The sequence below is a fragment of the Scyliorhinus torazame genome, chromosome 7 (assembly GCF_047496885.1).
Source record: "Scyliorhinus torazame isolate Kashiwa2021f chromosome 7, sScyTor2.1, whole genome shotgun sequence".
NCBI classification, from domain to species: Eukaryota; Metazoa; Chordata; class Chondrichthyes; order Carcharhiniformes; family Scyliorhinidae; genus Scyliorhinus; species Scyliorhinus torazame.
In genome coordinates, this window is record NC_092713.1 from 24594595 (window position 1) to 25171310 (window position 576716).

At 49.9% G+C, this 576716-nt stretch overlaps 2 protein-coding genes across 3 annotated transcripts; one reads left to right on the forward strand and one right to left on the reverse strand.

The window, feature by feature from the left end:
* The first annotated feature begins 822 nt into the window (after window positions 1–822).
* On the forward strand, window positions 823–13725 carry LOC140426095 (LIM domain transcription factor LMO4.2). Of its 2 annotated transcripts, none has more exons than XM_072510446.1 (5): window positions 823–1373; window positions 2611–2876; window positions 7826–7922; window positions 8855–9010; window positions 12933–13725. In XM_072510446.1, exons 2-5 carry the CDS (start codon window positions 2638–2640, stop codon window positions 12939–12941), a joined length of 501 nt encoding a protein of 166 aa, XP_072366547.1. In that variant the 5' UTR covers window positions 823–1373; window positions 2611–2637; the 3' UTR covers window positions 12942–13725. The 2 variants fall into 2 exon arrangements, with proteins under 2 accessions (XP_072366547.1, XP_072366546.1); XM_072510445.1 differs by having other exon boundaries at window positions 824–1373; window positions 2550–2876.
* Window positions 13726–108652: 94927 nt separating this feature from the next.
* On the reverse strand, window positions 108653–418112 carry LOC140426097 (uncharacterized). The gene is made up of 5 exons (XM_072510447.1): window positions 417489–418112; window positions 352890–353014; window positions 331432–331479; window positions 160517–160722; window positions 108653–110008 (listed from the first exon to the last, which is right to left on the reverse strand). Exons 1-5 carry the CDS (start codon window positions 417550–417552, stop codon window positions 109798–109800), a joined length of 654 nt encoding a protein of 217 aa, XP_072366548.1. The 5' UTR covers window positions 417553–418112; the 3' UTR covers window positions 108653–109797.
* Window positions 418113–576716: the final 158604 nt, after the last annotated feature.

Here is a 576716-nt window from a genome sequence, read left to right on the forward strand (position 1 = left end):
CAGTTCCGGACACTAAGAGTTCTCATCCAAAGTAATAGACACAACTGGGGCGTGTGTTGGTGTGTGTGTGTGTTTGTTGGCGGGTGGAATTAAAACTATCCTCTCACAAAGTGTCACTTCAGCAAAGATGAAAACAGAGAACAAAGATTCTAAATAACGACTGCTTCGTGGGCTTTCTTCTATTTGTTTACGAGCCAGCTTCACACAAAGCGGTCGGGTTATTTTGCTGTGTGTGTGTTACGGCCCACGCTGAATAATACAGGTTGACAAGCCCACTGTGTCTGTAAACGAGCGGCCTGGCTCACTCTTCACACAAAGTTCAACTTCATTTTAATTTTAGTCTCGGTCACTTTCTCCCCAAGTTAACCCAGAAACTAAACACACAGTCAGTCGCAAATACCCTGCTCCGTTTGCTTAAATGTCCTCTGAGCTGCGCCGGTCCCCGCCGTGGACACGTGTACGGTTTGTTCTCTCTCTGTCTCTGTGTGTGTTCGACAACCTCCGAGCGTCCGATTCTCGCCCAATCTATGTGACCCGGAAAGCTGGTGGTGAAATGCCATTTGGTGCCAGGTGGAGGAACGATACAGCCAGCAAATAAATAGACGTTGTGGGCTCCGGTGTGAAGCTCATTCTGCATGTGTGTGCCGCACACGTGTGGTTTTGTGGGGTTGCAGTTAGGTTTTTGGCTTGGGGGTGGGTGCGTTGTGGGGGGTGGGGGGGGGGGGGTTCGGTGTTGGCCCTGGCTGGGGCTTTGCGCAGATTGGCCGCCTCTGCTGCCTTGGAGGAGGATGGTTGGTGGGTTTGCGGGCTGACGCGGGGAGGTGTGTGTTGCTGGATTCGCTGCTGTCACCAACACATGTCGGTGCAGCAGGAGAGAGAGGTCGGTGGCCGCCAGACGCTGTGTGTGTGTGAGAGAGAGAGACCCAGCTCCTTGTCTCCCCCCCCAAAACAAAAACACATTTTTTTTTGTCTTCTTCCAGAGCTGGTGACTCCTCATTCTGCCCCCCCCCCCCCCCCCCTACACCCAGCTCTTCACTGAGACTTCACCCCGAGAGAGACACACACAGACTGGAGCTGCCGAGCCGCATGTAGCGAAGTTAGCAGCCGGACGGAATCAAAGGAAGGAACTTGGACATTTACCTTCAGCCGCCAGCTCACCGAGGGTGGATCAAGAGCCGTTTGCAGCCAGCCAGGTGATTGAATCTGCTGTTTACAGGCAGGGCCGGTCCGGGCCGGGAGCTGTGTGTGTGGGGGGAGCCTGCCACAGGAATCTCTCCCATTGCAACCGAATGCCAGGCGCTTCTCCCCACAGCAAAGCAAACATCTGATAAACTGTCGCTTCACAAAACACTCGAGACACATCAGGAGAGGAGGTAAGATCACAGCCGCGTGTGTGTTTTGCAATCCCATTGCTAATCTATATATATGTGTGTGTCTGCTTTGACTGGGAAGGGAGCAGGGAGGGTTTGCATTTTCTCCGCTGCCCTGTCCACACCGACTCCCTCCCGCCCGTTTCTCCTCGCCCCCCTCCCTCCCGCCGGTGTCTCCCCACCCCCCCCCTCCCTCCCGCCCGCCGGTGTCTCCTCACCCCCTCCCCTCCCGCCGGTGTCTCCTCACCCCCCTCCCTCCTCCCGCCGGTGTCTCCTCACCCCCCTCCCTCCCCTCCCCTCCCGCCGGTGTCTCCTCACCCCCCCTCCCTCCCGCCCGCCGGTGTCTCCTCACCCCCTCCCTCCCGCCCGCCGGTGTCTCCTCACCCCCAGCAATCCGGGGGAGGGAGGGTGGGGAAGCTTCACCTCGATCTTCTGCTATCGCCGTCGCTCCCCCTCATCAAACCTTTCACAAACACCAAGTTAAAAGCTTTTTTGAAATGGGGGGGGGGGGGGATTTAAATTTTTTTAAAAAACAGCCCTCTCTCGACTTGAGAATGGAACTGGATGAGGGTTTTATTTTGAGGGATGGGGGGAGGATTTTAATTAGTTTTTCAGATTCAACCCCCCCCACCCAAATAAATTGGAAGAAGGGAGGGAGTTGATTGAGATGCTTCTGTCTTGTCTTCCAGTGTGTTGTGTTTCTATTTTTTTTGTAACAGAATAAAAGGAATGACCCGGGGGGGGGGGGGAGCTGAAGCGATTTGAACATCATCAGGCACATGTGGAGGGCAGCTAACCGCCCTCCTCCCCCGCCTGCCTCCTTCCCTCCCTCCCTCTCTGTGAGGAGAAGCGCATTCATCTTGGAATGACACGGGCTTGCACATTACTGACCAAGGACAGATTAGAGCGGGCCAAACACGGGCTCTGCGTAACAGGTTAACAAGGATCTTTTAATTGGCATTTTTTTTGTGTGTGTGGCCCCTTCAAAAGAAGCGACTTGAGGCTTCTAACCCCCTCCCTCCCCCTCAGTCAGGAGAAAAATTATAATCCAGCAACACAAGCGTGTAGATTGTGCCCTTTCCTCTTCTGTTTATATACAAAGCCAGCCTCTGCATTCCACCGTTTTGTTTTATTTTACCTCCTTTTCCTTCCCCCCCGCCCCTCTCCCGCCCAATGTAGATTCAAAGGTGCTGCTGGTGGAGGTGGAGCAGGAGGAGGAGGGAGGGAGGGGGAAAAGAAGTGTTGAGACGTCCTTCTCGAAACCAAAATGGTGAACAACGGGAACTCGCAGACGCCCACGGCCGGCGTGAGCCGCGCGGGCTTGGCTTGGAAAATGTGCGCCGGCTGCGGCGGCAAGATCGCCGACCGCTTCCTCCTCTACGCCATGGACAGCTACTGGCACAGCCGCTGCCTCAAGTGCTCCTGCTGCCAGGCTCAACTGGGCGAGATTGGCACCTCCTGCTACACCAAGAGCGGCATGATCCTGTGCAGGAACGACTACATCAGGTAAATAATTCAACCAAGTCTCTTACACCCCCCCTCCCTCCCCATCCCCATCAAACAACACCGCTGCAGACTGCTTGGCTTGTTTAGCGGGGGTGGAATTCAACAAATCTCCACATGTCCGCCGAATCTCATCAACAATCCTTGCTGAGAGACACACACACACCTACGCATCAGATATTATTTTCTCCCTTTTTTCAAAACAAAACAAAAAAAATCGGTGGAGAGATTTGCTGAGGATGTGTGTGTGTGTCTTCTCTATAACTGTTCAACAGGGCTGCCAACCCCCCCCCCCCCCCCCCCTCACCACCTCATTCCCATCCCATTTATATCTCATTCGAAATAAGAATTGCGATTTAAAATCTATTCTACCCAGAGCCGACTCAACATCTGATTAAATCGACTCAAATCAATCTTGGCTGCTGTCTAGCCCCGGAATAGGAATTGATTGGAAACTGTTCTGAGGTATCAGAAAGGTAAACAGTAAACGAGCTATTTGGGGTGGGGGGAGATTCGCTTGTCCTATTTCGACCGTCTTGACATAATTCCAGCAAATAGTTCGACTTCAACCGGAAGGTTGACAATAATAGTGTCGTCGAGAGTTTTTACAATTTCTGGATTTTGTTTGTTGGAAGTGCTTGAACTACGCGTCCAGCCACCCAACATGTATATAAACGCACACGCTCCTTCCATTGCATGTAACTCAGACCTTAGAAGGTCAAGCAAATTAAATGGGGTTAAACATCCCATAAGGAATGTGCTGTATTTTTAATTTAAAATATGCATCCGTTCGATGAGGGGGGAGGGGGAGAGATTCTGAACCAGTTGATGACATTTCCAATGAGCATTTGGAGGGGAGAACAAATCTCATGAAAAAGAAAAATGCTGGGCTGGGAAGCGAGTGGAGTTTGGGTATTTTGCAGAATAGTGTATAACCTTCTTCCTGCCACGTGACCCCCCTCCAATCATCTAAATGGAAGGCACGACAGAGGGGATCACATGTCAAAACTTCTTGAGGAATTAAACATTTCATTCCTGTAAGTGTTTTGCTTTTTTGTCCGGGGGAAAGAGATGGAAAGGTGAAGTTTTTTTTTAAAATTCTTAAAATCAGCGTTGATTCCCAAGTTTTCCTGAGCTGAATTGGAAGTCCTTGAAAATCCGGGACAGATTACAATTCAACTTCTGTCACTTCACTTGGCTGCTGTGAATTTTAGTAGTAATGAGCTTGACAGACACTGAATCCCAGCCAAGAGGGGGAGGGAGGGGGGGGGGGGGGGGACAACAACTCGATAGGGAAATAATTGAAGTGAGATTCGATGGGATTCTTTGTGTGTGTTTATAAACTGCTGATTCTTAATGCAGTTTTTCACACACACAATGGTATGTCCTCAGCGGTTCCTTTTATTGAATCCTAAGACTAATTAAGAGTCAGTCAGGATCTACACCTTTTTGGGTGGGTTTTTTGGGGGGAGGGGGATATGGAGGTCTTGCTAATAAGCACGGGGTTCGTGGGAGAGAAACCGCCTGATCGACCCTCAGATCTCCCAGATAAGCGAGCTCAATGTGAATCGGCACAATTAAAAGCTTTAATTAGTGGCAGCTCTCATCTCTCTTCCCCCCCCCCCCCCCCCCGCAGCAGCACTCTTTTCATTTTTTTAAAAGAATCTAATGAGATATTAGAGACTCGGTTTGAGAGCTGGTCAGCAGATGAGACTGACGTGTCGAAAATGAATAGAACAGCCAGCTAAGAGCTAACAAACAAAACATTTAATTAAGAAAATTGGCTTTTGAAAGTGGGATTATTAACAGCTCGGGTGGCGCTTGTCTCCCCCCCCCCCCCCCCCTTCCCTCCTTCTCCTCTCTCTCTCTCCCCCTCCTCGCTTTAATTCCCAGGCACGGAAATTAAATGAAAGCTCTCTCTCTGCCCCCCCCCCCCCCCCTGCTTTTCTGGACGTGCTACGTAAACCTAATAGTTCGTTACTTAATATCACTCTGAACCCACTCCGCCACAATGACAGTAGACGAGCCACAAGAACCATTAGCGAGCAGAGAGGGGGGGGAAAAACTCTAGTATTTCAAAAATTAATTAAATCGCATGCAATTTAGAGGAACGTTTATCTTGATTTGTCATAACAGAATTAATTCAAGGTCTTTAATTCACTTGGGGCCATATCTGTTACTCTGAATTAACCAAGCTTTTGGCAGTTCCTACAACAACCCCACCCCACAAAAAAAAAATCAAGCCGGAACCCTGTGTTTGCTGTCTTATTCTGTTAATGCTCAGTCGCCCTCCCTCCCCTCTTCGCAATTATGCAAAAATCTCCACTTTATGTATCAATATATTCGGCTGCTGTTTAAATGCTTGAAGAGCTCCATCTCATTTGGTGCTCCAGCTTGATGTTGTGATTGATTGAGTTGCCGAATTGTTGAAATATTAACGACCTCTTCGACTCGGCGTCCTCCAGAAAATTGAAAGCAATTTTCTATCGTCACAGTCCTAGGGGGAAATAAAAATTAACCCCCCCCCCCCCCCTGTCTCGCTTTAATTAGTGGACGCTCTCTTCCTCCCCCCGCGACCCACCCCTCGAAGATTTGAAAGAAGAAAATGCGAATCATTAAGCACCCCCCCCCCCACCCAAGTCAGACTGATAAAGACTTTAATGGAGCGCCTCCAGGTCCCTTAAAGCTGCATCAAAGAGCAGTCAATGAACTTGAGGAATCCCCTGTTTCGGGGCTATTTGCATTCGAGTCACGGAGCGCCCAAACTGAAAAGTTGAGGATACTGTTACACATTTAGCCATTGCGCAGTATTCGCAAGCTCCAACCCGCTTCCCATCTGCCCAGATCGCCGCCTTCCTCTTGGTAATTACCTCGAAAAATGGCAAACATTCCTCCCAAATCCAGGAGGGAATCTTAGATGAAAAATGGTTTGGAGAAATATTACAGATAATCCATCTGGGTTAGCTTAGTTTCATTAAAAAAAACACCTTGATTAGTTAGCCGAGGTTAATTCCACGTAAATGGTCCCACTTTGTAAAGGTCCAGACGTCTCATTAATGGGATTTCGCTTTTGGTAAAATCATATTGAAGAAACCGTGTCTCTCTCCTCCCTCTCCAGCTCGCTCTTCCTCCATTGTTAATCTTAATGGAAGTAGAGAACCCTTTTTTAAAGTATTCTCTAAGGGTATTCAAACACGATATCTTTACATCAAATACCAAAGGTGTCTGTCTCTCTTGTGTCTATATAGGGCAGACGACAGGAAAAAACACAAACAACTCCCAGCCCCACCGTTTGTGCAATGCATTCCCATGGGCTGATCGCTGGAAATTAGTGAGTTGTTGGTCACCGGTACAAGCGATGACCTTTTCAATGCAGGCTTTTAAAAAAAAATATTGTCACCGGTAACCCTCCCTTTCTGATTTTTGTGCAAAGCCCCGCACTTGGACTGAAACCTGGAGGCATGAAAGCTGGGTGCACCCGCCAGCCTTTAGAATTCAGACACTAAACGTGCCGTGTATCTAAACTAATTAGTTCTCAGATGGAGTTTTGATTGAAGTCCTTCAATCGATGCCGGTGCAAAATTTGTTCCTGGCGCTCCCCATTAAAGGACTGTGTGGAGCAGGGACTAGCCTTGCTGCACAGTGTGTCGCCCTGTCGATACTTTTAATAACAACTTGGGGGCTATTTTCAATAACGTGGCGACAGCAAATTAGTACATTTCGACATGACAAGGTGCCTGTTTTCCCAGCTCGATTGAGTCTGAGAGCACACCAATTATTCGGAATGAATGGCCCCCATTCAAACAAATACATCTGGCTTGGAAGGGAGGGAGGGGGGCGTAGTGCAAATGGGGAATTATCATTTTTATTTAATTTATTTATTTTCTTGCTCTTGACCTCTCTCTTCCCTGGGCTCGCCCACCAGATGCTTTACTGTGGTTTCATTACGTACCCTACCCACCAGGAATGCCACACGGAGCAAAAAGGGTGGTGACAAATGGCAGCAGATCCCAGCAAATTACTTTTCTCCTCAAATCAAAATTTCATTCTGGCTGTTGGGGAGAGTCGAAAGAGAAGCAGATGAAGTCATCCCGAGTTGGGCGAGACTTCTTTCTTAAACAGATAAGGAAGTCTGAGAGCATACCTTTCATTGCACAGCAGAAGTGTCTGGGATTGAGAGAGAGAAATCGAGACTGTTGACATGCTGCCTGAGAAAGTTAACCCTTGCTCATTAGCTATCCACATATGAACAGATGCACTCCCCATGCACAACTGTTAGCGTTTGTGGAATGGAAGGTGATTTAAGAGAATAGGGCTCTCACAGGCTTGGGAGGGTTAAAGGTTTCAACCCGTAGAAGCCATTTTCGAGCAAACCAGATGTTTTGGCTATTTCCTGTTAACAGAAATGTTAATTTTTTAGATTGACTGACCAGATTGATGAAGATTACTTTGGGGCCGAGGGCAACTATTTCCCATATGTCTCAATCTCACTTTTACGCAGGGGGTTTGATTAGAACTTGTGTCCATTTTTTTTACACGACAACGCTGACTACACTTCCCTCTTTTAAAAAAAAATTATATAAATGCTGGCATTTATTTTTTTCCCCGACCCGAATGGCTCCTTCGATCGGAGACTTTGCCGCTCTCTAATGAAACTTCTGCAGTCATTCGATATTCCAATGTAGTCAGGCTTGAAGGGACTGTGCCATTTTAGTATTAGTTCATTATTCTGACACCAGCATAAACAATCACATTTTTAAAATCATAATATCTATAAAATGTCCAATTCTATACCAAAATTATTTATACAAAGTATTAGGAGTTACAGGAATTTCTTCTTTTCCCCCTGGTGAACTCCATATTTTCTCCTGTAATTCAATAGCAGTCAAATTACGCAGCAACCACTGGGTAAAGAGTGAGTGTCATTCTTGTGATGCTTTTCTGCCCTTTAGATTGTTTGGGAACAGTGGGGCGTGCAGTGCGTGCGGACAATCCATTCCAGCCAGTGAGTTGGTCATGAGGGCACAAGGCAACGTCTATCACCTCAAGGTAACGGCATCCGTCAGTCATTGGAGGAATGTCTGAACTGTAGTCATCGTGACAACTCTCTTCTCCCCGAGTCAACGTACAACATGCCCCCCTCTCAACTGCCGCCTACCCTTATTATACATTGAGCTCTTGTACAGCATGTTGGCCATTTGAACACCACCACTCAGTTAACCGGTGCAATGTGGAGCTGTGATATGTCACATTATTTACACCACAAGAACCGGCCATTTGGCTCAATTTGTCTTTATGCTCCATATCAGCCTCCTTCCACTCAATCTCACCCTATCAACATAACATCCTACTTAAATTTATCTGGGTTCCTTTTCTGCTGTTCACCTCAACTGTTTCTCATTGATCAGTCCCGGGTTCGATTACCGGCTTGGGTCGCTGTCTTTGGGGAGTCTGCACGTTCTCCCTGTGTCTGCGTGGGTTTCCTCCGGGCGCTCCGGTTTCCTCCCACAAATCCTGAAAGACGTGCTGTTAGGTCATTTGGACATTTCTGAATTCTCCCTTTGTGTACCCGAACAGGCGCCAGAATGTGGCGACTAGCGGCTTTTCATAGTAACTTCATTGCAGTGTTAATGTAAACCACCTTGTGACAATGAAGATTATTATTATTATTATTATGGTCGAAAAGTCCGCATCCTCACTACACTTGAGCAAAATAGTTTTTCCTGAATTCTTGATTAGATTTATCACTGCCCCTAGTTTTTTTGACGCTCCACAATTAGAACCATCTCCAAGACTACCTTTTGAAATCCCTCAATAATTTTAAAGATGGGTATTGGGTAACTCCTCGGCCTTCTCTGTTCTATCGAAAATAACCCCAGCCCTGGATTTGCATTCAGTGCTCAAGAAGGGACAAGCTTGCTTCAACATGAGCGGATGGTAGCTGAAAATAACACTTTTTTTTTCTCCCCCCCCCCCCACAGTGCTTTACCTGTGCCACTTGCCGGAATCGCCTTGTTCCAGGAGACCGGTTTCATTATATCAATGGCACTTTATTCTGTGAACATGACAGACCCACGTCCCTTATCAACGGACATTTGAATCCACTTCAGAGCAATCCTCTATTATCTGATCAGAAGGTAAGCAATGGGTCTTTTCAAACCTCTGTTCACGACTCATAAGATGGTGGGAGGGGGTCCAACGGTCACACTGCCTTTAATCCTTTTATGGGCTTTATGTATAGGAACTCACTGCGCATCTCAGACATGAAGTCTAACATTTTATTAAATCCTAAATATTAGGGGGCGGCACGGTGGCACAGTGGTTAGCACTGCTGCCTCACGGCGCCGATAACCCATGCTCGATCCCCGCCCCGGGTCCCTGTTAGTGAGGAATTTGCACAATCTCCCCTTGTCTGTGTGGGTCTCATGCCCACAACCCAAAGATGTGCAGGGTAGGTGGATTGGCCACGCTAAATTGTCCCATTAAAAAAAAAAAAGATCTTCAATATTAAGGTTGTTACATGTAACATGTTATACATTAACCCAACACTAAATGGAATGGAGTTTGGTAACCTTGGAATGTGGAGGCGCCCACTTTAATGTTGAACTGTGTGATCCGACTTCCCTGTGACATTGCTATGAAGTTCTGGGATGCTTCCGCATAGTCATTCCGTGTACACCAGCTTGTTGTCTGTGTTTTGTTCTAGTTCAGCATTTTAATTTATTGGATGGTGTCTGGGTTGGCACGGGCTGCTTGCGTGCTCTCCTCCTCCCCCACCCCTCCAAACAATAAATAAATAAAAACCTGTTTTATAGGGAAAGATTGAAACTCAAACCATTTCACCTTGCTCGTGGGTGGATCTAATTGACTTGTGTTTGAACCTGACACAGTCAATGTTTGGTGTAAATGCACCCAAGCTTTTAGCACTTAATTTGTCCTTTAATTTGGCGACATTCAAAAAACACCCCAGCTATTTTATGTTCAGAAAGCTGCAGTGACCTGGAGAAGGAAGGTTTCCCTTGATCACTTTAAAAACCAGAAATGAGAACTGTTCGTAGAATCATAGAGTTCACAGTGCAGAAGGACACCATTTGGCGCATCGGATTTGCCCGGCCCCTGGAAAGACCACCCTACCTTAGCCCACACCTCAACCCTATCTCAGTAACCCCACCTGACCTTTTTGGACACAGGGCAATTTAGCATGGCCTAACCAACCTAACCTGCACAGTGATGCTTACCTAGTGGATTCAGTCCTCCCTGTGACTCCCAACACTCGGCCCAGACTCAACAAAATTTAAATGCTGCAGCTTGTTGAACTGCATTTCTTTCATGATCTGAATAACATGCTAGAAACTCTCAAATCAAATTAACTATTGCAAATGTTTCATATTTTCCACAATGACCTTTTTCATTAAGGGGAGGAATATCCTTTATTGAGGGGGTGATTTAAAGCGAGTCACAATGTACGTTATGTAATCATCCCGCAGAAATATTTTCCTCCGTTTCAGGTGCTGTGACTGACCCTGCACCCAGTTTCTCTTTATCTACTCGTATGCAGGGCTGACTCTTTACTCTTGTGTCCTTTGTATCCGCCTGTAGGAATACCCCTTCACCCAGTGTCCTTTTTAATCAGTCTTCTCTACTCTATGGCCCATCTCCTGATTTAGTCCCTTGACCCCCTCAATCCAGTTCACATTGCTATTGGCTCGAGCAGAAAGATTGTGCAGCAGAATTTAAGCTTCTTGAGGTTTGGTGTGCCTGGTTTTGTGTGCAAATTGGCCCAAGGCAAAAACAAACCCTCTCATTTAAACTGGGTTATATGTGCCCAGACGATTGTACACATTGACTTTCACCAAATTGGGCGTCTATGGAAATCCTGGGTGAAGTTTGTGGTCTGGCCACTTGCTCTAGCCAGGCTAAGAAGACAGCACAATGGTTTAAAAGCCAATCTGACTTTGGCATGAGTGCGCCGGTCACTTAGTAACACTGTGTCCATGGAAATAGCTACTGTGGCCTTACTTAATTATTGCTGAGTCCAGTTTGGGGCATTTTTTTCAAATGCTATTTCCCTCCCTCTCTCACTGAGTACATAAGTGGTTACATGTACACAAGTTATACTAGAACACTTTAGTGTATATGAGAAACCGTGGTCTCTAAATCTTGGCCGATTCAAAAGAACGTAGGCTCAGTTTAAAGATTTTAAGTTGTGTTCAGCCAGGAAAGTGAGCAGCCAAAGGCTTGTGTGTGGTGTGGTTTGTTCCCTCCATTGTATAGCACCAAAAGGAGGTATGTGTTTCTCTTTCACACTGTGCGGTCTACATAAATAGGTGCTGCGGGAATCTGACAGGAACGTGATGGGGACAGAAAGTTGCCCCTTGATCAATGACCATGGCTCAGAAAAGAATCAACGCTCTTTTAGCCGATTGGGACCTGTTTGAGATCTAGTACGACACTGGCCTGGATCAGTTTGCGATCTGGATGGGTCGTAGCCTGACCCAGTCTTGTCCTGCTTCCTGCACCGCCACCAGTCTTTCAACTAGCCCAGTCTCTTCTCTCCTGCAGACATGTGGAAGTATAAGCAGCCAGTGGGATTCAGCAGTGCCGCAAGGGTTAATTGTGTGGAATTTTAACAAGTGTTAAACAGATGGGTTTTTTCTTCTAAACAGCAGAGTGATGTCAACAATTCTGTGACAAATGCAGCCTCGCCTTTTAACGGCACTTTTCTCCCATCGTCCAGCTTTAACCTTGTATGTTATGGGAAGACAGCTACCCCCAGTTAGGCAGTCTTCCCCCCCCCCCCCCTTCACTCTTGTTAATGAACAGGACACTACTTTGGTAGACTAAGTATTGTCAAGGGCAGAAACGGTGCCTCATAAGTTTTTTTTAAAAATTAAAATGCGAGAACGTTTCCATTAAAATGGCATAATTGGTGTTGTCTCTGTCGATAGGGGCCGACATTTGATGTTCATTTATTAAATAGGCGCTAGGCTGCTCCCTAATCTCTTTGTTCAAGACAGACAAATTACCTTTCTCACACTGTGGTCAAACTCAGGGGAATTAAAGCTCAATGCCTCAGCTAGTTTAATTAGCCTGCGAGTGGGGGGTTGCAAATTACTAATGCACCTCGGGCTTTTACTGGCTTGACGAGAGGGTAAAAAAAGAAATGTACTAAACTGATAAGTTTTAACTTGCAAGAAGTCAGGAAAATAGAACTTTAAAAAAATAAATTAAGCAAACTGTGCATTTAGTTATCTGATTGGGCGTTGGCTCCTGTATTGCCTGGAAAGCAAGTATTCCTCTTAACAAATGCTGCACTCTGTTTGCCTAACCATTTCAGTATTTCACCCAAGAGAAAAAAAAAGGCCTTGTGGTGAGAAATGATTTATTCTTTTTGTTGAAGGGTGCAACATGGTTACAATATTTTTTTGCCTTTTATCCCCACCCCATTGTAAATGATTGCAGACTGTGGTTTCAATAATGGTGTGCAGTGTTTGAAATCCAGTCAGTATCTGGATCCTTTCTGTTTACTTGAGCAAGTCTTCCATTTTGTAGTTATTTCCATCCGTTTGGTAAATATCTTTATCCAATGTTTTTTTGGGGAGTGGGGGGAGCCCAATCCCTCCATCCATCCATTTTTATTTAGTGTCCATCAGCTGATTCACATTGGAACAAGTTGAGTAATGTAAAATCCAGATACGTTTAGTCTGAAGCTGACAGCTGCCCTGAATAAATGTTATGAGCCTGAATGTTATGTCCTGGCTGCAACTCCAAAAAAGCTGGATTAATGGAATGGGAGATGTTTATTTCGATATGCAGCACAGCTCTGCTGGACTGAAATCAGTCTCTCCAGTTCAAATGGAGAGCGCCAATGAAAAACAGTGAAAAGGGAAGCAAACGTATTAGAGGCGCACCTGTCAATAGGAAAGGTGTACATATTTCATCCCAATTCTTCGAGTAGGGTGGGGCGAGTTGGCTGGGGGGCGGGGGGGGGGGGGGTGCTTTGATTGTGACTTCTCTCCTTGGTCTGACGTGACCGTACCACTGTGTTTGCGTCCGCAGGTTTGCTGAGATGGCCAGGAGCAGTGCAGAAAGCGTGCCTTCATCTTTTTGATCTGGCTCATCGCAGGTGGACCCCACTTTGTTCCAGTAGACAGTCATGTTTTTTGGCTGGTTTCAATGCCAGGTACACGACGACATTGCACACGTATATACCCTTGCTAGTTTGCTCTCACCAGCCTGTTCTTGCATTAAAAGTGACTTGAGGACACCAGATTATGGACTCCGTGAACCCGGGCTAATGAGACTGCTCAGAAAGGGGGTGGGGAGACAAAACAAAAATACAAAATAACCCATTGGAGGACATCTGGAATAATGACAAATTAAAGTAATTACCGGAGGTTTTGAAACGTGCTTTGTACCGACATCAATAATTAGCAAGGCACCGGCCTCGGGTTACCCTCTTCCCCCAACTCCCTCACTCGTATTCTATTTTTCTTTACAACATCCTTGCAAAAAAAAAAATTGTGTTGGCTCTTTGTATTTCTAAGTGTTGTAAGGACAATGTGTTTATTGCTATTATTATTAATAAAGAGGCGGCAATGGGAGAAAAATCCAGTGATTTTGTGGTAGTTCTCTATCATATAAACACTTTTAGTGGTTCTCTGTACAATAACATGTATGTATGCATGTATGTGATTTGTCATATGTTGCTTCCTCCCCAGCTGAAACATCCCAGCTTTCTAGTATCTGATGTAGGACTTTAAGAATGGAAATTTTATTTGTGATATTTTCAAAAAAAAACATTTGCTCTAGTATGGTGTATTTAAATAATAAAAAGCTTGAACTGGGGAAAGATGAATTGTGTGTTCTTAAATAGACTTAAATAAGCACCACAAACTCCAGTTCCATTTCCAGTAAAACTGGTAGAAATAGGTTTGTTTTAAATGCCAACTTTTAATGTGTTCTGTCTATTTAGCATTGGCTACAATGGAATGGGGCGGGGGGGGGGGGGGGGGGGGGGGGGGGGGGTGAGCTTTATGTACTTTAGATTATGGACCTATTACGTTACAAATGTCATTCATGCTCAGATAATCCATATGCATGCAGAAAAGAGGCGTCTTTGATCTGCCTACAGTGGTGGGGGAGGAGAAGGGTGTGCGGGTGAGTGGTAATGGATCTGAAAACCTTAAATCTAAACTTGAGAATCATAAATCACTAGCTTCGGGCATGTTTGTAAGTATTTCGCATCAGAAGTTTTCACTAGCAATCGGATTAATGAACTTTCATTGGAAGGAGCTAAAAATTGGGAGAGGGGGGGGAACCTTTTGATAATGTGCACAGAAAAGCTTCCCAGACCTGCATTCTGTCATTGAAATGCAGGTCCTGATATGTTAATGCAAGGTTTTCACCCAGGAGAAACCAGGAAAGGAGCACATATTCTCTATAAATCAGGGCAGTACTGAGTCCCAGTTTTAAAATGCCACTACACGAGGGCAGGAATTGACAGAAATGACTTTTGTCCCAATCTTCGTCCCCTCCCTTGTCTCTGGTTGCATTTTATCTTAAGTGATGACTGCACTGCATCAATATGGGGAGACCTCTGACTTTACCATGGGACACTGTTTAAAAATGCAGCCTTTTGCCTACTGCATTTTGGGAGCTTTTCACGCACAACTCCCACTTTCTCAATTATTAATATTTTTTAAATCCCCACAACCCAAAAGAGATGAGCAGGGTAGGTGAATTGGCCACACAAAGTTGCCCCTTAATTGGAAGAAAAAATTGAATTGGGTGCTCTAAATTAAAAAAACAAAAGATAGAAAAAAACCTGGAGGTGTATTTGCAAATAGGCAACTGGATCATGCAGAATTTTATTTTCAAGCTTTTAAACTCTTGTTACAAGCTCAATGTAACAATGTACAAGATCATACATTCCGGAGTTGGGCATACACTGAAGTGGAAAACTAATGTACTTTGGGTTTTTCTGGATTTCCAAGTGGGGGTGTTGAGGGGCAAGATATGCCACTGATAGTAAAAGTTGCGTTCCAAAGCCGTTGAGGACTTTCAGCTTGCACAAGTGGCATTAAATCAATGTGCAGTAATATTGCAGATTCTCCTTGTAAAACGTGCATTTTTCTAAAGCATTGGTGTAATCTGGAGGTGATGATTTTGGTGAGGGAGGAGAAGACAAATAGAATACTGGTTCTAACAACTGGTCATAGCTTTGACCAAAAAAAAAACGATTCTATGCTTTCAAGTGATCTGATGGCTTACAGCCTAAAGAATTGCATTGCCATCTGTGCAAATCCTTTGGTTCTACTGACTGAAATTTGCCCCCCCCAGCACCCCCCCCCAAAACCTTTCAAACCTGTCTTTTGGTTACTACTTCTAACTGTCAGTTCACTTTCCATTGTTTTGGGGCATTTGCTGCTTTGAAGAAATGCAACCTTTGCTTTATTATTCTCTCTTTTTAAGGCACATTCTTTTTTTTAAATACAAATTTAGAGTCCCCAATTCATTTTTTCCAATGAGGGGCAATTTAGCGTACCTTGCACATCTTTGGGTTGTGGGGCGAAATCCACGCAAACACGGGGAAAATGTGCAAACTCCACACGGACAGTGATCCAGAGCCGGGATCGAACCTGGGACCTCAGTGCTGTGAGGCAGCAGTGCCAACCACTGCACCATCATGCTGCCCTGGCACATTCTATTAAAAGCTATCTCTTTGATCAAGCATTTGGTCACATGTCCTAATATCTCCTTTAATATAATTTGGTGGCAAAGTTTGCTTTGTGAAATGCATCAGGAACTTTTACCATGTTAAAGGTGCTATACGAATGCAATTGTTACTCACATAGACGCCATCCCTCCTCCCGAATGTAGAGCGTATTTTTATTTTTTATAAAATTCTGTTCTGAATGGGAGCATAGTGATTATGTTACTGGGTTAGTAATCCAGAGACCTGGACTAATGATCCAGAGATCGGAGTATAAATATAGTTAAAAAACCCTTCTTAAATTTAAAAAGCCAGTATCAGTAAGGGTGACAACGTAACCGCTGCTTTGTCATAAATAAAACCCATCTGGTTCAGTAATATCCTTTGGGGAAGAAAGTCTACTGCCCTTTGATGTATGTAAGGCTCCAGGCCCACAGTAATGTAGTTGATTCTTAACGATCACTTGAGTTGACAAGAAGGTAGCTCACTACTTCCTACTCGGGAGGTTGGTGAAGGGTTATAAATGCCGAGCTTTCCAACAATGTGCGCAGACTGTAGCAAATATGATTATTATAATAATCATTATTATTGTCACAAGTGGTCTTACATTAACACTACAATGAAGTTACTGTGAAAATCCTCTCGACGCCACACTCCGCCACCTGTTCGGGTACACAGAGGGAGAATTCAGAATGTCAAAATTATCTAACCTGCACGTCTTTCCGGACTTGTGGGAGGAAACTGGAGCACCCGGAGGAAACCCACGCAGACCAGAACGTGCCGCCTCCACACAGAGAGTGACCCAAGCCGGGAATCAAACCTGGGACCCCAGTATAACCATTGTGCTACCGCGCTGCCCAGCTAGTGGGTGAGGTGCAGGATAACTGTCCCTTTCTTTCATTTTGAATATACATTATTTGAGAGGTGAGTTGTTTTAACCAGACGTTTGGCCTCGAGTTCAGAGAGGGATGCAGGTGATGATGAAGCTGAAACTGATGTCAGCCAGACTGATGCGAACACTCAGGTTGGCACTCTAACCACCCACCACCCCCCCTCCCGCCCCGATTAAACCAGAAATAAATGTCAAGTAGCCAATTAGATTTCATAAAATTGGGTCTTACTTCAAAATAAAGCATTACCAATTAACTCCGATGTTTAGCATCTCCGTTCAAAGCAATTTGCCATGGAAATAAGTAAGGAATAATGGAAAGGTTAGAAACTAAAAGCAATTGTAAGTGTTTGAGAGTACAGGGGCTACTCGCTGTATTTGAAGAGGAGCTGGCTTGCATTAAAGGTGTTCAAGTGATGAAGATATATCATCATGTCTCACCTGCCTCCCTGGTGTATCACATATTTCTTCAACGGAGGAACTGACCGTCTGTAATACATCTGTTCAACAACCCCCGAAGTGACCCTCTGGAAAGTGGCTAACCCAGACGTTCTGGAATGTAACCCTGTTACAAGGCAGCCAGCAAAACACCATCAATGGAACTTGATTTTATAGACCCTTAGTTATGAGAAACCAACTCAGCTTTCTAAAAGCTTTGTTAATTCTTGGAACCAAAACTTCCTTTGGATGAGCTGTCTGGTGCTGACGGTAATGAGTATCATTTTAACAGCTAGTTGCTGCATCACATCTTCCCTTTGAACCCAAACACCCCAGTGAGTTGCATGCAGTTGTGTGTTTTTTTTCCTGCCATCTTGTCCTACTTTCACCTGTACCTCATCTGTTAAACAAGCCGAGTGTTGTAACTCTACAATTGGAATGACTCCTACTGATATATAGCCACTAGATCACCATGGAATGGAGATTAATCTTGTGGCATGTAATTAGATTAATAAGAAAGACCTCCCTGGGTTTTCTTCCAGAAAGAAAGATGACTGTTACGACTGTACGATGGATGCATCAATTCCAACTAAGTGTAGATAGTTCACTGTGTACATGCATTGCTTCAGACTCAAACAGGAGCAAAATTTCAATTTATCTAAATGAGACGATCTTTTGTACACTCCCCTTTTTAAAATCACTCTTGTGTCATCAATTAGTTCAGCTCAAAATCCCCTCTACCATTCCTCTTTTAAGATGCTCCTTAACATCTACTTCCCGTAACAGCCTCCCCGAACAGGCACCGGAATGTGGCGACTAGGGGCTTTTCACAGTAACTTCATTTGAAGCCTACTTGTGACAATAAGCGATTTTCATTTCATTTCATTTTCTGAGGCTTTTGGTCACCTTCCTCACGTTATCTTTTGTGGCTCAGAGTCAAATTTTGTTTGATGATCCTGTGAAGCACCGTGGAATGTTAAACGTTTCTACATTAAATGTGTTCTACAAATGAAAGTTGTCGTTAGCCTGATTTTCGAAGGGCCTGACCATTTGGATGTTATGTATTGCACAAAGGTTGGACAGATATCCCTGGAGGTTTTGAAGTGGAAGTTTTCCACCTTCATTCTCCCTTTTGGAAATCTCCGCTCGAGAAGGAGCGAAGCGGGTCCACGGAGGTCCACCAAGAAGGCATCCTGAGAGAAGAAGATAAGGAGGAATGGCAATTTGGCCCAGTGAAGCTTTCAGTGCTCCAAGCTGAGCTTTTGTATTGTGTTTAGCATCCAAATAGTTTTGGGTTCCACTACCTCACCGGGTTAATTATTCCAAATAAAAATCATCCTTTGAGCAAAGCACAGGCCTTTTAAGAAGGATTTCAATGGTTCCAATCTAGAGTGAAGAATAAATGTTGTCCATTAGAAGACATCTATTTTCATTTTAAGAAGCTTTAATTTCTCAATCTGCTCCTAGTAGTACTGCATAAATGCATTCTCTGAATTATTTTTCATCAATCTGCAGTTCATTTTTGTTTACCCAATCATCAGCCTGCAGGCAATTGTGCCAGATTCTGGGTTACAGCATGATATTGAAGCCCTAATAATGAGTATTTATTTCTGTACAGCGGTTGATCATTGACTGCAACATGTATTAATCGCTTAAAGTAAGCGCAAAAAAACTGCTCCCATAAAAAACATGCGGCACGGTGGTGCAGTGGTTAGCACTGCTGCCTTGTGCTGAGGACCCGGGTTTGATCCCGGCCCCAGGTCACTGTCTGTGTTGAGTTTGTACATTCTCCCCGTGTTTGCACGGGTTTCACCCCCACAACCCAAAGATGTGCAGGTAGGTTGTTTGGACACGCTAAATTGCCCCTTAATTGGAAAACAATGAATTGGGTACTCTAAATTTTTTTTTAAATAATTTACTTTGGGACATTTTTCATTAGTGGCATTAAGGCAAGTTCAAGGTTTTTCTTCTGTTGATGTGGAGATGCCGGTGTTGGACTTGGGTGAGCACAGTAAGAAGTCTTACAACACCAGGTTAAAGTCCAACAGGTTTGTTTCAAACACTGGCTTTCGGAGCACTGCTCCTTCCTCAGGTGAACCTCAGAAAGTTAGTGTTTGAAACAAACCTGTTGGACTTTAACCTGGTGTTGTAAGACTTCTTACTTTCTTCTGTTGAACTGTCAATCAAGGTGGCGATAGCAGTGCTGAAATCGACCTTCTCATCCTTGCCCTGTGACATTTGGTGAAGTGTGCAGATGTTGGGGTGAGACACGGATAGAAACTGCTCGGATGGTTCTTCAGACTGAATAGTTTGCTGACACTCCTGTCTAGACCAATAGGAAAGTTAGCATTTGGTAGAAGCGGGACAATATTTTAAGAAACCTTTTTAAGAGAATAAAATCTGAGGAACAGCAGCAAGTTCAATCCCTGACGTTGGTATACAGTGGCTGATTCATATGTGCAAAGAAAAATCGGATCTCTTCCATTGCTGTAGATCATCCAGAATGTGTTTTTCGAGCATCATTATTTGTGTAGGGCTCTGCATTGAGTGACACACCAGATGTAATTGTTTAGTCAAAATATTGTGCTGGGCTTGGTGGCGGGGGGGGGGGGGGTCGCTGAAATGGTGTTTGCTCCACATTATTCCTGGGAAATCTAAAATGACGAGCTAATTGATGCTTTAATTTTTTACAGCTGTCCAACAAAGATAAAATCTAAGTAAAAGTACTGGCAAAGAAACATCTGGATTAGCTCTTGCTCCTTCACCCACCCCTTCCCCCTCCTTCACATAGACCTTGGGTTATCTCACACATAGTCATGTGCCTTTTGCTGTCATAACAACGAGAACTGCTCCCAGCGAGACTATGGTATTTACAGAGATTTAAAACTTTATTTATTTTAGTTGTGTTGGCAATGACTGAGAGCTGACAGAAAATCAATTCCAACATTTTATTTTGCATTCTGCACACTTGAGAAATTTCAACACCGGTTCTATACCCAATACTCAAGTTGTTTGAAATGATTACTTACAGCGGTACACAGAAAGGAGCAGCTTGCGAGTGAATCCTCTCGCGCTTTGCTCCCAATAAAAAAAACGTACCTCAGAAACTGCAGCCAAACAGCTGACATAAATTTGTTGAAAATAATTTGCGTTTTCTCAGTCGCTATATGAACATAGAACATATAGTGCAGAAAAAGGCCATTCGGCCCATCGAGTCTGCACCGACCCATTTAAGACCTCACTTCCACCCTATCCCCTTAACCCAATAACCCCTCCTACCCTTTTTCGACACTAAGGGCAATTTATCATGGCCAATCCACCTAACCTGCACGTCTTTGTACTGTGGGAGGAAACCCACGCAGACACGGGGAGAATGTGCTGACTCTGCACAGACAGTGACCCAACAGGGAATTGAACCTGGGACCCTGGCGCTGTGAAGCCACAGTGCTAGCACTTATGCTACAATGCTGGAGTATTGTTAAAACCAACTGCATTTCTTCATAAACCAATTCAGGAGGTAGGGATTAGCAATAGATTTGAACAGCGCCCTCACCCTGGTTGGGATTTTACAGCTCTTCCTGCCGGCGGGATCATCCAGTTCCGCCTGACTCGATGGATTTTTGAACGGCTCGCTGCATTTTCCAAACCCCACCTCCACCATTACAGGGCCAGAAAATTCCTCCAAATGCGCCGGGATTTTCCGACCGTTTTTGTCAACGCGATCTTCCATCCCCACCACCGGCGCACCCCCCACTGTGGGTTTCCCAGCAGCATGGAGCGGATTAAATGGGAAATCCCGTCGACAGCGGTGGGACCAGTAGATCCGGGCAAAGACGGGCCACTTCCACCGTCGTGAAACACGCTCCCCCCCCCCCCCCCCCCTCCTCAGTGTGTCCATAGTTAAATTCAAATTCTGATGGTACTGAACATACACTGGTTAAGCCCCTGGCTGAAATATTGGGTGGGATTCTCCAGTCCCGCTGATGGTTAACCCACCCTGCAGGCGGCAGCTGCGAACAAAGGAAAATCATGTTGACAGCAGTGGGATCTTCCACCCTCTGTCAGACAATGGAGGAAGGATGTTCTTGCTCTCGAGAGTGTGCAGCAAAGGTTTACCAGACTGATTCCAGGGATGGCGGGACTGTCATACGAGGAGAGATTGACTAGGTTGGGATTGGTCTCGCTGGAGTTCAGAAGAATGAGGGGGATCTCATCGAGACTTATAAAATTCTAACAGGACTAGACAGGGTAGATGCAGGGAGGATGTTACCAATGATGGGTGTGTGCAAACCCAGGGGTCACAGTCTGAGGATTCGGGGTGAACCATTTCGGACAGATATAAGGAGACATTCCTCCACCCAAAGAGTGGCGAGCCTGTGGAATGCATTAGCACAGGAAGTAGTTGATGCTAAAACATTGAATATATTCAAGAGGTGGCTAGATATAGCACTTGGGGAGAATGGGATCAAAGGCTATGGGGAGAAGGCAGGATTTGGCTATTGAGTTGGATGATCAGCCATGATCGTCATGAATGGCGGAGCAGGCTCGAAGGGCCAAAAGGCCACCTATCTTCTATGTATCTCTGCCTCCGCCGTCGCAGAACACGCCATGGTAGGGGTTGGGGCAGGGGGGGGGGGGACAATCCTGCCCATTGTATCCAATTCTGGGTGCCACACATTGGAAGGATTTTGGAGAGTATTGACTTTACGAGTAAGGTATCTGGAATAAGGGACCCCCGTCATGTGGAGAGACCAGAGAAGCTGGCATTGATCTCCTTTGAGCAGAGCATATTAAGGGGAGATTTAATAGAGATGTTTAAATTTACGAGGAGTTTTGTCTGAATAAATAAGGAGAAACTGTTTCCACTGGCAGGAGGTGGCATCAGTATCCACAGAGGGCACAGATTTAATAATAATAGCTTATTATTCACAAGTAGGCTTCAATGAAGTTACTGTGAAAAGCCCCTAGTCGCCACAGTCCGGCGCCTGTTCGGGGAGGCCGGTACGGGAATTGAACCTGTGCTGCTGGCATTATTCAGCATTACAAGCCAGCTGTTTAACCCACTGTGCTAAACCAGCCCCAGATTTAACATAATTGGCAGAACAACCAGTGAGTAAGATTGGAGAAATGTTTTTAAACGAGTAGTGATCTGGTATGTACTGCCCGAAAGGGTGATGGAAGCAAATTCAACAGTAACTTTCAAAAGAGGAACAGGTTTGTTTCAAACACTAGCTTTCGGAGCATTGCTCCTTCCTCAGGTGAATCCTCAGTGCTCCGAAAGCTAGTGATTTAAAACAAACCTGTTGGACTCTAACCTGGTGTTGTAAGACTTCTTACTGTGCTCACCCCAGTCCAATGCCGGCATCTCCACATCATTTCAAAAGAGAATTGAGTATGTGCTTGAAATGGACAATATATATATTACTGGATAGAGGAGTGGGTGTAATCAGATTGCTCTGTCAAAGACCTGGCAGTCCCAATGGACTGAATAGCCTCCTTTGGCACAGTTAAGATTCTACGATATTAAGTGCTGTCATTAGGATTTACAAAGTCCACATTAGAGGTGCAGTAAATCTGCTTCTATAATCACTCGAGCAGCAATTGTAAAGTGTGGTATTAAAAACCTCCAGTCAGTAAAGAGTGGATTCCTCTTCAAACAGTCGCAGAAGATACAGACCTCTCCCAGTTTTAATTTGAACCACACAAAGTGCTCAAAGCGGTGTGTCAAATAGTGGGGGCAGTAAGAAGTCTTACAACACCAGGTTAAAGTCCAACAGGTTTGTTTCGAATCACTAGCTTTCGGAGCGCTGCTCCTTCCTCAGGTGAATGAAGAGGTATGTTCCAGAAACATATATATAGACAAATTCAAAGATGCCAGACAATGCTAGGAATGCTAGCATTAGCAGGTGATTAAATCTTTACAGATCCAGAGATGGGGTAACCCCAGGTTAAAGAGGTGTGAATTGTGTCAAGCCAGGACAGTTGGTAGGATTTCGCAGGCCAGATGGTGGGGGATGAATGTAATGCGACATGAATCCCAGGTCCTGGTTGGGGCCGCACTCATGTGTGCGGAACTTGGCTATAAGTTTCTGCTCGGCGATTCTGCATTGTCGTGCGTCCTGAAGGCCGCCTTGGAGAACGCTTACCCGGAGATCAGAGGCTGAATGCCCTTCACTGCTGAAGTGTTCCCCGACTGGAAGGGAACATTCCTGCCTGGTGATTGTTGCGCGATGTCCGTTCATTCGTTGTCGCAGCATCTGCATGGTCTCGCCAATGTACCACGCTTCGGGACATCCTTTCCTGCAGCGTATGAGGTAGACAACGTTGGCCGAGTCGCACGAGTATGTACCGCGTACCTGGTGGGTGGTGTTCTCACGTGTAATGGTGGTATCCATGTCGATGATCTGGCACGTCTTGCAGAGATTGCCATGCAGTGATGTGTGGTGTCGTGGTCACTGTTCTGAAGGCTGGGTAATTTGCTGCAAACAAAAATGGTTTGTTTGAGGTTGCGCGGTTGTTTGAAGGCAAGTAGTGGTGGTGTGGGGATGACTTTGGCAAGATGTTCATCTTCATCACTGACGTGTTAAAGGCTGTGAAGAAGATGTCGTAGTTTCTCCGCTCTGGGAAAGTACTGGACGACCCAAATAGTGGGGGTGCAGACCTAGGGCAAGTCGCCCTTCTTAATGTGAATGCTGGTCATACTATTTGGGTGTCTGTGGTAGGATTACAGCAGAGGCCAGTCCTGTTCCCACCTGATGTCCTCATGCACCTTCGAGCCAAGAACCAGGAACGCCGGCTTTTTGTTTTCACTATCTGCCCCTTCCTGCCTTGCCATTGTTTCCATATGCTGCCCTGTCATGGAGCAGGCGATAAGAGATAAGGCAGTAAGTGGCGCATCCCAGCAGAGTTCAGGAACAGAACGCTGGCCCTTCCTGATGTGCGGATACTGCGCCGGGTAACACAGACCATTTCTCTGCTGAAGTATCCAGGGTAGACCTGAGCCACACTTGAAAAGTGTCACTAAGCATGCCAGTCTCAATCTATCCACTTAGAAACGCCAACATTAAAGATAAAGTAAGCGCTCCACATCTCTAGCAGCAGAGTAAATGCAGCGTTCTCTAGATTAAGACACATGACTGATCCTCATAGCTACAGGAGAACCTCATTATCATGGACTTGTTTTATTAAGAGCCAGTAAGGCAGCACATTATCATGAAGAGTATTTTCTCTCTGAAGAAGCCAGATCCTGCAAAGCTCTGCTCTGTTGCCGTTCGAAAATGAAGCACTTGGAAACACTATAGTTTCTGGTAAAGCTGGGAAACCTGTCCCTGTTGTCAGACTGTTCGCAGTTTAAAAGGTAGAATGCACCTTCTTCCAGAAGTGACGCAACACTTTGTTAATCTGTTTTGCGATTTGACTTGTGATTGCACTTTATATTTTTAGATGCTGTTTTTTTCTTTTGGTGAGAACTAGTTCCTCAGACCCTACCGTTAGCACAATGGATTTTGATTCTGAGCCATGGAGCTACAATACCCAAGGCAAGTCACAGGTTTGACTCATGGGTATGCGATGAGCTCATTTATCTCTGCCCTGGACCTCATTGGGGATGTAAAGGATGTCAGTGTTCTGGCTTAGGGAGAGGATTATGAACCCATGTTACTGAACCTGATCACCCACCATCACTTTACAAAAAGCCAAGGAGAATGGCCAGGGACTGGTTTAGCACAGTGGGCTAAATCGCTGGCTTTTAAAGCAGGCCAGCAGCACGGTTCAATTCCCGTACCAGCCTCCCTGAACAGGCGCCGGAATGTGGCGACTAGGGGCTTTTCACAGTAACTTCATCTGAAGCCTACTTGTGACAATAAGCCATTTTCATTTCATTCCATTTCAGGGAACACTCTCCCATCTCCACAACCTTGTAGATCTGAGTGAAATGGAAAAGCAAGGAGCTGAATCAAATATCAAACTTAATATATTCAAGCAGCCTTTACTGGATGTGGGTGTTTTTTCCCAAATTCCTTGTGTTATTCCCGATCATCACAGAATTGTTACGGCCCAGAAGGTGGCCATTCGGCCCATCGTGCACGCACCGGCTCCCCAAGCTTGATGCCATTCCTTTGCCTTTTCTCTGTATCCTTGCACATTGTTTCCATCCAAGCAATCATCTTGAATTCTTCGATTAAACCTGCCTCCACCAAACCTCCAGGCCGTGCATTGCAGGCCCAAACCACTCGTCGTTGCAAAAGATTTTTCTTCACATCACATTTGCATTTTGTGCCAATCACCTTAAACCAGTGCTCGCTCACTCTCAATCCTTTTACAAGCAGGAACAGTTTCTCCCTATCTACTCTGTAGATTTCGAACATGGGATGCAAGCGGTGCTGGCTAGGCCAACATTTCTGCCCATCCATAATCGCCTTCAAGTAGGTGGTGAAAGATGGCACCTGAGAAGATGGGCACAACAAAAGGAAGACCTGCATTTATGTAGCACCTTGCACAATTGCAGGACATCGCAAAGTGCTTTATATTCAACCAAGTATATTTTTTAATTTAGACGACCCAATTCATTTTTGTTTTCCCAATTAAGGGGCAATTTAGCATGGCCAATCCACCTACCCTGCATATCTTTGGGTTCTGGGGGTGAAAATGTGCAAACTCTACATGGACAGTGACCCGGGGCCAGGAACGAACCCAGGTCCTCGGCGCTGTGAGGCAGCAGTGCTAACCACTGCGCCACCTTGCTGCCCAACAAAGTTCCTCTTTTTGACATGTAGTCACTTGCAAATGAGGAGAAATGAATTTAACCCCGAGGGCATTAGTAATGTGGAAGTCAAGGGTCGGCACGTGGCGCAGTGGTTAGCACTGGGACTGCGGCGCTGAGGACCCGGGTTCGAGTCCCGGCCCTGTATCCTGCCTTTGTGGAGTTTGCACATTCTTCCCTTGTCTGCGTGGGTTTCACCCCCACAACCCAAAGATGTGCTGGTTAGGTGGATTGGACATGCTAAATTGCCCCTTAATTGGAAGAAAATTGATTGGGTACTCTAAATTTATTTTTAAAAAAGTAATGTGGAACTCATGACCAGATGGAGCAGTTTGAGGCGAATAGTGTAGATGGGTTTAAGGGGAAGCTGAATAAACACACGAAGAAGAAAGAAATAGAAGGTTTTGGTAATAGTTATTTGAGGAGTGGGAAGAGGCTCATGTGGAGCAACAACAACTACTTTCATTTGAATAGCAGCTTTAACATAAAACCTCTGACGGCACTTCACAGGAGCAAAATGTGACACCGAACCATGAGAGGAGGTATTCGGTCAAATGACAGGAAGATTGGTCAAAGAGGAGTGTCTTCATTGAGCTGGAGAGGTGCAGGGAGGGAATTCCAGAGCTTGGGGCTCAGTCAGCTGAAGGATTGGCCTCCAGTGTTGCAGAGATTCAAATCGGGGATGCTCAAGAGGCCAGAACCAGGTGAGTGCAGGCAGTTCTGAGGGTTGTGAGGGTGGGGGAGATTATTGTACACATATAGGGAGGGGCGAAGCCATAGATTGATTGGGAAACAAGGGTGAGAATTTTAAAATCAAGATGTTGTTTGGCTGCGTGCCAATGTCATTCAGCGAGTAGAAAGGATCGATTGGGCAAATTGCCCGTTCTGGTTCTGTACATTCTAACTATCTCAGTCTAGGGTAGGTCTCTTGGGTGAAATAATAGATCGTAGATCATAGAATTTACAGTGCAGAAGGAGGCCATTCGGCCCATCGAGTCTGCACCAGTCTTGGAAAGCCTAAAGGTCAACACCTCCACCCTATCCCCACAACCCAGTAACCCCACCCAACACTAAGGGCAATTCTGGACACTTAAGGGCAATTTAGCATGGCCAATCCACCTAACCTGCACATCTTTGGACTGTGGGAGGAAACCGGAGCACCCGGAGGAAACCCACGCACACACGGGGAGGATGTGCAGACTCCGCACAGACAGTGACCCAGGCCGGAATCGAACCTGGGACCCTGGAGCTGTGAAGCAATTGTGTAATCCACAATGCTCTTGGGTGAAATAATCAACTACTGATAACTTATAATAAAATAACCTCAATGCGTAAAAAGTCAGCTTCTTTATGGAAGGAGCAATTTGTTTTTGCCTTAAGATTGGCTCTTTTCTTTTTACCGCGGAGGTTTTAGTAGCATTCTTCATTGAAGTGTCCTGGCTCACCAACATAAGCATTGCTGCACTCTCGCAGTGCTGCACTGGATCGTCAAGAGTAGTTTCGGGTGTTGACGAGCTCTCAAAGAGGCCGATTGAAGCCGGGCAATATCAGAACGTGGATGTAAAATGGAGCCTTAACCCTGCCCGCGCAGAGAACTCGATACTGTCAGGAGCCCCAGTGCATCAATCTGGCAAGCCTGCTGGTGGGCAAGTGTATTCCAAAAATACAGGCTCCATGCCCTTGTTGAAAAGTCTGCTCCACTGTCCTTCCCCTTAAATCTCACGGAACGGCCGTCAAGTAACGTCAAGACAGATTTGAAAGTGTGTGGCAGAAGAGATTACTGTATGCGAGGGTGCAGTGTCTGGGCAAAGAGGCTCCTATTGAGGGTCCTCGTGTTAAAAAAAAATGTCTTAACGGTTAAAAAAAATCCAACAAGAACAGTGACCCCCCCCCCCTCCCCCTCCCACACACCACTGACATCAAACTTCCACAGCTGGAGTGCATCTGACTTAAAGTGGTTTAGTTGGGTCTGTCATTTTATTACTGTATAAGTCATCAAAGAATAAAAACAAATCTGCGGTTGGGAATTACATAATGGCTCACAAAAAACAAACTGGGTTGGGGAGCAAGGCGGGGGAAAGGAAGAGGTGCTTCAAACAATAGCAACAGCTGAAGTTTAAATGAAACCTCAATGCGTTGGCAATTGCTGCAACAAGTTTACTCAGGCAACACGGAGCAGGAAAGCCACCCTACGTAGAGGAAGCTTTGTCCCAACACGCCGAGAACTGAAACAGGTATTGGCTTGATGAACCCATGGTGTATACGGACCGCTTGCAGGCTGTTCTTTGGCTGATGTTCAATGACATGATTTTAAAACCAAACAACAAGTACTTCATGGAAATGGATCCATGTTGATGCAAGAATCTTTCAAAAAGAATTAAACGGGAGGGGGAGGGGGGGAGAGAAAAGCCTGCCGCTGGCCAGGGCCTTCTGCTTGGGCTGGGGAGACAGGTGTGGGGATGACCAGGGGTGGGCTGTGGGGTCGCAGTTGATTGATATTTATTGTCACATGTACCGAAGTGCAGTGAAAAGGATTTTTCTGCGGCCAAGAGAAAGTATACGGTACGTACATAGAAGGCAAAAAGAATAATCGACAGAGTACATTGACAAATAATACATCAACAAATAGTGATTGGTTACAGTGAGGAACAAGGGGCCAAACATAAGCAACAGCAGCACAGGGTGTCGTGGATAGTGTTCTTTTTTAAAAATAAATTCAGAGTACCCAATTATTTTTTCTCCAATTAAGGGGCAATTTAGTATGGCCAATCCACCTACCCTGCACATTTTTGGGTTGCGGGGGCGAAACCCACGCAGACATGGGGAGAATGTGCAAACTCCACACGGACAGTGACCCAGGGCCGGGATTCGAACCCTGGGCCTCAATGCCGCAGTCCCAGTGCTAACCACTGCACCACATGCCGCCCCCGTGAATAGTGTTCTTCCAGGGAACAGATCAGTCCGAGGGGGAGTCGTTGAGAGGTTGGGTAGCTGTGGGGAAGAAGCTGTTCCTATGTCTGGATGTGCGAGTCTTCAGACTTCTGTACCTTCTGCCTGATGGAAGGGTCTGGAAGAAGGCACCACGGCAAGCGTTAAGTTTTATGGTGCGACCGGTGCTCTGACTGTGAGATGTGGCAGGTCCGGGAGGCTTCCAGTGTCCCGGGTGGCTTCATCTGCAGAAAGTGCACCCAACTGGAGCTCCTCACAGACCGCATGGTTCGGTTGGAGCAGCAATTGGATGCACTTAGGAGCATGCAGGTGGCGGAAAGCGTCATAGATCGCAGTTATGTAAATGTGGTCACACCCAAGGTGCAGGCAGAGAAATGGGTGACCACCAGAAAGGGCAGGCAGTCAGTGCAGGAATCCCCTGTGGTTGTCCCCCTCTCGAACAGATATACCCCTTTGGATACTGTCGGGGGGGATAGCCTATCAGGGGAAAACAGCAGCAGCCAGAGCAGTGGCACCACGGCTGGCTCTGATGTTCAGAAGGGAGGGTCAAAGCGCAGAAGAGTAATAGTAATAGGGGACTCTATAGTCAGGGGCACAGATAGGCGCTTCTGTGGACGTGAAAGAGACTCCAGGATGGTATGTTGCCTCCCTGGTGCCAGGGTCCAGGATGTCTCCGAACGGGTAGAGGGAATTCTGAAGGGGGAGGGCAAACAGGCAGAGGTCGTTGTACATATTGGTACTAACGACATAGGCAGGAAGGGGCATGAGGTCCTGCACCAGGAGTTCAGGGAGCTAGGCAGAAAGTTAAAGGACAGGACCTCGAGGGTTGTAATCTCGGGATTACTCCCTATGCCACGTGCCAGTGAGGCTAGAAATAGGAAGATAGAGCAGACAAACACGTGGCTAAACAGCTGGTGTAGGAGGGAGGGTTTCCGTTTTCTGGACCACTGGGAGCTCTTCCGGGGCAGGTGTGACCTGTATAAGATGGACGGGTTGCATCTAAACCGGAGAGGCATAAATATCCTGGCCGCGAGGTTTGCTAGTGTCACACGGGAGGGTTTAAACTAGTATGGCAGGGGGGTGGGTACGGGAGCAATAGGTCAGAAGGTGAGAGCATTGAGGGAGAACTAGGGAATAGGGACAGTGTGGCTCTGAGGCAGAGCAGACTGGGAAAAGTTGCTGAACACAGCGGGTCTGGTGGCCTGAAGTGCATATGTTTTAATGCAAGGAGCATTACGGGTAAGGCAGATGAACTTAGAGCTTGGATTACTACTTGGAACTATGATGTTATTGCCATTACAGAGACCTGGTTGAGGGAAGGGCAGGATTGGCAGCTAAACGTTCCAGGATTTAGATGTTTCAGGCGGGATAGAGGGGGATGTAAAAGGGGAGGCGGAGTTGCGCTACTTGTTCGGGAGAATATCACAGCTATACTGCGAGAGGACACCTCAGAGGGCAGTGAGGCTATATGGGTAGAGATCAGGAATAAGAAGGGTGCAGTCACAATGTTGGGGGTATACTACAGGCCTCCCAACAGCCAGCGGGAGATAGAGGAGCAGATAGGTAGACAGATTTTGGAAAAGAGTAAAAACAACAGGGTTGTGGTGATGGGAGACTTCAACTTCCCCAATATTGACTGGGACTCACTTAGTGCCAGGGGCTTAGACGGGGCAGAGTTTGTAAGGAGCATCCAGGAGGGCTTCTTAAAACAATATGTAAACAGTCCAACTAGGGAAGGGGCGGTACTGGACCTGGTATTGGGGAATGAGCCCGGCCAGGTGGTAGATGTTTCAGTAGGGGAGCATTTCGGTAACAGTGACCACAATTCAGTAAGTTTTCAAGTACTGGTGGACAAGGATAAGAGTGGTCCGAGGATGAATGTGCTAAATTGGGGGAAGGCTAATTATGACAATATTAGGCGGGAACTGAAGAACATAGATTGGGGGCGGATGTTTGAGGGCAAATCAACATCTGACATGTGGGAGGCTTTCAAGTGTCAGTTGAAGGGAATACAGGACAGGCATGTTCCTGTGAGGAAGAAAGATAAATACGGCAATTTTCGGGAACCTTGGATGACGAGTGATATTGTAGGCCTCGTCAAAAAGAAAAAGGAGGCATTTGTCAGGGCTAAAAGGCTGGGAACAGACGAAGCCTGTGTGGCATATAAGGAAAGTAGGAAGGAACTTAAGCAAGGAGTCAGGAGGGCTAGAAGGGGTCATGAAAAGTCATTGGCAAATAGGGTTAAGGAAAATCCCAAGGCTTTTTACACTTACATAAAAAGCAAGAGGGTAGCCAGGGAAAGGGTTGGCCCACTGAAAGATAGGCAAGGGAATCTATGTGTGGAGCCAGAGGAAATGGGCGAGGTACTAAATGAATACTTTGCATCAGTATTCACCAAAGAGAAGGAATTGGTAGATGTTGAGTCTGGAGAAGGGGGTGTAGATAGCCTGGGTCACATTGTGATCCAAAAAGACGAGGTGTTGGGTGTCTTAAAAAATATTAAGGTAGATAAGTCCCCAGGGCCTGATGGGATCTACCCCAGAATACTGAAGGAGGCTGGAGAGGAAATTGCTGAGGCCTTGACAGAAATCTTTGGATCCTCGCTGTCTTCAGGGGATGTCCCGGAGGACTGGAGAATAGCCAATGTTGTTCCTCTGTTTAAGAAGGGTAGCAAGGATAATCCCGGGAACTACAGGCCGGTGAGCCTTACTTCAGTGGTAGGGAAATTACTGGAGAGAATTCTTCGAGACAGGATCTACTCCCATTTGGAAGCAAATGGACGTATTAGTGAGAGGCAGCACGGTTTTGTGAAGGGGAGGTCGTGTCTCACTAACTTGATAGAGTTTTTCGAGGAGGTCACTAAGATGATTGATGCAGGTAGGGCAGTGGATGTTGTCTACATGGACTTCAGTAAGGCCTTTGACAAGGTCCCTCATGGTAGACTAGTACAAAAGGTGAAGTCACACGGGATCAGGGGTGAGCTGGCAAGGTGGATTCAGAACTGGCTAGGCCATAGAAGGCAGAGGGTAGCAATGGAGGGATGCTTTTCTAATTGGAGGGCTGTGACCAGTGGTGTTCCACAGGGATCAGTGCTGGGACCTTTGCTGTTTGTAGTATATATAAATGATTTGGAGGAAAATGTAACTGGTCTGATTAGTAAGTTTGCAGACGACACAAAGGTTGGTGGAATTGCGGATAGCGATGAGGACTGTCTGAGGATACAGCAGGATTTAGGTTGTCTGGAGACTTGGGCGGAGAGATGGCAGATGGAGTTTAATCCGGACAAATGTGAGGTAATGCATTTTGGAAGGGCTAATGCAGGTAGGGAATATACAGTGAATGGTAGAACCCTCAAGAGTATTGAAAGTCAAAGAGATCTAGGAGTACAGGTCCACAGGTCATTGAAAGGGGCAACACAGGTGGAGAAGGTAGTCAAGAAGGCATACGGCATGCTTGCCTTCATTGGACGGGGCATTGAGTATAAGAATTGGCAAGTCATGTTGCAGCTGTATAGAACCTTAGTTAGGCCACACTTGGAGTATAGTGTTCAATTCTGGTCGCCACACTACCAGAAGGATGTGGAGGCTTTAGAGAGGGTGCAGAAGAGATTTACCAGAATGTTGCCTGGTATGGAGGGCATAAGCTATGAGGAGCGATTGAATAAACTCGGTTTGTTCTCTCTGGAACGAAGGAGGTTGAGGGGCGACCTGATAGAGGTCTACAAAATTATGAGGGGCATAGACAGAGTGGATAGTCAGAGGCTTTTCCCCAGGGTAGAGGGGTCAATTACTAGGGGGCATAGGTTTAAGGTGAGAGGGGCAAGGTTTAGAGTAGATGTACGAGGCAAGTTTTTTACGCAGAGGGTAGTGGGTGCCTGGAACTCGCTACCGGAGGAGGTAGTGGAAGCAGGGACGATAGGGACATTTAAGGGGCATCTTGACAAATATATGAATAGGATGGGAATAGAAGGATACGGACCCAGGAAGTGTAGAAGATTGTAGTTTAGTCGGGCAGTATGGTCGGCGCGGGCTTGGAGGGCCGAAGGGCCTGTTCCTGTGCTGTACATTTCTTTGTTCTTTGTTTGTTCTTTTGTCGTCAGCCCTACGCATGCACGGCCCGGGACCTGGCAATTCTCCGGCCATTTTCGGCGCGATCCGTGGGTATATCACGCAACGTCCGTGCTAGCCCCTCACTGGTACCAGAATCGGTGAGGGATTTGCGCCGATTTTCCTGTCATGAAACTCCCACTTTGCACCCAATTAAGTAACTTTTTGGGGTACAGTTGTAGAAAGTATCGAGAATTGATAGCAGCTGAGGGCAATGCCAGTGTGACTGACACTGGATACCGCTGGACAGATAGCAAGGAAATCTAAAGCACACCAAACATTTACAACCCGCACATTAATTGATGCCCAGAAGGACTGAAGCTCGAATGGGAATGTCATGAATAAGGGAATTTAACCTGATTCTGAACTGGTCTTCCAATGTAGTTCATGTCTTTTGGGGATCCTTTAGCTCTTGTGAAGTTAATCCAGATGTGTTCAGGCTGTGTAGTCCGTCAATCCCAATTGCTAGGCAAGTTTTTATGATTAGGGTGCTCTTTCAGTGGGTCGGTGCAGACTCGATGGGCCAAATGGCCTCCTTCTGCACTGTGGGGATTCTTTTTCATGATTTTGACAATATCCCTTTGACCTTCCACCTTGTTTTATTCAACTTAGTTCAGCAATGCCTGAAGTCACCGGTAATAGCAAATCCTTCTCTAGTGCAATTTTTATGAGGGTTTTGTCTGTTATTTTTCGTTTGACTCTCACTATCGTCATCGATACGGTTCACACCCTGGTCGCCCGCCTGTCCTGACTGAGCTAATCCAGAGCTGATCCTCTTGATCCGCTATCCCACTCACTAAACTGACAAGCTATGAGCTGCAAACACACCATGAGGGTTCCTTTGGCTTACCAGCTCTTTACGTGAGCGATATCTCAGCACCGAGTTTTCAAAGCTCTTCTGTGTAGTCACCGCACTGCAATTTCAATGCTCTCCAGCACTGCAAAATCAATGTGGTTTGACCAAACCTGTGAGATTCATCTTGTGCCATGGAGCACAATATAAGGTTGTTCACCATGTTGTACCTGTACTTAACCTTGCTGTCAAGCTGTTTAACCACCGCTGTGCATCACGTTGTGTTTTTATAATTATATAAAAGCACCTATCACTCATAAGGGATTGGTTAAACACGTTGTGGGTTTATTTATTTAGATTAGATGCACTATAAGAATCCAACCTGTTTATCTCCTTTGTTCTCATTTCTTTTATTTTGTTTTATTATTTTTGTTTTGTGGACTAATCTTTATTATTGTCACAAGTAGGCTTACATTAACACTGCAATGAAGTTACTGTTCAAATCCCCCAGTCGCCACATTCTTATATACATTACATTTTTCTTGCCCGCGCTAATTTGCTTTATTTTACAGAGAGGTTTGTTTTGTCCTTCATTTAACTAACTGTCTGTACATTTTGTTGCCCTCTAGATTGGTCTATGATATCTCCCCCGCCCCGGGTTGCGCAGTCCTTTGGTTCCTCATCTTTTTTTTTCCTGGCTTACCCATCGTTGCTGGCCTCGAACAGGTTTTGGAACAGGTCGACGAACTGCACCCAAGTATCCAGGAAGCCTTCCTCTGACCCTCGGGTGGCGCACTTAATCTTCTCCAGGTGGAGAAATTCCAAGAGGTCAGCGAGCCAGTCTGCAGCTGTGGGTGGTGCTGCCGATCGCCAGCTGGGCAGGATTCTCCGGCGTGCGATTAGGGAAGTGAGGGCGTTGGCCCCCTTCCCCATGTACAGCTCTGGCTGCTCCGATACCCCGAAGATTGCCACTATTGGGCATGGCGTCACCCTCACCCCCACAACCTTGGACATTGCCTCGGAGAAGGCTGTCCAGAACCCAGCAAGCTTGGGGCAAGCCCAAAACTTGTGGGTGTGGTTGGCCGGGCCCCTCTGGCACCGCTCACATTTGTCCTCCACGTCCGGGAAGAACCTGCTCATTCGGGTTCTGGTCAGGTGCGCTCTGTGCACCACTTTGAGCTGCATTAGGCTTAGCCTTGCGCAGGAGGAGGTGGAGTTCACTCTGATCAATGCTTCGCTCCAGAGTCCCCATCATACCTCTGTTCCCAGTTTGTCCTCCCATTTTTGTCTGGTCCCGTCCAGTGGTGTTCGAGCTCAGTCCAGTAGCTGTCCGTATATTTTCCCGCATAGCCCCTCCTTCTCGCTGCTTGTGCCTATCAGGTCCTCTAGTAGTGTGCTTTCTCGTGCCCCGAGGTACCCTACTGTCTCTTTGCGGAGGAAGTGCTTTATTTGGAGGTGGCTCAATTCCTGTCCTTTTGCTAGTTTCCACTTCCTCGTCAGTTCCTCCAGTGTCGCCAGTCTGTGCCCTACGTAGAAGTCCCCGACCGTCAGTGTGCTCCCGTCAAGCCTCCATCTTTTGAAGGTGTATCTAGCATGGCTGGGGGGAATCTGTGATTGCCGCATATGGGGGCCATGGGGGACATTTTGGTTATCCCGAAGTGTTGTCTAAGCTGGGTCCATGTCCTCAGCGTGGCCACTACCACTGGGCTCGTTGTGTACCTTGTTGAGGAGGATGGGAGTGCTGTTGTGGCCAGGGCCCGGAGGGTCGTTCCTTTACAGGATGCCTCCTCCATTTGTACCCAATCAGTGTTGGGTTCTTGTACTAATCCCCTCACTTTTTCTACCGTTGCTGCCCAGTGGTAGTATTGTAGGTTCGGTAGAGCCAGGCCCCCCCGACTTTCCCTCTTTGCAGTGTCGGTTTGGGAATTCTCGGGTTCTTGCCCCCCCCCCCCCCCCCACCCCTGCTTATCAGGACAGTGTGTTCCTAGGTTTTGTATTTTGGAGAGGAGAAATAGACTCGTTGGTGCCGTGTGAATTTTACGAACCAGCTTTACCAGGAAGTCAGTTTGATTGGTTGGCTGGCAACCGGTGGGTTGGCCAGGGACAGCATTCTGCTTGAAAGCGTGATGTTTTCTGAGAGAGCTGGGCAGAAGTTTTAGACCTTGGAAGGTCTCCCTCTCGCTCTCTTGCTGAAAGAACTGCTGTATTGTTCTAAAACCAGTGAGTGCCTGGCACATCCTTGCTGCAAAGTTGAAATGATTCTGACTCTACAGAAGAAGTAGACCACCTTGCCAGAAGCAACCTTGAAGGAAGAGGAGCTGTGTTTAAAAACAAAAGTGTGGGGGGGGTCACCCATTGACGACAGAGATCAGGAGAATTTTTTTCTCTCCGAGGTTTGTGAGTCTTTGGAACTCCCTTCCTCAAAAGGCAGCGAGCGGAAGCAGAGTCTTTGAATGTTTTTAAGGCAGAGTAGATAGATTCTTGATAAGCATGGGGGTGAAAGGTTATCGGGGATGGGAAGGAATGTGGGGTAGATATGTTACAATCAGATCAGCCTGATCGTATTGAATCGCGGGGCAGGCTCGAGGGCCCTAATTCATATGTTCCTAAGTCCACTCCAGGTCCAGTAATGGAGGCAAAAAATTCTGGAATAGTTCAGTGGTAGTTAGGTACAATAATGGTGGTATCTGTAGAAGTATGGTCATGATGCGACATTTGCAGTGCACTGTTTGATCAGTACCTGTATTAGCAAAAGGCCTTCATGGGGCTAAATGCTGAAACCCCTCAGAAAGTTGGATCAGTACAGCAGCACGGTGGCGCAGTGGTTAGCACTGCAGTCTCACGGCGCCGAGGTCCCAGGTTCGATCCTGGCTCTGGGTCACTGTCCGTGTGGAGTTTGCACATTCTCCCCGTGTTTGCATGGGTTTCGCTCCCACAATCCAAAGATGTGCAGGGATTGACCACGCTAAATTGCCCCTTACTTGGAAAAAAATGAATTGGGTACTCTAAATTTATAAAATAAAATAAAGTTGGATCAGTGAGAAGGAATGTACGGGTGGCAGGAATCTGTTGTGTAAACAACGAACGGAATAACAGCTCAATCAGTGCACAGCATTTTTTTTTAAAGCGTTTATTTCAGTTCTCACCCCCTGCTCCAACAAGTGTTACCAACTCTGGGTGGAGATTTCATCACATGACCTTCCACCTCCAGCTCCCATCACCCCTCCCGCACCCACCACATCTCCTCCTCCTTCCCCCCCCCCCCCCCCCCCCCAAACCAGCACCACCTCCAGAAACAGCATTTTCCTCATCTTCGACATTTAAGCAGAAGAGTTCAAAGAGACTGAATAAAAGTTCCATTTTTTTTGTGAATGATTTTTCTCCTGGGTTCTTGGACCAGGAGATTAATCTTTAATTCCTGCGGCTTTCTGGGTAATCCAGGAGAGTTGGCAAACTGCACCACGGGTAGTTCTAAACGTCATTGCCGAGGTGGAGATGGTTAGCAGTTTCAAATTCCTAGGGGTGCTCATCTCCAAAAATCTGTCCTGGTCCACCCTCGTCGACGCTACCACCAAGAAAGCACAACAGAGCCTATACATCCTCAGGAAACTAAGGAAATTTGGCATGTCCACATTGACTCTTACCAACTTTTACAGATGCACCATAGAAAGCATCCTATCAGGCTGCATCACAGCCTGGTATGGCAACTGCTCGGCCCAGGACCGCAAGAAACTTCAGAGAGTCGTGAACACCGCCCAGTCCATCACACGAACCTGCCTCCCATCCATTGACTCCATCTACACCTCCCGTTGCCTGGGGAAAGCAGGCAGCATAATCAAAGATCCCTCCCACCCGGCTTACTCACTCTTCCAACTTCTTCCATCGGGCAGGAGATACAGAAGTCTGAGAACACGCACGAACAGACTCAAAAACAGTTTCTTCCCCACTGTCACCAGACCCCTAAATGACCCTCTTATGGACTGACCTCTTTAACATTACACCCTGTATGCTTCATCCGATGCCAGTGCTTATGTAGTTACATTGTATATGTTGTGTTGCCCTATTATGTATTTTCTTTTATTCCCTTTTCTTCTCATGTACTTAATGATCTGTTGAACTGCTCGCAGAAAAATACTTTTCACTGTACCTCGGTACACGTGACAATAAACAAATCCAATCCAATCCAAATCCATTGACATTGGCCGGAGCAGGAATAAGAATCAATCTACCTGGAAGGATTTCAACTCATCAGTAATTAAATGTAGCGTGAGAGGAAACAAATATTTATTAACAGCACCTTACTGTGAATCTTAGCTCTCCCCGGAGAGATCTTGATATTTTATACTCCTCTGGCTGCTGTGTTAAAAAGAAAAATCAACTTACCTTTTTTGGAAAGAAATTGAACACTCTGAGGTGTCTTAGATGTCATAGAATTTACAGTGCAGAAGGAGGCCATTCGGCCCATCGAGTCTGCACCGGCTTTTGGAAAGAGCACCCCACCCAAGGTCAATACCTCCACCCTAGCCCCATAACCCAGCAACCCCACCCAGCTCTCTCCAGCTGCTATTGAAAGAAGAACAAATTGTGTCAATGTTCTGGGTGCGGGGCTAATATTCTTACCCCTTGCGCCAAATGCAAAAAAGGAAACCGATAAAATGAAAGGTTCGCATTTATGCAGCGCTCGTAGCCATTGGACACCTTAATTACAGCCAATGACACACACTTCACTCTGTGAACATGGCAACTGATATCTGGGGCGAAATTCTCCGTAATCGGCGCGATGTCCGCCGACCGGCGCCAAAACCGGCGCAAATCAGTCCAGCATCGCGCCGCCCCAAAAGTGCGGAATCCTCCGCCCCTTGAGCGGCCGAGCCCTAACCTTGAGGGGCTAGACCCGCGCCGGACTGATTTCCGCCCCGCCAGCTGGCGGGAAAGGCCTTTGGTGCCCCGCCAGCTGGCGCGGAAATGACATTGCCGGGCGGCGCATGTGCGGGAGCGTCAGCGGTCGCTCACGGCATCCCCGCGCATGCACAGTGGAGGGGGTCTCGTCCGCCTCCGCCATGGTGGAGACCGTGGCGAAGGCGGAAGGAAAAGAGTGCCCCCACGGCACAGGCCCGCCCGCGGATCGGTGGGCCCCGATCGCGGGCCAGGCCACCGTGGAGCACCCCCCGGGGCCAGATCGCCCCCGCCCCCCTCAGCACCCCGGAGCCCGCCCTCGCCGCCTTGTCCCGCCGGTAAGAGAGGTGGTTTAATCCACGCCGGCGGGACGGGCATTCTATCAGCGGGACTTCGGCCCATCCGGGCCGGAGAATCGCCGGGGGGAGGGGCGCCTGCGAACCGGCAGGGCGCGATTCCCGCCCCTGCCGAATATCCGGTGCCGGAGAATTCGGCAACCAGCGGGGCCGGGATTCACGCCAGCCCCTGGCAATTCTCCAACCCGGCGGGGGATCGGAGAATCTCAACTTTGTAACATGGATTTTTGAAAAATTTACAGGACGTGAGCATCACTGGGCCAGCATTTCTTGCCCGCCCCGAACAATTTCAGAGGCCATTTGAGAGTCAAAGGGTGGGATTCTCCGTTGGCCGACGCCGAAATCGGGGTGTGAAATCAGGCGGAGAATAGCTCCCGATGGTGAAATCGCGACAGGTGCCGGTTTGACGGCGAATCGCGATGCTCCGCCTCCTCAAAAACGGCGTCATTGCGACGCATGCCCCGCGTAGTTGAAACCCTATTTGCATCTCATTAGCGGGCCCACTCATGATGCTCCGCCTCCAATGGGCCGAGTTCCCGACAGCGCGGTCCACGTGTGCTCTCAACAAGAGAGAGGGCGTACGGACAGTGTCCAGCACCACCATACTTTGCCGGCAGTCGTACCGCTGGCCGGGGGGGGGGGATTTCTGCCATGGCTGGGGGGAGTAGTGGGGGATGGCCAGGAGACCTCCCTGGGTGCCCTCTGACCACAGCCGACCCACCAGCTGTATGGATGGTCCAGCACAACCAGTGCCATCTTTTCGGCCGCGATCAGTGTGTGTGTGGGGGTGGTGTATAGTCTACGCGCGGCTGGAGCTTGTCAGCCCTGTGCGTGTCCATCATGGACCCAGCAATTCACGCACCGTTTTTCCTGTATTCTGCTGGTGTACCACGCGGCGCCGTGCTTGCCCCTCACCGGCAGCGGAATCGGTGTGGCGCCGATTCTTCCGACGTGGAACTCCACAGATCCTCCATTAGCGTCAGCACTTAGACTCGGGAACGGAGAATCTAGCCCAAAGGCTTTGTTGTCAATCTGGGGTCAGCATCGGGTAGACAGAGATGACAGATTTCCTTCCCTAATGGATATTGGTGAACCGGATGGGTCTTTGGCCATCGTCATCCTTAAAAATTCCAGATGAAAAAAAAATCCAATTCAGGGGCAATTTAGCATGGCCAATCCACCTATCCTGCACATCTTTGGGTTGTGGGGGTAAGACCCAAACAGATACGAGGAGAATGTGCAAACTCCACATGGACAGTGACCCAGGGCCAGGAATGAACCCGAGTCGTTGGCGGCATGAAGCAGAAGTGCTAACCACTGTGCCACCGTGCTGTCAAAATTCCAGAATTGTACTGATCACTATCTGCTGCGGCAGGATTTTAACCTGGGTCCGCAGATCTCACCCTGGGCCGCTGGATTGCCAGTCTGTCAACAATATCACTGCGCGGGTGGCGCGGTGGTTAGCACTGCCGCCTCACGGCGCCGAGGTCCCAGGTTCGATCCCGGCTCTGGGTCACTGTCCATGTGGAGTTTGCACATTCTCCCCGTTTTTGCGTGGGTCTCACCCCCACAACCTAAAGATGTGCAAGGTAGGTGGATTGGCTAAATTGCCCCTTAATTGGAAAAAATGAATGGAGTACTCTAAATTTATATTTAAAAAACAATACCACTGTGCCACTGCGTGATAAATATTGGCCAGGACACCAAGATAACTCATCTGCCCTTCTTCAAAATAGCGCCATGAATCCTTTAGGCCCACCCAAACCAGCAGATAAGGCCTCGGTTTAACGTCTTCTCTGATCAGGCGGCATTCCCTCAGCACTGCACTGGTGTCTCAGCCTTGATTTTTGTGCTCAGTCCCTGGAGTGGGCCTCAAACCTGCTGATTCACAGGCCAGAGTGAGTGAGTGAGGCCAACTCAGCCAAGGCCGACACAAAGTGAACTGAGTAGTTTATTCGCTCCTTTGCTCTGTTTTAGGCCCTGCTGCACTCTGTGGTCTCTGGTCATTGACAGATGAGCTGTGAGTCCTTTAAATCACAAAACTCACTCAAAATCTCTCAGAGTCACTTACTGTGGGATGGATTAAATCGATTCACGCTGCTCTCTGTGTGTGTGTATGTGTGGTGGCATAGTTCCACTACTGTACCTACTCCAAGGTGATACTATTGGCAATAAGGTCGGGGCTGTTGACATTTCCACTGCATTACAACTGCCTGGGCCCTCCTGGAAACAGCACACACAAAATTCCTGCGCTTCAAAGGTGACCGTGTGTACTCAGCGTGAATAGAGACCAAAGCAATGGAACTGTAGCCTGGCTGCTCTGACATGCATACTTCCTTCACTTAAAAGCCCAGATGATTCCTCCGTTCATTGTTGTGGAAAGGCCGTCCTATTGTATTGTAATAAGGTTAAGTCCCTTTGTAATGCATGGATTTGCAGCTGATTCCTTCATTCTCACCACTAAAAATGCTAATCTGGTCAAGTTTCACAAGATTGATTTAAAGAAAGCCCCTTTTGAAGTTACTGTTTTTATTGCTCTGCTGTTGTTGGTGCCACTGAGACTTCTAAAACCCCGAGTCTTATGCAGTCGGCAGCAACTTGCTTGATTTGCTCAGGTTGGTGGTCAGGGAGGTGTGTTGCGTTTTCTCTTTAGCGATCTGAGCTTGCCCGAGGGAATGACAGCATGTTCACTGTGGTGTTCCCACTGACTGTGACGGACCTGAGCACTAGGAATCGGGGCCAGTATAATAATCTTTATTATTGTCACAAGTAGGCTTACATTAACGCTGCAATGAAGCTACTGTGAAAAGCCCCTAATCGCCACACTCCGGTGCCTGTCCAAAAGAAACGTGATTACATTTCTTCAGAATACCGACATTTACGTTTTCCTTTGCACCGTCTAGCTGTTTCCTGTACAAAACCCACTGCCCTGGCCTCAAACATTCTTCCTGGCAACGCATCCCAGCTATTACCCTCTGTGTAAAGAAATGCTTCCTAACACCTGTCCAACCGTGAACGTTCAGACGTTCATACTTCTGCTTTGCCATATCAAAATGTTGCTTCGACTGATCATCTCTGTCCAATTAACATACCTTTCACAGGAGAGAAAGAACTTCCATTTATGTCGGGCCTTTCATGGCTCCTATCCCAAAGCACCTTATAATCAGTGAAGAGGTTTTGAAGTGCGATCACGATTGTGCCTTGGGAAACATGATAGCCAAATCGCATGCAACATAGTCCCAACATCAGCAATAATTCAACAAGCCAGGGCAGCACGGTGGTGCAGTGGTTAGCATTGCTGTCTCACGGCGCCGAGGTCCCAGGTTCGATCCCGGCTCTGGGTCCCCGTGTTTGCGTGGGTTTTGCCTCCGCAACCCAAAGATGTGCAAGGTCGGTGGATTGAACACGCTAAATTGCCCCTTAATTGGAAAAAATGAATTGGGTATGCTAAATTTAAAAAAAAATAATAATTCAGTGAGTCGGAACTACCTCTCACAGAGGGTTGTGAATTTGTGGAACTCGCTGGCCCATAGTGCGGTGGAATCTGAGTCACAGAATTATGCAGAAGAGGCTCTTCGGCCCATCGAGTCTGCACCGACATGTGAAAAATGCCTGAACTGCCTACCTAATCCCATTTGCCAGCACTTGACCCATCGCCTTGAATGTTATGATGTGCCAAGTGCTCATCCAGGTACTTTTTAAAGGATGTGAGGCATCCCGCCTCTACCACCCTCCCAGGCAGTGCGTTCCAGACCGTCACCACTCTCTGGGTAAAAAGGTTTTCCCTCAAATCCCCCCTAACCCTTCCACCTTGAACTTGTGTCCCTTCATTACTGACCCTGCAACTAAGAGGAACGCCTATCCACGCTGTCCAGGCCCCTCATAATCTTGTACACCTCCATCAAGTCGCCCCTCGGTCTTTCTGCTCCAGAGAAAACAACCCAAACCTATCCAACCTCTCTTTATAACTTAAATGTTCCATCCCAGGTAATATCCTGGTGAATCGCCTCTGCACCCCCTCCAGTGCATTCACATCCTTTCTATCATGGATTGGATTTGTTTATCGTCACTTGTACCGAGGTACAGTGAAAAGTATTTTTTCTGCGAGCAGCTCAACAGATCATTAAGTACATGGGCAGAAAAGGGAAGAAAAGAAAATACATAATAGAGAAAATACATAATAGATAAAATATTAGACAAAATACATAAAATACATAATCATGGCGGCCAGAATTGCACACAGTACTCCAGCTGTGGCCTCACCAAAGTTCTGTACAACTCCAACATGACCTCCCTGCTTTTGTAACCTAAGCCTCGATTGATAAAGGCAAGTGTCCCATTTGCCTTTTTCACCACACTATTTACCTGCCCTTCTGCCTTCAGAGATCTATAGACAAACACGCCAGGGTCCCTTTGTTCCTCGGAACTTCCCAGTGTAATGCCATTCATTGAATAAGTCATGACATTTATTGAATGAATCATTAAATGGTTTCAAGAAGGGGAACAATATATTTCTGATTTTAAAAACAGGTTTAAGGAATATGGGGTACAGGTAGGGAGGTGGATTTGAGACCAGGAAGAGATCAGCCATGATCTGATTGAATGGTGGAGCAAGATTGAAGGGCTGAATTGCCTCCTTCTGTTCCTAATTCCTATGTGCCTATGTTTTTAGTGGTGTTAGATGAGTAATAAATATTAGTCAGCACACCCGGTTGAACTTCCATGCTCTTCTACACGTAGTGCCATGGTTTACTTCCCACCCACTTCCACGCACCACTCCACCCTGTTTAGACATGGACACTGGCCCCAGTCGATCAGCTGGATTTAAATGCATTAGGAAGACTCAGTTGCAATGTAACCTGTGGCTGGCTCCTGCCTGTAGCTTGGGTACTGGGTGGGTCAATGGGAGTTCTCCCCAGCTAATTAGAAGCAGAGCCACTGACGGAAGGATGGTGCGCCTGAAATCATCTACATTCCTCTTGTGCAAAATCACCTTACATTGCACAATGTGAACTGATTCAGTTCTGGCTTCCAGTCAGATGGATGATGCCCAGTCAGCATTCCAGGGCAGATTTCCCAGCAACCACAGCACCATATAAACAGTTTATTTTTCTTTCATGGCACTTGGGCATTGCTGGCAAAATCCAACATTTATTGCCCACCCTAGTTACCCTTGGGAAGGTGATGGCGCCTTCTAGTCCATCTAGTGGGCACAACCACAGTCCTTAGAAAGGGAATTCCAGGATTCTGACCCAGCAATAGTGAAAGAACAGTGATATATTTCCAAAGTCTAGATGTGTGTGACTTGGAGGGGAACATGGTGATTCATTTTGTCTTTTTTTTAAATTCGTTCATGGGTCGCAGGCTGGGCCTGCATTTATTACCCATCCCTAATTGCCCTTGAAGGAGCAGTTAAGAGTCAACCACATTGCTGTGGGTCTGGAGTCACATGTAGGCCAGACCAGGTAAGGACGGCAGATTTCCTTCCCTAAAGGGCAATAGTGAACCAGATGGGTTTTTTAAACAATCGACAATGGTTTCATGGTCATCATTAGAATTTTTAATTCCACATATTTTATTGAGTTTAAATTCCATCACCTGCTGTGGTGGGATTCGAACCGGGGTCTCTCTATTATTAGTCCAGCGACAATACCACTGTGCCACCACCTCCCCTGCTGTCCATGTCCTTCTACATGGTAGTGATCATGGGTTTGGAAGGTGCTGTCTCAGGAGGCTTGCTGAGTTGCTGCAGTGCATCTTGCAGATGGTACACACCATAGAATTTACAGTGCAGAAGGAGGCCATTCAGCCCATCGAGTCTGCACCGGCTCTTGGAAAGAGCACCCTACCCAAGGTCAACACCTCCACCCTATCCCCATAACCCAACCCAACACTAAGGGCAATTTTGGACACTAAGGGTAATTTATCACGGCCAATCCACCTAACCCGCACATCTTTGGACTGTGGGAGGAAACCGGAGCACCCGGAGGAAACCCACGCAGACACGGGGAGGACGTGCAGACTCCGCACGGACAGTGACCCAAGCCGGAATCGAACCTGGGACCCTGGAGCTGTGAAGCAATTGTGCTGTCCACAATGCTACCGTGCTGCCCTTTTAGCAGCGGCCAACACACGGCTGTTTGCTGGAGGTGGAGGGAGTGAATATTTAAGATGGCAGATGAAGCGCCGACCTTGCTTTGTCTTGAAGTGTAGCTATAACTAATTAGAAAAGCAACTATCATTTTTCAGCAACGGACTAAAACAAAATGGTGGGACTTGAGGGACCCCGATACCACCAGAGCAGTTGCCTAGTGACCGTATTTGAAGATCATGCAGAAGATTTTCTTTTGCCAGAGGAAGAGTATGTGATCCTCACAGAAAATGGGAAGTTTTGTTTCAAATTATTTGGAGTACATCTTATTTTTAAAAAAGGTTTGAAAATTCTTTACAATATATAAAAACAAATCATACTATTAAACCACACGAAAAAGACTCTTTGACGATTTACAATGAGTGAGTAGATGAGCTATGAAGAGGGTACGGGGAGTGGTATTACCACCAGGTTCGAATCCCACCATGGCAGATGGTGACATTTGAATTCAATAAAAGTCTAATGATGACCATGAAAACATCTGGCTCACTAATGTCCCTTTAGGAAGGAAATCTGTAGTCCTTATCTGCCATTCCTTTAAAACAGAGATGATGAGGAATTTCTTCAGCCAGAGGGTGGTGAATCTGTGGAACTCTTTGCCGCAGAAGGCTGTGGAGGCCAAATCACTGAGTGTCTTTAAGACAGAGATAGATAGGTTCTTGATTAATAAGGGGATCAGGGGTGATGGGAAGAAGGCAGGAGAATGGGGGATGAGAAACATATCAGCCGTGATCAAATGGCGGAGCAGACTCGATGGGCCGAGTGGCCTAATTCTGCTCCTGTGACTTATGGCCTTATGGTCTGTTCCGCATGGGGTAATAGGAGCATAGGAATGGGAGGGGGAAAAAAAGGAATGGGAGGATGCCACTCAGCCCCTCAAGTCTATTCCACCATTCACTGCTGGTGTCTATCACCGAGCTTGGTTCCAAACACCTTGATACCCAAAGCTGAATTGAAAATTACCAATCTTTGAATTTTTTATTTGACCCCTATCCTGCACATCTTTGGGTTGTGGGGTGAGACCCACGCAGACACAGGGAGAATGTGCAAACTCCACACGACAGTGGCCCGGGGCCGGGATCGAACCCAGATCCTCAGCACCGTTTTGACCCCCTACTCACCACCACTGGAGAATACGCTTCCTGACATCACCCCTGATTGAGCTAGCTTTAATTTTCTGGTTATGCCCCCTATGTCCTGGACTCCCCTACCGGAGGGCATAGATTCTCTCTATCTACTCTGTCAGCTACCCTTACTGTCGTGTGAAATTTCAATGAAATTGCTACTGAATCTTCTAACTTCCATTGAATATACGCCTGTGACTTGCAGCCTCATTGTTTTAACCCTTTTAACATCAGTGTCGTTCCGGTAAAACTGTGCTGCACTCCCTCCATGGCCAATGTATTCTTGCTGAGGAGGTGGCCAGGACCGAACACAGCGTCACTAGAGGCTATTGTGGAGACAGGTACCACCAGCCATTCGGCAAGTCACCACAAACAGACCTGGAGGTCTGGGGCGAAGGGCGGAGGAGAGAGAAAGGTCAGGAGCTGAAAGCCTGGAGGAAGGTTTCCGAGCTCGTGTTGGGTAAATGAAACAGACAGCAGAAATCATTAACTGCTGCAAACTATTGTTACAAATCATGAGAACGCAGCAAACAGCCTGGGGTATTTCTGGTGTACTGAAAGTGCATACATCCAGCAGCAGTCGAATGGAGCTATGGGACTGAAATTCGAATGCGATACTTCAGAGCAAGTCCACAAGCACCAGAAGGTAATGTCCAACAAGAGAAAGGTAAATTTACCCAGCACCTTTAAACATGAGAAAACATCCCAAGTTACTCCACTGGAACCTAATGAAACAAAACTTGACACGGAACCACATAAGGAGTTCTGGAGGAGCCTGGAAAGGACGAAACAGTTTAAAAATTAGGGATCCCCCTTTTAAGACTGAGAAGAGGAGGAATTTCTTCTCCTAGAGGGTCTTTGGAATTCTGTTCCCCAGCCAGCAGTAGAAGGGGAGTTGCTGAATCTATTCCAGGCCAGGTTAGACAGATTTTTGATGGGCAAGGGAGACAAGGGTTATGGCCAGCAGACAGAAAAGTGAGTTGACTCCACAATCAGATCAGCCATGATTGATCGAATGGCGAATATTGAAGTGAGATTCCTAAGGCAAAGGCATGTGCAATATAAATATTATGTAACGCACATGTACTTCCATATAAATATATCGATAGAAATATAGATATTTCTATACAAGAGCCGGTGCAGGCTTGATGGGTCGAATGGCCTCCTTCTGCACTATTAATTTTATGATTTTTACATAGAAGCTACAATGCAGAAGGAGGCCATTCGGCCCATCAAGTCTGCACCGGCTCTTGGAAAGAGTACCCTACCCAAGATCCACACGCCAACCCTATCCCCATAACCCAGTAACCCCGCCCAACACTAAGGGCAATTTTGGACACTATGGGCAATTTATCATGGCCAATCCACCTAACCCGCACATCTTTGGACTGTGGGAGGAAACCGGAACACCCGGAGGAAACCCACGCACACACGGGGAGGATGTGCAGATCCACACAGACAGTGACCCAAGCCGGGAATCAAACCTGGGACCCTGGAGCTGTGAAGCAATTGTGCTATCCACAATGCTACCGTGCTGCCCTATGATATATATTTGCAATAGCTATGAAATGTTGCAAGGCATCAAGGAACTTAGTTAATTAACGTGACCACATTCCTTATAAACAGCCACAACAAGGCACAGTCTGCAAGAATGTTCCTAATCAGCAGTTCTCGGGCAGATGATCTTGTGGGATGCTGACAATGATACCAGCCTGTAACAAGACTAAGATAAGGGAACTACATATGCATAAAGACCCAAGGACGGTCGGTCAGGGGGTCTAGAAGATGTCACAAGGCCATGAGGAACCCCCCCTCATTGTCCATGAGATGGTCATGCAGTTCCCTGCTGCCCAGTAACCAATTTAATTGGTTCTAAAGGTCAATATATGTAATCCATAATCACGATGATTGGATTGTGTCCAGCCGGGATGGGCTGAGTAACTGTTTGAAATGGTACACAGGTCAATGATTTTCTTTGTTCGGTGGAGAAGTGTGTGGATCGCCCAGAGATCGCTCCCAGCCGGTGTAAATTCAAGAAACTGTTTGACGATTGGAGCAGAGCCAGGTGCCAAGTGATGTTTTCGGATTCATCCCCGCTAACAGCGAAACATCTGAGGGGTTAAATGGCCTACTCCTGCCTCCTGCGTTCTTGTATATTGGGACAATTGACTTAAAGCTTGCCCCAAGAGGTCAGTTTTAAGGAGCGTTCTAAAGGACAAGGGAGCAATAGAGAAGCAGGGAGGTTTAGAGAGGAAATCCCACAGCTTGGGGCTTATGACATTTCTTAACAAGGCTTCTGGGAGAACTGAAAACTATGAGAGGTATTTGATGGTAAAATCTGTCTAACGGCTCAGTGGGAGCGCTGTCGTATGAGATTTTATCCTCTGTAATATCCTACTGTGAACACTTTTCAACGGTTCTGTATTTTAAACAGAAAACACTTTTTTGAAAATAGTTTGAGAAAGATTAACCTCCGGGCTACTTTCTACATTCAAAACTTGTTATAAAGCTCCTCTTAAAAAAGAAATGACAGACCTGCTGTTATAGCAATCCCATTTCCCAATTACACTGGTGCCTCCATAACGATGAGGACTGTCAGAGGATACAGCAGGATTTAGATCGTTTGGAGACTTGGGCGGAGAGATGGCAGATGGAGTTTAATCCGGACAAATGTGAGGTAATGCATTTTGGAAGGTCTAATGCAAGTAGGGAATATACAGTGAATGGTAGAACCCTCAAGAGTATTGACAGTCAGAGAGATCTAGGAGTACAGGTCCACAGGTCACTGAAAGGGGCAACACAGGTGGAGAAGGTAGTCAAGAAGGCATACGGCATGCTTGCCTTCATTGGCCGGGGCATTACGTCTAAAAATTGTCAAGTCATGTTGCAGCTGTATAGAACCTTAGTTAGACCACACTTGGAGTATAGTGTTCAATTCTGCTCGCCACACTACCAGAAGGATGTGGAGGCTTTAGAGAGGGTGCAGAAGAGATTTACCAGGGGCTGGTTTAGCACAGTGGGCTAAACAGCTGGCTTGGAATGCAGAACAATGCCAGCAGGGATCAATTCCCGTACCGGCCTCCCCGGACAGGCGCCGGAATGTGGCGACTAGGGGCTTTTCACAGGAACTTCATTGAAGTCTACTTGTGACAATAAGTGATTATTATTAAAAGGATGTTGCCTGGTATGGAGGGCATTAGCTATGAGGAGAGGTTGAATAAACTTGGTTTGTTCTCACTGGAACGAAGGAGGTTGAGGGGCGACCTGATAGAGGTCTACAAAATTATGAGGGGCATAGACAGAGTGGATAGTCAGAGACTTTTTCCCAGGGTAGAGGGGTCAATTGCTAGGGGGCATAGGTTTAAGGTGCAAGGGGCAAGGTTTAGAGGAGATGTACGAGGCAAGTTTTTTACACAAAGAGTAGTGGGTGTTTTTAATGTGGTATTACAGGTCAGCTACAGTCTGGGGTCTCAACCTCAAAATAAAATTTTCACCTACCACCTCTCTTTCAAAATCTGAAACTTCTCTCTCATTTGCTAGTACTTCCCTGCATGTAACACACATAGGTTTTGCATCCTTACTTGCATTGGCACAATTGATAAAACCATATCTCAAGAAATGGTCTTTACATTGCTTCGTTCCTGAGTTCAGTTTCTCCTTTGTGGGCTGTTAACCAGAGGCCCTGGAGCTCTGTACAGAGCTAACACTCTGTCCTGCCCTGGACTCTCTGGGCAGCTCTCTCCAGCAGATTCTGTTGTGAGATCCTGGACAATAGGTAAACTGTCTATTTGAGTCTCTGGCCATCTATTACTTTTAAGAAAACCATTCATCTTGACTTGCTTGCCAGCAGCTGGAAAATGGAAGCAACTCTGCTCTGTGATTTGGCGGCAAAAGCACGTACCTGGAGAGCGCTTGATGTCAAGTGTGTGTGCAGGGTGCGCTCTATGCTCCCGTTTCTGTCTGGGAGACTCCACACAGCTTAATTTATTTCCATTTAAAAGGCTGTAGCAGCTGCCATTCTTGATGTATAAGCCAGGAGCGGCTGTTGGGCATTTCTCCTTCAATCAGGACCACCACGGGAATGGCGTGACCATCCTATCACCTGCCTGCGACTCACCCACAGGTCGCAACCCGCACTTTGAAAATCCCTGTTGTATTGCACATAAGCCACTGTTAACCAGGATTAATATTTGCCTGAAATTACATTTCTGAAATGACATTGTGCTCAATTGCCTGTTTCTAATTTTGGGAACCCCACCCCCTCCTCCATTGCCCCCAGTTTATACACTTAACTTACAAATAAGGGCTGGAATTTTCCGACAGTTGGGATTCTCTTTTTCCATTAGCAGCGTACCCCTGCCAGAGAACGGTGTGCCGCTGAGTAACACACAACTGGGAGAACGGAGAATCGCGTCCCAGATATTTTTGACCACAATGTCCTTTTACGAGTGTATTGTACCACATGAAAGGCATGAGAAATCATACATAAATTCATATGGGAATAGTCCTATTTATATCATAGGTTGGTCTTATGTTCTCCTTCAGAATTGGATTATTTATCAATGCACTAATTTAATTTTATTCATTCATGGGATGTGGACATCGCTGGCTGGGGCAGCATTTATTGCCCATTCCGAATTGCCCTTGAACTGAGTGGGCATTTAAGAGTCAACCACATGCATTAGTGAACGAGATGAGTTTCTACGACAATCGACAATGGTTTCATGCTCACAAATCGACTTTTAAGGGCAGCACAATGGCGCAGTGGTTAGCCCTGCTGCCTCACGGCGCCGAGGTCGCAGGTTCAATCCTGGCTCTGGGTCACTGTCCGTGTGGAGTTTGCACATTCTCCCCGTGTTTGCGTGGGTTTCACCCCCACAACCCAAAGATGTGCAGGCTAGGTGGATTGGCCACAACCTAAAAAGATGTGCAGGGTAGCCGAATTGGCCACGCTAAATTACCCCTTAATTGGAAAAAATGAATTGGGTACTCTAAATTTATTTTTTTTAAATAAATAAATAAATAAATAAATAGACTTTTAATTCCAGATTTTTATTGAATTCAAATTTCACCATCGGCCCTGGTGCGTTTCGAGCATTTCCCAGGGTCTCCAGATTGCTAGTTAATCGCTACATCGCCAAATTACTGTTGGAAGGATGCTCCAGAGAGTACCTTAATGTGAGGCTCAGCCAGGCTTCGTCTCCAAATATACAACTGGATTATAATTTATTTATTTTTTTCTTATAAATTTAGAGTGCCCAATTTTTTTCTCCCAATTATGGGGCAATTTAGCGGGGCCAATTCATCTTTTTATGTTGTGGGGGTGAGACCCACGCAGACATGGGGAGAATGTGCAAACTCCACACGGACAGTGCCCCAGGTCGGGATTGAATCCCAATCAGCTAATTTGCTGTAAAATTACGTCAACTCAGTTGGGGCATTGTTGTAATTGGTCTCACTGCCTCTGAGCTATTGGAGATAGGGGTGAAAGAGGGTTCAGGTCAGGACAGTGCTCTTGTCTTGAGGGTTCCTGTTCGCGAACTGGTTCATTCCTCAAGAGTGCACATATTTGAGTAAGGGAGTGCCAGGCCCCCCTGTGATACTCCATTGATTAAATATCCCACCAATATTCACTGTATTAGGAATCATACGAATGACCTTTAGGCCCCTCAACCCTGCTCTGCCAATTGGCTGATCAGATTGTGACCTCCTGCCTATTTTCCTTTCTGCTGTCTGATGATGGGTAGATGTCATGGTCATCATTACTGGCACCAGCTTTCTATTCCAGGTGGATTAATTGAATTTAAATTGTGCCAGCTGCCATGCTGCAGCTGAACCTATGTCCCCGCTGCATTACCTGGGCCTGCGGGTTATAAGGTCTCGGGACATTACCACCATCTCCCTGTTCAGACATGACGAATGCCTAAAATACCAGCTGACAGCTGGTGCTGTCCATACATCCTCAGGAGAAGAAAGTAGAAAGTGAGAGTTCGGGAGGGGGGGGGGGGGGGGGGGGGGGAATAGGGAGAGTCTTACGTGTCATCTTTTAGAATGTCCAAAGAACACATTTTGAGCCGAGCATGATCAGTATTATCGTAACTATATCCATCTTTAAGAAAGTCTTGAAGGAACACAGCATATATACAGTACATATATATATATATATATATAGTCATCGCATGCTGAGGTCAAATGCAGGTTAATTGGTTTTAGTGAGGCAAATTTGCAAACACCTGACAATCTGCAAACTTCCTACATTAACAGCAATTAACGAAGGTGTGAGGTTTGAAGCTCAGTGTTGGAACAGTTTTCAAAGCGTCTCGAGTGGGTGGTTAGGTGGAATCAGTGGCAAAGACTTTCAGCTGTGGATCAGTGCTCTTGCCTCTGGCTCCTCAGGACTGTAGGTTCAATTCCCACCTGAGAGGTATTAACGCCCAGTTCAGAGCAGTGCTGAGGCATTGATCCATCATCAGGAATACTGGACTAGATTTAACGCTGCCCCTCCTGGCAGGAAACATGGTGGCCATGGCAACGGCATGGGATGAGTCTCCCGCGGTTGATGAAGCCTCCCTTAATTAAGTGGGCAAGTGGAAGGGCTGACGTGGAATTCCCCACCAGGAGTGGCAAGATCTCAATTAGGCTCATTAATGGGCCCACCTTGAGCCCACCCTGCAATTTAGAGATTGCTTCGAGATTCCCCCACCTGTCAAAGAACAAAGAAAAGTACAGTAAGAAGTGTTACAACACCAGGTTAAAGTCCAACAGGTGTGTTTAGATGTACAGCACAGGAACAGGCTCTTCAGCCCTCCACGCCTGTGCCGATCATGATGCCCTAACTGAACAAAACCTTCTGCCCTTACTCGGTCCGTATCCCTCTGTTTCCTCCCTATTCATGTATCCATCCAGATGCCTCTTAAATGTTGCTAAGTGCCTGCTTCCACCACATCCTCTGGCAGCACGTTCCAGGCACCCACTGTCGTGTTGGGTGTTCTGGTTCACAAACAAGCCAACCATGCTGGAAGTGGTGTAACGCTATATTATTAACTGTTCAACTATGCTAACATACTGTAAACGTGGGGATAAGCAATACCAGCTTAACTGTGGACCCTTTCCTATCACTAGCTATGGTGAGGCACATGGTGAATGTCTGTGATGCAGGCTGTGAGCTCTGTGCTCTGAGCTGGCTGCTGCTAGAATGAGCGGGAACTCTCCTGTCCCCTGTCTTTATAGTGCTTGTGCTCTCACTGGTGATTGGCTGCGGTGTTATGTATGCTGGTTGGTCCTACTGCATGTCCATCAGTGTGTGTATGTGATTGCACCATAATGTACTGATGTATATTATGACACCCACCACTCTCTGCATGATAAACATACTCCGCACATCTCCCTTAAACTTTCCCCCTCTCACCTTGAACCTGTGCCCCCTTGAAATTGACAATTCCACCCTTGGAAAAAGCCTCTGACTCTCCACCCTGTCTATGCCTCTCATAATTCTGCAGACCTCTATCAGGTCTCCCTTAGCCTCCGTCTTTCCAGTGAAAACAATCCTAGTTTACTCAACCTCTCCTCATAGCCTCGAGACCAGGCAACATCCTGGTGAACCTTTGCACTTTCTCCAAAGCTTCCACGTCCTTCTGATAATGTGGTGATCACAACTGTATGCAATACTCCAAATGCGACCTAACCAAGGTTTTATATTGCTGCAAAATGATTTCCCAACTCCTGCACTCAGTGCCCCGGCTGATGAAGACAAGCATGCCATATACCTTCTTAATGTATGTGTTTTTCCATTTAAAACATCAAAATTGCAGTATTTAAAAAAAATATTTTTATTAGCAATTTCCAATTTTCACAGTTTGACAATTTGACATATAGAGCACATAATATTTGCAAAGCATGATGTTTCTCATAGACAATGTTACACGCAGCCATTCTGTTGGCCCTCCCACCCTCCATGCTCCCCCTCACCCCTCTCCCATTGATAGTCGGGCTCCATCCTGGCACCACCTTTCGCCTTGGGTGTCGTATTGCCCCCACTGTCCGCCACTATGGTCTTAGCCTCAAACGATACCCGTTTCCCCACCAGTATTGCCACCCCTCTATTTTTCGCATCTAATCCTGAGTGGAAAACCTGTCCCACCCATCCTTTCCTTAATCTGACCTGATCCGCCACTTTCAGGTGTGTCTCTTGAAGCATAACCACATCCGCCTTCAGCCTCTTTAGGTGCGCAAATACCCTTGCCCTCTTAATCGGCCCGTTCAACCCTCTCACGTTCCACGTGATCAACCGGGTTTGGGCCCCTCCCCCCCCCCCCACGCCATCGTCGACTAGCCATCCCCTTTTTTAAACCAGCTCCTCACCCGGGTCCCACGCACCCGTTTGTCCCCCCAGACGGCGCCCTTCCCGTCCCGACCATCCCATCCCCATATCAGCTCCCCCTTACCCTCAGCAGCAGCAACCCAGTTAATCCACCCTCCCCCCCCCCCCCCCCCCCCCCCCCCACGCTAGATTCCCTTCTAGCTTGATTGCTCCCCCCATATTGCTTCCGGGAGTCAGCAAACTCTGGCTGACCTCGGCTTCCCCCCGTTTACCCTTGGCCTCCCTGCGTGTGGGGCCCCCCTTCCTTCCTGCGCCCACTTTTCCTGCCACAATTTCCGTAGCGCGGGAGAAAAGCCCGCGCTTCCCTCTTGGCCCCGCCCCTAATGGCGCAGTTCCCCTCTCCCCTTCCCCTGTCCCCTTCTCCACCGGTGCCCACATTTCTTCGTGTCCCCTCCCCTCTGGGGGTGGGGGAGAAAAAATTCTCCCAGTCCAACATTTTTACAGATAAGCCCTCCCCCCTCTCCCCCCTTTACAATTCCTTGCCACCTACCTCGCTACTTCTTTCCAAACATCCATTCCTCAAATCTAGTCCAACTTCTCTTCTTGAATAAATGTCCACGCCTCCTCCGCCGTCTCGAAGTAGTGGTGTTTGCCCTGGTGTGTAACCCACAGTCTTGCCGGCTGCAACATTCCAAATTTCACTTTTTTCCTGTGGAGCACCGCCTTGGCCCAATTGAAACTCGCCCTCCTTCTCGCCACCTCCGCACTCCAATCTTGATACACGCGGATCACCGCGTTCTCCCTGGAGAGAGGGATAATCATAGGTTAAAGACTTGTGAATTGTCTCAAGCCAGGACAGTTGGTAGGATTTCGCAAGCCCAGGCCAGATGGTGGGGGATGAATGTAATGCGACATGAATCCAAGGTCCCGGTTGACACATGGACCAGTTGAACCAGGAACATTTCTCGTCACAATGGACGTCTTGGCACTCTACACCAGCATCCCCCATGACGACGACATTGCTGCAACTGCCTAAGTACTCAACACCGACAACTGCCAATCTCCAGACGCAATTCTGCAACTCATCCGCTTCATACTGGATCACAACGTCTTCACCTTCGACAACAAGTTCTTCACCCAGGCACACGGAACAGCCATGAGGACCAAATTCGCACCTCAATATGCCAACATCTTCAGCACAAGTTTAAACAAGACCTCCTCATGCACAGGACCTTCGACCGACGTTATACACCAGATACATCGACGACATCTTTTTCCTTTGGACCCACGGTGAAACGACTACACGATGACATCAATAAGTTCCATCCCACCACCAGACTCACCGTGGACTACTCTCCAAAATCGGTTGCATTCTTGGACACACACATCTCCATCAAGGACGGTCACCTCAGCATTTCTCTTTACCGCAAACCCACGGAGAACCACACAATGCTCCACTTCTCCAGCTTCCACCCTAAACACATTAAAGAAGCCATCCCCTATGGACAAGCCCTCCGTATACACAGGATCTGCTCAGACAAGGAGGAGCGTAACATACATCTACAGACGCTGAAAGTTGCCCTCGTACGAATGGGATATGGCGCTCGACTCATCGATCGACAGTTCCAACGCGCCTCAGCGAAAAACCCGCACCGACCTCCTCAGAAGACATTCAGATAAACATCATAGCACAAACATACATACATACTGATGGACAGATCAACGGACCAATCAGGGCACAGAGCTCATAGCAAGCCACTCAGACATCCACCATGTGCTGAGTGCCACTACAAGATAGTATTAGGAACAGGTCCACAGATTCTAGGGTTATGATCGAACCTCAGTAACCAGTTTACCACTGTAAATAAATGTTAGTAATAAAACTGAGTTGAACCATTCGCAACCGTGTTGGTTCGTCTGTGTAGCAGAGTACCCAACACATCATAGTACCAGGAGTAACTGTGGGACCTACCTACGGATCCTCCGGAATCTGCCATCCTGCGCCATGGACACCATCAGCACACCGCAGCCGCTACAAGTCGCTGGAAACCTCGATGTTAATTGGAAGCTGTTCAAACAGTGCTTCCAACTCTTCCTGGAAGCCAACGAAAAGGAGAGCGCTTCGGACACCAGAAAGATCGCCATCCACCTCTCCACGGCAGGTCAACACGCCATCCATGCCTACAACTCCCTGGTGTTCGCGGAAGGTGAGGACAAGACCAAGTACAAGACGGTCCTTCTCAAACTCGGCCAACACTTCAACGTCGAGGTGAACGAGAGTTTCGAGAGGTATCTCTTCCAGCAGCGCCGGCAAGGTAAGGATGAGCCCTTTCAATCCTTCCTTACGCATCTCCGTATCCTCGCGCAGTCCTGCGGTTACGACACCACCTCCAATTCCATGATTCGGGACCAGATCGTTTTTGGGGTCACCTCGGGCACCCTACGCCAACAGCTCTTAAAAATAAAAGGCCTCACCCTCGCCTCTGCAATCGAAGCCTGTGCCCTGCATGAAAACACGACTAGCCGCTACTCCCAATTTCAGGCGGCCGAATCGGCACGGCAGGGGTCCTACGCGGCCGGATTGGCGAGGCAGGCGTCCTACGAGGCTGAACGGGTCCAGGTGATTGAGTTCCTCCCGGCCTGCGGCCCGGACGAGGGCGGCCATTTTGCGCGCTTTTCGAGGCCTCCCGCGTTTGTGCGCGCCAAAAACGACGTTGACACAGAGGGACGTGATGTGCAGGCGTGCTCGAGGCAAGACCGAACTGCGCATGTGCGGTGGTGCAACGAACGCCATGACGTCACGACGTGCGGCAACTGCGGAGCCGCATATTTAAAGCGGCAATGTCCCGCAAGAAACCGACAATGCCTCTGCTATGGCAAGATGGGCCACTACGCTGCCTGCTGTCGAGCAGCTCAACCTGTCAATGTTCCCCAATTCCGACAACCTCGCAGGGACGTGCGGACCATTCAGCCTCCTTACTACGAGTCGTGCCCAGACGATATCCAGACCAATGACACAGATGACCGGGACGCCTCCCGTGTTGCGGTCATTGATGGGAACCGAATGTCTCAAGCCAGGACCCCCCAGCCGTTGCAAGTGAACACTGTCAATCCGGGTGATGAATGGCGTGCCACCCTAACGGTCAACCCCAAATTCGTCGCCCACCTACTAGACTGGACTTATGAGCCTGTTTGTACACTGAACTCATAATACCACTGTGTTAATATGTTTCTGTTCTTCCTTGTCGTTACAGGAGTTTGTTTTGTCGTTCAACTTTTCCCCGTTCTTTGTTTATGGCACAACCTCGTTGTTATGTCGCACCCGACATCGCCCCTTGTATATAGTTTAGCCCCATGTATATGCTGTAGATATTGCATACACACACATTTAGCTGCACTCAGTACACATCTCTATTTATAACCACATAGGCACATGTTCTTGTAAAAAAGGAGGGATGTCATGATATTCAGGTAAACATCATAGCACAAACATACATACATACTGATGGACAGATCAACGGACCAATCAACACACACACCACCACAGCCAATCATAGGCAAGAGCATACACAGTACAAAACAGGGAACACAACACTTCCTGAGCATTCCAGCAGGAGACAGCTCAGGGCACAGAGCTCATAGCAAGCCACTCAGACATCCACCATGTGCTGAGTGCCACTACAAGATAGTATTAGGAACAGGTCCACAGATTCTAGGGTTATGATCGAACCTCAGTAACCAGTTTACCACTGTAAATAAATGTTAGTAATAAAACTGAGTTGTACCATTCGCAACCGTGTTGGTTCGTCTATGTAGCAGAGTACCCAACACATCACATACCTCCCCCCTTACTCTTTTTCCATGGCTCTCCCAAATACTCCTCTGGGTTATCTCCTTACCTTCCTCCTCCCCCTTTTCCTCACCATTCTATGTGTTTTTGTCTACCCTCATCAGTATCCCCTCCCCCCTCCCTTCCTAATCACTATTGGCTTCAAACAGGCCTCGGAACAGGCTGATGAATTGCCCCCGTGCTTTGTGGAAGCCATCATTCGACTCTTAGATGGTTTATTTGATCTTCTCCAGGTGGAGACATTCCGACAGGTCAGCCAGCCAATCAGCAGCTGTGGGTGGTGCTGCTGATCGCCAGCTGAGCAGCATTCTCCGGCGTGGGATTAAGGAAGCAAAAGCCAGGGCATCGGCCCTCTTCCCCGTATGTGGTTCTGGTTCTGGCTGGTCTGATACCCCCGGAGACTGCCACTCTAGGGCACGGTTCAACCCTCACCCCACAGCCTTGGACATCACCATGAAGAAGGCTGTCCAGAACCCGCCAAGTCTGGGGCAGGCCCAGAACATGTGGGCATGTTTGGCCGGGCCTACCTGGAATCGTTCTCATTTATCCTCCACCTCCAGGAAGAACCTGTTCATTCGGGTTCTGGTTAGGTGCGCTTTGTGCACCACTTTAAACTACGTGAGGCTTAAACTTGCGCAGGAGGAGGTGGAGTTTTATTTTATAAATTCAGACATTTATAATTGAGGGGCAATTTAGCGTGGCCAATCCACCGAGCCTGCACATCTTTGGGTTGTGGGGCAAAGCCCACGCAAACACGGGGAGAATGTACAAACTCCTCACGGACAGTGACCCAAAGCCGGGATCGAACCCGGGTCCTCGGCGCCGTGGGGCAGCAGTGCTAACCACTGCGCCACTGTGCTGCCCCAGGAGGAGGTGGAGTTGACTCTAGTTAGTGCTTCGTCCAGAGTCCCCCCCCCCCACCACTTATGTCCCAAAATCGTCTCCCCATTTCTTTTTTTAATTAAAAATGTTTGTATTCTCCATTTTCCTTCAGAATTTACACCCCACCCACAGACAGTAAACGGTAACAAATAGAAAATCAATCCCCTTAACGATAACAACGATCCCATCCTCCCACCACCCCAAACAACGGCCCACCTGTCAATATATGCATCCAATAAAACAAACCCTCCCACGGTGGAAACAAAAAACAAAGAAGGAAAAGAAAAAGGAGTCCGGGACCGCCCATGGTCACCATTGACCTATAGAGTCCACTCCCCCCCCCCCCCCCACCCCCTACACTCAACGCCATCCAACCTCTGAAAGAGTACCGTACATAATACCCAAGAGTTGTAAACACCCCCTTCCTCCCTCTCCAACTCCTCCCGTCCACTGCTTCCTGTAAAACTCCTCCACCCAACCTCGGTTCCCCAACTTTCCACCCCGGCTAGACCACTCGGACCCTAGGAAAGCCCAGAAATCCCCTTTTAGCACACAAACCCCGCATATCCACCTACACCCCAAAGAGCCCTCATTTCGAGTGAAAGTCCCACCACTTCCCTTGTCCAAATATATACAACATTGGCTCCTTTAGCCCATACACCCGCGCGCAGTGAAACAAAAAAGAAGAAAATACAGTCATGAGGTTACATCGGCACATGGCCATTCCTCAATTTGTCAGTTCTGCCACAGTCCTTCTGCTTTCGCAAACTCCTCCACTGCTTCCGCCGTTCCAAAATATAAGTCCTTTAGCTTGTAAGTCACACTCAGCTTCGCTGGATATACAATGCCGCACTGCACCTTGCTAATGTACTGTGCCCTCTTCACCCGGTTGAAGGCAGCCCGCCTCCTCGCCAGCTCCACCGTAAAGTCCTGGTATACACGGATATCAGCTCAAGCCCACTGCACCACCTGCTTCTGCTTGGCCCAGCACAGGACCTTCTCCTTCGCACTGTACCTACGGAAGCACAGAGTCACTGCCCTTGGCGGCTCACTCGCCTTTGGTACAGGCCTCCACGACCGGTGAGCCCGATCCAGCTCATATCGGGAGGGATCCTCCTCCTCCCCCAATAGTTTCGCCAGCATCGCGGCAAAATACTCAGTCGGCCTCGGTCCTTCAACTCCTTCGGGCAGCCCCACAATCCTCAAATTCTGTCGCCTGGATCTGTTTTCCAGGTCTTCCATTTTTCCTCGCAGATCCTTGTTAATCTCCATCACCTTCCGCATCTCCTTCCCCATCGAGGCAAGTTGATCACCGTGCTGCAATAACGTCTCCTCCACTTCCTTCAGTACCTCCCCTAGCTCCCGCACCTCCGCTACTGCGCTCGCCACCACCGTCGTCACCGGGGAAATCGCCTCCTCCACCAACACACTCAAAACCTCCCTCATCTCCTTCCTCATTCGCTCCATGTATTTTGTAAACAGCCTTTCGAATTCCGCAGCCATCACCTTAGTTATTTCTTCAGCCGTAAGCAATGCGGCCTCCCCTGGTGCTCCAGCTTCCATTTTCCTTGGTGACCCCGTGGTGACCTTTCCACTCCCCGACAGACCCTCAGCTGTTTTTTTTTACGGCCGCTGTTTTGCTCACCCTCGACATTTTTCTTTACTGTGCCTCCTCTGTGCCTTCTCCCTGCTTTTGCCGCCTCCGTGGAACCTGGGACCAGGCTTAAAGCCCCGAAAATGCCATTCCCGAATGGGAGCCCTCCATTGTGCAGCTGCCTCCCGCCCGCCGTCACCGGAAGCCTCTCGTCTCCCCATTTCTGCCTAGTTCCATCCAATGGTGTTCTTGTCCTCTCCAGAACGGGCAGCACGGTAGCATAGTGGTTAGCATAATTGCTTCACAGCTCCAGGGTCCCAGGTTCGATTCCGGCTTGGGTCACTGTCTGTGCGGAGTCTGCACATCCTCCCCGTGTGTGCGTGGGTTTCCTCCGGGTGCTCCGGTTTCCTCCCGCAGTCCAAAGATGTGCCTGTTAGGTGGATTGGCCATGATAAATTGCCCTTAGTGTCCAAAATTGCCCTTAGTGTTGGGTGGGGTTACTGGGTTATGGGGATAGGGTGGAGGTGTTGACCTTGGGTAGGGTGCTCTTTCCAAGAGCCGGTGCAGACTCGATGGGCCAAATGGCCTCCTTCTGCACTGTAAAATTCTATAAGAAGTCGCCCGTAAATTTCCCCACAGTTCCCCTTCTCCCTATTGTCCGTGCTCAGTAGTTCCTCCAGTAAAGCGTCTCTTGGGGCCCTAGGGTAACTCGTATTCTCCTTGCAGAGGAAGATTTTGATTTGTAGGTGCTGGAGCTCCTGTCTTTACGGTAGCTCCAGCTCTTCCGTTAGTTCGTCCGGATTACAAGTCTGTCCCCAGTGTAAAAGTCCCTAATCGCTAGCGTCCCCCCTCCCCGTCCTGTCTCCACTTCTTAAAAGTGGCGTCTAACATGGCTGGCGGGAATTTGTGGTTACCACAGATAGGCGCCATGGAGGACATCTCGGTAAGACCGAAATGTTGTCTCATTTGGCTCCATGTCTTCAATGTGGCTACCACCACTGGGCTGGGTGGTATTTTGCCAGGGGGGATGAGTGCTGCCATGGTGAGGGCTCAGAGGGTTGTTCCCTTGCAGGGGGATTCCTCCAACCTCACCCATTCTGTCTTTGGTTCTCTTACCCATCCCCTCTCTCGGCTGTGCCTGCCCAGTGGTAGTATTGCAGGTTCGGTAGGGCCAGGCCACCCATGATTCTTCTCCGTTGCAGTGTAGTCTTGGGGATCCTCAGGTTCTTCCCCCCCCCTCACACACACACACACAAACGCCATGATAATTTTGTCTATCCCTTGGAAAAAGGCCTTAGGGATGAAGATCGGAATGGATCTGAACAGGAAGAGGAACCTTGGCAGCAAGTTTACCTTGATCGTCTGCACCTTCCTCGGCAGAGGAAGTTGGAGAATGTCCCATCTCTGTAGTTCCTTTTTAACTTCCTTCACCAGACTGGTCAGATTTCACTAGTGGATCTGTGTCCAGTCCTGGGCTCTGTGGATCCCCAGGTAGCGGAATTTGCTTTGGACTAGTTTGAATGGTAGTCCCTCCAGCTCTGTCCCTCCCTTGTTCGAATTCGCCGGGAATGCCTCGCTCTTGCCCAGGTTGGGTATGTAGCCTGAGAAGGCCCCAAACTCTTCCAGGAGCTTCATGATTACCTTCAGGCCATTCTGTGGGTCCGAGAGGTAGAGGAGCAGGTCATCTACACAGAGTGAAACTCTGTGCTCTCTGCCTCCTCTTCAGATGCTCTTTCAGAGCGATCACCAGGGGTTTGATTGCCAGGGCGACCAAGAGTGGGGACAGTGGGCATCCCTGCCTTGTGCCTCTGTGCAGCTGCAGGTATTCAGAACTGGTGGTGTTGGTCTGAATGCTCACCTTGGGGACGTTGTACAGGGCCTGGATTCTCCCTTCTGGGGACTAAGTCTCCACGCCGGTGGGAGAACCGGTGCGAACCACTCCAGCGTCAACAGCCCCCGAAAGTGCGGAGAATTCCAGTTAGGTTAAATAGAACATAGAACATAGAACATAGAAAATACAGCACAGAACAGGCCCTTCGGCCCACGATGTTGTGCCGAACCTTTGTCCTAGATTAATCATAGATTATCATTGAATTTACAGTGCAGAAGGAGGCCATTCAGCCCTTTGAGTCTGCACCGGCTCTTGGAAAGAGCACCCTACCCAAACTCAACACCTCCACCCAACACCAAGGGCAATTTGGACATTAAGGGCAATTCATCATTGGCCAATTCACCTAACCCGCACATCTTTGGACTGTGGGAGGAAACCGGAGCACCCGGAGGAAACCCACGCAGACACTGGGAGGACGTGCAGACTCCGCACAGACAGTGACCCAAGCCGGAATCGAACCTGGGACCCTGGAGCTGTGAAGCAATTGTGCTATCCACAATGCTACCGTGCTGCCCGTGAGAACAAATAAATCTACACTATATCATTTAACCGTAATCCATGTACCTATCCAATAGCTGCTTGAAGGTCCCTAATGTTTCCGACTCAACTACTTCCACAGGCAGTGCATTCCATGCCCCCACTACTCTCTGGGTAAAGAACCTACCTCTGATATCCCTCCTATATCTTCCACCTTTCACCTTAAATTTATGTCCCCTTGTAATGGTTTGTTCCACCCGGGGAAAAAGTCTCTGACTGTCTACTCGATCTATTCCCCTGATCATCTTATAAACCTCTATCAAGTCGCCCCTCATCCTTCTCCGTTCTAATGAGAAAAGGCCTAGCACCCTCAACCTTTCCTCGTAAGACCTACTCTCCATTCCAGGCAACATCCTGGTAAATCTTCTTTGCACCTTTTCCAAAGCTTCCACATCCTTCCTAAAATGAGGCGACCAAAACTGTACACAATACTCCAAATGTGGCCTTACCAAAGTTTTGTACAGCTGCATCATCACCTCACGGCTCTTAAATTCAATCCCTCTGTTAATGAACGCGAGCACACCATAGGCCTTCTTCACAGCTCTATCCACTTGAGTGGCAACTTTCAAAGATGTATGAACATAGACCCCAAGATCTCTCTACTCCTCCACATTGCCAAGAACTCTACCGTTAACCCTGTATTCCGCATTCATATTTGTCCTTCCAAAATGGACAACCTCACACTTATCATGGTTAAACTCCATCTGCCACTTCTCAGCCCAGCTCTGCATCCTATCTATGTCTCTTTGCAGCCGACAACAGCCCTCCTTACTATCCACAACTCCACCAATCTTCGTATCGTCTGCAAATTTACTGACCCACCCTTCAACTCCCTCATCCAAGTCATTAATGAAAATCACAAACAGCAGAGGACCCAGAACTGATCCCTGCGGTACGCCACTGGTAACTGGGCTCCAGGCTGAATATTTGCCATCCACCACCACTCTCTGACTTCTATCGGTTAGCCAGTTCGTTATCCAACTGGCCAAATTTCCCACTACCCCATGCCTCCTTACTTTCTGCATAAGCCTACCATGGGGAACTTTATCAAATGCCTTACTAAAATCCATGCACACTACATCCACTGCTTTACCTTCATCCACGTGCTTGGTCACCTCCTCAAAGAATTCAATAAGATTTGTAAGGCAAGACCTACCCCTCACAAATCCGTGCTGACTATCCCTAATCAAGCAGTGTCTTTCCAGATGCTCAGAAATCCTATCCTTCAGTACCCTTTCCATTACTTTGCCTACCACCGAAGTAAGACTAACTGGCCTGTAATTCCCAGGGTTATCCCTAGTCCCTTTTTTGAACAGGGGCACAACATTCGCCACTCTCCAATCCCCTGGTACCACCCCTGTTGACAGTGAGGACGAAAAGATCATTGCCAACGGCTCTGCAATTTCATCTCTTGCTTCCCATAGAATCCTCGGATATATCCCGTCAGGCCCGGGGGACTTGTCTATCCTCAAGTTTTTCAAAATGCCCAACACATCTTCCTTCCTAACAAGTATTTCCTCGAGTTTACCAATCTGTTTCACACTGTCCCCTCCAACAATATCGCCCCTCTCATTTGTAAATACAGAAGAAAAGTACTCGTTCAAGACCTCTCCTATCACTTCAGACTCAATACACAATCTCCCGCTACTGTCCTTGATCGGACCTACCCTCGCTCTAGTCATTCTCATATTTCTCACATATGTGTAAAAGGCCTTGGGGTTTCCCTTGATCCTACCCGCCAAAGATTGTTCATGCCCTCTCTTAGCTCTCCTAATCCCTTTCTTCAGTTCCCTCCTGACTATCTTGTATCCCTCCAATGCCCTGTCTGAACCTTGTTTCCTCAGCCTTACATAAGTCACCTTTTTCCTCTTAACAAGACATTCAACCTCTCTTGTCAACCATGGTTCCCTCACTCGACCATCTCTTCCCTGCCTGACAGGGACATACATATCAAGGACACGTAGCACCTGTTCCTTGAACAAGTTCCACATTTCACTTGTGTCCTTCCCTGCCAGCCTATGTTCCCAACTTATGCACTTCAATTCTTGTCTGACAACATCGTATTTACCCTTCCCCCAATTGTAAACCTTGCCCTGCTGCACGTACCTATCCCTCTCCATTACTAAAGTGAAAGTCACAGAATTGTGGTCACTATCTCCAAAATGCTCCCCCACTAACAAATCTATCACTTGCCCTGGCTCATTACCCAGTACTAAATCCAATATTGCCCCTCCTCTGGTCGGACAATCTACATACTGTGTTAGAAAAGCTTCCTGGACACACTGCACAAACACCACCCCATCCAAACTATTTGATCTAAAGAGTTTCCACTCAATATTTGGGAAGTTAAAGTCGCCCATGACTACTACCCTATGACTTCTGCACCTTTCCAAAATCCGTTTCCCAATCTGTTCCTCCACATCTCTGCTACTATTGGGGGGCCTATAGAAAACTCCTAACAAGGTGACTGCTCCTTTCCTATTTCTGACTTCAACCCATACTACCTCAATAGGGTGATACTCTTCGAACTGCCTTTCTGCAGCTGTTATACTATCTCTAATTAATAATGCCACCTCCCCACCTCTTTTACCACCCTCCCTAATCTTATTGAAACATCTATAACCAGGGACCTCCAACAACCATTTCTGCCCCTCTTCTATCCAAGTTTCCGTGATGGCCACCACATCGTAGTCCCAAGTACCGATCCATGCCTTAAGTTCACCCACCTTATTCCTGATGCTTCTTGCGTTGAAGTATACACACTTCAACCCATCTCCGTGCCTGCAAGTACTCTCCTTTGTCAGTGTTCCCTTCCCCACTGCCTCATTATACGCTTTGGCGTCCTGAATATCGGCTACCTTAGTTGCTGGACTACAAATCCGGTTCCCATTCCCCTGCCAAATTAGTTTAAACCCTCCCGAAGAGTACTAGAAAACCTCCCTCCCAGGATATTGGTGCCCCTCTGGTTTAGATGCAACCCGTCCTGCTTGTACAGGTCCCACCTTCCCCAGAATGCGCTCCAATTATCCAAATACCTGAAGCCCTCCCTCCTACACCATTCCTGCAGCCACGTGTTCAACTGCACTCTCTCCCTATTCCTAGCCTCGCTATCACGTGGCACCGGCAACAAACCAGAGATGACAACTCTGTCTGTCCTGGCTTTTAACTTCCAGCCTAACTCCCTAAACTTGTTTATTACCTCCACACCCCTTTTCCTACCTATGTCGTTGGTACCAATGAGCACCACGACTTCTGGCTGCTCACCCTCCCCCTTAAGGATCCTGAAGACACGATCCGAGACATCCCTGGCCCTGGCACCCGGGAGGCAACATACCTTCCGGGAGTCTCGCTCGCGACCACAGAATCTCCTATCTAGTCCCCTAACCATTGAATCTCCTACAACTATTGCTTTTCTATTCTCCCCCCTTCCCTTCTGAGCCCCAGAGCCAGACTCAGTGCCAGAGACCTGGCCGCTGGGGCCTTCCCCCGGTAGGTCATCCCCCCCAACAGCATCCAAAACGGTATACTTGTTTTGAAGGGGAACGGCCACGAGGGATCCCTGCACTGTCTGCGTGTTTTTTTTTTCCCCCCTGACTTTAACCCAGCTATTCTTGTCCTGTACCTTGGGTGTGGTTACCTCCTTGTAACTCTTCTCAATCACCCCCTCTGCTTCCCGGATGATCCGAAGTTCATCCAGCTTCAGCTCCAGTTCCCCAACACGGTCTTTGAGGAGCTGAAGTTGGGTGCACTTCCCGCAGGTATAGTCAGTGGGGACACCGGTGGTATCCCTCACCACCCACATCCTATAGGAGGAGCATGTAACTGGCCTAGCCTCCATCCCCTCTTACCTGACAGAATATAGCTGCCCTGTGGACTAACTAGATCTGCGCCCTCCGACCCTGCTCCCAGTCAGCTACACTTTCTGTAAACTCCTGGCTCTCTTCGCACTCTTTGCGGAAATGTCGGAAACAAAATGAAAGGAGCACCTTACTCTCTCCTCACCTAACTCCCTCAGTCACCAAACTCTTACTATCGCACTCAAATGCACCCTATTCAGCACTCAGTGCAAACAAAGTCTGCACTGTAGGGGATCACTTTTATACTGTGAATCTAGCCTCTGAAAACTGGCCTAATCCAATTAACTAATTAACAAGCTCCAGCTGCAAGTGCCTACAAGTAGAAGCCTGTTTAAAGCTTATTGAAAATTCACCTTCTTCTAAACCAAACAGCAACTTTTAAGTTAATTAACTAAATAAAAGAAAGACTAAACTTTAGATAAAAATGAAGCCTTATACTCCCTCAGTCACCAAACTCTTACTATCGCACTCAAATGCACCCAATTCAGCACTCAGTGCAAACAAAGTCTGCACTGTAGGGGATCACTTTTATACTGTGAATCTAGCCTCTGAAAACTGGCCTAATCCAATTAACTAATTAACAAGCTCCAGCTGCAAGTGCCTACAAGTAGAAGCCTGTTTAAAGCTTATTGAAAATTCACCTTCTTCTAAACCAAACAGCAACTTTTAAGTTAATTAACTAAATAAAAGAAAGACTAAACTTTAGATAAAAATGAAGCCTTATACTCCCTCAGTCACCAAACTCTTACTATCGCACTCAAATGCACCCAATTCAGCACTCAGTGCAAACAAAGTCTGCACTGTAGGGGATCACTTTTATACTGTGAATCTAGCCTCTGAAAACTGGCCTAATCCAATTAACTAATTAACAAGCTCCAGCTGCAAGTGCCTACAAGTAGAAGCCTGTTTAAAGCTTATTGAAAATTCACCTTCTTCTAAACCAAACAGCAACTTTTAAGTTAATTAACTAAATAAAAGAAAGACTAAACTTTAGATAAAAATGAAGCCTTATACTCCCTCAGTCACCAAACTCTTACTATCGCACTCAAATGCACCCAATTCAGCACTCAATGCAAACCGTGGTTAGGGCAGCACGGCGACGCAGTGGTTAGCACGGCAGCCTCACGGCGCCGAGGTCCCAGGTTCGATCCTGGCTCTGGGTCACTGTCCGTGTGGAGGTTGCACATTCTCCCCGTGTTTGCATGGGTTTCCCCCAACAACCCAAAGATGTGCAGGGTTGGTGGATTGGCCACGCTAAAATTGCCCCTTAATTGGAAAAAAATGAATTGGGTACTCTAAATTTAAAAAAAAAGAATTCCAGTTAGGTGGACGGCGGAGGGGTTGGCGCCGCTCCAGCCGGTGCCGAAGGGACGGCGTGATCTCGCGCATGCGCGGAACGGCCAGTGTGGTTCCACGCATGCACAGACCGGCCGGCGTATTTTGCCGCATGCCACGGCGGAGCCCTACAGGGGCTGGCGCGGAAGGAAGAAGTGCCCCCACGGAACAGGCCCGCCCACAGATCGGTGGGCACCGATCGCGGGCCAGGCCACCATGGCGGCCCCCCCGGGGTCAGATCCCCCGCGCCCCCCTGAACACCGCCCCGCCGACTTACCTGCCAGGTCCCGCCGGTACGTGAGGTGAGTAATTCACGCCGGCGGGACTGGCCCAAAACGGACGGCCGCTCAGCCCATCGGGGCCCGGAGAATTGCCGGGGGTGGGGGGGCGCTGCCAACGGCCCCCGACCGGCATCGCGTGAATCCTGCCCCCACCGAAAAACGGCGCCGGAGAATACGGCGGCCGGCGTCGGGGCGGGATTCGCGCCGCCCCCCGGGGATTCTCTGACCCGGCCGGGGGGGGGGGGGGGGGGACGGAGTTTCATCCACGAGATGAACCCCGTCCCCAGCCCAAACCGTTCCATTCGACTCTGTCAAAGGCCTTTTCTGTGTCCAGGGAGACGATCACCTCTGGTGTTCTCTCCCCGGATGGGGACATTATTACATTAAGCAGCCGTCTGATGTTTGCAGTCATCTGTGTACCCTTGACAAAGCCTGTCCCGTCGTCTGCGACCACCTCTGGTACGCAGTTCTTCAGTCCCTCAGCCAGGACTTTTGCGAGTATCTTCACATTCACAGTGAGCAGCGAAATGGGTCTGTATGATCCACATTCCGTTGCGTCTTTGAGTTCCTAGTAGATGTCTGCCAGGAACCCATCACGTCCCAGCGCCTTCCCCGCCTGCATGGAGCTGATACTCTCCATCATCTCTCCCAGTCCTCTTCCAGTTCCCCCTTCTGTGGTCCTCACGACTGGCATGTCCAGTCCATCGAGGAACCATTTCATCCCCGAGTCCCCATCGGGGGGCGTGTCCAGTCCCCGGTAAAAGGCCTCACTTTGTTGGCCTTTGTTGGTTTGGCTAGCAGTCCACCTCTGCTATCTTTTACCTGCGTTATTACCCTCGTGGCTGCCTGCTTTCTCAGCTGGTGAGCCAGTCGGTGGCCAGCCTCCTCTCCATGTCTGGCGGAGTTGCTACACTACTTTCCCGGTGGATAGCACGTTAAAGTCCATTTGTAGCTTTTTCCTCTCCGCCAGAAGCTCTGTGGTCAGGGCCTTGGAGTATTTTCTGTCGGCCTCCAGGATGGAGGTTCTGATTCTGGTTGTTAGTGATGTACTCGCCTATGGCCTGTGATGTTTTCTTGTCGGCCAAGAGGTCCGTGTCCAGCCTCGACGTGGGGCGTCGGGCATGGCCCGTCTCCAACCTCACATCCAAGTAGTGTGGAGTGTGGTCAGAGATGACTATCGTGGAGTATTCTGATCTGACTATTTCTGGAAACTTCGATTTCCCCACTGCAAAGAAGTCGATACAAGTATATGCCTATGCACCGGTGAAAAGAATGAGGATTCCTTCTCACCTGGGTGTAGGAACCGCCCCCATCTGCTCCATGAAAATTCCCAGTTCCCTGGCCATGCCTGTCTTTCTCCCCGTTCGGGGGCTTGATCGGCCGTCAGTGGGTCTGTACGCAGTTGAAGACGCCCCCCATGATCAGTCGGTGTGTGTCAATGTCGGGATTTCCGCCATGGTCTTTTTGTGAAGTCCGTGTCATCCCAATTGGGAGTGTACATATTTACCAGAATCACAATGCCCTGTCCAGGACATCGGTGACCATGACGTACCGTCCCCCTGGGTCCGTAAACATCCTTGTCGCCGTAAACCTCATACTCTTACTAATCAGTATTGCTACCCCCCTAGCCCTCATCCCGTAACATGAGTGGTAGGTCTGTCCCACCCAGCCTTTCCTTATCCGCAGTCGGTCCTTCTCCCTCAGGTGTGTCTCCTGAAGGACGACTATGTCGGCTTTCAAATTTCTCAAAGGGGCAAAGGCTCTGGATCTTTTCACTGGGCCGCTAAGTCCCCAGACATTCACGGTGATAATCCTGGTAAGGGGTTTCTGCCCCCCCCCCCCCCCCCGTTCCTGCAGGGTCAACCATAGTTACCTGGTGGATGCTCCTTTGAACTCCCGTGTTTCCCTTTGTTAGGGGCCATCCAAAATGGCCACGGTCACCATTCTCATCATGAGGTCAGGCCCCTATGCTCCAGCATTTCCCTTTGTCCAGGGACCATCCAACATGGCCGCAAACTGTGAGTACACCAGGTGGGTGCAGCCCTGCACTCACGGGTTTCACTTTGTTTAGGGACACTTCAAAATGGCTGCTTGCAGTGTCATCTTGTTCCCTCAACCTGCAATTTACCTGCTGAAGCCAATCTGAAGACCAACCCTTTCTTCTCCTTGTGCTCCCCTTGTGTCCCTTCTCCCCCGTCCCCCTACTGTTCCCCCCACCGTGTCACCCCCTCCCCGTCTCGCACTTTCCATTCCCCCTCCCCCTCCCTGTGACCTTACTTGCTATCGTGCCTCCTGTGTTAGCTATCCCCGCCAGTGTGGTGGCCCCCCCTCCCGGGGCTGATCATACCCCTGTCCCATGCCCACTGATGGTCCGCTCCCTCTGCCATGCCTCAACATCAGCTGCGTTCCGCTGCCCTCGCCCTTCCCTGTGACCCGGTCTTTTTGATCAAAGCAAGGCAGCACAGTCCCGCGCACACATGTGCCCATCAAGTTTCTTTCTCTCTCTCTTTTCTCCTCTGTTTCGTCTTCATCGCTGCCTTGCCTGCCCCTTGTCCAGGCCAATCGACCGAACAAACTCGTCCCCCTCTGCCGGGGTATTGAAGTAATGTTCCTTATTCTGGAACGTGACCCAGAGCCTGGCTGGGAACAGCATTCCAAACTTTACCCCGTTCCTGTATGGGGCTGATTTCACCTGATTAAATTCGGCCTTGCATTTTGCCATCCCAATGTCCTGATAGACCCGGATTCTATTTCCTTCCCAGCTACTTGCCGTGGTCTGTCTCGTCCTCCTCAGGATCCTCTGACGATCCTGGTATCGATGTAATTTTGCAATAATCGCCCTCGGTTGTTCCCCAGCCTTGGGCTTCGGCTGGAGCGACCTGTGCACTCTGTCGATCTCTGGGGGATTGGGGGGGGGGGGGGGGGCGCGATGCTCGTGCCATCAGTCTGCCTCTCTCCTGGGTGGCCGTGGCCCCCTCGCCTCGTGGGCCCGCCGACGCGTCCGCCTGCAGCTCATGTCCGTTTCCTCTGCTCCTGTAATCGCTCCGGCCTCTTGAGCTCCCATTTGCTGGCATGATGGCTCTGTTCCTTCCTTTACTCAATTGAAGGTGTGATGTCAAGTTTTCCGGCTAAATTCGCCTAAAAGTGTCTATTTAGTTATCGCTGGAGGAGAGGCACATGATGTGCGTCTGCTCAGCACATCACCATCACCGGAAGTCCATATTCCTTCTTAATCACCATGGCCACCTGTGTTGCCACTTGTAGGAAACTGTGGACCAGCACGCCCAGATCCCTCTGTCTGTTAATGTTCCTCAGGGTTCTGCCATTTTACAGTAAAATTCATACCTAGATTTGATCCTCCAAAATACATCACCCCACATTTGTTCGGATTAAACACCATCTGCCATTTCTGTGCCCAAGTCCCCAATCTATCCATATCCTGTTGTATCCTCTGACAATCCTCGGCACTATCCCACCCACATTTTCCTCCAGATCATTTATTTTATTTTTTTTAAATTTAGAGTATCCAATTCTTTTTTCCAATTAAGAGGCAATTTAGTGTGGCCAATTCGCCTACCCTGCACATCTTTGGTTTGTGGAGGTGAGACCCATGCAGACATGGGGAGAATGTGCAAACTCCACATAGGCAGTGTCCCGGGGCCAGGATTGAACCCGGGTCCTCGGCACTGTGAGGCAGCAGTGCTAACCACTGAGCTACCGTGCTTCCCTTTCCAGAACATTTATATACACTACAAACAACAGAGGTCTCAGCACTGATTCACCACTAGCTACAGATTTCCATTCTGAAAAACACCCTTCCACAGCTACTCTCAATTTTCTATAGCCGAACCAGTTCTGTATCCATCTCGCCAGGCCACCCCGAATCCCATGTGCTTTTAGTTTTTGTACCAGTCAGCCATGTGCGGCCTTGTCAAATGCCTTCCCTCATCAATTTTCTTTGTCACCTCATCTATAAACTCTGTCAAGTTGATGAGACATAACCTTCCCCGGCCAAAACCATGCTACCTGTCACTAATAATCCATTTTCCCGGGGCTGACATCGAACCCGGGTCCTTGGCTCTGTGAGGCAGCTGTGCTAACCAGTACGCCACTGTGCTGCCTCCCCCATCTCTTCTAATTTATATAAACGGAGTTGGACTGCTACCTGGAAAGGAAGAATGTGGCGGGTTACGGGGAGGAGGTGGACAAATGGTACTTGGTGAGTTACTCATTTGGAGAGCTGGTGCAGACACAGTAGGCTAAATGGCCTTCTTCAGAGTTCTGGATTCCGTACTCCACTCCCTTCCCCTCCAGAAGATGCCATTGACTCTGGGACGGGGTATGGTTTTAATTATGTCAGTCAAGTTAAACATGCGAGTGGGAGGGAAGGGAATTGGGGGCATGCGGTATTACAGCTGAACCACATTCACATACTTACACTTTTAGCAGTGGTCTCTTCAAGGTGATTATGGGGGGGGGGGGGCAGTGGTGTAGTAGTATTGTCACTGGACTAGTAATCCAGAGACCCAGGGGAAAGGTCAGGGGGCCTGGTTTCAAATCCCACTATGGCAGATGGTGAAATTCTGGAATTAAATGTTTAATGATGACCATGAAACAACTGTCGTAAAAATCCATCCGGTTCACTAGTGTTCTTTAGGGAAGGAAATCTGCCATCCTTACCTGGTCTGGTCCACATGTGACTGCAGACCCACAGCAAAGTGATTGACTCTTAACTGCCCTCTGAAATGGCCGAGCAAGCCACTCCGTTCAGGGGCAATTAGGGATGGACAATAAATGTTGGCCCAGCCCACATCTAATTTTAAAAAATTGTGAGTTTGCAAATGCGTTTCTCAATGACTAATTCTCAGACTAACTGTAGCTTCTTACCTGATTGGGATCAGCTAACTTAGTATGCTATTAAGACAAAAAAAGCATCTACTTGTTATGCTTGATATAGGATGATAAATACCTGCAATAAAATAAAGACTGTAATTTAAACTCAGGCCGTGGGTGAGTCGCAGCCTACTCGCGCTGCACCATGAAGTCTTCCAACATGGGTTGAATTTTAATTGACTCCCTTCACATCGTACTACCATTTTATCAGATTAAAATGACAAAGACCTCAAGCACCCTACAATCAGGAGAGCTAAAGAATGCGTGAAGTGTACAGTTAAGAGATTGTTGAACTTTCCATGAAGAATGTCACATGGTGCCAATGTGAATTTTAAATTTGAAGCAGTGATGCTCGGCTGGGCGTGGCGAGCAGAGCTGTGATTGCTGGAACTGCAATTCTCCTTGTTCTGGAATTCCCTCCTTACAACCTCCTTGCCAGCCCCTCCTCCTCTAACAGGCTAAAGAAGACCAAGCTTTTGGTCACCAGCACGAAACTCCGTGGCCTGGTGTTCAACTTTCCTTGGTTACGCTCCTGTGAACTGGCTTGGGGGGGGGGGGGGGGGGGGGAGGAGGGGGGGTCCACATTAAGGACGCTATATAAATGAAAATTGATGTTGCTGTTCGTGATGTGAGGTCTGTGGGCGGCACAGTAGCACAGTGGTTAGCACTGTTGCTTCACAGCTCCAGGGTTCCAGGTTCGATTCCCGACTTGGGTCACTGTCTGTGCAGAGTTTGCACGTTCTCCCCGTGTCTGCGTGGGTTTCCTCCGGGTGCTCCGGTTTCCTCCCACAAGTCTCAAAAGACGCGCTGTCAGGTGAATTGGACATTCTGAATTCTCCCTCTGTGTACCCGAACAGGCGCCGGAGAGTGGCGACTTCATTGCTGTGTTGATGTAAGCCTGCTTGTGACAATAAAGATTATTATTACAAGGGAGGGAAAAATAGCGTGGATTTGCCGAAGGAAGGCTTAGAAGGTTCATTGGTTGTCAAGATTATCCTAAGTTAATTGGAAGAGGTGTATCTTCCGCCTGCCTTGGACTCAGAGGCTGGCAAACTGACTTGATCAACTGGGAAAGTGACAACTCCAGCCTGGTTTGCAGTCTTGCTCTTACACCAGCTTAATCTCATCCAGCACCTCAGCCCTGTCAACCACATGGCTCCCAGCCCAATGACTTCAAAGGTAAACCATTAACAGGCTGGGCATGCCAGTCTCTCAACCAGCAATTAGTTTCAAAATACGGATCTTCAGAGAAAGTTGGCCATATTGTGCCGTAATTTGAAAATAAATTACTACAGGTTGAGTTTCCTGTTAAAAGGGAAAGCCCAGAAGCTCAGAAAGTAAAGCAGAAAGGCGTAGGTTTAGCACAGGGCTAAAGAGCTGGCTTTGAAAGCAGACCAAGGCAGGCCAGCAGCACGGTTCAATTCCCGTACCAGCCTCCCCGAACAGGCGCCGGAATGTGGCAACGAGGGGCTTTTCACAGTAACTTCATTTGAAGCCTACTTGTGACAATAAGCGATTTTCATTTTTTCATTTCATTTCAATAACCTCTGAAAGAAATTGAAATTTCTGGCTGTGTCTCCCTTTGGTTCGCTTGCTACTGTTTGGGAGCATTTTCCACAGGTTCTGGGGATTGCCCGAGGCAGCTCCATGATATCAAGGGAAGCATAATATGGGACTGAAAAACCAAAATCCTAATACCAACACCTTTAGCTATGGTTAAGAGGTTATTGAACATTCCACAGCAGAGGCCACACGCAGCTTGTCAAATTGAGAGCAGTAACATCAGGCAGGACAAATAAATAAGCTTATGAAATGGAATGATGGAGAGAGCTGCTGCAGTGATATGTGGGGAGAGCTGGGGCTTGCACAGCCAGGAATGGTGTGGTCAGGGTCTGCTTTTTTGGTCACTGATTGGGATGAACATGCTGGGGTGCCAAACACCCCCGACCTCCAATCTAAAACTGATTCCATAGGAATAAAATGCAAGCGACAAGAACGCAAGGATCAAAAAGTGCTGCTTATACATGTATCCACTAAATATAGGAAAAAAACGATTAGGTTCAGAAAGCTTCTACTCTGTCCAGGTGCTTATGACTGAAGGGCGCTTTAATCATCATCAGATAGAGACAAAGACAGCTAAAATCTTCAAGGTCGTGATTAAAAATACTATTAAACATATAAATCAAACGGAGGCAAAATGCTTCAACCGGCCAAAGGAGCTATTGATCAGAAACCAGGGGAAAGCTACTGGTGTCTCAAACACCACACAAAATACAGTCTACAGGCAGAATTCTCACTCTGTTGCTTGTCAAGAAAGTTCCCTTTGCATTTCCCAGATGTTGCTAAGTTTGTCTGATGGTCTCCAGTGCTCAGGTTGCTTAAAGGTTTTTACCTCTCACAACGCTTGCCATGGTTAAAGAACAATTGGCCCATGTCACACCCATCCTGACCTGATCATGTCTCGCTGTTCCTTCACCGTTCACTGCGTCAAGATCCTGGAGCTCCCACCCTCTTGGCGTCGTGGTGGCATCTTTACCATGTGGAGTGCCACGATGCCAGATGAGTCACCACCACCTTTTCAAGTGCAACTAGGGATGGGCAATAAGCCCTGACCTTATCAGCTGCGCCAACGAGTAAAAAATACTAACGCGAAGGGACATCTGGTTAACCCCGGGTGTGAATGTGGGAATCACATTTAGCACGTATGCTTGCTCTTCTTAAAGTCAGTTCAGATTTAAAGGTAATTTTAACTTACCTTTATAACATAGAACATACAATGCAGAAGGAGGCCATTTGGCCCATCGAGTCTGCACCGACCCACTTAAGCCCTCACTTCCACCCTATCCCTGAAACCCAATAACCCCTGCTAACCTTTTTGGACACGAAGGGCAATTTAGCACGGCCAATCCGCCTAACCTGCACGTCTTTGGACTGTGGGAGGAAACCGGAGCACCCGGAGGAAACCCACGCAGACACGGGGAGAACGTGCAGACTCCGCACAGACAGTGACCCAGCGGGGAATCGAACCTGGGACCCTGGCGCTGCGAAGCCACAGTGCGATCCACATGTGCTGCCATGCTGCCCAATTGCATTTATGGAGGTAGGGATTATAGTTTAAATTAACATGCAGGAAGATAAAGGCGCAGTAAAATCAAGGATCACTGGTGGTGAGAAATATAATTTGTCATATGGTCGATAGAGTAACTGGAAGTTGAAAAGTTAGACATATTTGTAATTACTGATGTTCCATTCTGAAGTTCCAATGCAATGAAATGTAGAATGGGAAAGCTGACACTAAGCACAATGGTTTCATATCAGGTGCCACTTCAAGTAAGTGGTTAAAAGCAGTCCTCTTCAGTTTCAAAAACTGTGCAGCAGTAGGAATAATATCAGTCAGCAGAAAATAATAGGCACAGACCAGGTATATTTCGATAATATATGGATAACCTTCCCCAATTATCTGAAAATACAATTATTATAATTTTGCATGATTACATCTGTTGTTCAAGTCAATATGCAGTTATTTATTGGTGATTCTAATTGTATCCGAGACAAAATTAATAGTTACATGGACAAATATGGGTCATTTAAAGAAAGCCAGCATGGATTTCTCCAGGGAAAGTTGTGTTTAGCAAACTTGCGGGAGTGTTTTGAAGAGCTAACTGAAGGGTTGATGCGGGTAATAAATTTAGAGTGCCCAATTCTTTTTTTTCAATGAAGGGGCAATTTAGCATGGCCAATCCACCTGCCCTGCACATCTTTGGGTTGTGGGGGTGAGACCCATGCAGACATGGGGAGAATGTGCAAACTCCACACAGTCAGTGTCTCTTTAAGACAGAGATAAATAGGTTCTTGATTAATAAGGGGATCAGGGGTTATGGGGAGAAGGCAGGAAAATGGGGATGAGAAAAATATCAGCCATGATTGAATGGCGGAGCAGACTCGATGGGCCGAGTGGCCTAATTCTGCTCCTATGTCTTATGGTCTTATGGTGACCCGGGGCCGGGATCGAACCCGGGTCCTCGGTGCCGTGAGTCAGCAGTGCTAACCACTGAGCTACTGTGCTGCCCTTTGGTGAGGGTAATGGTGTTGATGTGAGGTAAATGGACTTTCAAAAGGCATTTGACGGGTGGCACAGTGGCGCAGTGGTTAGCACTGCTACCTCATGGCGCCGAGAACCCGGGTTCGATCCCGGCTCTGGGTCACTGTCCGTGTGGAGTATGCACATTCTCCCCGTGTCTGCGTGATTCTCACCCCCACAACCCAAAAAGATGTGCAGGGTAGGTGGATTGTCCATGCTAAATTGCATCTTAATTGGGAAAAACGAATTGGGTACTCTAAACTTATATTTAAAAAAATACAAAAGGCATTTGATACTGAGCTGCACAACAGATTTGTGTACAACGTTATAGCTCATGGGATAAAATGGAAAGTATTGGATGAGTGACAGGAAACAGAGAGTGTTGGGTAATGGATCTTTTTCAGGCTGGAGCAAGACTTGCAGTTGAGTTCCCCAGGGATCAGTGTTGGGACCCTTACTTTTCCAATCTACACATTAATGATCCAGGCACAATTTCAAAGTTTGCGGATAATATGAAACTTGTTAATTCTGTGGAGCATAGTGTAGATCTTCAAAGGGACATAAACAAGCTGGTGAAGACACGAAGATATTTGAAGTGATTCATTTTGGTAGGAAGAACATGGAGAGACAATATAAAAATAGGGTACACTCTAAAAGCGTGCAGGAACAGCGGGACCTGGATGATATGTACATAATTTACGTGGCTGCATAACAGCACAATGGTTAGCATTGCCAGGGAGCTGGGTTCAATTCCGGCTTCAGGTGGCTGTCTGTGTGGAGTTTGCACGTTCTTCCCGTGTCTGCGAGGGCTTCCTCCGGGTGCTCCGGTTTCCTCCCACATTCCAAAAATGTGCAGGTTAGGCGGATTGGCCATGTCAAAATTGCCCCTAAGTGTCCAGAGATGCGCAGGATAGGTGGGGTTATGGGGATAGGGTGGGGGAGTGGGCCTAGGAAGGGTGCTCTTTCCGAGGGTGGTTGCAGATTCGATGGCCTCCTCCTGCACGGTAGCCATGCTAAGGGATAAGTCATTGAAGGTGGCAGGACAGATTGAGAGAGCAGCAAATGAAGGATTCTCATAGGCTTTATTAATAGGGGCATCGAGTACAAGAGCAAGGAAGTTATGTTGAACTTGTATAAGTCACTATTTCAGCCTCAAGCAGGAGAATTGCGTCCAGTTTTGGGAGCGGAAAAATAGTGCAAAAAAGATCCAGGAGAATGGTTCCAGGCATGAGGAATTTCATGTCTGAAGATAGATTGGAGAGGTTGCGACTGTTTTCCTTGGGGGAAAAGAAGGCTGTGAGGAGATTTGATAGGGGTGTTCAAAATCATGAGGGGTCTGGAAGGAGGGAGGAGGAAACTGTTCCCCATTTACGCAAGGATTGAAAACCAGAGGGCACAGATCTAAAGCAATTGGCAAAAGAAGCAAAAGCGATATGCGGAAAAAAAAAATTTCACGTAAGGAATTGTTAAGGTCTGGAGCTGACTGCCTGAAAGTGCGATGAACGCAGGTTCAATCGAAGCACTCTGACTGTTATCTGAAAAGGAAGAATGTGCAGGGTTATGGAGAGAAGGCAGCAGAATGGTACAATGGATGTTGCTCATTCAGAGAGCTGATGCAGACAGGGTGGGCCGAATGGTCTGCACTGTAAAGATTCAGTGATTCTGTGATTTTGTGATACTTTAGACCAATCATTACTCCAAACTCACAGCCAGGTAAAGCAGGCAGTATCACGGCAATGTTCCATCTACCTTTTCCTGTTTTTTATGCTGTCAGTTTATCGCACTGGTATATTCCAGATTGCTGCGCAGGCACACACTATTGCACCTTCGAGGGAATATTAATCAAACGTCCATTTAATCAAGGTTTCAACTCCTAGACTGACTACAATGGAACAGCTGGTAGTAGGGTGGCCGAAACCTTGAAATGTGCTCAATAAAGAAATCTTTCCTTTGGCTACTCATGGTGAAAAAGTAACTCTGTGTCATTAAATAGAAAAATTCTTTCATGTGAGGTGGGCGGCCCTGACAAGGCTGGCATTTGTTACCCATCCCCAATGGTTCTTGAACCCAGTGGTTTGCTCGGTCATTTCAAAGGGTAGAGTCATAGAGGTCTACAGCACAACAAAGGTCCTATGGCCCATCATACCTGTGCCGTAGTTAAGAGTCAACCACATTGCTGTGAATCTGGAGTCACATTGTCGGACAGGTAAGGATGGCAGATTTCTTTCCCTAAGGACATCTGTAAGCCAGATGGGATCTCAAAACAATCACTCATACTTTCATGGTCGCCATTACTGAGACTAGCTCTCAGTTTGAGATTTTGTTACATTGTTTAAACCCCTGACCCCCCCATTGCCTTCAGCTGGGTTTCTGGATTATGAGGTCCAGTATCATTAACACCACCAGCACCAAGTTTGCCTTACGAGGGTCTGTGCAGGGGTTCTTCAGGCGTTGGCAACCGTTCCTAGACTATCTCGCGGAGCGTTAGGAGGAGGTCAGCAGCAGCAGCAACCCAAGGGTGGGTGGGGAGGGCTTCCCTACGGGTACCTTTGAATGTCATATGGGGGGGTTACTGTATATGGGGAAACCCAATGTATAGGTTTTGTATAATTTTTGACTGTTGTGTTTGTGTTTCTTTCTTTTTGTTATGGGGGGGGGGTTTGTTACAAATTTTGTTGGACAATTTGAATAAACATATTTTTAAAAGAGAAAATAAACCACCAGCGCCCCCAGTGACAGAACAGAGTGATAGAATGGAGGCAGAATAGACTGCTCATCTGTGTTTAATGCTATTGCGCCCAAAACGATATTAATACACATTTGTGAAAAGCTAGTGAAAAATGGCTGCTAACCCTCCAGAATTGTCGTGGAGGGCACAGCAACTGAAGATTGTTATTTGTTATGTTCTTCTTCCCATTGACATAAACATATCAATCATACACAAGGATTGGGAAAATAATGATGTGGGTTCTTCACTTGAAGACCCGACTACATACAGATAGGATGAACTGGGAGACTTGGTTTAGTGCCTCTGACTTCCATTCCAGCTGCTGGCAGACGGACTAGAAGTCGTGGCACTACTACGTCACGTCCTGTCAAGGTGAGTAGAGATTGACAATAGTTCAACATATGTCATCTTAAAGGTACATGCACATCATATCACAACAATATCCAGCACATTACTGCGAGTGAGGCAGGGTGCGGGGCATGGGCTCATTAAACAAACAGCATACGGCATACAGCATACGGCATGCTTGCCTTCATTGGCCGGGGCATTGAGTATAAGAATTGGCAAGCCATGTTGCAGCTGTATAGAACCTTAGTTAGGCCACACTTGGAGTATAGTGTTCAATTCTGGTCGCCACACTACCAGAAGGATGTGGAGGCTTTAGAGAGGGTGCAGAAGAGATTTACCAGAATGTTGCCTGGTATGGAGGGCATTAGCTATGAGGAGCGGTTGAATAAACTCGGTTTGTTCTCACTGGAACGAAGGAGGTTGAGGGGAGACCTGACAGAGGTCTACAAAATTATGAGGGGCATAGACAGAGTGGATAGTCAGAGGCTTTTCCCCAGGGGAGAGGGGTCAATTACTAGGGGGCATAGGTTTAAGGTGAGAGGGGCAAGGTTTAGAGGAGATGTACGAGGCAAGTTTTTTACTCAGAGGGTAGTGGGTGCCTGGAACTTGCTGCCGGAGGAGGTGGTGGAAACGGGGACGATAGTGACATTTAAGGGGCATCTTGACAAATACATGAATAGGATGGGAATAGAGGGATACAGACCCAGGAAGTGTAGAAGATTGTAGTTTAGTCGGGCAGCATGGTCGGCACGGGCTTGGAGTGCTGAAGGGCCTGTTCCTGTGCTGTCCATTTCTTTGTTCTTTGTTCTATATTGTTTTCTTTACTTTGAAGAAAACTTTGAAGTAAGAAAGTACCTGTTTCCTCTTCAACTGGCCATGGAAAGTTTGCACGAGAAGGCCCATTGGATGGACCAATGGCAGGAGTGTGGGCAAGGAGGATTGCGGCGGGAGATCATGTGACAAAACCGCCAGGCGGACACCGAACCAGAGTTGGAAACTCCAGCGCCAATTCTTGCTTGAGGCCATTGATGAGGATGAACAGCTGCACAACATCCTGCAAATGCAGTCAAACGAAAAGTGATTAACTTACTCAGGGTCAGATTTGGCACATTATGAGTCATTTTAGCAGTGAGGAATATTGGCCCAGGCCTAGGAACTCCTAGGGCCAGAGGTGGCATGGTGGCGCAGTGGTTAGCACCGCTGCATCACGCGCCGAGGACCCATGTTCGATCCCGGCCCCCAGTCACTGTCCGTGTGGGGTTTGCACAATCTCCCAGCGCCTGTGTGGATCTCACCCCCGCAACCCAAAAAGATGCGCAGATTAGGTGAATTGGCCACGGCAAATTGCCCCTTAATTGGAAAAAGAAATTGGGTATGCTAAATTTATTTTAAAAATTAGGAACTCTTAGGGCCAATCTGTTGACCTGAATTGGGACATTGTGCATAGTTCATAAGCTATAGGAGCAGAATTCGGCCATTTGGCCCATCGAGTCTGCTTCGCCATTCTATATTCCTCATCTGTTACCTACAATGCTACAGACCAAGAGTTGGATTGCAAAGTCAGCCAGTGTGGGAGGATAATGGAGAAATGCAAATCAATAGTGTTGGTGTAGCTAGTTAGCAAACTGTCTGATACTCTAATACAAAAGCAAAATACTGCAGATGCTGGAATCTGAAACAAACACAGAAAATTACTGGAAAACCTCAGCGGGTCTGGTCGAATCCGTGAGGAGAGAGAAACAGAGTTAACGTTTTGGGCCCGTTGAACTCTTCTCCAGAATTGAAAGAGAAGGAAAACGTGTTGGATATCATACTGTATAAGAGGGGCGTCTTGATTGATGTTATGTTCTAATTTTCTGGAAGGTGGTTTCAAGCCGGCCCCCCCCCCCCCCCCCCCCCCCCGACACCTCCCACACTCCAGAAAACATAATTTGGTACATTTTCCAACTCTTTTTTTGTAAACCGTTCTGATGCCTTCCAACTTCACAGTGCCTTCAATCAGTTAATCTGCACTGTTATATAAACTCACATCATTTCAATTAAAGTTGCTTTCAAAAAATGCTTCCAGGCAGGCAGCAAAACACACAAATTGGCTAGTGACACATTCATTCGATGCATCAGCTCCTGAACGATTTCTTCCACACCGCTCAATCTCTTAGTTCCACTTAGTTACCTGTGTTCCTGGTGTGGCCAGATTTTTAAATACAATTATATTAATTTGCATAGGGTTTACAGCGCATATACAGGCCATTCAGCCCCACTGTTCTGTGCTGGTAATTATGCTCTACATGAGCTACCTCCGACTCAACTGCATTTCACCCTTTCAACATTTCCGTCTATTCTAACTAAACTATTCAGCCCAACTTCCTTATTTTTATCTGCTCTTCTAATTCCAGATTTTAAAAAACAAATCACAATTCTCTATCTGGGATTCGAACACAAGCATTAACCTGAGTTGCTGGTTCCCTAGTGAGTCATGGGCAGCACCGTAGCACAAGTGGATCGCACTGTGGCTTCACAGCGCCAGTGTCCCAGGTTCGATTCCCTGCTGGGTCACGTCTGTGCGGAGTCTGCACGTTCTCCCCGTGTCCGCGTGGGTTTCCTCCAGGTGCTCCGGTTTCCTGCCACAGTCCAAAGGCGTGCAGGTTAGGTGGATTGGCCATGATAAATTGCCCTTAGTGACCAAAAGATTGAGGATGGGATATTGGGTTACAAGAATAGGGTGGAAGTGAGGGCTTAAGTGGGTTGGTGCAGACTCGATGGGCTGAATGGCTTCTTTCTGCATTGTATGTTCTATGTATCTATGTAGTCTAGGGACAATCCCACTACACCACCACCCCCCCCCCCCCCCCCATATACTCCAAGAACACTTCAACATCTGGAACGTAAAAATATATTCATTTTACCAGCATGCATGTATTTCATAGAGGACAATAATAAAATAAGCACAGACAATGGTCGCAATTTCCCCCCGTGTTGTGCCCTGCACCAATCCCGTTGCGCTGGGTGCATAGTGGGAAAGGCCCAAAATGGGTATTCACTCGCCCCACCAGCCAGGCCTGACGCCGGGGTGAATTAGTGCTGGCCTCCAGAAATGGAAACCAGACATGAGGGCCACATTGGAGGCCAGCAGAGCCCCCAGGTGGTCGGGGATAGAGACCCAGGCTGTGCCAATCTGAAACCCTGGCAGTGTCAACCTGGCACCCTGACAGTGCCAGCGGCATGGCCTGAGGGGGGTCAAGCCCATGAATGGGGGTGATGAAGGGGGTTATGAAGGATGACGTGGTGAAGGGGAGCCTGAAAGGGGGGGGGGAACTGAAAGGGGGGACTCTAAAGATGGGGGGGTCCCTCGGGGACCTCATGGCAGGATCCATGGCCGGGATCGAACCTGGGACCTCGGCGCCGTGAGGCAGCAGTGCTAACCGCTGCGCCACCGTGCTGCCTGTTGAGCTCAATGTTGATCCAGAAGGCTGTAAAGTGCCACATCGGAAGACAAGGTGCTGTTCCTCCAGGTTGCGTTGGGGTTCACTGGAGCATTGCAACAGGTTGAGTGTAGACTGTGAGCACGAGAGCAAGACAGTGGATTGAAATGGCAAGTGACCGGGGTCGTGTGGGTGACGCTCAATTACCCTCTCCAGGGCAATAAATGCTGCCTAGACCAGCGACACCCACATCCAGTAAATTAATGTTTGCGGACTGAGCAAAGGACCTGGAATGTTTTTGATCAGTACGCTCAGCAACTTACAGCCTCAACCAACAAAATCATCAGTGGAGTTGGGCTATTCAGCATATTTTCTTTTGAAACAGATCATAATTATACTCTTCAGAATAATGTTCTTGCTAGTTGCTGGTAACAAATAATTTGATCTATTAAAAGGGCCCACTTGCTTCTCCAAAGTGAGCCCATTCTTACGAGGGGTAATAAATACTGAGGACGAAAATCTAATTAGTTGTCAGGGTTGCTCTGCAGAACATCCTCTGGAGTCAAGATAACTGCACTTTCTTGGAATCTCTGACATATTATGACAAAGGGTGTATTATGGACTTTAATGTGTCTGAAGTCACAAATTACTTATCCAATTATTAGCTCTCGGAGGAGCGCTACAGGAACAAATCTTAAAACACCAAGAATGAGAAAATGGCAACTTATTTATTGGATAAATCTGGTGAAATAACAAATAAGTGAATTCTGGAGCTCTGCAAATTGGTCTCACATCCTTTACCCTATTTTATCTGCTTCCAGAGTTCCACTATTAAATATATACTCAGTGCTAAGCTACAGGTACACAGCAGGTCATAGAATCATAGAATTTACAATGCAGAAGGAGGCCATTTGGCCCATTGAGTCTGCACCGGCCCTTGGAAAAAACATCCTCTCTAAGCCCACATCCCCACCCTATCCCCATAACCCAGTAACCCCACCCTACTCAAGCCCACGTCTCTACCCTATCCCCGTTGTCGTATTAGGTATACTGGTATAGGACTGGCTGCAACTGGATGCAGCTTAGATCAAAAAGATACTCCAGACCTTGAAGTTAGTTCAATCAGGTTTATTGAACTAATAGCACAGTTAGCACAGTTCTTTGTGAGTTCAACTCTCTGCTAACTTAAGTGTGGTTACTCTGTCTGACTGAACCAGACTAGCTCTTAGCCACGTGGTGGAGGTGTGAGATTGTAACAACACCCTTGACTGACTCTCTAGATGTTCATCAGTGGAAAGAGGCGGAGTGTGAGTGCCTCGTGTCTTTTATAGTCAGATCCCACCCCTGAGTGTCCTGCCTGCTTATTGGTCATGTCCTGTTCTCTGTGTCCATTAGCTGCTTGTCTGTGCCTGTATCTCATTATGTGTGTGTCTGTATATCATGACACCCGTAACCCAGTAACCCCCACTTAACCTTTTTGGACACTAAGGGCAATTTATCACGGCCAATCCACCTAACCTGCACATCTTTGGACTGTGGGAGGAAACCGGAGCACCCGGAGGAAACCCACGCACACACGGGGAGGATGTGCAGACTCCGCACAGACAGTGACCCAAGCCGGGAATCGAACCTGGGACCCTGGAGCTGTGAAGCAATTGTGCTATCCACAATGCTACCGTGCTGCCCTAATGTAGGGCAGTGGTGGGATACCCATGGCCCAGGGGGCTACATGCGGCCCATCGGGGTTCTGAGGGTGGCTTGGCACACCCATGGTCCAGGGGGTTGTAAGCGGCCCATCAGGGTTCGGAGAGTGGCTTTTGAGATGTTTTGTTTGCATTGCCCACGCACACGGCTGCCACATTCTCCGGATTTCCTACTGGTATGACTTTATAAAAATTAATATATGTGATGTGGGTGTCGCTGGTTAGGCCAGCATTTATTGCCCATCCCTAGTTGCCCTTCAGAAGATGGTGTTGAGCTGCTTTCTTGAACTGCTGTAGTCCTTCGGATGTAGGTACACCCACTGTGCAGTTAGGGAGGGAGTTCCAGGATGTTGCCCCAGCGACAGTGAAGGAACGGCGATACATTTCCAAGTCAGGGGGGTGAGTGACTTGGAGGGGAACCTCCAGGTGATGGGGTTCCCAGCTCTTGCCCTTCTCAGTGGTAATGATCATGGGTTTGGAACGTGCTGTCTAAGGAACCTTGGTGAGTTGCTGCAGTGTATCTTGTAGATGGTGCACACGGCTGCCACTGTTCGTCGGTGGTAGGGGGTTTGAATGTTTGTGGAAGGGGGAGCAATCAAGTGGAGCGAATTGTATTGGCTGAAGACTGATTTCTGTGATGCTGAGGACCTCTGGAGATCGAGATGGACCATCCACACGGCATCCTGGCTGAACGTTGTTGCGAATGATTGAAGTGATAGGCACGTAAAACAAGGGCAAGTGAAGTGATGTGCGTGCTGACTGCTCACAACATTGACTGTGAGAGCCGTGTGCGCCCTCTGCATCCAAAGTGTACATATTTATTTTGGTTTTACCATTTGAAGTTGATGTTAGTTCCATTAATATATAAATGATTAAGCATTTTCTATAGCTCGTTATGAAATATCCGGCATGTATTAAATGTATTTAAACTTATTCATAGGGTTATGGTTGGTGAACTGACCTTGCCCAGTATAACAATGTCTACAGCACCGAAAGGCTGCTTGAACCTGGGGGTGGAGACTATCACAGCCACAGCCAATCCTGGCCTGTCCTAACGCCTGCACGCTCTTTCTCCAGCCCAGTGTTAATTTCTATCTAATTACTTTCCACGAATCACCTGAAAATGCATTCCTGCATTAAAGGCGGCATCTAAATGCAGGCAGTTGTTGGTCTTGCACTTGTAACAGGAGTCATGGCACAGTGGTCAGGAGCAGAAATTCTGCCTGATCATTTGTAACCCAAGTGTGGTGAAGCAAATTGTAAGACCTCTCCACCAATCCAGCGAAGACTGACCAAGTCAAAAGATTGCATTTTGCCTATATGATTCAGTACCGCTCTGGGTTGCACTTGGAACCATTGAGCCATCAGTGTAGCAAACATCTGGGGCGGGATTCTCCCCTACCCGTTGGGGCGGGCTGTACCGGCGCAGAGGAGTGGCGTGAACCACTCTGGCGTAGGGCCGCCCGGAAGGTGCGAGTCAACCGGCGCGAGTTGGCGCATGCGCAGGAGTGCCAGCGTGTGCTGGCGGCACCCCAGTGCATGTGCAGGGGGGCTCTTCTCCGTGACAGCCATGGCGGAGGTTGACAGCAGCTGGCACAGAGGGAAAGAGTGCCCCCACGGCACAGGCCCGCCCGCGAATCGGTTGGCCCCGATCGTGGGCCAGGCCACCGTGGTTGCCCTCCCCGGGGCCAGATTCCCCCCCCCCCCCCCGAGGACCCCGCAGGCCGCCCGCAACGCCAGGTCCCGCTGGTATGGACCTGGTTTGATTTACGCCGGCCGAAAACGAGCGGCCACTCGGCCCATCGCGGGGCGGAGAATCGCCGGGGGGGGGGGTCACTGCCAACGGCCCCCGACCGGCACGGCGCGATTCCCGACCCCGCCAAAACACCAGCACCGGAGAATTCGGCAGCCGCCGTTGGGGCGGCGGGGCGGGATTCACGCCGCCCCCCCGGCGATTCTCTAATCCGGCAGGGGGTCGGAGAATCCCGCCCATCATTACACATTTAACAGTGACTATTCTTCAAAAGCACTTCGTGGTGGTAAAGAAATTTGAGACAACCTCGGCGGGATTCTCTATTCTGCCACACCAGCAGCAGCACCCCCCCCACCCCCGCACCAGTCGGCCAATGGGGTTTCGGGAAATTCCTGGTCGTGGGTGCACTTGCGGCGCAACAGAGAACCCCGCCAGCGGAGAATCCCACCCCCTGAGTTCCCAATAAATTCAAGCCATCTCCTTCTGACACTCCAATGCAGAACTGAGGGAGTGCTGCCCTGTCGCAGCTGCAGTCCTTTGCATGAGGTGGATTTCAAAGATTCCATGGTACTATGTTAAAGAGCAGGCGAGTTCTCTGCGTGTGCTGCTCAATATTTATCTCTCATCACTAAAAACAGATTATTGGGTCACCATCGCGTTTTGTTTGTGCAAGTTTGCTGCAAATTGATGGCCATGTTTGCAACATAACAAAAGTGGCTACAATTCAAAAGTGCTTTGTTGGCGGTGGAATGTCGGAAACTGTCCAGTGGTTGTTAAAGACGGTTTATAAATGCAAGACTTTCTTTTCTCACATTCTAAAATTGGCAGCATGTCATTTTTTTGCAGACGTTACAATAATAGGAACAACCCTGGTGCATAAGGATACATGTCCATGGGAGTATTATATATAAACACACAGATTTATATGCAAAGTTGGAATGTGCCACGTTTCCTGTAAGTTAATCTCTTTCAAATGCAAAATTGTAACACGCTTGATGTGCGCACATAACACCTGTTAAAAAGATCATTGTTCCTTCCTGCTTTTGATGTAAGAGGTGCCACTGTTTCTAATGACTTCTGTTAAACAGACACTGCCATTGATCCCAGAACACCTGCTGTCCGCTTCCTACCCTAGTAAATGCTGCTCGCTATCATTCTCATGCTCAGTGATCTCCTCTGACTAGCTAGCCCTCACACATTTACATATCCCTCCATTATCCATCCTTCCATGCTTTCACTCCCGCCTTGCCTCCAGCACCATGTCCATTTTTTACAACCTCTGATCTCTTCAGTCTGCGCCCTCTGCCCGACATTTTCCCTTCTGTGTGCCATTCCTCTGACTCTGTTTTCATTTTGTAAATCATCCCTTTTCCTCTTCTCCGCTACTTAACACCACCATCATCTTCAGTGTTATCGTCACCGTCAAAAGCAGTAACAACTTGTATTCATGTAGCGTCCTGAATTTAGAAAAGAGGTATTATCAAAAATGCAGAAACTGGGCTACAGAAGAAAACATTGGCGGGGAGGGGGAACTAAAAGATTGGTCAAAGAGATAGGTTTTAAGCAAAGGCTGGAAGATGCAGAGAAGCTAGGGAGAGGTGGAAGGTCTAGAAAACAAATTCCAGAGTGTGGAGATAGATTTTCAATTCCTGGGGACTCTAGGCTAATCCTGGAGGGTTGGCAACCATAATGTCGATGGCCGCAGAGTGGTCAAGGTGGCTGAGGAGGGCAAGGGCATTAGGGTTCTGGTCAGGGAGGATGTTACATGTGACTTTGCTCCAGGCCCTTCCAGTGCTGTCGCTGGGACGAACGGGTGATTGGAGGGATTTAAACAATGCATTTTAGGAAAGAAAGTGGGGACAGATTTGGAAACCAACAACGCCTTCAAATGAGGAAAGCTCAGTTGGAGATGGGGTGATACTTTGTAAGGACAGAAGGGCTGAGACTGGAATTTGTGAGGAGGGAGGGAGTGATGATGATAGTTTGGAAGGGAGAATTTGAGGAGAGGGGTTAGTCACATTACCAACTGGCGCGGTACACAGGCAGGTGAGTGACCAGCAGATTACTGAAAAGTGAGTTGTAAAAACTGAAGGTGGACCGGGAATGATTTCGAGTGATTTTCCCTCTCCAGTCCCCAGCAGGAACATCCTTCCATTGTTATTTCCAGGATACAGTAGAGCATTTGGGGGGGGGAGGCCCAAATAGAAAATATTTCTCAGCTGTCGATTGACAGCGGGTGCCAGAATATCCATCATTTTACACCGATTTAAATATATACATGCAGTTTTGCCTTCAATTTGCCTACAAATTGTATATAGAGATACAAAAGAGATCCAGCCTTTTTTTTTAAATTTAGAGTACCCAATTCAATTTTCTTTTACAATTAAGGGGCAATTTAGTGTGGCCAATCCACCTACCCTGCACATCTTTGGGTTGTGGGGGTGGGACCCATGCAGACACGGGGAGAATGTGCAAACTCCACACGGACAGTGACCCGGGGCTGGGATCGAACCTGGGTCCCCAGTGCTGTGAGGCAGCAGTGCTAACCGCTGCGCCACCGTGCTGCCCCCAAAAGAGATCCAGCCTTTGGATCTTGTACCAGTTAAATCATGGAGAAATACTGAGCTAAACGATAACAAGAGATGGGAGATGGGAGGAAGCAAATTGCCATCTGTTTATTGCAAGACAGACTACTGACCAATTTAACAGAGTGAGTAATAATAATCTTTATTGTCAGAAGTAGGCTTACATTAACACTGCAATGAAGTTACTGTGAAAAGCCCCTAGTTGCCACATTCCGGCGCCTGTTAGTGTACACATAGGGAGAATTCAGAATGTCCAATTCGTCTAACAAGCACGTCTTTCGGGACTGTGGGAGGGAACCGGAGCACCCGGACGAAACCCACGCAGACACAGGGAGAACGTGCAGACTCCGCACAGACAGTGACCCAAGCCGGGAATCAAACCCGGGTGCTGTGGTGAACCACTGTAATAGGAGATGTAAGGTAGGACCTGCACTACAGGTTCGCCGGTAGCTCCTGCCGGCTGGCTCCGCCCAGGGAGAACTGTATAAATATGCATGACCTCCAGTGCCCTGCCATTTCGCCAGCAGCAGCAGGAGGCCACGCATCTGACTGTAATAAAGCCACAGTTGTACCCAACTTTAGACTTTGTGCAATTGATCGTGCATCAGGTGCCTGGCACTGTGAAGCAACAGTGCTAACCACTGTGCTACTGTTTCCACTGGCAGGAATTGGTAATCAGAAGATGCTGATTTAATGTAATTGTTAAAAACAAAAAGCAGGGGGAGGTGAGGAGAATTTTCTTACTGAGTGGGGTATTATGGTCTGCAATGCACTGCCTGCAGGGGTGATGGAAACAGATTCAATAGTCACCTCCTAAAGGAATTGGATACATTCCTCAAAAGGAAAAAGGTGCAGAGTTCTGAAGGATGAAGAGGAAAGTGGGAGATGATTGGATCATTCTTTCCAAGAGCCGGGACAGGCAGGGCCTGGTGTCCTCCTTCTGTGCTAAATGAGGCGGTGATTAATTTACTCCTTTTCCCTTCTCTCTTGAAGACAGAGAGGGATGTTCCAGCCTTGCCCGCCATGGGGCCAACATTCCTCAGGAACCCCCTCGCCCGTGAGTACCTCACAGAGCTGATCAGTGATCGCACGCCAGCCCGGGCAGTCAGCATTACCATCCCATTCAACCCTGGCGGACTTACAGATAGGATCTGGGTGGCGCACCTCAGGACAGGTGGCATTGGTGAAGCCACAGCACAGCTGGAGAAGCGAAAGAGAAAAACAACGTGGAGGAAAGATGGGTGAAAATAAAAAGGCTCATTTAACTTTAAGGAGCTGTCCTCAAAATGGAGGGTGGTTTTCCAGATTCCCCAAAGCCTGTCCAATATCCACAAAGCACAAGGCAGGAGTGTGATGGAATACTCCCCAATTACCTGGATAGGTGCAGCTCCAATAACTCAAGAAGCTCAACACCATCCAGGACAAAGCAGCCCACTTGATTGGCACCCCTTCCACAAACATTCACTCCCTCCACCATTGACGAACAGTGGCAGCCGTGTGTACCAGTTACAAGATGCACTGCAGGAACTCACCAAGACTCCTTCGACAGAATCACAGAATGATACAGTGTAGAAGGTCCCATTCGGCCCATCAAGTCTGCCCCGACACATGAAAAACATCGGACCTACCTAATCCCATTTGCCAACACTTGGTCCATCGCCTTGAATGTTATGATGTGCCAAGGGCTCATCCAGTTACTTTTTAAAGGTTGTGAGGCAACCCGCCTCTACCACCCTCCCAGGCAGCGCCTTCCAGACCATCCCCACCCTCTGATATTTCCTCCCATTCCCCCTAAAACTCCTGCCCCTCACCTTGAACTTGTGTCCCCTCGTGACTGACCCCCTAGGTCTATGAAGTTAGGCCACAGATCAGCCATGATCTCATTAGATGGTGGGACAGGTTGGAGGGGCTGAATAGCCTACTCCTGTTCCTATGTTGCTTCAACTAAGGGAAACAGCTGCTCCCTATCCAACCTGTCCACGCCCCTCATAATCCTGTACACCTCGACCAGGTCGCCCCTCAGTCTTCTCTGCTCCAACAAAATTTAAACAAAATAACATTTAGAGTACCCAATTCTTTTTTTTCCAATTAAGGGGCAATTTAGTGTGGCCAATCCACCTAACCTGCACATAGAATCACAGAATTTACAGTGCAGAAGGAGGCCATTCGACCCATTGAGTCTGCACCGGCCCTTACCAAGAACGCCCTACTCAAGCCCACGTCTCTACCCTATCCCCGTTGTCGTATTAGGTATACTGGTATAGGGCTGGCTGCAACTGGATGCAGCTTAGATCAAAAAGATACTCCAGACCTTGAAGTTAGTTCAATCAGGTTTCTTGAACTAATAGCACAGTTAGCACAGTTCTTTGTGAGTTCAACTCTCTGCTAACTTAAGTGTGGTTACTCTGTCTGACTGAACCAGACTAGCTCTTAGCCACGTGGTGGGGGTGTGAGATTGTAACAACACCCTTGACTGACTCTCTAGATGTTCATCAGTGGAAAGAGGCGGAGTGTGAGTGCCTCGTGTCTTTTACAGTCAGATCCCACCCCTGAGTGTCCTGCCTGCTCATTGGTCATGTCCTGTTCTCTGTGTCCATTAGCTGCTTGTCTGTGCCTGTATCTCATTATGTGTGTATCTGTATATCATGACACCCGTAACCCAGTAACCCCCACTTAACCTTTTTGGACACTAAGGGCAATTTATCATGGCCAATCCACCTAACCCGCACATTTTTGGACTGTGGGAGGAAATCGGAGCACCCGGAGGAAACCCACGCAGACACGGGGAGAACATGCAGACTCCGCACAGAGAGTGACCCAAGCCGGGAATCGAACCTGGGACCCTGGAGCTGTGAATAAACTGTGCTAGCCACTGTGCTACCGTGCTGCCCCTATCTTTTGGATTGTGGGGGTGAAACCCACGCAGACAAGGGGAGAATGTGCAAACTCCACATGGACAGTGACCAAGAGCCCCAGCAATCCTTTCCCTCACTTCCCACAGCAACCTGGGACACAATTCATTCGGGCCTGGAGATTTGTCCACTTTTAAGCCTGCCAACACCTTCAATGCTTTGTCACTTCCTATGCCAATTTGCTCAAGAACCTCACAGTCTCTCTCCCTGAGTTCCATACCGACCTCCTCATTCTCTTGGGTGAAGACAAATGTGAAGTATTCATTCAACACCTTACCAACGTTTTCTGTCTCCACCCACAGATTGTCCCCTTGGTCCCGAATCCACCCTACTCTTTCCCTGGTTATCCTCTTCCCATTGATACACTTATAGAATAGCTTGGGATTTTCCCTACTTTTACCAGCCAGAGCGTTCTCATATCCTCCTTTTGCTCCCCTAATTAATTAAAAAAAAAATGTAGAGTATCCAATAAATTTTTTCCAATTAAGGGGCAATTTAGCGTGACCAATCCCCCTACCTTGCACATCTTTGGGTTGTGGGGGCGAAACCCACGCAAACACGGGGAGAATGTGCAAACTCCACACGGACAGTGACCCAGAGCCGGGGTCGAACCTGGGACCTCGGCGCCGTGAGGCAGCAGGGCTAACCCACTGCGCCACCGTGCTGCCCTCCCTAATTACTTTCTTAAGCTCCATCCTGCATTTTCTGTACTCCACTAATGCCTGCGCTGATTTGCACCCCTTGTTCTTGCTAAAAGCCTCTCTTTTCCTTCTTATCCTATCCTGAATATCTCTAGTCATCCATGGTTCTCTGGGCTTGTTACACATTCCTATTGCCCTAGAGGGAGCGTGTTGGACCTGTACCAAAGCTCAAATCCCGCAAAAATGAATAATAAAAAATAAGTTAGGACGGCACAAATGGCACTTGCTTCCACACTTCCGCTCCTTGCTTTGTTTTAATTGGTGGTTAACAAAAGGCAACTGGGAGGTCCACAGTTTCCACAGAAAAAAAGATGATTTTACTTCAGTAGGAAATGTGGAGTGAAAAAGTAGAGTTGGAGTGACGGGCTCGCAATAGCGATCTGCGCAATCTGGAAACAATTCAAACTATGATTGGAGGATCATCATTTTATTTGTTCTGTAAAACATAACTTGAATCATCTGCAAACACAATAAAAGAATATAGAGGCCTTATAACAACACAATATTGCTAAAGGGTCATTAAAGTGCTTAACGGCTTACAGTGGGAATGGGAACAGATTGCAGGAACAAACTGTTTGCCAATAGACTGATCATCTTGCACGAACGGGACTTAAATGGTGACTTAAAGTGGGTCACCCTATATTGTTCTGTCCATTTCTTAAGCTGATGTGGCTGGATAAAATGGAAGGCATTTGAAGATGTTGTCAGTGAAGGAGAAACACAGTCAACACCCACATTGCTTCCTCCTGTTTATTTGCCTCTGTCACCTTAGCGTCATTCAGAAGCCAGACCACGAGGGGAAGGGGAGGGGGAGGAGTGTGTGGTGGGGTGGGGCGGGGGGGGGGGGGTGCAGGGCTGGAGGGATTGGGTGGGGGGGAGCTCACAAACCTTCTAGTGGATCATGAGGCTTCATCACTACCACAAGCAAAATGTCGAAACTGTGATTTCTAGGGTTTTCACAAGGCCTAGTCTATAGGTCTATTTTAGGCCTAAGGGTTACGCAATCAAGGCGGGTAGGTGAGGTTAAGATGCTGATCAGCCATGACGGGATTCAACAGTAGAACAGGCTTGATGGGCTGAATGGCTTGTCCCACTTTTTTTTATTGAAGTATTTTAGGTATATAGAAAAAGTGACATTGTACAGTACAAAAATTAAACATAGTGCAAACCACGGCTCTGTTCACGCACGGACCTGCCTCAATATCCCCCTACTCTACACTACTCTACCCTAGCCCACCCCCCCTCCCCCCTGCTGACGCTTACTCCTCTGCGAAGAAGTCAATGAATGGCTGCCACCTTCGGGCGAACCCTGATAGCGAACCTCTCAAGGCAAACTTGACTTTCTCTAGGCCAAGAAAGCTCGCCATGTCCGATAGCCATACCTCAGCCCTCGGGGGCTTTGAGTCCCTCCATGCTAACAGTATTCGTCGCCGGGCTACCAGGGAAGCAAAGGCCAGAACGTCGGCCTCTCTCTCTTCCTGGACTCCCGGGTCCTCCGAAACCCCAAAGATCGCCACCTCCGGGCTCATTACCACCCTACTTCTATGGCGATGTGCAGTCCGGGAGAAAACTTATTACACTTTTACAAGATTACAGAATTTTGGGCATGACCCAACCAGTTATGGGCATAACTCCAGGTCACCCAAGTCTCCATTATATTTTACAGTAGTAAGGGTTACAGAACACAGAGATAGTTACGACACAGATCACTCATGATCTCATCAAAGATGGTGAATGCTTGAAGGACTGATTGGCCTACTCTTGTTTCCAAGGAGAAAGTGGGTGTCTTTATATTTCCTTGCATGTGTAACATGGGAGATAAACACGTGCTTGTGCTTGCTTATGTGTAAATTCATAGATGTGTATCTGTGCACCTTTGTTGTAGGTTTTGGTGAGGCTGACAGAGTCCTCCGGGGTCACAGTCCTGAAATGTAGGATGAGATTTAACGCCCTCCATTGTGGCGGTTTGGTGGTGGTAGTGGGGGGAGGGGGGGGGGGTGTTAATAGGGGGCAGGAGAGTGGCGGGTGAGACCTCGCCATCTTCCCACTTCTAACCTGATTGAGTCCGTGGTAGGAAGGCCTGTGGATAGCCTTTCCAACGCCACCAATTGAGGCCTTGAATGGGCAATCAATTACCACTTAAGGGCCTCATCTGCTGGTGTTAACCTAATGGCAGGTAGGGGGGGGGGAAGTAACGGGTGGGGGTGGGGGGTTGGTGGACAGAGGGGGGAATTGCGGACGGTTTGCAATGAGAGGAGCATGACAAGACACTCATTAGCCAGCTCCTGGCAGGACTGGAGGGGGTCCCTCATTCCAAGGCTCTCCGCACCTGATTGAAAGGACGGCACCAGGAAGGGGGTTGGCTGAGAGCTGGCACCTTGCCCCGTTGCCTCCCCACCTCCCCCGTGACACCCTTTCCACCAACACCCGCCTGTGGCCTGGGTATCTGGCGACAGTCCTAGGTCTCAGGTGGGTATGATACATGCAGCAGCCACCATGTCTCCAATGGCACTGCCAACCCCGGGCATGCAGAAACTCTGTCCCCAGGATCGTCGATTCCAGGGAATGCTCACCACTGTCCAGCTAAGAAAGTGAGTGGCATTTAATTGGGCAGGCTTTCCCTAGAATAGGGGACTCGGGGTTCTCTTAACACCTCCATGGAATTCTGCCCGTTCACTCAGATCGTTTTCTCTCCCCAGATGCTGCCTGAGCTTCTGAATATTTGCAGCATTTAATATTTCCAGCATTTTGCTTTTGCTGCACTTTTGAAAGATGCCAGCATATGTTTCACTGAAACAATGGCGAGGTCAATTATCCAAATCAAACTTTAGCCGTAGATTTTGCTTTCGTCCTCATTCGAATTCCAAACCGTTGCTTAATCTAAGAATGTCTTTTAGGTGAAAGTTGCTCCTGTTGTGAATAAATGCCCGTTTACCCTTTAAGGAAATAACGCTTGTCATAATATACACCAGTATATCATGGTGCAGACACACACTGATGGACACATAGTGGGACCAATCAACACACACAACACCGCAGCCAATCACCAGTGAGAGCACACGCACTATAAAGACAGGGGGCATCAGAGTTCCCGCTCATTCGAGTTGCAGCTAGCCAGGAGGACAGAGCTCACAGCCTGCAACACAGACATTCACCATGTGCTGAGTGCATCGACTGGTTAGGACAAGGCAAAGGTCTTTAGTTAAAGCTAGTATCGTATTAACCCACAGTCTAAGTATGTTTAAACAGTTAATGATTCAATAAAATAGTGTTGCCCTATTTCAAGTGTTGGTGACCTGTATGTGATCCAGAACACCCAACACATCAACGCTTGGCTGATAAAGGGGTATAAACCTGCCTTGGATTGCTCCGTGTAACCAGGTCCCGGCGAGCCGGCAGCCTGCCCGATGCCCTGCCGGGATTGATTTTTGCATTGGCTGCAATGAAAAAACAAATGAGAAGTTTAAAATGGACTTTGGAGTTACGATGGGCTGTTCTGCGCAAAGCGCCAAGGCAAATTCAGACGCCAAAGAGAAAAGTAATGTCCAAGTTTCATTTCACTGCACTTGACAATTAGGTATTTGCAAATTTTCCTTGACCAGGTGAATAAGCCCTTGAAAGATTAATTGCACATGAGGAAATAGTGGAGACCGTGTTTTTAAAGAACCAAACCAAAACAAGCTGTCTGTTAATACATACACTACCATAATGAACTAAAATTTCCTAAGTTAAATAAGCCATCTCCCATTTCTCAGACAGTAATAGGGTGTACGAATGTCTCCTGACGTTGCTGCTATTTCAGGAATGTTAATAGCCACTGGACTAAATTATTCTCGTGTTTAAAAGAGTTGTGTTACTGACATTTTGTTTTATCAAAGTATACAATTAGACTTCATCCTTAATATCTCTGAGGCTGTCACATTTTCTGAACTCTATGGCATCGCTTGCCAGTCGCAATCAGAAATCGCTCTGTCCCTTCAGCTTAATGAAAAATAAGTACTTGGCCATAAACCTGTAGTCATCCTGTATCCAATCACATTGTCTTGAGTAATTAAAATGATTAGCTTAATTAGCTTAATTAACTAAATTTGACTACAGGACATGGCCATATGGTGAAGCAAAACAAAGATGGGAGCTAATTAAACTTAAAATAATGCAGGTTTTAATTAACTCAACCCCTAGGCATCAACATTTTCAAATTTATCCAAGCTGATAATTAAAAAGTCCTCTTGCCCAAGCAACATTCTTCTCCGAGCTAATTAAATCTGGAAATGAATTAGCAACATGAAGCTCCAAATATTAATTCCTGCTCGAAGATGACTTCACTTCCTAATGAAATTAATTAGCTGCAGTGGACCTTCAATCAGATGCCAAACACTGTCCATGAACATAGACCTCATGTAATCGAGAACCAGGCTCCAAGCCCTGGGGCAGGAATTTACAACAGCAATGAACAGTCTTCAGCTATGTGCCTCCCTTAATAACCAAATGAACATGTAGCTCTGTGTTTGCCAGCAGCACTCTCTCCCTCTCCCTCTCTCTCTCTCTCTCTCTTATTTAATGCTGCTGGTTTATCAACGCGACTAGTTAAACATTCTTTTGCTTAATGCTACTTGTTAGCATTAATGATAAGGTTGGCTGGCAGCGACGGCATTCTGGGGAAGAAGGAGTTTTCGGCAGAGAACAAAGGTTTATACAGGGTAGGAGCTGAAAGCTGTTCCGCATGTAATTCTTCACACTTTTCAGACACGGTGACCTTATTACCATTAAGTCGCTGGGCTTACCTGTTGCTGCTTAAACCAGTGATTGAAAAGTCAACTACGCAAATCCTATTAAGCGCTCTATAAAAACAGTGACCTCAGAGGAGCAGTAGCTCACAGTTTTGTCTGAAAGCAGCACACTTTCTTCCGCCTCTAAGACAGTGCAGGTTGAACTCTCTCGGTCAACCCTTTCTCGCTGAGGCGATGCAGGCCTTTGGCTTCTCGTCCTCTTTTCAATACCTCCCTCAGAACCTTCGAGGATGGTGACCACGTGGGCGCCTACGCAATCTTCACGTTAAAACCAAAAAATGTTTTTAATTATGAACTTTGCATGCGGTTTCGATTATTTGAACATTAACCAACCGTCGGCGGCCGTGCCGCCTTGTTGCCTCGGTCCTAAAGCTCTTGAATTCCTTCTTTTGTCCTCCTTTGAGACGCTTCTTACCACCTTACCTTCCAGCTCTTGGAAACCTGTCCCAATCGGGGCTGGTTTAGCACAGGGCTAAATAGTTGGCTTTTAAAGCAGACCAAGGCAGGCCAGCAGCACGGTTCAATTCCCGTACCAGCCTCCCCGAACAGGCGCCGGAATGTGGCGACTAGGGGCTTTTCACTTCATTTGAAGCCTACTTGTGACAATAAGCGATTTTCATTTCATTTTTTCCATTTCATTTTCATACCCTTGGGAAGCGCCGTGTGAGACTTCCCGATGATACAGGCGCAATGTGAATGCAGGTTGTTGTTCACCATCCTATTACTGCCATTTGTTTTCAACCGGGTCTTTCCTGAACAGATTCTGGAAGTTTCCCCAGGTGACTGCAGAGGCCTAAGTGAAAGCCTTTTTTTTTCCATTTAAAAAAAGATTTTGAGTACCCAATTCATTTTTTCCAGTTAAGGGGCAATTTAGCGTGGCCAATCCACCTACCCTGCACATCTTTGGGTTGTTGGAGCGAAACCCACGCAAACACGGGGAGAATGTGCAAACTCAATACCGACAGTGACCCAGAGCCGGGATCGAACCTGGGACCTCGGTGCCGTGAGGCAGCAGGGCTAACCACTGTGCCACCGTGCTGCCCTCGCCTCGCCTAATATAATAGCTGCTTAAGATATGCAGCATTTTGCACATTCTCCCCGTGTCTGCATGGGTTTCACCCCCACATTCCAAAGATGTGTTGGTTAGGTGGATTAGCGACGCTAAATTGCCCCTTAATTGGAAAAGAAAAATAATTGGGTATTCTAAATTTTAAAAAAAAGGTCTGCAGCATAGAGAGCCTATCATCCCCCTTCTCTGCCTCCTTCCCCGCCCCTCAGCAGTTTTCTACCCACTCCTGACATTTACTCGGGTGCAGTTGGAGAGTGATTCAGCAGCCCTTGATGAATCACAACAGAAGTGTGAGAGCCCCGGCAGAGAGTGTTGGCAGTAATTCAACTGTGGTGGAGAGATGGAGAGGGGAGTGCACACAGCTGAGCTCTATTCTGTCTTCAATCCACATCCATATGTATGAACATTTTAGCAGGTGTCACCAGATAGTGAGCAGGAACGGCTGATTTTGAGATTAGGCTATTAAGGGTTAGGGTACAAAGGTGGGGAGACAGTGTTAAATACAGATCAGCCATGGTATATGTGAATGGTAGAACAGGGACTGTTCAAGGGACTGAATAACTAAACCTATTCCTTTAAAAAAAAAATTTAGAGTACCTAATACATTTTTTCCAACTCAGGGGTAATTTAGCGTGGCCAATCCACCTAGCTTGCACATTTTTTGTGTTGTGGAGCCGAAACCCACACAAACACAGGGAGAATGTGCAGACTCCACACGGACAGTGACCCAGAGCTGGGATTGAACCTGGGACCGCGGTGCGGTGAGGCCGCAGTGCAAACCCTCTGCGCCACCGTGCTGCCCACTAACTCTACTCCTATGTTCTGACTGAGTCAGGGTGGGGAGTTTCCTCGGCTGCACAGAGACAGGTGTAGTCCTGGAAACTGGTTACGCTCCCACAAGATTGGAGAGGATTGTGGGTGAACCAACCAGTTACGCTCATAACTCCAAAGACACCCAAGCCTCTTTGACGTTCCACATCTGTCCATCAAACCGCTCATCCAAATGAATCACTCCCCATAAATGTGGCCAAGCCCCCAATCTCGAATGTGAGTATCTTTCAATTGCTACAATTTGTTGAGTGGGGATGACAATTGTGGGGATTTAGGTGTGGAGGGGCAGAGGTGAAAGTGGAGGGATTGGGTGTGTGCGCTGCGATGGTGGTTGGGTGTGTGGGCTGCGGGGGTGATTGGGTGTGTGGGCTGCGGGGGTGATTGGGTGTGTGGGCTGCGGGAGTGGTTTGGTGTGTGGGCTGCAGGGGTGCTTTAGTGTGTGGGCTGCGATGGTGGTTGGGTGTGTGGGCTGCGGGGTGGTTGGGTGTGTGGGCTGCGTGGTGGTTGGGTGTCTGGGCTGCGGGGTGGTTGGGTGTGTGGGCTGCGATGGTGGTTGGGTGTGTGGGCTGCAGGGGTGGTTGGGTGTGTGGGCTGCGGGGTGATTGGCTGTGTGGGCTGCGAGGGTGGTTGGGTGTGTGGGCTGCGGGGGTGGTTGGTGTGTGGGCTGCGGGGGTGATTGGGTGTGTGGGCTGTGTGGATAGTTGGGTGTGTGGGCTGCGGGGTCGTTGGGTGTGTGGGCTGCGGGGGTGGTTGGGTGTGTGGGCTGCGGGGTGGTTGGGTGTGTGGGCTGCGGGGGTGGTTGGGTGTGTGGGCTGCGGAGGTGGTTGGGTGTGTGGGCTGTGTGGATAGTTGGGTGTGTGGGCTGCGGGGTCGTTGGGTGTGTGGGCTGCGGAGGTGGTTGGGTGTGTGGGCTGCGGGGTGGTTGGGTGTGTGGGTTGTGGGGTGGTTGGGTGTGTGGGCTGCTGGGTGGTCGGGTGTGTGGGCTGCGGGGGTGGTTGGGTGTGTGGGCTGCGGGTGTAGTTGGGTGTGTGGGTTGCAGGAGTGGTTGGATTTGTGGGTTGCCGGGTGGTCGGGTGTGTGGGCCGCGGGGGTGGTTGGGTGAGTGGGCTGCGGGGTGATTGGCTGTGTGGGCTGCGAGGGTGGTTGGGTGTGTGGGCTGCGGGGGTGGTTGGTGTGTGGTCTGCGGGGGTGATTGGGTGTGTGGGCTGTGTGGATAGTTGGGTGTGTGGGCTGCGGGGTCGTTGGGTGTGTGGGCTGCGGGGTGATTGGCTGTGTGGGCTGCGAGGGTGGTTGGGTGTGTGGGCTGCGGGGGTGGTTGGTGTGTGGGCTGCGGGGGTGGTTGGTGTGTGGTCTGCGGGGGTGATTGGGTGTGTGGGCTGTGTGGATAGTTGGGTGTGTGGGCTGCGAGGTCGTTGGGTGTGTGGGCTGCGGGGGTGGTTGGGTGTGTGGGCTGTGTGGATAGTTGGGTGTGTGGGCTGCGGGGTCGTTGGGTGTGTGGGCTGCGGGGGTGGTTGGGTGTGTGGGCTGTGTGGATAGTTGGGTGTGTGGGCTGCGGGGTGGTTGGTGTGTGGGCTACGGGGATGGTTGGGTGTGTGGGCTGCGGGGGTGGTTGCGTGTGTGGGCTGCGGGGTGGTTGGGTGTGTGGGCTGCGGGCGTGGTTGGGTGTGTGGGCTGCGGGGTGGTTGGGTGTGTGGGCTGCGGGGGTGGTTGGGTGTGTGGGCTGCGGGGGTGGTTGTGTGTGTGGGCTGCGGGGTGGTTGGGTGTGTGGGCTGCGGGGGTGGTTGGGTGTGTGGGCTGCGGGGTGGTTGGGTGTGTGGGCTGCGGGTGGTTGGGTGTGTGGGCTGCGGGGTGGTTGGGTGTGTGGGCTGCGGGGTGGTTGGGTGTGTGGGCTGTGGGGTGGTTGGGTGTGTGGGCTGCTGGGTGGTCGGGTGTGTGGGCTGCGGGGGTGGTTGGGTGTGTGGGCTGCGGGTGTAGTTGGGTGTGTGGGTTGCAGGAGTGGTTGGGTGTGTGGGCTGCGGGGGTAGTTGGGTGTGTGGGCTGCGGGGGTGGTTGGGTGTGTGGGCTGCGGGGGTGGTTGGGTGTGTGGGCCGCGGGGGTGGTTGGGTGTGTGGGCTGCGGGTGTAGTTGGGTGTGTGGGTTGCGGGGGTGGTTGGGTGTGTGGGCTGCGGGGTGGTTCGGTGTGTGGGCTGCGGGGGTGGTTGGGCTGCGGGGTGGTTGGGTGTGTGGGCTGCGGGGGTGGTTGGGTGGTTGGGCTGCGGGGGTGGTTGGGTGTGTGGGCTGCGGGGGTGGTTGGGTGTGTGGGCTGTGGGGGTGGTTGGGTGTGTGGGCTACGGGGGTGGTTGGGCTGCGGGGTGGTTGGGTGTGTGGGCTGCGGGGGTGGTTGGGTGTGTGGGCTGCGGGGTGGTTGAGTGTGTGGGCTGCAGGGTGGTTGGGTGTGTGGGTTGCGGGGGTGGTTGGGCTGCGGGGTGGTTGGGTGTGTGGGTTGCGGGGGTGGTTAGGTGTGTGTGCTGCGGGAGTGGCTGGGTGTGTGGGTTGCGGTGGTGGTTGGGTGTGTGGGCTGCGGGGGTGGTTGGGAGTGTGGGCTGCGGGGTGGTTGGGTGTGTGGGCTGCGGGGGTGGTTGGGTGTGTGGGTTGCGGGGTGGTTGGTTGTGTGGGCTGTGGGGGTGGTTGGGTGTGTGGGCTGTGGGGGTGGTTGGGTGTGTGGGCTGCGGGGGTGGTTGGGTGTGTGGGCTGCGGGGGTGGTTGGGTGTGTGGGTTGCGGCGGTTGATGGGTGTGTGGGCTGCGGCGTGGTTGGGTGTGTGGTCTGCGGGGGTCGTTGGGTGTGTGGGCTGCGGGGGTGGTTGGGTGTGTGGGTTGCGGGGGTGGTTGGGTGTGTGGGCTGCGGGGGTGGTTGGGTGTGTGGGTTGCGGGGGTGGTTGGGTGTGTGGGTTGCGGGGGTGGTTGGGTGTGTGGGCTGCGGAGGTGGTTGAGTGTGTGGGCTGCGGGGGTGGTTGGGTGTGTGGGTTGCGGCGTGGTTGGGTGTGTGGGTTGCGGGGGTGGTTGGGTGTGTGGGCTGCGGGGATGGTTGGGTGTGTGGGCTGTGTGATGATTGGGTGTGTGGGCTGCAGGGGTGGTTGGGTGTTAGGGCTGCGGGGGTAGTTGGGTATGTGGATTGCAGGAGTGGTTGGGTGTGTGGGCTGTCGGCTGCTAGGTGTGTGGGATGAGGGGGTGGTTGGGTGTGTGGGTTGCGGGTGTTGTTGGGTGTGTGGGCTGCGGGGGTGGTTGGGTGTGTGGGTTGCGGGTGTTGTTGGGTGTGTGGGCTGCCGGGTGGTTTGGTGTGTGGGCTGCGGGGGTGGTTGGGCTGCCGGGTGGTTGGGCTGTGGGGGTGGTTGGGTGTGTGGGCTGCGGGGTGGTTGGGTGTGTGGGCTGCGGGGGTTGTTGGGTGGTTGGGCTGCTGGAGTGGTTGGGTGTGTGGGCTGCGGGGGTGGTTGGGTGTTTGGGCTGCGTGATGATTGGGTGTGTGGGTTGCGGGGATGGTTGGGTGTGTGGGCTGCGGGGGTGGTTGGGTGTGTGGGCTGCGGGGGTGGTTGGGTGTGTGGGCTGCGGGTGTGGTTGGGTGTGTGGGCTGCGGGTGTGGTTGGGTGTGTGGGCTGCGGGTGTGGTTGGGTGTGTGGGTTGCGGGGGCGGTTAGGTGTGTGTGCTGCGGGGGTGGCTGGGTGTGTGGGCTGTGTGATGATTGTGTGTGTGGGTTGCGGGGGTGGTTGGGTGTGTGGGCTGCGGGGTGGTAAGGTGTGTGAGCTGCGGGGGTGGTTGGGTGTGTGGGTTGCAGGAGTGGTTGGGCTGCGGGGATGGCGGGCTGCGGGGGTGGTTGGGTGTGTGGGCTGCGGGGGTGGTTGGGTGTGTGGGCTGCGGGGGTGGTTGGGTGTGTGGGCTGCGGGGATGGTTGGGTGTGTGGGCTGCGGGGATGGTTGGGTGTGTGGGCTGCGCGGTGGTTGGGTGTGTGGGCTGCGGGGTGGTTGGGTGTGTGGGTTGCGGGGGTGGTTGGGTGTGTGGGCTGCGGGGATGGTTGGGTGTGTGGGCTGCGCGGTGGTTGGGTGTGTGGGCTGCGGGGTGGTTGGGTGTGTGGGTTGCGGGGGTGGTTGGGTGTGTGGGCTGCGGGGTGGTTGGGTGTGTGGGTTGCGGGGGTGGTTGGGTGTGTGGGCTGCGGGGTGGTTGGGTGTGTGGGTTGCGGGGTGGTTGGGTGTGTGGGATGTGGGTGTGGTTGGGTGTGTGGGCTGCGGGGGTGGTTGGGGGTGTGGGCTGCGGGGGTGGTTGGGTGTGTGGGCTGCGGGGGTGGTTGGGTGTGTGGGCTGCGGGGGTGGTTGGGTGTGTGGGCCGCGCGGTGGTTGGGTGTGTGGGCTGCGGGGTGGTTGGGTGTGTGGGTTGCGGGGGTGGTTGGGTGTGTGGGCTGCGGGGGTGGTTGGGTGTGTGGGTTGCGGGGTGGTTGGGTGTGTGGTTTGCGGGGGTGGTTGGGTGTGTGGGCTGCGGGGGTGGTTGGGTGTGTGGGTTGCGGGGGTGGTTGGGTGTGTGGGTTGCGGGGATGGTTGGGTGTGTGGGCTGCGGGGTGGTTGGGTGTGTGGGCTGCGGGGGTGGTTGGGTGTGTGGGTTGCGGGGATGGTTGGGTGTGTGGGCCGCGCGGTGGTTGGGTGTGTGGGTTGCGGGGGTGGTTGGGTGTGTGGGTTGCGGGGATGGTTGGGTGTGTGGGCCGCGCGGTGGTTGGGTGTGTGGGCTGCGGGGGTGGTTGGGTGTGTGGGTTGCGGGGGTGGTTGGGTGTGTGGGCTGCGGGGGTGGTTGGGTGTGTGGGTTGCGGGGGTGGTTGGGTGTGTGGGTTGCGGGGGTGGTTGGGTGTGTGGGTTGCGGGGGTGGTTGGGTGTGTGGGTTGCGGGGGTGGTTGGGTGTGTGGGTTGCGGGGATGGTTGGGTGTGTGGGTTGCGGGGATGGTTGGGTGTGTGGGCTGCGGGGGTGGTTGGGTGTGTGGGCTGCGGGAGTGGCTGGGTGTGTGGGTTGCGGTGGTGGTTGGGTGTGTGGGCTGCGGGGGTGGTTGGGTGTGTGGGCTGCGGGGTGGTTGGGTGTGTGGGCTGCGGGGGTGGTTGGGTGTGTGGGTTGCGGGGTGGTTGGTTGTGTGGGCTGTGGGGGTGGTTGGGTGTGTGGGCTGTGGGGTGGTTGGGTGTGTGGGCTGCGGGGGTGGTTGGGTGTGTGGGCTGCGGGGGTGGTTGGGTGTGTGGGTTGCGGCGGTTGATGGGTGTGTGGGCTGCGGCGTGGTTGGGTGTGTGGTCTGCGGGGGTCGTTGGGTGTGTGGGCTGCGGGGGTGGTTGGGTGTGTGGGTTGCGGGGGTGGTTGGGTGTGTGGGCTGCGGGGGTGGTTGGGTGTGTGGGTTGCGGGGGTGGTTGGGTGTGTGGGTTGCGGGGGTGGTTGGGTGTGTGGGCTGCGGAGGTGGTTGAGTGTGTGGGCTGCGGGGGTGGTTGGGTGTGTGGGTTGAGGGGTTGGTTGGGTGTGTGGGCTGCGGGGTGGTTGGGTGTGTGGGCTGCGGGGGTGGTTGGGTGTGTGGGTGCGGCGGTGGTTGGGTGTGTGGGCTGCGGCGTGGTTGGGTGTGTGGGTTGCGGGGGTGGTTGGGTGTGTGGGCTGCGGGGATGGTTGGGTGTGTGGGCTGTGTGATGATTGGGTGTGTGGGCTGCGGGGGTGGTTGGGTATGTGGATTGCAGGAGTGGTTGGGTGTGTGGGCTGTCGGCTGCTAGGTGTGTGGGATGAGGGGGTGGTTGGGTGTGTGGGTTGCGGGTGTTGTTGGGTGTGTGGGCTGCGGGGGTGGTTGGGTGTGTGGGTTGCGGGTGTTGTTGGGTGTGTGGGCTGCCGGGTGGTTTGGTGTGTGGGCTGCGGGGGTGGTTGGGCTGCCGGGTGGTTGGGCTGTGGGGGTGGTTGGGTGTGTGGGCTGCGGGGTGGTTGGGTGTGTGGGCTGCAGGGGTGGTTGGGTGTGTGGGCTGCGGGGGTTGTTGGGTGGTTGGGCTGCAGGAGTGGTTGGGCTGTGGGGGTGGTTGGGTGTGTGGGCCGCGGGGGTGGTTGGGTGTGTGGGCTGCGGGGGTGGTTGGGTGTTTGGGCTGCGTGATGATTGGGTGTGTGGGTTGCGGGGATGGTTGGGTGTGTGGGCTGCGGGGGTGGTTGGGTGTGTGGGCTGCGGGGGTGGTTGGGTGTGTGGGCTGCGGGTGTGGTTGGGTGTGTGGGCTGCGGGGGTGGTTGGGTGTGTGGGCTGCGTGATGATTGGGTGTGTGGGTTGCGGGGGCGGTTAGGTGTGTGTGCTGCGGGGGTGGCTGGGTGTGTGGGCTGTGTGATGATTGTGTGTGAGAGTTGCGGGGGTGGTTGGGTGTGTGAGCTGCGGGGGTGGTTGGGTGTGTGGGTTGCAGGAGTGGTTGGGCTGCGGGGATGGCGGGCTGCGGGGGTGGTTGGGTGTGTGGGCTGCGGGGGTGGTTGGGTGTGTGGGCTGCGTGGTGGTTGGGTGTGTGGGCTGCGGGGGTGGTTGGGTGTGTGTGCTGCGGGGTGGTTGGGTGTGTGGGTTGCGGGGGTGGTTGGGTGTGTGGGCTGCGGGGGTGGTTGGGTGTGTGGGCTGCGGGGTGGTTGGGTGTGTGGGTTGCGGGGGTGGTTGGGTGTGTGGGCTGCGGGGTGGTTGGGTGTGTGGGTTGCGGGGTGGTTGGGTGTGTGGGATGTGGGTGTGGTTGGGTGTGTGGGCTGCGGGGGTGGTTGGGTGTGTGGGCTGCGGGGGTGGTTGGGTGTGTGGGCTGCGGGGGTGGTTGGGTGTGTGGGCTGCGGGGGTGGTTGGGTGTGTGGGCCGCGCGGTGGTTGGGTGTGTGGGTTGCGGGGGTGGTTGGGTGTGTGGGTTGCGGGGATGGTTGGGTGTGTGGGCTGCGGGGTGGTTGGGTGTGTGGGCTGCGGGGGTGGTTGGGTGTGTGGGCTGCGGGGGTGGTTGGGTGTGTGGGTTGCGGGGGTGGTTGGGTGTGTGGGCTGCGTGGTGGTTGGGTGTGTGGGCTGCGGGGGTGGTTGGGTGTGTGGGCTGCGGAGGTAGTTGGGTGTGTGGGCTGCGGGGGTGGTTGGGTGTGTGAGTTGCGGGGATGGTTGGGTGTGTGGGCTGCGCGGTGGTTGGGTGTGTGGGTTGCGGGGATGGTTGGGTGTGTGGGCTGCGGGGATGGTTAGGTGTGTGGGCTGCGCGGTGGTTGGGTGTGTGGGTTGCGGGGATGGTTGGGTGTGTGGGCTGCGGGGGTGGTTGGGTGTGTGGGCTGCGGGGGTGGTTGGGTGTGTGGGTTGCGGGGGTGGTTGGGTGTGTGGGCTGCGGGGTGGTTGAGTGTGTGTGCTGCCCGGTGGTTGGGTGTGTGTGATGCGGGGGTGGTTGGGTGTGTGGGCTGCGGGGGTGGTTGGGTGTGTGGGTTGCGGGGGAGGTTGGGTGTGTAGGCTGCGGGGGTGGTTGGGTGTGTGGGCTGCGGGGTAGTTGGGTGTGTGGGCTGCGGGGGTGGTTGGGTGTGTGGGCTGCGGGGTGGTTGGGTGTGTGGGCTGCGGGGGTGGTTGGGTGTGTGGGCTGCGGGGGTGGTTGGGTGTGTGGGCTGCGGGGGTGGTTGGGCGTGTGGGTTGGGATCCTTACCGAGACCAGCTCCATATTTATTGTTTCTTTGAATAGATTTTAATGGCATCGGTGAAAGTCACCTGAAAAATTGAACAGCGTCCCAGATTTGAGATCCTTGAACCAGCTGTGTCCAATATGCACACTAAGATAAATCTTTTGTGAGGAAGAGTATCGTGTGGGTTTGGGACTTTCCTTGGTCTCGGATTCGTTCCCTGATTTGAACCCAGTGTTAATTTTCACATATCCCAATGAAGTTGGGAGGATCTTTGGGGAATAACTCATGAAAATAGGCAAATAGTCTAACCTCCGCATTGCATTCAAAGAGGAAACTACAGTCACAGCCAGGGCTCAGCGAAGGCCTAAAATATAACCCAGGTTCTGCCATGTCTCTGATGCGAACCTCTACGGAGAAACTGTGGGGTGCATTTGTACATGGGGATTTGTATAATGAGAGTGGCAGAGACAGAGTTGGAATATACTCTTTACCGAGAGGTAGCACGTTGGACATCCTGGCCAAAATATAAAAACCCCATGGGCTCCCCAAGGAGTCCTGCAGGTTGAGGAAACACTTCTCTGAGAGTCTGCACGTCCGACCCATAAATACCACACAAATTCATTCTGTTCCCATAGGGTCCACAAGAACCCTATTAATTTAATAGATCCATTTAAAATGCTTATAGTGGGCTCCTTTCATTTCAAGAAAAAAATGAATTTACCAGCATTCTAATTAAGAATCATGCAAGCATTTGGTACAAAGTCCTTATTATGTGTAAGTATTACACTTAAAGTAGCAGCAAAGGTTAACTGAAGTGGACCAATTACTGAAATATACGAGATGGTGAAACATATCTGACTACTGCAGCGCGATTCATTACGAAGACACTCGTGGTTCCGCTGTTCCCTTCCCCGCTGGCTCCAGCTTGACTCCTTGCCGACACAAGGCTCCCCGGTTGCTCGTCTTGAGTTCCTCCAGTGCCTTTTTGTGCAAGCATTTGGAGGCTCCGAAGCAGGAAATGAAATAATCCAACACTTGTACAGACATGAAAGTGTCCATCTGGCAGGCAGGGTTATCCAACTCGGTAAGCACAGCCTCACTTTTGTCCTTGCATTGCAGAAGGAAAGCAAACAGTACGAGGGCTGCGTGTAGTCTCTCTTTCCCGCCTGTGTACAGTGTTGGCACAGAGCTGGCAGTCGCCTACATTCCCCAACTCTTAACATGTTTGTACAATGTTCCTTTGTCAGCTGATACGTGCTTTCGAGCTATTATTAACTTAGTTCCTTTTTACAAAGTATTGCTGCGTCCATTTTTTCCAGAAAGTGCTATCGTTAAGGTTCAGACTCAGCAACGTACAGTTCGCAGAACCACTGACTTCCAGAGTGCAAGCGTGATACATTTTGTGTGGAGGTGTGCTGCACAACTTAACCAGGCCTTAAAGAGCAGGAAGCTCAGTTTAAGAGTCTCCCTCCTTTCTGCTATTGCATTCTTGCCCTTTAGAATCCACACCTTTTCAGTGACAGTTACCCTGCAAATATAGAATGCAAGCAAGCTTGGGCAGGTTCCTACTTCTCATAAAGGTTCTTGTCCATGCTGACTCGCAATAAAGGCTCGATTCTTTTTGAGATTTCTTCCCATTCCAGAAGCTAAATGAGTCACCAAGAGTCAATCTGTTTTCCTTTGTCGCCGGGAGGAGGAGGTGGGGGAGGTGGGTGGGGGGGAGGAAGTCTTATCCTTGAGTCTTGGCCTTGCATGTGCTGTTCCACTCAGACACACAGCTCCAGGCCAAGGCCCTTACTCGGTCTGGCTGCCTGCTTGCCTGCTTCCATCCTGCTCACGGCAGCTGCTGTTGGGTTCTGACCAGGCAGCCACAGGAGGTTCCTACCTCTGTCACGTTTCTCCAAACTTCTTCCCCTGATGGAGAACGAGGACATTCTGGCTTTGCTGTACTTGCTGGTGCAGCAATAGATGAGAGTCCTGGAACGAAAAAGACACACATGCCTTTATTTAACAGAAGCAGGGAACTCAAATTAAACCACAGCGTGCTGCAGATGCCAGCGACACATTGCCCAATGATTAGAAAAGATGTATTCTGCAAAATTATGCCCCACTGTAAGAATTAACTAATGTGCATTTATCATATTTTAATAAGTGCTGGACTATTGAGAGAAATCTGCCGTAATTTTATTTGCTGCAAGCTGGAGGGATGTACGTGCTGACAGACAGATGTTAACTTGTTAACTATTTGTAGATTGCTCGTGAATACAAGCTTTGTGATCGCAGCTTTGTTCTATTGTGTCACTGCATGGTTCAGCACTGCGTACAGCACACCACGAGAACAGCCATCTGCATTTGTACGACACCTTCAACAGAGCAAAAAAAATCCCCAAGGCGCTCCACGGGCATGTTATCGGACAGGACGTTTCGCACTCGCCCACATGAGGAGCCATTAGGACAGAGAATCAAACACGTGGTCAAAAGTTAGAGTTTAAGGTGCATCATGAAGGCAGAGGATGAGGTAGAGAAGTAGAGGGGGTTTAGGAAAGGAATTCCAGATCTTTGTACTGAGGCAGCTGAAGGCATAGCCAATTGGTATTGCAAAGGAAATTGAGGAGGCACATAGCTTCAGCTTGGGATTGGGGTTGCATTGCTCATTTAGATGCAGCAATGGCCTGCTACCCATCAGTGTTAAAGTACAACCAGATTGTAACAAATGATTAATCTGTTACACAAACCGAATCAATTAGCCCCGTACATTTTCTTTCTCCATCACAAACAAAATCCAATGTGGGAATTTAGCAAAAAAAAACATCTTTATCCAGAGAATGGTTAGAAAGAAAGTACTCCCAACCACAGGGAGCAGTTGGAGCAAATAGCATAATTGCACTCAAAGGGCAGCCTGGTAAACACATGGAGGAGAAAGAAATTGAAGGATATGTTGATGGCGTTCAATACAGAACGGTGGGGAAGAATAGTGTAATCACAGGAATGTTCCCCTGGGGCCAAATGGCCTGTTCCTGTGCTGTACGTATTGCTAAAGGAGGAGGAAGAGGCAGGTTTAGGGTTGGGGGTTGCAGAGCTTATAAGGCCTCGCCCTCCAACGATGGAAGGATTGATATCGCAAGGGAGCAGAATTGAAGGAACACAGATATCTCATGGAGATGGTCGGGCTGGAGGGGATTAGAGAGATGGGAAAGGACACGGTCAGGAGCGCGAGGACGAGAATTTTAAAATTCTTTGCTTCACCGGGAGCCATTGTAGGTCAGCGAGCGCAGTGACTTGATGTGGATGAGGGCCCAGGGAACAGAATTTTGGATGATCCAAGAAAGAGCATCCTTAGATTAACTATGTGAGGATGGTGGCACCTGCAACACTGTAGCATTCCCTGGGTACTCCACTGGAGTGTCCGACTGGATTATGTGCTCAAGTGCTGAATTGGGATGTGATATCACAATCTTCTGGTTAAAAGACGAGGCAGCAATGAGTTAAACAAGCTGCCAAAAAGTACGGTAAATAATAAACAGGAAGTTGAAGGGGAAAAACCTAACTGAGATTAATAAAGCTTACAACAGGAATAACAGAGTTGGAAAAAAAAAAACTTTATTGCCTGTATGTGAGACACTTAACAATACAAATCACTATTAAGATTTTATAGCACAATTAGAATGTTTGACGAGTTATTTTCCATTGAAATGAAGCCATTCCACACTTACTGTTCAGTTCTTCCATGTTTACGAGAGAAATTGGGACCAATTCCCTCTTCCCAGGACTCATGACTAAGTGTCTCCAAAAAGGTTAATTAAAGAAAATACATTGCTCATCTGGGCATCAGTGGTGTTACCACCTCTCGTCCTAGGCTACCGTTATCATTCAACCATGCTATCTGTCCCCCGGAAGCATTCAGGACTTCCTGTGTTTGGAATTCCTGGTATGGCACCTACACTCTTTATACCACCCCATTGGTGCACTGCGCCCCTTTCAAAAACCCCCGTAGATTATTTTTCCACTCCACCTTGCCGTGCTGTACATCACAGTTGGGTAGCAAGATGGGCTCAGGTCCTGATCTCTGTTCTCTATTAATTTGACTGTGCAATTGGTTGCTTGGAAGCATGTAAAATGGCAAGAAGGCCCCTCTCCCTCTGATCTTTCCTACATCCCTTCAAAAGCAATTAACCACGGCCTGTGACAGAATAAAGTAGCAATGATATAGCCACATGGTGAGAGTCCTGTGCTCTGGGATTATCATGCACTGCCTCAATTCTAAAATAGGTGATCCATATGTTTTTTGAGAACATTTGGTTCTGAGATTTATTCACCTTAAGATACTGAGGATCAGTGTTCCTGGCCTTTTCAGGAGCCTCCAGTCCTGATACCGGCAATCCAACCGGGATCATAATGAGATTCTCTGCACCAATTAGCTCCCACTCACCTTATGAAAGAAAACAGATGCGTACGACAAAAGAACTTGCAGTTACCTCCTGTGACCCCCCTTAATGAAATGGACTCTCAAGAACTCCCCCCACCGGCCCATTCACCATGGACCAAGGGAGCTGACCTGATATGACGATTATATACTGGGTGTATCGGCGGCCCCAACGCAGGAACTCTCGGCCTCACTCCGTTCCTGGTGATGCCGGAGTCAAGGCCTCACTCATACTGGTTGCAATGGTTGAATCAGTGCTCGTCCTTCCTGGAATAATGCTCCCCCGAATTCTGTCTGTTCCTATTTCTGCAATCTTTTATAAACAGCTTAGGCACTGGCTTTGGGGACTCTTTCCAAATGCTTCTCCAAATATTCTCTCCAAATGTCACTCAGCAAAGTGTGGTGGGAATGAATTTAGAAAGAGTATTTGCTGCTGTGGAGGTTACTCACTAATACAAATCACACGCACATTGTGACATTGTCCACAGCCTCCTCTCTGCCTGGTCCTGTATTCTATCCCAGTCACACGGCAACCCAAAATTCCCAGCTTCTTCCTATTTAAAGATGTTCCATATAAATTGATTTGAAAGTTCACTTACAACAACAGCGCACATTTAGAGTGAAAAGTACCACATTGCGCTATGCAGAAACGCAATTAATTAAAAACCTGTACAAGGCGAAGGAGGAAATATTAGGCTGGCCGACACAGAAACATAGAAAATAGGAGCAGGAGGAGGCCATTCGGCCCTTCGAGCCTGCTCCGCCATTCATTATGATCATATCTGATCATCCAACTCAATAGCCTAATCCCACTTCCCCCCTCCCTAATATCCTTTGATCTCCTTTGCCCCAAGCGCTATATCTAACCGCTTCTTGTAAACATGCAGGGCGTGGTCTAATGGAGAAGTTTCTAAGTGTCATTTGTGGCAGGTTTTGCTGGGAGTTTACCACTGGCTCCGCCACTAAATTCCCCACCGCTATTAGCAACACACAGGGCGTGAACGAACTACTGCGCTGCGCCTGAAAACCAGCGCGTCATGGCGCAACGTGCCTGATAGAAACCGGAAGATCCCGGTTTCTATCCTGGGATCCGCTCGGCTCACAATGCGAGATCACTGTTTGGCAAATCTGCATATTAGAGCGAGACAGCTAGTCTCTGTGAGAGGCAGTTTCCGGAGGCACCTGAGGGGTTGGGATCTATCTCGTTTGCCTCGGGCCAGCTCCATACAGTACGGGTCTCCACAAATAATGGCACTCGTGCGTGCCCTTTGGGCAGGGTAGTAACCTGGCACTGCTGGTGCCACCTGGGCATATTGGCACTGCCAGCATGGTACCCTGGCACTGTGAACATAGCACCCAGGTTGTGCCAGCTTGGCACTGCCATGATGCACAGGTGGCAGTGCCAGCTGGCAGGGGCACTGCCAAGGTGCCACGCTGGCATTTTTCACATGGCAGCGATTGGGCTGGAGATGCCCTGCACGGTGGGGGGGGGGGGGGGGGGGGGGGTGCCGGGGGTGGGGAGGCCATTACGCCCCGTCCGCGTTTGTGCGGACTAGTGCTGAACACCCCCCGGCTGCTACCTCCCTGGGGAGGCCGGTGGATCCTGGGCAGGTAGATCTTAAGTAGGTATAAAGCTTGCTTCCGCGAGCATCATTTGGTCCTGTCCCTTTGGGTGGTGTCCCGACTCCGACATCACACAGGACTTGGGTGAGTCCCATGAGGCGTGAAGGCTGCCGGGAGGCCTGCTGGAGGGCCCTCCCACGAGTCTCCGGCCGCCTTGTGCTCTCGCTCGAGCACCCTAAGGGGCAATTTAGCACGGCCAATCCACCTAACATGCACATCTGTGGACGACGGGAGGAAACCGGAGCATCCGGAGGAAACCCAGGCAGACATGCAGACTCCACACAGACAGTTAACCAAGGCCGGAATTGAACCCGGAATCCTGGTGCTGTGAGGCAGCAGTGCCAACCACTGTGCCACCTTGTCGCCCATTTGTGTTTGGCCATGTGCACAGATATCTGTATGTTGAAGTCCAGAAAGGAAGAGGATTGGTTTCTACCGCAATTCCCTTCATTACTTCCAACACACTGCCCAAGCTCACATGAGGATGGCTACAGTTGCCCATGCCTCTGTTATCATTGTTCTGGGGCTTAACGACATTGTTCTTGGTCAGGTTAGAGAGAGACTGCTGAAGGTAAGGCTGTTGGTGAACTTGACCATTTATTGAATATTCTTCTCACTATATACAGGACGAGGCTCCACATAGAACCATCGCTCAGCCGGCTCTGTTGTCATGTGATCTTACATCACTGATGATGCAGGCTGTCTATTTACATACTTAACGTGAACCCTTTACACTGCAACACCTGTCACCCATCTCCGGAAAACACTGCTACTCCCAGAAGAGATGGGGAGAAAATGTGGAAGACAGCTAGGAAATAAGCAACACGTTCTTTCACGCTTCAATGAGTTACACTTGCCCGTGAAGTAACCAGGTAAAGACCCAAGACGGAACAAACATTCTGATTAAAAGCATGGTAACTTCCTGCCCACAACACACTTTAAAGCATGTGCTATGACTACGATTCAATTTTGTGACACAGTTTGTGGTAAAGGCAGCAGGATAAGCCAAAGGAAATGAAATTTAATGAGCCCATCAAAATATAAACTCTGTCAAACGCCTTGCAGAAATTTACGAGGTATCTTCTGGGGCGGGAGTGGGGGAGGTGATGGGGGGAAGCGGGCAGGCGGAGGAAGAGAGGTGGCTTTGCAGACCATCGGCTTTGGGGCAATAATATTCAATATATTTTCCGGGACGTTGTGCAAGTGGGAAGTGGTCAAAAGCGCAGTACTTATTTACATGATTAAGCCAGATACTGATAAAATCAGGTTGATCCAAATGCCCCTACTTGATGTTCCTTTTTCCTTCCATTTGCATGCAATAATTCGTGAAGGCCATTTGCATATTAATAAAAGCAAGTCAAGTTGCCAAAATGAACCATAAACATGAAAGAGCAATTTTTAAAAATCCATTTGTGCGTCTTTCGAAAGCCTTCAATCTCACACTTTGTGACTGAATCTTCCTCTGAAGGGGTAGGGCCAGAAAGTCACTACAAAAGAGAAGGCCCACCAACATATCCTCAGAGAAGCCCTCCTTAGGAAAACTAGGGATGAGCAGTAAACATGGCCACCCTGACATCACCCTCATCCCCAGGATCAAAGAAACCTTGAAGCAAATTCCTGGTGAGGGGAGCTCCTCAGTGCAGAAAATGGGGTTAAGTGCGGCCTCGTCGGGGAGTTCCCTTAACCCTGTTTACTGCATTGACGAGCTCCGCTCGCCAGAACTCCTCAGTTCAATGAGAGATTGGGATGCCATTTTTAAATGGCTGCCTGATCTTTTGAGTCCTCCATGCGACCTCCGATTCCACCGAAGCCTCAACTCACGATAAGGGGGTCCCCATGCCCTCCATACCTGGGCAGTGCACACCCCGGCCCGATCACGGCCGCGCAAAAAATGTCAGCTTCGCACCTTGGCAGTGCCAACCTGGCACCCTGGCAGTGCCCCTGCCAGCTTGCAATGCCACCTGGGCACCTTGGAAGTGCCAGGCTGGCACACAGATGGGTACCCAGATGGCTCCAGCAGTGCCAGGGTGCAACCCTTCCCAGAGGACATGCACCTGGGTGCTTCCAATCCCCTGGGAGACCCCCATGAATGCAATTCTGCCTGGTCCCCGTTTGTGGAGACCAGTACTGAATGACACTCACCCGAGATCTCCAAGGCCAGGGAGTTAGATCACACGCCTTGGTTAGATCTCGGGAACGCATATTAGAGAGAGTGCAGCTGTCCCACTCTAATATGCAGATTTGCCAGAAAGTGAGATCTTGCAAGGCGTGGTGAGCTGGGTAGATCCCGGAAGAGGGATCTCTCGGCATCTATCAGTCCCGTTGTGCCACACTGCTTTTCAGGCGTAACGTGACCTGTAGATCCTGCCAAGGACTCTTTTTCTCTTTTACTTACTTTTCTTTTTACCCCCTTTCTTCCCCTTTGTGCTTGTCTGCTTTGTGTGTGTGTCGAAGGTGGGGGCAAGTTAAGGTGTGGTTCGAGGAGTTAGATAACAGTTAACCAGTTGTATTTGATGCATATTTCATTATAGTTCTTGATTTAAATAAACAGTAATTGTGTTTATACAAACCTGACGACTGTAATTATTGTGCAGCCAAGGGTCAAAGACTTCAGGTATTTTTCTGAGAATTATTGGTTAATTCACTTGTGTTGTGACTCTGGGTCAAGTGGGGCTGGAATTGACCGTGCACTGGGCCAGGGTGGTGTAACAATAGTGCATGTCTACAAATGACTAGGCTTCAGTGTCACAACCCACCATGGAAGGACCCCACCTCACAAGGATGGGAATAGAGGGATACGGACCAAGGAAGTGTAGAAGATTGTAGTTTAGTCGGGCAGCATGGTCGGCACGGGCTTGGAGGGCCGAAGGGCCTGTTACTGTGCTGTACATTTCTTTGTTCTTTGTTCTGAGTTACCAGTCCAGTGGCATACCCAGGAATCCCTTTGATATGACACTGGCACAGTTGAGGCGTCATAGTCCCAATTCAGTAAGATGCAGGCACATCCCAGTCTGGTGGAAGTTCTCCTCCAAGCCACTCACCATCCTAAACTTGGAAATATATCGCTGTTCCTTAACTGTCACTGGGTCAAAATCCTGGAACTCCCTCCCTAACAGCACTGCGGGTGTACCTACATCACATGGACAGCAACAGTTCAAGAAGGCAACTCATCACCGCCTTCTCATGGGCAATTAGGGATGGGCAGTAGATGCTGGCCCAGCCGGCGAAGACCACATCCCTTGAATTCAATTTTTAAAAAAGGGCCCTCCCTGTAACTGGCTTCATTCTGCGGGACCACCAACTGTATCCTGTCTTCTTCCAGATTGCTGTTTAGCATGTTTGCAGATTTTTACTTATTTAACATGTGCATATAATTAATGTATATGTAGAATTTTTTTGAAGACTTAAATTAACACTATAATAATGGAGCCTGCCAGCAGCATAAATGGTGCAACACAATTTGCAACGGAAGACATCTTTTTCAATTTATCCTTGGGATTTGGATGCTTACATAGGTGAATTATCCATCTGTCATTGCCCTTGAGGAGGTGCTGAGGAGCCACCTTCTTGAGTAAAACTGAAGTAGCTTACTCGGCCATTTCAGAGGGGAGTTAAGAGATGACCACATAGCTGTGAATTGAGCCAGACTGGGTAAGGATGGTGGAGTTCATTCCCTCAGAGAAACTCGTGGGCCCAGATTGTTTTTACAACAATCCGATAGCTTCTGACTCACCATTACTGATACCAGCTTTTTTAAAATTCCAGTTCTAGTCAAATGAATTTAAAATCCCCAGCTGCCGAGGGTCACATGTTGAACTCAAGTCTATGGATCATTAATTCCGTTCTCGGGATTACTAATCCAGAAACCATTCCTCGAACAACTAATCATGGAGTAGTTCAGCACAAAAGGCGGTCATCCAGCCCATTGAGCAAGTAACAGAAGAGAAACATATACAGGGTTACAGCCCATTGTGTCTGCTGCCTCTGCAAGAGCAACTCAGCTAGTCTCACTCCTCCACCCTTTCCCCGTGGCCCTGTATATGTTTTTCTTCTGATACTTGTTCAATTCCTTTCTGAAAGGCATGTTTGTAACTGCCTCCACCACACTCACAGGCAGTACATTCGCTATCCCCCTCACTGTGTAAAAACGTTTTCCTGCATATTGTCATTGTTTCTTACGTCAATCACCTTACATCGGTGTCCTCCCGAACATTCCACCACTGGAAACAGTTTCTCACTATCGACTCAGTCTAGGTCCCTCATGGTTTGAGCACCTCTATATTAACTCCTCTCAACTTGCTTCTCTAACGGGATCAACCTCCAATCTATCCACGTAACTGAAGTCACTAATCTCTGAAAGCCGTTCTAGTACATCAATTCTGCACCCTCTCCAACACCTTCACACCCTTCATTTGTTTTCCCAATTAAGGGGCAATTTAGCATGGCCATTCCACCTGACTTGCACGTCATTGGGTTGCGCGGGTGAAACCCACGCAGACATGGGGAGAATGTGCAATCTCCACACGGACAGTGACCCAGGGCCGGGATTCGAACCCGGGTCCTCAGTGTTCGCAGTCCCAGTGCTAACCACTGCGCCACATGCCGCCTGTCTTCACACCCTTCATAACGTGCTTGGAATTGGATACAATACTCCAGATGAGGTGGAACCAGTATTTTATTTTTAAAAATAAATTTAGGGTACCCAATTCATTTTTCTTTTCCAATTAAGGGGTAATTTAGCGTGCCCAATCCACCTACCCTGCACATCTTTGGGTTGTGGGGGTGAGACCCACGCAGACACGGGGAGAATGTGTAAACTCCACACGGACAGTGACCCGGGGCCGGAATTGAACCCGGTCCTTGGCACCATGAGGCAGCAGTGCTAACCACTGCGCCACCATTGCCGCCCTTGAACCGGTATTTTGTAAACATTCACCCTAACCTCCTTGTTTTTGTACAATAAGCCTCTCTTGGGGGATCCCATATGTCTTCATTATTACTTTCTCAACCTGTCCTGCTGCCTTCAGCAATTTGTGCATATGTACTCCAGGTCTCTCTGCTGCTGCACCCACTTAGGGGGCGGGATTCTCCGACCCCCCGCCGGGTCGGAGAATCGGCGGGGGCTGGCGTGAATCCCGCCCGGCGGTAGCCGAATTCTCCGGCACCGGATAGTCGGCGAAGGCGGGAATCGCGCCGCACCGGTCGGGGAGCCCCCCCGGCGATTCCCCGGCCCGCGATGGGCCGAAGTCCTGCTGCTGGAATGCCTGTCCCGCCGGCGAGAATCAAACCACCTCTCTTCCCGGCGGGACTAGGTGGCGCGGGCGGGCTCCGGGGTCCTGGGGGGGGGGGGGGCGCGGGGCAACGCTCCCGCGCATGCGCGGACTTCCGCCGCCCGGCCAAGTCCTTTCGGCCCCGGCCTTTCCCGCCGGTCGACAGCGCGCCAACCACTCCGGCGGGCGCCTAGCCCCTCACGGTGAGGCCTTGGCCCCTGAAGGTGCGGAGAAATCCGTCCCTTTGGGGCGGCCGAACACCGGATTGGTTCACGCCACTCCATCCCGTCGGGACCCCCCGCCTCGCCGGGTAGGGGAGAATCCCGCCCAGGAATTCCACTCCTTAATTTCTCCAAACACATGAATTATATATTGTTTTTATTTCTGACTTGTAAAACTACACCATTCTCTTTAACTGTATTCTTTCTCAATTGTGTGTGCGCGTGTGTTGATGCCAAGTATGTACTGTAGAAATTAGACTTTTGGGTGACTGCATGAACAAAATAATGTTTTTTATTTAAACCCACGAGAGCTTGATGCTGATTATTCAGATCTACAAACATTCTGCGGTTAAGAAACACACACATATTCCTTTGGATATTCATACTGGTTATGGACAGTTAGGAAAGGGAATTTGGGTTTCAGTTCTCTCTCATCCCTGTCCGTATCACATATAGATAGCAAAAGGGTAGCAAGAGGAGGGGTCTGGCTAATTGGAGACCAAAAAGGGAATTTACACATGGAGGCAGAGGGCATCGTTGTATATTCAATGAACATGTGAAATAGGAGCAGAAATAAGCTATTCAACTCCTCGAGCCTGCACTGTTATTCAATAGAATCATGGCTGATCTGTTTGCATTTCCAATTTCACATTTCCATCTACCTCCGATAATCTTTGATTCCTGCACCAACAATAATAATAATTGCTTATTGTCACAAGTAGGCTTCAAAGAAGTTACTGTGAAAAGCCCCTAGTCGCCATATTCCGGCGCCTGTTCGGGGAGGCTGGTACGGGAATTGAACCCGCGCTGCTGGCATTGTTCTGCATTACATGTCAGCTGTTTAGCCCACTGTGCTAAACCAGCCCCATATATTGAAATTATAGCAGGATTCCATCGCAGAGATAGATTTTCAGCTGGTCACAAAGTTAATTACTTGTAGTCTTCCTACAAGGAGGTTGGTTTTTCGTACTTGAAAAGGTACAGGTTAGGAGACTTTAAGATATTATAACCTCAAAGGTGTAGATGTTACTATCCTTTCTGCTTCTGTGTCTGCAGTTGTTGCTCATAGACTGACTGGTTTCTTTCTGGTTCTTGGAATAAAGAATATTATCTGAAGACAGTTTTGATCAATACTTCTATTGTCCACCCTGAATGATTTAAAGTTAGAAGCAATGGAAGTGGGCATTCACACCTTTCTCTACAGTTCCCATTTTAAAGTCTTGAGCTCAAAGAACAGTAAGTCCAAGGGATCATTAATTGTGAGTTTTGGTATGTCCACAAACAACAGAAAGTGTGACTTCCACAGATTTTGTTTGTTTTGATCGGTCCATTCAAGGTGGCAGACTACCCATGGTTAGTCAATTAGGAATTTTCTGGAGACTTGAGGTAGACTGTGTAGAAATTGCAAAAGTCACCTGGCCCTCAGCACTCACCGTAGCAAGATTTTTAATGACCGTTTTTATGAAAGAAAAGACAGTTCCAGAAAATTCTATACTGAATACAGTTCATGTTTAAAGTTATGAATACAACATACCTTTACTCGGCATGACAGTATGCTTATAAATAACAATAAATAATAAATAAAATCGCTTATTGTCACAAGTAGGCTTCAAATGAAGTTAGCCCTGTGCTAAACAGCCCCTCTATGAATATGGAACTATGGAATAGTTCTGGATTCCCTTACTTGTCACCTGCCAGTCTCTCATACTTTGTCTTATTTCCTCTTTCACTTTCCCTCTGAACTTTTTATATACATCCTAGTTGTCACTTATATTATCAAACTCACATCTGTCATATTGGTTCATCTCATTCTCTCTTTCATCATCCAGGGAGCTCTTGTGTTTGTTTCCACATAACTCCCTGATGGGAATGTACCTCAACTCTGTCTAAAGGCAGCCTATTGAAGGCCAATCGTTGATTCCAATCTACCCAAGCCAGAACTGATTTCAGCCCATTGAAGGTGGCCTCTTTCAGGCACAAATAAAAGCACACTTCTCAGATATACTTTACACTCTTCTTTAAGTAGACATTCAATTTTCCTGGAACCCATCCAAGGTGATTCTTAGCTCCTGAATGTTTACTTCTCTTCCTTTCCTTTTTCAGCCAGTTAACTTGTAATCTCAGAACTCACAATGAGAGGTTTTGTTTTTCTCCAAAGAATCTTCCTCTGGCACAAGCTGGGCGAATCCTCCAGCCTCGTTTTAACCCTCACAAATTGGTCTTTTCAAACTGAGCTCGAATTCACAGCTGCATTCCTGCTTGATGAACCATAGAGATATTTGACCATTAGCTGCTCTCTCCCGGACTCTGGCAGACTAACCTTGTCTGGGTGTTTTCAGGGATATCTTAGTCTCTTCCTATCTCAGACCATTTCCATGGTGACCTGTATCACATGAGCCAGATATTCAGGTAGAAATACTGGTTAGATATCCTCTCTTTTCTCTTGGCAGTAAATGGACAGTTTAAAGCACAACTGGTTACAGTATGTCATTTTCAACCCTTCTTTGGGTGTTTAGAGACTCGCAGTCCATCCACTGTTAGCACACAGCCTTCTGCCATTGTCTTCAAATGTAAACTCCTTGCACCTTATTTGCTGTACAACAATCCTGGCCCCCTTTAACCTCCAATGATCAAACCACATTGGCTTGATGTCAGGCAGATTTCACAACAGGTCACATGACCTCCTTAATTTTATCTTAAGGTAAAGGTACAGTCCCAAAACGTAACAATTTTATAAACCTCACAATTGTAACTTGACAATTGGTCCACTCAGCCCACCTGATTCCCCAGAACCAAATTCAGCAACGCTTCCCTTTTTCATTGGGCCGAAAATATGCTGATCAAGAACATTCTCCTGAACACAGTTCAGAATCTCTTCCTGCTCTCTGCCCTTTACAGCATTACTATCCCACTTTATATTCGGACAATTGAAGTCCTCCAAGATCACCACTCTGTAGTTTTTGCTCTTATAATTTCCTTGACAATTTCCTCCTCCATATATTTAACACTTTTGATGGTCTAAAGAATATGTCCAGTAGTGCAATGTCCCCTCTTTAGTTTCTTAATGCTAACCAGATAGATTTTTACATGCCCACGTAAGGACATTCTCTCTCCCCAGCACTGTAATATTATCCTGAATCAATACTGCCAACCTTATTTCTTTCTTTCACCCCCTATTGTTTCTGAACACCAGGAATATTTAGTTTGCAGCCCTGCCCATTGTTGAACTAGTACTACATTAACATTTCTATGATTCCATGATTATCGCCACGACACCACTTTCCCTTGTAGCTATTTGCACTTGCAGCTTACCAACTTTATTTACAATGCCTTATGTGTTTACGTGCATGCACTATAAACCTAATTTAGACCTTATGGCATTCTCCCTTTCTATGACCCCATCCAATATATAACCATTTTTTACTCTGGTTCTATTTGTCTCTCCAGTCCTTCAAACATGTTGTTTCACTTTTCAAATGCTCCACCCTGACTCTGATTCCCCTGCCAAGTCCGATTAAACCAGTGATGGGAAACCTCGGCGAATGAATGGCCCTCCTTCATCCCAGTGGGCCGTACGGTGAACTCAGGCTTGTTCACGAAGCCTGACCACATGAATCAGATTAAATACATTGAATTCACGCTGAATATTTCATAATGAGTTACAGAAAATGCTTAATCATTTATATATTAATAAAACTGTCAACCTCAACCGGTATAAACAAAATAAATATTTACACTTTGGAGGCAGAGGGATGGTGCGGCTCTCTCACAGACAATGTTGTGAGCAATCAGTAGGCATCTCACTTCACTCGGCCTGACTTCAGCCATACCGGTAGGAAAAAAACTTTATGGACGGAAATCAGCAGAATGTGGCAACCCTGCGCGTGGGCAACGGTCAACATGTCACATGGGCCGCACTCATAACCCAGGTGGGCTGCATGTGGCTCCCGGGATGCAGTTGCCCAGCACTGGATTGAACGCTCCCCAATAGCACGAGCAAACCGCCCCATGAGAACACTGTCCCGATTCTGGTTGGACGCAATGTGTCTGGCCTGTACAGGTCCCATTATCCACAGAACAGGAACCAATCTCCCAGGAATCTGAAGCCCTCATGCCTGTCCCATCTCTCCAGCCATCTATCCATCTGTTCTCTCCTCCTTTTCCAAACACGTTAGCAGGTGGCATCAGGAATAATATGGAAATTACTATCTTGCTTGCTAGTCCCTTTCCTAGATTCTGAAGATCCGCCTGCAGTCCGTCATCCCACTTTTTGCCTACATCATTGGTAATACATTCTTCAATATACAAAGTTAATCTATTTTATCAAGTAAACTGCTTTATGATTTTTTTCCTTATTAATTGACCTAACTTGCGTTATATGTTGATTAAATCAAATTATTATTTAAAAATATTTTTATTTGACTTTTCACATTTTATATCAAAGGTTACAGAACAAGACAAGATCATTGCATTAATCCCCAAAAAATACAATTACAATACAATTTATGTGGCGACGGGGGTGTTGTGGTATTGTCACCGGACTAGTTAACCAGCGACCCAGAGTAATGCTCTGGGGATCCAGGTTCAAATCCCCCCCATTGCAGGTGGTGAAATTCGAAAGTCTAATGATAACCATAAAAGCATTGACGATTGTCGGAAAAAAACAACAGTTTCCTAATGTCCTTTCGGGAAGGAAATCTGCCATCCTTACCTGGTCTGGCCTCCATGTGACTCCAGACCCAGAGCAATGTGGTTGACTATTAACTGCCCCCTCAAGGGCAATTAGGGATGGGCAATAAAGGCTGGCACAGCCAGCGACACACGTCCCATGAAGGAATAAAACAACAATCGTAGTTTAAATATTTACCTGTAGACTCACGTGTAGTGACATCATTAAGCCATGTTTATTCCTCCCATTCGATTGACCGACTCACAGTCAGACTCCCTCTCTTTGACCACTCCGCTCTCAGGCCTCACCCTCATTGACCACTCCGCTCACAGGCCACACCCTCATTGACCGCTCCCCTCCCAGGCCTCAGTCTCATTGACCGCTCCACTCACAGGCCTCACCCTCATTGACCACTCCACTCACAGGCCTCACCCTCATTGACCACTCCGCTCCCAGGCCTCACCCTCATTGACCGCTCTGCAAACAGGCCTCACCCTCATTGACCACTCCACTCACAGGCCTCACCCTCACTGACCGCTCCGCTCCCAGGCCTCACCCTCATTGACCGCTCCGCTCCCAGGCCTCACCCTCATTGACCGCTCCCCTCCCAGGCCTCACCCTCATTGACCACTCCACTCACAGGCCTCACCCTCATTGACCGCTCCGCTCCCAGGCCTCACCCTCATTGACCGCTCTGCTCCCAGGCCTCACCCTCATTGACCGCTCCCCTCCCAGGCCTCACCCTCATTGACCGCTCCGCTCTCAGGCCTCACCCTCATTGACCGCTCCGCTCCCAGGCCACACTCTCATTGACCGCTCCGCTCCCAGGCCTCAACCTCATTGACGGCTCCGCTCCCAGGCCTCAACCTCATTGACCGCTCCGCTCCAAGGCCTCACCCTCATTGACCGCTCTGCTCTCAGGCCTCACCCTCATTGACCGCTCCCCCCCCAGGCCTCACTCTCATTGACCACTCCACTCACAGGCCTCATCCTCATTGACCACTCCACTCCCAGGCCTCTCACTCATTGACCGCTCCGCTCCCAGGCCTCACTCTAATTGACCACTCCGCTCCCAGGTCTCACCCTCATTGACCACTCCGCTCCCAGGCCTCACCCTCATTGACCACTCCGCTCACAGGCCTCACCCTCATTGACCGTTCCGCTCCCAGGCCTCACCCTCATTGACCGCTCCGCTCCCAGGCCTCACCCTCATTGACCACTCCACTCACAGGCCTCAACCTCATTGACCACTCCCCTCCCAGGCCTCACCCTCATTGACCACTCCGCTCACAGGCCTCACCCTCATTGACCGCTCCGCTCCCAGGCCTCACCCTCATTGACCGCTCTGCAACCAGGCCTCACCCTCATTGACCACTCCACTCACAGGCCTCACCCTCATTGACCGCTCTGCAACCAGGCCTCACCCTCATTGACCACTCCACTCACAGGCCTCACCCTCATTGACCACTCCGCTCCCAGGCCTCACCCTCATTGACCGCTCTGCAACCAGACCTCACCCTCATTGACCACTCCACTCACAGGCCTCACCCTCATTGACCACTCCACTCACAGGCCTCACCCTCATTGACCGCTCCGCTCCCAGGCCTCACCCTCATTGACCGCTCTGCTCCCAGGCCTCACCCTCATTGACCGCTCCCCTCCCAGGCCTCACCCTCATTGACCGCTCCGCTCTCAGGCCTCACCCTCATTGACCGCTCCGCTCCCAGGCCACACTCTCATTGACCGCTCCGCTCCCAGGCCTCAACCTCATTGACGGCTCCGCTCCCAGGCCTCAACCTCATTGACCACTCCGCTCCCAGGCCTCACCCTCATTGACCGCTCTGCTCTCAGGCCTCACCCTCATTGACCGCTCCCCTCCCAGGCCTCACTCTCATTGACCACTCCACTCACAGGCCTCATCCTCATTGACCACTCCACTCCCAGGCCTCTCACTCATTGACCGCTCCGCTCCCAGGCCTCACTCTAATTGACCACTCTGCTCCCAGGTCTCACCCTCATTGACCACTCCACTCCCAGGCCTCACCCTCATTGACCACTCCGCTCACAGGCCTCACCCTCATTGACCGTTCCGCTCCCAGGCCTCACCCTCATTGACCGCTCCGCTGCCAGGCCTCACTCTCATTGACCACTCCGCTCCCAGGCCTCACCCTCATTGACCACTCCACTCACAGGCCTCAACCTCATTGACCACTCCCCTCCCAGGCCTCACCCTCATTGACCACTCCGCTCACAGGCCTCACCCTCATTGACCGCTCCGCTCCCAGGCCTCACTCTAATTGACCACTCTGCTCCCAGGTCTCACCCTCATTGACCACTCCACTCCCAGGCCTCACCCTCATTGACCGCTCTGCAACCAGGCCTCACCCTCATTGACCACTCCACTCACAGGCTTCAACCTCATTGACCACTCCCGTCCCAGGCCTCACCCTCATTGACCACTTCGCTCACAGGCCTCACCCTCATTGACCGCTCCGCTCCCAGGCCTCACCCTCATTGACCGCTCTGCAACCAGGCCTCACCCTCATTGACCACTCCACTCACAGGCCTCAACCTCATTGACCGCTCCGCTCCCAGGCCTCACCCTCATTGACCACTCCACTCACAGGCCTCACCCTCATTGACCGCTCCGCTCCCAGGCCTCACCCTCATTGACCACTCCACTCACAGGCCTCAACCTCATTGACCACTCCCCTCCCAGGCCTCACCCTCATTGACCACTCCGCTCACAGGCCTCACCCTCATTGACCGCTCCGCTCCCAGGCCTCACCCTCATTGACCGCTCTGTAACCAGGCCTCACCCTCATTGACCACTCCACTCACAGGCCTCAACCTCATTGACCGCTCCGCTCCCAGGCCTCACCCTCATTGACCACTCCACTCACAGGCCTCACCCTCATTGACCGCTCTGCAACCAGGCCTCACCCTCATTGACCACTCCACTCACAGGCCTCACCCTCATTGACCACTCCGCTCCCAGGCCTCACCCTCATTGACCGCTCTGCAACCAGACCTCACCCTCATTGACCACTCCACTCACAGGCCTCACCCTCATTGACCACTCCACTCACAGGCCTCACCCTCATTGACCGCTCCGCTCCCAGGCCTCACCCTCATTGACCGCTCTGCTCCCAGGCCTCACCCTCATTGACCGCTCCCCTCCCAGCCCTCACCCTCATTGACCGCTCCGCTCTCAGGCCTCACCCTCATTGACCGCTCCGCTCCCAGGCCACACTCTCATTGACCGCTCCGCTCCCAGGCCTCAACTTCATTGACGGCTCCGCTCCCAGGCCTCAACCTCATTGACCACTCCGCTCCCAGGCCTCACCCTCATTGACCGCTCTGCTCTCAGGCCTCACCCTCATTGACCGCTCCCCTCCCAGGCCTCACTCTCATTGACCACTCCACTCACAGGCCTCATCCTCATTGACCACTCCACTCCCAGGCCTCTCACTCATTGACCGCTCCGCTCCCAGGCCTCACTCTAATTGACCACTCTGCTCCCAGGTCTCACCCTCATTGACCACTCCGCTCCCAGGCCTCACCCTCATTGACCACTCCGCTCACAGGCCTCACCCTCATTGACCGTTCCGCTCCCAGGCCTCACCCTCATTGACCGCTCCGCTGCCAGGCCTCACTCTCATTGACCACTCCGCTCCCAGGCCTCACCCTCATTGACCACTCCACTCACAGGCCTCAACCTCATTGACCACTCCCCTCCCAGGCCTCACCCTCATTGACCACTCCGCTCACAGGCCTCACCCTCATTGACCGCTCCGCTCCCAGGCCTCACCCCCACTGACCGCTCTGCAACCAGGCCTCACCCTCATTGACCACTCCACTCACAGGCCTCAACCTCATTGACCACTCCCGTCCCAGGCCTCACCCTCATTGACCACTTCGCTCACAGGCCTCACCCTCATTGACCGCTCCGCTCCCAGGCCTCACCCTCATTGACCGCTCTGCAACCAGGCCTCACCCTCATTGACCACTCCACTCACAGGCCTCAACCTCATTAACCGCTCCGCTCCCAGGCCTCACCCTCATTGACCACTCCACTCACAGGCCTCACCCTCATTGACCGCTCTGCAACCAGGCCTCACCCTCATTGACCACTCCACTCACAGGCCTCACCCTCATTGACCACTCCGCTCCCAGGCCTCACCCTCATTGACCGCTCTGCAACCAGACCTCACCCTCATTGACCACTCCACTCACAGGCCTCACCCTCACTGACCGCTCCGCTCCCAGGCCTCACCCTCATTGACCGCTCCGCTCCCAGGCCTCACCCTCATTGACCGCTCCCCTCCCAGGCCTCACCCTCATTGACCACTCCACTCACAGGCCTCACCCTCATTGACCGCTCTGCTCCCAGGCCTCACCCTCATTGACCGCTCCGCTCCCAGGCCTCACCCTCATTGACCGCTCTGCTCTCAGGCCTCACCCTCATTGACCGCTCCCCTCCCAGGCCTCACTCTCATTGACCACTCCACTCACAGGCCTCATCCTCATTGACCGCTCTGCTCTCAGGCCTCACCCTCATTGACCACTCCGCTCACAGGCCTTACCCTCATTGACCACTCCACTCCCAGCCCTCAGTCTCATTGACCACTCCGTTGCCAGTCCTGACCCTCATTGACCGCTCCGCTCCCAGGCCTAACTCTCATTGACCACTCCACTCCCAGCCCTCAGTCTCATTGACCACTCCGCTCCCAGGCCTCACCCTCATTGACCGCTCCACTCCCAGGCCTCACCCTCATTGACCGCTCCGCTCCCAGGCTCACCCTTATTGACCGCTCCGCTCCCAAGCCTCACCCTCATTGACCGCTCTGCTCACAGGTCTTACCCTCATTGACCACTCCACTCACAGGCCTCACCCTCATTGACCGCTCCGCTCAGAGGCCTCACCCTCATTGACCACTCTGCCCCCAGGCCTCACCCTCATTGACCGCTCTGCCCCCAGTCCTCACCCTCATTGACCACTCCGCTCAGAGCCGTGCCCTTTCTGATGTCTCTGGCCTCAGGCTTCACCTTTCTTGGCTTGTTGAACTCTCAGTGCCAGGTTTGCGGATAAAGACCATAGAACATAGATCAGTACAGCACACCTACCTCTGACATCTCCCCTATACCTTCCTCCAATCACCTTAAAATTATGTCCCCTCGAGACAGCCATTTCCGCCCTGGGGAAAAGTCTCTGGCTATCCACTCTATCCATGCCTCTCATCACCTTATACACCTGTATCAAGTCATCTCTCTTCCTTCTCTCCAGTGAGAAAAGCCCTAGCTCCCTCAACCTTTCTTCATAAGACATGTCCTCCAGTCCAGGCAGCATAGATAGAATTTACAGTGCAGAAAGAGGCCATTCGGCCCATCGAGTCTGCACCGGCTCCTGGAAAGAGCACCATACCCAAGGTCAACACCTCCACCCTATCCCCACAACCCAGTAACCCCACCCAACACTAAGGGCAATTTTGAACACTAAGGGCAATTTATCATGGCCAATCCACCTAACCTGCACATCTTTGGACTGTGGGAGGAAACCGGAGCACCCGGAGGAAACCCACGCACACACGGGGAGGATGTGCAGAGTCCGCACAGACAGTGACCCAAGCCGGAATCGAACCTGGGACCCTGGAGCTGTGAAGCAATTGTGCTAACCACAAGGCTACCGTGCTGCCCTTTTTAAAAATAAATGAACTAAACCCCATTTCACTTGCAATGACCAACTAATGACTGAAGGTCATACCAAACAACCCGCCCGGGCGCTTCCGACCAGAAGCGAGAGCCCCTCAAGGCTCGCCTCCCCGCCTCACCGGGTAAACAAACAAACAAAGAACAAAGAAATGTACAGCACAGGAACAGGCCCTTCGGCCCTCCAAGCCCGTGCCGACCATACTGCCCGACTAAACTACAATCTTCTACACTTCCTGGGTCCGTATCCTTCTATTCCCATCCTATTCATATATTTGTCACGATGCCCCTTAAATGTCCCTATCGTCCCTGCTTCCACTACCTCCTCCGGTAGTGAGTTCCAGGCACCCACTACCCTCTGCGTAAAAAACTTGCCTCGTACATCTACTCTAAACCTTGCCCCTCTCACCTTAAACCTATGCCCCCTAGTAATTGACCCCTCTACCCTGGGGAAAAGCCTCTGACTATCCACTCTGTCTATGCCCCTCATGATTTTGTATACCTCTATCAGGTCGCCCCTCAACCTCCTTCGTTCCAGTGAGAACAAACTGAGTTTATTCAATCGCTCCTCATAGCTAATGCCCTCCATACCAGGCAACATCCTGGTAAATCTCTTCTGCACCCTCTCTAAAGCCTCCACATCCTTCTGGTAGTGTGGCGACCAGAATTGAACACTATACTCCAAGTGTGGCCTAACTAAGGTTCTATACAGCTGCAACATGACTTGCCAATTCTTATACTAAGTGAAAAAACGATAAGAGTAGTGGTATTTCAACGGCGGCCGGAGCCTCCCACTTATTCTACACCTCACATGTCTCTTCACATCCTGGTAAATTTACCAGCATCCTGGTAAATCTCCTCTGCATCCTGTCCAAAGCATCCACATCCTTCCTATAATGAGGCGACCAGAACTGGACACAATATAAAGATACGGAAGACACGATGGGCCGAATGGCTTCCTTCTGCACTGTAACTTCTAGGATCCTATGACACACGAGTGTGGCTCATTCCGTCGCCCATCCGGTTAAAAAACAAGAAACGAGAACACCCAATTCAGATGTGACGGGTCACCAGCCTCATTCACCCAGACTGCCAGTAGTGGACGTGCAGCGGAAGATTGCAAATCCAGCTTCCATCAGTGTAACTAAAATAAAGTAGGATTCATTCTGGAATATGACATGTTGGCACAGCAGCAGCTTTCTAAATTTGGCTTGAATTTGAATAAAACCCATCTGCATAATTTACGTGGTGTTATTTAATTCAACTTCAATCTAAATTAAATGAGTCCATACAAATAACATTAAGAAAACGAGCAGGAAACGAGTATCACAATTCACTGTTTGTTAACCACCGGTCGAATACATTGTGCTTATTGAATATTATTGTGGAATTGCATTTTATTATTTTTTAAACAATAATTGCATGTTGAGCTCTTGAAATAAATCGTCGTTGTGCTGTTCTGCTAGCACCATTGGCAAGCGCTCTAAGTGAAATGATCTAGAACTGATTGAAAGAGTGACCTCCTAAACGTTCAAAATCCTGGCTCCTGACCTCCTGGGCCTTACAAACCCAAAGATGACCTTTTGATTCCCAACTCTGTTCCGAGCTGACTGATCTCAGGTCCGCCTGAGAGCAGAGGAGTCAAAACTGGACTCAGCACCTCTGAGCTGGGCACTGAATGTGGGCCTGTGGCACATGCTGAGAAGCGGTCAATTGACAATGGCACACAAGAACAAAGTCTTCTCGGTTCAATCAGTCACTGTTAAATCTCAAATCTTGGAAAAGGACAAGGCCGAGATGGTATACAGTGCTGCCACGGTACGCTGGTCATGGGGGGGGGGGATGAATGTTGTGGATGGGGTGCCAATCAAGCGGGCTGCTTTGTCCTGGTGCCAAGCTTCTTGAGTGTTGTTGGGGCTGCACTCATCCAGGAAAGTGGAGAGGAATCCATCGCACTCCCGACTTGTAGATGGTGGGAAAACTTTGGGGAGTCAGGCGGTGAGTTACCTGTCACTGAATCCCCAGCCTCTGACCTACTCTTGTAGCCACAGTATTGATATGGTTGGTCCAATTCAGCGTCCAGTCAATGGCAACTCCCAGGACATTGATGGTGGGAGGTAAAGCAATGCCAATACTGTTGGAAGCCAAACGGAGGTGGTTTGATCTTCTCTTATTGAAGTTAATCATTCCCTGGCACTTGTGTGGCGTGAATGTTATTTGCCAGTTATCAGCCCAAACCTGGACATTGTCCAGGTCTTGCTGCATGCAGCAACATCAGTATCTAAGGAGTTGTGAATAGTACTGAATGTTGTGCAATCATTCACAAACAGTGCCACTTCTGACCATAGGATGAGGGAAGATCAGGATAATAATAACAATCTTTATTCGTGTCACAGGTAGGCTTACATTAACACTGCAATGAAGTTACTGTGAAAATCCCCTCGTCGCCACATTCCGGTGCCTGCCCGGGTTCACTGTGGGATAATTCAGTATGTCCAATTCACCTAAATGCCCGGCTTTCGGGACTTGTGGGAGGAAACCGGAGCACCCGGAGGAAAGCCACGGGGAGAATGTGCAGACTCGCACAGATAGGGACCCAAGCTGGGAATTGAATTCGGGACCCTGGCGCTGTGAAGCAACAGTGCTAACCACTGTGCTACCGTACCACCCCATTGAAGCAGCTGAAGCCAATTGGCCCACAGCAATATCCTGGGACGCAGATGATTTTTGTCCGACAACCACAATCATTCCTTCGTGCTAGGGGTGACTCCAGCCAATGGAGAGCTTCCCACCTCGGCCCGCCCCCTCCGATTCCCATTTTTCTGGGGTTCCTTGATGCCACATTTGGTGAAATGTTGGCGATGTTAAGGGCAGTAACTCACACACTTCACCTCCGGAGGAAAGCTCTTTTATCCATGTCTAGACCAAGGCTGTAATCAGTTCTGCGACTAAGTGGCCCTAATGGAACCCAAACTGAGCAATGATGAGCAGGCTGTTGCTAGGCAAGTGCCACTTGACAGCATTGTCGATGACAACACTTCCACCATGTTTCTGATGATCAAGAATATACTGATGGGAGGTTAATTTGCCAGGTTGGATTTGTCTGTTTATTGTGGACAGGATGCGAGTAGTCGGTTGTTTTATTTTGTAAGGCAGACGCCAGTGTTGTAGCTGCACTGGAACACATTGACTCGGGGCATGGCTAGTCTGGAGCACAAATCTTCAGCACTATTGTTGGAATATTTCCGCAGCCCATAGCCTTTGCTGTATCCTGTGCCTTCAACCTTTGCTTGGCATCATTTAGAGTGAAGTTAGAGCTGAAGACTGGAATCTGTGATGGTGGCAATCTCAAGAGGCGGCAGAGTGGACCATTCCTTCTGGTACTAGGAGCTAGTGGCTCTAAATGTTCCAGCCTTGTCCTCTGAGCTCACGTGTTGGGTACTATCATTATTGTGGATGGAGATGTTCATGGGGCCTCCTCCTCCCGTTAGTTGTTTGATTGTCGACCAACATTCTTGACTAAATGTAGCAGGGCTGCTGAACTTTAATCAGATCCATTGTTTAGGAAACCTGTCAGTTCTATCCATAGCATGCTGCTTTGGCTGTTTATCATGTGTATATAGTCCTGTATTGTAGCTTCATCAGGTTGGCACCTCAATTTTAATTTTACCTGGTGCCTGTCTTGGCATGTCCTCCTACACTCCTCATTGACAGTAATGGCGAGGGATATGCCAGGCAACACATGTTACATATTTTTAATTCTTTCATGCTGGCAATACTAACAAGGTGAAGAGGTGCTGGGATGCCACCTTATTGAACCACTACAGTGCATCTGGTTGTAGGTGCACTGGCAATACTGTTGGGAAAGAGGTTCCAGAATTCCGATCCAGCAGCAGTGAAGGAACAGCAATATAGTTCCAAGTCAGGACAATGTGTGGCTTGGAGGGGAACTTGCAGGTGTTCCCATGTGTCTGCTGCCCTTGTCCTTCTAGGTGGTAGAGGTCGCGGGTTTGGAAGTTGTTGTATAAGGAGCCTTGGTGAGTTGTTGCAGTACATCTTGTAGATGGTGCACATAGTTGCCACTATGTGCCAATGGTGGAGGGTGGATGTCACTAAAGCATGCTGCTTTTTCCTGGATGATGTCAAGCTTCTTGAGTGTTGTTGGAGCTCCATGCCTTCTGTCGAGTGGAGAGTATTCCATCACACTCCTGACTTGTGCCTGGTGGTCAGATTTCAGGGGGATAGGAGGCGAATTACCTGCCACAGAATTCCCAACCACTCGCAAACTCTTGTACCATCTGTATTCATATGGCTGGTCTTGTTCAGTTTCAGGTTAATGGTAATCCCTAGGGTGTTGATAGTGGGAAATTTAGTGATGATAATGCCATTGAACATCTAGGTTTGATTCCCTCTTGTTAGACCTGGTTAATGCATGGCACATGTGAGGTGTGAATGTTACTTGCCATTTATCAGCCCGAGATTGAATTGATGCTTGTCTGGCCAAGACATTCAAGACTTTTTGGGACATTTCATTGAGAGGATATTAAAATGCAACAACAAATCTTAGGGCTCCATCATTTCAAGACAACATCATAGAATGATAGATCCCCCGCAGTGCAGGAGGCCATTCAGCCCACTGAGCCTGCACCAACCCCCCGAAAGGGCACTCTACCTAAGCCCACTCGCCCACCCTATCCCCATAACCCCAATGAACCTTTGAACACTAAGGGATAAATTTAGCATGGTCAATCCACCTAACCTGCACATCTTTGGACTGCGTGAGGAAACCGGAGCACCCGGAGGAAACCCACGCAGACTCTGGGAGAACGTGCAAACTCCATGCAGTCACCTGAGGTCGGAATCAAACCGGGTCCCTGGCGCTGAGGCAGCAGTGCTAACCATTGTGCCTTGAGGGAATCAAGGGTGACAGTGAAATCTTGGACTCTTAAGACCAAAGTGCAGACTGCCTCTTTTGTACTCATTTTTTCTTATGTCTGTGTGTTTCTGTGTCTGTATGTGTGAATGGGTGTTTTTGCAAATATATTTGGGAGTTCAGTGATAAACATTTTATCCTTTTAAAAAAAAAACTTATGAGAAAATCTATCTTTTGTCTGTATATGAGAGTTATAGAAATCAAGGGGTTAAAACACTTTTTTCCTTTAAAACATTGGCAGGGGTGTGTCAGCCGGTGAGATTGAGGTGATGCAGGACTTGCTATTTTGATTTCAAATACCATGACTGAAACTAAAGCAGTGTGTCTCCCACATACAGTAGGATTAATTCTACAGCAAAATGCAGTCAGTGGAGGATAGTCACTGAATGTGGCGTATAGGGTGCCCAGGTCTGACCGACAGCAGAAGCACTCAATCACCTCCATTCTACCAGGACTTGAGGTGTTTCAGGAATTTGCCCACCTCCCACCCAGGTTCTCTATGGCCTTCTGTGCAGATGCTAGGCTCTTGGACTGAGCTGGTCTTTGATGTTGATTGTTAAAAGTAAAGCTTATTCACCGTATAACATTTTACAGAATAAACTGGAAGAGCTGACTTCAACACATTAACTTGCACAATGCAGAACCTATGTGTTAAACCACAAGAGAGCACTTGACATTGATGAGTTATGAAGTCCCTCACATTCATTTAATAAAAGGTGGTTTAACGTGCAGGCTTTTCTACACATTGCATTAATACATCACCCACACTAAATTCAAAAGGCACTCACAATGTCTTGGATACTACAACTGTGATTTTTACATTGGTTCGAAATCCTCTGAAGAAAAGGTTTTGATTTTCAATCTAAGGTCCAGGTACCACAAGAAAGACCTTGTGGTCCTCACAGTTCTGCATTTCTTGATGCATGAACTAATATTTCACTGCCAAGAATGCTGTAGGTGCTTTCTACAATGGAAGTATTGTTTGCCCTTGGCTAACTAACCCTTCAAGGAGGTCTTGTGGTGCAGTGGGTAGCCCCTTCCTGTGGAGGGAGTGCAGCAAAGGTTTAACTGGCTGATTCCAGGGATGGCGGGACTGTCATCTGAGGAGGGACTAAGTCGGTTACGATTATATTCATTGGAGTTTAGAAGAGTGAGGGGGGATCTCATAAAAAAACTTACAAAATTCTAACAGGGTTAGACAGGGTAGGGTCAGAAAGAATGTTCCCGATGGTGGGGGAGTCCAGAACGAGGGAGGTCATAGTTTGAGGATAAGGAGTAAACCTTTTACGACTGAGGTGAGGAGAAATTTCTTCACCCAGAGAGTGGGGAATCTGTGGAATTCGCTACCGCAGAAAGTGGTTGAGGCCAAAACATTGCGTAATTTCAAGAAGGAATTAGATATAGCTCTTGGGGCTAAAGGGATCCGGGTTGGGGGGGGGCAAGATCAGGGTATTGAACTTGATGATCAGACATGATCAGAATGAATGGCGGAGCAGGTTCACAGGGCCGAATGGCCTCCTCCAGCTTCTATTTTCTATGTATGTCCCTGTCTCCGAGGCTTAAGCTCTGGGTTCAAGCCCCGCTCCAGGACTTGATGTCCAAGGAAGGCGTGCTCATCACGCGGCCAAACAGGTTGAGCCTCAACTTGCAGCTCCTTCTAACATCCACCAGTGGCAGGCAGTGAGAGTGGGAGGGATTTCTGGTCACCCGTGTGATGGAAAGAAATCAGAGAACTCGACTATCACTGTCCACTACTCCAGAGTACAGCATGCATGTAAAGGTGTCTGTTGCCACAGCAACTGGGACTCCATTGCGGGTAGTGGGGGTGCCAGTGCAGATCAGAGTGATGCCAACAGCACAGAGTCTCTCTTACGGCTGGGTGACATAATTATTTTTCCAATGTGTCTGTGAAATGCCTTGGGATATTTCCTCACATTAAAGGCGTAATATAAATATAATTTGTTCACAGAATTGGTACGAATCTAAAGGAGGCCATTCAGCCCATTGTGTCTGCACTAGCTCTCCGAACGAGCATCTCAACTAGTATTCCACCCCCCCCTACCCCCGCCTTCTCCCCATAATCCTGCACATTCTTCATTTTCAGATAACAGTCTAATTCCCTTCTGAAAGCTTCGCTTGAACCTGCCTCCTCCACACTCTCAGACTGTGCATGCCAAGCCCGAAGCACGCGCTGTGTGAAAAGGTGTCTCCTCGTGTTGCTTTTGCTTCTGTTGCCAATCACTTTAATTCTGTGGCCTGTCGTTCTTGCTCCTTTCAGCAGTGGGAACAGTTTCTCCCTGTCAACTCTGTCCAAACCACTCATGATTTTGAACACCTCCTTCAAATCTCCTCTCAGCCTTCTCTTCTCCAAGGAAAAGAGAACTAACTTCTCCAATCTATCTTCATAATAGGCGTTCCTCATGTCTGCAACTGCTCTCATGAACCTTTTCCTCACCGTCTCCAATGCCTTCACACCTTTGCTGAGGTGCATCGCCCAATACCCCATCTGAGGCTGAACTAATGTCTTATACATGCGACCTTGTACTCTATGCCCCTGTAAATAAAGCCTAAGGTACTTTATACTTTATTAATTGTGCTCTCAACCTGTCCCGTGCCCTTCAATAACTTATAACATATACACCCAGGTCCCTCTGCTTCTGCAATCTCTTTTAGAATGGTACCTTTTATTTTTTATTGCTCCTTCACAATCTTCCTACCAAAATGAATCACTTCACATTTCTCTGTATTGAACTTCATCTGCCACCTGTCCGCCCAGTCCATTGAATAAGTAAGTAACAAACACGGGCAATTTGGCAAATGGAGAGTGAGTTGGTATGAGTGTAAGAATGTGTTCTACAAAAAACTGAGTCTTTGTGTGTGTGTGTGTGTGTGTGTGTGTGTGTGTGTGTGTGTGTGTGTGTGTGGGGGGGGGGGGGGGGGGCGGCGGAGGCGGCGGGGGGGGGGGTTTATTTGTATAAGAGGGCTGCTACCGTGACATCACTACTGGGCCGGTGTAATTATGGTAAAACCAGTTCGCTTCCATTCTAAAGGCAGACCTTCTTCTTCAATTCTCTGTCCGAATGCAGGTCCCACCCATAACGCCATGAGCTCCACCACGGGTGGGACAAGGAGGCAGGCTCCGAGTCCACCCAAGTTAGAAGAGGGAGCAAACCCCACACTATTAGCATTAATCTGACCCCCACCTGCTGTACAGACAAATGTCCCCTCCAAAGGAGTCCGGGTTGATGTGGCAAAGGGGCTGTACTGTGCCGTAATGTTCTATGTTCTAAAACACACTTTTACATATTGCAGTCCGGAGCTACAGGTAGTGGCGTTAGAGACTCTGATTTGTTTCTGACGAGCAATCTCTCCCGCACTTACTGCCTGCCATTGATGTATATTGGAAGGATTTACAAGTTGATATTCAACCTGTTTGACAACATTATGAATGTACCTTCCTGACTATTTTGTTTAATTAATTCATGGGATGTGGGTGTTGTTGGTTGGAACAGCATTTATTGCCCATCCCTAGTTGAGTTGCCCATGAAAAGATCGTCGAGAGCTGCCTTCTTGACCCGCTACAGTCCATGTGGTGTAGATACACCCACAGCGCTGTTAGGCAGGGGGTTCCAGGATGCGTTCATTGTTAGGGAGGGAATTCTATAGTGCGTTCGAGTTGGGCGGGGTGGGGGGGGGGGGGGGGTTGAGGATTGTTTCGGGGGCTTCGGAGATGAGGACACCATTTAAAAATGGCGTCTCGATCTCTCGCTACACTGGGGAGTTGCGGCGAGCGGAGCTCCCCACTGTACAAAATGAGGCTGTGTACGGCCTCGGCCGTGTGTTACCTGTTCAGGTCCCTTATATAACGCGAGTTGCATTGAGTACCCATATGTTTCACGGCACTGTGAACGCCTGGAAACACGCGGCTAATTGCGCTCGCTCGGGGACTTTGCTCCCTTTTGGGAGAGTCACGCCCAATGTTTTTCAAATATACTGTAGTTTATTTAAAAACAGACGCTGAATATGTGAGAGGTGCCTCACGGCGCCGAGGTCCCAGGTTCGATCCCGGCTCTGGGTCACTGTCCGTGTGGAGTTTGCACATTCTCCCCGCGTTTGCGTGGGTTTCGCCCCCACAACCCCAAGATGTGCAGGGTAGGTGGATTGGCCACACTGAATTGCCGCTTAATTGGAAAAAAAATGAATTGGGTACTCTAAATTTAAAAAAAAAAGAATATGTGATAGGGAAATTTGGCCGGTGCTCTGACCTTTAAGATTATGAAAGGATTTGATAGGGTAGGCAAAGCAATGAGGTTTCCACTTGAGGCTGAGACCAGAGTCGGGGCCCACAGATATAAGACGGTCAGTATTAAATCCTACAGGAAATTCAGGAGAACCTTCTTTTACCAGAGAATAGCTACAAAATGGAATTCACCATCACATGGAATAGGTGAACCAAATGATGGGAAGGGGAAGCTAAAGTAGACACATGAGGAAGATGGGGGTAGATGAAGAGGAACGGGAGGAGGCTCGTATGGAGTACCGAATATCGACGAGTGGCTTGTTCCTGCGCTGTACATTTATGTAATTCTATATAAAATTGTGCCATGATTTTGAGCTACTCTCTGGATCTCCCTTTCCCGTTAAGGAATTAAGAGCAAGGTAACATTGTGGCATCAAAGTCAGTAGCGTGAGTGACAATTCCCCTGTAACTTTGACGCATAAAAGGATGAGAAGAAATTCCCAGCTGAAAACATGCAGGACATGACAAGCGAACATGACGTAGGAGATGTTCAATAACCTTTTGACCTCAACTGTGAACTTTTTAACTGAAACACAAGGCTTGCCTAAGCTCCAGTCTCATTGCTGAGTAAACGCAGTGTACATTCATCCCCACGCTAAAGTTTGCAATGTAAACCACGCCGGCGGAAGCAGCCAACATAAAATCAGCTTTTATATTAAAAAAACATTTAACTGTGAGTTCTGGGCCAGTTTTCCCCTGGAAATTTACCAACGTAAATAGCCATCCAGGGTATCACATTCTTAACTCGCCCACCCACTCACCAAACACCTAATAAATCACCTTGAGGCGAATGGGCGGATGAAGCCGAGGCCTGCCACTCTCTTGCAACAGGGTGCAAATGGAGCAGCTCAGACCCTTATCTTCCCTTAACCCAGAATAAACTGCAGTGGAGTGACTGAGGCACTGGTATTAATGGGATGCAGGCAGTAATTAGAGCCATAATTAACTGCTGAGAACCGCTGTCGGCCTCCTGAGCCAGGCCCCAAAAATAATACCAGATTCGAACTTCCTGTTTTCCTCATGGTTTGCAACATTCAATGTGATTTTTTTTTGTTGAAGAATAGGATTCCAATTTTAAGGCGGGGGCGGTGGAACTGAGATGGGAAGCGTGCTTTCTGAGATACAGTGGAAGCTTTCTCTTTGCTGTGCCAACAACTCGGATATCAAAGAAGCCTGACTGTATTTGAAGCTGCCGGGACTGGAGCGGCGTTCTGGTTTTTGAACCTCCCAAAGTGACGACGGTTCAGCACGCAGACCTTTCAATGGAAAAAGGAGGAAGATATTTCAAGCACATCCAGGAGTAAAAAGCACAGCTTTTGTAATCCAAGGAAACATTTGATTAAATTTAACTTGACTTGTTCAACTTGTGCCAGGCCATCAGTCCAAAATCACTAACTGCTAATTAAGAGGATTAATTCCCACGGCTCGAGAAAGAAAGACCTCCGTTTCCTGAGCGCCTTTTGCCACAGGTAATTGCTGAAGGAACCAGAGGGAAAATATGGAGAATTTGTTTTGTGCAGCAAGTTGCTGTGATCTGGAATGCACTGCCTAGAAGAACAGTGGGAACATACCCAATAGTAACACTCAAAAAGGAACTGGACATAAACTTGAAAAGGAAACTGTCACTGGGTAATGCTGAAAGAGGAGAGTGGAGCTAACTGGAAAGCTCTCTTAGAGGCAGTATAGACAGGCCTTCTCCTGTGATGTGCCACCAGTTCTATTTTATATCTGAACACTTTTGCTGCCTTTTTGTCAACAGGGCATCCAAATAGTTGTGTTGTATTGTCCCAGGTACTGAAGGACACACAGATAGGGAGGAATAGCCCAGTGAATATTCATTTTCCATCACCAAGCCTCATGCTGTATCTTGATGACTGTCTCATTCAGCAGAGCAGGTCGACCTCCATGTACCATTCGCACATCTTATAACTTCTTTATACTGACTTTTGGATGGATCTTCAATACAGTTTACTGACAACCACTTGTGTCTGTATTTCAGCTTTAACTTAATGAAACATCCTAAGGTGCCTAATTGCAGGAGCATCATAAAATGACGTATTACACCACGTTATTAGGTCAAGATATTAGGTCAGATGATCAACTACAGATGATTAAACTGGTAGGTTTTAAGAAGTGTCTTAAAGGAGGGAGAGAGGCAGAGAGGTATAGGGAGGGTATTCCAGAGCTTGTGGTCTAAGCAGCTGAAGGCACATCGTGGGGCAATGGTCCAGAATTAGAGGAATGCCAATATTTCTTTAATTATTCAGTGGATATGGGCACTGGCGGTTGGTCAATCTCTAATTGCCCTTGACCTCAGTGGCTAGGTCATTTCAGAGGGCATTTTAAGAGATCTGGAGTCACATGTAGGCCAGGCCAGGTAAGGATGGCAGATTTCCTTCCCTGAAGGATATCAGTGAACCAGATAGATTTTTAGGACAATCGACAATGATTTCCAGATTTTTATTGAATTCACGTTTCACCATCTGCCCGGGCGGGATTCGAACCCATGTTCTCAGAGCATTACCCTGGGTCTCTGGATTATTAGGCCAGTGAAAATATCACTGCTTCACCGCTTCCCTCATGTGTCAAAAGGCTGTGGGCTGGAGGATATTACAGAGATAGGGAGGGATGAGACCATGGAGGGATTTGAAAAGAGAGATGAGAATTTAAAAATTAAGAAATTCTTTGACCAGGAGCCACAGTAGGTCAGCAAGAACTGAGGCGATAGATGAATGGGACTTGCTGCGAGTTCAGACATCAACAGCAGAGATTTGGATGACCTGAAGTTTACAGACGGGAGATTGCGGGAGATTAACCAGCAGAACATTGGAACAGTCAATTCCAGAGGTGACAAAGACACAAATGAGGGTTTCAGCAGCTGATGGGCAGAGACGTGGGGGGGGTGAAGTCGGGTGATGTTCCAGAGGTAGAAAAGGTCGTTCTCAGTGATGGTGCGAATATGTGGTCAGAAGATCAGTTTGGGATCGAATATGATACAATGGCCGTGATCTAACAATAAAAACCAGAGTCCATCTGGACGGCATTAGAGGGGCAGGTCCCGGCACTTGTCGTACCAGGAACTATCCCGCCATCTAACACCACTATGGGTTTTTTCAGGCCTCAGCGGGAATGCCGTGCCGAGGCCGCACTCGGCCGCATTTCCTGTACTGAGGAGCGCCGCGCGTCAGTGCGGGAAGAGATTGGGGCACCATTTTTAACTGGTGCCCCGATCCTTTGACCCCCCCTACCCCCAAGCGACCCCGGTTCCCCCCAATGCTCCATCTCACTTGTTGGGGGGTCCTCAAGCTCCCCGTACCCAACCTCAGACGGGCAGGGAACCCCCAGGCCCGACCCCCGGCATGGGCAGGATGCCACCCAGGCACCTTAGCACTGCCATCCTAGCACCCTGGCAGTGCCACTTCCAGCCTGTCAGTGTCACCTGGGCACCCTGGCAGTGCCAATTTGGCACCCAGATGGCACTGGCAGGGTGTCAGGCTGACAGGGCCAAGGTACCTGGATGGAATCAGCAGTGCCAGGGTGCCACCCTACCCAGATACCAACCACTTGGCAGCCTTCAATCATCTGGGAGACACCCCCAAGTGCCATTCCGTCTGGCCCACCTTTGCGGGGACGGGTGCGAAACTGCGCCCAGCTGAGGTCTCCTCAGTGAGGTCGGTAGATCCGGTGGGCCGGTTGGATCAGGCGCCGGCAGAGTTAAGTGAGCTCACTTAGCTCTGCAAGTCTCGCCCCGTCCATTGTGGGCAGGATCCAGATGGCAACATCTCGCGAGATCCCGTTATATCTCACAAGGCGTAACGACCTTCGGGAAACCTGGAAGAGGCCACTCGCGGGATGGACCGGCCGCGTCCCGTCCCGATCCCGATGGGACACGGCCGATAAACAATGCCCAAGATTTCAAACAGACTGGTTGGACAGACGGAATTTGGAGCAGGACCCAAAATGTAACTTAATTGAGGGGAAATTCTGCTCATCCTGCATTAGATGGCGGATAAGCAGTCTGATCATTTTATCAACAGTGGAGGAGTGGAGAGAGATGGTGGTGAGCTAGAGCTGGATATTGTCTGCGTACATATGAAAACTAATGCTGTGTTATTGGATAATGTGCTGAGGGGCAGCACATAGGTGAGAAATGGGGGGGGGGGGGGGTGGAGGTGGTCGAAGATAGATCCTTGAGGATACCGGAGTTAAGAATGCAGGAGCAGGAAGAGGAGCCATTGCAGGTTACTGTCTGTCTATGAACCACAATCCTCACCATAAACCTGGTGCAAAATCACCGTGAAAGAAAAATAATTTGTCACAGCTCATTGGGCAAGAAGAAAGAACCCTTCCTTAAAAAAATATATAAAGGTCAGAAAGGATTTGGGTGTTCTTTAAATGCTGTCTCAGAGCATTTCTTTAAAGGTTACAATGTCATGTACTTTCAGAGTTAGGCAGCAAGAGGAGCCTTTCTGAACACCAGCTCTAACCTCAGGCCAGCGAGTGACGTGACACACACTGACAGTGGACAGCAGGGGGCTGGCTGACGCCTGCGCCACGGAACACAGTGATGTTACTTTCCAACTATTTCATAAATTGTCTGCGTCTTTGGGAAGCAAAGTTTAAAAAGTTTGGAGTTAGGAACGGTCCAGCCACTGAGCTGTAACATCCATCCTCAGTCGCTACCATGACGAAGACCTTGCTATCATTCGGATTTGCCGGTTACAAGCGAATGCTGGGCGTCATCAAATCTAGCTGTTGACTTTCTAGACTGACAAATTAAAATGTACAACAGATGACAATATATTCAGTAACATTGGAAGATAATAATATTTTAGTTTGGCCGCTGTCAGGCTTGCATTGCGTGGCTGCATTTGCTACTCAGCGTGTATGCATAAGCAGGGAGAAGTGCCCTTTCTGCGGGTACATTATTTGCTTCTGCAACTATAAGATGACACATTCTGAGGGAGAGAACAAAACTCAAACCATAACCATGACTGGAAAAGAACTGTAATTTCAGAAATTACTGTTGTTTAAAATTGCCCAATCATCTTAGCCAGAGAACTGGAAGACAAATAAAATGCTCATTAAACAGGATTAAACAAAAACACATATATAGTCTCAGACATTTAATGGAGGATGCCGCATTTACCTCTATTTGATGTGTCTATTTCATTTTCGATATCTGCTCTTTCTTGGGGGAGCTATTTTGGCAAGGCACAGGGATACTTCTCATGGTGACAGTAGAAATACGCACAAAACCAGCTCTCTGTTTTTCCAGTAACAGGTAGCCAATGACCTGGTCCATGTTATATTATAGAAAGAATGTGTCAGTTGCTGAGTGAGTGCTGGACTAGCAACCCAGTTAGTGCAAACGCCACCATGGCAAGTTGTGATATGAATTAATTCAATTCAATTTAATGCCTCCAGACAAAGGTGTAGAATGTGAGCTTGGCCTGCACCAGCAAGGCAAACTAATTCATTTGGCCTTATCCTAACTACCATATCTGCTGTAGACATGTTTATTCCTGCTGGCACTGGAATGCTGTCTCACCTTCTCCCTGCAATGTGCAATGAGGCATTACCATTTGCAGGATGTGCACATCGCTGGCTGGGCCAGCATTTATTGCTCATCCCGAATTTCACTTCAGAAAGTGGTGGTGAGCTGCCTTCTTGAACTTCTCCAGTACCTGAGGCATAGGTACACGAACAATGCTGTTAGGGAGGAGGTTCCAGGATTTTGACCCAGTGACAATGAAGGAATGGTCATATATTTCCAAGCCGGAGTGATGAGTGACTTGGAGGGGAACCTCCACGTGGTGGAATTCCCAGGTATCTGCCGCCTTTGTCCTTCTAGATGATAGTGGTTGTGGGTTTGGAAGATGTTGTCTGAGGAACCTTGGCGAGTTACTGCAGTGCATCTTATAGATGGTACACGCAGCTGCCACTGTTCAACAGTGGGGGAGGGTTTGAATGTTTGTGGAAGGGGTAGCAATAAAGTGGGTTGCTTTGTCCAGGATGGTGTTGAGCTTCTTTTTTAAAATAAATTTAGAGTACCCAATTAATTTTTTCAAATTAAGGGGCAATTTAGCGTGGCCAATCCACCTAGCCTGCACATCTTTGGGTTGTGGGGGGCGAAACCCATGCAAACACGGGGAGAATGTGCAAACTCCACACAGACAGTGACCCAGAGCCAGGATCGAACCTGGGACCTTGGCGCCATGAGGCAGCAGGGCTAACCCACTGCGCCACCGTGCTGCCCACTGTATTGAGCGTATTGAGTGTTGTTGGAACTGCACTGATCCAGGCAAGTGGAGAGTATTCCATTACACTCCTGACTTGTGCCTTGTAGATGGTGGACAAGCTTTGCGGGGGTCAGGAGGTGAGTTATTCACTGCAGGATTCCTAGCCTTTGACCAGTTCTGCTAGCCACAGTATTTATATGGCTGGTCCAGTTCAGTTTCTGGTCAATGGTAACCCCTAAGATGTTGATAGTGGGAGATTCAGCATTGGTAATGCCATTAAATGTCAAGGACCGATGGTTAGATCCTCTCTTGTAGGAGATGGTCATTACCTGACACTTGGGTGGTGTGAATCTATTTGCCACTTCTCAGCACAAGGCTAGATATTGTCCAGATCTTGCTGCATTTGGGCAGGGACTGGTCATCCAAGAGGTACTGCAGCGTGTCAGCAACAAGCCATGAAAGATACCTTATAAATACAAGTCTTCCTGTATTCCTAAATATTAAAAACTAGCAAAATGGCTCGCCTGAAACCAATTCAAATGAACAACTGAATGGGTCTTTCATATACAGCGACACTGACTACCTCGAACTCTCAAGATGCGAAATGCACAAGACAGGACCTAAGCAACTACCCTATTTACAAAAACACATTGAACGTGTTCAAATTAGCATGATGAGCAAGCCATACTTTCTATTTGCTGGAATGCCTCAACTCTGGCTCTGGGGAACTGGCCAGATCCGACCGCTGATCCTTCCATAAGTGTTGGGATTTTGCCTCTGCAGGGCCAGGGCCCCCTTTCCTCGGACCTCAAACTGCATCCTGGATGCATTTTCATCTTGGTTACTCATTTGCGAGGGACAGGGCTTGCCCTCCCTGCCAGTTTGAGGCTTAAGACTTGTCCTCTCTGCCAGCGACAAAGTCCCGTTCGGAGGGCACCACCAGGAGTGGAACCTGAGGCTTAATTTAACTCAACATGGGAAACCTCGCCACAGGATTGACAGATTGATAGCTCTTTCTCAATTCTGTGGGTGGTGGTGCAAGGCCGTTTTTAGATGGTGGAGCGATTTGTCTGGTTAATTCCGATAACAAACAAGACTGCTTAACCAAATAGACTTTGTCACTGGCAGAAAGGACAAGTCCTGGGCCTCGTACATGGTTAACCAAATAGACTTTGTCTTTGGCAGAGAGGGCAAGTCCTCGCCTTAGCAAATGGATAACCCAGATGAAAATGCAGAAGCTCTTCCAGAGAGAAAATTCCATCAAATGCACTGCAAGTCACCCAAGCAGCCAATATAAAAGCCAGCAATACCTTAAAGTAGAAGAAGGACTCTGCCAAACCTGCTCCAACTTGGAGTTTACCTGAGAACCAACTTCCTAGAAATTCGACTGCAAAAAGCCTCGCAGCTTACTGAGAATCCTCTGCTTTACAAGTCCTTCACCTCAGCTCTAAAGCATCAACTTAGCTAAGAAACTGCAGGTCTCCCACAAAGGGACTGAGATAATTATAGATTGCAAACAGATTATTTTAACTTCATCAGTATCTAAGTTGTGTGTGAGCCGGGTGAGTGAGTTGTTGTGGTTTAAACATCAGGTGTAAGTGTGTGATAATAAATAACATACTTTATTTTAAAACCCACAAAAAGATTGCTGCTGGAATCATTTAATCAGGCTGATGCCAATCAGCTTGAGGGTAAAAAAACAAACTCCCTTTACGTAAAAGCACATTGATCATGGGAAATAAAAAGGAACACACAAATTCTGCCCATGACCGTGACGCACAAAGGACCATAGTTATTAGAGACAATTGATTTTGCATATAGCCTGAGGGACACCATGTCACAAACGTGGGACAAGACAAGTGGGAAGGCCTTCATAGACTGCTGCAGCTGGTACAGAGATTGAACCCATGCCATTGGCATAATTCTAGATCACAGTGTAGCCAATTAGTCAACTGAGTTAATCTCATGATTTGGAGGAGGTCCATGTGATCAAATGTCACATGATGAAATGACACATCATCAAACCTCCAGTAATATGTCTAAGCAGAGTTAGCAACCCTAAATATCAGTTGCTTTTATGGTCTGTATGAGTAACACTGTCAGTACCCTAAATCCTCAATTACAGGGGCATTATGGGATTAAACTATCATCATCAGGGAGTGGAATGGGATTACCCTTTCACCCCATAGAATAGGGATAGTTTTCTAATACTGCAATACAGTCCTATGGTTGCTATTGTTGCACATATAGAAGATTGAAAAAACAGCATTCATCTGGATTTTTAAACCACTTTTAATCTGAATTGACCCCAGCTCATTGAACTCAAAGACAACAGCGCACCATTTTAGCTCCAGCATGATAGTTTGGCTCCAGTACACGTTTTTATTTTGTCAGTTCAGGTTTCGATTTCCCTGTAAACAGAGAAAACTGGCATCTTGTAAGGAATCCAAAGCTGGCCTGATTGCATTGATCCAGTGCAGGTCGGTTTGACATTTTCGCTTGGCACTAATCTCGACGCTATTATGTGGTATAAAAATACCTCATTGGCAAGAAATTAGAGCTGAAACTGAAGAGTTTGGAAATGCCAGCACAGCTTCCCCTGAGTATCCGTTACTAATGAAGCAGCAAAGTAACCAACCGACATTCGTATTAAATCGCGCTACATCAGGGCATTTTACACTTTGAGAACTTTAATGCATTGAACAACAGCTACCTACCCTGTTAGAAACTTAATCGACTTTCACAAACAACTTATCAGGCCCATTCAGTTTCTCAATCTGCACGTGGCCATTCAGCCAAGGTATGAGGAACATTCTAAAGAATGGCAAGGAAGTACCTCCCCAACTGTAGAATGTAAAGTAAATCACATAATGTCTAGCTACCGTAAGGATTCTGAATGGTACATCATGGAATCATAGAATTTACAGTGCAGAAGGAGGCCATTCGGCCCATCGAGTCTGCACCGGCCCTTGGAAAGAGCACCCTACCCAAGCCCACACCATCTCTCTATCCCCGTAACCCAGTAACCCCACCCAACCTTTTTGGACACTTTTTGGACCTGCAACATTAGTGGACTCGCCAACACTAAGGGCATTCAAATGGTCATTGGATAGACATATGGACGATAAGGAGATAGTGTAGATGGGCTTTAGAGTGGTTTCACAGGTCGGCGCAACATTGAGGGCTGAAGGGCCTGTACTGCGCTGTAATGTTCCATGTTCTAAGGGCAATTTAGCATGGCCAATCCACCTAACCTGCACATCTTTGAACTGTGGGAGGAAACGGGAGCACCCGGAGGAAACCCACGTAGAGAAGGGGAGAGCGTGCAGACTCCGCACAGGCAGTGACCCAAGCCGGGAATCGAACCTGGAACCCTGGAGCTGTGAAGCATCTGTGCTAACCACTACGCTACCGTGCTGCCCACATGAGCTCTTCCAATGGATTGATGACCAGTGAGTTCATTTCTGCCTACAATTAGGTCAAGGATCAAAGCCAACAAATAAAGTGGCAGGAAATACCAAGGAGATAGAGTAAGGCTGTGTGACATAATGTTTGTTTCTAATATATGCAACAGACAAGCTGTTTTGCTTGCATATTGCGTAAGTTATCTTGCTAATCCCGTCCCCAATGTTACCTGCAAAAAAATTGGGAAACGATATAACTTATCGAAAAGGAAGAGCTGTACACATATAATAATGCCTTGTTAATCTCTCAGGAACATATGAAATCGTTTCACATGAATTACGTTTGAAGTGTAGTCACTGTTAGTGTGTAGGTAAACACAGCAGCCAATTTGTGCAAATCTCCCACAGGCAATGGGATAAATGAACAGCTAACCCTGTTGCTAGTCGACGGATCTGGCACCAGGGGAATTCCCAGCTCTTCTTCCAAAAGGAGCAGGAGGAAGCCATTTGTCCCCAAGACTCTGTTCCGCCATTCCGTTGGATCCGTATCGGAACTCTGTTTACCCATCATGCCCTTACCCCAGGAAAATCTATCAATCTCCGTTTTGAAAATTTCAATTGGATCAGTATCCAAGGCGGACTGGGGAGAAGCTCGGGTGTGTGTGTGTGTGTGGTGGTGGGGGTGCGTGGTGGGGGGAGGTGGAGAGATTGCCATCGATCTTTAGGATTCATTAAGAACCTGGTTGGGGGCAATTATGTCACCGTGTAGGGAAATATTATTCGGACAGATGACTAAAAGCTTGTGTCAAAGCGATGGATTTTAAGGTGTGTGTTAAATGAGGAAAGTGAGATAGAGGCAAAAAGGTGTACAAAGGGTATTCCAGACTGATAATGCGGTATTATATATATAGATCTAGAACAACTACTCATTATCATAGAATCCCATTAGTGTAAGAGGAGTCCACTTGGCCCATCAAATCTGCACCGGCCCTCTGAAAGAGCGTCCTACCTTGGCCCCCACTCCCCTCACCCTATCCCTGTAACCCCACTCAACCTTCAGACACTAAGGGGCAATTTAGCATGGCCAATCCACCTAACCTGCACAGAAGCAGTTTACTAGGATGTTGCCTGGTATGGAGGGCATTAGCTATGAGGAGAGGTTAGATAAACCCGGCCGTTCTCACTGGAATGACGGAGGCTGAGAGGCGACCTGATAGGGGTCTACGAGATTATGAGTGGCATGGACAGAGTGGAGAGTCAGATGTTCTTTCCTAGGGTAGGAGAGTCAAGTACTAGGGAACATAGGTTTAAAATGCATGCGGAAAAGTTTAGAACAGATGTGCGAGGCAAGTCTTTTACACAGCGTGTAGTAGATATATGGAACGTGCTGCCTGGGGATGTGGTGGGAGCCGGTACGATAGCGGCATTTAAGGGACATCTAGACAAATATATGAATAGGGTGAGAATCAAGGATATGTACTCCTTAAGTGCAGACAGTTTTAGCTTAGGCTGGTACCATGGTCGGCGCAGGCTTGGAGGGCCGAAGGGCCTGATCCTGTGCTGTATTGTTCTTTGTTCTACCTTTGGACTGTGGGAGGAAACAGGGGCACCCAGCGGAAACCTACGCATTCACGTGGAGAATGTGCAAACTCCACACAGACAGTCACGCAAGGTTGGAATCGAACGCGGGTCTCTGGCGTTGTGAGGCAGCAGTGCTAACCACTGTGCCACCGTGCTGCCCTATCTTCTTGCCAATATGGAATTACACAGGAATTACCAGAGAGAAGCAAGCCATTTGTCCCAAGCGGTCCATCAATTGCATGAGCTGCAGTCCTAATCCTATGTGCATGCTCTTTCCCATCTTGCATTATCCACCACCCACTTCGTTCAACCATCTACAAAACCAAAAATTCAGGATGAACATTTAACTTTCAACTTCAGTTGAAGGGGGCTTAAAATGTTAGGTGTGGGGGGGGGGATGCGTGGAGGGTAGGGGTTGCAGAATGGTAGCTCATTTAAAATGCTGTCCAATTTCCTTTCTGTTCAAATCAAAACTAACAGTAAATTGTATAATGGCATGTCGATTCATTATTGTCCATTTGAAGCCATTGCCAACTCAGAAAGCTCCACCCACGGTCTCTGTTTCACCTCACTCGCACCAGAAATACATTCCAAAACCTTACAACTCTCTGCATAAAGGAGTCTCTCCTGTTCTCTGTATCAAATCTCACATTTCATCTCGTATTTTATGTTCCCTCATTCTAGACCCCGCAAGAACAGGAAACCGCCTGCTTCTATCTATTCAGTCCCATCTCTCCATAATTTCAAACATCTCTGTCAAATTAACCTATTGTGTGCTCTGTTCAGTTGAAAATTCTTTCTTTGCAATTGTGTTTTCTCACACAGGCAGCACCTGTTGGAACTGCTTTGTATCATTTCCATAGTCTCAGGCCCTTGCTGAGAGTCCAAGTTCATGCAGCCGTCCAGCTGTGAGCTGGCGAAGGTTTCGTACAGATTACCATCGCAACTGAACTGTTATACTCAATGCCTCACAGCAGAACACCCTGTATTTCATTGACATTTCTTGTGGCCGTACCTATTTAAGATGCTACTTTTAATGTGAATCGGAAAACCCCCAAATCACCCAGCTCTTTAACATCATCACTTTTCAAAATAGAATGGGCTGGATTTTACAAAGTGCCGTATCCATTTGCCCGCATCACTCAACTCTCGGCTGACGTGTCAGTTGTCAGCCCACCTGTAGGAGGATGGTAGGGATAAAGGTTGGGGGGGGGGGGGATGTAGAGGATAGGGTTAACATTGGAAGCAGACATGATGCTGGAGCAATAATGATGTCAGATCACACGGACTAAGCAGAAAGAGAGATGTGGAAGGAAGGGAAGCTATCACCTGGTGTGGAGGTCCAAATCTGTAAATATTTGCAGTAAGTAAAGAGGAATGGTTTTAGAAACTTCAGGCGGGAGCTGCATTCACCCAAAAAATTTCCATGTCTGGTTTTGGGTGGGTTTGGAGGGGTGTTCCTCAGCAGCTGCAGCACCGAGGGACATCGCGCTATTTAACGGTACTTGGTTGGTTTTTTCGGCCTCGGGGGATTTTCTCCACCAAGGCCGCACTCAGAGTGATTCACCGCCAGCAGGAAAGGCTCCTTGAGATGGGGGCGCCATTTCAGAAGGCTGCCCTGATCTTTCCCTCCCACCCCCGTCAGGTCCCCAAATGTTTCAACCCCCCCCCCAAGCTGGTAAGGCTTGATTCCTGGCATTGCCAACCTGGAACCCTGGTACTGCCAGTCTGGCACCCTGGTAGTACCCCTGCCAGCCTGGCAGAGCCACATGGGCTGGCAGTGCCAAGGTGCCCAGTTGACAGAGGGAGAACCAGGGGACACCCTGCCCAGTGTCTGACCACCCGGGGGCCCTTAATGGCCTGGGAAAACCCCCAGCTGCTCTTACGCCTGGTCCTCTTTTGTGTAGCACAGTACTAAATGGCACCCTGCCGAGGTTCCCCTGGCACAGCCATTGAGTCCTGGGCGCCGGGTGAATCCGGCAAATGTATATTTATACGTCTCATTTAAATACGCTAATCTGGGTCGTGCCCAGTGAGGGCAAGGTCCAAATTGTGACGTCTCACGAGATTCTATTAAATCTCGTGAGACGTTTTGAGTGTCGAAAATCTCGCCAGAGGCCTCTCATGAGATTCAATGGCCTCATCCTGACATCAAGTCCTGGGCGCAATGGGGACGTTGAATCACGCCCATAGTTTGGGAGAATCCTCAAAGCCCCAAAAATGTAGGAATTTCAGGTGTAGGGTGGGATTCTCGGTCGCCGAAATCGGGATCAAGCGATCACGCGGAGAATGGCTCCCGATGACAAAATCTCGGCAGGCGCCAGGTCGCGATGCTCCGCCCCTCCAAATCGACATCGTCGAGACGCGCACCACGCGCAGTTGGAATCTCGTTGGAATATCATTAGCGGTCTCACCTGCGGTGCTCTGACTCTGATGGGCCGAATTCCCGACGGAGTGGGCAATGTGTGGTCTCAGTGGTCATGAGCCTGCCGTGGTAGCTGCGGAGGGAGAGAGAGGGCGTACGGACAGTGTCCAGCACCGCCATACTCCACCGAGAGCCATGTCGCTGGCCTGGGGGCTTCTGCCAGGGCTTGGGGGAATCGTGGGGGGTGGCCAAGAGGTGGGCTGTGGGGTCGGGGTGGACGCGGTCCAGTACAGCTGGCGCCATCTTTTCCGGCGCGATCGTGCGTGTGCGGGGGGTGTAGGCGTAAGTGCGGCTGCAACTTGCCAGCCCTGCGCATGTCCAGCACGGACCCAGTGATTCTCCAACCATTTTCCACGCGTTCCACGGGTGTTTCACCCGGCGCCGCTGCTAGCCCCTCACCGGTACCAGAATCTAAAATCTAGCCCATTGTATTTGGTGCTATAAGATTTAAAAGTCTGCGTTAGTGTGTGACTGCTGCACTCTTGCTTATAAAAAATCCTGGTTTGAAAGGCAACTGGGCTTTATGGAGAAAGAGGTGCAATTAAAGCATTGTAAAAGTTTGGGCTTATGGATTTTTGTTTATATTAAGAGAGTTCCCTGGGGAATAGATACTTAGAGACATTGGGAGTAATTTAATGGACACGTCACACCCAGCGCGGATCCAGGTGCGTCGGTTAACTCACGGGAGAAGCCAAAATCGGGATCTGCGCCAGCTGCGAATCGATTCGTGATCACCGGGCCTGCTCCTGGTGGCGGGTTCTGGATCCCACCCAGACGTGGCGAGACACCAATTGACTTCAATTAAGAGCAATCTCCATCTCATCAGTGAGACGAAAGCCCAATCTAAAGGTCTCCCTGGAACTAACCGGCTCCCAGCGAGAGGTCACATGTGCATTGTTTAGCACGCCTATTTAAAAATGGGAAGCTCGGACAATGGTTACTGCGGGGAGCTGAGGAGGTGAGTAGCTATTTCCATTCCCTGACATGCAACCCAGGGACATTGGAGCTGCTGCCCTTGTGCAGGAGGAGGGGGGGAGGGTGGAGAGGGTGGAGGGGGTGGGTCCCTCAGGAGGGGAAGGACTTGGTCGGGAGGCTGGACGTCATAGGTCGGGGATCATCCCTGGGCTGTGGTATGAGGGGCTTAGCATCTGCAGAGTCCACAGGCCATCCTTCAATATTGTGCATTCCCATAACATCGGCAACGACATTTGCTGTCTGGCTGTGCCACCAAACACTGGCAGGACAGAGCCCTGTTTGTGGTTATATGCTGACGGTCACTTTAACTCCCTTTGGCTGTGAGCAGCCTCTGGCTGCACAGCTAAAGACTACTGCTAATAAGGAATTGACATTGTTAGTTTTGTGAGCACTTCACAGCTCGCGAGGTCTCGCGAGATCTTCAAGAGAGATTTAATGGCCTTGTCGTGTCACTGAGTCGGGCGTGATGAGGCCGTTCGATCGCACCCACCATATCTCTATTTGTGCGTGAAATCACACCTGGAGGGAATTATCCCTTCCTCACACTCTTACAAAATTAAAATAAAATATTGGGATTTCTGTCCTGTATCCGAGCAACTGTTGGGGTCTGGTCTGGGATCGTAATACCAGCCCATGCAGTAAAAGCTGCCTGGCCACATGCCTGGCCTGGGCCTTCCCTCAATATGGCTAAAATAGCCACGGGGGGCAGAAAGGCACTTAAGTGGCCATTAACTGGCTACCTATGGGCCTCAATAGGCCAAAATGTTGGTGGATGACTCCACGTCCGGCTCACCATAAAATGGGAAACAGGTCAGGGGGTGAGTGGGAAGACCAGACACTGTGTTCATATCGGCTGGGAGGGGGGATACTGATGCACTATCAATTACTACAAAGACGAGAGTAGTGAATAATCGAGGCTTTATTGAGCAAAGATGTTGTGCCTCCTGTATCTGGAACCAGAATGGCTGCAGCACAGGAGAGCACACACATTTATACGCCGCCTACTGGGTGGAGCCAGCAGGCAGGGCTTTACTAATGTACCTCTAGCATATGAGTCTTACCATACTACATCGAATATAGTTCGTGGTGACTACCACATTCACCCCCTGTTAAAAAAAGAGTCCGGCGGGGGTGGTGGAAACATTTTACAAGTTCAGTCTGTCGGGGGCCTTGACCCTCCTCTGCGATCGCTTCAGTCCTGGTGGTGATGTGGGCACCGGCTTGGTCACCTGTGACTCCGGGAACGGGTTGTCCTCATCTTCGTCACCCCTGAGTGGAACCAGTGGGAGGACGGATCCTCCTGGGGCGGGGGCTGCGGTGAGGTGCGCTGGGGGGAGGGTGAGTGGCGCAGGGGCAACCGGAGGGGGGGTGTCGGGTCGGGGGCCATGGGTGGGGATCCAGCGGGTGCCAGGTCCCGGAGGGAGACTGTGTCCTGGCGCCCGTCGGGGTGTGCCACGTAGGCGTACTGCGGGTTCGCGTGCAGGAGGTGGACTCTTTCGACCAAAGGGTCCGATTTATGGGTCCACACGTGCTTGCGAAGGAGGACGGGTCCAGGAACTGTCAGCCATGTTGGGAGCGAGACCCCGGAGGTGGACTTCCTGGGGAAGGCAAAGAGACGTTCATGGGGGGTTTCGTTAGTCGCGGTGCAGAGGAGCGATCGGATGGAGTGGAGCGCGTCGGGGAGGACATCCTGCCAGCGGAAGACCGGGAGATTTTTAGACCGCAGGGCCAGCAGGACGGCCTTCCAGACCGTCCCATTCTCCCTCTCCACCTGCCCGTTTCCCTGGGGGTTGTAGCTGGTCGTCCTGCTCGAGGCGATGCCCTTGCTGAGCAGGAACTGACGCAGCTCATCACTCATAAAGGAGGATCCCCGATCGCTGTGGACGTAAGTGGGGAGACTGAACAGGGCGAAGATGCTGTTGAGGGCTTTAATGACCGTGGCAGAAGTCATATCGGGGCATGGGATAGCGAAAGGAAACCGGGAGTACTCATCGACCACGTTCAGAAAGTAGGTGTTGCAGTCGGTGGAGGGGACGGGCCCTTTGAAATCCATGCTGAGGCGTTCAAAGGGGCGGGAGGCCTTCATCAGGTGCGCTTGATCTGGCCGGTAGAAGTGCGGCTCGCACTCCGCGCAGACCTGGCAGTCTCTGGTGACGGTCCTGACCTCCTCAATGGAGTAGGGCAGGTTGCGGGCCTTGATGAAATGGAAGAACCGGGTGACCCCCGGGTGACAGAGGCCATCGTGGAGAGCGCGGAGTCGGTCCACTTGTGCGCTGGCACAAGTACCGCAGGATAGGGCATCGGGGGGCTCGTTCAGCTTCCCGGGGCGATCCAAAATCTCGTAATTATAGGTGGAGAGCTCGATCCTCCATCTCAAGATCTTATCGTTTTTGATCTTGCCCCGCTGTGTATTATTGAACATGAAGGCAACCGACCATTGGTCAGTGAGGAGAGTGAATCTCCTGCCGGCCAGGTAATGCCTCCAATGCCGCACAGCTTCCACAATGGCTTGGGCCTCCTTTTCGACAGAGGAGTGCCGAATTTCGGAGGCATGGAGGGTGCGGGAAAATAAGGCCACGGGCCTGTCTGCCTGGTTGAGGGTGGCGGCCAGAGCTACGTCCGATGCATCGCTCTCCACCTGGAAGGGGAGTGCCTCGTCGACCGCATGCATCGCGGCCTTGGCGATGTCTGCCTTTCTGCGGTTGAAGGCCTGGCGGGCCTCAGCCATCAGGGGAAAAACTGTAGACTGAATGAGTGGGCGGGCCTTGTCCACATAGTTAAGACCCCACTGGGCATAATAGGAGAAGAACACCAGGCATCGTTTCAGGGCCTTGGGACAGTGGGGGAGGGGGAGTTCCATGAGGGGGCGCATGCGGTCGGGGTCGGGCCCTAGAACTCCATTTTCCACGACATAGCCAAGGTTGGTGCGGAACACGCATTTCTCCTTATTGTACGTGAGATTAAGGAGTTTGGCGGTGTGGAGAAAGTTTAGGAGGTTAGCGTCATGGTCCTGCTGATCGTGGCCGCAGATGGTGACGTTGTCTAGGTACGGGAAGGTGGCACTCAGTCTGTACCTGTGAACCATTCGGTTGGAAGACCGAGACCCCATTAGTGATGCCGAAGGGAAATCTAAGGAAGTGATAGAGGCGGCCATCTGCTTTGAACGCAGTGTATTGGCGGTCCTCCGGGCGGATGGGGAGCTGGTGGTAGGCGGACTTCAGGTCCACTGTGGAAAAGACCCGATACTGTGCAATCTGATTGACCATGTCAGATATGCGTGGGAGGGAGTACGCGTCGAGCTGCGTGTACCGATTGATAGTCTGACTGTAGTCAATGACCATCCTGTGCTTCTCCCCAGTCTTTACTACTACTACCACTTGGGCTCTCCAGGGGCTGTTGCTGGCCTCAGTGATGCCTTAGCCGTTGGACCTCCGACCTGATGAAGGTCCTGTCCTGGGCGCTGTTCCGTCTGCTCCTGGTGGCGACGGGTTTGCAATCCGGGGTGAGTTTCGCAAACAAGGAAGGTGGATCGACCTTAAGGGTCGTGAGGCCGCATACGGTGAGGGGGGATGGGGGTCCGCCGAATTTTAAAGTTAAGCTATGGAAGTGACACTGGAAGTCTAGGCCGAGTAACAGGGCAGCGCAGAGGTGGGGGAGGATGTAGAGCCGGAAGTTGCTGAACTCTATGTCTTGGACGGTGAGGGTCGCGATGCAGTACCCCTGGACTTCCACGGAATGGGATCCGGAGGCCAGGGAGATTTTCTGGGTAACGGGGTGTACCGCGAGGGAGCAGCGCCTTATTGTCGTGGGGTGGATGAAGCTATCCGTGCTCCCGGAGTCAAAAAGGCACGACGACTTGTGCCCATCGGTTTTCACCGTTGTCGTTGCGGTTGCGATGTTGTGGGGCCAGGACTGGTCCATGGTGATCGAGGCGAGCTGCGGCCAGTGCCTGGAGGCCCCGGGCTGGTCAGCGGTGGTGGCAGGCGATGAGCGGCCAGCCGAGCTTCCCGACGAGCAGGGGTCCTGACGCGCCGTCCAAAATGGCGTCGAAGATGGTGGCGCCCATGGGGCGCACATGGCGAGCAGCATTAAAGATGGCAGTGCCCACGGGCCGCACATGGCCTGCGGAGAAGAAGATGGCAGCGCCCACGGGTCGCACGTGGCTTGCGAGGAGGACAATGGTGGCGCCCCTGGGTCGTACGTGGGGGGTGTAGGAACGCTGGGCCTAGAAACAGCGGCGACCGACCGGACCTGGCACACAGCAGCAAACTGTTCCTTCTTTCTGCATCCGTTGCAGGTTGCGCTCCGCGCCGGGCAGCGCTGCCGGGGTTGTTTGTTCTGCCCGCAGAAATAGCATTTGGGCCCCCCGGGGTTGGCTGGCTGCCGCGCGGCGCAGGCTTGCGGTGGGCTGGAGTCGGTAGCTGGTGGGGCCCACGATACCCATGAGGGTGCCATGCAGTCGGGGGCATATGACTGGACGTTACGGGAGGCCACTGTTAACGAATTTGCGAGCTGCCTGGTTCCCGCAAGATCAAGCGTACCCCCCTCCAATAGGCGCTGGCGGATGTACGCAGACCCCATGCCCGTAACGAAGGCGTCTCGGATTAAATGTTCCGTGTGCTGGACTGCCGAAACTGCCTGGCAGTCACAGTTCCTCCCCAGCATGTGCAGGGCATGCCAGAAATCGTCCAGAGACTCACTGGGGAGTTGCTGTCTCGTGGACAGGAGGTGCCTGGCGTATAGTTTGTTGACTGGCCGAACGTAATGTCCCTTCAGGAGCTCCATTGCTTCAGAGTAGGTGGGCGCATCCCGGATGAGAGGAAAAATGCCAGGGCTCACCCGTGAATAAAGGACCTGGAGCTTCTGCGCGTCCGAGGGTTCCTCAGCGGATGTTCGGAGGTAGCTTTTGAAGCAGGCTAGCCAGTGGTCAAAAGCGGACGTCGCGTTGGTTGCTTGAGGGCTCAGCTGCAGGCGATCAGGCTTGATGCGAAGTTCCATCGTACAGACCAAGGTACATTTATATAACTTGTCAAAGTCACATGTTAGTGAAATATCTCGGGGTGCATTATAAACAATAAATTACTTTGAAGTGACATTGACCGTGAGCAACGTGGCAGCTATGGCAGCTGCCTTTAGCATGCAACGGTGTTCAACAGAATTATCGGGTGGGACTTTACAGCACTTTCCGCTGACGGTATCTTCTGATCCCACTAAGGTCGACCACCGGCGAGCGTTCCCCGGCAGTGGGATGGGTGAGCCATTCAGATTACCATCGACTTCGAAGTGACCAGTAGATCCTGCCGCCGGCCAAGGTGGAGGCGCCTCCGCCGTGGGGAAAGACCACCGCGGGCAGGCCTGGTAACATTCTGGCCGTCATGTTGGTTTGAGGGTGACAATATTGGCCAGAAAACCAGGAAAATGGCCCACGCTGCCTCAAACAATACCACGGGATTATCCCAAGACTGGGAAACCTTGGGATGGGGTGGATGTCAGTTGACTAGCAGTGGTTTCCTGATCACAGTTAAAAGGAAACGCCAATCTGACACAGCATGGTGTCCACTTTCTCCCTTTTTTGTGTCTAATGTATGCATATACAAGCTTGCATGTCCTTTGCTCCTTCACTCTCCTGCAGTGTAACCAGTCAGATGGAAGTTTCACAGCTCCCTGTAAATGGGAAATATAATCACAATCTCCACAAAATTGGAGCAACAGTCACTGCAGAAAGTGACTCACTTAAGTCATTGTCATTTTATTGCAAAGTGCCTCATCTTGAACACTTCACTGTGGAAAAGCAGCAGGATATCATATTGGAATGCGTCCCTGTTAGTGCCATTTTCAGGGAGACAAAGTCACTGATAAAATAGGTTCTGCTCACAATCCCAGGACAAAATAGTTGAGAAAATCCCGCCATTTAAACGTCCAGTGACGGGTACACATTAAATACCCACATTTGACTCGGGCAGTGCAGGAGGCAACCATGTGCCTTGCATTGCTTCATGCGTGTGTTGGAAGTTTTATCATTGCCCAATGTCTCTGTGCGCCTCCAAGGCACTGTCCTAATGTGCAGCACTTAATCAAGAAAGTATTAAATAACCAAAATGCTGAGGTGGTGAGAGTTAGTAAAATTACTGTTAGAGAATTGCATTCACTATATCATTTTGATATCAAAAGTTGCTCTGCATGTGACAATTTCATTAAGTCAACTCTGTTGACAGTTACCGTGCTATGGCTATGTTAGCAAGAATCCCATCTTAATTAAAAGACAGAATAACTCTTCAACAGCTAATAACCATTTCCAGCTGATTTACCAGTAAGGAACAGGACAATTGAACTGCACATAGGCTCATGATCTCTTTGTCCACTGTTAAAATGACATTGTGAACAATGGTGACCACACATCGCTCGTTTTAGTGCATAGCCCAGCGTGATTAATCTCTCATTGCATATTTCATTACACGCTTACTGAAGGTAAAGAAATTAAGCATATGTGGATATGTAATGTTCAACACACTCTGCAACTCTTAGCACATTAGTTTATCAAGCAGCTTATTAATAATCAACAATGCAAAATATTTTCCTCAACCCCTTAGCGAGGGGGGGGGGGGGGTAGGGTAGGGAAAGGACTTTACTGGAGTGTCAGGGTGCAATGGATAAAAAGAGTTTGTTTGCAACCAATAAAAAATAAAAGCCAGTGCTGGAATCTTACTCACTTGATTAGGAAGGTTTCTGATAACAGTCCGAAACAAATGGATGCTGCTTTGAAGAGGGAATGAGGTGGCGGGTCGTCGAAGGCTGTCATCATCCTGTACACGGTGAACGGTACAATGGTCATGAGGCCCAGGATTACAGTGAGAATCATCCAATTTTGCCAACGGCAAGCAACAAGCTTCCACGCTGAGCCAGTCTGCAGGTGGTACTGTGGACACAGAAAGAGTTGTTACAAGCTGGTATACATTGCTTGACAGGCCGGCGGGAAGCAGATGCAATCGTGACTTTCAAAAGGGAATTGGGTGAATACTTGAGGTGGACAAAAACTTGCAGGGGCATTTGGGAAAGGAAAGGGTTACTGGGACCAGCTCTTCCAAAGAGCCAACATTGGTATGCTGGGCTGAATGGCCTCTTTCTATGCAGCATTACAACATGATATGAAAACAAATATCTTAATATGCTTGGTGCTATGATCATAAATAGTCTAGAGCCAGAAAAAAAAGACAGTGAAACAGCACAGCAATAACTCATGTCTGATGACTTCTAATTATTGCCGCAATTCATTTTGCAAAGTTCAAATAAAATTATAGCTGCAAGTACATATTGGTTTACTCAACAACTCTGCCAGTTATAAATCTATCCTAATACTATCTTATGAGAAAATAGGGTAACGTATTAAACATGCAACTGTGTTTGAATCGTTATATATTATTAAACCAGTGAGGATGGTCTTTATTATGTACAGTATTTATATTCTACAGCTTGCAAGCCTCCAGCAAGAGCTTTAAATTTGTTACTGCAGACACTGTTGTATATTAATCCATATTTTAAAATGAAAATATGTTTGCTGTTTCCATCAACTACATAAGATAAGGGTGATTCAAAATAAGGAACACGAACAGTAACCCGCTTTGCTAAATTGCTCTGTAGAAAATCCTGGCTGAATTTTACAGCTAGCAGCCATATATTATGTGTTTTAAGTCAAACAGCTAGACTTTTGCAAGGATCGGGAAGACTCCATGGACCACCCAGAACCTGGCAGGCAGGACCCAACTGGGGAGGTCTCATCCCCATTTCTGACAGGTTAAATATTTTGCAGGTGGGGGAAGAGGGCAGGGGTATTTCACAGAGGCAAGGAACCCAAATTCAGCAAGGCCATTTGAGCTTTCGTGTAGAGTTAAAAAAAACAACCCAGTTTAGATTTTCCAAGTGCAGCAGGAGGCTATTTGGCCTATTGTGTCTGTACTGAATCCCCCACCTTATCTAGGCCCACTCCCCCACCCCATCCCCCTAACCTGCACATCTTTGGACACTAAGGGGCGATTTCAGCATGACTAATCCACCTAACCTGCACATCTTTGGACTGTGGGATGAAACGGGAGCACCCGGAGGAGACCCACGCAGACACGGGGAGAACATGCAGACTCTGCACAGACAGTCACCCAAATTGAAGCTAGGTCCCTGGTGCTGAGAGGCACCAGTGCTAACCACTGTGCCACCGATCCCTGTGGCATTCCACTGGTTACAGCTTGCCAACCTGAATAAAGATCCATTTATCCCTACCCCCTGCTTCTGGTTAGCTAACCAATCATCTATCTTCACTGTTAACTGTGAATAAGCAAGAGCTGCATTCGATTGTTAAGAATACTTTTTTCAATCTCCACATGGTTCCTGAGGCCTCCCCATGATGGGTACTGGGTGAGTGGCTATGGAGGAGGCATGTGCTATGAGGGGATGGGGTGAGATGAGTGGGATCATGAGTTGGCATGGAGGTACGCATGGAGGTGTGAGGGGTGGATGAGTTGGCATGGAGGTGGCATGTGGTGGAAAGGGGCATGGGAGTGGATGCCAAGTGAGGGGGGTTGAGGGGTGACACCAGAAGGCCTAACAGCTTCTTAAACACCTGGGACAGAGTCTCAGAGAACAAAGGCAAATGCTTACCTCCAAGGCCATGTACAATCTGCCCCCCTGGCCATCGAACCTGACTCTATCCTGTCCCCACCTCCTAGGAGCTAAAATTAAGTCAAAAAAGGGCCCTATAAATTGAGGTGGGCCTGCTGAGCCAGGAAATTTCCCCACTCGAGCTGTGTGCCTTGGTAGTGAAAATTTGGCCCTATAAATGTCCTTGGAAATAATTTTATAATCAAGGCAAAATATGCAAAGGAATTTTCCTCATTTGTCCCATTTGGTCCTTTCTTCTCCTGAAGAGCTTTGCGCTTCTCGATTTCTGGTCGTTTGTGAATCCGGAATGCCTTCAGCTCCCTAAGCCTCTCCAACTCTCTCTTCTTTCAGTACACCCTATCGCTTTGAGCAAGCTATCAGTCACGTGTGCTAGTATCTCCTTATGTAGCACAGTGTCACATTTTGTCTGATAATGTTCTTGTGAAGCATCGTGGAGGGTTTCACTACATTAGGGACACTATCTGGAAGTTGTTGATGAAGGCACTGATTCAGGTGTCGAGTGTCAAGGATTCCAGTAACTTTCCAGTGCCTCAACATCTTTCTCACATCAGTCGAGGGAGAGTTAAAAAAAATAATTCGAGGGATGTTGGTTTCGCTGGCTAGGCTTTCTTGAACTGCTGTAGTCTATGTGGTGTAGGTACACCCACATTGCTGTTAGGAAAGGAGTTCCTGGATTTTGACCCAACGGCAATCAAGTGAAAGAACGGCCCCGTCAGGATGGCGAGTGGGTCGGAGGAGAACATCAAGGTGGTGGTGTCCCATGTATATTCCGCCCTTGTCCTTCTGGATGGGAGCGGCCGTGAGTTCGGACGGTGCTGTCTAAGGAGCCCTGGTGAGTTCCAACAATGCATCTTCTGGATGGAACACACTGCTGCTACTGTGTCGCTGGTGGAGGGAGCAAATATTTGTGGATGGGGTGCCAATTAAGTTGGTTTGCCTTTTCCCAGATGGTGTTGAGCTTCCCGAGTGTTGTTGGAGCTGCACTCATCCAGGCAAGTGGGGAGTATTCCATTACACACCTGATTTGTGCCTTGTAGATGGTAGACAGGCAATGGGGGGGGGAATTTGGCCGCCGCTTTTCCCATATTTCTGAAGGGGGCTGGTTTAGCACACTGGGCTAAATCGCTGGCTTTGAAAGCAGACCAAGGCAGGCCAGCAGCACGGTTCAATTCCCGTACCAGCCTCCCCGAACAGGCGCCGGAATGTGGCGACTAGGGGCTTTTCACAGTAACTTCATTTGAAGCCTACTTGTGACAATAAGCGGTTCTCATTTTTCATTTTCAAGTGTGGTCGCTGTTGCAAAGTTAAATCGGCTGCGAGGTTGTGAAAGGCGCTATATAAATGCAAGTCTTTCTTCAATACAGTTTAGTCCGGCACCTTTAGCAGCATTTGGAAGTGAAATAGTTAAAGCTGGAATTAAAGGGCAGCTGCTAACAAGACTCATACATGGTCCATTGGTAGAATTCAGATCTCGGGCGAAATTCTCCATAATCGGCGCGATGTCCGCCGACCGGCGCCAAAAGCGGCGCAAATCAGTCCGGCATCGCAACGCCCCAAGGGTGTGGAATTCTCCGCATCTTGAGGGGCCGAGCCCTAACCTTGAGGGGCTAGGCCCGGCCGAACTGATTTCCGCCCCGCCAGTTGGCGGGAAAGGCCTTTGGTTCCCCGCCAGCTGGCGCAAAACTGACATTGCCGGGCGGCGCATGCGCGGGAGCGTTAGCGGCGCTCACGGCATCCCCGCGCATGCGCAGTGGAGGAGGTCCCTTCCGCCTCCGCCATGGTGGAGACCGTGGCGAAGGCGGAAGGAAAAGAGTGCCCCCGCGGCACAGGCCCGCCCGCGGATCGGTGGGCCCCGATCGCGGGCCAAGCCACCGTGGGGGCACCCCCCGGGGCCAGAGCGCCCCGCGCCCCCCCCGAGGACCCTGGAGCCCGCCCGCGCCGCCTTGTCCCGCCGGTAAGAGAGGTGGTTTAACCCACGTTGGCGGGACAGGCATTCCAGCAGCGGGACTTCGGCCCATTCGGGCCGGAGAATCGCCGGGGGGGGGGGGGGGGGGGCGCCAACCGGCGCGGCACGATTCCCGCCCCCGCCGAATATCCGGTGCCGGAGAATTCGGCAACCGGCGGGAGCGGGATTCACGCCAGCCCCCGGCGATTCTCCGACCCGGCGGGGGGTCGGAGAATCTCGCCCCTGATTCTCATCACACTATAGTTGGCGCAACTTTGAGTCTGCAGCTAGCCTGCCTGCTGAAGGCTGCTTTCACCCCTGTATTGGACCAGAGAGCACCGTTTTAGTCTTGCACCCGGATTCCTCAGTGGGTCCACACGCAGAGCCCCGTGTGAATTCCCTCAAGCGAACCCACCGTGTATTTCTAGCAGCAGGGTTTAAAACCGCACTTTGTCCGCTCCTCCACCATCGTTTAATCAGTGCTCTAAATGCATTTGCAATGCACACTGCACATTGCAGGCTGTTGCCCATGAATTAGTTGCTATGCTGGCAAGTGCCGTCAAGCTATCTGTGATTTTTTTTTAATGTAACAGCGAGCCCCAGTAATGGCTCGCTGATAACTGAACGCATCTATCTTCATTACCTGGTCATTTCTGCTTCGGTTTGCTCTACTGCTCGTAAAGGATATGTGTTTGAGTGAACGGCACAATCAAACCTTCATCCCAAGCAGATTCAGAACTTTCACTCATTTATTCTTGACTTCTCTTAATTACATTTTTATTAAAAATGCAATCGTTCATGATGACACATTTCCGCAAAGAGGGTGAGAGTGCTCACAGGGAGATATTCACTTCATCGCTGGGTTATCTGTTCAACTATCAGCACAAAATTAAGCAAGTCAAAGCAGTTTTTTCTGTGCTTTATATATATTTTTTATATTCCTGTACACATACTGTTAACTTTATTGCTGTGTTGCCGATAATATAGCTTTTTTGAATATTAAGGGAATCAAGGGATATGGGAGATAGGACAGCAAGAGGAGTTGATGCAGAAGATTGTCTATGATCTGGTTCAATGCCAGAGAATACTTGAGGATTGGATTGGATTGGATTTGTTTATTGTCATGCGTACAGAGATACAGTGACAAGTATTTCTCTGCATGCAGCTCAAACAGATCATTTAGGACGGGAAAGAAACAAAAATACATAATAGGGCAACACAAGGTACACAATGTAAATACATAGACACAGGCATCGGGTGAAGCGTACAGGAGTGTACTATTAATCAGATCAGTCCATAAGAGAGTCGTTTAGGAGTCTGGTGACAGTGGGGAAGAAGCTGTTTTTGAGTCTGTTTGTGCGTGTTCTTAGACTTCTGTATCTCCTGCCCGATGGAAGAAGTTGGAAGAGTAAGTAAGCCGGGTGAAAGGGGTCTTTGATTATGCTGCCCGCTTTCCCCAGGCAGCGGGAGGTGTAGATGGAGTCAATGGATGGGAGGCAGGTTTGTGTGATGGGACTGGGCTGTGTTCACGACTCTCTGAAGTTTCTTGCGGTCCTGGGCCGAGCATTTGCCATAACAGCCTGTGATGCAGCCAGATAGGATGCAGATAGAAACCTATGGCCTACAACTCTTCCTAATTCTTAAGTTATTTTCCCCGAGTGTTATTATTTGCACCATGGTGTCAAAAATAGGATCCTGGCTCATGTGCTCCTAATTTATGGCACGTCTTTCTATATTCACACAATAATAATAATAATCTTTATTAGTGTCACAAGTAGGCTTACATTAGCACTGCAATGAAGTTACTGTGAAAATCCCCTAGTCGCCACACTCCGGTGCCTGTTCGGACACACGGAGGGAGAATTCAGAATGTCCAATTCACCTAACAAGCACATCTTTCGGGACTTGTGGGAGGAAACCGCAGCATCCGGCGTAAATCAAAGCTGGTATTTACCGGCGGGACCAAGCGGCGTGGGCGGGCTCCGGGGTCCTGGGGGGGGCGATCTGACCCCAGGGGGTGCCCCCACGGTGGCCTGGCCTGCGATCGGGGCCCACCGATCCGCGGGCGGGCCTGTGCCGTGGGGGCACTCTTTCCCTTCCGCCTCCGCCACGGTCTCCACCATGGCGGAGGAGGAAGTGACTCTCCCCACTGCGCATGCGCGGGAAACTGTCGGCGGCCGCTGACGCTCCCGCGCATGCGCCGCATTTCCGCGCCAGCTGGCGGGGCAACAAACGCCATTTCCGCCAGCTGGCGGGGCAACAAACGCCATTTCCGCCAGCTGGCGGGGCGGAAATCCCTCCGGCGTCGGCCTAGCCCCTCAATGTTGGGGCTCGGCCCCCAAAGATGCGGAGCATTCCGCACCTTTGGACCGGCGCGATGCCCGTCTGATTGGCGCCGTTTTTTGGCGCCAGTCGGCGGACATCGCGCCGTTGGGGAAGAATTTCGCCCCTGGTATTTGAGTTGTAAGTTGTATTTTTAAAAACTAGTACCTCCTCTGGGACAAGGCTGAACTCACCTGGCACCCACCATTGATAACTCAGTCTACCTGATGATATGTGTGCTGACCCCACCAATCCTCCGTCCTCCGTGTGTGCTTCCCTCCTCAGTAGGCCGGGCGGCTCACTCTATGCCATCCAGCTCCCACCACCTGGCCTGCACCAAGCTCATCTTTGGTTGCTGCTCAGTTACTTACTCCTTGCCACGCCACTCCACCCCCCCCCCCCCCCCCCCCCCCCCGACCATGGTAGCTTTAAAAAAAAAAAATTTAGAGTACCCAATTATTTTTTTCCAATCAAGGGGCAATTTAACATGGCCAATCCACCTAACCGACATATCTTTTGGGTTTTGGCGGTGAGACCCACGCAGACACGGGGAGAATGAGCAAACTCCACACGGACAGTGACCCAGGGTTGGGATTCGAACCCGGGTCCTCAGCACCGAAGGCTGCAGTGCTAAGCACTGTGCCACATGCTGCCCTCCGACCATGGTAGCTTGAGTGGTTACCCACCTGGCACACCCTTGAGGCTTGTCCTGCACGGTAAGCATTTGTGCATTATTCCTCAAACTAACTCTAGACCCTCAGGTGGGCGTGGACCCCAGTATGTGCACCGATCTAACTTGACATACCAGCGCGTATTAAGGGAGTGTTTGCCCTTCGGCGGTGTCACACCTTTTGGATGACATGCTAGAAAGTGCTGTATCAATGTCAGGTTGTTTACCTGTTCCATTCTTAGCAGGCTGCATTCTCAGAAGAAAATGACAAATCCTGCCTAAGAGTTTGCTAATCATGTGCTGAACAAAAAGTGCAGGATAGAGCTGTTCAGAGCGTATTTAAAGTGTAGCCCGGAGATAAACTCATTCTCAAATATGTAATTTGAGAATATTATATGGATGCAAAAGAAGATATTTTGCAAACTAGGCTGACAACCTGCCAAAATGTGTCAGAAGTTAAGAAGGCAATTTTATGAATACCAACATTCAGCATGTCAGATGGTATTAAATAAATGAAGAGATTTCAGGGGACTGGTATGTACATCTTTGCATTAATAGTCCTCAGTTATATTTCTCTTTCAATATATTACTGGCTTTATGGCCTTGTGGGTCAAAGCAACTATTGAGAGGTCACAATCTGTGCCAAGAAGCTACAGTATCCGGGGATGGAATGTAATTACGTTTTCTAAAATTCCTGACAGAGAAAGAACCTCTTTTGACCTGTAAAAGCTCTTAGGCTAAGAGGAACATGAGATCATGGACAAATTGGAGATGGTTTTAGTAATTCTGCACTAAATGCAAGCTAGGCTTCGAACATCATCTTTTCTGTTTAATGTTTTATTAGCATCAAAACGCCGTTCAAACGGAGTTCCAACGATCAGTTGACTGTGATAACAGAATGATAAAAAAAATAATTGCGCTACTTATGTTAGAATGGTGTTGCTTTTTCGCTTCACAAACCCTCTGCTTTGTCTTTCATGTCGTTTTTCCTCGTACATTTCTGTTGCTTTCCTTCTGTTAGATAGAAAGTGGGTCCCGGTTTTGTTCTCAGACTCTTTTTGCAGGATTCGACAGAGAATCTCTTCCAGCATGAGTTTTATGTAACTTTATATGAAATCTCATGTGTTGTGTTAAATCTATGACTTGCTGTTGATACCAACCCCTCCCTGTTTCTCCAAACAATTTGCGTAAAGTGATGGCCACCAGCCAAAGTCAAGAAGCGGATAAAAATTAAAATTAAAATTAAGTAAACCCAAGGAACTTGGGTAAAATAGTGAACCGGCCTCCAGTCTGAATCTGTCAACAGAAAAAGCCAAAACAAATCAAACACAGAGTCAAAGCAAATTCCTAAATCTGGCGGGGGGGGTTGGAGAGGGGGGTCGACTTGGCGCTTTTCGGGAGGATTTTGGAGGAGGACGGGGTGTCCATGGAAGTAAGAGTTGGGGGCGTGGCTGGAGGAGGGATTGTGGTGTGAGATGCTGCGGAGGGTGACTGCCTCGACTTCATGCACAACTCTTTGCCGCAGAAGATTGTGGAGGCCAAATCACTGAGTGTCTTTAAGACAGAGATAGATAGGTTCTTGATTAATAAGGGTATCAGGGGTTATGGGGAGAAGACAGGAGAATGGAATGAGAAAATATCAGCCATATTTGAATGACGGAGCAGACTCGAAGGGCCGAGTGGCCTAATTCTGCTCCTATGTCTTATGGTCTAATCCTCAGAGAACTCTGCATTTCTCCCAAAACTGGTGTCTTCTGCATCCCCACTTCCTTCTCCCACCATTGGTGGCCGTTCCCTTAGCACTCTGGACCCTCAGATCTAGAATTCCCCCCCTACATCTTTCCGCCTCACCACTTCTCTCGCCTCCTTTATGATGCTCCTTAAAAGCCACGTCTCTGACGAACCCTTCGGTCAGCTGTGCTAATATCTCCATTTCCGATCTGTGGTTTCTTTTTGCCTGATTACAATCTTCTGAAGCACCTTGTGATGGCTTCCTAGGTTGAAGGTGCTATATAAATGCAAGTTGCTGTTGTGATCTTACAGTAGGATGGCGTTACAAATTGCAACACACAGACGTGGACTAGGACCTCCAGCAGAGTCTGTTTTACACAATGTACCACCACAGGATCCAGACTCAAACAGAACCAAATCAGCAAATTCCTCACGGACTCCGAACACACTAAAATGTAAATGCCTTTTGTGTTTGTAATGTTGAACGGACATCCTAAGAAAAAGCTTTACCTGAAGTCTCAGAGAATTGGAATTAGGTAGGTTTGGACTTGTGACATCATTGTGTCCTCTGTAGCCACCTAAAATGGCTGATTCCCTATTAATTTGGCCAAAACCCAATTTAAAATGGCTAACCGAAAAGGCTGATGGGAAAAGCAGCCAACAGGACACAAATGGACAGCTGCAGACAGAATAGCGTATTCGGATCTGGGGAAGTCGGCCCAGATCGATACCTAAGACTATTAGCAGCACATCAACACAGTCATCTGTAGTTAAATCGGCTATCCCCGGGAACAATTGCAACATATTAGCAATTGAATGCCAGGCCAGACCTTTCGGCACCTGCAGTGGCCGAAACAAAGACAGGTGAGCGACCACCCCCCGATCGAGGAATCGCCCCATTATTGGAGCATATCGAACCCAGTGATTGGGAACAAGTCCAATCACTTGGGACTCAGGGTCAAGGGCCGCCCCGAGAGGCGGGAAGCCCCTGGGCCCTATAAAGTGAGGGGCCAAGTTCAGATCTCTCTCTCTCTCCGTTCTTCTCCTGCTCGCAACCTTCGCAAGAACATTGACCAGAAACTAAGTTTGACTCCAGCGATCGCTACCCGATAGAGATTCCTAGCCATCGACCCGTATCAGCCTTTTTGAATCCCGCAGGCCAGATCCAATTCGATAAACCATTTGTTTCCCTGACCTGGTGGGCCATCTCCTAAAGTTAAGTATTGGCCAGTAGTGGTAGGTTTTGATATAGATGGTATGATTATTGTGTAAGTATTTATTGCTGTATATAATAAATGACCGTTGATTTCAATCTTACTAAGCGGTGTGCTGACTTATTAATCATAACTCGAGCTTGAACCACGTGGCGGTATCAGAAAGATACCTGGCGACTCGTGAGCAAAGGTGACATAATCAGAGCTAATAAACTAAGGCTAAAAAGAGCAACACCTCTGTAGCAGAAGACGGAGCAAGGAGTTGGGAAAGCTACAATCATAGTTTGATAAATTAAGAATATCAGAAAAGTTTTTTAAATTATATATTTTAATCAAAATTTTAAAGCATGATACATAAATACAAACAACAATAATAACAACAAATTCTATCTCTCAATAAACTTATCTCTTTTCCCTCCCCCCATTTATTTTACAATTAATGGTGATCAACTCTTTAAAGTAGAGAATAAACGGTGGCCAACTCTGGTGGAATCCATCAATTGAGCCCTTCATGGTGGGATGTTCTGAGATATTTGGCTTTGTTTATTGTCACGTGTAGCAAGGTACAGTGAAAAGTATTTTTCTGCGTGCAGCTTCAGACAAATCATTCCGTACATGAAAAGAAAATGCATAATAGGGCAAACATAAAATACACAATGTAAATACATAGACACAGGCATCGGGTGAGGCATACAGGAGTGTAGTACTACTCGGTAGAGAAGATGTGTGAAGAGATCTGATCAGTCCATGAGAGCGTCGTTTAGGAGTCTGTAAACAGCGGGGAAGAAGCTGTTTTTGAGTCTGCTCATGCGTGCTCTCAGACTTTTGTATCTCCTGCCCAATGGAAGAAGTTGGAAGAGTGAATAAGCCGGGTGGGAGGGGTCTTTGATTATGCTGCCCACTTTCCCAAGGCAGCGGGAGGTGTAGACAGAGTTAATGGATGGGAGCGGGTTCGTGTGATGGGTTGGGTGAATTCCACAATATCTTCAAGCCATATTTAGGTGCTTGTTGGATAAAAAGATTTCCATCTCACTAGCATCACCCTACGAGCAATTAATGAAGGAAAGACAAGAACATCAGCCTCCATCCCTGTCTGTAAATTTGTGAAGTCCGATATTCCAAATATGGCTTCTGGAGGACAGGGATCCAATTTAATTTGTAGAATGGTGTTGAAGAAGGAGACCCAAACATCTACGAGTTTACGACAAGACCAATACATTTGCACATGATTGGCAGGGCTAATTTATTATGGCCCAGGGTTTAGAGAACACCAAAGTATATCATGGAGTTCACCTGATCCAGAACTTTGAATAGATTTTGGGCCCACTTTACAGGTGTGATGCAACAGAGATCTTAAGTATTTTTAAAACAAAAACAATGTTTATTCTATGAATCCAGTTAACATTTTATAAACACATCTTGACAACTATCAACACTGATAGCCCCCAAAGATACAGTACTCTATAGGTAACCCTTAGTAACTTTCCTAACAACGTCCATAAGTCAAAACCCCTTTTTAACAAAGGCAGTAGGTTTGCATTCCTTACAGAAACAGGTATTACTTTGAAATCATCAAATGATCTGGAGACATTCTTTAGAGAGAGAGAGAGACCCCAAAAATCATCCTTGGTTTGAATACAGCTCTCCAACTGAAAGCGAAACTAAAACTCAGAGCCAAAAACAGCTTCCAGCTCAAAACAAAAGTCAAAGCAGAGCCAGAGCCCAGAGCCACCCACACACTGACATCACTGCAGCCACTTGAGAAGACAAACATTTCTTAAGGTGACATTCCCATGACAAATTCTACACTGTTCGTGCTCATCTTTCGTTCTTATAAGTACGTTACTCATCTCTGATTTGGTTAAATGGGCTCTATATGTACAACATTCAATTGAATTAATCCTGATCTAGCACATGACGATGTTGTGTTTATTCTTCGTAGAATTTCACACCACACCCTATCTTCATAATCAGATCCTAGTTCTTCTTCCCATTTGGTTTCAATCCCAACAAAAGATATAGCTTTCTCTGCTCTAAGTCTCTCAGAAACTCCCAATGTTTTCCTCCTCCTTCTTCCCAGTTAAGGATAGAATTTTCTCTCATAATACAGAAGGTGGTAACTCTGGAAAAGATGGAAAAATCTTTGTTGCAAAATTATAAATTGGAAAATATGCACATTCATCAGTCCCTGAAATGTCAAAATTAGTTATCAATTCTTTAAAGTTTTCAAATCAGCCTTCCACAAATAAATCTTTTATACCAACCATCCCTTTCTCCTCCCAGATCCGGAATTTACTATTAGGTTCCCTGATTCAAACATAATGGGCGGGATTCTCCATCCCGCCGCGCCAGATTTCTGGTTCAGCACGCCGTCGGGATTCTTCGTTTCGCCAGCTGGTCAATGGGGTTTCCCATTGTGGGGCAGCCCCACGCCGTCAGGAAACCCCCGGGCTGCCGGCAAAACATAGCATCCTGACGGCGGAGAATTCAGCCCATGGTTTGCACATATCGCCGTCAGATCTGATACTGCATTCAGTTTAAAGTGATGCCGAAATTGTCTCCTTATTTTTAATGTGGAAGTTACTATTGGATTTCTAGAATATTTACCAGGAAAAAAGGGTAATGTAGCCATTACTAATGATCGAATTCCTGACCTCTTACACGTGTCTGATTCCATCTGCACCCACATCTCTTCTGAATTTCCATACCATCCCAGCAGCACGGCAGAACAGTGGTTAGCACTGTTGCTTCACAGCGCCAGGGTTCCAGGTTCGATTCCCGGCTTGGGTTACTGTCTGTGCGGAGTCTACACGTTCTCCCTGTGTCTGCGTGGGTTTCCTCCGGGTGCTCCGGTTTCCTCCCACAAGTTCTGAAAGACGTGCTGTTAGGTAATTTGGACATTCTGAATTCTCCCTCTCTGTACACGAACAGGCGCCGGAATGTAGAGACTAGGGGTTTTTCACTGTAACTTCATTGCAGTGTTAATGTGAGCCTACTTAGGACAATAAATATTATTAAAATTGAAATCTTTTCAGTACTAGCTGCCCAATAATAGTATAAAAAATATCAGATAAGTTAATGATAAGAAAAGGCATTTTGGCTCATGGAAGTTCCTCCTCCTTCTGTGATCTTCCCTTTCATTATGGCATCCGGTTGTAGCTTGAATGACCCGAATATTCTTCTCGCCCACCCAGCAGATTATTATAAACATTTATCACTTTGAGTGAAGATATAAATGCACTTTTCACTAATGTGAATTTATGTTCTCTTCTTGTCTTGCGATCTTAACTTCATTTGAAGTAATATTCTGGACCATTTAATATTTTATAATGTCTTTATGAAGTGCCTTCTTAATTTCCTCCTTTTCAGATCTTTCTAGATGTACAGCTTGAGCTTCTCTGATCTTCCAATAGCTCATTCCCTTCACATTCGCGATCAGTCTTGTTGCTCTTCTTTGCATTCTCGACAATGGTTGAACATATTATTTTGTGGCACAGTGACAAGAATGTAACATGGTATTTAAGCGTGGGCTGTCCTTCGGTTTGTATGTCTGGGAGGTTTGTACGCTTTAACATTGATTCTTGGCATACCTTTGGCGGAGCTCTTGTGGTGCAACAGGTAGCGTCCCAGCCCCTGAATTCCAGTTTCAAGTCCCACCATGGGCAAGGACGGTGCCATAACGTTGTCAAACAGGTCGAGTATGTCAACCTGCAAATCCTTCCAAACACGCCAATGGCTAAGAGCGGGAGAGACTCCTGGTCACCCATGCTCAATGTGGAGTGCCGCCCCTCAAGCTCTAAGCCTCTGAAGACAGACTAGCGACATGTTCCGGGAATTACTGGCTATGGAAGCAGATGAAAGTCTGCCTTAGTCCACCACTAGGTGTGTGGAGAGAATTGGAATTGGAATGGAATACACAGCGGCATTCGCGAAGCCAGCATTTATTGCCCATTGCTCATTGCCTTTGAAGGTGGTAGTGCACTTTCCTCTTGATCTTCTGCAACCTGCGTTGTGAAGGGCCTCCAACAGCGCTGTTAGGGAGCAAGTTGCTGAGATATTCATACGGTGATGATGACGGGACAGTAATGAAGATACAAGTTGAGACGGTGTGGGGCTCGGAAGGAAACCCGGAAGTGTTCCTATGCAACCATTGCTCGTGTCCTTCTAGGAAGCCAGGTGTTTGAGAGATGCTGTCAAAGAAGCTTTGGCAAGTTGTTGCAACACAATACTCCACTGTTGTCAATATATCTCTGTAGTCTGTTTTTCCTCCACTCCCAGGTCCTGTTCTAAGTCTCCCTCTGCCTATGCAATCCCATTCACTGCATTTCTTTGGGTGGATATAGAAAACTTTACATTCCTTGATGCTTACAATTTCTACCCAATTGCATTACCAATGTAAATTCTTCTGTGTATCTTTTGCTTCAATTACTTTTGCTGCTGCACCTATTCACTATCGCTGCTGCACTTTCTATTTTAATCATGTTAGCAATTTTGGTAAACTTGCATATCCAGGCAATAATATAGATCAGAGCCTATAATGGATCATTTTGCCAGATGTGGGACTCCAGTCAACACTTCCCCATATTCTTCAGGTCGGGAATTTTCCACTGTGGCATTCCTTTTTTCCCCCAAAATTTAGAGTACCCAATTATTTATTTTTCTGTACAATTTCGGGGCAATTATTTAGTGTGGCCAATCCACCTAACCTGCACATCTTTGGGTTGTGGGGGTGAAACCCACGCAGACACGGGGAGAATGTGCAAACTCCACACGGACAGTGACCCAGGGCCGGGATTCGAACCCGGGTCCTCAGCGCCGCAGTCCCAGTGCTATCCACTGCGCCACATGCCGCCCGCACTTTGGCATTCCTATTGAATCCAGGAAGTTGCACATCACCGGGTTGCAACTTTTCCAACCAATAAAATAAATAAACGGAAGACCACATGCTGCCAATGTGTTACTTCCCAATATGTGCTCCCAGCATGTACAAGAATTCCAAGCAGGAAAATCTTTGCTTCCGTTTCTTACATTTGAACCCATCCGTTTATGACACCTACTCCCGTCTGCATCAATGGCTCTGAAGTGGAGATGATCGATAGGTTTATGTTCCTGGGGGTCACCATCACCAACAGTCTGTCCTGGTCCACTCACGTTGATGCAACAGTCAAGAAAGCCCAACAACGTCACTACTTCCTATGGAAGGTAAAGAAATTTGGCATGTCTGCATCGACTCTCACAAACTTCCAGAGATGTGCGATAGAGAGCTTCCTATCCGGCTGCATCACAGCCTGGTATGGCAACTGCTTGGTCCAAGATCGCAAGAAACTGCAGAGTGTGGTGAACTCAGCCCAACGCATCACACAAAGTTTGCCACCCCCACATTAATTCTGTATACACCTCCCGCTGCCTCAGGAAGGCAGACAGCATTATCAGAGATCCTTCCCACCAGGCATTTCATCCAGACCCTTCCATCAGACAGAAGGTGCAGGTCCGAAGACCCACACAACCAGACATAGGAACAGCTTCTTCCCCACAGCTACAAGACTCCTCAACGACTCCCCCTCGGACTGATCTGTTCCCTGTAAGAACACTATTCAGGATGCCCTATGCTGCTCTTGCTCATGTATTTGCTTTGTTTGGCCCCTTGTTCCGCACTGCAACCAATCACTATTTGACGATGTTCTCTGTTGATTATTCTTTTTGTCTGCTATGAACGTACAGTGTACGGTCCCTCGGCCGCAGAAAAATACTTTTCACTGTACTTCAGTACATTTGACAATAAATTAAAGCAAATCACATCAAATCTTGTTTTCTCCCCAGGGTATTATGAATTTTAGTTTGATAGAAGTCACCACCTGTGTAACACCTCCAGCCCTGGAATCCTCCGGGAAATCTCTGCGTCTGTAATCTTAGTCAGTTTTCGTTTCTCCACCACTGCCTCTCTCCTGCTAAGGTACCAACTTCTGGAATTGCCACCCTAAAGCTCGCCATCCCTCTATTTCTCAGTCCTCCTTCAAGATGCTCCTTAAAACCTACCTCTTTGGCCCAAGCTTTTGGTTAGCTCTCCTCATAGCTGCTTAAGTGCTTGGTGTCAAACGTTCTGTCCTCCTGCTAATCACTTTTGGGGTGTTTTACTATTTTAAAGGTGCGGTATAAATGCAAATTCTTGTTGCTCATGTATTTTTATTGAAAGCTTTCCAAAAGTGCAAGTAAAAACAAAAAATATTCAATTATATAGCATCTTCCATGACCTCAGAATGTCGCAAATCACTTTACAATTTTATTACCTTAGTCGTTTTTGGATAGAATGGTGCATCCTTTGTTTTAGAAGCAGGGAGCACCGGTGTCCGGGATATCTAACGAGCTATAGTTCATACAGGCCAAAAGAACCAATAACGGATCAAAAAGACTAATATCAACCCCAACCTCCCTTTAGATGGTTGGGTCTCTAACATTTCAAACCCACGGCCACTACCATCTAGAAGGACAAGAGCAGCAGATACCTGGTAACCCCACCACCTGGCGGTTCCCCTCCAAGTCCCTCACCACCCTGACTTGGAACTATGTCGCCGTTCCTTCACTGTGGCTGGGGCAAAATCCTGGAACTCCCTCCCTAACAGCACAATGGGTGTACCTACACTGCAAGGACTGAAGTGGTAGGGCAGCATGGTGGCGCAATGGTTAACCCGAGGACCCGGGTTCGATCCCAGCCCTGGGTCACTGTCCGTGTGGAGTTTGCACATTCTCCCCGCATCTGCGTGGGTCTCACCCCCACAACCCAAAACGATGTGCAGGGTAGGTGGCTTGGCCACGCTTAATTGCCTCTTGATTGGACAAAAAGGATTGAGTACTCTAAATTTATTTTTAAAAAAAGGTCTGCAGCGGTTCAAGATGGCAACTCACCACCACCTTCTGAGGGGCAATTAGGGCTGGGCAATAAATGCTGGCCTAACCAGCGACGCCCACTCCTGTAAATGAATTTTAAAGAAAAGGTTGTTGGTATTGCATTGTCCAGTTACATTCGCAGATGGCTGGCACAGACCCGGTGGGTTGAATGACCCTGTGGACAGTTCTATTTGATAGCACGTTTGTTGAATGGAATTTCTGCTTCTCAGTTTAAGTTAGCAGTTTATTCATAATATCCAAGATAAAAGTTGTAAATGATTGAACTTTTCAGCACCATATAAATAAGATGCCAGCGTGGTAAGGTATTCACAGTCGGTCAGGTAAATGAAGTAAGACTGGCATCATTTGATGCTGTTTCTGTTTGAATTGATGAGAATGTGTCTGGAGGATATTATTTAATTATTCCATGAACGTTAAATCCGGAATGTTTTCCGAGATGCAAAACATTAGAGGAAGGCATGGAATGACTGGTTTTCTAACTTTCCCATCATGGAGTTTGTGGCAGTCTGCAAATATCCATCGTAAATTCCAAAAGGCAGTGTGATATATCAAAAATAAATCGGTGTTACTTTTATTAGTATGTAAAAACAAAAATAATATACTGGAAAAATCAATAAATATATCAAAATATCCCAGAGCCCACTTGGGTTTCCGTCAGGATCCAGAGTTCCCAATAAAAATGTGTAGCTCAGGAGGAAAACCACAATGCTGTAAGGAATCGAGGACTTAAAAAGATAAATAAGTGTTCAAACTAATCCCAGGGAAACAAGAATAGACAGCATTCCCATGGAGATTATGATCCTTCTAATACCCCAATTGCCAGAAAATAAGGTATTGGATAGCCCATTAGCGGGGCACACAGACAAAGCAGAGGTTCCTCAGTCCCTAGTGAGACCCATTGTTTGTGACACTGTGATACACCGGAGACATTCCCTGCACTGTTATGGTCCTCGAGAAAAGGAGCTACCTGGGGGAACCTGTTGGGAGTGCATGTCCGCGGCATTCTCTACCATAATCGTGTGTGCACCTGAATTTGTAACTTACACTCCGGGTAGGGAAGCTTATACGTCTCTGCAATCCCCCCCACCATATTGTCCTGGAAATTGAGGTTTGTTATCTCACTCTAGATATAAGCTGATATCTTCCTTATCATTTCTCTTTCCTGCCTCTGATTCTCCAGCTGTTACCACATACTAAGAATCTGTGCATTATTACTAGGTCTGTTGATGTATGATTTTTAACAAGCAGCTTGTCCACCAGTAACAAGATTATTGTGCTTGAAGTGGTTGATTTAACTTGCTTCGTCGGCTGTATGTAGAGTGCAGCTCGTTGAAAGAAGCCTAATTATGGGCATTATTGGGTTTGATTTCAGTATGCCAGGTAGTCTGCTGTCTCTTCCCCTTCTGAATGTGCTGTCCCTGTCAGCTTAGTTCAGTAGCCAATGACCAGGACATCGGGGGGTAACTCCCATGCCTCCTTCAAAACAGTACCATGGGATCCTTACATCAATCCAAGGAGGATGATCAAGTGTCAGTCTCCACAGCATTGGAGTCACGGCTTTCGCTGTTGTGCTCAAGGCCTAGGGTGACACTTGAACCTGGAACCTTGTGGCTTCAAGCAAGAGAATATAAAAGTTGGGAAGTGATGCTGCAACTGTGTAAGGCACTGGTGAGACCGCACCTAGAGTACTGTGTACAGTTTTGGTTCCCTTATTTGAGAAGGGATGTCATTGCATTGGAGTCTGTTCAGAGGAGGTTCACTGGATTCGTCCGGAGATGAGGGGCTTGCCTTATGAAGCGGGGTTGAGCAGTGCAGGCCGGTACTCTTTAGGGTTCAGAAGAATGAGAGTAGATCTATTTGAGGTACAGAGGATGATAAAAGTAGACGTAGAGCGGATGCTTCCTCCTGTGGGGCAAGCTAGAAGGAGAGGTCATAGTTTTAGGTTAAGGGGTAGCAGATTTAAAAGAGATGAGGGGAAATTACTTCTCTCAAAGGGTGGTGAATCTGTGGAATTCACGACCCCAGGGTGCAGTGGGTGCCGGGACATTGAGTAAATTTGAGGAGATAGACAGATTTTTAATTGGTAATGGGCTGAAGGGTTATGGAGAATGGGCAGGAAAGTGGAGCTGAGGCCGAGAGGTGATCAGCCAATGATCGTGGTGAATGGTGGAGCGTTCTGGAGGGGCTGAATTGCCCACTCCTGTTCCTAGTTATTATGCCACGTTCCAAGGTGAGAGCGCTACCAGCTGAGATGCCAAGCATCACCAAACAAATGATCTCATTGTTATTTATGGGATCTTACTGTGCACAATTTGGGAGCCACCTTTCCTCCGCTGAATAGTGCCTGCTCCTCTCAAAATAATCCATCGGTTGTGACATTTTTCAGGATACCCAAGAGATTTGAAAAGTGCTCTGTAAGCGCAAGTTCTTCATTCCTTGATTTCTGCAAATATATCCAGCAGATCTGGAGTTAGCTAAAAAGATCTGTCCTGATAGAATCAGGGTAAAGGGAATAGATAACCTTAATTACAGCACCAGCAGGAAAAGAAAAACTGATGTTAATTGAACCAGGCGCTCTTTAACTTACTGACCAGGGATCTCAAGCAGAAGGCGGCTTCTGGCTTCAGGTAAGATTATATGATCAAACTCCTTATGTCTTTTGTGATTGCCATCTTTGTCATGGCCATTATCTAGGTTTGGAATGGCAAATAGAGTTGCCAACTGTGATTAAATGTATTCTTGGAGGCCTCGTCACATGACTTTCCAGTGCCCCAGCCATTAGTCGGTGAACACATCTGTCTTGTGACACACTGCCTTCCTACACCAATTGGATAGCATAAAGACTAATTACCCAATGGGATGATGCTGGGCTGTCAACCAAACAGCCAATCTTCCTGCCCCCACTCCCCCATTTTCAATTTTTCTATATCTGGTAAAAAGAAAAGTTCAAAGCAAATGACAAAAAAAGCAATCCTTTTTCACATCCTGTGATCTTTCTCCAGGTTTTCACACTGCAGCGGGGCACCGCGCGATTTTCCCACCCCCCCGGAAACCAGCGGCCCGCGATTCCCACTGGGCCGCTCGGAGAACCAGCGAGCGGCGATTCTCCGGCCCGGATGGGCCGAGCGGCCGCTACGACACGACAGGTTCCCGACGGCGCCGTCCACCCCTGGTCGCTGCCGGCGGGAACTCTGCGGGAACGCTTGGGTGGGCAGCCTGTGGGTGAGGGAGGGGGGCTCCTTCACCGGGGTGGCCTCCAATGGGGTCTGGCCCGCGATCGGGGCCCACCGATCGGCGGGTAGGCCTCTCCCCCCCCCCCCCGGGCCTAGCTCCTTCCGCGCGCGGCCCCATAACACCGCCGCCATGTTGGTGAGGGGCCGGCGTGCGTAAGACGCTCCCCACGCATGCGCAGGATGGCGCGGCCCAACTGCGCATGTGCGGGATTGGGCTGCCCCGACTGCGCATGCGCGGGTTGGCGTGGTGCCGATTTGGCGCCGAATAAGGACGCTGGAGCGATGTGAACCGCTCCAGCGCCGCGCTGGCCCCCTGTGGGGACCAGAATAGGTCGTGCCCAGGCCCTGTTCGCACTGTCGTCAAACGCGACAACGTTCATGACGACGCGAACACTTGGCCTCCATGTCGGAGAATCGCCCCCAATAACTGCATCAAAGAAGCACACATTTACCCATAAATCCAATTCATCCTCTCCCCTCCACAAATACAAGATGCCTACTAGGCCTCCGAACCTCCTGGGCTCCTACCCCTGGTCCCCATCGTCACAATTCATGATCCTTACTACAGCACAGTTAAAACCTTGATAAAATGGCTTGAATGTATATTTGTCGATACAAAAGACTAACTGCGATTTCTGGAAACTCCAGACTGGAGTCAACACATTTCTTTCTTCAGGCCTGAGTGAGGGTTCACCTTTGATGTAAAAGATACATCTCTGACAAACTGTCATCCTGGCAAGGGAGAAATGTGCCTGCAAAACTTGTGTCCCCCTCTGATATACAGGAGTACATCTCTGTTGAATTAATCTCAACCAGGGTTTGAAAGAAAATGAAAGAATTGCTCCATGGAATCCATACAACGCTGAATGAGGCCATTCAGCCCATCCAGTCTGCACCGACCCTCTGAAAGAGCACCCTACCTAGGCCCATTCCCCCGCCCTATCCCTTCAACCCCGCACATTTATCTTGGCCAATCCACCTAACCTGCACATCTTTGGATTGTGGGAGGAAACCAGGAGCACTCGGAGGAAACCCACGCAGACACGGGGAGGACATGCAAACTCTATACAGGCAGACACCCAAGGCTGGAACCAAACCCAACTGCCCGGTGCTGTGAGGCAGCAGTGCTAACCACTGTGCCACCGTGTTGCCCCTGTTGAATTCATATAGCACCATTCACCATCTCAGGGTGCTCCAAAACATTTTACTGTTAACAAAGTACTTCTGATGCATGATGTAGGAAATGCAGCAGCCAATTTGTGCAGATCAAGGACCCACAAACAGCAGTGAGATAACGGCAAGATATTCACTGTAGAAGAGAGACTAGTTGGTTGATGGAAATGTGAGAAATGAGATAAGGGGCGGGATTCTCCGCAATCGGCGCGATGTCCGCCGACTGGCGCCAAGAACGGCGCAAATCAGTCCGGCTTCGCGCCGCCCCAAAGGTGCAGAATTCTCCGCATCTTGAGTGGCCAAGCCCTAACCTTGAGGGGCTAGGCCCGCTCCGGACTGATTTCAGCCCCGCCAGCTGGCGGGAAAGGCCGTTGGTGCCCCACCAGCTGGCGCGGAAATGACTTTGCCGTGCGGCGCATGCGCGGGAGCGTCAGCGGGCGCTCACGGCATCCCCGCGCATGCACAGTGGAGGGGGTCTCTTCCGCCTCCGCCATAGTGGAGACCATGGCGAAGGCGGAAGGAAAAGAGTGCCCCCACGGCACAGGCCCGCCCGCGGATCGGTGGGCCCCGATCGCGGGCCAGGCCACCGTGGGGGCACCCCCCGGAGCCAGATCGCCCCGCGCCCCCCCCCCCCAGGACCCCGGAGCCCGCCCGCGCCGCCTTGTCCCGCCGGTAAGAGAGGTGGTTTGATTCTCGCCGGCGGGACAAGCATTCCAGCAGCGGGACTTCGGCCCATCGCGGGCCGGAGAATCGCCGGGGGGGGGGGGGGGCGGGGGGCCGCCAACCGGCACGGCGCGATTCCCAGCCCCGCCGAATATCCGGTGCCGGAGAATTTGGCAACCGGCAGGGGCGGGATTCATGCCAGCCCCCGGCGATTCCGGGTCGGAGATTCCCGCCCCAGATGGTTGATTTTTAAAAAAAAGAAAAAGCACCAGAATGAATCATTTAATGGTGTTTATTGTTTCGGGGGGGGGGGGGGGCGCTACCTTTACAGGGCTAGTACCCAGAGGCCCAGGCTAGTGCTCTGGGGACACGTGCTCAAATTCCAACATGGCAGCCGGTGGAATTTAAATTCAATTAATAAAACTGGAATAGAAAGCGAGTGTTTGCAAGGGTGACCGAAACAACCATCATCAGTGTCGTAAAAACCTATCTGGTTCACCGAAGAAGATTCACTGTGAAGGGAATCTGCCATCGTTACCCGATCTGTGAGTCCAGACCCAAAGCGAGTTGACTGTTAAAGGGCCGAGCAAGCAACTCTGTTATGTCAGACCGCTACAACGTCTGAGAGGAATGAAACTGGATAGATAACCCAGCATCAACCGAGGCACAGTCAATGCTGCCGAACCTGCCAATCCTTACTAACATTTGGCAGCTTGTGCCATGATTGGGAGAGTTGCCCCCCAGACTAGTCAAGCAACAGCCTGACCATAGTCACAGAATCATACCTTACAGGCAATGTCCCAGGCACCACCATCATCATCCCTGGGTATGGCCTGTCCCACGGCAGGACAGACCCAGTGGTACATCAACATCAACTGGTGACTGTGTGTTTAAGGAGGAACAAACTATTTTAAGAAGGAAATTCTAGAAAGACAAGTTGGCTGAGGTGATGGGAAGATGGTTTTTGAAATTCTGATTAGCATAACAAAACTGTAAACAGATGTTTATCTGAGATAAGTTGGTAACAATGGAGAATAGAGTGTCAAAAGTTAAAGTAAAGATAGTAAAAGTTCAAAAGAGACGATGGGGTGAATTCCACACATATTCTAAAAGGTGGCCTCACATAATAAAAGTACTTAAGAGTGACTTCAGAGAAGGTCAGTGCAGAAAAGGGAGGATCAAAAGGAATAACAGCACCTCAGAGGCAAGTTCATCCTGTGCAAGGGGGTTGTTTTGAGATCCCAGCCCACAGCAGCAAGCTGTGTCCACTTCCAACAAACTATTCCTGGAGAAATCCTGGGCGGGATTCTCCGCAATCGGCGCGATGTCCGCCGACCGGCACCAAAAATGGCACGAATCAGTCCGGCATCGCACCGCCCCAAAGGTGCATAAGTCTCTGCATCTTGAGGGGCCGAGACCTCACCTTGAGGGGCTAGGCCCGCGCCGGACTGATTTCCGCCCCGCCAGCTGGCAGGAAAGGCCTTTGGTGCCCCGCCAGCTGGCGCGAAACTGACTTTGCTGTGCGGCGCATGCGCGGGAGCGTCAGCGGTCGCTCACTGCATCCCCGCGCATGCGCAGTGGAGGGGGTCTCTTCCACCTCCGCCATAGTGGAGACCATGGCGAAGGCGGAAGGAAAAGAGTGCCCCCACGGCACAGGCCCGCCCGCGGATTGGTGGGCCCCCATCGCGGGCCAGGCCACCGTGGGGGCACCCAGGACGCCGGAGCCCGCCCGCGCCGCCTTGTCCCGCCGGTAAGAGAGGTGGTTTGATTCTCGCCGGTAGGACAGGCATTCCGGCAGCGGGACTTTGACCCATTGCGGGCCGGAGAATCGCTGGGGGGGGGGGGGGCCGCCAACCGGCACGGCGCGATTCCCACCCCCGCCGAATATCCGGTGCCGGAGAATTCGGCAACCGGCGGGGGCGGGATTCACGCCAGCCCTCGGCGATTCTCCGACCCGGCAGGGGGTCGGAGAATCCCGCCCCCTGTTTGGGAAGCCAGTTGTCTCTCTTCCAAGTCAGAAGCAACCCCAAATGATATATGCACCTGGTGTGGTAACTATTACTAGATTTTGCTTATAGCTTTGAAATCTATGAGATGTTGTTTGGAGAGGTTTAGCGCTGAGGTTAGGAAAAAGGGGGGGTTGGAAATGGGTAAATAAAAAAATTCCTTGTATAGCCATTAATGTAGTCAAGTGTATCTTTAGTTGAATTTTGTGTGTGTTTTACGATGCAATATACACTTATTTTGTTTAAAATCATCAGAAAACTTAATTGGACACTGGTCTTCACATCTTTCCTCACTTTCTACCAAATTGCAAAATATGGTTGTGAGCAGGCATTCCTTTCTGGGACTTGGAACACCCTTTCACATCAGCTGCACTCTTCACAGCATCAAGAATAACATGGACAAGGAAGCCTCCTGCTGATTACCAACTGCAGGCACTCCTCAGCTGATCAGTCAGTACTCTCTATTGTCGAACACCAATTGGAAGAAACACAGATTGTGGCAAGGTTACAGAATGTACTCTGGATGGGGATCAGCCATGATCTCATTGAATGGCCAACTCTTGCTCCTATTTTCTATGGTTCATTATAGAAAAGTTGGCCAAATCCTAAAGGACATAGTTGCTAGACTGGGTCTGTGGCAGGTGGTGACGGAACCTACAATAGAGAAAAATCTACTTGACCTCATCCTCACCAACCTGCCTGTCGCAGATGCATCTGTCCATGGCAGTATGGCAGGAATGTCCACTGTACAGTCATTGCGGAGACAAAGTCCCAACTTCACTTTGAGGATTCCCTCCATCATGTGGTACTGCACTATTTGAGCATACGGTTTTGGTTTAGGCAGGCACCATGGTCAGCGCAGCCTTGGAGGGCCGAAGGGCCTGTTCCTGTGCTGTATTGTTCTTTGTATTGTGCTAAATGGGATAGGTGTTGATCAGATCTAGCAACTCAAAACTGGGCATCCGTGAGGCTCTGTGGGTTATCATCAGCAGCAGAATTGTACACAACCACAATCTGTAACCTCATGGCCCGGCACATCATCCACTCTGACATTGCAATCAAGCTGGGAGATCAACCTTGGTTCAATGAGGAGTGCAGGAGAGCATGCTGGGAGTAAAACCAGGCATCCTTAAAAATGAGGTGTCAATCTGGTCAAGCACAGAACTACTTGCGTGCCAAACAGTGGAAGGATCATGCGCTAGGCAGAGCTAAATGATCCAGTGGATCAGATCAAAGCTTTTAAGAGCAATTAGGAATGGCTAATAAATGATGGTCTAGCCAGCAACATCTGTATCCCATGACTGAATAAATAAATGAAAAAGTTCTGCCACATCCAGTCATGTTTGGTGATGGGCAATTGACCATCGAACTGGAGGAGCAGGGTTCACAAATATCTCCTCCATCAATGGTGGGGGGGCCGTGTGTTTCAGTGCAAAAGACAAGACTTCAGCCATGGGTGCCAAATGGATGATCCATCTCGATCTGCTCTTGAGATTCCAGTTTTCAGTAAATTCAATTCAGTCCCGTGATACCAGGAAACAGCTGAAGGCACTGGATACTGCAAAGGCTATGGGGCCCTGACAATATCCCGGCAATAGTACTAAAGACTTGTGCTCCAGAACTTGCCACACCCTAGCCAAGTTGTTCCAGCACAGCTACAACACTGGCATCTATCCGGCAATGTGGAAAATTGCTCAGGTGTGTCCTGTACACACAAGGCAGGATAAAATGAACCAGCCAATTACCACCCCATCAGCCAACTCATGATCATAAACAAAGTGATGGAAGGGGCACTCAACAGTACAATCAAGCGGCACTTGCTTTGCAATAACCTGCTCACTGATGTTCAGTTTGGGATCCTCCAGGGTCAATTAGCTCCTGACCTCATTACAGCCTTGGTTCAAACATGGACAAAAGAGTTAAACTCAAGAGGTGAGGTGAGAGTGACTGTCCTTGAAATCAAGGCTCCATTTCACTGAGTGTGGCATTAATGAGACCCAGAAAAATTGGTTAATGGGAATTAGGGGGGAACACTCGCCACTGGTTGGAGTCATACCTGGCACAAAGGAGGATGTTGGTGGTTGTTGGAGGTCGATCATCTCAGTTCCAGAACCATCACTGCAGGAGTTCCTCAGGGTAGTGTCCTGGGCACAACCATCTTCTGCTGCTTCATCAATGACCTTCCTTCCATCATAAGGTCAGAAGTGCGGATATTCATTGAAGTCTGCACAATGTTCAGCTCCATTCGCGACTCCTCAGATAATGAAGCAGTCCATGTCCAAATACAGCAAGACTTTGGCAATATCCAGGTTTGGGCTGACAAGTGGCAAATTACATTTGCCCACACAAGTGCCAGGCAATGACCATCTCCAACGAGGGAGAATCTTACCATCTTCCCAATTGATATTCAATGGCATTACCATCACTGAATCCCCCACAATTAACTTCCTGGGGGTTACTATTGACCAAAAACTGAACTAGACTAGTCATATAAATACTATGGCTACAAGAACAGGCCAGAGGCTAGGAATCCTGCGGTGAGTAACTCGCCTCCTGACCCCGCAAAGCCTGTCTACCACCTGCAGGGCCTAAGTCACTCTCCACTTGCCTGGAGAAGTGCAGCTCGAACAACGCTCAAGAAGTTTGGCACCATCCAGAACAAAGCAGCCCACTTGATTGGCACCCTATCCACCACCCTCAACATTCAATCCCTGGACAACTGGCACACAGTAGCAGCCGTGTGTACCATCTACAAGATGCATTGCAAGAACTCACCAAGTCTCCTTAGACAGCAACTTCCATACCCACAACGTCTACGAACCTAGAAGGACAAATGAAGGTGACGCATAGGGACACCTCCACCTGCAAGTTGCTCTCTAAACCACACCTCATCCTGACTTGGAAATGTATCGCCGTTCCTGCTCTGTCATTGGGTCAAAATCCAGGAACTCTCTACCTAACAGCACAGTGGGCATATCTACATAATCCTCATAGACTCCAGCGGTTCAAGAAAGTGGCCCAACAATGCAGACCCAGACCCAACCTAACAGCTATTTCCTGTAGGACTCAGCCAACTCGGTCAGTATAGTGGTTCCATCAAGTCAAGTCCCCCCCACCCCCCGCCTCGGAGTTCATATTCCTTCAAATGGTGTCCACCATGGAGCAGAACTGATTCATTAGCTGAGGGGAGATTGTAGGAGGTGACCAGCAGGGGATTTCCTTTCCCATGTTCGACCTGATGCCTTGAGACTTCATGGACTCCAGAGTCAATGTTAATGACACCCAAGGCAACTCCCTCCCGACTGTATACCGCCGTGCCATAGCCACTTCCGGCAGCGAGACAGGACTTACGCAAGAATAGTGATGGCGTGTCTGGGACGTTATTTTAAGGTATGACTCCGTGAACATGACTACGTCAGGAATTTGCTTGACTCGTTTGTAGGGCAGTTCTCCTAATTTTGGGACAAGTCCACAGATGCTAATAAGGAGGACTTTGCAGGGTCAACAGAGCGCTGTTTACAGTTCCGGTGCCTCAGCTGATGCCGGGTGATCCATCCGATTTCATTCCTTTGACTGTACAGCAGTTTGATCCAACTGAGTGGCTGGCTGAGCCATTTCAGAGGGCAGTTAAAAGTCAACCACACTGCTGAGGATCTGGAGTCACATGTAGGCCAGACCAGGTAAGAACAGCAGATTTCCTTCCATGAAGGACATTAGTGAGCCAGATTGGGGGGGGCTAGGGGGTTTATGGGCAATGGTTTCACGGTCACCATTAGGCCAGTTTTTAATTAAAGATTTATTAGTTGAATTTAAATTCGGATTTGGTGGAGTGGGATTGGGATTTATGCCCCCAGACATTAGCCAGGGCCTATGGATTACCCTCTGAGCTATGCAGAGGCCCCAGTGTGAGCTTAGTAAAAATACAGCTAGTTGCAGTTCTGCTACTCGGAGTGAAATGTAGAAGAGGTTTCCCCTTCAGCGTCTGGTGGGGCCTTTTACTCTGTAGGCAAAATATATAATTTGTCAAACAATCCTAAACTTATTGTTTCAGTACATTGCAGAGTAAACCTTATTTCCCGGACATTCCTAACCAGATTGCACCAAATGGTTAAAAACGGAGATTTTGTTTTTTGGAATAACCATGAATTCATGGATGAATCTGAGGGTTCACTGAGTTAACATTTAGTCTAACGTAGCTGCGTCATCTTGAGGACACAGATCTTTGTGCCTTAGAGACGCTGAGCAGTCACCATCTTTGCATCTCCGAACAAAGCAATAGGGGCTGGTTTAGCACAGTGGGCTAAACAGCTGGCTTGTAATGCAGAACAAGGCCAGCAGCGCGGGTTCAATTCCCGTACCGGCCTCCCCGAACAGGCGCCGGAATGTGGCAACTAGGGGCTTTTCACAGTAACTTCTTTGAAGCCTACTTGTGACAGCCTACTTCTGGCTAAGTTTGCCGATGATACAAAGATAGGTGGAGGGGCAGGTAGTATGGAGGTGGTGGGGAGGCTGCAGAAAGATTTAGACAGTTTAGGAGAGTGGTCCAAGAAATGGCTGATGATATTCAACGTGGGCAAGTGCGAGGTCTTGCACTTTGGAAAAAAGAATAGAGGCATGGACTATTTTCTAAACGGTGACAAAATTCATAATGCTGAAGTGCAAAGGGACTTGGGAGTCCTAGTCCAGGATTCTCTAAAGGTAAACTTGCAGGTTGAGTCCGTAATTAACAAAGCAAATGCAATGTTGTCATTCATCTCAAGAGGCTTGGAATATAAAAGCAGGGATGTACTTCTGAAGCTTTATAAAGCATTAGTTAGGCCCCATTTAGAATACTGTGAGCAATTTTGGGCCCCACATCTCAGGAAGGACATACTGGCGCTGGAGCGGGTCCAGCGGAGATTCACACGGATGATCCCAGGAATGGTAGGCCTAACATACGATGAACGTCTGAGGATCCTGGGATTATAGTCATTGGAGTTTAGGAGGTTGAGGGGAGATCTAATAGAAACTTACAAGATAATGAATGGCTTAGATAGGGTGGATGTAGGGAAGTTGTTTCCATTAGCAGGGGAGACTAGGACCCGGGGGCACAGCCTTAGAATAAAAGGGAGTCACTTTAGAACAGAGATGAGGAGAAATTTCTTCAGCCAGATAGTGGTGGGTCTGTGGAATTCATTGCCACAGAGGGCGGTGGAGGCCGGGACGTTGAGTGTCTTTAAGACAGAAGTTGATAAATTCTTGATTTCTCGAGGAATTAAGGGCTATGGAGAGAGAGCGGGTAAATGGAGTTGAAATCAGCCATGATTGAATGGTGGAGTGGACTCGATGGGCCGAATGGCCTTACTTCCGCTCCTATGTCTTATGGTCTAACAAGCGATTATTATTGAAAGCCGCTAATTGCAGCAAAATAACGACTAATTAAAACCATGCACCCTAAACAGCATCATTTACAAACCTATCACCTTTACCTGAACTACAGCCCTGGACAGTGGAGGTTTTTTAAAAAAAAACAGACAGTCACACACACACACACACACACACACACACACACAGGTTCAGTTTAGCTTCATGGTAAGTTCGCAGAGTGAGGGACGCCAATTATACCTTTTTCATTTTACACATTTTTGGGCAAAAGACAGTTCTGAGTAATTTATTCCCAGAATGGGCCATGGTTCGTTAATCAATTTAATTTATAATTGAATCAGATGGATGTAACTCTCTGCAAAATTGTCTCCGAAGAATCTGTTTTGCTCATCTGTTCAGCTGCGGAGAAGGTTCTGACAGGGACAGGAGGGCCAAGAAGGTTTGCATTACTCTTTACCGTGAGGGTTCGTACGAGGGGGATACTTCAGTGGTAAAATACTGAGTATATGGGGCAGAGGCAGAAACCAGGAACATCTGAAAGCTATTATTAAAATATGAAAACTCTGTCAGTCTGTCTAAGAATTTGTAATATATCTTTGTTGTACAGGGAGCAGTAACCCAACAAATGTAGTTAGTGGATTTGCTACAGTATGAATCAAATACCTTTGGACAGGAAGGGATGGTACTTTAATCACAGAATTTAATCATAGAATTTACAGTGCAGAAGGAGGCCATTCGGCCCATCGAGTCTGCACCGGCTCTTTGAAAGAGCACCCTACCCAAGCCCACACCTCCACCCTATCCCCATAACCCAGTAACCCCACCCAACACTAAGGGCAATTTAGCATGGCCAATCCACCTAACCTGCACATCTTTGGACTGTGGGAGGAAACCGGAGCACCCGGGGGAAACCCACGCAGACACGGGGACGATGTGCAGACTCTGCACAGACAGTGACCCAAGCCGGGAATCGAACCTGGGACCCTGGAGCTGTGAACCAATTGTGCTAACCACCATGCTACCGTGCTGCTTTAAGCTATGTCTGAAAATTTACACCTAGAAAAAATATGTCTCTATTTAAACATATATTGCTTCGTGTATAGAGTGGCATGTTTAATAGTGCTTCATTTCCCACAGTGTCGACCTTCAGTCGGGCAACAGAGGTAAGACAGGTGTTGAGCAGCATCGGAAGCAAGGGGCAGGCATTGGGGAGCGAAGTGGGAAGGAAACATAATGCAGGCAGAGTTAACATGGCAAAAGTAGATTTAACATGGCATGGGCAGAGTAAACATGGCACAGGCAGAATTAACGCGGCACGGGCAGAGTTAACATGGTACGGGCAGAGTTAACATGGCACGGGCAGAGTTAACACGGCACGGGCTGAGTTAACACGGTACGGACAGAGTTAACATAGCATGGGCAGAGTTAACATAGCACAGGCAGAGTTAACATGGCACGGGCAGAGTTAACATGGCACAGGCAGAGTTAACATAGCATGGGCAGAGTTAACATGGCAAAAGTAGAGTTAACATGGCACAGGCAGAGTTAACACAGCACGGGCAGAGTTAACATAACATGGGCAGAGTTAACATAGCACGGGCAGAGTTAACATGGCAAAAGTAGAGTTAACATGGCACAGGCAGAGTTAACACAGCACGGGCAGAGTTAACATAACATGGGCAGCACGGTGGCACAGTGGTTAGCATTGCTGCCTGACGGCGCCGAGGTCCCAGGTTCGATCCCGGCTCTGGGTCCCTGTCCGTGTGAAGTTTGCGCATTCTCCCCGTGTTTGCGTGGGTTTCGCCTCCACAACCCAAAAGATGTGCAGGGTAGGTGGTTTGACCACGCTAAATTGCCCCTTAATTAGAAAAAAAAAGATTGGCACTCTAAATTTAAAATAAAAAAGAGTTGACGTGACATAGAACAAAGAAAAGTACAGCACAGGAACAGGCCCTTCGGCCCTCCAAGCCCGTGCCGACCATGCTGCCCGACTAAACTACAATCTTCTACACTTCCTGGGTCCGTATCCCTCTATTCCCATCCTATTCATGTATTTGTCAAGATGCCCCTTAAATGTCACTGTCGTCCCTGCTTCCACCACCTCCTCCGGTAGCGAGTTCCAGGCACCCACTACCCGCTGTGTAAAAAACTTGCCTCGTACATCTCCTCTAAACCTTGCCCCTCGCACCTTAAACCTATGCCCCCTAGTAATTGACCCCTCTACCCTGGGGAAAAGCCTCTGACTATCCACTCTGTCTATGCCCCTCATAATTTTGTATATCTCTATCAGGTCGCCCCTCAACCTCCGTCGTTCCAGTGAGAACAAACTGAGTTTATTCAACCGCTCCTCATAGCTAATGACCTCCTTACCAGGAAACATTCTGGTAAATCTCTTCTGCACCCTCTCTAAAGCCTCCACATCCTTCTGGTAGTGTGGCGACCAGAATTGAACACTATACTCCAAGTGTGGCCTAACTAAGGTTCTATACAGCTGCAACATGACTTGCCAATTCTTATACTCAATGCCCCAGCCAATGAAGGCAAGCATGCCGTATGCCTTCCTGACTACCTTCTCCACCTGTGTTGCCCCTTTCAGTGACCTGTGGACCTGTACACCTAGATCTCTCTGACTTTCAATACACTTGAGGGTTCTACCATTCACTGTATATTCCCTACCTGCATTAGACCTTCCAAAATGCATTACCTCACATTTGTCCGGATTAAACTCCATCTGCCATCTCTCCGCCCAAGTCTCCAAACAATCTAAATCCTGCTGTATCCTCTGACAGTCCTCATCGCTATCCGCAATTCCACCAACCTTTGTGTCGTCTGCAAACTTACTAATCAGACCAGTTACATTTTCCTCCAAATCATTTATATATACTACAAAGAGCAAAGGTCCCAGCACTGATCCCTGTGGCAGATTTAACATGGCACGGGCAGAGTTAACATGGCACGGGCAGAGTTGACATGGCACGGGCAGATTTAACATGGCACGGACAGAGTTAACATGGCGTGGGCAGTGTTAACATGGCATGGGCAGAGTTAACATGGCACGGGCAGAGTTAACATGGCTCGGGCAGAGTTAACATGGCTCGGGCAGAGTTAACATAGCACGGGCAGAGTTAACATGGCACGGGCAGAGTTGACATGGCACGGGCAGATTTAACATGGCACGGACAGAGTTAACATGGTGCGGGCAGAGTTAACATGGCATGGGCAGAGTTAACATGGCTCGGGCAGAGTTAACATGGCTCGGGCAGAGTTAACATAGCACGGGAGAGTTAACATGGCACGGACAGTCAGAGAGGCACAATATGTCTCTACATTGTGCTTTTCTGGAATTAATTCTCTGGATGTGGCTGGTTTGTGGTGACCATATGATGAATCTTCAAAACACAACATACTCGACAGTCATATTCACTCTACAATAGTGCATTGTCTACAGTTAAATTCCTCCTATAATCACACACTCTGTACAATTATATTCACCCTCGAGCCATATTCATCCTACAATCATATGCACCCTACAATCATATGCACCCTACAATCATATTTATCCTACCATCATATTCATCCGAAAATCATATTCATCCCACTGTTACAACACTCTGGGCTAGTCTGTGGTCAATTCCAGCTCCACCCGTCCCAGAGTCATAACACAAGAGAATTAATCATTCATTCTTATAAAGGTACCCAAAGTCTTTGGCCCTTGGCTGCCCGATAATTACAGTCGCCAGGTTTGTAAGTTTAAACACAATAACTGTTTATTTATAACAAGAATAATGCTGAAATACACAGCAGATACAGACAACCTTGTTGCGTCACGGAGTCGGATGCGACGAGGCCTTATGATCGCACTTATTATTCATTCAGTAAAAGTGATCCTGAAATTTGATTCTCATAATAACCAAACTGGTTCAGTGCATGTTTTCGGGAAGCTGAACTTATTCAATCTGTCGTCTATGTGACTCCAATCCTGCAACAGTGTTGTTGACACTTCACTCCACTCAGAAGTAGTCGAACAGGCCACTTGTTCGCAACAGGAATGGACAATAACCAGGGGCATAGATTTAAGGTAAAGGGCAGGAGATTTAGAGGGGATTTGAGGAAAACCTGGTGGGTATTTGGAACCCACTCACTCCCTGAAACTGTGGCAGAGGCAGGAACCCTCACAACATTTAAGAAGCATTTGGATGAGCACCTGAAATGCTGTAGCAAACCAAGTGCCGGAAGATGAGACTAGAATAGATAGGTGCTTGATGGGCCGAAGGGTCTCCTTCTGTACTATGATTCTGATGGTCTTGCCATCAGTACCAACGGCCCGAGAAGGAATGTTAAAAAATTGTAGAGGTTTTGCAGTGCTGACAGCTTCGACCTCACCCAGAAAGATTTAGTAGAGTGACTAAAACTGGGAATGCACAAGATGTAAAAACTGGAAGGGTTGTAGGCAGTCACAGCGAGGTCTTAACTAGAAACGTACGATGTGTCAACTGAGGGTGGCATTGGCCTTGACTAGTACACTCTCCATAGTCAGACAGTCTTTCAACATTCACGGTCATAGGTCACGCATCAGTGGTGGGCCAGGGCAAGGATAGCCTTTACTGTGTCCCAGGGAGAGTGTCGACCAACCCCAGAAAAGGGCAGAGGGGAGGAAACAGGACGGGAAAATGGGAGAGAAAAGTTAAGTGAATCGAATAAGTGGTGGAGTGAGGCAGAAAGTCATGGTGAGTCGATGAATCGGGAGATCTGTGGCCAAGTGCAAGATGTTGGCTGGGACAAATGCTTATGTTGGCGTAGGTTATGTTATTAGCTCATGCTAACAAAGGTACGTCTTACACTAAAGGCCCCTGTTACAATGTTATCTAATAACTTTGCAGATAGTTACTGTGCTGGAAATGCAGAATGTTACAGGCCTAGTACATAAATCACACTGAAAACCTTAGGATATGGTGATATTTTGGAACAGCTAGAACAACGCTTGTAAGCCAGCTGGTTCTTAAATTGAAAAGATAAAAAGGTTAAGCTCAGAACCCAAAGGAGAATAATAGTGTTGCTCAGGCAAGGCTCACCACCACCTTCTCAAGGGCAATTAGGAACGGGCAATAAATGTGGCCTCGCCAGTGATGCACACATCCCGGGAACAAATAAATTAAACAAAACACCCCTTATACTGATAAGCTGCCATTATTCCCGATGGTTATTATGGCAACGTTAGCAGGTGGAGCTTAATCCACATGTAGGCCCGATTTAATTTTCATTAACTAGCTCAGAAAAATATTAGCAACTTAAAAGCATGATGCCACCATGGTAACGTACTTTGCAGTGAATTGAGTGCATAACGATGATGACGCAATCATTATATTAATCACATCTGGATCAATAGATTTCTATTTCCAAAACACAACAAACTGCATCGCAAAGCAGCTAATTTGTTGCCCTTGACATTGTGGCAGCATTGCACAAGAGCCGTTTTGTTTCAGGTTGTGTTTCAAGGAGGTGAATGACGCCAGGTAGGCCGCCCTGTATGGTTCATCGCCAGTGGCACCGGGACGGCATTTATTGGCCTCGTTCTTGAACTGTTGCAGCCCTTTGCAATGAAAGTGATGGCGTTAGTGAGTACATTCCAGGGTCTTGGCCCCAGTGACAATGAAGGAAGGGTGATGCATTTCTAAGTCAGGATGGTCCGTGCGCCTTGGAGGGAAGCTGCATGGGCTGGTTTAGCAGTGGGCTAAGCCAGCTGGCTTGTAATGCAGAACAAGTCCAACAGTGCGGGTTCAATTCCTGTACCAGCCTCCCCGAACAGGCACCAGGTAGTGGCGACTAGGGGCTTTTCACAGTAACTTCATTGAAGCCTACTTGTGACAATAAGCGATTATTATTATTATTTGAGGTGACACTTCCATGACATTGTGGTAGTTCTTCCTTTGGTGAAAAAAAGAGGGAGCTTTCTGAGGAAGAACATGCCTGAACCCCTCTTTCCTTTTCCCCTATTTATACACAACATCCCTTTTAAAAAAATACAACCCCCACCACCCTTTTAGTAGCTTTCTTTCTTGACCCATGCTGTGATTTAAATTCACCAAATTCAGGCATTACAATCAGGTGATTATACTTTGGGATGGAAATTAATCAGTGCCCAGTTAAATAGGGTGATAGATAATTGGTTTATTAAAAAATCATCATGGCGGCAGGTGCTAAATTGTGCTAACAATATAAATAAAACACGCAATCATAATTCATAACATTGTCATTGACAATTATTCAGATACAATAAAGTACAAAATAATAAAATGACTGAACATTTCAGGATACAAATAATTACGATCCATGGTAAAATGAAATAAATTTAAGTACATAAAGTAAAATTGGGTGCCAAGACAACCATGCAGGCTTAAATGCCTGAGCTGGAAGGCCCACAAAAAGCTAGAAAGTATAGGCCTCAGGCCTATTTCTTAATGATAAGGACATGCTGTATCATTACAGCTCCAAAGAAACGAACGCATCCAAAGAAAGGCTTGCATTTACACAGCACCTTTCACAACCTCAAGACAGGGTAACAAGGTGGCACAGTGGTTAGCACTGCTGCCGCACAGTGCCAGGGACCAGAGTTCATTTCTGGCCTTGGGTCACTGTCTGTGTGGAGTTTCCACTTTCTCCACGTGTCTGCTTTGGGGTTTCCTCCGGGTGCTCCGGTTTCCTCCCACAGTCCAAAGATGTGCAGGTTAGGTGGATTGGAGATGCTAAATTGTCCCTTAGTGGAAGTTCCTAGAATTTACAATGCGGAAGCAGGCCATTTGGCCTATCAAGTCTGCACCAGCCCTTGGAAAGAGCACCCTACTTAAGCCCACACCTCCACCCTATCCCAGTAACCCAGTAATTCCACCTAACCTTTTTGACACTAAGGGGCAATTTAGCATGGATTGCCACAACAAAGCGGGATTGTGGCCACACTCAGTCAGCCATCATCTCACTGAATGGTGGAGCAGGCTCGAGGGGCGGAATGGCCTGCTCCTTGTCCTAATCCCGCATGTTCGTATGGTCTCCAAAACTGGGCCTTGATTTTTCATTTCAGGCCTTAGAAGAGATGTTTTGCCTGCTCTGGTCCACCAGGAATGAGGCCAGATCTCAGCAGCTACCAAAGCTGAGGCCAGCCAAGCCAGGAATCAAATCCAAGACTATTTGGCTTCTATGACTTGAGTATTTACCCCGAAGGCCACACAACTTAAAAGTGATCCTCCCGATTCAAGTGACAGAAAAGTTAAAAAAAAACATTGAGCACTTTAATTTCCATCGCTGGAACTCCCCCCACCCCTCCCCCCTCCCCGCCCCCTCCCCACACACACATTCTTTGTTCCTTTGATAGATAAGCAAGCTATTCAGCAGCAATACAATTCTTCCCACCAAATCAGCTCAGCAAACGCGGCGGTGGCTCTTTGAGGAAAGCAATGACCTGTGGTTGATCGGGGGAAATGCAGCATCCTGCTTTTATGGCAAGGGCCGAGTGTCCCAAACGGGCAGGGTGATGATTAAACATTGTAACCTCGGTTGGGCTTTTTCTGTGCGTCCACACGGAAACTGGATCACAAGATAAATAGCCACTGCTTTAGTAGCTGCTCAGCTTCACTACAGGCACCGTGCTGCAATGGTTCACAAAGATGGAGAGATTTGTTTCACCAGAATCATTCAAGTGGTAGAGGGAACCGCAGATTTATAGTGAAGGATCAGCGAGATAGGCCAATTCCCCCACGTCGGCTGTAATTATCTTTTGTGACCAACCGCATAAATGCTGTCACGACTAGAGCAGGTCAGAAGTTGGTTATTCCGCAGCGAGTAACGTACCTCGTAACTTCCCAAAGCTTCTCCGCCATTTAGAAGGCGCAAGTCAGGAGTGTGATGGAATACTCTCCACTCGCCTGCATAACTGCAGCTCCAACAACAATTAAGAAGCTTGATACAATCTAAGAGAAAGCAGTTAATTTGATTTGCTGCCCATCTACCATCGTAAATATCCATTGCCTCCACCATTGGCACATTGTAGCTGCAGGGTGTACCATCTGCAGGATGTACTGTGGCAACTCAACAGAGCTTCTTCAACAGCTCTTCCTAAATCTGTCTTGCACTGCCAAGAAGGACACTTGGTGCATGGCACTGCCATTATTACCCAGTTCCCTCCAAACGAAGCCACAGACTTGGCATATAATCGCTGTTCCTTCATTATCCCTGGGCCAAAATGCCAACCTATGACAGCACTTGTGGGTGCACGCGCACCACGTCGACTGCAATGGTTCAAGAATATGGCTCATCACCACTTTCTGAAGAAACTATAGATGGACATAAATGTTGACTCTGCCAGTGACATGCTCTTCCCAAGAGTGAATGCTATTTCCAATTTTAATTCCTTTTGTAATGTTCACTCTTGTCCTGGCTTCCATCCTCAGCCATTGTCCGGCCACATCAAGTCATGAACAGTGGTGGGCAATTAAACAACTAACAGGAGGAAGAGACTCCGAAAACATCCCCGTCCTCAATGATGGTGGAGCCCAGCACATCAGTGCAAAAGGCAAGGTATTTGCAACCATCTTCAGCCAGAGGTGTTGAGCGGATGATCCTTCTCAACCTCCTTCTGAGGTCTACAGCATCACATGCCTTTGGCCAATAGTGGCTCAAGACAGTAGAAACAGTAAAATCTATGGGCCATGGAAACATCCCGGCAGTTGTCCGAAAGGCTTGTGCTCCAGAACTAGCTGCACCCCCAGGCAAGCTGTTCCAGCACAGCTACAACATTGACATATTTTTGACAATGTAGAAAAATGCCCTGGTATGTCTTGTCCACTAAAAGCGGGACAAATCCAATTTGACCAGTTACTGCCCCATAAGTATACTTGTGATCATCAGCAAAGTGATGGAAAATGTCGATGACAGTGCTATCAACCTGCTCACTAACGCTCAGTTTGGCTTCCGCCAAAGTGACACTCAGCTTGTGTAAAACAAATGGGAAACGGGAGAAAATTCTCAATTACATAGAGCCATAACTGTTTGTGGTTTTTGGAGGTCAATCATCTCAGCTCCAGGACATTGCTGCAGAAGTTCCAAAGGTGGTGTCCTAGGCCCAACCTCGGCTGAGTCATTGAATAAATTCAGTGAGCCAGGGACCCGGGTTCGATTCCGACCTTGGGTGACTGTGTGGCGTTTGCACGTTCTCCCCCTGTGTGCGTGGGTTTCCTCCGGCTGCTCCAGTTTCCTCCTGCAGCCCCAAGATGTGCAGGTTAGGTGGATTGGCCATGATCAATTGTCCCTTAGTAGAAGTTCATAGAATCCCCAGTGCTCTTGGAAAGAACATCCTACTTAAGCACACACCTCCACCCTATCCTCGTAACCAGTACCCCACCTAACCTTGTTAGGTGGATCAGCTGTGCCAAATTGCCCCTTAGTGTCGAAAGATGTGCAGATTAGGTGGTGTTGCGGAGGTAGGGTGGGGCAGTGGGCCGAGATAAGTTGTTATTTCAGAGGGTCTATGCAGACCCGATGGGCTGAATGACCTCCTTCAGCACTGTAGGGATTCTATGTTAAGCCAAGGCCCACATTGCCTGTTCAGGAGGACAGAAACGATCCCTGGGGTACTATGTGAAAGAAGAGTGAAAAGTGGGAAGGGGGAGACTACCCCTGGCCTCAGTCAACGTCACAAAAAAAAAAACCAGGTTATCTGTTTGTTACCAGAGTGCTGTTTGTGGGAGCTGGCCCTTCGCAGCAGTGAGGGTGCTTCAGAACTACTTCGTTGGCTGAGAAGCAGCGCTTTGAGATGTTTGGTAGTCGGGAAAGGCGCTGCGTAAATGCAAGTCTTTCTTTTGTACCTTGCACATCCGGCTTGCTGGAGCACTATTGGCAGGGCGCTCCAGGTTTGAAATTCACCAACAAAGCTGAAATTGACAAACAGACACTGTAATTGGATATGGGATAGTGCAGCGAAGGCGGGACGACGTGCAGCAAAGTAATCATTTCAGCACAAAGCTTTCAGTGGGGAATCTGGAAGCCGCTCCATGAATTAAAGATGGCAAAGTGGTAGCGAGATCAAAGTAGGAGTGTTAACAGCAATGCAGTGGATGTCAACAGTTATAGGGGCTGAATAAAAACGGATGGGATTGTCTTTCAAAAATGAATCCACAGGAGGTTTCTCAGTACCTAGCTCGCCATTAGTCCTGTACAGAAGAACACATTGTATAACCCAGGCCCAAATCTCCAGAGCTGCATTTCAGACCAACTCCGAGGCTCAAGAAAATATACGTCGCACTGGCAATTGCTTTAAAACAAAAGTGTCAATTGTGACAGTTTCACTCTAGTGCCAGAGTTAAATCAAATTACAGCAAACACTCTTTAATAATAACAAGAGTCCTGGACCAATTCACAACACTGAGGGCCCAGTTTAACTTCAAGTGAAACCCAAAGTGATCCCCCTGACCATCTGCTGAAAAGGATTATCGGTGTCCTGGATTACTCTCCGATTGTTATTTCATGAAACTAACACTCCTGGGAAAAGTCGACACTTTCTATTTTCACTGATTTTCTCGGTCACTGTTTCTCTTGTCCCTAATTCTCCTGAAAGCATTATTTACGTGAACATGCCTGACTGCCCGAGCTCGAGCCCCTCTCCCCGAGCTGTAGACCCTCTCCATTAGCTCCAGCCCCTCTCCCCGAGATCCAGCCCCTCTCCCCGAGCTCCAACACCTCTCCCCGAGCTATAGACCCTCTCCATGAACTCCAGTCCCTCTCCCCGAGCTGTATACCCGCTCCACGAACATTAGACTCTCCCTATGAGCTGTCAACCCTCCCCATGAACTGTAGGCCCTCTCCATAAACTGCAGATCCCCCCCACCCCCCGTGAGATGCAGACCCTCTCCATGAACTGTAGACCCCATGAACTGTAGACCCTCTCCATGAACTGTAGTCCCCAGGAACTGTAGACCCTCTCCATCAGCTGTAGACCCTCCCCATGAACTGTAGAACCTCCCCATGAACTGTAGACCCTCCCCATGAGCTGTAGACTCTCCCCATGAACTGCAGACCCTCCCCATGAACTGCAGACCCTCCCCATGAACTGTAGACCCTCCCCATGAACTGTAGACCCTCCTCATGAACTGCAGACCCTCCCCATGAACTGTAGAGTCTCCCCATGAACTGTAGACCCTGCCCATGAACTGCAGACCCTCCCCATGAACTGTAGACCCTCTCCATGAACTGTAGACCCTCCTCATGAACTGTAGACCCTCCCCATGAACTGTAGACCCTCTCCATGAGCTGTAGACCCTCCCCATGAACTGTAGACCCTCCCCATGAACTGTAGACCCTTCCCATGAACTGCAGACCCTCCTCATGAACTGTCGACCCTCTCCATGAACTGTAGACCCTCTCCATGAACTGTAGACCCTCCCCATGAACTGTAGACCCTCTCCATGAACTGTAGACCCTCTCCATGAACTGTAGACCCTCCCCATGAACTGTAGACCCTCCTCATGAACTGTAGACCCTCCCCATGAACTGTAGACCCTCTCCATGCACTGTAGACCCTCTCCATGAACTGTAGACCCTCCCCATGAACTGTAGACCCTCCCCATGAACTGTAGACCCTGCCCATGAACTGCAGACCCTCTCCATGAACTGTAGACCCCATGAGCTGTAGACCCTCCCCATGAACTGTAGACCCTCCCCATGAACTGCAGACCCCATGACCTGTAGACCCTCCCCATGAACTGTAGACCCTCCCCATGAACTGTAGACCCTCTCCATGAACTGTAGACCCTCTGCATGAACTGTAGACCCTCTGCATGAACTGTAGACCCTCCCCATGAACTGTAGACCCTCCCCATGAACTGTAGACCCTCTCCATGAACTGTAGACCCTCCCCATGAACTGTAGACCCTCTCCATGAACTGTAGACCCTTTGCAAGAACTGTAGACCCTCCCCATGAACTGTAGACCCTCTGCATGAACTGTAGACCCTCTCCATGAACTGTGGACTCTTCCCATGAACTGTAGACCCTCCCCATGAACTGTAAACCCTCCCCATGAACTGTAGACCCTCCTCATGAACTGTAGACCCTCCTCATGAACTGAAGAACCTTCACATGAACTGTAGACCCTCTCCATGAATTGTAGACCCTCCCCATGAACTGTAGACCCTCCCCATGAACTGTAGACCCTGCCCATGAACTGCAGACCCTCTCCATGAACTGTAGACCCCATGAACTGTAGACCCTCCCCATGAACTGCAGACCCTTCCCATGACCTGTAGACCCTCCCCATGAACTGTAGACCCTCTCCATGAACTGTAGACCCTCCCCATGAACTGTAGACCCTCCCCATGAACTGTAGACCCTCCCCATGAACTGTAGACCCTTCCCATGAACTGTAGACCCTTCCCATGAACTGTAGACCCTCTCCATGAACTGTAGACCCTCTGCATGAACTGTAGACCCTCTCCATGAACTGTGGATTCTTCCCATGAACTGTAGACCCTCCCCATGAACTGTAGACCCTCCCCATGAACTGTAGACCCTCCTCATGAACTGAAGAACCTTCACATGAACTGTAGACCCTCTCCATGAACTGTAGACCCTCCCCATGAACTGTAGACCCTCTCCATGAACTGTAGACCCTCCCCATGAACTGTAGACCCTCTGCATGAACTGTAGACTCTCCCCATGAACTGTAGATCTCCCCATGAACTGTAGACCCTCTCCATGAACTGAAGAACCTTCACATGAACTGATGACCCTCCCCATGAACTGTAGACCCTCCCCATGAACTGTAGACCATCTCCATGAACTGTAGACCCTCCCCATGAACTGTAGCCCCTCTGCATGAACTGTAGACTCTCCCCATGAACTGTAGACCCTCCCCATGAACTGTAGACCCTCTGCATGAACTGTAGACCCTCTCCATGAACTGAAGAACCTTCACATGAACCGTAGACACTCCCCATGAACTGTGGGCCCTCTCCATGAACTGTAGACCCTCCTCATGAACTGAAGACCCTCCCCATGAACTGTCGACCCTCCTCATGAACTGTAGACCCTCCTCGTAAACTGAAGAACCTTCACATGAACTGTAGATCCTCCCCATGAACTGTAGACCCTCTCTATGAACTGTAGACCCTCTCCATAGACTGTAGACCCTCTCCATAGACTGTAGACCCTCTCCATGAACTGTAGACCCTCTTCATGAACTGAAGACCCTTCACATGAACTGTTGACCCTCCCCATGAACTGAAGACCCTTCACATGAACTGTTGACCCTCCCCATGAACTGAAGACCATTCACATGAACTGTAGACTCTTCCCATGAACTGTACACACTCCCCATGAACTGTAGACCCTCACCATGAACTGTAGACCCTCCTCATAAACTGAAGAACCTTCACATGAACTGTAGACCCTCCCCATGAACTGTAGACCCTCTCCATGAACTGTAGACCCTCTCCATGAACTGTAGACCCTCTCCATGAACTGGAGACCCTCCCCATGAACTGTAGACCCTCCTCATGAACTGAAGACCATTCACATGAACTGTAGTCTCTTCCCATGAGCTGTAGACCCTCCCCATGAACTGTAGACCCTCGCCATGAACTGTAGACCCTCCTCGTGAACTGTAGACCCTCCCCATGAACTGCAGACCCTCTCCATGAACTGTAGACCCTTCCATGAACTGTAGACCCTCTCCATGAACTGTAGACCCTCGCCATGAACTGTAGACCCTCACCATGAACTGCAGACCCTTCCCATGAACTGTAGACCCTCCCCATGAACTGTAGACCCTCCCCATGAACTGTAGACCCTCGCCATGAACTGCAGACCCTTCCCATGAACTGTAGACCCTCTCCATGAACTGTAGACCCTCCCCATGAACTGTAGACCCTCGCCATGAACTGTAGACCCTTCCCATGAACTGTAGTCCCTTCCCATGAACTGCAGACCCTCCCCATGAACTGCAGACCCTTCCCATGAACTGTAGACCCTCTCCATGAACTGTAGACCCTCCCCATGAACTGTAGGCCCTCTCCATGAACTGCAGACCCGTCCCATGAACTGTTGACCCTTCCCATGAACTGTAGACCCTCCCCATGAACTGTAGACCCTCCCCATGAACTGTAGACCCTTTCCATGAACTGTAGACCCTCTCCATGAACTGCAGACCCTCCCCATGAACTGTAGACCCTCTCCATGAACTGTAGACCCTCCCCATGAACTGTAGACCCTTTCCATGAACCGTAGACCCTTTCCATGAATTGCAGACCCTTTCCTTGTGCGGATGACCCTCCCCAGGAGCTGCATACACTCTCCCTGAGCTGCAGACCTCTCCATAAGCTGCAGACCCTCTTCACGAGCTCCAGTCCCTCACCCCGAGCGCCAGTCCCTCTTCACAGCGCCAGGGTCCCAGGTTCGATTCCCGGCTTGGGTCTCTGTCTGTGCAGAGTTGGCTCGTTCTCCCTGTGTCTGCGTGGGTTTCCTCCGGGTGCTCCTGTTTCCTCCCACAAGTCCCGAAAGACGTGCTTGTTAGGTGAATTGGATGTTCTGAATTCTCTTTCTGCGTACCCGAACAGGTGCCGGAATGTGGCGATGAGGGGCTTTTCCCAGTAACTTCATTGCAGTGTTAACGTAAGCCTACCTGTGACACTAATAACGATTATTATAAGCTTCAGTCCCTCTCCATGAGCTCCAGTCCACTTCCATGAACTGCAGACAATCCCCACAAATAGCAGACCCTCTCTGGGTCACGGCACTCTGTTGTGAACAAGGGTTTATTCTGCTAAAATGTTCAGACCAAAAGAAAACACATGGAGTGCACCAAAAATAACAGAGAAATCTCTCCAGTCACATAGATTTCACAGCAATAAACTTGAACCGAGAGAGACAGAGCCTTTGCACCGAAGAGTTTTATGAGGACTCGAGGAAAATGTCTTGCTCGCCTGACGACCACAAAATCGGCCAGGCAACGTAAAATGCCTTTCAATTGGTTAATTCATGGTTTTAATTGACCCTTTAAGTATTGGTGGGCTTGCTTCCGACTTCTGTGCGTGCCCCGCCGTCTTCTCGTATAATTCCACAGCGGTTTCGGGTCAGGAGCTTTAAATTACTAAAATTCCGGCCCTAGAAGTTGCCAGCTTAAACAATCTTGTGTTAACTCTCGCTGTCTGGTACTTCTCTGTAATGTGGGATAAAGAGCTTCTCAAATGCAACACTTTCTTCTGACTATTCGGGGCCTCATTTCCCACAAACTCTTGCAGGGGCTCGTCAGTTGCAGGGCGCGAGCTGATGGCCGCGTTGCGCCCGGTGTGGATCCGTGTGAGCCAGTTGGATCGCGGGAGAGGTTGAAATCGGGATCCGCGCTGGGCGCTTATCGGTTTACGACCTAATCGGCCTGTTCCTGTTGGCGGGTTCCGCATCCCGCCTAGACGTGGCAAGATCCCAATTAACACCAACTGAGGTCAATCTCCATATCATTAATGGGACAGACGACCTCCCGAGATCTACCCGTCTCCCCAGCGGGAGGTCACAGGGGGGTCCTTTAGCGCGTAATAATATTACCATATTATCTATGGTAATATGGTGAAGGTCACTTTAACTCCTGCTGACTGTGAAGGCTATCGCTGATAGGAAACTGGCACTGTTAGTTATCTGAGCACTTCACAGCTCTTGAGTGGAATTCCATGGGTACAAGTGACATGTCTATGGCAACTGTTATTGCCTAGCATCCCAATCAAACCGCGAAGCCTGGGCACCTTGCCGGAACCCTGGAAGCGTCAACACCACAAAGACATCAGGCAACGATCAAACACCTGCTGGGCCTCAGCACTGCGGATATCCCCACCACCAGAGGGTGAGTGTGTGTGAAACGGGGAGGGAACCTGAGCCCGGTCCATGGAATGTCCCCACAGGGGTCTGGGGTCCACGGTCTGGAGAGCCTGCTGGGGGGGGACAGATGTCACATTATGGATGGTATCATGGACCACACTTCGAAGTGCTGGCGGCACTTCAGGTAGCCATACGCCAGAGCAGGTGGCGGCAGCAGCGCGATGCAGGCTCAAGGCGGCAGCCCATGTGCAGGGGCCTACCACATACCCTGAGGACATGGCTACCCATCAGGCCGGGGAGTGACCAGAGCGGGAGGCCAGCGACAGCCCAACGTAGACAGATGTCGTTGGTCATTTGAGAGATGTCGGACTGCATGTGCCAAAAGAGGCTCCTCCTCAACAAGGGGACGGTATGGCACCTATGCCATGTCCTTTGGACTTTTGACCAGGTGGAGGAGGAGGATACCTGCTCCCGGTGACCGTCAAGGTCACCGCAGCCCTGAACCTCAATGCTTTAGTTTCATTCCAGGGCTCAAGCGGGGACTTTTGTGGCATATCCCAGACAACAGCCCACGAGTGCATCCATGAAGTCATGGATGTGCTGTACGCCCGGGCATCAGAATATATAAACTTCGAGCTGGACCAAGCACATCAGGATTGGGCAGCAGGATTCCACGCCATCGCCAGGGTGCCCCAAGTTCAAGGGATAATTGATGGTACGCCTGTCGCCTTGCGCACACTGCTGCAACTGGGAATACCCTTCATTAACAGGAAGGGGATCCACTCTCTGAATTTAAACTCATGTGCGACCACCACATGAAGGTCATGCACGTGTGTGCACGCTCCCAGGGTGAAGTGGCAAATTGGATACAAAATTGGCTTGATGACAGAATACAAAGGGTGGTTGTAGAGGGTTGTTTTTGAAACTGGAGGCCTATGACCAGCCGTGTGCCTCAGGGATCAGTGCTGGGTCCACTGTTATTTGTTATGATGGTGTTAGGAACTTTCAAAAGTTGGTTGGGGAAGACTGTCGGCAGGCAAATGGACAGCTGGTAAGTGGGAGGCTTTCAGAAATGTGTTAACCAGGGTTCAGGGTAAGCACATTCCTTTTAGAATGAAGGGCAAGGCTGGTAGAAGTAGGGAACCCTGGATAACTCAGGAAATTGAGGCCCTAATCAAAAGGAAGAAGGAGGCATATGGCATGCACAGACAGCTGGGATCAAGTGGATCCCTTAAAAACTGGAGAGGTTGTCGGGGTAGAGTTAAGAGAGAAATCAGGAGGGCAAAAAGAGGACATGAGATTGCTTTGGCAGGTAAGGCAAAGGAGAATCCAAAGAGCTTCTACAAATACATAAACAGGAAAAGAGTAACTAGGGAGAAAGTAGGGCCTTGTAAGGATCTACAAGGTCATCTATTTGCAGATCCACAAGGGATAGGTGAAATCCTATATGAATATTTCTCATCGGTATTTACTGTTGAGAAAGGCGTGGATGTTAGGGAACCTGAGGAAATAAATAGTGATGTCTTGAGGAGTGTACATATTACACAGAAGGAGGTGCTGGAAGCCTTAAAGCGCATCAAGGTAGATAAATCAACGGCACCTGATGAAATGTATCCCGGGATGTTGTGGGAGGCGAAGGAGGAAATTGCGGGTCCCCCAGCAAAGGTAATTGAATCGTCGATAGTCACAGGTGAGATCCCTGAAGATTGGAGGGTCGCAAATGTTGTGCCTTTGTTTAAGAAGGGCCGCAGGGAAAAGCCTGGGCGCTACAGACCGGTGAGCCTAACGCCTGTGGTGGGTAAGTTGCCAGAAGGTATTCGGAGGCACAGGATCTACAGGTATTTAGCGAGGCAAGGACTGATTAAGGGCAGTCAGCATGGCTTTGTGAGTGGAAAACCATGTCTCACGAATTTGATTGTGCTTTTTGAAGGGGTAACCAAGAAGGTAGATGAGGGCAGTGTAGTTGATGTTGCCCTCCACAACCTGGTACAGCAACGGATCCGACATGAACAATTCACTTGCGACAGGTCACCTAGGTGGGGGTGGCGGATCCTCACCTCTGCAGTGCAGACCAACCTTGCTGTCGATGACCTCTCTGTCCTTGGTCCCTGACATCTCTAGGGCCCGTTCCTCAAAAGGGGTGAGAATTATGGTGTCTGGCACCCCGCTGCCCACCCGGGCCCTTTCCTGCCTGTTATGTGCCAACTTCTCCTGCGGGGACAAAGAGGGGGCATTGTGAGTCGCATTGGGCATTGGGAGATAGGCCTGAGCACCGCTGATGGGAATGGATGGGTTGTGCTGGTGGGTGCCATGATGTGCTGGGGCACAGGCGTGGTATTGAGCTTGCGGGGGGGGGGGGGGGGGGGGAGGGATGTGCCATGCCATGCCAACTAACCCCTGCAGCCTGGTGGGGGTCATTGAGCTTCTTATGACCCTGGACTGAGGTCCTCCTTGTAACTCTCCCCGAGCTGACAGCCACTGCCATTGCCTCCGAGGCAGCATTGGTTGACCTCTGGCTGCCCCTCTGAACCCTCCCTCAGGGGAACAGTGTGTCCCGTCTCGACTCCACGGCATCCAACAGTCTGGCCAAGTCGGTATCTCCGAAATGTGGAGCAGGTCTGCGTTGTGGCATGGCTGCATGCTGTCCGGGGTTCGCTCAGAGCGAGCGGTTTATGTGCTGCACCCCCTTATTAGCGGGGAGCTGCTGGGCGGGGTCCGGGCGCAACGAGGCCATTTATTCGCGCCCTATGACTCTATCTGACTGCAAGCATGGCTCCCTATGGGAGTGCAGAATCGTCAAATCATTCCATACGAAAACTGCACTTCGTCTCTCTCCCCCCCCCCCCTTGGCAGAATAAAATAACCCTTATTTTTCAGAGGGGGATTCAGGTTTTAAAAACATTAGTGACAATGGGACACAGATGTGACAGGAAAAGGATAAGAGATTCAGAACTGAGGGAGACGGTGATGTAGGGGCAATGTCATTGACCTAGTAATCCAGAGGGCCAGGCTAATTAAATTGAAAAGCTGGTTCCAGTAATGGTGACCATGAAACCAGTGTTGTCAGGAGGCGGTGGGGCAGTGGTATTGTCACTGGACAAGTAATCCAGACTTTGTTCTGGGACTTTGGGTTCGAATCCCACCACGCTGGTGGTAATTGATTTCAGGAAGCAAAGTACTGTACACACCCCTGTCAGCATCAACGGGGCCGAGGTGGAGATGGTTAGCAGCTTCAAATTCCTAGGGGTGCACATCTCCAAAAATCTGTCCTGGTCCACCCACGTCGACGCTACCACCAAGAAAGCACAACAGCGCCTATACTTCCTCAGGAAACAAAGGAAATTCGGCATGTCCACATTGACTCTTACCAACTTTTACAGATGCACCATAGAAAGCATCCTATCAGGCTGCATCACAGCCTGGTATGGCAACTGCTCGGCCCAGGACCGCAAGAAACTTCAGAGAGTCGTGAACACTGCCCAGTCCATCACACGAACCTGCCTCCCATCCATTGACTCCATCTACACCTCCCGCTGCCTGGGGAAAGCGGGCAGCATAATCAAAGATCCCTCCCACCCAGCTTACTCACTCTTCCAACTTCTTCCATCGGGCAGGAGATACAGAAGTCTGAGAACATGCACGAACAGACTCAAAAACAGCTTCTTCCCCACTGTCACCAGATTCCAAAATGACCCTCTTATGGACTGACTTCATTAACACTACACCCTGTATGCTTCATCTGATGCCAGTGCTTATGTAGTTACATTGTATATGTTGTGTTGCCCTATTATGTATTTTCTTTTATTCCCTTTTCTTCTCATGTACTTAATGATCTGTTGAGCTGCTCGCAGAAAAATACTTTTCACTGTACCTCGGTACACGTGACAATAAACAAATCCAATCCAATCCAATTTAAATTCAATAAAACTCTGGAATTAAAACTCTAACGTTGACCATTGTCGATTGTTGTAAAGATCCATTTGGTTCACTAACATTCCATCGGGGAAGGAACTTACCTGGTCTGGCCTATGTGTGACTCCAGACCCACAACAATGTGGTTGACTCTTAACTGTCCTCTCCAACTAAAATGGCTGGGCAAGTCATTCGGTTCAAGGGCAACTCATGCCGTCCTTGCCAGAGTTGCATACATCCCATGAAAGAACACATTTGCAAATATTAGCACCCTTTCCTTTTCAGGTTTGAGTCTCAAGTCTCCAAAGCCTGTCCACCGTCTGTAAGGAGCAAGTCAGGAGTTTGATGGAAGACTCTCCACTTGCCTGAATGAGGTCAGCTCCACCAAAATTCGGGAAGCTCAGCATAGTCTAGGATAAAAAGCAGCCCATCCACTGGGTTAAACATCCACCACTGGCATATCATGGCTGTAGTGTGTAGGGCAGCACGGTAGCACAAGTGGTTAGCACTGTGGCTTCACAGAGCCAGGGTCCCAGGTTCAATTCCCCGCTGGGTCACTGTCTGTATGGCGTATGCACGTTCTCCCCAGTGTCTGTGTGGGTTTCCTCCGGGTGCTCCGGTTTCCTCCCACAGTCCAAAGACGTGCATGTTCGGTGGATTGGCCGTGGTAAATTGCCCTTAGTGACCAAAAAGGTCAGGAGGGGTTATTGGGGTACGGGGATAGGGTGGAAGTGAGTGTTTAAATGGGTCGGTGCAGACTCGATGGGCCGAATGGCCTCCTTCTGCACTGTATGTTCTATGATCCACAGGATGCATTGCAATAACTCGGCAAGGCTCCGACAACAAAAGTCCCGAAATCCATCATCTGCATCACCTCAACGAGGAAGGGCAGCAGAGGACAGCCGGCAAATGGGGGCACCACAATTTCAATCTCCCCACCAAATTGCACATCGTTCCGACTTGCATATATTGCACGGCAGCATAGTGGTTAGCACAGTTGCTTCACAGCTCCAGGGTCCCAGGTTCGATTCCCGGCTTGGGTCACTATCTGTGTGGAGTCTGCACGTTCTACCCGTGCCTGCGTGGGTTTCCTCCGGGTGATCCGGTTTCCTCCCACAATCCAAAGATGTGCGAGTTCGGTGGACTGGCTATGCTAATTTACCCTTAGTGTCCGAAAAGGTTAATTGGGGTTACTGGGTTAAGGGGGATGGGATGGAGGAGGTGTGTGCTTGAGTGGGGTGCTCTTTCCAAGGGCCGGTGCAGACTCGATGGGCCAAATGGCCTCCTTGTGCACTGTAAATTCTATGATTCTATAATATCGGCATAAGGTCAGAAACCTGGGATTCTCTCCTTAAAGAAAGTGGCAGTGGGGGGTGGTTTGGTACCTTCATTAACATGGACTCTAGCAACACAAGAAGGCGAGTCACCATGCGACACCTTCTCAAAGCCAACTAGGTATGGGTGACAATTGCAGGCCTTGTCAGGGAGATCCACTGCCCGAGAATACATGAGAAAATGGCCCTGTCCTCTTGGCAGCTCAAGTGGATAGGTTGTTGGGCTCAGTGTGGGGGAGAAGGGGTGGGTGGGGAGGAGGAGGTGGAAGAAGGAAAGATTGCACAATAGAACACCATTGAGTGGAGTTTATAAGGCAGCATCCTGTTGGGTGAATAATGGGGGAGAATTTAAAAATATTTTGTTGCTGTTGAAAGGGGTGAGCTGTGCTGACTCAGCCTCTGCTCCCAGAGCTCTGATGAATTAAATCAGCTCCTACCACACTTGGGTCACCAGTCATGAATGCAGCAATGTTTAAAGAGAAATGAAGCAGATTTGAAAGCAAAGCTAAGCTCACAATGATTTACCCCGAGACATACACATCAGAGACCACTGATGGAAACGTTAGCAATTGGTGGGAGTTCAAATGTTCAAACACGTTGCAATGTTTTATTTCAAGGCATTTAAAAAACAAAAGTGGCAGATGCATCTGCGCCCTGAGACAGAGCAGGCTGGTTTTAAGTTTGGATACTTGCACATAAGCTGGAAAGGCCCCAAATTCAGGGGACAGGACTTACTTGCTTGACGAGTACTTTGATGAACCTATTTTGCATGTCTTGCACATTAACATATTTTTCACATACACTGAAGCTTTGTTGTATAAATATCTGAAAATAATCTCAATAAAAAGGATCTTAGAACAAGGTTTTGTTGTTAGATTAATTATTCAGAGATATTAGTGTCTAGACTTATGACTCCACAAGGACATTGGGAAAATGCAATTTTTGTCCACACAATCAGCCTTGTGGAGTTTTTCACTTTCTCAGGCTGAATTTGAAACCTCACTGCTTCAGAGAGGCCAACAATTCTTTTAATAGTCACTTGTGGGTTTTTTTTTTTCCCTCACATTATAACTGGAAATTTTCACAGGGAAGGAGGAGCGACGGAGGCAGCACAGAAGGAGAAGACATACAAGGTTCTGAATTTCTCCGAGGCCCCGCTGAGGGGTACCAAGAAATCTCTGGACCAAAGACGAGCCTAACTATCAACACTCAAATCTTTGCGATGGCACTCAGGACAGAGATCCCCATTGAGCATGAGTGGCAAGAATAATGGTCATAACCCCGAGGTTTAGGCGAAGGTTTATTATCATAAGACAACGGGCAGAATTTTGAGTTTTGGGTCAGGGAGTAGTCACCCAAATTCGATTTTGGCTGGGTTGGCCAATTAGGGGCTAGGGGGCTCACTCACCATCCAATTAAAGTTCATAGAATCATAGATTCCCTACAGTGCAGAAGGAGGCCATTCGGCCCATCGAATCTGCACCCTTCGAATAGGACTACCTACCGAGGCCCAATTCTCCACCCTATTCCTGCAACCCCACTCCACTCTAAGGGGTAATTTAGCGTGAACAATCCACCAATCTTTGGACTGTGGAGAAAACCGGAGCACCCAGTGGAAACCCACGCAGACACTGGGAGAACATGCAGACTCCACACAGAAAGTCACCCGAGGTCGGAATCGAACCCGGGTCCCTGGAGCTGTGAGGCAGCAGTGCTGACCACTGTGCCGCTCAGGATGGTGGGCGAGCTCTCGATACCGGAGGGAACTCCGCCAGAACTGAAGGAGCTGCAGTCAGCTGTTGCCGATAAGGGAAAGAGACGGTGCCTCCATGTTGAGGCACTCTCTCAGCCCATTTTGAAAATTCGACATATCGACTGGCCGTCTCCAGGCAGCAGCTGCTGCATTCCCGATGCCGTGGAGACAGTCAGCTGAGGGGAGGATTCCGTCAGCATCTGATCAATGGCCTTAACTGGCCTTTCAATTACCGTGAGGGCGTCGGTTTAGCTCAGTTGGCTGGACGGCTGGTTTGTGGTGCGGAGCGACACCAACTGCGCCGGTTCGATTCCCGTACCGGATGAGGTTATCCATGAAAGGCCTCGCCTTCTCATCCTTGCCCCTCGCCTGAGATGTGGTATCCCTCAGGTTAAATCACCGCCAGTCAGCTCACTCTCAACGGGGAGAGCAGACTCTGGTTCTCTGGGACAATGGCACATTCCAATTTCCTGTCACATCTGTCTCCAAAAAATCCTTTCCGATGACCCTAAGTATCCTGCATTCACCTCATTCCAAAGTCCCCAAACTAAAGTTTCCCTTGTGCACTGACTGGAACTCTCAGAGTAGAAGGAATCACAACCACTAAAACTCAGTTAAAGTGATGTTGAACTGAGGTGTGAACAGATGGATGGGAGCTTACTGCCAGCAAACAAAGGCTTTCCGGAGGTGCAAATAGGTTGTCTCAGGAACATTGCGCTGAGAAAGTCAGGAGGCACAAATTTAATATTGAAAGTTGGAAGTTATTGTTTGATTAAAATTATAACATCTGGTATTCCCGGTACGACAGGGCTTATATATGATTTAACCATACTTTTGCTCGAAGCCTGGATTTTTCTAAAATTTGAGCTTATGAGAAGCCAAATGAGCACAGAGCTTAATGACGAAAGAAATGCTTCTCAAATTTTTATTACTGAATACTCCATTAATGGCTAATCTCGTTAAGACAACAATAGGAATGGCTATTTACTGTACGTCTAACATAGTTCAATGTTCAAAGGCATTTCACAGGAATGCAATCGGGCAAAATTTGACAGCGAACCATATAAGCAAATATTAGGACACTGACCAAAAGCTTGCTCAAGGAGGTAGATTGTGCAGAGCATATTAAAGGACAGACAGAGATATGGGTTCGAGATTCTGGACTGGATTTGCATCCTCGAGGCATGTGGGTGGGGTGTATCAAGGAAATTCCCGGAGCAGCGTGCCCACCTCAGGAGAACGTGCCAGGAAAGGTGGGGTTTTCACTGAGTGGGGGATAAGCGTGGGTTGGAATCAGGGCAGCTGCCCCTGAAAGAGAATAGAGGCAGCCACAGGCTGTTTACTAACCCCTCAGTGCATGGTTAGGGCCTTTTGAACTTACTTTTCAAAAAGCTCCCTCCCACACCAGGCTTTTCAACTCACATCGGAGATACCGTAGACAGCTGGCCCAGCTCCCTGAAGGTTGTGGAGGAGAGTGCGTACCTATCCCCGTGACAGAGCCAGGTGGTTCGAGAATGCAGGGTGTGGGGCTCACAAATCGAACCTTGAAAGGAGCTCCTGAAAATCAGAACGCTGGGAATCCCAGCCGTGGGTCCCGGCCGCCATTTCCACCCGATATAAACGCACGTCTGCCTTGGCTTCTGTCAGCTGAAGGCGAAATAAAAATTTGGGGATGCACAGAGTACAAAATTGAAGGAGTGCAGAGTTCTGAGAATTGTAGGGTTGGAGAACGTCACAAAGACAGGGAGCGGGCAAAACGAAATATCAGCAACACCTGGAAATGAAGGGTACCAGAAAAACGTACCCAACTGGTCTCGAATACCTTAAAATGAACGTCCAGTATTGCTGCTGCCAGCGTTTGGCCATTTTCATTGGGTTTTGAACATTTATTTTCCTCCTGGAGGGGTTTGAACACAAGGGGGAGAAATTCAAAATCAAAGTGATCTTGGAGGGTGAGCCACCACAGGGATATTGTGTGAGTTAGGATAGAGGCAGCTGAGCTTTTGTTTGTAGAGACTGGCAGACGGGAGCGCATTGGAGTTGACGTACATGGTCAACCGTGATCATATTGATTGAAGGAGCAGGACTCACGGTCTACTCCCGACCTCCGCTTATTATGCACTTCGGATAGAATATGGAGATTACAGAAACGTGGATGAGAATTCCAGCAGCAGATGGGCAGGGCCGAGGTGGAGACAGCGAGTGCGATTTACCGGCCGCGTCGCGCCCGACTTGGCGACGTACAAGACCGTTGAATCTAGCGAGAGGCTTCTCGTGAGATTTGCGACGCTCGAAACGTCTCGCAAGATTCAACAGAATCTCGCAGGACGTTGCAATCTGAATCCTGCCCTCGCTGGGTGAGATCCCGATTAGCATATTTAAGTGAGGCATTAGCGCTGGATTCTCCCGGCGCCCAGAACTAACAGTCCTGCTTTGCTCTGGGCGGGGTGGTACCCTGGCACTCCTGCTGGCAGCTGGTCACCTTGGCATTTCCATCTGAGCTTCCCAGCAGTGCCCCCTGGAACAACTAGCGTGCCCGGGTGGTACTGCCAGGGTGCCAGGCTGGCAATGCCCAGGTGCCAGGCTGCCCACGCCAGGGTGGGGCCCAGGGTGCCTTGCCCATAAGAGGTGGGGTGAGGGGGGCACTCAAGACCCCCAAGAGGCATGTTGGGTGCAGTGGGGGGAGAGGTCCTGAGGCCGCACTGAGGGGGGGTCGAAAGATTGGGGCGGCCTTTGAAAATGGAGCCCGATCTGCGAGTACTCTTGCTGGTGAGCTCAGGAAATGATGTAAGTGCTGCCTCGGCAGGGGGTTCCCCGCCAAGGCCCCAAAAAATGTCAATGGGCCATTGAATAGCGGGATGCTTCTCGGTGCTGCGCCCGAAACACGACTCTGTTTTTGTCCCGTTGAATCTCTGAGCCATATTCTTTTTTATTCATTCATGGAATGAGAGCTTCGCAGGCTAGGCCAGCATTTATTACTCATGCTTAATTGAAAAGGTGGTGGTGAGCTGCCTTCTTGACCCGCTGCATGTGGTGTAGATACACCCACTGTGCTGTTAGGGAGGGGATTCCACAATTTTGACCCAGCGAAAGCGAAGGAACAGGGGAATGTCCAAATGGTGGTGTGCAGGCGAGGGAAGTCCCATTTTCAATGCCGGTCTGTGTGGCGTTTGCTCACCTGGGTAACAACAGAGTGAGCAGCGATGCTACAATTTGTCTTCGAGGGTTAAGAAGGGGGGGGAGGGGATGGGTGAAGGGTGATGGCGGCAGGTGAGCAGCGATGCAGTCAATATTCCCATCTCTGCTCACCACAGAGGTTTCAGTTGGAAATTCGATGAGGAAAGGATCGGAGTTAGCGGAGACGGTTCCCACAGTCAACCAGCCTGCTAGAGCGTGCTCTGTAGGCCAATTGATGAACAGTGGGCAACAGAATGAGGTAGTTGTGACTGTTCGACATCTAAGACACCACACAACATTTGCATAAATGGAAAAAAAACCCACCACCACTGAAGTTGAATGCCCAATAAACTGTAGCTTCCTCATTCCTTCCATTTTCTTTTTAAAAATAAATTTAGTGCACCCAATTCATTTTTTCCAATTAAGGGGCAATTTAGTGTGTTCAACCCACCTACCCTGCACATCTTTGGGTTGTGGGGGTGAAACCCACGCAAACACGGGGAGAATGTGCAAACTCCACACGGACAGTGACCCAGAGCCGGGATCGAACCTGGGACCTCGGCGCCGTGAGGCTGCAGTGCTACCACTGCACCACCGTGCTGCCCTCCTTCCATTTTCTTTTTGTAATGATTGAAGCACTCCATTTAGTCTCCAGGCATTATTAATAAGGACAAATGCTGAAAAATAGATTTATTTTAACAGCTAGCACAAGAATGGCCACCAGAGCGGGGTCATGTCATTTGCCTCCTGCCCTTTGACTCTTACAGGATATGAGCCCGTACGCAGCACTGTGTGAGCTTAATGATTATTTGGTACACATATCCTGTATGAGGTAAAATGCCAGGTTTCATCAACTAAAGGCCATTGTCCACATAATTAAAAAAAAAAAAAAAATTTGTTTACAGAAAAATCTTTGCAGTTATACAATTCAGCCTTCTTCAGCATTTTCCATGTTTCTATTACCAAGTGCACAATTCTCGGCTTCCCGTTTTCTCCCTTTGTGATTTTGATCATTGGCGAGTCTTCTCCAGTCACATTTTGCTGGCTGCCTCCCCTGCTCTCAGTCTCAACCCCCCACCTCCTTCTCCCCTGGATAAACTCCCACTCAGCTCCCATGCTCGAACATTCTTTAATTCCCAGCTCTCCTTCCCTTCCAAATGCCACAACACTCTGTGGTATTATAGGTATTACGGTACCTGATAGGCTAAAGCACCATTGGTGGAAACTGTATGCTTTCTATTGGTTAGAATGTATGATAGCTCCGCCCGCCCTGCTAGGCGGGGTATAAGAACCAGTGCCGCCCCAGCAGCCATCATTCTGTACCTGAGCTGCTGGGGGAAACATCTAGCTTATTAAAGCCTTCAGTTGGACTACAATCTCGCTTTAATGGTCATTGATCGTGCATCAATTTAATAAGCTAGTTTATTTAAGAAGAAAGGATGGAGCTCCGAATCAAGCCGGAGTGTCTGCAACTCAGCCCCCACACGGCGAACTCAGCAGCAATCTTTAAGCACTGGCTGGCGTGCTTTAAAGGGTATCTCGGGACGGCCGCAAACACACCCACGGGAGAGCAGAAACTGTACGTCCTGCACTCAAGGGTGAGCCCAGAGATTTACATCCTCATCGAGGAAGCGGAAGACTTCGATGCAGTAATGGAGCTGCTAAAAGGACACTATATTCGCCCGGGAAACCAGGTCTACGCCCGGCACCTGCTTGCAACAAGGCAACAAAGCCCTGGGGAAATCGCTGGAGGAATTCTACCGTGCACTCCTGGTGTTGGGAAGAAGCTGCAGCTGCCTGCAAGTTTCGGCGAGCGAACACACGGAACTCTTGGTCCGGGACGCTTTCGTGGCAGGTATGCTATATTCACAAATCCGCCAGCGTCTGTTAGAAAAGGGCACCCTGGGTCTCAGGGAGGCACGGGCCCTTGCAGGCTCCCTGGACGTGGCCTCCAGGAACGCCCACGCTTACGTTCCCGACCGCGTGGCAGTCCCCTGGGCAGCGTGGAACCCCTCCGCGGCCGACCGTGAGACTTCCCTCATTCCCCCACAGGCCTGCGCTGCAAGGTGGCCTGGCAACCCCGAGGGGCCCCGCTGCTACTTTTGTGGGCAGTCCAAGCACCCCCGCCAGCGCTGCCCGGCCTGCGCATCCACCTGCAAGGGATGTAGCAAAAAGGGGCACTTCGTGGGGGTATGCCAGGCCCGTGTGGTTGCCGCGGTCTCCGTTGGCGAATGCGGACTGCAACCACAAACTTCTCCATGGGCCCCATGCGGCCAGCGGTCGCCGCCATCTTCATATTCCAGGGCCACGTGCGGACCCCGTGCGCCGCAATCTTGTTCCGCGGACGCCACGTTGGAGGGATGGGCGCTGCCATTTTGTGCACTCCCAGCCATGTGCGACCAATGGGAGCCGCCATCTTGGATGAACCCCCAGGACCCCAGTTCGGCTGACCACGCACTGCCCGAAGAGAACTCTCAACTGCTGCGATTAGCCTCGGTGACTCTGGATCAGTCTCGGCCTCGAACACTCTCAACTGCTACAACGACTGTATTCATCAACGGGCACGAGACGTCCTGCCTAATCGACTCTGGGAGCACGGAGAGCTTCATACACCCTGACTCGGTAAGGTGCTGTTCTCTCCTCATCCACCCCATTAATCAAAAAATCTCTCTGGCTTCCGGTTCACACTCAGTGGAGATAAAGGGGTTTTGTGTAGCAAACCTCACAGTCCAGGGAAGGGAGTTCAGAAATTTCCATCTCTATGTCTTTCCCCATTTCTGCGCGGCTACACTCCTGGGTTTAGACTTCCAGTGTAACCTTCAAAGTCTGACCGTCAAATTCGGTGGCCCTATACCCCCCCTTACTGTCTGCAGCCTCGTGACCCTTAAGGTCGACCCGCCTTCCCTGTTTGCGAACCTCACCCCGGATTGCAAACCCGTCGCCGCCAGGAGCAGACGCTACAGTGCCCAGGATCGGAGCTTTATTAGGTCAGAGGTCCAAAGGCTACTGAGGGAAGGGGTCATTGAAGCCAGTAACAGCCCCTGGCGAGCTCAAGTAGTGGTGGTAAAGACCGGGGAGAAGCATAGGATGGTCATCGACTACAGTCAGACCATCAACAGGTTTACGCAGCTGGACGTGTACCCTCTCCCTGCATATCCGACCTGGTAAACAGGATCGCGCATTATAAGGTCTTCTCCACGGTGGATCTCAAGTCCGCCTACCACCAGCTCCCCATCCGTACTAGTGACCGCAAATACACCGTCACCAATGGGGCATCGGTCTTCCAGCGCGAGATGGATCGAATGGTTGACCGGTACGGTTTAAGGGCAACATTTCCGTATCTCGATAATGTCACCACCTGCGGCCATGACCAGCAGGACCACAACACCAACCTTCGAAAATTTCTCCTGACCGCTAAAATCCTTAACATTACATACAACAAGGATAAATGCGTGTTTAGCACCGACCGCTAGCCATCCTCGGCTACGTAGTGCGAAATGGAGTTATAGGCCCAGACTCTGAACGCATGCGCCCTCTTATGGAGTTCCCCCTCCCTCACTGCGCCAAGGCCTTGAAACGTTGCCTAGGGTTTTTCAGCTACTACGCCCAGTGGGTCCCCAATTATGCGGACAAGGCCCGTCCCCTGATTCAATCCACAGCTTTTCCCCTGTCGATAGAGGCCCGCCAGGCCTTCAGCCGCATCAAAGCAGACATTGCAAAGGCCACGATGCATGCCATCGACGAGTCCCTCCCCTTCCAGTTCGAAAGCGATGCGTCCGACGTAGCTCTGGCGGCCACCCTCAACCAAGCGGGCAGACCCATGGCCTTCTTCTCTTGTACCCTCCATGCTTCCGAAATCCGCCACTCCTCAGTCGAAAAGGAGGCCCAGGCCATAGTAGAAACTGTGCGACATTGGAGGCATTACCTGGCCAGCAGGAGATTCACTCTCCTCATGGACCAACGGTCGGTTGCTTTCATGTTTGATAATGCACAGCGGGGCAAGATGTAAAATGACAAGATCTTGCGGTGGAGGATCGAACTCTCCACCTACAACTACGAGATCTTGTATCGTCCCGGGAAGCTAAATGAGCCTCCTGACGCCCTGTCCCGCGGCACATGTGCCACTGCACAAGTGGACCGCCTCCAAGCCCTCCACGAGGACCTCTGCCACCCGGGGGTCACTCGCTTTTTCTATTTTGTCAAGACCTGCAACCTGCCCTACTCCATCGAGGAGGTCAGGACAGCCACCAGGGACGGCCAAATCTGCGCGGAGTGCAAACCGCACTTCTACCGGCCAGAGAGGGCGCACCTGATAAAGGCTTCCCGTCCCTTTGAACGCCTCAGCATGGACTTCAAAGGCCCCCTCCCCTCCACCGACCGCAACACGTACTTCCTGAACGTGACTGACGAGTACTCCCGGTTCCCATTCGCCATCCCCTGCCCCGACATGATCGCAACCACTGTCATCAAGGCCCTCCATAGCATCTTTGCACTGTTAGGGTTCCCCGCTTACATACACAGTGATAGGGGGTCCTCCTTTATGAGAGACAAACTGCGTCAATTCCTGCTCAGCAAGGGCATCGCCTCGAGCAGGACGACCAGTTACAACCCCCGGGGTAACGGACAGGTAGAGAGGGAAAACCGAACGGTCTGGAATACCGTCCTACTGGCCCTACGGTCCAGGAACCTCCCAGTCACCCGCTGGCAAGAAGTCCTCCCAGATGCATTCCACTCCACCCGGTCACTGCTTTGTACGACCACCAATCTGACACCTCACGAACGCCTCCTTGTCTTCCCTAGGAAGTCCTCCTCTGGGATCTCGCTCCCGACCTGGCTGGCAGCACCCGGACCCATCCTGCTCCGAAAATGCGTGCGGGCACACAAGTCAGACCCGTTGGTCAAGAGGGTCCATCTGCTCCATGCTAACCCCCTGTATGCCTTCGTGGCGTACCCCGACGGCCGACAGGATACGGTCTCCCTACGGGACCTGGCGCCCGCCGGAACCCCATGCACATCCCAGCCACCAGTCCCACCCTCCCCTCCACCGCAGCACCTTACAGGAGGATCGGTCCTTCCGCCGGCCCCCCCACTCACCGACGCCCCCCCGCAGGCGCTCCCTTCCCAGGTCAACCGTTTTCCCCACCAGCGCTGTCTAGGGGTGCCGAAGCTGCCATGGAGATCGAAGCCACGCTCCCGGAATCACAGACATCCGAGCCTCCACCGGAGTCACCACCGAAGCTCCAACGAACATAGACAACGACCAGGGCCCTCGATCGACTGATTGCATCTTTTTAATTGTAAACTGTAAATATAAACCATCAAATGTACATAGCTATCAGAATTGTAAATAGTTACAAAACAATGTATGGAGATATTACGGTATCTCCATAACTAATTATACCACGTTGCCATGTTTTGTAGTTTCAGGCCACCACTCCCGCCGGACTCTTTTTTAACAGGGGGTGAATGTGGTATTATAGGTATTACGGTAGCTGATAGGCTAAAGCACCATTGGTGGAAACTGTATTCTAACCAATTTCTATTGGTTAGAACGTATGATAGCTCCGCCCTGCTAGCCGGGGTATAAGAACCAGTGCCGCCCCAGCAGCCTTCATTCTGTACCTGAGCTGCTGGGGGAAACATCTAGCTTATTAAAGCCTTCAGTTGGACTACAACCTCGCTTTAGTGGTCATTGATCGTGCATCACCCTCTTGCTGCTGCTAGCTTCTTCGATTGCTCTCTCAGATCTATCTTTGTCAGTTTCATTCGCCCACAGTTTTCTGCCCCTTGATTGTATGTTCGTATGTACTTTTCATTTGCATAGCTCCTTTAACACCAAGAACTTCCATGGTACTTCACAGCAACCTGATCATATATTTGGCGGTAGCCACATAAAAGAGATACTATGGCAGATTACCTTAAACTCTGTCGAAGCGGCTTTAAGTGGGGGGGGGGGAGCGGCACGGTAGCACCATGGTTAGCACTGTTGCTTCACAGCGCTAGGGTCCCAGCTTTGATTCCCGGCTTGGGTCACTGCCTGTGTGGAGTCTGCACGTTCTCCCCGTGTCTGCGTGGGTTTCCTCCGGGCGCTCCGGTTTCCTCCCACAAATCCCGAAAGACGTGCTGTTAGGTCATTTGGACATTCTGAATTCTCCCGCAGTGTACCCGAACAGGCGCCAGGGTGTGACGACGAGGGGATTTTCACAGTAACTTCATTGCAGTGTTAATGTAAGCCTACTTGTGACAATAAAGATTATTATTAAGTTTGTTGACTTGTTCAGTGTCACAACTCTCCTCCCACTCAACCCAGTGTCCCAGTTCTCCCCTATTTATATGCGCTCAAGGACAATTGATACCCATCACCTGTTTCACTGTAACTGACATTAACAAACCTTAACAATGTAATTGATAAGACAGTGACACTGGGGCAGGACCCGCATGCAGAGCTTCTGATGCAGAGATAGAGACACTACCCACTGCACCACAAGATCTCCATGGAACATGTTAAGACATTTTATTATATTTCAGGAACAATTTAAATGCAAGTTGTCATTGCAATGACAAGCAACACCTTATGGTAATCGCTCGTTGTGGCAAGTATTGCCTGGCATTCAAATTTATCAGCTGATGTAACCATTTTTCCATTTTGCTTGGTTGTACAATAATATGCTGGACAGATGTGATGGAAAAATGGAGGGGAAATATCGCATTTACAACAAAAAAAGGCATCCCTAATATCCATTAAATTTCACAGTTACATTGCGTTATAATAAACAGTGGCTCTGGTCTCAATATTCATAAAGCTTTGATTACTTTATACCAGAACAGGATCAATTCTCGCCAATTACATGAAAACATATTAAGAGCTATTTTTTCAAAAAAATTCCAAATAAATTAACATTTAATGCTATTATGTTGCACTTGACTTCCAAGCACTTGCACAGGTGACCTTAAAAATAAGTCTAATTATACTCATCAATAACATGGAACCGTAGATTTACCACGGACGTTCCCAAAGGGGAAGCATGACCCTGCAGAAACGTCATTTAAAAATAAGTTGATAAAGGTAAAAATGAGCTGCTGTTACCTGAGGGATATTTTAGTAATGAAACAGTGTGTGTCGGAGCGAGTGTTAATGGCCGATGAAGCAGACATTTTAATCCCAGGAGACACCATCATCAGGAAAATTTATCATATTTGCAAAAGCGTTTCTGTTCCTTAAAAAAAATCTGGTCAAAAAAGAAATGGATAAGGCTAAGAGCCAGCGTCATTTCAGTTGCTGAGGCCCGAGATATGCTTGTCAGCTGGGATGGCACAGTGGTCAGCACTGCTGCCTCACAGTGCTAGGGACCCGGGTTCGATTCTGCCCCTGAGTCACTGTCTGTGTGGAGTTTACACTTTCCCTCTGTGTCTGCGTGGGTTTCCTCCGGGTGCTCCAGTTTCCTCCCACAGTCCAAAGATGCTCAGGTTGGGTTGGATTGGGCCTTGCTAAATTGCTCCCAGGTGGGGGAATGAGGTTGGGGCGGCAGAGTGGGCCTAGGTAGGCTGCTCGATGGGCGAATATCCTCCTTCTACACTGTAGCGATTCTATGATATATTCAGATGAGTTCTGTTTGGTTGACAAGAGGCAAATCAAGCAAATTTGCACTAAAGATCTTAACTTCAACATTCAAATAGTAAAATGCAGTTGGTAATCACATGAAACATTTTGAAAACTCTGGTGCTCGAAAACAAACTTTAGCAGAAGCGAAAGTTTCAGGTTTTCTGTGTGGGATGACGAGAACATAACTGCAGTGTCACTGGTAGGGGGATTGTACTATACAATCATTTTACTATGAGTGGTGTCGGGGCCACTACTTAGATCTGATTTGTGGTATTGTGTTTCCCACATATAACAGTCATGGTTCATATAACTCAACTGATTCATCCAGGGTCCAAAATAATCTGTCACAGTACATAAAGTATTTTAATTTAAATCATTAATCCAGTATTCCGGGCTATTCAGCACAGTTGAGGAAATAAAAAATGTGACCACATTATCCAGTTGTATCGCTGGAAGTGTTGGTAAGCATTTACAAAGTGAATCATTATAAAACTGAACAATGCTTTCATTACTATCATGTGATATTAAAATATGGTCAAACATTTGTCAAAATATTTAAGCAAATAAGTGGGAATTGATACAGTGTCAATTCAGGAGTTCTTTGTCGAACACTGGTGAAATCTTCGTTGTGATATTTTTCTGCTCAAAAATAGCGGTGACCTAAACGGGAGCGGAGGCAGATATCGTAGCCTTCGCCTCGTTGATCGCCCGAAGGCAGATCTTGCTGGGATGGAGAGCAGCCTCCCCACCCAGTGCCCTGGCGTGGCGGTGGGGATCTGTTGGAATACCTGACCCTTGAGAAGGTTAAGTTTGAACTGAGGGGAAGGACGGAGGGGTTCTACAAGTCATGGGCATTATTCATTACGCACTTTCAAGAACTGAATAACATTGAACATTAGTTTGGGGGGGGGGGGATGGTTGGGAGAGTTGGGGGGGAGGGGGGGCTGTGTATATTAAGGATGACGATGGGTAATCCCTGATTCCTTTTTGCCATTTGTTTATGTAAACATGCGGGCTGATGTTTGGGGGTTGGTGGGAGGATGGGATTGTTGTTATTGTTATGGGGATTGACATATTTGGGGGGGTGGGGGGGGAGGTCCCAGGCCATTGGAGACTCCAGCGCGGCATCCTGGCTTTCCCCTGGCACATGGGCACCTTGGCACTTCCAGCCCGGCACTGCCAAGGTGCATGTGTGGCCCTGCGAGGATGGCAGGTGCACTATCAGGGGTCCAGGCTGACAATGCCCAGGTGCTAGGGTGGCAATGCCAAGGGTCAGGGCCGTGCCCATGAAAGAGGGTATGTGGAGGGTGTGGGGGGGGGGGGGGTGAAGGGTGGAGGTCCTGAAAGTGTGGAGGGGCCATAAGGGGTGTTCATTAAAGGATGCATTTTTGAAACCCAGTCGCTCAATTTTCGAAGACAGTTTACCGACTCCACAGGTGACTAAAGCAGTCTGTCTCCATATAGACCCGAACAACATTCAGGATTGGGCTGCTAAGTAGCAAGTAGCATTTGCATCACACATGTGCAGGGCAACAGCCCATTTCCATGAAGAGAGTGTCTAACTTATCTCCCCAGTTGACATCCATTGATTGCATTACCATTGCTGAATCTCCCACCCACCATCAACATGTTGGGGGTTACCATTGGCCAAATATCTAACTGGTCCAACGATGTAAAAACTGTGGCTACAAGAGCAGGTCAGAGTCTGAGAACTTTGTGGAAAGTAGCTCACCTCCTGACTCCCCAACGCCTGTCCACAATCTTTACCAGACTGATTCCAGGGATGGCGGGACTGTCATATGAGGAGAGATTGAGTAGGTTTGGTTTGTTCCCGCTGGAGTTCAGAAGAATGAGGGGGGATCTCATAGAGATTTATAAAATTCTAACTAGACAGGGCACATGCAGGGAAGATGTTACCAATGATGTGTATGTCCAGAACCAGGGGTCACAGTCTGAGGATTCAGGGTAAACCATTTCAGACAGAGATAAGGAGACATTTCTTCACCCAGAGTGGTGAGTCTGTGGAATTCATTACCACAGGAAGTAGTTGATGCTAAAACTATATATATTCAAGAGGCGGCTGGATATAGCACTTGGGGAGATTGGGATCAAAGGCTATGGGGAGAAAGCAGGATTAGGCTATTGAGTTGGATGATCAGCCATGATCGTGATGAATGGCGGAGAAGGCTCGAAGGGGCAAAAGGCCTCCTCCTGCTCCTATCCTCTATGAATCTACATGTATCTACAAGGGACAAGTCAGGGCATGATGGAATACTCTGCAGTTGCCTGGATGAGTACAGCTCCAATAACACTGAAGAAACCCGACACCGTCCAGCCCAAAAAGGGCCGCTTGACCGGTGCTCCAATCTACCACCTGAAATATTAAATCCCTTCATGACTGATGCACAATGGCAGCCGTGTGCATCATCTACCAAGATGCACTGCAGGAACTCACCAAGACTCCTTTGACAGCACCTTCCAAACTTGCAAGCAAGAAGGACAAGGGCAGCAGACACATGGGAACACCACTGCTTGCAAGTTCCTCTCCAAGTCACATCCCATCCTCAGTTGGAACTATATCGTTGTCCTTACAGTGTCATTGGTCAAAATCCTGGAAATCCCTTCCCAACAGCATTGCGGAAGTTCCCACAACACATGTGGACTGCAGCAGTTCACCACCTTCTCAAGGGCAATTCACCACCTTCTCAAGGGCAATTCGGGATCAGCAACAAATGCCTGGCTTGCACTGTCTCTTGAAAGAATTTAAAAAAACGTCCAGCAGCATGATGTATGATTGTGGAGAGTGACGTACAGTCGTAGGTTGGCATTACTCTCTCAAAACCAGGCCCTCTGCAGTTCCAGCCAGGTGGAAAGAGTGACATGAAATCAAAATTACAAAGTGAAGATCCCAGTCAGGAATGTCAATTGACTGGGAGCATGACAAGGGGAACGGGAACTCCTGATTTCCTGGAATTATATAAGAGGTACTTCTGAAACACAACTCCACACGGACAGTGACCCAGAGCCGGGATCGAACCTGGGACCTCGGCGCCGTGAGACTGCAGGGCTAACCCACTGCGCGAGCTTCCGCTATTTGCTTTCATGGTAGGTTTGCAAACTTCACTCCTGGGAAAACAGGAATTTTCAGGGATGTTGTTAATAATCCAAAAGCCAGTTTGTTCAGGATAGAACTGGAACCAGTCTTTGCGCGCTTTTATCCGCATTTATTTACAGAGCTGAAGGTGATAAGAATACGCCTCTGAATCCAATCCAATTATCAGAGTCGTGCGAGCCTGCTCCGCCATTCGATTCAATCATGGCTGGTCTTGGGCTTCAGTTCCACTCTCCCGCCTGCTTCCGATTTCCCTTAATTCCCTGAGAGACCAAGGGTGGGATTTTCCCACCCTTTCTGCTGCCGGGATCAAGGCGACACCTCGTGACGGGAAGGGTGAGCCATGCAAGACGCCATTGGCATCAGCGGAACCAGAAGATCCGGCCACCGGCCAATGGCGAGCTGGAAAACACGCTGGGGAAGGGGTGGTGCAGAAAACCCTCCCTCCAAAAATCGGTCTATCCCAGCCTTAAATGCATTTCAACTGTGGAGCATCAATAATCCTCTGGGGTAGAGAATTCCAAAGAGTCTCAACTCTCTGGGTGGAATTTTACAGTCCAGCGGGGGTGGGAGTGTCTAAAACGTGACAAGCCGTCAGTCCTCATGTTCAGCAGGACCGGGAATTCCCGCCGGCCTAAGTGAAAACATTTCTCCTCATCTCAGTCCCAAATGACCAGCCCGTTATCCTGAAACTGCATCTCCACGTTTTAGATTCCCCCACCTGAGGAAACAGTCCCTCAGCGTCTACCCTACCCAGCTCCTTCAGAATCGTGCGTCTATTTATTATCTTTTGAGAAACCAATATAAATACCAACAAGCAAATTAAACAAACAGACCCCATAAAGGGGCACTGTAACAAAAGGACTAAACTTTAAAGAGAAGTCTAATTAAAGAAAAATAATGTTCCTGGGGCTGTTGATGCACTCCAGGCCGCTTATGTCTATTTATAGGGCACAAGTGAATCTCCAGTTTGTGCCCAACAGCTGCATACAATTAAGCACAATTACCAAACAATTAACAGATGTTTTGTACAAAACAATGGTGTAAAGTCGATACAGGTCTGTTATATTTCAGATTCAAGATTTGCAGAATCAGAGCAAAATCCGGCAAAGCCAAAACCTCAAAATACAGAATGGTCAGAGAGTCCAAACGATAGTGACTCACTGCACTCGTATCTCCATTACCTGCCGATTACCTGCCTATTGCAGTTCATGAACTCCAAACATTGGCATCCTATGCTATGGATTTGGCCAACAGTACATTGGGATTCACTTTTTACACTGGAATGTCCTGTTCATGGTGTATCAGCAACTGTGCATGAGTCTCCACTACCCAGAGGTGAACTGCCTTTTCAAACACAAAGGCCACAATTTAGCTGCCCCATTAGCCACCCGGGGGGGGGGGGGGGGGGGGGATATTGTAATGGCCACTAAATCTCATGAGAGGCCAAAACGGGATTTGCGTCGGCGACATTTTGGTTTCTGATCTTCCCCGCCCACTCTATTGACGCAATCAGGTTCCTGCCATAGGAATAGGGCGAGTCTGGTTTGCATACATGGTAATATCATTAGCAGGCTTGAGGCCCGCAACGCGTTTTCCCACCCCGCCAGCGTTTTCCCATGCCTGCATGAACCACTGCTGGTTATCAGAAACAAAAAGCATTCATGATGATCAGGTAGGTATAACTCCCAGGTATTGAGGGACATGCCCGGGCAGTCCTCCCGGCACCCTGGCATGGCCCCATGGCAATGGAGGAGTGCTGGAGAATCTGGAGAGACGACTCGGCTGTGCAGCTGGAGAGCTACACGCCGGTTTCCAGAACGAAACTGGCACTGACAAAATTTGGGCCGATTTGATACAAAGTCGGTGGCAGAGACTGATTGGACAGGTCAACGGTGCTACACGCACGTTGCTGCTACCCTAAAGTAACAAGTCAGGAGTTGTATCTCGAGTTCCGCAGTGATGATACAGCTTTGCTGAGGGGATGGAAGCGACTTTGAATCTGCTAAAGTTGCAATGAAATGTGGCACCTTTCCAGCACCCTGTGCAAGCTCAGAGCTTAAAGTTCCAGGCCAGCTCCAGAAGCAAATGGAAATATTCTTTCGTTCACTAATGTAAGTCATCTCTATATCTAATTGCACAGAACGCCAGCTCCTTAGTTCACCTAGAAAGTCATTAATGAGTCTATTCCAACTCTGAACTAATTAATTCTTGTAATATCCTTTGCAAAGCTATTCTTTTAATTTAGCTGGAATAAAGCACTAATGTCACTGCTACTGTTTAGACACAGCCAGACTCTGTGTATTCATTTGTGGCAGTAATTGCTGGTCAGAGTCTCCCTAATGGACATTACAGTCTAGTGTTCACTGTCAGAATAAGTAGCAATTTCCTGACTCCAAACAGCCTCTTTTGTGCGGAGCTGGTACAAAGTGTCAGCACCGAGAGAATAAGTGATTTTTTTTCTGCAATCAAGCTGACGGCGACATTTAAACTTTTTTTTACAGCCAGGCAATGAGGGAGAGAAACCCACCCCCACCCCCCAGCCCCACGCCCACCACAATACCCCCCTCGTGCCAGCACCACCAGCACCCAAAGCAAAAACAATCAACAACCAGTCACCTATTTCTCCTTCCTGTGATTACAGCTATAAAAATGATTATATGGCCGTTGACAATCAGATGCATTCTCAACATCCTGTTAGAGGTTTAATTATTACACTTCGCTGAAAGTATCTTGCGCTTAAATCGACCACCATGAGACAAAAAGCAGAGGGGAAGAAGTAAATTGAATAGCACACTCCATATAGCAACTTGCATTTAGCACCCTCCAAAGTAAGCAAAGTGAAATGTCCCAAGGCAGTATAAATTGCCCAAAATTTGACACGGAGTTAAGAAGCTACTGGGACTGGCGATCGGCACCTGGTAAAAGAGGTTGGCTTTAAGAGGTGTCTTGAACGAGAATAGAGAGGTTGAGATTGTTTCAGGGAGGGAATTCCAGCACTTAGGGCCTAGCCAACCGAAAGCGTGACGGCCAATGGTGGAAACATTCCGAAGATTCATTCACGGGATGTGGGCGTCGCTGGCTTACCCAACATTTATTGCCCGTCACATCAGGATGTGAAAGAAGCTGACGCTGTGAGTGCAGAGGTCTTGGAGGTTGTTTTTTTGCGGCTGGCGGAGGCTGCAAAGGGAGGGAACGCTGGGCTCCCTCAGGAAGGGATTGGGAAACAAGTCTGAGGGTTGCACGTTTGGGCTGTTGCTGCTCCGAGAGCCAATATAGATGGAAGGAGGAGGGAACGAGAGGGAGAGATGGGGAGGCAGTGGCCAATCAGAAGGACATTGAGACGACAATCAAAATGAGCTGAGCTTGCTCCGGTAGAATAGTCAGTGAGATTAATTGACTGAGTGGTGCAAGTGCCACTTTTGTACAAAAATGGAAAACCAAAAAGATTTTCATTTGTTTTCAATGCGATACAGATGAAAAAATATTTTCCAGCACCTTACTTGCCACTCGACACTGGAATTCTACAGGTTTGTGCTTCCACATTTCAGACATCTGGAATAGGGCGGCATGGTAGCACAGTGGTTAGCACTGTTGCTTCACAGCTCCAGGGTCCCAGGTTCAATTTCCGGCTTGGGACACTGTCTGTGCGGAGTCTGCATGTTCTCCCCATGTCTGCGTGGGTTTCCTCAGGGTGCTCCGGTTTCCTCCCACAAGTCCCGAAAGACGTGCTGTTCGGTGAATTGGAAATTCTAAATTCTCCGTCTGTGTACCCGAACAGGCGCCGGAATGTGGCAACTAGGGGCTTTTCACAGTAACTTCATTGCAGTGTTAATGTAAGCCTACTGGTGACAATAAAGATTATTATTACTAAGGGGCTGTCAGCTCTGGTTGGAGGTAGTCCTGAAGGTTTGCATTTTCTCCAATTGTCCTGTCCCTGCATTCTCACCATTGATTGGCTGACCTGTCCCTCCTCAGTCCGCGCTGCTTACCCAAGCCAATCAGAAATGGAACAGGATATTCATGACCTGATTGGATGATTCTTGATGGCTGGTCAGTCTCCTTTTCACCATTGGAACAGGAGCAGGCCAGTTAGCCTCCATCTTTCAGTGAGGGTCGTGGCTGATCTGTGATCTAGCTCCATGCACCCGGGTTTACCTCATATTCCGTGTCCAATATTTAAAGAATGAGTAAACAGGAGCATCGAAGCATTATTTTTTTTATTGTCCCAACGAGCTTTCTCTTGGGATCGCTTGCAGCGGTGTCCCAGAGACGAGTGTGCAATGCCTGGAGACTCCAGCGCAAACCTGGAAAGTTGGCAACTGTTCAACAGTAGAGTTATTTAACCTGTAGAGGAGCAACATGCTCTGAAGGGTTAAGCATTCCTCTTCCAAACTGGTCCAGATACATACAAACCCTGCCGACAAGTGATCTTGGTTTACATTTGCTGGCTTTGAGGTAGCGTCGCCACTAAGCAACTTACCAGACTTCATTGCAATCAAAATAACTTTTTACAGATTATTTGTAAACTGAAATAATTAGAGGAATAAACATGAGGGGACAGCTTACCTATATTTTAATAAGCTATAAACACAGCCTTGCAAAATGCCCACAAATCACGGCGCCATAACTATTAATGTCTCCATCACGCAAAAATACTAATTGTTCTCAACTCCAGTTGCAAAAGCAAATGAATTGCCAGCAATATGCACTTTCCTCTTCTATATTTTTGCTTAACTGTGTAGAAATTAGACCGACATACCCAGCGTACAAGGAAAGTATGAAAGGGACTCTTGTTTTAGTGTTGCCAGCTAGGTTTCAGCAAACCCTACATTATCTACTCACTGCTTTAATGACTTCCTGCTGAGTACGACTCTGTGAAAGTCTTGGCAGCAGGACTAAGAATAGCATTAAATGGAAGGTTATCTGGGCATTACACTCGCTGTAACATGCAATTAACTCTCCTCTTCCATTTTCATTACACAATTATTCATTAATGTCAATTTAATTTTATGCATTGTTCTACATGACCGATGGCTGATTACGGGCCTTTCACTCCAATATCCCAAGTTAACTGGTGCCAGCTTCAGTCAGTGCTAGCTAATTGCAACTCAGTCCAGACAAATCCTCCCAGTTTTGCCCTCCAGTAATGGAGCAACAAATCCCTAGCCAGGTAAGGAATTTAACAGCTATTTAGTTGAGTTGGAGCGCCAGCACATTAAGATAACTCTGACCCCTTGCAGTATCTCATCACTAAAAGCATACCTTCCAGCTTTCCCTCGCTTTGAGCAAGCTGCTGTTAACCCTTCTGAATTTATTGCGGCAACAACCGACTGTTCTATTGCACTCTTCATTTCCAAGAACATTTTGCAGCACTTTAAAAGCCAGGAGTAAAAGGAATTTAGTGGGTGGGGGGGGGGGGGGGGGGGGGGGGGGTAGATCAAAGACATATGGCCAAAAAAACATAGGTTTTCATGAGACTTTGAAAGTAAGTAAGGGGTACTAGGATAAATGGTCTTAAAGTATCTTCAGAGGACAGGGAACAGTAGCTACGGTGGCTAACAGAGTCAAAGAGACAAAGAGAGAGAGGGGGTGGTGGTGGGGAGAGAAACACAGGGTGCAGGTTGGGGTACAATAGGTAGCCTAGATGAGTTGGGATGAGGAGGCGGGCAGATTCAAAAGCGAGGATGAGGAATTTGAAGATTTTACACCGCATGTAAAGAAGGCTTTATTTGGCAATAGAATACAGGCCACAGATTTCAGGATCGGCTCGACTTTGCGAAGGCAGGAGTTGCTGAGGCGAAGGGTCATCGCAGAGGAAAGCCTGATCGTGATTTCGAGCAGAAGTTGGCAATTTAATGGATATGGAAAACTACGAAGATGGATCAGATGGGAGGAAGAAAGCCCAACTCAGGGTCAAACAGAGATTTCCATCTGGTTCAACCTGAAAGTGCAGCCAGGGGAGTTAGGGGAGTCAGAGGTGTTTGGATATCGACAAAGATGGCTTCAGTCTTGTTAAACGTCAGCTGCAAGGAGTTAAGGATAATCCGGGATATGACATTGGACAGGCAGTCAGGTATCACATCAGTGAGCTGAGAAGTAGAGTTCGGTGTCACCTGAATGTACTTGTAAGTTAATTCTGCCTGTGAGAGATACTGTTGAAGGATAGTATTCTAATAGGAAGCATTAAAGGATGGAGTTCAGGGCAGTGTCCAAGAGCTGACTAGGTTGGGGAGGATTGGATTGGGTCAGATAGTAGAATGTAAGAGGCAGAAGGTGCAGAGGGGACATGAGGAAGAGCTTTTTTACGCAGAGGGTAGTGGGAATCTGGAATTCGCTGCCCATGTTGGTGGTGGAGGCAGAGACTCAGGGCTATGGATCGGGTGCAGGAAGATGGGATTAGAAAAGGTCACCTGAGTGCCCTTGGACTGGCACGGACAAGATGGGCCGAATGGCCCCCGCCTGTACTGTAACTTCTCTGTGATTCTAACCACTACAGGTTTGTGCTACAAAGGTGGGCCATGGGGAGAAATTGGAGAGGGTAATGGAATAGTAAAAATAGAGAGGCTGAAGGTAACAAAGTAATCCACACAGGGTGTTAATGTTGATAGAACCTTTAACAGTGCAGAAGGAGGCTATTTGACCCATCGAGTCTGCACTGACCCTCCGAAAGAACTCCCTACCAAGGCCCATCTTTGGACACTATAGGGGGAATTTAGCATGACCAATCCTGCACATCTTTGGACTGTGGATTGGATGTTGCTTAAAGCTCAAAAAGAAAGTTGCAGCTAATGGATGTTTGTCAGATTGGAAAAGACAGAAAGAATCATAGAATCCCTACAGGGCAGGACGCCATTCACCCAAGGTCAGATTTGAATCTGGGTCCCTGGTGCTGTGAGGCAGCAGCGCTAACCACTGTGCCACTGTACCACTGTGCCACTGTACCACCCCAGTGGAGCGAGGAGCTCCTCAAAGGTTAATGCTAATGGCCCTCTCGATATATAGAAAAATATAAATTAACTTGGGTGTGAGAGAACATTATCAGGATTTTAAAATTACATACAAATGTGTGTGGTTAACTGTAAAGAGAAGTGTGGGTGACTTCAGGGGGTTATAGGAAAGTGAGTTAATTGGGATATCAGATGACATTTAATAGAGAGAGAGATATGAGCAAATACGTTGTGGGAGGAGGTGAAGAGTCAGAAATATACACTAAGTGGTATAACTTTAAAAGGACTAAAGCAGCAGAAACACTTAGCTCAGATTCACAAAGCTTTAAAAGTGGAAAGATGCGCTGATAAAGTTTTAAAGAGAGCAGATGGAATTCTAACTTTTTCTTAAAAAAAAAGATAGGGCATAGCGTACAAAATAAAATGGATCAAGTTTGAATTGGGGAACAATGCCGGGAGTGAACAGAATGTGGCTGGTGCCAGGTCCTTTGGCACCGTAGTGGTGAACAATGGGAATGCAGCTCAAGAGGCTGACTTGCCAGTTTTGGGGGGCAGACACATAGTCCTCAAGTGAATTTGGATGGCAGTGGAGGGTGGGATGGTGCTGGCAATAGGGATGGGGGTACGAGTGGTGGCCAACAGCGGCTTCCGGTTTTAACAGGGAGCCGGGCGGAGAACGCATCCCCCTCCTCACTCCACATGAAGGTTCGCAAAGGCAACTCGAAAATTAGCTTCCCAGTGGCCGTTTATCGGCCCTTGGTTCAGCTTCCGATCAGCAGTCAAGGCGAACCGCTGCCTGCACGGAGCGTACTGCGGTCAGTCTGAAATGAATGGCCTCAATCAGGTGTTAGTCCCCCAGTTAGGTGGGCAATTGGCCCAGAGTCAGCTTGAAGCAGGTACCCTGGCCAATGACAGGATACTCCAGCCAACATGGTGTGTAGAACACTTCAGGCACAAAATGGGAATGTGCTCACTTGGCTCCATATTGGATCACGCAGCACAAAGCTTTCATCCCATCTGCAGAAGAAATTCACTTGGGGTGAAAGAGTTCAGCTATGAGGAGGACTGGAGTCCTCTTTGACAGAACACAGAAGATCTGATGGACACGTTCAAAATTATGAAGGGTCCTGCTAAAGTAAATGAAGAACTATTTCCATTGAGAAAATGTGTTTGTTAAACGTCAACAGTAACAAAGATTTGAAAATCAACTACAAGACATTCCACATATCACACTAACCATTAAACAACAAGGAAACATCACCTGATCAACACAAACATTATACCTGCTCATTTTTACAACAAAACAAACACACAGTATCACCCCTCGCATGTTCCTCAACAGAAATGGAGGATAAGTCTGAGAATGTGTTACCATGTCCAGAACTTTGTTGTAGAAATGATCTGTCCATCAGTGTGTGACTTGACCCACATATCAATGCTATTGATCATTGTGTCTGTAACTGTAGGGCATAAATGTAAACAATCAGCAATCATTTCATCCTCAGGGGGCATGTGGTGGTGTGTTACAGTTCACTCATGGGGTCCAAGTCTGAGTTACATAGAACATACAGCGCAGAAGGAGGCCATTCGGCCCATCGAGTCTGCACCGACCCACTTAAGCCTTCACTTCCACCCTATCCCTGTAACCCAATAACCCTCCTAACCTTTTTGGTCACTAAGGGCAATTTATCATGGCCAATCCACCTAACCTGCACGTCTTTGGACTGTGGGAGGAAACCGGAGCACCCGGAGGAAACCCACGCAGACACGGGGAGAACGTGCAGACTCCGCACAGACAGTGACCCAGCAGGGAATCGAACCTGGGACCCTGGCACTGTGAAACCACAGTGCTATCCACTTGTGCTACTGTGCTGCTATGGCAACACGCACTTTTCCATGCATGTTGTAGTCTGGAGCTATGGGTAGTGATGATAGTGGCTCCAATATTCTTTGCATCACATGGCTGACCAGGAATCACTCCTGCTCTCACCTCCTGTCATTGGCGTGTGTTGGAAGGATTTGCAGGTTGATACACAACCTGCTCGGGCGTGTTCTAAACACATCTTCCTTGGCCGGCAAGTCCTAGAGTGAGATTTGAACCCAGAGGCTCAGAGGGAGCAACGTTACCCACTGCACCGTAAGACCTCCCATCTACTTCCTCGGTAGTGAACCTATTTGCCCCAGAGGTGAGCATGTAATTGGATGGCAGTGATACCTTCAAGAACTTTGAAGAGAAGGGCAAGTGAGAGATGTAGAGCAAGAGGGAGCCATGTCAAGATTTGCCAATGTTACTGAAATAAGAAGTGATTCACTCTGAGGACCAAAGAAAGGTGCAGGGGAATATTAACAAGATGGCGGAATAAGACAGAAGGTACTCAATGTCAGTAAGTTTGAGTTGCTGCATTTTTAAAATATAAATTTAGAGTACCCAATTTTTTTTTCCAATTACGGGGCAATTTAGCGTGGCCAATCCACCTACCCTGACATCTTTGGGTTGTGAGGATGAAACCCATGCAGACAGGAGAAAAATGTACAAACTCCGCACGGGCAGTGACCCAGGTCTGGGATCGAACCCGGGTCCTCAGCGCTGTAGGCAGCAGTGCTAACCACTGCACACCGTGCCGCCCATTTTAGATGAAAAAAAAAGACTAATAATTCTGCTTTGAATGGGAAGGCGCTGGGTGATGGAGAGTGAAAGGATTTGAGAGCTCCGGTTCCCAAGATATTAAAAACGACACTCGAGGAGATGAGACCATAGAAATGCGAATGGAATACTAGGCTTCATGGCAAGAGGTAAGGTATAGAAAGGTTTTGGCGAATCTACATCAAACATTCGGGAGGCCACACTGGAGCAATGTGTGCAATTTTAGGCCCCATACTAGATGAAAAATATTTAGGCAATAAAGAGTACAAGGTGCAAGATATATTACAAATATAACGAGAGACTTGAATATTTGGACTGCTGTTATTAGAGCGGAATAGATTATAGAGTTGTTTTATTGAAGCACTTAAGGCTACGATGGGATGGGGTGGGGTAAAAACACTTGCATTCATAAAGCATGTTGAACATAGGAAAATATCCCCAGGCACTGCACAGAAGGATAATGAGTAGGTGGAGGTGAATAGCTTAAGTGGGAGGTACTTAAGGGGAAGCTGAATAAACAACACGCTGGAGAAAGGCCTAGAAAATATGTTGATGGGGTTAGAAGAAGGTTGGGAGGAGGCTCCTAAGTACCAGCATGGACTTGTTCGTCTGAATGGCCTGTTACTGCATTGTAAGCATTACATAATCAGACAAAAATGGACAGCGCACAAACAAAGGATATTAGGAAACGTAACCATAGGTTGGTCAAAGAGGTGGGTTTTATTGAGGGTGTTAAAGGAGGTGATGGACGTAGAAAGGCAGAGAAGCTTGGGCAGAGTGAAGGGCTAGGTGGAGATGGTGTGACCACCAGGACTGGCACAAAAGGAGGGAGAATGCTCGAGAGGCCACAGCAGGAATAGCACCGAGTTCTGAGTGGATGAGGATGGAGAAGGTTACGGAGTTAAGGTGGGAATAGTCAGAAACAAGCTGCTTTCGGTACTTGAGGGATCCACAACAATGGAACACGGATATGAGATTAAATGTAAGACACTCAGGACAGGGAAGGGGAGGGAATTCTTTTTATACAGACAGTTGCAAGACAGTGGAATACATTAATGGAATTAGTCATTGAAGAAGACATCATGTCAACATTTAAGAATAGGTTAACTGAGGGTTGAAGGAAAGGGAGAGAAAGGCACATTATAGCTACACTCACATGGGATTGGGGCTACTGCTTGTGAAGAATGACAATCGATGACGACTGGTTGTGTCAAATTGTCTGTTTCTGTCTTGTAATTTGTGTGTGATTCAAGTTAAAGATAAGATCACATTTGACATGGAAGAAGGGTCAAGGGAGATTTTTAAAGGAAGGATGATGATCGTTTGGAACGAGATGAGGATAATATCGGTAGAATGGGAGAAGATAATGGTGTTGGTGATTTTAGATTTGAGAGGCTGTGTGGTCTGGGGGATAGACGCTAGTTAATTGGTAGATTTTATGCACGAGATAAATGTGAAGGTGAATTGAGAAGACAAGAAACCCCAAAGACTTGGCTGGCTGGGTCAGGAAGGGGGATAGAGGGAGAGGTTATTCCTGAAGGCCCCGCCTTCTCAACATTGCCCCTCGCCTGAGGTGTGGTGATCCACAGGTTAAACCACCACCAGTCAGCTCCCCCCCCCCATCAAAGGGAAAAGCAGCCTATGGTCATCTGGGACTGTGGCGACTTCACCTTTACCTTTAGTGGGAGAGAAGTTAGGAACAAAAGCTCTCCGTATTTTACATCAGAAATGAGAGCAGGAGTGTGTCAGTGCAGCCTATTAGGAATGTTTCCACTGAGCTACAGTGGAACTGGATTCATGGAAAAAAAAGCCTGGATACGCAGCTGGGATGGGTGGGTACAGGGTTGGGAATATCCTGGAATATTAACGTAACTTGTAGTGGCCGCATAATCACACCCAGTATGTGTCAGGTCTTCCCTTTCTAAAAGGCTCCATGCCACGTTAATATGAAACAATGATAATTTTATTACACTTCCTCCATGAAGTGATTTACTGGAACTCTTCCAAGTTGATTTCACCCTGCTCAATGTGTTTTCCTGTGTTCAATTCCACATGATATTTAACACTATATAATACTTTTTATTGATACTCTCATTTTAAATATTCATGCCCCAGTTAACTTAGTACAGACAAACCTGGGACTTTCCAAATCTGTATGCTTCCCGACCACTGAAACGCAAAGTTACTCTTTCTCTATCATTCGCTTGTGCCTGGTCACACTTTCCTCTAAATTCAATGGCATTGTTAGATCTTAAGGGGTAGCAAACAACTGCCAATGATTTTCCTTTGCCAATTGCCAATGGAAACGGTAAGCACCATCACCCACCCTCCACCTCTCCCACCTAGCGTTGCCGAGTGCCTGACAGGACTAATAATATAATAATAATCGCTTATTGTCACAAGTAGGCTTCAATGAAGTTACTGTGAAAAGCCCCTAGTCGCCACATTCCGTCGCCTGTTCGGGAAGGCCGGTATGGGAATTGAACCCGCGCTGCTGGCCTTGTTCTGCATTACAAGCCAGCTGTTTAGCCCACTGTGCCAAGCCAGCACCACGACGACAGTCGTGCGCAGAGCCAAAGTTGTTGGAGCCTTTGGTACCATCGGAATCAACGTTATACTGACCTGCATCGCCTCAGCTTCTATCTGGGACCTCTGCAAACTCTCGAGCCCATCATACCCGCACCATGGCAGCAAAGAGGGAACTCCAGCTGAGAGGCTGGCGCCATTTACACGTGCCTCAGTTAAATCAGAAAGCAGCTGAATGGTCCATGTGGGTCACCAAAGAAAACCCAACCAATCCTGCGACATCCTGAAGAGCGTGAGGGGTGGAGGGTGAGGAATGGGACCTGTGGAGATCAGCTGGAGCCAATCCTGCCAATGATTCCCTCGATGTGCTGGAAAGCTGCCTCTATCTCGCTGCATGCTATAGACTGGCCCCACCCCCTCAGGCCTTCACCATTAATCCCAGCAATTTAGCTAGATCAATCTTCCATTTATTAACCTTTGCAAATCTGGCATCTTTCCCTGACCAACCTCTGACAATCCCACCCATTCCAACCAATAGATACTCTGAGAAATCTAAAATGATGACCTCAATATTAACCACATCCCCATTAACTCATACATAGGCAGGTGAGCGATGGAGGGGAGGTGCTAATTTGGGGGGGGACATATCCCTGATTTTATGGCAATGGATATTGTAGTGTCTCAGTGCCAAGCTGTCGAGAGGTGTGCCCATCATGAAAATATTCAAATCAGGCTCAAGCAATCAAATTGGAAACCTGATTTAAAAATTCACTCTTGCTTTGCAGGTTTTCCAGGAATTGGAAAACTGCGTGGTGTATTCACAGAATCTCAGAAATATTATGGCGCAGAAGAAGGTAGTTTAGCCCATCGTGTCCACACCGCCTCTCTGAATGAGAAATTCACTGAGTGTCATTCTCCCTCCTTCTCCCCCAGCCCTGCACATTCTCCCTTTTCAGATAACAGTCCAAATCCCCTTCGACTGCTGCAACTGAACCTACCTGCACCGCACGCTCAAGACAGTGCATCCTAGAAGGGAGCCAAGAGCTGCTGGCTCCTCGAGATTAAGTGCATCAAATAATTCCCCCTCCATCAAACAGCTCTCCTCAAATCTAATTTATTTATCAAGTATTGAAAGACAATGAGAATGGAACACTTTCTCAAATCTTCTATGATTTTCTTTCCTGTGGTCTTTCTCACAGCAATGTCCTGGGGATCAATCCTTAATTCGTGGAGACTCCAAGGAAATCCTGACGGGATGGCAACATTGAAACACACATTCATTTCAAGTAACAAAACTAGAAAATACTGGACAATCACAGCTGGTCCAGCATCCGCAGTAATTTCCTTTCATTTCAAGTAAAATTGTTCTTAATCCACTGGTGCCTAACGTCTCAAGCCTGAGATGGTTTAGAAATTCCGAATTCTCTTGCAATTAAGGATCAGCAAGAAATCCTGGCTCAGCCAGCAAAGCTCACATCCCCAAAAATGAATTTTAAAAAAAACATTCCCCACATTCCCAATATTCCTCTTGGGTTAGCTGGGTTGAATGGTGGGTTAAGAGTGTACTTTTTGTAACAATACAGGAGGCGTGGCTTTATTTTCTTAAAAAAGTGATGAATGCAGAGTTGCAGTTCATGCCTGACCATGATGGTGGTAAGGCTGTTCCGATGACTAATACACACTATCCCCCTCTTAAACCCTGAAGTGCTTCGAAAGCTGGTGGGTATCCAGTTCCTGGTTGGGTTACATTACTTTGTTTTGCAGTCAGCATTAATGGATGGAATTCTCCCATGCTCCTGGTGGCAGGTTCAATGGCAGGCGTGGGAGGGGTGGGGGGAAATTCGGCAGGATCCAAAGATTGGTTTCACGCCGGTGTGAATTTCCTGCATAATTTTCCACTGGTGCGTATCACGGTGGATCGGAAACTCCACTGCCGTGAAACTGATTTGCATCCACTTAAGGAATGCAGATAAAGTCTCGAGCAGAATCTCCACCCCACCCCCCCCCCCGCCCCAACAACGCAGCGTGCAGAAGACCTGAAGAATGCCTGGGGCTACCTCTTGAGTTTGGGATGGAATGGAGGCCAGCAGCTACCCTGGGCGCCAGAATACCACAGCAGTGGGCCGGGAGAGCATCTATTAGGTGGTTAGGTGGATCTTCCAGCTTCAGTGTCATTTAGGCGGTGCATCTTCCGGCCTCAGAATTTTGCTGGTAGTTCATCTTCATTTTCAGGAGATCCATCTTGTTTCTGCTGATGGTGTGTTCGTGATGTTGGGCACTTTTCCATTCTGGCACCCAGATATGATGGCGGGATACATGCAATCAAGCCCACTCTGCCGCGGAATATGGCACCAAAACCTATAATTAAATAGGTCAGGGGCCAGAAGATAAGGCGTGGTTTCCAATCGGCCTCGGCAGTGGGAAACATTCCCAGCCCCCACCCCATCACACAACTTAGTCTATTTGAGAGAATTCTGCCCAATCATCTTTGACTGATTGCTTTCTCTCCTGAGGACTGAGATCTTATATCCCACTCATTGGCCATAGTCTTGTTCCTCCTCCTCGAGAACAATTCATAATCTCCTTACAACTCCGCTTGCTTTTCAGTCAATATTCCATCGAGATTCAATCACCTGAATGGGATATGATGGCAGATGAACAAAGCCCAAAATGGGTGAGAATGGCACCCGGGCTAAAGAAGTCAAAATAAATTAAGTACCTCATCAGTAAAAAGCTACTGTTCACATTTACTGCACATAAAATTAGATATGAGAGAACACCGGACAAGGTCGTCTCACAATCCACCTCCTGGGAGTCGTTTCCGTACAGGCCCAGCAGAAAGAATGAAAGATAGAAAGAAAGCTAGAAAGAAAGAGAGAAAGAAAATGAATAGAGTAAGAGAATGAAAGAATGACAGATAGAGAGAAGAGAAAGCATGTATTAAATGACTACAGGATGTTTTGAAGCACTTCAAATTCATTTATGTACTTGTGAAGTGTTGGGTACAAATATAGGACAAATGGCAACCAATTAATATACAATGAAGTCACAATGTGACAACAATAAAATAAAATGTTTTATTATTGTTAGCTGATGGATAAATATTCGCCTAATTTTATTTGCCAAAAGTGCAATGGGATCCACCTTAAAAAGCTGACAGGTTTAACATCTCATCCAGAAGACCCATACCACCAACGCCCTCTCAGTGAACCTGCACTGGCGTGTCAGAGAGTTTCTGCTGTGAGTCTCTCAATAGGACATTGTGGTAATTTGAGCTCACAAAGGAGGTAGTCAAAAGCATTGTTGGAAAAAGGAACTTCTTTATACAAATAAATAACAACGTTTAACAATAACAGTAATAACTATGAACAGGAGTTCTGGTAAAACAGGTCTTGCTTGCAGAACACTCTTGCAGACTGAAAAATGCCCACCCAATGTTCACACATGCTCAGAACACTGAACAGATGCCAGTAAAACAACGACATAGGAGGAAAGAACACTCTGTAATGACATTCTGTAACACTTCTCCCCCCTTAAATCTCAATCCCCCGTCAGGACAGAAATACGAGTTTAAAGAAATATATTTAGAGTACCCACTTCTTTTTTTTTCAATTAAGGGGCAATTTAGCATAGCCAATTCGCCTCGCCTGCACATCTCTGGGTTGTGGGGGTGAGACCCACGCAGACACGGGGAGAATGTGCAAACTCCACACGGACAGTGACCCGGGGGCCGGGATCGAACCCGGGTCCTCGGCGCCAAGAGGCAGCAGTGCTAAACTGCACCACTGTCACCCATGGACAGAAATGCAATAAGGCAATTTCTTAACTGTAAGAAAGTCTGTCAGGAGCTTTGTGGTCGTATTGCAACCTACGCAATACCACAGGTGAATCTTGTACTGGCATATCTGGAATCGCTAGGCGTAGAAGTTGGCCGAGACTCTGTAAATGAACATTCTTCTCCCACTCCCACAGCAGAGTCAACTGGCAAACATTGAAGCTCGGGAACAACTTCCTGGTGAACGCGCACAACAGTGTTACCTTCTGCCATGTTATCTGTAGCTGACCTGAAATTATTCTTTCCTCGGGGTCAGACCGCAAATGAATATGGTCTTTGTGCCTGCAAACAACACTCCCGCTATGCGGTCCCACGGCCCAAGATACTGGATCACTTTGGATTGAAATGATTCCCGGTAGCCACCCTTGGTTACTGCCAAAGTTTCTAATGTAAACCTGATCATCCGGTTTGAACTGCCTCTCCATGGCGTGGTACTCGTATCCCCCCTCCGGCTTCTCTTGTCTGCTGCTCACTTTCGCTCCGAGATCGGGATGATGCCGATCCAGGTGAGAGTTCGGCCTCCACCTAACAACAATCCCGCTGGAGAGAACCCAGTCGTGGGTGGTAGCATGATCCGCTACTGGAATAAAAATCTTGAGAGCTTTGTTCTTAAAATATCACCTGCCGTTCTCTTCAATCACTCCTTCAGAGTTTCAACAGCTCTCTCAGCCAAACCATTTGAAGCTCGATGAAATGGCGCAGTATGCACATGGCGTACACCATTAAATTTGCACGAATCCCTGAAACATCTCACTCGTAAACGTAGTGTTGTTATTTGGAATAAGGGAATCTGGTAACCAATGAGTCAAAAAATCTGATGTTGTTTCCCAATTTGTCACAGGAGCTGTAATATTGCTTCCAACCATTTTGAATGCTCATGTACGAAATCCCAAATCATGTGGTTCAGGAAAGGTCCCCCGCCACATGCAGTCTGGTCACCATTGCCTGTCCGGTCACTTCCAAGGATGAAGTGGTGCCGGTGGCGCCATCTTCTGGTCCATCTGACATGCCAAACAGGATTCCACCTCGTTTCCCAGTCCTGATTCATATTAGGCCACCAAAACACATGGCCTGGCTAGACTCCTCGTTCGAGAGACACTTGGATGAGCCTCATGAATTTCATCCATGGCTTGTGAACACCCAGAGGCTGGAACAACCACCCTCGACTCCTATAGTATGCACATTCGACTCGTCTTTGCGCCTCACATCAGGCTTCACCCATCCTCGTCGCCAAAAATGTGGCAACTTGAGACCACACAATAGGTCGTCGGATGTGTATTTTGAAAGAAAGAACTTATTTATATAAATAAAGAACAATGTTTAACAGTAACAGTATGAAAACAAGAGCTCTGGTAAAATAGGTCTTGTTTGCAGACTACTCTCATGCAGACTGCAAAATACATGCCCAAAGCTCGCACATGCTCAGAATCCTCAACAGATGCCAGTAAAATAATTACATAGGAGAAAGAACACTCTTTCTATATTGCAGCAACTCACTAAGGCTTCTTTGACAGCATCTTCCAATCCCTTGATCCCTACCACCAAGAAGGATAAGGGCAGCAGCCCCACAGGAGAACCATCACCTGCAAGCTCCCCTCTCTGTTACTCACCATCCTGACTTGGAAATCTATCGCCGTTCCTTAACTATTACTGGGACAAAATCCTGAAACCCCCTCAATAACAGCACTGTGGGTCTACCTACACTACACGGACTGCAGCCGTTCGAGAAGGCAGCTCACCGCCATCTCAAAGGATTATTGTCGATGAGTAATAAATTCTGGCCTAGCCATCACCGCTTTCTCCAGAGTATCTTCAAGATGCACTGGCGGGACAACATCATATTGAAGTCCTGTAATTGTTAACATCACCGGCAGCGAGGCCATCCTTCTGTGAAGCCAATTACATGGTGTGGTTCACATTGTCCGGATGGTTGACAACCACCTGTTCAGAATCATGCTGCATGGACAGCTGACCATTGGTAAATGCAACAGAGGGTCCCATGCAAACATTTCGGGGACTCCTTGAAGAAGTCCCCTGTCTGTGTGCCACATTGGCCATCATCATGGGCATGGTGATTGTCCCTTTAAGGGAAACACAGCAGGATAAGGGTCATCTGGCATGGATGACCAACCAGGACTCAGTGTGGCGAATTATCCCATGGGGAGGAGTTCTCCTGGGGCAGGGGTACTTTAGAGCGAGCTGCAAACATGTTGATGCTCTTGAAGATCACTGTAAATAAATCCCTTTTTGTTCACTAGTGAAGTCTCTGAATGTGCGTCATTACAGTGGGGAACGCTGACTCTAGATCATGATGCCTAGAGCTACTGCACGGGAGTGCTCTAGATACCTTGACACCAAACGAAAAGCCAGCAAGGAAGGGGAGGAGGTGAAGGAAAGATCAAATTGCCCATCAGCAGCAATTGCACCTTCACCGTGAGGGAATCCACCGGTCATGGTTAGGCCTGGCTAGCCACCAACCAATGAGCACAAACCTTTGTTGCCAATCGGCACCGGAGTCGCCAATAATGTTACTCTTTTTAAAGAGTGGAATACTATCCCACCAGCGTCACCAATAATGTTGCCAAATTAACTAGATATGGCAGTTATTAATGATAATATTGCTTTTCAGAGTCGCCAGATGACACTAAAGTCGGTGGCGTTGTGGACAGTGCGGAAGGATGTTACAAGTTGCAGAGGGACATAGATAAGCTGCAGCGCTGGGCTGAGAGGTGGCAAATGGAGTTTAATGCAGAAAAGTGTGAGGTGATTCATTTTCAAAGGAATAACAGGAAGACAGAGTACTGAGCTAATGGTAAGATTCTTGGCAGTGTGGATGAGCAGAGAGATCTCGGTGTCCATGTACATAGATCCCTGAAAGTTGCCACTCAGGTTGAAAGGGTTGTTAAGAAGACATACGGTGTGTTAGCTTTTATTGGTAGAGGGATTGAGTTTCGGAGCCATGAGGTCATGTTACAGCTGTACAAAACTCTGGTGTGGCCGCATTTGGAGTATTGCGTGCAATTCTGGTCGCCGCATTATAGGAAGGATGTGGAAGCATTGGAAAGGGTGCAGAGGAGATTTACCAGAATGTTGCCTGGTATGGAGGGAAGATCTTATGAGGAAAGGCTGAGGGACTTGAGGCTGTTTTCGTTAGAGAGAAGAAGGTTAAGAGGTGACTTAATTGAGGCATACAAGATGATCAGAGGATTGGATAGGGTGGACAGTGAGAGCCTTTTTCCTCGGATGGTGATGTCTCGCACGAGGGGACATAGCTTTAAATTGAGGGGAGATAGATATAAGACAGATGTCAGAGGTAGGTTCTTTACTCAGAGAGTAGTAAGGGTGTGGAATGCCCTGCCTGCAACAGTAGTGGACTCGCCAACACTAAGGGCATTCAAATGGTCATTGGATAGACATATGGACGATAAGGGAATAGTGTAGATGGGCTTTAGAGTGGTTTCACAGGTCGGCGCAACATCGAGGGCCGAAGAGCCTGTACTGCGCTGTAATGTTCTATGTTCTATGTTCTAAATGAAACCACCAAATGGCTTTACCGGATGTCGATCAAAGACCAAACAACCAGTTAGTCAGTTCAAGTTCAAAGATAGTTTATTTACACACAAGGATTACTTCGACATGCAACATAAAACACTACAAGTTAAACTACGCCTAACAACTACAATAACCTATACTTAACTTAAGGGCAACCGGCTCTATGCAGATGAAGAAGGCCTTTGTTCGGCTCTTGCGTGGCTGGGTAGAACATAGAACATAGAACATAGAATTTACAGTGCAGAAGGAGGCCATTCAGCCCATCGAGTCTGCACCGGCTCTTGGAAAGAGCACCCTACCCAAGGTCAACACCGCCACCCTATCCCCATAACCCAGTAACCCCACCCACCACTAAGGGCAATTTTGGACACTAAGGGCAATTTATCATGGCCAATCCACCTAACCTGCACATCTTTGGACTGTGGGAGGAAACCGGAGCACCCGGAGGAAACCCACGCACACACGGGGAGGATGTGCAGACTCCGCACAGACAGGAGTGGCTTTGTTTCTGCTGGGCTTATCCATCTGGTAGCGATCGTTAGTCTTGAACTTGTCTTCTGGTCGTAATGCTACACTTGGTTTTAGGCGTAGGCCGGGGCCAAGAGAGACCGAACACATGGCTGTGTCTCTTTTTATCCCTCTGGGATTTCGCGTTCTTTTGGGTGGTCCTTAGCTTTGGACCCAATAATTCGACACGCTTCAATCACTGACTTCGATTTTGGCCAATAAAGGGGCGGGTGCCTTGATGGCTGGGCGTGTCCTGAGCGGTCATTGACCTTGGCTGTTTGTGCTCCCTGAGTAAAGGGAGTGGCGCCGATTAGTCTGTATCTCTATCGGTTACCTGAGTACAGTCCTTTTGTTCTGGGGAAATGGGCCATTAGAATGCAAACGAGCGGGGATTTCGATCGCGTCTAGCTATCTGGGTTGCAAATACACACACAAGCTCTGGGTGTGTCTGAGTCCTGGGTTGGCCATAATTCCCATGGTCCTTTGCAGGTGCTATATAAATACAAGCTGTCATTGTTGCAGAGAGAGCAATTGTTAATGTTGAGCAAGATTTAGATTCCACACGGTTGACCTATTTGAAGGGAAAAAAACAATCTTGGCCGCTTAGAACAGTGACCCCGATGCTGAGGAGAGGTCATTGATACCATTCGAATTAATTCCATCATACAATGATTCAAACATCGCCAGAAATGGTCGGAGAAGGCTGGAGGATGACTTAAAAAGGACAAGAATAAACCATTCATGAGCTGTGGTTGCCAAACATATCTGGAGTAAAGCTGGGCGTGAGGGAGACAATGGTTAATCTGTCTTTTTCTCTCATTAAGCTGATGCCTCCATCGTCCACCCTCTGAAAACTTAAACTCATCCAAACCTTTGCCGCGCGCATCCCCTCACTTACAAGTCGTGTTCACCGATCGCCCCTGTGGCCGTTGAATGACTCCTGGTTAAAAATACTTTTGATTTTAAAACTGGCATCCTAGTTTTCAAATCCCCCTCCATGGTCTATCTCTCTAAACTCCTCCTAAAAACCTCCAAGATCTCTGGGCACTCTGGTCTCTTGTGGCTTCACCATTTTAACTGCTCGATCGGCCTCCAAGGGCCCTGGGCTCTGAAATTCCCTCCCTATATGCTTCTCCTTTGTCGTCTCCCTTAAAGCCGGTTTCCTCAACCAACCTTTTGACCATCAGCTCGACGGTGTGTCAAGTTTTTGTTTGCCAGCACTCGTGCGAACTGCCCTTGAGTTTCTTTAAAGGCGCTGTATAAATGCAAGTTGTTGTTGTATGTAGGTGTAGCAGTTATATTTAATGGGTTAATGCTCGTGGTAAATTGAATGATAGCAGCATTGTCCCACCCAGCACATAATGTATTATTTCTCTTGCCAAGGGAGCATCTGTGCTTAAACTAGCCAGTTAAAGACACAAAGTCCAACTGCTGTAAATACTGATGTCAATCAAAGGTTGTTTGCTCTTAGTAAAGGGAGGATCACATGGGGAGGAGAAATATTTGTAACATACTGAGCCGGGAGAGGTTTAAGGTGGAGCAGTCGGGGCGAAACGGGGGTGGGGGGTGACACCTCTTTACACACCCAGTGGATTGGGTTTTGGAATGCACCGCCTAAGTGTGGTAGTTGCAGAGTCAAGATTAACTCTCAAAGGGGAATTGGATAAATGCTTGAAGGAATAATCATGCAGGGATATGGGGGAAAGGTGCAGGGTGCGGAACTAACCGAACGACTGTCGAAAAAGAGCTGATTCAATGGGGTGAATAGCCTTCTTCTGTGCTGCACTGCTGCATAATTCTTTAAAACAAGACCATAAGATGCAGGAGCAGATGTAGGCCATTCGGCCCGTCGAGTCTGCTCCGCCATTCAATGAGATCATGGCTGATCTGTGATAAGCCTCAACTTCACTTCACTTCCTGTGGGTAAACACGAATACACAAGCAAAATACCGCAGATGGAGGAATTCGGAAATAAAAATAGAAAATGCTGGAATTTCTCGGCTGGTCAGGCAGCATCTGAGGAGAGGGAAACAGAGCTAATGGCCCGAGCCCAAGTTTGGTGGCAGGCGGGGGAGTGAGAGTGGATTCCGCTGGGGGTGGGCGGCCGAATACATGGGATCTTACGCTATTCGGCTCATTAAATATGCATCCCATGAGGAGTTTGCTGATTCTCATGGTGGAGGCAGGCAGGAAGGCGTTGTCCCCACTTTTACCTCATGGGGTCAAAGGTCCGGGCACCATATTTAAAGGGCACCCGGACAGGCTGCACTCTCCCTTCCATCTCTGCCTGGCCACTGCTCCACCCTCCCCCACTGACCTCCCACCCCGCCCCCCCCCTCCCCTCCCCCGCCTTCCTTGGTCATCCAACACGCCGCCTGCGCTGCCACCGCCTGGTCCGAAGCACAGTCTGGAATTTACGGACCCTCCCCAAAGAGCACAATGCAACTGCAGCTCACTGTTAATCACGGAAGACCTCTACCTCGCCGGGTCCACGCCACTTACGCAGTCGTAAATGTGAACCCTCGTATTATCTCGCCAGCGGGGAACTGAATTTGGGCGAGGAACCTATTTGCAGCGAGGTGGCATTTCAATGAGGGTGCATGCGGAGCTGAATTAAAAAGACTTCCCGACATCATTTGTGCCAGTGAATAGCGGGCTGAATCTCCGCGCCGCAGTCAAACTATCCTTCCATCTCTTTTTTGAGGCCTATTTTTAAGCACGGCTCCTGAACTCACTAAGGTTCTCTACTTCTTTTTCAAGATAAAGATCGATAGTTTTTTGAAGAAACAAGGATTAAAGGGTTATGGTGTTCGTGCCGGAAAGTGGAGCTGAGTCCAGAAAAGATCAGCCATGATCTCATTGAATGGGGGAGCAGGCTCGAGGGGCCAGATGGCCTACTCCTGCTTCTTATATTCTTATGTCCTTATCTTGTCCTGAAGTTTCTTTCAACATTCGACTCGACTTCCCTACCATTTTAAAAACCTTTTTTTCGGGGTTACACAATGTGGTGGCGTCACAACTGTGATGTGATCGGCACTTCTCAAATCTCTTGGATACCAGCTGGTTAGATTTTTGGATAGCATCTGCCCCCCCCCCCCCCCCCCCCCCACATCCCCCGGATAAACCAGCAGGATAATAATGCATGTTTTCCCCCAATGTCAAAAACACCTAGTCAGCTGAACCTTTCAAAAGCATTCTACCAAGTTACATTTCTGTTCTATCACCCTTTTAAGCACTAATGGAGCTGTATATCGTTTTTTTTTTGATCAATGGAATTCATAACGTGTAGAACATCTAAGCTTCATTTTTACTGTAAGAGCATACACGGACACTTAAATGATGGAATGAAACCAAAGTAAACATCAAAGAGGTGCTCTCAACATGATTTTCGTATATGTTGAATTTATAATTCAATTCAACTTGTTAGGCGAAAAGGCTTCCATCAGTTGCAAAAGCACTCTTGAGAAATCTTTAATGTAATCTAACTGCCATGCCTTTGCGACCATAAGCACGGGCTCCTTTTGTCATTAGGTACATGTGCAGTGAGCTGCTACATTTCAATTAGCTGTGGGACTATAGAGCTTTTGCAAAGAGTCACGCGGACTCGAAGCATTAGCTCCCTCCTCTCTCCACAGATGCTGCAAGACTTGCAGAGGTAGTCCAGTATTTTCTGTTTTTGTTTCAGATTCCAGCATCCGCAGTAATTTGCTTTTAGCTGTAGAAATCAGTTTTGTGTACAGTTACTAAGAGTTACTCATCAACGTACAAATCTCTCAGATGCTATATACGACTAAGTTTGAAGTGTTTTTGCCTTGGCTCAGGTCAGTGGGAGCACTCTCGCCTCTGATTCGGGAGTGCGTTCAATCTCCACTTTAGAGATTTGAGCACATGATCCTGGCTGGCGCTCCAGCTAAATACTGAGGGTGTGCTGCCCTGTCAGGGGTGCCTTCTTTCATAGAAAGGTGCTAGACAAATGTTTTTCAAACTTTTTTTACCCCGGGACTCACTTTGGCAACCGGCCAAACTTCGCGACACACACCGACTGACCTTCGTGACAGAGGCTTACCTTCTAATGCGAAAGAGGAGCTTGCTTTGTCCTCAGAAATGATAATCGCTTATTGTCACAAGTAGGCTTCTAATGAAGTTACTGCGAAAAGCCCCTAGTCGCCATATTCCAGCGCCTGTTTGGGGAGGCTGGTACGGGAATTGAACCGTGCTGCTGGCCTGCCTTGGTCTGCTTTCAAAACCAGTGATTTAGCTCACTTGAATCCGGGACAAAGGAGTAGAGGCAATGTGCATATCAGGTACAGACTTCCAGTTCCTTTGTGCTGTCTTCATTTTATGAAAACGGAAAATCCAACCTCGCACATGTAGTCGTCGTGAACGGCAAAAGCACCAGAATGCTTGTTTTACTCAGCTCTGGTTACTTCCGGGAGATGCTACACCAGAATGCCGATAGCCTCGTGGCTTTTGGCGTGTTTTTAGTGTGGTATCACAGGTCAGCTACAGCAGTGTAGTTTTTAAATTTGGAGTCAGCTGTAAATTAATAATTGACTCTGGGGTCTCAAACTGAAAAGGAATTTTTCACCCACCACTTCTCTTTCAAATTCTGAAACTTTCTCATTTGCCAGTACTTCCCTGCATATGACACATATGGGCTTTGCCTCCTTATTTGCATTGTCACAATTGACAAAACCATATCACAAGGAATCATCTTTACAATTCTTTGTCCTGAATGAAGTTTCTTTTTTCTGGGCCGTTAACCAGAGACCCTGGAGCTCTAACACAACCACTGTCCTGCCCTGGACTCTCCTGAGCAGCTCTCTTCAGCCGATTCTGTTGTGAGATCCTCTGCAATAAGTAAACAGCCTATTTGAGTTCTCTGGCCGCCTCTTACTTTTAAGAAAACCATTCATCTTCACAGTTCACTTGCCTTGCTTGCCAGCACCTGCAAAATTGAAGCAACTCTGCTCCCTGCATTGGTGCCAAAAGCACGTCCCTGGACGGCACTTCACGTCAATTCTACATGGAGGGCACATGGCCAACTCTCTGCTGCCACTTCTGGCCGGAAGACTCCATGCAGCCTAATCTGTAACCCCATTAAAAAGGCAGCAGCAGCTGCAATTCTCCACATAAAAGCCGTCAGCAACTGTTTGGCGCTTCTCCCGCAATCGGGATCACCATGGGAATGGCTGGGCCGATCACTCTGCGACGCTCCCGACAACGTCACGACCCCCAGACGTTTGTCATGTTAGGTGCGTATAATTCCCCTGGCTGCTATTTGAGGAGAAACAGGCAGTTCTTGCAAGTGTCCTCATCAATACTTCTTTCTCGACCGACATGTTGAAAAATAAACAGATTATTTAATTGATCGCTTTGTTGAAACCAACTTTACCCAACTTCGGCTAATACATTATAACGGTAACTACAGTAAACTGTGAATCATGGAAATCACTTATTAATCTGTTATTAACAAAGTTGATTGGATTGCTTGACTCTTGCAGAAGGCACTAGAGTCAACCACGTGGGTGGTTCTGCAATTATAATGTAGCCCACAAAACAGGAGTAGCTGACAGCATCACTGAACGACAGCCATCAATCACTTGGATTCTAATGATAATCCAGCAGTGTTAATCAATTTTTTTGATCTGGTGCTAATTTGAAATTACCAGAATAGTGAGTTTGAAACTCATGCGCAGTTATTGCTGGGGTTGGCAGGGGTGGGGACAGAAATTATCTCAATCGTTTGCATGCTAAAATGTCGACGGAAATCTCGGAGAAACCACATAACCAGCGTTTACACAATTTCTCTGAGATTTCCGGAGATCTTCCCCTGGAGTGCCACCTGGAGCTGCCGGGGCAGATATTCTATCACATGACTCAGCACGGTTAACTGAAAATCATCATCCTCCTTTAATAATCTCTCCACCATCTCACACCCGATTGGCCACTTCTCGGGCCCAAATTGTTGCCTACCTCTCATCTGATGCGGCACCCAAGCCTTCCTCCCCACTGAATAGGCAGAACCCCCAGCATCTTGGTGGGCAGCACAGTAGCACAGTGGGGGTGACACGGCAGCACAGTGGTTAGCACTGTTGTTTCACAGCTCCAGCGCCCCAGTTTCGATTCCTGGCTTGGGTCACTGTCTGTGTGGAATCTACACGTTCTCCTAATGTCTGCGTGGGTTTCCGCTGGGTGCTCTGGTTTCCTCCCACAAGTCCTGAAAGACGCGCTGTTAGGTAATTTGGACATTCTGCATTCTCCCTCAGTGTACCCGAACAGGCGCCAGAATGTGGCGACTAGGGGCTGTTCACAGTAACTTCATTGCAGTGTTAATGTAAGCCTACTTGTGACAATAAAGATTATTATTACTCCAAAAAGATCTCTTTAGAACTCTCCCTGTTTTGTTAATCCCACCCCCCCTCCCCCAACCCCAACTTCAATAGACTCATCCAAACCTTTCACTCTGATCATGCCTTCAGTCACCTTTGGCCCTGGTTCCACCTCACTGGAGTCATCAGAATCTACGCACATACCGTCATACGAACGACGAACAAAGGAGGTCGCTCGGCCCCTCCAGCCTCCAGTTCAAAAAGGCCACAACTGCAACTTCACCTCCACAGTCCCGCTTAGCCCCTCACCCCTTGCTTACCATGAATCAAGAATTGGGGGCTCCTCACCATCGGAGAGTCACACCCTGGACAGGACTTTCCTCTGGATTGTGGTGGGCATGGCTGCACAATGAGGCAGTGAAGCTCTGTTCTGCCTTCAGTTGCTCGGCAAAGCTGGTTCTTCCTTCCCTGTAGGTTTTAAAAAATTTGTTCGAAGGATGTGGGCATCACTGGCTAATCCAGCATTTAGTGCCCATCCCCGAGTACCCAAGAGTCAACCACATTGCTGTGGGTCTGGAGTCACACGTAGGCCAGACCAGGTAAGGACGGCAGATTTCCTTCCCTAAAGAACATTAGTGAACCAGATGGGTTTTTAACGACAATCAACAATGGTTTCATGGTCATCATTAGACATTTAAATCCAGATTTTTATTAAATTCAAATTTCACCATCTACAGTGGCGTGATTCGAACCCAGGTCCCTAAAGCATTACTGGGTCTCTGGATCACTAGTCCTGCGACAATACCACTATGCCACTGCCTCCCCTAGTTGGCCAGCCAAGCCCTGGAATGTCAGCCCATTTTGTTCCTATGATCCCCAACCCTCCCAATTATCACTGGGTCTGCTTCACTGGAGGTGATAGTAGGCCTTGTTGTGTTATATTTTATATATAGTTGATATATTTTGTTTTTTGTGTATTTTACTTATCCAAGTTACCTTGGAGAAATACACGAATGACACTCGTTTAAGTTTACAACTGGTTTATTTCCAGTGCTTTAAAATATCTCAGCAATCACAGGATTTCTCCACACGTTACAGCTATGGCTCCTCAAGTCTTTTTCTGAAAGCTCCTTTTTACTTTCACTCCCAGAGGCTATGCCCAGGCTTACTCAATCAATCACAGTGAAAATAGATTAGTCAACAGACTAACATTATCAAACACAGATCAATTAGACAATTGAATGCTACAGGCCCGAGGTAACAGCAGGAAGGACAGAGCTTAGTAAAGGCAAACCCATCCTCCATTTGTGACCATAACACACTGACGTCTTTGCGGAGGTATAAAACGAAATTTGCCATTTTGGCTTTGGAATATTCTTGCCTCTTTCAGATCAGTAATCTAGCGATGTTACAATCCTCTGCTGCCTTGGTGGGCTCCCTATTGACATGGGAAAGCCTGCTAGGAATGTACCACTGAACCCTTGGGCAGGGGTCGCAGTGGTTTTGCCGGTTCCAGTGGAAGTCCTGTCGTTATAGGACACAACAGCTTGGTGGAGAATGCACCGTCACAGCATCTCATCTTATTGAACCTCAAAAATAAGAAATGAACATATTCAACAACAACAGCAATTTGTATTTTTAGAGCGCCTTGATCAAGCAGAGGCTCTTCGCAAGAGCACTGAGTCAAAGAAGGAGGCATCAGAAGAGGGAACCGGGAGCTTGGTCCAACCAGGTGAGGGGGGTACAGAAGCTTGGGGAGAGAGCTCTAGAGCTTAGAACCCACATAGCAGAAGGTTTGGTGGCCAAAGGTGATGCAAAAGGAGTGGGGGGTGCACAAGGCGCCAGAGTTGGAGGAATGCAGAGTTCACGGGGGTGGTGGGGGGCTACTGCAAATGGGAAGGCGTACTCTTATCCCTAATAATGTGAGCAAACCCTTGACCTTAACAGAGAAGTACTTGACTTTTGAGCCAAATGCCGCCCATTGACGTTAACCTACCTCCCTGATTGTGCTGATCCTTGTCGTTTGGTTCACTCAATACTATTTCACACCTGCCTGACACGCTGCAAATGAAACGCATGTGGGAGCAGATGTAGTTCGCCAGGAATTGTAACAAAATAGCAAAATAATTATCAGCAATTAACAAGATGCACTCAACATCCAAAGCGAGCGAAACCAGCGTCGGAATCGAGAGCTGTTCCAGCAGCCTTTTGGACAGCTTGCGAGTGGGCTGGTGTGGGACTGCGTGCAATCCATTTGGGGGTTGGTGAAGAGTCCTTGTGTAAGAGGCTTCCACCTCTAGAATAGCTGGCATGTCCCTTTCCCTTGTTCAAGCTCATACGTCAGCTCATTATTATTCTTTTCCTGGGTACAAGCCAAGCAAATCTGCACCAAACTGTAGCAGGAATCAAAACATTTATTAACTTGGGCGGTATAAAAATAAGTTTCCAATCATGCCGTGGCGTCCTGCTTCCTTAACCCGTTTTAATACTTTGGACGAGATTTGCTCATGTTTTATCTGTGAGCTCCATTTAGTTTTCTGACAATGCGGAATGAGTGACTCGTCGTGATGGATTGAGGTACCTGCTCTAATGGCAAACCCAAACTGGGCCCAGTAGTGCAGAGTACATTGATAAATTGACAGCAGAGACTCCATGCTCTGGTAACGGCACCAATAGGGCTTCTAGGACAAGGGAAATACAGGCATGCAAGCTTCCAGTGGAAACATCCCCGGGTTTGTTAAATAAATGCTTAAACCCGACAGCTAAGCTGTTGGAAGTTTTAAATTAGCTTTCTGATTCGTGTCTCGCTATTTTAGAAGCTTGCTTGTTCTGCTTCCGCACCAGGAAACTACCAGCTAATCATCGTTGAGACAGCAAACGAGATCATAGTAAAAATATATTGTTCCTGACCTGTAAATTTAGCTAATAGGCTGAAGAGAATGTGGTAATTAGACCCCAAGTTGTGACGTGGGTTTGGTAGAGTTCCACCTCTGTATTATTTATAATTTGGAATGTTAGAGCTGTTGTACACCCCCCCATCCCCCCAGTGTGAGCCACATTCATTACACCAGAGCTGGGGGATTGTAATGAGGTCTCGCAGCGCTGGAGGCTTCATTCGTTCAGCTGGGGTTTTGTTGCTGAAAATACGGTTTCAAAAGCTGCTTTCCTCACCCTTCCCTCGGCAGCGATCTCATTTCCTCCTCGGCCACGCAAAAAAAAACCCAATCCTTCAGAACATGTACCCCAGCCCCCTGACTTATTTGCCTTCATGTTGATCCAAAATGGCCACCTGAACCTGGTTTCTTCAAGCTAATTTAAAATTTCAACAGCTTAGCTATCAGGGCAACATCCTGTCAGGTTGGCAACCACAATTCAGGCTTCCGCCTCTAGCAAATAGATCCTTGTGGACGTGGGGTGGATGGACCCCAAAAAGAAACCAACTGGTTTTCCCAGTGGCTTTGTCAGGTTGGAGGCTGGATTGGTTCTGAGCTACCCGCTGTTAGCTGGGCCAGAGGGGAGGGGGCACTACAATGAACCTCTCCGAGCTTCATGCTGAGCAGGGATAGAGAAAGAGAAAACCCAGCCAAGGTTCCTGTTTTTGATCAGCGTCATTTGCTGGATGTGTGTATGCGGGGACTTGTTCGCCTCTTTATTCCTTTCACGGAATGTGGGTTACTGCTTGAAATGAAAGACCTAACATTCACTTAGCACCTTTCACAACTTCAGGACGTCCCAAAGCGCTTTACAGCCAATGGAGTACTTTGGAAGTACAGCCACTGTTGCAAGTGCAGCAGCCTATTTTACACACAGCAGGCAATGGAATAGATTACCAGACCATTTGTTTTAATAATAATAATCTTGATTATTGTCACAAGTAGGCTTTCATTAACACCACAATGAAGTTACTGTGAAAATCCCCTCGTCGCCACATTCTGCCGCCTGTTCGGGTACACAGAGGGAGAATTCAGAATGTCCAAATTACCTAACAGCACGTCTTTCGGGACTTCTGTGAGGAAGCCGGAGCACCCGGAGGAAACCCACGCAGACACGGGGAGAACATGAAGACTCCGCACAGACAGTGACCCAAGCTGGGAATCGAACCTGGGATCCTGATGCTGTGAAGCCACTGTGCTACCGTGCTGAGGGATAAGTGCTACCTAGGGCACTGGGATAACGCAGGCAGAGATGTCTTATGCAAAAGATGGCATCTCGAGAGTGTAGCACTGTCGTGCACTGGGAATGTCAGCCTGGATTCCGTGATCGAGTGGGTCTTGAACCTTCGGACTAAAGGCAACCCACTGAACTGCCGTTGCTTGGGGGCGTACACGGGAAGAGCGGCAACTTGGGTAAGGTGGTGAGAAGGGCACCATACCCCAGCCTGAGCGTGGGGGGGCTGGGGCGGGGATGGTGGTAGAAAGACCTGGAAATTTGGGAAAGGGTTAACAATGTGAATAGCTTTAAATTTCAATCCTTGCTCCAAAATACTTATTCTGCCAACTGGGCAATTTGGAACACATTCCTTCTCAGCTATTACGGTCAAACACTTTTTAAAAAGAAAATATTTCGGCTCCACCTTTTTCCTTTTCAAGGCACCCACATCATCCACCTCTGGCTGGGAGAGCAGGACACTCAGGCCGCACCTACACTGCTCCAGTTGCAGGAGGAGGGGATCTCCACCCAGCATAATTCATGCAACCTTACTCTGCACCTTGTGGGTAACCCCACCTAGTGGTCACGGAGAGAAGTGTCTAACTTTATTGTCTAATTATATATTGGTCGGGTGACCTTTAGCAGAGGCTCAACTCAGTTTCAAAGCTCCCCATCAGGTCATACACTATTCCGACCTGGGATACTCCCAGACCTGCTTCCCTACTGGATCAAAGTCCTGGAACTCCCTGTCTAGCAGTACCTTTGCTGCAGTATTTGAAGGCAGCAGCTCAGCACCACCCTCATAAGGTCACCCAAGGATGGTTATTAATGCTGAAGAGTACACCCTGGATCAGGTACTGGAAGGTCACCAGTAGCTGCGAACCCTCATCCCGAGTGTTGTCCTCCAAGAACTCTGCACTCTTACACTTCTGACATCTTGCTCATCCACCAATTTCCTTTTTGCCTTACAGCGATGGCATTCCTTCCCCAAACCTCTCCTGCCTCTGTATCTCTCTTTTTCCTCCTTTAAGACACTCATAATCTACCCCCCTTGACCAAATGTTTGGTCACTTACTGTAATATCTCCACATCTGGTTCACAGTCAATCCTTTTCTACCACAGCTCCTGTGAAATGCCCACGGTCGCTTCATTGCATTAAGAGCGCTATATAAATGCAAGCTTTTGTTGTTAAGATTCAATGTCTACTCAGGAAGGCGGTGGAAAGGAAGGAAGAGTTTAAAAAGACAACCAACTTCATTTAATAGGGGCGATTATTTCAGAGGCAGCTTTTGTGATACCAGTTGACTCAAGAGTGTGCTTACATCTGGGAGCTAATGGGCTTTACTTAATGGGGAACAATTGGATCAATGATAGAATGGGATTAATTTTACCCTGGACTGGCGCTATTCAAACTGATACAAAGTACCTGCACTGTAAGGGCTCGCTGTATCAGTAGCGTTTTTTTGGGGTTGTTGTGCCAGAACCCAGCTGGCACTAGGGGAACAAAATGATGGCTGAAGACAGGGGATGAGCAGGCATTGGCAGAGCAAGTCTGGTGCTCCACTTGGTCAATCCTCTCTCCTGGCCACGAATGAAGAAATCCAAAAGGTCCCCTTGCAAGCTAATGAAGCCGAGAGCCTGAAAAGCAGGATTCATGCACTGGGCATGTATTTAAATTCGCGTGCTTCTGCAATTCTTACTCATGTAGTCAAGTGTCAGTTTGGCTCAGTGGCGGCATTCTTAAGGTTGTGGTTCAAAGCGCACTGCAGTTCTAAGTGCATGAAGTATGGGTTTGGCACCATCTGGAGTGTTGCATTCAGTTCCGGGCGCTGCCAATGATTCAGAACAGTCCCATAATTGCGATGGTTTGCCATGTCTAAGAAACAATATAAATGGAAACTGTAGCTGTTGTATCTGAGGAAGGATACATTGGTCAAGATGATACCAGGGCTAAAAGGGTTAAATTATGGGGGCAGGTTCTTGTGAATGTAGGGAATTGGTATATATATTGTATAAAATTATGAAGGGAATAGATAGGATAGATGTGGGCAGGTTGTTTCCACTGGCGGCTGAAAGCAGAACTGGGGGCATAGCCTCAAAATAAGGGGAAGTAGATTTAGGACTGAGTTTAGGAGGAACTTCTTCACCCAAAGGGTTGTGAATCTATGGAATTCCTTGCCCAGTGAAGCAGTAGAGGCTCCTTCATTAAATGTTTTTAAGATAAAGGTAGATAGTTTTTTGAAGAATAAAGGGATTAAGTGTTCGGGCCGGAAAGTGGAGCTGAGTCCACAAAAGATCAGCCATGATCTCATTGAATGGCGGAGCAGGCTCGAGGGGCCAGATGGCCTACTCGTGCTCCTAGTTCTTATGTTCTTATTATCATATGTATCTGGTGGAGTAATGGTTTTAAAAGTCTGGGTTAGGGTGTATATACCTGCTGCAGTAATATTTATAAAGAATCCTAGTTTAAAGACAGGCAGACTTTGTGGCTGCAAGTGCAATTAAGATGTTGTACATGTGAGATCATCATTCGTTCCAACCATGTTTATGTTTACAAGCAGAGGCCTAAATGGATTTTGTTATGATTTCTGCAATTCCATGGGATTCCATGGGGAGTAGATAATTAGAGACTTTAGTAAGTAGGTCATGGTATTTGAGTGGGATAAAGATGATCTAATTAATGGGAGGAGCCAGTTCTGTAGCAGACAGTTTCTGGAAACTGTGAGCTGAACAGCAGCTTTTAGCAGAAGGTTGTGAGATTCAGCGTTAATCTGACAGACAGGGTTCTGCAGGCTGTTCTCTCTTTTTTAAAAACCTCTAGCCAGAGATTGGCAAGTAATCCTGTGTTTGCTAACTGTATTTATGAGTGGTGTTTGACCTGAGATGGGTTTTACTTGATTGGAGATAGAGAAGGTATCAGCAGGAAGTTAAAGTGTTTTCTGCTAATTGTACACCATATTTCTGTGATGTTGTGGCAGTTTATTACTGTGTTAATATTAGCATTTATTTCAATATACCCTATCCCTATTTGTGTGTGGAATCACTCCGAAGCAAAGTATCCTTTCCTCACACTTTTACAAATTAACAAAAGTGATTGGGGTTCCTGTCCGGTCTCCTCGAACATTTTAGGGCCTGATCCAGGATTGTAATATGTACAGTTTCTTCACCATCGTATCAGTTGACATCGTCTTGCTTTTCTTCAAGCTTCCCTCAGTCCACGTCTGCATGATTTCCACCCACCTGATTTTTCTTCTTCCTCTCCTGTTTTTTTTCAAACCTTGCTTCAATTGTTGCCAGGGCAAGGCTGTTGGGTCTTTGTTTCCAATGTCTAGACTCGACTGCCTTTCTCTAATTGCACTTAGCAGCCATTTTGATTCCTGGACTTCTGCTCTTGATCTAAGCCACGTATTTGTCTTTATCCAGCTCATTCTGAGCGTCCTCCGCCATTACCCACATTTCTAAAGCTGTCCTCTTCCTCCTCTTATCCTCTTTCTTCAGAGTCCAACTCTCATATCCATATAGAGTGTCGCGCTCCATACTAGTGACTGTTCCACACATCTTTGCAGCTACACACAGATGCTTTTGGGTTTCCAGACACTACTTAAGATTGGTCATGCCTCTTGCTGTAGGTTGTACACATTAGTTTGTATTTCCTTGAGTATCAAAGACTGAAGCGGTAATCTAATTCTATTGTTTCTGATGATTAAATGAATTGATGGGGTAAATAATACCATTTCCATTGGTGCAGAACAAGGCAACATAACCTTAAAATGAGTGCCAGGTTGTTTAGGGGTGATGTCAGAAAGCACTTCTCAACATAAAGGCGATTGTAAATTATTTTATTTTAATTCATCCATGGGAGCATCACCGACTGGACCAACATTTGTTGCCCATCCCTAATAATCCTTGAATTGAGTGGCTTGCTAGGCCACGTAAGAGTCATTGCTGTTGATCTGGAGTCACATGTTGGCCAGATCAGGTAAAGATGGTAGATTTCCTTCCCTAAACCACATGAGTGAACCAAGAACAAAGAACAAAGAAAAGTACAGCACAGGAACAGGCCCTTCGGCCCTCCAAGCCCGTGCCGACCATGCTGCCCATCGAAACTAAAATCTTCTACACTTCCGGGGTCCGTATCCCTCTATTCCCATCCTATTCATGTATTTGTCAAGATGTCCCTTAAATATCACTATCGTCCCCGCTTCCACCGCCTCCTCTGGCAGCGGGTTCCAGGCACCCACTACCCTCTGCGTAAAAAACTTGCCTCGTACATCTACTCTAAACCTTTCCCCTCGCACCTTAACCCTATGCCCCCTAGTAATTGACCCCTCTACACTGGGAAAAAGTCTCTGACTATCCACTCTGTCTATGCCTCTCATAATTTTGTAGACCTCTATCAGGTCGCCCCTCAACCTCCGTTGTTCCAGTGAGAACAAACCGAGTTTATTCAACCTCTCCTCACAGCTAAAAAAGATGAGGGCTTACCGCAATCGGCGATTGCTTAATAGCCATTGCTAGACTTTTAATTAGATTTTTTTCACTGAATTCAAATTTCACCAGCTGCCAACTGGGATTCACCAACTGGGATTTGAACCAGGGTCCCCGGAGCATTACCGCGGGTCTCTGGATTACTAGACCAGCGACACTAACACCATCACCCCCTGGAACTCAAATCCTTACCCCCAAAAGACAATGAGGTTTGGAGGGGTGGCAATTTGGAATTGAGATTGGCAGATTTTTGTTGAGGAAAATTATTGCGGGATAGGGAACTGAAGAGAATGAAGTTAATATGTAGTGCAACCATGATCTAATTCGCAGAAGGAACAGGCCTACACTCCTGTTGCTATGTTTTTGTTGGTCAGAGCACATCGTCTAAGCTGGCCGTGCAGTGTAGTATCGAGGAAATGCTTCAGTCCAAGAGGTGACCTCTTTTCTTTTCAGACGTAATGCCTTCGCCACCACCTTCTGCAGGACAGTTTGGGAGTGGGAGACAAACGCTGGCCTCGGCAGTAACGCCCACATCCCGAGAAAGAATTTAAGAAAAGTCTTTTCATGCAAAATCTTGGAAAAGGAAAAAGATAGTCGTCCTTCAAATCTCATCACTAAAACTGTTGAACTAATGATTCAGATTGCCATGTGCAAATTGGCTGCTGTGTTTGCCTATATAACAGCAACGACCACACTTCAAAATAATTTATTTGTTGCCAAATGCTTCGGTTTCTCTTGAGGATCTAGAAAGCATTATATAAATGCAAAATCTTTCTGTTTTTTCTCTCCTACCATCTGGACGAGTGTTCAAATCACCCGGCTCTTTTAATTTTATAAACTAGGTTAAATTTTACAAACTCAAACTAAGAGCAAAGTACCTTTACTCTTTTCAATATGCCTTACCAAAGATCCTCTTACAGGCAACTGAGAGGCAGGATTTAGGAGGTCTGACATTGCTACGATCCAGCTCTGCACAGTTCGTTACACCAAACCATTCCTCCCGACACAGGAGAAATAGTGGACGCCAATTCTCTCTGAGAACACAACTATATTCAAATAGCTTGTGATCCTGCTTCCTTCTTTATTCTACCCTCAGAACCGCATCAATCCCTGCAAAGAACTTTAAATTCAGTCAGATCACAATGGATCTGGAAGTCTGCACCAAGATTAGAAATATAACTCATTATTCTCATTGTCCACTGACATTTCATCGTGGTGCTATGCTTCACACCGATACTTGAACCGTAACTTTCTCAAGCCCGCCACATTGTCTTGGAACCATCAATTTATTTTCTACGGGTCAAATTGCTGCAGGTATAGCCCTCCACAACATCTATCCAATGACTTCCCAAATCTATTGCTTAATTTGCTGCCTACTGCAGGGCTCCCTTTATTCTTAACATCTATTGGGCAAAAAACTATAATTAAGGGCAGAGTGAGCACTTGGAGAAATTTTGACTGGGTCTGCAGAGCCAACATGGATATGGAAGGATTATATCTTGCCCAACCAACCTAATTGAAACTTGTAAGGAAGTAGCAAATTAGGAGACATGCTTTACCAAAGATCCTCTAGCAGGCAATGGCAACTAAGAGGCCTTTGGATGTAGTTTATAGGGACTTTCAGAAGGTGTTCAATAATGTTCCACGTAAAAGACTTAATTTAAATTAAAGCTCATGAAATTAAAGGTACTTTGTTCACAGAATCACAGAAAAATACAGTGCAGAAAAGACCTTCGGCCCATCGAGTCTGCACTGCTGCATGAAAGGCACCTGATTTGCCAACCCTGATCCCATTTGCCAGCACTTGGCCCATTGCCTCAAAAGTGCCAAGTGCTCATCCGGGTACTTTTTAAAGGATATGAGGCAACCCGCCTCTACCATCCTCTCAGGCAGTGCGTTCCAGACCATCAGCACCCTCTGGGTAAAAAGGTTTTTTCCTCAAATTCCCCCTGAACCTCCCACCCCTATCTTGAACTTGCGTCCCCTCGGAACCGACGCTTCAACTAAGTGGACCAGCTGTTCCCTATCCACCCTGCCCATGTCGCTCATAGTCTTGCACACCTCGATCAGGTCACCCCTCAGTCTTCTCTGCTCCAGCAAAAACAACCCAAACCTGTTCAACGTCTCGTCACAACTAAAATGTTCCATCCCAGGCAACATCCTGGTGAAACGCCTCTGCACCTGCTCCAGTGCAATCACATCCTTCCTATAACTGTACACAGTACTCCAGCTGTGGCCTCACCAATGTTCTATATAACTCCAACATGACTTCCTTGCTTTTGCAATCTATGCCACGATTGATAAAGGCAAGTGTACCATTTGCCTTTTTCACCACCTTATCAACCTGCCCTTCTGCCTTCAGAGATCTATTTACAAACACGCCAAGGTCTCTTTGTTCCTCAGAACTTCCCAGTGCAGTGCCATTCATTGATTACTTCCTTGTCAAATTGCTCCTTCTGATGTGTTAGGCAGGTCGGTTCGGTGTGGACTGCACTTGATGCAGCGATGCGAGAAACAGACCTCTAACACTGTAGAAGATCCAACACGGTTTTATTGAACGATAGAACTAACATACATAACATACATAAGTGTGGTTCGACACTATACTGAACTGACTGGAGACCTTGTCCTAGCCTGACCAGACTTACTAGCTACCGCATGGTGTTTGCACTGTGCTAGCTCGTGGACTCTGACTGTCTCAGTGGCGGGGTCCCGAGAGAGCGGGAAACCTAGTGCCCTCTGGCTTTATAGTGGTGGTGTCCTGTCTGGTGATTGGCTGCACTGTGCTGTGTGCTTACTGGTCATCCTGTGTGTCAATCACTGCCTGTCTGCACTTCATTATATACATGCGTGGATATTTTGACATCTCTCCTTTTTAAAAAAAAATAAATACTAAGGTGTGGATACTTATAAATATGTATGTGCCTGACTATATACAGAAAGATGTCTAAACAAACGTATATACATAGGAAGGTTGCGATAGTGCAGATACATGGCAAACAAAATGATAGTTACAGAGGTCCAATTGGTGAAGTCACAAAAATGTACAAAAGCTCAGTCTATAGATTTAGTCTTTGTGGTGGGCAATGAATTCTTGTTGATCGCCGCAGAGGCGGATTAGGAGCGGATTTGGAGAGGCGGAATCGCTGGCATCGCGGTGGGCGTGTGGACCGGCAGGATTACTGGTAGATCGATGACCTCGTGGTCGGGTACATTTGGAGGAGGCATCGTAGGCAGCGGGGCACACCGGTCAGGTAGCGGGCGTGGAACTCTTCGCAGTGCCCGTCTGTTGCGCCGTAGCAGGGAGCCATCAGCCATGCGGACAAGGAATGATCTTGGGGCCACTTGTTTAAGCACAACAGCTGTGGCTGACCAGCCGCCCTCAGGCAACTGGACACGAACATGATCAGTTGGGGCCAGCTCGGGCAGGTCCGTGGCATGTTCTGTTGGGCCTGTGACTGCTGCATTTTCTGCAGGACCGTGAGGGAACGTGGATGGCTGGAACTGTGGTCCTCAGAGTGCGATTCATGAGCATCTGGGCTGGAGACAACCCAGTGGACAGTGGGGTCGCCCTGTATGCCAACATTGCCAGGTTAAAATCGGAGCCTGAATCTGTAGCTTTGCACAGCAGCGGCTTTACAATGTGGACCCCTTTCTCGGCCTTCCCGTTTGACTGCGGGTACTGGGGACTGGTGGTAACGTGACGGAAAATTTTGGACTGTGCGAAGTCAGACCATTTCTGGCTGTAAAAGCAAGGACCGTTGTCGCTCATTACCGTGAGCGGTATCCCATGCCTGGCGAACATTTCTTTGCAGGCTTTGATTACCGCCTTCGACGTGAGGGCGGACATTTTCACTACATCTGGGTAACTGGAGAAGTAGTCGACCAGGAGTACGTAGTCGCGCCCCTTGGCGTGGGATAGGTCTACTACGACTTTGAACCACAGAGAGGTCACAATCTCGTGCTGCAGCAATGTTTCTTTGGGTTGAGCTGGCTGAAACGTCTGACAGGTAGGGCAATTGAGGACTGTGTCAGCAATGTCCTGGCTGATGCCCAGCCAATAGACCGCCTCCCGAGCTCTGCGTTGGCATTTCCCGATCCCAAGGTGACCCTCATGGAGTTGGCCCAGCACCATAGCACGCATACTCTGAAGAATTACGATCCTGTCGAGTTTCAGAAGGATTCCCTCCACCACCGTCAGGTCGTCTTTTACGTTATAGAACTGGGGACATTGTCCCTTCTGCCAGCCATTGCTGAGGTCCTGCATCACGCGCTGCAGCAGAGGATCCTTGGCTGTCTCCTCACGACTTTGGACCACACATTCGTCGGAGGCCGGAAGGTTCGAGGCACACAACTGCACTTGGGCGTCTATGTGGCAGATGAAGTCACTTTGTTCATGCGGTGTGGTAATGGACCTGGACAGGGCATCTGCAATGATCAGCTCTTTACCTGGTGTGTAGACCAGTTCGAAGTCGTAGCGGCGTAGCTTTAGAAGAATACGCTGAAACCGAGGTGTCATGTCGTTTAAATCCTTCTGGATTATGTGGACTAGAGGCCTGTGGTCCATCTCTACCGTGAATTTCGGCAGGCCATAACCATAGTCGTGGAACTTGACTATCCCTGTTAGGAGGCCCAGACACTCCGGCCAAGAGATGGTGCAGACTCGATGGGCCGAATGGCCTCCTTCTGCACTGTAAATTCTATGATTCTCAATCTGAGCGTACCGTTGCTCAGTGGGCATCATGGCCCTGGAGGCATACGCCACTGGAGCCCAGGACGAGGAGTCATCCCGCTGAAGGAGCACCGCCCCAATGCCGTCCTGGCTTGCATCAGTTGATATCTTGGTTTCCTTGGTTGGGTTGAAGGACGCTAGGACCGGGGCTGTCGTGAGTTTTGCTTTCAGCTCGCGCCGTTCCTCTTCATGCGTGGGCAGCCACTGGAATTCCATTGACTTTTTGACGAGATGGCGGAGGGCCGTGGTGTGGGATGCCATATTGGGAATGAATTTCCCGAGAAAATTGACCATTCCGAGAAAGCGGAGGACCGCCTTTTTGTCCTCCGAGGTCTTCATGGCATTGATCGTCGAGACCTTGTCGGTGTCTAGCCGTATGCCCTGCTGCGAGATGTAGTCACATAGGAATTTGATCTCCGATTGACCAAATGAGCACTTGGCCCTATTGAGCTGAAGACCATGTTCATGGTTTCTTTGGAATACCTTCTTGAGGCGAGCAATGTGTTCCTGGGGCGTTGTGGACCAGATAATGACATCGTCAACGTGCACTCGCACCCCCTGATGCCCTCCATCATCTGTTCCATGATGCGATTAAATACTTCGGAGGCAGATATGATGCCAAAAGGCATCAGGTTGTAGCAGTAACGACCAAACGGTGTGTTGAACATGCACAACTTGCGGCTGGACGCGTCCAGTTGTATTTGCCAAAAACCCTTGGGAGGCGATGAGCTCAGTAAAGAATTTGGCATGAGCCATCTCACTGGTCAACTCTTCTCGTTTTGGTATCGGGTAATGCTCCCTCATGATGTTTCGGTTTAGATCCTTAGGGTCAATGCAAATGCGAAGCTCCCCTGACGGCTTCTTGACGCAGACCATGGAGCTGACCCAGTCTGTGGGTTCTGTGACCTTCGATATGATGCCCTGGTCTTGGAGGTCCTGTAATTGCTTCTTCAGACGATCCTTGAGGGGTGCCGGCACCCGGCGAGGTGCATGAATTACAAGGGTGGCGTTCGGCTTGAGCAGGATTTTGTATCGGTATGGGAGCGTGCCCATTCCCTCGAACACGCTGTGGTACTGCGTGATGATGTCATCTTTGTCGGCTTGCAAGTTTCCATCGGGCGAGGCCGTCGCCGGTGATGATGACATGGTATGGATGCGTTGAACAAGGTTCAGGAGCTTGCAGGCACGAGCACCGAGCAGAGATGCTCTGTCAGGCCTGACGATTTCAAACTGCAGTGTCGCCTTGATCGCCTTGTTGGATACCCCAGTTGACAGGAGCCACTGGCAGCTATGGCGTTGCCATTGTAGTCAAGGAGCTGGCAGGCCGGTGGAAGAATGCTTGGTTTGGCGCGGATGGTGTTGAGTCGGATATTGAGATGAGGTGTGCCGATGCGCTGGTGTCCAATTTGAACCGGATGCGGGCCTTGCTCACTGTGAGGACAGCACACCACTCGGCGTCGGGATCCACACTGAGGATTGAGAGGCGTTTCGCCATTGTGGAGGAAGGCAGCGCATGTGTAGTTATGATGCCCACCCGGTATGGGGACTTGAGGCACTCAGCATCAGGGTCCGTTGGGCTGTCGGAATCGTAATCTGGCATGCCTTGTTGTATTGAGCGGACACTTCTGCGCCGCAGCTGGGATTGCTGGCTGCTGAGCGGTGGAGCAGATCTGCAAAGGGCTGCGTAGTGGCCAAGCTTGCCACACTGTAGACACCGGCGTCCTTTTGCCGGACATTGCCGCTTTAAATGGGCGGAGCCACAATTCGGACGCGTCATGACACCGACGTCAGCGCGTTCCGTGCGCCATCGCGCATGTGCAGTGCGGTCGGTCGACGTACGCAGCTGCGCAGTCGGGTTGCCGGGCTCGTCGTCCACTCGGTCGTGGCGCGCATGCGCAGGGACCCGGGAAAAGCGCGCAAAACGGCCACTCTCCTCGATGCTCAGGCCCTGCATTTGTGCAATGGCCTGCACCCGTTCCTCCTCGTGGGAGTCCAGCTTCGCAGTTTCTGCCGCCCTGATGTGGGAGTAAAGATTCTTAGCATGCTCATGGACAATGCACGTCTCGATAGCGACAGAGGGTCAACTGTTTGACTTTCAGGAGCTGCTGCCGAAGGGAGTCGGAGTGGACCCCGCAAACGATCTGATCCCGGATCATGGAATTAGCCGTCGAGTCATAGTTACATGACCCGCGAGGATGCGGAGATGGGTGACGAAGGACTGAAAAGGTTCATCCTTACCCTGAAGCCTCTGCTGGAAAACGTACAGTTCAAAGCTCTCATTCACCTCAATGTCGCAGTGGCTGTCAAACTTCAGCAGGACTGTTTTGAATTTTGTTTTGTCTTCGCCGTCAGTGAACGTGAGGGAGTTGTAGATGTGGATGGTGTGGTCCCCCGCGGTGGAGAGAAATAGCGCGATCTTCCTGGATCTGATGCTGCTTCGAGGTCGGAGGCCTCGATGTACTAGAGGAAATTTTCCGTGAAGGGCTTCCAATTTGCGCCGAGGTTGCCGGAGATGCGGAGTTGCGGAGGAGGCTGGATGTTTTCCATGTCAGCGGATGGCTGCTTGCTGGTCAATGCTGATTCACTCGAGGTAGGTCCGTCAATTTTCAGTATCACTCCGTGGTACCGTGATGTGTTCGGCAGGTCGGTTCGGTGTGGACTGCACTTGATGCAGCGATGCGACAAACAGACCTCTAACACTTTAGAAGATCCAACACGGTTTTATTGAACAATAGAACTAACAAACATAACATACATCACTGGATACTAGCTTCCAGTCACTAAAACAGCCGTTGTCACCACCCTCTGTTTCCTACAGCTCAGCCAGCTTTGAATCCACCTTATCAAGTTCCCCTGTATCCCACGTGCATTTGCCTTCTTTATAAGTCTCCCATGTGGAACCTTGTCAAATGCTTTGCTGAAATCCATGTAGACTACATCAACTGCACTACCCTCATCTACACACTTAGTCACATGCTCAAAAAATTAAATCAAATTTGTTAGGCATGACCTACCCCTGACAAAGCCTTGCTGACTATTCCTGATCAAACCTTGCCTCTCCAAGTGGAGATAGATTCTCTCCATTAATTTCCCCCACCACTGACGTGAGACTCACTGGCCTGTAGCCCTGGCTTATCCCTACAGCCTTTCTTAAATAGTGGCACCACAGTCAGGGTTCTCCCGTCCTCTGGCACCTCTCCCATGGCCAGAGAACAATTCAGTGGTAGGGATAATTTGTATACACACAGATTGGATGGAACTGGCTAGTAAAGTTCCAAAATGATTTGTGCTGAGGCTTCAATGATTCAATATATTTATTAATGACTTATTAATAACTTATTAATGACTTAGATACCATAGCGGAGAGCCATATATCGAAGTTCTCCGATCTCACAAAGATTGGTGGCAGAGCAAGGTGACAGGAGAGGAAAATTGCAAAGAGACATGCCTGGTTAAATGCATGGGCAAACGTCTAGCAGATGGATTTTAGCACAGGTAACTTTGGATCAGAAAAAGAGTAGATCCAAGTAATTTTTTAAATAGAAAAGAGTTAGGAACAGTGGAGGTCCAAAGAGATTTATGGGTCCATGTATGCAGGTCACTAAACTGGAGTGGGCAAGTTCAAAAATCCCCAAAATGAATGCTATGTTATGAGGCTATCTTCATGCTGTTATGGGCCAGGCTTTAGAGAACCCCAAAGTGTATCATGGAGTTCAACTGACCCACAACCTTTAATAGATTGTGGTATGGGGAGCCCACGGCCCACTCTACAGGTGTGGTACAGCAGAAATGGAAAAGTATTTTTTAAAGCAAAACAATGTTCATTCTATGAACTCAAGTTAATCTTTTTAAAACATACAGTTAACACCTTAGCAACCATTAATTCAAATACAACTCCCAAAGAATACAACACAAAGTAATTGGGCAGATCGGTAGCATTGTGGATAGCACAAATGCTTCACAGCTCCAGGGTCCCAGGTTCGATTTCCGCTTGGGTCACTGTCTGTGCGGAGTCTGCACATCCTCCCCGTGTGTGCGTGGGTTTCATCCGGGTGCTCCGGTTTCCTCCCACAGTCCAAAGATGTGCGGGTTAGGTGGATTGGCCATGCTAAATTGCCCATAGTGTCCAAAATTGCCCTTAGTGTAGGGTGGGGTTGCTGGGTTATGGGGATAGGGTGGAGGTGTGGACCTTGGGTAGGGTGCTCTTTCCAAGAGCCGGTGCAGACTCGATGGGCCGAATGGCCTCCTTCTGCACTGTAAATTCTATGATAATCTATGATAATCCTTACTTTCCTTTTAACATCCAAAAGAATTTAAAAATACCTTTTAACAGAAGCACATCAGGTTTAAATTCACTACTGAGAACAGTTATAACTCTGAATTCATCAAATGATCAAGAGATAGTCTTTACATGGCAGAGAGAACAACATTACACATTCTGTGGATGACTGCAGCTCCAAAGCTGAAACGAAACCAATAAAATAACAGACACACCCAAGCTGTTCTCAAAGTGAAACTAAAAGCTGACAGACAGCCCAGCTCCACCCACACTCTGACATCACTGCAGTAATAAACACCCATTTCTTAAAGGTACACCCACTACAGTTATTCAATAACAAACACCCATTTCTTAAAGGTACTCTCACATGACACCTCCCCCCAAGAAAAATAAATAAACCATCAACTTCAAGATGGTTTCATTTTTCACCTTTTCACTATCCTTTAAGAAATGCACACAGTAAATATACCTTTTTGTTTCAAAAAACAACACACACAAACAGGTATAATAATATAGTCCATTTTTATTCTTCTTCCTCCAACTGAAAACCCTCTCGATTGACAGTCTCTTTGAAAAGAAGGTCTCTGCACGATCCGTCCATTTCTCTACACCTCGGCATGTCTCTTTAAAGTCAGATACTTTAGTTCAATCTGTTCACAGACTCCCTTGTAATTCTCCAGCACAGGAGCATTGGTTATCATAGCTTTCAGGCAGTCAGATGCCTGTTGAAACTTTGCTGTCCAGAGATTTTCAACGTTTTTTCAGCAAGTCCATCAGGGGACCACGCTACAAAGATTTGGCACAAATGTTCGATCAAATCCACTCATGCCAAGAAATCACATTATTCCCCTCCGTCTCGAGGGTATTGGAAACTCCTCAATAACTGTTGTTTTCACATCCCATGTGACCATTCGACCCTGTCCGATTGTATGGCCAAGGAAAGTGACTTGGGCTTTTCCAAATTCACTTTTGGCTAGGTTTATCACCAAACCCGCCTCCTGAAGTCGATCGACTAACTCCATCAGATGCTTCAAATGTTCTGTCCATGTCTGGCTATAAATTACCAGATCGTCAATGTATACCGCACAACTTGTAATCCTGAAACAACTTTGTTAGTTAACCTTCAAAATGTGGCTGGGGCATTTTTCATGTCAAATGGCATAACTTTAATTTGGTATATACCCTATGGAGTCACAAAAGCTGAAATCTCCTTCGCCCTTTCGGATAAAGGTACCTGTCAGTAACCTTTAAGTAAATCCAGTTTGGAAATAAAAGCTGATTGTCCCACTTTCTCAATGCAATCCTCCAAACGTAGGATAGGATAAGAGTCCGTTCTTGTAACTGCATTCACCTTTCTATAGACAACACACAACCGTTGGGTACCGTCTGGTTTAGGTACCATCACTATGGGTGAGCTCCATTGGCTGCAACCCACTTCAATTATGCCATTTTTAAGCATACTCTCAATCTCTTTGTTAACCTGTGCCAATTTTAAAGGGTTAAGTCTATATGGATGATGTTTGATTGGAAATTTCCCACATCTACATCACGTATAGCCACTTTAGTACTTCCCAATTTATCTCTACAAACGTGCCCATGTGATATCAATAACTCTTTCAGGTCAGTCCGTTTTTCCTCTGGAAGGTAACTCAACAATTTATCCCAATTTTTAAGAACATCCTCGTTTTCCAATTGAATTTGAGGTATGTGAAATTCCAAGTCATCTGGATTTGGTTTGTCACTTTGAGTTAGAATCATTAAAATCTCCTTTTTCTCTCCTTCCCTTTCAAAGTACCTTTTAAGCATATTCACATGACACACTCGGTGAGTCTTCCTTCGATCTGGTGTTTTTACCACATAATTCACCTCACTTAATTTTCTTTCAATCTGATAAGGTCCACAAAACCTTGCTTTTAATGGTTCACCTACCACTGGTAACAACACTAAAACTCTATCTCCACTGGCAAAACTACGAACTTTGGATTTCTTGTCCGCTACCCGTTTCATCACATTTTGTGCAACTTTTAAATGTTGTCCAGCCAATTCACTTGCTCTATTAAATCGTTCCCTAAAATTTGACACATAATCCAATAATGTAATTTCCGATTTCTCACTCACCAATTTTTCCTTCATCAATTTAAGTGGTCCTCTTACCTCATGACCAAAAATTAGTTCAAAAGGACTAAATTTGGTTGACTCATTAGGTGCATCCCTAATTGCAAACAGTACGAATGGAATTCCTTTATCCCAATCCTCTGGATAATCGTGACAATAAGCCCTCAACATTGTCTTTAATGTCTGATGCCACCTTTCTAATGCTCCCTGCGATTCTGGATGGTACGCAGTTGATTTAAATTGTTTTATTCCTAAGCTATCCATAACTTCTTTGAATAACATTGAGGTAAAATTTGATCCTTGATCCTATTAAATTTCTGTGGGTAGTCCATATCTAGTAAAGAATTTAAGTAACTCCTCCACAATCTTTTTAGCTGTAATATTACATACTGGAATGGCCTCTGGAAACCCAGTTATCACACCCATTATAGTCAAAAGATATTGGTTCCCACTTTTCGTTTTAGGAAGCGGTCCTACGCAATCAATTAGGACCCTTGTAAAAGGTTCCTCAAATGCTGGAATGGGTATTAAGGGCGCTGGTTTTATCACTGCTTGAGGTTTCCCTATCATTTCCATGATTGGCAAAATTTAACGACATCTTTATGTAGTCCAGGCCAATAAAAATGTTTTTGTAATTTAGCTTGAGTTTTCCTTATTCCCAAATGACCTCCCACTGGTACCTCATGTGCAACTCACACCACCTCCTTTGTATACTCTACCGGCAATACTTCTTGATGAACCTCTGCCCACTTTTCATCTGACTGCATATGTAAAGGTCTCCATTTTCTCATCAAGTCATCACTTTTATGGTAATAACACTCTGGTATACACTCAGATTCGTCTTCTGTATATGCTTTCTGATACATCCATTTTATTTCTATATCTTTTTGTTGTAACTCCACCAATTTTCCTGAACTAAAAATATCCTCCTCATCCTCCACCTGTTCTTGCTCTTTTTCAACCATCTGATCAAAAATCGTTTCTGATAATTGCACTTCAACTTCATCTTCACTCTTTGATTTCTCCTCTTGTCTTAACCTGTGACTTTGCGAACTTGTTACTGCACAATCCGGAAAAATCCCAGGATATTCGTCCTTCAGCACTTCAGTTGTCTGATTTTCCACTGGCTTATCAACCACAGTAGGCATCACTCCCACCTGTGATCCAGCTATATCATTACCCAAAATAAACTGTATTCCTGGACAAGATAGTTTCTCTATTACTCCTGCTACCACTTCACCACTCTTCACTGGACTTTCCAACCTTACCTTATATAATGGAACACTACTCCTCTCACCCTGAATTCCACATATTACCACCTTTTCTGGCAATGTTCTTCCCAAACTACATAACTCCCCATCTCTTACCATTAAAGATTGACTAGCTCACGTATCTCTTGAAATTGTGACTTCTTTACCTACTCCTCCTGATACGCATGAGTAAACTTTACCCACACAAGTAAATTCTTTAAAGCGATCTGGCACCTTCTTATCAATCACCTCTTCATCAGGCTGTACAATCTTTTGCATCTCCTTCGCTTCACTTGGGCTTTCCTTTACCACTTTAACAAACCCCACTGTCTTATCCTGTTTTACCACATCAGCATTCCCAGTGCTTTTCTTCAACCACCAACACTGTGACTTTACATGGCCTAGTTTATTACAGTGAAAACATTTGAAACTTTTCATGTCTCTTCCACCCTCCTGGATTTAATCTGAGGTACACTCTCCTTATTATCTCCCATCAGATCACCTTTACCTTTACCACTTGAGTATTTCTCATCTCCACAGTTTCTATCCCTCACAGGATGAAACTGATGTCGGAAACCAAACTTTGATTTATGAATTAATTCATAATCACCTGCCATTTCTGCTGCTAACCTCGCAGTTTTAACCCTCTGCTCTTCCACATGAGTTCTCACTACATCAGGAATTAAATTTTTTAACTCCTCCAAAAGTATAGTTTCTCTGAGAGCTTCATACGTTTGGTCTATTTTCAAAGCCCTTATCCATCAATCAAAATTACTCTGTTTGAGCCTTTCAAACTTCATGTATGTTTGACCAATTTCTTTCCTTAAATTTCTAAACCTCAGGCACTCGTTTATATGCACCTAAGATGGATGTTTTCACCTCCTCATACGTAACAGATACCTCCTCCGGTAGTGATGCAAACACTTCACTAGCCCTACCTACCAGCTTTGTTTGAAACAGTAATACCCACATGTCCTGTGGCCTTTTCATTTGTTTAGATACCTTCTCAAATGAAATGAAAAAGGCTTCTACCTCCTCCTCATCAAACCTTGGCAATGTTTGGACATATTTAAATAGATCCCTACCAAGCCTTCGACTATGACGCTCTTTCTCACTCTCCTCATCACTATCATCCAACTGTACATTTCCCTTTATGTCTGCCAATTTTAACTGACTGTCATGTTTCATGGCCATTTTCTGAAGTTCAAACTCTCTCTCTTTATCTTTTTCCCTGATCTGTATCTCACTTTCTCTTTCTTTTTGTTCTGCTAGGGCCATTCTTTCTTTTCTCCTTTCTTCTCTCTCCTTTTCTTTGTCGTCTCTATCTCTTTCTCTCTTTCTTTTTCCTCTCTCTCTTTCTTTCCTCTCTCTCTCTTTCTTATTCATGCTGCTTTAATTCTTTCTCATGTTCCATTTGCAGCACGGTAGCATTGTGGATAGCACAATTGCTTCACAGCTCCAGGGTCCCAGGTTCGATTCCGGCTTGGGTCACTGTCTGTGCGGAGTCTGCACATCCTCCCCGTGTGTGCGCGGGTTTTCTCCGGGTGCTCTGGTTTCCTCCCACAGTCCAAAGATGTGCAGGTTAGGTGGATTGGCCATGATACATTGCCCTTAATGTCCAAAATTGCCCTTAGTGTTGGGTGGGATTGCTGGGTTATGGGGAAAGGGTGGAGGTGTGGACCTTGGGTAGGGTGCTCTTTCCAAGAGCCGGTGCAGACTCGATGGGCCGAATGGCCTCCTTCTGCACTGTAAAAAAGATAATTTAAAAATGGGCAGCACGGTAGCATTGTGGATAGCACAATTGCTTCACAGCTCCAGGGTCCCAGGTTCGATTCCGGCTTGGGTCACTGTCTGTGCGGAGTCTGCACATCCTCCCTGTGTGTGAGTGGGTTTCCTCCGGGTGCTCCGGTTTCCTCCCACAGTCCAAAGATGTGCAGGTTAGGTGGATTGGCCATGATAAATTGCCCTTAGTGTTGGGTGGGGTTGCTGGGTTGTGGGGATAGGGTGGAGGTGTTGGCCTTCGGTAGGGTGCTCTTTCCAAGATCCGGTGCAGACTCGATGGGCCGAATGGCCTCCTTCTGCACTGTAAATTCTATGATTTGTTTAATTTGTAACTGAATTTTTGCCATTTCCATTGAGTCAGACTGTATCTCAAGCAATTTTAAATGCTTAGCCACCGCCATAATTACCTCATCTTTTCACATTTTGTCAGGTAATATTAACTGCAATGTTTTTGCCAAATCTAAGTCTGCTTTTAGTCTCTGTCCGTAAGGTACTGCGTGCGACCGTTTCCACCCCCAAAAACTTCAGAGCCTCTGAAAGAGCCATTATCCACAACACACTCCCCACTTAAACTGGAATACCACATCTGAAAAACAACCACAATATGCTCACCCCTCACTGTCTTTAAGTTCACTAAGCCAATCCAATAGATAGACTTTTATCCCGGACGAGCCCCCAATTTGTTATGGGCCAGGCTTTAGAGAACCCCAAAGTGTATCATGGCATTCACCTGACCCACAACTTTTAATAGATTGTGGTGTGGGGAGCACATGGCCCACTCTACAGATGTGGTATAGCAGAAATGGGGAAGTATTTTTTAAAGCAAAATAATGTTTATTCTATGAACACAAGTTAATCTTTTTAAAACATACAGTTAACATCTTAGCAACCATTAATTCAAATACAACCCCCAAAGAATACAACACTAAGTAATCCTTACTTTCTTTTTAACATCCATAAAACTTTAAAAAAAAACTTTTAACAGAAGCACATCAGGTTTAAATTCACTACTGAGAGCAGTTATAACTCTGAATTCACCAAATGATCAAGAGATAGTCTTTACATGGCAGAGAGAACATTACACATTCTGTGGCTGACTGCAGCTCCAACACTGAAACGAAACCAAAAAAACACAGACACACCCAAGCTTTTCTCAAAGTGAAACTAAAAGCTGACAGACAGCCCAGCTCCACCCACACTCTGACATCACTGTAGTAATAAACACCCATTTCTTAAAGGTACATCCACTACCGTTATTCTATAAAAATACCCATTTCTTAAAGGTACTCTCACATGACAATGCAAAGAGTGGCAGAAGGGTCAAATGTTTGAACAAAAAAATTGTAGATGCAAACTCAATTAATAACTTTAAATATGAGATTTAGACATCGTTGCCAGCGAAGGGACATGGAACCAATGTGGATAGACAAGCCTTAATCACATTGAATGGTGAAAGAAGCTTAAGGGGCTGAATGGGCGACTCGCGTTGCTGTATTCATCACTTCTGTCTCAGCTAATACATGTCGCCACCATTCAACATTTGAATGAATTGACAGCGTTTCAATGCTTCATATATCACTGCCAACCTGCTCCTCAAAAGAATGTTCCGCAAAGAGTGTTTTAAAAAATGAACATTTTTCATTGGAAAAACATGGCATAAACACACAAGTCCCAGTATAATCCATTAATCGTACAACTCTTCAATCTAAACAGACTTCATCACTCATGTGTTATGTGATTAGGTCCATTTGTTGTCTAAATATGCTATCACACTGGGACCAGCGTGCTATCCTTTGTGAGTCACTCTTTCATAATTCATTACATCTGACATTATACATCCAGGTTGATGTACGTACAGATCATGAATGTATTAAAAACTGGCAAATCACAGTTGATGATAATTTTGCAGATTATTGGCTACAGCATTTGGTAACAGAAATTGCCTTCATTGCTATTACAGTCCAGAGCAGTCTTTGTTCTGCACATTGAAACCTCAGAGTTAATATTTCACAACAGCCTTTATATTTTGCACTTCTGAAACTTGTGGCAAATAATATAATCATAAGATATGTAGTGAAAAATGAAGAGCTATTAAAAAGGAAATTTGAAATGGTAAGGACGTCAGTCGCATAATTTGCGTGCTTTCTGCGATCACAAGTGTAGGGATGCAATTTGCAAAGCAAATGAAACGCACCAACTTATTTGTTACTTGCAATTTTGATATGTCTCCAGCTTTGCGGTAGAAATTCAAGACTGCCGCAATTTCAGTTGCAATATTGTGCAATGGAAAGATTTGTACACTGGTCTTGCGAATTGTAGCAAGTCGCTGAATACATGACTTCAGTGGTGTGCTGCCATTACAGGAGTAACTACATTGCAAAAGTCCATCACTGGTTGCAAAGTGCTTTTGGAACCTCCTTGGAAGTTGCGAAAAAGCACCATTTAAATGCAAGGAAAAGAAGACCCGATCATTCTTTAATTTTCCAACTATTATTCATTCCAAGGACCAATTCAAGTTGCCTGTACCCACGAAAGTCAGAATTTATTTGGAAAGTTTGACAAAGAAAAATATACACATGGAATCTTTCGATTCCAGTACATTAAGCAATCCAGATGCAGGCCAATTTAACTTTATATGCAGCTTTGATAACCAATGGAGTTGATATTTTAGATTACGCCTATATTCAACTTACTTACCTCTTGCACAACATATACACCAATTTTTTAAAAACAGGAGACATAATTGATAAGACTTAATGAAGATTTTACTGGTAGATTCACGGAAATCTATGCAAGTCTCCATTGGGTGTCGTAGAGGGAAAGTGAGTTCAGACCAATTATTTTTGTGAACTGGTTTAATGGTCATTAACTGGAGTCTGGATCAGATTATATTATGGCAAATATTTGGTGGGGCGAATACATGGCTTACTCAATGGCCAATGTGAAAGAAACACAACAAAGAATTTGCATTTACATAGTTGCCAGAGATGTTCCAAAGTGCTTTCCAGCCAGCCAATTAAGTTATTTTGAAGTGTAGCCTCTATAGAAAATGCGGCAGCCAATTCACACACAGCAAGATCCCTCAAAGGGTAGCGTGTTAATGACTAAGTAATCTTTTTTTGAGTGCTATTGGTTGAGGGATAAATACTGGCAAGAACACTGGGGGCAGCTCTCCTTCAGGCAGTGCCTTAGTATCTTTCACATCCAGTGGAGAGCACAGACAGAGGTGAGATTTAAACATCGCCTGGAGCAGGACTTGAACCCCCAACACCCTTAATCATTGATTAGATGTGTTATCCACTGAGCCACTGCTGACACTGTAGCTGATATCAGTACACATTAGCTTAGGTATTGAGCACTGAAGCTCCTCAAACACCCTGGTCTCCTGCCATGGTGCTTGGAGAGGAGTTTCCGAGATTCTTTCCCTCTCCATTATTGACCCTCTTTCTCGGGAAACTATGTGGCTGCCACTATTGGTGAGTGGGCAGAAGTGGGCCTTAGTTTGCATAAATTGCACCATGAATCAGGCGTAAAGGGGCAGCCGGCCTTTTCCTGCACGTTGTTTTCTTATGTTAATATTTCCAAATTGCTAGAAGGAGATTTAATGGCTATTTCTTGATTCATGGTCTCATACACCACACTGACATTACTCAGACAGAAACATCTGGAAGAAGTACACCAGCAAGCAAACATCATGATCATCAGTTCCCTAATAGCGCCCAAAGATGTGTAGGTTGGGTGGAGTTACAGGGACAGTGCGGGAGAGTGGGCCTGGGTAAGCTGCTCTTTCAGAGGGTTGGCGCGGACTCAATGTGCCGAATGGCTTCCTTTTGTGTTTTTGGAATTCTGTATTTCTATGGTTCTAATAGGCCTCTCGCTGAGCGGGCCAAGCACATCAGGCGCAGGTTGAACTGTTTGTAGGCAGTGGTAACACGCCGTGAGGATGTGGAACTGGCTACCACAGGGAACAGTTGAGGCAAAGAGCACAAATACATGAAAGGGTAACCCAAATAAGTACATGAGGGAGAAAGGAATAGATAAGATGAGATGAAGGAAGGTGGGAGGAGGCTAGTGCAGAGTACAAGGACTGGCATAGTCCTGTTGGGCCGAAGGGCCTGTTTCTGTATGATAGAATACCATATAATTTAAAAAAAAAATATATTTTTATTCAATTTAAGCAAATTTTCAACAAACCCCCCTTACAGAAAAAAGAAAAGCATAGAACACACAGATCAACAATGTACACTTATATCGCAAATTCCCCCAATGTACAAACCCCCCCATGAAACAATAATAAACACATACCCGAACACCCCCCCCCCCCCCGGGTTGCTGCTGCTGACCACCTCCTAACGTTCCGCTAGAAAGTCTAGGAACAGTTGCCGCCGCCTGAAGAACCCTTGCACAGACCCTCGCAAGGCAAACCTTACCCTCTCCAATTTAATGCACCCTGCCATGTCGCTGATCCAGGCTTCCACGCTTGGGGGCTTCGCATCCTCCCACTGTAGCAGAATCCTCCGCCGGGCTACCAGGGACGCAAGGGCCAGAATACCGGCCTCTTTCGCCTCCTGCACTCCCGGCTCGTCCGATACCCCAAATAATGCTAACCCTCAGCTCGGCTTGACCCGGGTATTCACCACCTTAGACACAGTCCTCGCAATGCCCCTCCAAAACCCATCCAGCGCTGGACACGCCCAGAACATATGGGCTTGGTTTGCTGGGCTCCCCGAGCACCTCACACACCTGTCCTCTACCCCAAAAAACCTACTCAACCTCGCCCCTGTCATATGCGCTCTGTGAAGAACCTTAAATTGTATCAGGCTAAGCCTGGCGCAAGAGGAGGAAGAATTAACCCTACCTAGGCCATCAGCCCACAGACCGTCATCTATCTCCTCCCCAAGCTCCTCCTCCCATTTACCCTTTAGTTCCTCCACCGAGGTCTCCTCCTCTTCCTGCATCTCCTGATAGACCGATGAGACCTTGCCTTCTCCAACCCACACCCCCGAGAGCACCCTATCTCGAATCTAATGTGCGGAAATTCCCTCACCTGCTGTCTCATGAACACCCTCACCTGCATGTACCTGAAGGCATTTCCAGGGGGCAGCCCAAATTTCTCCTCCAGTGCCCCAAGGCTCACAAACGTCCCATCTATAAACAGGTCCCCCATTCTTTTAATTCCTGCCCGATGCCAGCTCAAAAGCCTCCCATCCATTCTCCCTGGGACGAACCGATGGTTCTCTCAGATCGGGGACCAAACTGAGGCCTCTACCTCACTCCTGTGGCGCCTCCACTGCCCCCAAATTTTCAGAGTCGCCGCCACCACCGGACTCGTGGTGTACCTTGTCGGTGGGAGTGGCAGCTGTGCCGTCACCAGCGCTCTCAGACTCGTGCCCACAGAGGACGGCATCTCCAGCCTCTTCCATGCCACCCCCTCCCCCTCCATTATCCACTTATGGATCATCGCCACATTGGCAGCCCAGTAGTACCCACAAAGATTGGGCAACGCTAGCCCTCCTCTGTCCCTGCTACGCTCCAGAAACACCCTTTTTACCCTCAGGGTCTTATTCGCCCACACAAATCCCACGATGCTCCTGCTGACCAGTTTAAAAAAGGCCTTAGGGATCAGGATGGGAAGGCACTGGAACACAAAGAGGAACCTCGGAAGGACCGTCATTTTCACCGACTGCACCCTACCCGCCAACGACAGTGGCAACATATCACACCTTTTAAACTCCTCCTCCATCTACTCCACCAGCCGCGTCAAATTGAACTTGTGCAGGGCCCCCCAACTCCTAGCCACCTGGATCCCCAAGTACCGAAAGCTCCTTTCCGCCCTCTTCAGCGGAAGCTCGTCTATCTCCCTTCCCTGGTCCCCTGGGTGTATCACAAAGAGCTCACTCTTCCCTACGTTAAGCTTATATCCGGAAAAGTCCCCGGAACTCCCTGAGGATCCGCATAACCTCCGGCATCCCCTCCACTGGGTCCGCCACATACAATAACAGGTCATTGGCATACAGCGACACCCGGTATTCCTCTCCCCCCCGAACCAGTCCCCTCCAGTTCCTGGACTCACTCAGTGCCATGGCCAGAGGCTCAATTGCCAATGTGAACAACAAGTGGGATAGGGGCACCCCTGCTTCGTCCCCCGGTACAGCCGAAAGTATTCCGACCTCCGCCGGTTCGTGGCCACACTCCCCACCGGGGCTTCATAATGTAGCCTAACTCAACCGTTGAACCCCTCCCAAACCCAAGCCTCCTTAGCACTTCCCAAAGATACTCCCACTCCACCCTATCGAAGGCCTTCTCCGCGTCCATAGCCGCCACTACCTCCGCTTCTCCCTCCATTGCAGGCATCATAATTACGTTGAGGAGCCCCCGCACACTGGTGTTCAAAAGCCTAACCTTCACAAATCCCGTCTGGCCCGCGTGAATCACCCCCGGGACACAGTCCTCGATTCTGGTAGCCAGCAATTTCGCCAACAGCTTTGCGTCGACGTTGAGGAGCGAGATCGGCCTGTACGACCCACACTGTAATGGGTCCTTGCTCCCCTTCAGGATCAGTGAGATCAGCGCCCTGGACAATGTCGGGGCCCCCCCCCCTCCCTCATCCCCCGCCCCCCCCACCCTCCCCCACATCCCTCACCCCCCTCGTCCACCCCCACCTCCCTCACCCCCCCCCTCCCTCACCTCATTGAAAGCCCTCACTAGTAGTGGGCCAAACAGGTCCATGTACTTCTGGTAGAATTCCATCGCGAACCCATCCGGCCCCGGGGCCTTCCCTGCCTGCACGCTCAAAATACTGTATAATAGCAGTGAGTATGATAGCAATGTAATAGTATAATAGCAATGAGCCTCTTTCTGTGCTGTAACTATTCTATAATTCTATGATTCTGTATCACTGGACAAGTAGAGAGAGCAAGGAAACGATCAGACAGGAATGGGCACTGGGATATTGTAGGTAGAAGTGAACCCAATACTTACTGGGGCGCCAAGGTGGCTAGCAACGTTGCCTCACAGCGTCAGGGTCCCAGGTTCAATTCTGACCTTGGGACTACTGTCTATGTGGAGTCTGCACGTTCTCCCTGTGCCTGCGTGGGTTTCCTCCGGGTGCTCCGGTTTCCTCCCACACACCAAAGATGTGCAGGTTAGGTGGACTGGCCATGCTAAATTGCCCAATTGTTAAGTGGGGTTACGGGTCTAGGAGTGGGGGACTGGGCCGAAGTAGGGTGTGCGATCGGAGCAAGGGCCGGTACAGGCCCAATGGGCCAAATGGCTTCCTTCCGCACTGTAGGGATTCTATGATTTATTTTCTTGCTCTTCGAAGAACACAATTCAACGTGGGCCGACATCACCTGCCCTTAATACCGATGAGTGGTCTCCATGTGGCACATCATTCAAACGCCCATTCAGGAATGGGGGAAACCTCATCCAATTCAGCTGGCAACAGAGAAACTGGATGGGAACACATTTTGGTTCAGAAACACTCGATCACTTCAACCATTAGATTGCCGAGGGTCTGAATATCATTTGTATGAGGGGTCCTTTACCCTCTTATGTGTCCTTGGGAAACTCAAAAGAGGCAGAGAGGAATTTTAGGCCTATACTCTGATAGTCTTGCTCATCATGCTACAAATACTCATCAAGAAACAGAATTCTGGCCTCAGAATATTCACGTGGCTTCACAATGGACAGTCAGTATGAGAGAAGGAAGCAGTGATCTGCAATGACACACTGACTCTTCTACTTCCAATGTTCACTTGTTCAGAGTACAATCAACTAGTAATTGTGAAAGTATCAATCAACCAGTAAAATGGATATAATTGCTGTGGTAGAGCTTCAGTGACCAGATTCTCTTAAAGAACTGACTATACAGTTTAAATTGATTTCAATTTTAGAAGGAAAGATATATGCATGCACTAATGATACAAATCCGAACATAAAATGGAATAAAAGAGCTCTGGGGTTCCAAGCTAAAATTAATCAGAGAAAATAAAATTGTCTTCAGGAATTGCACAGAATTGTAAGGAACGGACCTTACAGAAGCCAGCCCGATGGTTCAACTTACAGCTTTGGTCCAAATATGGACAAAAGAGCCAAACTCAAGAGGTGAGGTGAAAGACTGTCCTTGACACCAAGGCAGCATTTGACTGAATGTGCCGTCAAGAAGATCCAGCAAAATGACACTCAATGGGAATCAGCGGGGGGGGGGAAACTTTCTGTTGGCTGGAGTCATACCTGGCATAAAGGAAGATGGTCGCGGTCGTTGAAGCTCAATCATCTCAGCACCAGGACATCACTCCAGGGGTTCCTTAGGGTTGTGTCCTAGGCCCAGCGACCTTCAGCTGCTTCATAGAAACATACATAGAAACGTAGGAAATAGGGGCAGGGGGGGGAAGGTTATTCGGCCTTTCGAGCCTGCTCCGCCATTCATTATGATCATGGCTGATCATCCAATTCAATAGCCTAATCCCGCTTTCCCCCCCATATCCTTAGACTCCTTTCGCTCCAAGAGTTATACCTAACTCCTTCTTGAAAACATACTTGGCTGGATTCTCTGTCGGTGGGATCCTCTGTTTCGACGGCAGCGCATTCACGCCCGTGAACTTCTCGACGGCGTGGGGATGCCCACAATGGGAAACGCCATTGGCCGGCTGCTGGGACGGATAATCCCGCTGCCGGCGGGGGCGCGCCCCACCCGAAAACAGGTGTGGCCGGACGGAGAATCTCGCCCACAATGTTTTGGTCTCAATGACTTTCTGTGGTCGCAAATTTCACAGGCCGACCACTCTCTGGGTGAAGAAATTTCACTTCATCTCTGACCTAAATGATCAACCCCGCATCCCCAGACTGCGACCCCTGGTTCTGTACTTCTCCACCATCGGGAACATCCTTCCTGCATCTACCCTGTCCAGTCCTGTTAGAATTTTATAGGTTTCTATGAGATCCCCCCTCATTCTTCTGAACTCCAGCAAATACATCCTAACCGACTCAATCTCTCCTCGTACGTCAGTCCTGCCATCCCAGAAATCAGTCTGGTAAACCTTTGCTGCACTCCCTCTGTAGCAAAAACATCCTGCCTCAAATAAGGAGACCAAAACTTTACACAATATTCCAGGTGTGGCCTCACCAAAGTCTTGTAAAGTTGCACCAAGACAACCCTGCTCCTGTACTCGAATCCTCTTGCTATGAAGGCCAACATACCATTTGCCTTCTTTAACGCCTGCTGCACCTGCATGCTTACCTTCAGTGACTGGTGTACAAAGACACCCAGGTCTCATTGCCCAATGAATGCCCATTGAGATAATAGCCTGTCTTCCTCTTTTTGCTACCAAAGCGGATAACCTCACATTCATCCGAATTATACTGCCATTCATTTGCCCCCTCACTCAACTTGTCCATATCACACTAAAGGAGCTCTGTATCCTCATCACAGCTCATATTCCCACCCAGCTTTCTGTCATCTGTAAATGTGGAGATATTACCATTAGTTCCCTTATCTAAATCATTTATATTGTGAACAGCTGAGGTCCTAACATCGATCCCTGTGGTAGCCCACTAGTCACTGCCTGTCATTCGGAAGAAGACCCGTTTATTCGTACGCTTTGTTTTCTGTCTGCCAACCAGGTTTTTATCCTTCTCAATAAATACACACAATCTCATGTGCTTTAATTTTACACATTAATCTCATACGTCTCAGCTTTGACAAATCGTCGTCCAAACACGAAACGTGAGCTCCCTTCTCTCTCCCCAGATGCTGTCAGACCTGCTGCGATTCTCCAGTATTTCCTGATTTTAGTTCAGATTCCAGCATCTGCAGTAATTTGCTTTTACCTCATATGTGGAACTTGGTCAAAAGCCTTCTGAAAGTCCAAATAAATCACATCACTGGCTCCCCCTCAGTAATGACCTCCTTCCATCATAAGGTCAGATGCGGGGATGTTCGCTGATGATTGCACAATGTTCAGCATCATTCAAGACTCCTCCGATATGGAGCAGGCCATGTCCATGTGCAGCAAAATCTGGACACCATCTAGGCTTGGGCTGACAAGTGACAAGGAACATTAGTGCCACACAAGTGCCAGGCAATGACCATCTCCAACGAGAGAGAATCTGACCTTGCCATTTAATGTCATTAGCACCCTTGAATCCCCCACTATTAACATCTTGGGGGTAACCATTGATCAGAAACTGAACTGGAATAGCCATTTCAATACTGTGGCTACAAGAACAGGTTAGAGGCTGGGAATCCTGTCGCAATAAACTCACCTCCTGACTCCCCAAAGCCTGTCCACAATTTACAAGGGCAGAATACACTCCACTTAGTGCAGCTCCAACAACACTCAAAAAGCTTGGCAGCATCGAGAACAAAGAAATCTGCTAGTCTGGCAATTTATACACCTACAACATTGGGCGGAATGCTCCCATTTTGAGACTAAATGTAGTGGCGGGCGGCTCCGGTGGTGCCCGTCTTGCTGACCAGAATGGTCGGGTCCTGCTTTTGGAACCTCATTAATTATGCACAGGAAAGTTCTTCTCCACCGCTCCTGGTGGGTCAATAGCTGATTCATCTGCCTGCCGTCAGCTGGTGGGTTCAAAGGTTGCTGCGCCACATTTAAATACCAATCCAGCACACTTATGTCACTCTCGATAAGCCCACCTGCCTTCGCCAGACTGCGCAGGATGTTAGGAACCCAGAGGAGAAAGGCTAGCAGCCTCAGGAAAAAGTCTGTTCCTGTTAGGTGGATTGGCCATGCCAAATTGCCCTTTTGTCCAAAACAGTTTGGTGGGGTTACTGGGTTATCGGGATAGGGTAGTGGTGTGGGCTTAGGTAGGGCGCTCTTTCCAAGTGCCGGTGCAGACTCGATGGGCTGAATGGCCTCCTTCTGCACTGGACATATGAAGCAACTGCCCTCGCTCCGAGCCCATCACCTGCAAGGCGCCAATGCCTCACTTGTACCTCTACCCACAACATCTGGAGTATTCATCCAGCCCGTTTCAGTAAACGATGTGGTATCCCTTTGACCCCCTTGTTCATGTGCCTTTCATGCAGCAGTGTCAGGGTTCAGCTTCCCTCTGCCTTCCATTGTTCACCTTCTTCATCCATCTCCTTGTCCCTCTCCATGCAATTGTGAACCCTCACCTTTAACCCCCACCCCCCTGCATGGCCCTCCTTCCACATTGATCCCCTTGCCTTTGTCAGGCCACCACTCCCGCCCCTCCACCGGTTTTACTTTGTGTTCCAATCCCGATTGTACTTTGGAACTTTGTTGCCGTGATTGCATTTGTCCCGCGGCACAGGCCTGTGCAGATATACACCAGTGTGTGGCACTAAAGGCAAGGAGACCCCTGTACTCGGCCCCCCTCCCTCCACCCCCCAACACCAATCACAGTACTGATCCGACTGGGTGACACAGGCACGTCCATGGGTCCATGTCACAGCTGTTTTGACGAACGTTCATGTGTTGCTAATGAATGCAAATGGCATTCACGCCGCCAGACAGTGGGAAGATCGTCCCGCCAATAACTTGCCGTTGGGAGAATTGCAGTGAGATTTTATGCCGGCGGGTTTCTGAATTTTTGGCTCCTGCTAGATTCTGTACTTCCAACCCCCACAGGTGGGGTGAGAGAATTTCACCCCTAGATCCCACTGCATCTTGAAATTTGCAGTTGTTCATTTAAATAATACTCTGCATTTTTATTCTTTCTGCCAGAGTGAACAACTTCATATTTTCCTACATTATACTCCGTTTGGCAGATTTTGGCCCATTCAATCAATCTATCCATATCCATCTACAAGCTCCTCATGTCTTCTTCACATCATACTTTCGTCCCTATCTTTGTGTCATCTGCAAATTTAGCTATCATGTTTTTGCTCCAGTCATCAAAGTCATTGATGTAAATTGTAATCCCCTGGGATTCCACTCATTGCATCCTGCCAATCAGACAAAGGTCCATTTATGCATACTTTTTGTATTCTGCATAACCATGCTAATATGTTACCCGCTCCACCACACACTTTTATTTTCTGCTATAATCTTTGATGTGGCACCTTCTGGAAATCAGAGTACAGTATGCCTACAGGTTCCCCTCTATTCTCAGCACACGTTAGTCCTTCAAATAACTCTAATAAATTGGTTAAACGTGATTTCCGTTACACAAAGCCATGTCGACTCTTCCGAATTACCTTGTGTTTTTCTAATTGCCCAACTATAATCTCTTTACCGATCAATTCTAACGCGTTCCCCACGACAGGCATCAAGCTAACTGATCTATAGTTACCTGTTTCCTGCCTCCCTCCCTTCTTGAATAAGGTTATATTTGCTACTTTCCAGCCTGATGCAACCTTTCCAGAATCAAGGGAATTTTGGAAAATTAACACCGATATACCCAGTATCTCATTAGCCACCTCTTTAAGACTCTAGGATGAAGTTCATCTGTACCCGGAGGCTTGCCAGCCCATTGAGCCATCTACTTGCTCAGTACAGCTTCCTTAGTTATTGTAATTTCACCAAGTTCCTCTTTCCCCAATGCCCCCCCCCACACAATTCACAGCTATTACCGGAATGTTTTTTATATCCTCTAGAGTGAAGCAAAATATTTGTTCATTTCATCCACCATTTCCTTGTTATCTACTATTAACTTCCCATTCTCCAGCGGACCAATGCTCCCGACTCTTTTCTTTTTCACATACCCGTAGAAACTCTTGCTTTCCATTTCTACATTTCTAGCTAGCTTCCTCTCATACTCTAATTCATTTCTCCTGATTCACCGTCCAGTCACACTCTGGCGTTCTTTATATTCTTTAAAAAATATATATATTTATTAAGATTTTTTTAACACAATTTTTCACCCTTACAAACAAACCCCCCCCAGTAACAAATAGAAAGAAAACGCACATAGCAAGACATAAACATGGTAAAACAATATGTTACAGAACTTGGTACATTGGATTCCTCCCGTACATGTCAGTTTTCCAGATTCTTCATGTATTTCTTGCTCAAATACCCCCCAGACAGACCCACCTCCCCCCCCCCCCCCCCCCCCCCCGGGTTGCTGCTGCTGCTGACCAACCTTCATCTAACGCTCCGCGAGATAGTCTAGGAACAGTTGCCACCACCTGTAGAACCCCTGCGCAGACCCTCTCAAGGCAAACTTTATCCTCTCCAACTTTATGAACCCAGCCATATCATTTATCCAGGCCTCCACGCTGGGGGGATTCGCCTCCTTCCACATTAGCAAGATCCTTCGCCGGGCTACTAGGGACGCAAAGGCCAGAATGTCGGCCTCTTTCGCCTCCTGCACTCCCGGTTCGTCCACTACTCCAAATATTGCTAGCCCCCAGCTTGGCTTGACCCGGACTTTCACCACCTTAGATATTGTTCCCGCCACTCCCCTCCAGAACCCCTCCAGTGCCGGGCATGACCAAAACATATGGGCATGGGTTGCCGGGCTTCCTGAGCACCTCCCACATCTGTCCTCCACCCAAAGAACCTACTCAGCCTCGCCCCCATCATGTGCGCTCTATGAACCACCTTAAACTGTATCAGGCTAAGCCTGGCACACGAAGATGAGGAATTAACCCTACTTAGGGCATCAGCCCATAGCCCCTCGTCAATCTCCTCCCCCAGCTCCTCCTCCCATTTACCCTTCAGCTCCTCTACCAAAGCCTCCCCTTCTTCTTTCATCTCCTGGTATATCGCCGACACCTTGCCCTCTCCGACCCATACACCCGAGATGGCCCTGTCTTGAATTTCCTGTGTCGGGAGCAACGGGAATTCCCTCACCTGTCACCTCACAAACGCCCTCACCTGCATGTATCTGAACACATTTCCCGGGGGTAGCCCAAACTTCTCCCCCAGCGCCCCTAGGCTCGCAAACGTCCCATCAATGAACAGGTCCCCCATTCTTCTAATCCCTGCTCGATGCCAGCTCTGAAACCCCCCGTCCATCCTCCCTGGGACAAACCGATGGTTACCCCTGATCGGGGACCACACTGAGGTTCCCATTTCACCCCTATGCCGTCTCCACTGGCCCCAGATCTTTAGCGTTGCCGCCACCACCGGACCCGTGGTGTACCTTGTCGGCGATAGCGGCAGGGGTGCCGTCACCAGCGCCCCCCAGGCTCGTTTCCTTGCAGGACGCCATCTTCAATCTCTTCCATGCCGCCCCCTCTCCCTCCATCACCCACTTACGGATCATCGCCACATTTGCTGCCCAGTAGTAGCCACCCATATTTGGCAGCGCCAAACCTCCTCGGTCCCTACTGCGCTCCAGAAACCCTCTCCTTACTCTCGGGGTCTTATTCGCCCACACAAACCCATCATACTCCTGCCTACCCTCTTAAAAAAGGCCTTGGTGATTACAATTGGAAGGCACTGGAACACAAAAAGAAACCTCGGGAGGACCACCATTTTGACTGACTGCACTCTACCCGCTAGCGAGAGCGGTAACATGTCCCACCTTTTGAAGTCCTCCTCCATCTGCTCCACCAACCTCGTCAGATTCAGTTTATGTAGGGCCCCCCAACTCCTAGCTATTTGGATCCCCAGGTACCGAAAGCTCCTTTCCGCCCTCCTCAGCGGTAAATCGTCTATCCCCCTTTCCTGGTCCCCTGCCTGTACTACAAAAAGCTCACTCTTCCCTACATTGAGCTTATAGCCCGAAAAATCCCCAAACTCCCTTGGAGTCTGCATGACCTCCACCATCCCCTCCACTGGATCGGCCACATACAGCAACAGGTCGTCTGCGTAAAGCGACACTCGATGCTCCTCTCCCCCTCGGACCACCCCGCTCCATTTCCTAGACTCCCTTAATGACATGGCCAAGGGTTCAATTGCTAATGCAAACAACAGGGGGGACAGGGGGCACCCCTGCCTCGTCCCACGGTACAGCCGAAAATACTCCGACCTCCGCCGATTCGTCACCACACTCGCCACCGGGGCTCTGTAAAGGAGCTTAACCCAACCAATAAACCCTCCCCCGAACCCAAACCTACGCAGCACTTCCCAGAGGTACTCCCACTCTACTCGGTCAAAGGCCTTCTCCGCGACCATAGCTGCCACTATCTCCGCCTCTCCCTCCACCGATGGCATCATTATCACGTTTAGGAGCCGCCGCACATTGGTGTTTAGTTGCCTGCCCTTTACAAATCCCGTCTGGTCCTCGTGGATCACCCCCGGGACACAGTCCTCGATCCTCATAGCCAGCACTTTTGCCAGCAACTTAGCATCCACGTTGAGGAGCGAGATCGGCCTGTACAACCCACATTGCAGTGAGTCCTTGTCCCGCTTCAGGATCAAAGAGATCGTCGCCTCGTTCTTTATATTCTGATCAATCGTCTGACCTGACTCCCATCTTTGCATAGTTATGTGCCTTTTCTTTTGATGCCACACCATCCTTTTTAAATAATATAAACTTACAGTACCCAATTATTTTTTTCCCAATTATGGGGTCATTTAGCATGGACAATCCACCTGGCATGCACATCTTTGAGTTGTGGGGGAGAGACCCACACAAACACAGGGAGAATGTGCAAACTCCACACGGACAGCTACCCGGGACCGGGATTGAATCTGGGTCCTCACAGACGTGAGGCAGCAGTGTTAGCCACTGTACCACAATGCCACCCTGATGCCACACCATCCAGACTTGGAAATATATCGTTGTTCCTTCGCTGTCGTTGGGTCAAAATCCTGGAACTCCCTCCCTCACAGCACTGTGGGTGCATCTACACCAGATGGACTGCAGCAGTTCAAGGCAGCAGCTCACCACCACCTTCTCAAGAGCAATTAGGAAAGGGCCATAAATCCTGGTCTAGCCAGCGATGCCCACACCCCATGAAAGGATATAAAAATCTGGGCCGCACGGTGGCCGAGGTCCCAGGTTCGATCCCGGCTCTGGGTCACTCTCCATGTGGAGTTTGCACATTCTCCCCGTGTCTGCGTGGGTTTTGCCCCCACAACCAAAAGATGTGCAGGCTAGGCAGATTGGCCACACTAAATTGTAGCTTCGTGTAGATGGTACGCACTGCTGCCACTGAGTGCCGGTGCTGGAGGGAGTGAATGTTTGTGGGTGGGGTGCCAGTCAAGCGAGGCTGCTTTGTCCTGGATGGTGTTGAGCTCTCCGAGTGTTGTTGGTGCTGCACTCATCCAGGTAAGTGAAGGGTATTCCATCACACTCCTGAATTGTGCCTCTCAGATAGGCAGTATCCCTAATACGACTGCCCAAAAACTGGAGTTGTCTGAAAACCGGACATTTTTAGAATGCGCCCTGCAGCAATTTTAACTGACTAAAATAAAATAAGAACGTAACTGGACAATTCGGTTAGGCGTTGCATTGGCAATTTGTGGCGCCAGAATAGTTATCCCATTCAGCTTGTACGCCGGTCTAGTCCGCCACTCCAAACAACGCTTATTCCCCACCCGACCTCACTTGGCAGGAACCACCCATGACCAGAACTGCTCGACTCAAAACCCGGCAAGATCCGAAATCTGGCGCTGCTTCAGTTTCGAGGTCGCCTGTATTGAGACACTGAGCCTGTACATGACAGTGAGCTATATTCCATTCCTTTCCAAATGTACTCAAGAAAACCTCCCCAACAGAATAATAATTTAGTCACCAATAGTACCTGCAGCTGGAATCAGATGGAAAGTAAAACTATTCTTTTTCTGTTTTGATTGCAAGCAATTATTAGCCCAGCTTTAAGATGAGATTAGTTTCCAACTGTTCTGATTATGCCCAAGCCCTCAGGAAAATAAAAAGGGTTGTTGAGTGTTCTAATCAGATCCTGCTTTGCACATGTACTATAAACAGTACGCCGATGCCTCTTAACTAGAGCCACAAAGAAAATCTGCAACAATTTACTTTTATGCTGAAAGTCTAGTGACCTGTACTATTAAGTTCCAAGCCCTCTCGAACAAAAAACAAAGAATGTAGATAAGATCTACATTCAAGAGATGATGAGCCAGAGTGGGAAAGGAATACAGTTCAAGCAATGCTTAATAGAGTGGATAACTCTAATTCAATGGAACAAAATAACTGGATTAAACTGATCCACAATTCACGAACAGGTATTTTGGGGAAATTTTCAGTTTGAAAACCGGAGTAATTTCACTTTTTCCCCTCTCTGAAGCCTGCCAAAATTGAAAACCTCGTGAGCGGCGATGAAATAAGGAAACTGTTTTTGTGATGTGCTGGGAAAATGTATCCTGCTTCCTAATAAAAAGTTACCTTTATATTTCACAGATATTACATTTATTTTTTAGAATGAACTCAGGGTTGACGGACTTCGGATATGCGAGGAGGTTAGAGGAACTGGGATTGTTGGCCCGGGAGCAGCGATGACTCAGATTTAATGGTGGTGTTCAAAATCACAAAGGGTTTTAATAGAGTAATTGAGGAGACATTGTTCCCACTGTCAGGAGGACTGGTAACCAGAGGACATAGATTTAAGATAATTGATAAAAAGCACTAGAGAGGAGATGGGATTTTAAATATAATACACACAACAAGCTGTTATGATCTGGAAAGCACTCCCTGAAAGTATGATGAAATCAGATCAAAGAGTAACTTTCAAAATGGCATTGGATATATACGTTGGCTACATGGAAATGGCAGGAGAGTGGGACTACATAATAGATTGAAATGAATGGATAAGATTATGGATCTAAACCCCTCAATGTTTTAATTATTTTTTCTAGTTCAATTTTTTAATCAATGTTTCATAAAGTAACACGCAATGAACCAAATAGGCAGGCAAAACAGATAAATTATAGGGACGAAGCAACAAATTATACAATAATAATCTTTTATTGTCACGAGTATTAAGTTACTGTGAAAAGCCCCTAGTCGCCACATTCAGGCGCCTGTTCAGGTACGCTGGTACGGGAATTGAACCCGCGCTGCTGGCCTTGTTCTGCATTACAAACCAGCTCTCTAGCCCACTGAGCTAAACCATCTCTGTGGCTGAAGGCAACAGTGTGTTTCAATACTTTTGCAAGCACAAAACTGTAATTTTTACAAAATGGATGAAAATTGCAGCAGGTGAACTAAAAGGGTTCCTTGTTTATATAGTACAAGTTTAATCCCATTTTAATTTAGACTTTAATGCAACTGTACATAACTAAGTCTAAATGCTGCAGGTTAATGACAAAGTGTGATGGGCTATCATTTCAATGTACTCAAAAGATTTGATTTTTAAAAAAAATTTGCATTCTTGCCTCCTCTCCTCACTACCTCTCCCCCCCCCCCCCCCCCCCCCCCACGCAAACCCAGAGCAGTTTGTGCAAATCTACAGGCAGTATCCAGGAAATCCATTTCCTCAGGTATCCCAACCAGCCATTGAACTGAATGGGGAACCCCTTAGTTTTAATGAAAGTTCTACAAGCAAAACTATTAACCAGTTTAATTATTTTTAGACGCTGGTTGACCTCCTGCGAACTTTGATTTACAGCCTGACTGTAAGATTATAATAACCGCCATGCCAACTGTTCAACAGCGGCAACCCAAATTAAATTGCATCAGCACGATTCAATTTATGCACAATTTGTTTTTCCAAATCGTGAGGGGAGTGTGGGTGTGAATGAAAACTGTTCCTACAGAAGAGGTGGGCACAGTGGTTAGCACTGCTGCCTCACAGTGCCAGGGACCCAGGTTCAATTTCGGCCTGAGGTGACTGTGCAGAGTTTGCACGTTCTCCCCACGTCTGCGTGGGTTTGCTCCGGCTGCTCTGGTTTCCTCCCACTGTCCAAAGATGTGCCAGTTAGGTCGATTGGCCATGCTAAATTGCCCCTTAAGTGTTCAAAAGGTCAGCACAGTACGAAGTCTTACAACACCAGGTTAAAGTCCAACAGATTTGTTTTGATGTCACTTGGTTAGGTCAGGTTACAGGGATAGGGCAGGTGCGTTGGCTTAAGAAGGTTGCTCATTCCAAGGGCTGGTGCAGACTCGATGGGCTACAAATTCCATGATTCTATTGTTCCATCTATCCCAACTCTGCCCCAAACAACTCGTCTTCCAAGTGGAGCTTTGAAAATGAATCGAGCAGCCTTGTGCCTCCATATGTCCATGGCTCTTGAGTGCAAATATTCAGCAGTCTTCAAAATCCCAAGTGAATTAATCTAAGGACCATTAAATAAAAAAAACAGCTCAACGTTTAAAGCTCCATTTACTTGTGTTCTCCCATATCCCAACTCCCCTTGGAATACTGATAGGCGGCAGCAGCATATGTGACACAAGTAACATGGTGTCCTGGCCCTGACCCGCTGTGAGGAAGTCTAGCCATGAGGGCTCGTTCACTCTCAGCAAACGGCCTTTGGTGGCTCCCTGGCACTGGGATGAAACTTTGTTTGCAGGCTTCATGTGTCAGTCCTGCCTTAGGGGGTCACGGGTCCCACATGCAGTTTGAAACTCTTTTCCCAGCAACAGTCATACGACTGGACAGGGGCAGATAATCAGGTAACGCTGACAGGCTGTTAAACACAAACAGGAAGAACGTTTCCTGGCATTGTCCGTCTGACTCACTCACTCACAGTCTCTCTCTTTGTGATTCCACGTACCAGTTCACTTTAATAATCCTGATGAATATCCGGGGGTTTTTGTATCAATGCAACATTTGTTAACTTTGGTCATTTTGCTCACGATATTGAAATAATTTTACCTATTTGGTCATCTTTATGTGTGTGAATGGAACCTGCACAACTTTTAAAACGTTTGTGGTTGCAAGGATTTATTCAGCAAACCAGCAGCATTGATAATGTGAGGCACTTGCACCCCGCATTCCCCCCCCCTCTCCATTTACTGTGCCAATCAATTAGTAATTCAATATTCAGTTAATGAACAGTCCCAGACAATTAGTAATTGATGTGTATTTACATTGGTAATCCAATTCAGTTAAATAATAGAAAAGTGCCGATAACACTGAGACTGAGTCAGATTTTGGTTACAAAGTCCTTTTTTTTTAATTGACAGCATGCTTGAAAGAAAAGCTCATTTGGCAAAGCCAGCTGAACCTGATCGGGGGAACCAAACATCTGAAGGATTGCACACACTCATTATGCCTTGTCGGGCGGTTGGCTTATGATGTATATTTTACAAGTCAGGAGCAAAACGCTGTCATCATTTATTCAAAACTTCCCGATGGTCACAAAATGCGCGCAAGGTGGAGAATCTGAAATGAGTTCTTCAAATGTTCTTCAGCGTCCTCACCCTGGTTTCATGCAAGGGCTGCGAATGGCAATGAGGACCGTGGACATGTCTGGGGCTCCAGCTGAGGCACCTAATGCCCTCCACTTCAGAGTGTCAGGAAGAGACAGCACTGGGCATGGATCACAGGATGCAGTGAGACAACAAGGAGATTATGGGCCACACGGTAGCACGGTGGTTAGTACTGTGGCTTCACAGCGCCAGGGTCGATTCCCGGTACTGTCTGTGCGGAGTCTGCATGTTCTCCCCTTCCCTGCATGGGTTTCGTCCTGGTGCTCCGGTTTCCTCCCAAAAGACGTGCTTGTTAGGTGAATTGGACATTCCGAATTCTCCCTCCGCGTACACGAACAGGTACCGGAGTGTGGCGACTCGGGGCTTTTCACAGTAACTTCATTGCAGCATTAATATAAGCCGACTTGTGACACTGATGAAGGTGATAGTAAATAGGAAGGAAAACTCCCCATTGGCTTGGCTGGAAAACCCTGGGCACGATTCTCCGCTCCCGCACCGAAATGCCCACGCCGTCGTGAACACCGTCGAGGTTCACGACGGCGCGAAACGGCTCCTATCCCGACCGATTCAGGGCACGATAATGGGCTAGGAGCGGGGCCGCGTCATTTACACGTGCCAGGCCTTGTCGCCACGTAAAGGCGGCGCAACATACATGACGCGGCTGGCGCCGCATAACTGGCGTCACCCGTGCATGCGTGGTTGCCGTCCTCTCCGAGTCTGCCCCGCAAGAAGATGTCAGACGGATCTTGCGGGGCTGTGGAAGAAAGGAGGTCCTCTTTCAGAGAGGACGGCCTGACAATCGGTGGGCACCGATCGTGGGCCAGACCCCATTTGAGGCCCCCCCACGGTGCAGGATCCCCCCTCCCCCCCCCCCCCCCGCAGACCCCCCCCCCCCCCCCCCCCCCAGCATTCCTGCGCTGTTCCCGCCGGCAGCGACCAGGTGTAGTGGCGCCGGGGGGAACCCGCCGTTTTGGACTGGCCGCTCGGCCCATCCGGGCCGGAGAATAGCAGGGGTGCCGGAGAATCGCCATTTTGGGTGTCTCGGGCGATTCTCCGGCCTGCGCAGCGCAGAACTCGACGGGGCCGTTCTCGCCGCTTGGGAGAATCGCGGGAGGGCATCGGACCGGCGTCGCGGGAAATTTTGGCGACCCAGGCGATTCTCCCAACCGGCGCGGGAGCGGAGAATCCCGCTCCCTGCACCAGCATCACCAGTGAGCCGAATGCCTCGGCGATCAAATAGCCAAACTTTCTTATGCGGTCAGAACATCGTGTTTGTCTTGGTGTCCCACCCCCTGTCCTTTTTCCAGAGTCCTGCAAACCCTTTTCTCTGTAAGTTTGAAAGGAAATGCTGATGGGGTTGGGCAGAAGGGAAGTTGGCAAATTGGGCCTAATGCCATGTTCAGTTCTGTAAATGTTATGCAAGTCTATCCTTTGCTTCATTGCCCAATTCCAGATCATAGCAAGTCACTGCATTAAAACATAAATTCTCTTCATCTTCTAACCTGGTCGTCTTGACTACAATGACGGTGGTATCTTAATTCCAAGTCCTCCTGGTTACTGACCCTCCTGTTCAGCAAGTACATAAATCACCCGTGAAGATTGTGCAACAAGTAAAGTTTTGGCGCAGAATTCAATTTTGTAATGGCCGAGGTCGACAGGCAGGAATCAGACATGCAACATTTCAGTACAGATATAAAAGTTTAGATGTTAAGAACTGATTTATATTGCAAAGCGTCAACATTTATTGTGCTGAGTGTATGGAATAGGGATGAGCACATACCAAACCCAAAGTCTCAATCAAGTTGAATGTGCTCCTTCTGCCCACAGACAATATTTGCTTGCTGCTTACTGAGTATAGGGGAGGTCTTGGTGCAGTGGGTAACGTCCCTGCTTTTGGGCCAGAAGCCCCAGGTTCGAGTCCCACCCCAGGACTTGATGAGCAAGGAAGGATGCGGCCAAACATGTTGAGCATCAACCTGTAACTCCTTCCAATGTCAGGTGATAGGGTGGGAGAGATTACTGGTCAGCTGTGTCAGAGAAAGAACATTGGAGCCTCTGCCATCACTATTCATAACTCCAGACTACAACATTGATGTAAAAGTGCATGTTGCCACAGCAACTCAGACACTCCGGTGCGTATCTCGCCAGATGCACAGCTGAGTGTTCAGACCAGGGGCTGGATTCTCCAGTAACCACAGCCGTGTGTTTCTTAGCACCGCATCATTCCCTGTCGGCGGGATGCTCCACTCTCGCTGCTTGTTTTTTTTTTGTTAATTATTTTTATTCTCCTCCTCTTTCACACTTTCTCCCAAATTTACACCCAACAATAAATAATAATCAGTAACGAATGTAATGTCAATCCCATATCAATAACAACGATCCCATCCTCCCACCAAACCCCCAAACATTAGCCCGCATGTTCACATAAACAAATGACAAAAAGGATTCAGGAATCACCCATAGTCACCATTAACACACACAGTCTCCCCCCCCCCCCCCCCCCAACCCCCCTAATGTTCGCTGTGATCCAATTCTCGAAAGTGCATAATGAATAATGCCCATGAATTGTAGAACTCCTCCATCCTTCCCCTCAGTTCAAATTTGACCTTCTCAGGAGTCAAGAATTCCAGCAGGTCCCCCCCCCCCGCCACGCCAGGGCACAGGGTGGAGAGGTTGATCTCCACCCCAACAGGATCCACCTTCGGGCGATCAACGAGGTGAAGGCTACAACATCTGCTTCCGCACCCGTTTCTGATCCCGGCTGGTCCGACACCCTCAATATGGCCCCCCCAAGGGCCCGGGTCCAGTTTCACGTACACCACTTTAGAGATTACACGAAAAACCTCCTTCCAGTAATCCTCCATCTTTGGACAGGACCAAAACATTGGAACGTGGTTTGCGGGGCCTTCCCCGCAACGTTCACACATCTTCTACCCCCTTAAAGAGCCGGCTCATCTTCGCCCTTGTGAAGTGTGCTCTATGTACCACCTTCAGCTGTATCAGCCCCAACGTTGCACACAATGTGGCGGCGTTCACCCTCCAGAGCACCTCACACCAGAACCCCTCCTCCATACCTTCTCCCAACTCTTCCTCCCACTTTTCCTTGATCCCTTCCAGCAGTGCCTTCTACTCCCGCTGCTTGTTAATGGGATTTCCCATCGTAGCCACCCCCAGGGGCTATACTTACCTTGGCGTCCCGGGTGGGATCCCTTGACTGAGTAAATAATACAGGCTGGAATGGAAGACCGGACAAAGACACCGAGGTGAGACTGGGAAGAGGCCGTGTAAGAATTTGTAGATGAAGGATGATAATTCTGAAACTTTTTCAGGCGCTTCCTAAGAGTGGAGGGGGAGAAGTTTGAGATTATTCATGGTGCCCAAACCTTCAATGGGAAAGTAACCGGCTCTCATTTGAAGCTTCCCATTGGCTGTAGAGCTGAGATTGGGAGATCATTTCTTTTTCACATGGGCTTTGCTAGCTAAGCCAGTATTGTTATTGCTCACCCCTAATTGGGTTGCTTTATGTCACCGTGGAACCATGAAGGCCATCGACTACAGAAGAGCCTCTTACTGAAAATGCCCAAACTCTTCGGAGACAACAATAACACAATCGTTAACTTCATCACCATACTCAGTAACTCTGCATTCACAGGGGAACCCACCACAGCTTACTTAGTAATATCCCTCTAAATTTGCTTGAATTCCTACCAGTAAATGTAGTTAAAGTGTGCCCCTGGTACAGCTACAGTGCAAAAAGACATTATAACGAGCTGACCCCAAGCTTTTTACTCTGATAACATTCTGGAAAACAATGTTTTGTTGTCACTCCCCATTAGCTCACCAGTACCTTGTCAGTTTATGCATCGTGCAGTAAAATAACATTTGGCAGATCTCTTGTGCAAACAGTCTAAGTATTTATATTAGTTACTTTGCATATAGCAGTATAATATTCATCATTATCCTCATTATAACACACCCCAGAGGGCTCCCATTGATGCTTTTGAACTTCAAACTTGGCAATAATTTTTACAAGCAGCTGATGCTCCTGCTCAAGAATAATTTGAGTCTTAGTGGAAAAATGAAGAGCATTTTGCAAGGCACCATTTCCAACTGGGACGTACATTGCCGTTCATTCGTTGTTGCTGGTTACTGTAACTCCCTGCATTTTGGAAGCGGGGATGATCCACAATGGGGCAAGAAACGCTCAGCCCCACTTTCTCAATAGAACCAGGGATGAGCAATAAATGCTTAGCTTTACAGCTACCCAAAATAATCAGAAACTCTCGAAACATGAAAGAGGTTGAAGGAGGTTTGAAAATTTCTCAGCCAGTACTGACAAGAAGAGAAAGTCGAAGTGCAACGGCAAAAAAAAGAAATCTTTATTTTTGGAAAACTCATCTAGAATTACAAGAAGAATGTGCGACTTCCTGAGCTATTAAACGCAGGGCATCTTAATAATCAAACCGAACAGTAACTGTGGCACGACACAAACAATTACATTCAGGGAAACATTTGGCAAAGGACTCACGTTACTGAGACTTTGCAGCTTTGATTATGGGTGAGCAGTTTCTAATGATGCCATTCTTGGAAGCACATCATTTGTGTGGCACATTTTTCCGACATGGTGAAATGGCGTCTGCTCCATAATGGTGTAGGAATCCCGGATTGGCAGCTGTTTGGCATTGGCCATTGGCCGGGAGATGATCTGGGCTACTGTACAAAGGCAATAGGGAGGCCACATTGCTATTGAAGGGTGGGAACAGCTTAAGTTAGTCAGGCTGGCTACCTCTGTCAAAGAGAGACAAATCTTTGACACGCACACACAAACAAGAAGAATCTTGAAATGGTGGATACCAAAAAATAAAGAGTTATGTAAATTCAATGAACGGAGTCCCATCAATTGTACTACACATGTTAGATGGGCTGCATGGTAGCACAGTGGTTAGCACTGTCGCTTCACAGCGCCAGGGTCCTGTCATAATATACAGCAGTATATCATAGTGCAGACACACACTGATGGACACACAGTGGGACCAATCAACATACACAACACCGCAGCCAATCACCAGTGAGAGCACACACACTATAAAGACAGGGGGCATCAGAGTTCCCGCTCATTCGAGTAACAGCTAGCTAGGAGGACAGAGCTCAAAGCCTGCAACACAGACATTCACCATGTGCTGAGTGCATCAGCTGGTTAGGACAAGGCAAAGGTCTTTAGCTAAAGCTGGTATCGTATTTACCCACAGTTCAAGTATGTTTAAATAGTTAACCTTTTAATAAAATAGTGTTGCACTACTTCAAGTGTTGGTGACCTGTATGTGATCCAGAACACCCAACACATCATGATACCAGGAATGGTCGTATACTAGCACTTCTTAGACCTACCCGCAAGTGATCTGCCTTCCGCCAGCATTCCGTCATTCTGCAACATGGACAACATCAGCCCACCGCCGCCGCTCCACATCGCCGGCAACCTCGGGGCCAACTGGAAGATTTTCAAACAGCGCTTCCAGCTCTACCTTGAAGCCACGGACAGGGAGGGCGCCTCGGACACCAGAAAGATTGCTCTTCTCCTCTCCACGGCCGGGAACCATGCCATCCACATTTTCAACTTTCTCACCTTTGCAGATGTCGAAGACAAGACGAAGTTCAAGACGGTTCTCCTCAAATTTGACACTCACTGCAGCGTAGAGGTGAGAAAGTTTTGAGCACTACGTGTTCCAGCAGCGTTTGCAGGGTAAGGAAGAACCTTTCCAATCCTTTCTAACGCACCTACGCATCCTTGCGCAATCTTGCAGCTACGGGCACACCTCCAACTCCATGATACGCGGCCAGATTGTTTTCGGTGTTCAGTTGGACCTCCTACGTCAGCAGCTCCTCAAAGTAAAGCAACTCACCCTAGCAACCACCATCGAGACCCATGTCCTACATGAAAATGCCACCAGTCGGTACTCCCATATACAAGCGGCTGAAACGGCGTGGCATGGTCCCCACGAGGCGGAATGGGTCCAAGTGACTGAGCACCTCCAGGGCCTCAGCCTGGATGAGGGCGGCCATTTCGCGCGCTTTTCGCGGACTCCCGCGCTTGTACGCACCAAACGAGGGGACGGCGACGCGGAGGAACGTAATGCGCAGGCGCGCACCACACATGACCGCACCGCGCATGCGCGGTGGCACAGCGAACGTGCTGACGTCACGACGTGCGGCAACTGTGGCTCCGCCCATTTGAAGCGGCAATGTCCCGCAAAATCTCGACAATGCCTACGATGTGGAAGACTTGGCCACTATGCTGCCTGCTGTCGAGCAGCTCAGCCTTCCAATTCATATCGCTTCAGCCAGCCTCGCAGGAATGTTCGGGCAATTCAACCCACGGTCACCGCGTCTGATTCCGACCTCCCACACAGCAGTGACACCGAGGACCCGAAGGCGCCTTTTCTAGTCGGTGTCGTAACGAAAAACAGGCTGTCCCCGAAGCAAAGACACCAGCCGCTGTCGGTATACACCATCGATCCAGACGATGAGTGGTGTGCCACCCTGATGGTCAACCGGTCCCAAATACGATTCCGCCTGGACACTGGTGCCTCCGCCAATCTCATGGCGTGGTCTGCTTTCCAAAGCCTTCGTGTCAAACCAACCATTCTTCCATCGGCCTGCCAGCTATTGGACTACAATGGCAACGTCATTCCTTCTACCGGCTCATGCCAACTCGAAGTGACGCACAAGTCACGAAAAGCCATCCTTCCTTTCGAGATCGTGGGCTCCTCGAAGGACTCTCTGCTTGGCGCACAGGCGTGCAAGCTGCTAAATCTCGTTCACTCTCTCTCTCCTGATGACGCGTCTGCCTTTCAGGATGCTGACTTCAGGGCGCAACTCAACACCATCATCGACCAGCACCGCAACGTCTTCGAAGGCATGGGCACGCTCCCATGTACTTACAAGATCCTACTCAAACAGAACGCCACGCCTGTGGTGCATGCGCCTCGCAGAGTCCCAGCACCCTTCAAGGACCGCCTCAAGCAGCAGCTGCAGGACCTCCAAGACCAAGGAGTGATCTCCAGAGTTACGGAACCAACCGACTGGGTCAGTTCCATGGTGTGCGTAAAAAAGCCTTCCGGCGAGCTCGGAATCTGCATTGATCCAAAGGATCTGAATCGCAACATAATGAGGGAGCATTACCCAATCCCCAAGCGCAAAGAGATCACATGCGAGATGGCTCGCGCCAAGCTCTTCACCAAACTTGATGCCTCGAAAGGATTCTGGCAAATTCAACTAGACAGATCCAGCAGGAAACTGAGTACCTTTAACACCCCTTTTGGCAGATATTGTTGCAACAGGATGCCGTTTGGGATCATATCGGTGTCAGAAGTGTTCCACAGGATCATGGAACAAATGATGGAAGGCATTGAAGGTGTCCTCGTCTATGTCGACGACATAATCATTTGGTCCACCACCCCGCAGGAGCATATCAGTCGCCTCCAGCATGTGTTCCAACGCATATGGGAGCAGGGCTTACGCCTCAACAGAGCCAAATGCTCCTTTGGTCAGATGGAACTCAAGTTCCTAGGGGACCACATCTCCCAGTTGGGTGTGTGGCCGGATGCGGACAAGGTGGCTGCTATCACAGCCATGAAAAAGCCAGAGGACAAGAAGGCGGTCCTCCGATTTCTGGGCATGGTCAGGCATGGTCAACTTCCCAGGGAAGTTCATCCCTCACCTCGCCTCTCATACCACAGCTCTCAGGAACCTGGTCAGGAAGATGACAGACTTCCAATGGCTTTCTGCCCATGAGTGCGAATGGAGAGAACTTAAAACCAAACTTACCACGGCCCCGGTATTGGCCTTTTTTGATCCAGTGAAAGAGACAAAAATTTTGACCGATGCCAGACAATCTGGCATTGGGGCGGTGCTCCTGCAACGCGATGAGGCCTCATCATGGGCCCCCGTTGCATATGCGTCACGCGCCATGACCCCCACGGAACAGCGCTACGTGCAGATAGAAAAGGAGTGCCTGGGCCTTTTGACCGGTGTCGTCAAGTTTCATGATGTGTACGGCCTTCCCCAATTCACCGTCGAGACCGGCCATCGCGCGCTGGTCAATATAATACAAAAAGACTTGAACGACATGACGCCTCGCCTCCAGCGCATTCTGCTCAAACTACGGCGATACGACTTCCAGCTCGTATACACCCCAGGCGAAGACCTGATCATAGCCGACGCTCTGTCCAGGGCAGTCAACACCCCGTGTGACCCAGCGGGATTCGTCTGCCAGGTTGACGCCCATGTGACCTTCCTGGCCTCCAATCTACCGGCCACGGATGAACGCCTCGTCCAAATTCGCCGCGAGACTGCGGTTGACCCCCTGCTACAGCGTGTCATGCATCATCTAAGAGATGGGTGGCTCAAGGGCCAATGCCCGCAGTTCTATAACATCAGAGACGATCTGTCGGTAGTCGATGGTGTCCTCCTGAAGCTGGACCGCATTGTTATCCCGCACAGCATGCGCCAGCTTGTCTTGGAACTGCTACACGAGGGCCATCTTTGCGTGGAGAAGTGCCGCCGACGGGCCCGAGAGGCTGTGTACTGGCCCGGCATCAATGACGACATCGCCAACACAGTGCTCAACGGCCCCACCTGTCAGCGGTTCCAGCCGGCCCAACTTGAGACCCTACAGCCCCATGAGTTGGTCACGTCACCTTGGTCCAAGGTTGGCATCGACCTGTTCCACGCGCTGGGCAGGGACTATGTTCTGATTGTAGACTATTTTTCAAACTACCCGGAGGTGGTACATTTGCACGACATCACATCGTCTGCAGTCATCTGGGCCTGTCCCGGCATCCCACTCACTGTGATGTCAGACAATGGCCCCTGCTTCGCAAGCCAGGAATGGTCCAACTTTGCCAGGAGGTACAACTTTGTGCATTTGACATCCAGTCCCCTGTACCCCAATCCAATGGCAAAGCGGAGAAGGGCGTCCACATAGTCAAACGGCTCCTCTGCAAGGCTGCCAATGTGGGATCCGACTTCTACCTCGCCCTGCTGGCCTATCGCTCGGCCCCACTGTCCACTGGCCTGTCGCCAGCCCAGCTGCTCATGGGTCGCACCCTGAGGACGACGGTGCTGTCCATTCACATCCCAGACCTCGACCACATTCCGGTCCTTCAACGACTGCAACTGTCTCGTGCACAGCACAAGGCGGCTCATGACTCCCGTGCTGCTGATCTCCCTGCTCTGGCTCCTGATGACAACGTCCGCATCCATCTTCCGGATGGTGGCTGGTCTGCAACTGCTGTGGTTCTTCGGCAGGTGGCTCCCTGCCCGTTCCTGGGTCGTCTACTGGATGGTTCCATTCTGCGCCGTAATCGACGTGCCCTTCGTCTCGTTCCGCGCTCGCTTCGTGATCCTCCGCCAGTGCCACGCCCTCCTGTTGTCCCTGACCTGGACTATGCGGAGATTCCGGTTACTCTGCATCCTCCTCACTCAGACGCAGTCCAGCCCGCTCCTCAGCCGGTGGCTCCTGACCCACCCTTGAGGCGGTCAACCAGAATTCATCGCCCACCTCAGAGACTTAATTTGTGAACTTTGTGCACTAATGGACTCTCTGGTCTGTTCTGTTCTTCCGTTTAATCGTTCAAGTGGTTTGTATATAGTGTTCATCTTGTTATTTGTGTGACACACTGTTTTTTCTGCACCAAGCACCTTCCCATGTAAATAGCTTAGTTTTATTTACATAGTCCTGTAAATATTTCGCACACACGTAGTCAGGAACATTCACCACACACTATTTATTGTGACGCAGGCACATTTTTTTATATAAAAGGGGCGATGTCATAATATACACCAGTATATCAAGGTGCAGACACACACTGCTGGACACACAGTGGGACCAATCAACATACACAACACCGCAGCCAATCACCAGTGAGAGCACACGCACTATAAAAACAGGGGGCATCAGAGTTCCCGCTCATTCAAGTAGCAGCTAGCTAGGAGCACAGAGCTCACAGACTGCAACAAAGACATTCACCATGTGCTGAGTGCATCAGCTGGTTAGGACAAGGCAAAGGTATTTAGTTGAAGCTAGCATCGTATTTACCCACAGTTCAAGTATGTTTAAATAGTTAACCTTTTAATAAAATAGTGTTGCACTACTTCAAGTGTTGGTGACCTGTATGTGATCCAGAACACCCAACACATCAGGTCCCACGTTCGATTCCCGGCTTGCGTCACTGTCTGTGCAGAGTCTGCACGTTCTCCCTGTGTCTGTGTGGGTTTCCTCCGGGTGCTCCGGTTTCCTCCCACAAGTCCCGAAAGACATGTTGCTGGGTAATTTGGCCATTCTGAATTCGCCCTCTGTGTATCCGAAAAGGTGCCGGAATGTGGCGACTAGGGATTTTCACAGTAACTTCATTGCAGTGTTAATGTAAGCCTACTTGTGACAATAAGGATTAGAGTCCAAGGAATCAAAAAGGGACATAGCAGCAGGGTTGAATCCATTAACCCTAACGTTCAAGCTTCATAGGGGAACAGAATGTAATATTGCTGAAAAGTCATTGATCAACACCATTCCTAGACTAAAGTGTCTGATCAATGTGGAAACTATGCATGCAGTGCCACAATATGAATTTATTGCGATCGCAGTCACTGGGGTCAATGATTACCGATACACACGGTTTCCTTCTCACAAAAATCAATAGCAAAATCCCAGTCACTATTACATTTCAGCAGGCCCTTTAATATATTTCTTTTCGTTCTAATCTACTGTGATGCATGTAAGCAGCAGAAGGCTGCAGTGAAGTATGTCCCTCTAGCTAATTACTGGAGGCATTCATTAATGCAATCAATGTAAACTATTCTAGTGCACCTAAGCTCTATTCATTAGACACAGTGCAATGTATATGTGTCACATCGGGCCTTTTCAAGCGCTCAATGCCTTTTGTACTTTGAAGAGTGAGAATTCTTTTTCTATTATCAGGCGTTATTCTATATTCATTTTATATCTGAAAGCTCGATAAGCAACCATATCAAAGCATATCGGATGCAGCCTGATATCCTCCACAGGTCAGAGTCTCACAGCACACACAACAACAATTAAGTATGCAACGCCATTGGCATTTTCAGCACACAAGTGAGAACAAAGTATCATTAAAATTAAATCAATGGCTTAATCACATTTTGGACGACTATTTAAACAAACAAATGGGACTGGAATAAATCTGTCTTTTCATGTATTCTACAGGACTGCTACCTAGCATTGGGGGTCGGTTTAGCTTATTTGGCTGGACAGCTGATTCGTGATGTAGAGCGAGGCAAACAGCGGGAGTTCAATTCCTGTACCGGCTGAGCATATTCCTGAAGGCCTCGCCTTCTCAACCTTGCCCCATGCCTGAGGTGTGGTGATCCTCAGGTTAAATCACCGCCAGTCAGCTCTCTCCCTCAAAGCAGCCGATGGTCATCTGGGACTATGGCAGCTTTACCTTACCTAGCACTGTGTGCCAGATGCTTAAGCTTCAGTTAACTTTAACACAATAAAGTATTTCACAGGAATAAACTGGAAAGAAATGGATCGTTACAAGACAATTTAGTTTTGATTCTTCATTAAATGTAGGTTTCTAGTTTATGTTTTCCATTTCTTCCGAATTTGTTTGTATTTGTAAAGTCAGTGGGCGGGATTGTCCGTTTGGAAGACTAAGAGCGGAATTCTCCGACCCCCCGCCGGGTCGGAGAATCCCCGGGGGAGACGCAAATCCCTCCCCGCCGCCCCAACGCCGAGAGCCCTATGCTCCGGCGCCGTTTTTCGGGCAGGGGCAGGATTCCCACCATGCCGGGCGGGGTCCGCTGACAGCGCCCCCCCCCCCCGGCGATTCTCCAGGCCCCAATGGGCCGAGCGGCCGTCCAGTTTCAGCCAGTCCTGCCGGCGTGAATTACTCACCTCACGCACGGCGGGACCTGGCAGGTGAGTGTGCCGGGGCGGTCCTCGGGGGGGCGAGTGGGGATCCCACCCCGGAGTGGGGGGGTCCCCCACGGTGGCGTGACCTGCGATCGGGGCCCACCAATCTGCGGGCAGGCTTATTCCATGGGAGCACTTCTTCCTTCCACGCCGGGCTCCTGTAGGGCACCGCCATATTGCCCACGGGCCGGCGCGGAGAAGAGAACCCCACACATGCGCAAAGAAACGCCGGCCGGTCTGCGTATGCGCGGAATCAAGCCGGCCGTTCCGCGCATGCGCGAGATCACACCGGCCATTCCGCATATGCGTGAACTCCCACCGGCCCTTCGGCGCCAGCTGGAGAGGCGCCAACCCCTCCGGGTCCACCTAGCCAGGTGAGAATTCCTCATCTTGGGGGGCCATTGACGCTTGAGTCGTTGCCGCCAGTTTTCCCGCCTGCGTGGGGACTTAGTCCCCAGATGGGAGAATCCCGGCCTAAGTGTTGATGCTGGGACTGAATAGCATGCGATTCGCATTCTCATAGGGGGTATTATTCGGTAAGCGAGTCAGGACACATGAGTCAGTGCACTCTAATGGGCCAGCACTCTGCGGCGCGAATTCCGTTTAATTCCTTGTCCAGCGGCCGTTCTAAACGTAGGGGCCAGAGTTAGAGCCAAAGAGCCTGGCAGCTGGAGCTGTTTTCAGGCACTCCACTTACACCAAGGTGGCTCAGCGAATACCTGTCCCTTGAGGCCGGGTGTTCGTGATGGACTCACAGCTCCGTGCCAGTGAGGAGCGGAGGGACATCCTCTTCACAAGCATGGGCTACAGACTTTAGCCTGCCCTCCTGAACACCGCCTGGGAGGTGGTGGCAGAGGAAGTCTGCGTTGCCAGTCTCAGCAGGAGGAGACAGCTGGTGATCCAAAGGGGTGGGGGTCACGGGTGAGGCCTCTGCCCTGAGAGGGGCAGAGAGCCAGGGAGGGTTCCAAAGACTGCGGAGCAGTTGTCCTCTGATTGGGGTGAGCTCTGCTGTTCCCCTGCTTCCTCTGTAATTGGGCAGAGCTTCTAAGGAGCTCTGGTGAGCCCATGATTGAACTAAGCCCTTGATGATACAGCTGGGGTAGGAGGGCGTCCAGAGGAGAGACGTAGGTGGGCTCCCAGATGACCAGAGGCCTTCTGAGTATTTAAAGGACACAGGCAGCACTCAGCAGTGTGACTAGCCAGGAGCCTGGAAGTAGCACCAAAGGGGTGCATTTAAAAGACAGACAGCAGTAATGACGGTCTGAGCCAGGCTATCCCAATACCGAGGGAGATACCCCAAATCCACAGCCTTGAACCAAGTCACGAGCCACTACTGCCCCCAGCCTAGGCAGTCATCCCCCAGCAAGCCCGACAGTTAGCAATAGTTTTTCAGTGTTTATTTTAGCCTCCCACTCCCCCAGTGCAGCCATGGCGCCTAATCCACATTTGTAAATAATTGTAGTAACTTACGTCCGCGAGACCTCCGCCTGAGAGGGGCGGAGCATCGCGGAAGGGCGGAGCATACTGTGTCCAACCTGCTAATCGCATTTAAATGCATGCAAATGCCGTTTTTGCATTGCTCCTGCCTGCACGGGGCGCAAACCTCATTTCCCCCTCCAGGGAGGGAATGGAGCCTGGCGCCCGAACCGGCGCTGGTGGTGGACCTCGATTTTGGCCGAACGATCATGATTCGTGTTTCTGATGCAGTGATGCGGAGAATTCAGCCCTGTGTTCTTTTACTGAATTACAGAATAAAATCGTGACCAGGTGTGGAATTGTGCCTGGCGCTGCAGCTTTTGCCACAGCTCACAGCCATGCCACGAAGGTAACATTGACAATGGCCTGATAGAGCCAGTTTTAGCTCCCTTCGCCAGCGCTGCAGTGTTGAAATAAAAATACTTGTCGGCCCCTTTCCACTTGTCATCACGCATCTGAGACCCCCTGCTGGGGGGAGCAGCCGAGCGGCATGGTTGCTGGATGTTGGGGAGGGGGTGTGGTGGGCAGGAGCCATCCGGCTGCCCAGTGCCATGGCAACGAGGCCCAGTCCAAATTGGTCAGGCCCTCATTATCGTGGTCTGGTCCTGCTCGCCTGTGTGACTAATTACCCAACTGAAGTTCAAAACTAACCTTCATATTCTTACTTTGTTCAACTATTCAGAATTTTATACATTTTTTTCCAAATCCTTTTGCTTGTTTCCTCACGAAAAGAAAATAATCGCGCCAAGCAAAACACTGAAAATCTAAGGAGGCTGAAGTAGCATTTGGAGAGGTTACGTCTGTCGTCTGCTTCAGGTTTTCCTTCTCCATTTGTCCTGTGTTTATTTCATCAAGCCAAAGATTTCTGTCCTGGAGTTTTATGGCTGATTTAAACCGATAACCAAAATTCCTAATATTTCACCATTATGTAACCACAGTAACAGAACTGTGGAAATAAGTCGCACAGAAACCTTATACAGTGCATTATACAGCAGTCACTCCGATATCAACTCTCTGATATGTAGAAGATACTGCACACCTCACACTTGAATTTTTATTTCTTTCCTCTGTAATGCTATGTCACATTCATAATATATAAACATATATTATAACACCAGATGGTTATATTTGCCTCATTATCAGTGAAAATAAATACCCTTATTGCCCAAATATCTTACACTCTTGCACTCTTGCCATTTTCTCTGGCATGGACCCCATTTCTTTCCCGCCCTTTAAGTGCAAGGGTGCAGAATTGAATAATTCATGAAAAAATTTAGAGTACCCAATTCGTTTTTTTCCCCAATTATGCGGCAATTTAGCGTGGCCAATCCACCGACCCGGCACATCTTTGGGTTGTGGGGGTGAAACCTGCGCAGACACGGGGAGAATGTGCAAACTCCACATGGACAGCGAACCGGGGCTGGGATTGAACCCTGGTCCTCGGTGCCGTGAGGCAGCAGTGCTAACCACGGCGCCACCGTTCCACCCATGATTGAATGAATCTGGCGCACACCTAGTTTGGTCACCCAACACCATGAACAAGGTGGACTGCGCCAAATCGCAGTTCCCTCTGCCCGAATGGGCCACTACACCAGGACCATCCTGGGGAGTAAAGGTGTGATGAACGGCTACTGCCTTGTCATCATGTAAGGTGATGTCCCCTTTAAGACCGGGCTTGGAACCCTGGGGGACTCCGCCTCTGGCTCCGCCCATCTGTGAGCCATATATAAGGGGCTGCTTTGTGGGCTGTGCAGCAGTCAGCACGTGTCTCAGCTCCAGCATAGTTCTTAGTCTATTAAAGCCTTCTTTACCGTTTACACTCTAAGCGTCATTATTGAGGGTACCTCAAAAGGTAACCCTGCTGTTTCTCGACACTAACCAGCCAGTTCCATCAAACCTCTCTGCCCATGACCTCTCCGCCGTTCCCTCCGAAAATAGATGTATTTTTTGACACTAAAATGGAGAACCATCGATTCAGATGCTGCTGTTGCCTCCGCCTTTGCTCGCTGAGCCAAAACACTGCACCCGTGCCCCCCCCCCCCCCCGCCCCCGCCTCATCTGCCTCTCCTCTCCAAGCTTCTACATGCCCTAGCCCTGAATCCACAGAGGTCATGAGTTCAAAGCCGCCAAGGGTGGAGTGTATATATTGTGATGCACAAAACATCACGATTGTGTGCGCCAGACTAGGTGGACCACAAGGTCTTTACCGCCCCCCCCCCCCCCCCCCCCCCCCCCCCCATGACGGGATGGCATGTGTGAGAATGACATTTATTTCCCTGCTAAGGATGTGCCAGTGGCTCTCTGCTAAATTAAAATGCAGGACATCAAGGCTGGTAATCTCCGGATTACTCCCTGAGCCACGTTCTAATTGGCATGGAGATGAGCAGATCAGGAAAATAAATGCGTGGCTGGTGTGGGAAGGAGGCATTCCATTTTACTAGCTCTGGCGACAGTACTGGAGTATAAAGGAGCAGGACACGGGGCTGCATCAGAGCTGGGCCACAGCCCGAACGGAAAGGATAAATTTGACGATTGATAGTCCGAATAGGATCGTAGAAAGAAGTACAAGTATGGGAGTGGGGGGTGGGAGGGGAGGATCTGGGTGAAAGAATAATAATCTGGAGATGAGAATAAGAGATATGAGAAAAGTTCTCAGTGTTAAAGGAGATAAATATAAATACTTTAGCAAAAGAAAAGGTCACATGAATTAGCAATAAAATAGGTGTTATAAATAAAAGGGGTGATGACAAATAAAAACGTATTAAAATTGTCCATATAGCAATGTGTATTAACAACCAAACATGTGATAGGTCAGAAAGTTTAGCCAAACAGGTCATAAGGGCAGGTTGGGAACAGCTAACTCCTCCCCCGCCAAAAAAAACAGTTCTCTACAAGCAAGCATGAAAAATAAAACAAAGGAACAGAAATTCACAGTTCCCTCATTGATAGGTTGGCAGGCGGGTGGGGGGGGGGGGGAGATGTAAAATCAGCAGGGTAATTTTCTTGCTCACACCAACTCCTCAGTTTTCTTTGGGGATGATGAGGCCGAGAGTAGCATGCCCTCCCTCGCCCCAATTGCGGCCCTTAAATGGCTGATTATAATAAAAATCTTTCTTGTCACAAGTAAGCTTACATTAACATTGCAATGAAGTTTCTGTGAGAATCCCCTAGTCGCCTGTTCGGGTACACAGAGGGAGAATTCAGAATGTCCAATCCTCCTAACAACACGGCTTTCGGGACTTGTGGAAGGAAACCGGAGCACCCGGAGGAAACCCACGCAGGCACGGGGAGAACGTGCAGACTCCGCACAGACAGTGACCCAAGCTGGGAATCGAACCCGGGACCCTGGCGCCGTGAAGCAACAGTGCTAACCACTGTGCTACCGTGCCACCCACATTTGTCACTTATGGGACACTTCCCGCCTCTGCCTCAATTTTAAATTTACAGGAGGAGAGGCGGGGTGAAGGCAGCAAGTCACCGCACTTGGGTCTCTGCGGAAATCGGATGGGGGGGGGGGGGGGGGATCATGGTGGGAGCAGGTGTCTCCCTCAAAGCCTTCATTTCCACGTCAGGAAGCAGAATAAATCAAATAGTAAAGATAATGAATTTCTTCGATACATTTAGGATAGTTATCTGCCTGAGTAAGTTTTGGAATTAACATGTTGTACGTGCTACCTTAATGGATAATAGGGAAATTACAAACTTGTTACGTGAACACTTTATACTTGCTTTCACAATAGAGAACGAGGACAAAATGCCTGTGACGAAAGGAAACTTAAATAGTTCAAGAGGTGGAATGTATTTGATGCAAGTAGAAAAATGGTAATAGTGAAAATAATGGGACTGAAGACAGATCTCCAGGACCTTGTTGTATTCACCCCAGAATATTAAAAACTAGACCAATAACACAGGATCATATATTTGTTATGGCAGGGAAGGAGGCTATTTGGCTTGACATTCCTGTACTGGCTCTCTGAATGAGCAATTTACCAAGCGTCATTCCCCTATCTTCTCCCCATAGCCCTGCACATTTTTCTCTTTCAGTTAATAATCCAATGTCCTCTTGAACTCCTTGATTGAACCTACCTCTCATTCCAGACCTCATCCACTCAGATTGTCTGAAACAAATTCTCATGTCTCCATTTCCTCTTTTATCAATTACCTTCCACCTGTGCCCCCTTCTTCTAGAACCTTCCACCAGTGGGAACAGCCTCTCCCATCTACGCTACCCAGAATCTTCATGATTTTGAATGCCTCTATCAAACCCCCTCTCAACCTTCTCTTCACACAGGCAAGCAACCCTCCAACTCTCCAGTCTAAATTGGGGATTTGTTCTTTATAATATTAAAACAATGGCTCCCTAGATACAGGAATTGTGCCTTTGGTATGAAAAATTGCATATGTAACTTAATCATTTATCACAAGTGTCACTTGAAAAAATGAAAATCGCTTATTGTCACAAGTAGGCTTCAAATGAAGTTACTGTGAAAAGCCCCTAGTCACCACATTCCGGCACCTGTTTGGGGAGGCTGGTACGGGAATTGAACCGTGCTGCTGGCCTGCCTTGGTCTGCTTTCAAAGCCAGCGATTTAGCCCAGTGTGCTAAACCATCCTCTATTTGCAATTTTAGTGAAGATGTGAGCATGAAGTTTATTTTACTCTTTATAAACCTGCAAGAGTTTGAATCCTGAGTCCAGAATCTTTATTCCTGATATATAAACAAGGACTGCAGCTTCGTTCTGCATTATTTCTAAAACATATTCCCGCACTGCCAAAGATTCTGTGGCATTCAATAACATGATGACTTAGAACCATAACAACATATGACACTGAAATCTGTATTATAGTGAGCGGAAGCCCGTCCTACACAACGATCACTGAAAAGCTGGACTTGTGTAGATCATTAAAGCTGAAATGGCTACCTATGTGACTGTATATACTGTGATGCACAAGGAATTGTAGCTGTGTGGGACAGACCGGATGAACCAGAGTTTTTTTTTCCTGTGCATCATTGTTCATATGTTTGTCGCTAGATAAAGAAAAAACCTTGGCAGCAATTTGCACATGCAAGGACCTTGCCAAGAACTAGCTGATATGTGGATTGTTTTTACTGCAGATAGACATGAATGCATCTTTTTCAAAAGCCACTAATGGTTTAGGAGTAAGTGCTCGCAGGTACTGCTTGTTTACACAATTGCATTTTGTTTTCATCTGTGACAAGAACTTCACAGCCGCAGAGCAACTGCCAGCCGATATCGGAATAGCTAGAGAGTTAATTGTCCACTAAAATTAATAGTTCTATTGAGAGGCTTTCTTTTGGCTCCTCTTTAAATTCTTGACATCGACTATCTTTGTTTGATCTACAGTGATGCCAGGCTGCTGTGCGAAAAGGAGAGAAAATGGAGCTGGGTTTAAAAACACGCGCACAGCAGAGTTTGAATGCTGGCATTCAGGTAGTCTGTCAAAGCTGGGTACATTCATACAAAATCTTAATAATTAACAGCCCCAGTTTAACATGATCTCTTCTGACACACCCACACTGGTAATTATTGCTTTAAGGCCATTTGCTAATGAAATTAATGTATTCATTGCCCTAACAAATTAGTATAACTTGTACATAAAGCCCTGCGTTTGTGACCTCGCAGTGAGAGGTTCCCGAAATACCACCAGAATTAAATGGCAAGAGCATTAAATGGAGGCTGTATTCACTGGAGTGCTGTGTGCCTCTAACCACAAAGGATATTCTCTTTTAAAACGCAGACTACATCTGATGACAGTCTAAGTGAAGCCCTAATTAATAAAAGCTTGGTTTTGTCGACGAATGATATTGTTTTGCGGCAAATACATTGTTAGTTATCCAACTGTGTTGACAATTAATGTAACTAATATTATGGAAATTGATTTTATGGAAAAAGGAACTTTGCCCTTTTAGTCAATTACAGAGCATGCATTATGGGTTGGCATTAATCTGCAATATGTTTGGTGTCCAATATGAAAAGCAATGGATATAAACAGAATCCCACAAATTAAAATCTGTACCGAATTTGATTGTGTGTGCACACAAAACAGTATTTACACAGTATTCACAAGGTTAATTAATATATTTTGTTTCCTTTCATCCTCCATGTACCAATGTTCTTAATGCAGCAGCAGTTTTAGATGAAAATCATTTTGCTCCTTCAATGACAGTAGCTAAAATAAACCCTTTTTATTCCTCTATTGCCTGGCAGTTGTGTTCCCTCCTGAAGACGTGGATTCCTCACCGGGATATGATGCCACCGGCCGCAGACTACCCCCCCCCCCATCCTATCCCCGCAACCTCACCTAACCTGCACATCTTTGGACACTGAAGGGCAATTTAGCATGGCGGAGTCATTGGTTAGCAAACAGTGTCCAAAACACAGGTGAAGTAGCCAATAGCGAATTGACAGGAAAATGAAAGGTTGGATAGGCTGTAAATCAGGTTGCCAATCCGATGGTTATGTTACTTCCCAAGTCCAATTTTAACCTGTCTGGCTTGCTTCCCCTTTCTTATCCCAATGGCACTACAGCCAACTGCAGCGAACATAGGACAAGTGGAGCAATATTATGGGGGCACTATCAAGTTTCCTTCAAATAATACATAATCTTGAACTGAACATATCTCAACTTTGCTTCAGTGTCACTACCAATAGACAGGAATTACCTTTTAAAAAAAATTTAGAATACCCAATTCCTTTTTTTTCTCCCATTAAGGGGCAATTTAGTGCGGCCTGTCCACCTACTCTGCACATCTTTGGGTTGTGGGGGTGAGACCCACGCAGACACGGGGAGAATGTGCGAACTCCACATAGACAGTGACCCGAGGCCAGGATCGAACCCGCGTCCTCGGCGCCGTGAAGCAGCAGTGCTAACCACTGCACCACCCTGCAGTCCAGTAGCCAGGAATTACAAAGAATTACTTTTATGTAGGAACCAGCATTTCTCTAGGTCATGAAAACCCGTCAACCCTTTTCTAGTGCAACTAAGGGCAAGCAATAAATGCAACCTAAACAGAAAGTCCCACATTCTGAGAGCAAAGCAAAATGTTTCCAAGTTGACAGCTACCTCAGCAGAGACAAGGCCCAGAAGCTGGGATTTTCCCAGTCTGCATGAGTCATTGAGATAGCCCTTAATTTATTCTCTCAAAACTAATTTAAATGTAGCTTAGATATTGTAGGTTCCTTTATCTCTCTAATTAATTTAGAGTTGGGTTAATTGAAGGAATGTGGTTTGAACATACAAACATACATACAAACATATTAGACGCAGGAGAAGACCACTTCGCCCCTCAAGACTGCTCCACTTGTAAGATCATGTCTGACCTGATTGTGACCTCTACCTACATTCTGCCTAACCCCGACAACCTTTGACTCCCTTGTCTATTCATGTGGCCTGAAACTTGGGAGATTTATTTTTGTTATAAAAGGGGACTGGAGTTTCGGACATGTTAGAGTCACATCTGTTCGGAAACACACTACACTCCGGCAGAAGTGGCCACTGGTTGAAGATGTGTCCCTCTCTCAAAGGGGCACATTTAACAAATGACAAAATAATGGGGGAAAAAAGCTGCTCACCCACAAAACCTCTCCATTTACACCAGTTTCGCGCGTGACTTCATTGAAGCTTGTTGGAAAGAGGAATGGATTACCTGTGGCATTGAGTATAAGAATTGGCAAGTCATGTTGCAGCTGTATAGAACCTTAGTTAGGCCACACTTGGAGTATAGTGTTCAATTCTGGTCGCCACACTACCAGAAGGATGTGGAGGCTTTAGAGAGGGTGCAGAAGAGATTTACCAGAATGTTGCCTGGTATGGAGGGCATTAGCTATGAGGAGCGGTTGAATAAACTCGGTTTGTTCTCACTGGAACGACGGAGGTTGAGGGGCGACCTGATAGAGGTCTACAAAATTATGAGGGGCATAGACAGAGTGGATAGTCAGAGGCTTTTTCCCAGGGCAGAGGGTCAATTACTAGGGGGCATAGGTTTAAGGTGCGAGGGGCAAGGTTTAGAGGAGATGTACGAGGCAAGTTTTTTACACAAAGGGTAGTGGGTGCCTGGAACTCGCTGCCGGAGGAGGTGGTGGAAGCAGGGACGATAGTGACATTTAAGGGGCATCTTGACAAATACATGAATAGGATGGGAATAGAGGGATACGGACCCAGGAAGTGCAGAAGATTTTAGTTTAGACGGGCAGCATGGTCGGCACAGGCTTGGAGGTCCGGTGGGCCTGTTCCTGTGCTGTACATTTCTTTGTTATTTGTTGTAAGTTGTCAAAACAAGGGAATGGTTGAGTATACAACTATTGACTGACCACAGACTTGGTCTGAATCGTCACTTTTGACCACAGAGATAACGACTGTTCTTGACTGTGCAAAGGGTTCCGTAAAACTGCCTTGTAGCGGTTGTGGACAGGAACGTCTTTTGTAGGCCTCTTCGGTCACAGAACCCTGGACATGGACATTGACAACTATATGGAGGCAGAACTGGAGTAGAAGGAAAATTAAACTGGAGTGGCAAGCAAAGTGAGACTATATTTATAGGACGTACCCTTTACTCCTGAGCTGACAGATGTCACTGCTCCCTGATGGTGGACTGAGTCTACGTGAGAGGTTCCATAACAACATACAGAAGGAAATCAGTGTCCTTTACTAAAGTTACCTCCAACGTCAAACGCAAGAAACAAAGAACACACATTCTTTAAACTGCCTATCACAAAGTGATGATACTGTAATTGGGAATGAGGTGGAATGAAGTGGATCAAGTGTCTTTTGGGGAAACATTTGGGGATCTGTGATCATTGTATCGGAAGACCTAGGTTGTCTGTGGAAACAAACAAGGAGAAAGTCAGAATGAGAATAACTAACTGGGGAAAATCAACTTCAATGGGCTACGAATAGATCTGGTGCAGCTAAATTGGAATTGGAAATTAACAGACAAAACTGGAACTGAATAATGGTCTGCCTTTATAGAGGAGATAGTTCCAGAACAGTCAAGCTACATTTACACAAAAGGAAAAGATCAGGCAAACAAATCCAGGACTTCTTGGATGATCAAAGAGTTAAAGATTAAGATGAAGCAGAAAATGTGTGCGCATTATAGTAACTTCAGGGAAACAAGAGACTATAATTCAGGACAGAGTTAGTGGTCACATAGACAAATGTGTGTTTATCAAGGAGAGCTAGAGTCATAGATGTTTACAGCATGGAAACAGGCCCTTCGGCCCAGTTTGTCCATGCCGCCCAGTTTCTATCACTAAGCTAGTCCCACTTGCCCGCATTTTGCCCATATCCCTCTACACCCACCCTGCCCATGGAACTGTCTAACTGCTTTATAAAGGAAAAAATTGTACCCGCCTCTACCACTGTCTCTGACAGCTCGTTCCAGATGCTCACCACCCTCTGTGTGAAAGAATTTCCCCTCTGGTCTCTTTTGTATCTCTCCCCTTGGAAATCCAATCCAGATTGGACTTCTTAAGGGAATCTCGTTTTTGCTGAAATTTCCAAAGAGGTAACAGTGACGGTTGATGAGGGCAATGGACTTTCTTTTGATATAGTGCCATGCAACAGACTCATGACAAAAGTTAGAGCTCATGGAATAAAAGGGGCAATAGCAACATGGAAACAGAGTGGCTGAGTGACAGGAAGCGGAGAGTAACGGTTAATGGGTGTTTTTCGGAATGGAGGAAGGTTTGTAGTGGAGTTCACCCGGGGGCGGTATTGGTATTACTTGCTTTTCTTAGTGTACAGGAACAATGTCAAAGTTTGTGAAGAATACAAAACTTGGAAGCATTTGGAACTGTGAGGAGGACAGTGTGGAACTTCAAAAGAATGTACATGATGGTACAACAGGTGGATAGGTGGAAGATGGAGTTCAATGAGGAAAAATATGAGGTGATACACATTTTGGTCGGAAGAACATGAAGACAAAATATAAAATAAGAAGGCACTACTTTAAAAGGGGCGCAGGAGCAGAGGGACCTGGGTGTACATGTACATAAGTTGTTAAAGGTGGCAGGATAGATTGACAGCGCAGTTAATACAACATACAGTGCCACACTTGGAGTATAGTGTTCAATTCTGGTCGCCACACTACCAGAAGGATGTGGAGGCTTTAGAGAGGGTGCAGAAGAGATTTACCAGGATGTTGCCTGGTATGGGGGGCATTAGCTAAGAGGAGCGGTTGAATAAACTCGGTTTGTTCTCACTGGAACGACGGAGGTTGAGGGACGACCTGATAGAGGTCTACAAAATGATGAGGGGCATAGACAGAGTGGATAGTCAGAGGCTTTTCCCCAGGGTAAGAGGGGTCAATTACTAGGGGGCATAGGCTTAAGGTACAAGGGGCAAGGTTTAGAGGAGATGTACGAGGCAAGTTTTTTTACACAGAGGGTAGTGGGTGCCTGGAACTCGCTGCCGGAGGAGGCAGTGGAAGCAGGGACGATAGTGACATTTAAGGGGCATCTTGACAAATACATGAATAGGATGGGAATAGAGGGATCGGACCCAGGAAGTGTAGAAGATTTTAGTTTAGGCGGGCAGCACGGTCGGCACGGGCTTGGAGGGCCGAAGGGCCTGTTCCTGTACTGTACTTTTCTTTGTTCTTTGTTCTATTAATAGGGGCATTGAGTACAAGAGCAAGGGAGTTATGTTGAGCTAGTATAAGACAATGGTTAGACCTAACCGGGAGTACTGCATACAATTTCAGGCACAGCATTTTAAAAAAGAATGTGAAGGCATTGCAGAGAGTGCAGAAGAATTTTATCAGAATGATTCCAGGGATGGAAAATCTTCAGAAATGAAGACAGACTGGAGAAGCTAGGACTCACTTTTGTTATGACCAACTCCCGGGTGAGGTGCCCCAAAGTTTTTGATCCGGGTGAGATCCCTCGATTTGTCACCGTCCAGCTGGGATTTCTCCAAATTGTTACAAGCCCAGGTGAGGAGGTGAACTCTTTATTCAACCCACTGTTGGTCGCAACACGATTTATGTCCCTTTGTCTTTACCAGATACAGTAATCAGTCTCTGGGTGTTTTGAGAAGTGCCTTGACTTGAAACAGGCCGGGGTTCCATTGTTCCTTAGAGAACCGCCCTGCAACAATCCAGCCAGGGGCTGACCATGTGCATTCTCCACCATCTTTTGGTTTGTGTCCATTGTAAAACATAAAACTCAGGTCTAATCTAAAGTCCAATATTTCCATGCTTAATTCTGGAGGTTTTTTTTTCTCCATCATTGTGACACTATCCTTGGGGGAAAAAAAGGCTGATAAGAAATTTGACAAAAGTATTAAAAACCATGTGGAGCCTGGACAGAGTGGAGAGGAGGTAACTGTTTCCATTGACAGAAGGATCGAGAGCCAGAGGGCACAGATTTAAGGTAATTGCTAAAGGAAAGAAAAGGGTAATGAGAAATAACGGGCGGGATTCTCTGATCCTGAGGCTGAGTGTTGACGTCGTCGTAAACGCTGTCGCATTTTTGGTGGCGTCAACAGTGCCCTAGGAGCAGCGATCTTGCGCCCCACAGGGGGCCAGCACGGCACTGGAACGACTCATGCAGCTCCAGCTGCTGACACTGGCATGAAACGGGCACCGTGGTTCTGCGCATGCGTGCTACGGCCGGCGCGAACTCACGCATCCGCATGGGTCTCCTTCTCCGCGCCGGCCCCGAAGCAACATGGCTGAGAGCTACAGGGGCCCGGCGCGGAGGAATATAGGCCCCCACCAGGACAAGCCGGCCCGCCGATCAGTAGGCCCTGATCGTGGGCCAAGCCACCGTAGAGGCCCCCCCCCGGGGGTCGGATTCCCCCTCCCCCCCCCCACCAGGCCGCCCCCCGCAGGATGGACGCCGTGGTCCCGCCAGATAGGACCACACGTGAACGGCGCCGGCGGGAATCGGCCTATCTCGGCGGCCACTCGGCCAACCGGAGAATCGGCAGACTGGCGTCGGAGTGGCGCCGCGTGAATTGTGCCCCCCCCGGCGATTCTCCGACCCGGCTTGGGGTCGGAGAATCCTGCCCAACATTTTTGCACACAGTGCAAAACGTCTCAAATGCACTGCCTGAGAGTGTGGCAGCGGAAGGTTAAAGCAGGGCATTCAAGAGGGAATTAGATGATTATTTGAAAGAAACATTGTGCGGGGTTATAAGGAGAAGCCAGGAGAATTGCTCATTCAGACAACCAGTGCTGAGACAATGGGCCGAATGGCCTCTGACTATGCTGTATCAATTCTGTGATGACAATGTCAGGTGAATAATACAACTGAGAACCAGGCTGAATGTAAAAAGTTCAGAGGGGGAATTGAGAAAACAAATAAGCGAAGCTAAGAGAGAATATGAGAAGAGATTGGCAACTAACATGAAAGGGAACCCAAAAGTCCACTGCAGGTATATAGTGAGTAAAAGAGAGGTAAGAGGGCTGATTGGGGACCAAAAAGGGAATAGAAGCATGGAGGCAAAGGCATCATATGCAGAAGGAGGCCATTCAGCCCATCGAGTCTGCACTGGCCCTTGGCCAGAGCACCTCACTTAAGCCCACGCCAGTAACCCCACCTACCCTTTTTGGACACCAAGGGCAATTTAGCATGGCCAACCCACCTAACCTGCACATCTTTGGACTGTGGGAGGAAACCGGGGCACCCGGAGGAAACCCACGCAGACACGGGGAGAACATGCAGACTCCGCACAGACAGAGACCCAAGCTGGGAATCGAACCTGGGACCCTGGAGTTGTAAAGCTACATTGCTAACCATTGTGCTACCGTGCCGCCATGGTTGATGCACTAAATCAATACTTTGGAGCTGTCTTTTCCAAGGAAGAATATGCTGCCCAGGGGATGGTGCAAGTGGGGGTAATTCAGACGCTAGAAGTGCTTAAAAGTGGTAAAGAAGAGGCATTGGGTAGGCTGTCTATACTTAGAGCATCCAAAGACACTGAGGGGAGTGAGAATGGACATTGCCACTGGCCATGATTTTTCAGTCTTCCGCAGACTTACATATGGGGCGAGATTCTCCGACTCCCCGCCGGGTCGGAGAATCGCCGGGGGCTGGCGTGAATTCCGCCCCCGCCGGTTGCCGAATGCTCCGGCACCGGAGATTCGGCGGGGGCGGGAATCGCGCCGTGCCGGTTGGCGGGCCCCCCCCTGCGATTCTCCGGCCCGGATGGGCCGAAGTCCCGCTGCTAGGATGCCTGTCCCGCCGGCATGGATTAAACCACCTCTCTTCCTGGCGGGACAAGGCGGCGCGGGCGGGCTCCAGGGTCCTGGGGGGGGCACGGGGCAATCTGGCCCCGGGGGGTGCCCCCACGGTGGCCTGGCCCACAATCGGGGCCCACCGATCCACGGGCGGACCTGTGCCGTGGGGGCACTCTTTTCCTTCCGCCTTCGCCACGATCTCCACCATGGCGGAGCCGGAAGAGACTCCCTCCACAGCGCATGCGTGGGGATGCTGTGAGCGGCCGCTAATGCTCCCGCGCATGCGCCGCCCGGAAATGTCATTTCCGCGCCAGCTGGCGGGGCACCAAAGGCCTTTTCCGCCAGCTGGCGGGGCGGAAATTAGTCCGGCGCGGGCCTAGCCCCTCAAGGTTGGAGCTCGGCCCCCCAAGGTGCGGAGGATTCCGCACCTTGGGGCGGCGCGATGCCAGACTGATTTGCGCCGTTTTTGGGCGCCGGTCGGCGGACATCGCGCCGATACCTGAGAATTTTGCCAATGGTACTAGAGGACTGGAGAATTGCAAACTTGTCCAAAAAACAGTGTAAAGATAAGCTTATGAAGATAAGTATAACAATAAAGATAAAGTTAAGCCGCAGGTCAGTCCGTTTAACCGCGGTGCTGTGAAAGCTTCTCAAAACAATCATTTGTGACAAAAGTAATAACAACTGGGCATTTGGCGGGGGTGTTGGGAGTTGTGGGGAAGCATTGGTTTATTGAGGAAAGTCAGCATGGAATTGTTAAGGGAAAATTGTTTTCAACTCACTCGCTTGGGTTTCTGATGAGGAAACTACGGGTGCTGTTTGAGGCTAGCGCTGTCAATGTGGTGCACATGGACTGCCAAAAGGCTTTTGATAAGGCGTTGCACGACAGACTTCTCGAGTAATATTAGAGCTCTTGGAATAAAAAGGAAAGTAACAACATGGATACGGAACTGGCTGAATGTTAGGAAACAAAGAGTGGTGATGAATGGCTGTTTTTCGGACTGGAGGAAGGTTTATAGTGGAGTTTCCTAGGATGGGTGTTTGGACTCCTGATCTTGCTGCTATGTATGAAGGAACCAGACTTTGGAGTGCAGAGCATAATTTCAAAATTTGTGGACGATCTGAGTCTTGGAATCATTCCGAACCAAGAGGAGAATAGTAAAGAACTTCAAAAGGACATAAGTGGGTTGGTGGAATGGGCGGATGCATGGCAGACGCAATTTAATGCAGGGAAATGCGGTACGGTAGCACAGTGGTTAGCACTGTATCTTCACAGTGCCAGGGTCCCAGGTTTGATTCCGGGCTTGGGTCACAGTCTGTGCCGTCTGCACATTCTCCCAGTGTCTGCGTGGGTTTCTTCCGGGTGCTCCGGTTTCCTCCCACAAGTTCCGAAACATGTGCTGTTAGGTAATTTGGACATTCTGAATTCTCCCTCCATGAATTCCCCCTCTGTGTACCCGAACAGGCGCTGGAGTGTGTCGACTAGGGGCTTTTCACAGTAACTTCATTGCAGTGTTAAAGTAAGTCTACTTGTGCAAAGAAGAGTCATATCAGATCTGAAACATTAACTCTCGCTCACTCCACAGACGCTGTCAGATCTGCTGGGTTTTGACACATTTTACTGGTAATTGGCAAAAGAAGCAATTACCACATGTCGAAAAATTATTTCATGCAGCAAGTGATTAGGATCTGGAATGCACTACCTGAGAATGCAATGGAGGCAGGGTGGACTGAGGCTTTGAAATGGGAATTGAATCATCATCTGCCGAGGGAAAATTTGCAGGAAAATGGCAGTAGGGGAATTGCTCCTGCCATCGGCCAACACCGATACAAAGAGCTGAATGGACTCCTTTTGCGCTGTAACCATGCTATGATTCTATATTTACAGTGATTGCTTCTTTTAACCGAGCTTGGTGCTTCTTTTTGCCATCCTTAAACCTATTCCAAAACTGCACCAAGGTGATACCCAAGGTACAATATACCAACGACACTTGGCTGTGCTGTGGTATCATGGGGACCAAAGTGGTCCTCACATCAGGGGCGTTGAGACATGGGAGGACTTGCTAAGCAGGCAAAGCTACCATGGGCAGGTGCATGGCAGCCGGTATCCTGACACCTACAAGAGTAGGCATCTAAGGTGTTGCTCAGAAAGGTCAGGTGAGTTGGCACCAGGAAAATGGAAGGCATCAGGATGGCAGACGCTAGTCACGTCCACTGATCAAGGATGGGGCAGAACTAATGGCATTAATAAGGTTCTGCAGACACTGGGATGGCCTTCCAAAGGTCTTTGAGATGTAGCAGGCATTGCAGACTCGACAGGAAGAGCGCCAACATTGCAATTCATGGCAGGGTGGGTTGGCATGGGGATGGTGCGGAAGTCTTGCTCTGCCTCAGTTCTGATGCTGCATTGGAATTTTACAAGTCAGGTGTTCAAAGTAGTACAATTCCAGACAGGGCCCCACTCTTTCTCAAGTAATCCTTCCTGTGTGAACTTTTGGTTATTGCCTTTTTCCAATAAAAAGTGAGGGGGGAAAAAAAAACTGTTTCTTGGAGAACAATCTATGTTGAGGAGAGTTCAGCTAAAAAGCTAAGTGAAATGTCTAAATCTTATTGCAAATTGTATTTTCACAGGTTTCATATCGTACCAAAACGTCAGGCACTTAGTTTTACAAGGTGTGAGAGTTTGTTTTCCAATAATGTGTCTCTTGGGAAGGAAACTGATAAAGAATACCACTGTATCGCAGCTAGCCTCGATCAGACTATTTACACGGCATTGATTACAGCATTGTTGCTGTGTCTGCTGGGATTAGAACGGTGTCAAATCCTGAACCCAAAGGCACCTGGTGCATCCACATACAAATGGATAAACCATTCATTCTGTATGTCATCAACCAAACATATTTAGGAAGAAATCGTTTTTGAGGTATCTTTGTTATTTTTTCCAATTTTCTCTTCAAGGTACTGGCTTGTGTTGAGGTACAAGACCAAGAGGAGGAAAATAAGAATCTAATACTGGGCATCGAATCAGCTTGCTGTTCCCCACTCCGCTCCTTCTATTTTCTTTCCTCCTTTCCTGATGATGGTTGCATATTTTACAATCCTAAAATCAGCCAAGTGCCAATTCTTCGGGTGAAAGCCTAGACCGCTGGCAGGCCATTCAATCATGGGTGTCACACAAGAACCCCAAGCTTGAGATCCAGCTTTGTAACACATTCCCATTTAACTATATGTGTCGCCCAATAATGGACATCTCTAAAACTGTGATGCAACATTGGAACCAACATTAACTCGCTGTGGTTATGATCAGTATTCTCACTCATATCAAGTCCCATTCACCCATCACTCCTGGTGCTCACTGACCTTCATTGGATGTGTCTGGCAATCATTTTAAGGTTACAATCCTGGTTTTCAATCCTTCCGTATTGATAGCACCACGATTGGGTGGCCGTGCCTTCAGCTACCTAGGTCCTAGGTCCTGGAATTCCCTTCCTAATCATCTCCCCACTGTTATCCCTTATTCCTCCCTTCAGATGCTCTTTTAAAACCCTGCTCCTTTGATCAAGTTTACGTTAATCTATCCTAATCGCTCTTTACCTAATTTATTTCATAGAGAGTATTTTTTAAATGGTGAGACGGTGGGAAGTGTTGATGTCCAAAGGGATTGGGTATCCTTGTTTATGAGTCACTGAAAGCCTTTGGGGAGGCAGTGGTATTGTCACGGGACTAGTAATCCAGAGAGCCGGGGTAATGCTCTGGAGAACTGGGTTCGAATCCCGTCAGTGGAATCCAAATTCAATAAAAATCTGGAATTAAAAGACGACAATAAAATCATTGCCAATTGTCATTAAAAAACAAACATCTGGTTCACTAACATTTTTAGGGAAGGAAATCTGTCGTCCTTACCTAGTCTGACCTACATGTGACTCCAGACCCACAGCAATGTGGTTGACTCTTAAATGCCCTCAGGGGTGGGCAATAAATGCTGACCCAGCCAGCGACGCCCAGATCCCATGGATGAATAAATTTAGGATGGAAGTACAGCAAGCAACCAAGAAGATATGTTGGCTTTTATTGCAAGTACAGGAGTAAAGGGCCAGGATTCTCAGAGCCCGCGGCGGGTCGGAGAATCGCCGGGGCGGCGCGGGAATCCCGCCATGCCGCTCCGACGCCGGGCCGCGATTCTCCAGGGACCAGACAATCGACCGCCAGCCGTGCGGTGCAGTCCACGCGCGCCGGTCGGGGGCTGCTGAAAAAGCCCCCAGCGGCGATTCTCCGGTGCTCGATGGGCCGAACTGCGACGAGTCCCACCGGCGTGGTTCTAATCTGATACCACCCGGTGGGAGCTTGGACTCACGGCCATGGTGGCGGCGTTGGGGGGGTGGGGGGGGGGGGCAGGGGGAAACATGACTCTGGGGGGGGGGGGCCCCAGCGATGGGCAGACCTGCGATCGGGGGCCACCAATCGGCGGGCCATCGCGATCGGAGGAGGACCTATCTTCCTCCGCGCGGCCCACGGTCTCCATCCGCCATGTCAGCGTTGCCTGCGCCGAAGTGGGAAGCTGCGTGCATGCGCAGCCTGGGCAGCAGGCCCCGCCGGCAGCCAGAGCTGTGGGACGCAAGCCGGGGCTATGCTAGCCCCATGGAGAATGGAGAATCACTCCGGACTTTCTAGGAAAAAGTCCGGAGTGATTCTAGCCCGTTTTCCGGCAGGTGTGGGGACTTAGTCCCCTAAAGGGAGAATCCGCCGAAGATGTCTTGCTGAAATTATCTGGAGTCTTACTGAGATGATACCTGGATATTGCTACAGTTTTGGTCTTCCCAAGGAAGGATATGCTTGCCTGAGGGAATGAAATAAAGGTGAATACCTATTTGATTTTGCCAGTGATGTCCCTGTCACATAGTTTTTATCTTCGACTGTCTGAGTTGGGAAGATCTTTTTGGCACAGATTTGTATCTCAGTTTTGCTTTTGGATGTTGGTACTTTAGATTACCATCCTTGAATATTGTCAGAGCGTAAAGCATAATAATCCACTACCGTCTGGAGAAAAGAATGGCCTCCTATTTGCTGTAAAATTCTATGATTCTAACCGCTGCAGTCCATGTGGTGTAGGTACACCCACAGTGCTGTTAGGGAGGGAGTTCCACTACTCAGTGATAGCGAAGGAATGGTAATACGGTTCCAAATTTGGATGGAGTGAGGCTTGGAGGGGAACTCTGGGTGCAATTCTCCCATCGGGAGACTAAGTGCCGATGCCGGAGTGAAAATCGGAGTGTTTCACTCCGGCGTCGGAGGCCGCTCCCAGCCCCCTATTCTCCCACCCCCGGGGGGGCTAGGAGCGGCGCCGCATCATTTACGCGCGCCGGGCCTTGGCGGCGCGTAAAAGTGGCGGCGCGTAAATGATGCGGCCGGTGCCGCGTAAATGACGTCACCCGCGCATGCACAGGTTGACCGGCACCAACCTGCGCATGCGCAGTTGCCATCCTCCCCGCAAGAAGATGTCGGATGGATCTTGCGGGGCGGCAGAGGAAAGGAGGTCCTCCTTCAGAGAGGCCGGCCCGCCGATCGGTGGGCACCGATCACGGGCCAGACCCCTTTTGAGCCCCCCCCCCCCCCCCCCCGCCGGTGCAGGAACCCCCCTCCCCCCCCACAGGTCCCCCCCCTCCCCCCCCAGCGTTTCCGCGCTGTTCCCGCTGGCAGCGACCAGGTGTGGACGGCACCGGATGGAACCTGTCATGTTGGGCAAGCTGCTCGGCCCATCCGGACCAGAGAATCGCCGCTCGCCCGTTACAAACGGCAAGCGGCGATTCTCCCAGCGGCCAGCCGTGATTCTCGCCGCGCCGGTTTGGGGGGGTGGGGGGTGGAAGAATCGCGTGCGGGTGTCGGGGCGGGGTGGCGGGACACACACGGCGCCCCGGTGATTCTCCCACCCGGCGTGGGGGGGGGGCGAGAATTCCGCCCTCTATCTCATGTCCTGAAACTCCCTGAAATGCAATCTCAAGGAATGATTGAATCTACAGTCCCCCCTTTTAAATTCATATTGTTTCGCTGTATGGTTCCCTATATCATTGTTTACTTGTCCATCATATGTGTGTACAAGCATCGCGACGACAGCCATTAACTCTGAACATCATGAATCAGCGAGAGTGTGTGTGAAATATTTTAAGCAGTTTGTGTTCAGAACATCCTAAATGATGAACAATTTGAACATTTATGGATATTTATAATAGAACACTAACGTTTTACAAACTGCCTGTAAGGTGATTGGTGTTCATGGTCACTTATCCGAGTTCCACAGTAGGTGACTGAGGTCAAGTGGGTTTCCTGCCGTGATTGCTTTCAGACTAACAGTGTCCGAAGTAACTGAATATGAACTGGGGTTCCCACCCATATGAGGCAGTTCTCCTCAAAGTAATATTCGAGACCCAGCACAATAATAAAGGAAACAGCAAATCAATAAGTTACTGTCAGGTTGAGTCTTGAATGGGCCTTTGGGCAGGCTGTCCATGCAGGAACAGCTCTAATAGCCAACTGGCAAGGATGTGTGGGTTAGGTGGACTGACCATTTTCTTCACTCAGAGGGTAGTGAGTGTCTGGAATGGGCTGCCAGAGGTAGTAGTAGAGGCGGGTACAATTGTGTCTTTTAAAAAACATTTAGATAGTTACATGGGTAAGATGGGTATAGAGGGTTATGGGCCAAGTGCGGGCAACTGGGACTAGCTTAATGGTAAAAACTGGGCGGCATGGACTAGTTGGGCCGAAGGGCCTGTTTCCATGCTGTAAACTTCTATGATTCTATGACCATGCTAAATTGCCCCTTAATGTCCAACGATGTGTAGGTTAGGTAGGGTTACAGCGCTAGGGCAGGGGAACGGGCCTAGATAGGGTGCTTTTTCAGAGGGTCATTGCAGACTCGATGGCCGAATAGCCTCCTTCTGCACTGTAGAGATTCTATGAATAGTTCTACAGCCTCCATGCCCAATTTTTACCCCTCACTTCTGAACAGTGGTTACTCAAGTCAGAGACAGGCACCCACAATGCTTTGTACTCCTCTCCCTCCCCTATCCCCAAGTGGCATTTTTCATTATGATTGGTTGTCTGACATTGGGGGAAGGGGTTAAAATTCATCAAGCCATGCCTGATTATGTTCTTAATCAATGTCTTTCCAGCAAGGCTCATCATATACTGATTAGGAAAAGAAGTCCTAGTTTATTTTTCTCCTTCCCCACACCTGAGGATCAATACAAGGGACAATGGCACAATCATAGAATCACGGAATCCCTACAGTGCAGAAGGAGGCCATTCAGCCCATCAAGTCTACACCGACCCTTTGAAAGAGCACCCTACCCAGATCCACTCACCCGGCCACACTGCCCTATCCCCGTAACCCCATAACCTAACCTCAGGAGCAATTTATCATGGCCAATCCACCTAACCCGTACATCTTTGGACTGTGGGAGGAAACCAGAGCACCCGATGGAAACCCAAATGGAGAATGTACAAACTCCAGACAGACAGTGACCCAAGGCCGGAATTGAACCCGGGTCCCTGGCGCTGTGAGGCAGCAGTGCTAACCACTGTGCTACTGACACCATCACCGATGACAAAGCAAATTGGAAGAGCAAATTGGGATCCTCCTGAGTGAAATGGCTCATGGTCACATTATGTTTATGGCACAGTCCGTGTGCCCTGCCTGAAGGCAAGTCATTGGCTCATCCTCTGCTGATGCTTAATCCTGAGCCATATTCTTGGCGGAGTGCGTCAGTGGTGCTTTGAGATTGCCTTCCTCTCTGAGGGACAGAGCCAGGAGCCGGGTCCCAGGACTGCCTCAGCCAGAATGGGAATCGAACCCACGCGGTTGGCCTGTTTCTGAACCATGGGCTATTCAGTGGATCTAAACCAATCATGTATTATATTGCCCTATTGAACTGACACAGCAGAGTGAGAATTCAATAAGGTGAATGCATGTAGAACACTTTGTGAAAGTAGAGTGACACTGGACAAGAGCTGACAATCAGAAGTGAGTTTATTAAAATGAATAGTGATCGATTATATAGAATTGAAACAAGGAAGGAAACAGCAATAAATGAAGTCCACATTACTGGTATTGTAACCTGCCAACCAACACTTAAAAAGCATGTACTGCATGAAAAAAAGCAGAATTAAGCACATCTAATCACTTCTGTAACCAAAGGTTCGATTGAAAATAACCTTGAATGTTAGCTGTTATTATCAATATTTTATTAATTATAAATATCTCTGGCTCCTGCACTTCCGAAAGCTCTCTCTTTGTGGTACTACAATTGAGTCAATTTAATATTGCGTTACGCTCATGGACTCATTTTAAACCAGTTACTTTTTTGTGTGCGCGCAATGCAAGCCAGTTTTAAACTAATAGGTTAAATGGTTCATCAAGGCATTTTTGTAAGTTGACGTGTTCGAGACCGATCCACAGATCACAAAAAAAAGTGCTGCATTTTAAAGGCAATTAAAATTTCAACGTTATATTGAATGAAATTTTGGAGACTCTATCACTCATTAAACTGACTACAGATAATGAGGAATATTGATGTTTCAACTGCAGCTAAATAGCAGGTATCCCATATTGTTGAAAAGGAATCATGCCAGCACTTAGATGCATTCATATGTAGATATGGCACAGTAAAGCTCACACTGGAGTGCACATTATTTAAATGTTAGACACAATGTCAATTTTAATGCAATGGCAGACAGCACTCACATCTCACAAATGCTGATATGACTCAAAAGCCCATTACATCACTTTAACTGCAAGTGGTCCCACAGGATAATGAGATTTAGACACATTTTAGTACGGATTCCTAAGTATCATTGGCAATATTTATTCCTTTTATAGCTTTTAATTCAATTATTTGTTTTTACCTTAAAAAAAAAAGAATCCTTTTTAAAGAAAAATCAACATATGTATCTGTATTTAAACCCCCCCCCCCCCCCTCCCCAGCCCAACCACCATCGCAAGCCTTACCTCTGCTGTGCATACTTTACAACTCAGTCTGTCTTCATTCCTGGGGCCCTGTGGAAAACAAAACTCAGTTAGATCTATTCATGGGAGAATGGAAAAGGAAGTCTGTGTGCGGTTGTGATAATATTAATCAACATTGCGATTATTGGAACAACAGTCAAAAAAAAAAATCTGCTTGACCCCTCAGGAATAGCCTTGGCATTTTGGAACCTAAACTTCAATTCCGGCAAGTTTGTGTTTCTTTTCAATTTGTGCAAGGCACCGCAGAGGTTCAGACATGCTCAGTGGATTTCTATGTTTTCTTTAATTCTATCAACATATTTAACAGCAGAGGAAATTACTATTGTAACCCCGACATTTGGCCCCTGGTTAAGGCAGCGGACACGGTGGCCAGATTGCGGCTTTGATGGCCTCTTACTTAGGGACATGCACAGGCCGTTCAGCCCCTCAGGCGTATACTGGCACTCCGTCATGGCTTCTTTGTACCTTAACCCTATGTGCCTGCCTTTGACCCCTGGCGTTGTCCAACAAACATCTATCGATCTCAGCTTTGAATGCTCCAGTTGGCCCCCAGCATCCACAGCTCTCTGTGGGAAATATTTCACATTTACACTATCCTTTGTGTGAGAATTCTTCCCTAATTCTACTCCCGGGTGGTGATTATACCTCTTTATTCTTGATTCCCCCACCGGAGTAAATAACTTCTCTGCAACCACCCTGTCAAACCTTTGTGTCATTTTTTGTCACTTAGAGTCATAGGGTGTTACAGCCCAGCAAGAGGCCCTTCTGCCCCTCGTGGCTGCAATGACTCTCAAGCACCTACACATTCTAATCCCATTTTCCAGCACTTGATCCGTAGCCTTGTACGCTGTGGCATTTTAAGTCCACATCCAAATGCTTCTTAAATGTTGTGAAGGTTCCTACCCCTCCCACTCTTTCAGCCAGTGAGTCCCAGATTTCCACCACCCTTGGGGTGAAAAATTTCCCCCTCAAATCCCCTATAAATCTCCTGCCCCTTAACTTAAATCCATGCCCCCTGGTGATTGATCCCTCTACGAAGGGGAAAAGTTTTTCATATCTACCGTATTCATGTCCCTCACAATTTTGCACACCTCGATCAGGTCCCAGGGCAGCACGGTAGCATAGAACATAGAACATTACAGCGCAGTACAGGCCCTTCGGCCCTCGATGTTGCGCCGACCTGTGAAACCACTCTAAAGCCCATCTACACTATTCCCTTATCGTCCATATGTCTATCCAATGACCATTTGAATGCCCTTAGTGTTGGCGAGTCCACTACTGTTGCAGGCAGGGCATTCCACGCCCTTACTAAGTTGAGTAAAGAACCTACCTCTGATCTTTGTCCTATATCTATCTCCCCTCAATTTAAAGCTATGTCCCCTCATGCTAGACATCACCATCCGAGGTAAAAGGCTCTCACTGTCCACCCTATCCAATCCTCTGATCATCTTGTATGCCTCAATTAAGTCACCTCTTAACCTCCATCTCTCTAACGAAAACAGCCTCAAGTCCCTCAGCCTTTCCTCATAAGATCTTCCTTCCATACCAGGCAACATTCTGGTAAATCTCCTCTGCACCCTTTCCAATGCTTCCTCATCCTTCCTATAATGCGGCGACCAGAATTGCACGCAATACTCCAAATGCGGCCGCGCCAGAGTTTTGTACTTGATGCAACATGACCTCATGGCTCCGAAACTCAATCCCTCTACCAATAAAAGTTGACACACCGTACGCCTTCTTATCAACCCTCTCAACCTGGGTGGCAACTTTCAGGGATCTGTGTACATGGACACCGAGATCTCTCTGATCATCCACACTGCCAAGAATCTTACCATTAGCCCAGTACTCTGTCTTCCTGTTATTCCTTCCAAAATGAATCACCTCACACTTTTCTGCATTAAACTCCATTTGCCACCTCTCAGCCCAGCGCTGCAGCTTATCTATGTCCCTCTGTAACTTGTAACATCCTTCCGCACTGTCCACAGCTCCACCGACTTTAGAGTCATCTGCAAATTTACTCACCCATCCTTCAACGCCCTCCTCCAGGTCATTTATAAAAATGACAAACAGCAGTGGCCCCAAAACAGATCCTTGTGGTACACCACTAGTAACTGGATTCCAGTCTGAACATTTCCCATCAACCACCACCCTTTGTCTTCTTCCAGCTAGCCAATTTCTGATCCAAACTGCTAAATCACCCTGAATCCCATGCCTCCTTATTTTCTGCAGTAGCCTACCGTGGGGAACCTTATCAAACGCTTTACTGAAATCCATATACACCACATCAACTGCTTTACCCTCATCCGCCTGTTTGGTCACCTTCTCAAAGAACTCAATAAGGTTTGTGAGGCACGACCTTCCCTTCACAAACCCGTGTTGACTATCTCCAATCAAATTATTCCTTTCCAGATGATTATACATCCTATGTCTTATAAACCTTTCCAAGATTTTGCCCACAACAGAAGTAAGGCTCACTGGTCTATAGTTACCGGGGTTGTCTTTACCCACCTTCTTGAACAAGGGGACAACATTTGCTATCCTCCAGTCATCTGGCACTATTCCTGTAGACAAAGGTGACTTAAAGATCAAAGCCAATGGCTCAGCAATCTCCTCCCGAGCTTCCCAGAGAAGCCTAGGATAAATTCCATCCGGCCCAGGGGACTTATCTATTTTCACACTTTCCAGAATTGCTAACACCTTCTCCTTATGAACCTCAAGCCCTTCTAGTCTAGTAGCCTGAATCTCTGTATTCTCCTCGACAACATCTTTTTCTTGTGTGAATACTGACGAAAAATATTCATTTAGCACCTCTCCTAGCTCCTCGGACTCCAAGCACAACTTCCCACTACTGTCCTTGACTGGCCCTACTCTTACCCTAGTCATTTGTTTATTCCTGACATATCTATAGAAAGCTTTAGGATTATCCTTGATCCTACCTGCCAAAGACTTCTCATGTCCCCTCCTGGCTCTTCTTAGCTCTCTCTTTAGGTCCTTCCTAGCTAACTTGTAACTCTCGAGCGCCCTAACTAAACTTTCATGTCTCATCTTTTCTTAAGCCTCCTTCTTCCTCTTGACAAGTGTTTTGACTGCTTTATTAAACCATGGTTCCCTTGCTCGATCACTTCCTCCCTGCCTGACAGGTACATACCTATCAAGGACACGCAGTAGCTGGTCCTTGAACAAGCTCCACATTTCCATTGAAATGTAATGAAAATCGCTTATTGTCACAAGTAGGCTTCAAATGAAGTTACTGTGAAAAGCCCCTAGTCGCCACATTCCGGCGCCTGTTCAGGGAGGCTGATATGGGCATTGTGCCCATCCCCTGCAGTTTTCCTCTCCATTCGATGCATCCTAAGTCTTGCCTCATCGCATCATAATTGCCTTTCCCCCAGATATAACTCTTGCCCTGCGGTATATACCTATCCCTTTCCATCACTAAATTAAACATAATGGAATTGTGGTCACTATCACGCTCCAGATCAGGCAATATCCTGGTGAATCTCCTCTGCACCCTCTCTAGCACAATCACATCCTACTATAATGTGGCGACCAGAACTGCACACAGTATTCTAGCTGTCGTCTAATGAGCGTTTGATACCATCATAGCCTTCCTGCTCTTGTATTCTCTGGCTTGGCTAATAAAGGCAATTATCCCGTATGCCTTCTTAACCACCTTATCTACCTGTCCTACTGCCTTCAGGGATCCCTTCAGGGATCTATGGACATGTACCTCTGGGTTCCTCTGGTCCTCTGCATTTCCTAACATCCTACCATTCCCTGTGTAGTCCCTTGCCTTGTCAGTCCTCGCAGAATGTAGCACCTCACGCTTTTCAGGGTTTAATTCCACTTGCCACTGTTATGCCCAAAGTCCAGTAGCTTTGGTGCCAGAAGATTAGTGAGGGAATATCCGCTGGGAGTTCTTCTGAGCTGGAAGTGCATGCATGTGGTTTTCCAAGGATTTCAGGATTGGGTTTTGCTGGGGTGTAGCGGAATTGTGAATTGCCTGCTGGTGTTCACGGACCAGGCTGGCATGTGAAGGGTGACCACTTGACTGATGCACTGCAGAGTGGCCGCTACGCAGTGAAAGGTTCCTGCTGCGAGCGTAAGAAAACAGGCTAGGGTTACTAAAAGCGGCAGAAGACACAGAGCAATGAGATGGTTAACAAGCAAAGTTCCGCAGCATTAACACTTCACAAACAGCAGTCACATCCAAGGGATTCTGTTTATTTTGAACATTACACTGATATCAGTTATGGAACTCATGTTGTTTCACATTAAACTAATTTGAAGCACTGCATCTGGACTGTCCCCTGGCGCCAGTTCCAAACCATTTAACATTTTTTATTCGCGCACTCTATAAAATCATGGTTACAAACCATTATGAATTTGCATGCATGACCCACTTTGAAGACCGTCATCAAAGACAAATGACCCAAGTTATGGATAAAGTCAAGAGCTGATTAATTTACAATGAAAATCTAACAGACTTGAGTTGCTGTCAACTGTCTATTCAAACCATTGCTTAAGCGTTCGCTCGTGTGGAGTCATTTTCGACAAATGCTCCAAGGCTGAAAAAAAAAATTAGGTAAAAATGAGAGTTTTCTCCACACTGAAGCGAAATATCTGTAAGACTGGCTTGTGATGTGAAGCATTCAGAAGTACTCAATTAAGCCCTGGTTTGTAGCTGAAGATTATAAACTGCTTTTGAAGAATGTACTCAGAAAGCTCCGGCTTGGTGTTCAATTGGATTAAATCAACTCAAATGGTGGCTGTAAGGGCAACATGAGTGATAAGGATGCTGTGCTATAATTTCCTGGGTCAGTCAACCTTCGAAAGGTAATAATAATCTGAGCGTTGCAGTAATAATAAACCTACTTCATTAGGCTGGCATCTTGCATGACGCTTTGGACACACCCAAAGGGCTTCAAGAGGAATTGCAAAGTGAAAGGAATCTTACTGAATGCCAGCCTGAATGAGGCAATACTTCTTGTTACTAGAGGTTGCGGAGTATTGGGTAGGTGAAATCCCATTGCCACATCGCTGCACTGGGTAAAACTCAATCAGTGGCAGGCCAGGGAAGGGACACCTCCCCCACTTTGGAAGAACATGCAACCAATGAGACGGATCTGTCAGAATCACATGCGTAACCCACACAGCCATCCGGGATGGTCTCAGTCCCGAAACGGAATTGGACCATCCCGGATGTGCGTCGACCTGATTCAGCTCAATAAAGCAGTGAGGAGAGAAACCCATCCAATGTCCTCGGCAGATGAAGACCTGACCAAACTCTCTAAATGCATAGTGTCTTCAAAGCTCACCATTAACAACTTCCACCAGATGAAAAATGCAAATTGCTGACTGTGTTTATCACCCACATTAGGAACATAAGAATTAGGGAGCAGAAGTAGGCAATTCAGCCCCTCGAGAGTCATTTGTCTTTGATGACACCATTCAATCAGATTATGACTGATCTCTTCCTGGTCTCAAATCCACCTCCCCACCTGTTAGCCCTTTAACCCATTCTTTAAAAAATCCAAAATATATCTATCTCCTTCTTGAAACTATTTAATGACTCCGATTCCACCGCACTATGAGGAAGCGAGTTCCACAAATTTCTGGCAGGTTCCATTCTAACCACTTGCCATTCCGAATCACCTCAATACCAGAAACTGTGTAATGAACGATGTAGACCAGCTTACAAGGCCCAAAGTATGTCACCTGCCACATGCATGATGTTTTTTTCCATGGCCTCCTTCTGCACTGTAGAGATTCTGTGATTCTATGTGTCACAGGAAGGTTGACCAAAGCCCTGACTAGTGTGTCTGCAGTTGGCTGATGTTTTCCATGAACATACGGTGTCTCATATGAAATGAAAAAAATGAAAATCGCTTATTGTCACAAGTAGGCTTCAAATGAAGTTACTGTGAAAAGCCCCTAGTCGCCACATTCCAGCGCCTGTTCGGGAATTGAACCGTGCTGCTGGCCTGCCTTGGTCTGCTTTCAAAGCCAGTGAATTAGCCCTGCGCTAAACCAGCCCCCATTTGGCCCCCAATGAGGGGGGGGGCATCTTTGAAAGTTCCTTCTCATCTGACAGTGAGACCAATGGTTTATGATCTGTTTCAATGGTGACTTTCAGGTTGATAATGTAATCTGAGAGCTTCTCACAATCCCACATGACCATGAGAGCAGTGACTAGTGGGATACCGCAGGGATCGGTGCTAGGACCCCAGCTATTCACAATATATTAATGATTTAGATAAGGGAACAAAATATAATATCTCCAAATTGGGTGGGAGGGTGAGCTGTGAGGAGGATACAGAGATCCTTCAGTGTGATTTGGACAAGTTGAGTGAGTGGGAAAATGAATGGCAGATAATTTAGATAAATCTGAGCTTATCCACTTTGGTAGCAAAAACGAGAAGGCAGACTATTAACTGAATGGCCATAAATTAGAAGAGGAGAATGGGCAACGAGATCTGGGAGTCCTCATATGCCAGTCACTGAAGGTAAGCATGCAGGTGCAGCAGGCGGTAAAGAACGCAAATGGTATTTTGGCCTTCATAGCGAGAGGATTCGAGTACTGGAGCAGGGTTGTCTTGGTGCAATTATACAGGGCCTTGGTGAGGCCACACCTGGAATATTGTGTGTAGTTTCTGTCTCCTTTCCTGTTCTTGCTCTAGAGGGAGTGCAGCGCAGGTATACAAGACTGATTCCTGTCTGGCGGGACTGACGTATGAGGAGAGATTGAATCGGTTAGGCTTGTATTCGCTGGAGTTCAGAAGAATGAGGGGAGAATCTCATAGAAACCTATAAAATTCTAACAGGACTGACAGGGCAGATGCAGGAAGAATGTTTCCAATGGTGGGTGTGTCCAGAACCAGGGGCGAAATTCTCCCGAAACGGCGCGATGTCCGCCGACTGGCGCCCAAAACGGCGTCAATCAGACAGGCATCGCGCCGCCCCAAAGGTGCGGAATGCCGCGCATCTTTGGGGGCCGAGCCCCAACATTGAGGGGCTAGGCCGACGCCGGAGGAATTTCCGCCCCGCCAGCTGGCGGAAACGGCCTTTGTTGCCCTGCCAGCTGGCGCGGAAATGACATCTCCGGGCGGCTCATGCGCGAGAGCGTCAGCGGCCGCTGACAGTTTCACACGCATGCGCAGTGGAGGGAGTCTCTTCTGCCTCCGCCATGGTGGAGACCGTGGCGGAGGCGGAAGGGAAAGAATGCCCCCACGGCACAGGCCCGCCCGCGGATCGGTGGGCCCCGATCGCGGGCCAGGCCACCGTGGGGGCACCCCCCGGGGCCAGATCGCCCCGCGCCCCCCCCCAGGACCCCGGAGCCTGCCCACTCCGCCTTGTCCCGCCGTTCAACAGGTGGTTTAATCCACGCCGGCGGGACAGGCAATTTATCGGCGGGACTTCTGCCCATCCGGGCCGGAGGATCGAGCGGGGGGGCCCGCCAACCGGCGCGGACCGATTCCCGCCCCCGCCGAATATCCGGTGCCGGAGACTTCCGCAACCAGCGGGGGCGGGATTCGCGGGAAAAATTCTCCTACCCGCCCCGCCACATTTCTGCCCCGACCGGCCGGCGGGAGTCTCCGTAACACCAGCCGGTCAATGGGGTTTCCCATTGTGGGGCAGCCCCACACCGTCGGGAAATCCCTGGGCGCCGGCAAAACGGAGACTCCCGCCGGCGGAGAATGACGCCCCATGGCAGCCCCCAGTGATTCGCTCCAACCCGGCGGGGGGGTCGGAGAATGACGCCCCAGGGGCCACAGTCTGAGGATATGCGGTTGACCATTTAGGACAGAGATGAGAAATTTCTTCACCCAGAGAGTGGTGAACCTGTGGAATTTGTTAACACAGTAAGTAGTTGAGGCCAAAACATTGCATGTTTTCAAGAACCAGTTAGATATAGCAATTAGGGTGAAGGGATCAAAGGATATGGGGGGGAAAGTGGGATTAGGCTATTGAGTTGGATGATCAGCCATGATAATAATGAATGGCGGAGCAGGCTCGAAGGGCCGAATGGCCTTCTCCTGCTCCTATTTATATGTTTCTTTTCGATAATGGCATGCCATGTCTGTGTGTCTGGCAGTCCTCTGGTAATATATTGTTCAGTGACATCCATCAAATTGTTCCTGAAACAAAACTGCCCCAGCTCTGTGGATGAAGCAGGTGTCGCTATGGTAATGGGCAAGGTTGGGTCGTAATGAGTCAGGATAATGGGTGGCAGCAGCATTACTTTGATGTGACTAAACACTTTCTCCTGGTGCACAGCCCAACTCCAAGCCTGCCCTATTTTGAGAAGGTATCCGCAGGGGTTCTGTGACCTGTGCCAGGTTGGGCAGAAATGTCCCCATGCCCAGGAATATCTGGAGATCTGGAATAGATGGTGGGGTTGAAACATGCTGACAGCTTTCATTTTCTGTGGGTCTGCCTTGATGCCTTTGTTGCTGCCGATGTGTCCGAGGAAGCAAATGGAAGTCTTGGAGAACTCTCATTTCTCGTCCAGTGTCGGTTCTGCTTGTTGCAAGTGTGCTGGGACAACCAAGGACCAGAAAGACAGCTCAAATTCTGATTCAGCAAAGTTTGCCCAAATCAATAGGCTAACACTCATTCAAATGTAACCAGAACAAGATCTAGAAGAATCGGCAAGCCTCCAGACCGCCTGAATCTGTAAAGTCAGAGACTTGACGAGGGGTGGGGTGGAGGTAATGTCGGTAAGTTGGGTAAAGACTTTGGGGGAGCTGCAGTATAAGGGTATCTGAGATAGCAAAGGTTCATGTGGAACTGGACACAGTACTGCCGGGGACGAGGATCAGCAATGGCCTGTGTAGAAGCAAGCAGTGCACATCTTGGGCTGTATATATGTACAGAGCTATGTGTTATCAATAAACACTCAATGTTCAACCAAATAAAACTCAGAACCTCTTCGTGAGAGACCTACTGAATATACAGCATACAACCAGGGTCTTCAGTTATGAGAAACTCAGGTTGTTTTTCTCAGAGCAGGAGAGGGTAAGGGGAGATATAAAAGGGTTAAGAACATAAGAATATAAGAAGCAGGAGTAGGCCATCTGGCCCTTCGAGCCTGCTCCGCCATTCAATGAGATCATGGCTGATCTTTTGTGGACTCAGCTCCACTTTCCCGCCGAACACCATAACCCTTTATTTCTTTGGGAAATACAAAGGTTTTTGGTAAAAGTGAATAAGGAGAAACTGTTTCCATTGGTAGGAGGGTCAAGAACCAGAGGATACAGATTTCAGATAATTGGCAAAAGGAAATCCAGGGGGGATGGTGGTCAGAAGAATTTCTTGTTTGTTATAACCAGGGGTGCTCAATCTGAAAAGGGGGGTAGAAGCAGCTTCAATGGTAGCATTGAATCAAAAGAGAATTGGAGACATAATTGAAAAGTGGCACAGTGGTTAGCACTGTTGCTTCACAACGCCAGGGACCCGGGTTCGATTCCCGGCTTCGTTCACTGTCTGGACGGAGTCATCACGTTTTCCCCATGTCTGCATAGGTTTCCTCCGGATGCTCCGGTTTCCTCCCACAAGTCCCGAAAGACGTGCTTGTTAGGTGAATTGGTCATTCTGAATTCTCCCTCTGTGTACCCGAACAGGCGCTGGAGCGTGGCGACGAGGGGATTTTCACAGTAACTTCATTGCAGTGTTAATGCCTACTTGTGAACATCACTAAAGATTATTATAGATTCTAAAAGAAAGGAAATATTCACAGGTTATGGGGCAAGAGCAGAGGGTGTGGGACTAAATGAATAACTATTTCAAAGGGCCAGCAAAGATGCAATGGACGAAATGATCTACTTCCGTGCTGTGTGATTCAAAAGCATGGCTATTTCTTTTTGTTCATGGGATGTGGGCGTGGCTGGCTGAGACAGCATTTGTTGCCCATCTCCGAGGGCATTTAAGAGTTACTGTGGGTGTGGAGTCGCATGTAGGCCAGACCAGGTAAGGACAACAGGTTTCCTCCCCAAAAGGAAGTGAACCAGATGGATCTTTACGACAATTGACAATGGTGTCACGGCCATCGCTAGATTTCGAACTCCCAAGAGTTTTATTGAATTCAAATTTCACCATCTGCCGTGGTGGGGTTTCGAACCCGGGTCCCCAGAGCAGTTACCCGGTCTCTGGATTACCAGTCCAGCGACAATACCACTCCGCCACTGCCTCTCATCCTAACTAACTTTATGAGCTCTGGGACTGGGCTAGTCACCCATTCAGCATTGTGCTGAATCAGAGGACAGTGTTGATTTGTCAGCTCACGTACAGTGGGAGCTGTGTTGCAACTATCCAAACTTATTTCATGAAAGAGATGCGGCAACAGTTGGTAGAGGAGATGCACGGCATAACTGGGCTAGATTCAAAAGTCAGTCCCCGTCATAAATGGCCGACTTTTCACACACTTGACCACCCATTTCCAATGTCTGCAAAATGGCCTGCAGTCTAGCATTTCTCCAACATTACTTCAAATAAACAACATCAGACTTCTGGGAATCGAGAACTCGGCAGATGTTATACAATAGAAATAGAAATGGAATACTACCCACAGAGGACATGAAGTTTGAAAAAGCTAATTCCATATTTAAAGCTTTACAGTTCTCACTGTAAGCAATCAATCATCTTGGCTGAAATTATAAATATCCATTTAAAGAATTTTTAAATGTTTAGTTTTTAAAATTCCTGTCAGCTTCCCTCTTCAGGTTTAATGTTGTGGTTAGCGAGAGCCATTCAGGCGCATGACCTATATGTGACAAAGTGTTCACATGAATAAATGACTTTTGTTAAAAATGGAACTCATTGAGGCACTTGAGCTCGCCGTGATCTGACATGGGTGTGTACTTGTCTTTTACTGTAAGGACTGGTGTTCGGAAAACAAAAGTAGTTTTAAGGGATTTATGTTTGTTTTGGTAAATGTTACAACTAAGGTATAGTTTTAAGTGGGTTTAACTGAATGTTTCTGTGCCCGGAAGGTTAGATTCATGCTGGACAAAAGTGTTTGTTTGCGTGGGGGTTGGTTAAATTCCAACTGTGATACTATTGTACGCGGAGAGGGTTATGGCATGAAAAATAAATAAAAAGCAAAGCATGTGGTCATTGCTCGGCAAGTGGAGGCCCTTGTAAGGTTAAAAAAAAGTTTTAATGTTTTAGTTTCAGCTGGATATAGTCCAGTTGGAGACAGAATACTGGGGATTGAACTTTTCTCAACTCGGCCAGGAGAAACTGGACAGGACAAAGGAGTTGCAAAGACGCAGGCTTCCTAAAGAATAAATTACAGTCCAGATAACCAGGAAATTGGGACAGTAAGAATGTCTAAGAAACTGGAGATAAAAGACCAAGGTATTCAACAGAATAATTCAAGGAAGAGTAAACAAAATGTTCTGCGTCAAAGAGGCAATTGCAGTAATCAGATTTAAAGTGAGACAGCAGACTTCAGATATAAGTTAAACATTTGATGCCATTTTAATACAATTTGGGATTATAGAGTTAAAGCTATCCTGAACAGTTTGTACAGCAGTCAAGATCATGACATTCTAAAGGCGGTGGTGTAAAACCCTGGACTGGACTCGCTGTTGAAATGTGGAGTGGAAGCTCTGTTTAAATGTATCATTCGGAAAATCTAGTCTGGATTTTGGAATGAAAACCATGAAGGGACAGAACTATTATGAGAGAAGATTTTAAAGCATATTTTGGGGAGTGGAATTTGGATGCATGTGACAAACATCTGGGGATGGGGGACGCTGAGGAGAAATCCACAGACACTGATTTGGGTTCAGGGCGGAGTGCTTAGAACATAGAACATACAGTGCAGCAGGAGGCCATTCGGCCCATCGAGTCTGCACCGACCCACTCAGGCCCTAACTTCCACCCTATCCCCGTAACCCAATAGCCCCTCCTAATCTTTTATGGATACTAAGGGCAATTTAGCATGGCCAATCCACCTAACCTGCGCACCTTTGGACTGTGGGAGGAAACCGGAACACCCGGAGGAAACCCACGCAGACACGGGGAGAACATGCAGACTCCGCACAGACAGACTCCGCACAGACAGTGACCCAGCGGTGAATCGACCCTGGGACCCTGGCGCTGTGAAGCCACAGTGCTATCCACTTGTAAAAGGGACTTAACATGTACTTCGCAATCCATGTTAATCCTAAAACCCATGTGTAATTATAAAACTAAATGGTTAGTAAAGGATTATAATCCAATTTTTTCATGTTTAATAAATGTTTCTTTATTGTCAAAACTAATTAGTGGTCTTGCGACTCTGCTCCTCCATGTTTTATACGAAAAAATAAAACTTACAGTGTTTTGAGCTTGGGTTCCATTCCGAGATCTTCCCAACCAGTTATAACACCAATTGGGATTGTAACAAAGTGGGGACTCTTGCAGAATTTCAAAACATGGAGAAAGGGTAATTGGATGCTGATTAGTAATAATTGTTGGGAAACTTTCAAATGTGTTTCACAGGTTACTTGATGCTGAATAGTAATTCTTGATGCAAGGTCTTATCCCTCTTTGTACCTGTGCCATTGGTACCAACATGTACCATGACCTCTGCCTTATCACCTTCCCCCTTCAGGATGCCCTGCAGCCATTCAGTGACATCCCAGACCCTGGCACCAGGGAGGCAACACACCATCCTGGAGTCACATTGACAGCCAAAATAATGCCAATCTGTTCCCCTGACTATAGAATCCCCTTTTACTACTGCGATTCCTCTGTCCCCCCCTCCTGTGTCAGGCTGCTTGTGATCATAGTGAAACATTTCAAACTGCAAGGGTTGTCAGATGATAGATAGAGTTCTTTGAAAAGTGGATGACCACATAATTGTCAATCTGATGCAAAACACCACCTCAAGGCAGAGCCCGTTTGCGTTGATAAGAAGGAAAGCTTTACGTTTTTATAGTGTGTCAATGACCACAGGACATTCCAAAGCACTTCACAGCCAATCAAGGTCTTGGGAACTGTGGTCACATTGTACAGAAACACAGCAACTACTTTGCACACAGCAAAATCCCACAAACAGAAATATGATAATGGCCTGAGAGCCTCTGTTTTTTTATCATGTTGATTGAGGGATAAATATTGGACACCAGGGATTGGATTCTCCGTAGCCCCGCGTCGAAATCGGGATTCGCGCGGGGCGGAGAATCCAATTTCACGCCGAAATCGGGCCCGGCGATTCTCCGGGACCCGAGAATCAGCGTGTTTGCGGAGTACTCCGCGCGGCTGGGGGGGTCCATTGCCAGAGGTCCGCCCAGCGATCCTTCGCTCCCAACCGGCTGAGTTCCCGACAGCATGGTTCTAACCACCTGGTCACCGGTCGGGATGTTCTCTCAATCCGCAGCTGCCCTGGTGGGGGGGCAGGGGGGATCGGACACCGGGTTGGTGGGGGGCCTTATCGGCAGCCGGGGACAGATCGGGGCTGTCGGATCTCCGGGTGCGCGGCCGATTGGGGGGGGGGGGGGCCTACATTCTTCATCTGCCTTCGCAGTCCAAGTCCACCATGGCGCTTGCGTGACTGCTGGAGGCCTCCGCTGTACGCATGCGCGGACTCAAAACCGGAAATGCGGGGGCCCGTATCCGCAGCTAAAGCTGCGAGAATCACTCTGGGTCCCTGCTAGTCCCCTGCAGGTGAGTGAATCGACTGATCTTTTTTATAGGAAACTCCAAGAGTGAAACGCCAGCGTTTTTACGCCGGTGTGTAGACATAGGCCCGTTTTGGGAAAATCCAGCCCCAGGAATAACTTCCCTGCTTTTTCTCATGGGTTCTTTTACATTTGATGGGACCTTGGTTTAAGGGGTCATCCAAAAGCTATGGTGCCTCCGACAATGCAGCACTCCCTTAGTAGTGGACTGAAGAGGCAGCCTAGATTTCCGTGCTCAGGTTTTGCAGTGGGCAGCTGGAATCCTTATGTTCAGAGAATGTGGGCGCCGCTGCGCCAACATTTATTGCCCATCCCTAATTACCCTTGACCTGAGCGTATTTCAGAGGGCATTTGTGAGTCAGTCACATTGCTGTGGATCTGGAGTCACGTGTAGGCCAGACCAGGTAAGGGTGGCAGATTTCCTTCCCTAAAGGACATTAGTGAACATGATGGTTTTTTACAACAATCACCAATGGTTTCATGGCCGTCATTGGATGTTTGATTCGAGATTTATTTTTTCTTGAATTCAAATACCATCATCAAGAAGGCATACGGCATGCTTGCCTTCATTGGCCGGGGCATTGAGTATAAGAATTGGCAAGTCATGTTGCAGCTGTAAAGAACCTTAGTTAGGCCACACTTGGAGTATAGTGTTCAATTCTGGTCGCCACACTACCAGAAGGATGTGGAGGCTTTAGAGATGGTGCAGAAGAGATTTACCAGGATGTTGCCTGGTATGGAGGGCATTAGCTATGAGGAGCGGTTGAATAAACTCAGTTTGTTCTCACTGGAACGACGGAGGTTGAGGGGCGACCTGATAGAGGTCTACAAAATTATGAGGGGCATAGACAGAGTGGATAGTCAGAGGCTTTTCCCCGGGGTAGAGGGGTCAATTACTAGGGGGCATAGGTTCAAGGTGAGAGGGGCAAGGTTTAGAGTAGATGTACGTGGCAAGTTTTTTTACACAGAGGGTAGTGGGTGCCTGGAACTCGCTACCGGAGGAAGTGGTGGAAGCAGGGACGATAGTGACATTTAAGGAGCATCTTGACAAATACATGAATAGGATGGGAATAGAGGGATACAGACCCAGGAAGTGTAGAAGATTGTAGTTTAGTCGGGCAGCATATTCGGCACGGGCTTGGAGGGCCGAAGGGCCTGTTCCTGTGCTGTACTTTTCTTTGTTCTTTGTTCTATCTGCTGTGGCGGGATTTGAACCCTGGTCCCCAGAGCATTACCCTGGGTCTCTGCATTACTAGTCCCGTGACAATAGCACTCTGCCACTCGTTTGCCCAGCGTTTCTGATGCAAAGCTACGCCACAGCCCAGAATTGAACTGAATTTATGCATTACACTTGTTGGAGTTGCCATTGAAGATATTGCTGCAATCAATACACGGTGCTTCTGCAAATCTGCCAATCTGCCAAATTGGGCCGATGTGTATCAATGTACTGCAGCCGCACAATCCAGAAGCCAGCCACTATATTCTAGACAACAGGCATGCACATGACCAAATACAGATAGTTTGTAATTAGACATTATATAATAATCATTGCAGCTTTTAAACATAAACTTGCTGAAATAATTCTTGGCTGCAAAGGGTGTGAAATCTGTGGCGTAATCCCAGGCTTTTCAATGGCAGTGGAAAGCCAAGAGCTCACCTAAATACTGCATGCATTCATCACATTGACACTTGCTTTGTTTTTAACACAATGAACTGAAATAAGGTAAATCAGAAAGCACAAATTCAATGCTGCTTCTTACCCACCGTCAATGGGAAAGATGGTATAGCAGAAAGCATAGAATCATTGAATCCTAGAATTCCTGCAGTGCAGTAGGAGGCCATTTGGCCCATCGAGTCTGCACCAACCCTCCGAAAGAGCATCCTACCTAGGCCCACTCCCCCGCAAACCCACCGCCCCACCTAACCGTTGGACACTAAGGGGCAATTTAGCCCGGCCAATCCACCTAACGGGCACATCTCTGGGAGGAAACCGGAGTACCCGGAGGAAACCCACGCGGACACCGGGAGAACATGCCACCTCCACCACAGACAGTCACTCAAGGTCGGAATCGAGCCCGGGTCCCTGGCGCCGGGAGGCAGCAGTGCTAACCACTTTCTGCAGCTGAGAACAGTTTTCTCAGGGGGTGCAAAAGGATATGCTGAGGAAAATTCTCGCATTAACGTCAAGGCCTGAATTTATTGGATGGCAGGGTTTTGCTTACTGTCATCCGAAAAGTCAGTGCGGAACATTCCTGCCGGCTCCAGAGTGTCCCGCAGTCGTCTCGCGATCAAATCAACGTCAATTGGCTGCGGGAGGGACTCCCGCCCGAGTCCGGCCTTGGACAGCTGATGGCCAATCCGATTGGCGGACAGCCCACCAGTCCCTGCAGCGCTGCGGTGGGCAGGAAATAAAATGCAGGGGGCATCCGAGCCACCAGAGACCCTGGTAAGTTCAAGGGTCTCTGGGGAGGGTGGGGGTGGGGTGTCAGGCTGGTAGTGTCATGGTGCCACCCTGCCCAGAGAGCAAACACCTGGTGGTCTCCAATCCCCTGGGAGACCCACACGAGTGCCATTCCTTCTAGTCCCACTTTGCAGGGACCAGTACTGTACGGCCTCGCATGAGATTTCCAAGGCTAAGGGGTCAGATCCCACATCTTAATTAGACTGTGGGAGTGCACATTAGAGTAAGACACTCTAATATGTAGATATGCTAAATAGTGATCCGGCCACAATGGGCGTGATTCACATTGCCATGTCTCATGAGATCGCGTTAGATTTCACGAGGTGTGGCGAATCGGGTAGATCCCACAAGAGAGATCTCCTGGCATCTACCGGCCATGCCGCGCTGCCTTTTTGGGCATATCACGGCTGGTAGTTAGCGCCCCAAATATCTCCTGGCAGTATTTCAAAGGAGAGCAGACGGGTTCACCCAATGGCCAATATTTAACCCTGGCTACATTATCTGGTCATTATTGTTGTTTGTGGGAGTTGCTGTGAAAATTTGGCTGCCATGTTCCCTACATTGCAAAAGTGACTACACTTCAAAAGTACATAATTGGCTGTGTACCCTGAGGTTCCGAAAGACACGATATAAATGCGGGTCTTTCTGTCTTTACGCATACAGGAGCAGGGAGGTTATGATGGAGCTGTATGAAATGCTGGTTTAGACCACAGTTGGAGTACTGTGTGCAGTTCTGGTCACCACACCATAGGAAGGAATTGATTGGACTGGAAAGTGCGCAGAGGAGATTCAGCAGGATGCTGCCTGGGTTGGATGTTTCAGTTATAAAGAGAGGCTGGTTAGGTTGGGATGGTATTCCTTGAAACAGAGAAGCCTGAGGGGGGACCTGATTGAGGTGTATAAAATTATGAGGGGCAGAGATAGGGTAGATGGAAAAGAACTTTACCCTGAGTAGGGCGGTCAATGACCAGGTAGCATAGATTTAAGGTTAAAGGGCAGGAGATTTAGAGGGTATGCAAGGAAACACCTTTTCACCCAGAGGGTGGTGGGAATGTGGAATTTGCTGCCTGAAAGGGCGGTAGAGGCGGGAGCCCTCACAACATTTAAGAAATATTTAGATGAGTCACCTGAAACGTCATAGCACACAAGGTTACGGAGCAAGTGCTGGAAAATGCACTGTGGTTAGCACTCTTGCTTCACAGCGCCAGGGTCCCAGGTTCGGTTCCCGACTTGGGTCACTGTCTGTGCGGAGTCTGCACGTTCTCCCCGTGGGTTTCCTCCGGGTGCTCCGGTTTCCCCCTCAAGCCCCGAAAGATGTGCTTGTTCGGTGACTTGGACATTCTGAATTCTCCCTGAATGTACCTGAACAGGCGCCGGAGTTTGACAACTAGGGGGTTTTCACAGTAATTTCATTGCAATGTGAGCCTACTTGTGACACCATTAAAGATCGGTGCTTGATGGCTGACACAGACACGATGGGCCGAATGGCCTCTTTCTGTGCTGCAAAACTCTATGACTCGTAAGAAATATTTGCAATGGTTCACATTACATGGAAACTAAGTGACTATTACATGGGTAAATATAATAGTCACCTTGAGCACAGCAGATCCCACAAATATCAATGTGACGGATGCCCAGTTAATATTTTTTTCAATGTGGTGGTGTTGGTTGAGTGAACCAAGGCCGCTGGGAGAATCTGTTGCTATTCTTTAAACGGTGCCGTGGATTATCAAGGTCAAAATGAACAAAAAATAGATCCACAAAACCTTGGTTTGCCGTCACATCCAAAGCCCTACCTCAGGCTTGCATGGTCAGCCTTCTTTGTCTGTTCAAATGCAGGAGCGGGCGATCTCTCTCAAAGCTCACTCACTATCAATTGGCACAAATCACAGGAATAACCGACTCAAAACAACATGTTTTCCAAAGGAAAACCGGCGAGAATTGTCTCACTGAGTCACAGGAAAAGAACCTCAGTAAAATAAACTTTGGAATCGCCTTCTCCAGCGGAAAGATGTGAATGGGGGACGTCATTTAACCCGGCCTTGTTTAATCATCCAAAACAACCTCCAGTACCCTCAGCGCATTCGCCAGCCACCAACGTCACCGGTGTCTGCTGCCTGCAATGTGTAGTCGCAGACCTTAATTATGGCCCTCAATGATATCAGCTGACTGGTACTGAAAAGTCTCGTAACAATCAAGTGCTGTAAAAGAATAGAGCTCCATATATAAAAGGAGTTAGGATTTATTGTTAGGGGAGTTTGAACATGACTTTACAGTGCTGTGAAAATTGCAATGGGCTGCATCTGTAACCGTGGCAGGTTTTGCAGCCAATTGCTCAACACATTTCCCCTTCTGTCCACTATTTTGTTTAAAGTGGGTTAGCACTTTTTCTACTACAGGTTAAGATGCAGGAATGTCTCCGGGATGTGCTAGGCGTTCATCCGCTAATATTGGCATCGATATCCCACTGTCCAGTATTTGGTCCGAGGTACTGCAGGTTACGGCACTCGAGGTGCATATCCAGATACCTTTTAAATGGGTCGAGGGTCTCTGCCTCTTCCACCCTTTTAGGCAGAGAGTTACAGACCCCCACAGCCCTCCGGCTGAATTCTTTTAACATCATCTCCCCTCTGATCTTTCTACCCATCACTTTAAATCTATGCTCCATAGTCACTGACCTCTCTGCTAATTTAAATAGGCCTTTCCAATCCATTCTATTCAGGCTCCTTACAAATTTTGTACATCTCAATCAAATCTCCCCTCAGTCTTCTCTGTTCCAAGGACAGCAGACAGCCTATCTTATTTTTCCTCATAGCTGCATTTCCCCAATCCTGGAAACATCCTTGTAAATCTTCTCTCTAGCCTGGAAAAACTAATCTCACATTTGTGACATGTCAGATATCTCTGAAGTCTGATCAACTGAATATATTTTAACACATTTTCAAAGTTTCATTGAAACTTTGTGTAATAAAGTGACCAGAACTGCATACAGTACTCAAGTTGTGGCCTAACCAACGCTTCATATAGTTCCTGTATAACCTCCTTGTTCTTATATTCTTTGTCTCGACTAATAAATGATAGGATTTCACAATCCTTCTTAACCACATGATCAGGTTACAGAGTAAATGTTGGCCAGGTCAGCTGGAAAACTTTTTCACTCTTCTTTGAATCATTTCCCGGAGAAATTTTACTGTGCATATAAATAACTCATACATCTCATTGAAAAGACATGCAGCGGGAATTTCCAGTCCTTCCCGCCAGTGGCACTTCTGATCCTGCTGAAGGTGACCCCCCCCCCGACCCTCCGGCCCCCACCCCCGCACAGGGTGGGATGGTGAAGCCACGCTACACGCCGTAGAGTTCAGCGGGAGAGAAAGATCCTGCCGGTGGGCCAATGGTGAGCTGCCGTCGGATCCAGAAAACACGCCATGGGGGAGGGGTGGAAAATCCAGCCATTCAGCCCTGACAATGCAGCACCCAGCTCGGCACAGAAATCGCAGCATAGATCAGTAATTTTCAAGCTCAGGGTCGCGACCTGCGGGTGGGTTGTGGGCAGTTGTCGGCAGGGTCGCGGAGCGATCGGTTGTGGCGATCCCGATCGCGGGAAGAGGTGCCCAACGGATACGACCGGCTTTGAAAAATGCTGAACGCGACCGGCAAGAATGTCGGCCGTCCCGCACATGCATGTCCCCTCAGCCGGTTGTAGCAGTGCGCAGGCCCGGAGTCCACGGACAGACTGCCACCCCCGTAAGTCAGCGTGCTGTCCCCGGAGCAGAATTTCTTTTTTAATCAATGGAGTCTTCCCGCAAGAAGGGACGGCAGAGAGCAGGTCAGGTACCCAGCACACTGATGTCACGTACCCTAGATCCGAAATTACTGAGGAGACCTTCCTCTGCTTTGTAACTGCAATCAAGCAAGCAACAGGACTGTGTGAAGAACTGGAGAGGGTTCTTTTTGGACTAAGGAAGAGGGGGCCTGGGACACAAACAGGCCAGGATCTCACAATTGAATCTGCTGGTGAGAGCTTCGCAGGAGAGTTCATGACAGGGCAAAGCAGTGCTGGTGTGAGCTCCAGGGCCTCTGATGAACAACCCATACAGCAATGTAACATTGAATGGCAAAGCAAGTGAGGTCATAAGGACCAAGCAGGCTCACCTGTCGCATTGAAGGTAAGCGAAAATGTTGGGTCACAAAGTTCGGGTGGCATGTGTTGCGAAGGTCGGACGGCGTGGGTCCCAAAGGTCGGCCGGCGTGGGTCCCAAAGGTCGGCCGGCGTGGATCCCAAAGGTCGGCCGGCGTGGGTCCCAAAGGTCGGCCGGCGTGGGTCCCAAAGGTCGGCCAGCGTGGATCTCAAAGGTCGGCCGGCATCGATCCCAAAGGTCAGCCGATTGGTAAAAATGGGTCCCCGGAAAAACATTTGAAAAACACTGGCATAGATGATGTCATCAGATGGGATTTGAACCCATAACCTTCTACCATAGAGGTATGAGTGCTACCCGCTGAAACAAAGGGACTAATTCGGTAGCTACACCAACATTGAATATGAAAACAACAAATGCTGGAAACACTCAGCAGGTCAGGCAGCATTCTGGAGGAAAACAGTTAATATTTCAAGTCAAAAAGACAAAAATTCTTCAGTTCCGTTGTAGGCTCACCTTAATCTGAAATGTTAACTTGGGTTTCTACCTTCATAGATCCTGCCTGACCTGATACAACAACGACTCACATGTCTACCCTGCCATTAATGCAGTAACACACCTCTAGCTGCTTGACAGGAACACTATTGAACCAAACAGAGTCACGCGAGGAGGAGATATTAGGATAGGTGACTGAAAGCTTGATCAGAGGGATCGGTTTTAAGGAGAATCTTAAAGGGGGAAAGACAACTAAAGGGAGCGAATGGTAAACAGAAGGAAGTCCAGACCTTAGCGAATAAGCAGCTGAATGCACTGACATCAATGGCAGAACTATGAAGATTGGGGGTGGAAATTGGTCAGATATAGAGGAGTGCGGAGCTCTCAAAAATCTGTAAAAGGGCCCAGAAGTGAGATTTGCCATTGAATCACACAAAAATACATTGCAGCTTGGAAACACAGACTGGTGAATGGGCTCCTGCGTACATATCAGTGAATGCTGCTGCAAGATCCTAAAGAACTGGAAGACAAGGCCTTTCTAGGTTTTTTTTTGGAAACCGTGGTCTTCAGGAGAGTGGGGATTTTTCATTGCCGGAATCTTCAATGCATTTGAAGGCTTTGTTTTGGTCACCTGATCAATAGCTGCCTGTGCGCCGTCATTGGGAGTTTTATTACCTTCTGTATCCAGGTCAGCAAACACTTGTGATGAGCAACTAAACTCTTGCAGTCGCAATACTGTAACAAGGAATCGCGGTCTGTCACCTCCAATTCGCGACAGATAAAGCATTCGGGAGCATCATCTAGAATTCAAGACAGAAATTACATTAAAAACAAGATAAAATTAGAGAGCATCACAAATAATTGCAATCAAACTAGCTGAATAACTGGGTATTTATACCTGAGTTTTGCCAACTCTGAACACATCTATATTGCATGTATACTGCATAGCAATTGTGTGGATGATCAGTGCATGATCACGTTTATCATACATATGTCATACATGTATATCACATGATTAATTAGGTGGGTGTCCTCCAAATAATTGTATCAATTGATAATAGGCTGATAATCCCTGAATAGATAGAGAATCCTACGTCCCCCTTTGCACTGTGGCTAATTATGGTTGATGATGGGTCTCCTTGAGGGTTAGTTCGATGTATTACTTCCTCTCTTTCTTGTACCATATCTACAGTTCCAAATAGATACAGCAATCTGTGTGCTCTGTTCTAAATCCAGTGAAGGTTGGCAAGACAACACTCCAAAACTTGAAAGGAACAGGATCAGGGGTTTGCCAGCCCAACTGTTCATTCCCAAAAACCGCAACCTGAAAGCACTGTCCTAATTGTAACTTGGGAATGTACCACCGTTCCTTCACTGTCGCTGGGTCAAAATTCTGGAACTCCTTCCACTGCACTGAGGGTGCACCTAAACCATGATGATTGGAGCAGTTCAAGGCGGCAGCTCACCACCACCTTCTTGTGTCCGAATGGGTACCGAAGATGGCGTCCTGCATAGGATGCTGGGAAAATCAGCCAAGTCCAGAACAAGCAGGGTGCAGTTTAGATACACATTGATGAGCAAGCTGCAGCCTAGAGATTGCAACAAGCAGGAAAAAGACTATCTCCAGGCCATCCCAGGGACAATAGAATTATCCTGTCAATCACATTTGTTTACCAGACACAGCGGCACCAACACTTGCAGGCATGGCCACTGACTGCCCGTCCCAAAATCAATGTGGCAGTCCCTGATTGGACTTGATTGATCAGGGTGATCGAGCCCTCATCACCTGATTGATAATGACCCAGAGACCGCCCAAAAGGGCACAAAATCCAAGCAGGTGAAAAGATGCTGCACCACCTGAGAATCTCTTTCTGCAGCAGCGCGCAACAGCAACATCAAATGGTGATCTTCACCAGCCTCCATGAGGAGCACCACCATCACTCCGCCAAACAGAAGGAAGACCAGAGCCAGAGTATCAGACCAGACCAAGGACCGAACATCGAGGACGACAGAAGTCGAAAACAGATAGAGGCCTTTGTCTGTCTGGGTACTTTCTAGTCACTCTAAAGTTAAGTTAAGTTCGAGTATGAACTTTAGTATTCTGTGTGATTGATTAACTGTAACATTGTGTGATGCACTATCAATCACGACGAGACGAGTGTAGAATGTAATCGAGGCTTTATTACACAGAGATATGTGGCCTCCTACAGCAGCTTACGAAATGGCTGCTGTTCGGAGAGCACACACATTTATACTCCGCCTCCTGGGCGGAGCCAGCAGGCAGGGATCTACCCCCGTACCTGTAGTACAGGGGCCTTACCGTAATACCCATATATACAATATAATACAACAGTAGTGACCACCACATTGTGTGAGTGTGAATAAACACTATTTGATTAAACAAAGCTGGCTCACAGTCATTTGTCCACCACACACGAGTGCAACATTCTCAAGGGCAATTAAAAATGGACAATAAATACTGGCCTAGCCAGCGACACCCAAAACCAGTGAATGAATGAAAACAATGCACCATGTGGTGGCACAGATATATGCTGAGCATGTGACTATCAGCCAACCACTAACTTAGCTAGTTGTCGAAACTTGGTTGATTTCTATGGATTGGACATTGGCCAACACAACAAGTCAAGAGATAGGAGTGTGCACACTCTGCTCCCCTCTACTGAGCACTGAGCGATCTCATCACACATCTTTAAAGGGAAGGGCAGATGTGGTGATTGTCCCTTAAAGGGCAACATAGCGGAGTACTGGTTACCTGGCTAGAGTGATCCATTGGGACTCAGAGTGGGGAACCACCTCAAGGGGAGGAGTTCTCCTCGGCAGAGGTGATTGTGAACTAGCTGCAAACAGTGGTTAGCACTGCTGCCTCGCAGCGCCAGGAACCCGGGTTCAATTCCAGCCTTGGGTCACTGTCTGGGTGGAGTCTGCACGTTCTCCCCGTGTCTGCGTGGGTTTCCTGCGGGTGCTCCGGTTTCCTCCCACAGTCCAAAGATGTGCAGGTTAGGTGGATTGGCCATGCTGAATTGCCCGTTCCAAAAGATTTTTTAATAAATTGAGAGTATCCAATTATTTTTGTTCCCCAATAAAGGGGCAATTTAGGGTGGCCAATCCACCTAACCTGCATATCTTTGGGTTGTGGGGTGAAACCCACGCAGACACGGAGAGAATGTGCAAATGCCACACGAACAGTAACCCAGGGCTGAGATTGAACCCGGATCCTGAGCACCGTGGGCAGCAGTGCTAACCACTGCGCCACCGTGCCGCCCTCGCCCTTTCCAAAAGATGTGCCATTTAGGTGGGGTTATAAGGATAGGGCGGGGTAGTTGGCCTAGGTAGGGCGCTCTTTCAGAGGGTCGGTGCAGACTCGATGGGCCAAATGGCCTCCTTCTGAATTATAGAATGTCCATGGTTCTCTGTTGCTCTAGAAGACTTGTTGATAATTCCCTTGTTGTTCACAAATGAAGCTTTTGAAAGTGGATCACTACAGAAAAGAAAGCCAAAACATTAGCCCGAACTTTGTTGAGCTTGCATTGCTGTGGCCCTGGAAAAGCAGTATTCCTGCTTTTCCTTGGATGACAGGAAAATTCCAGCCCATTGGCAGGCCTCTCAATGACAGAGAATGCAATGGCGGCGGAGCGTGGCGGCTCTCTGTGAGCTGTCTCACACAGATCCTCTTCCTACATCTCTTGTAATCGTACTAACTTCTTAAAACTTAATTCTAACACTAATACTATCTCTAACCTTTCTCTTTTATGTTCCCTTGCAGGTCTGAAGATCTCTTCACACATCTTCTCTACTGAGTAGTACTGCACTCCTGTGTGCTTCACCTGATGCCTGTGTCGATGTACTTCCATTACGTATTCCTGTATGCCCTATGTTTTTTTTCATGTATGGAATACATTTTCATGTGTGCAATGCACGCAGAACAATACTTTTCACTGTATCTCGGTACACGTGACAATAAACAAATCCAAATGAGAGTGAAATCCAAATGACCCCCAACTCCTCTCCCAGATCAGACCTGGCCAGCACAAGAACTGGCCTATTGCTTGCCCTCCATTTCCAGTGAGTTCCTCCGGGGGGCTCCCTTGAAATCTGCAACTTGCCTCTGGGATTTATTCAAGGCCCGAAATAACATGGTCAAATTTCTTGCTGACATCAACCATCGGGTCTCTGCTGTGGCTCAGTGATAACACTCACATCTCAGCATCAGAACGGCGAGGCTTCGCGCCCACTCTGGAGACCAGAGCACAAATATCCAGGCTGACAATAGAGTGCAACACCGAGGGAGTGCTGTACTGCTGGGGATGCAATCCTTCAGATGAGATGAAAAAGCCGTTGCCCTGTCTGCTGTTTCAGGTGGGTGTAAATGATCCCATATGGCACTCTTCATCGAAGAGCAGAGAAGTTATCTGCAGTGAGATAACACCAATATTTTGAAATAAACAAATTATCTGGTCAAATGGACTAGAATTGGTGACAGCGACATTAACATTACCCTTGCAATCAAAACTGATTGCAACTTCTAGACTTCACGCGTGTGCAATTAAATGTGGAAATGCAGAAATTGTTCAGTGATACGACGTATCTTCCAAAGGTGTACGGTGAACACCCCCCAGATTACAATCAACTGGATGTCGGTGATGTGAAATTGGTCTTTTCTGCTATTAGTCTCACTGTAAGAACGTAATACCTTGTTGAATGAGGCGTGACTGCTAACCAAATTCATAATCAATGATCCCTCTAAATCTCTTTTCTGTTCACTTCATTCAATGCGTGATTTCTTTCTTGCTTTGTCGTGCGCATGTGGTATCTGAAAGGAAATAGTTTGTGTGGGGTGTACAGGGTAGTTTCAATGTACACTAATAATCTTTATTAGTATCACAAGCAGGCTTACATTAATACTGCAATGAAGTTACTGTGAAAATCCCCTTGTCGCCACACTGGCGCTTGTTCGGGTGCACAGAGGGAGAATTCAGAATGACCAATTCACCTAACAAGCACGTCTTTCGGGACTTGTGGGAGGAAACCCGAGCACCCGGAGGAAACCCACACCTAGCATTTATTGCCCATCCTGAATTGCCCTCGAGAAGGTGGTGGTGAGCTTATTTCTTGAATGACTACAGTCCATGTGGTGTAGGTGCACCCGCACTACTGTGAGGGAGGAGAGTTGCAGAATTTCGACCCAGCGACAGTGAAGGAACGGTGAAGCATATGAAGGTGAAAGAAGTAGAGGGTTGTGCTGGCAGGTTTAGATGAAGAACGAGGAGAGGGGGCTGAAGTGGCGTGTAAACGCTGGCATGCACTGGTTGGGCTGAATCATTGGGTTGCTCTATGCAATCCTGTGTAATTGCTGGAGATTCTATTGACTGAGAAACAACAGTAAACTGACATTGGAAAAGGGGAAACCCTAGTTCCCATTGTTGTCAGCGGAGTCTTGCTGGGCGCAAATTGGCCACAAAGTCACAACTGTCGGGAAAAAAGGGAGGAGTTGGGATCAGGATGCCAAGTCAAAACTAGACACTTGCTGAGAAAAGTGAATTGTAACCGATGTGTAAATAGTTTCTGTGTATGTTCACTTCCAGCTTTGTTTTGTACCAAATCTTAATGAAGATATTTTAAAAAAAATATTTAAAAACATTTTTAAGGGAGCTCCAGGATTTTGACCCAGCGACAGTGAAGGAACGGCGAGATATTCCTCAGTCAGGTTGCTGCGTGACATGGAGGAGAACTCCCAGAGGATGGCGTTACCATATATTTGCTGCTCTTATCCTTCTGGGTGGTAGAGAATTGCGGGTTTGGAAGTTTCTGTCAAATGATGGTTGGGGACAAACCTGCCTCCATTTACATAATCGCTTCAGATGTAGACAAATCACCCAGAATGCCACACCGAGGTCTCGGGGTGAATTCTCCACCGGCGGTCCCTCCGGCACGCCAGCATCCCCGGTTCCCCGGCGGGCTGGAGTGGCCACAATGGAAATCCCATTGACGGGACGGAGAATCCCGCTGTCGGCGACGGCGCTCCGCACAGGAACACGCAATTGGGGAGACGGAGAATTCGCCCCATAATCAAAAAAATGGACACTTCGAACTTAAAAAAGAAAGACATGAGGAAGGGTGACAAAAATGCTTGGCCGGAGAGGTAGATTTTAAGTGGAGGTTGGCTCTTATTTGGGCTGCTGAATAGAAATCTGATCAGCTTATTCAAATGGAAGTTATAAGGTTAGTGGAAAGGGTTGGCATTTTACTGGGCTAAAATCCAATGGCCATAGGGCTTATTTATGTCTTATTTGTGATGTATAAGATAATGTAGTGCAACACCTGCTGGATGAATCAGAGGATGAACAAAACGCGAGAATGTCACTGCCATTTTTGTCTACTCCCGTTTTGTTTGTTCCTGTCGGTCTTCTTTTAAAATTAAAATTCTCTGTTGAGCGAAAACTATTTGCCTGGATGATTGGGTTGCAGCTTTAATTACACTCAATCACATTCTGTATCTTATCCTGCTTGACTGCTGTGATATTTTGTTTATATAAATGTGGATTCCAGTAAAGTGTGCAATCCTGGTAGATTAATCATATTCTGTGGCAATCACGTTATTAATAAATGGGAAGTGGCTTTGAGTGATGTGTTTTTATTCTCCCCAAGTACTAGGGGAACTGATATTTCACTGTCTGAGGGGAAATAAAAGTTATTTTCTTTCAGATGTCGAAATGCCTGCTCTCACGCCGGCGGCCTTCGTCCTGGCTTAGCAGCAGTGGCATTAGCTGACTTGATTTCCCATTTCCCCTGCCCTCCTCCCCCACGCTACATGGGCTCAGGTTTTGCCACGAAGACACTTTGATAGCTCACACACGTGGCCAGGGATGAAAAAGAAAGACTTGCAGTCACATACTGCCTGTCGTCACCTCGGGACGTCCCGACAACCAACAAATTTGTTTCCCCCGCTCAGTTGGAGCCTCTCTGTCAGGTCCTCTAGTGTTGTCACTCTGCTGTCCGTGTAAAAATCCCTAACTGTCAGTGTCCCCCTGTCCTGTCTCCACTTTTTTAAGCAGGTGTCCGTCGTGGCTGGCGTGAACCTGTCGTTGTTGCAGATGGGGGGTCCTAATGGACATCTTGGTTAGACCGAAGTGCTGTCGTAGTTGAATCCATGACCGGAGTGTGGCTATCACCACAGGGCTCGTTGAGTGCCGAGCCGGTGGGGATGGGAGTGCTTCCATGGTGAGGGTCCGGGGGGACGTTCCCGGGCAGGAACGCTCCTCCATTCCTACCAATTCGGCCTCCGGTTCCTTTATCCATCCATTTACTCTTTCCGCTGTTGCTGCCCAGTGGTAATATTGCAGGTTTGGGAAGGCTAAGCCCCCGCCTTGCTTCTCGTTCTTTAAAGGACATTTTTGGGGGATCCTTGTGTTCTTCCCACACCCACATAAACGCCATGATCAATTTGTCCACTGAGTTGAAAAAAGCCTTGGGGATATAGATCGGTATGGTCTGAATAGGAAGAGGAACCTATGCAGTACGTTCATCTTGATCATCTGCACTCTCCCCGCCAGAGTGAGTGGGAGTGTGTTCCATCTCTGGAGGTCCTTTTTAACTTCCTCCATCAGGCTGGTCACATTCCACGAGTGAATCCATGTCCAGTCATGGGCAATTTGGATTCCCAGGTAACGGAAGTTATTTCGGACCTGTTTAAATGGCAATCCTTCCAGATCTGTCACTCCCCATTGCGGGTTCACCGGGAAGATTTCACTTTTGCTCTGGTTCAGTTTGTAGCCCGAGAAGGATCCAAACTCTTTCAAGAGCGCCATGGTTCCTTCCATGCTGCTTTGTGGATCTGTGACATAGAGGAGCAGGTCATCCGCATAGAGCGAGACTCTGTGCTCTCTGTCTGCTCTCAACCTCTTCCAATTCTTTGCCACTCGGAGCGCGACTGCTTGTGGCTTGATCACTAGAGTGAATAGCCGCTGGGACAGCAGCATCCCTGCCTCTGTGCAGCTGGAAGTACTTTGAGCTGGTGTTGTTTGTCCACATGCTCGCCATGGGAGCCTTGGACAGGAGCTTTACCCAGGAGCTGAACCCTGTTCCAAGCCTGAATCGCTCCAGTCCCTCTCTGAGGTACTTCCATCCGACCCTGTCGAAAGCTTTCTCAGGGGCCGGGGAGATGATCACTTCTGGAGCGGGGGCCAGGATTATCACGTGGAGTGTTAGGGGACTTAACGGCCCGGTGAAAAGATCCAGAGTCTTCGCCCATCTGAGAAGCCTAAAAGCCAACAGAGTCTTCCTACAGGAAAGACACCCGAGGGAGAAGGACCGACTGCGGGCAAGAAAGGGCTGGGTGGGATAGACATTCATGCTATGGGACGAGGGCTAGGGGAGGAGCCATACTGATTAGCAAGAGGACGAGGTTCACTGCGACAAGGAGGTTACTGACCAAGAAGGACGGTACATCATGGTCAGCAGTGTCCTGGACGGGACACCTGTGTATGCTCCCAACTGGGATGACACAGGCTTCTTAAAAAGGACCATGGCGGAAATCCCTGACATTGACATGCGCCGACTGATAATGGGGGGCAACTTCAACTGTGGACAGGATCCGCTGACAGCCCGATCAAACCCCACATTGGGGAAAAGGACGGGCATGGCTCATGAGCTGGCAACATGGTTTGGGAGCAGATGGGGGCAGTGGACCGATGGTGGTTCCTGCATCTCTGTGAGAAGGAAGTCTCGTTCTTTGCAGCGGTACTTAAAGCATACTCGAGGATAGACTTCTTTGCAGTAGGGAAAGTGGTGCTGCCAGGAATAGTAAGGACGGAATATTCCACGATAGTTATCTCCGACCACGCTCCACACTAATGGATGTGAGGTTGGAGATGGGCCTACTGGCCGATAAGGCCTTCTGCCAGAAAATATCACAGGCCATAGGCGATAATGTTACAAACAACCGGAACAGGGAAGTCTCACCTTCCACGATCTGGGAGGTGTAAAAGGGGGTGATTTGGGGAGAGATTGTAGTCTATAAGGCACGTAGAGCTAGGGAAGAGATGGCGACCAGGCAACAACTGATCGACTCCATCCTGGAGGCCGACACAAAATACTCCGAGGTCCTAACCGTAGAGCTTCTGGCGGAGAGGAAAAAGCTGCAAATGAACTTTGACCTGCTATTCACCAGGAAAGCAGCGTACCAACTCCGCCAGACACAGGGACCTTCTATGAGCATGGGGAAAAGGCTGGCCGCCTACTGGCTCACCAGCTGAGAAAGCAGGCAGGCATGAGGGAAATAGCGCAGGTAAAGAATAGCGAAGGTAGACTTGTCATCGAGCAAAAAAGGATCAACCGATCGTTTGAGACATTCTAGACACCCCCCGACGGGGATGCGAAGATGAAACGGTTCCTCGATGGACTGGACATGCCAGTTGTGGGGGACGATAAGGTGGGGGGGAGCTGGAAGTGCCAGTAGGACTGGGAGAGATCATGGAGGGTATCAGCACCATGCAGATGGGGAAGACGCCAGGACCCAACGGGGTTCACGGCGGATTTCTGTAAGAAATTCACACCAGCCTTGGCTTTGGGGACGGAAGAGGAACCTCGGCAATAAATTCATTTTGATTGTCTGCACTCTCCCTGCCAAGATAAGCAGGAGTGCATTCCATCTCTGTAGTTCCTTTTTAACTTCCTTCGCCAGACTGGTCAGATTCCACTTGTGTGTCTGTGTCCAGTCCTGGGCTCTCTGGATCCCAGGTAGCGGAATTTGCTTTGGGCTAGTTTGAATGGTACTCCCTCCAACTCTGTCCCTGCCCCATTCGGGTTCACCGAGAATGCCTCGCTCTTGCCCAGGTTGGGTTTGTAGCCTGAGAAGGCTCCAAACTGCCTCTGAAGTTGCATGATTGCTGGCAGCTGTAGCCATCTCAGATGGCCACCTGCAAAGGACCATGGGAATTATAGCCAACCCAGGACTCAGACAGACTCAGAGCTTGTGTGTGTATTTGCAACCCAGATAGCTAGACGCGGTCGAATCCCCCGCTCGTTTGCATTCTAATGACCCATTTCCCCAGAAGAAAATAACTGTACTCAGGTAACCGATACAGATACAGACTAATTGGCACCACTCCCTTTACTCAGGGAGCACAAACAGCCAAGGTCAATGACCGCTCAGGACACGGCCAGCCATCAAGGCACCCACCCCTTTATTGGCCAAAATCAAAGTCAGTGATTGAAGCGTGTCGAATTATTGGGTCCAAGTTAAGGACCGCCCCAAAGAGCGCAAAATCCCAAAGGGATAAGAAGAGACACAGCCATGTGTTCGGTCTCTCTTGGATCCGGCCTGCGCCAACCCAAGTGCAGCATAATGACCAGACAAACAAGTTCAAGACCAACGATCGCTACCAGACGGATGAGCCCCGCAGAAACAGCCATTTCTTCCACCCAGCCACGCAAGATCCGAACAAAGGCCTTCTTCATCTGCAAAGAACCGGTTGCCCTAAAGTTAAGTATAGGTTATTGTAGTTGTTAGGCGTAGTTTAACTTGTAGTGTTTTATGTTGCATGTCGAAGTAATCCTTGTGTGTAAATAAACTATCTTTTAACTTGAACTGACTAATTGGTTGTGTGGTCCTTTGATCGATATCCGGTAAAGCCTTGTGGGGGTATCATTTGATAACTGGTAACTCTAAAGAGCATCATTATTAATTGGCAACATTATTGGCGACTCTGGTGCCGAGTGGCAACACAGCATGGTAGCACAGTGGTTAGCACTGTTGCTTCACAGCACGGTAGCATTGTGGATAGCGCAATTGCTTCACAGCTCCAGGGTCCCAGGTTCGATTACCGGCTTGGGTCACTGTCTGTGCGGAGTCTGCACGTTCTCCCTGTGTCTGTGTCGGTTTCCTCCGGGTGTTGCGGTTTCCTCCCACAGTCCAAAGATGTGCAGGTTAGGTGGATTGGCCATGATAAATTGCCCTTAGTGTCCAAAATTGCCCTTAGTGTTGGGTGGGGTTACTGGGTTATGGGGATAGGGTGGAGGTGACCTTGGGTAGGGTGCTCTTTCCAAGAGCTGGTGCAGACTCGATGGGCCGAATGGCCTCCTTCTGCACTGTAAATTCTATAAATTCTATGATTCACAGCGCCAGGGTCCCACGTTCGATTCCCAGCTTGGGTCACTGTCTGTGTGGAGTCTGCACGTTCTCCCCGTGTCTGCGTGGGTTTCCTCCGGGCGCTCCAGTTTCCTCCCACAAGCCCCGAAAGACGTGTTGTTAGGTGATTTGGACGTTCTGAATTCTCCCTCCGTGTACCCGAACAGGCGCCGGAATGTGGTGACTAGGGGCTTTTCACAGTAACTTCATTGCAGTGTTAATGAAAGCCTACTTGTGACAATAAAGATTGTTATTAAGCCGCTCTGTGGGTCCGAGACGTAGAGGAGCAGGTCATCCGCAAAGAGCGACACTCTATGTTCTCTGCTTTCTCTTTGTCCACCCCCCCAGCTGCTCAGCACATCCCCATCACCGGGACTCTGGAGTTCGCTGCCTGACAGCACTGAGGACATTTCCATAACACATGGACTGCAGTGGTTCAAGAAGGGGGTTCACCATCACCACCTCAAGAGCAATTAGGGATGGGCAACAAAAGCTACCTTTAAATTTGATTCACCCGAGGAAGGAGCTGCGCTCTGAAAGCTAGTGATTCGAAACAAACCTGTTGGACTTTAACCTGGTGTTGAAAGACTTCTTACTGTGCTCACCCCAGTCCAACGCTGGGATTTTCACATCATACATAGAACATGAACATGGAACATACAGTGCAGAAGGAGACCATTCGGCCCATCGTGTCTGCACCGACCCACTTAAGCCCTCACTTCCACCCTATCCCCGTAACCCAATAACCCCTCCTAACCTTTTTTGGACACTAAGGGAAATTCAGCACGGCCAATCCACCTAACCTGCACGTCTTTGGACTGTGGGAGGAAACCGGAGCACCCGGAGGAAACCGACGCAGACACGGGGAGAACGTGCAGAGTCCGCACAGACAGTGACCCAGCGGGGAATGGAACCTGGGACCCTGGCGCTGTGAAGCCACAGTGCTATCCACTTGTGCTACCGTGCTGCCCTAACCTTTAAATGATTCTTTTAGGGGCTGGTTTAGCACAGTGGGCTAAACAGCTGGCTTGTAATGCAGAACAATGCCAGCAGCGCGGGTTCAATTCCCGGACCGAACAGGCGCCGGAATGTGGCGACTCGGGGCTTTTCACAGTAACTTCATTGAAGCCCACGTGTGACAATAAGCATTTATTATTATTATTATAGTATTTCCATTGCCTCTGCTAAGGGCTGCAGCAGATTGGCAATGGATGCCAACACGGAAAACAGAAGCTGTCAAAGTCACTTGGCAGCTTTAGGTGCAGCGACACAGCAGAGGTTCCCCAAATGAAGACAGCCCTCCCACTCGCCCTCAAATGGATTGTTTGGTGCAAGTCCATCATCTCCCGCAGGTGGAAGGATGACAACAGCAAAGACTACTCTCTCTAGGACTTCGCAGTATTTCAGTAATTCGAAGAGTTTTGCCCACGTAGAAGAGAATCCTTACAGTGCAGGAGTCCATTTGGCCCATTGAGTTTGCACTGCCCCTTGGAAAGAGCACTCTACCCAGGCCCACGCCCCCCCTACCCTCTCCCCGTAACCCCACCACCTTTTTTGGACACCAAGGAGCAATTTGACGTGGCCAATCCACCTAACCTGCATATCTTTGGACTTTGGGAGGAAACCGGAGCACCCGGAGGAAACCCACGCACACACGGGGAGGACGTGCAGACTCCGCACAGGCAGTGACCCAAGCCTGGAATCGAACCCTGGTCCCTGGAGCTGTGAAGCAACTGTGCCAAGCACTGTGTTACCGTGCCACCAATAACGAGGGCACCCGGTGGAAACCCACGTAGACATGGGGAGTGGGTGCAGACTCCACACAGTCACCCAAGACCGGAATCGAACCCTGGTCCCTGGAGCTGTGAGGCAACAGTGCTAACCATTGTGCCACCCCTTGGGACAGACACACAGAATGCTGATAAATATCAAAGTTGAAGCTGATATCTGTGGTCCTACAATCTAACAATGCCTGACTACTGGCCCAGATGATGTGAGTTACTGTGAAAAAGCTACAATAATGTAACAAAAGGAAGCCCTGGAGTAGACTGCATTGAGCCATTTTAAAGCACATTTACCACTAAATGTGGTATGTTATCAGTGGCAGCAGTCCAACACTTACAGTAATCACTGCTACTTCACATCATCCCCATACTATTTTAGCCGAGCTTCAGACTGAGTCAAGTTGACTATAGACCAATTAAGACATGTATCACAATTACACTTTTGAACTTCTAACATAAAATGGAATACAGTTCAGAATACATACCATTCATTACTTGACACAGTAACTTGATAGCAATAACACAATGATTTATTTCTGTCTGTCATGTGATACCGGTTTTAACTTGATACTTTTCTTTTCTCCAGAGAATGAGCTAGGACCATCTGCGATGCCACAATGCACAAGCACCTCACTGTCACCAGTACAAGGAGGGGCACCTTTACCATCAACAACGCAAGACACGTCACAGGAGAGCTCATGTTAGCAATGAATTCCTATCTCAGTGCGGTATCTAATAACTTGGATCGCAGATTAAATAAAATAGTAAATAAATGGCTTTGCCTGAGATGTTCAATATGCAGTTTGGATAGTCAGAGGCTTTTTCCCAGGGTAGAGGGGTCAATTACTAGGGGGTTTAAGGTGCGAGGGGCAGGGTTTAGAGGAGATGTACGAGGCAAGTTTTTTTTACACAGAGGGTAGTGGGTGCCTGGAACTCGCTGCTGGAGGAGGTGGTGGAAGCAGAGACGATAGTGACATTTAAGGGGCATCTTGACAAATACATGAATAGGATGGGAATAGAGGGATACGGACCCAGGAAGTGTAGAAGATTGTAGTTTAGTCGGGCAGCATGGTTGGCACGGGCTTGGAGGGCCGAAGGGCCTGTTCCTGTGCTGTACATTTCTTTATTCTTTGTTCTTTGGGTGCATAGGGAGAAAACTTATTTCCGTTGGAAGAAGGTAACCGGAGAACAGGATGTAGGTAACCAGAGGAGAGGACGCAGGTAACCAGATGAGAGGACGCAGGTAACAGAGAGGAGGATGCAGGTAACCAGAGGAGAGGATGCAGGTAACCAGTGGACTTGACGCAGGTAAACAGAGGAGAGGACGCAGGTAACCAGAGGAGAGGACGCAGGTAACCAGAGGAGAGGACGCAGGTAACAGAGGAGAGGACGCAGGTAACAGAGGAGAGGACGCAGGTAACCAGAGGAGAGGACGCAGGTAACCAGTGGAGAGGATGCAGGTATCCAGAGGAGAGGATTGAGGTAACCAGAGGACAGGACGCAGGTAACCAGAGGAGAGGACGCAGGTAACCAGAGGAGAGGACATAGGTAACCAGAGGAGAGGACGCAGGTAGCCAGAGGAGAGGATACAGGTAACCAGAGGACAGGACGCAGGTAACCAGAGGACAGGACATGGGTCACCTGAGGAGAGGATACAGGTAACCAGAGGCCAGGACACAGGTAACCAGAGGACAGGATGCAGGTAACCAGAGGAGAGGACGTAGGTAACCAGAGGAGAGGATGTAGGTAACCAGAGGACAGGACACAAGTAACCAGAGGAGAGGACGTAGGTAACCAGAGGAGAGAATGCAGGTAACCAGACAACAGGATGCAGGTAACCAGAGCCAGGACGCAGGTAACCAGAAGACAGTGCACAGGTAACCAGAGGACGGGACACAGGTATCCAGAGGACAGGACACAGGTAACCAGAGGACAGGACACAGGTAACCAGAGGACAGGACGCAGATAACCAGACGACAGGATGCAGGTAACCAGAGGACAGGACGCAGGTAACCAGAGGACGCAGGTACCCAGAGGACAGGACACAGATGACGCAGGTACCCAGAGTACTCAGATACCCAGAGGACAGGACACAGGTACCGAGATGACACAGGTAACCAGAGGACACAGGTACCCAGAGGACCCAGGGACCCAGAGGACACATGGAACCAGAGGACAGGACACAGGGTACCGAGATGACACAGGTACCCAGAGGACACAGGTACCCAGAGGACACAGGTAACCAGGGGACACAGGTAACCAGGGGACACAGGTAACCAGAAGACACAGGTAACCAGAGGACAGGACACAGGTACCCAGAGGACACAGGTACCCAGAGGACACAGGTACCCAGAGGACACAGGTAACCAGGGGACACAGGTAACCAGAGGACACAGGTAACCAGAGGACAGGACACAGGTACCGAAATGACACAGGTAACCAGAGGACACAGGCACCCAGAGGACACAGGTACCCAGAGGACACAGGTACCCAGAGGACACAGGTACCCAGAGGACACAGGTTACCAGATGACACAGGTAACCAGAGGACACACGTACTCAGAGGACACAGGCACCCAGAGGACACAGCTACTCAGAGGACGCAGGTAAGGTGGATGCAGGCACCCAGAGGCGCATGTACCCAGAGGATGCAATTACACAGAGGCGTATGTCCCCAGAGGACACAGGTACCCAGAGGACACAGGTACCCAGAGGACACAGGTGCCCAGAGGTCACAGGTACCCAGAGGACGCAGGTACCCAGAGGACGCAGGTACCCAGAGGACCCAGGTACCCAGAGGACCCAGGTACCCATTGGAGGCAGGTATCCAGAGGACGCAGGTATCCAGAGGACACAGGTACCCAGAGGACATAGGTACCCAGAGGTCACAGGTACCCAGAGGACACAGGTACCCAGAGGACACAGGTACCCAGGGGACACAGGTACCCAGGGGACACAGGTAACCAGAGGACACAGGTAACCAGAGGACAGGACACGGGTAACCAGAGGACAGGACACAGGTAACGAGAGGACGCATGTACCCAGAGGACAGGACACAGGTAACTAGAGGACAGGACGCAGATAACCAGACGACAGGTTGCAGGTAACCAGAGGACAGGACGCAGGTATACAGAGGACAGGATGCTGGTAACCAGAGGACAGGACGCAGGTAACCAGAGGATGCAGGTACCCAGAGGACAGGACACAGATGACGCAGGTACCCAGAGGACGCAGGTACCCAGAGGACGCAGGTACCCAGAGGACGCAGGTACGCAGAGGACAGGACACAGCTACCGAGATGACACAGGTACCCAGCGGACACAGGTACCCAGAGGACACAGGTAACCAGGGGACACAGGTAACCAGAAGACACAGGTAACCAGAGGACAGGACACAGGTACCGAGATGACACAGGTAACCAGAGGACACCGGCACCCAGAGGACACAGGTACCCAGAGGACACAGGTAACCAGAGGACACAGGTAACCAGAGGACACACGTACTCAGAGGACACAGGCACCCAGAGGACGCAGCTACCCAGAGGACGCAAGTAAAGTGGATGCAGGCACCCAGAGGCGCATGTATCCAGAGGATGCAATTACACAGAGGCGCCTGTCCCCAGAGGACACAGGTACCCAGAGGACACAGGTACCCAGAGGACACAGGTACCCAGAGGATGCAGGTATCCAGAGGATGCAGGTATCCAGAGGACACAGGTAGCCAAAGGACATAGGTACCCAGAGGTCACAGGTACCCAGAGGACACAGGTAACCAGGGGACACAGGTAACTAGAGGACACAGGTAACCAGAGGACAGGACACAGGTACCGAGATGACACAGGTACCCAGAGGATACAGGTACCCAGAGGACACAGGTACCCAGTGGACACAGGTACCCAGAGGACAGAGGTAACCAGAGGACACAGGTAACCAGAGGACACAGGTAACCAGAGGATAGGACACAGGTACCGAGATGACACAGGTAACCAGAGAACACAGGTACACAGAGGACAGGACACAGATACCGAGATGACACAGGTAACCAGAGGACACACGTACTAAGAGGACACAGGCACCCAGAGGACACAGGCACCCAGAGGACACAGCTACCCAGAGGACGCAGGTAAAGTGGATGCAGGTACCCAGAGGCGCATGTACCCAGAGGACACAACTATCCAGAGGCGCATGTACCCAGAGGACACAGGTACCCAGAGGACACAGGTACCCAGAGGACACAGGTACCCAGAGGTCACAGGTACCCAGAGGACACAGGTACCCAGAGGACCCAGGTACCCAGAGGATGCAGGTATCCAGAGGACGCAGGTATCCAGAGGATGCAGGGACCTAGAGGACACAGGTACCCAGAGGACACAGGTACCCAGAGGCCACAGGTACCCAGAGGTCACATGTACCCAGAGGACACAGGTACCCAGAGAACACAGGTAACCAGGGGACACAGGTAACCAGGTGACACAGGTACCCAGAGGACACAGGTAACCAGGGGACACAGGTAACCAGAAGACACCGGTAACCAGAGGACAGGACACAGGTACCGAGATGACACAGGTAACCAGAGGACACCGGCACCCAGAGGACACAGGTACCCAGAGGACACAGGTACCCAGAGGACACAGGTAACCAGAGGACACAGGTAACCAGAGGACACAGGTAACCAGAGGACACACGTACTCAGAGGACACAGGCACCCAGAGGACACAGCTACCCAGAGGACGCAAGTAAAGTGGATGCAGGCACCCAGAGGCGCATGTATCCAGAGGATGCAATTACACAGAGGCGCCTGTCCCCAGAGGACACAGGTACCCAGAGGACACAGGTACCCAGAGGATGCAGGTATCCAGAGGATGCAGGTATCCAGAGGACACAGGTAACCAAAGGACATAGGTACCCAGAGGTCACAGGTACCCAGAGGACACAGGTAACCAGGGGACACAGGTAACTAGAGGACACAGGTAACCAGAGGACAGGACACAGGTACCGAGATGACACAGGTACCCAGAGGACACAGGTACCCAGAGGACACAGGTACCCAGTGGACACAGGTACCCAGAGGACACAGGTACCCAGAGGACACAGGTAACCAGAGGACAGGACACAGGTACCGAGATGACACAGGTAACCAGAAGACACAGGCACCCAGAGGACACAGGTACCAGTGGACACAGGTAACCAGAGGACACAGGTAACCAGAGAACACAGGTACACAAAGGACAGGACACAGGTACTGAGATGACACAGGTAACCAGAGGACACACGTACTAAGAGGACACAGGCACCCAGAGGACACAGGCACCCAGAGGACACAGCTACCCAGAGGACGCAGGTAAAGTGGATGCAGGTACCCAGAGGCGCATGTACCCAGAGGACACAACTATCCAGAGGCGCATGTACCCAGAGGACACAGGTACCCAGAGGACACAGGTACCCAGAGGTCACAGGTACCCAGAGGACACAGGTACCCAGAGGATGCAGGTATCCAGAGGACGCAGGTATCCAGAGGATGCAGGGACCTAGAGGACACAGGTACCCAGAGGACACAGGTACCCAGAGGACACAACTATCCAGAGGCGCATGTACCCAGAGGACACAGGTACCCAGAGGACACAGGTACCCAGAGGTCACAGGTACCCAGAGGACACAGGTACCCAGAGGACACAGGTACCCAGAGGACACAGGTACCCAGAGGACCCAGGTACCCAGAGGATGCAGGTATCCAGAGGACGCAGGTATCCAGAGGATGCTGGGACCTAGAGGACACAGGTACCCAGAGGACACAGGTACCCAGAGGACACAACTATCCAGAGGCGCATGTACCCAGAGGACACAGGTACCCAGAGGACACAGGTACCCAGAGGTCACAGGTACCCAGAGGACACAGGTACCCAGAGGACACAGGTACCCAGAGGACCCAGGTACCCAGAGGATGCAGGTATCCAGAGGACGCAGGTATCCAGAGGATGCAGGCACCTAGAGGACACAGGTACCCAGAGGACACAGTTACCCAGATGTCACAGGTACCCAGAGGTCACATGTACCCAGAGGACACAGGTACCCAGAGGACGAAGGTACCCGGAGGACGCAGGTACCCAGAGGACGCAGTTACCCAGAGGACGCAGGTACTCAGAGGACGCAGGTACCCAGAAGATACAGGTACCCAGAGGTCACAGGTACCCAGAGGACGCAGGTACCCGGAGGACGCAGGTACCCAGAGGACGCAGGTACCCAGAGGACGCAGGTACCCAGAGGACGCAGGTACCCAGAGGACGCAGGTATCCAGAGGACGCAGGTACCCAGAGGATGCAAGTACCCAGAGGGCGCAGGTACCCAGAGGACACAGCTACCCAGAGGACGCAGGTAAAATGGATGCAGGTAGCCAGAGGCACATGTACACCGAGGACGCAGTTACCCAGAGGACACAGGTACCCAGAGGACACAGATGCCCAGAGGACACAGATGCCCAGAGGACGCAGGTACCCAGAGGATGCAGGTATCCAGAGGATGCAGGTAACCAGAAGACACAGGTAACCAGAGGACAGGACACAGGTACCGAGATGACACAGGTAACCAGAGGACACCGGCACCCAGAGGACACAGGTACCCAGAGGACACAGGTACCCAGAGGACACAGGTAACCAGAGGACACAGGTAACCAGAGGACACACGTACTCAGAGGACACAGGCACCCAGAGGACGCAGCTACCCAGAGGACGCAAGTAAAGTGGATGCAGGCACCCAGAGGCGCATGTATCCAGAGGATGCAATTACACAGAGGCGCCTGTCCCCAGAGGACACAGGTACCCAGAGGACACAGGTACCCAGAGGACACAGGTACCCAGAGGATGCAGGTATCCAGAGGATGCAGGTATCCAGAGGACACAGGTAGCCAAAGGACATAGGTACCCAGAGGTCACAGGTACCCAGAGGACACAGGTAACCAGGGGACACAGGTAACTAGAGGACACAGGTAACCAGAGGACAGGACACAGGTACCGAGATGACACAGGTACCCAGAGGATACAGGTACCCAGAGGACACAGGTACCCAGTGGACACAGGTACCCAGAGGACAGAGGTAACCAGAGGACACAGGTAACCAGAGGACACAGGTAACCAGAGGATAGGACACAGGTACCGAGATGACACAGGTAACCAGAGAACACAGGTACACAGAGGACAGGACACAGATACCGAGATGACACAGGTAACCAGAGGACACACGTACTAAGAGGACACAGGCACCCAGAGGACACAGGCACCCAGAGGACACAGCTACCCAGAGGACGCAGGTAAAGTGGATGCAGGTACCCAGAGGCGCATGTACCCAGAGGACACAACTATCCAGAGGCGCATGTACCCAGAGGACACAGGTACCCAGAGGACACAGGTACCCAGAGGTCACAGGTACCCAGAGGACACAGGTACCCAGAGGACCCAGGTACCCAGAGGATGCAGGTATCCAGAGGACGCAGGTATCCAGAGGATGCAGGGACCTAGAGGACACAGGTACCCAGAGGACACAGGTACCCAGAGGCCACAGGTACCCAGAGGTCACATGTACCCAGAGGACACAGGTACCCAGAGAACACAGGTAACCAGGGGACACAGGTAACCAGGTGACACAGGTACCCAGAGGACACAGGTAACCAGGGGACACAGGTAACCAGAAGACACCGGTAACCAGAGGACAGGACACAGGTACCGAGATGACACAGGTAACCAGAGGACACCGGCACCCAGAGGACACAGGTACCCAGAGGACACAGGTAACCAGAGGACACAGGTAACCAGAGGACACAGGTAACCAGAGGACACACGTACTCAGAGGACACAGGCACCCAGAGGACACAGCTACCCAGAGGACGCAAGTAAAGTGGATGCAGGCACCCAGAGGCGCATGTATCCAGAGGATGCAATTACACAGAGGCGCCTGTCCCCAGAGGACACAGGTACCCAGAGGACACAGGTACCCAGAGGATGCAGGTATCCAGAGGATGCAGGTATCCAGAGGACACAGGTAACCAAAGGACATAGGTACCCAGAGGTCACAGGTACCCAGAGGACACAGGTAACCAGGGGACACAGGTAACTAGAGGACACAGGTAACCAGAGGACAGGACGCAGGTAACCAGAGGAGAGGACGCAGGTAACCAGAGGAGAGGACATAGGTAACCAGAGGAGAGGACGCAGGTAGCCAGAGGAGAGGATACAGGTAACCAGAGGACAGGACGCAGGTAACCAGAGGACAGGACATGGGTCACCTGAGGAGAGGATACAGGTAACCAGAGGCCAGGACACAGGTAACCAGAGGACAGGATGCAGGTAACCAGAGGAGAGGACGTAGGTAACCAGAGGAGAGGATGTAGGTAACCAGAGGACAGGACACAAGTAACCAGAGGAGAGGACGTAGGTAACCAGAGGAGAGAATGCAGGTAACCAGACAACAGGATGCAGGTAACCAGAGCCAGGACGCAGGTAACCAGAAGACAGTGCACAGGTAACCAGAGGACGGGACACAGGTATCCAGAGGACAGGACACAGGTAACCAGAGGACAGGACACAGGTAACCAGAGGACAGGACGCAGATAACCAGACGACAGGATGCAGGTAACCAGAGGACAGGACGCAGGTAACCAGAGGACGCAGGTACCCAGAGGACAGGACACAGATGACGCAGGTACCCAGAGTACTCAGATACCCAGAGGACAGGACACAGGTACCGAGATGACACAGGTAACCAGAGGACACAGGTACCCAGAGGACCCAGGGACCCAGAGGACACATGGAACCAGAGGACAGGACACAGGGTACCGAGATGACACAGGTACCCAGAGGACACAGGTACCCAGAGGACACAGGTACCCAGAGGACACAGGTAACCAGGGGACACAGGTAACCAGGGGACACAGGTAACCAGAAGACACAGGTAACCAGAGGACAGGACACAGGTACCCAGAGGACACAGGTACCCAGAGGACACAGGTACCCAGAGGACACAGGTAACCAGGGGACACAGGTAACCAGAGGACACAGGTAACCAGAGGACAGGACACAGGTACCGAAATGACACAGGTAACCAGAGGACACAGGCACCCAGAGGACACAGGTACCCAGAGGACACAGGTACCCAGAGGACACAGGTACCCAGAGGACACAGGTTACCAGATGACACAGGTAACCAGAGGACACACGTACTCAGAGGACACAGGCACCCAGAGGACACAGCTACTCAGAGGACGCAGGTAAGGTGGATGCAGGCACCCAGAGGCGCATGTACCCAGAGGATGCAATTACACAGAGGCGTATGTCCCCAGAGGACACAGGTACCCAGAGGACACAGGTACCCAGAGGACACAGGTACCCAGAGGACGCAGGTACCCAGAGGACGCAGGTACCCAGAGGACCCAGGTACCCAGAGGACCCAGGTACCCATTGGAGGCAGGTATCCAGAGGACGCAGGTATCCAGAGGACACAGGTACCCAGAGGACATAGGTACCCAGAGGTCACAGGTACCCAGAGGACACAGGTACCCAGAGGACACAGGTACCCAGGGGACACAGGTACCCAGGGGACACAGGTAACCAGAGGACACAGGTAACCAGAGGACAGGACACGGGTAACCAGAGGACAGGACACAGGTAACGAGAGGACGCATGTACCCAGAGGACAGGACACAGGTAACTAGAGGACAGGACGCAGATAACCAGACGACAGGTTGCAGGTAACCAGAGGACAGGACGCAGGTATACAGAGGACAGGATGCTGGTAACCAGAGGACAGGACGCAGGTAACCAGAGGATGCAGGTACCCAGAGGACAGGACACAGATGACGCAGGTACCCAGAGGACGCAGGTACCCAGAGGACGCAGGTACCCAGAGGACGCAGGTACGCAGAGGACAGGACACAGCTACCGAGATGACACAGGTACCCAGCGGACACAGGTACCCAGAGGACACAGGTAACCAGGGGACACAGGTAACCAGAAGACACAGGTAACCAGAGGACAGGACACAGGTACCGAGATGACACAGGTAACCAGAGGACACCGGCACCCAGAGGACACAGGTACCCAGAGGACACAGGTAACCAGAGGACACAGGTAACCAGAGGACACACGTACTCAGAGGACACAGGCACCCAGAGGACGCAGCTACCCAGAGGACGCAAGTAAAGTGGATGCAGGCACCCAGAGGCGCATGTATCCAGAGGATGCAATTACACAGAGGCGCCTGTCCCCAGAGGACACAGGTACCCAGAGGACACAGGTACCCAGAGGACACAGGTACCCAGAGGATGCAGGTATCCAGAGGATGCAGGTATCCAGAGGACACAGGTAGCCAAAGGACATAGGTACCCAGAGGTCACAGGTACCCAGAGGACACAGGTAACCAGGGGACACAGGTAACTAGAGGACACAGGTAACCAGAGGACAGGACACAGGTACCGAGATGACACAGGTACCCAGAGGATACAGGTACCCAGAGGACACAGGTACCCAGTGGACACAGGTACCCAGAGGACAGAGGTAACCAGAGGACACAGGTAACCAGAGGACACAGGTAACCAGAGGATAGGACACAGGTACCGAGATGACACAGGTAACCAGAGAACACAGGTACACAGAGGACAGGACACAGATACCGAGATGACACAGGTAACCAGAGGACACACGTACTAAGAGGACACAGGCACCCAGAGGACACAGGCACCCAGAGGACACAGCTACCCAGAGGACGCAGGTAAAGTGGATGCAGGTACCCAGAGGCGCATGTACCCAGAGGACACAACTATCCAGAGGCGCATGTACCCAGAGGACACAGGTACCCAGAGGACACAGGTACCCAGAGGACACAGGTACCCAGAGGTCACAGGTACCCAGAGGACACAGGTACCCAGAGGACCCAGGTACCCAGAGGATGCAGGTATCCAGAGGACGCAGGTATCCAGAGGATGCAGGGACCTAGAGGACACAGGTACCCAGAGGACACAGGTACCCAGAGGCCACAGGTACCCAGAGGTCACATGTACCCAGAGGACACAGGTACCCAGAGAACACAGGTAACCAGGGGACACAGGTAACCAGGTGACACAGGTACCCAGAGGACACAGGTAACCAGGGGACACAGGTAACCAGAAGACACCGGTAACCAGAGGACAGGACACAGGTACCGAGATGACACAGGTAACCAGAGGACACCGGCACCCAGAGGACACAGGTACCCAGAGGACACAGGTAACCAGAGGACACAGGTAACCAGAGGACACAGGTAACCAGAGGACACACGTACTCAGAGGACACAGGCACCCAGAGGACACAGCTACCCAGAGGACGCAAGTAAAGTGGATGCAGGCACCCAGAGGCGCATGTATCCAGAGGATGCAATTACACAGAGGCGCCTGTCCCCAGAGGACACAGGTACCCAGAGGACACAGGTACCCAGAGGATGCAGGTATCCAGAGGATGCAGGTATCCAGAGGACACAGGTAACCAAAGGACATAGGTACCCAGAGGTCACAGGTACCCAGAGGACACAGGTAACCAGGGGACACAGGTAACTAGAGGACACAGGTAACCAGAGGACAGGACACAGGTACCGAGATGACACAGGTACCCAGAGGACACAGGTACCCAGAGGACACAGGTACCCAGTGGACACAGGTACCCAGAGGACACAGGTACCCAGAGGACACAGGTAACCAGAGGACAGGACACAGGTACCGAGATGACACAGGTAACCAGAAGACACAGGCACCCAGAGGACACAGGTACCAGTGGACACAGGTAACCAGAGGACACAGGTAACCAGAGAACACAGGTACACAAAGGACAGGACACAGGTACTGAGATGACACAGGTAACCAGAGGACACACGTACTAAGAGGACACAGGCACCCAGAGGACACAGGCACCCAGAGGACACAGCTACCCAGAGGACGCAGGTAAAGTGGATGCAGGTACCCAGAGGCGCATGTACCCAGAGGACACAACTATCCAGAGGCGCATGTACCCAGAGGACACAGGTACCCAGAGGACACAGGTACCCAGAGGTCACAGGTACCCAGAGGACGCAGGTACCCAGAGGATGCAGGTATCCAGAGGACGCAGGTATCCAGAGGATGCAGGGACCTAGAGGACACAGGTACCCAGAGGACACAGGTACCCAGAGGACACAACTATCCAGAGGCGCATGTACCCAGAGGACACAGGTACCCAGAGGACACAGGTACCCAGAGGTCACAGGTACCCAGAGGACACAGGTACCCAGAGGACACAGGTACCCAGAGGACACAGGTACCCAGAGGACCCAGGTACCCAGAGGATGCAGGTATCCAGAGGACGCAGGTATCCAGAGGATGCTGGGACCTAGAGGACACAGGTACCCAGAGGACACAGGTACCCAGAGGACACAACTATCCAGAGGCGCATGTACCCAGAGGACACAGGTACCCAGAGGACACAGGTACCCAGAGGTCACAGGTACCCAGAGGACACAGGTACCCAGAGGACACAGGTACCCAGAGGACCCAGGTACCCAGAGGATGCAGGTATCCAGAGGACGCAGGTATCCAGAGGATGCAGGCACCTAGAGGACACAGGTACCCAGAGGACACAGTTACCCAGATGTCACAGGTACCCAGAGGTCACATGTACCCAGAGGACACAGGTACCCAGAGGACGAAGGTACCCGGAGGACGCAGGTACCCAGAGGACGCAGTTACCCAGAGGACGCAGGTACTCAGAGGACGCAGGTACCCAGAAGATACAGGTACCCAGAGGTCACAGGTACCCAGAGGACGCAGGTACCCGGAGGACGCAGGTACCCAGAGGACGCAGGTACCCAGAGGACGCAGGTACCCAGAGGACGCAGGTACCCAGAGGACGCAGGTATCCAGAGGACGCAGGTACCCAGAGGATGCAAGTACCCAGAGGGCGCAGGTACCCAGAGGACACAGCTACCCAGAGGACGCAGGTAAAATGGATGCAGGTAGCCAGAGGCACATGTACACCGAGGACGCAGTTACCCAGAGGACACAGGTACCCAGAGGACACAGATGCCCAGAGGACACAGATGCCCAGAGGACGCAGGTACCCAGAGGATGCAGGTATCCAGAGGATGCAGGTAACCAGAAGACACAGGTAACCAGAGGACAGGACACAGGTACCGAGATGACACAGGTAACCAGAGGACACCGGCACCCAGAGGACACAGGTACCCAGAGGACACAGGTACCCAGAGGACACAGGTAACCAGAGGACACAGGTAACCAGAGGACACACGTACTCAGAGGACACAGGCACCCAGAGGACGCAGCTACCCAGAGGACGCAAGTAAAGTGGATGCAGGCACCCAGAGGCGCATGTATCCAGAGGATGCAATTACACAGAGGCGCCTGTCCCCAGAGGACACAGGTACCCAGAGGACACAGGTACCCAGAGGACACAGGTACCCAGAGGATGCAGGTATCCAGAGGATGCAGGTATCCAGAGGACACAGGTAGCCAAAGGACATAGGTACCCAGAGGTCACAGGTACCCAGAGGACACAGGTAACCAGGGGACACAGGTAACTAGAGGACACAGGTAACCAGAGGACAGGACACAGGTACCGAGATGACACAGGTACCCAGAGGATACAGGTACCCAGAGGACACAGGTACCCAGTGGACACAGGTACCCAGAGGACAGAGGTAACCAGAGGACACAGGTAACCAGAGGACACAGGTAACCAGAGGATAGGACACAGGTACCGAGATGACACAGGTAACCAGAGAACACAGGTACACAGAGGACAGGACACAGATACCGAGATGACACAGGTAACCAGAGGACACACGTACTAAGAGGACACAGGCACCCAGAGGACACAGGCACCCAGAGGACACAGCTACCCAGAGGACGCAGGTAAAGTGGATGCAGGTACCCAGAGGCGCATGTACCCAGAGGACACAACTATCCAGAGGCGCATGTACCCAGAGGACACAGGTACCCAGAGGACACAGGTACCCAGAGGTCACAGGTACCCAGAGGACACAGGTACCCAGAGGACCCAGGTACCCAGAGGATGCAGGTATCCAGAGGACGCAGGTATCCAGAGGATGCAGGGACCTAGAGGACACAGGTACCCAGAGGACACAGGTACCCAGAGGCCACAGGTACCCAGAGGTCACATGTACCCAGAGGACACAGGTACCCAGAGAACACAGGTAACCAGGGGACACAGGTAACCAGGTGACACAGGTACCCAGAGGACACAGGTAACCAGGGGACACAGGTAACCAGAAGACACCGGTAACCAGAGGACAGGACACAGGTACCGAGATGACACAGGTAACCAGAGGACACCGGCACCCAGAGGACACAGGTACCCAGAGGACACAGGTAACCAGAGGACACAGGTAACCAGAGGACACAGGTAACCAGAGGACACACGTACTCAGAGGACACAGGCACCCAGAGGACACAGCTACCCAGAGGACGCAAGTAAAGTGGATGCAGGCACCCAGAGGCGCATGTATCCAGAGGATGCAATTACACAGAGGCGCCTGTCCCCAGAGGACACAGGTACCCAGAGGACACAGGTACCCAGAGGATGCAGGTATCCAGAGGATGCAGGTATCCAGAGGACACAGGTAACCAAAGGACATAGGTACCCAGAGGTCACAGGTACCCAGAGGACACAGGTAACCAGGGGACACAGGTAACTAGAGGACACAGGTAACCAGAGGACAGGACACAGGTACCGAGATGACACAGGTACCCAGAGGACACAGGTACCCAGAGGACACAGGTACCCAGTGGACACAGGTACCCAGAGGACACAGGTACCCAGAGGACACAGGTAACCAGAGGACAGGACACAGGTACCGAGATGACACAGGTAACCAGAAGACACAGGCACCCAGAGGACACAGGTACCAGTGGACACAGGTAACCAGAGGACACAGGTAACCAGAGAACACAGGTACACAGAGGACAGGACACAGGTACTGAGATGACACAGGTAACCAGAGGACACACGTACTAAGAGGACACAGGCACCCAGAGGACACAGGCACCCAGAGGACACAGCTACCCAGAGGACGCAGGTAAAGTGGATGCAGGTACCCAGAGGCGCATGTACCCAGAGGACACAACTATCCAGAGGCGCATGTACCCAGAGGACACAGGTACCCAGAGGACACAGGTACCCAGAGGTCACAGGTACCCAGAGGACACAGGTACCCAGAGGATGCAGGTATCCAGAGGACGCAGGTATCCAGAGGATGCAGGGACCTAGAGGACACAGGTACCCAGAGGACACAGGTACCCAGAGGACACAACTATCCAGAGGCGCATGTACCCAGAGGACACAGGTACCCAGAGGACACAGGTACCCAGAGGTCACAGGTACCCAGAGGACACAGGTACCCAGAGGACACAGGTACCCAGAGGACACAGGTACCCAGAGGACCCAGGTACCCAGAGGATGCAGGTATCCAGAGGACGCAGGTATCCAGAGGATGCTGGGACCTAGAGGACACAGGTACCCAGAGGACACAGGTACCCAGAGGACACAACTATCCAGAGGCGCATGTACCCAGAGGACACAGGTACCCAGAGGACACAGGTACCCAGAGGTCACAGGTACCCAGAGGACACAGGTACCCAGAGGACACAGGTACCCAGAGGACCCAGGTACCCAGAGGATGCAGGTATCCAGAGGACGCAGGTATCCAGAGGATGCAGGCACCTAGAGGACACAGGTACCCAGAGGACACAGTTACCCAGAGGTCACAGGTACCCAGAGGTCACATGTACCCAGAGGACACAGGTACCCAGAGGACGAAGGTACCCGGAGGACGCAGGTACCCAGAGGACGCAGTTACCCAGAGGACGCAGGTACTCAGAGGACGCAGGTACCCAGAAGATACAGGTACCCAGAGGTCACAGGTACCCAGAGGACGCAGGTACCCGGAGGACGCAGGTACCCGGAGGACGCAGGTACCCAGAGGACGCAGGTACCCAGAGGACGCAGGTACCCAGAGGACGCAGGTACCCAGAGGACGCAGGTATCCAGAGGACGCAGGTACCCAGAGGATGCAAGTACCCAGAGGGCGCAGGTACCCAGAGGACACAGCTACCCAGAGGACGCAGGTAAAATGGATGCAGGTAGCCAGAGGCACATGTACACCGAGGACGCAGTTACCCAGAGGACACAGGTACCCAGAGGACACAGATGCCCAGAGGACACAGATGCCCAGAGGACGCAGGTACCCAGAGGACGCAGGTACCCAGAGGATGCAGGTGCCCAGAGGATACAGGTTCCCAGGGGTCACAGGTACCCAGAGGATGCAGGTACCCAGAGGACACAGGTACCCAGAGGACCCAGGTACCCAGAGGATGCAGGTATCCAGAGGACGCAGGTATCCAGAGGATGCAGGGACCCAGAGGACAAAGGTACCCAGAGGACACAGGTACCCAGAGGTCTCAGGTACCCAGAGGTCACATGTACCCAGAGGTCGCAGGTACCCAGAGGACGCAGGTACCCGGAGGACGCAGGTACCCGGAGGACGCAGGTACCCAGAGGACTCAGGTACCCAGAGGATGCAGGTATCCAGAGGATGTAGGTATCCAGAGGACGCAGCTATCCAGAGGACGCAGGTACCCAGAGGATGCAAGTACCCAGAGGACGCAGGTACCCAGAGGACACAGCTACCCAGAGGACGCAGGTAAAGTGGATGCAGGTAGCCAGAGGCACATGTACACAGAGGACGCAGGTACCCAGAGGACACAGGTACCCAGAGGACACAGATGCCCAGAGGACGCAGGTACCCAGAGGATGCAGGTGCCCAGAGGACGCAGGTACCAAGAGGACGCAGGTACACAGAGGACATAGGTACCCAGAGGACGCAGGTACCCAGAGGACGCAGGTACCCAGAGGACGCATGTACGGATATGACACAGGTAACCAGAGGACACAGGTACCCAGAGGACGCAGGTAACCAGAGGACGCAGGTACACAGAGGACGCAGGTACCCAGAGGGCGCAGGTACCCAGAGGGCGCAGGTACCCAGAGGACGCAGGTACCCAGAGGACGCAGGTACCCAGAGGACGCAGGTATCCAGAGGACGCAGGTACCCAGAGCACGCAGGTACCCAGAGCACGCAGGTACCCAGAGGTCGCAGGTACCCAGAGGTCACAGGTACCCCGAGGGCGCAGGTACGGAGATGACACAGGTAACCAGACGACACAGATTTCAAATAATTGCGAAAAGAGTCCGAGGCAGATTTATTCAGTGAGTTGTTATGATCTGGAATGCACGACCTGAAAGGATACAGGAAGCTGATTCCAAAAGTAATACTTGAAAATGAGAAATATGCAAGGCCATTGAGTGAGAGCCGGGTTTTGGGACTAACTAGATTGCTTTTTCGAAGAGCTAGCTCAGATACAATGGGCCAAATGGCCCCCCTATGCATGATTCAATAACTATAACTTTGAGCATTTCATTTCAGAAGATGCATTGATTGATGAAAGATTGTTCTTCAATACGTGGCTTGAAAAGAAACAGGTACTGATCACCTCTTATATCTTAATTAATTTTACACCATTTTCAAGGTAATGTGATTAAAATCCAGTGCAATCGTCTTCTTTACATATTGGTTCTTGACGAGCTGTGGTTCAATGAGAGTGACTGGCCCCCTGATATTCAGCTATACAGAACTTGAACATCACGAAAGAGAGACATGTTGCGAAACCTTTTCATCTTGCACTCATCAGAACTCATGCAAGAATGCTAAACCACAAATGATCAAAACAATTTATACACAGAAGAAAAGGGTGGTGATTGTTTAGCAAGTCTAGTACCAAGGAGAAAGTCATGGGGAACATTTAGCACTCCCAACTTTCAGGTAATTCAAAAAAGACACAAGGTTTGAACATATCTCTTTTGCTTGCAGAGAACTGGTCCATGCGTATGAATGCATGTCGCTTTGTGGCCGGGCCAACATTTGTTGCCCATCCCTGAGGGCATTCAAGAGGCAACCACATTGCTGTGGGTCTGCAGCCAAATGTAAGCCAGATTAGGGAGGGACATTAGTGAACCAGACGGGGTTTTACAACAATCGACAATGGTTTCATGGTCGTCATTAGACTTGTAATTCCAGATTTTTTTTTTGCATTCAAATTCCACCATCTGCCCTGGTGGGAATCCAACCCATGTCCCCAGAGCATTACCTTAGGTTTCTGGATTACTAGCCCAGTGACAATACCACTGCACCAATGTTACAAGCTTAACTGTGTCTATTAAATTGGTTGTCAGTGTAGCTATTAGCGCATTCGGGATTGTTCAGCAAGTGCTGCCCAGTCACAGAATTACATCGAACAGTTAATGTTTTATCTTGGGTTTTGCAAATGTGGGCTGGTTTAGTACAGTCTGTACTCTGCCCATTGCGAACAACCGGAGGAACTTGTTATCTGATACAATCACAGGGATGTACGGCTTATAAAAATGTAAAGTTGCCACAGTCCCAGATGACCATAGGCTGCTTTCCCCTTTGAGGGGGAGAGCTGACTGGTGGTGATTTAACCTGAGGATCCCCACACCTCAGGCGAGGGACAAGGTTGAGAAGGCGGAGCCTTCATGAATAACCTCAGCCGGTACGGGAATTGAACCTGCGCTGCTGACCTCGCTCCTCATCGTGAACTAGCTGTCTAGACAATTGAGCTAAACAGGGCCCCTTGACCGACATACCTGCATCAGACCGACTCTGAAATTAATACAAGAGGCTGATCCATGGCGAGGAGAGTCTTTCTGAACTGATGGGAAGATTACAATCACGTAGTCACCTCACAGGAGCAGGGTGAAACAGTTTCCTTAACCTGAGGTTCAGAGTTTAGAAATACTTTGCCTTGTCAGAGTAATTTGAGGAAGACCGGGCACCTGCCAGGTTGGATAGAGGAAGTCTCTGGCGGCACGGTAAGAGTGGTTAGCACTGTTGCTTCACATCGCCAGGGGTCTGGGTTCGATTCCCGGCTTGGGTCGCTGTCTGTGCGGAGTCTGCACTTTTTCCCCCGTGTCTGCGTGGGTTTCCTCCGGGTGCTCCGGTTTCCTCCCAAAGTCCAAAGATGTGCAGGTTAGGTGGATTGGCCATGCTGAATTACCCTTAATATCCAAAAAGGTTAGGTGGGGCTACTGGGTTACGGAGATAGGGTGGAGGTGTGGGCTTAAGTAGAGTGTTCCAACAAAGGGCCCGTGCAGACTCAATGGGCCAAATGGCCATAAGACCATAAGACATAGTTGCAGAATTAGGCCACTCGGCCCATCGAGTCTGCTCCGCCATTCAATCATGGCTGATATTTTCTCATCCTCATTCTCCTGCCTTCTCCCCATAACCCCTGATCCCCTTATTAATCAAGAACGTATCTATGTCTGTCTTAAAGGGACTCAGTGATTTGGCCTCCACAGCCTTCTGCGGCAAAGAGTCCCACAGATTCACCACCCTCTGGCTGAAGGAATTCCTCTTCATCTCTGTTTTAAAGGATCGTCCCTTTAGTCTGAGATGGTGTCCTCTGGTTCTAGTTTTTACTACAAGTGGAAACATCCTCTCCACGTCCACTCTATCCAGGCCTTGCAGTATCTTGTAAGTTTCAATAAGATCCCCTCTCATCCTTCTAAACTCCAACCAGTACCGACCCAGAGTCCTCAACCGTTCCTCGTACGCCAAGTTCTTCATTCTTCTGCACTGTAAATTCTATGATTCCATGACTGTCTATGTAGAGTTTGCACCTTCTCCCTGTATCTGCGTGGGTTTCCTCCCATAGTCCAAAGAAGTGCAGGTTAGGTGGATTGGCCATGCTAAATTGCCACATAGTGTCCAAAAGGTTAGGTGGGGTTACAGGGAAAGGGTGGGGGCATGGGCCTAGGCAAGGCACTCTTTCCAAAGGTCGGTGCGGACTCGAAGGTCTGAATGGTCTCCTTCTGCCCTGTAGAGATTCTATGATTGACCATCGCGCAATCCCCCTCTAACATCCGAGGGGTGAAACACCAGAAACTGAACTGGGCTAGCCATAGAAACACAATGGCTGGCGCTTCCTGGCTGGTCAAGCTGGCAGGATCTTCCTGTGCTGTTGGTACAGCACTGCGGTAAGGGCGGAATTCAACAGGAAACCCCACTAACAATGGTGGGACCACAGGATTCCGCTGCCAGTCGATGGTGGGCCACCTCCCGCTGTAGCGAAACATGTGGCGTGATAAATCCCGCCCTCTGGCTACACGAGCGGGTCAGAGGCTGGGGATTCTTCCAAAGTGACTCGCTTCCTGACCCCTCATTAACATTTAAAAAAAAATCCTTTTATGGGCATTTTGAAAATTTACAGACAGTAATGTACATTGTTGGCCATGTTTATTCACTGCGTTATACAGAAAGGTTTGTCTTTTCCGTTCCCTTAATTTCCCCAATTTACATTTAATTTTACAATTACAGAACCAAGCAAGTTTGGGACATGCCCAAAACTTGTGGGTGTGGTTGGCCGGGGCCCTCTGGCACCGCTCACATTTGTCCTCCACCTCCGGGAAGAACCTGCTCATTCGGGTTCTGGTCAGGTGCGCTCTGTGCACCACTTTGAACTGCATGAGGCTGAGCCTTGCGCATGAGAAGGTGGAGTTGGCCCTGCTCAGTGCCTCGCTCCAGAGTCCCCGCCCCACTTCTGTCCCCAGTTCGTCCTCTCATTTCCATCTGGTCTGACTCCCTATTTACAAGGCAGCAGTCAGGAGTGGAATGCTCTCCACTTGCCTGGATGAGTGCAGCTTCAACAACACTCAAGAAGCCCGACACTATCCAGGTTTGAGTGGCACCCTATCCAGCACCTTGAACATTCACTGCCTCCACCACTCATGAGCAGTGGCAGCAATGTTTACTATCTTGAAGCTGCACTGCAACTCATCCAAGGCTGCTTTGACAGCACCTTCCAAACCCATGACCCCTATCACCTGGAAGGACAAGGGTAGGAGATGCTGGGGAGCCCCACCCCTGCAGGTTCCCCTCCAAGCCATGTCCCCATCCTGACCTAGAACCATATCGCTATTCCTTCACTGTCACTGGCTCAAAATCCTGGAGCTCACTCCCAAACATCACAGTAAATGTCAACATTGTTTTCATTAGAGATTAAATACTTGAAGGCATTGTTTGTTTTTGTAAGGGATTTAAAAATCCCTTGTTATCAATGAGAATTTATTTTAATATCGTAAAGTCTGCAATAGACATTTTGAACATTATTTTACTTCATCTCACAATGGCTCCTGGGGTCTGCACGTGGTGGATGCTGGGTGAGTTGGCATGGAGCATGTAAGGGCAAAGTGTGGTGGGTGAAGAGCTTGGATTGGAATGAGTTGACACAAAGTTGGTATCGAGGCAATGAGGGGCCAGGGATGAGTGGGAGGTTGTGGGCTTCCATGAGTTGGCACTGTTGGAACATGGGCTGTAAAAGGGCCATGTAGAGGGGTAAAGTTGTCATGGAGGATATGAGGGGCCAGGGGGATGGGTGGAGGGACATAGATTGGTGCAGAGGGAATGAGAGGGTGTATGGAGGTGGGAGAGGACAGGAGTTGACATGGATGGGGATTAAGGAAGAGAGCACTGCATTGAGCCATTTGAACAGCTCGCGTCAGCCAGCAGCCTCTGTGGCTGCCTCTGCACTGTCTCCGGGTCCCGTGGGCCCAACCCCAGTTAGCACCTGCACACCCCCCCCCCCCCCCCCCCCCCCCCGAGTGAAATTCCGGAAGATTTGGGACACTTTCTCCCGAATCGGGTTTACGGAGCCTGGAATTTTCCTGACTCACCCCTCCGAACCCAGGAGCAATAATCTGGCCCATCCTGGATTGCTGAATCTGGCTAAACTATTTCAAACACCAGTTAAAACAACAACAAAAAGAGCCATTAGACAACTCAAAGGCATTGCCTCCATCTGTTATGTCAATTACGTTCCTCAGATTTTCCCTCATGCTTCGGTCATATCCTTCATACTATGACTAACCTTTGACCTCTTGAATATTAAACCATATTGGGGAAAAGGTTGGTCTACAGAGCAGAGGTATGGATCACACATTTTTAATTAAACTGACTGCATGGCCTACTCCTGCTCCTAAGTTGCTCTGAAATATTTTTGCTCATATACTAATATTAACCACTGCGATACTCTTGGGGCTGTTTAGCACAGGGCTAAATCGCTGGCTTTGAAAGCTGACCAAGGCAGGCCAGCAGCACGGTTCAATTCCCGTAACAGCCTCCCCGAACAGGCGCCGGAATGTGGCGACTAGGGGCTTTTCACAGTAACTTCATTTGAAGCCTACTTGTGACAATAAGCGATTTTCATTTTCATTCTTCCAAGCCTTGGGGGATTACTGAGTGAACATAAATACTAATCAGTAGTATGTAACTGAGCCACACGGAGCAGAAGGATGAGGCTTCTGGTCTATCTGACTTTGCGAGTCTTGGCCAGTTGTGTTAGTAAAGGTCCTACAGCAGGCCTCAATGACCCCAGGCCTCCCATTTCTGAGTGTGCCCTCTGACCCGCGCGCCCTGGAGCTGACCAGTGAAATTAATTTGTCTTTGTTGCACCTCGGAGGTTTGTGTGTCGGAGCCCCAAACTGGAACTTGAACACATAATCGAGAATGACGCTTCAGTGCAGTACTGAGCCCAGAGAGTGCGGTGCTATTTTTCAGGTGAGTTCCTTCAGCCCTCTCATGTGGATTTAAAAGAGCATTAATCCAAGAAGAGCAAGCAGAGATCTCCTGGCCAATATTTATCCCTCAACTCACATCACCGGTCCAGATTATGGGGCAGCACGGGAGCACAATGGTTAACGCTGTTGCGTCACAGTGCCAGGGTCCCAGATTCGATTCCCGGCTTGGGTCACTGCCTGTGCGGAGTCTGCACGTTCTCCTCGTATCTGCGTGGGTTTCCTCCGGGTGCCCCGGTTTCTTCGCACAAGTCCCGAAATACATGCTTGTTAGGTGAATTGGACATTCTGAATTCTCCCCGAACAGGCGCAGGAATGTGCCGACTAGGGGCCTTTCACAGTAACTTCATTGCAGAGTTAATGTAAGACTACTTGCGACAATCCTACCAACTGGCCCGGCTTGAGACAATTCACACCTCTTTAACCTGCGACTACCCCTCTCTCCAGTTACACCGTCTGGACCGATAAAGACTTTATTACCGGCAAAGACTCACATTCAAAGTATCGTCTTGCATCATTGGCTTTGTCTATATGTGTGTTTGTGGAACCCACCTCTTCAGTCACCTGATGAAGGAGCTGCACTCCAAAAGCTAGTGATTCCAAATAAGCCTGTTGGACTTTAATCTGGTGCTGTAAGGCTTCTTACTGAGCCCACCCCAGTCCAACGCCGGCATCTCCATATCATACTTGTGCCAATAATAAAGATTATTACTATTATTAGATGATGTGGCCATTTATATCTCATCACTGTTGGAGGAACCTTATTGTTCACAAATTATTTATATAATTTATTTTATAACAGTGACCGTACTACAAAAAGACGCCAAGTACTTCGGAATGTCCCCGGATCCTGAAAGGCGGCCTCCATCCAAAATTCTGCAGGCAGCCCCAGGCATTGTTCAGAGGAGTCCTGACATATGTTCTTCCGAATATATTTCGCTGGCGTGTTTCCCCACCAGCACGTGGAGAATCTGGCTTGGAGGGCCAAGCCTTCATTCACATCCGATTAACGGGATGTGAATGAGGTTCACGCCGGGGTCCGGCAGGTTTTCCGACCGGTCATGCTGGGCACCAGCGGAAGATCCCACCGGAAATTCATGGGTACACAAAACCGATCTCTGGGTCTCCCGCCATATTCTCCCACCATGCCTACCATTGAACATGCTGGTGGGGGCGTGGGAGAATTCCACCCATAGTTACTATGATAATGCAGGAATAGGAGCGCACATCAAGGTCCCAAAGTCAGCAATGTGATAATGCAAAGAATAAAGAATACAGCACAGGAACAGACCCTTCGGCCCTCCAAGCCTGTACCGGTCATGATATGATACCAATCTTCAGCACTTCCTTCAGATGTATTCCTCTATACCCATCCTATCCATGTGTTTGTCAAGTTGCCTTTTAAACACCGTTAATGCATCTGCTTCCAGAACCTCCCCTGGCAACGCGTTCCAGGCACTCACCACCCTCTGCATAAAAAATCTGCCTCGCACATCTCCTCTAAACTTTGCCCCATGGACCTTAAACCTATGCCCCCTGGTGACTGACCCCTCCACTCTGGGAAAGAGTGCCTGTCCATCCACTCTATCCATGCCCCTCATAATCTTATAGATCTCTATCAGGTCACCCCTCAACCTCCGTCTTTCTAATGAAAACAGTCCGAGTCTATTCAGCCTCTCCACATAGCTAACACCCTCCAGACCAGGTAACATCCTGGTAAACCTCCTCTGCACCCTCTCCAAAGCCGCCACATCCTTCTGGTAGTGTGGCGATCAGAATTGTGCGCAATATTCCAAGTGCGTCCTTACCAAGGTTCTACACAACTGTAGCATGACTTGTCAGTTTTTATACTCGATGCCCCATCCAATGAAGGCAAGCATTCACTATAGCAATGGAGAGGGATAGGAACATACGACATGGCAAAGTTTATAACTGGGGGGGGAAGGGTAATTACGATGCGATTAGGCAAGAATTGGGGAGCATAAGATGGAAACAGGAACTGTCAGGGATAGGCACAATTGAGATGTGGAGCTTGTTTAAGGAGCAAATACTGCATGTCCTTGATATGTATGTCCCTGTCAGGCAGGGAGGAAATGGTCAAGTGAGGGAACCATGGTTTACAAAAGAGGTTGAATGTCTTGTCAAGAAGGAGAAGGGGCTTATGTAAGGATGAGAAAACAAGATTCAGTTAGGGCACTTGAGGGATACAAGATAACTAGGAAGGAGCTTAAGAAAGGGCTTAGGAGAGCTAGGAGGGGACATGAGAAGTGCCTGGCGGGTGGGATCAAGGAAAGCTCCAAGGCTTTTTACACTTATGTGAGGAATAAAAGAATGACCAAGGTGAAGTTAGGGCCGGTCCAGGATAGTAATGGGAACCTGTGCATGGAGTCTGAAGATAGAGGAGAGACCCTAAATGAATACTTTTCTTCAGTGCTCACAAAGGAGATGGGCCATGTTGTTGAAGAGGATAGTGTGATACAGGCTGGTAGGCTGGAGGAGGTAGACATTCGGAAGGAAGATGTGTTAGAAATTTTGAGAAGCCTGAGGATAGATAAGTCCCCTGGGCCAATGGGATATATCTTCGGATTCTTTGGGAGGCGAGGGATGAGATTGCAGAGCCTTTGGCTTTGATCTTTATGTCCTCACTGTCTACAGGAATAGTGCCAGAAGACTGGAGAGAGGCGAATGTTGTCCCCTTGTTCAAGAAAGGGAATAGGTATAACCCTGGGAATTATAAGCCGGTTAGTCTCACTTCGGTCATAGGTAAATTATTGGAAAGGGTCCTGAGGGATAGGATTTATGATCATTTGGAAAGATACAATTTAATCCAGGATAGTCAGCACTGATTTGTGAGGGGTAAGTCTTGCCTCACAAGTTTGATTGTATTCTTTGTGGAGGTAACTAAGTACATAGATGAAGGTAGAGCAGTTGATGTCGTATACATGGATTTTAGTGAGGCGTTTGATAAGGTGCCCAATGGTTGGCTCATGCAGAAAGTAAGGAGGCATGGCACAGAGGGAAATTTGGCCGATTGGATCAGTAACTGGTTATCACATAGAAGACAGAGGGTGGTGGTAGATGGTAAATTTTCATCCTGGAGACCAGTCACCACAGGGATCAGATCTGGGTCCTCTGCTATTTGTGATTTTTATCAATGACTTGGATGATGGAGTTGAAGGTTGGGTTAGTAAATTTGCTGATGACACCGAGATTGGTGGAGTAGTGGATAATGTGGAGGGCTGTTGTAGGCTGCAAAGAGACATTGATAGGATGCAGAGCTGGGCTGAAATGTGGCAGATGGAGTTTAACCCTGATAAGTGTGAGGTGATTCATTTTAGTAGAGAAGATTTGAATGCGGATTACATGGTTAACAGCAGGGTTCTGAAGAATGTGGAGGAGCAGAGAGATCTCGGAGTTCATGTCCATGGATCTCTGAAAGTTGCCACCCAAGTGGATAGAGCCGTGAAGAAAGCCTATAGTGTGTCAGCATTTACTAACCGGGGGATTGAGTTTAAGAGCCGTGAGGTTATGCTGCAACTGTACAAGACCTTGGTTAGACCACTTTTGGAGTATTGTGTGCAGTTCTGGTCACCTCATGATAGGAAGGATGTGGAAGCATTGGAAAGGGTGCAAAGGAGATTTACCAGGATGCTGCCTGGATTGGTGGGTGGGTCTTATGAGGAAAGGTTGAGGGAGCTTGGGCTTTTCTCATTGGAGCGAAGGAGGATGAGAGGTGACTTAATTGAGGTGTATAAGATGATGAGAGGGATAGATAGAGTGGACGTTCAGCGACTTTTTCCTCGGGTGGATGTAGCTGTTACAAAGGGACATAACTATAAGGTGGAAGATCCAGGAGGAATGTCAGAGGTCGGTGTGGTAAACCACTGTTGTACTTATATTAGAGGATGTACGGTAGAACCTGCACTACAGGTTCGCCTGTGGCCCCTGCCTGCTGGCTCTGTCCAGGAGGCAGGGTATAAATATGCGTGCCCTCCAGCTCGCAGCCATTTCGCCAGCTGCTGTGGGAGGCCACACATCTGTTACCAATAAAGCCTCAGTTTGGATTCAACTTTCGTCTTTCGTCAAATTGATCGTGCCTCAGTAGGTTCTTTACTCAGAGAGTGGTTGGGGCGTGGAACGCACTCCCAGCTATGGTAGTGAAGTCGGACTCTTTAGGAACTTTCAAGCGGTTATTGGATAGGCATATGGAGTTCACTAGAATGATTAGGAGTAGGTTGATTTGATCTTCGTTTCAGATTAGTTCGGCACAACATCGTGGGCCGAAGGGCCTGTACTGTGCTGTACAGTGCTATGTTCTATATTCTATTCCTTATGCTTTCTGGACTAACTTGCCCACTTGTGTTGCAACCTTCGAAGATCTGTGAACCTGCACGCCCAGATAATGACCAAAAACAAACAGTTTTTTGTGATGTTGATTGGGGATAGAAATTGGCCAGGGCATCGGAAATAAACCCCCAGCTTATGTTTGAAATGGTTGCATGTGATCCACCTGCGAGAATCAGAGTGGGTTTAATGTCTCATTCTAAAAGTCAGTACCTCTGACAATGTGGCGCCCTTCAATACAGCACCTGGAAAGCCCAACCTCACAGCTTGGTATCTAGTCCCTGCAGTCGGACTTGGTTTTCTGACTCAGGGGGTGAAGCTCTTACGCACCGTGACACAGCTGGCACTGATATCCAGGGATATCATCTTTTTCCATGGAGGATGGAAACAGGGGTGAGACGTGAATCAAGGCAAATATTCCAGTCTTCCTTCCCATGCACACCACCTGTCTGTATTAATAATAATAATAACCTTTTATTGTCACAAGTATGAAGTTACTGTGAAAAGCCCCTAGTTGCCCCATTCTGGCGCCTGTTCGGGTAAGCTGGTACGGGAATTGAACCCGCGCTGCTGGCCTTCTTCTGCATCACCAACCAGAGCTAAACTGAGCTAAACATTATTCTACAGTCACTCCAACTGATGGGGGTTCTTGCAGCTCCCCCAATACAAAGCCCCTGCTCAATAAATACCACAGGAACAAAGGACGAGGGAACACTCTCATTGGTCACTCTGGCCAGGTTGTGACAGTGAGAAGACAAATGAGCAGCAATGAAAAAAAAAGTTACTCCACTAAAAATGGCCGGGGAATTACTGTAACACTCTGAGCAAATTCCATTTCGATGGGTTAGCTGCAGGTTTGCAGATTGTGTTCAAAAACGAAAATATTAAATCGAGATATTAAGTTTGTAAAAAAGCCCCAATCGAACAAACATGTTTAAAAAACTCCGATGTGTGGAAAAAGACTGTCTTGCAAACAGGATTCAGCTCCACGACTGGTGCAAGCATTCCATTCTATATTACTCATGGGCCCAGCTGGAAATTCCTTCAGATTACAGCACAGCGCAGCTAAAGTCCCTGCAATTACTTATGTTACACGACTGCCTTAACCCCGCAACATTATGTCATATGTAGTACATCTTTAAAATGGCTGGAGAAAAAAAAGAGTATCCGTCGACCTCAGCTCAGCGTGTGAGGTCTGTAGTGGAACTGCTGGAGGTGCGTTCGAATATTCCAAGGTCCTGGGTTCAAGAAAATTTAAGATGGAGGAGGGGCAGGCAGGAACTTGTCGAGAACAGCCAAAGCCACTGGTTTTCGGGCAAGCAGTGCATTCTTACACGTGATATAGCCAACTCCGTAATTAATGCATGCCCAAAATGTTAATTATTTTTTAAAAGGGTGCCTGAAGTTAATGATTTATTTCAGGAATTCAGTAACCTGGGTCTGAAGTTCACTGGATAATGACAGTGAGGTTAAACACTTTGCACGCAATGGGTCTGAAGTGTAACACACAGGTGCCCCAACATGCTGGGAAGGCAGTTCACCACATCCCGAGCTCTGGCTGTGGGTCAGCCCACCAGGGGGTGCGCAAGGCGGAGGCCACCTGGCAAAATCAGCACGTATGCCACCTGATCTTGCGTGGCCTACCTCTCAGTGGCTGGAAAGATCTTGACTGAAGTGTTAAACAGAGGCCCGATGTGTCTCCGTTTGTTACTGTCATGATATTCAGATAAACATATCATGGTGCAAACACACATACACACTGATGGACAGATCAACGGACCAATCAACACACACACAACATCACAGCCAATCACCAGTGAGAGCACACGCGCTATAAAACGGGGAACACCACAGTTCCCGCTCATTCCAGCAGGAGACAGCTCAGGGCACAGAGCTCACAGCGTGCCACTCAGACATACACCATGTGCTGAGTGCCTCTCTAAGATAGTGTTAGGGCTGGATCCACAGGTTAACGGGTAAATTACGAACCACAGTCATAAGTTTACAGATGTTGTTATTAAAAGTAATAAAACTGAGTTGTACCACCTCCAACCGTGTTGGTTCATCTGTATAGCAGAACACCCAACACGACATAGTACCAGGATTGGAACCCAGCAACTGTGAGACCTACCTGCACATCTTCAGGGATCCGCCATCCTGCGCCATGAATACCATCAGCCCGCCGCAGCCACTCCAAATCGCTGGAAACCTCGGCGTCAACTGGAAGCTGTTTAAACAGCGCTTCCAGCTCTTCCTAGAAGCCACAGAAAGGGAGAATTCATCGGACACCAGGAAAATCGCCCTCCTCCTCTCCACGGCGGGGCAACATGCCATCCACATCTACAACTCCCTGCTGTTCGCGGAAGGCGAGGACAAGACAAAGTACAAGACGGTCCTTCTAAAACTTGAGCAACACTTCAGCATCAAGGTAAATGAGAGTTTCGAGAGGTACCTCTTCCAGCAGCACCTGCAGGGTAAGTTCTTTCCTGACACACCTCCGTATCCTCGCGCAGTCCTGCGGCTATGAGGCCACCTCCGATTCCATGATTCGGGACCAGGTAGTTTTTGGGGTCTCCTCGGGCACCCTACGCCAGCAGCTCCTCAAAATTAAGAGCCTCACCCTAGCCACCGCCATCGAAGCCTGCGTCCGCCATGAAAACGCGACCAGCCGGTACTCCCAATTACAGGTGGCCGAATCGGCACGGCAGGGGTCCTACGAGGCCGAGCGGGTCCAGTCGATCGAGTTCCTCCCGGCCCGCGGCCCGGACGAGGGCAGCCATTTTGCGCGCTTTCCGCGGCCTCCAGCGCTTGTACGCGCCAAAAGAGACGACGCAGAGGGACGTGACGCGCAGGCACGCTCTATGCAGGACCGAATTGCGCATGTGCGGTGGCGCAATGAACGCCATGACGTCATGACGTGCGGCAACTGTGGATCCGCACATTTAAAGTGGCAATGTCCAGCAAAGAATCGACAATGTCTCCACTGTGGCAAGTTGGGACACTATGCTGCTGGCTGTCGAGCAGCTCAACCTGCCAACGCTCCCCAATTCCGCCAGCCTTGCAGGGACGTGTGGGCCATTCAGCCTCCATACACCGAGTCATACCCTGACGACGTACAGACCGGTGATACCGATGACCGGGAAGCCTTCCGCGTTGCAGTAATAGACAGGAATCGGGTGTCCCCAAGTAGGACCCACAAGCCGATGCCAGTCAACAGCTTTAATCCGGGTGATGAATGGTGTGTCACCCTAACGGTCAACCGATCAGCAATCACATTCCGTTTAGACACTGGTGCCTCCGCCAATCTCATTGTATGGTCAGCCTTCCACACCTTGAAGGTCAAACCACCGATTCGGCCATCCCGCTGTCAGATGGTCGATTACAACGGAAATGTTATCCCGGCCATGGGATCCTGCCAGCTCGAGGTTACACACAATTCATACACAGCCACACTGTCCTTTGAGATAGTTGGATCCTCGAAGGACTCCCTGCTAGGCGCACAGACATGCAAGGTTCTCCACCTCGTTCAGCGGGTACACACTCTGTCTCCAGAAGGCACGTCCGATTTCCCGGATGCAGACTTTAGGGCACAGCTCCACTCGCTCTTCGCCCACAACCAGGAGGCTTTCGAGGGCATGGGCACACTGCCCTACACTTACAGAATACGGCTCAAACCAGACGCCACCCCGGTCATTCACGCACCTCGTAGAGTCCCAGCACCACTCAGGGACCGCCTCAAGTGGCAGCTGCAGGAACTCCAGGTCCAAGGAGTGCTTTCCCGGGTCACGGAGCCCACGCCATGGGTCAGCTCCATGGTGTGCGTAAAAAAGCCCTCTGGCGAACTCCGGATCTGCATCGACCCGAAAGACCTGAACAACAACATCATGAGGGAACACTACCCCATACCCAAACGGGAAGAGATCACGAGCGAAATGGCCCGGGCTAAATTTTTTACAAAGCTTGATGCCTCAATGGATTTCTGGCAGATTCAACTGGACCAGTCCAGCAGGAAGCTGTGCACCTTCAACACTCCTTTCGGCAGGTTCTGCTACAATAGGATGCCGTTTGGCATCATCTCGGCATCCGAGGTGTTTCACAGAATCATGGAACAGATGATGGAGGGCACCGAAGGGGTGTGCGTCTATGTTGACGACGTCATCATCTGGTCCACAGGTGGGTGCAGTTAGCTCAGTTGGATGGACGGCTGGTTCGTGATGTGGAGCGACGCCAACAGCGTGGGTTCAATTCCCAAACCTGCTGAGGTATGGGCAGCACGGTAGCATTGTGGATAGCACAATTGCTTCACAGCTCCAGGGTCCCAGGTTCGATTCCGGCTTGGGTCACTGTCTGTGCGGAGTCTGCACATCCTCCCCGTGTGTGCGTGGGTTTCCTCCGGGTGCTCCGGTTTCCTCCCACAGTCCAAAGATGTGCAGGTTAGGTGGATTGGCCATGATAAATTGCCCTTAGTGTTGGGTGGGGTTGCTGGGTTGTGGGGATAGGGTGGAGGTGTTGGCCTTCGGTAGGGTGCTCTTTCCAAGAGCCGGTGCAGACTCGATGGACCGAATGGCCTCCTTCTGCACTGTAAATTCTATGACATCAGTCGTCTCCAGCGCGTCTTTGCTCGGATACGAGAACACGGCCTACGCCTCAACCGAGCCAAGTGTTCTTTTGGCCAAACTGAGCTAAAGTTTCTGGGGCACCACATATCCCGGTCAGGAGTGCGTCCGGATGCAGACAAAGTGACAGCTATTACAGCAATGCCGCAGCCGGCAGACAAAAAGGCAGTGCTACTCTTTCTCGGGATGGTCAACTTCCTGGGGAAGTTCATTCCCAACCTTGCCTCCCACACAACGGCTCTTCGCCACCTAGTGAAGAAGACTACGGAGTTCCAGTGGCTGCCCGCACACCCGCACACCAGAAGGAATGGGAGGAGCTCAAGATTAAGCTCACCACAGCGTTGGCGTTCTCGAGATACGAAGATCTCGACTGATGCCAGTCAGTCCGGCATTGGGGCGGTACTCCTGCAACGGGACGACACTGCATCATGGGCCCCGGTCGCCTATGCCTCGCGGGCCATGACCACCACAGATCAGCACTATGCACAGATTGAAAAGGAGTGCCTGGGTTTGTTAACCGGCATAGATAAGTTCCACGACTACGTGTATGGTCTCCCTCAGTTTACCATGGAAACCGACCATCACCCCCTGGTCGACATCATACAAAACGACCTCAATGAGATGACCCCTCGCCTCCAGCGCATTCTGCTCAAGCTCCGGAGGTACGACTTCCAACTGGTCTACACCCCGGGAAAGGACCTCATCATCGCGGATGCCCTGTCCAGAGCAGTGAGCACACCGCCCGAATCGGGGGCGGGGGGGGGGGGGGGTTCGTATGTCAGGTCGAAGCGCATGTGGCCATCACATCGACCAATCTGCCAGCTAATGATGCACGTCTGGCCCGTATTCGTCGGGAGACTGCGGCTGACCCCCTTCTACAACGTGTGATGCGTCGCATGACGGAAGGGTGGCTCAAAGGACAGTGCCCACAATTCTACAATGCCCGGGACGACTTGGCCGTCATTGACGGTGTCCTCCTAAAGCTGGACCGGATTGTGACTCCACATAGCATGCACAGGCTGGTCCTCGACCAACTACACGAAGGCCATCTCGGGGTCGAGAAGTGCAGGCGGAGGGCCCGAGAGGCTGTGTACTGGCCGGGCATCAGCGACGACATCGCCAACATGGTGCTCAACTGCCCCACCTGCCAAAGGTTTCAGCCGGCGCAGCCCTAACCCACCTCCCCATAGAACACTCCCGCTGATGTACCATCAATGAGCACGTGATGAATGGTGAACTATTGTGGTTTTATTGTGCTGGATGTAAAGCCTGTAGCTGGACCCAAGAATGGGGGCAGTGCAGGAGAGCGTACACTTTTAAACAGAGCCTGCTGGGTGGAGCCAGCAGTCCGGGATTTACCGTAATAACTGGAGTACAATGGCAGTGTACCGTAATACGTGTAATGTATGTTCAGTGGTTTACCACATTTACCGCCTGTTTAAAAAAAAAAGTCCAGCGGGGGTGAAGTGAAGTTACAGGTCGAGTCTGTCGGGGGCTTTGACCTTCTGCCGCGATCGCCTCAACCCCGGCTGTGGTGTGGGCACCGATGTGAGTACCTGCGACTCCGGGAGCGTGTTGTCCACTCCTCCTTCACCCAGTAGTGGAGCCGGTGGGGGGGGCGGGCGCCGCCGGGGCGGGGGGGGGCTGTGATAGTCGCTGGTGGTGGGGGGAATGGCACAGGGGTGGGGGTGGCAGTGGTCGCCACCGGAGGGGGAGGAGACGGTACTAGGTCGGGGGTGGTGGTGATGGTGGATGGGGAACCAGCGGGTGCCAGGTCCCGGAGGGAGATGGTGTCATGCCGCCCGTCATGGTGTGCCACGTAGGCATACTGTGGGGTCGCATGGAGGAGGAGGACCTTTTCAATGAGGGGGTCCGATTTATGGCTCCTCGCATGCTTCCGGAGGAGGACGGGCCCAGGAACTGTCAGCCAGGTCTGGAGCGAGACCCCAGAGGTGGACTTCCTGGGGAAGGCAAACACACGTTCGTGAGGGGTCTCATTGGTGGCGGTACACAGGAGCGACCGGATGGAGTGGAGTGCATCGGAGAGGACCTCCTGCCAGCAGGAGACTGGGAGACTCCTAGACCGAAGGGCCAGCAGGACTGCCTTCCAGACTGTCGCGCTCTCCCTCTCCACCTGTCCGTTTCCCCGGGGGTTGTAGCTGGTCATTCTGCTCAAGGCGATGCCTTTGCTGAGCAGGAACTGACGCAGCTCATCACTCATGAACGAGGAGCCCCGATCACTGTGGATGTAGGCGGGGAAACCAAACAAAGTGAAGAGACTCTGTAGGGCCTTGATGACAGTGGCAGAAGTCATGTCAGGGCATGGGATGGCGAAAGGGAAACGGGAGTACTCATCAATGATGTTGAGGAGGTACACGTTGCGGTCAGTGAAGGGGAGGGGCCCGTTGAAATCGATGCTGAGGCGCGCAAAGGGGTGGGAGGCCTTCACCAGATGCGATCTTTCCGGCAGGTAGAAGTGCGGTTTGCACTCCACGCAGACCTGGCAGTCCCTGGTCACGGTCCTGACCTTCTCGACGGAGTAGGGCAGGTTGCGGGCCTTGATAACGTGGAAGAACTGTGAGACCCCCGGGTGACAGAGGTCGTTGTGGAGAGTCCGAAGTCGGTCTATTTGTGCGCTGGCACATGTACCGCGGGATAGGGCATCTGGGGGCTCATTTAGCTTCCCCGGCCGATACAAGATCTCGTAGTTATAGGTGGAGAGTTTGATCCTCCACCTCAAGATCTTGTCGTTCTTAATCTTGCACCGCTGTGTGTTACTAAACATGAAGGCAACTGACCGTTGGTCAGTGAGGAGAGTGAATCGCCTGCCGGCCAGGTAATGCCTCCAATGTCGCACAGTCCCACAATGGCTTGGGCTTCCTTTTCGACAGAGGAGTGCCGGATTTCTGAGGCATGGAGTGTACGGGAGAAGAAGGCCACGGGTCTGCCCGCCTGGCAGAGCCACGTCCGATGCGTTGCTCTCCACCTGAAATGGGAGGGACACGTCGACTGCGTGCATCGCGGCTTTGGCAATGTCTGCCTTGATGTGGTTGAAGGCCCGGCGGGCCTCAGCCGTCAGCTGGAAAATGGTGGACTTGATGAGTGGGCGGGCCTTGTCCACGTAATTTGGGACCCACTGGGCATAATATGAGAAGAATCCCAGGCATCGCTTCAGAGCCTTAGGACAGTGAGGGCGGGGGAGTTCCAGGAGGGGGCGCATGCGGTCGAGGGTCAGGCCCTAGGACTCCATTCCCGTAACAGCCACGCCGAACAGGCGCCGGAATGTGGCGACTAGGGGCTTTTCACAGTAACTTCATTGAAGCCTACTTGTGACAATAAGCGATTTTCTTTTCATTCATTTTCCACAACGTAGCCAAGAATGGCAAGGCGGGTTGTGCGGAAAATGCATTTCTTCTTATTATAGGTAAGGTTAAGGAGTTTAGCGGAATTTCTGGAGGTTAGTGTCGTGGTCCTGCTGGTCGTGGCCGCAGATGGTGACGTTATCTAGGTACGGGAACGTGGCCCGCAGCCCGTACTGGTCAACCATTTGGTCCATCTCTCACTGGAAGACCGAGACCCCATTGGTGATGCCGAAGGGAACCTTAAGGAAATGGTAGAGGCAGCCATCTGCTTCGAATGCAGTGTATTGGCGGTCCTCCGGGCGGATGGGGAGCTGGTGGTACACGTATTTCATGTCAACGGTGGAGAAGACTCGATACTGCGCAATCTGGTTGACCATGTCAGATATGCGGGGAAGGGGGTACGCATCGAGCTGCGTGTACCGGTTGATCGTCTGACTGAAGTCGATGACCATCCGGTGCTTGTCCCCAATTTTAACGACCACTTGAACTCTCCAGGGGCTGTTACTGGCCTCAATGACCCCCTCCCGCAGAAGTCACTGGACCTCCGACCTGATAAAGGTCCTGTCCTGGGCACTGTACCGTCTGCTTCTCATGGCAACGGGCTTACAGTCCGCGGTGAGATTCACGAAGAGCGAGGGTGGATCGACCTTAAGGGTCGTGAGGCCACAGACGGTGAGGGGCGGCAGGGGTCCGCCGAATTTTAGGATGAGGCTCTGGAGGTGGCACTAAAACTCAAGACCCAGTAACAGGGCAGCGCAGAGATGGGGGAGGATGTAGAGTCTGAAGTTACTGTACTCTACGCCCTGTACCGGAGGGTCGCGACGCAGTACCCCCGGATCTGTACGGAATGGGATCCGGAGGCCAGGGAGATTTTCTGGGTCACGGGGAGAACCGGGAGGGAGCAGCGCCTTACCATAACTGGGTGTATGAAACTCTCCGTGCTCCCGGAATCGAAGAGGCAGGTCGTCTCGTGCCTGTTGATCCGTACGATCATTGTAGCGGTCGCGAGGTTGCGAGGTCGAGACTGGTCGAGGGTGAAGGAGGCGAGCTGCAGAAGGTGGTGGGAGGCTGATCGGTGGTGGCGGAGGTATCGGCGGCCAGCATACGGCCAGGCGAGCAGGGGTTCTGGGGTGCGTTCCAAGATGGCGCCGAAGATGGCGGCACCCATGGGGCGCACATGGCGGGCGACATCCAAGATGGCGGCGCCCACGGGCCGCACGTGGCGGGCAGCGGCAAAGATGGCGGCGCTCCTGGATCGCCCATGGGGGATGTCGCGGTAGCGATGCTGGGCCTAGAAATGGCAGCGACCAATCAGACCTGGCAAACGGTGATGAAGTGGCCCTTCTTGCCACACCCGTTGCAGGTCGCGCTCCGTGCTGGGCAACGTTGTCCGGGGTGCTTGTTCTGGCCACAAAAGTAGCATTTGGGACCTCCGGAGCTAGCTGGCTGCCGCGCGGCACAGGCGTGCGGTGCACCCGGGTCGGATGATGGTGGGGCCACGAAGCCCACGAGAGTGTCGCGCAGTCGTTGGTGTAGGACCCCAGGTTGTGGGAGGCCACTTCTAAGGAGTTTGTGAGCTGTACTGTCTCTTTGAGGCCGAGTGTACCCCCTTCTAATAAGCGCTGACGGATGTAGTTGGACTTAATGCCCGCGACATAGGTGTCCCTGATCAGCAGCTCCGTGTGTTGGACTGCCGACAACGCCTGGCAACTACAGTTTCTGCCAAGTAGCCGCAAGGCCCGCAGGAAATCGTCCTGAGACTCCCCAGGGAGTTGCCGTCTCATGGCCAGGAGGTGCCTGGCGAATACCTGATTTACAGTCCTGATATACTGTCCTTTCAGTAGGTCTATCGCCCCTGTGTTGGTGGGAGCGTTCCGAATGAGGAAGAAGACTTGTGGGCTCACCATTGCGCAGAGTAGTTGGAGCTTCTGTGGGTCTGAGAAGACTTCGGTGGATGCTCCGAGATATCCTTCAAAGCAGGCTAGCCAGTGCTCGAAAGTCGCTGTGGCGTCGGCTGCGTGAGGGTTCAGCTCCAGGCGATCCGGCTTGAGTAAGACGTTCATCTTCAAAATTCTAGCACAATAAATTGATGCACCATCAATGAGCACGCGGCGAATGGTGAACTATTGTGGCTTTATTGTGCGAGATGTAAAGCCTCCTGTAGCTGGACCCAAGAATGGGGGCAGTGCAGGAGAGCGTACACTTTTAAACAGAGCCTGCTGGGTGGAGCCAGCAGGCCGGGATTTACCGTAATATCTGGAGTACAATGGCAGTGTACCGTAATACATGTAATGTATGTTGAGTGGTTTACCACCCCCTCCTCACAGAACTACCCTGCTCCCCTCCCACAGAACACCCTCCTCACAGAACTACGCTCCCCCACCCATAGAACCCCCCCTCCTCACAGAGCTCCCCTGCTCCCCCCACAGAACACCCCCTCTCACATAACTAACCTGCCTCCCCTCCACAGAATACCCCCTCCTCACAGAACTGCCACATTTGCCACATTTCCTTGGATCCCATACCTTCGCTAACAATCTCCTTATCAAAAGCCTTGCTGAAGTCCAAGTAGACGACATCAAATGCATTTCCTTCATCTATACACCTGACCACCTCTTCGAAAAATTTAATCAAGTTAGTCAGACATGACCTCCCCTTAACAAAGCCACGCTGATCGTTCTTGATTAAGTCCTGCCCCTCCAAATGCAGATTAATTCTATCTCTCAGAATTTCTTCCAAATAGTTTCCCCACCACTGAGGTTAGACTGACTGGCCTGTACTTTCCTGGTTTATCCCTTCCCCCTTCCTGAATAATGGTACCACATTGGCTATCCTCCAGTCCCCCGGCACCTCTCCTGTTGCCAGAGAGGAATTGAATAGCGTCCCTGCTATTTCCTCCCTTGCCTCACTCAGCGGCCTGGGATTTGGCCCTGGAGTTTTGTTTTATTTTAAGCATGCCAGACCACTCAGAACCTCCTCCATGTTAATCTCTTTACTTTTGGTCACTGCCTTTCTCCTTAATTTCTATGCCCACACCGTCCCTCTCACTAGTGAACACCGACACAAAGGGTGGGATTCTCCGACCCCCCATGCCGGGCCGGAGAATCGCCAGGGGGCGGCATGAATCCAGCCCCGCCTCCCCGACACCGGCTGCCGAATTCTCTGGCGCCGGTATTTTGGCAGTGGCGGGAATCGTGCCACGCCTGTTGGGGGCCGTTGGCAGCGGCCCCCCCAGTGATTCTCCGCTCTGTGATGGGCCGAGCGGCCGCCCGTTTTCGGCCAGTCCCGCCGGCGTAAATTACACAAGGTTCTTACAGGCGGGACCTGGCTCTGCGGGCGGCCTGCGGAGTCCTGGGAGGGGGGGGCCCTACGGTGGCCTGGCCCGCGATCGGGGCCCATCGATCTGCGGGCGGGCCTGTGCCGTGGGAGCACTCTCTCCCTCCGCACCGGCCGCTGTAAAGCTCCGCCATGGCCGACGCAGAGAAGAAACCCCCTGCGCGTGCGCAGGAAGCACGCCAGCGGTTGTGGGAACACGTTGGCGCTCCTGCGCATGCGCCAACTCGCGCGGGCTGGTGGAGGCCCTTCGGCGCCGGTTGGCGCGGCACCAACCACTCCAGCACCGGCCTCGCCCCCGAAGGTGCGGAGGATTCCGCACCTTCTGGGTGGCTCGACGCCGGAGTGGTTCACGCCACTCTTTGGCGCCGGTACGGCCCCCCCCGCCGGATACCGGAGAATCCCACCCAAAGTGTTCATTTAGAATCTTACTTATGTCCTCTGGCTCAATACACAAATTAACACTGTGAAAATGAAAATGAAAATGAAAATCGCTTATTGTCACAAGTAGGCTTCAAATGAAGTTACTGTGAAAAGCCCCTAGTCGCCACATTCCGGCACCTGTTCGGGGAGGCTGGTACGGGAATTGAACCATGCTGCTGGCCTGCCTTAGTCTGCTTTCAAAGCCAGCGATTTAGCCCTGTGCCAAACAGCCCCTAGATGTGGTCCTTTCATATCACCTTTCTGCACTCCTAATTTCCTTTTGAAGTTCCCTTGTGCACATTACATAAGAACATAAGAACTAGGAACAGGAATAGGCCATCTGGCCCCTCGAGCCTGCTCCGCCATTTAATGAGATCATGGCTGATCTTTGTGGACTCAGCTCCACTCTCCGGCCCGTACACCATATCCCCGAATCCCTTTATTCTTTAGAAAGGTATCCATCTTTTTCTTAAAAACGTTTAAAGAAGGAGCCTCAACTGCTTCACTGGGCAAGGAATTCCAGAGATTCACAACCCTTTGGGTGAAGAAGTTCCTCCTACACTCCGTCCTTAATCTACCTCCCCTTATTTTGAGGCTATGCCCCCTTGTTCTGCTTTCCCCGACCAGTGGAAACAACCTGCCCGCATCTATCCTATCTATTCCCTTCATAATTTTATATGTTTCAATAAGATCCCCCCGCATCCTTCTAAACTCCAATGAGCACAGTCCCAGTCTACTCAACCTCTCGTCATAATCTAATCCCCTCAACTCTGGGATCAACCTAGTGAATCTCCTCTGCACTCCCTCCAGTGCCAATATGTCCTTTCTCAGGTAAGGAGACCAAAACTGAACACAATACTCCAGATGTGGCCTCACCAACACCCTATACAATTGCAGCATAACCTCCCTAGTCTTGAACTCCATCCCTCTATGAAAGACAAAACTCGATTAGCCTTCTTAATCACCTGTTGCACCTGCACACCAACTTTTTGCGACTCGTGCACTAGCACACCCAGGTCCCTCTGTACAGCAGCATGTTTTAACATCTTACCATTTAAATAATAATCCATTCTGCTGTTATTCCTTCCAAAATGGATAGCCTCACACTTGGCAACATTGAATTCCATCTGCCAGACCCTAGCCCATTCACCTAACCTATCCAAATCCTTCTGCAGACTTCCGGTATCCTCTGCACTTTTTGCTTTACCACTCATCTTAGTGTCGTCTGCAAACTTTGACACATTGCACTTGGTCCCCAACTCCAAATCATCTATGTAAATTGTGAACAACTGCGGGCCCAACACTGATCCTTGAGGGACCCCACTAGTTACAGGTTGCCAACCAGAGAAACACCCATTTATCCCCACTCTCTGCTTTCTGTTAGTTAACCAATCCTCTACCCATGTTACCACTTTACCCTCAATGCCATGCATCTTTAGTTTATGCAGCAACCTTTTGTGTGGCACCTTGTCAAAAGCTTTCTGGAAATCCAGATATACCACATCCATTGGCTCCCCGTTATCTACTGCACTGGTAACGTCCTCAAAAATTCTACCAAATTAGTCAGACACAACCTACCCTTTGTGAACCCATGCTACGTCTGCCCAATGGGACAATTTCCCTCCAGGTGCCCCGCTATTTCCTCCTTAATGATAGATTCCAGCATTTTCCCTACAACCGAAGTTAAGCTTACCGGCCTATAATGACCCGCTTTCTGCCGACCTCCTTTTTTAAACAGTGGTGTCCCGTTTGCTACTTTCCAATCCTCTGGGACCACCCCAGAGTCTAGTGAATTTTGATATATTATCACTAGTGCGTTTACAATTTCCCTAGCCATCTCTTTTAACTCTCTGGGATGCATCCCATCAGGGCCAGGAGACTTGTCTACCTTTAGCCCCATTAGCTTGCCCAATACTGCCTCCTTAGTGATTACAATCATCTCAAGGCCCTCACCTATCATATCTTTATTTCCATCAGTCACTGGCATGTTATTTGTGTCTTCCACTGTGAAGACTGACCCAAAAAACCTGTTCAGCTCCTCAGCCATTTCCCCGTCTCCTATTATTAAATCTCGCTTCTCATCTTCCAAAGGACCAATATTTACCTTAGCCACTCTTTTTTGTCTTATATATTTGTAGAAGCTTTTACTATCTGCTTTTATGTTCTGAGTCAGTTTACTTTCATAGTCTACCTTACTCTTCTTTATAGCTTTTTCAGTAGCTTTCTGTTGTCCCCTGAAGACTTCCCAGTCCTCTAGTCTCCCACTAATTTTTGCCACTTTGTATGTTTTTTCCTTCAATTTGATACTCTCCCTCACCTCCTTAGATATCCACGGTCGATTTTTCCCCTTTCTACCGTCTTTCTTTTTTGTCGGTATGAACCTTTTCTGAACACTGTGAAAGATCGCTCGGAAGGTTCTCCACTGTTCCTCAACTGCTTCACCATGAAGTCTTTGCTCCCAATCTACCTTAGCTAGTTCTTCTCTCATCCCATTGTAATCACTTTTGTTTAAGCACAGAACACTAGTGTTTGATTTTACCTTGTCATCCTCCAACTGTATTTTAAATTCCACCATATTGTGGTCGCTCCTTCCAAGAGGATCCCGAACTATGAGATCATTAATCAATCCTGCCTCATTACACAGGACCAGATCTAGGACCGCTTGTTCCCTTGTAGGTTCCATTACATACTGTTCCAGGAAATTATCCCGGACACATTCTATAAACTCCTCCTCAAGGCTGCCTTTACCAACCTGGTTAAACCAATCGACATGTAGATTAAAATCCCCCATAATAACCGCTGTACCATTTCTACATGCATCCGTTATTTCTTTGCTTATTGCCTGCCCTACCATCCTGTTACTATTTGGTGGCCTATAGACTACTCCTATCAGTGACCTTTTCGCCTTACTATTCCTGATTTCCACCCAAATTGATTCAACCTTGTCCTCCATCGCACCAATATCATCCCTTACTATTGCCCGGATGCCATCCTTAAACAAAAAAGCTACACCACCGCCCTTACCGTCCATTCTATCCTTTCGTATAGTTTGATACCCTTGGATATTTAACTCCCAGTCGTGACCATCCTTTAACCATGTTTCAGTAATGGCCACTAAATCATAGTCATTCACGATGATTTGCGCCATCAACTCATTCACCTTATTCCGTATACTACGAGCATTCAGGTAAAGTACACTTATGCTGTTTTTTATGTCTTTGTTATGAATCCTAACACCTTGATCAGTAACTTTTCACAAATTATTTTTCCTCTTACCCTTTCTCCTAATTTTCCTTGTCTTTGAACCCATATCTCTACATAATAACCTGTCACGTAACCTGCTGCCTTGCTCTCCATTAACCATTATACTGTCCATAGCTTTACCCTTCCCTTCCCCCCAGGGTAAAGCTATGGACAGAAAATGGTTAATGGAGAGCAAGGCAGCAGGTTATGTGACAGGTTATTATGTTCTATACGCCTCTCGGGCTTCTGCTGTTTTGAGCCCTCAATAATCTGCCATATGCCTTCCCTTTCTCTCCTTATCCAATGCGATATATCCCTCAATATCCAGGGTTCACTGGATTTGTTGGGCCCAGGCTTTTTCTTAGTTGGAACATGTTGGCCCTGTACTCTCCCTATTTCCTTCTAAGTGCGTCCCACTGATCTGTCACAGATTTACCTGAAAGTGTTTCTTAACCACTCTGGCCAAATCATATCTGATCTTATTAAAATCAACCTTCCCCAGTTTAGAACTTTGAACTCAGGCCTATCCTTGTCCTTTTCCACAACAATCTTGAATCTAACTGAGTTATGATCACTGGCTGCAAAATGCTCCCCCACTGATGGTTCAACCACTTACCCGGCTGGGTTACCGGAAATTAAGTCCAGGACCTTGTAGGACCTTCTACGTACGGCCTTAAAAGTTTTCCTGGATGCATTTTAAAAATTCCACTCACTCTAAACCTTTCACAAAATGGCTATCCCAGTTAATGTTTGGGAGTTGAACCCCTCACTATCCCTACCCTATTATTTTTACACTTCTCTGAAATTTGCCGACCTATCTGTTTTTCTATTTCTCTTGGACTGTTAGGGGCCTACAGAGCTCTCCCAGCAATGTAATTGCTCCTTTTCGGTTTTCAAGTTCAACCATATAGCTTCAGTCGAAGAGCCTTCTAAGGTGCTGTCCCTCCTTATTGCAGTAATTGACTCCCTGAGGAAAATTGCAACATCCCCTTCTCTTTTACCTCCTTCCCTATCTTGCCTGAAGATCCTGTATCATGGAATATTGGGCTGCCAATCCTGCCCCTCTCTCAACTATGTCTCAGTGATGGCAATAACATTATACCACCATGTTTTAATTTGTGCCCTCAATTTATCTGCCTTGTTCATCAGACTCCTTGCTTTAAAATAAATGCCATCCAATCCTGCCAAACTCCCTTGTGACTTAACTGGTTTAGGCATTCTATGTCTTCCTAACTCACTTGATGTCTCTTCTAATTTTGGCTGTGTCTCTATCCCTGCTGAACCTTCTCTCAGGATCCCAGGCCCCTGTCGAGTTAGTTCAAACCCTTCCAGTCAGCACTAGCAAACCTCCCTGCAAGGACATTGGTTCCATTTTGGTCAGGTGCAAACCGTCCACCTTGTACAAGTCCCACCGTCCCCAAAAATGGTCCTAATGTCCCAGAAATCTAAAGCTTTCCCTTCTGCACCATTTCTCCAGCCACGGATCCATCTGGACTAACCTCTTATTTCTATACTCACTAGCAACGTGGCACTGTAAGTAATCCAGAGATTACTAACTTTTGGGCCCTGTTTTTCAATTTACTTTCGAGCTCCCTAAATTCTGCTTTCAGGACCTTATCCCTTTTTCTGACGCCATCGTTGGTACCAATATGTACCATGATATCTGTCTGTTTGCCCTCCCCTTAATTATGCCCTGCAGCCGTTCAGCGACATCCCTGGCACCAGGGGGCCAACACCCGTAACAGCCTCCCCGAACAGGCGCCGGAATGTGGCGACTAGGGGCTTTTCACAGTAACTTCATTGAAGCCTACTTGTGACAATAAGCGATTTTCATTTCATTTCATTTTCGTCATGGAGTCTCTTTTGTGGCCACAGAAATGCCTTTCTGCTCCCCCTCCTGTTCACATGTCCTTCTCTATCCCTCCATTTCACTTTGAATTAAGGAGACAGTTTAGCATGACCATTTTGTAAAAACTCGCACTTGTAGCAATAGACACGGGTGAAAAAGGGCATGTAGAAGGGTGATGCAGTTTTATGAAGCTGAGTGTGAGGAGAATTAATCTGGCGAGGTGGCATGTTATAAATGGCATTACTTTGAGGAGAGTGGAGGCAAGAGCAGGGGAACTTGCAGGTGTATTTTCACAAATGTTTGAAGTTAGAAAGACACGTTAATAAGTGAGAAAGTGTATGAAGATACCTGTCTTTGTGCGTAGCGGCACTGATTTCAAAACAATCAAACCGCTATAAATCAGTGGTTAGCCTTAACCAGAGTCTTGTGTACAATTCTGGGTGTCAAACTTCGGAGGGGTGTTGAGGTCGTGGAGAGGGTACTGAGGAGGTTTCCCGGGATCTTCCAAAATTTCACAACCCTTTTGAGTGGATGAATTTCTCCTTGGCTCAGTCCCAAATGATCAATCTCCTTGTCCTGAAACTGGGCCCTTATGTTCTAGATGTCTCAGCCAGGAAAACAACATCACAGTATCTATCCTCTCAAACCTCCTCACAACCTTGAATGTTTCAATGAGGTCCTCTCTCAGAGGGTACAATTCACTCAATTTCTCATCACAACACAAACCCTCATCCCAGGGACCAATCTATTGAATCTTCGCCTCCAATGGGTGACTGTCTGTGCGGAGTCTGCACTTTCTCCCCGTGCCTGTGTGGGTTTCCTCCGGGTCCTCCGGTTTCCTCCCATGGTCAAAGATGTGCAGATTAAGTGGATTGGTCGTGCTAAATTGCCCCAAAGGTCAGGTGCGGTTAGTGGGTTACAGGGATGGGGTGGAGGTGTGGGCTTTAATATGGGTGCTCTTTCCAAGGGCTGGTGCAGACTCGATGGGCCGAGTGGTCTCTGTAAATTCTATGATTCTAATACAAGAGTCGATATGGAGACCAAAACTGGACGCAGTATTCTCAGTGTGGTTTCAGCAAAGCCCTACACAATTATAGCAAGTCTTCTTTATGTCTGTACTCCAGTCACCTTGCAACCAAGGCTGGCATGCTATTTGCCTGCATGCCTCCCTTTTCTGTTTGTTGTGTAAGCACGCCCAGGAATATTAATGTTTACAAGACAAGAATGAGGGATCAAAGTCAGGCGATGGTTTGGAGGTGAAAATTGGGGGCTTTGGGGTTGTGCGGGCGTGTGTTCAGAAGCAGACATCAGGTCAAATGTAGCAACAGGGCTGCGGACAATCTGCTTCACCCTGGAGAGCAAAGGAGTGAGCGGAAAGGGAACAATAATTTCTGACCTTGTATCTTTCCCTATTGTGTCCAGTACCAGATGGTTGATGGGTGTATAACAGATTGCGTACAGGAAGCAGTGCCCTGTACTTGGAAGAACACAGCATCAGAAAACAACAGTTGCAGCTGGTTGGTTGGTCAGAGGAGACAGGCATCAAAATGCCTCCTTCCTGAAGTATGGATGTCTGCTTGTTCACAGAATCCCTACAGTGCAGTAGGACACAATTTGGCCCATCAAGTCTGCTACCGACCCTTCAAATGAGTACTCTGCCCATTTACGAGTGTCCACCTTGCCCTATCCCCATAATCTCATAACCTAACACACACATCCCTGGACATTAAGGAGCAATTTAGCATGGCTGATCCACCTAACCTGTATGTCTTTGGACTGTGGGAGGAAACCAGAGCACCCGGAGGAAGCCCATGCAGTCACGGGGAGAATGTGCAAACTCCACACAGTCACCCAAGGCCGGAATTGAACCCAGGTCCCTGGTACTATGAGGCAGCAGTGCTAACCACCGTGCCGCCCAGGCGACACGTAACACCTACAGCACTATGTGATAACTAACGAAAGTTGCTGCATTCATGTTAACAAGATATAACCTATATACCAGATTATACCATAACTTTCAAACCTTGCCCTTCATTTCTGAATTCACCAGTTTGACTATAATGAATGTAATTATTTTATTTATTCCACTGCAAGTAGAACAGCTTATGTTGATTGTCCTTCAAAAAACATAACTTTCTAGAACATACTTTGACTTAGAATCGAGGTTCGGAATAGAGACACTAATGCTTCCACGAACATTGCTTTTTGCTCACATCTGCTTCAGCCTCAAGAAGTAACCCTGGCCGTTTGTAGAAAACTGCATTGGTGCTAAAATGGTGCACAGTGTGCAAAGTTCCCTCGTCCTTCTGCTACTTTAGAGGGAGATTGTGGGGTAGCGGTAATGTCACTGGCCGAGTAGTCCGGAGGCCCAGGCTGATCTTCTGGAATGAGGGTTCAAATTCCACCATGGTAGCTGGTGGAATTTAAATTCAAATCATTAAATCTGAAATGTATACCAGTTAAACCAATCCAATTATCTTCCCACGCCTTCACTAAGGCAGACTTCCACCTGCTTCCCTTTCTGCCAGTGGCGTCTTCCAGTCTCGCAGAAGGCTACCCCCTCAAGCCATACAAAACGCCATAAACCTCCGTGGAACCAGAAGATCCTGCCGGCGGCCAATGGCAAGCCTTAGAGTGGGAACGTGGCTCCGGCAGTCAGAGGCCTCACTACCAATAGTGGAATGATGAAAATCAAGGATGTGCAAGTGACAAAAGAACATTTTAGGCTAGCTTAAGTAACACCTGTCATCCATATTGGCACAGCCTGACGTGCGCCAGATGCTGATAAGGCCAAGTGTTTCTTGACAGCACTGGGACTATGTCTGAATGGAGTATGGCAGCAAAGCCTGCGTGAAGCGATACTTCCATTCTTTGCCAGAGAAGAGAAAGATCTTAACAACGCATCACCACATGGTCTCGATGCACATAACATCCAATGGATCACTTTGAAGTGCGGTGATTATGATGTGCCACAGTCAGCGACCATTTTGAACACAAGGGGCGGGATTCTTCGGTACGCCAGCCCCGTTTTCCTGAGCGACGCGCCCTTGCCAGCAGCGGGATTCTCCGTTCCCGCCACCTGCCAATGGGAAACCTGCGGGCGTGGGTGCGCTGCGGGCGCAATGGAGAATCCCGAGGGTGGAAAATCCGGCCCAAGATCTCACAAGCAGCAATGAGGCAGTTGCCCATTTCACCTGTTGCTTTGGAAAATGATTGCTGGTTGAGGAGGAGCAGTGAGCAGGGCACTGGGATGCCTCGCGATCCATGGGTGGATCCATTTGACATCGCATCATGACGGCAAGGCAGAATATCCCTAATATCAGTGCCCCAGGGTGTTGACAATAACTGCCTTTTGGAGATTGTGGTTGCCTTCCAAATGGGTACTTACTTCAGCAACTTCTTAATTTTGTTTTAAACTGTTTGAGCAGCAATAAAACCAGAAAGGCAGTGTATCGCTGCAGAGTAACCTTGCCTGCAAGTTAACCAACAATGCATTTCAATGTGACGCAAGTCTTCATATCCTCTGTTTGCCAAATAGCCTTTTAGAAATATTGCAGCCAAAACGTGAAAATATGTCTCATCCTTCAAATAAATACCCAGGCACAGCTCAGTGGAATAGTTGTTTGGATTTTGTTCCTTACCCTTTTTCTTTTGCCCATTTTATCCGACCCCCCTCTTTCTCTTCTGATGCCACTGTGCCGAGGTTTGATTCCCGGCTTGGGTCACTGTCTGTGCGGAGTCTGCACGTTCTCCCCGTGGGTTACCTCCGGGTGCTCCGGTTTCCTCCCACAAGTCCAGAAAGACGTGCTTGTTGGGTGAATTGGACATTCTGAATTCTCCCTCCGTGTACCCGAACAGGCGCCGGAGTGTAGCGACTAGGGGATTTTCACAGTAACTTCATTGCAGTGTTAATGTAAGCTTACTTGTGACACTAATAAAGATTATTATTATTCTAAATCACTCCAGTAATTTGTTAATTAATAATAAACAATCAAACCTTCGCTAATAACAAATTTTGCAGAGTCAATATAACTGTTTGCAAATCTGCTGTGTCATTCCCTTGTAGCCATGACTTGGCAATTTGAAATGGCTCAACTATAGATAAGGGCCTTGGCTCGTCAAAACATTTCATCTTACCAGCAACCAAGTTTCTGCTTGATGAAAAGCACGGAGGTAAACAGAATGGTGTCGATGCTCACAGCTTTCACCCAGCATAAACAGCTGTAACAACCATATAATATTGGATGGTGCCTCTTAACTGCTGACAATGCGGCCATTTTGAAAGTGTCCAAATCGCCCACCTGATTCAGGCAGCAAGCCCCTTTTAATATGGAAATCATGATGTCATGACACAAAGGGGACTCCAATTTGAGAAGCAGGGGCCTCACAAAGGTAAACCAGGTCACCGCTCCCTCCTGGGACCACCACCCACCTTGCTCACAACCACTTTCTGCAATTTATCCTGCTGGTGGCTGCCCAGGCCCAGTCTTGAGCCTTCAACTGTTGGGTTCCCCTCCCCTCCCCCACCCCAACAGATCACCAGCCAAATTTAATTGAGGGTCGGCCAACTCTCTGAGCTGAGAGTTGATGACACCTCTATAGACCAATCCATTTCTGTTGGGACCTCTCGTGCGAGGAATGTTAAACAAGAAGCTCTCTGAAGAATGCCGCGGGCTCTTTAGAAGGTCCACCTCAGATAGCACTCAAGACCTTGATTGAATGGGTCATCCAAAGGACAGCACTTCCATTGACGCAGCATCCCCTCAATTCTGTGGTATATTTACAGCATCAAAGGCTACCTAATAAGATAAGAGCCGATGGTGTTGGGGATAGTATACTTTCATGGATGAACAGAGAGGGCGATTGTACGGCCACCCAGAGTTCCCAGAATCACACCCAGAGTTGGGATAAGAGGGACATTTTCAGGATGGCAACCTAAAACTAGTGGAGGGCCACAGGGATCCATGCTGGGGCCGTAAGTGAATGTATTATTGCCAAGTTTGCGGATGACACAAAAATAGGTGGGAAAGCAAGTGGTGTGCGAGAGAAAGGCAGGAATTCTCCGGCCGTTCGCTGGTGGCGGGATTCTCTGGTCCCGCTAGCAGCATACCTCCGCCCGCAGTTTTCCCAGCGGAGTGGTGGAGCTTCAATGGGAAATCCCATTGACAGTGGCGGAAGCAGAAAATTTTGCGGCCAGCGAACGGTGCGCCAGCTCCCGCCGCCCAGAAACACGGGGCAGGGAGGCTGGAGAATCCTGTCCAAAGAGTCGAAAGAGGGATAGAGACAGGTTAAGTGAGTGACAAAGGGTTAGCAGTTGGAACATACTGCAGGAAAATATGAAGTTCTGCACTTTGGTAGGAAGAATAAAGAAGCTGAATATTATCTAAATGGAGAAAGACGGCAGAAAGCTGCTGCACAGAAGGATGGGAGGATCCTCGTGGGTAAATCACAAAAGGCTAGCCTCCATGTTCAGCAGGTAATAGGGGAGGCAAATGGAATGTTGGCCTTTATTTCAAAGGGAACGGAGTATAAAAATATAGTAGTCTTGCTAAAACTATACAAGGCACTAGTTAGACCACACCTGGAAAACTGTGAACATTTTTGGTCTCCTTGTTGGAGATTTCATGACCAAGCTTTGTCAATGATACTGGATGAATGTTTTATGAATCTCTCATTTTGTGATTTCCCAATTGAAGTGGGGTGCAGCAACTCAAATACAACTCTCGTTAAATACTGGTTCAGACACGTGAGGCAAATGTCTCATCGCACTATCCCTTAAAATTATGTCCGCTCGTGACAGCCATTTCCGCCTTGGGGGAAAGTCTCTGGCTATCCACTCTATCCATGCCTCTCATCGCCTTGTACACCTCTATCAAGTCACCTCTCTTCCTTCTTCACTCCAGTGAGAAAAGGCCTAGAGAAGGCGGAGGAGTATGACCGGATCCTCCTCCAGGTACCATGCCCTAACACGGCATTGGCAAACATGGCCTTCCAATGGATTGGTTCGTGATGGTGATTGGCAAAGTACTGCCATGGTCTGCCGTTGCCTTCTGCAGTGTGGCTGACCAGGAAACCTTTACCACTAGCCATGAGACATATTGGAAGGATTCACATGGTGATGATGGATCTGTTTGGCCACACGTTGAATGCTCCTTCCGTGACAATCAGCTCCTGGAGTGGACTTGAACTCAGAGGTAGGGAAAGTTACAAGTACACCTCAAGACTTCCATAACCTTATGGAGATCTTTAAGGTGAGATAGGGTGAGACATGGAGAAGATGTTTCCACTTTGTGAGTGAGATCACAATCACAGGCGATAAGTAGGAGACAGTAAATACCAAATTCAGTGGACAATTCAAGACCTTTTATTTAACCCAGAAAGCTGATACATATGGAACTCGCTTCCTTCCACAGGATTGGTTGAGGGGACAGTAGGTGCACAGTTTAACAAAAATAAAAAGCTAGAGTCCAGTTTTGGGCATGAATAGCGGGGTGCTTCTCTGAGCCCACTGTGCTGAGAGCGACGCTGCTATCAAACCGGACTTCGTTTTTTGGGAGCCTTTGTGGGGAACGCCCGCCGGTGCCACACTTACCCCACTTTTTTAAACCGGCATTTCTCAATGCCGTCACGATCTCTCGACTCCCCCTCCGCAGCGTCCGGACCCCCCTCAATGCCCAACATACCAATTAGGGGGTCCTCGAGCCCCCCCCACCGCACAAGAGGAGGGCTACCCAGGGCCCGATCCCCAGTCTGGGCAACCTAGCACCTGGGCACCTTGGTAGTGCCCTACCTGCCTGGAAATGCCAGCTGGGCACCCTGGCAGTGCCAGGGCGGTGGTGTCAGGGTGGCTTTACCAGGGTGATAGCAGAGGTGCCAGGGCACTGCCCGAGGGCCTCTGGTTGCCTGGGCCCCCCCCGAGGGCCTCCGAGGGCCTCCGGTTGCCCCCCCCCCCCACAACCACCACGTGCTGTTAGGCCTGGTCCATGTTTGTGGGAATCAGTGTTAAACAGTGCCACAGTGAGGTCTCCCAGGCATGAGTGTTCGATCCCAGGCCTTGTGATACTCCGACGCAGCCATATTTAAGTGAGCCTAACTGCTTAAATATGCAAATCTGGATCCTGGCTAGTGAAGGCGAGACGCAGATTGCAACGTCTCGCGAAGTGTCCCCTGTGTCGTAAATCTTGCGAGATTTAATGGCCTCGTCATATCACCGAGGTGGGCAGGGCCAGGCTGTTCGATCGCCCCTCGGTAAACACCGAAAGGAAGGAAGAATAGGAGGTGCTGTTGGATGAAGTAGACAACGAGGGAGCATTGACGCTGGCCTGGGTCGACGGGCCTGAACGTCCTTCTTCCAATGCTGTCATTCTAAGTAATACACAAAGTATCTAAACAAAAAACTGAATAATGAAGATAATACAGCTTAAAGGATAAAGGGTGAAAAAGGATCTTGAGAAATGAGGGAGAGGATGGAAAGTTCTGTCATTAACTCAGTGAGATATTTCAACCTGATTTGCGTCATCACGCCCTGTATTTGCCAAGAAGCTTTGATGAGGACCGTTTGCTGAAATGTTCTGTGGATACATCAGTTGCAAAGAAGCCCCATTCATTCCCACTTAGCCAGCTGATAACGGTTCAAGCTATCTTTCACAGAAGACACAGTTAATTTTCTAGCATTGCCTATCACACTGAGTCAGCATGTTATTGTACAAACCTGCTGTGTCACTGCATGTTAGCCACAACTCTGTCTGAAGGACAGAGGCTACATGCAGATAAAACCTGCCTTCAGAACATTCTTTTACTATTTTGTTTTCTTGCTGAATTTGTCAACTCTGGTCTCCCCCCCCCACCCATCGTCACCCCTCCCCTCCCCCTCCGTCCCCCCATACTTTATTGAAGTATAGTTCATTCGGAGTCAGTCACCCTCTGTACAACAACACCAATCTGCATTTACCTAGCCCCTTTAATGAAGAAAACATCCGAAGGCTTTTCACGGGCCGGTAATCAGACAAGAAGAAAAGATTGGTGGGGGGTTCCGAGTAGGTGCGGGGCAGAGAGGTCTAGGAAAGCTGATCCAGAGCTTGGGCACCTCATCACAGTCCCATCCGATGATGGTTAGGCTCCTTGGCTACAACCGCAGGCCGCCCTTCACTTTGAGGGGCTTTTGACAGAAATAAGCTTTGAGCTGAAAGCACTGGCAGCGATTAGAAGCTGACTATCTCCTCCCTGGCATAGGGGCACCGTGACGGTTGCCACCACCAGCTTTCGCTGCCAATGCAGCGGCAATCAAGAACCATCCCTAGTCATGTGCAGCTTCACGCTCCGCCCGCCTAAACTTCCTGAGTGGTCAGGAGCCAGCGCTTCGCAGTTTTAAAGGCTAGAGCAGCCACTTGTTGAAAGTATAACAGAACGGTAAGGGGACTGAGCGATAAGAAAGCTGTGTTACCTGGAGTCGCGGCTAGCTCAGTGCTGCTTCCAGTGGCGTTCTGTGTTCCGTTCCTCTTCTCCATTCTTGACACTTTTCTTCCCAGTCCCTTCAAAGCTTGGCGTGATTCGAAAGGCAGAGGAATGTTTTGTTTCTATTTTTTTTTAAAAAAACTCTCTTCTGTGAACTGACTTGATCCAGATCCCACCCTTCAAGCAGAACCCTGCAGGGCAAGACGCCAGCTGAGCAGCAGGGCTTTCCAACTGAGGGCGGGTTGGTGTGGGGAGAGGAGGTGTGTGTGTGTGTGTATGAGGGGGGGTGGGGGGGAGTTGCCAGAGGGTAGGGAATGAGAGACGGTGGCCCCAGCTCTAATTAACAGCAACACTGTCATTCCAAAACTGAAAGAGAAAAAAAAACGACTGTAGATTCATCAAGGGAAAGCCCAGCTGAGACAGTTAATTGTTTTGACAGGAAGTTTGAAAGTGCCTGACTAATCAGCTGATCCAAGTGCAGAAAACAGGATGTTCTGCAGTTTCGAAATTTGGGGCTTCACAACCAGGGCCCATTTGTGCTGCCTCCAGGAATGCCTGACAGACTCAGAACCTGAGAAGGGGAAAGGATGCCACACTGGGTGTCTCGTTTTTACTGCTATTTGGGGTTTTGTTAAAAGTAGCTATTCATGCCTTGTTTACTTTGGCTTTTAGTGGCTGGATCAAACCGTGGTAAAGCGAAACATCTGGAAATCATTGCCCGTGACATTATAAACAAGGGAAGGGCACAGTGATTATAAAGCATGTGGCTTTCAGGAAAACAATAATAGTCAAAATGTGACGTCGCTGAGGCAGCAACTGGTTTCGATTTGTATTTGGCTCTTCTGGAGTTGTGTTTATCATTTTCAGTGTTTACATTAGTAGTTTTGGAGGATATTAAAAAGCAGCAAGTTTATTTAGTTTTAGTTTAAAATGGGATTACATTAACCTGGAGTCAAAGCGCTCATTTTCAAAGGTTCCCCCCCCCCCCCCCCCTCCATTTGCAACCGAAAACACATTTCGCAGATGCAGTGGACCGACCACCGCTCCCCCCCCACCCCCCCCACCCCCGCCCCCACCCCACGGCACCCCAGCCAAGAGTTTAAATTAACATCATGCAATCTGGGCTCACGTTTCGCAGTGTTTCCCGTCAAGTAGCAGTTTGGCAGAATCTGCAGGAAGATCGAATTAATTACCTTTCTTAATTGGAAGAGAGGTTACCTCAGGAAAAATGAAAAGATTTGTCCTCCACTCAGGGAAGTGAAACCTTGGGAACAAATAAGATGCTGGGGTTCCCTTTCTGAGTCGATTATAGCAGAACGTTGGGTTTTTATTTGGATAATACAAAGTTGTTTCTGCGTGACTAACGAACGGTTAAGAAAGAACCATCTTGCAGTTATTCAGCTCTCAAAGAATGTCTCAAAGTTCTCCTGTATAATGAAATTACTCCAGAAGAGATTCTTGTCATACATACAGGGCAGCTGTTGTGCACGCAGTCAGATCCAACAGGAATTAAATGGATGGCTGGATTAACCTATTTTACCGTCGCTGGTTGAAGGAGGAATGTTGCTCAGGACATCAGGGAACGTTGGGAGTGGGGGAGCTCTAGATAATAGTGATGCAGAGGTCCAGGCGAATGTTCTGGCAACAAAGGGTTCAAATCCCACCATGGCAGCTGGTGGAATTTAAATTCAAGTTATAAAATCTGGCATGAGAAGGTAGTCCCGGCAATGATGACCATGGCAACTATCACTGAATCCCATTTAGATCATAGAATTTACAGTGCAGACATAGAATTTACAGTGCAGAAGGAGGCCATTTGGCCCATCGAGTCAGCACCGGCTCTTATCCCTATCCCCATAACCCAGTAACCCCAGCCAACACTAAGGGAAATTTTGGACACTAAGGGCAATTTATCATGGCCAATCCACCTAACCTGCTCATCTTTGGACTGTGGGGGGGAAACCGGAGCACCCGGAGGAAACCCACGCACACACGGGGAGGATGTGCAGACTCCGCACAGACAGTGACCCAAGCCGGAATCGAACCTGGGACCCTGGAGCTGTGAAGCAATTATGCTATCCACAGTGCTACCGTGCTGCACCTTAGTTCCTTGGTTCCCCTTGGTTCCGTATGGCCTTGGGGGAAGGAAAGCACCTGAAACAGAAAACACTGGACAATCTCAACAGGTCTAACAGCATCTGTGCAGAGAAAAGGGAACTTACGTTTCGAGTCTGAATGACTCTTTGTCAAAGCTAGAGAGAACTGGAAATGGTGTCAGATTTATACTGTAGGCGGGGGCGGGGCGAGCGGTGGGGCTGGATCATCTGGCCTGCTTCATCTTTGACTCCAGACCCACAGTAATATGGTTGACTCTGAACTATCCTCTGAAATGTTCGATCAAGCCACTCAGTTCAAGGGCAACTAGGGATGGTCAACAATTTATTTTTAATTCATGCATGGGATATGGGCATCGCTGGCTGGGCCAGCTTTTATTGTCATTGCCCTTGAGCTCTTCGGCCATTGCAGCAGACATTTTAAAAGTCAACCATATTGCTGTTCATCTGAAAGTCAAATGTAGGCCAGACCAGGTAAAGGCAGCAGATTTCCTTCTCAAACAGATGCTTTTTTTTAACGTCAATCGGTTCATTTAAAAAAATAAATTTAGAGTACCCGATTCTTTTTCAATTAAGGGGCAATTTAGCCTGACCAATCCACCTACCCTGCACATCTTTGGGTTGTGGGGGTGAGACCCACGCAGGCACGGGGAGAATGTGCAAGCTCCACACGGGCAGTGACCCAGGGCCGGGATCGAACCCGGGTCCTCGGCGCCGTGGGGCAGCAGTGCGCTATCATGTCGCCCCGACAATCATTTCATGGTCATCATTAAATTTTTAATTCCAGAGTTTCATGTAATTCAAATTCCATCATCTGACAAGGCGGGGTTCAAACCAGCATCTCCAGAGCATTACCCTGAGTCTCGGGATCATTAGTCCAGTGACAATACCACCTGTGCCACCATCTCACCAGCTTTGCCTTCCTCTCATGGGAGAACTTACAAAAAAATGAACAGGCAAACAAGACCTCAGCTGCATGTTTCACCTGGAGAACAGCTCGGTTCTGCATTCTATAAGCAGCCTAAATACATTATCAACCCAAAATATAGAGGAGTTTGATTTGGTGAAAGGGGAAAAACAGTGAAGGGTTAATTTTTAGCCTCCACCAGGATCGGGATTGGAGGCAGGTGGGTGTTAACAATAGTCCCATTGGCTGCGATGACGTATCCCTGGCTCTATTGCGCCCTGGGCCAGGTGGCTGGTAGCCAACACGGGTCATGAAGAGCCTATTGAGAGTTTTTCTGTATGCCTGGGTAGGCCACCCTGTGGAGGAGCTCCCATGTGACCACAGTGATGACAGTGATGGGGAGACGGTGGCACAGTGGTATTGTCCAGTGAATTTCAATTAACGGCCTAATCATGACCGTGACCATGAGACCAATGTTGATTGTTGTAAAAACCCCATCTGACTCAATGATGCACTTTCAGGTAGGAAATCTGCCATCTTTACCTTGTCTGGCCTAAACATGACTCTAGATCCACAGCAATGTCCTCCGAAATGACCTGGCAGTTCTAGGGCAAGTAAATTTAAATAAAAACGAAATAATCTTTATTGTCACAAGTAGGCGAACATTAACACTGCAATGAAGTTACTGTGAAAAGCCCCTAGTCGCCACAGTCCGGCGCCTGTTTGGGTACAGAGAGAGAGAATTCAGAATGTCCAATTCACCCAACAAGCACGTCTTTCGGGACTAGAGGGAGGAAACCGGAGCACCCGGAGGAAGCCCGTGCAGACACGGGGAGAACGTGCAGACTCCGCACAGACATTGACCCAAGCCGGGAATCGAACCTGGGACCCTGGCGCTGTGAAACCACAATGCTAATCACCGTGCGACCGTGCTGCCCTAAGTAGGGACAGGCAATAAATGCTGGCCTTATCAGAGACGCCCACATCCCGAGAATCAATGTTAAAAATATGATTGCCAGGTCCATTTTATAATTTAAGGTTCACGGTGGCCAAGGACTCTGGTTCGATTCCCGCCTTGGGTGAACAAAGAACAAAGAAAAGTACAGCACATGAACAGGTCCTTCGGCCCTCCAAGCCTGCGCCGACCATGCTGCCTGTCTAAACTAAAATATTCTACAATTCCGGGGTCCGTATCCCTCTATTCTCATCCTATTTATGTATTTGTCAAGATGCCCCTTAAACGTCACTATCGTCCCTGCTTCCACCACCTTGTCCGGCAGCGAGTTCCAGGCACCCACTACCCTCTGTGTAAAAATCTTGCCTCGTACATCTACTCTAAACCTTGCCCCTCGCACCTTAAACCTAAGCCCCTTAATAATTGACCCCTCTACCCTGGGAAAAAGTCACTGACTATCCACCCTGTCTACGCCCCTCATAATTATGTACACCTCTATCAGGTCGCCCCTCAACCTCTGTCGTTCCAGTGAGAACAAACCAAGTTTATTCAACCTCTCCTCATAGCTAATGCCCTCCGTACCAGGCAACATCCTGGTAAATCTCTTCTGCACCCTCTCTAAAGCCTCCACATCCTTCTGGTAGTGTGGCGACCAGAATTGAACACTATACTCCAAGTGTGGCCTAACTAAGCTGCAACATGACTTGCAAATTTTTATACTCAATGCCCCGGCCAATGAAGGCAAGCATGCCTTATGCCTTCTTGACTACCTTCTCCACCTGTGTTGCCCCTTTCAATGACCTGTGGACCTGTACTCCTAGATCTCTCTGACTGTCAATACTCTTGAGGGTTCTACCATTATATTCCCTACCTGCATTAGACCTTCCAAAATGCGTTAGCTCACATTTGTCCGGATTAAACTCCATCTGTCATCTCTCCGCCCAAGTCTCGAAACGCTCTACATCTTGCCGTATCCTCTGACAGTCCTCATCGCTATCCGCAATTCCACCAACCTTTGTGTCGTCAGTAAACTTACTAATCAGACCAGTTACATTTTCCTCCAAATCATTTATATATACAACGAACAGCAAAGGTCCCAGCACTGATCCCTGCGGAACACCACTAGTCACAGCCGTCTAGGGCGACTGCCTGTGCGGAGTCTGCACGTTCTCCCTGTGTCTGCGTGGGTTTTTTCCGGGTGCTCCGGTTTCCTCCCACAGTCCAAAGATGTGCAGGTTAGGTGGATTGGAGGGGCAACACGGTGATGCAGTGGTTAGCACTGCTGCCTCACAGCACCGAGGTCCGGGGTTCGATCCTGGCACTGCCCATGCACATTCTCCCCGTGACTGCGTGGATCTCACCCTTGTAGCCATCTGGGATGGCCACTTCCACAATACAAAATGGATGTTTGCAAAGACTGTAGGGAACTATGGACAATGCTAAGAAAGCTGGCAGGGACAGAGCCTGTATGCATATTGGAACCGCAGCTCCCAGACGAGACTGAAACTGTAGGTCTATTAGCATATTGATGGCCCATCTCCGGGAACAAAGGAAAGGCACTCAAGCAACCGATCTAGCTCCAGAGCTCGCAGCGCCAGTTCCCCAAACCGAAAGCGTAAACAAAGCTTTAAGCTTTAAGCGTGAACACATAGGACCCACCCAGCCATCAGGGCACCCACCCCTTTATTGGTCAAGATCAATACGAGTGAACAAGATACGGCCCAATTGATTGGGGCCAAGTTCAAGGCCCGCCCAAAAGAGCGCGAAACCCCTTCGTGTATAAGAAGAAGGCCCCGAGAGAGAATCGCTCTCTTGGAATCGGCTCTCAAAGCGGAGAAACCCTTCCAACAGCTACACCAGAAGCAAATAAGTCCAAGGTCAACGCTTGCTACCAGACGGACGACCTTAGCTGTTCTCTTGTACCACTTCGACCCCAGCAGCCTCAGATCCAAACAACGACCATAGTTCCTCTGACTGAGTGGGCGCCCGAAGCTAAGTATAGGCATTAGCGTTAGAGATATTTTAGTTTGTAGTATTTGTGCATGAGTAGATATTACTGTGTGTGTAAATAAAGAGTATTGACTTTGAACTAACTAACTAGTGTATCGGCTCTTTGATCAGGATTCGGGTTTGAACCTTGTGGTGGCATCGAGAGATACCTGGCGATTCTAAAGCAAACATAATTAGGATTAAGGAAGGCGACCACATTGACCGCCATATTTATAACCAAATAAAGAGAGCAACATTTACTGGCGACTCTGGTGGGACTCGACCTAGAAGTGGCCTAGTCACTCCGAGAACCCAAATTTGAATTAGAATCCAATTGGAAACAGAAAAATCACAAGTGTAAGAACAATACTGATCAAACCTCCAAGATTCGGAAGTGTGTTATTTGCATGTGTACTAACAGGGATATAAGGTAAACCTGAGAGATTTTGTTGCGTAAAACTGTCAGGAGCTTTGTAGGCCGAAAATTAGCGTAAGCCGTACTCGTGTTTACATAACCACTTCATCACCCCCTGTTCCAAATTCGGTAGAGACCACAGAGATACCGAGAAAAATGGCAATGAAGGCAATAGAACGCGTTATGAACCCCCAAGAATTCGAGGTCGCAGCAACCAGTAGAGTTGGACAGTGTCCCGTATGGGAAGAGGAGATCAGAAAATATCTCAAAGGGAAAGGAGTGAATTCTGCGCCAATGATGAAACAGGTCCCAGACGTATAGGGCATACTTGGTGGGAGAACCTGACAGAGATCCATAGGAAGAGCTTTGGGAAAGTTCGCAAGCCGATGGCAATCGTGTCCTGCTTGGCACAATTGCGAGGCACAGAGGAGGTTGTTAGGACGCTCCGTAGAGAGATTGAGGAGAGAGACAAGAGTAGTGAAGGAGATGTGAGTGGATATGAGAGAGAGAACAAGGTACTGAGAGAGCAGTTAGCGGCGAGGGACAAGGAGATGGCTGATGACAAGCGGGCACACCAATCTTATCGCGCCCATTTGAGCAGCTTTCAGTCCCAATATGACAAGGCCTACCAAGACATGCAACGCGCGCTGTTGGTAAGACAGGAAACCGAACAACAGGTTGAGCAGTTGCAGAACAGTGTAACGACTTAAAAGCAGCCCTACGAGCACTCCACACTTCCACAACGGAACAAAGGCAGAGCTCGGTAGATCACGCAAAGTGCCGGAAGCAAATTGCAGAATTGCAATCTCTGCTTTCTGTTCAGAATGGGTTTCAGAGCACGTTTGGACCCCAATTCGACCAAGAAAACAGCCCCGATTAGCAGGAGTTAAATGAGGCTGCCCACAGATATGTACATGGGACATGTACACAAGACAAACCCCTGAAACGAAACACACCCCAACCCCCGACTGCACAGGCAGAACACACCACTATGAGCCCTGTAACCACACAGCGCAGGGCCACAACAGAAGGAGACCCAGATTTCCTATACACCACCCCGTTAACCGTCACCCAATTAAGGGACGCGTGTGATAAAATAACACCGTTCCTACCCACAACAGGCAACAATATACGGCCTGGATGAAAAGGTGAAGCTCACAGTTTTAAGCCTCGACCCTTCACTCATGGCAGCCCTTTCTGACCCACAAAATGTAGGAGGAGGCACACTCCAAGAGATGCACACAGCGATCCTAGATGCGATCGGCTATAACAAAGGAGACCCCGTAGAAAGTCTAAACAAGTGTAGGCAAAAGAAAACAGAGCACCCCACAGTGTTTGCTGGACGCTTGTGGATACATTTTATTGCAGTGTTTGGAGAATTAGCCCGCACTCATTTGTCCCCAGATAATATGGCCAAATGGACCCGCATCCTAGTCTCTCATGCGACAGAGGCAGGACAGAGAGCTTGCGCAAATTACGACCCCTCAGCCGAGGCCCACAACAAGAAATGGGTTTTGAAAAGATTGTCCCGCACTTGGGAACAGTCCATTCACGGTAAAACAGCTTATGGTAAAACAGAGGAAGAAAAGGCAGACATGCATCCAGTTAGGATGCACCAGAACCCCGCATGCGTAAATGAGGGAAGGAACAGCCCACAGCAGACCAAATCCCAGGAATGTTATAAATGCGGCCAATTAGGACACTATGCATGAGACTGTCAAGCCCCCCAGAAGCAGCAGAGAAACCAGCAGACAGGCACCCTAAATAAGAATAGGGCAAAGCCAATCCACAGTATTAGCTTCCGTGCGGATAGCACAGATATGAACGGCACCGACTGACGCTATTCGGAATACCCAACTTGGGTCTGTGACACCCTTTGGGCCAAGTCCGGTAGACCAGTAGTGGCAGGCACAGTCCGGGGACACCCCGTAGAAATCCTTTGGGACACAGAAGGGTCCCGCACCACGCTCAATTCCTCCACGATATTTCAGCGAGACACGTGGCCCACGACAGACACCATTACCCTCACAGCAGGGACACATCACAGCCCCTGTAGCAATCCAGATAGGGAACATTAAAACAAAACACCCTGTAGTTCTGGTCGATCTACCCCAGACAGCCAAACACATTTTAGGCATCGATTTTATGAGCTCCCACAACCTCTCATTCGATTTGGTAAATAAATGTGTGTGGAAAATGGCAAAGGCCGCACGAGCCTCCGCCACGCTCACAGTTGGAGAGTATGAAAATAGGATCAGGGCAGTAGGAGACTTCTGGTTCGACCCTCGAGCTATTAGTCAGGACAAACAAGTTAGAGAAGTCCTGCAGCGACGCAAAGCAGCATTTGCACAGCACAAGCACGACTGTGGCAAGATCGCTGGCTTAGTGAACATTACAGGTCCCGACCCCAAACCCCAAAAGCAGTACGGTTTCCCCCAAGAAGCAGAGGGAGAAATTTCAAAAGTGATACAGAGTTTGCTTGATCAAGGCGTACTCCGATCAGTAGCCTCCACGAATAATGCACCAATTTGGCCCGTCAGGAAACCCGATGGATCATGGCGACTGACCATGCTCAAACAGGGACTACAGTCTGGTTTTGGACATTAGCAACGGCTTTTGGTCCATTCCATTGGATAAAGCGTGCCAATACAAATTTGCTTTCACATCCCAGGAACAGCAATATACGTGGACATGCCTTCCACAAGGCTTCCACAACTCCTCCTCCATTTTCCACCGACAGCTGGCAAATGGATTAGCAAAATTTTCCCGACCCGATTGTCAGGCCCAATATGTAAACGATCATTCCTTTCCCCCAAATTTGCCGGACCGTACTCCATCTCTGATAAAGTCAGCCCCTCTGTGTATAAGATCACCTGTCCAAATGGCAAGTCTGCGTGGTTCCACCTAAACCAGCTTAAGGCTTATGGCTCGCAGAACAACCATTCACACCACATTTCGCTTGCAGCAGCAGATGAGCGCGCCCCGTCCACAAAGGACATATTCCTACCCTCCCCCAGCCAGTCCAGCCCGTCCTCAGACACATCTTCAACTCCACCCCCAGAGGCACGACTCCGCCTCTCCCTTCCTTCAACCAGCAGCGACAGCGACAGCGATAGCGATAGTGACAACCCCAGCACACCATGCTATGATTACACCCCTGCACCAGGCCCCACCCCCAGCGACTCAGAACATGATTCCAGCGACCCCTTTGAAATAACGTACATTAAAACCCCTGACCCAGACCCACCGCCCGATGATTATGGATTAACCCCCAGCAGGTCCAACCTCGATACAAAATTCTGGCACCGAGACAATTCGTTCAGGCTCATCCGGAATGATGAGATGGACCCCAATTCGCCCCAAGCAGCTTTAGCGCACCTACTCCAGTCAAGAGTATGGCAGCCGGGAGAAGATGATGACATAGAGTCTGACTCCCACCAAACGAATCCCTTTGCGACTCTGTTCGCTTTAGAGCAATGAGGTGCCCAGATGATGGTAAAAAGGAACCGATGGAGAGATACGGTGTCCTTTCTGATGGAACCTGCACCATGTTTGTTATGTCTGTTTGTTTGTTATTGTGAATGTTTTTAAAAAAAAATAAAAAATGTTTATTCAAGTTTTTCAATAAATCTTAACAAAACACTCCAAAAAGGAAAGAAAATATACATAAGAAAAGTACAAAGGGAGACCTTACACCATCCCCTCCAACAACTTAACCCACTAAACATTGAACTATCTAACAAACTGAGAGAAAAAATGGGGCAAACACCCCTTACAATAATAAAAACAAGCCCCCCACCCCCGGGTTGCTGCTATTCGACATAGCCTTTGCAAAGCCCTTCCAGAACCCCTCTAGCGCTGGGCACGCCCAGAACATATGGGCGTGATTCGCTGGGGTCCCCAAGCACCTCACGCATCTGTCCTCCACCCCAATAAACTTGCACATCCTCGCCCCTGTCATATGCGCCCTGTGAACCACTTTGAACTGGATCAGGCTAAGTCTGACGTAAGACGAGGAGGAGTTAACCTTACCCAGGGCCTCCGCCCACAAGCCCTCGTCCAGTTCCTCACCCAGCTCCTCCTCCCACTTGCCCTTCAGCTCCTCCACCGAGGCTTCCTCCGCCTCCTGCAACTCCTGATAGATCGCCGAGACCTTGCCCTCTCCCACCCATACACCCGAGGTCACCTTGTCCTGAATCCTCCGTGCGGGAAGCAGTGGAAATTCCCGTACCTGCCTTCTCACAAACGCCCTCACCTGCATGTACCTAAAAGCTTTTCCGGGTGGTAACCCAAATTTCTCCTCCAGCGCCCCCAGGCTAGCAAAAGCCACGTCGATAAACAGGTCCCCCATCCTTTTAATTCCCGCCCGTTGCCAGCTCAGGGACCGCAAACCTATGATTGTTCCATCTTGGGGACCAAATTGAGGCCCCCAACTCACCCCTGTGCCATCTCCACTGCCCCCAGATCCTCAGAGTCGCCGCCATCACCGGGCTCGTGGTGTACCATGTCGGCAATAGCGGCAAAGGTGCCGATACCAATGCTCCCAAGCTAGTGCCCACGCATGACGCCGCCTCTAATCTTTTCCACGGCACCCCCTCTCCCTCCATTACCCATTTCCGAATCATTGCCACATTGGCTGCCCAGTAATAACTACACAGGTTCGGTAGCACCAGCCCACCCCTGTCCGGACTACGCTCCAAAAACAGCCTCTTGACCCTCGGGGTCTTACTTGTCCATACAAACCCCATAATGCTCCTGCTTACTCGCTTAAAAAAGGCCTTGGGGATGAGGATGGGCAGGCACTGGAACACAAACAGGAACCTCGGGAGGACTGTCATTTTAACGGACTGCACCCTGCCCGCCAGGGAGAGTGGCAACACGTCCCACCTCCTAAAGTCTTCCTCCATCTGGTCTACCAACCGCGCCAAATTAAGCTTATCCAGGGCCCCCCAACTCCTGGCCACCTGGATACCCAAATACCGGAAACTCCTCTCCGCCCTCGAAAGCGGCTGCTCCTCCAGCCCCCTTTCCTGGCCCCTCGCATGCACCACAACGAGCTCACTCTTCCCCACGTTAAGCTTGTAGCCTGAGAAGTCCCCAAACTGCCTAAGGATCCGCATGACCTCTACCATTCCCTCCACTGGATCTGCGATGTACAAAAGCAGGTCATCAGCATACAACGAGACCCGATGTTCCTCCCCTCCCCGGACCAACCCCCTCCAGTTTCTAGATTCCCTCAACGCCATGGCCACGGCTCAATTGCCAAAACAAACAACAGAGGGGACAGGGGGCACCCCTGTCTCGTCCCCCGGTACAACCTAAAATATTCTGATCTCCCCCGGTTCGTAGATACACTCGCCACCGGGGCCTGATATAACAATTTGTCCCACCCTATGAGCCCCTCCCCGAACCCAAACCTGCCAATCACTCCCCATAGGTACTCACACTCCACCCGATCAAAGGCCTTCTCCGCATCCATTGCCGCCACCACTTCTGCCTCCCCACCCTCCGAGGGCATCATAATCACATTCAGGTGCCTCCGCACATTTGCATTTAGCTGCCTGCCCTTCACGAACACCGTCTGGTCCTCGTGTATCACTCCCGGGACACAATCCTCAATCCTTGTGGCTAGGACCTTTGCCAGCAACTTAAGGAGCGAGATCGGCCTATATGAGCCACACTGCAGCAGGTCCTTGTCCCGCTTGAGGATCAGCGAGATCAGCACCCGAGACATTGTCGGGGGAGAATCCCTTCCTCCCTCGCCTCGTTGAAGGTTCTCATCAGCAGCGGACCCAGCAGATCCACAAACTTCCTGTAGAATTCGACCGGGTACCCATCAGGCCCCGGGGCCTTGCCCACCTGCATACTCCCCAACCCCGTAACCAGCTCCCCTATCCCAATCGGGGTCCCCAGGGCTCCCACTTGCCCCTCCTTCACTCTCGGGAACCTCAACTGGTCCAGGAACCGCCGCATCCCCTCTCCCCCCTCCGGGGTTTCTGACATACAGGTTCCCATAAAAATCCCTGAATACTTTGTTTATTTTAGCTGAACTTCGCACCGTATCCCCTCTCCGTCCCTGATTCCTCGAATCTCCCTCGCCGCCTCCCTCTTGCGTAGCTTAGGCGCCAGCATTCGGCTCGCCTTCTCCCCATATTCATATACTGACCCCTGCACCTTCCTCCACTGGGTCTCAGCTTTCCCCGTGGTCGACAAGTCAAATTCCGTTTGCAGGCTCCGTCGCTCCTTCAGCAGCCCCTCTTCAGGGGAATCCGCATACCTCCTATCCACCCTTAATATCTCCCCCACCAACCTCTCCCTCTCCACCCTCTCTCTCTTCTCCCTGTGAGCCCTAATTGAGATTAACTCTCCCCTAACCACCGCTTTCAGAGCTTCCCAAACCACACCAACCGGTACTTCCCCATTATCTCTGAATGCACCCCCGGACTCGCCCACTAACCTCCTCATCTGCCATCAGTCACACATCCAAACGCTACAACGGGCGCTGGTCCCTTTCCTCCCCCAACTCCAACTCCACCCAGTGCGGGGCGTGGTCCGAAATCGCTATGGCCGAATATTCCGTTCCCTCCACTCTTGGGATCAGTGCCCTACTCACCACAAAGAAGTCTATCCGTGAATAGGCCTTATGCACGTGGGAGAAAAAAGAGAACTCTCTGGCCACCAGCCTAGCAAACCTCCACGGATCCACTCCCCTCATCTGATCCATATACCCCCTGAGAACCTGGGCCGCAGCTGGCCTCTTGCCCGACCTCGACCTGGATCGGTCCAGTGCCGGGTCCAGTACCATATTAAAGTCCACCCCCATTATCAGGCTCCCCACTTCCAGATCCGGAATCAGACTCAGCATGCGCTTCATGAACCCTGCGTCATGCCAATTTGGGGCATACACATTCACCAGCACCACCCGGGTCCCCTGCAGCCGACCACTCACCATCACGTATCGACCCCCATTATCAGCCAAAATGTTCAGCGCCTCGTACGACATCCGCTTACTCACCAGGATGGCAAACTCTCTATTCTTCGCATCCAGCCCCGAATGAAAGACCTGCCCCACCCATCCCTTTCTCAGCCTGATCTGATCCACCACTTTCAAGTGCGTCTCCTGCAACATTGCAACGTCTGCCCTCAGTCCCTTTAAGTGCGCGAACACTCGGGCCCTTTTGACCGGCCCGTTCAGGCCCCTCACGTTCCATGTGATCAGCCGGATCGGGGGACTGCTTGGCCCACCCCCCCCTGCCGACTTGCCATCCCCTTTCTTAGGCCAGCCACGTGCCCACGCCTCCCGCACTCTCCAGTCCCTCAGGCGGAGGACCCCCGCCCCGACTCTCCCTCTTACCTCCAGCTCCCCTTCGGTCAATGCAGTAGCAACCCAGTCCCCCCCCCCACCCCTGGCCAGAAAACTGCCTAGCCCCCTTGCACTCCCGTAAGTCAGCTGACTCCTGCTGACCCCAGCTGCTCCCGCCTCTGCCAACGATCCCCCGTTTAGATTTCCCATCAAAGTCACCCCCTCCCCCTTCATATCGATACGGACACCCCTCCGCCACCACCCTTCCCGCCGGGCCACGCCCCCCTTTAGCACGGGAAAAAAGCCCGCGATTTTCTACCTGGGCCAGCCCCGTCCCCTGTGACGCTGCTCCTTTCTCCTGCAGCCTCTCCCCAATTCCAGACGACCCAGGGCCTTCGGCCCCCCCTCCCCCCTTCGAACGCGAGGAGCGGCCCCTCCAGAACAGTACCCATGCCCTTTAAAACACACATATCACACCAATCACCCCTTCCCACTCCCCAGCTTTCCCAAAACCCACAGCAAACCATTAGTTCGAGTGGAAAACGCATTTTTCCTTGTTGTCGGTCAGGTTGAGGGCTCGGGCGGTCTGGAGGAACTTTTCGAGGTTCGCGTCATGGTCCTGCTGATCGTCCAAGTACGGGTATGTAGCCCGCAAGCCACACTGGTCCACCATTTGGTCCGTCGCCCCATGGAAGACGGAGACCCCATTTGTGACGCCGAAGGGGACCCGGAGGAAGTGGAAGAGCCGGCCGGCTGTTTCGAAGGCAGTATAGGGGCGGTCTTTCGGTCGGATATAAGGGGCCGCCTTGTAGGCGGCACCCAGTAAGCACCCGTCTCGGCACCAGGCTAGTTCTTAGCTTATTAAAGCTTTCTTTACCGTTTTACTCTCTAGCGTTGTTATTGAGGGTACAACATGGCCTCACCAGTGGTTTATACAATTCCAACATTATATCCTTACGTTTATAGCTCTGCCAATGAAGGAGAGCATTTCATATGCTTTCTTAACAACCTTGTCTACTTGAACTGCTGCCTTTAGGGACCTGTATACCTGTATACCAAGATCTCTCACTTCATCGATCCCTCTTAGTATATTCCCACTTATTGTTCCGCACGGTATTGAGACAAGTAGTCAGTAAATTTGTTTTTGTAATAATGCTGCAATTTAAAACCGGGGGGAGAATCAGGCATAGGCGTCAGGTGCCTTAGGGTGGAAGTGAGGGCTTAAGTGCAGACTCGATGGGCTGAATGGCCTCCTTCTGCACTGTATGTTCTATGTTCTTACGTTACCTCTTTTCATGAAGGCCCACCAGACCACATGCCAATCAGGCAATTGTGAGGTCAGAGACGGGTCTTCCCCTTGAATCAAAACCACAGGGGATTAAATCTTGACGATTGAGAGCTTCCAGTTAATCAGAGGCCGGCAGCCTTCTGCTCAGCAGTGCCACTGGGAGGCTGTGGCTACTGCCGGAACAACACACCCCAGAGTCCCAAGATCTCAGAGTAACCCAGGCCACGAGTAAGTATGGATTGGATTTGTTTATTGTCACGTGTACCAAGGTACAGTGAAAAGTATTTTTCTGCGAGCAGCTCAACAGATCGTCAAGTACATGAAAAGAAAAGGAAATAATAGAAAATACATAATAGGGCAACACAAGGTACACAATGTAACTACATAACACCGGCACCGGGTGAAGCATACAGGGGTGTACTGTTAATGAGGTCAGTCTATAAGAGAGTCGTTTAGGAGTCTGGTAACAGCGGGGAAGAAGCTGTTTTTGAGTCTGTTCGTGCGTGTTCTCAGACTTTCGTATCTCCTGCCCGATGGAAGAAGTTGGAAGAGTGAGTAAGCCGGGTGGGAGGGGTCTTTGATTATACTGCCCGCTTTCCCCAGGCAGCGGGGGGTGTAGATGGAGTCAATGGATGGGAGGTAGGTTCGTGTGATGGGACTGGGCGGTGTTCACGACTCTCTGAAGTTTCTTGCTGTCTTGGGCCGAGCAGTTGCCATACCAGGCTGTGATGCAGCCCGATAGGATGCTTTCTATGGTGCATCTGTAAAAGTTGGTGAGAGTTAATGTGGACATGCCGAATTTCCTTAGTGTCCTGAGGAAGTATAGGTGCTGTTGTGCTTTCTTGATGGTAGCGTCGACGTGGGTAGACCAGGACAGATTTTGGGAGATGTGCACCCCTAGGAATTTGAAACTGCGAACCATCTCCACCTCGGCCTGTTAACGGGCTGTACACCCCTGTAATGACAGGGGTGTGTACAGTATTTTGCTTTCTGAAGTCAATCACCAGCTCTTTAGTTTTGCTGGCATTGAGGGATAGAACATAGAACATAGAAAAATACAGCACAGAACAGGCCTTTCGGCCCACGATGTTGTGCCGAACTTTTGTCCTAGATTACGAACAAATTAATCTACATCCCATCATTCTACCGTAATCCATGTACCTATCCAAAAGCTGCTTGAAGATCCCTAATGTTTCCGACTCAACTACTTCCACAGGCAGTGCATTCCATGCCCCCACTACTCGCTGGGTAAAGCACCTACCTCTGATATCCCTCCTATATCTTTCACCATTCATCTTAAATTTATGTCCCCTTGTAATGGTTTGTCCCACCTGGGAAAAAGTCTCTGACTGTCTACTCTATCTATTCCCCTGATCATCTTATAATCCTCTATCAAGTCGCCCCTCATCCTTCTGCGTTCCAATGAGAAAAGGCCTAGCATCCTCAACCTTTCCTTGTAAGACCTACTCTCCATTCCAGGCAACATCTTGGTAAGTCTCCTTTGCACCTTTTCCACATCCTTCCTAAAATGAGGCGACCAGCACTGCACACAGTACTCCAAATGTGGCCTTACCAAGGTTTTGTACAGCTGCATCATCACCTCACGGCTCTTAAATGCTAATGAACGCTAGCACACCATAGGCCTTCTTCACAGCTCTATCCACTTGAGTGGCAACTTTCAAAGATCTAAGAACATAGACCCCAAGATCTCTCTGCTCCTCCACATTGCCAAGAACCCTACCGTTAACCCTGTATTCCGCATTCATATTTGTCCTCCAAAATGGACAACCTCACACTTTTAGGGTTAAATTCCATCTGCCACTTCTCAGCCCAGCTCTGCATCCTAGCTAAGTCTCCTTGCAGCCGACAACAGCCCTCCTCACGATCCAGAACTCCACCAATCGTCTGTAAATTTACTGACCCACCCTTCAACTCCCTCATCCAAGTCATTAATGAAATTCACCAACAGTAGAGGACCCAGAACTGACCCCTGCAGTACGCCACTGGTAACTGGGCTCCATGCTGAATATTTGCCATCCAACACCACTCTCTGACTTCTATCGATTAGCCAGTTTGTTAGCCAACTGGCCAAATGTCCCACTATCCCATGCCTCCTTACTTTCTGCAGAAGCCTACCATGGGCAACCTTTGCAAATCCTTACTAAAATCCATGTACACTACATCCACTGCTTCACCTTCATCCACATGCTTGGTCACCTCTTCAAATAATTCAATAAGATTTGTAAGGCAAGACCTACCCCTCACAAATCCGTGCTGACTATCCCTAATCAAGCAGCGTCTTTCCAGATGCACAGAAATCCTATCCCTCAGTACCCTTTCCATTACTTTGCCTACCACCGAAGTAAGACTAACTGGCCTGTAATTCCCAGGGATATCCCTATTCACTTTTTTGAACAGATGCACGACATTCGCCACTCTCCAATCCCCTGGTACCACCCCTGTTGACAGTGAGGACGAAAAGATCATTGCCAACGGCTCTGCAATTTCATCTCTTGCTTCCCATAGAACCCTTGGATATATCCCGTCAGGCCCGGGGGACTTGTCTATCCTCAAGTTTTTCAAAAGCCCAACACATCTTCCTTCCTAACAAGTATCTCCTCGAGCTTACCAGTCTTTCACACTGTCCTCTCCAACAATATGGCTCCTCTATGGATAGATTGTTGTCGCTGCACCACTTCACTAGGTTCTCAATCTCCCTACTTTAATCTGACGCGTCGTTATTTGAGATCTGGCTGTGATGAAACCACTGTGTTGTATTGTGCTGCCACAGTATTACGTGTTGTACAATATTGCCACTATATTACATGTTGTACGGTTTTGGCTCTGCCCGTGGCTCCTCCTCCTAGGGCCTGGGTATATAAGCTGCCGACCTCTCACACTGCCTCATTCTGGGGCACGCTGCCAGCTCTGTTGTAAGTCAATTAAAGCCATAGTTACTTTACTCTGCATTCTCCGTCTTAATTGTTGGCATATCAATTTAATTCACTTACATTAAATTAAAGAGCTGTTTAACATGGATCCAGGCCTCAAACCGGACCTCCTGCAGATAGACCCCCAATCAGCCGACGCCGATGTCATCTTCGCGTACTGGCTACACTGTCTAGAATCTTTCAGCAATTCTGTCGCCGTCACTGAGGAGCACAAGCTGCGAGTCTTCATCTCCCGGTTGAGCCCGCAAATTTTTCTCATCTTCCGGGACGCAGCCTCGTTTGATGAAGCCATTAATCTCTTGAAAGGACGGTATGTGAAACGGGTTAATGGACTGTTCGCCAGTCACCTCCTTGCCACACGGCCTCAGCGCCCTGGAGAGTCGCTGGCAGGATTTCTGCGCGTTTTGAGGGTGCGAGGCGGTGTCTGCTACTAAGCACACCGAACTTCTGATCCGGGACGCCTATGTTGCCGGCATTGACTCACACTGCGTTCGCCAGCACCTGCTAGAGAGGGAGACACTCGACCTCCGGGAAACGTGCAGCTTGCTGTATCGCTGGAGGTGGCCTTCCGTAACATGGGTGCCTCTGCCTCCGACCATGCGGCACCCTCGTGGACGTCATCTTTGACGCCACTTTTGAAGTCCACCGCCGCATCTCCGATGCCATTTTTGAAGTCCACCGCCGCCTCCCGGAACCCCAGCTCTCCCGTCCCTCAGCTGCCCTCTGCTACTCTCGACCGGCCCGTCCGCTGTCCGAAGCCCGCCCGCCGTCCGAAGCCAGCCCGCCGTCCCGTGGCTGCCTCCATCACCCTTGACCAGTCTCGGCCTCGTCACCTCGCAAAATCTATGATGGCGGTCCGGATCAGCGGCCGCGAGACGGCCTGCCTTTTTGACTCCGGGAGCACAGACAGCTTCATACACCCGGACACGGTACGGCGCTACTCCCTTCCCGTTTTACCCGCAGCCCAGAGAATCTGCCTGGCCACTGGGTCGCATACTGTGCAAATCCGTGGGTACTGTGTCGTGACTCTCATGGTAAGGGGAGTAGATTTCAAAAATTTGGGGCTCTACGCCCTCCCACACCTCCGCGCGGAAGTTCTTCTGGGTCTCGACTTCCAGTGCAACCTCCAGAGTATCACCCTGAAGTTCGATGGACCCCTGCCCCCACTCACCATCTGTAGCCTCTGTAGTCTCTCAACCCATAAGGTCTCCCCTCCCTCGCTCTTCGCCAACCTCACCCCAGACTGTAACCCCGTCGCCACTAAGAGCAGACGATACAGTGCTCGGGACATGACCTTCATCAGGTCGGAGGTTCAGCAGCTCCTGCGGGAAGGGATCATAGAGGCCAGTAACAGCCCCTGAAGAGCTCAAGTGGTGGTTGTCAAGACTGGGGAGAAGCACCAGATGGTCATCGACTACAGTCAGACCATCAGCCGGTAAACGCAGCTCGATGCGTACCCCCTCCCACGCCTATCTGACATGGTCAATCAGATTGCGCAGTACCGGGTCTTCTCCACCATGGACCTGAAGTCCGCGTACCACCAGCTCCCTATCCGCCCGGAGGACCGCCAGGACTCTGCCTTCGAGGCAGCTGGCCGCCTCTACCACTTTCTCCAGGTTCCCTTCGGCGTCACCAATTGGGGTCTCGATCTTCCAGCGAGCGATGGACCGAATGGTTGACCAGTATGGGCTGCGGGCCACGTTCCCGTATCTAGATAATGTCACCATCTGCAGCCATGATCAGCAGGACCACGGCGCGAACCTCAAGAAATTCCTCCACGCTGCCCAGCTCCTTAGTCTGACATATAATAAGGAGAAATGCGTTTTCCACACAACCCGGCTAGCCATCCTTGGCTACGTCATGGAAAACGGAGTCTTAGGGCCCGACCCCGACCGCATGCGCCCCCTCCTGCAACGTCTGACTTTGCCCTGGCCGCTACCCTCAACGAGGCAGGAAGGCCCGTGGCTTTCGTCTTCCGTACCCTTCCGAAATTCGGCACTCCTCCATCCTAGGAAGCTTAATGAGCCCCCAGATGCCCTTTCCCGCGGTATTTGTGCCAGCGCACAAGTAGGCCGACTGCGGGCCCTACACAATGACCTCTGACACCCGGGGGTCACCCGGCTTTTCCATTATATCAAGGTCCGCAACCTGCCTTACTCCATCGAGGAGGTCAGGACCATGACCAGGGACTGCCAGGTCTGTGCGGAGTGCAAACCGCACTTCTATCGGCCAGACAGAGCATGCCTGGGAAAGGCCTCACGCCCCTTTGAACGCCTCAGCATTGATTTCAAAGGGCCCCTCCCCTCCACTGACCGTAACGTGTACTTTCTCAACATCGTTGACAAGTACTCATGTTTCTCTTTCACCATCCCATGCCCAGACATGACCTCTCCCACAGTTATCAAGGCCCCGAGCAGGGTCTTCACCTTGTTCGGTTTCCCCACTTACATCCATAGTGATCGGGGTTCCTCCTTCATGAGTGATGAGCTGCGTCAGTTCCTGCTCAGCAAGGGCATCGCCTCAAGCAGGACTGCCAGCTACAATCCCCGGGGGAACGGACAGGTGGAGAGGGAGAATGCGACGGTCTGGAAGGCCGTCCTTCTTGCCCTACGGTCTAGAGGCCTCCCAGTCTCCCTCTGGCAGGAGGTCCTTCCCAGTGTGCTCCAATCCATCCGGTCGCTTCTCTGCACTCTGCACTAATGTGACCCCCCACGAGAGGATGTTTGCCTTCCCCAGAAGGTCCACATCAGAGGTCTCGCTCCCGACCTGGCTGACGGTTCCAGGGCCCGTCCTCCTCCGACGACATGTGAGGACTCATAAGTCGGATCCTCTGGTAGAGCGGGTCCTTCTCCTCCATGCAAATCCCCAGTACGCCTACGTGGTTCACCATGACGGGCGGGAGGACACAGTCCCCCTTCGGGATTTGGCACCCACAGGTTCCCCAGCGACTGTCACCGGCCCACCCGACCCGATTCCTCTCCTCTCCACTGCTACTCGACCCTATACCCCCTTCCCCTGTTGCTGCCCACCCGCCTGAGAACACAGAAGCTGTCTTGCTCCCGGACACGCAGGGCTCAGCGCCTCAGCTGACTACGATACCCACACCACAGCCGGAACTGAGGCGGTCACGGCGGACAATCAAAGCCCCCGTCAGACTCAATCTCTGACGCAACTAGTTCACTTCACCCCGCCGGACTTTTTTGTTGTTGTATTGTGCTGCCACAGTATTACGTGTTGTACAGTATTGCCACTATATTACATGTTGTACGGTTTTGGCTCTGCCCGTGGCTCCTCCCCCTAGGTCCTGGGTATATAAGCTGCGACCTCTCACACTGCCTCATTCTGGGGCACGCTGCCAGCTCTGTTGTAAGTCAATTAAAGCCATAGTTAATTTACTCTGCGTTTTCCGTCTTAATTGATGGCATATCACCGCCCACTATGGTCGTGTCGTCAGCAAACTTGTAGAGTTGGAACCAAATTTTGCCACACAGTCGTGTGTGCATAGGGAGTATAGTAGGGCCCTGTATTGAGGACTATTGTGGAAGAGGTGTTGTTGTTTATTCTTACTGATTGTGGTCTGTGGGTTAGAAAGTTGAGGATCCAGTTGCAGAGTGAGGAGCCAAGTCCTCGGTCTTGGAGCTTTGATATGAGCTCTTGATATGGTATGTGGGGTGAAGGTGGGGTGGGGGTGGGGGGGGGGGGTGTTCATGGGGTATGAGGGTCACGGGGAGAGGGGTTTGGGGGGGGGGGCGAGCAGTCAGCAGCTTCAGCGAGCACCTCCTTCCTGATGATCGGTCCTTCAAACAGACATGCATTTATTTGAGGGATCACCTCCCACACACACCCTCCCTTCCCCACACCTTCTCCCCACCGCAGAGGTGACAAGCAGCCCACACAGTGTTCCCTGTTGTGCGTGCCACTTGGCAACAGGCCCATCTGCAACTGGATTACTACCAATGGCGGTGGAATGGGGGCCTTAGATGGTCATTAATTGACCAATTCTGATGGAGCTGGGAAGGCAATGGGGGTGGGGGGTGTGTTCAGATACCCAACCTTCCCATTTAAGTAAACATCCTTCCTGCCTCTAAGCTTTCCCCGAGTGAGATTTTGTCCCAGATAGCGTTCTCTCATTTTCTTTTCAATAGAAGAGGTTGCTTTTTGCAATGTTGTAAGTTTACACTCCCTCATGACATCACAAATGTTTTCCACTATTTTCTTCCTTCCAGCTCTGGCGATGGATATTATATTAAATAGGCTTCGAGCATGGAAATTTCCAACCTTCATCAAACCCAGGCAAATTGAGCTTTATTTTTCCAGCATCAACACTCATTAAATGTTACTTAGCCCACTTGAAACTGTGAGCATAAAGCCCCTAAGAGCTACAGTAGTGTGACTACTTAAAAAAAACTTCTGCTCATTATCTTTCATTAAGGGCAAATTTTCCATAATTTAAACAAAAGGTTGCTGTGACCTTCTGTGGTTTTACTTGACTAATTACAACTAATTGGTTTGGTCTGGTTAACTGTTTGAGCACTAGTGACATAAACGCTGCTGCATTGTTTGGCAAATTCCTTGTCAACTGAAGCTCTCTTTATTCATTCTTGTGAATCCATTCATGCGGGACTTGTTCAATTTTGTATATTTGTGACTTCTAATGAGACCCAGAAAGGCTTCAGTACCGAGCTGTGCCTTTCTCCACTGTCTGTCTCTCCCCAACAATCTGGACAATTGTTACAGTCTGGAGGAGATAGAGAACCACATGTCTCATTATCCACGATCAATCAACTCCTTGAACCTCTGGTTCCTCTGCCCCGTTCGCCCTCACCTCTAGCAGCAAGTAACCGCTACCTGAACCCACGTCTTTCTCTGGTTTCTTTATTTCCCTACATCTCACCTCACATCTTATCCAAACACATCTTGTTCCTGAGGCCCATTTCAACTTTAAACTCCACTCCCACTGAATTGCGGACCAGCTAGCTTCTCTTCTTGGCCCTCATGCTAGCTGACGTTGCTATTCCGCTCAGACACCCGCGCCTCTCGCCCCTCCTCCAATTCCGTGTTCCCCCCAAAGTTTGTGAATGTGTTGCAGCCTCTCGAATCGTTGTCTATCTTTGTCACAACTCCCAGATTGACTCTTTCCGATCGAGACTGAGTTCCTGCCACAACACCAAAACGCCACGAAGGTTAATGACATCCTTTAGACTACGGACTTTGTGATTTTACCTCTTTCCACCCTCTTCAACCTCTCTCTATCGGTCAACCACACCTTCCTCCGCCAATAGTCCTCCTTCCTTGTGCAGACATTCTGAATTCTCCCTCTGTGTACCCGAACAGGTGCCAGAATGTGGCGACTAGGGGATTTTCACAGTAACTTCATTGCAGTGTTAAAGTAAGCCTACTTGTGACAATAAAGATGATTATTATCTCAATGAGACAACGCTCGCTCAGTTCCACTCTTACCTATCCAGCTTCTCCAGAAGTGGCTTCTCTTCCGACCTCTTGCACTATGTCCTCTGGAGCACATCGTTAAGCTCCTGCTCTTCCTCATCTACAGGCCCACAATCCTGTTTGAACTCTGATGACTTGTGCATCACCACTGCCCCCCACCGTCCCCCTCCACCAATCCTCTCCAACCCACCTCACCAGACCTACAGCACTAAAGTCTGAAATTCCCTCATTAAACCATGCTGCCTCACCACATCACTTTTCTCCTTTAAGGCCTTCCTTAAAATCTACCTTTCATTAACTTTATTCTTTCATGGCATCTGGCAATCGCTGGTCAGTCCAGCATTTATCACCCATACCTAATTACCTTTGAGAAAATCATGTTGAGCCACCTTCTTGAACTGCTAAAATCCATGGGCTGTAGGTCCACCTCCAGGGCTGTTAGGATGGGATTTCCAGAATTTTGACCAAGTGAAGGGACAGCGATATATTTTCAAGTCGTGATGGTGTGTGGCTTAGAGGGAATCTTGCAGATGGTGCTATTCCTCTGCGCCTGCTGCCCTTGTCCTTCTAAGTAGTAGGTGCCAAGGGATTGGCAGGAGCTGTTAGAGGAGCCTCCATGAGTTGCTGCAGTGCATATTGAAGATTGTACACATTGGCCACTGCTGCCATTGTGTGTCAGTGGTGGAGGGGGGGTGGGGGGTGGGGTGGGGGGAGGGGGGGGGGTTGAATGTTTTAAGGTGGTGAATGGGGTGCTGATCAAGCGGGCTGCTTTGTCCTGGAATATTTGTCGAGCTTCTTGAGTGTTGTTGGAGATGCTCTAATCCAGGCAAGTGGAGAACATTCTATCACCCTCCTGACCTGTACCTTGTTGATTGTGGACAGGCTTTTGGGGAATCAGGAGGTAAGTTACTCGCTTCAGGATTCCATGGGCGCGATTTAATGGGGGAAAAAAGGAGTCCCGCTTTGGGCGCATTTAGCGGGGTGTGACTCGGCACCTGCAGTGTAGGACTCTTGTTTGTTTTTTGGCCTCAGCGAGAAATGCCGGGTTTGAAGGAAAGTGTGCTTAAAGATAACCATTTGAAACAAAGACTCTTTATAGCTTTACTTATTATTTTCACTCCCCTCTTCCCCTCTGTGTTTGTTTGCCATGTGTGTGGTGTGTGTGTAGAGGGTGGAGGCATGCTAAAGTGGGGGATTAGGAATTAGATAATAGTTAGTCAATTGTATTTGGTGCATATTTTATTATCCTAGTTCAGGGTGTCGTAGCAAACTACATAGTGCCATGTTTGTGCATGGAGAGATGCAGATGCTTGTTGTTACGTACATTGTACCTTTTTTTGAATCAACAATTTAAAGTTAAATTTGTCATAACATGCACCCATGCACATCATGAGGTAAAAACTGGCAGTGACAGACACCCAGGTGAGCCAATCAACATACAGGACAGAACACAACCAATCACCAGATAGAACACCAGAGGGGGGCTTCCAACTTTTAAATACACGAGGCATCAGCACTCCGCCTCTTTCCGCTGGTGACAACATTAGTGACAGTCAGGGTGTATATATCAGTCAGCACCTTCTACACGTGGATCAGAGCTAACCTGGTCTAGAAAGTTAGAGTTAGTATAATTAGAGTAGTAGAGAGTCAACCCACAGCCAGCTGTGTGCATTGCTACAGAAGTTCAATAAATTGTATTGAACCAACGCCTACGTTTGGTGTATGCTTTACAGTTCATCTGCATCATGTTGCAGTCCGTGTTACCCCAGGGTGAATCACACAACAAAATTTACTTTTTCATTTGAAGTAGGGGACGGGATTCTCTCAGCCCGGGGCCTGGCCGGAGAATCCCCAAGACCGGCGGGAATCGGGCACGCCGCCCCGGTTCCGGCACGCGCGAGCGGAGAATTGGCGCCAGCATGGTTGGCATGGCGCCGGTCCGGGGCCACTCTACAGGGCCCCCGGTGCTTCTCGGCCTGGGAGGGGCTGAGCGGCTGCAGCAAAACACCCGAGCCCCGCCGGCGCCGTTCACACCTGCTCTCAGCCGGCGGGACCTCGGCATTGAAGGGTCTGGGGGCGGCCTGTGGGCGGGGAGGGGGGGTCCGACCCCAGGAGGGGCCTCCGATGTGGCCTGGCCGTTGATCGAGGCCCACCGATCGGCGGGCTGGCCTCTCTGACTGGGGGCCTCCTTTTTTCCGCATCGGCCCCTGTAGCCCTGCGCCATGTTGCGTCGGGGCCGGCATGTTGAAGGGTGCCACTGCGCAAGCGTGCGTTGGCGCCAGTGCCACTGCGCATGCGCGGACCCCGCGGTGCCCAGTTCACACCAGGATCAGCAGCTGGAGCGGCGTGGACCGCTCCGGTGGCGTGCTGGCCCCCTGGAGAGGCCAGAATTGCTGATCCTGAGACCGTGTTGACGCCGTCGAGAAACGCGACGCCGTTTTCGACGGGGGTCAACACTTAGCCTCAGGATCACAGAATCCCGCCCAGGATTTGCTTTTGAATTCATGCTTAATTTAAATTGATTGAGATTCTTGTTAAAGTAAATGTTGTAAAAAGCGTAATCTTGTTGGTAATTTCTTCTTGGGTGGGCGGGGGGATCCCTTGGTAAATGTGTTTTTTTCCGTTGCCCCTTCACAGTAATGGATGAGGCCTTGGAGAAGTTTGACCACAACGATAAGAATTTGCAGAGTCCAGGAATAGGTGTCCATGGCCACCTACCCTCATTCCCTTTTGTGGGTGGTCCTTGAGGATCAGTTCATCTCGGAACCATGATGTATCTCCTCCTGTCCACCTCCAATACGTCATGGCATTGGAACCCTCTCTCTTCCATTTTATATGCTTTGAATTGCAGCAATGCTATTCAGTGCAGTACTCCTTTAAGAAAGACAGGCTGTCTTTAAGAGCAGTCGGCTAGCTCTCAGTACAATGTTGATGAGTCTCCTGCAGGGTACAGCGGCTGACCATAGTGTGAAGAAGAAACAGCTCGGCCCTATGCTATAATCATGATCATGGGTTGAGGGCACAAACCCATCTTCAACACAACTATTGTGGGCAGAATGTGAATCACAGTCCACACACCAAAAAAAAGGGGGAACTCTTTAGCCTACAGTATGGAAAAGCAGGGAAGTCACATTAAACCTGGACAGAATCTTGGTGAGACCTCACTTGGAAAACTGTGCATTGTTCTGGCCTCCATCTTATAAAAAGGAGAGGGAGGCATTACAGAAGGTTCAAGCAAGATTCTTAAGGATGATACCAGTACGGAGAGGCACTCGGGAAAGCACAAATAGGCTAATTTCACTAGACCAAGAGCTGGAATGCAAAATCAGCCAGAGCATCACCTCCCTAGAACACATGACCTCGGGGTAGGAGTCGGCAATTTAGCCTCCTGAGCCTAAACACCCTCAATGTGATCATGGCTGATCCCATCCTGGCCTCAACTCCACCGTCCTGCCCGTTCTCCATAACCCTTCAACTCATTGCCAATTAAAAATCTGTCTAACTCCTCCTTGAATTTACTCACTGGCCCAACATCCACCGCACTCTGGGGCAGAGGGGTGAGACTTTTTAAAATAATTAAACGATTTGGGTTTTTATAGGTCATATATATAAGATATTCTCTGATATTTTGTTATGACCAGGTCAGAAGGGGTGAACACTATTCAGCTTCCTTGGTTCGTCACAACATGCGCTTAAGTTTATTTTTCACGAGGACTTATCCAGATCAGAATATATGTAACTATTTAAGCGGTGAAGTAAAAGCGCCGATAAAATTAAGTTTTCTTGAGTAAGGGAAAGAGCAAACCTATTAACCACCAAACCCAAGGGAAATAATAAAAATGCGAAGTCAAACATCTGGCCGTCAGGTAGTCATTGAGGCCGACATACACAACAGCCAATTTGGGTTAGTTGGTTTCTTGGATGCAATCAGTTGTAGAGGATGTTGCAACGATTAAGAGACCTCAGTTGGACGGTAGGTTTCTGGTGAAGCTGGCTTCTCGAACCGGGTGACACTCTTCTTCCAAGACAGAGAGAGGGAGAGGAGTCTTCAGGTTGTTTCCTCTGCTGAAGACTCTCTTGACACCACCTATGTCACTTGCAATCTCCCTCAAGTGGCTGGGCAGTGTTGCCTTGCAATATCTCACCCACTGTGTATTTCCAAGAGGTTTTGGGTGTGTCCATCTACGTCAACCATTGTTTCACAATCCGGTATCTACGGGTAGCGATAGGTGTCAGGATTGTCGGAAATGTCTCGCTCTCCACACTCCCCTCAGGGTGATTTGTTTGTTTCTCACCTTCATCTTGGAATGTAGCCTTGCATTTTTAGACCGTTTTCTCTGTCTCAGTTCAAACTTCTAGTCATTTGAAAGTCGAAATGCCATATTTTCAGAAATAAACCTTACGGCAAAATCCAAATAATTCAGGAGTGACGTCTTTACCTGAAGAATGGAAAAATATGAAATGCACTGCCGTAAAGGGCAGCACGGTAGCATAGTGGTTAGCACTGTAGTTTCACAGCATCAGGGTCCCAGGTCCGATTGCCGGCTTGGGTCATTGTCTGTGTGGAGTCTGCATGTTCTCCCCGTGTCTGGGTGGGTTTCCTCCAAGTTACGGTAGAATGATATAGTGTAGATTAGTTTGTTCTTAAGGGCAGCACGGTAGCATTGTGGATGGCACAATTGCTTCTCAGCTCCAGGGGCCCAGGTTCGATTCCGGCTTGGGTCACTGTCTGTGCGGAGTCTGCACACCTTTTCCGTGTGGGCGTGGGTTTCCTCCGGGTGCTCCGGTTTCCTCCCGCGGTCCAGGCAGGTTAGGTGGATTGGCCATGATAAATTGCCCTTAGTGTCCAAAATTGCCCGTAGTGTTGGGTGGAGGTGTTGACCTTGGGTGGGGTGCTCTTTCCGGGGGCCGGTACGGACTCGGTGGGCCGAGTGGCCTCCTTCTGCACTGTAGATTCTATGATAATCTATGATTAATCTAAGACAATGGTTCGGCACAACATCGTGGGCCGAAGGGCCTGTTCTGTGCTGTATTTTTCTATGTTCTATGTTCTATGCTCCGGTTTCCTCCCACAGTCCAACGGTGTGCAGGTTAGGTGGTTTGGCCATGTTAAATGGTCCTTAGTGTCCAAAACGTTTGGGTGGGGTTACGGGGATAGGGTGGGCTTGGGTGCTCTTTCCAAGAGCCGGTGCAGACTCGATGGGCCGAATGGCCTCCTTCTGCACTGTAAATTCTATGATGATTCTCAAGGGATGGTTGAGACAAATGTTGTAGATACATTTAAGGGAAAGTAGAGAAACACATGAGAGAGAGAGAAAGGAATAGAAGGATAGGTTGATGTGGTTAGATGTTGCGAGGCGACACCTGTGGAGAATAAATGGCAGGCAGCATAGACCTATTGGACAGGACGGCCTGTTTCTGTGCTGAGCGATTCAGTTAACTCAGTGTTCTTTTAAAACAAATTGAACTAGGGAAAGTCCCCTCATACAACACGACACTCGTGTGGACTGATATCTGAAGAGAAAATCCTCTGATCTCTTCCGCCCCCATTGATTCAGGAGGGAAGGTCCACAGCTTTGCAGTCCCAAATGTCAATCTGGGGCGAGCAGCCGTGTGCTGCTGAGTTGATCGCTGATTAGAAACTGTCATTTGATTTTATTAAAAAATGGTCCTACTTTGTTAGCTATTCAATTAGGTAAATGGAAATATTAACTGAAGCATTGGACCAGTCATCGCAATCTATCATTTCTAATCACAATGTTGACAGCATAATGAAGGTAAACAAAAAGGGAGGAATGAAACAAAATTAAAGAGAGGTATGAGAAAAAGAAAGAAAAAGGGGCAGGAGGTTAAAATTGCTCATGAACCCTGGCTGGCTTCTCAGGTGGAAATAAAAACGGTGCCAAGAGATGCCGATTTGGCTAGAATTTATTACTGTTGTGCATTGGTACTAATAGCAACACTGATAACATTCCTTAGGTCTATAGTTTCAGATATTTCAATGGGTTTGAATTCCTCATGTGTTCAGGGAAGAAGGTAGAAACAGATGGTCAACACTGCTGCCTCACAGCGCCAGGGACCCGGGTTCAATTCCAGCCTTTGGTGACTGTGTGAAGTTTGTACGTTCTCCCCGTGTCTGCGTGGGTTTCCTCCGGGTGCTCCGGTTTCCTCCCACTGTCCAAAGATTAGGTAGATTGGCTATGCTAAATTGCCCCTTAGTGTCCAAAGGTTGCCTGAAGCTGCCCAAAGGTTAGGTGGGGTTATGGGGTTACACAGATAGGCCTCTTTCTGTAGGGATTCTATGATTCTGGGTGGCACGGTGGCACAGTGGTTAGCCCTGCTGCCTCACAGCATCAAGGGCCCAGGTTCAATTCTGGTCTTGGATCACTGTCTGTGCGGAGTCTGCACGTTCTCCCCGTGTGTGCGTGGGTTTCCTCCAGGTGCTCCGGTTTCCTACCACAGTCCAAAGATGTGCGTGTTAAGTGGATTGGCCATGCTAAATTTCCCCTTAGTGTCTAGGGATGCACAGGTTAGGTTACGGGGATAGGGGAGAGTGGGCAAGAGTACTCATTCGAAGGGTCAGTGCGGACTCAATAGGCTGAATGGCCTCCTTCTGCATTGTAGGGACTCTATGATTCAATGTTTCATTCCCTCAAGCCTGTTCTGCTAATCAATGAAGGAGCATCCTGAAGGAACCGGTCGTTGACTTCAGGAAGCGAAGTATCGTACACATCACTGTCTGCATCAATGGTGCCGAGGTGGAGATTTTTGACAACTTCAAATTCCTAGGTGCGCACATCACCAATAATCTGTCCTGGTCCACCCACATCGACTCTCCGACCAAGAGCACACAACAGCACGTATACTTCCACAGGAAACTAAGGAAATTCGGCATGTCCACATTGATTCTTACCAAATTTTACAGATGTACCATAGAAGCATCCTATCAGGCTGCATCATAGCCTGGTATGGCAACTCCTTTGCCAAGACTGTAAGAAACTACAGGGCGGCACGGTAGCACAGTGGTTAGCACTGTTGCTTCACAGCTCCAGGATCCGAGGTTCGATTCCCGGCTTGGATCACTGTCTGTGCAGAGTCTGCCCGTTCTCCCCGTGTCTGCGTGGGTTTCCTCCAGGTACTCCAGTTTCCTCCCACAGTCCAAAGATGTGCAGGTTAGGTGGATTGGCTAGGCGAAATTGCTCTTAGTGTCCAAAAAGGTTAGATGGGGTTACTGGGTTACGGGGATAGGGTGGAGGCGTGGGCATAAATAGGGTGCTCTTTCCAAGGGCCGGTGCAGACTCAATGGGCCGAATGGCCCCCATCTGAACTGTAAATTCAATGAATCTGTGAGAGTCGTGATCACAGCCCAGTCCATCACATAAACCTACCTCCCATCCATTGACTCTGTCTACACCTCCCGCTGCCTTGGGAAAGCGGGCAGCATAATCGATGACCCCTCCCACCCAAGTTACTCTCTCTTCCAACTCTTCCATCGGACAGAAGATACAAAAGTCTGAGAACACGCACTAACAGATTCAAAAAACCTTCTTCCATGCTGTTACCAGACTCCTGAATTACCCTCTTATGGACTGATCTGATCTCTTCATACATCTTTTCTAGTGAGTAGTGCTGCATTTCGTATGCTTCACCCAATGTCTGTGTTTATATATTTACATTGTGTATTTATCGTATGTCCTAAGTATTTTCATGCATGGAATGATCTGTCTAGACTGTGCCTCGGTACACCTCATCGTAAATAAAGCTGCTTCCCAATGGTGAAATGTGTTTCTCAGAGTACAGCAGATCCATTCTGCTTCATGTTTCGCTTAAAAGGCAACATGGAAAGTGTAGCTAACACTCCACTCTGCACATATGCTCCCTACCTGCCCGTCCAACAAGAAGAGATCACCAAATTTGACCTTATGAATTCACTCTAGAGCTCTAGTGTTTTTGGCAGTGTGGGCTGTGCCACATTTTAATCCCCCATGTTAGCAGTGGCAAGAGGATTTCTGTTTGCAAGGAATTCTGTTTAGCATGAAGATGAGTACTTTTTTCTGACGGTTTCATGATGAAATTACAGATTTGGAATGATTTTAAATTCCATCATCTGGTGGTGGTGGGATTATGAACCCATTACCCTGAGGGTTCTGGATTATCAACGCAGTGACAATATCACTATGCCACTGTCACACTGACCAAACAGGTTGATTATCAGCCTGTCAATCCTTCCCATATGCCTGATGGCAGGCGGTAGAGTTACCTGGTCAGCCATGCTGCAGAAGGCAATGACAGAATTTTGCCAAACATAATCATGGGCCAATCCAATGGAGGTCCTTGGCCACCAACGCCCTCTTTGGGCATGTTACCTGGAGCAGAAGAAGAACGGGATCCTGCTGCTATGTTTCCTGTAGATTATAGCAGTGCCGACATATTGATCAAGAACACACTGTGCTGCAAAATAATCAGTGCAATCCTATTCAATGACATTTAACTCTTTTGGAGCATTGGATATTAGTCATAGCCAGTCCACATTGAGCAGTTGATTCCCAAGGTATGTTTGCTTTGTCTGGAATACATGTGTGCACATGCTATGGAAAGAATTCTTCCTGTGAACAAGCCAGAGTGAGTGCAAAGCAGGAAATTCCAAGCTCCATTCAAGCTGAACGTTTCAGCAGAATTACGACTAGAGGAATTACGTCCTCTTTGTTTGAGTCATTTTAAATTCTGCAGCATATTCTTGCGGCAGTGTCATTTAAGTCTGGAAATTACTGTTGGTAGCACCATCGTAAATGTGCTTAATGACAATTAATCTCTATTGTCACAAGTAGGCTTCGCTGCAATGAAGTTACTGTGAAAAGCCCCGAGTGTTCGGTACACCTAGGGAGAATTCAGAATGTCCAAATTACCTAACAGCACGTCTTTTGGGACTTGTGGGAGGAAATCGGAGCACCCGGAGGAAACGCATGCAGACACAGGGAGAACGTGCAGACTCCGCACAGACAGTGACCCAAGCCGGGAATCGAACCTGGGACCCTGGTGCTGTGGGACCCTTTCTCCTGCCCCTTGTATTTGTAATAACCCCCACGGGGAAACAGTGATTGATCTCCCTGTGGAGGTCGTGAAATAAGAGCTTCTCCACTGGTATAAAGGCCGGCCAAGACATGGACCGGCATGTCCGTTGCCCCAACTGGAACTGTGTTGTGTCAATTGTAGCTGTTTGTTACTGTGTGACGTGCCGAGTATAGGGAGGATTCTGAGAAAGGTCACAGGGTAAAGTTGTTTAACACAATGTTGATTTTCTCTTCCATTTTAAACCCCATTACAAAAAATCCCATACATTTATTATCTCAAAGCAATAACCCTTCTTCCCCCCCATCTACCCTCCCACACTAGGCCTTCTGTCCTTAAGGTAGCTACATCTTGTTGTTCCTTCACAGCTACACTTTAATATCTCATACATTTATCCGTCTATTTAGTTCTGATGAAGAGCCAAATGGACTCAAAATGTTGGGCGCAATCTTGAACTTGCACTGCCGCCTCGGGAATCGGTGGCAAGGGCGCGAAACCTTGTCAGAATTCGGAAAAGCGATTCTCGCTGGAGCGATCGGGTTTTTCGATTTTCCCCGTCCCTCGCCAGTGATGTGACGGATTCATGTCCACAAAGGACATGAACCTCATATTAATAAATATAAATATATTTCCATACATCACGTCGGCGAGGTTTACAACAGTTTGTAAACCTGTAAGGCAGTCAAGGGGATCCCTCCGGGGGAGCAGAGGTATGCATAGTGCCTGGGGGGAGGGGGTTAAAGGGACATGGCCAGGTAGTGCCAACGATAAATGTTGCAAGGGGGGGGGGGGGGGGGGAGTGTTGCGGGATGTGGGCTGGGGGCCAATAGACTGCAGGGCTGGTCAGGACATCCTTTAAAGATGGCGACCTGATTTGTTTGGAGCCTGTTCCCGGCTCTAATTGGGCGGCACGGTAGCACAGAGGTTAGCACTGTGGCTTCACAGTGCCAGGGTCCCAGGTTCGATTCCCAGCTTGGGTCATTGTCTACGTGGAGTCCGCATATTCTCCTCGTGTCTGCGTGGATTTCCTCCGGGTGCTCCGGATCTTCCCACAAGTCCCGAAAGACGTGCATGTTAGGTGAATTGGACATTCTGAATTCTCCCTCTGTGCATCGGAACAAGCGCCGGAGTGTGGCGACTAGGGGATTTTCACAATAACTTCACTGCCTACTTGTGACACTAATAAAGATTATTATTAGAGGCCCCACCCACCAGAGTAATGGTGCAAACCGCATCCACTCACTTTGGTTTGGCAAAGAGGCTCAGAATTTGGAGAGAAAACTGGACTGTGCAACTGAAGAGTTACATGCCAGTTGTCTGCCTGAGCCTGACACCAAATTCTGGTAGCATTCCGCCTGTTAACTGTGTTTTTCTGTCCACAGATCTGCCGACCAGCTGAGTTTCTCCAGCATTTTCTGTTCTTATTCCAGGGTCTTGTTACGACACCCTGGGCCAGTGCGAGGTCAGTTCCAGCCCCCCTCGTCCCGGAGTCACAACACAAGAGAATTAACCATTAATCCTTCTAAAAATACCCAAAGTCTTTGGCCCTTGACTGCCCAATGATTACAGTCACCAGGTTTGTAATTTTAAATACAATTACTGTTCATTTACAACATGGACTGTCATGTAACATGCAGTAAGACTAATGTCACCATAGCCCCAGATGACCATAGGCTGCTTTCCCCTTTGAGGGGAAGAGCTGACTGGTGGTGGTTTAACCTGAGGATCACCACAGATCAGGCCGAGGGGCAAGGTTGAGAAGGCGGAGCCTTCATGGATAACCTCAGCCGGTATGGAAATTAAACCCGCTCTGTTAGCCTCGCTCCGCGATATGAACCAACTGTCCAACCAACTGAGCTAATCCAGCTCCCCAGCAGTAAATACAGCTGGTTAATGACAAACTAATCCCTAATACCCCTTTTAACTTTCCGCATCCTCTACCCACACACACAAAACAGACAAACACAGAGGGGGTGGAAAAGGGGAAAAATGATAAGGATGAAGGTCAAATGATAAAAGTCTTTTCTTCACGTGCTGGGTACTGATTCATTAGCACACTTCCCTCACAGCATGCTGGTTAATCAGAGTCTCTGGTTTACAGTTGGAAACGTTATTCCTTGCAGAGTCATTCATTCAGGATCCATGCAGGTTAGAAAATGCAGTACCTACAGGCAGCAGGCTATCTGGAGAGATACCTTGGGCGGGATTCTCCGACCCCCCGCCGGGTTGGAGAATCCCTGGGTAGCGCCGTGAATCCCGCCCCGCCGCTCCGACGCCGGCTGCCGCATTCTCCGGCGCCGGTTTTCAGGCGGGGGCGGGGTTTACGCCCCACCGGTCGGGGGCCGTTGGCAGCGGCCCCCCACCCCGGCAGTTCTCTGGACCCAGATGGGCCGAGCGGCCATCAGTTCCTGGCCAGTCCTGCTGGCGTGAAATGGACATGGTCCCACACGGCAGGACCTGGCTGGTGGAGGAGCAGGCCTTGGAGATGTCCTGCAAACATGAACTCAGAGCCACTGGTTGTGGCGAAGCAATAGTGTTGAATGAGGATAAGAGTCCAGTGGACAGGGATGAGATTGGTGGAGGGTATGAGATATATAGGGCAGTGGTTGTGAGATTGACATGTGAAATCCACTTATCACTGTTACTCGTCCATTCAGAAGTCTTTGCTCAGTGAAATCCAATTCTGAGAAGCAACTTGACTGCATGCACTCTGACTTCGTAATGATGTTCGATGCTGAAATCCTTTGCTTCCTCCCTCAGATGACATATCATTTTGACCCTAAAAGGACCATGACGACGCCCTCGTGACCTTTGAGGATGACCGGCTGCCAGATGTATCCGTGTCACATCCTCCCTCAGTACCAGCATACAATGCATTGGTAGGCATTGGATCAGATGGTAGCACGCGGTGGTGAAGGCACGTCACATCGCCAGAGGAACTGGTGGAAGCAGAGACCCCAGGACTGTGGCAGTTGTCATAATATACACCAGTATATCATGGTGCAGACACACACTGATGGACACACAGTGGGACCAATCAACACACTCAACACTGCAGCCAATCACCAGTTAGAGCACACACACTATAAAGACAGGGGGCATCAGAGTTCCCGCTCATTCTGTTGCTCTTATTAGCCTTAGTTTTATTAGCTCTAATTATGTCACCTTTGCTCACGAGTCGCCAGGTATCTTTCTGATACCGCCACGTGGTTCAAGCTCGAGTTATGATTAATAAGACAGCACACCGCTTAGTAAGATTGAAATCAACGGTCATTTATTATGTACAGCAATAAATGCTTACACAATAATCCTACTTTCTATATCACAACCTACCACTACTGGCCAATACTTAACTTTTGGGAATGGCCCACCAGGTAAGGGAAACAAATGACTTATCGAATTGAGTCTGGCCTGTGGGATTCAAAAGGCTGATACGGGTCGATGGCTAGGAGTCTCTATCGGGTAACGATCGCTGGAGTCAAACTTATGGTTTCTTGTCGATGGTTCTTGCGAAGGTTGCGAGCAGGAGAAGAAGGGAGAGAGCGAGATCTGAACTTGGCCCCTTACTCTGATAGTTCCCAGGGGCTTCCCGCCTCTCGGGGCGGACCTTGACCCTGAGTCCCAAGTGATTGGACTTGTTCCCAATCACTGGGTTCGATATGCTCCAATAATGGGGCGATTCCTTGATTGGGGGGTGGTCGTTCACCTGTCTTTGTCTTAGCCACTGTTGCTAATATGTTGCAATTGTTCCCGGGGATAGCCGATTAAACTGCCGATGTCTGGGTTGATGTGCTGCTAATAGTCTTGAGTATCGATCTGGGCCGACTTCCCCAGAGCCGAATACGCTATTCTGTCTGCAGCTGTCCGTTTGTGTCCTGTTGGCTGCTTTTCCCATCAGCCTTTTTGGTGAGCCATTTTATATCGGGTTTTGGCCAAATTAATAGGGAATCAGCCATTTTAGGTGGCTACAATTCGAGCTGCAGCTAGCTAGGAAGACAGAGCTCACAGCCTGCAGCACAGACATTTACCATGTGCTGAGTGCATCGACTGGTTAGGACAAGTCAAAGGTCTTTAGTTAAAGCTAGTATCGTGTTAACCCACAGTGAGAGTATGTTAAACAGTTAATGATTCAATAAAATAGTGTTGCACTATTTCAAGTGTTGGTGACCTGTATGTGTTCCACGGATCCAGAGCGCCCAACACAACAGCAGTCACAGGGTTTCTGGAGACCAGGACCATGCTGAACTCAAAGCTGATGGTGAGCCTCAGGAATTATCCATCAGGCAGTAGATGCTGGATGTCCAGCCTAATGCGCGGGAAGATCTGGCAGAGATCCCTGAGGGTCTGCATGCCATGGTCTCAGTATTTGAGGAAGCCATGTGGCGTGTGAGCACTGTGTTGCCCCAGAGGTTGGAACACACATCACCCTCCATTGAGAGTGTGGTGAACCTCATGGGGAGACGACTCCGGGAACTCAATCTGGGCTTTCTGAGGGTTGTAGTCAGCCCTGCGCTCCACATCCTGGCAGTCACCTGCTGAAGTCACTGCCAGTGTGAGAGATGAATGAGGTGCCCAGTAACTCTGCTGGTTGCCTGTCCATCTATGGTGAGTAGGGAGGTTCAAACTAGCCTCATGTTGGCCGGCTTGCATCTGAAGGCTTCTCTCAGGGTGTTCTGGATGATGGCAGCAGTTGTTGGACTAGTAATCCAGAGACCCAGAGTCATTCTCTGGGGACCTGTGTTCGAATCCCACTGTGGCACATGGTGAAATTTGAATTCAATTAAAAAAAAATCTGGAATTCAAAGTCTAATGATGACCATGAAACCGTTGTCGATTTTCGTAAAAACCCATCTGGTTCACTAATGTCCTTTAGGGACGGAAATCAGTTGTCCTTATCCAGTCTTAACTGCCCTCATGAATGGGCAATAAATGCTGGCATAGCCAGCGATGCCCACATCCCATGAATGAATAATAAACAAGTGAGGTTTCTCCCAGTGTCCCTGAACGGAATTTGTTAAATTATATTGCAGTCCTATTCAACATTTTTTTCAAGACGAAACTAGTGATCTGAAACCAGCCTGGTTACCACAGTGATGTGGAGTGTTTATCAGCAATCAAAGGTAAGGTAGCTATTTGCAAACCAATGTATTTTGTGTCATTGCAAATAGATAGCTTACATTTGCACAGCTGAAAATAAGTGTGTGGGAGCCTCATGCTCTCACCTCAAAGGGTGGTCGCATTGATTGGCAGATTTCCTTAAACTGGATTACTCTCCATTCTCATCGACTCAATCACACACACAGCCATCTCAGTTCACGTCCTCCTCATAGCCCTCAGCAGCCACATCCCACTTTCAAAATTCAGTCATGGGACATGGGCTTCGCTGGCTAGGCCAGCATTTATCGCAATTGGGAAGGTGGTGGTGAGCTGCCTTCTTGAACCGCTTCACTCCATGTGGTGTAGGTACACCCACAGTGCTGGTAGGGAGGGAGTTCTGGGATTTTGACCCAATGACAGGGAATGAATGGTGATAGGTTCCAAGTCATAGTCATAGAATTTACAGTGCAGAAGGAGGCCATTCGGCCCATCGAGTCTGCACCAGCTCTTAGAAAGAGCACCCTACCCAAGGTCAACACCTCCACCCTATCCCATAACCCAGTAACCCCACCCAACACTAAGGGCAATTTTGGACACTAAGGGCAATTTAGCATGGCCAATCCACCTAACCTGCACATCTTTGGACTGTGGGGGGAAACCGGAGCACCCGGAGGAAACCCACGCACACACGGGGGGGATGTGCAGACTCTGCACAGACAGTGACCCAAGCTGGAATCGAACCTAGGACCCTGGAGCTGTAAAGCAATTGTGCTATCCACAATGCGATCGTCCGATTTGGAGCGGAGCTTTCAAGTGGTGGTGTTCCCGTATGTCTGTCACCCGTGTTCTTGTGGGTGGTAGCAATCGTAGGTTTGGAAGATGCTCTTGAAGGAGCCTTGGCAAGTTGCTGCAATGCATCTTTTAGATGGTACACACTACTGCCACTGAATCTGTTGTGGTCCGCAAATCTATTCTTTAAAAATACCACAACAAGACTGGTGACAAGGATGTCAGAACTGTGCTGGCAGACTCCCGGAGTAGAAAAAAATTTACAGAAAAATTGTCAATTCATGCGTGGATGTCCAAAAAGGATTAAGAAGATATAAACATGGCTACACCATAGCTGGCAACAGAGGGGTGCCAATAATAGCAGCATCCAGTGAAGGAACCAAAATTTAAACAAAGATTTCTGTGAAAACAACATTGAAAAGAAGCTTGCTACGTGCTCTGCCTGGAATGTCCTGGAACACTGCTCCCGATACTGTGAGTAGCAAGTGAAATAACAAATGACCTGTGAGAGATTGAGAGCTTGGGGAGGCTTGCAACATCCCTTTCAAAACTTGGAAAGGGACAGGCTGAGCTCAGGGTTACTTTGTTTGAAGCAAAGAAGCGAGGTAGTGCTAAAAACCTTATGACACAGTTGTACTAATGCAAATCTTCCCAAAGAAAACTGGCAGGAGTTTTTGGCACCATGGGACTGTATGATGAAGCATCGAATACTGGAGCTCATACATTGAAAGATTTGAATACCTTGTCCAGGTGAACAAAATCTCAACGGATATAGTAGTCCCAACTTTCCTGAGCAGGATGGAGGAGGGTGGAAACTTTCCACCTCCTGCAAAGTCTGCTGCAACCAGAAAAAACAGGCTCAAGCACCAATGATGAGATTGTGGAGATATTACTTACCGAAACAATTGGCCATTGCCGAGGTTCCGGAACCATAAACTTAACCAACAAGATGGTGAATCGATCACACAATTCACTGCTATTTTGAAGAAATTAGCTGAATACTGTCAATTTGGCGATGCCTTGAATGATACCATTAGAGACAGACTAGTGTGTGGGTGTTAACAGAAAGCAACTTAAACCTAAAGAAGGCTTTAGAAGTTGCAATCTTGGTGAAATTAGCAACTAAGAGAGCCCAAATGTTAAGTTCGAGCACTCAAATCCATAAAACGTTGGCTGAAACCTGAGCACAAGCACAGGTTTGAAATTGCCATCAATGTGCAAACACTGGACACACAGCAACTGATTGATAAAGTAAAGATGCAAAATGCAAGAATTGTGGTTAAAAGTTTAGTACTCTGAAGGACTCACAACCACAACAACAATTTGTATTTATATAGTGTCCCGAATGGTATAAAATGATGGTCCTTCACAGAAATCTTATTCAGGAATATTTGACACAGTGCCCCAAAGAGGTAAGCTTTAATATGTGGAAGGAGAAGATGAAAATGGAGGGAGCAATGTAGCGAAGCAAGAAGATTTAGGGAGAAAACTGGAGATTTTAGGACTAAGAAAGCTGAACTCACAGCTACCAATACTGGAAGAAATAAAATTGCAATGCACAAGAGGCCAGATCTGGGGAAACACCGATACCATGAAGGATTGTCGGACTGGAGGATGTTTACAGAGATAGGGAGGGATGAAGGAATTTGAAACCAGGAATTCAGCAAGCACAGAGGTGATTTTTTTCAGGGGCAGGTGCAGAAAGGAATGGGATTGGAAATTGAATACAGCAAAGGCCATTGACCCTGACGACATCCCAGTTATAATGCTGATGACTTTGTGCACCAGAACGAGCAGCACCCCTAGACCAGCCCTTCCAGTACAGCGAGGGCACTGGCACATGTCTGACTATGTGGAAAATTGCCCATGTATGTCCTGTCCCTATCAATAAGATAAATTCCAACCCAGCCAATGACCACCCCATTAGTGAACTCTCAATCATCAAAGTGATGGAAAGTGCCATCGACAACAGTGTCAAACAGCAGTGACTCACCAATAAATTGCTTGTCATGCTCAGTTTGAGTTCGGCCAAGACCGCTTGGCTCCAAGCTTCATTAAACGCTTGGTCCAAACGTGGACAAAAGAGCTGAATTCCAGAATTGAGGAGAGAGTGACTGTACTTGACATCAAGGCAGCAATTGACCAAGTAGAGCCCGAGTAAAATTGAAGTCAGTATGAATCAGTGGTAAACTGATTGGAGTCATACCTGGCACAAAGGAAGATAGCTGTGGTTGTTGGAGGCCAATCATCTCAGCTTCAGGACACCACGGCAGGAGTTTCACAAGACAATATCCAAGACCCAGCCATCATCACCTGCTTCATCAACTGCTTCTTAATCACAAGGGGAAACATTCTTTCCACATTTACCTTGTCAATACCGTTCAGGATCTTATAAACTTCAACCAAGTCACTCTTCACTCTTCTCACCTCCAGTGGGAAGAAGCCCACTTTGTCCAACCTTTCCTCATAAGACATCCTGCTCATTCCAGGTATCAATCTAATAAACTTCCTCTGAACTGCCTCCAACGCACTTACATCCTTCCTTGAATAAGGAGACCAATACTGCTCACAGTATTCAAGATGCGGTTGTTTTGTTACCTGTGTGGTAGGTAACAGGTGCTACTCAAACCTTGGTTAGTGATGAGGTCTTCTGAATCTCGATGAAGAAGACTCGAACTCATCCAGTAGTAACAAAAGGTTTATTGAGTAACTACAAAAAATAATTGCATGAGTTCTTTACTTTAACTTTGACACTAGTGATAAGAACAAAGAACAACAAAGAAGAACAGGAACAGGCCCTTCGGCCCTCCAAGCCCATGCCGACCATGCTGCCTTACTAAACTGCAATCTTCTACACGTCCTGGGTCCATATCCCTCTATTCCCATCCTATTCATGTATTTGTCAAGGCTAACAAGATCTAACTACGGTAACTATACGTAACTCCACTAGCCATCTGAACTAGTCTGCTATTGCCCTGGTCACAGTGCACCCAAGAGAGAGAGAGAGACCCAATGTGGTTGCCTTTTTATACCCCTGTTGGTCCGGCCCTCTAGTGATCATGTGGTGCTACTGATTACACAGTAAGCCCTTGTGTCCATGCACATATAGAGATCACTACAGCGGTCTCACCGATGCCCTGTATAACTGAAGCAAAATATCCTTACCTTTATGTTCAATTCCTCTCATAATAAAGGATGGCCTTGCATTTGCCTTCCTGATCTCGTGCTGCATCTGCACACTAACCTCTTGTGACTCACGCACCCTATCAAATTGTTTCATCTTCTTAAAGGCATCTCTCAGGTCATTCCTCAACTGAATTTGTCCAAATGTAATACAGCATCTCCGTAAGGTTAAATTCAGCATTTAATTTTGCAAGAATAAGATAGCAGTCTGAAATCAGACTGGTTCCCAGCACAGTGGGCTAAACAGCTGGCTTGTAATGCAGAACAAGGCCAGCAGCACAGGTTCAATTCCCGTACCGGCCTCCCCGAACAGGTGGCGGAATGTGGCGACGAGGCTTTTCGCAGTAACTTCATTGAAGCCTACTTGTGACAATAAGCTATTATTATTATTACCACGCTGATTTGACGTGTTAATGAGTATTGAAAGCAGTGTTGAATGGTGAGGTGGGTATTTTCAAATTGAAGCATTTCATGTCATTGCGCCATTACACTGGCTCAGTTAACAATAAACTCACTTAAAATAAACTTTTGGGAGCTCACTTGAACATAATAATAATAACCTTTATTAGGGTCCAAAGATGAGCAGATTAGGTGGATTGACCATGCTAAATTGCCCCTTAGTATCCAAAGGGTTTGGTTGGGTTACTGTGGGGGCGTGGGCTTAAGTAGGGTGCTCTTTCCATGGCCGAATGGCCTCCTTCTGCACTGTAAGTTCTATGATTCTAAGTAGGCTTATATTAACAATACAATGAGGTTACTGTGAAAAGCCCCTAGTCGCCACATTCTGGCACCTGTTCGGGTAGACCGAGGGAGAATTCAGAATGTCCAATTCAATTAACAGCACGGGCTGGATTCTCCCAAAATGGGGCTATGTCCCCACGCCCGCGTAAATAGGCTGGCGTTGCACTCCGAGGATTCCTGAAAAAGGTTTGAGATGATTCACTGCCCTGCAGGGGGCTAGCAGGGACCCGGAGTGCTTCTCGCAGCTTTAGCTGCGGATACGGGCCCCCCGCACTTCCGGTTCCGAGTCCGCCATGGCGCTCGGCGTGGTCGCGGACGTAGCTGCAAGATGTAGACGCCCCCGATCAGCCGCACACCCTTGCATCCGACCTGCCCGATCTGTCCCCTGGCCGCCCATAAGGCCCCCTCCCCCCCCCCCCCCCCCCCGGTTGCGCGATTCCCCCCCGTCCCCCACCAGGGCAGCCGTGGACTGAGTCGGCAGCTGTCGTGCTAGAGTCCCGACTGGCCATAGTATGTTAGTTCCACGTCGTCGGGAACTCGGCCGGTCGGGAGCGGAGAATCGCTGGCGGGCCTCTGGCTATGGCCCCCCCCCCCCCCCCCCCACCCAGCCGCGCGGAGTAATTCACGAAAACGTCGATTCTCGGGTCCCGGAGAATCGCTGGACCGCTGCCGGGCCCGATTTCGGCGTGAAAGTTGATTCTCCACCCCCGCGCCACACCGATTTCGGTGTGGGGCTGCGGAGAATCCAGCCCCTCGAGCGAAATTCTCCATCCCGCCCCGCCACAGTTCTGCCCCGACCCGCCGGCGGGATGCTCCGTTACACCGGCCGGTCAATGGAGTTTCCCATTGTGGGGCAGCCCCACGCCGTCGGAAAACCCCCGGGCGCCGGCAAAACGGAGACTCCCGCCGGCGGAGAATGACACCCCTCGTCTTTCAGGACTTCGGGAGGAAACCGGAGCACCCGGAGGAAACCCACGCAGACACGGGGAGAACGTGCAGATTCTGCACAGACAGTGACCCAAGCCGGGAATCGAACCTGGGACCCTGGCACTGTGAAGCAACAGTGCTAACCACTGTGCCACAGTGCCGCCCAACACATATATTGCGTACGACTGGTTTAACCGAATGCCAAAACTGGCTGGATTACATTAAGGATTATCTGGGTGTTATAACTCTCCCAAGAGTCACGTGTGAGGTCCCCCCGAACTCGGACAAATACGAGCTTCCCCGATGTTGGGGGGGGGGTTCCCCTTCACAGGGGGAGCCCAGCGGACATAAAAACCCAGACCCGGATGTAGGCCAGCACGAGAGCCCCTTCGGGGAGATAGTAGTATTGTGGAATTAAACCTTTGTTTTGCCTCTATCATCGCTTACTCGTGGTCACTCTGTCAGGATCCAACACTGGTCCTCTTTCCCCCTGCAAAAACTATTAGTTGCTCCAGGAAAACCTTCGCCTCTTAACTCCTCGGGCAGCCTTTAAAATCTACATCTGTGAACAAGCCAATTTTAAAAGCGGCTTTGTCAAGTGCAGCTTTGCTCGTGTAAAGGTGCAATATAAATGCAAGTTGGTGTTGTTATTTGGACAGGAGTGAAGTCAATGGGGACAAAAATTGAAATAGGTTGAAAATAGGATTCACTGTCACCTGTCCCCACTTCGGAAGGAGAAATGGAGGCATAGACTATTTTCTAAATGGGGAAATGCTTAGGAAATCAGAAGCACAAAGGGAATTGTGAGTACTTGTTCAAGGTTCTGTTAAGGTTAACGTGCAAGTTCTGTCGGCTGTTAGGAGAGAGAGCTAGAATACATGACCAGGGATGTCCTTCGAAGGCTGTATAAGGCTCTGGTCACACCCCATTTGGAGTATTGTGAGCAGTTTTGGGCCCCGTATCCAAGGAAGGATGCCTTGGAAAGGGACCAGAGGAGGTTCACAAGAATGATGAAGAGTATGAGGAACGGTTAAGGACTCTGGGTCTGTACTGGTTGGAGTTTAGAAGGATTAGGGGGGATCGTATTAAAACGTACAGGATACTGCGAGGCCTGGATAGAATGGACGTGGAGAGGATGTTTCCACTAGTCGAAAAAATTAGAATCAGAGGACACCATCTCAGACTGAAGGGACGATCCTTTAAAACAGAGATGAGGAGGAATTTCTTCAGCCAGAGGGTGGTGAATCTGTGGAACTCTTTGCCGCAGAACGCTGTGAAGGCCAAATCACTGAGTGTCTTTAAGACAGAGATAGATAGGTTCTTGATTAATTAGGGGATCAGGGGTTATGGGGAGAAGGCAGGAGATTGGGGATGAGAAACATATCAGCTGTGATTGAATGGTGGAGCAGACTCGATGGGCCGAGTGGCCTAATTCTGCTCCTATGTCTTATGGGCTTATGGTTTCACACCATTGACCAATGTCAGGTTCTACCCAAGCACCCTCAAATTAGGAATGAACAAACATACGCTAGACCATTTTTGTGTTAAACTTAGTCTCACTGAACAATATTCATTATTGGGTCACCTTGATTTTTGTAACCTGAATTTTCACTCACACGAGTAGCAAGTTCATTCATGTGGCAAGTTACATGTACAAGTCTTCTTCTGGCTCATGCTGAAAAGGAGTGCATTTCCTTGCAGTTGGTACTTCGTTTTTTTTGAACAGCTGGTGTGCCATCAGCTACTCTCATTTCATTAGAAAGATCAAAGGGGCAGCGGTGCACGGGACTAAATTTATAATTAGGCGACAGCATGTGCGTACCTACTCTGTGCTGCAACATTCAGGATAGGTTGGGGGAAAGCAAAGGAATACGTTGTAAATCGTGTCCTTCAATCAGCTGAATACCTGCTTGTATAATATGCAAATAAGTTTCTTCCTGCTACTTAATGTCGCCAGTGATGCGTGGAAGTTAATTGTTCCTCTGTTGCAGAAGATGGCAAATAGTGCTTGGTGTGTGTTTCTTCCTCAGGTTGGAAGCTGTGCTGAGCGAGACATCAGGGTCAGTTTTAACACTATCCACCTTGCAGTTGGGACAGCTGGCAATGAGGAGGTTACTTGGCCACTTGACAAGTAACCTTTTCATGACTTTCCCTTTTAATCGGCAACAGATCTTTGAGGGGTTGAAATACCTGCCTCGGAGTAGGCAACAGAGGGGGGAAGGTGCATGAATTTATACAAGTTAGCATCTTATGATGTTGAAATGACCCAGACTGCACCGGGCAGCACGATTGCACAGTGGCTAGCACAATTGCTTCACAGCTCCAGGGTCCCAGGTTCGATTCCCGGCTTGGGTCACTGTCTGTGCATAGTCGGCCCGTTCTCCCCGTGCCTGCGTGGGTTCCCTCCGGGTGCTCCGGTTTCCTCCCCCAGTCCAAAGATGTGCGGGTTAGGTGGATTGGCCATGCTAAATGAATAAACTCGGTTTGTTCTCACTGAATGAATAAACTCGGTTTGTTCTCACTGGAACGACGGAGGTTGAGGGGCGACCTGATAGAGGTCTACAAAATTATGAGGGGCATAGACAGAGTGGATAGTCAGAGGCTTTTCCCCAGGGTAGAGGGGTCAATTACAAGGGGGCATAGGTTTAAGGTGCGAGGGGCAAGGTTTAGAGTAGATGTACGAGGCAGGTTTTTGACACAGAGGGTAGTGGGTGCCTGGAACTCGCTGCCAGAGGCGGTGGCGGAAGCAGGGACGATAGTGGCGTTTAAGGGGCATCTTGACAAATACATGAATAGGTTGGGAATAGAGGGATACGGACCCCGGAAGTGTAGAAGATTTTAGTTTAGACGGGCAGCATGGTCGGCACAGGCTTGGAGGGCCGAAGGGCCTGTTCCTGTGCTGTACTTTTCTTTGTTCTTTGTTCTAAATTGCCCTTAGCCTCCAAAAAGGTTAAGTGGGGTTACTGGGTTACACGTGGAGGCGTGTGCTTCAGTAGGGTGCTTTTTCCAAGGGCCAGTGCAGACTCAATGAGCCGAATGGCCTCCTTCTGCACTGTAAATTCTATGATTCTATGATTCTATGATTAACTGGGCCATGAGCAAAGGGTGAAGCAGATCTTCAGCTAGTCTTCAGACAAGGAGCCCTCTGAGGATAGAGTGTAAAACAACCTTTAGTGAGACCAGAAGCAGGTTTTTTTCTTTGAATTCAAAAAGGAAAGTGGCGGCCTCTAGATCAACCCCCTTCCCTCTCCACAGTGTTGTGTTCATTTATTTGTTATGAATCATACATCAAGGAATATTCACACAATAATGTGGGCTCTTTACTTGAAGATAAGGCTATTTACAGGTGCTGGTAACTGAGATGTTATATGGACATGCCTGTCCTGGAGGACTATAGGTGTATTCGGGCTTGGGGTTGCATTAGGGTGCTAACAGTCCGAGATTTTACCAGACTGTCCTGTGTCCTGGGATGTTTGATGCCGGTATTTTGCCCATATTTTTGATGGTTGGTTTACACGCATGCACAGCACACATGGTGGGATGGAGTGGCGTGAACCACTCCGGCATCGGGCCGCCCCAAAGGTGCGGATTTCTCCGCACCATTAGGGGCCAAGCTCTCACCGTGAGGGGCTAGGCCTGCACCGGAGTGGTTTCCGCTCCACCGGCTGGCGTGGAAGGCCTTTGGCGCCATGCCAGCCGGGGCGAAAAGACTTCGCCGGGCGGTGGAAGTCTGCGCATGCGCGGGAGCGTCAGCGGCCGCTGACGTCATCCCCGCGCACGCGCAGGGGGGTGTCTCTTATGTGTCGGCCATCACGGAGGCTGTGGCCGCGGCGGAGGGAAAAGAGTGCCCCCACGGCATAGGCCTGCCCGCGGATCGGTGGGCCCCGATTGCGGGCCAGGCCACCGTGGGGGCACCCCCCGGGGCCAGATCGCCCCGCGCCCCCCCCCCCCCCCCAGGACCCCGGAGCCTACCCGCGCCGCCTAGTCCCGCCGGTAAGAGAGGTGGTTTGATTCTCGCTGGCAGGACAGGCATAACAGCAGCGGGACTTCGGCCCATCGCGGGCCGGAGAATCGCCGGGGGGGCCCACCGACCGGCGCGGCATAATTCCCGCCCTGCCGAATATCCAGTGCCGGAGAATTCGGCAACCGGCGGGGGCGGGATTCACGCCAGCTCCCGGCGATTCTCCGACCCGGCGGGGGGGTCGGAGAATCCTGCCCCATATCACTACACTCACAATTTACCGACCCAGTGAGCCTCTAGCTGTGGCCCTGGCTGTTCAATCTTTCTCTCCCATGCGTGATTGGGTTGTTCTTTCGAAGAGTTTAGCTCAGGCATGACAGACTGAATTGCCTCCTTCTGTGCTCCACAATTCAGTGACTCTGTCCATCAAGCAATTGCAGTTTTCCACTAGCCTCGGGCAGGTGAATGACCAGCAGAATCTAGGCGAGGCCTAAGTGTTCAAATACCTCAGACCTGAAATTTAGGCCAGGGACTGTACTTTGCCGTCGCTCCCCCCACCACTTCTCCCTACCCTGCCCATCAGCTACACAAAACACACTTGTGGTTACAAGTGGCCCCCATTCCATTATGCAAGAAGAGTCCCTCAAATTATGTAGTACTGTGAGCCGAATAAGAAATTATGGTGAGGAGCTGATCAGAGTGTGAGATTTTTCATGCGCACTTACTCAGCAATTCGCCATGCCAATGGGGACAGACTGAGAGGTGAGCTATAAATCAAGCACACAGGGGTACTGTACGCAGATTGTATTAATGCATCACCTCACAAGCACAGCAGAACATTGTGCTTACCTGGCTCGCTCGGATTCTTTTCACATATGCTTAAAAGATCTAAACAATGCTATAAATGAGACTTTGACTTTCATGGGCATCTGGCTTCGAACTTGGCTTCAGATGTCAAATATTTATGTCATTGCTGCTGCTTGTCATGGCCAAAAGCACCGGGCGTCGATGAGATCAGGCTTGGTTGTGAAAGGCTCTTTCTTGCCCCATCACATCCCTGCCACCCCTATCCCGAGGTTGAATTGACCGATGACACTGGTGAAGGTTTCACACATATATAGGGCGCGATTTCCCGGCTGTCTCCTGCTGGAATCGGAGCGGAATTCAGCCGTTACTGGCCTCTCCCGGGGGTTCTGTCAGCCGTTACGCCTCGCGAGGTCTAACAAGATCTCGTGAGACATTGCGATCTGGATCCTGCTCACAATGGGCGGGATCCTGTCTTGCACAGTTAAGTGTGTTTAAGAACCACTTAGCCGAGCTGGTACCAGATCAAACGGCAACCTGGTATCTATCAGCCTTGCCGAGGAGTCCCCAGCCGGGCGCCAATTAATACTGGCCCTCACAAGTGGGGACCAGGCCCACCGGCATTTGGGGGGGGGAGGTCTCCCAGGCGGTTGAAGGCCCCTGAGTGGTCGGCCTCTGGCCAGCCTGGCAGTGCCACCCAGGTGCCAGCCTGGCACTTCCATGGTGTTCAGGTGGCACTGCCAGTGTTCAGGCCAGCAGTGCCAAGCTGCCAGTTGGCCTGCGCCGGGGATCGGGCCCAAGGATGCCCTGCCGGTATGTGGTGGGGGGCGAGGCGGGGGGGCTCGATGGCCTGGGGGTCATGTTGGGAAGTTGAGAGATTGGGGCGCCATTTAAAAAATGGCACCTCAATCTCTTCCTGCACTGAGGAGCTCTGCTCATCAGACCTCCTGAGTGCAGGATATGCGGCTAAGTCGGGCCTCGGCAGGGCGTTTCCCCACCGAGGACCGAAAAGAAACAGAGTTCCGTTAGAAGTGGGGTTGTTCCCGGTGCTACATGCATCGGGAATGATCCTTTAATTCCACCCCAGATCAGACTCTGTTTTTTTTTAAGTTAAAGCGTGCCCATAGTGTAGGAAGCTCCCAGCTCCTGCCACCTTCAGCAAGGTGTAATATCTGGTTGGACATTGTTTAGGCATCGGGATGTCAGTCCCTGAAATATGTATTCATTGCAACCATTTTATATCCTTGAACTGGGTGTAACAGAATTCATTTTTTGTCTCTTTTGCTTATGAAACACATTGGAGTCTTCCTGAGGGAAATGTTAAGGTGTTATATAAGCACAAGTCTATATTTTCCTTTCCTTACCGAGAAAGGCTTTAGTTGTCATGATGATCTTCTGCACACCCTAAATGGCCTCCACACAAGGTGCCAAAGAGCTAGGTTCAAGGGGAGATTACTGTAAACAAGGACGGGTGGCTCATGAATTCCATTCTTGGGACCAGAAAAGACTTGAGGAAGTCGAACAGGAAAGTCTCAGTTTTCCCACATGTTATGATTCTGTTCGGAATTTGTTCATAGAAGAAATAAAAATACCCAGCAGCAGCTAATCGACAGAACTATGCCACCAGATTTCACATTTTTAAACAAAACTAAACTTTATTGTACATCAAGATGAGTAAAAGAAAACAAGCAACTATAACGTAACACTATGACTCATAAAGACTTATGCTGTAAACAGTTGTACTTTTTACTTCACCCCAAAAGATCCTTTATCATACAAAATCTTGAAGGTTCTTTCATGTTTCCTGAAACAAACTGGAAAGCTGTGCCACAGCCCCCTGGAATTTACTTTAATTCCTCTTAGATTCCATCTATTTCTTGAGGTAAGGTGTGGTGGGGGTCCTTCCATCAGTTGTTTGGCTACATGACCCTCTACCTTTCCTTTTCAGACCTCATGACGATGGATGCTCCAGGTCCATGTTAGGGTTGTCTGCAGATCCAACCACATTCCCACATCTTTCCAAGTTAACTCTACTGACTGTTTTCTGCCACAAGGCTCTCTGAAGACCACTGTAGATTTCTTCCACTAGCTACAAGCTGGAGCACATCTTCTAGCTGCCTTTCCCTCACAAAATCCAAACTGAGATGCAACAGTGAGCAATGAAGTTAGTATTTTCTCTGTTTGAAATGCAGTTCCAGCTGATTATCGCAACCTGTTGGCTCTCTCAATCCAGTGAGACGCAGCCTTCACATAAGCGGGCCTCTGCCTGTTCCCACACTGAACTGTCTGTAACTATCTGTAAACACACACAGATTAGTTAAATTAAAACACACTCTAACCAAGGCTCCACCTTAGAACATAAGAACTAGGCGTTGGAGAAGGCAATTCAGCCCCTCGGCCTGCTGTGATTCAATATAATCATGGCTGATCTCCTCCTGGCCTCAACGCCACTTTCCTGCCCATTCGCCATGACCCTTCCATCCATTCCTAATTAAAAATCTGTCTACCTCCTCCTTAAATTCACTCAATGTCCCAGCATTCACTGAACACTGAGGCAGTGAATTCCACAAATTCACGACCCTTTGAGAAAAGTAATTTCCCCTCATCTCTGTTTTAAATCTGCTACCCCTTATCCTAAAACTATGACCTCTCATTCTAGATTGCCCACAAGAGGAAGCATCTGCTCTACGTCTACCTTGAATCATTATCTCTATGGCAAAGTTTTCACTGACTCTGGAAAACCATGTGAATAATTGATATCTGATAGATTTAATGATCGTCTTTCCCAGAATTACAAGCTTCTTAAGTCAACACGGCCCCAAATATTTAAGTGCAATAAACTCCAAGCTTGTTTGAATTTTATTTACTTCAGGGTTGATCATCAGCTTCTCAATAAGATGCCACTTCCCACCCAATTTACTTACACACCCTGCAGGAGTAGCACATGGCCCTGCCAATTGACATACATCTCTCTCCCTCTCTTGGTTCGAACATGTCAGAACATGTGTCAGAGCGTGTCAGAACATAGAACATACAGTGCAGAAGGAGGCCATTCAGCCCATTGACGCTGCACCGGCCCACTTAAACCCTCACTTCCACTCTATCCCCGTTACCCAAAACCTCTCCTAACCTTTAGTCACTAAGGGCAATTTATCATGGCCAATCCACCTAACCTGCATGCCTTTGGGATCTGGGAGGAAATCGGAGCACCCGGAGGAAACCCACGCAGACACGGGGAGAACGTGCAGACTCCGCACAGACAGTGACCCAGCAGGGAATCGAACCTGGGACCCTGGCGCTGTGAAGCCACAGTGCTAATCACTTGCGTTACCGTGCTGCCCTAATTGTCAGATTAACAAACTAAATATTAAGGTCCTTAATAAACATTTACTGCTGCTGCTTTCACGAGTAGGCCCCCCAAAATTTAGTGTGTCTTCTGGTTACTACAGGTTGTTATTCAACATTAAATCTAGTTTGCTGACCTCAACTAAGTGTGAGAAGAGAAAAAAAAAGAAAAACTCTTACCGTACAAAATGCAACTCAGAATCTACTCCAGTGAGCCAGGGAGTGAAAGGGTTAAGGACACGAGTCACCTGAGCACCAATCAGGTCTACCAACCATCTGACGTCTACAGAAGGTTCACCTGAAGCTCAATTTAAACACCTGCCGGACACTGCTACCGCGATTCCCGGCTGCTCCTGGGCTTCCTGTGAAGGTAAGTTCCCGAGCGAGACTGGGCCCGAAATCCGCCCCGTGCCAAATTTAAACAATGAGAACAGAGCCAAGGGCAATTCCAGGAGATGCAGTTCATAGAACTTCGCCACTGACTTCCATGCCGACCGTACAAGTTAATGCAAAGTGCTGAGATGCATCAACCTTTCCAATCCGAGCAATCTTGTGATCTGAATCCAGCCATAACTGAGCGGAGGATTAAAAATGGGCCAGAATTCTCCAAACGTTGGTATACTCTGTTCCCCCCGGCAGCGCACCCCCGCTCCCGGGTTTTCCGGCAGTGTGGGGTGTCTTCAGTGGGAAATCCCATTGGCGATGGCGGGAACAGAGAATCTCGCCGCCAGCAAATGGGGCGCCGCCGAGAAATTCGTGGCTGGGAGGTCGGAGAAACCCGCCCCGAGCTCTCCCATGATGTGGGGGATGGGCTCTTCCACCTTTTAATAAGCCCACTCATCTTCGTGATTGTGCAAATGACAGAAAGACCTCACATTTACTGACATTTACCACGTCCTTAAAATTGACGTGAATTGACAATGAATGCCGCACCATCATTGTTTTACAATCTTGTTTCTTGGCAATGTGTTCACAGCAAAACCCCACAAACCAAATATGTCACACGTAGGCCAGACCAGGTAAGGATGGCAGATTTCTTTCTCTGAGGGACACTCCCTAAGGGAATCAGATGGGGTTTTGCAACAATCGAGGATAGTTTCCCCATTACAGATTTTGTTTTTTGTTAATTGAATTTAAATTCCACCAACTGCCCAGTTGGGATTTGAACCCATGTCCGCAGAGCAGCAGGCTGAATCTCTGGGTTACTAGTCCAGTGATATGATCATTCCATCACCATCTGCCCTCACTGCCAGTGTTGATGAGTGCAAAGCCCACCGGGCAGATGAGCAATCATGGTCCAGAGCACCATTCAAGTAGGGGGAGATGAAAAGGAATGTGTTAAGTGGTATGTGGAATGTGTATGGATGGCAGGGCAGCACCGTGGTTAGCACTGTTGCTTCACAGTGCCTGGGTACCCAGGTTCGATTCCCGGCTTGGGTCGCTGTCTGTGCGGAGTGTGCACATTCTCCCCGTGTCTGATGGGTTTCACCCGGTTTCCTCCCACAAGTTCTGAAAGGCATGCTGTCAGGTGAATTGGACATTCTGAATCCTTCCTCAGTGTACCTGAACAGTCGCCGGAGTGTGGCAACTAGGGGATATTCACAGTAACTTCATTGCAGTGTTAATGTAACCTACTTGTGATAATAATAAAGATTACATTATTATATTAGGCAAAAGTTAAGCCAAGCAAATGGATGATATTCTCTGTAGTAGTGACCAGGAGACCTGAAGGTTGGATTATAAAGACAGAAAATGCTGGAAATAAGCAGCAGATCTGGCAGTATCTATGTAGCATGAAACAAACAACCATTAGGGCAGCACGATGGCACAATGGTTAGCACTGCTGCCTCACAGCGTCAGGGACCCCTGTTCAACTAGTCCTCGGATGACTGCCTGTGTGGCGTTTGCAAATTCTTCCCATGTCTGCGTGGGTTTCCTCCCACAGTCCAAAGGTATGCAAGTAGGTGCATTGGCCATGCTAAATGTTCCCTTTTGTGTTCAGGGATGTGCAGGTTATGTGAGGTTTGCGGGATAGGACGAGGGCATAGGTGGGCTGGTCTTTCAGGGGGCCGGTGCAGACTCGATGGGCCAAATGGCCTGCTTCTGCACTGGAGGGATTCTTTGTTTTCAGTTTGATGAATTTTCGTCAGAGAAGGTTGTGTTAGCCTGATGCAGGTATGCCCTCCCCATGACTAAGGAAGATATGGAAGTGGGAATCTAGTTGTTGTGGTCCATGCAGGAACCGATAACTTAGAACCAGAAGTGAGATTCTGCTAAGAGAATTTATGGAACAAGGGTCTAAATTTAAACGCTGAAGCTCGCAGGTATGAACCGCTGGAACAGTCTATGCAAATTAGCAGAGGGACAAACCGTTTGGAAGGTGAAGTGTGCGATTGAAGAAATGGTGCGGGAGGCAGGGGTTTTGCTTCATGAGTCAGCAGCATTAATACGGGAAACGACGAAGTTGTGTCATTGGGATGGGCTCCACATAAACTGGGCTGAGGCAAACATCCTGGCAAATAAAATAATTGGTGCAGTGCGGGGCTTAAACGAATGAAGGGAATGTGGGAGGGCACAGAAACCAACAGATTTAAAATCAGTAAGAGAAATGTCAAGGCTATGGAGCAGAGTAGAGATTTGGGTAAAATAAGCAGGGTGGTGCAGGAAGGAACAGAGAGTTTATCAAAGGAAAAATAACATTAACGGTGGTGACTTCAGGGACAAATAGATAAAAGTCAGAGGTAAAGGCACTGTACTTGAATGCACAAAGGATTCTAAACAAAGTAGATAAATTCATAACACAGATAGAAATGTATACGTTCGATCTAACAGCCATTATGGGGGCACGGATGCAGAGTGACCAAGGTTGGGGCCGAAATATTCCTCGACACTTGTATTTTAAAAGAGACAGGCAAAATGGAAAAGGAGGGTGGATGGAGAGGGGAGTCCTGATAATGAAGGATAATAAAGAGAAATGATCTTAGTTCAGAACATCAAGATGGAGGGCTGGATCTTCATCATTGGCTAGGGAATCGCGAGTCAGGCTATTTCCCAATGCCGCGTTCCCGAATTTGTAATGAACTCGCAAGCACAAATAACTTTCACACCGGGGAATTGGAGGCGAGCTGGAGATGGGGCCGCTGCCTTCGGAAAAAGGCCCGAGGTGGGAATTGGACAAGTGAGTGTTGAAGATAGCAGGTTACAAGCTCCACCTATGTTCATTGGAGCTCTGGTCAATTCAATGGATGACTGTTAGGTCTCCTAGCCCTCATTCCTCAACCCCCATCGGCCGCCGTGCCCCCTCCATACCCCCCATGCCCCCGCCATAACTCCCATGCCCCCTCGTACGTCCCATGCAGCCCATGCATCCTACACACTCACATAACCAGTATACACTATGAACAGAATTCATGAACTCTATAATAACACTGGGAAATTTTTGAAATGCTCTGGAATTAAAAGAAAAATCAAACACAGCGATGAAAACAAATGTTCCTCCAAGGAGCTCTTAAAACCTCCAATCCTTATAACATCTTTCAACATCTTCCTGGCCCTACACACATCCCTGGAGCATTGCGACAACAAAGACTCCTACTTCAGTCTCCTATTCATTGACTACAGCTCCGCCTTCAACACCATAATCCCAGCCAAGCTCATATCAAAGCTCCCAAACCAAGGACTTGGCTCCTCACTCTGCAACTGGATCCTTGATGTTCTGACCTATAGTCCACAATCAGTAAGAATAAACAACAACACCTCCTCCATGATAGTCCTCAATACCGGGGCCCTGCAAGGCTGCGTACTTAGCCCCCTACTGTACTCCCTGTACACACACTGCTGTGTGGCAAAATGTGGCTCCAACTCCATGTATAGGTTTGCTGATGACACGACTGTAGTGGTCGGATCTTGAATAACGACGAGTCAGAATACAGGAGGGAGATAGAGAACCTAGTGAAGTGGTGCAGCGACGACAATCTCTCCCTCAACGTCAGCAAAACTAAGGAGCAGGTCATTGACTTCAGGAAGCAAAGTATCGTACACACCCCTGTCTGCATCAATGGTGCCGAGGAGGAGATGGTTGACAGCTTCAAATTCCTAGTTGTGCACATCACCAACAATCTGTCCTGATCCACCCACATCGACGCTATGACCAAGAGAGCTCAATAGCGCCTCGACTTCCTCAGGAAAATAAGGAAATTCGGCATGTCCACATTGAATCTTACCAATTTGTGCAGCTGCACCATAGAAAACATCCTATCAGGCTGCAAGACAGCCTGATGTGGCAACTTCTTGGCCCAAGACTATAAGAAACTACAGAAAGTTGTGAACACAGCCCAGTCCGTCACACAAAACCACCTCCCATCCATTGACTCTGCCTACAACTCCCACTGCCTTGGGAAAGCGGACAGTACAATCAAAGACCCTTCTACCTGGGCTATTCTCTCTTCCAACCTCTTCTATCAGGCAGGAGATACAAAAGTCTGAGAACATGCACTAATAGATTCAAAAACAGCTTCTTTCCTGCTGTTACCAGATTCCTGAATAACTCTTATGGACTGAACTGATCTCTTCATACATCTTCTCTCCTGAGTAGTACTGCACTCCTTTTGCTTCACCCGCTGCCTGTGCCTATGAATTTCCATTGTGTATTTATGTATGTCCGATGTTTTTTTATGTATGGAATGATCTGTAAAGACTGCACGCTGAACAATACTTTTCACAGTGCCTCAGTACGCGTGACAATAAATCGAATCAAATCAAACAAATCAAATCAAACACACAGCCATTCAAACTTCGCACAAAAAAACTGAGTCTTCTCAAGTGCTCATAAATCTTTCAAAATAAACCAACAACAATTCAAAAACCTTTTCGAAACAATCCAATTAACTGTTCATAAAACCGTCAATAAAACAAAGCTCACAGTCCCTTTCTCAGCTGTGTTAACGCAGATTCCATGTGAACACTTACATAATGCTAGCCAATTCACTTGTCACTTACCTTTTAAGGACAGAGCACTATCAGAAATAACTACATTAAAAACATAATTTACTTATCATAAAGCATCTAACAATGGCACTTGAAGTTGCGAGGCCTTTTAACCTGACCTGTCAAATGATCCCCGACTCCATGACAGGCCAAGTCTCACGAGACGACTGACCTGACGTGTTTCACACATCCCTCAGAAACCTGCCCACATAGAACATACAGTGCAGAAGGAGGACATTAGGCCCATCGAGTCCGCACCGACCCACTCAAGCCCTCACTTCCACCCTATCCCCGTAACCCAATAACGCCTCCCAACCTTTTTTGTTTGGGCACAAAGGGCAATTTAGCATGGCCAATCCACATAAACTGCACATCTTTGGACTGTGGGAGGAAACCGGAGCGCCCGGAGGAAACCCACGCAGACACGGGGAGAACGTGCAGACTCCGCACAGACAGTGACCCAGTGAGGAATCGAACCTGGAACTCTGGCGCTGTGAAGCCACAGTGCTAGCCACCTTGTGCTACCGTGCTGGAGATATCAATTTCACGAGAATTCTAAATTGGACAGATATTGAAAAGGCTGAACCCGATGTGGTGGTATGTATTAGGGGTAATATGGTACCTGTGAAGCCAAGAGGCTAATGGCTGACAGGTCCCGGGTCCTGGTTGGATCTGCCGATTTCTGGCTCCGCCCTGAAGGCGGAGTATAAGAGCTCGAGTTCTCCCCGCAGCCTCATTCTGTTACTGAGCTGCTGGGGAACAAGTCTCGCTTAATAAAGCCTAGATAGACTTCATCGCTTCTCGTGTCACGTAAGTCATTGTGCGCTACAATTTATTAATCGAGCTTAAAAGACTACGGAGCTCCGGATCGCCCCAGAGTGCCTGTGGATCAGCCCCCATGCAGCAAACTCGGTCGCCGTGATCAAACACTGGCAAGCATGCTTTGAAGGCTACCTTCGAACGGCCCCCGGCCGGATCACGGAAGAGCAGAAAATGCAGGTTCTGCATTCGAGGGTAAGCCCGGAGATTTACTCGCTTATAGAAGACGCGGAGGATTCCCCGACGGCGCTCGCGTTGCTGAAGGGCATCTACATTCGGCCCGTAAACCAGGTCTACGCACGCCACCAACTCGCCACGAGGCGGCAAATTCCCGGAGAATCGCTCGACGAATTCTACGGTGCGCTGCTGATTTTGGGACGAAACTGCAACTGCCCACCGGTGAACGCGATCGAGCACACGGACCTGCTAATTCGAGATGCATTCGTGGCAGGTATGAACTATCCCCAAATTCGTCAGAGACTTTTAGAAAGCGAGTCGCTAGGACTCTCAGAGGCACGGGCCCTTGTGGCCTCCATTGATGTGGCCTCCCAAAACGCCCGCGCCTACGGCCCCGACCGCGCGGCAGCCCCTTGGGCTCCATGGACCCCCGTCGCGACCGACTCCCCGGCACCCCCCACCTCGCGGTTAGAGCGCCAGACCATCCCGGGGGGCCCGCTGCTACTTTTGCGGGCAGGCGAAACACCCCCGGCAGTACTGCCCGGCCTGCGCAGCTACTTGTAAAAGCTGCGGCAAAAAGGGCCATTACGCGGCAGTGTGCCGGTCCCGGGGGGTCGCCGGAATCCCCGGAGAAGAACGAGGACAACACATCCCAAACCCCCCCCAACCCCCCCAGCGTCCCATGTGCGACCCGCGGGTAACAGAATGAGGCTGCGGGTCCTCATTTTGGGTCCCAGACACCACGAGGGGAGGATGGGCGCCGCCATCTTGTGACCCCCCAGCCACGTGTGATTCATGGGGGCGGCCATTTTGCCTACCCCCGACCGCGTGCGATTCATGGGGGTGGCCATTTTGTCCACCCCCGACCGCGTGCGATTCATGGACGCCGCCATCTTGGTTGCCAACAAAGGACCCCAGCATAGACGGCTCCACGGGGTCCGAAGAAAACGCCGCAACACTACTGCCACGACTGGCTTCGGTGACACTGGATCAATCGCGGCCCCGGACGCTCCAAACGACGACAACAACGGTGCTGGTCAACGGATACGAGACGCCATGCTTGATCGACTCCGGGAGCACGGAAAGTTTTATTCACCCAGATACGGTAAGACGCTGTTTTCTGTCCATCCATCCAAGCACGCAAAAGATTTCCCTAGCTGCAGGATCCCACTCAGTGGAGATCAAAGGGTTCTGCATCGCAAACCTAACGGTGCAAGGGAGGGAGTTTAAGAACTACAGGCTCTACATCCTTCCCCAACTCTGCGCGCCCACATTACTGGGATTAGACTTCCAGTGTAACCTCCAGAGCCTAACATTCCAATTCGGCGGCCCAATAGCCCCACTCACAATCTGCGGCCTCGCAACCCTCAAGGTTGAACCTCCGTCCTTGTTTGCAAACCTCACCCCAGATTGTAAACACGTCGCCACTAGGAGCAGACGGTACAGCACCCAGGACCGGACGTTTATCCGGTCTGAAGTCCAGCGGTTGCTGAAGGAAGGCATAATCCAGGCCAGCAATAGTCCCTGGAGAGCCCAGGTGGTAGTCGTAAAGACCGGGGAGAAGCAAAGGATGGTCATAGACTATAGTCAGACCATCAACAGGTACACTCAGCTAGATGCGTACCCTCTCCCCCGCATATCCGACATGGTCAATCGGATTGCACAGTACAAGGTCTTTTCCACCGTGGACTTCAAGTCCGCATACCACCAGCTCCCCATCCGCCCAGGTGACCGCAAGTACACAGCCTTCGAGGCAGACGGGCGGCTATACCATTTCCTAAGGATCCCATTTGGCGTCACGAACCGGGTCTCGGTCTTCCAACGGGAGATGGACCGAATGGTTGACCAGCACGGGTTGCAGGCCACGTTCCCGTATCTCGACAACGTAACCATCTGCGGCCACGATCAGTAGGACCACGGCGCCAACCTCCAAAAGTTCCTCCAGACCGCTAACGCCCTGAACCTCACATATAACGAGGAAAAATGTGTTTTTAGCACAAACCGTTTGGCCATCCTGGGATACGTAGTGTGCAATGGAGTTATAGGCCCCGACCCCGAACGCATGCGCCCCCTTATGGAATTTCCCCTCCCCCACTGCTCCAAAGCCCTGAAACGTTGCATGGGCTTCTTTTCATATTACGTCCAGTGGGTCCCCCAGTATGCAGACAAGGCCCGCCCGCTAATACAGTCCACTACCTTCCCCCTGTCGACAGAGGCCCGCCAGGCCTTCAGCCGCATCAAAGCGGATATCGCAAAGGCCATGATGCGCGCCATCGACGAGTCCCTCCCCTTACAGGTCGAGAGCGACGCATCCGATGTAGCTCTGGCGGCCACTCTTAACCAAGCGGGCAGACCCGTGGCCTTTTTCTCCCAGACCCTCCACGCTTCAGAAATCCGCCACTCCTCAGTGGAAAAGGAAGCCCAAGCCTTAGTGGAAGCTGTGCGACATTGGAGGCATTACCTGGCCTGCAGGAGATTCACTCTCCTCACCGACCAACGGTCGGTAGCCTTTATGTTCGATAATGCACAACGGGGCAAAATTAAGAATGACAAGATGTTAAGGTGGAGGATCGAGCTCTTGTATCGTCCCGGAAAGCTGAACGAGCCGTCCCATGCCCTATCCCGCGGCACATGTGCCAACGCACAAATAGACCGCCTCCAAGCCCTCCGCGAGGACCTCTGCCACCCGGGGGTCATTCGATTCTACCATTTTGTAAAGTCCCGCAACCTCCCCTACACTGTTGAGGAGGTCCGTACAGTCACCAGGAACTGCCACATCTGCGCAGAGTGCAAACCGCACTTTTTCAGGCCGGATAGAGCACACCTGATCAAGGCTTCCCGCCCCTTTGAACGCCTCAGTTTGGATTTCAAAGGGCCCCTCCCCTCCATCGACCGCAACGCATACTTCCTAAACGTGGTGGACGAGTGCTCCCTTTTCCCCTTCGCCATTCCCTGCCCCGACATGACAGCGGCCACGGTCATTAAAGCCCTGGGTACCATCTTTACACTGTTCGGCTTCCCCGCATACATCCATAGCGACAGGGGGTCCTCCTTCATGAGTGACGAGCTGCGTCAGTTCCTCGAGCAGGACTACCAGCTACAACCCCTGGGGGAACGGGCAGGTAGAGAGGGAGAACGGCACGGTCTGGAAGACCGTCCTACTGGCCCTACGGTCCAGAGATCTCCCAGTTTCCCGGTGGCAGGAAGTCCTCCCGGATGCTCTCCACTCCATCCGGTCGCTGCTGTGTACCACCACTAACCAAACGCCGCACGAGCGCCTCCTAGTCTTCCCTAGGAAGTCCTCCTCCGGAACGTCGCTGCCGACCTGGCTGGCAGCCCCAGGACCTGTCTTGCTCCGGAAACATGTGCGGGCGCACAAATCGGACCCGTTGGTCAAGAGGGTTCACCTTCTCCACGCGAACCCGCAGTACGCCTATGTGGCGTACCCCGACGGCCGACAGGGCACGGTCTCCCTGCGGGACCTGGCGTCCGCCAGCAACACACACACACCCCCAACACCGATCACCCCTTCCCTGCCACTGGTGCACCCCATGACCGCCCCCTTCCTGGGGGGGTCGGTCCTCCTCCCGTGCCCGCCCAGGAGTAAAACAGGAACAAACAGCGCAATGCTCCCGGAGATGACAGCGCCCGAGCCAGCACCTGCACCACCACTGGGGCTGAGGCGATCGACGAGGAAGACCAGACCGCCCGCTCGACTCGTGGAATCCGCGTGACACCAAGAAAGCAATAATTTTGTTGTAAAATAATTTTTTTTTCGTTATTGTAAATAGTTCTGACAAACTTGTACATAGCTAAATGTTGAGCTAAATATGTATAGCCACAGTTCGAAATTTGTTCCAGGGCCAGCCTTGTAAACCCCTACCACCATGCGAACCACCACCCCGCCGGGTTCCTTTTTAACAAGGGGTGAATGTGGTGGTATGTATTAGGGGTAATATGGTACCTGTGAAGCCGAGAGGCTATTGGCTGACAGGTCCCGGGTCCTGGTTGGATCTGCCGATGTCTGGCTCCGCCCTGAAGGCGGAGCATAAGAGCTTGAGTTCTCCCCGCAGCCTCATTCTGTTACTGAGCTGCTGGGGAACAAGTCTCGCTTAATAAAGCCTAGATAGACTTCATCGCTTCTCGTCTCGCGTAAGTCATTGTGCGCTACACCCGACATCACTTTGAGTGAGTGTCGGGTCAGCACTTGCTACAATCCCTGAGCCGGTCAAAATGGTGGCCAGCTGGTATCAGCTAGCAAAGGTAAATTTTCGGCTGCCCAGGATGAGTTTGCTCAGCATTGGGGCACCAACATCCGCTGCCGTAGAATCAATTTGAGTGGAGAAACAATAAAGGGCAAAAAAAGGTTGCTGGGGGTACTTTACAGGCAGCACACATACTACTTTTAGAAGTCTTACAACACCAGGTTAAAGTCCAACAGGTTTGTTTTGAACCGCTAGCTTTCGGAGCACTGCTCCTTCCTCAGGTGAATGATGCACCTGAGGAAGGAGCTGTGCTCCTAAAGCTAGTGATTCAAAACAAACCTGTTGGACTTTAACCTGGTGTTGTAAGACTTCTTGCTGTGCCCACCCCAGTCCAACGCCGGCATCGCCACATCATACTACTTTCAGTGTTGGTTAGAGTTTACATCAGCAACGTAGAGGTTCATTTAACAAGGGTAATAAAGTAACTTAGGCTTCCTGCAGATGGGACAAAGCAAATTTGCAGCGAGAGTGTGGAGGAGGATTTCATGGAATGCATACAAGATAGTTTTCTAGATCAGTGTGCCAGGAAACCATTGAGAAATCAGGCTACTTTAAGAGAAAGGCAAAGGGGCCTCAAGGGAAAAGCGATCATAAAATGATAGTTTATATTGAATTTGAAAGAGATTTAGTTAAGACTGAAACTAGGGTTTAAAAATGTTTGGGAGGCAGGTTTGCTAAAGTAGATTGGGAAATTATATGAAGAGATATGATAATCAAAAGACAATGGTCAAAATTTAAATAATTCATAATTTGAAACAAATGTACATTCACTTGAGGAAAGTAAAAACACATGAAAAGTCATCCGAAAGTGGCAAACGGGGTGTTAAAGGCAGCACTAGATTAAGCGATGAGGTTTATAATCTTACCAAAATGAGGAGCAAGCCTGAGGATTGAGAGGCTTATTAGAATTCAGCAAATAAATTGATCAAGAAAACGGAGGGTATGAGAATAAACTAGCTGAGATGGTAAAAGTTTCTCTCGCATGCAGCAAGGAAAGGATTAGCAAAAGCAAACCTGGACATGATGGATGCAGAGACAGGTGACGTTGTTGCGGAGAATAAGGAAATGGCAGAGACATTTATGAAACAATGGTGGGCGAAATCGTCGCGATGGCGCAAACGTGAACCTGCCCACAGCGAATGAAGTTCGGAGTACAGCCAGGAATCATAGAATCATAGAATTTACAGTGCAGAAGGAGGCCATTCGGCCCATCGGGTCTGCACTGGCCCTTGTAAGGAGCACCCTACTTAAGTCCACATCTCCACCCTATACCAGTAACCCTGTACCCCCACCTAACTTGCACATCTTTGGACTGTGGGAGGAAACCGGGGCACCCGGAAGAAACCCACGCTGACACGGGGAGAACGTGCAGACTCCGCACAGCCAGTGACCCAAGCCAGGAATCAAACCTGGGACCCTGGAGCTGTGAAGCAACTGTGCTAACCACTGTGCCCGTGCACATCATCTACCTAGCTGCAGCTGCTGTTGCGGACACATAGAGGCTGGAGGCACAGGGCCAGCTAAGGGAGGACCCTGCACACGAGGAGCCTGCCTCAGAAGAGCAGGGGCCAGCCGGTGACTCTGGAGAGCCTGTCGTCCAACAGGGCAAGGAGGAGCTGTGAAGGACGCACCACATCAGGTCACATTTATACTGTCGGTGCCTGTCCTTCGAGGACCTGCCGGACCGCATGTGCCGCCAAAGACTCCGGCTAACCAGGGTGCCACCTTGCCAGATGACGGCGCACATGACACCATGGGGGTATGGAGGAGGACACCCACTCCCGAAGACCACCAAGGTGACAGTCGCCCTGAATGTTTATGTCTCTGGGTCTTTCCAGGTGCCCAGTGGGGACCTGTCTGGGATTTCGCAGACACCCGTACACAAGTGCATCCGCGCTGTGACAGATGCCCTATGTGCTCGAGCAGTAATCTACATAACCTTCATGCTGGACCAGGCACTCCAGGATACCCGGGCAGCAGGATTCGCTGCAATCGTTGGAATGCCCCCGGTCCAGGGGCTGATCAATGCAGTCCACGTCCCCTACGAGCACCGGCTCAATAGGGGGTGTCCTTCATCAATCGGAAGGGATTCCACTCCCTGAATGTGCAGTTGGTGTGTGCAGCATGCATAACGCATACATCCTGGCGCACTCGTCAGTTCGCGGAACCTTCGAGATGCTCCCTCGGGTGAGGGGTTGGCTCTAGGGTGACAAGAGTTACCCACTGAGGCCTTGGCTAATGACGCCTGACCAGAGGCCCCAGACTGACGTGGAGAACCACAATAACCACGCCCATGCAGCAACCAGGAGCAGTTCATCGGGATGTTCCAGATTCACTTCCAATGCCTGGACCGGTACTGTGGGGCTCTTCAAAATAGCCCCAGGAGGGTCTTGAACATCGTGGTGGCCTATGCATCCTCCGCAACATCGTGCAGCAGAGGGTGTGGGCATGCCGGAGGAGGAGGAAGAATGCCAGGCCTCATGTGATCAGGAGGATGAGGAGGATGGCCAGGAGGACCAGGAATGGAGCCCGGGATGGCACAGCAGGCTGCCCACCGGGTGCTCCAGGGCCGTCGCACACATGGGACAACCTCATCACCTCCAGAGGCCTGGCTCCCGGCAGCCCGCCCATCTTTACACCCTCCCATCCCCATTTCCCTCCTCCATAGTCACTAACATCATCCCCTGTTCCTCCTCCTTTCACTCAGTCCCAGCAACCCAGCTCCCACTCCCCCACCTGAGGGTCCTACAAGCATCATGACAGGGTGTTGGCCCTGAGCTGGCAGTATCAGTGGGTCTTGTTCACAGGATGGAGGATGATGACAATTGCCTGTGAGATGAGCTCTGGTGCTCCTCGTCATTTGAGAAAGTCTGACCCCTGACTTCAGGATCACCTTCCACTGTCCGCCTGGGTGATCCCTACATGTGTGCTGGCCATTCCATCTCATGGACCCATGTATCCTTTGGGAGGGAGTGGGGATGGGGGTGAGGGTGGGGGCGGTTATGGAGATGGTAAGAGGTGGTGGGTCACCCACTGTGTAAGCGGTTCTACAATGCCAGAAGTGAGGTGAGAGTGACTGCCCTTGACATAGGGCGGCACGGTAGCACAGTGGTTGCAAATGTCACCTAACAAGCACGTCTTTGGGACTTGTGGGAGGAAGCCGGAGCACCCGGAGGAAACCCACGCAGACACGGGAAGAACGTGCAGACTCCGCACAGACAGTAACCCAAGTCGGGAATCGAACCTGGGACTCTGGTGCTGTGAAGCAACAGTGCTAACCACTGTACCGCCCCTGAGGCCGATTATTAGGTTATTACATCAAGGCAGCATTTGACCAATTGTGGCATCAAGGAGTCCTAGCTAAACTGGAGTCAATGGGAATCAGGGGGCAATCTCTCCGCTGGTTGGAGTCATACCTGGCACAAAGGAAGATGGTTGTGGTGGTTGGAGGTCAATCATCTCAATTCCAGGACATCACTGCAGGAGTTCCTCAGGGTAGTGCCCTCGGCCCAACCAGCTGCTTCATCAATGACCTCCCTTCCATCATAAAGTCAGAAGTGGGGATGTTTGTGGATGACTGCACAATGTTCAGCTCCATTCGCGACTCCTCAGAAAATGCAGCAAGACTTGGACAATATCCAGGCTTGGGCTGACAAGTGGCAAGTTACATTCGTGCCAGACAAGTGCCAGACAATGACAATCTCCTACAAGAGAGGATCTCACCATCGCCCCATGACATTCAATGGCATTGCCATCGCTGAATCCCCACAATCAACATCCTGGGGGCTACCATTGATCAGAAACTGAACTGGACTAGCCACATTAATACTGTGGCCACCAGGGCAGGTCAAAGGCTAGGAATCCTTTGGCGAATAACTTACCTCCTGATCCCCCAAAGCCTATCCACCATCTACATGGCACAAATCAGGAGTGTAATGGAATACTCTCCACTTGCCTAGATGAGTGCAGCTCCAACAACACTCAAGAAGCTCGACAAGCAGTCCATTTGATTGCTTCCCCGTCCACAAAATTTCAAACCCTCCACCAACGCCGAACAGTGGCAGCCATGTGCACCATCTACAAGATGCACTGCAGTAACTCACCAAGGTTCCTTAGACAGCACCTTCCAAACTCACGTCTACTACCATCTAGACGGACAAGTGCAGCAGATACCGGGGAACCCCACCACCTGGAGGTTCCCCTCCATGTCCCTCACCACCCTGATGTGGAAATATATTCTCTGTCACTTGGCAACATCCTGGAACTCCCTCCCTAATAGCACAGTGGGTGGAATTAGGTGGATTGGCGATGATAAATTGCCCTTATTGACCAAAAAGGTTAGGAGTTATTGGGTTACGGGGATAGGGTGGAAGTGAGGGCTGAAGTGGGTTGGTGCAGACTCGATGGGCCGAATGGCCTCCTTCTGCACTGCATGTTCTATGTTCTAATTACACCTCAAGGACTGCAGCAGTTCAAGATGGCAATTCACTACCATCTTCTGGAGGGCAACTAGGGATGAGCAATAAATGCTGGCCTAACCAGCGAACCCCACATCCCGTCAAAGAATTTTACAAAAGGCAGCCTCACACTTCTGTACCCTGCCACCTTTGAGGGTGACCCCAGGTGGAACGTCCAATTGTCCTGGGGACCCTGCCCCGTGACACCCTCCAAAACCCACACCCCATACCACGCCCTCTCCCCCAGCCCACCTCTCACACCCTATCTTTATCAGCATCCGATCAGCATCCTATCGGGCTGCATCACAGGCTGGTATGGTAACTTCTTGGCCCAAGACCGCAAGAAACTACAGAGAGTCGTGAACACAGCCCAGTCCATAACACGAACCCATCTCCCACCCATTGACTCCATCTACACCTCCCGCTGCCTGGGGAAAGCGGGCAGCATAATCAAAGACCCCTCCCACCCGGCTTACTCACTCTTCCAACTGCTTCCTTCGGGCAGGAGATACAGAAGTCTGAGAACACGCACGAACAGACTCAAAAACAGCTTCTTCCCCACTGTCACCAGACTCCTAAATGACCCTCTTATGGACTGACCTGATTAACAGTACACCCTGCATGCTTCACCCGATGCCGGTGTTATGTAATTACATTGTATACCTTGTGTTACCCTATTATGTATTTTCTTTTCTTTTCATGCCCTAAATGATCTGTTTGAGCTGCTTGCAGAAAAATACTTTTCATTGTACCTTGGTACATGTGACAATAAACAAATCCAATCCAATCTTTCAGACAGAGGATTGAGGCAGATGGAATATTGGTGAAAAGTTGTTTAATGGTGACATTATTGTTCTCTGACCCCTACCTTTAACCTATGTGCTGCACCCATGCCAACGTAGCTGGTGTCTAGACTCCTATTTTAAATGGCCTATCACCCCTTCTAGGTGTGACCTGAGACAGCATATCAGATGTGGAGGTGGCCTGCTGCGTTATGTCACCTTCTGACCTGAAGTGCCTTTGGCGGCCATCCTCTGGAGGCCCTCGTCCTCTGGAGGCCCTGGACCTCGATGGGTTCAGCTAACTTTTGGGTGTCACAGGTAACTAGGTGCCACCCTATTCTGACCACTGTTCCTGAGATGCGCCAGTGTCAGATGGGGGAGATTCAGAAACATTGAGGTGTTGCAGCATCTCCCCTGTGGGAGGCACCGGCACGGGCCCCATCACTTCCTCCTCCCTCAGCGTTCTCGATGGCCCCTGAGCTACTCCTTGGGATGGAGTTGAGGCCGGAGTGAGCACCAGAGGCTCCACCATCACATCGCGCTGCCAGTCCTGGAGACCTGGTCTCATTTCAACCAGGGTCTCCATGCCCTCAGCCATGGAGCACAGAGTCCATGCCACATCCCTCAGCGAGTGAGTCATGTCCCTCTGTGCCTGGATCATGTCACCCTGTGCCTGGCCCAGGTCAGTCAGTGCCCGGCCAATCATCTTGATGCCCTCAGCCATGGCCCTTTGTGACTAGGCCAAGCTCTGGAGCGCAGCAACAATGTGCATGAGGGCCTGGTACATGGCTGTGGGTGACTGGGTTCCCCTGTCCTGACCCTCATCCTTTGACCACACAGTGTGCCTCAAGCCTTGGACATTTTGACCCATGGCTGTGACCTTTTGTGCCAAGGCTTCCACCCTGGACAGTGTTGATCTGGGTACCATGTATTGGCGGCACCGTCTCCTATACCTGAGGCGGTTGGACTCTTCCAACTGTGCCTGCGGGGACTGGACAGTTGCTGACACTCCTTCCTGTAAATCCCGGCTCTGTGTCAGCATCTCCATCAGTGATGGGATCATCCTTTCCAGAAACGCGATACCTGGCCGGACTACAACTGGTTCCTAGTCACTGCGATGGGGAAGGGTGCAGATGACTGCAGGGCTGAGAAGTCAGTGTCGTCCCTGGACTGGCCTCTGGGGTGTGCTGGGTTATGGCTGGGGGTGAGGTACCCCAGATGGGCCTGCCTGGTCTGACAGTGATCCTGCAAGACAAACGACAAGACACATGGTTAGACCTTGGTCTGGAGGAGAGGGGTGACTCACTTGTTATAGGGACATCATTTCGCATTAGGGGCTCACTTGGTTGTCGCATGCCAATCTCCAACCTGATGCATGATCAATTAGACTCGAAGACGAGGTTGTATCATAACTGAAGGCTTTAATAGACTAGATCTGTTCCCCAGCAGCTTCGGTACAGAATGAGGGCTGCTGGGACAGCGCCTGTTCTTATACCCTGCCTGTCAGGGCGGAGCCACATACCAAACAGCCAATGGTAAGCTGCTAGCCTTACCCAATGGTCTACAGCCTCTCGGGTACCGCAATACCTGATACTACCACATTCACCCCCTGTTAAACAGAGTCGGGCGGGGGTGGTGGCCAGTGGTTACAATTGCATTGAACATGGTATGATCAGATATGGAGGTACCGTGAGTATTTACAAGTGTGGAAGATATATATATAGTCAGTGTTCATGTACAGTTACAGTTACAGTGTAGCAATCAGTCGGTCGGGTGGTCTGGTCGTCCTCCTGGATTGTCTGAGCCTCTGTGGTGGTTCTGGTGGGGGTCCGGGCGTCTGCGACTCCGGGAGCGTGGCTTCGTCATCCATGGCAGCTTCGTTACCCCTAGGCGCTGCTGGTGGGGCAACTGGTTGACACGAGAGGGGGCCGCCTGTAGGGGGCATCGGTGGGTGGGATGGCCTAAGTAGGAGCGGCGGGAGGACCGACCCCCCAGTGAGGTGCTGTGGGGGGGGAGGGGGTGGGGGCAATGGTTCAGGTGCGCGTGGGGCTCCGGCGGGTGGCAGGCCCCGGAGGGAGACTGTATCTTGCCGGCCGTCAGGGAACGCCACGTAGGCATACTGGTGGTTAGCGTGCAGCAGGTAGACCCTCTCGACCAACGGGTCCGACTTGTGCGCCCGCACGTGCTTCCGAAGCAGGATGGGTCCGGGTGTCGCGAGACAGGTTGGGAGCGAGGTCCCGGAGGAGGACTTCCTGGGGAAGACAAGGAGACGTTCATGAGGTGTCTGATTGGTAGTTGTACAGAGCAGCGACCGAATGGCGTGGAGGGCCTCCGGGAGGACTTCCTGCCAGCGGGAGATTGGGAGATTCCTGGACCGTAGGGCCAGTAGGACGGTCTTCCAGACCGTTCCGTTCTCCCTCTCTACCTGCCCGTTTCCCCGGGGGTTGTAACTGGTCGTCCTGCTTGAGGCGATGCCCTTGCTGAGCAGGAATTGACGCAGTTCGTCGCTCATAAAGGAGGACCCCCTATCTCTGTGTATATAAGCGAGGAAACCGAACAGTGTAAAGATACCCTGGAGGGCCTTGATGAAAGCGGTAGTGGTCATGTCGGGGCAGGGGATGGCGAACGGGAACCTGGAGTAATCGTCAATCACGTTCAGGAAGTACGTGTTGCGGTCGGTGGAGTGGAGGGGGCCTTTGAAGTCCATGCTGAGGCGTTCAAAGGGACGGGAAGCCTTTATCAGGTGCGCCCTCTCTGGCTGGTAGAAGTGTGGTTTGCACTCCGCGCAGATTTGGCAGTCCCTGGTGACTGTCCTGACCTCCTCGATGGAGTAGGGCAGGTTGCGGGCCTCAATGAAGTGGAAAAAGCGAATGACCCCCGAGTGGCAGAGGTCCTCGTGGAGGGCTCAGAGGCGGTCCACTTGTGCGGTGGCACACGTGCCGCGAGGCAGGGCATCGGGAGGCTCGTTTAGCTTCCCAGGACGGTACAAGATCTCATAGTTGTAGGTGGAGAGTTCGATGCTACACCACAAGATCTTGTCGTTCTTTATCTTGCCCCGCTGTACATTATCAAACATGAACGCTGCCGACCGTTGGTCAGTGAGGAGAGTGAATCTCCTGCCGGCCAGGTAATGCCGCCAGTGTCGCACAGCTTCTACTATGGCTTGAGCCTCCTTTTCGACCAAGGAATGGCGAATTTCTGAAGCATGGAGGTTACGGGAGAAGAAGGCCACGGGTGTGCCCGCTTGGTTGAGGGTGACGGCCAGAGCTACGTCGGACGCATCGCTCTCGACCTGGAAGGCGAGGGACTCGTCGATGGCGCGCATGGTGGCCTTTGCAATGTCTGCTTTGATGCGGCTGAAGGCCTGGCGGGCCTCCATCGACAGGGGGTAGGTTGTGGACTGGATAAGGGGTCGGGCTTTGTCTGCGTAGTTGGGGACCCACTGTGCGTAATAACTGAAAAACCCGAGGCAGCGTTTCAGGGCCTTGGGGTAGTGAGGAAGGGGGAACTCCATAAGGGGGCGCATGCGTTCAGGGTCGGGGCCTATAACTCCATTTCGCACTATGTAGCCGAGAATGGCTAGGCGGTCGGTGCTAAATACGCATTTATCCTTATTGTACGTTAAGTTAAGGACTTTCGTGGTCTGGAGAAACTTTCAGAGGTTGGTGTCATGGTCCTGCTGGTCATGGCCGCAGATGGTGACGTTATCGATATATGGGAACGTTGCGCGTAAGCCGTACCGGCGGGAATGAGAAATGTTCTAGATTCACGTGGGCAGAGTGCTCGCCAATTAGCATGTCGCGAATTGTACCCCCCAACGGGAATGCGAACTGCACGCAATTCTGCCCTGCCGTCAACAATTTCAAACGGAGAATTTGGCCCAGTTTGTATCTGTCCTGACAGTATAAGACACAAAAAATATTGGAAATATTGGGAAACTGAAGGTTTAACAAGAATGAGGAACATTAAGAAATTAATATCAGTAAAGGAAAAATTAATTGGACTAAATGTTGACAAATCCCCTGGACCTGTTGGTCTGCATTCTCGAGTCTCGAAAGCGATGGCTAAAGCGATGGAGTGTTGAGGAAGCGCGAGTCAGAGCATCACCCGAAGTCGGCAAATTGAAACCATCACCTCTTCCCATAACTACCGTAGTTCTGTCTACAAGAGGAGCAGACAGGCAAGGTTTGGGTCAACCGTAAGTAAATGAGGTGAGCGCCACGTCTGAGAGTTAGCTGTGCAGTATATCCTCAGTGTTACACTGAGTCAATAACCCTCTGTGCATAAGTCTTGCACTGGAGATTGAACTCGCAACCTGCTGTCTGAGAGACAAATTGGCTATGAACCGAACCAGACTGCAGCGAGCCCAGGGAAACAGGGGATGATTATTCTATACTGCCCACTAAACAGGGCTGCCACAGTCCATCACTGGGTGATTATAGGATTCGTGCAAGATTTACATTTTTGACAGTGAAACACAAGGGGTAAATCCTCTACTGACCTTTCCAGGAATCTTTGCCATATTTTCTCTCCCTTAGTGTAGATCAGACACGATAATGCAGGTGCTGCATGGTTGTAACTGAGGAGCATAGGCCATCCTTATACAGTGGAGGCAGATGGGCAATGTCACGATCAATCTTTCTCGACACTTATTGACTTGGTCTTCTTAGAACCAAGGATAACATCCCATTCATACAAGCCTGTCGATATCCAGTTGCTGTGATTCAGTCCCCAATTGTCTTTTTACAGTATGGCACACCAGTGTTTGGCATGACGATAGCTGGGTGGTTGTAATTGAGATGTCGGGACAGTGTCGCCTTCACTCTGGTGTTCAGGACTTTGAGAGAGGATGGACAGTAAGCACATTTGTCCGCATTTGATACAGGGAGCTGCTTTGAGAGCTGGCTGATCTTGCTACCGATCACAATATCATGCCAAGACTGCATTGTCTCAGAGGATGGAGGAGTGGGATGGGAATGGGAGCCATGGGACTGGATTCGATGCACTGGAAAAAGCCCAAGTGTGGTCAGATTTGGATGAGCTGTTTTGCTCTTGTTTTTGTAATATTAACATTCACTGTAATTAATTGTGAGTCTGTTTATGTTCACGAGACAATATGACACCATACTCCAGTAGATTGCTCAGAATGAGACCAGCTGGCATTTAAAGGGTCTCACTGAAGCGCAACATGCAATGCTTTTTAGAAGCATTAGTAAAAGATATTTAAATTATTTTATGTTTAGCATTTAGTTCGAGAAATCACCGGAAATTACAATTGAATCAATCATTTTTGAACAGGTAGTTCTTCATTCAACTTAACAAATGACAGTTACAAGGAGTTTCACATAAAATATGTACTTGTTAAATGTATTGTAACAAATTTTGATTGAGGAGATCTGTGAACATGAAATGGGGGGTGGGGGCAATAGTAAACAGACTCCATGACACGCCAATGTCACTCCACTATGATTTCAACCTTGCGACTTCTGGTAAAATCCCAATTATTCCACTGGACTTACATTTACCCAGGACTAACCATATGTAAGTGCTGCCTGGGAGAGGCAGCTGGCATTCCTCTTACTCCAGCAACAAGGAGGTCTCCCTCCCTTGCCCCATACATTCATTTTGGCCTCATTTGAATGTGTCGGTGCGGTGGTATGTATTAGGGGTAATACGGTACACCACGTGTCGACAGGCGGAGGGATGCCAGGTCCTGATAGGATCTGCCACCTACTGGACTCCACCCAGAAATGCCGGTATAAGAACCCAGTTTTTCCCTCCATTTCCCTCAGCAGCTGCATTCTGTAACCACGCTGCTGGGGATAAAGTTCTGCTTAATCAAGCCTTCAATTGACATTACCTCAACCTGCCTTGCGTCATATTGATGGTGCTACAATTTATTAAGCAGAATTTAAATTGAAGAAAACGACGTGGGAACATGGAGCTCCGAATCACCCCGGAGTGCCTGCGCATCGCACCCCAAGCAGCTAACTCGGCCTCCATCTTCAAACACTGGATGGCATGCTTTGAGGGCTACCTCCGAACGGCCCCCGGCACACCGACTGATGAACAAAAGATGCAGGTCGTCTATTCCAGGGGGAGTCCTGACGTCTACTCCCTTATCGAGGACGAGGACGGTTTCACCGGTGCCATCGCCGCGCTGAAGGATATCTACATCCGGCCCGCCAACCAGGTTTTTGCTCGCTACCAGCTCGCCACACAACGGCAATTTCCGGGGGGAATCGCTGGACGAGTTTTATAACGCCCTGCAGATCCTGGGTCGAAACTGCAACTGCCCGGCGGTAACAGCGAGTGAACACACAGAGCTCCTGGTCCGCGATGCGTATGTGGCAGGTTTGGCCTCTTCCCAGATCCGCCAGAGGCTTCTGGAGAAAGAATCTCTGGGACTTACAGAAACTCGGGCCCTGGCGGCATCCCTCGATGTGGCCTCGCGTAACGCCCGCGCCTACGCCCCCGACCGCACTACAGCCCCTTGGGCTCCGTGGACCCCCGCTGTGGTCGACTCTCCGACACCCCCCCCCACCCCCGCAAACCTGCACGGCCAAAACACCAGACCAACCGGGGGGGCCACGCTGCTATTTTTGCGGCCAGCCAAAACACCCTCGGCAGCGATGCCCGGCCCGTCCGGCTACCTGCAAAAGCTGCGGGACGAAGGGCCACTACGCGACGGTGTGCAAGTCCCGCGGGGTCGCCGCTATCTCCGGGGAAGAAACGGGACCACAGACCCAGCCCCCCCAGCGATCCACGTGTGACCAACGGACGCCGCCATTTTGGACCCCGGACGCCACGAGGGAGAGATGGGCGCCGCCATTTTGTCCACCCCCGACCGCGCTCGATCCGTGGACGCCGCCATCTTGGCTGAAGGACCCCGACACAGACGGCCACATACTGCCTGATTACGATGCTCAACTTCAACAACCACGTCTGGCTTCGACGACCCTCGACCAGTCGCGACCCCGGACGCTCCAGACTGCAACCACTACAGTCGTAGTGAATGGCTATGAGACGCCGTGTCTTATCGACTCTGGGAGCACGGAGAGCTTCATTCATCCGGACACGGTAAGGTGCTGTTCCCTCGTAATTCGGCCAAGCACCCAGAAAATTTTCCTGGCGGCCCGTGGATCCCACTCCGTTCAGATCACGGGGTTCTGCATCGCTAACCTAACAGTGCAGGGGAGGGAGTTCCAAAATTACCGGCTGTATGTCCTCCCCCATCTCTGTGCGCCACACTCCTAGGGTTGGACTTCCAATGCAACCTCCAGAGTTTAACATTTAAATTTGGCGGCCCTATACCCCCACTGACTGTCTGCGGCCTCATGACCCTCAAGGTTGAACCGCCTTCCTTGTTTGCGAACCTCACCCCAGATTGCAAACCCGTCGCCACAAGGAGCAGACGGTACAGCGCCCAGGACCGAGCATTTATCCGGTCCGAAGTCCAGAGGCTGCTGAAGGAAGGCATCATCCAGGCTAGCAACAGTCCCTGGAGATCCCAGGTGGTAGTTGTTAAGACCGGGGAGAAACAGAGGATGGTCATCGATATAGTCAGACCATCAACAGGTACACTCGGCTAGATGCGTACCCTCTCCCCCGCATATCCGACATGGTCAATCGGATTGCACAGTACAAGGTCTTTTCCACCGTGGACCTCAAGTCCGCCTACCACCAGCTCCCCATCCATCCCGGTGACCGCAACTATACTGCCTTCGAAGCAGACGGGCGGTTATACCACTTTTTAAGGGTTCCATTCGGCGTCACGAACGGAGTCTCGGTCTTCCAACGAGAGATGGACCGAATGGTTGACCAGCACGGTTTACGGGCCACGTTCCCGTATCTCGACAACGTCACCATCTGTGACCATGACCAGCAGGACCACGACGCCAATCTCCAAAAATTCCTCCAGACCGCTCACGCCCTGAACCTCACTTACAACAAAGAAAAATGCGTGTTCCGCACCGATCGTCTAGCCATCCTGGGCTACGTAGTGCGTAATGGAGTGATAGGCACCGACCCTGAACGCATGCGCCCCCTCATGGAGTTCCCTCTCCCCCATTGTGCCAAAGCACTGAAACGTTGCCTGGGCTTCTTTTCTTATTACGCCCAGTGGGTCCCCCAGTACGCAGACAAGGCCCGTGCACTAATCCAGTCCACTACTTTTCCCCTGACGACAGAGGCATGCCAGGCCTTTAGCCACATCAAAACGGATATCGCAAAGGCCACGATGCGCGCCATCGACGAGTCCCTCCCCTTCCAGGTCGAGAGCGATGCAACGGATGTAGCTCTGGCGGCCACCCTCAACCAAGCAGGCAGACCCGTGGCCTTCTTCTCCCGAACCCTCCACGCTTCAGAAATCCGCCACTCCTCAGTGGAAAAGGAGGCACAAGCAATAGTGGAAGCTGTGCAACATTGGAGGCATTACCTGGCCGGTAGGAGATTCACTCTCCTCACTGACCATGGTCGGTTGCCTTCATGTTCGATAATGCACAGCGGGGCAAGATCAAGAACGACAAGATCTTGCGGTGGAGGATCGAACTCTCCACCTTCAATTATGAGATCTTGTATCGTCCCGGAAAGCTGAACGAGCCATCCGATGCCCTATCTCGCGGCACATGTGCCAATGTACAAGTGGACCGTCTACAAGCCCTCCACGAGGACCTCTGCCACCCAGGGGTCACTCGTTTCTACAACTTCCTTAAGGCCCGCAACCTCCCTTACTCCGTCGAGGACGTCCGAACAGTTACCAGAAACTGCGAGATCTGCGCTGAGTGCAAACCGCACTTTTTCAGGCCAGATAGAGCGCACCTGGTTAAGGCCTCTCGACCCTTTGAACGCCTCAGTTTGGATTTCAAAGGCCCCCTCCCCTCCACCGATCGCAACGCGTACTTCCTGAACATCGTTGACGAATACTCCCGTTTCCCTTTCGCCATCCCCTGCCCCGACATGACAGCGTCCACGGTCATTAAAGCCCTCGGTACCATTTTTACACTGTTCGGTTTCCCCGACTATATCCATAGCGACAGGGGGTCCTCCTTTATGAGTGACGAACTGCGTCAATTCCTGCTCAGCAGGGGCATAGCCTCGAGCAAGACGACCAGTTACAACCCCCGGGGGAACGGGCAGGTAGAAAGGGAGAATGGAACAGTCTGGAAGGCCGTCCTGCTGGCCCTCCGGTCTAGGAGCCTCCCAATTTCCCGCTGGCAGGAAGTCCTCCCGGATGCCCTTCACTCTATCCGGTCCCTGCTGTGCACCACCACGAATCAAACATCTCACGAGCGCCTCCTCCTCTTTCCTAGGAAGTCCTCCTCTGGAATGCCACTTCCGACCTGGCTAGCAGCTCCGGGACCCATTCTGCTCTGGAAACATATGCGGGCGCACAAGTCAGATCCGTTGGTGGAACAGGTGCATCTCCTTCACGCCAACCCGCAATATGCCTATGTGGAGTACCCCGATGGTCGACAGGACACGGTCTCCCTGTGAGATCTGGCGCCCGCCGGAGCTACCCACACCCCCCCAACGCCAATCACCACCTCCTCACTCCCGCCTGTTCATCCCGCAGCCACCCACTTCCCGGGGGGTTCGGTTCTCCTCCCAGACTCGCCCAGGAGAAACGACACAGGGGACAGCGCTACTCTCCCAGAGTCGACGGGACTCGAGCCAGCGCCATCACCACCACGCCCGAGACGATCGGAAAGGACGACCAGGGCGCCCATCCGGCTCATCAAATCACTTTAACTCTCAACATTTTCAGTTATTGTGTCTTGTTGTAGTTATGGCATCATGCCGACCCTGTTTGGCCGTTGGCCCAGTTGAAGCGATAATTTTGTGTTTTGTTCAAAGTTACGGCACAGTACCAACTCTGTAAACCCCTACCACCATGCGAACCACCATCCCGCCGGGTTTTTTTCAACAAGGGGTGAATGTGGTGTTATGTATTAGGGGTAATACGGTACACCACGTGTCGACAGGCTATTGGTGGAGGGATGCCAGGTCCTGATAGGATCTGCCACCTACTGGACTCCACCCAGAAATGCCGGTATAAGAACCCAGTTTTTCCCTCCATTTCCCTCAGCAGCTGCATTCTGTAACCACGCTGCTGGGGATAAAGTTCTGCTTAATAAAGCCTTCAATTGACATTACCTCAACCTGCCTCGCGTCATATTGACGGTGCTACAGTTGGGCAGGGTCCCGTTCCACACCGTTCACCAGATAGAAGCCTGCTCAACAGGCAACCGCTGCTGCTGGCAAGGTGAGCCACAGGCTCAGAGAGATAATTCAACATTTATCATTAGGAGGCCTCTTCATTTCCACTGCTCAGGGAACTGTACAGGTCCCAAATCCTGGGCAGGATTCTCTATTAGCCAGCGCCGAAATCAAGAAATGTGATCGGGCGGAGAATAGCTTCCGACACCAAAATCGCGGCGGGTGCCGATTTGACGCTAAGTCACGATTTTCCGTCACCTCGAAAATGGCGTCTCACTCCGCAAGTACAGTCGGCACCGCTTGCATATCATTAGCGGGCCCGACCCGGTATACTCCGCCTCTGATGGGCCGAGTTCCCGACTGCGGGGTTCGCTTACGCTTTTAAAATACGTGAAACCGCCGGCATGCCTGCTGAGGGAGAGAGAGGGGTTACGGAAAGTGTCCAACATCGCTATAGTGTGCTGACAGTGGTGCCGCTGGTTGGGGGGAGTAGTAGGGGGGTGGCCAGTAGGCGGGCTGTGGGGTTGGGGTGGACGGACACGGAACATCATTGCCACAGCCGGCAAGGCTGCCATGCAGCTGCGCACACCGCTAACAACCCACTTTGAACCTAGTGCCAAGGGTCGTTTACATGACCCTCAGGGCACCCTCCCCCAACCCCCCGGGTGTCCTTTGGCCCCAGCCGACCAATCAGCGGTATGGGCGTACTCCAGCACAACCAGTGCCATCCTGTTGGCTGGGATGAGTGAGTGTGGGGAGTGCAATGTGTATGTGCGGCTGCAGCTTGTCAGCCTCCCGAGTGTCGATCACGGACCCGGCGAATCCCGCACCGTTTTCCATTGGAGTCGATTGTGTTCCACGTGATGTCGGTGCTAGGCCCCTCAGCGGCAGTGGAATTGGTCCCGGTGCGGCGCCAGGTTTTCTGTTGTAAAAGTCCACGGATTCTCCTTTGGGGTCAACACTTAGGGCTGGATTCTCCGATTCCGGACGCTGAAATTGCATTCAGCGATTGGCTGGAGAATCCGTATTGACACCAAAATCGGGGGGGTGCCTGTTTTCGAATGCTCCGCCCCCTCCAAAACACCGTCATCGGTGAGTACGCCGCACGCCATTGGGACGGCCTCAGGAAGTCGCCTGAAGGCCCTCCCCCGATGCTCCGCCCCTGACGGGCTGAGTTCCCCACGGCGTGGATCACTTGTGGTCTGAGGTCTCACCAGCCTCGCATGGCGACTGTGTCCAGCGCCGCCACAGTCGGGAGGGGGCCGTTCCGCTGGCCGGGGGGGGGGCCTTCGGCGGGGCTGGGGGGACTGGTGGAGGGAGGTCCGGGTGTGGTTACAGGGTGGCACTATCTGGCAGGCCGAGTCCGCATGCGCGGCCACGGACCCGGCAATTCTCCGACTGTTGCTGTCGGGAACGCCGGGGGGTTTCCGTGGCACGGCTGCTAGCCCTCCACCGGTCGGAGCATTGGTGCGGGGGGGAGGGGTGGGGGGGGGGGGGCGGGGGGCGGGCGCTGACTTTTCATTGTAAAACTATTCACTTCCTCCGGACATAGCCTCAAAATCGGAGAATCAAGCCCTTAGTCTCGGAAAGGGAGAATCCCGTCCAATGTCTTTATAGGCGATGACCAATTCTGGACCATCGTTTGAGGGGAGACCCATATTTCTATATTATAAAGGATACATAGCACGGAATCAGGCCATTTGGCTCAACAAGTCCATTCTGATGTTTACGGTCCACTGTAGCTACCTCCCATCTTACCACATCTAAATTTACTGCTGTAACCATCTATTTCCTTCACCCTCAAAAACTATCTCGCTTTACCTTAAAAGCATCTATACTATTGCCTTCAACAACCTTAATAGTGGGCAGTACGGTAGCATTGTGGATAGCACAATTGCTTCACAGCTCCCGGGTCCCAGGTTCGATTCCAGCTTGGGTCACTGTCTGTGCGGAGTCTGCACATCCTCCCCGTGTCTGCGTGGGTTTCCTCCGGGTGCTCCGGTTTCCTCCCACAGTCCAAAGATGTGCAGGTTAGGTGGATTGGCCATGATAAATTGCCCTTAGTGTCAAAAATTGCCCTTAGTGTTGGGTGGGGTTTCTGGGTTATGGGGATAGGGTGGAGGTGTTGACCTTGGGTAGGATGCTCTTTCCAAGAGCCGGTGCAGACTCGACGGGCCGAATGGCCTCCTTCTGCACTGTAAATTCTATGATAATTCTATGATAACAAGCCCTCTGATTGAGTTTCACTTTTTCACCAGGCTTTCGGTGAAGAGATTTCTGGGGCTGGTTTAGCTCAGTGGGCTGGACAGCTGATTCGTGATACAGAACGAGGCCAGCAGCGCGGGTTCAATCCCCGTACCGGCTGAGGTTATCCATGAAGGCCCCTCGCCTTCCCAACCTTGCCCCTTGCCTGAGGTGTGGTGATCCTCAGGTTAAATCACCACCAGTCAGCTCTCCCCTCCCCAACAAAGGGGAAAGCAGCCTATCGTCATTTGGGTCTATGGTGGCAAGAAGGAGAGGATTCTATTTAAATAAAGCAGTGGGCACTTTCATCGCCCAGAGGTAGGCCACTCGGCTGTGACCATTATCCTCCATCTTTATATATCTAAAACATTTGTTGTCCCAATGCAAAAAAGTCCCCTCCCCCTCCCCCGCTGGACCATCTGTCACTTGTTACTCGTTACCCCCTGCCATTTACTCTCCCATTGACATATTCTGATATCTTGGGTGGGATTCGCCGAGCCTCTGCACCAAAATCGCGATCGGCGCTGGGGCGGAGAATGAGCGGCAACCCTGAAATCCGGTCTGACGCCGCCCCTGCGATTCTCCGGTCCCCGATTCGTGGGTGCGAATCGTACGCGCGCGGTCTACGCGGCGCGGGTAGGGGGCCATTGACAGGGGCCCCGCGGCAATTCTCCAATTAAAAACTGGCCAAGTTCCCGACGGCGTGGCTCTAATCACATTTTGCCTGTTGGGCACGGACGGTCAGGCACGCATGGTCTCGGAGGGGCCTATATTTTTGAGGCCGGTCCGCGGTGTGAGTCCGACATGTCGCGCGGGAGGGCCGCCGAAGGCCGCCCCCATGCGCATGCACGGACTCCCGACATGAAGTGCAGGGCACCGTATCGGCAGCCAGAGACTGCGAGGAGCACTCCGGGGCCCTGTCGGCCCCCTTCAGGTAGGAGAATCCGCCTGGATTTTATTCAGGAAAGTCCAGAGTGAATCGTCCGCGTTTTGATGCTGGAGTGGGGACATAGCCCCATTATTGGAGAACCTTTATGCATCTACTCACACCTTGTCCTGCCATTAACACCTCCTCTGTCTTGTGACCTACATATCTCTGGTGTTATGTAAGGTTTCCCAGAGTGATTCCTGGGATGGTAAGACTGACATACAAGGAGAGATTGAATCGGTTAGGCTTGTATTCGCTGGTGTTCAGGAGAATGAGGGGGGTGATCTCATAGAAACCTATAAAATTCTAACAGGACTGGACAGGGCAGATGCAGGAAGGATGTTCCCGATGGTGGGTGTGTCCTGAACCAGTGTCACAGTCTGAGGATCTGGGGTAGACCATTTAGGACAGAGATGAGGAGAAATTTCTTCACCCAGAGACTGGTGAGTCTGAGGAATTCATTACAACAAAAAGTAGTTGAGTCCAAAACATTGCATGTTTTCAAGAAGCAGTTAGATACAGCATCTAGGGCGAAGGGGTTCGAAGGATGTGGGGGAAAGCGAGATTAGGCTATTGAGTTGGATGTTCAGCCATGATCATAATGAATGGTGGAGCCTCCTGCTCCTATGTTTTCTATGTTTCTATGTAATCTTCCCTAGCTCCCACCAATCACTGGCCTACTCTGCTCCAACTGCTACACCCCTTCTTACACTGTGTATAATCCATCACATTTCTAATTCTCTTCAATTCTGAAGAAGAATCGAATGGACTGAAAGCTTTAACCCTCCTTTGTCTCTCCACAGATGCACAGATTACTTGCTGAGTTTTTCCTGCATTTTCTGTTTTTGTTGCATTTTTATAATGTCTGCCATGACCACACGAAGACATTACAAAACGTTTTTCTGCTGATTAAGTATTTTGAAGTGTAGTCACTATTACAACATAGAAGACTGGCAAATTGCACAAGATCCCAGAAACAGCAATGTGATAATGACCCATTCGTCTATGTTTTAAAATGCTGGGAGAAATAGAGACCAGGGCAACATGGGGAAATAACCCTGCTGCTCTTAACTGAAATAATGTTGGGGGAACCTTTGGATAGGCAAATTTCACTGACTTGGTCCCTTTGCAAACTCAGCATTGACTAGAACAAAACCTGAACTAACCTCAGAACCCACAAATTAATGGACGGACCATAGCAAGTTACTGTTGCTATTTATTTAATGTTGTTTTTGAAATCCAGTTTCCAGTCAAACTTAATGCGATTAAAATTCAGAGACGCAAAAAGGTCAATTTATCATTTTAATATATGTTGACCTGAACAGCTGTTACAGATGCGTTAGTGACAAACAAAACACCACTCCATTAAAGCGTCCAATTATATATTTGCCAAGCTTTTGCTTGCTATATTAATTTCCAGATATGGATAATGATAGATTTTGCATTGATGCCTGGGTTGAGAGGGCTGTCCTATGAGGGAGTTTCAGTAGAATGATTCCATATTCTCTGGAGTTTAGAAGAGTGAGACGGACGTCCGGTGGCGATCGCGAACGGAGCGGCCACAGCAAAGACGCTCCCGCACAGCCACAAAATCACGGCTTTTTTGGGGGGGGTTTCCCGGGGAATTTTCCCCCCCAAAAAAATTCCTTGGGCCCCGCGAATTCGGCCCTGCCCAGGCGCCAAAGCTCCGATCCACAGAGCTGGAGATGGAGAGGAAAAAAAGGGAGAGACTGTTCCCGGTGAGCTGCACGTGGAGGAGGAGTGGGGATCGCTCAGAAACGGCCGGAAAGTCGGAGCACGGAGAGGAAAACAAGGACAAAATAAGAATTTTTTTTTTTTTTTTTTAATTCTACCTTCCTTGTTCCTCTCCTGCAAATTTTTTTTAAAAAAGAAAAACTTTTTTAAAGGGAAAAAAAACTTTCAAGCCAAATAAAATTAAAAATCCCTTTTTATTAAAAAAAATTGTTTTTAAAGGGAAGGCACAGACAGAAATATACCTCCAGGGGACGGCGAGATGTAAGAAGGAGCAGCAGCGAAGGCGAAGGAAAAAAGCAGGAGCTGCGGCAGGCAGACGACCCCACGGGGCGAGGCGGAGGTTCAGGCGAATCAGGAAGCGGAAAAGCTGGCGAGCCGAGCAGCTGAGCAGGAACAGAACGTGGTGCCCCCCCCCCTTCGCACAGGGGGAGGAATGGAGAAGCGTGCTGAAAACGGAAATAAACGCCATAAAGGATGTGGGATCGCCGCCGACACTTAGACGCTCCAGTAGGACGACCAGGCCGTCCGATCGTCTGATTGCAGCACCATGAGGAAAATTAACAACGCAAGAACTTTCTCTGTAACCCTCGATAGCATGGTACCTGCAATACCTGGTCCTACCATGAAAAGGCGACAGTAATACTGGCCATCACCCCGCCAACTTTTTTTTAACAGGGGGTGAATGTGGTAATACCAGGTATTGCGGTACCACAGAGAGGAATAACCATTGGCTAGACCGCGGGGTCTACCATTGGGCAATGTACATAGCCCCGCCCTGAGAGGCGGGGTATGAGATCCAATGCCGTCCCAGCAGTCTTCACTTCTGTAACTTCGCTGCTGGGTACAGTTCTATCTGATTAAAGCTGAATCGATATGACTCCACGTGGACTCAAGCGTATTGAATGTGTATCATAGGAGGAGATAAAAACGTAGATAAACGTCATGAGGGAGCAGCCCACACAATGATGAAGGAGATGCTGGCGGTGACAACAGAAAAAATGCAGCAAACCATCAACGACCTGGAAAGGAAGGTGGCGGTGCAGGAGAAAACTATTCAGGAGTTGGAGAGAGCCGCCTCGGACCAGAGCGACAGGATGGTAACTCAGTAAACCAAGATGAAAAGGTTGGTAATGACCCAGGGGAGCCTAAGAGGGAAAGTGGAGGGCCAGGAAAATAGGTCCAGACGGCAGAGTGTTAAAATAGTGGGTCTGCCAGAGGGGATGGAGGGCAGAGATCCAACAGGCTACGTCACCCAAATGCTGGGCAAGCTAGTGGGAAGGGAGAAGTTTCCAAACCCCCCAGAAATCGACAGGGCGCACAGGTCGCTCCGACCCATGCCCAAAGCCGGGGAGCAGCCCAGAGCGATTATCGTGAAGCTGCACAGGTTCCAAGACAGGGAAAAAAATCCTAAAGTGGGCCCGGCAGATGAAAGCGAGCACGTGGGAAGGGAAGACCATAAGGGTGGACCAGGACATTGGGGCGGACCTGGCCAAAAGAAGGGCTGAATTCAACAGGGCCAAATCAGCACTCTACAAAGGTAATGTGAAATTTGGGATGTTATTCCCAGCCAAACTCTGGGTAACATTTGAGGGTAAGGAGCTGTTTTCTAACACCCCAGCGGCAGCGGAGGAGATCGTTAGAGCAAACAATCTGCGGGAGGGACAGCCGCAACAGCCATCATGAAACGACAGGGATGGAAAAGAAAGGAAGAATGGGAACAAAGAGCGGAGGGCAGACCGCAAACAGAGACAATACGATCACGGACTGTACACACGTGTTTGGTGCACTGTGCGGGACTGTGCTGACTCGTTCCCGGGCTCGTTCCATCTCTCAATGCAACGGGGGGGAGCGAAGCAAGGTGAATGAGGGTGAAAAAGGTGGACAGGAGGGCGAGACAAGGGCTAGCAAATGGAAGGTAAAACAGGACCAGAGCAGGGCAAGTACTGGGAGGGCTGCCACCGTGCTAGCGAGGAGGGTCAACACGGGAGGGCAGGAAGAAAGGAGGGCCGCGGCCCGCTTCTCAGGGGAGAGGGAGCGCCTGGCACAAAGAAAAAGGGGGGGCAGGGCAGAAGGGGGGGAAGAACACAGGGGGGGACAGAGGAACAGGGACTAAGGGGGGGCGAGAGGTGTCGGGGGGAGAGCGCAGAACAAAAGAGAAGCAAAGGGAAGGGTGAGGTAGATAAGCAGCACGAACACCAGCCTCGGCAGGCATGGAGCAGGGCGAGGAACCAAGATGGCACCACAAACAGCCACTCGGGAGGGCTTCAGGGCGAAGGGAGACCCTGGAGTGCAGGGGCGCAGCCACGTGGCGTACACACAGCTGGCGGCCATGGTGGGTGCCCCCTGGACAAAAGGAAACCCCGGAGCCCTGGGGCCCGACCTCATGGTGAGAGCGGTGACTGTGGCCATTTTGTACGGCCCCCTATTGAAGGGAAACCCCGGAGGGCAGGGGCGCATCCACCAGTTAAGTAGGGGTGACCCCAACCCCCACCAGGATTGTTACCTGGAACTGTAAGGGGACTCAACGGCCCGGTCAAAAAATCCAGAGTCTTCACCCACCTAAGAAGCCTGAAAGCAGACATAATCTACCTACAAGAGACGCACCTGAGGGAGAAGGACCGACGGCTGGTAAGGAAGGGCTGGGTGGGACAGACATACCACTCATGCTACGGGATGAGGGCTAGGGGAGTAGCAATATTAATTAGTAAGAGGACGAGGTTTACGGAAACCAAGACAGTTACGGACCCAGGGGGATAGTCCGTCATGGTCAGCGGTGTCCTGGAAGGGGCACCGGTCGTACTGGTAAATGTGTACGCTCCCAACTGGGACGACACAGAATTCATAAAGAAGACCATGGCAGAAATCCCCGACCTTGACACACACCGACTGATCATGGGGGGCGACTTCAACTGTGTACCGGACCCACTGACCGACCGATCAAACCCCAGAGCAGGGAAAAAGACTGGCATGGCGAGGGAACTAGGAGCATTTATGGAGCAGATGGGGGCGGTGGACCCATGGATGTTCCTGCACCCGGGAGAGAAGGAATTTTCATACTTCTCACAAGTACACAAGGTAGACACCTGTATCGACTTCTTTGCAGTGGGGAAATCGGTGCTTCCAGGGATCACGGGAACGGACTACTCCGCGATCGTTATCTCTGACCACGCTCCACACTATATGGATGTGAGGTTGGAGACAGACCGGGCCCAGCGCCCCACATGGAGGCTGGACACGGACCTCTTGGCCGACAAGGCCTTTTGTCAGAAAATATCACGGGCCATAGGCGACTATGTGAGTAACAACCAAATCGGGGAGGTCTCACCCTCCACGTTCTGAGAGGCACTGAAGGCCGTGATTAGAGGAGAGATCATAGCCTACAAGGCAAGCAGAAATAGGGAAGAGAGGGTGGCCAGGCAACAACTGGTGGATTCTATCCTGGAAGTCGACAGAAAATACTCCAGGGATGCTGGCGGAGAGGAAAAAGCTGCAAATGGACTTTAACCTGCTATCCACTAGGAAAGCAGGATACCAACTCCGCCAGACACGGGGGACCTTCTGCGAACCCGGAGTCAAGGCTGGCCGCCTATTGGCTCACCAGCTGAGAAAGCAGGCAGCCACAAGGGAAATAGCGCAGGTAAAGGATAGCAGAGGCAGACTGGTAACAGAGCCAAAGGAGGTCAATCGGGCATTCGAGACCTTCTACCGGAGACTGTACACCTCCGAGCCCCCCAACAGGGACACGGGGATGAAACTGTTCCTAGACGGACTGGAACTACCAGTTGTGGGGGAAGACAGAAGGGCGGAGCTGGAAGCACCAATAGACCTGGGAGAAATCATGGAGAGCATCAGCTCCATGCAGGCGGGGAAGGCACCGGGACCCGATGGGTTCCCGGCGGACTTCTACAAAAGATTTGCACCAATCCTGGCCCCACACCTAAGGGACATGTTCGCGGACTCATTGGCAAGGGGCACCCTGCCCCAACGCTAGCGCAGGCCACAATTTCACTGATACCCAAAAAAGATAAAGACCTGACGGAATACGGATCATACAGACCCATTTCACTGCTGAACGTGGATGCGAAAATACTCGCAAAGGTCCTGGCCAAAAGGCTGGAGGGCTGCGTACCAGAGGTGGTCGCAGAGGACCAAACTGGCTTTGGCAAGGGTAGGCAGCTCACAGCGAACATCAGGCGGCTGCTGAACGTAATAATGACCCCCTCTGGGGAGAGAACACCAGAGGTGATTGTCTCCCTGGACGCAGAAAAGCCCTTTGACAGAGTCGAATGGAAATACCTCCTCGAGGTACTGGAACGGTTTGGGCTAGGAGCGGGGTTCACCACCTGGGTGAGGCTCCTCAAAGCGCCTCAAAGCGAGCGCCCGAACTAACACCACCAGCTCTGAATACTTCCAGCTGCAGAGAGGAACAAGACAGGGCTGCCCCCTGTCCCCACTCTTGTTCGCGCTAGCCATCGAACCCCTGGCGGTAGCCCTGCGGGACGCTAAAGCTGGAAGGGAATCCGGAGAGGAGACAGAGAGCACAGAGTCTCACTCTATGCAGATGACCTGCTCCTCTATGTCTCCGAGCCACAGGAGGGACTGAAGGCAATACTGCAAATGCTGAAAGAGTTAGGAACCTTCTCGGGCTACAAACCTAACCTGGGCAAAAGTGAGGCATTTCCAGTGAACCCAAACGTGGAAGGGAGAGAGCTGGAGGGGCTCCCGTTCAAAACAGCCCAGAACAGATTCTGCTACCTGGGGATCCAGATAGCCAGAGACTGGACACAGATCCACAAGTGGAACCTGACCAGCCTGGTGGAGGAAGTAAGAAAAGACCTTCAAAGGTGGGGCTCACTCCCACTCTCCCTGGTGGGAAGAGTACAGACGATCAAGATGAACGTACTGCCAATGTTCCTCTTCCTGTTTAGATCCATCCCGATCTTCATCCCCAAGGTCTTTTTCCAAAACGTAGACAGTCTAATCATGGTGTTTGTGTGGGGTGGGTAAGAACCCGAGAATCCCAAAACAGACACTGCAAAGAAGGAAAATCAAAAGGGGCTTGGCCTTACCAAACCTACAATACTAACACTGGGCAGCAACGGCAGAAAGAGTGAGGGGTTGGGGACAAGGCCCCAACACTGATTGGGTACAAATGGAGGAGGCATCCTGTAAAGGGACAACCCTCCGGGCCCTGGCCACAGCAGCACTCCCATCCTCCTCAACAAGGTACACAACAAGCCCAGTGATAGCGGCCACGCTGAGAACATGGACCCAGCTCAGACAACACTTTGGGATAACTAAAATGTCCCCCATGGCCCCCATTTGCGGCAATCACAGATTCCCCCCCCCAGCCATGCTAGATACCACCTTCAAAAGGTGGAGGCGGGACGGGGGCACATTGACGGTCGGGGACTTCTACGTAGGGCGCAGACTGGCGACACTAGACGAACTGACGAGGAAGTGGAGGCTAGCAAAAGGACAGGAAATGAGACACCTCCAAATAAAACACTTCCTCCGCAAAGACACAGTGGGGTACCCTGGGGCCCCAGAAAACACACTACTAGAGGACCTGAAAGGCACAAGCAACGAGAAGGGGGGTGTTGCTAACTTTTGGTTGGTTCAATTGGCTCTGTTTTATAACCTTTGCTCTCGAGTCGCCAGGTATCTTTATTATGATACCGCCACGAGGTTCAAGTTCAAGTAATGATCAATAACTCAATACACCTATTAGTAAGATTCAAATCAAAGCACATTTATTATATACAGTAATCGCTACTCATGCACAAATTCTACGTCTAAGCTACTTCTACAACTAACAGGCCTATACTTAACTTTGGACTGGCCCACCAGGTCAGGGGAACAAATGGCCTTTTGTTCGGGTTCTGAGTCTGCGGGATTCGAAGTTGGTACGGATTGGTAGCTAGGAGCACCTATCTCGTAGCGAGCGTTGACTTAAGACTTACGGTCTCTCGGCGGCAGCTGCACCGGTCACGGTCAAGGTTGGTTCGCGTTGCTGTGTGACCCGGTTAAGAAGAACAATTTGAACTTGGGGCTTAACTTTTGTAGTCCCCAGGGGCTTCCCGCCTTTCGGGGCGGACCCTGTACCTGGTTCTAGGTGATTGGACTTCATTCCAATCGCTTGGTTCGATTTCTCCAATACTGGAGCGGTTCCCTGATCGATGGACGGTCTTGAGGTATTCGTTACCCTCCTTTGTGTTGGCTCCTGCTGGCGCCGGGGAGTCTGGCTTAGCTTTGTTTGTCCTAAATGTTGCAATTGTTCCTGGGGATTGCTTATTAGTATGTAGATGGCTGCTACATTATTATGCTGATGGTTGCTGGTATCGATGCTGTCTGGGCTTTTGCAGAGTTAAATACACAGCAAACCTGCACCTGCTGGTTTCTGCCTGTGTTGGCTGAATTTCCCTTCAGCCTTTGCTGTTCTCCATTTTAAATCGGGAGTTGGCCAACTTAGGTGGCTACATGTTCTCCTTGTGATCCTAACGCGAAGCGTGAAGGATCACATAACTGCGTTGTTTTTCATTCCCTGACCTGGCGAGCACTCTTCTATGGCCTCTACACTGACCATAACTATGCAAACATTTTTTAACTGACAATTCTAAGGGGCGCTATGTCAAACAGGGACATGCATTACAAACAAGAAAATCAAAACCTCTAACTATCCTTAATAAACTACACTCACTTAAACATTCCATCACACTAACTTCCTAAACCATACAAACAAAACCATAGCAGTATTATACACATTTTTCTGGCTTGGCAGTCAAGCTCAGGATTGTACAATTGCTCATGAACATTTCTTTATTTACAACAAAAAAACGCAAACGAATGCTCTTTATTATAGGTCGCGGGGGTCGGGGGTCTGGTCATATCCGAAAATAGGGGATCTGATTCTATATACCGGGGTGCGAGCGCGGTAGGCTCTCCTTCTCCATTTTCTCAGACGGATAGTCTGCACGATGCAGCAGAGTATCGCCAATACCAATAGGGATTCTATCACGTAGGACAGGGAGTACCAGGTTATAAACCTGTCACACCAAGATGGTGTGGTGTCGCTTATGACTGGGCTCTGGGTACTGTGGGGACGTGAATCATTAACGGCTGGGGGAGTTGAGGTCAGGGGGTTCGCGTTCGCGCGCAACCAAATGTCCATTATCACGATGAACCACGTGGAGGATGTCCTCATGGTTCTTCTTCTTTCACTTCTCTTCTCTTCTCTTCTCTGGTCCTGGAGCTTCTGGAGTTCTGTGGAATCAAGCATAGTGTCTGTTACTATCTTGGTTTAACATCTCGTATGATAGCCTGTCTGTCCTTTAGTGCCAATTACTCCCTTTATAATTGGTCACTATGTGTGACTCCCTCATTTTGTTCCAAAAACCGAATTTCAGGACAAGACACACTTACAAATACTGAACCAGTGCGAGCCGTCTCGCAGACTGTGCGGTTTACCATCCAAATGTTTGAGGATGTAAATAGCAGAGGGTTGGCAACCTACGGGTTACCTGAAACAAAATAAAACTTTTTGAACCAAACTTTCCGAAATGAGGTGCGTATGGGCCGCGACGGGTACGATTTGGATGGAGCCCCCGGGTAGAACGGCGACCAATGCCGTGTGTGCCCTACCCGAGCGTAGCTGACCAGAGGGGGGGGTTCCCAGGCAGGGCGGGTCCAAATGCCGTTTCTCCACTGCCTGAGCAACCGACAAGAACAGGCAAGAAATGTAGTCATCGTGGGGGGTTGCCATATTGGTTCTTCCCTCGAACCAGAAGGGCAGTTATGAACGGGGGTCTGTCGACAGACGAGTTCCTCTGAACTGGCGTCTGGGACATTAGCAAGTCTCTGCGGGCAAGTTCTCAGAGGTTTCGGCCGAAAAGGCGTGGGGCTGTGGAAAAAAATTTCCGGTCTGACATACAGCATTTAACAGAACAAGTCCAAACAACATCAAACATGCTGCAGGTTCCATCAGAAAGGACACCGTTTTCTCCCAAGCGGCTCCTTTTAAAACATCATCTGGACACCTCAGTTATCGGTTGCGAACAGGGTCACAAAGGGGTTCTCGCTTTGGGAGTCAGACTCAAGGTCTTCATCTTCTCCCGGATGCCAAACTCTCGAGTGTATCAGGGCGGATAGGGCTGCTTGATGTGATTTGGGATCGCTCTCGTCATTCCGGACGAATCTGTCCGTATTATCTCTGTGCCAATAGGTGGTGTCTAGTTCTGTGGGGACGGAATCGGGGTCGTCATTGTAGGTCGGTGATCGGTGGTGGGGTTTATTGAGGAATGTGATCAGGAAGGGATCACTTGAATCGTGGTCAGAATCGCTGGGTGTGGGTCCTGTTGCCTGGGGATAGTAGGGAGGCGTGCTGTGGCTATCGTCCGAGTCACAGTCGCTGTCTCTGCTGCTGCAGTCTGTGGGCGTTCCGGGGCGGATTCTATAGTTCGGGGGTGGAGTCGAGGTTGTGTCCGTGGCGGGGCTGGACGTGTTGGGGGAGGGTAGGGTTACGTTGGCTGTGGACGGGGCGTAGTCTGCTGCGTCGAGCATGACGTGGTGTGTGTGGTTAGACTGTGTTCCATATGCCTTCAGCTGGTTGATATGGAACCACGCAGTCTTTCCATTGGGATACTTTATTTTGTAGACAGAAGGGCTTACTAATGGAGTACGGACCTGAGTACTTTGGTGACAGGAATGTGCTGGGATTGTATATGGAGAGCATGACTTGCTGTCCTACACTGAACTCAGTCGCATGCACTGTCTTGTCGAAACAGGCCTTGCTCTGTTTCTTTCTTGTGCCCAATTTCACTTCGGCTGCTAGCTGAGCCGTTTTTACATTTTCCACTAATGGTTTGACTGCGTTCTCGTGTGTGAGGGCCATTACTTCGGGGCTGGTCAAGTCCAAACGAAATAAAAATTCTGTGCCTTTCATGGGGTGTCCGGTCATGAGGGTGTGTGGGGTGTAACCTGTGGAAGTTGAAACTGTATTTCGCAAAAACATCAGCGCAAAAGGGAGGACTGAGTCCCAAGTGGTGTTGTTTTGCTGGACCATTTTTCTGAGGGTGGATTTTAGGGTCCGATTCATGCGCTCCACGATACTCGACTGGGGGTGGTATGCAATGTGGAATTTTTGTGTAATGCCAAATATCGTGAGGAAGTTCTTCATGACACGTCCCGTAAAATGGAAACCTTGGTCGGATTCAATGCTGCGGGGGAGTTCCCATCTTGTAAAGATGTGGTGGGTTAAAATCTTGGCTGTGGTCTTTGCCGTGTTAGTTCTGGGTGGGAATGCTTCCACCCATTTGGTAAACGTGTCTATCACCACGAATACATATTTATAACCATTCCTGCAAGGGGGCAATGGTCCTACAAAATCAATCTGGAGGTTAGTCCAGGGGCCATTAACGGGTCGGGTGTGACTGAGTTGAGCCTTCTTGGCATATCTGTCCGGATTATTCTGGGCACAGATAAGACAATTCTGAACGTAGTGAGTAACATCTTCTTTTAAACTCGGCCACCAGCAGAGCTGCCTGAGGTGGGCTGTAGTGGGATCGATTCCCTGATGTCCATGACTGTCATGGAACAAACAAATCAATTGATTCCTGTCCTGTTCAGGAACCACATAAAGGGTGTCTTTTAACACCACACCGTCATGTGTGGTCAGAGTATTTTTAAACCTCTCGTAGGGTGCATTTTCCTTTTAAAATATCCCTGAGATTTCTGTCCTGCTTCTGGGCCTGCACTAAATCCTCGATCTTAGTCTGCGAGACCTAAACTGCATTCACTGGTGCGCTTTCGGGGGGTGTCCAAAAATATCCATGCCTGGAACCTGCTTTTGCCAATGCGTTGGCTTTTACATTTCCAGGGGGGGAGGAACGATGGTGACTTCGAACTTTGACTATCCCAAAAATCCTGTTCTGTGCTCTCTCTAAAATGTGACGGAGTAATGGGGCTGAGGGGAGGGGTTTTCTGTTTGCGGAAACAAATCCTCTTGCTTCCCACAGGGGTAGGAATTCTGTGAGGCTATTGCAGACATAGAGGCTGTCCGAGTATATGTCTGCTGGGCTGGGGGAGGAATCTGGGTGTTCCACTATGTATGCGATGGCCGCAAGTTCTGCTGCCTGCGCGCCTAAGTGTCCTGGAAGTTTTTTTGCTATTTCTTCTAGGGCGCGTCCCTGCGCGTCCTCGACATAAATACCGCATCCTGTTATGCGCTTCCCTTCTAATATTGTGGAAGATCCATCCACATATATCTTTATAGGTTCGCACGTGTCTGTGTGCTTGGGGCTTTGGGTTGAACTACCTATCTTTTGGGGGGGTGTTTTAGCAACAAAAGGGGCCTGTGTTGTGGTGTGGAGAGATAATTTCACATTCATGGGGGGTTCCGGGCTACTGTAGATTGTCGGCTAAAATAGTGTGGGTCTTTGTCCTTTTAACAGTGATGTCCCGTCCCTGCAAGAGAAGGGTCCATCTAGCTGCTCTAATTTGACTGACAGTACCGTCCTTAAGTCGTCCGTCCAGTAAAAGTTGGGTGGGGGTGTGTTCTGTGAGGATTGTGATGGGGTTCAGTCCGGTAATGTACGAAAAATACTGTACTGCACAGAATACTGCGAGCAGGTGCCTCTCACAGGCTGAAAATCCCTGCTCCACAGCATCTAAAACTCTGGAGGCGTAAGCCACGGGCCTTAACTGTTTGTGCCGTTCCTGAAGGAGCATGGCCGAAAGGGTGCGGTCTGTGCTTGCTACCTCTATCGCATAGGGGGAAAGTGGGTCTGGAACTATGAGTGCTCGTTTCAAAGAGTCCACAGCATCCGTATGCTGCGGAAGCCATTCCCAGGGGGCTCCTTTCTTTAGGAGGTCTGAGAGGGGCGCTGCCTTGCTGGCGAAACCGTCAATGTGGTTTCAGCAGTAGCCAACCAGTCCTAAAAATGACCGGAGGGCTGAAACGTTCTGGGGAAGGGGCAATTTAGCAATCGAGTCAATCCATTTATGCTCGATCTCGCGTTTACCATGTGTGATAATTGTTCCCAAATATATCACCTTGTCTTCCAAAATCTGGGCCGTTTTGGGGTTAACTTTACAACCAATTGTTTTAGGAGTTCCAGGAGTTCGGACAGAAGCTCGATGTGCTCTTCCTTGGTGTCTGTCTGCAGTAGTAGGTCGTCGACATACTGGACCAGACATTCGGGGCGAGAGAATTTGGCTAAACCATTTGCCAGCTGTTGGTGGAAAATGGAGGAGGAGTTGTGGAATCCTTGTGGCAGGCATGTCCACGTGTACTGCTGTGCTTTAAAGGTGAAGGCAAATTTGTACTGGCACGCCTTTGCCAATGGAATGGACCAGAATCCATTACTGATATCCCAAACCGTAAAGTATCGGGAATTGAGTCCCTGCTTGAGCATGGTCTCGGGACCTGTGGCTACGGTGGGGGCTGCTGCGGGGGTGACTTTGTTGAGTTCCCGGTAATCGATGGTCAGTCGCCATGATCCATCGGGCTTTCTCACTGGCCAAATCGGGGCATTATTAGTGGAGGCTACTGATCTAAGTACGCCCTGCTCTAATAAGCTATCTATTACCTTTGCGATTTCTCCCTCTGCCTCTTGGGGAAATCCATACTGCTTTTGGGGTCTAGGGTCAGGTCCTGTGATTTGTACGGAGCCAGTCATCCGTCCACAGTCGTGTTTGTGGGTCGTGAATGCTGTCCTGTTCTTTTGTAAAACTGCCCTAACCTGCTTGTCCGTGCTAAGCGTGGTCGGGTTAAACCAAAATTCGCCTACTGCGCTAATTTTGTTCGCGTATTCACCTACGTTGAGCGTTGCGGGGGCTCTTGCGGATTTTGCCATTTTCCAGACACACTGGTTGACTGGATCAAATGATAGGTTGTGGGAATTCATAAAATCGATTCCCAAAATGTGTTCTGCTGTGTGGGGCAGGTCAACTAAAACCACGGGGTGCTTGGTGGTGATGTTGCCGATTTGAATGAGTACAGGAGCTGTGATGTGTCCCTGCTGTGAGTGGCCTGTAAAGCCGCTGAGGGTGATAGTGGCTGTAGTGGGCCACGTGTCCTTTTGAAACATGGTGGAGGAATTTATGGTGGTGCGGGACCCTCCTGTGTCCCAGAGAAACTCGATGGGCTATCCCCGAATTCTTGCTGCAACTACCGGTCATCCGGACCTATCCCAAAGGGTGTCGCAGACCCAACTGGGGGAGCCCGAACACCGTCAGTCCGTTCCGGTCAGGTCCGTCTGATCTGAACGGGCGCTAACACTATGAATGGGCTCTGTCTTATTCTTACTCTGAGTGCCCGTCTGCTGGGCTCTCTGTGGCTTTCGTGGGGCATTGTACTCTCTTGCAAAGTGTCCCAACTGTCCACAGTTGTAACACTCCTGTGACTTTTGTGGGGGGCTGTTCTTTCCTTCATTTACCCATGCGGGGTTCTGTTGTGATTTTACTGCTTGTATGTCTGCTTCTGCCTGCTTTTCTTTGGGATTTTTAACTGCGGGTTTGTTTTGTACAGACTGCTCCCAAGCGCGGGACAATCTTTTTACGACCCATTTCTCGTTATGAGCCTCCTCTGAGGGATCATAATTCGCGCAAGCGTTTTGTCCTGTTTCTGTGGCATGGGAGATAAGGGTGCGGGTCCATTTGGCCATGTTGTCTGGGGACAAATGGGCGCGGTCTAAGTCTCCAAAAACTGCTGCAAAATGGATCCACAGGCGTCCAACAAACGCTGTGGGGTGCTCGGATTTCTTTTGCCTGCATTTGTTGAGGCCATCTACGGGGTCACCCTGTTATACCCGATCGCATCCAGGACCGCGGTATGCATTTCTGCAAGGGTGCCTCCTCCTACATTCTGTGGGTCGGGAAGGGCTGCTACGACTGAAGGGTCCAAACTGAAAACTGTGTGCTTTACATGCTCTCGCTCATCCAGGCCGTACATGGTCGCCTGCTGCTTTACTCTGGCAAAGAGGTGGCGGGGGTCTGAGGTGGGGAGGAACAGTGTGATTTTCTTGCACGCGTCCCGTAATTGTGTCACTGTTAAGGGGGTGATATACAAAAATTCCGTATGGTCCGATGTGGCTGTGCGGTGGGTGGTTACAGGGTTCATTGGAGCCTGAACTATCTGCTCTATGGGGGGTTGGGGCGCTTTCATCTTCTGTGGCTTTCCCTGCGCACATGTTCCCTGAACATATCTCTGCACTGTCTCGTTTAACTCTTCCCAATCAGGGCCGTCTTCCTCATCTAACTTTGCTCCAAAGGTTTCCTGGAATCCTTTTTGGACTGAAAGCAGAGATTGCAGCTCTGCAATCTGCTTCCGGCATTTTGCGTGGTCTAGTGAGCTTTGTCTTTGCTCCGTGGTGGCAGCATGGAGTGCTCTTAACGCTGCCTTCAGGTCACTGCACTGCCTCTGCAATGTCTCTACCTGCTTCTCGGTTTCTTCTCGTACCAGGACTGCACGTTGTGTGTCCTGAGAGGCCCTTTCATACTGGGACTGGAAGCTGCTTAAGTGCGCCAGACAAGACTGGTGTGCCCCCTTGGCATCATCCACCTCTCCGTCTTTTGCTGCCAACTTCCTCCTCAACTCTAAGTTCTCTCTTTCTACCTCACTTACATCGACCTTACTCATTCGATGTATGCCTTCTACCTCTTTCCGGAGTGTCCTAATGACCTCCTCTGTACCTCGCAATTGTGCCAAGCATGACACGATTGCCATCGGCTTGCGAGCTTTTCCTGAGCTCTTCTTGTGAATCTCGCTCAGGTTCTTCCACCAAGTAGGTCCTATACTCCCGGGACCTGTTTCCTCGTTGTTACAGAATTCGCTCCAAAGGGGCCATCCTTTCCCTTTGAGGTACTTCCTAATTTCTTCCTCCCATACGGGACATTGTCCTACTCTACTGCTGCTGGTCGCTGCGACCGCAAATTCTTCTGGGTTCTTGAGGCTCTGCATTGCCTGCATGGCCATCTTTCTTATCCAAATGCTTCTTTAAATTTGGAACAAGGGCTATTAAGGCGGTTCTGTAATTACGGGTACGGCTTTCGCTAATTTCCGAAATACAAACTCCCGACATTTTGTCGCAACAAAAATCTATCAGTATTACCTTATAGCCCTGTTAGTTATGCATGCATACACACACTTCCGAATTATGAGGATTGATCAGAGCTGCTTGAACACTTGTGGTTTTCTGTTCCCAATTGGATCTCTAATTCAAATTTTTGGGTTCTCCCGGAGTGGTGAAGCCACTTCTAGTTCGGGGACCATCAGAATGTCGCCAGTAATATGTTGCTAACTTTTGGTTGGTTCAATTGGCTCTGTTTTATAACCTTTGCTGTTGAGTCGCCAGGTATCTTTATGATACCGCCACGAGGTTCATGTTCAAGTAATGATCAATAACTCAATACACCGATTAGTAAGATTCAAATCAAAGCACATTTATTATCAGTAATCGCTACTCATGCACAAATTCTACGTCTAAGCTACTTCTACAACTAACAGGCCTATACTTAGCTTCGGACTGGCCCACCAGGTCAGGGGAACAAATGGCCTTTCGTTTGGGTTCTGAGTCTGCGGGATTCGAAGTTGGTACGGATTGGTAGCTAGGAGCACCTATCTCGTAGCGAGCGTTGACTTAAGACTTACTGGATATCGGCGGCAGCTGCACCGGTCACGGTCAAGGTTGGTTCGCATTGCTGAGTGACCCGGTCAAGAAGAACGATTTGTACTTTGGGCTTAACTTCAATAGTCCCCAGGGGCTTCCCGCCTTTCGGGGCGGACCCTGTACCTGGTTCCAAGTGATTGGACTTCATTCAATTTCTCTTCAGCCTTTGCTGTTTGCTCCATTTTAAATCGGGAGTTGGCCAACTTAGGTAGCTACAGGGGGCTATGTGGGAAAATATACGGACAGCTACTGGACAGAGCCCGCACTCCACTGGACGAGATCAGACAAAAATGGGAGGACGAACTGGGGACAGAGGTAGGATGGGGACTCTGGAGCGAAGCATTGAGCAGGGTGAACTCCACCTCCTCCTGCGCAAGGCTAAGCCTAATGCAGCTCAAAGTGGTGCACAGAGCGCACCTGACCAGAACCCGAATGAGCAGGTTCTTCCCGGAGGTGGAGGACAAATGTGAGCGGTGCCAGAGGGGCCCGGCCAACCACACCCACATGTCTTGGGCTTGCCCCAAGCTTGCTGGGTTCTGGACAGCCTTCTCCGAGGCAATGTCCAAGGTTGTGGGGGTGAGGGTGACGCCATGCCCAATAGTGGCAATCTTCGGGGTATTGGAGCAGCCAGAGCTGTACATGGGGAAGGGGGCCAACGCCCTCACTTCCCTAATCGCACGCCGGAGAATCCTGCCCAGCTGGCGATCGGCAGCACCACCCACAGCTGCAGACTGGCTCGCTGACCTCTCGGAATTTCTCCACCTGGAGAAGATTAAGTGCGCCACCCGAGGGTCAGAGGAAGGCTTCCTGGATACTTGGGGGCAGATTGTCGGTCTGTTCTAAAACTGGTGGTGGGGGGGGGAGGGGGGGGGGGGGGGGGGGGGGAATTAGCGCAGGTGCGAAAAATGTGATGTGTGTATACACAACTGTTTATAAATATGAGAAATGTCAATAAAAAGATTTTAAAAAAAAGAAGAGTGAGACGTGATCTCGTTGCAATGTGTAACATTCTCAGAGAGTTTAAGAGGATAGATCCTGAGAGACTGTGAGTTCATAGCTTCAGAATAAGGAGTTTGACAGTTCGGACTGAGATGAGGAAAGTCTCTTCCCTCAGAAGGTTGTGAATGGTTGTTGTTGTTGACCCAGAGAGTAGTGGATGCTGAATCATTGAGTTTATTCCAAATTGAGATGAATAGATTTTTGGGTGCTAAGAGAATCACGGGGAAATGGTGGGGGTTTGAGGCACGAGCAGCACTCTCTCAGTGTGGCACGAGCAGCGCTGTCTCAGTGCGGCACGAGCAGCGCTCTCTCAGTGCGGCACGAGCAGCACTCTCTCAGTGCGGCACGAGCAGCACTCTCTCAGTGCGGCACGAGCAGCACTCTCTCAGTGCGGCACGAGCAGCGCTCTCTCAGTGCGGCACGAGCAGCACTCTCAGTGCGGCACGAGCAGCACTCTCTCAGTGTGGCACGAGCAGCACTCTCAGTGTGGCACGAGCAGCACTCTCTCAGTGCGGCACGAGCAGCACTCTCTCAGTGCGGCACGAGCAGCGCTCTCTCAGTGCGGCACGAGCAGCACTCTCTCAGTGTGGCACGAGCAGCACTCAGTGTGGCACGAGCAGCACTCTCTCGGTGCGGCACGAGCAGCACTCTCTCAGTGTGGCACGAGCAGCTCTCTCTCAGTGCGGCACGAGCAGCACTCTCTCAGTGTGGCACGAGCAGCTCTCTCTCAGTGCGGCACGAGCAGAACTCTCTCAGTGTGGCACGAGCAGCACTCTCTCAGTGTGGCACGAGCAGCTCTCTCTCAGTGCGGCACGAGCAGCACTCTCTCAGTGCGGCACGAGCAGCTCTCTCTCAGTGCGGCACGAGCAGCGCTCTCTCAGTGAGGCACGAGCAGCACTCAGTGCGGCACGAGCAGCTCTCTCTCAGTGCGGTACGAGCAGCGCTCTCTCAGTGCAGCACGAGCAGCACTCTCTCAGTGCGGCACGAGCAGCACTCAGTGCGGCACGAGCAGCGCTCTCTCAGTGCGGCACCAGCAGCACTCTCTCAGTGCGGCACGAGCAGCTCTCTCTCAGTGCGGCACAAGCAGCGCTCTCTCAGTGAGGCACGAGCAGCACTCAGTGCGGCACGAGCAGCTCTCTCTCAGTGCGGTACGAGCAGCGCTCTCTCAGTGCAGCACGAGCAGCACTCTCTCAGTGCGGCACGAGCAGCACTCAGTGCGGCACGAGCAGCACTCTCTCAGTGTGGCACGAGCAGCACTCTCTCAGTGCGGCAGGAGCAGCGCTCACTCAGTGCAGCACGAGCAGCACTCTCTCAGTGTGGCACGAGCAGCACTCTCTCGGTGCGGCACGAGCAGCACTCTCTCGGTGCGGCACGAGCAGCACTCTCTCGGTGCGGCACGAGCAGCACTCTCTCAGTGCGGCACGAGCAGCACTCTCTCAGTGCGGCACGAGCAGCACTCTCTCAGTGCGGCACGAGCAGCACTCTCTCAGTGCGGCACGAGCAGCGCTCTCTCAGTGGTACGAGCAGCACTCTCTCGGTGCGGCACGAGCAGCACTCTCTCAGTGTGGCACGAGCAGCACTCTCTCAGTGCGGCAGGAGCAGCACTCTCTCAGTGCGGCACGAGCAGCACTCTCTCAGTGCGGCACGAGCAGCTCTCTCTCCGTGCGGCACGAGCAGCTCTCTCTCAGTGCGGCACGAGCAGCGCTCTCTCAGTGAGGCACGAGCAGCACTCAGTGCGGCACGAGCAGCACTCTCTCAGTGCGGTACGAGCAGCGCTCTCTCAGTGCAGCACGAGCAGCACTCTCTCAGTGCGGCACGAGCAGCACTCAGTGCGGCACGAGCAGCGCTCTCTCAGTGCGGCACGAGCAGCACTCTCTCAGTGCGGCACGAGCAGCTCTCTCTCAGTGCGGCACAAGCAGCGCTCTCTCAGTGAGGCACGGTCAGCACTCAGTGCGGCACGAGCAGCTCTCTCTCAGTGCGGCACGAGCAGCACTCAGTGCGGCACGAGCAGCACTCTCTCAGTGCGGTACGAGCAGCGCTCTCTCAGTGCAGCACGAGCAGCACTCTCTCAGTGCGGCACAAGCAGCACTCAGTGCGGGACGAGCAGCACTCTCTCAGTGTGGCACGAGCAGCACTCTCTCAGTGCGGCACGAGCAGCACTCAGTGCGGCACGAGCAGCACTCTCTCAGTGTGGCACGAGCAGCACTCTCTCAGTGCGGCAGGAGCAGCGCTCACTCAGTGCAGCACGAGCAGCACTCTCTCAGTGTGGCACGAGCAGCGCTCTCTCAGTGCGGCAGGAGCAGCACTCAGTGCGGCACGAGCAGCACTCTCTCAGTGTGGCACGAGCAGCACTCTCTCAGTGCGGCACGAGCAGCACTCTCTCAGTGTGGCACGAGCAGCACTCTCAGTGCGGCACGAGCAGCACTCTCTCGGTGCGGCACGAGCAGCACTCTCTCAGTGTGGCAGGAGCAGCGCTCACTCAGTGCAGCACGAGCAGCGCTCTCTCAGTGTGGCACGAGCAGCGCTCTCTCAGTGCGGCACGAGCAGCACTCTCTCAGTGTGGCACGAGCAGCGCTCTCTCAGTGTGGCACGAGCAGCACTCTCTCAGTGTGGCACGAGCAGCGCTCTCTCAGTGTGGAACGAGCAGCACTCTCAGTGTGGCACGAGCAGCGCTCTCTCAGTGTGGCACGAGCAGCGCTCTCTCAGTGCGGCACGAGCAGCACTCTCTCAGTGTGGCACGAGCAGCGCTCTCTCAGTGTGGCACGAGCAGCACTCTCTCAGTGCGGCACGAGCAGCACTCTCTCAGTGCGGCACGAGCAGCACTCAGTGTGGCACGAGCAGCTCTCTCTCAGTTCGGCACGAGCAGCGCTGTCTCAGTGCGGCACGAGCAGCACTCTCTCAGTGCGGCACGAGCAGCTCTCTCTCAGTGCGGCACGAGCAGCTCTCTCTCAGTGCGGCACGAGCAGCTCTCTCTCAGTGCGGCACGAGCAGCACTCTCAGTGCGGCACGAGCAGCACTCTCTCAGTGCGGCACGAGCAGCTCTCTCTCAGTGCGGCACGAGCAGCTCTCTCTCTGTGCGGCACGAGCAGCGCTCTCTCTGTGCGGCACGAGCAGCACTCTCAGTGCGGCACGAACAGCACTCTCTCAGTGCGGCACGAGCATCGCTCTCTCAGTGCGGCATGAGCAGCACTCTCAGTGCGGCACGAGCAGCACTCTCAGTGCGGCACGAACAGCACTCTCTCAGTGCGGCACGAGCAGCTCTCTCTCAGTGCGGCACGAGCAGCACTCTCTCAGTGCGGCACGAGCAGCACTCTCTCTGTGCGGCACGAGCAGCACTCTCTCAGTGCGGCACGAGCAGCTCTCTCTCAGTGCGGCACGAGCAGCACTCTCTCAGCGCGGCACGAGCAGCTCTCTCTCAGCGCGGCACGAGCAGCACTCTCTCAGCGCGGCACGAGCAGCACTCTCTCAGTGCAGCACGAGCAGCACTCTCTCAGTGCGGCACGAGCAGCTCTCTCTCAGTGCGGCACGAGCAGCACTCTCTCAGTGTGGCACGAGCAGCACTCTCTCAGTGTGGCACGAGCAGCACTCTCAGTGCGGCACGAGCAGCACTCCCTCAGTGCCGCACGAGCAGCACTCTCTCAGTGCGGCACGAGCAGCACTCTCAGTGCGGCACGAGCAGCACTCTCTCAGTGTGGCACGAGCAGCACTCTCAGTGCGGCACGAGCAGCACTCTCTCAGTGCGGCACGAGCAGCACTCTCTCAGTGCGGCACGAGCAGCACTCTCAGTGCGGCACGAGCAGCACTCTCAGTGCGGCACGAGCAGCACTCTCTCAGTGCGGCACGAGCAGCACTCTCTCAGTGTGGCACGAGCAGCACTCTCTCAGTGTGGCACGAGCAGCACTCTCAGTGCGGCACGAGCAGCTCTCTCTCAGTGCGGCACGAGCAGCTCTCTCTCAGTGCGGCACGAGCAACACTCTCTCAGTGTGGCACGAGCAGCACTCTCTCAGTGTGGCACGAGCAGCACTCTCAGTGCGGCACGACCAGCACTCTCTCAGTGCGGCACGAGCAGCACTCTCTCAGTGCGGCACGAGCAGCACTCTCAGTGCGGCACGAGCAGCACTCTCAGTGCGGCACGAGCAGCACTCTCTCAGTGCTGCACGAGCAGTGCTGTCTCAGTGCGGCACGAGCAGCACTCAGTGCTGCACGAGCAGCACTCTCTCAGTGCGGCACGAGCAGCACTCTCTCAGTGCGGCACGAGCAGCACTCTCTCAGTGCGGCACGAGCAGCACTCTCTCAGTGCGGCACCAGCAGCTCTCTCTCAGTGCGGCACGAGTAGCACTCTCAGTGCGGCACGGGCAGCACTCTCTCAGTGCTGCACGAGCCGCGCTGTCTCAGTGCGGCACGAGCAGCGCTCTCTCAGTGCGGCACGAGCAGCTCTCTCTCAGTGCGGCACGAGCAGCTCTCTTTCAGTGCAGCACGAGCAGCGCTCTCTCAGTGCGGCACGAGCAGCACGCTCAGTGCGGCACGAGCAGCACTCTCTCAGTGCGGCACGAGCAGCGCTCTCTCAGTGCGGCACGAGCAGCGCTCTCTCAGTGCGGCACGAGCAGCTCTCTCTCAGTGAGGCACGAGCAGCTCTCTCTCAGTGCAGCACGAGCAGCGCTCTCTCAGTGTGGCACGAGCAGCACTCTCAGTGCGGCACGAGCAGCACTCTCTCAGTGCGGCACGAGCAGCTCTCTCTCAGTGCAGCACGAGCAGCGCACTCTCAGTGCGGCACGAGCAGCACTCTCAGTGCGGCACGAGCAGCACTCTCTCAGTGCGGCACGAGCAGCACTCTCTCAGTGCGGCACGAGCAGCACTCTCAGTGCGGCACGAGCAGCGCTGTCTCAGTGCGGTACGAGCAGCACTCAGTGCTGCACGAGCAGCACTCTCTCAGTGCGGCACCAGCAGCTCTCTCTCAGTGCGGCACGAGTAGTTCTCTCAGTGCGGCACGAGCAGCTCTCTCTCAGTGCGGCACCAGCAGCTCTCTCTCAGTGCGGCACGAGTAGCACTCTCAGTGCGGCACGAGTAGCACATTCAGTGCGGCACGAGCAGCACTCTCAGTGCGGCACGGGCAGCACTCTCTCAGTGCTGCACGAGCAGCGCTGTCTCAGTGCGGCACGAGCAGCACTCTGTGCGGCACGAGCAGCTCTCTCTCAGTGCGGCACGAGCAGCTCTCTCTCAGTGCGGCACGAGCAGCACTCTCTCAGTGCAGCACGAGCAGCACTCTCTCAGTGCGGCACGAGCAGCACTCTCTCAGTGCGGCACGAGCAGCACTCTCTCAGTGCGGCACGAGCAGCACTCTCTCAGTGCGGCACGAGCAGCTCTCTCTCAGTGCGGCACGAGCAGCGCTCTCTCAGTGCGGCACGAGCAGCTCTCTCTCAGTGCGGCACGAGCAGCACTCTCTCAGTGCGGCACGAGCAGCTCTCTCTCAGTGTGGCACGAGCAGCTCTCTCAGTGCGGCACGAGCAGCACTCTCTCGGTGCGGCACGAGCAGCTCTCTCTCAGTGTGGCACGAGCAGCACTCTCTCAGTGTGGCACGAGCAGCACTCTCTCGGTGCGGCACGAGCAGATCTCTCTCAGTGTGGCACGAGCAGCTCTCTCTCAGTGTGGCACGAGCAGCACTCTCTCAGTGTGGCACGAGCAGCTCTCTCTCAGTGTGGCACGAGCAGCACTCTCTCAGTGTGGCACGAGCAGCACTCTCTCGGTGCGGCACGAGCAGCTCTCTCTCAGTGCGGCACGAGCAGCACTCTCTCAGTGCGGCACGAGCAGCTCTCTCTCAGTGCGGCACGAGCAGCACTCTCTCAGTGCGGCACCAGCCGCTCGCTCTCAGTGCGGCACGAGCAGCACTCTCTCAGTGCGGCACGAGCAGCTCTCTCTCAGTGCGGCACGAGCAGCACTCTCTCAGTGCGGCACGAGCAGCTCTCTCTCAGTGTGGCACGAGCAGCTCTCTCAGTGCGGCACGAGCAGCACTCTCTCGGTGCGGCACGAGCAGCTCTCTCTCAGTGTGGCACTAGCAGCACTCTCTCAGTGTGGCACGAGCAGCACTCTCTCGGTGCGGCACGAGCAGCTCTCTCTCAGTGTGGCACGAGCAGCTCTCTCTCAGTGTGGCACGAGCAGCTCTCTCAGTGCGGCACGAGCAGCACTCTCTCGGTGCGGCACGAGCAGCTCTCTCTCAGTGTGGCACGAGCAGCACTCTCTCAGTGTGGCACGAGCAGCACTCTCTCGGTGCGGCACGAGCAGCTCTCTCTCAGTGAGGCACGGTCAGCACTCAGTGCGGCACGAGCAGCTCTCTCTCAGTGCGGCACGAGCAGCACTCAGTGCGGCACGAGCAGCACTCTCTCAGTGCGGTACGAGCAGCGCTCTCTCAGTGCAGCACAAGCAGCACTCTCTCAGTGCGGCACGAGCAGCACTCTCTCAGTGTGGCACGAGCAGCACTCTCTCAGTGCGGCAGGAGCAGCACTCTCTCAGTGCGGCACGAGCAGCACTCTCTCAGTGCGGCACGAGCAGCTCTCTCTCCGTGCGGCACGAGCAGCTCTCTCTCAGTGCGGCACGAGCAGCGCTCTCTCAGTGAGGCACGAGCAGCACTCAGTGCGGCACGAGCAGCACTCTCTCAGTGCGGTACGAGCAGCGCTCTCTCAGTGCAGCACGAGCAGCACTCTCTCAGTGCGGCACGAGCAGCACTCAGTGCGGCACGAGCAGCGCTCTCTCAGTGCGGCACGAGCAGCACTCTCTCAGTGCGGCACGAGCAGCTCTCTCTCAGTGCGGCACAAGCAGCGCTCTCTCAGTGAGGCACGGTCAGCACTCAGTGCGGCACGAGCAGCTCTCTCTCAGTGCGGCACGAGCAGCACTCAGTGCGGCACGAGCAGCACTCTCTCAGTGCGGTACGAGCAGCGCTCTCTCAGTGCAGCACGAGCAGCACTCTCTCAGTGCGGCACAAGCAGCACTCAGTGCGGGACGAGCAGCACTCTCTCAGTGTGGCACGAGCAGCACTCTCTCAGTGCGGCACGAGCAGCACTCAGTGCGGCACGAGCAGCACTCTCTCAGTGTGGCACGAGCAGCACTCTCTCAGTGCGGCAGGAGCAGCGCTCACTCAGTGCAGCACGAGCAGCACTCTCTCAGTGTGGCACGAGCAGCGCTCTCTCAGTGCGGCAGGAGCAGCACTCAGTGCGGCACGAGCAGCACTCTCTCAGTGTGGCACGAGCAGCACTCTCTCAGTGCGGCACGAGCAGCACTCTCTCAGTGTGGCACGAGCAGCACTCTCAGTGCGGCACGAGCAGCACTCTCTCGGTGCGGCACGAGCAGCACTCTCTCAGTGTGGCAGGAGCAGCGCTCACTCAGTGCAGCACGAGCAGCGCTCTCTCAGTGTGGCACGAGCAGCGCTCTCTCAGTGCGGCACGAGCAGCACTCTCTCAGTGTGGCACGAGCAGCGCTCTCTCAGTGTGGCACGAGCAGCACTCTCTCAGTGTGGCACGAGCAGCGCTCTCTCAGTGTGGAACGAGCAGCACTCTCAGTGTGGCACGAGCAGCGCTCTCTCAGTGTGGCACGAGCAGCGCTCTCTCAGTGCGGCACGAGCAGCACTCTCTCAGTGTGGCACGAGCAGCGCTCTCTCAGTGTGGCACGAGCAGCACTCTCTCAGTGCGGCACGAGCAGCACTCTCTCAGTGCGGCACGAGCAGCACTCAGTGTGGCACGAGCAGCTCTCTCTCAGTTCGGCACGAGCAGCGCTGTCTCAGTGCGGCACGAGCAGCACTCTCTCAGTGCGGCACGAGCAGCTCTCTCTCAGTGCGGCACGAGCAGCTCTCTCTCAGTGCGGCACGAGCAGCTCTCTCTCAGTGCGGCACGAGCAGCACTCTCAGTGCGGCACGAGCAGCACTCTCTCAGTGCGGCACGAGCAGCTCTCTCTCAGTGCGGCACGAGCAGCTCTCTCTCTGTGCGGCACGAGCAGCGCTCTCTCTGTGCGGCACGAGCAGCACTCTCAGTGCGGCACGAACAGCACTCTCTCAGTGCGGCACGAGCATCGCTCTCTCAGTGCGGCATGAGCAGCACTCTCAGTGCGGCACGAGCAGCACTCTCAGTGCGGCACGAACAGCACTCTCTCAGTGCGGCACGAGCAGCTCTCTCTCAGTGCGGCACGAGCAGCACTCTCTCAGTGCGGCACGAGCAGCACTCTCTCTGTGCGGCACGAGCAGCACTCTCTCAGTGCGGCACGAGCAGCTCTCTCTCAGTGCGGCACGAGCAGCACTCTCTCAGCGCGGCACGAGCAGCTCTCTCTCAGCGCGGCACGAGCAGCACTCTCTCAGCGCGGCACGAGCAGCACTCTCTCAGTGCAGCACGAGCAGCACTCTCTCAGTGCGGCACGAGCAGCTCTCTCTCAGTGCGGCACGAGCAGCACTCTCTCAGTGTGGCACGAGCAGCACTCTCTCAGTGTGGCACGAGCAGCACTCTCAGTGCGGCACGAGCAGCACTCCCTCAGTGCCGCACGAGCAGCACTCTCTCAGTGCGGCACGAGCAGCACTCTCAGTGCGGCACGAGCAGCACTCTCTCAGTGTGGCACGAGCAGCACTCTCAGTGCGGCACGAGCAGCACTCTCTCAGTGCGGCACGAGCAGCACTCTCTCAGTGCGGCACGAGCAGCACTCTCAGTGCGGCACGAGCAGCACTCTCAGTGCGGCACGAGCAGCACTCTCTCAGTGCGGCACGAGCAGCACTCTCTCAGTGTGGCACGAGCAGCACTCTCTCAGTGTGGCACGAGCAGCACTCTCAGTGCGGCACGAGCAGCTCTCTCTCAGTGCGGCACGAGCAGCTCTCTCTCAGTGCGGCACGAGCAACACTCTCTCAGTGTGGCACGAGCAGCACTCTCTCAGTGTGGCACGAGCAGCACTCTCAGTGCGGCACGACCAGCACTCTCTCAGTGCGGCACGAGCAGCACTCTCTCAGTGCGGCACGAGCAGCACTCTCAGTGCGGCACGAGCAGCACTCTCAGTGCGGCACGAGCAGCACTCTCTCAGTGCTGCACGAGCAGTGCTGTCTCAGTGCGGCACGAGCAGCACTCAGTGCTGCACGAGCAGCACTCTCTCAGTGCGGCACGAGCAGCACTCTCTCAGTGCGGCACGAGCAGCACTCTCTCAGTGCGGCACGAGCAGCACTCTCTCAGTGCGGCACCAGCAGCTCTCTCTCAGTGCGGCACGAGTAGCACTCTCAGTGCGGCACGGGCAGCACTCTCTCAGTGCTGCACGAGCCGCGCTGTCTCAGTGCGGCACGAGCAGCGCTCTCTCAGTGCGGCACGAGCAGCTCTCTCTCAGTGCGGCACGAGCAGCTCTCTTTCAGTGCAGCACGAGCAGCGCTCTCTCAGTGCGGCACGAGCAGCACGCTCAGTGCGGCACGAGCAGCACTCTCTCAGTGCGGCACGAGCAGCGCTCTCTCAGTGCGGCACGAGCAGCGCTCTCTCAGTGCGGCACGAGCAGCTCTCTCTCAGTGAGGCACGAGCAGCTCTCTCTCAGTGCAGCACGAGCAGCGCTCTCTCAGTGTGGCACGAGCAGCACTCTCAGTGCGGCACGAGCAGCACTCTCTCAGTGCGGCACGAGCAGCTCTCTCTCAGTGCAGCACGAGCAGCGCACTCTCAGTGCGGCACGAGCAGCACTCTCAGTGCGGCACGAGCAGCACTCTCTCAGTGCGGCACGAGCAGCACTCTCTCAGTGCGGCACGAGCAGCACTCTCAGTGCGGCACGAGCAGCGCTGTCTCAGTGCGGTACGAGCAGCACTCAGTGCTGCACGAGCAGCACTCTCTCAGTGCGGCACCAGCAGCTCTCTCTCAGTGCGGCACGAGTAGTTCTCTCAGTGCGGCACGAGCAGCTCTCTCTCAGTGCGGCACCAGCAGCTCTCTCTCAGTGCGGCACGAGTAGCACTCTCAGTGCGGCACGAGTAGCACATTCAGTGCGGCACGAGCAGCACTCTCAGTGCGGCACGGGCAGCACTCTCTCAGTGCTGCACGAGCAGCGCTGTCTCAGTGCGGCACGAGCAGCACTCTGTGCGGCACGAGCAGCTCTCTCTCAGTGCGGCACGAGCAGCTCTCTCTCAGTGCGGCACGAGCAGCACTCTCTCAGTGCAGCACGAGCAGCACTCTCTCAGTGCGGCACGAGCAGCACTCTCTCAGTGCGGCACGAGCAGCACTCTCTCAGTGCGGCACGAGCAGCACTCTCTCAGTGCGGCACGAGCAGCTCTCTCTCAGTGCGGCACGAGCAGCGCTCTCTCAGTGCGGCACGAGCAGCTCTCTCTCAGTGCGGCACGAGCAGCACTCTCTCAGTGCGGCACGAGCAGCTCTCTCTCAGTGTGGCACGAGCAGCTCTCTCAGTGCGGCACGAGCAGCACTCTCTCGGTGCGGCACGAGCAGCTCTCTCTCAGTGTGGCACGAGCAGCACTCTCTCAGTGTGGCACGAGCAGCACTCTCTCGGTGCGGCACGAGCAGATCTCTCTCAGTGTGGCACGAGCAGCTCTCTCTCAGTGTGGCACGAGCAGCACTCTCTCAGTGTGGCACGAGCAGCTCTCTCTCAGTGTGGCACGAGCAGCACTCTCTCAGTGTGGCACGAGCAGCACTCTCTCGGTGCGGCACGAGCAGCTCTCTCTCAGTGCGGCACGAGCAGCACTCTCTCAGTGCGGCACGAGCAGCTCTCTCTCAGTGCGGCACGAGCAGCACTCTCTCAGTGCGGCACCAGCCGCTCGCTCTCAGTGCGGCACGAGCAGCACTCTCTCAGTGCGGCACGAGCAGCTCTCTCTCAGTGCGGCACGAGCAGCACTCTCTCAGTGCGGCACGAGCAGCTCTCTCTCAGTGTGGCACGAGCAGCTCTCTCAGTGCGGCACGAGCAGCACTCTCTCGGTGCGGCACGAGCAGCTCTCTCTCAGTGTGGCACTAGCAGCACTCTCTCAGTGTGGCACGAGCAGCACTCTCTCGGTGCGGCACGAGCAGCTCTCTCTCAGTGTGGCACGAGCAGCTCTCTCTCAGTGTGGCACGAGCAGCTCTCTCAGTGCGGCACGAGCAGCACTCTCTCGGTGCGGCACGAGCAGCTCTCTCTCAGTGTGGCACGAGCAGCACTCTCTCAGTGTGGCACGAGCAGCACTCTCTCGGTGCGGCACGAGCAGCTCTCTCTCAGTGAGGCACGGTCAGCACTCAGTGCGGCACGAGCAGCTCTCTCTCAGTGCGGCACGAGCAGCACTCAGTGCGGCACGAGCAGCACTCTCTCAGTGCGGTACGAGCAGCGCTCTCTCAGTGCAGCACAAGCAGCACTCTCTCAGTGCGGCACGAGCAGCACTCAGTGCGGCACGAGCAGCACTCTCTCAGTGTGGCACGAGCAGCACTCTCTCAGTGCGGCACGAGCAGCACTCAGTGCGGCACGAGCAGCACTCTCTCAGTGTGGCACGAGCAGCACTCTCTCAGTGCGGCAGGAGCAGCGCTCACTCAGTGCAGCACGAGCAGCACTCTCTCAGTGTGGCACGAGCAGCGCTCTCTCAGTGCGGCAGGAGCAGCACTCAGTGCGGCACGAGCAGCACTCTCTCAGTGTGGCACGAGCAGCACTCTCTCAGTGCGGCACGAGCAGCACTCTCTCAGTGTGGCACGAGCAGCACTCTCAGTGCGGCACGAGCAGCACTCTCTCGGTGCGGCACGAGCAGCACTCTCTCAGTGTGGCAGGAGCAGCGCTCACTCAGTGCAGCACGAGCAGCGCTCTCTCAGTGCGGCACGAGCAGCGCTCTCTCAGTGCGGCACGAGCAGCACTCTCTCAGTGTGGCACGAGCAGCACTCTCTCAGTGCGGCACGAGCAGCACTCTCTCAGTGTGGCACGAGCAGCACTCTCAGTGCGGCACGAGCAGCACTCTCTCGGTGCGGCACGAGCAGCACTCTCTCAGTGTGGCAGGAGCAGCGCTCACTCAGTGCGGCACGAGCAGCGCTCTCTCAGTGTGGCACGAGCAGCGCTCTCTCAGTGCGGCACGAGCAGCACTCTCTCAGTGTGGCACGAGCAGCGCTCTCTCAGTGTGGCACGAGCAGCACTCTCTCAGTGTGGCACGAGCAGCGCTCTCTCAGTGTGGCACGAGCAGCACTCTCAGTGTGGCACGAGCAGCGCTCTCTCAGTGTGGCACGAGCAGCGCTCTCTCAGTGCGGCACGAGCAGCTCTCTCTCAGTGCGGCACGAGCAGCACTCTCAGTGCGGCACGAGCAGCACTCTCTCAGTGCGGCACGAGCAGCTCTCTCTCAGTGCGGCACGAGCAGCTCTCTCTCTGTGCGGCACGAGCAGCGCTCTCTCTGTGCGGCACGAGCAGCACTCTCAGTGCGGCATGAACAGCACTCTCTCAGTGCGGCACGAGCATCGCTCTCTCAGTGCGGCATGAGCAGCACTCTCAGTGCGGCACGAGCAGCACTCTCAGTGCGGCACGAACAGCACTCTCTCAGTGCGGTACGAGCAGCGCTCTCTCAGTGCAGCACGAGCAGCACTCTCTCAGTGCGGCACGAGCAGCACTCAGTGCGGCACGAGCAGCACTCTCTCAGTGTGGCACGAGCAGCACTCTCTCAGTGCGGCACGAGCAGCACTCAGTGCGGCACGAGCAGCACTCTCTCAGTGTGGCACGAGCAGCACTCTCTCAGTGCGGCAGGAGCAGCGCTCACTCAGTGCAGCACGAGCAGCACTCTCTCAGTGTGGCACGAGCAGCGCTCTCTCAGTGCGGCAGGAGCAGCACTCAGTGCGGCACGAGCAGCACTCTCTCAGTGTGGCACGAGCAGCACTCTCTCAGTGCGGCACGAGCAGCACTCTCTCAGTGTGGCACGAGCAGCACTCTCAGTGCGGCACGAGCAGCACTCTCTCGGTGCGGCACGAGCAGCACTCTCTCAGTGTGGCAGGAGCAGCGCTCACTCAGTGCAGCACGAGCAACGCTCTCTCAGTGTGGCACGAGCAGCGCTCTCTCAGTGCGGCACGAGCAGCACTCTCTCAGTGTGGCACGAGCAGCGCTCTCTCAGTGTGGCACGAGCAGCACTCTCTCAGTGTGGCACGAGCAGCGCTCTCTCAGTGTGGCACGAGCAGCACTCTCAGTGTGGCACGAGCAGCGCTCTCTCAGTGAGGCACGAGCAGCGCTCTCTCAGTGCGGCACGAGCAGCTCTCTCTCAGTGCGGCACGAGCAGCACTCTCAGTGCGGCACGAGCAGCACTCTCTCAGTGCGGCACGAGCAGCTCTCTCTCAGTGCGGCACGAGCAGCTCTCTCTCTGTGCGGCACGAGCAGCGCTCTCTCTGTGCGGCACGAGCAGCACTCTCAGTGCGGCACGAACAGCACTCTCTCAGTGCGGCACGAGCATCGCTCTCTCAGTGCGGCATGAGCAGCACTCTCAGTGCGGCACGAGCAGCACTCTCAGTGCGGCACGAACAGCACTCTCTCAGTGCGGCACGAGCAGCTCTCTCTCAGTGCGGCACGAGCAGCACTCTCTCAGTGCGGCACGAGCAGCACTCTCTCTGTGCGGCACGAGCAGCACTCTCTCAGTGCGGCACGAGCAGCTCTCTCTCAGTGCGGCACGAGCAGCACTCTCTCAGTGCGGCACGAGCAGCTCTCTCTCAGTGCGGCACGAGCAGCACTCAGTGCGGCACGAGCAGCACTCTCTCAGTGCGGTACGAGCAGCGCTCTCTCAGTGCAGCACGAGCAGCACTCTCTCAGTGCGGCACGAGCAGCACTCAGTGCGGCACGAGCAGCACTCTCTCAGTGTGGCACGAGCAGCACTCTCTCAGTGCGGCACGAGCAGCACTCAGTGCGGCACGAGCAGCACTCTCTCAGTGTGGCACGAGCAGCACTCTCTCAGTGCGGCAGGAGCAGCGCTCACTCAGTGCAGCACGAGCAGCACTCTCTCAGTGTGGCACGAGCAGCGCTCTCTCAGTGCGGCAGGAGCAGCACTCAGTGCGGCACGAGCAGCACTCTCTCAGTGTGGCACGAGCAGCACTCTCTCAGTGCGGCACGAGCAGCACTCTCTCAGTGTGGCACGAGCAGCACTCTCAGTGCGGCACGAGCAGCACTCTCTCGGTGCGGCACGAGCAGCACTCTCTCAGTGTGGCAGGAGCAGCGCTCACTCAGTGCAGCACGAGCAGCGCTCTCTCAGTGTGGCACGAGCAGCGCTCTCTCAGTGCGGCACGAGCAGCACTCTCTCAGTGTGGCACGAGCAGCACTCTCTCAGTGCGGCACGAGCAGCACTCTCTCAGTGTGGCACGAGCAGCACTCTCAGTGCGGCACGAGCAGCACTCTCTCGGTGCGGCACGAGCAGCACTCTCTCAGTGCGGCACGAGCAGCTCTCTCTCAGTGCGGCACGAGCAGCACTCTCTCAGTGCGGCACGAGCAGCTCTCTCTCAGTGTGGCACGAGCAGCTCTCTCAGTGCGGCACGAGCAGCACTCTCTCGGTGCGGCACGAGCAGCTCTCTCTCAGTGTGGCACGAGCAGCACTCTCTCAGTGTGGCACGAGCAGCACTCTCTCGGTGCGGCACGAGCAGCTCTCTCTCAGTGTGGCACGAGCAGCTCTCTCTCAGTGCGGCACAAGCAGCGCTCTCTCAGTGAGGCACGGTCAGCACTCAGTGCGGCACGAGCAGCTCTCTCTCAGTGCGGCACGAGCAGCACTCAGTGCGGCACGAGCAGCACTCTCTCAGTGCGGTACGAGCAGCGCTCTCTCAGTGCAGCACGAGCAGCACTCTCTCAGTGCGGCACGAGCAGCACTCAGTGCGGCACGAGCAGCACTCTCTCAGTGTGGCACGAGCAGCACTCTCTCAGTGCGGCACGAGCAGCACTCAGTGCGGCACGAGCAGCACTCTCTCAGTGTGGCACGAGCAGCACTCTCTCAGTGCGGCAGGAGCAGCGCTCACTCAGTGCAGCACGAGCAGCACTCTCTCAGTGTGGCACGAGCAGCGCTCTCTCAGTGCGGCAGGAGCAGCACTCAGTGCGGCACGAGCAGCACTCTCTCAGTGTGGCACGAGCAGCACTCTCTCAGTGCGGCACGAGCATCACTCTCTCAGTGTGGCACGAGCAGCACTCTCAGTGCGGCACGAGCAGCACTCTCTCGGTGCGGCACGAGCAGCACTCTCTCAGTGTGGCAGGAGCAGCGCTCACTCAGTGCAGCACGAGCAGCGCTCTCTCAGTGTGGCACGAGCAGCGCTCTCTCAGTGCGGCACGAGCAGCACTCTCTCAGTGTGGCACGAGCAGCACTCTCTCAGTGCGGCACGAGCAGCACTCTCTCAGTGTGGCACGAGCAGCACTCTCAGTGCGGCACGAGCAGCACTCTCTCGGTGCGGCACGAGCAGCACTCTCTCCGTGTGGCAGGAGCAGCGCTCACTCAGTGCAGCACGAGCAGCGCTCTCTCAGTGTGGCACGAGCAGCGCTCTCTCAGTGCGGCACGAGCAGCACTCTCTCAGTGTGGCACGAGCAGCGCTCTCTCAGTGTGGCACGAGCAGCACTCTCTCAGTGTGGCACGAGCAGCGCTCTCCCAGTGTGGCACGAGCAGCACTCTCAGTGTGGCACGAGCAGCGCTCTCTCAGTGTGGCACGAGCAGCGCTCTCTCAGTGCGGCACGAGCAGCTCTCTCTCAGTGCGGCACGAGCAGCACTCTCAGTGCGGCACGAGCAGCACTCTCTCAGTGCGGCACGAGCAGCTCTCTCTCAGTGCGGCACGAGCAGCTCTCTCTCTGTGCGGCACGAGCAGCGCTCTCTCTGTGCGGCACGAGCAGCACTCTCAGTGCGGCACGAACAGCACTCTCTCAGTGCGGCACGAGCATCGCTCTCTCAGTGCGGTATGAGCAGCACTCTCAGTGCGGCACGAGCAGCACTCTCAGTGCGGCACGAACAGCACTCTCTCAGTGCGGCACGAGCAGCTCTCTCTCAGTGCGGCACGAGCAGCACTCTCTCAGTGCGGCACGAGCAGCACTCTCTCTGTGCGGCACGAGCAGCACTCTCTCAGTGCGGCACGAGCAGCTCTCTCTCAGTGCGGCACGAGCAGCACTCTCTCAGTGCGGCACGAGCAGCTCTCTCTCAGTGCGGCACGAGCAGCACTCTCTCAGCGCGGCACGAGCAGCACTCTCTCAGTGCGGCACGAGCAGCTCTCTCTCAGTGCGGCACGAGCAGCACTCTCTCAGTGTGGCACGAGCAGCACTATCTCAGTGTGGCACGAGCAGCACTTTCAGTGCGGCACGAGCAGCACTCTCTCAGTGCGGCACGAGCAGCACTCTCTCAGTGCGGCACGAGCAGCACTCTCAGTGCGGCACGAGCAGCACTCTCAGTGCGGCACGAGCAGCACTCTCTCAGTGCGGCACGAGCAGCACTCTCTCAGTGTGGCACGAGCAGCACTCTCTCAGTGTGGCACGAGCAGCACTCTCAGTGCAGCACGAGCAGCTCTCTCTCAGTGCGGCACGAGCAGCTCTCTCTCAGTGCGGCACGAGCAACACTCTCTCAGTGTGGCACGAGCAGCACTCTCTCAGTGTGGCACGAGCAGCACTCTCAGTGCGGCACGACCAGCACTCTCTCAGTGCGGCACGAGCAGCACTCTCTCAGTGCGGCACGAGCAGCACTCTCAGTGCGGCACGAGCAGCACTCTCAGTGCGGCACGAGCAGCACTCTCTCAGTGCTGCACGAGCAGCGCTGTCTCAGTGCGGCACGAGCAGCACTCAGTGCTGCACGAGCAGCACTCTCTCAGTGCGGCACGAGCAGCACTCTCTCAGTGCGGCACGAGCAGCACTCTCTCAGTGCGGCACGAGCAGCACTCTCTCAGTGCGGCACCAGCAGCTCTCTCTCAGTGCGGCACGAGTAGCACTCTCAGTGCGGCACGGGCAGCACTCTCTCAGTGCTGCACGAGCCGCGCTGTCTCAGTGCGGCACGAGCAGCGCTCTCTCAGTGCGGCACGAGCAGCTCTCTCTCAGTGCGGCACGAGCAGCTCTCTCTCAGTGCAGCACGAGCAGCGCTCTCTCAGTGCGGCACGAGCAGCACTCTCAGTGCGGCACGAGCAGCACTCTCTCAGTGCGGCACGAGCAGCGCTCTCTCAGTGCGGCACGAGCAGCGCTCTCTCAGTGCGGCACGAGCAGCTCTCTCTCAGTGCGGCACGAGCAGCTCTCTCTCAGTGCAGCACGAGCAGCGCTCTCTCAGTGTGGCACGAGCAGCACTCTCAGTGCGGCACGAGCAGCACTCTCTCAGTGCGGCACGAGCAGCTCTCTCTCAGTGCAGCACGAGCAGCGCTCTCTCAGTGCGGCACGAGCAGCACTCTCAGTGCGGCACGAGCAGCACTCTCTCAGTGCGGCACGAGCAGCACTCTCTCAGTGCGGCACGAGCAGCACTCTCAGTGCGGCACGAGCAGCACTCTCTCAGTGCTGCACGAGCAGCGCTGTCTCAGTGCGGTACGAGCAGCACTCAGTGCTGCAGGAGCAGCACTCTCTCAGTGCGGCACCAGCAGCTCTCTCTCAGTGCGGCACGAGTAGCACTCTCAGTGCGGCACGAGCAGCTCTCTCTCAGTGCGGCACCAGCAGCTCTCTCTCAGTGCGGCACGAGTAGCACTCTCAGTGCGGCACGAGTAGCACTCTCAGTGCGGCACGAGCAGCACTCTCAGTGCGGCACGGGCAGCACTCTCTCAGTGCTGCACGAGCAGCGCTGTCTCAGTGCGGCACGAGCAGCACTCTGTGCGGCACGAGCAGCTCTCTCTCAGTGCGGCACGAGCAGCTCTCTCTCAGTGCGGCACGAGCAGCACTCTCTCAGTGCAGCACGAGCAGCACTCTCTCAGTGCGGCACGAGCAGCACTCTCTCAGTGCGGCACGAGCAGCACTCTCTCAGTGCGGCACGAGCAGCACTCTCCCAATGCGGCACGAGCAGCTCTCTCTCAGTGCGGCACGAGCAGCGCTCTCTCAGTGCGGCACGAGGAGCTCTCTCTCAGTGCAGCACGAGCAGCACTCTCTCAGTGCGGCACGAGCAGCTCTCTCTCAGTGTGGCACGAGCAGCTCTCTCAGTGCGGCACGAGCAGCACTCTCTCGGTGCGGCACGAGCAGCTCTCTCTCAGTGTGGCACGAGCAGCACTCTCTCAGTGTGGCACGAGCAGCACTCTCTCGGTGCGGCACGAGCAGCTCTCTCTCAGTGTGGCACGAGCAGCTCTCTCTCAGTGTGGCACGAGCAGCACTCTCTCAGTGTGGCACGAGCAGCTCTCTCTCAGTGTGGCACGAGCAGCACTCTCTCAGTGTGGCACGAGCAGCACTCTCTCGGTGCGGCACGAGCAGCTCTCTCTCAGTGCAGCACGAGCAGCACTCTCTCAGTGCGGCACGAGCAGCTCTCTCTCAGTGCGGCACGAGCAGCACTCTCTCAGTGCGGCACCAGCCGCTCGCTCTCAGTGCGGCACGAGCAGCACTCTCTCAGTGCGGCACGAGCAGCTCTCTCTCAGTGCGGCACGAGCAGCACTCTCTCAGTGCGGCACGAGCAGCTCTCTCTCAGTGTGGCACGAGCAGCTCTCTCAGTGCGGCACGAGCAGCACTCTCTCGGTGCGGCACGAGCAGCTCTCTCTCAGTGTGGCACGAGCAGCACTCTCTCAGTGTGGCACGAGCAGCACTCTCTCGGTGCGGCACGAGCAGCTCTCTCTCAGTGTGGCACGAGCAGCTCTCTCTCAGTGTGGCACGAGCAGCACTCTCTCAGTGTGGCACGAGCAGCTCTCTCTCAGTGTGGCACGAGCAGCACTCTCTCAGTGCGGCACGAGCAGCACTCTCTCGGTGCGGCACGAGCAGCTCTCTCTCAGTGCGGCACGAGCAGCTCTCTCTCAGTGCGGCACGAGCAGCTCTCTCTCGGTGCGGCACGAGCAGCACTCTCTCAGTGCAGCACGAGCAGCGCTCTCTCAGTGCGGCACGAGCAGCACTCTGTGCGGCACGAGCAGCTCTCTCTCAGTGCGGCACGAGCAGCTCTCTCTCAGTGCGGCACGAGCAGCACTCTCTCAGTGCAGCACGAGCAGCGCTCTCTCAGTGCGGCACGAGCAGCACTCTCTCAGTGCGGCACGAGCAGCGCTCTCTCAGTGCGGCACGAGCAGCACTCAGTGCGGCACGAGCAGCACTCTCTCAGTGCGGCACCAGCCGCTCTCTCTCAGTGCGGCACGAGCAGCTCTCTCTCAGTGCGGCACGAGCAGCGCTCTCTCAGTGCGGCACGAGCAGCACTCTCTCAGTGCGGCACGAGCAGCACTCTCTCAGTGCGGCACCAGCCTCTCTCTCTCAGTGCGGCACGAGCAGCTCTCTCTCAGTGCGGCACGAGCAGCGCTCTCTCAGTGCGGCACGAGCAGCACTCTCTCAGTGCGGCACGAGCAGCGCTCTCTCAGTGCGGCACGAGCAGCACTCAGTGCGGCACGAGCAGCACTCTCTCAGTGCGGCACCAGCCGCTCTCTCTCAGTGCGGCACGAGCAGCTCTCTCTCAGTGCGGCACGAGCAGCGCTCTCTCAGTGCGGCACGAGCAGCACTCTCTCAGTGCGGCACCAGCTGCTCTCTCTCAGTGCGGCACGAGCAGCTCTCTCTCAGTGCGGCACGAGCAGCACTCTCTCAGTGCGGCACGAGCAGCTCTCTCTCAGTGCGGCACGAGCAGCTCTCTCTCAGTGCGGCACGAGCAGCACTCTCTCAGTGTGGCACGAGCAGCTCTCTCAGTGCGGCACGAGCAGCACTCTCTCGGTGCGGCACGAGCAGCTCTCTCTCAGTGTGGCACGAGCAGCACTCTCTCAGTGTGGCACGAGCAGCACTCTCTCGGTGCGGCACGAGCAGCTCTCTCTCAGTGTGGCACGAGCAGCTCTCTCTCAGTGTGGCACGAGCAGCACTCTCTCAGTGTGGCACGAGCAGCACTCTCTCGGTGCGGCACGAGCAGCTCTCTCTCAGTGCGGCACGAGCAGCTCTCTCTCGGTGCGGCACGAGCAGCTCTCTCTCAGTGTGGCACGAGCAGCTCTCTCTCAGTGCGGCACGAGCAGCACTCTCTCAGTGCGGCACGAGCAGCTCTCTCAGTGCGGCACGAGCAGCTCTCTCTCAGTGCGGCACGAGCAGCACTCTCTCGGTGCGGCACGAGCAGCTCTCTCTCAGTGTGGCACGAGCAGCACTCTCTCAGTGTGGCACGAGCAGCTCTCTCTCAGTGCGGCACGAGCAGCGCTCTCTCAGTGCAGCACGAGCAGCACTCAGTGCGGCACGAGCAGCGCTCTCTCAGTGCAGCACGAGCAGCACTCTCTCAGTGCGGCACGAGCAGCACTCTCAGTGCGGCACGAGCAGCACTCTCAGTGCGGCACGAGCAGCTCTCTCTCAGTGCTGCACGAGCAGCGCTGTCTCAGTGCGGCACGAGCAGCACTCAGTGCTGCACGAGCAGCACTCTCTCAGTGCGGCACCAGCAGCTCTCTCTCAGTGCGGCACCAGCAGCTCTCTCTCAGTGCGGCACGAGTAGCACTCTCAGTGCGGCACGAGCAGCACTCTCTCAGTGCTGCACGAGCAGCGCTGTCTCAGTGCGGCACGAGCAGCACTCTCTCAGTGTGGCACGAGCAGCACTCTCTCAGTGCAGCACGAGCAGCGCTCTCTCAGTGCGGCACGAGCAGCACTCTCTCAGTGCAGCACGAGCAGCGCTCTCTCAGTGCGGCACGAGCAGCGCTCTCTCAGAGCGGCACGAGCAGCGCTCTCTCAGTGCGGCACGAGCAGCACTCTCTCAGTGCAGCACGAGCAGCGCTCTCTCAGTGCGGCACGAGCAGCGCTCTCTCAGTGTGGCACGAGCAGCGCTCTCTCAGTGCGGCACGAGCAGCACTCTCTCAGTGCGGCACGAGCAGCACTCTCTCAGTGCGGCACGAGCAGCACTCTCTCAGTGCGGCACGAGCAGCACTCTGTGCGGCAAGAGCAGCACTCTCTCAGTGCGGCACGAGCAGCTCTCTCTCAGTGCGGCACGAGCAGCTCTCTCTCAGTGCGGCACGAGCAGCTCTCTCTCAGTGCGGCACGAGCAGCGCTCTCTCGGTGCGGCACGAGCAGCTCTCTCTCAGTGCGGCACGAGCAGCACTCTCTCAGAGTGGCACGAGCAGCACTCTCAGTGCGGCACGAGCAGCACTCTCTCAGTGCGGCACGAGCAGCGCTCTCTCAGTGCGGCACGAACAGCACTCTCTCAGTGCGGCACGAGCAGCTCTCTCTCAGTGCGGCACGAGCAGCGCTCTCTCAGTGCGGCACGAGCAGCTCTCTCTCAGTGCAGCACGAGCAGCACTCTCTCAGTGCGGCACGAGCAGCTCTCTCTCAGTGTGGCACGAGCAGCTCTCTCAGTGCGGCACGAGCAGCACTCTCTTGGTGCGGCACGAGCAGCTCTCTCTCAGTGTGGCACGAGCAGCACTCTCTCAGTGTGGCACGAGCAGCACTCTCTCGGTGCGGCACGAGCAGCTCTCTCTCAGTGTGGCACGAGCAGCTCTCTCTCAGTGTGGCACGAGCAGCACTCTCTCAGTGTGGCACGAGCAGCACTCTCTCGGTGCGGCACGAGCAGCTCTCTCTCAGTGCGGCACGAGCTGCACTCTCTCAGTGCGGCACGAGCAGCTCTCTCTCAGTGCGGCACGAGCAGCACTCTCTCAGTGCGGCACCAGCCGCTCGCTCTCAGTGCGGCACGAGCAGCACTCTCTCAGTGCGGCACGAGCAGCTCTCTCTCAGTGCGGCACGAGCAGCACTCTCTCAGTGCGGCACGAGCAGCTCTCTCTCAGTGTGGCACGAGCAGCTCTCTCAGTGCGGCACCAGCAGCACTCTCTCGGTGCGGCACGAGCAGCTCTCTCTCAGTGTGGCACGAGCAGCACTCTCTCAGTGTGGCACGAGCAGCACTCTCTCGGTGCGGCACGAGCAGCTCTCTCTCAGTGTGGCACGAGCAGCTCTCTCTCAGTGTGGCACGAGCAGCACTCTCTCAGTGTGGCACGAGCAGCTCTCTCTCAGTGTGGCACGAGCAGCACTCTCTCAGTGTGGCACGAGCAGCACTCTCTCGGTGCGGCACGAGCAGCTCTCTCTCAGTGCGGCACGAGCAGCTCTCTCTCAGTGCGGCACGAGCAGCTCTCTCTCGGTGCGGCACGAGCAGCACTCTCTCAGTGCAGCACGAGCAGCGCTCTCTCAGTGCGGCACGAGCAGCACTCTGTGCGGCACGAGCAGCTCTCTCTCAGTGCGGCACGAGCAGCTCTCTCTCAGTGCGGCACGAGCAGCACTCTCTCAGTGCAGCACGAGCAGCGCTCTCTCAGTGCGGCACGAGCAGCACTCAGTGCGGCACGAGCAGCACTCTCTCAGTGCGGCACCAGCCGCTCTCTCTCAGTGCGGCACGAGCAGCTCTCTCTCAGTGCGGCACGAGCAGCGCTCTCTCAGTGCGGCACGAGCAGCACTCTCTCAGTGCGGCATGAGCAGCACTCTCTCAGTGCGGCACCAGCCTCTCTCTCTCAGTGCGGCACGAGCAGCTCTCGCTCAGTGCGGCACGAGCAGCGCTCTCTCAGTGCGGCACGAGCAGCACTCTCTCAGTGCGGCACGAGCAGCGCTCTCTCAGTGCGGCACGAGCAGCACTCAGTGCGGCACGAGCAGCACTCTCTCAGTGCGGCACCAGCCGCTCTCTCTCAGTGCGGCACGAGCAGCTCTCTCTCAGTGCGGCACGAGCAGCGCTCTCTCAGTGCGGCACGAGCAGCACTCTCTCAGTGCGGCACCAGCCGCTCTCTCTCAGTGCGGCACGAGCAGCTCTCTCTCAGTGCGGCACGAGCAGCACTCTCTCAGTGCGGCACGAGCAGCTCTCTCTCAGTGCGGCACGAGCAGCTCTCTCTCAGTGCGGCACGAGCAGCACTCTCTCAGTGTGGCACGAGCAGCTCTCTCAGTGCGGCACGAGCAGCACTCTCTCGGTGCGGCACGAGCAGCTCTCTCTCAGTGTGGCACGAGCAGCACTCTCTCAGTGTGGCACGAGCAGCACTCTCTCGGTGCGGCACGAGCAGCTCTCTCTCAGTGTGGCACGAGCAGCTCTCTCTCAGTGTGGCACGAGCAGCACTCTCTCAGTGTGGCACGAGCAGCACTCTCTCGGTGCGGCACGAGCAGCTCTCTCTCAGTGCGGCACGAGCAGCTCTCTCTCGGTGCGGCACGAGCAGCTCTCTCTCAGTGTGGCACGAGCAGCTCTCTCTCAGTGCGGCACGAGCAGCACTCTCTCAGTGCGGCACGAGCAGCTCTCTCAGTGCGGCACGAGCAGCACTCTCTCAGTGCGGCACGAGCAGCTCTCTCTCAGTGCGGCACGAGCAGCACTCTCTCGGTGCGGCACGAGCAGCTCTCTCTCAGTGTGGCACGAGCAGCACTCTCTCAGTGTGGCACGAGCAGCTCTCTCTCAGTGCGGCACGAGCAGCGCTCTCTCAGTGCAGCACGAGCAGCACTCAGTGCGGCACGAGCAGCGCTCTCTCAGTGCAGCACGAGCAGCACTCTCTCAGTGCGGCACGAGCAGCACTCTCAGTGCGGCACGAGCAGCACTCTCAGTGCGGCACGAGCAGCTCTCTCTCAGTGCTGCACGAGCAGCGCTGTCTCAGTGCGGCACGAGCAGCACTCAGTGCTGCACGAGCAGCACTCTCTCAGTGCGGCACCAGCAGCTCTCTCTCAGTGCGGCACCAGCAGCTCTCTCTCAGTGCGGCACGAGTAGCACTCTCAGTGCGGCACGAGCAGCACTCTCTCAGTGCTGCACGAGCAGCGCTGTCTCAGTGCGGCACGAGCAGCACTCTCTCAGTGTGGCACGAGCAGCACTCTCTCAGTGCAGCACGAGCAGCGATCTCTCAGTGCGGCACGAGCAGCACTCTCTCAGTGCAGCACGAGCAGCGCTCTCTCAGTGCGGCACGAGCAGCGCTCTCTCAGAGCGGCACGAGCAGCGCTCTCTCAGTGCGGCACGAGCAGCACTCTCTCAGTGCAGCACGAGCAGCGCTCTCTCAGTGCGGCACGAGCAGCGCTCTCTCAGTGCGGCACGAGCAGCACTCTCTCAGTGCGGCACGAGCAGCACTCTCTCAGTGCGGCACGAGCAGCACTCTCTCAGTGCGGCACGAGCAGCACTCTCTCAGTGCGGCACGAGCAGCACTCTGTGCGGCAAGAGCAGCACTCTCTCAGTGCGGCACGAGCAGCTCTCTCTCAGTGCGGCACGAGCAGCTCTCTCTCAGTGCGGCACGAGCAGCTCTCTCTCAGTGCGGCACGAGCAGCGCTCTCTCGGTGCGGCACGAGCAGCTCTCTCTCAGTGCGGCACGAGCAGCACTCTCTCAGTGTGGCACGAGCAGCACTCTCAGTGCGGCACGAGCAGCACTCTCTCAGTGCGGCACGAGCAGCGCTCTCTCAGTGCGGCACGAACAGCACTCTCTCAGTGCGGCACGAGCAGCTCTCTCTCAGTGCGGCACGAGCAGCTCTCTCTCAGTGCGGCACGAGCAGCTCTCTCTCAGTGCGGCACGAGCAGCTCTCTCTCAGTGCGGCACGAGCAGCTCTCTCTCAGTGCGGCACGAACAGCACTCTCTCAGTGCGGCACGAGCAGCTCTCTCTCAGTGCGGCACGAGCAGCTCTCTCTCAGTGCGGCACGAGCAGCTCTCTCTCAGTGCGGCACGAACAGCACTCTCTCAGTTCGGCACGAGCAGCTCTCTCTCAGTGCGGCACGAGCAGCGCTCTCTCAGTGCAGCACGAGCAGCACTCAGTGCGGCACGAGCAGCGCTCTCTCAGTGCAGCACGAGCAGCACTCAGTGCGGCACGAGCAGCACTCTCTCAGTGCAGCGCTAGAGTGTGAGCTTTTATTTTTTTTTGTGCTCGGGTAGTGGAGTGGGATTTGACCCGCAACCTTTTGGCAACATTAAGAATGGCACCCGAGCCAGGAGCTTTTGACCCAAATTAGAGGCGCCAACATAGAGGCTTCATCACCAAGGAGCAGGATATGGGCTCAAGTCTCTGGAACTGATGACCTTTTGGCACAATGACAAGAGCGCGACCATTGAGTCACAGCTCACACCCAATAGGAGGAACTAATATATTTACAGCATCTCACACTCTAAAGGTAAATGTGTCGAGTTTCAAATTTCACGGGTAAGTGCTAAAATAAAAATAGTCAATTGGATTTTATGTTTCATGAAATTTGCGGAGGCAATCATGCTGTTGCCTTTCTACCAGTGACACAGGGGTAACTCAGCCTCACTCCTATTGATTCAGTTAAAATAAGCAACCAAAGTTCACTTTCTTTGTGAGCTCCGCATTTGAATAACATCGAGGGAACTAACGTCATTGGACAAGGTTCAAGCTCGAAAGAACAATCAGCTGTCTGACATTGAACACAGGTAATGAGCTGCCCAATGTAGTCAGACGCTCCTGAGGAGGCAGCAAGACATTGTCTACAACAGCTCCTGAGAGGAAAATAAAGTGGAAAAAGTCAATTTCCTCTGACTGCGGGAATAATTAATGCTATAATAGGAGCAATGCAATACAACATTTTTTTTAAATTGTGCGAAATGATTAACTGTTCAGGAGGAATCAAATATCCTTGTGTGTGAAGCCACAGAAAGTTAACAACCAGGTCCAGAAAGCAGTTTATCGCAACGGGGCTGGGGCAGTAGAGCAAGGAAACCCTGCTGCGTTTGACCTGGGCCTTGGTAAGATCACACCTGAAGTGTATTGCACACTTTTGGTTTCCAGCCACAAGGAAAATGTGCTGATCTCTGTCGCTGTCGCACTGTCGTTAGCACTGTTGCTTCACAGCGCCAGGGTCCTCGGTTCGATTCCCGGCTTGGGTCACTGTCTGTGCGGAGTCTGCACGTTCTCCCCCTGTCTGCGTGGGTTTCCTCCGGGCACTCCGGTTTCCTCCCACAAGTCCCGAAAGACGTGCTGTTAGGTAATTTGGACATTCTGAATACGCCCTCCGTGTACCCGAACAGGCGCCGGAATGTGGCGACTCGAGCCTTTTCATAGTAACTTCTACATTAACATTGCAGTGTTAATGTAAGCCTACTTGTGACAATAAAGATTTTTAAATTAACCTTTAATTCATTAAGGGCAATTTATCACGGCCAATCCACCTAACCTGCACATCTTTAGACTGTGGGGGGAAACCGGAGCACCCGGAGGAAACCCACACAGACACGGGGAGAAAGTGCAGACTCCACACAGACAGTGTCCCGAGGCCGTAATTTAACCCGGGTCCCTGGTGATGTGAGGCAGCAGTGCTAACCACTGTGCCACCGTGTCTCCCCAGTTTCTGAGCAGTTTGAAAGTGAACAAAATGCTAACACCTCACACCTCCTGGAATGTAACACTCCTTGCATTGCAAAAACCTTCCAGCCAAACCCACACCATGGACTTGCAGATGGGCGCTATTCTCCCCCCCCCCCCCCCACCACGCCGGGTGGGAGAATCGCGGGGGCGCCGCGCGAATCGTGCCACGCCGCCACGACCGCCGCACGTGATTCTCCCACCTCCCGGAAACCAGCGACACGCGAATCGCGCCGGGCCGCTCGGAGAATCGGCGAGCGGCGATTCTCCGGCCCGGGTGGGCCGAGTGGCCGCTACGACACATCAGGTTCCCGCCGTCGCCGGCAACCCCTGATCACTGCCGGCGGGAACTCTGCGGGAAAGCTGGGGGGGTGGCCTGTGGGGGCGGGAGGGGGGCTCCTTCTCCGGGGGGGGGCCTCCGATGCGCGGGTTGGCACGGCGCCCATTTGGTGCCGCATAAGGACGCTGTGGGGGCCAGAATAGGTTGTGTCCGGGCCCCGTTTGCGCCATCGTGAAACGCGATGGCGTTCACGACGGCGCGAACACTTACCTCAATATTCGGCCCATCAAGTCTGCACCGACCCATTTAAGCCCTCACTTCCACCCTACCCTGTAACCCATAACCCAATAGCCCCTCCTCACCTCTTTTTGGACACTAAAGGCAATTTAGCATGGCCAATCCACCTAACCTGCATGTCTTTGGACTGTGGGAGGAAACCGGAGCACCCGGAGGAAACCCACGCACACACGGGGAGAACGTGCAGACTCCGCACAGACAGTGACCCAGCGGGGAATCGAACCTGGGACCCTGGTGCTGTGAAGCCACAGTGCTCGCCACTTGTGCTACCGTCCTGACCGCCTTCTTTGCTCCGACCCCTCTTTGTATTGTATAAATACAAAAGGGGCAAATGTTGCGAAACCTCTCTCTCGCGTGTCTGCAAAAATAAACAAACCCCTTTATTTTATCTTATCTTGAGTTTGTTGTGCAAGTTATTCCGAGAGCAGCGGGCCACCTCAAATTTAAGGGTTGGGGACAGTACGCCAGCACTCGAAATGGGGGAAATCATGAATCAGAAACACCTTTCTGTTTCTGGATGGATTATGAGAGGAGAAATCAGGGCTGTTCAAACGAATCCCCCTCTTGTCCATAACAATACTGATACATAATATCAGCGGCACTACCCTTGGCAGGCAGATTGGGTCATTTCCCCATCAATCATACCTGAAAATCACTGCAAGTGATTGAGATTGGTTTCATGTACATCATTTCCATCTTTTTACTGAGAGAAGTTGCTGTAGTTGTGGTCACGAGATCTGTGTGCTCTGATTCTTAGAGATGCTTTTTAAATAGACCCGGTGGACTGTTTGTTGTCATGAGCTTTTTAAATAGCGTCCTTCTGCAAGACCCATTCTACCCCCAACTGATAGGCGGCTTCAGTGGTGTCAATAGGCAGTCTGTGAAATATTGAAGTACAGTCATTTAAAATCAGAGGAGATTTCTTCTCCTTGTGCCCCCCCCCCACCCGCCCCCCCCCCCTCCACCTGAAGGCCTAGCCCGATTCGGGTACAGTGCTGCAACTACTTGTGCCCCCTCCCTCATGCACACTCACCTAACATGCCTCACCTGTGTCTCAGGACTGTCTGGAATCAGCTATAGACTATTTACAATTGATTTCGACAATCATACTCACTGACCAAGGAAATCCTGACTTTCTATTTCCCACCTGACCTGGAGATTGCTGAGGAAGGTTGCGGTGTCTGGGCTGTCGCCCAGTATTTAAACAATGAACCATGGCAGAGCTCTGGAGAGCTATTTGTACTGGAACAATCCTGCCTGTAACCAGCTAATGAATTGGTATTATTTCTGTATTTCGGAATGTAAGAGCGTATATTATAGATCATTATTTATTCATTCTCTGGGATAGAGGCTTCATTTGTGAGGCCAGCATTTATTGCCTTAGGAAAGCCGTATTGAACCTTTTCTTTTGAACCATTGCAATCTGTGTGGTGAAGATCCCCCAACATGCTGTTTGGTGTTGTGGTATCCATCTACTTCACAAAGGCTGCAAACCAGTTAGACATTCTTTTTGGAAGTAAATAAGAGATGAGCACAGATTTGTTGTAAATGCATGGAGAGATTACACGGATGATGCTAGAACGCACGTGGCGAACAAGGCAAAAGGAAAGATTGAAATCCTGGATGTGGATCCTTGGTGAAGGCATTTGAGAGAAAGTATTGGTTGGGAGAAGATTCCAAGGCCTGTTCTTGAGAGGGGAATTTGGGAATTCAGTAAGACCAGTTAGGTCGAAGTGTGACAAACGTTGGGGGGGAATGGATAAATCTGCAGAAGTTGTATTGGGTAGCATCTGTCACTTGGTTTCAGTGTGGCGTGTTTGACCACATTTCACCTGTTGGTGTCAATGGACTGTGCACTTACTGAGAACATTAGAGTATAAGTTAGAGTTTGTAAATTGTGGTACCGTTACAAATCTGTATATATCTGTAAAGGGGTGCTAGAGAGTGGATTATATATTTTCTTGTTAAAAGTAAATCGGCAGCCCTGTGACTCTGTTCATCCATGCGCATGAACAAAAAATAAAAATTAGGGTCGATCAAGCCAGATTCCATTGCCTTCAAAGGTGGTAATGCCATTTAAGTTCAAATAAGTGCAAGTTGTTATTCATTTCGCTTTGAAATCTAAATGGGGCTTCAAGCAAGAAATCATTAGAAGAAGCCTGAGTTGGTCATGTTCAATGACTGATCCATTGGTTGGGCTGCAGATGAAAGGGTATGTACAAACTCCTTATACTTCCAGCTATCAAAATCAGTTGTCTACTTTTGTTATTCACAGGATGGGAAGGTGGCGGTGGAGTGCCCGCTTGACAACAGAGTGGCTTGAATATCCGATGCAGGAGGAAGTCACATTACTGCGAGCCTGGAGTCACATACTGGCCAAACCAGGTGGGAATTGACAAAATGGGCGCCATTTTCCGTTTGGGAGACTCCGTGTTGATGCTGGGACTGAATTGCGTGCAGCTCACGTTCCCCTTTGGGGGGCGCTATTTCTGGAACAATTCATGACATCCGAATGGGCCAGCACTCTGCCCATGTGAACTAACAGCAATTCTGATTCCTGCTGGCGCACCATGACCTTTATGTGCCCCCTAGGGAAGGATGGCCCATAATGAAGAGAGCAGCAGAAAACCAGAAGGGGTGTCGCAGACCTCTGGGCTCTCACTCCCACTGAGCAGAGGGCAGTGGCATTATCTGGGGAGATGCAGGATTGGGCTATCTCTGAGACACAGGTTGGCATGACACAACCAAGTGAGCCCCCAATGCAAAATGATATCCCTACAGCAAGTGAGTCAGGCTCTCTCCAAGACCAGTCCTTCCCAAGATCTCACCATGAGTCCTTTGTCCAGCAGGATCACCATCAGACCAGGCCGGTCCGCTGGGGTACCTCACCCCCAAACACAACCCCCAGACCGGTCAGGGGACGACACCGACTTCTCGGCCTTGCATTCACCTGCGCCCTCCACCATCACAGAGACTATAACCTCGGTGGGGCATTTTGGTGAAGAGGCTCCTGGCTCACCTTCTGCTGCGCACGTCACTCATGTTGTAGCACATCGGGTGGAGGTAGGAACTCCCTAGGGAGCGGGCGGTCGGAGGGCTGCCCGATCCCAGGAAACAGCAGTGGTCTGGACAGGTATGGCACTTCTGGAAATTATGATCTCATCACTGGTGGAGTTGCAGACATCGAGCCAGGGTTTACTTGGGGGTGGGGGGGGGGGGGGGGGGGGGGGGGCAGGGGGATGTCAACAACCTCCAGCATCTGCAGGCGCAGTTGGAGGAGTCCAACCACCTTCAGGTGTAGGAGACGGTGCCGACAACTTGTGGTACCCAGGCCAACACTGAATGGGATGTGTCCGAGGTGGAAGCCTTGGGTCAAAAAGTTGCAGCCATGGGCCAAGATGTCCAAGGGTTGGGGCGCCCTGTTCGGTCGATGGCTGAAGCTAAGGAGAAGGAGCCTGGACACAGGAAGCCATGTACCAGGCCCATATGGACATTGCTGCGGCGCACCAGAGCTTGGCCCAGTCACAAAGGGTCATGGCTGAGGGCATCGAGAGCATTGGTCAGGCGTTGACAGACCTGGGCCAATCACAGAGAGAAATGACAGGTGCAGAGGGACATGACTCACTCACTGAGGGGCGTGGCACGGACTCTGTTCTCCATGATTGAGCACAGGAAGAAGTCTTACAAGACCAGGTTAAAGTCCAACAGGTTTGTTTCAAACACTAGCTTTCGGAGCACTGCTCCTTCCTCAGGTGAATGAAGAGGTATGTTCCAGAAACATATATATAGACAAAGTCAAAGGTGCAAGACAATGCTTAGAATGCGAGCATTTGCAGGTAATTAAGTCCCAGATCCTGAGATAGGGGTAACCCCAGGTTAAAGAGGTGTGAATTGTCTTAAGCCAGGACAGTTGTTAGGATTTCGCAGGCCAGATGGTGGGGGATGAATGTAATGCGACATGAATCCAAGGTCCCGGTTGAGGCCGCACTCATATGTGCGGAACTTGGCTATAAGTTTCTGCTCGGCGATTCTGCGTTGTCGTGCGTCCTGAAGGCCGCCTTGGAGAGCGCTTATCCGGAGATCAGAGGCTGAATGCCCTTGACTGCTGAAGTGTTCCCCGACTGGAAGGGAACATTCCTGCCTGGCGATTGTCGCACAATGTCCGTTCATTCATTGTCGCAACGTCTGCATGGTCTCGCCAATGTACCACGCTTCGGGACATCCTTTCCTGCAGCGTATGAGGTAGACAACGTTAGCCAAGTATGTACCGCGTACCTGGTGGATGGCGTTCTCACGTGTAATGGTGGTAGCATGTCGATGATCTGGCAGAGATTGACGTGGCAGGGTTGTGTGGTGTCGTGGTCGCTGTTCTGAAGGCTGGGTAGTTTGCTGCAACAATGGTTTGTTTGAGGTTGCGCGGTTGTTTGAAGGCAAGTAGTGGGTGTGTGGGGATGACCTTGTCAAGATGTTCATCTTCATCGATGACGTGCTGAAGGCTGCAATAAGATGTCGTAGTTTCTCCGCTCCGGGGAAGTACTGGACGACGAAGGGTACACTGTCGGTTGTTATTCCATGATTGAGGGCATTGAGACCATGGTGCAGACAAGAGCGGGCCTTCAGGACTGGCAGTGCCAGGTGACAGTAGAGCCACTGGTGCTCACTCCAGCCTCACCGCCGACCCATGGAGTAGCTCAGGGGCCATCGAGAACCCGGAGGGAGGAGGAAGTGATGGGGCCCGCGCCGGTGCCTCCCGCAGGGGAGTGCTGGAACACCTCAATGTTTCTGAATCTCACCGAGCTGACACTGGCACATCTGATGGGCAGCGGGCAGAACGAGCGTCACCTCTTCATCTGTGACACCAAAGATCAGCGGGGCCCTTCAAGGTCCAGACCCTACAGCGGATGGCTGCCAAAAGCATCTCATGTTAGAGAGTGAGCTACGCAGCAGGCTGCCTCCATATCTGATGCGCTATCTGGGGTCACACGTAGAAGGAACAATAGGCCACGTAAAATAAGGAAGTTAGACACCAGTTCGATTGGCACAGGTGCAACACAGAGGTTTGAGGTAGGGGTCAGGACATAATAATATATATAGTCACGATTAAACACCTTTGCATCAATGCTGCATGAATCTTCTGTCTGAAGGATGTGAGCGATGGGCTGAGTTGGGTGTAGAGGGTGTGCTGGGTGGGAGGGGGGGGGTGGGAGGTTGGTGGTGTAGGGTGTGGGTGTTAGAGGATGGAATGGTGCAGGGTCTCCAGGACAATTGAATGTCCCACCTGGGGATCTCCTTCAGAAGTATCAGGGAACAGGGCCTTGTAGGCATCTTACCCTGTTAGTGACCCATCTCGATAACCGTGTGCTCCCCCCGCCCCCTCCCCCCCCCATTCACCCCAAGGAATATATGGGCCCGTGAGACGGAATGGTCAGCACACATACTGGGGTCACCCAGGCGGACAGTGGAAGGTGACCCTGAAGGCAGGAGGCAGACTTTGTCAAACGATGATGAGCACCAGAGCTCATCTCACAGCAAATCATCACATTCTACGTCGCGTGGACATGACCCACTGATACTGCCTGCCCAGGGCCAACACCCTGTGATGATGCTGGTAGTGGGGAGGAGGGCTGGGATTGTGGGATGGAGTGAAGGGAGGAGGGTCAGGGGAGGGTGTGAGCGGTCATAGGGAAGGGGTCACCACTTGGACGGGGGTAGGTGGGGGGGGGAGAGTGTGGAGATTTGGGACAGGGTGGCAGAGGTGCCGGTGGATTGACCTCTTAGTTGGCCAATCTGGAGGTGATGATGTCACCCCGTTTGCGGTGGCGCGGGAGCACATGTTGGGCGACCTGTCGTCGGCTTGGCCCAAATTGAAGTTTATATAGTCCGCTGCCCGGGAAAGTGGGGCATCTCGCACAGCACGGATGCAACTGTGTATAGATGTCTGAGTGATCCCAGACCGATCCCAAATCGGCCCCTAGAATGACTCAGGCATAAAAGTTCAGTGTGACCGTCACCTTGACGGCCAGTGGGAGAGGGTATCCTGCTCCAAACCCCCATGGTGCCAGGTACATCACCTGGCACAGGTGGCACACAGTCTCCTTGGTTAGCCAAATTCTTTGGCAACACAGGTGGTCCGGCATCTCTTCGAAGGACAGCCGCTGATGGTATATATGTGCCTCCTTCGCTTTGCATCTCCTCCTCAACCTGTTGGACGGCCAGCTCTCCAGCTTCATCGGTTGGCACTGCTCTTCTGCGGCAGGCTTCTCCTCTGCTGGGTCCTCTCCGAGCAGGCCCTGTGCCTCTAGCCTCAGTGCATCTGCAACAGCAGATATGGCCAGGTAGATAGCAAGCACACCTGCCTGTACTCTATAATTCATTCTCTGCAAAGGGGGAAAAGTGAAGACATGTTAGCAAGATGACTATTTCCTTGCCCATCCAAATCCAAGATTACATGATGACCCTGAGTTACACTTCACCTCCACCCTCCACATGTCCCCCCCGCAAACTCACCCCCACTCCTCAGCCATTCGCCCGATATATCGCCTGCCACACTGCACCACTGTCCCCATCAGTGAGTGGCTCTGGGCCTGTGATATGGGGAGCCTCTAGCCTCACCACCCGCGTCTGTCAACAGGGGTACCAGTGGTTCCCGCAACCCGTGTCAGCGATAGGCTCTGTGACCCCTGTCCTGATTCCCTAGTGGAGTCTACTGTAGGTGGCCTCATTGGGCGGGTCTTGTGTCATCCTGCCAGCCGGTTATGTGGTGGAGAGGGTCACAATGCGCCAACAATCTCTTCCATGCTTGGTGGGCCCTGGCTGTGACACACAGGGCGTGACCGCCTGTCCCACTTGTAAACCGTGCCTGTAGCAAGCCGTACCCACGCGACTTCTGCCTGAGAGGTATGGAGCATTGCGGAGGCCTGGAGCATACTGGGTCAAACGCGGTAGTCACGTTTAAATGCATGCAAATGCCCGTTTTCTATGCTGCTGCTGGCACGGGGGCAAACCTCAGTATCACCGCCAGCGAGGTAACAGAGCATGGCGCCCGAATCGGCGCAGGGCCCGGACCTCGACTTTGGCCGCACGCCTGATTCTCTGCCTGAGCGCGTGGCGGCGACCAGGACGGACAATTTTGCCAAATATCTTCCCTAAAGTACATTAGCAAATTAGGTGCATTTTTGCAACAATCTGGTATTTACATGGTCACAACCCTGGCTTTTTAATTACAGATTAATTGAAGTAAACACATTTAAATTCCCCAGCTGTTATTCGGATTTGAACTCATGTCTCCAGGTCACTTTTCCAGGCCTCTGGCTTGCTAGTCCAAGAACCTAATAATATTGTACTGTGGAAAGCAAGGGGACACACACTAAAAGACAACACACTTGAACTTGAGGTTCCACATATTTCCAACCCTTGACATTCTTAACTTTCATTACATTAAGGGGATTGGGAAAGGTGACATTGAAGGCCACACATTCGTTTGGGGCTCGTATTGTCCTGCTGCTGTCAGGCCCTGTCCCACGATTCACTTCACAGAATCATCATCCTCTCCTTCAATTCTCTGCCCAAAGGGAGGTCCAACCCATAGTGCCACAGCGGTTAAGGCAAGGAGATAGGTCCCAGATCCACGTAACCCAGCCGGAAAATGGATCGAGCCCCCCATTTACCAATCTGATCCACACCAGCTCCCAAGAAGTTGCCATGGCAACATGCACTTTCACTTGCGTCTTGCAGTCCGGAGCAATGGATAGTGATGGTAGAAGCTCCAATTTTCCTCCCAGCAATTGGCTGACCAGGAATATCTCCCACTCTTACCATCTGCCATTTACAAGTTGATACTCAACCTGTCTGGCAGTGTTATGAACGCCACTTCCTTGGCCAGCTAGTCCTAGAAGTGAGACTTGAACCCGGAGCTTCTGACCTTAGAAGCAGGAATGCTACCCACTGCACCACAAGACCACCACAACGCAATTATACTGCATACTATCACAAGGCAAGCTCTGTTTAAAGGTTCCTCTCCTGGTTTTAGGGCAGCTGAATTAGTATCCTTCCAGGACTACCAGTGCCCCTAAGCAAGCTGGCAATTTGCTTCCTCCATCATTCAGGCAAATATCCCAGAAGTTGCAGATAATGAATTTGAGGAGGTGGCTGTGGATGAGTCAGTGTGTGTACTAGTGAGTAGAAGGGGACAGGCCCTGCCAGAGGAGCAGCAGGAAATTGCTGCACAGATGGTGTAAATTGTGCCATTAATGGCCCCCTGCATTATGTGTCGTCCAGCAGCCTGATTAATTTGGGCAGCTTTGCCACAAGGCTTTTCACGATTCAAGGGGTAAAGAAAATTTGTTCGCCCTGCATAATAATGCGACATCTGTTTGATGCAGCCTGTATAAGCACATTGGTTGACACTGTACGTGATTTCTAAGTTAGCCAACGGGAGGTAGAACCATTAAAGTTGAGGGAAGAATTGACCTTGACTGTTTCTGGCAGTGCAGTACCTCTTTAAACTCAATGCAGGACATCTTGCAGCAATAAGATAACAGGTCACATGTTGCCCGTTTGCAATACCTATGATTGTAGGCATGTTTGGTGGCATCGTGTTAGACATAATCTGCCGATTTCTGGTCCCATTTGATCTCCCTGATGTACGTCATAGAACATTCAGTGCAGAATGAGGCCATTCGGCCTATCGAGTCTGCACCGACCCACTTAAGCCCTCACTTCCACCCTATACCCCCTAACCCAATAACCCCTTCTAACCTTTTTTGGACATTAAGGGCAATTTAGCATGGCCAATCCACCTAACCTGCGCGTCTTTGGACAGTGAGAGGAAACCGGAGCACCAGGAGGAAACCCACGCAGACACGGGGAGAACGTGCAGACTCCGCACAGACAGTGACCCAGCAAGGAATCGAACCTGGGACCCTGGCGCTGTGAAGCCACAGTGCTAACTACTATGCTACCGTGCTGTCCCACGTCCTTTATTCTTCTTCCCATACAATGGAACGGCTGAAAAAAGTACTGGTGTATTTGTAAGCAATCATTTTCCAACACAGAACCGCGATGACCCAATGCTCAGAACCTGTTTTTGCCTCTCAAAGTGCATCGGAAGAATTTGCAACCTAAAAGGCATTAAGTGTTTTAAACAAATGTTCAGAATGTGCACCGCATTGGCAAGGCTGCCAATCTGTACTTACCCTTGAGGCGATAGTAATAGGCCTTTTTGAACTGCGTAGTCCGTGTGGTAAATAAATTCAAACTGTTGCCGATGATGTAGCTATAAGTCATATGACAAGGTTATCTGTTTTCCATAGTGTTGGTTTGGGGAGGAATGTTGGCCAAGATGCAAGAAAAACTCCAGGGAGAATTTCCAAGGGGGTTACCCGCTCATTTTCCCCTTGAAGGAGATCAGGAATCCCCCCGCCTTAGAGATTCATCTCTTGATCTCGACCTGATTCTCTCCGAATAGTGTTGCAAAACCTTGAGCTATTTTTGAGGAGCATCGCTGTAGGAATTTCAACACTTGATGAATGATTGAATATTGTGCAAACAGGGGATAACTATCTCCTCTGCCTCATACCAGGCCTTAAGAGGGCACCGGTGACCATGAACATTGGATTGGTCCATGGTTAGGTATGGTAAAGTGCTGCAATTTTCCATCGTCTTCTGCAGTTTGGCTGACCAGGAAACTCTCCTGTCATCAAGCATATTGGAAGGATTTACATGCTGATAATCAACCTGTTTGGCCACTTTAAAAACACACCTTCCATGGTCATGTCCTGAAGTGTAACTTGAACCCAAACATTTGGCCCCAAGGTTGAGATGCTGCCACTGCACCATAACATCTCCCAACAATTATCTATCAACTCTAAAACTCAAAAGAATACACTTGTTGTAAGGTTGTATTTTGTGTCTTGAAGAGGTCGAAAAGCTTGAACAATGACTGTTTATGAATAACACATAATGTATACATCTATGACAGGAGGTCTTGTGGCGCGGTGGGTTGTGTCCCTGTCTCTAAGCCAGCAAGTCCAGGTTCGAATCCCAACCCTGGACTTGATGGCCAAGGAAGATGTGTTCATAACGGTTGAGTAGCAGCTTGCAACATCCTTCCCAACACACCAATGGCAGGCGGCAAGAGTGGGAGAGCTGTCTAGTCAGCCGTGAGTCATAATTGGTGTGGAATGCCGGCCCTCAAGCTGGAAGACTCTAACGACAGGCTAGTGACCTGTTCCAGCTAAAAACCTCACTATGGGAGCAGATGAAAGTCTGTCTTGTGCACTACTAGGTGCAGTGCAGGAAGAGTAACAAGAAACAATATATACAAAGATATAGAATACAGTCCTGACTAGACGCTATCTCCATGTCAACTTTTATCAGACTCTACTTCCCCCATGTGACTCTGTGGGCAGGACTATTTTTTTTTATTCGTTCATGGAACGTGAGCGTCACTGGGCCAGCATTTATTGGACATCCCTAATTGCTCTTGAAGGGGCAGTTAAGAATCAACCACGTTGCTGTGGGTCTGGAGTCACATGTAGGCCAGACCGGGAAAGGAAGGCAGATTTCCTTCCCTAAAGGACATTAGTGAACCAGGTGGGTTTTTACGACAATCAACAATGGTTTCATGGTCATCATTAGACTTATAATTCCAGATCTTTATTGAATTCACATTTCACCATCTGCAGTGGGGGGGGGGGGGGTTTGAACCTGGATCCCCAGAGTATTACTCTGGGTCTCTGGATTACTAGTCCAGTGACAATACCACTACGCCATCGCCTCCGTTTCTCCAGTATCACATTAACCCTCATAGTGCCCGACACCACACCCCAATACCACATATATGACTTGGTATCCACATTAATCTATGGGTCATTATTGCTGTTAGTTTACACTTTATCAGCTCTGAATTCCTGGTTCTCTTACTTCAGCTCGCGATGTAACTGATTTAGTCTCTTTGGCTGCCTTAGATAGTTGCTGCAGAGGGCATACATTTCTCCAGGTTGGGCATATGTTCCTCCAGGTTGACTGTGGCACAGTAGGCCAGGACAGTGGCCCTCTCTGGGGTTATAAAGAATTGTCCTGGTCACACATCTCAAGAGCCACACAGACACATGAATTTAGAGGCTCACGGAGACATTCGAGACACTGGATGTGGAATCTATCTCTATGCTGGCACAGATGGGAGACCTGACTCTGTTTGTGTTTCCGTACTTCCAGTTACAAACACGGCTAAAGGATAAGTAGGGGCCAGTCCTCGGCCGAGAAAAAATAATCTCCTGGGAATTCCTGCGCAGAAATGAAACTCATTCTCGAGCAGTTTCCCTTCATCAGTTGCAAAGTGCACTTGAAAGAGCTCTGACAGTTTAGTATTATCTTGCTATCTTGCTAAGTATTGAAAAAGGACAACCTGATCATTTCAATTTGAAGCGATGAATGTTCATCAGAGAGGCCTTGCCCTGCAGTGGGCAGTGTCCCTGCCAGGAGTTCTGGGTTCGAGTCCCGCTCCAGGACTGGACGGTCACGGAAGGCGCATTCATAAGGCAGCCAAACAGGTTGAGAACCAGCCCGTAAATCCTTTCAAATCCGTCTGGTGGCAGGTAGTGAGGGCGAGAATGTCTCCTGGTCAGCCAATGCTTGATGTGCAGTAGCCCCCCTTAAGCTACTACAGCCTCTGATGACAGGCCGGTGATCTGTCCCAGGAAATACAAGCTAATGGAAACAGGCAGTCGCACGTGCTTCATCTGCAAAAGAATGAAGAAGATGTTCATCAGTACATTTATGCGTTTAATTATTTCAAAATGCCAACCTTCACATTTATTATAGAAATGGAAGATTATCTCACTCCCACTCAGCCCTGATATATTGTCCATTAAGTGCTTACGTTCTAATCCATTACTAGTTTATTAGATTCACTTCCAAGATCTATCTTTCAGTTCAAATTGACGATTAAAAGTGAAGTTTTTTTTGGTATGCTCTGCCATCTGTATCAGCTTTCAACAAGGATAGTGGGGTGGGTGGTTTTTTTTCCACTGTTGCCTTCAGAAGTCAGTGTAAATGTGAAGGATGTTTTTCTTCTTTATACTTACGCCGACTTTTCCATTAACATTAGGGAGTGAGACCAGATTTTAAGGAGATTTCTGTCCCGGCATCACTGACTACAAATCAACAGCTTTTATTGCAAGGACTTTCTGTGATTTTAATCTCGAAACCTAATTGCCCATCCTCCTGAAAGCATTGTGCAATGTCAGGGCTTTCACCCAGAATACGCAATCTGTTTAGAGGAATGTTTTATAAAATGTGGGCTAAACAGCTGGCTTGTAATGCAGAACAATGCCAGCAGCGCGGGTTCAATTCCTGGACCAGCCTCCCCGAACAGGTGCCGGAATGTGACGACTAGGGGCTTTTCACAGTAACTTCATTGAAGCCTACTTGTGACAATAAGCAATTATTATTAACTGTGGCTCAATGATATCATTGAGTTGGAGGGTTGTGGGTTGAAGCTTCAGAATAGCCTTGGGGAGGAGGGGGTGATGTAGTGGTATTGTCACTGGGCTAATAACCCAGTATAGTTCTCTGGGGGCCCGGGTTCAAACCCCACCACATGGTGTCCATGCCAACTATCATTGATTATTGTAAAAGCCCATTTGGTTCACTAAAGTCCTTTTGAGCAAGAGATCTGCCATCCTTACCTGGTCCGGCCCACATGTAACTCCAAACCCACAGCAATGTGATTGATCCTTAACTGCCCTCTGAAATATAAGACACAGAGTTCAAAAGTTAGCCTTCCCGGTGATGCCCACATCCCATGAAGGACTAGAGGGGAAAGAAAAGACTTCGCCATGTCCTACATTACAACAGTGGCCGGGGTTTTCAATCATGCTTATGGTGGGCATTGTCAGGGGTGAAATGGAAAATTTGAGTTCCATTGACTGCCGAATCTTTTGAGTTCCATTGGCTTTGGGTGGGAATTTTTAGTCCCATGGTGGGATATTGGAAAATCCTGGCCAGTACCGCAAATGATGAAATGCTATCGCCCTCCTGGAAAATAAAATGAGATGGCATGGAATCATAGAAATTACAGTGCAGAAGGAGGCCATTTGACCCATCGGGTCTGCACCAGCCCTTGGAAAGAGCACCTTATTTAAGCACACACCTCCACCCTATCGTAACCCAGTAAGCCCACCTAACCTTTTTAGGACACTGAGGGCAATTTAGCATGGCCAATCCACCTAACCTGGACTGTGGGAGGAAACCGGAGCACCCGGAGGAAACCCACGCAGACACAGGGAGAACGTGCATACTCCGCACAGACAGTGACCCAAGCCGGGAATCGAATCTGGGACCCCGGTGCTGTGAAACAACAGTGCTAACCACTGTGCTACCGTGCCGCCCTAAGCTGAGCAGTTGCCCATCCATTTCCGCCAGGTGGATTGGTTAGAACTAGCTAAACTCGTAACCCTGTTTGTAGCTAGCTAGTATCTGAGTTTTCTTTTAAAGGAGGTGATCACCAACAATAACATTCGCTTGGTGGCGGGATGGTAAAGGAAAATTCTGTACTGTGAAGGCAGGGGAAAGGGAACCTCCATTCCTTCTGGATTCAGACTGAGGCATAGGCTGACCTCCACCTCCTCTCTGGACCCCATCAAAGTTGAAAAAAGAAAGTCTTGCATTTATATAGCGTTTTTCATCACCACCGAATGTGTCAAAGTGCTTTCCAGCCAATGAAGTACTTTCTGAAAACAATTACTGCGGCAGCTGGAATCTGAAACAAAAACAGAAAATGCTGCAGAATCACGGCAGGTCTGACAGCCTCTGTGGAGAGAGAAGGGAAAGTCTGGATGACTCCTTGGCAAGGCTGGAGAGAACTGGAAATAGGTTGAGATTTATACTGTTGTGGGGGTGGGGGAGAGCGTGGAGCAGTGGAGCCGGATAGCGGGTCAGCGACAGGTGGAGATTGACAAAGGTGTTGTGGACAGAAAGACAGCGGGAATGTAAAGTGAATTGACGACGGCTAGGAAGGATGCTGATAGTGGCGCATTAGGAGATCAGAATGAGCTAATGGCAGAACAAAGGTAAGCAGTGTGTCAAAGGACAACTTGAAACAGGGGACAGGCCCAAGTGGGGTGGGTGGGGGGGAGGGGTGGGGGGGGCAATGGTGAGGGGAAAACAGATTAATGGAAGAAATGAAAATAAATGAATATAAATACAAACGGAGGGAAGGTGGAGGAGGGAGTTCACAGTCTGAAGTTATTGAACTCAATGTTAAGTCCGGAAGGCTGTAATGTGCCCATTCACCTGATGAAGGAGCTGGGCTCCGAAAGCTAGTGATTCAAAACAAACCTGTTGGACTTTAACCTGGTGTTGAAAGACTTCTTACTGTGCCTAATCGGAAGATGAGGTGCTGTCCCTCCAGTATACGTTGGGCTTCATTGGAACATTGCAGCAGGCCAAGGACAGACATGTGGACATGAGAGCAGGACAGTGAGTTAAAATGGCAAACGACCGGGAGGACTGGGTCCTGCTGCGGACAGACCTGAAGTGTTCTGCAAAACTTTTTGAAGTGTTGCAATGCGGCAACACGTTTTTGGCCAGCAAACCCCTACAAACAGCAATACGATAATGCCCAGACAATTCCATTCAATCCCAAAGAAGGCTAATGGTATGTTGGCCTTCATATTGAGAGGCTTCGAGTATAGAAGCAGGGATGTGTTGCTGCAATTATACAGGGCCTTGGTGAGGCCACACTTGGAATATTGTGTGCAGTTTTGGTCTCCTTTTCTGAGGAAGGGTGTTCTTGCTCTCGAGGGTGTGCAGCAACGGTTTACCAGACTGATTCCAGGGAAGGCGGGACTGTCATAGGAGGAGAGATTGACTAGGTTGGGATTGTTCTCTCTGGAGTTCAGAAGAATGAGGGGGGATCTCATAGAGACTTATAAAATTCTAATGGGACTAGACAGGGTGGATGCAGGGAAGATGTTACCAATGATCTATGATGCAGGGAAGATGTTACCAATGATGGGTGTGTCCAGAACCAGGGGTCACAGTCTGAGGATTCAGGGTAAACCATTTCGGTCAGAGATAAGGAGACATTACTTCACCCAAAGAGTGGTGAGCCTGTGGAATTCATTACCACAGGAAGTAGTTGAGGCTAAAACTTTGAATATATTCAGTAGGCGGGTAGATATAGCACTTGGGGAGAATGAGATCAAAGGCTACGGGGAGAAAGTGCGATTTGGCTATTGAGCTGGATGATCAGCCATGATGGTGATGAATGGCGGAGCAGGCTCGAAGGGCCAAAAGGCCTCCTCCTGCTCCTATCCTCTATGTACCTCTGTAAAAGCAAACTGCTGCAGATGCTAGAAATTCTGGTCTCAAAATACAAAGTGCTGGAAACACTCAGCAAAATCAGTGACCTGGAATGTGAGCAAAATGTTTCGTCCCACAGATGCTGCCTGACCTGATGAGTATTTCCAGGATGTTTTGCTTTTATTTCAGCGTTTTTATGTCCTGCTGATTCAGGGGTAAATATTGGCCAGGACTGCAAGAATACCCCCCCCCCCCACCCACTCCCTCCCCCCACTACTCTTCCAGGGGGCAGTGTTAGGGGGTGGGGGTTTCTGTGGGGAGGTTATGGAGGGGGTGGGGGGGGGGATGTTCTGTGGTGGTGTTGGTGGGGGGGGGGAGAATTCTCTAGTGGTGTTGGTGGCGGCTGGGGGGGAGGGGCCGGTGTTCCAATAGGATGGGGGGGGGGTGGAGAGTTGTCTCCATTTAAATTTTTTAATATCAGAGCACTCTTTAAAAACAAGGCGCCCTGATCTTTTAAAAACTGAAGTAGCTGGCGGGGTGGGCTCATTCACAGCCCATCCCATCAGCCCATGACATCGTGTGAAGGCCCCTTCACTTTTTTATTTTGACAGTGTTTAAAAATACGGCGGGAAAAGTGAGCAGCGCAGCCAGCAGGATACCCTCTGTTTCTCCCACCCGAGATGGCATTTTGCCAAAAGGTGGCAAAATTCCACCCAGTAGCCCAGACTCAGCCTTGATTGTAGGGCTTTGAGTGGGACTTGGCCACAGAACATTGTTACTCAGAGGCAAACATGTTACTCACTGATAATGGCTGGCACAAATGCTCCGCTCTACCTCCTCTCTACCAGTCCTCTCTGCCCCTTCCCTATTTCAAGTGTTGTCCCTCGGGTTGCCCACTACCTGCCCCTGGATGGGCCGCAACGTCCTTCAATTCAACGTTCATAAAATCATAGAATCCCTACAGTGCTTAAGGAGGCCATTCAGCCCATCGAGTCTGCACCAACCAGCTGAAAGAGCACCCTACCTAGGCCCACTCCCCCACCCCATACCCATGCCCCATTAACCTCACCTAACAGTTTGGACACAAAGGGGCAATTTATCGTGGCTAATCTACCTAACCTGCACATCTTTGGACTGTGGGAGGAAGCCGGAGCACCCGGATGAAACCCACGCACACATGGGGAGGATGTGCAGACTCCGCACAGACAGTGACCCAAGGCCAGAATTGAACCCGGGTCCCTGGTGCAACAGTGCTAACCACTGTGCTGTGCCCCCCCTTACCGCCCCAACGTTGGGTAGACTGAGGCCAGCATCTTTGCTCCCACACTTCTCTCCAATTTTATTGATTTGTTACTTTGAATGAACGGTCAAACACATTTTGTATCCTTCGCCTTGTTCAACCTGTCCTCACGCACAAACCTCCATTGTGCTATGTGTTGTATTTTTACTGTTTCGATATTAATTATTTTGCATTTATTCATATTAGAACCCATCAATTTAATCTTTAGCTCATCTGTAATCCATCCTTAATGGATTTAAACCATGAATGGAATGTGGTTTCTCTAGTCTTTGTTTTTAAATAACGCACTTAGGGATGATTGTTTGAAATGGGTGAGGGATAATGTATGTACTTGTGCAGGTTGTAAACTGTAGCTCTTTAATTACCTATTGATGGCGACCTACAGGGGGCTGATTGAACGTCCACTAGCCCATTTAGGACTAACCACAGGACTGTGGAATCCAATTGTCCCATTTATAAAGCTGGAAATTTTACACCATGGGGGTGATTGTTTGTTGAATGGAAATTGGACAGATCTGTAGGGATCTGTAAAGTGGATTGTTTCAGGGCAATTGGTTGTCATTTCCGAAGCAGAGTAAGTAAGGCAGCCTGAAAAGGCTGGGAGCAGAGTGATAACAAAAATATGGATATTAGTACATAGAAAATTGAGACAGTATATGAAAGACCTGCTGGTCCTGTCTAACACAATGGGTATCGAATGCAAAGCTGGAGGTGGATAAGGTACTGACTGAAAGAGAGGAAGCGATGGCCGCTGGTTTGGAGGATTGATGTCAGTCAGGCTGAGCAGAAGTATCTCTGGGCTCACCACCATTGTTGGTCCATGTAAAGAACCTGGGTTTAGAAAGTCAATGGCCAAACCTTGCTGCGGCGGAACATCTCATGGTGCGTGTTATTAGTTAGACCTTTTCCTGTACCCTTCAGGTCGGGTGTGCTTTAAGTGCAAGAGAGTCAGATCAAGTACCAAAAGTGCAAAACAAAACAAAAAACAAAGGAAAGAAAGATTCCATTAGGAGAGAGCAAGAACAAAACAGGTAGGCAATTAGCCATTGTCCAAAATGGAACAGAGACGATTTGTTATGAGGGGAGCCATTCTCATCGAGCACAAGGGCAGGTCCTAAATCTACTTCAGCTGAAGTGGGAATTATACCAACGTTGTTGGCAATATTCTAAACCATATGCTAGGGGTGGCACGGTGGCAGAGTGGTTGGCATTGTTGCATCACAGCGCCAGGTTCGATTCCCTACTTGAGTCACTGTCTGTGCAGAGTCTGCACATTCTCCCCGTGTCTGCGCGGGCTTCCTCCGAGTGCTCCGGTTTCCTCCCACCAGTCCCGAAAGACGTGCTTGTTAGGTGAATTGAACATTCTGAATTCTCCCTCCGTGCACCCGAACACGTGCCGGAGTGTGGCAACTAGGGGCTTTTCACAGTAACTTCGTTACAGTGTTAATGGAAGCCTACTTGTGACAATAAAGACTATTATTCTTAGTATTATTAGATATCCAGCCGACTGAGCAAACCGCCCCCCCCGACAAAACAATTCGCTACTTGTGACAAACCCAGTCTTCACCTGAACCTGCTCTCTGATTTGCACATTAATTACGCCATTGTCATAAACGTGCTGTTATTTTTCCATGTCAATGTAAATTAGGGGTGGACAGTACCCAAGGGACTCCAAAAGTTCTGAGATAGAATTTACAAGTGGGAAGATCCACAACAAATAAATTTAATACCTGCAGGCCTTATACAATGGACGGAGAAAAGGGGAAGAAATTAAGTTGAACTAGACAGGAGAGAAGTTGAAAGTAATTTAGGGACTATAGAATATAGAACATACAGTGCAGAAGGAGGCCATTCAGCCCATCGAGTCTGCACCGACCCACTTAAGCCCTCACTTCCACCCTATTTCCATAACCCAATAACCCCTCCTAATCTTTTGGACACTAAGGGCAATTTAGCATAGCCAATGCACCTAACCTGCACGTCTTTGGACTGTGGGAGGAAACCGGAGCACCCGAAGGATTCCCACGCAGACACGGGGAGAATGTGCAGACTCCACACAGACAGTGACCCAGCAGGGAATCGAACCTGGGACCCTGGCGCTGTGAAGCCACAGTGCTAGTCACTTGTGCTACTGTGCTGTCCAGTATACCATCTTCAACAGTGAAAAGCAACACAGAATGATCACTTATATTACCTGGTTTACCAAAACTGTGAACTGCTTTCGTCAGAACACATCTTGAATGTGTTTCCCAATTTGGTCACTGAGGCATAAACGGACCAGTCAAGTCCTGGAGACATTGGAGCGGAGGACAAGGGTGTTTCCCACCAAATGTACCAAAGCTGAGTCATGTTGCAACCAGGGTTAACAATGAAGAGCTGAGATCCAAGAGTGTTTGTGGTGAACACCATCTACTTAAAGCCAGTTGTTGAAAGGAAGTGATCCACCAGCAGGGTTTCTGAGAAGGAAACATGGGCCCAAAAGTTGGAAGTGGCAGCAGCCTAGGGAGGATTGGGGCAGCCTTATTGAGATGGAATGGTATTTTTAACAATTTGTTAACGGGATGTGGGCACTGCTGGCTAATTAGCATTTATTGCCCATCTCCGGCTTCCCTTGAGAAAGTGGCAGTGTATTGCCTTCTTGAACCGCTGCAGTCCATGTTTCGAAGCTACACCTACAGTGCTGTCATGTGGGAGTTCCAGGATTTTGGCCCAGCGACAGCGAAGGAAGTCAACACAGCAGAGTGAGATAATGAGAGAATGTGACAGAAAATATCACACTCTGTTCTGGTTTGGACCACTCTCCCCCAAATTCATTGCCTTTCCATAGGAAGATACCAATCCAAGCGACATCAGAGACTGTCCATAGAATCATAACAGTGTGGTGAACCACTGTACACCTGTATTAGGGGATGTAAGGTAGGACCTGTACTACAGGTTCGCCGGTAGCCCCTGCCGGCTGGCTCCGCCCAGTTGGAGTCCTTCATTCAGCTGGCATTTCGTCAGCTGCAGCAGGAGGCCACGCATCTGACTGCAATAAAGCCGCAGTTGTACCCAACCTTAGTCTTTGTGCAATTGATTGTGCATCAAACAGAACCTACATTGCATGGGGGAGGACCTTTGGCCCAATATCTGTGTTGAATTGATCTCTTCAGCTGGAGCTCTTTATTCTAGTCCCATTTCTCTGTTCCACCAGCATATCCTTTTATATTCTTTCTTTTCAAATGTTGAACCAATTCCTTCTTAAATTATGGTGTACTCTCTGCCTCAATAGCCACCAGTAGGAAATCTTTCTCTGCTCAAATAACAATTCAGGTTCAGAAGAAAATATCCTCTAATCTCTCACTCTGTCCTTCAAACTGACAACTCTGAGTCTATTTTTTCTTGTCGCTGTTTCACCAACCAGTGAAAATAATCTTTCGCTCTCAAACCCTTCTGATAATTTGGGGAACTCCTATTAAAATGTCTGCACCATTTTCTCTCACATCCACACCTCCGACACCGACCTTTTACTGCTCCAGTAGCAAAAGCAAAATCAATTTTCATGATGTCCTCCATAATTATAAACTATTTCCTGGTATTATCATAGAATCATAGAATTTACAGTGCAGAAGGAGGCCATTCGGCCCATCGAGTCTGCACCGGCTCTTGGAAAGAGCACCCTACCCAAGGTCAACACCTCCACCCTATCCCCATAACCCAGTAACCCCACCCAACACTAAGGGCAATTTTGGACACTAAGGGCAATTTATCATGGCCAATCCACCTAACCTGCACATCTTTGGACTGTGGGAGGAAACCGGAGCACCCGGAGGAAACCCACGCACACACGGGGAGGATGTGCAGACTCCGCACAGACAGTGGCCCAAGCCAGAATCGAACCTGGGACCCTGGTGCTGTGAAGCAATTGTGCTATCCACAATGCTACCGTGCTGCCCCTATTATCCTGCTATTCGCGAGGTGAGCGGCTTGAGTTATGTCATACGTTCATGTAAAATGGAGTTACGGATTTAATATGTTGGAGCAAGTATCGATGGAGGTTCTGACTTGCGGTTGTGTTTTGAATCTATGAACCTGTGGAGTTTTGTGACTCTGGTTCCAGTGCCAAAGGGAACCTTCATGTGTTTTCACTGGCTGCGCATCTGCTGTGGTTTATTTCGATACAATATAAATTTCATTAAAAAAAGATGCTATGGCATTATTTAGACAATTAGGTGAATTCACACTGGTGCCTGGTGCAATATTTTATTCCTCAGCCAGCACTTACTGTAACAGTTTGTCTGGTCAATATCACTTTGTAGATCTTCCTGTGCGCAAATTGACCACTGCGATTTCCTTTATTACAACCATAACCGCACTTTAGTGGTATGTCATTGGCTGTAAACTGAGGGTAAGGGAGGTGCTTTATAGAAGCATGCCCTTCTTTCTTTCATTTGTGTATGAAACAGCATACATTTGTGTTCATGACCAATGTAATATCCCACACTGGGCCTACGGGGTGGGAACGCTTATCTTACCCATGCTCCTTGCAGAGTACGAGTTCCTCCGCTTGGGGCAGGGTATCTCAATTACCCACAGTATATATAGTCGGGCAGTAAGGCACCGAGCAGAGAGGAACCCGTAAGGATCTATCAGGTAGTGTGCATATCGTTCGTGTAAATAAAACTTCATTTATATTTTACTCAGTGTTGGCTCCTTGTGTCCTGATTAACCCCCCCCCCCCCCCCACCCATCCCCGGCCTCTCAGAGTTATGTTAAACAACCCTGGCCTCGATGCTGCTTCTTATCGACCCGTTCCTCCATAAAATGGGGGATTACCCAGGATGGATGACGTAACTCATCGTTTCAACAAGCAGTGAGACTTTAAGCCTGGTCACTTGACCATAACTCTCAAAGTCCCAAAGGTTTAAGCCTATGTTTGCGGTTTAGGGGTATGCACAGTTAGCATGTTTTATGGGTATTATTTTATCCTCTGCTTTAATTTAAGTGTTAAGTATGCTTCTCTCTAAATGTCGAAAAGACCAAGGAACCGATCATTGACTTCAGGAAGCGTAGGATGGAAGCTAAAGAAATTTGGCATGTCTGCATCGACTCTAACAAACATCTATAGACATGCGATAGAGAGCTTCCTATCCGGCTGCATCACAGTCTGGTATGGCAACTGCTTGGTCCAAGATCGCAAGAAACTGCAGAGTGTGGTGAACTCAGCCCAGCGCATCACACAAGCTTGCCACCCTCACATTGATTCTGTCTACACGTCCTGCTGCCTCAGGATGGGCAGCACAGTAGCACAGTGGGTAGCACTGTTGCTTCACAGCTACAGGGTCCCAGGTTCGTTTCCGTGCTCTCCGCGTGTCTGCGTGGGTTTCCTCCAGCTGCTCTGGTTTCCTCCCACAAGTCCTGAAAGACGTGCTGTTAGGTAATTTGGACATTCTGAATTCTCCCTCTGTGTACCCGAACAGATGCCAGAATGTGGCGACTGGGGGCTTTTCACAGTAACTTCATTGCATTGTTAATGTAAGCCTACTTGTGACAATAAAGATTTTTTTAAAAGGCAGACAGCATTATCAGAGACACCCCCCCCCCCTCCCAAGCTTTGCCTTCTTCCAGACCCTTCCATCAGACAGAAGGTGCAGGTCCAAAGACCCGCACATCCAGACAGAGGAACAGCTTCCTCCCCACAGCTACAAGACTCCTCAACGACTCCCCCTCGGACTGATCTGTTCCCTGTAAGAACACTATTCTCAACGCCCTATGCTGCTCTTGCTCATGTATTTGCTTTATTTGGCCCCTTATTCCGCACTGTAACCAATCACTGTTTGTTACTTTGTCTCGGTGTTATTATTCATGGGTGTACCTTGCGGTGCCTGTTAGCAAACTATTAACCACAGAAAAGAGTGTGTGGGTGTGTGTGTGTGTGGGGCGGGGGGGTGGGTAGAGTCAAAGCCAAGTCCAATCCTGTTCTCAATCAACACCCACACACACAGTAGCAGAGGTCACAGTCCAGACATCTGCCTCGTTTTGTTGTTCCACTCTGGGAGCACCGAAGTGTATCGCATCACGCCTACCCGTGTGCCAGATAACAAATCGGCTAACTTGGTCTGGCTCAGCCACTCACTGGTTGCACACACTTAAAGCGGAAAGGGGGCCGGGTGCAGCGCTCCTCAGAATAACCTCAGCATAGCTCTGGACTGGAACCAAGAACTGAGCAGAAAACAGCGGCGGGAAGTTTCAAGATAAACTTTCATTGTGCCTAGTCAGGCCAGCAAGACAAGGAAGTAACCCTAATGGCAGCTGATAAAGACACATGGGGAAATTACAACAACGCAAACTTGTGAACAGGCACAGGAACGGTGCGTCTCCGTCTCTGACAACCTCAGTTACTTCCTGGCGATTACCGTATCGACCACGTCCATTGCACTTGATTCACCAGCACGACAAATGTAAACACGTGCATCTCCCGATAGCATTACAAGCAAACCAGGAAATGAGTTCTGTTATTGCTGGGGGCTCGGAGCTCCAAGATAAGTGTGACTTGTGTTTTCAGAAGGAGCCTGCTTAGGACCGAATAACGTTTTGCAGCTACAGTGAGATCAATTTAAAAACCCAAATTTGAATTGTAATATTAGAATATGTCTCCGTTTTAGCACCGAGAGGGTGTTGCATTGTTGAAGTTGATGCTGCCTCTCAGACATCATGCTAAGCCAACACTCTGTTACCTTGTTCAACAAAATCCATTGTACCATTCAAAGAAGAACAATTGTTCCTCCACTCAAGTGTCCTGGCCAACATCCCTCCCTTAACTGACACCACCCAAGCAAGGTTAACTGAATATTCAATTTAATTCTGTTCATGTACTTCGCCTGAATACAGTAGACTTAAAAGACTTCCCCATATCTAGAACGCACGCGGAGCACCACTCCACATCAAGCATGGCTGACTATCGGTCTCTCCTGCCCTTACCACCTGACCGAGATGTGTTGGAAAGATTTTCAGGTTGACAATCAACATGTTTTTCCACCGTTAATGCTTGGCCATCAGGTCCTGGAGTTAGACTCAAACCCAGGACTTCCCCACATGTCTTTGTCAACCGCCATCAGGGTCACTTCCTTGACTTGCTTGCCTGACCAGCCACACTGTAAGTTTATCTTGAAGTTTAACCACTGTTTGCAGTTCAGTTCTTGTCTAGGGCGGCACAGTAGCACAGTGGTTAGCACTGTCGCTTCACAGCGCCAGGGATCTGGGTTCGATTCCCGGCTTGGGTCACTGTCTGCGCGAAGTCTGCACGTCCCCCCCGTGTCTGCGTGGGTTTCCTCCGGGTGCTCGGGTTTCCTCCCACAAGTCCCGAAAGACGTGCTTGTTAGGCGAATTGGACATTCTGAATTCTCCCTCAGTGTACCTGAACAGTAGTCTGAGTGTGGCGACTAGGGGATTTTCACAATAACTTCACTGTGGTGTTAATCTCAGCCTACTTGTGACACTAATAAGGATTATCATTATTTGCAGTCCAGGGTTATGCTGAGGTTATTCAGTGAGTGCTGCGCTGGGCTCCCCTTCTCCTTCAAGTATGCACAGGTGCCACAAGACCTCCCACATAATAGCACAATATTTGGATGAGACATGTTTTGAGATGCGCTGAGCATGGAATGAAAGGAAAGACTTGCATTTACACAGGTTGCCAGGATGTTACAGATAAATGAGCGCTGTTGAACTGAATTTTTGTGAAGACAAGCTCTGTGGTAACACGCATTTCAGTATTATCATTGGAAGGGAAATGTGTCAGTTTCAGTCCAGTCTCAGTTTCACTTTTGCTTTGAGCAGAGCACTGTTACCCAGCTCTGATGTCTTCAACCAATGTACAACTGTTCTCATGTGCCTTGTCTTAATAAATGAACTCACAATGATTTTACCCATCCCTTATGTGATTGGTGCCTTGTGTCTTGTCCAGTAAATAAGCCCAAGGTATTGTATCATTAGACCATAAGGCCATAAGTTGTAGGAGAATGCATAGGCCATTCGACCCATTGAGTCTGCTCCGCCATTCAATGAGATCATGACTGATCTGAAATGAATTCCACAACTCCACATTCCTTATCCCCATAATCCTTGATTCCCTAATTTACTAAAAATCTGTCTTTCTCAGCCTTGAACATACTTAATGACCCAGCCTCTACAGCTCTCTGCGGTAAAGAATTCCACAGATTCTCTACCCTCTGGAAGAGGAAATTCCTCTTCATCTCTGTCTTAATGGGCAACTCCTTACTCTGAGACTATGCCCTCTGATCCTACAATCTCCCACAAGAGGAAACATCCTCTCAACATCGACCCTGTCAAACCTCCTGAGTATCCTATATGTCTCAATAAGGTCACCTCTCATTCTTCTGAACTCCAATGAGTACAGACCCAACCTACTTAATGAATGAAAAGAAAATCGCTTATTGTCACAAGTAGGCTTCAAATGAAGTTACTGTGAAAAGCCCCTAGTCGCCACATTCTGGCGCCTGCTCGGGGCGGCTGGTACGGGAATTGAACCATGCTGCTGGTCTGCCTTGATCTGCTTTCAAAGCCAGCGATTTAGCCCTGTGCATATGAAATTCTCTCCATACCCTGGAATCTGATGTGTTGGGTGTTCTGGATCCATGGAACACATACAGGTCACCAACACTTGAAATAGTGCAACACTATTTTATTGAATCATTAACTGTTTAACATACTCTGACGGTGGGATAATACGATACTAGCTTTAACTAAAGACCTTTGCCTTGTCCTAACCAGTCGATGCACTCAGCACATGGTGAATGTCTGTGTTGCAGGCTGTGAGCTCTGTCCTCCTAGCTGTCTGCAACTCGAATGAGCGGGAACTCTGATGCCCCCTGTCTCTAACTGGTGATTGGCTGCGGTGTTGTGTGTGTTGATTGGTCCCACTGTGTGTCCATCAGTGTGTGTCTGCAGCATGATATACTGGTGTATATCATGACATCCCCCCTTTTATAAAAATGTACCTGTGTGGCAATAAATAGTGTATGGTGAGAATGTCCCTGACTACGTGTGTGCGAAATATTTACGGGACTATGTACATGAGAACTAAGCTATTTACATGGGAAGGTGCCTGGTGCAGAAAAACAGTATGTCTCAAGAATAACGAGATGAACACTATATACAAACCACGTAAACGATTAAATGGAAGAACAGAACAAATCAGAAAGTCCATAAGTCCACAAAGTTCACAAATTAAGTCTCTGAGGTGGGCGACGAATTCTGGTTGACCGTCAGGGTGGCACACCACTCATCGTCTGGATCGATGCTGTATACCAACAGCGGCTGGTGTCTTTGCTTCGGGGACAGCCTGTTTTTGTCATGACACTGACTCGAAAACGTGCCTTAGGTTCCTCGGTGTAACTGCTGTGTGGTAGGTCCGCATCGGACTCGGTGACTGTGGGTTGAATTGCCCGGACATTACTGCGAGGCTGGCTGAAGCGGTATGAATTGGCAGGCTGAGCTGCTCTGCATAAGGCAGCATAGTGGCCAAGTCTGCCACATCGTAGGCATTGTCGAGATTTGGCAGGGCATTGCCGTTTAAATGGGCAGAGCCACATTTGCCGCACGTCGTAGCGTCAGCACGTTCGCTGCGCCACCGCGCATGCGCGGTGTGGTCGTGCGTGGTGCACGCCTGCGCATTACGTTCTTCGACGCCGCCGTCCCCTCGTTCGGTGCGTATAACCGTGGGAGTCCTCGAAAAGCGCGCAAAATGGCCGCCCTCATCCAGGCCGAGGCCCTGGAGTTGCTCAATCACTTGGACCCGTTCCGCCTCGTGGGGACCGTGCCGCGCCGTTTCAGCCGCTTGGATGTGGGAATACTGACTCGAGGCGTTTTCGTGTAAGACACAGATTTCAATGGCGGTCGTTAGAGTGAGCTGCTTTACTTTGAGGAGCTGCTGTCATAGGGGGTCCGACTGAACACCAAAAATGATCTAGTCGCGTATCACGGAGTCGGAGGAGGGCCGTAGCTGCAAGACTGTCCAAGGATGCGGAGGTGCATGAGAAAGGATTGGAAAGGTTCATCCTTACCCTGCAAACGCTGTTGGAACACGTAGCATTCAAAACTTTCATTCACCTCTACGCTGCAGTGAGTGTCAAACTTGAGGAGGACCGTCTTGAACTTTGTTTTATCTTCATCATCCGCAAAGGTGAGAGAATTGAAAATGTGGATGGCGTGGTCTCCGGCCGTGGAGAGGAGGAGAACAATCTTCCTGGTATCCAAGGCATCCTCCCTGTCTGTGGCCTCAAGGAAGAGCTGGAAGCGCTGTTTGAATATCTTCCAGTTGGCCCCCAGGTTGCCGACGATGCGGAGCGGTGGCGGAGGGCAGATGTTGTCCATGTTGCAGGATGACGGAATGCTGGCGGAAGGCAGATCACTTGCAGGTTGGTCTAAGAAGTGCTAATATCCCACCACTCCTGGTATCATGATGTGTTGGGTGTTCTGGATCCGTGGAACACATACAGGTCACCAACACTTGAAATAGTGCAACACTATTTTATTGAATCATTAACTGTTTAACATACTCTGACTGTGGGATAATACGTTACTAGCTTTAACTAAAGACCTTTGCCTTGTCCTAACCAGTCGATGCACTCAGCACATGGTGAATGTCTGTGTTGCAGGTTGTGAGCTCTGTCCTCCTAACTAGTTGCAACTCCAATGAACAGGAACTCTGATGCCCCCTGTCTTTATAGTGCGTGTGCTCTAACTGGTGATTGGCTGTGGTGTTGTGTGTGTTGATTGGTCCCACTGTGTGTCCATCAGTGTGTGTTTATCTGCACCATGATATACTGGTGTATATTATGACAGAATCAACCTAGTGAACCTTCTCTGGACTGCTTCCAATGCCAGTGTGTCTTTCCTTAGATAAGGTGACTCAAACAGTTCACAGAATTATAGGTTTGCAGAACGTTTGTACAGGACAAGTAATTTTATTTCTAAACTCTATTTCACTCCTCTTGTTATGTATAAACGTCTGTACACAATAGCTGGTGAATTGAGTATTATCGAAGGGTGGTGAGGTCAATATTCAACATGTTTGTGCTCGTTTCTGCGAGAGAGAGAGAGCATCGACCAGCAATGGTTCGATGGTTATAAAACAATTCACATAATACATACAGTGCAATTTTCAAAAACGTAAACTACCTACCGTAGATCATGGTTTATAAGTTGACCCAGTGTATAAGTGATACCAATCAATCCAGTCGAAATGGTAGTTAACAAGAACTGTGGTTTTAATCAGCTAGAATGTCCCCACAAGTAGATTCTCCCGCACTGAGAGGCTGTCCCGGATCGATGGGTTATATACCTTCTCAGAGGGACGGAGCCACAGGCGGAGCCAACAACAACATCAACACAACAACAGTAACAGTGAGTAAATACAATGATATATACAACAGCCATACGTGGCTCACCACATTCACCCCCTGTTAAAAAAAAGTCCGGCGGAGGTGAAGTGGACTCACAGGAGGGTGTATTGTCCGCTGTGAACGTCGCAGTGCAGGCGCTGGCATCGAGACCTTCGACTCCGGGAGCACGTCATCCTCACAACAGGGTCCCGGACAGGGTGACGGCGCAGGGGCGGTACTAATGGACCCCGGATGAGTTGACGGGGTAGATGGGGAGGTAGAAGGAAGCGGTGAGGTGATGGTGGGCACAGGGGTACCTGCGGGGGCCAGGTCCCTGAGGGAGACTTTGTCCTGCCGCCCGTTGCGGTGTGTCACGTATGCGTACTGAGGGTTCGCATGGAGGAGGTGAACCCTCTCGACCAAGGGGTCGGCCTTACGGCTCTTCACGTGCTTCCGGAGGAGTACCGGCCCAGGAGTCGTGAGCCAGCGAGGAAGCGAGACCCCGGAGATCGACGTCCTGGGAAAGACAAATAGACGGTCGTGAGGGGTCTCGTTAGTGGCAGTACACAACAGTGACCGGATGGAGTGGTGCACGTCAGGGAGGACCTCCTGCCAGCGGGCGACTGGGAGACATCTAGACCGTAGGGCCAGAAGGACGGCCTTCCAGACTGTAGAATTCTCCCTCTCCACCTGCCCGTTTCCCTTGGGGTTGTAGCTGGTAGTCCTGCTTGAGGCGATGCCCTTACTGAGCAGATACTGACGCAGCTCATCGCTCATGAATGAGGATCCCCGATCGCTGTAAATATAAGTGGGGAAACCGAACAGGGTGAAGATGCTGCGCAGGGCCTTGGTGACTGTGGCAGAGGTCATGTCAGGGCATGGGTTGGCAAAAGGAAAATGTGAGTACTCATCAACAACATTGAGAAAGTACACATTACAATCAGTGGAGGGGAGTGGCCCTTTGAAATCCATACTGAGGCGTTCAAAAGGGCGGGAGGCCTTCACCAGGTGGGCCTTGTCTGGCCGATAGAAGTGCGGCATGCACTCCGCACAGACTTGGCAGTCCCTGTCCATGGCCTTGACCTCATCTGTGGAGTAGGGCAGGTTGCGGGTGTGGTAGTCACCACTCTTTGTATATAGTACACATATGATATGTAATACGGTAAGGCTCCGGTGCTACAGGTACGGGGGTAGATCCCTGCCTGCTGGCTCCGCCCAGTAGATGGAGTATAAATGTGTGTGCTCACCGAGCTGCAGCCATTTCGGCAGCAGCTGTAGGAGGCCACACATCTCTGCTTAATAAAGCCTCGATTACTCTCCACTCTCGTCTCGTCGTAATTGATAGTGCATCAATTTATTACGCAGAGATTTTACAGCGATGTACCTACGCATCAAGTCAGGTCGCCTGCAGCTGCACCCTCAAGCAGACAACGCCACGTCGGCCTTCGACCACTGGCTAGCTTGCTTTGAAGCCTCCATCGGATCAGCGACAGAACCACCCTCAGAGGCACAGAAACTACAGATCCTGTACACATGGTCGAGCTCCGATATTTTTCCTCTTATCTGAGACGCGCCCAACTACACTGAGGACATGGCGCTTCTGTAAGAGAACAACACATGGCCGATCAACAAACTCTACACCAGGCACCTCCTGTCCACGGGGCAACAGCTCCCCGGTGAGGCATTGGAAGAGTTCTGGTGTGCCCTGCACGCCCTGGCGAGGAACTGCGATTGCCAGGCAGTTTCGGCCGTTGAACATTCCGAATTCCTAATCAGGGACGCTTTTGTTACGGTCATAGGGTCGGCGTACATCCGCCAGCGCCTCGTAGAAGAGGGTACGCTCGATCTCGCGGCGATCAGGAAACTCGCGACCTCGCTAACGGTAGCCTCCCGTAATGTACAAGCGTACGTCCCCGACTGCACGGCTACCCCATCCTGGACATCGTGGACCCCACCAGCGACCGCCCCCAGCCAACCCCAAGCCTGCGCCGCGCGGCAGCCAGCCAACCCCGGGGGGCCCAAGTGCTATTTCCGCGGGCAGACAAAGCACCCCCGCCTGGCTGCCCGGCGCGGAGTGCACTCTGCAAGGCCTGCGGGAAGAAAGGACATTTTGCTGCGGTGTGCCAGGCCCGGTTGATCGCTGCTGTAACCAGCCGCATTGTTCCTGCACCCCCCCATGTGCGGCCCGTGGTCGCCGCCATCTTCCTCTTGCGGCTCGTGGGCACCGCCATCTTTAACGTCGTCCGCCACATGCGCCATCTTCGGCGCCATTTTGGACGGCGCCTCAGGACCCCTGCTTGTCGGGCACCTCATCGGGCCACTCATCGCCCGCCACCGCCGCCGACCAGCCTGGGCCCACCAACACCAGCCACAGCTCAACTCCATCACGCTCGACCAGTCCGGCTACACAACCTCGCAACCGCGACAATGACGGTGAAAGTCGATGGCCACAAGGCACCTTGCCTTCTCGACTCCGGGAGCATGGAGAGCTTCATCCACCCCGGTACAGTAAGGCGCTGCTCCCTCGCGGTACACCCCGTTACCCAATGAATCTCCCTGGCCTCCGGATCCCACTCCGTGGAGATCCAGGGGTTCTGCACCACCACCCTCACCATCCAGGGCATAGAGTTCAGCAACTTCCGGCTCTACATTCGAAGTAGTCGGCAGCCTTTACCACTTCCTTAGGGTTCCCTTCGGCGTCACTAATGGGTTCTCGGTCTTCCAACGGAAGATGGACCGAATGGTTGACCGGTACGGACTGCGGGCCACCCTCCCGTACCTGGATAACGTCACCATTGCGGCCACGACCAGCAGGACCATGATGCTAACATTTCCAAATTTCTCCACACTGCCAAACTCCTGACCCTAACGTATAACAAGGAGAAGTGCGTGTTCAGCACCAACCGCTTAGCCATCCTCGGCTATGTGGTGCAAAATGAAGTTCCAGGGCCCGACCCCGATCGCATGTGCCCCCTCATGGAACTCCCCCTCCCCCACTGCCCCAAGGCCCTCAAACGATGCCTGGGATTCTTCTCATACTATGCCCAATGGGTCTATAACTATGCGGACAAGGCCCGCCCACTCATTCACTCCACTGTTTTCCCCCTGACCGCCGAGGCTCACCCCACCAGGCCTTCAACCGTATCAAGGCCGACATCGCCAAGGCCGCGATGCACGTGGTTGACGAGACCCTCCCCTTTCAAGTTGAGAGCGATGCATCAGATGTTGCTCTAGCCGCCACCCTCAACCAGGCAGGCAGACCCGTGGCATTCTTTTCCAGCACCCTCCACGCCTCCGAAATTTGGCACTCCTCCGTCGAAAAGGAGGCCCAAGCCATCGTTGAAGCTGTGCGGCATTGGAGGCATTACCTGGCCGGCAGGAGATTCACTCTCCTCACTGACCAACGGTCGGTTGCCTTCATGTTCAATAACACACAGCAGGGCAAGGTCAAAAATGATAAAATCTTGAGGTGGAGGATCGAGCTCTCCACCTACAATTACGAGATTTTGTATCGCCCTGGTAAGCTCAACGAGCCCCCCGATGTCCTACCCCGAGGTGCATGTGCCAGCGCACAAGTGGACCGACTTCGGGCCCTACACGATGGCCTCTGTCACCCAGGGGTCACCCGGTTCTTTCACTTCATAAAGGCCCGCAACCTGCCCTACTCCATTGTGGAAGTCAAGGCTGTCACCAAAGACTTCCAGGTCTGCGCGGAGTGCAAACCGCACTTCTACCGGCCAGACCGTGCGCACCTGGTGAAGGCCTCCCGTCCCTTTGAACACCTCAGCATGGACTTCAAAGGGCCCCTCCCCTCCTCCGACCGAAACACGTACTTCCTTAACATGGTCGACGAATACCCCAGATTCCCCTTCGCCATTCCATGCCCCGATATGACGCCTGCCACGGTCATTAAAGCCCCCAATAGCATCTTAACTCTGTTCGGTTTCCCCGCTTACGTCCACAGCGACCAGAGATCCTCCTTTATGAGTGATGAGCTGCGTCAGTTCCTGCTCAGCAAGGGCATTGCCTCGAGCAGGACGACCAGCTACAACCCCTTGGGAAACGGGCAGGTGGAGAGGGAGAACGGGTTGGTCTGGAAGGCCGTCCTGTTGGCCCTATGGTCTAAAAATCACCCGGTCTCCCGCTGGCAGGAGGTCCTCCCCGACGCCCTCCACTCCATCCGATCGCGACTTTGCACTGTGACTAATGCAACCCCCCACGAACGTCTCCTTGCCTTCCCCAGGAAGTCCACCTCCGGTGTTTCGCTCCCAACGTGGCTGGCAGCTCTAGGACCTGGTCTCCTCCGCAAACACGTGCGGCTCCACAAGGCAGACCCGTTGGTCGAGAGGGTACAGCTACTCCACGCACACCCGCAGTACGCCTACGTGCCGTACCCCGACGGCCGCCAGGACAGTCTCCCTCAGGGACCTGGCACCAGCTGGGTTCCCCCCCCCCCCAACTTCCCCGGCATGACCCATCCTCCCCCCAGTGCACCTCGCCACAGCCCCCGCTCCAGGACGATCCGTCCTCCCATTGGTTCCACCCAGGGATGAAGATGAGGACTACACGCTCCCGGAGTCACCGGCGATCAAGCCGGCGCCTGCATCACCGCCGGGACTGCGGCGCTCACAACGGAGGATCAAGGCACCCGACCGGCTGAATTAGTGAACTTTTCCAGAACTGTACACTTAAAAAATGCTCACTTACATTTAAATAGTTTTTCCACCACCCCCGCTGGACTCTTTTTTAACAGGGGGTGAATGTGATAGTCACCACTGTTTGTATATATTGCACATATGAGATGTAATACAGTAAGGCACCGGTACTACAGGTACGGGGGTAGATCCCTGCCTGCTGGCTCCGCCCAGTAGGCGGAGTATAAATGTGTGTGCTCGCCAAGCTGCAGCCATTTCAGCAGCAGCTGTAGGAGGCCACACATCTCTGTGTAATAAAGCCTCGATTACTCTCTACTCTTGTCTCATCGTAATTGATAGTGCATCAGCGGGCCTTGACAAAGTGGAGAAGCCGTGTGACCCCCGGGTGACAGAGGCCGTTGTGGATAGCCCGTAACCGGTCAGCCTGCGCGTTGGCGCAGGTGCCACGGGACAGGGCATCTGGGGGCTCATTGAGCTTCCCAGGACGATACAAGATGTCGTAGTTATAGGTGGAGAGCTCGATCCTCCACCGCAAAATCTTGTCGTTCTTAATTTTGCCCCGTTGCGTGTTGTTGAACATGAAGGCAACCGACCGTTGGTCTGTGAGGAGAGTGAATCTCCTGTGCCGCGCAGCTTCCACAATGGCTTTCAACAGAGGAGTGTCGAATTTCGGAGGCATGGAGGGTACGGGAAAAAAGGCGACAGGCCTCCCTGCCTGGTTAAGCGTGGCTGCCAGGGCAAAGTCAGACGCATCACTTTCCACCTGGAACGGGATGGATTCGTCCACGGCGTGCATCGTGGCCTTGGCAATTTCGGATCTGATGCGGTTGAAGGCCAGGCGGGCCTCAGCCGTCAGGGGAATAGTGGAGGACTTAATGAGTGGGCGGGCCTTGTCCGCGTAGTTGGGGACCCACTGGGCATAGTAGGATCGCACGCGGCGAGTGACGCATCAGCAGAGGGCGCTCCGGGCAGGCACGATGCCACGCTGCGGGGTCTGTGAGTCTCAGACTGCGCTTGACAGGCTTTTGGTTTTTGATTTTGATTTTTAGGCTTAGCTAGGCATACCTTAGCGTAGTGCCCCTTCTTGCCACACTCGTTACACGTGGAGTTGCGAGCCGGGGAACTCTGCCTGGGGTGCTGGCCCTGACCGCAGAAGTAACAGCATGGTCCTCCGGAGCTGGACGGCTGCCGCGCGGCGCAGGAATGAGGCACGCCTGGGTCGAGTGATGGCTGCGCCTCGGACGTCCCCGAGGATGCCGCGTGGTCGGATGGGAAGGCATCCAGGCTCTGGAAGGCCACTTCCAGCGAGGTAGCCAGCTTCACAGTCTCCTCGAGGTCGAGGGCCCTTTTTTCTAGAAGCCGCTGCCGGATGTCGATTTCGGCGGCGTGAGAGCAGCTGGTTAGTCAGTTTCAGCGGGAGCATTGCGGAAGGAGGGTGCTGGGAGGTAAGTCAACCTTTAAAAGCACTTCTCTTTGCAGGGGCAGGCCAGTCGATTTCGGCGGCGTGAGAGCAGCTGGTTAGTCAGTTTCAGCGGGAGCATTGCGGAAGGAGGGTGCTGGGAGGTAAGTCAACCTTTAAAAGCACTTCTCTTTGCAGGGCCAGGCCAGTCGATTTCGGCGGCGTGAGAGCAGCTGGTTAGTCAGTTTCAGCGGGAGCATTGCGGAAGGAGGGTGCTGGGAGGTAAGTCAACCTTTAAAAGCACTTCTCTTTGCAGGGGCAGGCCAGTCGATTTCGGCGGCGTGAGAGCAGCTGGTGAGTGGTGAGTCAGTTTCAGCAGGAGCTGAGACTTTTTCTCTTTTCTTTAAATTAGTTTTTTAGGTGGGATCAGGAAGTCGACCCGCGGACGTCTGGGAAGACCCTCACCAATAAATTCTGGTGGAGAGGAAACCCGAGACACTACACGTGTAGTGTCTCCCACCCGCCCTCCTCCTCTAACCTAATAATAAAACCCATTGGTCTGAGGTAAGTACCATATTTTTATTATATTATTATTATTTTTTATAAAAATTTAATTTAGTTGTTAGCCAGATCTTGGTAGAAAGTTAGAGGAATGGCAGGGAAGGGAGTACAATGTTCCTCCTGCAGGATGTTTGAGGTGAGGGATGCAGTTAGTGTCCCTGCTGATTTTACCTGCAGGAAGTGCTGCCATCTCCAGCTCCTCC

What these genes read in the sequence shown, in the direction of transcription:
- LOC140426097 (XM_072510447.1), bottom strand. Translation starts at nt 417,552, where the DNA reads ATGGAGAAGAGGAACGGAACACAGAACGCCACTGGAAGCAGCACTGAG. An exon ending in GTAAAGTATGCACAGCAGAG is followed by an intron (nt 160,723 to 331,431) that starts GTAAGGCTTGCG and finishes CTGTGTCCACAG; the next exon opens with TACCACCTGCAGACTGGCTC. An exon ending in TCAGAAACCTTCCTAATCAA is followed by an intron (nt 110,009 to 160,516) that starts GTGAGTAAGATT and finishes TTTTCGTTCCAG; the next exon opens with GACTCTCATCTATTGCTGCA.
- LOC140426095 (XM_072510446.1), top strand. Translation starts at nt 2,638, where the DNA reads ATGGTGAACAACGGGAACTCGCAGACGCCCACGGCCGGCGTGAGCCGC. An exon ending in TGCAGGAACGACTACATCAG is followed by an intron (nt 2,877 to 7,825) that starts GTAAATAATTCA and finishes TCTGCCCTTTAG; the next exon opens with ATTGTTTGGGAACAGTGGGG. An exon ending in GCAACGTCTATCACCTCAAG is followed by an intron (nt 7,923 to 8,854) that starts GTAACGGCATCC and finishes CCCCCCCCACAG; the next exon opens with TGCTTTACCTGTGCCACTTG.